This window comes from Notamacropus eugenii, chromosome 4, assembly GCF_028372415.1.
Source record: "Notamacropus eugenii isolate mMacEug1 chromosome 4, mMacEug1.pri_v2, whole genome shotgun sequence".
Taxonomy (NCBI): domain Eukaryota; kingdom Metazoa; phylum Chordata; class Mammalia; order Diprotodontia; family Macropodidae; genus Notamacropus; species Notamacropus eugenii.
Genome location: NC_092875.1, coordinates 288,712,361 through 289,289,076, shown reverse-complemented (window position 1 = coordinate 289,289,076; position 576,716 = coordinate 288,712,361). Strand labels below are relative to the sequence as shown.

At 36.5% G+C, this 576,716-nt stretch overlaps 1 protein-coding gene, 1 non-coding gene and 1 pseudogene across 6 annotated transcripts; 1 reads left to right on the top strand and 2 right to left on the bottom strand.

Annotated features, from left to right (window-relative positions):
* Positions 1–98,136: 98,136 nt before the first annotated feature.
* C4H8orf34 (chromosome 4 C8orf34 homolog) lies at positions 98,137–549,567 on the bottom strand. Of its 5 annotated transcripts, XM_072604790.1 has the most exons (17): positions 549,159–549,554; positions 467,033–467,180; positions 461,350–461,481; positions 457,294–457,422; positions 422,365–422,393; positions 388,965–389,137; positions 376,817–376,983; positions 305,767–305,902; positions 258,048–258,133; positions 237,357–237,430; positions 184,085–184,205; positions 171,398–171,900; positions 169,369–169,416; positions 156,284–156,377; positions 127,886–127,989; positions 116,238–126,809; positions 98,137–103,866 (listed from the first exon to the last, which is right to left on the bottom strand). In XM_072604790.1, the coding sequence occupies exons 1-15, from the start codon at positions 549,225–549,227 to the stop codon at positions 127,985–127,987; spliced, it is 1,914 nt and encodes a 637-aa protein (XP_072460891.1). In that variant the 5' UTR covers positions 549,228–549,554; the 3' UTR covers positions 98,137–103,866; positions 116,238–126,809; positions 127,886–127,984. The 5 variants fall into 5 exon arrangements, with proteins under 5 accessions (XP_072460891.1, XP_072460890.1, XP_072460893.1 ...); XM_072604789.1 differs by lacking the exons at positions 98,137–103,866; positions 116,238–126,809; positions 127,886–127,989 and adding an exon at positions 130,351–130,778 and having other exon boundaries at positions 549,159–549,553; XM_072604792.1 differs by lacking the exons at positions 98,137–103,866; positions 116,238–126,809; positions 127,886–127,989; positions 549,159–549,554 and adding exons at positions 130,351–130,778; positions 548,136–548,215.
* LOC140502882 (U6 spliceosomal RNA) lies at positions 188,218–188,323 on the bottom strand. Its single transcript, XR_011966613.1, has one exon. It is a non-coding gene; the product is annotated as a U6 spliceosomal RNA (small nuclear RNA).
* Positions 340,954–342,808, top strand: LOC140498744 (male-enhanced antigen 1 pseudogene; annotated as a pseudogene).
* Positions 549,568–576,716: the final 27,149 nt, after the last annotated feature.

Here is a 576,716-nt window from a genome sequence, read left to right as displayed (position 1 = left end):
TATATAAGTTTATTTTGAATTCAAAATAACTTCTTAGCTTTGAAAGACAATTTGGTTTGTATTTTAATAGAATATTAATATGTTATTTTAGTTCCAGTTTTAGCTAACAAATGTGGTTTCTACTCTGATTTTGTTCAGTTTCATTTGGCTTAAGACTCTGATGAGGAGTTATAGGAACTAATGGAACTGTCTAGAAAAAGAGAGGCATTGACCTTTGCTGTACTGGGTGGGCCCAATCTGATCAAACAGAACTCTCAGGCTGGGATTTTTTTAAATCTGAAAACTTGATTTAACTCCATATTGGCACAGAGACTGAAGTCTAGATGAGCTTAAGAAGTTGGGGTATTTCAATAATTCAACTCAATTAAAAAAACAATTATTAAGCAATTGTTATGAGCAAGGCATTGTGTTAACTTCATGGGATACAATGAACAAAACTGAAATAACTCAAGTAGCTCACATTCAACTATATAATTATAATATCACTTAAAACTTTTAATTTTATTGGTTCCACAAATCAGATTCCAGGGAATTGCCTCTGCATAGCAGTAGTCTTTCCTTAATTACTCTTGAAGACAGTACACTGTGATTTGAGGGATCAGTGAATAGTAATCACTGTTAACACCACCAAAAAAAGAGGTGCCAGCATGAAGGAAGCACATTTGCAGATGGCTAAGTGGCCGGCCCCAGGAGAGGGATCCGGATTTCAAGACCTTTTTTTTTATTTATTTAGAATGTGGAATGTCTTCTCTTAAACTCTGGATTGTCAACATTATGATTACTGCATTAGCATTATTTGCATTTATGTTTTCCTTTTCTTTCATAGAGCTCAAAATGATTTACAACCTTGAAATTACCCAAAACTAATAGAAAATTCCAATAGGAAGCCCCCATTGAAACCATGCTGAAGTCTCCCAGGTAGGTGGGAGACCCTGAATGTGTGGACGACATTCATGTTCCATGTCCCTGAGATTTAGACAAACTGTGGATAAACCCTAGGTCAGGGGTGGGGAACCTATGGCCTCAAGGTTACATATAGATCCTCAAATGTGGTCCTTTGATTGAATGCAAAATTCACAGAACAAATCCCCTTAATAAAAGGATTTGTTCTGTAAAACTTGGACTGAGTTAAAAGGCTGCACCCAAGGACTTAGAATGCCATATGTTGCCTCACGGCTGTAGGTTCCCCACTCCTAATCTAGGGAATGACAGTCTTAACTCTGAACCCCATAGTTCTAGGAATACCTTTCATTCTATCTTCACTGGTTTCAGCTGCCACAGGGGAAGTAGAAAATTTGGCTTTGGCTTCTCCCTTTCATGTTGACATTTGGTACTCTGGCAGTAAACCAATCACAACTTTTCCTGAGATACCCTCCCTTTAGTTTCCAAGTCATGAACCTATAAGATACTAGAATGACCTTTTCATGTGACCCCTCCTCCCCCAGTAAATAGAGGTACCCATCCTCTGAGCCAGTTAGCTTTGTTCTAGTCTCTTTTCAGAGTGTGCCCAGAAATACTGAGAAGCTGTCTCATAAATACATGACATCAGTCAAAATCAGACCTGGGTAAGGAAACATGACTGGATCAGTGTCAATCATTGCCAGCCTTGAAAAAAAAACACCATGTACATTCCTTACTGGTGGTGAAGCAGTAGTAGGAATTTTCTAAATATTCTTCATTTATCAAAATCTCATTTGAAAACTCGATTTTCTCTTCAATGAATAGGAGATCATGTTTTCATCAGTTTCCTTTAGATTTTAAATATATCAACATATATTATGTTTATATATGACATACAAATGATGACATGAATATACATATATAACACATATGCACATGTATACATGAATGTTTGCATGCACAAACTAAGACTAATGACCAATGCTGTCATCTCATTATGACTTGGTGTTCACCTAAATTCTCAAAGTGAGTAGAACACAAGCTCTGGCAAGCCCTCCCAAGGGAGAATGACCTGGTATTTAATTCTCTTTCAAAAATTAGCCGAGCTGCATGCAGAGAGCTTATTCATTAGCAGGTTGGGCTCAGATGATCAATCAGGAAAATTCAGGATTCTAATAAACCATAGGAGGATTTCCATTGCATCTGCAGGAGAAGAAACCACAAAGCTGAGATTATAGCTCCTTAAAGCATTGAAATAAATATTTATACTGATCTATATCTATGGAAATATGTATGTCTTCAGAAATATATGTGTATTCATAGATATCTATATTATGTAGTTATAGATAAAATAATATGGAAACGTGTATAACCTCTTTTTAGTAGGGTAAAGCTTTTAATAAGTCTCTTTTTCTATCCTTCACCCCTTCTTTTGATTGATTTAAATATATATATATAACCTGCCATTCATAGCAAACAGATTTCATAAGTGATAAAATATTTTCTTATTATCAAAATTATGTTTTAAAAAACCTCAAAGTTGTGTTACATAGTACATATATGGCATATTTTTCCCAGCTATTATTAACAATTTCCAATAACTTGCTGCCATATGTATTTACTGTTATGTTTTTTATTTATGGATTGTTTACAGGAAAATGCAAAGAAAAGGGCATTTCAAAAGCCAGAGAGATGCTTAAGTCTTTTATGCCTAACTTAGCTTTAAATAGTTAATAAGGAGAATGCTACACAGATCAAAAGGCATTTATTTAACAGTAACAGCATCCCTGTTATTTTTCAATTTTCTTGCTTGGAAACTTCAGACAAAAAAGCTTTTGTTTCCTGAACTGAGCATTTTAACAGGAAATAAGAGTTCAGCCACTAAAAAGTACTTTTTTCCCCTGATACAAATTTCACCATTGTGACTTGATTGACAGCCATCCCAATGTCTATAAACAACCTGCTAGCCCCCCCCTCTCCTATCCCAATCATCATTCAGTCTCTGCATCCAACATTTAAACATTGAGTGGTTTTTTGCGCTCAATAAAATTCCTTTTCATTTCGCCCCAGGTTGCCATGTCTCTTCAAACAGAGACAGAAAAGCAGGGCTCTGTGTCAGACAGATTTTAATTTTCAGTCCTCATCCATTCGGAGAATGAGACACAGGCAAACAAACTCTCCCCCAAAAGCCTAGCAACCTGTAGTTGAAACAGCCAATGTGTAGAGCCCCGGGATGGAGGCCTGGACCTGTTCACACATGAATAAAGAAGATTAAGATTTCCTTTCAAAGACATGAAGCCTTTTTGACAGCCAGTGTCAACAGCGCTGTCTGCCTCTCAATGTGAAACAGTCTTCTATCACAGGTTCCCACAGGGAGGTCCTTCTGATTAGTATGCTGCACACTCTCATTCCTTGTCAGTATTTAATTGAAGAATAAGGGTGTAAAGTTTTGCAAACTCTTAACTGATCCACAAAGAAAGGATAACTTACAGGAACTGTTGAAAGAAAATACCAGGGAACATGAACACCTACAGGGAGCATTTTAAAGTTGAAGAACAGAGGGAAGGGCAAAACCAGTCACTTCTATTACCTAATTACCAAAACTGAACAATGATGCTGCAGTCAAAAATATATGTTTTGAATGTTGTTTTTGCTCTGTGTGAGGTTTTTAAATCAGCTTCATGCCCAAAAGAAAGACAATGTTAGGGGCGCTAAGTGGAAGAAGCTTCCCGTATATTATCAAAGCAAAATACAGCATAAGCATTTATTTTGAAGATGCTTAATACAAGATTATGTTTATTTTTTTCAACTTAGAGACGATTTTTATTATTGATGACTATTAGGAATTTTATATGTGATTGTTATGTCCATGAGTATTTGAGTAAATATTACAAATTAATGAGTGAAATGGTATTTTATTTGAAACCAATGCTGTCATCACATTATAGGATTTCTTAAAGAAGTACGCAGCTGCCCAGCATGTTTTATTAACCATTTTAGTGATAATCAAGGCAATTTTAATCATGTCCAGAAAAAAAGCATCTACCGTTAGTTTGGGAAACAATAAAAATCATGTGACTACATTAATTATATTGAATCTTATACAGCTTGTGATGAGGAAAAAAATAAATCTTATATTTTCAGTGATGAGTATAACTGTTTCCAAGGAATGATGGGACACATTTGCAAATTTTACTATTGTGTAAATTCAATTCAACATATAACACACACAAATATACATATACAATACATATACACATACATCTCTGTCTATCTATCTATCTATCTATCTATCTATCTATCTAATCTATCTATTTATTTATCTATCTATATTCAAAATATCCACTGTGCAAAGGACATTGTGCTAGGACCTAGATGAGAAACAAAATGACGTCTTCCATTATGAGACTTGTGGTCTAGAATGGGAAGAAGGTATATGAATTCACTGTGATATATATGATTATATTATATATAATAAGTTACATTAGAGAGGTACAAACAAAGGACTATGTGAGATCCAAGGGGAAAAGTCATGGAACTGCTGTCATGGCTTCTGGGAAGAGGTAGCATTTCACTGGGCTTTATGGACACAGACCAAGATGGCAGTGAGGATCAGTACTAGGGTGAAAATGGAGAGGAGGGGAGAGATATTGGCAACTAAATGGCACAGTAGAAAGATTGCTTCACTTGGAGTCAAGAAGACCACACTTCAAATCCTAGATCTAATGCTTATAAGGTGGGTGACCCTGGGCAAGTCACTAAACTATAGTAAGCAGTTCCCCATCTGTAAAAATGAGGATAATGATAGTTCCTACCTCATAGGGTTGTGGTGAGGATCAAATGTGATAACCACATGCAGAGTGCTTTATAAACCTTAAAGTACTTTGTAAGTACTAGCTGTTGTTTTTAAAGATTTTTCAGAAGAAGAATCAGCAAAATTGGAAGTTGATTTGACATTAAGGTAAAGGAGAAGGAAGAGTAAACCAAACCCATCTATGCTTTCTCATCCTATGCCATTCTTGTCTTTGTCTTCCCCAAAGTCTTGAATGGATGAGGCTATGCAGGGTACTTTCATCTGATTGTTTAAATATTTTGTGGCCCATATTGGAGAGGAGAGGGAGAAAAGCTACATAGGCTGAGGAGGCTGGGATAGCTGTGTTCTTCTTTACTGGGAAGTAAAAAATACTGGGAGTATTCATGTCAATGATATCAAGATGTAATTACCCAAGCAAAGTTCCTGATTAATTCACTGATTTTAGAAAGTTCTTTTTCACATACAACAATGCTACTTCATTATTGTAAATACTAGCATCTTGATTTGTGGTTTTTCAATGGTAGAGATAGATTTGCATTGTTATGTGTGTACCTTCTCCTCTGGTTTCCCTTGTGGCCAACCACCTGTGTTTTCAGGGTTAAGGTACAATTGGGGAATGTGGCTTAAAAGCTCATCAAGCCTCAATTCTAATCCTCTCTTAGGCTGGGGTGTGGTAAGCATTGAACAGAGCAAGGAGCAAACAGAGCAAACTCATCTAGGACAGCCATCATGGTTCAGGCAAGGAGGGAAACCAGAGATCAGATCCAGGGAGTCCTTCAAAGTTTCACCTGTAGCAAGTGGGGCCCTCTCCAGTCATCTGAATCTACATCTTGCTGCTGGACACAGATGGCTCTGGAGGAGAAAGTAAGGCTTGTCATTTGCACAACCTTCCTTATTTAAACTTCACTTGCAAGTCATGGCATCATTTAGTTGATGTCATGGTCCTCTTCAAGAACAAACAACAATAAACAACAGCCTGCAGCAAATAAAATGAGAAGATACTCCACACAAGGTATCAAAACCAAAGGAGACATGCCAGGCACCACAGGTAAGAATGTTTTCTCTAATGCCCCTTATCAATAGTTCTTTTTCCCCTCTTTGGAGCTCATGTAGCATTTTATCCTGTACCCTCTAATGCAATTTATTTTATATTAGTGGATATTATAGTTCTTTTTCTCCAGTGGCAGGGAACCTGTGGCCTCAAGGCCACACATGGCCCTTTAGTTCCTCAAGTGCAGCCCTTAGACAGAATGATTCTGTGGTCTTGAGGTCATAGGTTCCCCACCCCTGTTATAAGCTCTGTTTGGGCAGGGACCATGTATTGTCTAAGTTTTGTATCTTGTCTAGTACCTATGAACCTATGAACCTTGCCTAGTACCTAGTACCTGGCCTGGGCATCCATCCTGTCTCTCTGGAATGGAGTCATTCTAAACCCTATACCTCAAAGTATGACATCTTTCCCTATACTGTATTTATTCCAACTGGCCCAAATAACTACTTACCCATGACCTAGCTGGTGCCGACTTTATGAGTGGACTCTACCTACCAGCATGTTTTATGATTTGAGGAGGTGTTAGACATGACCTCTGCTCCAAATATTTCCTCAACTTCCTATGGTTCTACCATATTAGATCTATTCACTTAACTCTTCAAGTCTTTTCAGTGTTCATGTACAAATACCCCATGGGAAAAGTAATCCCTTATATTGGTATAACTTATCAGAAAAGAGAAAAAAGTTATTAATTGAGAAGTAAAAACAAAAAGATACTGGTACTTCAGTTTTAGAAAAGGTTGGCATTGAATTTTTCTAATAGGAAGCATTTCTGTATGTCCCAAAGTCATGTATAGTATCAAAAACTAACTTTTTTTCCTTTAAATTACATACAGAGATACATTTGGTGTTTGAAAAAAATCTGTGTGCCCCCCCCCCCCCCACTCCACCCTTTTGGTGAAAATCAAAGTAACTAAATATTTCTTGGACCTGCTGGAAAATTCAGTGACTTAGCAGCAAGGAAAGAGCAGAAGGAATTCCTTCAACTGAAAATAAACAAGAAAGACAAGAAAGGATAATGAGAATTACAAAGATCAACAATGGGAGCATCAAAGAACTTCCTTTAAAGTTTTGTCCTGTATACACAATTGATGCGAAACCTTTAAAAATATCTGGGTAGCAGATGCTGCTCAAGGAGTCTTTTATTTGGGGAAAGGGGTCTGGAATGTAATTCTCCTCACATTAGACTTTAGTCACTATCAGAATAAATCAATGATAAAGTATTTTACAGTCCCTGTTTCAATACAGTATATTTTAATTTAAGTTCATTTTAGAAGGTTCAAACAAGCAGAGTTATTTCTGTCATGAGAATGTTGGATCTGGTTTCATGTATGAATGTTTAATTGATAGCATGTTTCCCCCTCTAATTCACAACATTTCCTATTTGGTTCACAAGTAGAAGTCAGATTATATTTTAATTTACTGAAGTAAAACATGTCTAGACATAGAAAGATTATAAGGAAAGGAAGATAAATAAAGTAGATAAACACGTGCTCTGTAATGGATGGTGTTCAATCAGAGTTTTTCTTTTATTTGTAGATGGAGAAGTAGTGTTTGATAGTAGTCAGGAGCTTGGATGTTTTCAGTTCATGATTCTTCTCACAATTAAAAATATGAATCATAGACCAATGGATACATAATCAAAAGCCATTGGTAGTTTTCAAAAGAATAATTACACATTATAAATGACCATGCAAAAAGTGATCCAAATTGCTACTAAGAAAAAAGAAAATTAAGAACAACTCTGAGATTTCATATCGCATTGTACAAATTGGCAAAGATGGCAGAAAAATAGGGAGAATCAATGTTGTGGGAACTGTAAGAGGAGAGCCATACTAAGATATTGCTGGCAGAGCTATGGATTGGTCCAACTATTATACATATCAATTTGGAATTAGGCAAGAAATGTAATAACATTTTTTAGTGTTTGACTCAGAAATCCCATTATTGCGAATGTAGCCGAAGGTCAGAGATAAGCACAGTACAAAAGGCAATTATTTACCAAATTCTTCATAGCAGCACTTCTGAGATAACTAAGTGTGCTCTGTGACCAGGGAATGGCTAAAGAAACTGGTATATGGAAGTAATGGAATATTATTGAATAGTAAGCAATGCTGAGCCTAAGGAATTCAGAGAAACATGGAAAATGGTATTAATGGATACACTTAAATAACCAGAACCAAAAGAAAAAGCCACGTAATTGTTTCAATATTATCATTAAAAAGATCCCTAAAAAAAATGACAAAATCTGAATAGTCTATAATTAAACAAGTATGTATTAAGTACTTACTAGGTGACAGGCAATAGAGATAGAAAGAAAGAAAGAATGTGCTCTCTGGGCTCAAAGAACTCACATTCAATGGGAGATACTATATGACAACAGTTTTATATATTAATATATACACACAAAATATCTCTCTAGAAATGCATTGATATCTATATAGGAAAAAGATCTCTATGTCTATATATACGTATAATATTATATATATATATATATATAGAGAGAGAGAGAGAGAGGACGAGAGAGAGAGAGTGATGAGAGAGTAGAAGAGGAGAGAGAGAAGAGAGAGAGAGAGAGAGAGAAGAGAGAGAGAGAGAGAGAGGAAGAGAGAGAAGAGGAGAGAGAGTGAGGGAGAGAGGAGAGGACGAGAGAGAGAGAGAGAGAGAAGAGAGTGAGCGATGATGAGAGAGAGAGAGAGAGAGATGAGAGAGAGAGAGGAGAGAGGAGAGAGAGAGGAGAGGAGAGAGAGAGAGAGAGAGAGAGAGGATAGAGAGAGACAGAGAAAGAGAGCAAGACAGACAGAGAGAAGGTAGTCAAAGGTTATCTAAGAGAGAAGGCACCACTTCTGGGGTTTAGGAGTTGCTGTTGGAAGAAGTCTCTTGCAGAAGTTAGGATATGACTTGAGTTTTGGAGGAAGTCAGGGGCTCTACTGGGCAGTGATGAAAAGGGCTAACATTCAAGAAATGGGGTACAACTGGTGAAAAGGCATGAAATGAAGAGATGGCGTGTTCTGGACTGGGAATAGAATTTATGTAAAGCACTTTGTAAATCTTTAAAGTGCTCTATAAATGGTTGCTATTACTATTACTAACCAGAAGGCACAGAGGGATGTAAAGTGTAAGAACACTGAAAGATAACAAGGAGTTAGGTTGTGAAAAGCTTTAAAAGCCAAATAGAGGATTTTCTATTTGATCCTGGAGGTAATGGTGAGTGACCAGAGTTTATTGAGAAGATGATGACATGGTCAGTTTTATGTATGTATATGAAAATATTTTTGACATTTGAGGGGAGGAAGGTTTAGAGTAGGGGGAGGCCTGTGATAGGGAGACCAACTAGAAGGTTATTGAAATAATCCAGGTATGAGGTGATGACAGCCACATCAAAGTGGTAGCAATATCGGAGGAGAGGTATGCGAGATGCTTTTAAAGCAGGAATGACAAAACTTGGTCACAGATTGGATAAAGAGAAGTGAAAGAACTAGTCTGTACTAACTCCCTGGAGAACAGATGAGATACGTCTCTTCTTGGAAGCAGTGAGGAGCTACTAGAGTAGAATGCCATAGAAAATGTCAACGTGGTTGTTTGCTTCAAATGCTTTTGCTTAACTTTCTCTTTGTTACAAGGGAAGGTTCAGTTTAGAATCAGAGAGAAGGGAATTATTTCTAGAAGCGACTTGTAAAAGCAAAAGAAAAAAAATGAGAAATATATGTAGACCCATATTTTCTACTGGAAGTAAAACTATTCAGTTTCAAGTAATACATCCAGAATGCTGATGAACATAGACATATATAGTTAAGTCTTGAAAATCCACATCATTTTGCAAAATATTAATCCTTTAAATCATTTTGGTCTCTTTCTTGGGTCTTAGAGAACTAATTGAGATTAGATGTGAAACACCATGGATTAATGATTCTGTACTTTCCTTCAAGTCCTCCACCCCCAAATTTAGAAATTACTCTGATTGAGGATTCTTTTTGTAATTGTTTTATAGCTTCAGGCCATATTCTACCCCTAGAGCTCTGCTATCTCTAGGCCCTCAGCCTAACATATTTCCTTACTTTTAAGGTCCTGGAAGATAGGTCTAAGCACAATTGGACGTACAAGTGGCTACATAAATTATTTTAGATTCACTTTCTGTTTTTGAATTATCTCCTCCTTATGTTCTCTAGTGAAGCTAATAAAAATCTGATTGAAAAATTTATGGTATCACTAATTCCCATAATATTACTGACTAGTAAGACATAAAATTTCTGAGGAAGAATGACAGTAAAAGAGAAAGAGAAAAATAGATGTGTGAACTCTCCTGGAATCCTCTCTTATGCTTTGTACATTTACAGTAATTTCACACACAAGAGATGAGCCAGTAGGCTCATTCTGGGAATCGAAGAATTAGATGAATGGTATTGAGAAAGTCTGGTTTTTAAGTTATTTATAAAAGTTATTCTAAGGCCTAAGTTTGGGAACATGGGGTTAATGAGTCAGACCTCTTCTCTGGCAACTAGATGACTAATCTCTCACATTCTCCTAGTTAGTGGTTATGTTTATTTACAAATTAGAGGTTACCCTTTTAATGTCTTGTTTACATTTGGACATGGATCCAGTAAAAGAGCCAGTGAGGCCAAGTTATTAAAAATGACACAGTTCGAAGGGTGTTCAAAAATCATCTAGTCCACCTTTTCTTATTCTAGGACATGAATAAACAAATGAATGAAAAATACTTTTTGTTCTTTATTATGTACAAAGTACGATACTACATACTCAGGACACAAATAGAAAAGTCATCCAGTTGTTGATCTTGAAGAGCTCACAGATTAGCAGAGAGAGCCAACATTTCTGCTTATACACTTTGGTGACCAGTTTCCTGATCCCTTGATTTCTTAGTGACCCTCCCCACTGTGTATAGATTTTTGCATATATTCCAAATTTATGGCTCTTTGTACTTGTTTTTATTCCCTATGTAGAATATAATCTCCCATGTCTAAGATAAGGATGGGGAACCTGTGGCCTGATTCAGTCAAAGTGCTGCACCTGAGGACCTAGAGGGTCACAGGTTCCCCATACCTGGTAAGATATATCTCATATTCATATCTGTAAACCCAGAGCCTTGCACATAGCAGCCACTTGATAAATACTTGATGGTTTGATCCACTGATTGATTTGGAAGGCAGCCACGTCTTTATTTTGCTGTTCTTTTTCAGCTCTAATTGTTATAAATTCATATACCTGTTAGGATCTGTCATTACTTATTATGATAAATGGACACACCGGAATTGTTGACTCTTTGACTGCAGCTTTGAAATGTTGTTCATATGATTATGCTATTGATTTTTCTGCCCTCCAGTTGTTATTTATGAAGTCCATCTATTGACTACAACTCTCACTACATAAATTGCCACCATTTTTTGGAATGAGAGTACCTTCAATACATTGAATACACCTGACCATCTGCAGAGTTCCTCTTTCATCACATTTTTTTTTTTTTTGGTCTAGAGGAGAGGTCTTGTATGTTATTTGTTCTACTGCCAGCTGACACTGTGTGTTCATGGATTGTTGTAGACCATAACTCTGATGTGTGGGGAGCAGTTTGTGTGTAAAAATATCTGTCCTGACCCTTCTAGGCCTATTTTCAATCAATGTCACATAACCTTGGATGAAACTCACGTAAATGAATTTGCATCTTCTGCTTCATTTTCTTTCCATGCCATTATTTTGCCTGTGTTGGTGACCAAGGTACGTGACTCTGTTGCTCCCATCTCATAGCTCCAAGGTGTCTATATACATTTTTCTTTGTATGTAGCATTGATTTCACTTTCACACTTTCCCCCAGGTTCATTTCTTAACTCATCAGCATTATATATCTTTTATGTGCTTTCTTGGAGCTCCCTTTGTAAGTTCTTCTTTATTCTAAGTAGCAATCTATTGAAATAATAAAACTAAAAATGATTCACATTTCTATAGCACTACAAATCTCTACAAAACACTGCACTTGCCATGACCTGTGAAATGACGAGTGAAAATATTATGGGGTTTTTTAGGGAAGTATCTCTCTACTGTTTTACAAATAAAGAGTTTAAAAATATGATATTCTGTTGATTGGGAGTGAAAATGTGGAATTTCATTCTTTGTTGAATATTAAATACCTAAACACTATCAAATCTTTGTTGTAATAAGAATCCTATTTCCCCAGTGGACACAGTTGAACATATTCTTCCTACCTTGATTTGTCTCTTACATCATTACAATTCAGATATTTGGCATGTAAATATCCACTGGGTCATTTCCTACCTCACAAGTGGTTTATATGAACAGACTGAAGTGGTTGTGAAAACAAGGTTTGTCCCAAAATTATTGAAACTTTTAAGATCTAGTCAATCGCTAGTAGCAATACCTTCTCTAAGAGGTATAGGACACATTGTCACTGAGATAGATGAACAGACTCCAATTATAATGGACTTGAGAACATTTTCTGTCTTTCCTAATCTATTTTATTCACCCCCAAACCAATATCCAGAAGGAAGCTACTTGTACCATGACAAACATCATGGCTAACCATCAGGACTAAGGGCAGCAAATTATGAATCAGATTAGTTCCATACTTGACTGGAATTTCTGTCAAAAGAAGACTTTAATTCACAAAAAGAAGTTTCACGAGTTGTCCCAAACAGCTTGTGAATCTTTCTCAATGACTTTCTGGAGCTCAAATTTTTATCTGCAAAAATAGTAAAATTTCTTGATTATTCTGAATGCAATTTCAAATATATTTATTTGCTAGCTGCTGAAAAAGTAAATGAAACTGGAAAAAAATGCATATCTTGATTGATTAATGTGGAAGACCAGATGGAATTGAAGTTTCCAAGTCCCATGAAAATGAAATGGAATAGAAGGCTTCCTCAAGGTTAATTGGAAACTATTTCTGTGCAAAGGAAGATCAAATATGTTTTACCAGGACCTACGTCTAATGATTACATCTTCTGGATCCAGGATGGCACACCTGGAAGCTTTAACTTCTAGATTTTAAAATCCAGTTATTAAATCTTATGTGATTTATCCTTGACATATTTTTGTCTTACTATCTGTCCACTAAGTCATTTTTTGAATTGCGACTTTTAAATTTATTTTTAATTTATGAAATAAAACAAGTGTTTCCATAGTATAGAATAATAAAAAGATGATTGCACATGAAATTGAAACTCTAACTTGCTATTTCTTTTAAAGATGCAATAAATTTATCATGTAAATTTTCTTTTTTTCTTTTTCTTCCCTCTCCCCCCAGAGATGGCTACTATTAGACACGAATGTGTGTGGGTTTGTGTGTGTGTGTGTGTGTGTGTGTGTGTGTGTGATCTGATCATTCTCCATATACTTCTATTTACCAGTTCTTTCTATCAATATAGATAATATCTTCATTCATTCATGTGTTCTGTGTAGCTAATTAGGATATTTTTTTTAATAGTCAAAATGACTTATTCACTCAAAGTTGTTCTTAAGCTTTTAATGTAGCCTTTCTTGAATAGTTGAGTTGAATATTACTTGAAAAGTTTACTTGAACAATTTGAACTGTGAATATACTATATGAAGCCTCTGTTCTCCAGAGTTCTCATTTCTACTGCTAGCAAGTACAAATAAAAAGCAGTCTGAAGATTTGAAGAATTTTAAGACTCATGACTTAGCGCTGAATAGAAGAGATTCCTGTAGGATTTTCCTCAGTAAAGAGATCCTCCCTCCAAAAAAGCACTAATGAGTAGAAGAGTATGTTCATTTACACATACACTTGAAATCTCAACAGACTAAGAACTCTCTGAAGTGAAATTAAAATGTCTTTACTTCAGAGCTTTGAGAAACAACAGTGTGTCAACAAGGTGTGTCATAATTCTCTGCCAGCTAGAATTCAAAGCTAGGAAGAGACTTAAACAATTATGAGAAGTAATTCCATCAACTCTGGTAATGAGAGTGTGGAGCTTCTGAGCTCCTCCTCAGTTCTTTCTGTAGTTTTGGCCTCTCCTACTGCAAAATCTAGAAGGGTGAAACAGAGAGACATACCAAACTACATTTGGATCCAGATTCTGTTTTACTTGCAGAAGAAACTTCTGATGCTGAGTCCTGGTGCTCAACTGCCTCATTATTTGAAAGCCAAAGAACAAGGAGCAACAAGATGAAATTACAGGAAAAAAAACTGATACAAAAGCTGAGAGGAAAGATAATAAACGTAGGCCAGAACATGTAAACCAAAGCGAACATGTAGTTCCTTCCAACAAGTAATCATCTCTGAATTCACATTTGTAAATATCAAGGGTTCAGGCTGCAATGCCTTCGGAAAATAGACCCAAATGACGTAAAAACAAAATTCAAGAATTTGATGATAAATCCTTAGCGAAATGTTCAGGAGGAAAAAAAAATCCAGAAATACAAACAAGAAGAAGGAAATATGCCAACTCTGTGCTTGAAAAAATCACAAAAGAGTGTTGTGAAGTAAAGAATTTAAACAGAGTCATACATATTGGAAGAGGGAAAAATGGGCTTTGAAGAACTTTAACTTCAGCAGACCAACTGCAAATATCATTCGCTTTTCAAAGGCAGTCAACATGAGGCAAAACTAAATCAGAGTACTGAAAAACAGGTATTGAGAGAGTAAGAAAACATTGAGTTCTTTAATGTCTGAGAAAGTGGCAGATTATGGAGCTTGGGGACAGGACTTAATAGAGAAACTCAATCCAAGCTTCTGTTCTTTTCTCTCTAGGTTGATGTTGCCTTCTTCCACAAAGTCATCAAGGACCTAACTATAAGAGGCAGGTCTGTTAATAGGATTCTAAATTTTCATGTCATTGAATTCCGGGCTTCTTCAGAAGCTCTAGGGGGGCCAGATATAACTAACTCACAAAATAATAAGGAAATAATACAAATAAATAAATAATACTTTGAAGGAGTTCTATTCATTTCCTAAATCACCTAAGAACATAACTGCTTCATGGACAACAATTTAATGGTGTAGGTTATAATGGACAGAAGATTTTAAATTTAATGGGTTGAAAATTCCTCTAACTCAATCCAGAGTAACTCAGAATGTGGTATAGTGCAAACTGATCTGGTAGCTCTGGGGTTACTGGGCAGCCTGTCTCCAGAGCAAGCTTTTCTCCCCTCACTAACATACCACTGCCAAACAGATCCTCCTTTGCTCATCTGCACATACTGCAAAGAGGGAATCTTATAATCACTGGAAATTCTTGGGACCAAGCTTAGAAGACCAAAAGGTACCGCGCTCAATCTCAGAATGACTTCCATTATAATACGTTCCAAAGCAAGGCTACTAATCTCAACACAAAACAGGAAGTTTTACACTTTTGTTGCTAAAAGGCTCACTTCTTGCAAATTAAACGGTGGATATAACTCTAGACCTGGAATTGGGAAGACGAGTTTAAATCTGGCCTCCGATATTTACCAGCTATGTGACCCTGAGCACATCACTTAATCTCACTCTTGCTCAGTTTCCTCAAATGTAAAATGAGGGATAGCACCTATCTTCCTTCTAGGGTTGTTGTGAGGATTAAATGTGATAATATTGTAAAGCATTTAGCACAACACCTTTCTCATTAAGCAGCTAGCTGTCCAATAAATGTTCATTCTCTTCCCACAAAACTCTTTCCAATTTTAAGAATGCTCTTTTTCTTACAACCATGAAAGTTTTTTTTTTTTACATGGTGCTTATAGATGTGAGAGCCTTGACAAAGCATAAGTAATTCATTTGTCAATATATCTGCTCCTTCAGATATTTGCAATGTATTCTGTACTTCATTATCCTTCCTCCATTAGGTTTTCTTTGGGGAAGACAGACCAGGAAGGTGATCAAACGTGTAAAACTTCCTGTTTCCAATTTATAATAAGGCCCTCCTAGGTACATTGTCTTTGACTAGTACATCAGTTAAGAGGTTACAGAGGTTATCTTTGCAATGTACACTTCACAGAATAGCCTTAGCTTTAAAATGCACTTCCAGCACCCTAACGAGAACTCAGAGAGCCTTTGTAACTTAGACAATGTCCCAGAATATTCAAACTCTCTGGTGCTGTCACTATTTGACCCTCAACTTCCTCTCTTCTCAGGTTCTGGGCTTTTAAATATAAAACAAACAAAACTTCATTTGAATTAGTCCATATGTGAGCTTTCAGGGTCATCTATTCCATTCCATGATGATGGATGTCAAGCCTTCTTTCCACCATTTCCTTTGAGTTTTAACTTACACTGTTCCTGAATAACAGTTACCCCCAATTATGTTCAACAGTTTCCAGGCTTAACAGCAGCTACCTCATGGAATCTATACTTGGATTCTTATACACCAACTTCTTTACCTACAGAAATGAAATCACCAGTTAGATGGGTGTGTTTAATGACTAAAATGTGGCATTCAGTTATATTTGAAACAGATCTGAGAAATATGTGGCAGAAGGGTCTCCCAGATGAGGAAACCCCCTTGAGGATGGATCAGCACCTCTCAACAACATACAATCCTAGAGAGTTGCTGCCTGGGGAAATGCGAAGTTAAGAGCCCTACCCAGGGTCACACAGCCAGTATTTTAGAGGTAGGACTTGATCTCAGGTCTTCTTGACTTCAAAGTCATCTTAATCCACTGTGTTGTGATGACTCTTGTGGCATTCATTAGTCATTAGAAAATGTTGCCTTTGGTCACCTGCACTATCTATCACAGCAAGAAGAAGAGGATACAAGCCTTGAGATCAAAGATTTAGTGCTGAAAGGGACCTCAGAGGTCTTGTGTGGCCTTTCTAATCCATATTTGCAAATACAGAGAGTCTTTCTGACTGGTACTCCACTCTGAATGGAGTGACACATGGCAGAATGGCTTTATCCCATGAGGCAACATAATATAGATAACATAATATATAACATGATACATAATATTAATATATATATTATTATAATATAATTATATATTAATATAATATATAATAAAGACTATTGGACTTGCTGTTAGAAGACCTGAGATCTAGGCTTAATTCTACTGCTTAATGACTCTGGGTGTCACCCTTGTCCTTTTTCTGCTTCAGTTTTCGTATCTACAAAATGGGGATAATATTCATATTACATACCTCACAAGGCCATGAGGATCATATTGGTTAATTTCTTTGAAGTGTCTTTTATCCAAGAGAGTGCTATAAATATGTAAATTATCAGCTACTTGAATTTCTTTTTTTTTTTTTTTGGTGGGATGGGTGAGAACCTGTGTAATGGATGCTGCGTTAATTAGACTATATGTATGACTGAATTTCACAGATGACTGTTAAAGTCTGTCCTTAGGGGCAGAAGCAATAACAAAAAGAAAAGAATTTATTGCCTCAGGCCAGAATAAAAGTTTTTGTTTTTGTTTTTGTTTTTGTTCTTTTTACAAAAATTTCTTTAGTAAGAAAGCTAGATGGTGAAGTGGCCTGAACATAGGGCATGGAGTCAGGAGGTTCAGATATGGTCTCTGATACTTACTAGTTCTGTGACCTTGGACAAGTCACTTAAATCCCTATTTGCTTCAGTTTCCTACCTTGCAGAATTGTTGTGAGAATCAAAGGAACCAATAATTATAAAGCACTTAGCCCAGTGCTATATACTACATATATATACTATATATATATATATATATATATACACACATATATATATATACACATATATATACAGCACAGTCAGTCATATAGTACATGCCATATAAATGGTAGGAATTATCATCATCATCATTATGTCTAGTGAGTCATTAAGTAAGTAACATACAAACAACCATATGCAAACAACATATATACAAGATAAGATGCAGATAATTAATATAGGGAAGATATTAATATTAAAGGGGATCAGAAAAGTCCTCTTATAGAATATGAGTTTTTAGTTAGTATTTAAAGGAAGCCTGATGTTGGAGACAAGGAGGCAGAGAATTATGTACATGGAGTATGCTCAAATTTATGAAGCAGTCAATGAAAATACCCAGAGTTCGGAGATATGGATATCTTGTCTAAAGATCAGTAAGGAGGAGATGCTCCAAACTGTTCTTTCATTCTATGAATGAGGCAACTTCTGCATGGTTCAGACCTTCCCTGTGATCAGTACTTGATTAACCTCAAAGCATCTTAGAAATGTTTTGCAGCCATGAAATGCAGAGGTGTCAATCACCCATTTCTTTGTGCCAGTCTTTATGGATGCTGTTGCAGAATTTGATGTCTTTCTGCTTCAGTTGTGGTCTCTAGTGTGTGCTGCTCTTTGGACTGCACCCTTCAGTGATGAGAATTTTATACTAATTAGAGAGATCATATATTCAATCATATTATTGACTATTTATAATGTAAAACAGGCCAAGAAAAGGAGTGTGTTATAGTGGAAAGAGGAATGAAATTCAGGTCAGGAACCATATTGGAATACCAGATTTAACACTAACCATGGTAATGGTTAATCATTAATCATTCTGAGTTTCAGTTTTCTCACCTGTAAAATGATGATGAGATTATTGAGATTACCTACTGTATAGTTTTGTGGCAAAAATGCTTCTAAAAGCATTAAATGCTCTAAAAATTGGAATCATTAGTATGATACTACACATGGCAATGCAGAGAGGCAGTGTGTTCAGGACAACTTGGGTTTAACTCTTGTCTCTGACACATACCAACTCTATGATCATTGGCAAGTCACTTAACATCTCAGTGCCCTAGTTAAATGCCTAAGACATTGAAGGGGAGACAAGTTACTAATTACATTGGTCAAGAGACCTTTCACACTAGGTGATCACTATAATGATTAACACATGTAACTGCAGAGTGGGAAGGGAATTCAGCAGCCATCTGTGATGGCAAGAAAAATAGGATCATTTGCTGTTTCTATTTATTTAGTATAATCAATTGCCCCTGATTGAATCTTGCCTTTATCAGTCAAGCGTCTTTACTAGGAATAAAGTATAGAAATGAGAGTTTCTTTAACTAGAAACAATAAATGTATTTATATTGCTAATTATTTCCCATCTGTTAATGGGCCTGCTCATTAAGGGGAGTTTGATTAGGAAAGATTTGTGGGAAGGCCCAAGCCTTCATTAATGAGGCCCTGGTTCTCAAGGGTTGTGATGCCCTCTGACTCTAAAAAAGGCATATTGAGGCTTTACTTTGGGGATTACTGGAGGTGTTTGTTTGGCCAGACAAAGACTCTGCTCCTTGCCTCAGATGTTGGTGCTTCTCTGGTACTATGGTCAGACAGTTGAACCTGCAGAAGGTCAGGCAGAGGAAGCCATGTCTGTTGACTTTTAATTTCTCTATATTTTCTTTGAAGTTCAAAGTGCTGACTTCCCTGAACTAGGTAATGATATATGTGCTTAGTTAAACAAATGATACATGTGCTTGATTAAAGTGATTGTTAACGCCTTGAAAGTTGCTTTCCTTTTATGAATGCAGATCTAAGAACCTGTGATAGCAGAGCCCCCTGTGTATGTTGGGGTGCTTGCTGATATACCATCTAAGCCAACTGATGTCTACAGTGTATCTTCCCTATCATACACCTAACAAATGTTTATCCACCATCTATTTGAAGATTAAAGGAGAGTCCATTTCACTTATGAAGAAACCTAACACTTAGAAAGTATTTCTTGCTACAAAACTGAAATTTGCTTCTTTATAACTTCTATCCATTGCTTTTAATTTTGTCCATTTTGCCTAATTCTGCTTCTCACCCTGAACTCAACTAAATAAATCCTAAGAAATATTTCGAAAATTAAGCTGAGCTTTCTTTGTCCCTTCTGGTGACACAAGTTCAGCACTGAAGAACTTTAATTTGAAAAATAAGCTTCTTGGCTTCATGACAGAAGCAACATGAGGACATTGCATCAAAGTGGACTGATCACTGGGGAAGGAAGAGTCACTCATCTCAGTGCTAATACCTCCTTCCTAAGATTATCTCTAATTTATCTTATCTATATCTTGTTCACAAATGTTTATATGTGTTTTTCCCCATTACACTGTGAGCTCTTTGACAACAGAGATTGTTTTATTTTGGTTTTGAGTTCTTTATACTCCCACACAGTACTTGGCACATAGCATGTGCTTAATAAATGCTTGTTGACTTGACTTGCTCATAGACTTTACAGGGAGGGACATCTTCTGCTCTGGCTCTCTTCTTTCTCTTACCAGAAGGTGTATTTTTTCTAAGAATTTTCTCTAAGATTTTCCACAATTGAAGAAAAAGCACTTATCTCCCAATGATGACTATTTACACATGGCATTGAACATATGTACTGGCCAGGTGAGTTAAAGACAGGGCTACTTCTTCTGATTTGAGCTTCTTTCCCTGAATACAGGTGACTGAATGTTGATCTTTTAATGGATATATCTAGTTTTGAAGGCAACCTGACAAGGATAAGAAATTGAGAGTTCCTAAGTAACTCAGTCTAAGGTAACTGAGGAGAAATTTTTCACAAATACACATTCTCAGAGAAGATAATCAGAGAGAAAAGGATGAACATAAGTCATGGCAGTCTTGCCAGAGTATGTGAACACTGAAGGAATTATACAGACATGCAGTGCTGGAATGAATGGGAAATGGTCATTCAGCAGTCTTATAAAATGTTACATTTCTCATACTTTAGTGTTACTCTCCTGTGACAGTATAATGGGAATAATGGGCTATGGTGCCTTATTTTTTAGTCTTTGTGTGCTTACAAATATTTTGTGTTATAAGTATTTATTTTGTGTGAAAATAATGAGTATCTGCCCTGTGTTCCTTCTATGTCATTCCTTGAATACTTTTCTATTTCTTTTTGAGTGAAAACTAAGCTTTAAGCGATTTTGCTTAGGACTTCGGATGGGAGAAGATAGGAAGATCCCCAAACAACAAGAGTCTGACCAGTGTCTTTAGAAGTCAGATAGAAATGAACTTGGTATTCATGTGTTCCTAGAGCTGTGGGATCCCTTGGAAAGAAAGAGAATCCCCTTCCTCCTGGACTAACAGAATCTATTGTTATATTCATGAATACATACATCATACCTACATATCTGCATGTAGATAGGACTTGGTTCTTTAATTTTTGGTCTTCAGTCTCTAAAGAAACAAAACAGAAGATGAGCAAGGTGTAGTAAATTACCATGTTCACTTGCCTGCTGATATGGTATTGCCCCATGTAAGAGACGATTTTTGTCCAGTTGTATCTGACTCTTTGTGACCCTATTTGGGGTTTTCTTGGCAGAAATACTAGAGTGGTTTGCTATTTCCTTCTCCAGTTCAGGGTCACACAGTTAATAAGTATCTGAGACCAGATTTGAACTCAGGAAGATTATTCTTCCTGATTCTAGGCTTAGCACTCTATCCACTGTGCCACCTAGCTGCCCGAAAGACAAAATAACACTGTTTTATTGCTCTAAGTGGGATTCTTATCCTGAGACTTGTAAAGGTCTCAGACCCCAAAAGGACTCAAGGATAGATACAGGGAAGTCCATGAACATGGATGGGAAAAAATCTGAGAAGAGCTTACCAATAGATTGCACCAGACTGTCAAAGGCAGCCATGATGTAAAAAAAAAGAAAAGATTAAGAATCTCTGTTCTGACTTCATGATGATGACACAGAACAAATAATTATATATGGTTTTAAACCATAGTTCTAAAGGTTGGCCTCTGATCTCATCTGACCACTTGTTCTCAAGGTTCATGAAGTTTAAAAATACTTCCTGTGAGGTCAGAGACTGTCTATCACATTCTTATTTATTGTACCATCTAGAAGTCTCAAATATCCTCTATAGCACCTAGCTAATAAATAATGTGAAAGTGTTATAAAATCCTATTTTGAACTCAACGTATAAATTTACTAACACTACAACATTTTTGATAAATCTAGGGAAATAATTATTCCTCAACATTCTTGGAAAACTGCCATTTGAAATGTACTTAAATCATTAACAAGATGTAAAGAGTAAGATTTCAGGAAGCAGGGAAAATCCACTTGTCAAGGCCAGGGGCATTCATTTGGGGCTTGCCTCACAAAGTTTGACATTGTTAATTAGATGTTTGAACCTTCTGAGCATCATTGTGAAACCTAAAGCGATTGCAAAGTAGTCTGGTAACTCTGGAGTTCTTTTGTAGGGGACAAGGCAGGAGATTTGGATATAGGACCCAGAGCTTCACAGATTCTCCTAGAATGCCATGTCCATCTAGTCCACAAGAGCAAAGTTCAGATTATACTATTCAGTTCAGAAAATTATCCAAGGGTTCCCACTGCCTCCTGAATAAAGTCCAAACTACTTAGCTAAGTATTTGAAGCCTTCCCCAATCTAGATCACTTTTCTATCTTATTTCTTGCTACCCTCTTTCACATTCCTACTAATGTAGATTGCTTGTATTCTCTAAATATACAGCACTCCTATTTATCTCTCCTCACCTGGTAAATTCCTATTTCTTCTTCAAGGTCCAGTTTCCTCCAGGAAACCTTCCCTGGCCCTATATATTGGAAGCATACCAGCATACTTCCCTTTCCCTGAAACTTTATACTTTTTATGTTTCTGGCAGTACTTGCCTGTGTTGCATCATGCAATTTCACCAAAGCCTTGGTTCTGAACACAAAAGTATGAGAACACTACACAGAACATATATGCCAGTGAACACTGCCAAAACATGAAAAAGAGTCCTGAGTGGAAAAAGTTTAAGAAGTCCTGCTATATATGAGCAAAGCACGATTGCAGTAGCTCAAAAGAAACGTGAGATGTGCAAATTTAGAGACTCCTCCACTCCAAAGGTTCAGGTGAACTATTTGTGCCAAACCTATGGTAGAACCTTCTAAGCGGATCAGCCATAGTCAGAGGCATTGTACCTTTCTACACCATTATAATGATATAGTTTTGGTCCTCTTCCAGAACAAAGGACAACAACCAACTACATTTATTTATAATTTATGTTTTTTTCTTTCCCCAGCTAGATTATAAACTTCCTGAAAACAGGGAACATTTATTGTTGTTTAAATGAGAAATACCATGATAAAAAAAGAATGATGTAAACCTAAAGTTGGGTATGAATACTACACTTAGTATTTATAAGGAAATTTACACTTACTAACTAACTGTGTTAGCCTAGGCAAGTTAATTAATATTTTGGAACCTCTGCTTCTTGATACTTAAAAAAGGGCCAATTAGCCTTGAACTTTCTTATGAAGATGTTGGTCAGCATAGACTTTTCATTAGCTGTCTTCAGTGCTTCACACTTGACACTCACTAGTTGTGTGACCTTGGGCAAGTCATTTAACCTTGATTGCTTCATCCTAAGTCATCTCCAATCATCCTGATGAATATCTGGTCACTGGATTCAGATGGCTCTGGAGGAGAAGTGAGGCTGGTGACCTGTATGGCCCTCCCTCACTCAAAACAAAGTCAAGTTCAAGACATGTCATCATTTCTCTGATAGCATGGTCTTCTTCAGCAAGGAAAGATGAACCCACACAATGCTTCCAAGGCTATCCCTCCTTGACTCCTTTCCCTGGCTTCCTCCATGACTCAGCACAAATCCCATCTGCTTCAAGAGTTCTTTCCCAATTTTCTCCACTCCTAAAGTCTTCCCATAAAGAAAACTTAAAATGCCTGATGCGTGCCTAATTATATGCACATTATTATATTCTTTCCTTAGAATGTTAGTTCTTTGAGGACAGGGGTTGTGTTTCTGACTTTCTTTCTATAACTAACACTTAGCACAAAACCTCAATGGTAAGGTTAAACATGTTGACTGATTGAGAAAATATTTTGAAGTGCAAAATAAATGTGAGCATTATCTCCCTGGGCTGCCTAGAAGGCTGTCTTATAAATAGTAGGTTTAGTACATCTAGATTCAAACTAGTGTAAATAATGAATCTTGTAAAGTTGGTCACATTATATGAATTTGTAATATTCAAAGAAATACTTATTTGTGATATACGATAGTTGGTTCCAACCCAATGGACTTGTGCAATTCTAGTTTATTAAGAAGTAATATGTATTTGGGAAAAATTACAATATTATATATTAACATAGAGAAAAAACAGCTAAAAGAAGTAATATAGGTGTTCTAAAAAGAAAAAAATTATATAAAAAATATTATTATTGAAATTGTACCTAAAGATAAGCTGATACTGATGATATGACAAAAACAACCATAGTTATCACTATACAAAATATTTCATCAGCATAGACTAAATTACCTTCTGTTTCCCTAAATCTTTACAGCTACAGGTACAGACAACTTTATATCTCAGCAAATTTGCACATTCATATAATGAAAGAAGTATAGTTTGATGACTTGGGGCATTATCTAAAATCAATTTTGCTTTAAATATGATACTATTTTTTTGACAACTTGGCCAAAATAACTTGAAAATTAGTCTTGAAGACAGTCTTAACTAACTATTCTCCCTTATTTGACCATCCAGGAACTTTATCAATAGATGTAACTTCTCAAAGGCGAAGATTTCAAGATAGGTAAATAAACATTTGTTTGTTCAAGTTTTCCTGACTCCAGGCCCAGTGCTCTAGTCGCTGCATCACCTAGCTGCACCTCACTGCACCACTTAGTTGTGGTACAATGGAGAGAGAGAGAGTTGAGGTTGGCATCATCTTCATGAGTTCAAATCCAGCCTTAGACACTTAACTAGCTGTGTGACCCTAGGCAAATCACTTAGCTCTGTTTGCTTCAGTTCTTCATCTGTACAATGAACTGGAAAAGAAAATGGCAAAACCACTCCAGTATCTTTGCTAAGAAAACCTTGAATGGGGTCAAGAAGAGTTGGACATGATTGAACAACAACGACATTCATACTTCTTAGATTGGTGAGCTGGGAAAAGTGGATACACATCAAACTTTCCATTTAGTAAACATTTGGGGCAGCTGGGTGGTGTGATGGATAGGGCACTGGCCTTAGAATCAGGAGGATCTGAATTCAGATTTGCCTTTGGGCACTTACTAGCTGTGTGATGCTGGGCAAGTCACCTAACTCTGTTTATCTTAGTTTCCTCTTCTGCAAAATGAGCAGGAGAAGGAAATAGCAAATCATTCACTATCTCTACCAAGAAAACTCCAAATGTGGTCACTAAGAGGTGGACACAAATAAAAATAACTGAACACACACAAAAGCATTGACTTTCATTAAAAAATCCTTTTCTGGGGGCAGAGCCAAGAGGGCAGGGTAAAAGCAGTGACTTCCCTAAGCTCTCCCCCAAAGCCCTCCAAATACCTGTTAAAAATGACTCTAAACAAATTCTAGAGCTACAGAACCCACAAAATGACAGAGTGAAACAAATTCCCAGCCCCAGACAACTTGGAAAGTTGACAGGAAGGGTCTATTATATCAGGCAGGGAGCAGAATATAATGAGGTGTGGGTTGTGCTGGTACAGAGAGGCAGCAGTAAGCCTCAGGGGACTAAATCATTGATATCTTCTCAACCTACAAACACCAAAAAGGTCAGTGGGAAAACTCTGTGGGACCTGAGTGAAAGAGGAGCACATAGTCTGGACATGTCAGGCCCTGGCCCCAGCCCCAGGTTGGTGGGGGTGGGGTGGCTGCGGCTTGCTGTGGTAGCAGCAGCAGAAGCTGCTTTCAGAGCTCTGGGTCCACAGAAGGTGGGTGATAGAGTGGCTGATACAAAATCGCTGAAGCCTAGGACAGTACACCCACTCCCACCCCCACCCACACTGGAAGCAGAGTCCTACTTTGACAAAGAGTTAGAAAGTCAAGTGTTTGTCTGGGAAGATGAGTAAACATCACAAAAGAACTCAGACTATAGAATCTTACTTTGGTGACAAAGAAGATCAGGGCAAACAACCAGAAGACAACAAAGTCAAGGCTCCTACATCCAAAGCCTCCAAGAAAAATATGACTATGGAGGAGCTCAAAGAAAGATTTTGAAAATCAAGTAAGAGGAGTAGAGGAAAAATTGGGAAGAGAAATGAGATTGATACAAGAAAATCATGAAAATTGTGTCAACATCTTGCTAAAGAAGACCCAAAACAATACTGAAGAAAATAACACCTTATGAAATAGACTAATCCAAATGGTAAAAGAAATCCAAAAAGCTAATGGGGAAAAGAATGCCTTAAAAGTGGAATTGGCCAAACAGAAAAGGAGGTCCAAAACTCACTGAAGAAAATAATTCCTTCAAAATTAGAATGCAGCAAATGGAAGCTAATGACTTTATGATAAATCAAGAAACTGTAAAACAGAATGAAAAGAATGAAGAAAATTGAAGAAAATATGAAATATCTCATTGGAAAATACACTAACCTGAAAAATAGATCCAGGAGAGATAGTCTAATAATTATTGGACTATATGAAAGCCATGATCAAATAAAAAGAACCTAGACATCATCTTTCAAGAAAAACTGCCCTGATAGTCTAGAACCAGAGGGTAAAATAGAAGTGGAAAGAATCTAACCAATCACCTCTGGAAAGAGATCCTCAAAGGAAAACTCCTAGGAATATTGTAGCCAAATTCCAGAGTTCCCAGGTCAAAGAGAAAATATTGCAAGCAGCCAGAAAGAAACAATTTAAGTATTGTGTAAATACAATTGAAATAACATAAGATCTAGCAGCTCTGTCATCAAGGGATCAAAAGGCTTGCAATATGATATTCCAGAAGTCAAAGGAAGTAGGACTAAAACCAAGAATCACCTACCTAGAAAAACTAAGTATAATACTTCAGGGGAAAAAATGGTCATTCAATGAAATAGAGGACTTTCAAACATTCTTGATGAAAAGACCAGAGCTGAATAGAAAATCTGACTTTCAAATACAAGAATCAAGAGAAGCATGAAAAGGCAAACAAGAAAGAGAAATCACATGAGACTTATTAAAGTTGAACTGTTTACATTCCTATATGGAAAGATGATATTTGTAACTCATGAGACCTTTCTCAGTACTAGGATAGTTGGAGGAAATAGACAGACAGACAGACAGACAGATAGATACATAGATAGACAGACAGATAGATACATGGCATAGGGTGAGTTGAATATGAAGGGTTGATATCTAAAAAAGAAAATTAAGGGATGAGAGAGTTATATAGTGAGAGGAGAAAGGTAGAGATAGAATGGGGTAAATTATCTCACTTAAAAGGGGCAAGAAAAAGGTTTCACAATGGAGCGGAAGAGGGGAAAGTGAGAAAGAATGAGTGAACCTTACTCTCAGTGGATTTGGCTTAAGGAGGGAATAATATACACAGTTAATTGGGTATCTTACCCTACAGGAAAGTAGGAGGGAAAGGGTAAAGGGGCAGGGAATGATAGAAGGAAGAGCAGATTGGGGGAGGGGGTAGTCAGAATCAAACACTTTTGAAAAGGGACAGGGTCAAAGGAGAACACAGAATAAATGGGGGAGCAGGATAGGATGGAGGGAAATATAATTGTTTTTCACAGCAAGACTATTATGGAAGTGTTTTTCATAACTACACATGTATAACCTCTATTGAATTGTCTGCTTTTCAATGAGGTTGGGTAGGGGGAAAGAAGGGAGAAAATTTGGAACTCAAAAATAGATGTTAAAAAATTGTTTTTATATGCAACTGAGAAATAAGATATATAGGCAGTGGGGTATAGAAATCCATCTTGTCCTCCAAAAAGTAAAGAGGAAGGGAATAAGAGGGGGAATGATAAAAGAAAGGGCAGACTGGGGGAAAGGAGTAATCAGAATGCATGCCATCTCAGGGTGGAGGAGGGGAGAGATGGGAAGAAAATTTGGAACTCAAAATCTGGTGGAAATGAATGCTGAAAACCAAAATTTAATAAATTAAAAAAAAGATTAACTAAGAAAAACCCTTTCTGCATTATCTTCCAATAAAAACATCAGGAAATTACTAAGACACTTTACATCTAGGTTGTATGTTTTCTTTCTTAGAAATATATATTCTGGAAAACATCCTTTTCCAAAATAAGCCTGTTTTCGTAACATTAGTCATTTGTTGATTAGTATATCCATCTTTTTCAATTATTTTCTTTAAAATAACAGGATATTTAGCTGCCTCTCCTCTATTTTTAACATTAAGCAATTGAACTTGATTTTTTAAAACATTATCATACTAACCAATGCCTATAGTAAAATTTTCTTCACTATCCACTTCATTTCAATATTTTTTCACTGTCTTAAATATGTAAATATGAAATTTTTGCCTGAACAGGGCTTTTCTATTAAGAGAAATGCTATTTTGATTGTAATCTTCGATATATATAGCTAAAAGTTCTTTCTGATCTTAGTCATTGGGGAAAACAGATTGGCCCAGCACAATATTTTTGTAGCTGATCTTTTCTCATTATTTGTTTTGCTTTTTCCGCATAGCTTCTTTCATTGACTTTCTTACTCCTTAAAATCTTGATATTCATTTATGTAAAGACCAAGAAACAGGTTTTTTTCATAGGAACAAAATAGGTGTCACGAGGGGGAAACCAATGGCAAATCTTCCCCTTGACCATGGACAAAGGTTATTGACTAAACTGTTTCACTACTTTTGTGGTCTTGGAACCCATGCATCTTGAAACATTTCCAAATACTTGGAGAGTCAGGACAGCCATACATAAGGCATATTCTGAAGGGGATGAAATCTCCAGAGATATTGAGTAAAGATAATCCTGTCTTAACTGGTCCAGATCCTTCCTCACAAACCCTCCCCATGTTACTTTGCAGAGGTGGAAGACTGTGGGTTTGACCACTACATAGATCAGTACTTTTCAATATATTACTTAAGTACGTTGAGTTTTATTTCTCTTAATTTTCATTATTCTTTTAATTATGGAAAGCTCTTTGAGAGGAGTGGAGAGAAGAATGTAATGGAAAATGTAGGTGATACAAAACCAAAGACATCAACATTTTATTTTAAAACAATAAAAGGGAATAGTTATCCTTTTATTCATTTTGATTTAAAGGTAAAACAAGTTAATTGCTATATAGGCATAGCTCTTTTTTATATAGTATGGCACTTGTATAAAAGTATATGTATATATGTATATATAAATTTTTAGTAAATTAAAATGTATTTTCAGTAAAGTAGAGGAGCTGGTTAAAGAAACTAAACTTTTCATTCTTTTCTTGATCTTTGCATCTTGTGCATATATCAGAATTTTATAACAAGTTGTTAAAAATACAAGTACAACTGTAATAAAAACTATCAGATTCTACACCAAGAATAGTACTCAAATCCTTTGGGATGGATAGACATATATACATACAGGAAAGATACACATCCATTGAATTCCAACAATAATATTGTACTCTGTTACCTCTTGTTCAAACACAGCCAGATTCTGCCTTGTTCCCAGAAATGACTTTAGTCTAATGGAATGAATGGTACTTTATGGAAGCCTCAAGCACCTCTCTGGAGTGCACACTCCTGTGAGGTGGTTTAAAGTTACCAAACATAAAAAAGCACTAATAATGTGCCTGAGACAGCACATAATCACAATAAGTTATGTTGACCAATGTTCAGGACCTTCTTATTTTTGTGACCTATTATTGCAGATATATTCATAAAAATTCTCTAAATGTTAAACCAATACAAATCATGAGATTTAATTAAAGAACACAGCATATTATTGGAAAGTTGAATTTTTGTTTAACACAGAGTTGATTCCATTTGTTAAACTACATAGCCATACTGAGTCCCTAATTCAAATTGTTAAAACTCAAATGACCCTCATGAGGTCAATGACATTGTAGAATCATTTCTTAAATTTCCATCATTTTATCACATTCACTTTAACACAGAAAGTGCCATACTATAGGGATTTCATCTCACCAAATTCACAAGTTGTATCAATTATTAATGTTTTAGTAAAGATTCATGAAATTTTAAAAATATTAAATAAAACATGATCTACAGCAATATTTGCATAACAAGGATGACCAAAGCTTTTACAAAATGGTTGGAAATTATTTGAGTCTTCATATAATTTGAGTTCTTTATAGAAAAAAAGAATTATCTTTTGTAAGAGCATAATCTAATTCCTTAAAGTTCAAATTAAGACTAGAGATGAGCGATTAATATTGATTTGATGGCAAATTGAAGAAAAGAGGAGATCCTCTGAACATAAAGGTGCAAACTTTCCTTTCTCAGAAAGGAATTGACAAGAAAGTCCCCTCTTTCATTGATAATATTCATTGTATCCAGTCTGCATGTATGTGAAGTAGACTGGGGATGTAGCAAACATTGGACTTTCAGGGGTTTTGCTGCCCAGTAGGTTTTCAATGATAAAAACGTGGCCAAGACAATCTAATAAGCATTTATTAAATACTTACTATTTGCTGAGTACTATGCTAAGCTATGGGGACATAAAAACAAAAATGAAATTGTCCTAATCCTCAAGGACCTTGGATGCTACAAAGGAACATAAAATTCATATGTAGAAGTGTATACAAAATAAATATAAGGTCATTTTGCAAGTCACTGTGCTCTAAAATGAGTAAACAAAAGAGAAAAACTTACCGACTTCAAAAAACTTACTTGATCATTATGCCTCCTCAGCTACCTCATTGATAAAATAGCAAATTCCTCTCTGAACTTGATGCTGATTCCTCGCTCCCTCTCCCATATCCTTTTTGGGTTGAACTGGTACTTCTTAGAAAGGGATCATACTACATTGAATCATGAGCCTTTTTTTCTTTTAGACTGAGTATCTGTATTTCACCCATGCTAGAGGCACAGCAACTATTCACGAGCTAAACCAAATACTCCTCATCATGGGAGCTTTAAGCTGCCCTTTTTTCCAACTGGCTCATTTCCCTCTCCACAGCTAGCCTGCTGCCTCCCTGCTCCTAGAGGCTCTCCATGTTGATGCTGGATTTAGTTGCAGACACCTTATGGGCTTAACCTATTACATCTCAGAATTGCAGATCTCAAGAGATCTAGCCTTAGCCTTCAGGTGCAGAATTCCAAGAGTGCCCCACCACATCCAGGGACAGTTTATGACGGTAAAAGAAATGAACCAAGATATTTCTGTCCCAGGTGTTTCCTATCCTCTTCTTCCTTCATGACTTCCCAGAGCTTAGCTAGTTTTTCAGTCAGGGATGGGAGGAGACATGCTATGTTTTTATTAATATGCAAAAGATTTCCTGGTACAACCTTCATTCTTCCCCCTTGGATCTGGAGAGGTAGGGATTTTTCCAGCACCTGTTGATGCTTAAACTTTTATTTAGTACGACAAAGGAACTTTATAAATTGCTAATTTTAAAACACTTAAGACCTAAAATTAAGAGAGCTTGTAATCAATAAAATATTCCCCAATACACTAACTGTGTGAAGTTTAGCCTTGTTCAACAAGTTAGGAGTTGACAGTCACTAAAATCTTCTTACACAGCTTGAGTGTCAATTGAACATGAGTCTTAAGAGAGGATGGCATAAGACTTCACAGTGCAGAATCCAGAGCTAAGAGTATGGATACCTATTCTGCCATTGACTCCTTTCATGATGTCTTGTTTGTCAATTAACCTGCCCCTCTTTCTACAACAAAGAGAGAACACAAATATACATTCCAAGCTCATGGAAAATGTTTACACAGTTTTGGGTGTCAGTACTAAAAGGGGCCCTTCGCAGTGAAAGACTCATGATGTCCAAATACCTTAGATTCCCTTTTTAGCAATAATAATAATAAATAATAATAATAATAATAATAATAAAAATAAATTATGTAAAGTATCTGTAATTCTGTCATTCCAGGGCATGTGCCCAGTGTGAGAACAGCCTCTCAGATCACAACTCATGTAAGATTTAATAGATACATCATATGCCAATGACTAGAATTTATAGGGATTACGTTACTACATAGGATTATAGATTTATTGCTGAAAGGGATACTAAAGGTCAATTGGTACAACCATTTGACCTATGTATATACAGAAGCTGGGGCTGATGTACCTGCAGACAGTGGGGAGGATTAAGGAGCAGGGGAAGAGTCCATGATGACGCTCGCCCTAGGTACCATCACTTTCTGCAGCCCTGAATTCCCTCATTGTAGATGCTAAGAAACTAAGACCCAGAAAGTTTAAATGGCTCCAAATCTAACGTTCTTTCACTGTGCTAAATTGCTCAGGGTCACAAGGCTAGTGAGGCACATTTAACTACTTACACCATGTGGTCTCTACAAAAATAATAAAAAAAAAATGGTAAAAATGATGCTTATACTGCGGATTCCTTTATTTTAACACAAATGACCATGGTCATTTGTTGTAATAGCGTTAGTTCCTGGGTTTCATTGTTAGTGTTTCTTCACTGAGGGATCTGTAAAGAGATGAAATTATAAATCTAGACCAAAAAAGGTAGAGGCCTCATAAAATGTTTTAAAATCTTACAGTTTTATCCTGAGGATGTGGTACATTCAAGTTCAAGCACGCAAGAATAATGCTGAGTCAAGTCAACATGATTTATTAATCACTTATTATGTAGCAAAAACTGTGCTAAGTGCTGGGCATACCAAAAAAAGGCAAAAACAGGAGAGAGAGACACAGAGAGAGAGACAGAGAGATAGAGACAGAGAGAGACAGAGACAGAGGGAGAGACTGAGAGAGAGAGAGAGAGAGAGAGGTCTTTATATAAATATATATATTTACATATGTAGACACACATATGTGTGTGTTTCTATACACACACATTCACACTTTTTTTACCTATTATTTTACCTCCTTTACCTAATATTTGCCTATCACTTTATTTACCTATCTATCTGTAGAATAAATTGCCTCAAAAGGAAAGGACTAAAGTTAAGGAAGACTGGCAAAGGCTGTTTGCAGAAGGTGGAACTTTTAGATGGATCTTAAAGGAATCCAAGGAAGTTAAGACTGATGCCCCTTCTCACTCCTGAAAAATTTCTGGGGAATTTGGAGAAAGTTCACCACCCTTTATGCTGTTTTAAATTTATGAGTGAATTGGAGGTATCACCCTGGGAGACATAAATGTTGGATGACTGGATGCTGGATGATAATAAGGCAAACATAGACTTGGTTCCTCACTGAAGCTATACAGGTAGGTGGAATAGAGCTCTCCACTACACTTTGGCATCAGCTTTAAACAGGATATGGCAACTGTCAAAGGGAGTATCCATTCTTGAATAAGGAAACTAACTCCGTACAGTTTTTTAAACAATTCTTCAGTCCTCTCCCATTCTAATCCAGATAAGCATATAAATCATAAAGATTTATCTGTGTTGAACTTTCAGATAGCTAAGAATTTCTGCAAATCAGTAGACATTAGATAACCTCAAGTCTCAGTATAAAAAACAATTATAATATGTAAGTGGATGGAACCTTTCCAAGATAAACTTAGGTCAGTTAACAGTAAAGTAGATTTCCTCTGTGTTTATATTTTTGACACTAAAGTACAAAGTTTATGTTATTTTCCTGGAGGCCATCTGGAAAGAGAGACATTTTCTTTTGGTGTTTCCAAATCAGAAATAAACGTTCTATTGCGAACTCATGACCATAGTCATCCATTGTTATGTAGTCATTCCAATTAAGGTCCCTTAATGTTTGTTCAGGTTCTAAGGGCATGTGGTGCTTTAAATTTCTCATTGAAGCCTGGGGCTGAGATGAAGTGGCATGTTTGGGATTAAGGGGCAATGTGGTTTGGACTGTGGACCATGTGATCAGTCTGTGGACTAGGCCTTATGGCACCTGGGCCCCCCAGCCTGTGCCCCTATAAAAAACATGAGTGACCCTAGATGTATACGATTTCCTACAATGACTCTTCCAAACCATCATTCACACTGTTTTCTTACTGATTGTTTATTACCATGAGAAAGTTGGAATTGCCATCACACAGTGAATTTTACTTACACTCTCTTATTTCCCATGTGTGGTCCCCTATCCTGTGATTCCTACTATTCCTGGACCCATTACCTATCACCAAAATGCTTTAAAAATGCTCATTGTGCAGTTTGAAATTCACTAAATAGGCCTTAGATTCTACTATATAAATCCAATAAATAGTTGAATACTTTGCTTTACTTTTATACAGAGTTTTTTTTTTCTTTTGCCTATAAACACTTTCCTTCCCAGCCTCACATATGAATAATTTGTTCTTTCTCCTTAAGAGAAATAATGACTAGGTATTGTTCACTAAGGCAATCTGGTGAGTACATAGACAGCTAGCCTTAGAGTCAAGTATGCTATTGACACTTATTTTCTTCAAAAGGCCCTCCTGAGTAAATCATTTGCCCAAATTTGAATCAATCAACTCCAAATTTTACATACCTACTATGTGCCAGGTACTATGCAAGGCCTTGGAGATTCAAAAATAAAAATGAAACGTTTCATCTCTGCTTGCAAGGAGTTTACATTCTTTTAGGGAGGACTTGAACAATCATCAAAATGAGGAGGTTGAATTAAATGATTTCTAAGGTTTCCTCCCACTCTAATCCCTATTATTTGAATTCTCTAGAAACATCCTAAGACAGCTAGTGGCATAGTAGATAGAGTGCCAACCTGAAGTCAAGAGGGACCCAAGTTCAAATCTGGCCTTAGTCACTAACTAGCTGTGGAACCCTGTACAAGTCACTTAACCTTGTCTGCCTCAGTTTCTTCATCTGTAAAATGAGCTAGAGAAGAAAATGGCAAACTATTCTAATATATTTGCCAAGAAAATCCCAATTGGGGTCATGGAGAGTAGGACATGAATGAAATGACTCAACAACAACAAATATCCTTAGCAAATGGCATTCCATGTTCTACTTGGATATGTTAAGCAACCGATAATTCTCTACTTAACAAGGTTAAAAAAGCAGTCTATTTTATCTTCTGATCAGCTCTGTTAGTTACATCTTTGTATTGAGGTAAAATCTGTCTCCCTATAATTTCTACCATTGGCTCTTGTTTTCCACTTGGGGACTACTTTTGCATTACAAGACTTCAAGTATTTGACAAGACATCATGTGTACCTAAAAACTTCTTCTTTTCCTCTCCAGGCTAAACTTTTCCAGTTTTTTTCATCGGATTCTCATATAATTCTGTCTTAGTATCCTGTTTTTCCTCTAGATATACTCTAATTTTTTTTTTGCTTTCCCTTCTAAAATGTGATATCCAAAAGTGGACACACTAATCTAGATATGGTATAACCAATGTAAAAACAACAAGGAAGGACAACAGTAGGCTTATCCCCAACCTTGTCCTTCCTCAAAGATTAATGAGAATTCTTTATATTCCATCAGTCAGCCTTATAAATGGAGGAGTTAACAGAAAGCTCAGAGAGAGTTTATGGCCACTCCTTCCACTTTTTACTTAGGGTCTTCCTGACTTGTATTCAAGCAGTCAGTCAATAACATTTACTAAGCACCTACTATGTGCAGTTACATAAGAGATTTATAGGAATTTATTAGGAAGTACTGATAACTAGAAAAACCTTCATGGAACACTTCTTGCCCAGTCTACTGTAGTCAAATCCCAACTTAGCTCCTACCACTAAGATCACAAGGGGGAATGGCATGGGCCAGATAGGCTACTCCAACCCCATGCATTATCTCGGACACTGCTCAAAACTTCCAATTAATGCCAAATTTGGAATCATAGCTCCAGGATTCAAATTCTAGTTTCACCATTTACTACTACCTGTGAGACTCTAGCCCATTCTATGGGCCTCCTCCTCTTAGACAAAGTAAGGGGGTTAGACTAGATGACCTCTGATTTTGAGTTGTAAATCATTGAAATTCAGTAGTCAATAAGCATTTATTAACCACTGATTGTTTGCCAAGCATTGTCTTAAGTGCTAGGGATATAAGTAAGAAAAAGAAAGACAGTCTCTGCTCTTAAGAAGCTAATAATCTAATGGGGGAAAGAAACACAGAAGGAAGCTGAAAAGCAGGGAGGGTTGGGAAGAGGGCACAGTGATGTAGTGGAGTTCAGTCCAAGGAAGATAGGCTGGTGGGACATAAAGAGTCAGCTGGGATGGGAATTTTCTTAAATGAAGGTACTCGTAATTCTTTACTTCATCTCCCAACCCTCTAATCAGAGGGTCAGAGGGCACTCAGGATACTGATGAGATATGTGTACCAAGGGTGATGCAATATTATAAGATAATGAGCTTCCCAGGAAAGAGGTGGCAGCAGTGGCATAGACCTAAGGTTTAACGAAAGAGCTAGCTACAAGTTGTACCTGAGCACAGTCCTTACCTATCCCTTACAGTATCTCTGATTGGTCCTCTCCCTCTCTAGTATCCTCTTATCATTTCCATCACTCGTATCTGTTACTCTGCTCCCACATTTCAGAAATCATATCAGACCCACAACATACTTAAGGAAACCACAAACCCTTCCACATCATCAGGAGAGAAAAACCCTTTATATAACCCTTTTATATCCTAGGGGACACTATGCAATAAAACACCATAATAGCATGATAGATGAAGTATTGTACCCTGAAGGCAGTGCATACCACATATTTTTCCATGTTCTTTTTTCATTAGGGTTCTTTCAGAAGTTGTCTTACCATCATAACAACAGCGATTTATGTGTGTGTGTGCACATACATTTGGCAAAAATTACAAAATGCCGGCTTCTTTTTGGGACTTTCATAACTCTTCAATAGTTTACCTTGGGGGCAAAATCAGTAGGGAACTATAAAGAATAAAATCAGAGTTTTTAATATGCCAACCCCCAGCAGCCTTTTCTATTTACAAACTAATTACCAGCTTTCCACTGAGTTAAGTGCATTATGGTTTGACTGTTAGAGAAATTTGCCAAAGATTGAGTTTTTTTTTAATGTCCATTTATATGAGATAATAAAACATGGAAGAAAGAGAATGGTTTATGAAATGTACCTACTATCTATTCTGTGGCAGTGTTATTTTATGGAATATCATGCCTAAGAAAAAGCTCAGATAGAACCAGAAAGATTGTGTAGAAGGAGATATTGCCTTCCCTTCCTCCCCTTCCCCGGCCTTGGCACTTTTCCTAATACTTGGGATTTAAGATCTGAATTCTCTCTAATCTCTGCTGTGGTTTCAATAAGGAAAAAAAACACATACACATATATAATCGATGTGCCAGCATTAAAACTGTAATTAATTCCAATGTGGAAAATGTGCTTTGATCCTAATTATTCCATCTTCACCAAACAAGTCACAGAATCCTTTCCAGTGCAAAGAGGATGTCTCTGAAAATGAAAGGAAGTGTAGGTAGTTCCCCAGAAACAAGGACCTACTTACAACATTCATGAAGAAGGCCTTTTCTGTTACTTTCATCAGGCATTCTGAATTCTGATCCTTGGCATATTCAGATTTCTGAGACTCAAAAGTTGGTGTAAATCTACCATTGAAAGAAAGGGTGAGGATTGATTGAACTGAAGAAGATGTGATTTGCTTTTTAACTGTTTTCTAGTTTAACTTGTACAACATTAACTATTCTATGTGCAGTTTTAAAAAAAAAATCAACAAACACACTTCCATTCTGGAGGACAATGTGAGAGTGCTGCAGCCTGGTTGGCTTTGGGGTGGGATAGTCTGTGTGAAGGAAGGGAAGAGGTAGCAGATACTCAGTTAGAATTGCAATAGAAAATCATTTTTTAAAAAATGGTTATTGAATACACATTGTACAGTCTCTAGGTAAAATTGTCCTCTAGTTTGAATAGAAGTTGACATCAAATTTTGAAAATTCCTATTGGAGGCACATCATAATCTGAGAAAATATTAATCTTGAAGTTCACAATGAATTGACCCATCTGAGCAAGACTTAAAGTTCTGAAAGTAGACACAATAGTCTAAAGAATCATGGAGACTGAATGGCCATTTCAAGCTTGAAAATTATTAATATCACTATATATATTAGATATATATGAGATGTACAGATTCATGACAGCATGGTGCAAATATTTTTATGTTAACTTGGTAACCATAAAAGGTTTATTTTCAAATGTAATTTTGATCCCCTGAGGTAATTAAAAAGAAGAATAAAGGAGCCTCCATGGCTTTCCCTTTCATACATATATCATTCTCCGTATAACTTAAGTAATTTATTAATTGACATTTATTTAGCTTCTTGCTGAAGCTAAAAATCAGAAGTTAAAAAGAGAAAGATCCAAGTTTGTTATTATTAAAAGTCCCTTTTGGTTCACCACCTCCTCTGTCCCTCTTGTCCTAAAATGGCCATCCCAATTCCAGTATATTTTCTTCTCCAGAGAGGTACCTTGGTTTTCCTTTGTTAGATTCTTCAGGGTTGTTGCTAGGTATTCTCAAGTCTATAGCATGATTTCTAAGTCCCCAGGAATGACTTACCATAACTTTGGCCAATGAAGATTTCCTCCAGGAGATATAACCTAAAGCAAAGATCACACTTTCCATGACATCTAAAAACCATAGTTCTCAGGATAGGCTCTTTGCCTCAACAAATCTTTCCACAATCCTGATACTTCAAAGATTTCTCCAACTTCAATATTAATTTCCTTGTAACACTAACTCTAAAATAACCCAATCAGGAAACTGTCTCAGTCCCTTCATAATATTTTTACCTATGTAAGACCCTCCCAGATCTTCAGTCATTTGTCCCCAGCAAAGCACATCATATTTATGAACAATATATTTCCCACTCTACCCTTAAAAGTGTTACATTTCCTTTTCTGGGCTGCTGTAACATAGGATTAAATTGAATTCCACATACAACCAGTTAATACTTGATAAAATATTGTGAAAAGATTTTATGATGGGTAACTTAAAGAATGTTCTGGTGTTTGAAGGCTGACATATTTTGTTTTATTGAGCTGAGGGTAGAGAAAACCAGATGTCAGAAATTCAGGAAGTTAAGATTTGTACGTAGGAACAATGGAAGCCTCCTTCTTTGCTGAGCATTATCCAAAGCACCTCTCTTTTCTTCTCCCCCATTGAAATTGGATTCTGTCCTACTGGAAAGGCTTAAAAATAGATCGAAATCTAAATAGAAGCATTTCTTCTCATTGGATCATAGTTTTTAAATATGGCTAATAATTATAACAAAGCTTCACTGGGTTTGCAAAAATGTGATTGATTTCACGGCTTTTCATGGCCTATTAAAACATATGTTCGTAAGATCATAGGATCCTATATATGAAGCTGGAGAACATTCCCCAGTCCAAGCTCTTTGTTTTAAATATGAGGAAGAAAAGAGTCCTTGAGAGGTTTCATGAATTTCCCAAGATTACACAGAAGTTACTGAGTTTGGATTCAAACTCTGGTTCCCTGAGTCCCCATGCAGCATTCTGTTCCAGAGCTCCTTATACATCATCAAAACTATATTATCCAGAGTCACTAATGCAATGTTGGTGAACTAACTGAACTAATCTAATAATTCTGGAAAACAATTTGCAACTATGCCCAAAGGACTATAAAATTATCCATATCCTTTGACTTAGTAATAGCACTAGTAGGTCTGTATCTTAAAAAGATCAAAGGAAAAGGATATTATGTATATATATAACCCTAACCCTAAACTTCTTTTTCCTCACCTTCATCTCCAGGCTTTCAAAGCTTCCTTCAAATTCCATTTTCTTCAGGAAGACTTTCCCAAATCCTATTAACGTGAGCATTGCCCACCTGTGATTATCTCTAGTTTATCTTGTATATATCTTATATAGAGTTGTTTGTATGTTGTCTCTCCTATTAGGTTGAAAACTCAAGAGAAGGGCTTATTTCCCCTCCTTAACTTTTCATCTACAGTGCTTAGCACAATGCCTGGTACACAGTAAGTACTTAATAAATGTTTGTTGATGAACAGAGTACAGCCAGACTATCACTTCCCTAGTCCTGGAAATTGTGCCCCTCTTAATATATATATAGGCTATAATTTTGTTGGCTTTATTGAATACCATATTATACTGTTGATTTGTATTGAGCTCACAAACCACTAAAACTCCCAGATCAATTTCATCAGAATTTATATCTAGCTATAAGTATATATAAATGTTAAAGGGGAAAATTAAACATAATAGGGAACAGTGAGATTGAAACACAGGGAAGAAAGAATGAAATCTCAATGGTGGATACAAAGAGCCATTGGAAACCTACACAGACCTTTTATTTGTCTGCGGGCCATATGTTAGCAAATACTGCCTTAGTGTCCCTACTCCTATCAGCAATCCATCAGAGACCTGTATAATTTTTCCATGATCTATTTATGCATTCTTCAATAACTAGCAAACTCAATATGGGGTCTGCAGCTTTTGCCACAATAAAGACAGATGTTGCCATATGTGGAAGTTGAGTTGTGATTCTCAGATCACAGTTGTCATCATTGCCTTGTCAGGTCTTCATAATGGTGACTGCCTTTTGTGTTTAATAGCATTCCAAAATGTGTTCCCCTAAGCTCGAAAACTTTTTAGATTAAAAAGAAAAGAATGTGTACCTATATATTAACATTAATGAATTGAGAAGTATAGAACTTAATTTGATGGGTGATGTGAATGACTTCATTAAATTCTTTCAGTGACAATGTCTTTTCAAATACACTTATATCACCATTTGTATTTTTACATTTAGACAATTTGATGTGTTAAAAGAAAGAACTTTACTATATGTTTATTTTTTATACTAACATAATCAGAAAACTGATAAAAATCTAACCAAGATGTACCAATGAAGGGTCAGGAGAGGTGAAAGTTCTGGGAAGAAGGTATAAAGAGAGTCATTATGAGAGAGCCTATTTTTTTCAGATAAAGGACACATTCCATCTTTGATAACAAAACCATCTTCAGTACCAGCAGCCTCTCCAGTGGCAGAAGAAATACTAGCTCAACCCTGAAAAACACTTCTTTTTACTTCTTTTAAATCAACAAACAGATTAAAGAAGGAAAAATATTGTGTATTTTCCATAAAATAAGGATACATGAAGCTGTCTCTCTGGTTTGCTACTGGCATGGCTGTTGTGGCCATAATCTCATTCAATAAATTTGACAAATATTTACTAAATGCCAGATATGTACAAGACAAGCGGCAACACAATGTGTTGACTCAAGGCCTTATTGAAGTCAAGTAGGAGTGACTTCTAATACAAACCAGTTGGGTGATCATGGATAATCAATCAATCAGTAAAACAAATGACTATTAATACAACTCAGTTCTAGGCACAGTGGATCCAAAAACAAAAGTGATATGAGCCCTTTTTTGCAAAGAGATCACATTCTATTAGGAAGATACAATATGTCTATGTTTAACTGCATACAAGATACATACAAAATTAATAAGAGTGATTTTGGAGGTGGGCACTACAGAATCCAAAGTCAGGAGAAGCCTTTTTACGGAGGTAGAACTACAGTAGAGCTTTAAAGAGAACTCAGAGTTCCAAGAGGGAGGTAGAAGTGAGGAGGGGGAGCATACCAGGACCAGGCACAGGGGCCAGCCTGGCTAAAGGAATGTAGAAGGAGAGAGGGGAAGAGCACGTAGACCATTCTGACTGGAACATATAATGTGTGAGAGAAATAATATGTAGTGAGAACAAAAGGGTAAAGTGGAACCAGATTGTGAAGAGCTTTTAAGTTCCAAACTGAGGATCCTGTATTTGATTTTGGGGTTCTTAACCTGAAGTCTGTGGATCCCCAAATGATTGCAGATAGATTTCAGGAGACTCTCTGAACTAGAGTGGGAAAAATTATATCATTATTTTCACTCATCTCTGAAATTTAGCATTTCTTTCAATTATGAATAAAGAGGCATTGCAATTTTATTCTGAGAAGAGTACAGAAGTGCCCCTGAGATTAATATGTCTGTTTATGAGTTACCTTACTAGGCAGGTTCACCGGAAACAGAGTAAACCTGCTTGCCTAAAGGAGCCAATCAAGAGCCTGTAGTGAGCGAAAGTCTTGCTCACTCCCAGACGACTCTTGTTTGTCATGAGGCTGAACTTGCTGAGCTGTTCCCCCTCCAAAGTGGCCCAAATCAGTCTTTCAGTTAACTGGTCCTGCAAAGCATTCTGCTTCTACGTCTCCCTGTTCCCAGGAAAGATTATCCATTCTTTTCCCCAATACTTTGTTGAACCGCTTCCCCTTTGTACTTTTCAAGCATAAATCACCCCTGCCTCTTCTGGACTGGGGGATCCTTTGTACCTTGCACTTGGGGCCTCAGCATTAGTGTCTGATTTTCCTCCTAATAAAACTTTTCTGCTTTCAATTCAGCTTGGACTCCTCTGCATTTTGAGGGGTGGGATTGACCTATTTGATAAGAGGTTAATATGCTTCACCAGATTGCCGACAGGGCAATGGGGAGCTATGAAGGCTTTTTGAGTTGTGGAGTGACATGATCAAACTTTTGATTTAGGAATATCACTTTGGAAGCTATATGGAGAATGGAATGGAAAAGGTAGAGGCTATTTCCAGGGATACCAGTTAGGAGGCTATTGCAAGAACCCAAAACAGAGATAAGAACGGCCTGAACAAGATGTCATGGAGGAAAATATGACAAAATTTAACAGCTAGTTGGATATGAAAGGTGAGGGAAAATAAAGAGTTGATGATGACTCTTCAGTTGTGAAGCAAGATAATTAGCAGAATTGTGATACCCTTGATGGAAATAGGGAAATTAGAAAAAAGAGATAGGTTTTGGGGCTGGGTAGGGGAAAACAGTTTTTTATTTTGAATATTTTGAGTGAAGATTCAGCTAGATATATAGAATTGGGAATCACCTGTAGAACAGTGATATTTGAATCCATGAGAGATAACAGGATCATGAAGAAATAAAAGTGTAGAGAGAGAAGTGAGAAAGGCCTGGAACAGAGCCCTGGAGAGCACCCAGGCATAGGAAACAAGATATGATTGATGATACTTAAAAGGAGACTGAAAAGGATCAGACAAGTAGGAAAAGAACCATGATTGAGCAACGTCATAAAAACCCAGATTAGAGAAATTCTTTAGAAAGAAGGGATTGGCCAATTGTGTCAACAGTGAAAGATGAGCAAGAACAGGGATGGATAAAAAAGCCCTTTGATTTAGTGACAAAGATGAGTTGTGACCAGAGAGAACAGTTTCATCTGGAGTGATGAGACTGGTGGGGTTAGGAAGTCAAATTACAAGAGATTGAAAAGTGACCGGGTAGATCCTGATACGCACAGGATCCTAAAAGGATATTGACAAGATAGAGAGGAAGTTCATAACCCTTTTTTGGCATGGACCATCTGATGAAATCCACTGACTCCTTCTCAGAATAATGCTTATAAATGTGAAAAATAAAATAAATAGGATTGCAATGACATTGAAATGCAATTATCAAAAATATTTTTAAAAATTCATGGATACCAGGTTAAGAATGCTTAAGACTAGAGAACTGGGGTGAATCTACTGAGATAATAAGCAGTGCCATGTGACAAGCAAAAAATGTAATGTGTTTATGGGTTGCATGAACAAGGTCTTAGCTACTAAGAAGAGGGAGGTGAGAGTTCCACTATATTCGGCCCCACTTGTGTTTAGTTATGAGCATCATGGCTTGAAGTGGAATACATCCAGAAAATAGCAACCTGGAGGGTAAAGGATTTTGAAAGGATATCTATCATAGGAAGATCAGCTGGCAAAGTTTAGCTTAGAGAAGATTGGGGGTGGGGGTGAGGCACAGGATAGCTGTCTTCAAATATTTATAGGGCTGTCATGTGGAGACGGGATTCTACTTGCTTTGTTTGGCCCCAAAGGGCAGAGCCAAGAGCAGGAGGCAGAAGTGGCAAAGAGGTAAATTTAGTTTTGACATCAGGAAGAAACATGTTTCCTAACACTTGTTCTTCTTCTTGAGTCATTTCAGTCCTTTCTGACTCTTCATGACCCCATTTGGGATTTTCTTGGCAGAGATACTGGAATGGTTTGCTGTTTCCTTCTCCAGCTCATTTTACAGATGAAGAACTGAGGCAAACAGGGTTAAGTGACCTGTCCAGGATCACACAGCTACTAAGTATCTGAGGCCTGATTTGATCTCATGTCTTCAGGACTCCAGACCTGGTGCTCTATCCAGTGTACCACCTCCAGGTCTGACTGTGCTACCTAGCTGCCTCCTTACAATCAGAGATGTCTAAAAGTTGAACGGCTTACTTTGAGAGATGCTGGGTTCTTCCTCTCTTCTAGCTTTCAAGCAGAGAATGGGTAACCTCATTTCTGGGCTGTGTTCTAGTGGATTGCTTTTAGTAATGGATTGGACTAGAAGGCGGAGATTTCAGAATGCTTTCACTTTTCAAATTTTGATTCTATGAGCAGGTAATGAGAAAGTGGAAGCAACTCATACAAGGGAATCCTCCCCCTACACCATTTTGGTTGTGAAAAAGAGGAGAATGTAGTGGGAAACGAAGATACTTCAAGTGAAAGCAAGTCAATTAACCCTTCAGTGCCCCTGACAACTAAAAATTATAAGTCAGGGAAGAGTTCCATCCTGGCAAATCCCCGCATTGACATAATCAGGAGTCTGGACTGAATGTATACAAGGCACTGTGCTGGGTATAGGAAGAATTTAATAATCATGACACTCAAGGGGTTCATATTATACTGTAAGGACATAATATATGTGTACATAAGCAAATTCGAAGCATATATGAAATTAAGATCAAGTTATTTTAAGAGGGAAAGTGTTAACTGTGGGTATCAGGAAATGCCTCAAGTCAGATGTGGGACATGAGCTATCATGAAGTGCAGAGTACAGGGTTTTGTGTAATGAATCTAGATATATTCAGATTCTCATTTGAAAGTCCTCTAAAATGGGCTTCTAGGAATTGGAGGTATCCTATCAAGAGCCATCCTCCTGGTGGTAGCACTCCATCTCCCAGCTCTGCCTCTGCACTGACTATTTCCCATGTCTGGAATGTTCTCTTTCCTCAACTCTAGCTCCTTTCTTTCCCAGCCTCTTTCAGGATTCATCTCAAATACCACCTTCTGTAAGAGGCCTGTCCTGGTCACCTATACTGTTAGTGCCTTGGCTAGCCAATTAATTTCCATTTATGTACCATAGATCTTGTACATATATGTGCATTTGGATTTGTCTCCCACATTAGAATGTGAGCTCTTTGAGAGCAGGGACAGTATCTTCATTGTTCTCTGTAAACCCAGTGCTTATTACTCAGTTCCTGAGACCTAATAAAATCTTAATAAATGCTTGTGGATGGAATGCCCAACTATAAACTGATTACCTGGAGAGATCTAGACTATGACTAGTACAGAATAACAACAGCAACCGTATTTACATGGTGCTTTGTTATGTGCTAAATGCTTTACAAATATTATCTCATCGGATCTCTAGAGCTATTATTATCCTCAAATAGAGGATAGAGGTAAAGAGAAGTGACTTGCTCAGTCTGAGAGATATTAAGACTGAGGCAAGATTAGTACTCAGGTGTTCCTGATTCCAGACCCAGGACTTCATCAGATGCCCCAATAGAAATTCTAGGTCCTTTTGAGGGTTCTAAGAATCTCTAAGGAGAAGAATGCTCTTCCATGCCCCCAAAAGAAAATTTCTTTAATGTTTTTGTATTGTTCTTGGCTAAACTAAGAGATACAAGTTAGACTTTGGGAAGTCTACAGGCTTTCTATAATCAGGGTACAGGAATATCCTGTCTGTATATTTGCTGCTGGACGCTGCTCCAATTTAACAACTTGAGTATAGCTAACAAAGCATAGGAAGAAAGAATTACTAATGAGTGCACTGTGTAGGCCCATAGCTATGCCTAGTCATTTTCAGAATTCAGTTTTCCCCCAGGTTCAGAGATATCTAGGCAAAATCTGGTTCTCTTTGACAGTGATCTCATGGGTGGAATTTCTAATCATGGAAAGGGTAAAGCTTTTCCTGGTGTGAACACCAGAAACAAATTTGTAATTTGGGGATTAGAGATTTTCCTATGATTTCTATGCAGCTTTTTAAAAAAATCAAATCAATGTCACAATTGAGCAAGAACAGCCCATTGAGAATGCTGGTTTGTGTTTCTCACACTCCAGTCCTGATACTGTAAGAGAACAAAGTCTGTGTTCTACCCTGGAAGAGTGGCTGAGCTATTAATCTGAATTGTTTTATAATATAGACTAAGTACAAACAGAGACATCTAAAAGGATTTTATATACGCAATCCACTTGGGACTACTGATAACCCTTTTCAAGTTAGCTGTCATGTTGAACTAACTTGTTATGTTTTCTTTATAAGAGAGGCCATTAAGAGTCAACTGGGATCTCTCCTGGATTCCACAGCTGATAAAAGTGGACTTTATATACTAGTTCCAGGGAGAACTGGATACTTTTCAGAGATACACAGACTAGGAAAATGCCTAAAAAATCTTTTCCCCTTCCCTCATTATCATCCTTAATCGTCTAGTGAAATGAAATTTTAATGGCTATTAGTTTGACTTTACTTTAATCTGAGCTTTTCTTTATAATAACTGGTACTATTAAGTAAACTATCATTTCCAGTTAAAGTGGAAAATGCATCATTAAATATGAATCTACAACAAAAGAATTGCGATTCTCTACCTGTTCATTATTATGTAACACAATTCAGGGCCCTGAAGTCTAGGCACATGAAACCAGGTTTAATCTTTAAGGTCTCCACGTCCCAGTTCCAAATCATCAACTCTATAGGCAATTATGCCCTGGATTTCACTCTGGGAAATCTCTGAATAGAATTATTTTCAAAGTTTTTGCAAATGTGTGTCAGAACCACTTGTACTGGCTCCCAAAAGTCAATTATTACCTTTTCACTGTGAGCATTTATAACTTGGAAATTCCCAAATGCTATAAATTAAGTTTCACTGATTGTTTTGTCCATTAAGTAGATTTGAGAAAATGATGGAAAAATGTTAATTATACAGATTAAACTTAAAAATATGCTGTGCATTTTTTGAGATCCAGTTGTTAAACATTCACCAGCACATTCCTGTCCAGGAAACATACTAAAGGTAACAATAATATACTAGGTAGAGGAAAGTTGTTCACAGAGGGATCCTCAGAACATTACAAAGCTAAGAGTCAAACCAGGATCTTGGCTGTCCTAAAAATCCAACTCAGCCAGTTGGGGCAGCATTAGTAAAAAGCTCTCTTCTATGAATGATACCATCAAAATTCCAGTCAAAGATTTACTACTCTATAAAACTCATCAAGTTGATCTGAGAACTGTTGGGGGTGTAAGCTCAGTTCCATGTGGACAGTCTCGGGCAGGTAAAAGTGAGAACTTCTAAACCTTAGAGTTCTCATGAGGCCCCCCAGAGAACAGCAGGGAACTGAGGTGTGAGACCGAGCTATCTCGTGCATTTCCGCCTCTTCCCGTGGGAAACGTGTTGGGAGAGAGCATCCCCGCCCTTGAGATTGGCCTGGGTCTGAGCACACCTATTGTTGTCTAACAGGCACGGTATTCAGGTGCAAACTATGCGGCAGGAGAGCTTAAGTAGAGTCAGGAAAGCCTGAAGGCGCTCTTAGCGCTGAGGGGCCCTTAGAGGACAGAAGGCTCCTCTTCCCTCTTCCTCTCTTCGCTCTTCCCTCTCCCCTCTCTCCCCACTTCCACTTCTGCTTTCATTCTCTTACTGTAAGATCTTGCCTCCTTGGGAGATTTCTCTCTCTCTCCTAAGGAAGAGTTCCCCCTGCACATGTAACCAAGACCCTGAATAAAGCCAAACCCTTGTTCGACTCTGGAAAGTCTCTTCTCTCATACGTTTATCCGGTTTGGCCAGCCGAAGACCTGCGATAGGTAAGGTAAGACTCGGGTAGCCCTCAGGCCTCTAGGCCTGGCAGAGAACGTCTATGTTTTATTAAAATCCAATTTAGATTATGAGATTTGATTTAATTTGTAATTTTTACCCTGGACAGTATCTAGAACATACTTGACTGAAGAGAACCAAAATATTCCAAAGTCTGTGCTAATACAGTTCAATCTTTGTTACTTGTTTCCATCACATCCAACTGTTGCGACCCGCTTTGGGTTTGTTTGCTTCGTTTTGTTTTGATTTTTTGGAAAGATACTGAAGTTTTGCCATTTCCTTTTCCAACTCAATTTGCCGATGAGGAAACTGAGGTAAACAGAGTCAAGTCACTTGTCCAGAATTACACATCTAGTAAGGATCTGAGTCTGGAATTATTGATGGGTGCGCCCATTGTGGGAAGCTTCATTAGGAGAGTTGTTTTGTAGGAGGGTCTCAAGTACCTCTTGTTTTTTCTATTGCGGCACTGGGTCAAAGGGTTGTGATGCCCTCTGGCTCTAATAAAGGTATAAGTACTCTGAGTTGAGGTTTTACTTTGGGGCTTAGTTTTTGCAACAAGGTTTGAATGTCAGATGAGGACTCTGAGAGGGCACTAAGGAGCCCCCAACTTTGAGAACCCAGGTGTCTTGCTTCCCTCTCTGGTAATTATGGTCAGATAGCTGTACCTGTCTGTTGAATTATGGTTAGGCAGAGGAAGCCATGTCTGTTGATTGCTTTGGGCCTTACTGACTGGAAGTATTTGTTTGACCAGATGAGGACTCTGGGAAGAAGCTAAGGAGCCCCCCCAGTTTTGAGAACCCAGATGTCATGCTTCCTTCTCTGGTAACTATGGTCAGACAGTTGGGGTCCAATTGTCTGTTGAATTCAGGCAGAGGAAGTCATACCTGCTAATCTTTTGATTTCTCTGTATTTTCTTTGAAGTTCAGGGTGCTGACTCCCCTGAATTAGGTGAATGATATATGTTCTTGGTTAAAGGATTGATACTTGTGCTTGATTAAAGTGATTGTTAACCCCTTGAATTTCCTTTTATAAATGTAGTTCTAAGAACCTGATAGCAGGCCCCCCTGTTTATGTTGGGGTGCTTACTAATACAGAAATATAGAGAGTCTTAAAAAGTATAGTCTATAGCATGTTAGTGAAACGAGCCCATGTCTTGTGTGAATTTTACATTTAAGAATACATAGGGAGATTGAACTGTCTAAATATTAAATGAGAAGACCATTTCTAAAGACATCTTTTTGGAAATAGCTACATTTAAAGGAAAAAAGAATTAAAATGTTATTTTTAAATGAAGAGGTTGCAATTAGCATGTGATGTGAGACCACAAATGCTATCAGAAAAATGATAATGTAGTATCTCTATGTATAAGCTCTCAAACTACGAATTGTGGCTCAAAGACTTCCAGGGAGCTTTTGAACAAAGTTACGTTTGTTTCCCCTTTCCCAACAATCTACTTTGATTGAACTTATTGCAATGTTCAAATCTAAGAGAACTTTTTTTATTACTGATTGTTTTTCAGTCAGTCAGTAAATACTTATTAAACATCTCCTATGTGCCAGACTCTCGTGCTAAATATAGCTAAAGTCTTTTTTATTTATAATATATTTTTTCATTAATATTTCCTAATCACACAGGTCATTTCTGTCTCTGGAAGTAAATAGAATTTTTTATCCTGGGTCATTTGGAATTTTCTTTGATCTTTGTCTTGATCACAATAGGTAAATCTTTCACAGTAGATCATCCTTGCCATACTGCTATTGCTGTATACAATGTTCTCCTTGTTCTCTCCATTTTAGTTTATATATATACACACACACACACACACACACACACACACACACACACACACACACACACACACATATGTATATTCATATAAGTCTTCACAGGTTTTTCTGAAACCATTCAGCTTGTCATTTCTGATAGTATAATAGTATTCTATCAAAATCATATACCACAACTTGTTCAGCCGTCCCTCATTTGATGGGCATTACCTCAATTTCTAATTCTTTGCAACTACCAAAAGAGATGTTATAAATACATTTGTATGAATAGATCCTTTTCCCTTTTCTTTGATCTCTTTGTGATACAGACCTTGTAGTAATATTGCTGGATCAAAGGATATTCACAGCTCTTTGGTTGGACTAAATGGTTGGACTTAGAACTGAAGCAACAGTGCACTAGTGTTTGAGTTTTTCCACATCACTTCCAGCATTTATTGTTTTCCTTGTATGTCATGTTAGCCAATCTAATAGTTGTGAGGTGGTATGACACCAATCTCAGCAACACACCTGAGGACTGTTACTGTGAATAATTTTTAGAGTCTAATGGCATAGTATAATGAACCCTCTATGTATTCAGCAATAAACTAAACATTGTTCAATAAAGTAAAGCATGACATTCATAGCAACATTCTTAAGCATATCTCATAACACTCAGTATGTCATATGGTACGTAGCATATATCATTGTGTTCAGTAGCATCCCCCAAAATACTTGTCTGCACAATCAGGGGTCCCAGGCTCTAGGATCTTCCCTAGCATGACACATCCTTATGGGGTAGCAGAAAATATCACATCATACACCCCTAGGTCACGGTAGGAATGATCTCCTTAATCAATCCCAAGTGTCCAAGTAAAGTCCTCTTTCCTCTTAACTGGAGGTTCACTTGCAAGTCCCATGGCTCTTTCTCTGTGGGCTGACCACTCCCAACTCTTGCCTGGATTCACAGGTAGGCAGCTCTCCACTGCTGTTCCATGTGTTGGCTCATGGGGACCGCTCCACTCCAACCTCTTCCAGCTCCTGCCCGCAACCTCTGCCTCTGGGAAAACAAAGCTCAACAGGGCAACAATAATGCTGACACACACCCCTCTCAGAGGTCTGCTCTGTGATTCTCTTCTTCTCAACACTGGCTCACCCCTTCAACTCTGGTTCTCTTAATGTCTGCTTTCTTAATACTGACACTCTTTATATAAAGCTCTACTCAGCATCTGATTGGCTGGAGCACACATGCATTTATCTGATTGGCTAGAGCTCACATACACATATCTGATTGGTTAAAACTCAATCCAAAAAAAAAAAACAGCAAAAGATTCTACTTTGCTTCCTGTTACAGGCGGTATCTCAGAGTTATTTTAATTTGTGTTTCTCTGTAAGTAGTGATTTAGAACATTTTTTTTCTGTAACTATTATCTTTGATTTCTTCTTCTGAAAACTTTCTGTTCATATCCTTTGATCATTTATCAACTGGGCAATGGATGTCATTTAATTGAGATTTTACCTCAAAAGCTTAGATCTTTGGGTTCATAAAACACTAGATTACTATGGTCAAATACTACTGTGTATATGTACCTAATCTGTACCTAATATGGATTCACCAATTTCTTAGCTGGTACCAGATTGTTTTGATAATTACCACTTTATGATATTGTTTGAAATCTGGAACTGCTACCTGCTAGGCCACCTTGCTTTATACATATATATGTGTGTGTGTGGTGTATACACATACATACACATCATGTGTGTATATATGTAGGTACATGTATATGTGTGTATATATATGTATACATATGTATATATACACATATACATACATGTACAATTTTCCATTGATTCCATTGATATTCTTGACCTTTGTTCATCCTGATGAATTTTCTTATTTTTTCTACCTTTATAAAATAATTCTTGGGTATTTTGATTGGTAAGGAACTTAATACTAAAATTGCTTATGTAGAATTATCATTTTTATGATATTTACTCAGTCTAATGGTGAGCAACTAACATTTCTCTAATTGTTTAGGTCTGTCTTTATTTGGGTGAAGAAATGTTATATAATTGTATTCATATAATCCCTGGGTTTGTCTTGACAGGTAGACTCCCAAGTATTTTACATTGTTTGCAGTCATTTTAAAAGGAATTTTTCTTTCTATCTTATTGCTGGATTTTGTTGGTAATTCAGATAGGAATGCTGATGATTTAAATGGATTTATTTTATATCCTGAAACTTTGCTGCTATTGTTAATTGTTTTCAACTACTTTTTTAGTTGATTCTCTAGGGTTCTCTAAGTATATCATCACATCATTTGCAAAGAGTGATAGTTTTGTTTCTCCATTGACTATTTTTTTATTTCATTGATTTATTTTTCTTGTGTTATTGCCACAGCTAAACTTTGTGATACAATACTGAATAACTGTTGTGATAATGGACATTCTTCCTTCGCCCCTGATCTTGTTGAGAAGGCTTCAAGTTTATCCCCATTACAGATAATACATGCTCTTGGTTTTAGATAGATACTACTTACCATTCTAAGGAAAGCTCCATTGATTCTTATGCTTTGTAGTGTTTTTAATAGGAATGGGCATTGCATTTGGTTAATGACTTTTTTCTACATCTATTGATATAATCATATGATTTTTATCATTTTTTTGTTATTGATATGGTCAATTATACTGAGTTTTCTGATAATGAAGCAGGTATACATTCCAGGTATATATCTCACTGGGTTATAGCGTATAATCTTTGTGACATATTTCAGTGATCTCCTTGTTAGTATTTTATTCTAAAATTTTGCATCAATGTTCATTAAGGAAATTGGTCTGTACTTTTGTTCCTTTTTAAAATTTTTTTTGCTCTCCTTAGCTTAGTTATCAAAACTACATTTGCATCCTAAAATGAATTTGGCTCCTTCTTTACCTATTTTAAAAAATAGTATACACATAGTACTGGGATTAATTTTTCCTCAAATGTTTAGTAGAATTCACTTGTCAATCCTGGTGATTTTTTCTTGGGGAACTTATTCTATTCTTCTTTTAATATAGTATTATTTAAGTATTCAGTTTCTTCTGTTAACTTGGGTACTTTATATATTTGTAAGTATTCATCCATTTGACTTAGATTGTCAGTTTCACTGGTGATATGATTCAGACAAAAATAACTGCTGATGATTGCTTTAATTTCATCTTCATAGGTGGTACATTCACTCTTTTCATTTTTGCTAATGGTAAGATGGTTTTCTTCTTTCTTTTTTTAAAATCAAATTAATGAATGGTTTATCTTATTCTGTTGTTTTTCTCATAAAACCACCTTTTAGTTTTATTAGCTCCAAGTTTTTCTAACTTTCAATTTTATTAATCATTTTTTTTTAGTTTTCAGGATTTTGATTTTGGTATTTAAATAGGAATTATTAATTTTTTGTTTTTCTAGTTTTTTTAGTTCCATGTCCAATTCATTGATCCACTCTTTCTCATCTTTATTGAACTATGTGTTTAGAAATTGACATTTTCTCCTAAATAATGTTTTGACTGCAACCCAATGATTTTTGAATATTGTCTCATTGTTGTCATCTCTTTATTGAATTTTTTCTATGATTTGTTCTTTGACCTACTCATTCTTTAGGATTAAATTTTTAATTTTCAACTAATTCTTAATTTATGTTTTCACAGCTTTTTATTGAATATCATTTTTTCATTGTGGTCTAAAAATGGTGCATTTAATATTTCTTCTTTTTTGCATTTGATTGGGACATTTTTATACCCTTTCATATGGTCAATTTTTGTGAAGGTGCCATTTACAGCTGAGAAAAAGGTATACTTTCTATTCCCATTCAGTTTTTGCTTCTCCAGAGACTTATCATAACTAACTTTTTTATGATTTTGTTTATCTTATTGATTTCTTTCTTATTCATTTTATAATTAACTTCTTCTAAGTCTGAGATGGGAAAATTGATGGTCCCCACTACTACATTTTTACTATTTCCTCCTATGATTTAACTTTTCCTTTAAGAATTTGGATGTTGTGTCATTTGTTACATATATAATATGTATTGATATCATATCATTGTCAATGATACTTTCTGCAAGATGTAGTTTCCCTTTTTCCCCTTTTAATTAGGTCCATTTTTGCTTTCTCTTTATCTGCAATCATAGTTGCTACCCCTGCCTTTCTTACTTCAGCTGAAGTGTAATTTATTCTGTTGCAGCATCTTATTGTAACTCTGTATGGGTGTCTCTGTTTCAAGTGTGTTTCTTGTAATTAATGTATTGTTGGATTCTAATTTCTAAACCATTTTGCTACCCACTTTAATTTTATGGGTTAGTTCACCCATTCACATTCACAGTTACGGTTACTAACTGCATTTTCCTTCATCCTATTTTCTTTTGTTTATTTTTCTCTCTCTTTTTGTCCTATCCTTCTTCCAAAGTTTATTTTACTGCTGATCACTGTCTTCTTTTATCTATTACTTACTTAATACATATATACATACACACATTACACACACATACACACACATACAAAACACACACACATTCCCTTGTTGAGTCAATTTTTATGGGAGTCTTGTTCAAGTGTTGCCTTCACCCACTACCATTTTCCCCTCCACAGTAAAAATACTTTATGGTGCAATTCTTTTGTGTGAGATAATTTTCCCCATTCTTTCTTTCCTTTTTTCCTTCTCCCAGGGAATCCCTCTTTCTTTCCAATACATTTTTTTACATCATCTCAACATAATTAACTTACTTCTATACCTTCTTTGTATGTATAATCCTTTGAATGGCCCTGTATTGGGAAATTGCATGTATCACCTTCCCTTATAGAACAGTAAACAATTTAACATTATTTAGTCCCTTATGATTCCTTTCCATGTTTACCTTTTTATACTTCTCTTGAGTTTTTGAATTTCAAATTTTCTATTCTGCTCTGGTGTTTTCATTGGGAGTGCTATTTCATTAAATTTCCATTTTTTTCCCTTAAAGCATTATACCCAATTTTGCTTGGTAGGCTATTCTTGGTTATAATCCCAGCTTGTTTGTCTTCTGGAATGTCATATTCCAAGCCCTACACTTCTTTAATGTTGGAGTTGCTAAATCTTGTGTGATCCTGACTATAGCTTCATAACTTTTGAATGTTTTCTTTAAGACTACTTGAAGTATTTCCTATTTGACATGGAAGCTCTAGAATTTAACTGTAATATTCCTGGGAGTTTTCTTTTTGGTATCTTTTAAAGGAGGTGATTGGTGGATTTTTTTCAATTTCTGTTTTACCCCCTGATTCTTGAAATATGATATCCAGGGTTTTTCTTTGATGCTTTCAGGTATTCCAGTCTTTCTTAAATTATCTCTCCTCAATCTATTTTTGACACCAGTTTTTTTCAAATGGGATATTTTACATTTAAGTCTATTTTTTCTCATTCTTTTGACTTTGTCTATTGTTTCTTGCAGTCTCATGAAGTCATTAGCTTCCTCTTTTCCATTCTAATTTTTAAGCAATATTTTTTCTTCAATGAGCTTCTGTACCTCTTTTTCCATCTAGCCAAATCTCTTTGTAAAGTGCTGGTTTTTTTAAGTTTATTTAATTTTTGTTACATTTTAAATTCCAAGCCATCTCCCTCTCTCTCCAAAACTCACTAGAAAAGGCCATGATATAACACACATATATGAATATATAAAACTATACTATGTATATTTTTATTTATCAGTTTTGAGGATTTTCTTATAACTCTTTTGCCTTAGTTGTCTTCTGAGTTTGTCATGATCTTCTCTGCCACTAGAGTATCTTTTAATGGTCAGGTTCTTTTTTGTTGTAAGCTCATTTTTCCAATGAGATTTAAATATCAACATATATCAACAGTTATCTACATAGTTCTTTAATGCATTAGTGAATCTTTATTCTTCATACCATTTCATGTTATTTAGGTATAGGAGAATATAAAGACAAGGAAGCAACTAACTAGTATCACATAAAGAAACTTTTTAAAAATCCATGCTGTCAGAATGTACTTATCTTCAATTTCTTAATTGCTTTTATTCTCCAAGAGAGGTAGGCAACAAGCATTTATTACGTGCATAACTATATGCTATGTAGTGTGCTAAGTTCTAGGCAGTTATGATAAAATACAATTATAACAAAATGAAAGACAGTCCTTCCCCTTAAGGAGCTTACATTCTGATGGGAGAAGATGACTTATAAAAAGGATCTCATAGGTAGAGGTAGGGGAGTGCAATATCCATATTGAGCCATGGGAGGGAATTTCAGGGAGTCAAATTCCCAGATGAGAAAAGAATGAAGAATGGTCTGAAAAGACCTCTTCCCAAAATGAAGGCCCCTAGAAAGAACTCACCACTGGAGAAGGAGGGGGCAGCTTATTGGAGAGATGCTCCCGGATAATAAACTCCAGGTAATGAAGGAAGTTCTAGGCTGAGAAGGCAGTTGATTTGTGGTGGTAGAGTCCAGAGAAAGCAAAAAATGCAGATGGGACTAGGAGACTAAAAATTATTTCTAAGAGTCAGATGTTTATAATCTCTCACAAAAGCAATTATTCCACATGCATTTTAAACTAAGTTTTTAGCTAAAAACAAAGCAGGTTTTGCCAAGTTTGAAAGTTAAGCTTTTTAGGAGGAGCATCAGTGGTAAGAGAATAGGAAGTAAGAGTTAGTAATGCCATTTCTCTTATGGATTTCATTCCAAGTCAACAGACATTTATTAAGCACTTACTGTATTCAAGGAAGTCATTCTTGGTGGTCTGTATAAAAAGACAAAGACTAGGGCCTGGGTTTCTACTTTTTGATGTTTAACAGGTACATAGAACAATCAAAATAAGGCTTTGTGGAGGGAGGGAGCACTAACTCCTCCCTAAACTGGGTTATCAGGAAGGAGGTGACATCTAAGATAAGACTTGCAAGAAGATATAGATTCTGTCAAAGAAGAGGAAAGAATACATTCTATGATTTGGAAATGGCTTATTTAAATGCATGGAGGTAGGCAGGCTAAAGTAAGGAATGACTGTGGGATCTGGAATATAGCATACTTGAAGAAGAATAATGTAAATAAAGGTGGAAGGTAGGTTATAGCCAAATATAGCCACACTAAGGAAGGTTTTAAATGCCAGGTTCAGTTTATATTTTATCCTAAAACCAATAAGCATTATTAAAGTCTTGGTTTCTATTTTTTTTTTAAAAATAGAAGTATTCCATGGTTAGACATGTCTTAGGATAGCTATTTTAGTGACTTACAGATTGAAGAGCAGAAGGACTGAAACAGGGGGAATCAATTTGATGTCTACTACAATAGTTAGGTGGAAGACCTAACTATTAGGTATGAAGTTGGGTATGAAGACCTGAAAAATGTGGTTGCCATGAGAGTGGGAAAAGAAGAATAAATGGAAGAAGCTGTGAAGATGGAATTGACTAGACTTATGAACTCTTTGGATGGCGTGGGTGTTGGAGAGGTGTCAATGATGAGTCTGAGGACATAAATCAAGGAGACAAGTGGGCTAGAAGTAATTTCAGTTGAAAAAGAAACATAAGAGGCAGAAATGATGAGGTAAGTTTGAGTTTGAGTTTTAAGTTTGAGTCATTTGAGTTTCATGTGTTGGTGGGATATCTAAGTATAAAGATCCAACATATGGTTGAGGATGTTCATAAGAGACATAAGTATATCTACACTTGTAACTCATCTTCATAAAGAGGATAATAGAATCCATGGGAATAGAAAAGATCACCAAGGTCTCCAGGCTTAGAGTTTTGAAGGTGAATGATTATTCAAAATAGGAGAATGAAAAGAAGAGGTCAGACAAGTTTGAGGAGAATCAGGAGAAAGTATTGTCAAGGAAGTCAAGGGAGAAAAGTGTGTCCAGGTGGAAGGAGTCTGAAAATGTAGAAAGGTTAAAAAAAAAGAATGTATCCCTCAAAATGATCCATTGAAGCCATAGGATCATACATCTAGGGTTGAAAAACACTTCAGGGTGCCTTGGGGGCGGAGCCAAGATGGCGGAGTGAAAGCAACGACTCACCTAAGCTCCTGGAAAAACTCCTTTGGATATTTCTGGGGGGAGAGTCTCACCAGACTTTGGAGGTGTAGAATCCAGTGGGAGACGGACTTTGACAGATTCGGAGCCCAGGCTGGACTGGAAGGTCCACGGGAGGGATCTGTTCCGCGGGGGTAAGAGCCCGGCGCACAGCGCAGCGCGGTCGGCGCGGCAGGGCGGAGGCGACCCGAGGGGCCCGAGAGTGGCGGGCGAGACCAGCGGAGCAGGAGATAAGCCAGGCCGAGCCAACGATATCAGCGCAACAGCCTTTGAAATCTTCAGCCTAAAGACGGGACTTCAGTGGGTCACTACTTGAACATCCAGAAGCTGGGATGCCGGAGTGATCAGTAAGTGCTCTCCCCTCCCCCCCGATGACCGTGAGGGAACCATAAAATTCTTCCCCAGATTGATCCTGGATCAGTGGGAGCAGCAGAAAGGGGCGAGTGGTCTCGTAACACCAGAGGCTGGAGAGGTGGCAAAGGGGGATTCTTCCTACCGTGGTGGAGGCTATCTGGAGGGACAGACGACCCAGGGCAGAGAAAAATTCGCACTGAGACCCAAGCAAGCCTCAGCCCGGGAGACGAGCCCCAGGAGGGGCGGGAACACGCATTAGCCTCTAGGCGTGCCTCAGCCCTCCAGGGGAAAAGGGAAGACAATAGGGAAGCTGGGATCACCATCCCCCCCCCCCCCCCCCCCCCCCCCCCGGACCTTGCCTTTGCCTCAGGCCAGCTGAGGAGATAGCCTGAGACCAGACCACACCTCCCACACACCTATCAAGCTAAACCCAGGGTTGATCTGGGAAACAACAACAACAACAACAAAAAAAAGCCTGCTTTTAGCCTAGACAAACATCAACTCAACTTAAAAGATCTGTATCTTCTGACTGAAAGAACCAAAAGCTACAACACTCAGCCAACATCATGAATCGGAAAAAGCAGACGAAAAGTGAAAAAACCATAGAATCTTTCTATGGGGATAAGGACCAAAACACAAACACCAAAGAGGTCAGAGCTGAGACTGTACTTCCATCTGAAACCTCAGATGGGACTATGAATTTCTCGCAAGCACAACTAGATTACCTGGAACGTCTGAAGAAGGATATAAAAGAAAAACTGGCCAATGATTTTAAAACCATAAAAAAAGAATTCACTGATGAGAACATCAATCTGAAAAAGAAAATTGAAGAAATGGAAAAGGAAGTTCAAAAATTAACTGGAGAGAATAATTCCCTAAAAGGAAGAGTTAATCAAACGGAAAAGGAAACTCAAAACCTAATAGGGAAAATTGATCAGATGGAAAAGGAAACCCAAAACCTAACTGGGAAAATTGGTCGAATGGAAAAAGAAGTACAAAAATTAAATGGAGAAAATAGCTCCTTAAAGGGAAAAATTGGCCAGATGGAAAAGGAGATGCGAAAGCTAACTGAAGAAAACAATACGATCAAGATTAGAATTGGGCAAGTAGAAACTAATGACTCAATGAGGCAACATGAGTCAGTCAAACAAAATCTAAAGAATGAAAAGATGGAAGAAAATCTAAAATATTTAATTGGAAAAACAACTGACCTGGAAAATAGATCCAGGAGAGAAAATCTAAGAATTATTGGCCTGCCAGAAACCCATGATGAAGAAAAGAGTCTGGACAATATCTTCCAGGAAATCATCAAGGAAAACTGCCCAGAAGTACTAGACTCAGAGGGCAAAATAGTCATCGAAAGAATCCACCGTTCCCCACCGGAAAGGGATCCCAAACTCAAAACCCCAAGAAATATAGTTGCCAAATTCCAGAGCTATCAAGTGAAGGAGAAAATACTACAAGCAGCCAGAAAGAAACAATTTAAATATCAAGGTCACACAGTCAGGATCACACAGGACCTTGCAGCTTCTACATTAAAAGATCGAAAGAATTGGAACCCAATATTCCGTAAGGCAAAGGAGTTGGGACTCCAACCGAGGATCAACTACCCAGCAAAGTTCAGCATAACATTTCAGGCAAGGAGAAAGTCATTCAACGAAATAAGGGATTTCCAGAGCTTCCTGACCAAAACACCAGAACTCAATAGACAATTTGATCTTCAAATGCAGGTCTCCAGAGAATCATAAAAAGGTAAACAGAGGGGAAAAAACAAAAACAAAAACTTGCAACTCAATTAGGGCAATCTGTTTACCTCCCTGTAAGGGAAGATGCTACCTGTTAATCTTGAGAACTGTGCAGCTATTATGATAAAAGGGATATATGTAGAGGGAACGGGCATAAAGTAAATGATGTCATGGCAAAAATATGATTTAAGTATGAGAAGGGAATGTAATAGGAGGTGTGGAAAGGGGGAAGCAGAAAATGGCAAATTATATCACAGGAAGAAGTACAAAACCATAGTAGAGGGAAGGAGGGGAGGGAGATGAGCATTGTTTGAGAGGTACTCTCATCTGATTTGTTCAAAGGAGGGAACAATAACCTTAAGCAGATAATCCTAACTAGCTCTATAGGTAGTAGGAGGGGAAGGGGGAAGAAAGGGGAGGGTGGCTAAAAGGGAGGAAAGAAGCAATAAGAGTAAAGGGGACTAAAAGGGAGGGGGGCTAAAAGAAGGAGGGGAAGGCTGCAAGAGGAGGGGGAGAAAAGTGAATACTATTGAGGAGGGGAAGGGAGACGGGAGAGTTAAAAGCACAAATGGTGGGAAAGAGGGTGGAGGGAAATACACAGATTGTAATCATAACTGTGAATGTGAATGGGATGAACTCTCCCATAAAACGGAGACGGATAGCAGAATGGATTAAAAGCCATAACCCAACAATATGCTGCTTACAAGAAACACATTTGAAACGGGGGGATACACATAGGATAAAGGTCAAAGGATGGAGCAGAATATATTGTGCTTCAGCTCATGTAAGAAAGGCAGGAGTAGCAATCCTAATCTCAGACAAAGCAAAAGCAGAAATAGATCTAATCAAAAGGGATAAGGATGGAAACTATATCCTACTAAAAGGCACCATAGACAATGAAGCAATATCATTACTAAACATGTATGCTCCAAGTGGTATAGCATCCAGATTCTTAGAGGAGAGGTTGGGGGAGTTGAAGGAAGAAATTGATAGCAAAACTATACTAGTGGGGGACCTCAACCTCCCCCTCTCTGAACTAGATAAATCCAACCTTAAAATAAACAAGAAAGAGGTTAAGGAGGTAAATAAAACTCTGGATAAGGTAGATATGATAGATCTTTGGAGAAAATTAAATGGGAATAGAAAGGAATATACCTTTTTCTCAGCGGTACATGGAACATTTACAAAAATTGACCATGTACTAGGACATAAAAATCTCACAATCCAGTGCAGAAAGGTAGAGATAATCAATGCATCCTTTTCAGATCATAATGCATTAAAAATTACATGTAATAAAATGCCATGGAAAGAGAAACCAAAAATCAATTGGAAACTAAATAATCTAATTCTAAAGAAGGATTGGGTTAAAGAAGAAATCATAGAAACAATCAACAACTTCATTCAAGAGAATGACAATAGTGAGACAACGTACCAAAACTTATGGGACACTGCAAAAGCAGTTATTAGGGGAAGTTTTATATCTCTGAATGCTTACATAAATAAAATAGAGAAAGAGGAGATCAATGACTTAGGCTTGCAGTTGAAAAAGCTAGAAAAAGAACAAATTGAAAATCCCCAAGTAAATACCAAATTAGAAATACTGAAAACCAAAGGAGAGATTAATAAAATTGAAATAAAGAAAACTATTGAATTAATAAATAAAACCAATAGTTGGTTTTATGAAAAAACTAATAAAATTGATAAACCTTTGGTTAATCTGATCAAAAAAAAGAAAGAAGAAAACCAAATTACTAACATTAAAAATGAAAGGGGTGAACTCACCTCCAATGAGGAGGAAATTAAAACAATAATTAGAAACTACTTTGCCCAACTTTATGCCCACAAATTCGATAATCTAAACGAGATGGATGAATATTTTAAAAAATACAAATTGCCCAGATTAACAGAAGAGGAAGTTGAATACTTAAACAACCCCATCTCAGAAAAAGAAATTGAACAAGCCATCAATGAACTCCCTAGGAAAAAATCTCCAGGGCCAGATGGATTCACAAGTGAATTCTATCAAACATTTAAAGAACAGTTAATTCCAATACTACATACACTATTCTTGAAAATTGGGGAAGAAGGAGTCCTCCCAAATTCTTTCTATGATACAAATATGGTTCTGATACCCAAACCAGGAAGAGACAAAACAGAGAAAGAAAATTATAGACCAATTTCCCTAATGAATATAGATGCAAAAATTTTAAATAAGATTTTAGCAAAACGAATACAGCATCTAATCACGAGATTAATACATTATGATCAGGTAGGATTCATACCAGGACTACAGGGCTGGTTCAATATTAGGAAAACTATTAGCATTATCGACCACATCAACAACAAAGCTAACAAAAACCACATGATTATCTCAATAGATGCAGAAAAAGCTTTTGACAAAATACAACATCCATTCCTACTAAAAACATTGGAGAACGTAGGAATAAAGGGAACTTTCCATAAAATAATAAGCAGTATCTATCTAAAACCTTCAGCAAGCATTATATGCAATGGGGATAAGCTAGATGCATTCCCAATAAGATCAGGGGTGAAACAAGGTTGTCCATTATCACCACTATTATTCAATATGGTACTAGAAATGTTAGCTGTAGCAATTAGACAAGATAAAGATATTCAAGGAATTAGAATAGCCAAAGAAGAAACTAAGTTATCACTCTTTGCAGATGATATGATGATTTACCTAGAGAATCCCAGAGATTCAAGTAAAAAATTACTTGAATTAATAAACAACTTTGGCAAAGTTGCAGGGTACAAAATAAACCCACACAAATCCTCTGCATTCCTATATATTAGCAACAAAGTTCAACAGCAAGAGATAGAAAGAGAAATCCCATTTAAAGTTAGGGTAGACAGTATAAAATACTTAGGAGTCTACCTGCCAAAACAAACCCAGGGACTATATGAACACAATTACAAGACACTTTTTGCACAAATAAAGTCAGATTTAAGTAAGTGGAAAAACATTAGTTGCTCATGGGTAGGCCGTGCTAATATAATAAAAATGACAATTCTACCCAAATTAATATACTTATTTAGTGCCATACCAATTAAACTATCAGACAATTACTTTCTAGAGCTGGATAAAATAATATCAAAATTCATTTGGAAAAACAAAAGGTCCAGAATATCAAAGGCACTAATGAAAAGAAATGCTTGGGAAGGTGGCCTAGCGCTACCAGACCTTAAACTGTACTATAAAGCAGCAATTATCAAAACCACTTGGTATTGGCTAAGAAACAGAGAGGTAGACAAGTGGAATAGACTTGGCACTCAAGATGCAGTAGGCAAGGAATATAGCAACCTTCTGTTTGATAAACCCAAGGACCCCAGCTTCTGGGATAAGAACTCATTGTTTGACAAAAATTGCTGGGAAAACTGGATAACAGTGTGGCGGAAATTAGGCATAGACCCATACCTGACACCGTACACAAGAATAAAGTCCAAATGGGTACATGATTTAGGTATAAAGATTGATACCATGAATAAACTGGAGAAGCAAGGAATAGTGTATTTATCAGATCTATGGAGAAGGGAAGAATTCTTTACTAAAGAAGAGATAGAATGCATTATGAAATGCAAAATGGATAACTTTGAGTACATTAAACTGAGAAGTTTTTGCACAACCAAACCCAATGCAACCAAAATCCGGAGGGATGTAGTAAATTGGGAAAAAATTTTTACAGCTAAGCTCGGGGATAAAGGCCTCATTTCTAGAATATATAGAGAACTGACCCAAATGTATAATCATACAAGTCATTCCCCAATTGATAAATGGTCAAAGGATATGAACAGGCAATTTTCAGAGGAAGAAATTAAAGCTATCTATAATCATATGAAAAAATGCTCTAAATCACTATTGGTTAGAGAGATGCAAATCAAAACAACTCTGAGGTACCACATCACACCTATAAGATTGGCAAACATGACAGAACAAGAAAATGATAAATGCTGGAGAGGATGTGGGAGAGTTGGAACACTAATTCATTGTTGGTGGAGCTGTGAGCGCATCCAACCATTCTGGAGAGCAATTTGGAACTATGCCCAAAGGGCTACAAAAATGTGCATACCCTTTGACCCAGCAATATCGCTACTAGGACTATATCCCCAAGAGATCATAAAAATGGGAAAGGGTCCCACATGTACAAAAATATTTATAGCAGCACTCTATGTAGTTGCCAAAAACTGGAAGTCAAGGGGATGTCCATCAATTGGGGAATGGCTGAATAAATTATGGTATATGAATGTAATGGAGTACTATTGTGCCATAAGAAATGATGAACAAGAAGACTTCAGAGAGGCCTGGAAGGACATATATGACCTGATGCTGAGTGAAAGGAGCAGAACCAGGAGAACTTTATGCACAGCAACAACCACAGTGTGTGAGAGTTTTTTCTGGTAGACTTAGATTTTTGTAATAACACAAGAACTTCTGAAAAAAAAAAAAAAAATCCCAATGGTGGACCTCAAGGCAAAAAGCCTTCCACACTCAGAGAGAGAAATATGGAAGTCACTCACATAATGTAGCAGATCATGTTTGTGTATGTGTATCTGTTTGTGTATCATGTTCTGATTTGTTATACGGATTCTTTCATTTATCTTAGTCTGACTACACAGCATGACGATAGTGAAAATATACTCAATAGGAAAGTTTATGTAGAATCTATACAGAATTGTATGCAGTCGTGGGGAGGGAGGGAGGTAGTGGGGGGTGGGTGGGGAGGGATAAAATTGCAATTGTATGGCAGTGATTGTTAAACATTAAAAAAAATAAAAAAATTAATAAAAAAAAATAAAAAATAAAAAAAAAAATCTGTGCCTTTACAATAATAAAAATAAAGTGTAGCTTTATAGTTTAATACTTACAGTACAAACAATGACAAAGTTCACTAAATGGGCTCATTGACAAGCAAATAGATTCAAAAAGACTGTTTCAATAAAATACGCTATTCAATTTAAAAAAAAAAAAAAAACACTTCAGATACTATCTAGTCTAACACACTCATTTTATACTAAGGAAACTGAGGTCCAATGAGGTTAAATGACTTGCTCCACAAATAGTTACACAAATAGTAAAAACCACAAGCAGCATCACTGATAAATTTTGAGACATTATCTTTAGTTCAGTAGTAGAATTGGGAACCAGATTACAAGAAGGAAAGGACCAAGTAGAAAGTTACACTGGAGAGGTAATTAGGACAGACAATTAATTATAAAATTTTGGCAGTACACAGTGTTTCTCCGTCTCTTCCACAGTCCAAGTACTATGGATAAGACTAAAATAGCAGTGCTGGTACAAGGTAGGGGCACATTCTCTTTCCTCACCCATGATGCCCCATACATATGGGTCCTTAGGAGTTACAAAGCATTACAATGACACTTGCTGATTTCACAGGCACCTTACAGTGATAAAGAAGAGGGGAAATATCTAATCTTTGGGATCCAAAGATTTAGATACATGGTATCTCATAAAAGGAGCATCTCAAGATCCTCCATCCCAACCTTGTAAGGAATAATGAGATTCCCTTGAGGTTCCTTAATGCTTCCATAATGCTTGGTATGAATAAACTTGGGGAAGGACAAATGCAAAGGAGAAATTGGCAAGACTATGTTTTATAGAATCAGAATGATAACAGAATATATTCCATTCCACTCATTTTGCATAACTGCCAACCACAAAGTCCAGTGGTAATTAGCATTCTGCTAGCACAAAAGTACTGCCCTCTCTACGCCCTGAAAGGTAAATGAGTAAAAAGCCTGAGGGTAGAGACTCATGTCTAGAGAACACAGGCTAGGAAGAATCTAAGGGTAGGAAAATTCCAAATTTCAGGTCATGGTGTTCTAAATCCTTTAAAATGTGGACCCATAAAGACATTTGTCATATGGGTTGTGCTCTCTCTAAAGGATTATTTTTTAGAAAATACCTTGAATTTGATTTGGAAGAGCCAAAACCAGCGGCGGGGAAACTTTTTGGCCTCAAGGCCACGTGTGACCCTCTAGGTCCTTAAGTGTAGCCCTTTGACTGAATCTAAACCTTAATAAAAGAATTGTTCTGTAAAACTTGGATTCAGTCAAAAGGCCACACCCAAGGACCAGAAAGCCGCATGTGGCCTCAAAGTTCCACACCCCTGGCCAAAACCCTTCCAAATGTTCTTTTCCAGTATTATTTTCACTTTCAGTTAAAAGACAGTGTCAAGTTCTCTAATGTTTTAAAATCTCATTTAAATAACAATCAAGAAATAAAATTATTTAGGAAGTTCTGTGTCTCTCTCCAACCAAGAAAAAAAAAGAATTTATATTTGTGATTTCCTACAATTCTCTCTTAAGTAAAGCCTTCATGCTTGACTCACAAGGCATCAAAGAAATTTCTAGGTGGATCATATCATCTTACCCCTGGAAGGATCTATTGGTTCGGAACATAACCATCCAAAGATTCAAGGTGCTGGATATTTCTATTAAATGGTCTGAGTCACAATGGTATTCTCAAGAGAACATTTAATAAATAAATAAATAAAATAAGGGCAAAAAAAGACTTGTTGAGAGAAATTAAAGGGAGATGGGTTTTGTTCCATTCTGTTTTTCCTGGAAGGAACCACTGTATCCTATGTTTTGCCAACGAGAACAGGCAGCTATCATCAGCCAACTAACTACCTGTAACAAGCGTACAATAGGCCCTCAAGCTTGAGAGAGCAAACCCTCCCCTCCACTCAGCATCAGACAGGGCACAATAAGGGTACTGCAAAATATGTCAAGTTTCCATGGGAATAAAACTGAATCAACTGAGGCTTCTTTGTTGAAAGGGATGAAATCTACCAAAACATGTCTTTAGAACTGTAAGAGAAACATAGCAATGTTCACTCCCACAAATTATTCTGTCTTGAGCTATTTGTTTTTTTCCCATCTTATAAACACAATCCAGATAATTTTCCATACGTCAGATCATCCCTGAAAAAACCAACAAAACAACCAACCAAAAAAAAAATCCCCCAAACCCCAAGAAATACTATATGGAAAGTATGGTGACAAAAACAGACACTAAAATGTTAGGATTTATAATGCTTATATTCAGAATACACACTGAAATTCCAATCTGTTTTTTTCCTCTTTGTATGCTAGAAAAGCAAAACATATCTTTTAACAACCTTTACGTTAATTGAAAACGCACACACACACATTGCCCAGAGCTCCATGTGTGTTCATAGACTATATACAGTATATCCATTTCTTTGTAAATGCTCAACACACTTTAAAAGAATAATACAGGTCTTCAGATATTGCCAAATCTGTTTTAACACTTGTATTGAAAAAATTGGGAGAAAGCCCACTAATAGCTGCAGTTATTCATACAAGAAAGAATGAGGACAAACTTGTAATGGAATTGTGAGAATGATTCAGATCATGGAAGTCAGCATACCATTTAATACTGAAGCAGTAGGGAACAGTTGGCAAATTCATGAATTGGGCAGAATGTCTATTCTGAAAGAGAATTAAGGAAGAAAAAAGATTTTCCCTTCATTGGAGTCAATTAGAAAATGAAAATGTGTCTGATATTTATGTCTCCTCAGTTTTCATTCTCACAAGGTTTAACACTTTGAATTGCAAAATCTAAAAATCATGACATAGATGTTCCATTAAATAAGCAAACAACCAATTTAGGGAAATTATTATTAAATTGAACAAATTTTAACATTTTGGCATTTGACGTTGCCTTGTGACATAAGTACACACAGCTAGCACCCATGTACCAAAGCCATAGTCTAGGATTTTTATTGAAACTTGGGGTTTAAATAAGTTATTTTAGGCTTATTAGTATTAAAGTTCTAACTTTTCTTGTTGAAACAGTGACTTAAGTAAGGAAAATTTGACCTCATAGGGAGATACATCACCTACTAAATCATCTTTTTACCTGATTTTACTTTAAATACAATTCCTAATGCCCTGGGAACTTGAAGTTATCTTTCAGATGAAGTTGAGCATCTTCTCCATTGACCCCTTCTTTACAGGTATTTGGAGAGCTTTGTGGGACAGCCCAGGAAAGTCCCCATTTTTACTCCTCTGTCTTGGCTTCACCCACCCCAGGGCCCTCCATCTATCCTTGCTCAAATGCTTTATATCATGGTTTCCTCATCAACCTTTCTAGATTTCCTCATACGAATAAATTTTCTTCATTAAAAAGAAATTCTTCCTTTATCCTGTTCTTATTAAAATGTATGTGCACATATGTGTATGTGTGTGTCAGAGAAAGAGAGAGAGAGAGACAGAGAGAGAGAGACAGAGACACTATAGAATACAAGGTGGAGAACTATTCTTGGAGAAAATCAAGGTTCAAATCCAGCCTCCAATACATATTGACCATCTGCTCTTGGGCAAGTCATATAATCTCAACCAGTGGCCCAGACAAATCTTTACAATTAAAAATTGCAGAAAGATAGTGCCAACCTGCATTGATGGAGGGAGGTTTTTCATTTGAGAACTCCCTACCGCAGTGAAATCACAAATTCAATTTTTAAAAAAATTAGGATACTTATATCTATGTATGTATTTATGTGTGTATGCACACATACTCATATATGCTCATGACTTGTAAATGACTATTTTATTTTTAATTTATAGAATAAAACAACCATTCCCATAACATAGTACAACGAAAAGAGGATTGTATATGAGACTGCAAATCTACTGTGTACAATTTGCTATCCCTTCAAATACACAACAAAATTATTATGTAAATTTCTTTTTTCTAATTATCAGTTCTTTCTCTAGATACAGATAGCATCTTTCTTCATATGTTTTTTATAATTAATTTGGGTGTTTATAATCGACAAAATAACTTATTTGCTCAAATCATGCTTAAAACAATGTTGCCATTACCACATACAATGTTCTCTTAGTTCTCATTTTGCTCTTCATTATTTTGTGGAAGTCTTTTCATGTTTTTCTAAAAATCATTAAACTCATCATTTCTTATAGCACTATAGTATTCCATCACAATCATATACCACAGCTTAATCTGCAGTTCCCCAAATGATGGACATCCCTGAAATTTCCAGTCCCTTGGCACCACAAAGATAGCTGCAATAAACACGTAGGTTCTTTCAATTTTCCCCTAATCATCTTTGGAAATAGAGCAAGTAGTAGTTATTCTTGGGTCAAAGGGTATAGGTAGTTTAATAGCTCTTTGGCATAATTCCAGACTGCTCACCAAAATGGTTGGATCATTTCACAATTCCACTAACAATGAATTAGTGTTCCAATTTTTCCATATCCACTCCAACATTTGTTGCTTTCCTCTTCCATCATCTTAGCCCATCTAGTAAGTGTAAAATAATACCTCAAGGTAGTTTTAATCTGCATTTCTATAATCAATAAAGATTTAGAGCATTTTTATATGACTATAGATTGGTTTGATTTATTCATTGGAAAACTGCCTGTTTATACCTTTTGACCATTTACCAATTAAGGAATGACTCACTTTCTTATAGATTTAACAGAGTTCTTTATATATTTTTAAATGTGTGACCTTTATCTGATAAACTGTCTATAAAATCCTGCCCCCAGTTTTCTGCTTTTGTTCTGATTTTGACTATGTTTTTTATTTATATAAAACCTTTTTTAATTTAATGTAATCAAAATTATCCATTTACACCTAATTTTGCTCACTTTCTCTTGTTTATTCACAAATTGTCTATCTATAAGTCCAATAAGTAATATGTTCTATGGTCTTCTAATTTTCTTGCAAAATGTCTATATATGGATTATCTACCCATTTTGAGCTTGTGTAAATTTATCTTATATAAATGACTCTTCATGGTACATGCTTTATAAGCCAAATATCTGTGATCTCTTGGATATAGAATTTCCAACCACACATGTCATAGCCTACCTATAACTTGAGATTAGAACCCTTAGGATCATAGATATAGAACTGGAATTAGATCTAGTCCAATTCTTTCACTTTGCCAGAAAGAAAACTAAGGACATGTAGACCTCAGGGAAATGTAGCCAGTTTGAGTTAGTAGCATTGATGTTGTATTACTGAGGAACACAAATGACCTGCTGTACCACCAATGCAATATTCCCAGCACCTACAGTGGACATAAATATCTCTGTGCAATTCTGAATCACAAAATACTAACAGACTCTCTGTAAGGGGTCTGGAACTCTCAGGTTATCAGGGTCATGATGCCCTTGGGAGAAATCTCTTGAGATGACATGTCCTTGCATGACTTACATGATGGACCACCCTTATGCAATACCCAACCTTCACAATTATCTTGATCAAGAATAACAACAGCCAAATATGTAAGCTCAGCACACAGTGTTTACAAACCTCTTGAATGAATGGAAGTAGAATGCCTATATATATACTCTGAGCTAGCTGAGAATAAACGGAGTGCATGCCATCCTTGCTCCTGCCTCATTCATTCACACTCGGAAGAAAGATCTCATGCAGCATGAGATCTTTGGGAACTTAACAACTCTCCACATGGAAGACAGAAGCAAAACATTTATTCAGACACCAGAAAGTCAAATCCATCATAGTAACACAAATCTACACACAATAACAATGCAGAAGACAACACCATCCCCAAACTTCCCCCGTCCCCAGGCTTCCCACAAACCAGCTCCGTTAAACAAAATCTCAAACAAGTTTTCACTCACACTAGCCAGCTGCCTGTTTCCCTCCTAGTTATGACAAGACTGACCAATTTTCTCTCAGCTCTGCCCTAGCTCTGGCTCTTTCTGTTCCATCCATTCAGCAAACTCCTTCCACCACAGTTTCCATGTGACTTAGGCTTCCATGTGACCCAGTACATCACATGGGCCTATTAATGAATGGGAAAGATCTTCCCATTTAAGTTACCATTACACCTGGAGATCTGGTTCAGCTCTCTGCAACAGAGAGAGCAGCTGACAACTTCTAGACTTGTCCTAACGATCATTTCATCCTTCTAAGCATGGAGGGAACAACAAGGGGAACTGATCTTCTGCAGCTATATCTGATAAAAAGTGAAGAATTGCTTGTTGAAGTAGAAACAATGGAACATGGGGGACAAGCGATAGCTTCATCATAGAGTGTAAGGTAGCTGGTCATCATTCCATGTTCTGTCTAGATTTCAAGAGATCAGATTGCAAAGAGAACAAGGAAAGAAAAGGATATAATGACCTAGAAATCTGCAGGATGAAGTCTGCCTCATAGAGATGGAAAACTCTCAAGGACAAAATTTTGAAGGTACAGAAATCATTCCAGTGAGAAGAAAGAGAAAGACTGCTAAAAAAAAAAGCCAATATTCTTTCATAGGCACCTTGTTGGCCAATTAAGATATTTAAGCATCCTATATAGAAGGGCAGCTAGGTGGGCACACTAGTCTTGAAGACAAGAGGACCTGAGTGCAAATCAGACCTCTGACATTTACCAACTATGTGACCTTGGGCAAGTCACTTACCCCCAACTGCCTCAAAAAAAAAGTCCTGTATAGAAAAAGAAATCAAGAACAGGAAACTGAGGAACAATGTCAAAGAGTGCCACACACCTATATGAACAGTGTCAGAGGTGCTAAATCTCACAAGGCACTAAGACTGCGGATAAATGCTAAAGACACTGCTTTTTCCAACCTATATTAGAGCAAGAGGAGGATCACAGAAAGGGCAGAGCTACTGGGGATGACAATAATGTATAGGTTGAGAAGACTAAATTACTAATCTTTTGTTAGGCTTATGTTATTAGTTCCAAGGTAAATGATTTTTAACCATCACAAATAAAGTAGAAAAGCAAGGAAGAAAATACATTTCATATGTATGAAAAGAAAAAAGAGTTCATAATAAAAGAAAGATAGAGAAGATCACAGAAGTTAAAATGAATGGATAATTATCCCATACATAAAATTAAAAGGCTTTTGTACAAAAAAAAAATAAAACCAACTAAAATTAGAATGGAAAAAATAACTGGGAGAGAAAAAATACTGCAGAAAATTTCTATAATAAGGGTTTCATTTCTAATATGTGTGTGTAACTGATTAAATTTTATAGAAAAGGCACCATTCTCCAATTGTCAAATCAAGAGAAAAATTATTTCTATCTAATCTATCCACATATGTGTGTATGCATATATGTATATATATGTATATTCAATGATATATGTGCGTATATCTCTAAATCAGTAAGAGAGATGGAAATTAAAACAACTCTGAGGTTCCATCCTCATATTGGCAACAAAAGAAAGCTGACAAAAATTGACCAAAAAGAATAAAATAACAAATGTTGGTAGTGCTCTGGGAAAAGAGACCCATTGTTGGTGGAGTGGTGTAGTAGTCCATTCATTCTGGAAAGCAACTGAAGCTATGTCAAAAAATCGTCAAAATGTCTATATCTTTAGACACAGATATATCAGTACAAGATCTATATCCCTAAAGAGATCAAGGAAAAGTACACATATGTACCAAAAAATATTTATAGTAGCTTTTTTTATACAGAGAAAGAATTGGAAACTAAGGGTTTACTTATAGTCATATAGCAAGTACATTTTAAAGGCAGGATTGTTCTCCAAGTCTTCCTGACTTCCAACATTTTACTTAGTGCACCCTGCTGCCTTTTTAGGAATGAAGAAAGAAATGCTCAAGTAAGAAATACTAATGCAGAAATGAGATAATACTTAACAATAAATGAACCTTTGTCGTTTATTATAAGGAGTTTTCAAGTCTTTAGGTAAAGTCTAAAGTTTTAGGAAACTGAAAAAGAGCAAACGTGCCACTTCCTTGGAAAATTGTCAGGTAGTAAAGATCCAGGTGTCTCAAGAAACACAATAAAAATGGTATTTTAAAAATTGTAAAGAAAAACAAAATGTAAACACATCTTTTTTAAATAATGATAATCGAAAACAGCTCCATTTTATTATTTATTATTTATTCATCTCATTGTACAAAATCTTGAAAATAAATTGATGTAGAAAGGATAAAAAAAGCAGATGACAAGAAACCTCAGGAGTCTGTCCCATGATTATTAAATGGATCTTAAAAATATTTCTATAATGACAGTTACACATTCAAGATCCCAGAGTGAGGTAAGGGAAGAGATTGTTGCATAGAGCTTTTTATAACAGGCCTATTTCAAAATTATATCAAAAAATGGTTGTGATAGTTCAAATAACTGGACACTATCCAGAGAACCTTTTAGTTAATCTTGCAGCCCAAGGAGAAGCCTGTAAAGCTTGCACATGTTCGGAAATTATTCAGCTAATTGGCAAACAGGTAGAGAAATTTCTATATTTATTTCTTTTCCAATATGAACCAAGAGAATATTTAAAAGTCTGGATATTTTCAGGGAAATGCTAAGATTACATAAAATTGTCTGATTTCAAATGCTTCTGTTACATAGAAATGATACCGATACTCTATCTTTCAAAAGGAGACACCAATGTAATGTTAAAGTCATTTTTAATTGTTACAAAGACAGAAAACATAAACACATTTAATTTCTACATTGCAGTTAATTTTTTAATGGGGATAAAATGGGTCTTCTTATCAACAGCCACTTCCTCTTACCAAGACTCCAAAGACCATTCCTGAATTTTCAAAGAGTTGTTTTCTGTTTTATACTTTTTTATGGTCAAAGATGGAACAGTCCGTCTCTCATTATTTTAAATCTATGTTCTGCCACTCATTGATGTGGTGACATTGGTTAAGTTACTTAAATTCATTTCTCTTAGGGTTTCAACTTCTGACTCTCCAGACTTTCTCCACCATGCCCCAACAACCTTTGCACCCTGAAAATTTACTCTGTCCTTGCAACCCTGTTGTTTGATTGACTAGTTTCTCCCAGGGATTCCAATTTGAAGGAAAATGCCCAGGACATACTGTATCAGCAAGGATTCCAATATACACAGGAGGGCCTGCTGTACAGGTTCTTAGATCTGCTTTGCTAAAAGGAAAGCAACTTTTGAGGGGTCAACAATAACCTTAATGAAGCACATATATTATTTACTTAGTTCAGGAGAAAAAGTCAGCACCCTAAACTTCAGAGAAAATACAAACAGAGAAACAAAGATCAACCAACAGACAGGGTTTCCAATTGTCTGACTGTAAGCAATACATACATCACAGATCAACAGACAGATCCAACTGTCTGAGCATACATACATAGTTACCAGAGACAGAAGCACCAACATCTGAGTTTTCAAAGCCAGGAGGCTCCTTAGCAGCTTCCCAGAGTCTTATCTGGCACACAAACCTCCTTCCAAAAACTAAGCCCCAAAGTAAAACCTTGCGTCAGAGTATTTATACACTTTTCAGAGCCAGAGGGCTTCACAACCCTTCAGAACCAGTGCCTCACTAGAAATTAAGAAAAGGTGTGGGCCTCCCCTAATCTAGCTTCCCTTAATGAGAAGGCCCATCAGTGGGTGGAGAAGATCTTTAACTCTCATTAGCATTACACATATATGTCTTTATTCCTCTTCAAGTTCCACTCCTGACTCTCTGGTCTTTCTCCATGGTATTGTTGCAAAGATATGTTCTCCCTTCCCATTTCTTCCCCCAGGTTTTCCACTTCCTTTTATGGACTGTCTTGCCTCATTGCAATGTAAGATTCTTGAAGCAGGCACACTCTTTATTTATAATTGCATTCTCAGCATTTAGTATAGTACCATACATAGTTGTTATGTTTATCCTCTGTTGCTGAAGAAGACCATGCCATCAGAGAAATGATGACATCACTTACACTTGACTTTGATTTGAGTGAGGGAGGGCTGGGCAGGTCACCAGCCTCGCTTCTCCTCCAGAGTCATCTGAATCCAGTGACCTGATATTCATCAGAATGACTGGAGATGACTCAGGATGCACTGGGAGACACTGGGCCCTTTAGGCCAAAGTTTATTCAGATACTCACTTAGGGTGAGGTAACACCGTTTCATTGAATAGGCCTGTTTAAGAAGTAATCAGTGGATGACCCCTTTAATGAGACAAAATACCATACACATTAACCCCTTAATGAATGCTTGTAGGTCTGACTTACTCATTTCATGCAGAAATTTTTCAGTGTCTATTTTTATTTTTATTTCTAGTTCTGATAGGGAAAAGGGCTACAGTTACAATCACTGTTTTGTCCTATGCACAGTTCTTAATGCTGACCAAAGCTCCCTTTGTTTAGATGAATCTTAACTACAGTGAAATAAACCACAGATTAATAGATTTTATGGATGGGTAATATTAAAAGTAATATGAAGTATCTGATAAGAAATATACCATTTTGTTGAATCTAACCCAGATCCATTTTGATATATATGTATTTTTTTCTTCTTAAAACTGTGTTGTAGCATCATATGGGGTACCTTCTATATTGACTCCCTGTCAAAGTCAGTTCTTGCAAGTATAGAAGGCAATCTTGACATCATTTAATGACTTGTCCTGTACTGTCAGCTGACCATGAAAATCTCTTTTCAGTATCTTAAGATGTTACATTTCTGTTATGCTGATACCATGCTTATTTTAATTTGGGGAGATTACAGTTGTATTTGCTGCTTCATGAATTATCTTGCACAAGAAGAGGACACAGAAATGGTCAAGGTATTTAACATAATAGTGTTGTTATACGATATTATGCAATGGTGGTTGTTGTGCTAGTTGTTCCCTGATTTGTCCTGTGTTCTCCTTAGGGATGGAGATATTTGGATGCAGTGGTGAGAGCACTTTATTTAGAGTGAGAGGGTTCAAATTTTTACTCTGCCAGTTATTGCCAGTGAGACCATGGTCAAGTCACTTAATATCTCTGGGTCTCAGTCTCCTCATCTGTAAAATGAGAAGGATAGGATAGAAATCCTCTTAAGTTTCTCCCAACTCTATGATCCTATGATGAACTAAATCTACCATAGCATTTTTAAAATTTTAAAACAGAATCATAGAATCCCAAAGTAGGAAGGGACTTCAGTAGCCATCTATTGTAACCCATACTAAAGAGAATCCTCTCTACAACATAGTTGAAAACCTCCAGTGATGTACAAATAACTGTCTCCCAAGGCAACCCATTTAGGGTTAGGGTTCTTGGATACCGGTGGTTAAGAAGATTTTCCTTACATTGTTAAAGTGTCTCTATAATGAGTTCACTAATTGTTCCTTGTTCCGCTTTCTGGGGTCAAGCAGAATTAGCCTAATCACTCTTCCACATGTTAGTCTTTCAAATACCTGCACACAGCTACATGTCTCTTGGTTCCCACCCACTATCCCTAGTCCCCAAAGTCTTCTCTTCTCCAGTCTAAACATCTTAATTCTTCTATATAGTGTGTTCTTAAGAACCCTCATCGTCTTAAAATCTATTTTTCAATGACAAGAATAAAGAGAAGGCATGTTTATTTTGGTGCTAATCATCCTTAATGTCCTGATATCTTTCCTTAGGACAGAAGCTGCCAATACTGTAAGGGAAAAAAACTTTTTTTTTTTTCTGAAGGAAGGACTAATATTCTTAGAATGAAATTTTTGAGGAAATGTAGTGTATTTTATATATACATATATATACATATGTATGCATGTTCATAATAATATTGATTCTTATAAAATTATTTATTTCTACACTGAGGCCTTCTCTTCCAAAAATTTCCATTTATCATGTTTCATTTATTTAATACTATTCATGGAGAATACACTAAATACTCAACATTATTTCCTTTTTTTCCTTCCTTCCTTCCTTCCTTCCTTCCTTCTTTCCTTCCTTCTTTTCTTCCTTCCTTCTTTTCTTCCTTCCTTCCTTCCTTCCTTCCTTCCTTCCTTCCTTCCTTCCTTCCTTCCTTCCATCCTTCCTTCTTTCCTTCCTTCCTTCCTTCCTCCTTCCTTCTTTTCTTCCTTTTTTTCCTGAAACTACACTTCCCTGTCCCTCTTAGTCATCCTATCTCCTCATTTGATAAGAAAGAACACAAAAAGAAAGCCCTTATAACAAAGATGCATACTCAAGGAAGATAAAGCCCCATTGTGGCTATGTCTAAAAACATGTTTTATTCTGCAGGAGATTCCAATTAAAATAGCTCCCATGTAGCAAGAAGATTTAAAATCAGGGCAGATTTATATGCAAGTCAGAACTAGTACATCTTGTTTTCAATCTCAAATCTCTTTAGCAGATTGGAAAGAAAAGGACCAATACAATATCCTTGAATTATATGGCAAAAGAGGGAGCTGGAACTTAGACCCACAAAAACCAAGAAGGGTACATTCACATTCAGTCACATGCATGATGTTCTAGCAGAATTCTTGGGAATGAAGTGAATGCTTGGATGAGAAAGAGAGCAAGGATACAAACAAGTTTCTGGTCCTTTTGAGAACTGATTTGGAACTTTGATCTCAGTAGAATGTGGTACTTAGGGCATCCTTAGCTATCATTTTGGTTGCATTTACTTTACTTATATCAAACCTGTGGTTCATAATTAAGATGAAAAGATTTGCTTAATTCCTACTCTTGCTGTTATAATAGAAGAAAATAAAGGTAAGGTGTCATTCAGTAATGCATCACGAGACTCCTGGAGAGCTTTTAGCTTTCGGGGAGCCTCTTGTTCAGAAGATAAATCAGGGAGCAAAAGTATAATATAATGAAGACTGGCTTATTCTTTTTTAGGACCCTGATCATCCCAGTGGTAAATAGCTCTGTGAAAAAGTATCTGGGAGTTGAAGAAACAGTTCAAACTTAAAACTGGCCCATTAACAGAATTTTCCAGGCAAAGCTGGACACCATCTCACTTATAATCCAACTCTCTGTTTACATCACTCTTTTCCATTAAGTTCTTCTCAATCACTGGGCTTTTTTTTTTCCTTTGTAAATAGAGACTATTCAGATTTTCTTTTTTCATTACATCCCACCTCTAAGTCCTGTCATATGTACCTCTTTGTTCTAGGGGGATCTGGTTCCAATCCACTAAAACTCAATTTCTTGCATTTACGCATTTTAATTTCTGCATGAAATCTTACTGCTTCCTGGCAGAAATGAATTCTCCCTGGGATAAGACAGCATGTGATAGGAAAGACTCTTATGTAAAATTATGTGGGTTTTTTTTTTTTTTTTTTTTTTTTTTTTTTTTTTTTTTTTACCATAGAATCATAGACTCTGAAGCAGAAGAGAACTCAGAGGTCATCTCTTCCAATGCTGACATGAAATGTGAATACTCCTCCTTAGGACCAGAATGTACTACTAAGTAGCCACTCAATCTAGAGATGATGGAGAACACACTGTCTATCAGGGCAGCCTTGTCTATTTGTGGAAGCCTCTGATTGTTAGAGAGTCCTTCCTTATACTGAACTGTAATCTTTCTCCCTACAACTTTCACTCATTAATTTGTTGAGCTTGTATCTTGTTGTGGTCCCTTTTACCACATACCAAGTAAATGTTAACAGAAAATAAGACTGCAAAGGGGAACTTGGAAGTTGCATACAAACCACCCCAAAGATCAAAAGAACATGCTTTGCAAATTGTATCATATAATAACTAAAATTCACAATCTAGTAATATACACTAAATCAGAAGAAACCATCTAGGAGTTGCTTATCAAGGTTCTAGTCCTGTTATAGGCAAATTTCAGACAAAATTCAGACCTCCACAACTCCAGACCAAAAAGATGCTGCTAACTTGGAGATGTAACTTTGCAGTTTTACAGACAACTTTGTGATGATTTGAATATGTTAGTGAATTAACCCCAATGTGGTATAAATAGGAGTTGGTCTGTTCCCTCCTCCCCTCCAAAATAGAAAACTCTATAAAAAATGAAACTCTTTCCACTGAGTACTCATCCATCTCCATTGGGTCCAGGCTGCCAAACACTGCCTAGTGTTCCCAACTCTAAGTCATGGTGATGTGAGCGATATTCTCTGGTTCTCCTCCTCTCTATGCACTTCCCTACTCTGTCTGCTTTCCTTCAACATCCCATTTCCTATCCTTGTGCTCCAACTGCCTCTGTAGCATTTTCACTGCTTGTCCTTATTAGAGTGTGATTATCACCCTGTCTCCTGCTGCCAACTGTGGTCTTTCCTGGTGAGTACTCAAAGAACCAGGTGGGCCTGCCCCCATTTCATAATATCATAATTTTATTAATTAATTATTGTTTTAATTAGCTCGCCTTCTCAGGCCAAAAAAACAAGTCTCAGTTTTTCACATACCTGGAGACAGTCATCATATTTCTCCCTAAGTGCTGTCTTCTCCTCAGATCCTATAACTGGTGTTCACAGATTATGGTTTCAAGTCCTCTCACATCTTTGTTATCCTCATACCAGTTCATTGACAACATTCCTTAAAATGGGCTGCCAGTAACTGAGCACATTAGTTTAGATGTGGTCTGACAAGGCTAGAATACAATGGAATCCACATTTCCCTATATTTGTAATATAAATATCTATTATGATATACTCTCATATTCAATAGACTGTACTTGATATTTTATGCTAAACAAATGGAATCAGTAATAGAAACTGTCAGTGTATGTGTTGTGTTAAGGCATATATATAGGACATTTACACACATGTCCATATACACATGTATTAGGGGATTTTTACATGGATTGTTTCACCACAAAATAAATTGTCTCTTTTATACTACACTATAATGACATTTATTTTTTTCTAGTTACACTTGTGTGGTGGTTTTCTGAACATTTACAGAATGTCTTTTGAGTACATAGTTTGGTATGGAATTTGCCAAAAAATAGGAACCAAGATGTCTTGAAGAAAAATTGCTTAAATAATTCCCTTCCATCAAGAATAATATATATATGGATTCCATACTTTGAATCTTTCAAAAGTCTTCTGGGACTCCTTTTCTTTTATCTTCCTGATGGCAGCCATTTCATAGAATCAAAGTATTTGAGAGTTAAGAGGGACCTTAGAGATAATTAAGCCCTGTGGCACAGGGGCAATAACATTAGACTTAGACCTAGAGTTTAGGTGAGACAGAGGTTTAACCTCAAGTGCTGGAATTGATCAACATCAGTACCCTAAGAAAGCAATTCAGTAAAATCTCATTAAACATCTACCATATGCAAATCATTGCATTAGAGAAATTCTGTTCATAGGCCAAGTTTAAAATTGACTTGTTTCTTAAGCATACAGCTGGTATGCCCCATAAAACTAAACAAAACTATCCAGGATGCATCATCCTGTTTTTGCTTATATATACTTTCTGAGCCTCAGTTTCCTCATCTGTAAAACAGGGATGTTACATGGAATTCTTATATGGAAAGACTCTTATATGAAAAGTGCTTTATAAACCATAAAATGGCACGTAAAGGGTACAATTCATGTTAACAACTTAAGCTATAAACTGTGTGACCAAGTACCAACTAGATGTGAAGTATCAGTCCTATGACACCAGGCTGTCTTTCCTTCTTTGTCATGATATTTCAAGTCTTAATGGGAAATCTAACGAAGAAAAATGAATACAGATATAAAGGAGGGATGTCACTTGATCCACCTCTGAGAATACCAGGAAAAATAAAATAAAACCAAGTGATTGCTGAATGAAACTGTTACTTAAACTCCATTAAGGAGGGGACTGCCAGGGAGTATTAAATGATACATCTTCTGCTAGGATCAATTTTCCCACATAAATAAGGATCTTTTGCCCCATTCCCATAATCATTTTAGATGTTATCTCTAAAGAAATCCTTCAGTTTACTGACATCTTTCTGGTAAAAGTAGCCTAAGCAAAACTAACCCTGTATTTGATTAGCAGTAAAACAAAAAAGGAAACCAGAGATGGATAGGAAAACACAAAGTTTACCTTTAATTAAGAGACAATTTAGAAAGAAAACTCTAGTTCTAACAGACATAACCTGGCCCACATCTCCTAGAATATTTGATAACCAAGCTTCATGGAATGGAGATGGGAATGTCAGAAGATTGCAGGTTTGACTTTCTAGGATCCTAATATTACACTATGAGAAGGTATTTCCTTCTGTGGAAAATGCCAGACATTTCCCTGGATCACAGCCTAACCTTGCTTTGTTGTTCTTTTGGAATCTCCATCCCAACCTGATCCATTGGTTGTTTATTTCTCAAACTGATCCCTTGCACTATACAAGTATCATAGAGACATTAAGATCCACCAGTAGTAATTTTCATATTACTCATGGAGTTATAATCATAGATGAAGTGGGACTCAAATGAAGAGATATGAGAAGACATTCCCAACCCTACTTCATGAAGGTAGGGTGGAGGTGGGAGGAAGGTGTTCTATTTTGAACTTTTTCAATATATCCATCAGTTGTGCTAATTTTTTTCCACTCCAAAAATACATTGTTTGATATGTGGGATGGTGTTCAGAGAGGGGCAACAGAAGAATTACATGGGATGCCATTGTGATGTAAGGACAAAAAAACATCAATAAGAACTTAAAAATAAATAAATGAGAATTGGAGATTTACATATATTCCATAAGAGTTCCCACAGGGATTTTTAGATGGCTTTGCTGGTAGACTCAATAATGTATATCTGTGGTGAATGAGAGAGAGGTGCTGAATGTCTTTTTAAAAATAACAATCTTTGTTTAAATAAGCTTGAAATATAACTACTATTAATATAATTTAATAAATTGCTCTCATCTCCCAAAAATTCTGATCCAAGATACATATTTCATTATTAAATAGTGTTTTCAAATAAAAGATACTTTCCAATCTATAAATCCACTGTGAGAGTTCCTGGGGCATGGTCTCTAGCCAAGCCCATGCCTCAGACAGTAGTTCTTATGTTCTGTCCAAGTGAATTGTTTTTCTAACTGAATGCAATGTTTTTAATCCCTATGTGTCCACAAAATATTATTGTCCATGCTAGAAAGCATTATCATGTAACTGTTGTTATTTTGTTAGCAACTCTGCTGACTAGTTTGTTATGCCAGGTTTTATTGAGTCTCTCTTTAAGCCACTCTGTTTAGATCTTTCTCCTCTATTTAGAAAAAAGAAAGGAAGGAAGGAAGAAAGAAAGGAGAAAGAGAAAGAAAGATGGAATAAAGGAAGGAAAGAAAGAAAAAAGAAAGAAAGAAAAGGAAGGAAGGAAGGAAGGAGAAAGAGAAAGGAAGAAGGAAGAAAGGAGAAAGAGAAAGGAAGAAGGAAGAAAGGAAGGAAGAAAGGAAGGAAGGAAGGAAGGAAGGAAGGAAGGAAGGAAGGAAGGAAGGAAGGAAGGAAGGAAGGAAGAAGGAGTTATAAATAGCAGCAGTGGCTCATCTCAATGCTCCTTCCCCTGACCCCAAGTCTACTCTTACTATTAAAGCAAAATCAGTTTCACCTATGTCATTGCCCATCTAATTGAAATGTAATTTGAGAACCCTTTGGTATGGGCAAAATAGTAATAAAGTGAATGATTCATTGGGAATTTGAAAGTACTTCACCAATTATATGTTTACGTATTAGTTGAATAATCAGATAATTGAAGGTGGAACAGTGTGGTGGAAAGAAGATGAGAAATGAGAGGATCGGGAGCTTGGGTTCTCATTCTGTTACTCATGTGACTTTACAAAAGCTACTTAATTTTTCTGGCCTTCAGTTTCCTCATTTTCCTATATCACAATGTAGTTCTGATTATCTATAAGAAAATATCTTCACAACCATGAAAGGTGATCATGATTTTAATTATTTTGTTTTGTTATTTTTACTATAACTAACTGGGAAGCCAGGATGTGGAGATGAGGTAGGAGAGTATTCCAGGCATACAGAATAGCTGTTGGAAATGCCCAGAGTCAAGGGATGAAGTGTTTTATTTTGTGAAAGGAATAGCAATGAGGCCAACATCACAGGGTACAAGAAGGGATAAAAGATATTAGAACACTCAAAATATAGAGACAGGGTTAATTTTCAAAGGGTATTAGATGCCAAATAGAGGAGGTAAGGGGGGACCACTGGAGCTTATTTAGCATTACTGTGACATGGCCACATCTGTGCTTTTGGAAGACTGCTTTGGCAGCTGGGTGGAGTATGGACTGGGAATGAGGAGAGACTTGCAGTAGAAAGATCACCAGTCTGCAGCACCAGAAAAGAGGGAAGAGGACAAATATATGAAATATGTTACAAAGGTGAATGTCATGGGCTTTGGCAACAGATTGAATATGGGTGGGTAAGAATGAGGAGTTAAATATGATGCCTAGATGAGAGTCTGGGTAGGTAGGAGGATGACAATGCCTTTAATAATATTAGAAAAATTAGGAAGTCAGAGTGTTTTGGGGAAAAGATAATGAGTTCAACTTTAAATGTGTCAATTTTAAGGAAAGCATAAAAATATTGCTCAGTAGCAGTGAGGGTTCAGATATGGTTATGTTAAATAAATTTGTAGCAGACCAAGTCAGCCCGGCTTCCTGACTTTCTCCTTTCTTTTAGCAGCAAATGTAAAAGAGTGAATGTAGGAGATGGCAGGAGTGATTCAAGGCTAAGGGTTTGTGTAGCAACTTTGGGACACTCCTAGATGGCACATAAAATAAAGAGATAACCAACCAACCAACAGTTAGAAGCCTTCAGCAACCCCCTATGAAGGAAATCATTCTGAGTGCAAGTAAGTAGGTCAGAAGTTTAACAGATCTCACAAAACATTTCAACAACTTCCATAATGGAGAGAAAATAATGTAATACAGTATTCCCAAAAAAGCAAAAGATAAGAAGTTTAAAATTGAGAAACTGGAAAATGCAAACCCAGTAATCAAGAGAAACATATAAAGTAAATGCATTTGAGGAATTAGAAGGGGCTAAATGGGAATAATAGATATAGCACCTTAAGGTTTGCAAAGTGCTTTCCAAATATTATCTAATTTTATCTTCAGAACAACCCTTGGAGGTAGGTACAATTCTACCCCAAATTTACAGATGAAGAAACTGAAGCAAGAAGCAATTAAGTGACATGTTCTGGGTCCTACAGGTACTAAGTGACTGAGATTGGATTTGAATTCAGGTCTTTTTCACTCTAAGTTCAGTGCACCACTAAGCTGCCTCTAAGTGATGAAATACTTAGAATCTAATATGATAACAGGAAACAAGTGATCTTTTAAAACCCTAATGTATTTAAGACACAGAACATGTTAAATAAGAAGAATAGAAGGCCTGCTGCTGATTTGCTCTGTTTTGATCGTCATAAAAAAGGATAGGAAAGTGAGGGGAGAAAAAGCAAGAAATACACACATAGGCAAAGAAAAACAGAGAAATGAGAAAGAGAGAGAGAGAGAAAAGAAGGAGAAGAAGGAGAAGGAGGAGGAGAAAAAGAAGAAGAAGGGAAGGAAGGAAGAACAAGAACTAATGACCAGGTTCTCAGCCGAGGGAAGGAGAGGCTATGGAGAGGAAGCATATCATTTCAATTATGGATCACTAGTGTTGATCACATTCTTTCTTTTTTTCATTTGCTACTTTGTAAAGTGAGCAGGTAGGTGGTGCAATGGGGTTACCATGACTCCTCTTCATGAGTTCAAATTTGACCTTGAAGACTTGCTAGATGTGTGACTCTGGGCAACTCACTTAATCTTGTTTGCCTCAGTTTCCTCATCTGTAAAATGAGCTGGAGGAGGAAATGGTAAACCACTCCAGTATCTCTGCCAAGAAAACCCCAAATGGGATCACGAAGAGTCAGGCATGACAGAAAACTTAACAAGTAGATACAATTATAAATAACTTTAAAGAAATGAAGCAATACCTAAATATTTGGAAAATATACTAATATTCATGTTTTATTCTTTCCAATAGAATGCAAATAAAAATACTACCTAAATGAATGCCCTCATTCAGCACCATATCAATCAAGCTACTAAAGTGTAATTTTATAGAGCTAGGAAAAAGCAACAATTCTTTTGAAGGAATAAATGACAAGGTTCTCCAAAGGGAAAAAATGAAAAATAGTGTGAACCAGCAGTACCTGATTCAAGATATAATAAACAGTAATAATCCTCAAACTGTTCAGTACTGATTAAAAACAGAAAAAATGATTAGTGAAGATGATGAGGTACAAAAAACACAAAAGCAAATGAATAAGGTGGAATAGCATTTCAAGTACTGGAGTTAGGGACTCATTCCAACAGAAAAAAAAGACCTGCTGAAAAACTATAAAACAGTCTGACAGAAATTAGGTTTAGGCCAGTGTCTCACAACATAGGCTTCAATAAGTTCCAAATGGATACATGATTTAGTTTTAAAAGATCATATCATAAGCAATTAGAGAGGTAGAGAAGAGGATATCTTTCACAGAAACGAATGTTGTGGGGGATCATGGACAAATAAAGGATAGAAGTGATCACAAGACCAAATGTACAATTTTGATTACATACTACTGAACAGCTTTTGTGCACACAAAATAAATCATTAAAATTAGAAAAGAAATAGATAACTAGGAAAAAAAAACCTGTGTAATAATCTCATATTTCAATCTCAATCTCAATTCCTATCCAAAAGACACAGGTGATTGATTCAAATATATTAGAATATGAGTGATTCCTCAACAGATAAATGTTTAACAGAAAGTTCAGTCTCAAATGAAAATAAGCAAACTATCAATAATATTATAAATTCCAAATCACTAATAGTAAGAGAAATGTAAATTAAAACAACTCTAAGGTTCAACCTTACATGCATCAGATTGGTAAAAACAATCAAGAATGGAAAATGAAGATATAGATGATATAGAGATTCAGACATACTGATAGCTGAATTAGGTCCAATGACCATGGCAAGTAATTTGTAACTGTACCCCAAAGGTCACTATATTGCATAGATACTTCTACAAAATGGTACTACTACTAGCCAGGTACATTAAAGACATTAAAAAAATGAATAAAATGTTAATTGCAGCAGATTTTGTTGTAGCAAACAAATGTTAATTAATCTATAATTTGGGAATAGCTGAACAAATTCTAGCAAATGAATGTAATGGAATCATACTAAGCTTTAAAAAAAGGATGAAAAGGACAGAAGAATACTGAGAAGACGCTTACCTCAGTACAGACTGAAGTGAGCAGAACCAGGAGAAAAATTCAAACCATGATAATATCATTGCAAAAAAAAAAAGCAACTTTGAAAGACTGAGAACCCTCACAAAAGCAAATACCAATCATGATTCTAGAGGACCAGAGACACCACGTGCTTACCTCCTCCTGACAGAGAGTTGATGAACTATAAATGAAGGATGGGACATATGTTTTCATACACAATCACTATGTGGATGTATCTGGCTTGGCTATGAAGAAAGATTCTTTTTTCAAATGGGGCAAGGTAGAGCACTGGAGAGGAGAAGAGGCTGAGGAAGTCAGGGTAGGCTGGCAGATGCCAGCAAAATACAGAAAAGAGCATCAGTGAAGCAAAAATACATGGAAGGAAACAGAAGGAGGCTCAGAGGGAGACAGACAAGCAATACATCTTTGAAACTAATTTGCTGAATATACTATATATTTTAAAAAATGGAAATTCACAGTTTCAATTACAATGTTCTTTTTCTGTGTTTTTTTAAAATATGTAAATGTTTATGTTGGTGTTTGTCAAATAGAGATCAACAAAAAAGAAATAAATATATAAAAGAAAATATGAGGCTTAGCAAGAATTAAAAAATAAAACCTGAAAAATCTTATGATAGAGAATATACAGTTCTAGGAAGTCATAGGAAGATCTAGCTTTAGTGCCAGTTTTGCTAAAGTCATTATTCCAATGATCAACATTAGAGTCAAGATGCCACAGTGGAATGGAAAGCTGACCTTAAGGCCATAAAATCACGGCTTAAGTCCTGCCTTCAACTCATGTTCATCTGAGTATACTGCATCTGGAGTAAGTCACTTAACATCTAGAGGTTCCAGACTAGCCTATGAGACTACTGTTTGGAGAGCAAATACTGATTCATATTGGTTGATGGAATTTCCTCATTGGGAGATGTGAAAAGCAATGAGATCACAAGCTCAATTACCCCCCCCACACACCAAAAGAAGGATAACTGATATTTACATAATACTTGACATGCATGATCACATTGGTACCTCCCAACAGTTTTAACCTCTTCCAAAAAAGGAAACTGAGGTACCACGAAGTTACGTAACTTGCCCACGTTGCCATAGTGATTTAGTATTAGAGGTGGAATTTAATCCTAAATTTCTCCCTACATCAAGTCCAGAACTGTTTCCATTCTACCCTCCTTCATTGTGTGACTGAGGACAAACCATTTCACTTCTCTACTAAAAAAAAAAAAAAATGGGGGGAGGAGACAAGATGGCAGAGTAGAAGGATACACCTCTAGAAGCTCTCCTCCCACAGCCCATAAAATACCTGAAAAAAAGAACTCTAAACAAATTCTAGAGCAGCAGAAGCCACAAAATGACAGAGATTTCCAGAAAGATTTCCAGCCTAAGGCAGCCTGGAAGGCCCACAGGAAAGGTCTATTGCAAGGGGTGTGGAGCAGAGTGGCTACACTGAGACAAGGACAGGACTAGAGTGGGCTTTAAGGCAACGGTGGCAGCAGTTGTGGGTCCCAGATTCCTCAACTCACAAATGCCAAAGATAGCTTCAAAGGTCAATGAGAAAGCTCTTTCATTTGGGTGAGAAGGGAACATAGTGGTCTAGCCCTGGCCCCAGGTGGCAGCAGCTTCCAGTGTTGGAGGCCTGGCCTAAAGACTCTGGGGAAATTGAACTGCTGATCTGGATCTCAACCCTGAGTAGTGGCCCTGGGGTGAGGAAGAGTGCTGACATGGTGGAGCTGGTGGAGGTTTTGGAGTGGGAATTCTACTCCCAAAAAAGAGTGCTTGTAGTTGCAACCAGACCAGAGTGCAGGTCAGGAGAGGAGTCACTCCCCTCCCTTTATTGTGCCACCTTGGAGGAACTGAGAACTTACAAGTTCCCAGACTATACCCTCCTCTTGACAACGAACTCAAAAGTCAAGTAACTGGCTGGGAAAATGCCCCCAAAAGGGAACAAGAATAAGACAATAGAAAGTTATTTTCTTGATGAGCAGGTACTTTCTTCCATTCTTTCAGATGAGGAAGAACAATGCATACCATCAGAGGAAGACCTAAAAATCAAGGCTTCTGCACCCAAAACCTCAAAGATAAATATGCAGTGGTCTCAGGCCATGGAAGAGCTGAAAAGGATTTTGAAAATCAAGTAAGAGAGGTAGAGAAAAAATTGGGAAGAGAAATGAGTGATGAAAGAAAATCATGAAAAGCAAGTCAACAGCTTGCAAAAGGAGATACAAAAAATGTTGAAGAAATTAACACCTTTAAAAATAGTCTAACTCAAATGGCAAAAGAGGCCCAAAAAGCCAATGAGGAGAAGAATGCTTTCAAAAGCAGAATTAGCCAAATGGAAAAGAAGGTTTAAAAACTCACTGAAGAAAATAGTTATTTAAAAATTAGAATGGAGCAGATGGAAGCTAATGACTTTATGAGAAACCAAGAAATTACAAAGCAAAACCAAAAAAAGGAAAAAAATAGAAGATGAGATAAAATATCTCATTGGAAAAACAACTGACCTGGAAAATAGATCCAGGAAAGAGAATTTAAAAATTATAGGACTATCTGAAAACCATGATAAAAAAAAGAACCTAGACATCATCTTTCATGAAATTATCAAGAAAAACTGCCCTGATATTCTGGAACCAGAGGGTAAAATAAATATTGAGAGAATTCACCAATTACCTCCTGAAAGAGATCCAAAAAGAAAAACTCCTAGAAATATTGTAGCCAAATTTCAGAGTTCCCTGGTCAAGGAGAAAATATTGCAAGCAGCCAGAAAGGAACAAGTTGAGTATTGTGGAAATACAATCAGGATAACACAAGATCTGACAGATTCTACATTAAGGTATCAAAGGGTTTGGAATATGATATTCCAGAAGTCAAAGAACTAGGCCTAAAACCAAGAATCACCTACCCAGCAAAACTGAGTATAATATTTCAAGGGGGAAAAATGATCATTCAATGAAATAGAAGACTTTCATGAAAGGCCAGAACTGAACAGGAAATTTGACTTTCAAACACAAAAATCAAGAGAAGCATGAAAAGATTAACAGGAAAGAGAAATAATAAGGGACTAACCAAAGTTGAAATGTTTACATTCTTACATGGAAAGATAGTATTTGTAACTCTTGAAACTTTTCTCAATATTTGGGTAGTTGGAAGGATTATGTACACACACGCATGCACACACACACACACACACATAGACAGAGGGCACAGAGTGTGTTGACTAGGAAGGGATGATATCTAAAAAATAAAATTAAGAGGTGAGAGAGGAATATATTGGGAGGAGAAAGGGAGAAATGGAATGGGGCAAATTATCTCTCATAAAAAAGTCAAGACAAAGCTTTTTCAATGGAGGGGAAAAGGAGGAGGTGAGAGGGAAAAAGTGAAGCTTACTCTTCACATTTGGCTTAAAGAGGGAATAATATGTTCACTCAATTTGGTATGAAAATCTATCTTACTCTGTAGGAAAGTAGGGAAGAAGGGGATAAGTGGGGTGTGTGGGGGGAATGACAGAAGGGAGGGCAAATGGGAGGAGGGGGGTAACTATAAGTAAATACTTTTGGGGAGGGATAAGGTCAAAAGAGAGAATAGAATAAATAGGAAGGGCAGCATAGGATGGAGGGAAATATAATTAGTCTTTCACAACAAGACTATTCTGGAAATCTTTAGCAAAACTACACACATATAGCCTATATTGAATTGCTTACTTTCTCAGTGGGGATGGGTGGGGAGGGAGGAAGACAGAGAAGTTGGAACTCAAAGTTTTAGAAATGAATGTTGAGAACTGTTTATGCATGTAACTGGGAAATAAGAAATACAGGTAATGGGGTACAGAAATCTATCTTGTCCTACAAGAAAAGAGAGACGATGGGGATAAGGGAAGAGAAGGGTGTGGAGGAAGGGTAGATTGGATGCATAATATTCTGAGGTGGAGGAAGGAAAGAGATGGGGAGAAAATTTGAAACTCAAAATCTTGTTGAAATGAATGTTGAAAGCTAAAAATAAATAAATAAATTGAAAAAAATAGTGGGCTGTCATACATTCTAGCTCCAATCTCTGTTTCTCTAATATTTTGAGTGAAATGATCTTTTGGGGTTTCAGAGTTTAATAATTTCACATAATTTCTATCTTGTTCACTCTTATTTCATCTCTATAGTCAGCCTTTCTTTTAGCTATTAAAAAATAATAAGAATTTTTCTTTTCTTCTTAGTGACATATCATGTTCACAACATAACTGTATGTTTCCTTTTTTCCCCTAAACTACTTCATTTCTAATGTCCTGGTGAGTGGTACTCCAAACCACTTTGTAGTATGGTTGTATGATTTAACTAGTTATTTTGAATTTGCTTTAAAATGATACTTGTTTCCTAGGAATCGTTTTTACAATGACAGCTTTTGTTTCCATCACATTTTGTTCTATCTTTATTGTTCGTGTTGATAAAAATCAGCAGTAATTTAAGATTAGAACATGATACCACAATGCCATACTCAGGTCAGAATTTAGTACATATTCTTTGATATTTTTATAAATATTTAAGATTCCACCTTCAAATAAAATATGTTAATCAAAATTGAAAATATGCTTTACCCATCCAACAAAAAGGAATGACACTTAATTTTCTACTTTATATAAAAATCTAGAGGAATAATACAAAGGAAGTGTTACTACCAAGCACCATCATGATAGTCAGATGTTTGACTACCTGACAGGGGCATGTACTTTTTTGGCTCACCTGAAAGGTTAGAACTTGTACCAAAGATCTAAAGTTATTGAAAAGCAGATATTAATTCATTGGAGACCAGTATTTCTTTGCAGTTAAAGCAATCTGCAAATGAAGTGGAGTGAGCAGGTTGCACATAATAGAGATTCACAGTTTTGTAAATAATCCCCTTTTCTATTCTACTTTACATATGGAAATACTACTTTTACTTGTTTGTGTTAAGCTCAGAATTTTTGTAAAGACAAAGTCAAATGCTCTCAGGTAATCAGGTAATCATTTTTAGTATCTGATCAGAGGCTGGATTAATATTAAATAAATCAACAAATATCTATTAAGTATCCACTATGGGCCAGGTCCTGTGCTAAGTATATAATACAATGAAAAAAGTGAAACACTCCCTGTTCTCAAGATGTTTACATTCTATTAGGTGAGACAAAATATGTGTATACATACATACACACATACACACAATACATACAATGTGACAAGAGGGGTGGAGGATGGCCCTTGCAGGTAGGGTGATTAGTAAGGGTCTCATGAATACACTGATGCTTAAGCTGAGTTCTGAAGAAGTCTGGTTCTGAAGAGAGATGGAGGTAAGGAGGGAGTTTATTCTAGGAATAATGGAAAGATAGCACAAAAATCACAGAGTTGGGAAATGGGGAATAATGTATGATAGGCAATAAGGCCAATCTGCCGTCTGACTAGATCACAAGGAGCATAAAATAGAGTAATGTGCTAGTAAGGCTGAAAAGATAGATTGTGATCCCAGTGTAAAGAGTTCTGTATGCCAAAGGATGTACCTAGGGATAATAGGGTTCCATTAGAGTTTATTGAAAAAGAGAATGGTTTAATTTTACTTGATATTTAGGGAAATTACCCAGGCAGCTATCCAGGATGAATTGGAGTGGGGTAGCAAAACACAGGGATGACAATAATGACACAATTGCAAGATCTCAGGCAAAACATGATGAGAGCCTGGTCTATGCTAATGGCTACATAGGTAAAGAGAAGGGGATAGATTTCAGAAATATTGTAGAGATCTGGCAACTGACTGCCTATGTGGGGGTAGTCACCAAAAATCAGGGGTTAGAAATTTGGGGTGATGGAGTATGGTGGTGTTCCTGACAGAAATAGAGAAGTTCAAAAGAGGACTGGGTTTGGGAGAAAAAATAATAAGCCCTCTTTCATGCAGGTGAATTCTGAAAGATATATGGGATATCCAGTTTGAAATGCATGTGGTAACACGGGACTGGAGCTAAGGGTTAGAGTTACAGACCCATGAGTGTGTTTGCTGAAAAAGACCATGCCATCAGAGAAATAATGACATGACTTGCACTTGACTTTGTTTTGAGTGATGGAGGGCTGTGCAGGTCACCAGTCTCACTTCTCCCCCAGAGCCTTCTGAATCCAGTGACCAGATATTCATCAGGATGACTGGAGATGACCCAGGATGAGGCAATTGGGATTAAATGACTTGCCCAAGGTCACACAGCTAGTGACTATCAAGTGTCTGAGGTGAGATTTGAGCTCAGGTCCTCCTGACTCCTGCACTGGTACTCTATCCACTGCACCACCTAGCTGCCTGGACCCCAGACCCATGAGTATCTGTATAAAGATGATCATCAAACTGGTAGAGCTTATGAGGTTACCATGGGAGAAACTATAGAGATGAAATAAGAGTGAACAAGATAGAAACAGTACACAGCCACCACTAGGAACCTGAGATTGGTGATGATTCAGTAAAGGAGACTGAAAAGAAGTATTCAGATAGGGGTAGAACCAAGAGAGAACAAAATCCCAGACAGGAGAAAGTAACAAGAAGGAAGAGGTGACTGATAGTGTCAAATGCTGTGAGAGGTCAAAAAGAAAGAAAAGATTTTTAAAAGGCTATCCAATTTGGCAAATAAGGAACTATTGATAATTGTGGTGATGTCAGATGGCAAGAGCTTCAAAATAAGAAGAAAGGAAGTAGAGTCACTGCTTGTAGCTGCATTTCTCTAGGCATTTTGCTGAGAAGGAAGGAAAAGATATAGAACAACAGCTAGCAGAGATGGTGGGGTGTAGAATTGTTAGGGATTTCTTTGTGGAAGAGAGATGCTTAATCGTATTTGGGCAACAGAGAAGGAACCATACTGGAGAGAGAAAGAAGAAGATTGTGGGAGATATCTATAAGAGAGAACAAGACATGTGAGTATGTGTAAAAAAGGTCAATACTGGGAATAATCCGGAGTGGGAATCTGATAAGGTAGGAACTGCAATAGGACAAGGTATCATCAACAAAATTTGTTGTCAGAGGGTAGATTAGAGTTCAATTGGTTAACTAAGGTTTAAGGATTGGGGAGAAAGGAGAGTAAAGCAAAGGTAGGGTTAAACAAGTGCAACGTCTGGAGAAGTAATGGAGGGGGCAGAAAATGTAGATCCCAGTGAGAGGATGAATTACATTTAGGAAGAATAAAAAAGAGAAAAATGGGAAGATAAGAGGTGATGATTGGATAAAGGAGTTTTTTGAATTCTTTATCACAGATATAGAAGACCTGTGGGTGACAGCAAGAGCAACAGTGTTATTGGCCATCTGTGTGACTCACAGGAACTTAGGAGATCAAGGAATGGGAAGATTAAAGTGTTTGAGGGAACAACAACAAATATGTTGAAATCCCCTAATAAAAGGGCAGGAATTGGTGTGGGGAGGAAGTTTGCAAGGCATCTAGTGAAATCCTTGAGAAAGAAGACAAAATGGAGTAGGAGTCAGTAGATCATTGGCACCAATATCTAGTCTAGGTGATAAATTTGAGTAGAATGAAGCCCAAAGTAGGCCCTGTTGCTGAGTGATGGTGGTTGATGGAGAATTTGGAAGTGGCAATGAGAGGAAGGAGCAATAAGTATTCCCATTGCCGTCTGGGGCTATTTTGTGTGTGATACGAAGCAGAATGGGAAGATGAATAAGGACTTAGTGTCATTGGGGAGGGGAGGGATGGATCTAGGCAGATCTCTCTGAAGGCAAGAATATATAAGTACAAAAGAAGAGATTTTAAATGAAAGAAATTTTCTAATTATGGAACAAGAATTACAAAAGGCACAGTGGAAGAGGTGGGAAGATATGGAGGAGATCATTGGAAGGATAGAGTTGAGGTGAAGGGGATGAGAGAATGGGAAGTAGGAAGTAGGATTACTCTTGAGCAGCAGAGGATTCGGTATTATTGGGTAAGAGAAGGTGGCATTGTTCTTAGTTTCATTGGTAAGTCTAAGCAGTGGTAATAGATGGGTGGAGATGCCTTATTCAAAACAGGTTTTCTTCAGTGCCTAGTAATCTTCTATGTCAGTGCTTCATTTGACAGAGATAGTATAGAGGACTGAAATGAATAAATATTTGGGCTAAATGATCCCTAAAGCTTCTTCTAATTTTAAGATACAAATATGTTTTTTTTTTCACTTGTTTCTCAACCTTAGTTAGGTTCCAGTAATTAAATATGATTAATTGTCGATGAAATTTCTTCATAGTACTTCTTTGCAGGCCAGTTTTCTGTGATTAAATAATCCTCAAATATGGTCTCTTGGTTGGTAAAAGAACAAAAGACTTTCATAACTTTAAAGGATCTGAGAGGTTATATATTCCAAAAGAATTGTTTTTGATGATACTAGCCAAAATGCCCACAGTGATCAGCTGATTTACCCAAGATCACAAACCAAAGATCCCTAATCCTTTTATTTTACAATTTTACATTCCTCCTCAGTAATTTTTTAAATGATATTCCATAGTCATTATTTGAGAAGATATCACATCTAGACTGACACAGATCAGCTCAGAAGAAAAGAAAACAAAATGGAGAAATTTTGCAAAAAAAAAAAAAACAAAACGTAAACATTAAAAATTAAGTTAAAAAAGCGGAAAGAAATGGAGGGAGAAAAGAAAAAGAAACATCTATTAAGTATTAAGTTGTGCAGGAAAAGGACAAAAGACAAGTAGGGTACACTTTCTACCTTGTTAAAGGTAATACTGTTTTTGGTTGGGCCTATGATTTCATTGGTGTAGGAAATTCTCAGTCAGAAAATTCACTATAGCCTTTGTTATAATCTATAATCTCAGAGAGTCTTCTGGTCATGCTGAGATGTTACATAATGGTTTCATGGTCATATGTGTCACAGGTGGGACCTGAACACAAGTTTTTCTGATGCCAGTGTCTGACTCTATTTGCTATTCTATGTTGCTCTCAAATACAATATACATTTAAAAAATTAAGTGTAAGAGAAGTCGTAATGGTAATTTAAATGGGAAGAACTTCCCCATTCATTAATAGGCCCATGTGACCTGCTTAAATCACATTGAAGTCTAAGCCACATGTGGTGGGAGGAGCTTGGTGAATGGGTGGAACAGGAAGGGTGGAGCAGAGCTGAGAGGAAGTGAGTGAGAGAAGTTAGGGCAGAGGGAGAGAAAGGACACAGGCAAGCAGACACAGCTAAGTTCTTGAGTACTTCTTTGTTTGTGGGAAGGCCCCAGCAAGGGGGGAGAGGGAAGGGGAAAACTTGGAAATGCCTTTGTCCACTGCAGTGCTAACGTATATTGACTTCTTGGTTACTATGATGGATTTGGCTTTATGGTTTTGGGATTTGGCTTTCTGGTGTCTGAATAAATGTTTTTCTTCTGCCTTCTGTATGGAGAGTCTGCTATACTTTGTGATTCAGAACCATGCTGGCATATTCATGGTCACCACCAGTGCTGTGAATATAGCCTTGGCAATACAGAAGTCTATTATTTCTCATTGTAACCCAGCTTCCATTCAAACTTAGGACAGTTTGGTAGGGGGGCAGCCCTGTGATGAGTATTGCTAAGTATGTAGAGAGACTGCATTCTGATTAGATGAGGGACTGCTGAGTGAAATGCTATGTACCTATCTTGAGTGAATTATTTATTTGACATTTGGGTGAAACAGTAGACAGAGTGTTGAACTGACTTCAAATCTAGCCTTCATCACATACTAGTTATGTGAACCTGGGCAAGGTACTTTTAAACTCTGTCTGCCTCAGTTTACTCATTTGTAAAGTGAGGAAAATAATAGCACCTACCCTCTAGGTTATTGTGAGGATGAAATGAAATAATATTTAGAAAGTCAAACTAAAGAGCTATATACATGCTAGGCCTTGTTGTTGTAACAATAATGATAATTATTATTAATATAAATTATATTATTTGATAATAATAATAATTATTATAGAGAATACACATGGAATGTGTATGTGTGTGTGTGAGAAAGACTTTGATATGAGATACATTTTCTTGTTTTTTTTTTTTTAGTTATTTTAGTTTGTTTTAATATCTCTTGTCTCAGGAGTCCTTAACTTTGGTTTGGTTCTTTATAATTTTCAAAGTCTTTTATTTGAACAAAGTTTTGTACCTCTTCCACTGATTATCTTTTTAATTTAGTTATTTATTCTAATTAATGTACATTAATTTTACTTAATCCCTAATCCCTTCCCATTGAGAAATTAAAAAATGTAAAAGTAAAACCCTCATAGTAAATGTGTACAGTCAAATAAAAAAAATGTCCCATAATGTCTGTGTCCAAAAATCTGTCTCATTCTTCATTTTAAACTTTCTATCACCTCTCTGGTTGGAGGCAGGTTGCTTAATCATCTTTGGTCCTGTTAAATAAATGTTTGGCATGGCAGAGTTTTAAAGACTTTTGATAGTTTTTTTTATTTCCTTTATAACATTGTGGTAATTATTCTTCTAATTCTGTTCCCTTCACTCTACATCAGTTTATAGAGGTCTTCTGAGTTTCCTATGAAACTTTACATTTCATAATTTTTTACAACGTGATAATATTGCCTTGCATTCATATACCATTTTTTTTTTCCCATTCCCCATTAGGTAAGCTCGCCTTAAGTTTCCAGCTTTTAGCTATTATGAAAAAAAAACTCCTTTAAATATTTTCTTCTTGTTCATGTGGGTATTTTTCTTCTTTCTTTAATTTCTATGATATATATCAAGTAGTATAATGAATGGGTGAGAGGGTAGATACATAGTTTAGTGATTGGGGACCACAGTTTTAAATTGTTTTCCCAAATGGCTGGAAATTTTTACTAACATTTGAATTCTCTTTCAAGTCTTTACCTCCAGTGAAGTAATTTTTTTTCTAATTCTTTCCCTTACTACTCTCATTTCATTTTATATCATCATATATTCTTTTAAAAAATGCTTGTATTCTAAGAATTCTAGGTGAACTTATCATCAAACTACAATTTTCTTTTTTTTTTATTTTTTCTTTTTTATTTTTTTTATTATTATTTTTTAATGTTTAACAATCACTGCCATACAATTGAGATTTTATCCTCCCCACACCTACTCCCCACTACCCCCCTCCCTCCCCACGACTGCATACAATTCTGTATAGGCTCTACATATACTTTCCTATTGAGTATATTTTCACTATAGTCATGCTATGTAGTCAGACTAAAATAAATGAAAGAAATCATATAACAAATCAAAACATCATACACAAACACATACACATACACAAACATGATCTGCTACATTTTGTGAATGACTTCCATATTTCTTTCTCTGAGTGTGGAAGGCATTTTGCCTTGAGAACCACCTTTGGGATTTTTTTTTTTTTATAAGAAGCTTTTGCGTTATTACAAAATTCCAAGTCCACCAGAAAAAACTCTTGCACACTGTGGTCGTTGCTGTGCACAAAGTTCTCCTGGTTCTGCTCCTTTCACTCAGCATCAGGTCATATAAGTCCTTCCAGGCCTCTCTGAAGTCTTCTTGTTCATCATTTCTTATGGCACAATAGTACTCCATTACATTCATATACCATAATTTATTCAGCCATTCTCCAATTGATGGACATCCCCTTGACTTCCAGTTTTTGGCAACTACCTAGAGTGCTGCTATAAACATTTTTGTACATGTGGGACCCTTTCCCATTTTTATGATCTCTTGGGGATATAGTCCTAGTAGCGATATTGCTGGGTCAAAGGGTATGCACATTTTTGTAGCCCTTTGGGCATAGTTCCAAATTGCTCTCCAGAATGGTTGGATGCGCTCGCAGCTCCACCAACAATGAATTAGTGTTCCAACTCTCCCACATCCTCTCCAGCATTTATCATTTTCTTGTTCTGGCATGTTTGCCAATCTTATAGGTGTGATGTGGTACCTCAGAGTTGTTTTGATTTGCATCTCTCTAACCAATAGTGATTTAGAGCATTTTTTCATATGATTATAGACATCTTTAATTTCTTCCTCTGAAAATTGCCTGTTCATATCCTTTGACCATTTATCAATTGGGGAATGACTTGTATGATTATACATATGAGTCAGTTCTCTATATATTCTAGAAATGAGGCCTTTATCTCCGAGCTTAGCTGTAAATATTCTTTCCCAATTTCCTACATCCCTCCGGATTTTGGTTGCATTGGGTTTGGTTGTGCAAAAACTTCTCAGTTTAATGTAATCAAAGTTATCCATTTTGCATTTCATAATGCTTTCTATCTCTCCTTTAGTAAAGAATTCTTCTCTTCTCCATAGATCTGATAAATACACTATTCCTTGCTTCTCCAGTTTATTCATGGTATCAATCTTTATACCTAAATCATGTACCCATTTGAACTTTATTCTTGTGTACGGTGTCAGGTATGGGTCTATGCCTAATTTCCACCACACTGTTATCCAGTTTTCCCAGCAATTTTTGTCAAACATTGAGTTCTTATCCCAGAAGCTGGGGTCCTTGAGTTTATCAAACAGAAGGTTGCTATATTCCTTGCCTACTGCATCTTGAGTGCCAAGTCTATTCCACTTGTCTACCTCTCTGTTTCTTAGCCAATACCAAGTGGTTTTGATAATTGCTGCTTTATAGTAGAGTTTGAGGTCTGGTAGCACTAGGCCACCTTCCCAAGCATTTCTTTTCATTAGTCCCTTTGATATTCTGGACCTTTTGTTTTTCCAAATGAATTTTGATACTATTTTATCCAGCTCTAGAAAATAATTGTCTGATAGTTTAATTGGTATGGCACTAAATAAGTATATTAATTTAGGTAGAATTGTCATTTTTATTATATTAGCACGGCCTACCCATGAGCAACTAATGTTTTTCCACTTACTTAAATCTGACTTTATTTGTGCAAAAAGTGTCTTGTAATTGTGTTCATATAATCCCTGGGTTTGTTTTGGCAGGTAGACTCCTAAGTATTTTATACTGTCTACCCTAGCTTTAAATGGGATTTCTCTTTCTATCTCTTGCTGTTGGACTTTGTTGCTAATATATAGGAACGCAGAAGATTTGTGTGGGTTTATTTTGTAACCTGCAACTTTGCCAAAATTGTTTATTAATTCAAGTAATTTTTTACTTGAATCTCTGGGATTCTCTAGGTAAATTACATTTTTCTTTGAGGATTTGTTTGCAGATGTTTTACAGATTTTTTTTTTTCTCTTCCTGGGTTTGTGTCTTAGCTACGCAGAACAACAATGGCTTTTTAAAAAAATCACTTAAGTTGTTTATTTGTCTCCCTACTCGTACTTCCAACTTTACTTTCCTAAATGGGACTCTACATTAAGGCTAGATTCTGCATACTTCTAGAGGTAAGGTTGGATCCTTGTTTAGTCTTGATTTGCATTCCTTAGAGTTTTGCTACTGCTTTATTCTGTTTTGGAATATTGTGTTTTATGATATTTTCAGGAGTGGCTTGGCATGATGACTTCATATTTTTCAGTGTACCCTAAGTAATCTGAACTAAGGTTAAATCTGATCATTGCCCTCCTCCTCTGAACTTTGCAAGGTTCGGACCACGGTTTGGGTCTGGCTCATTTACCTGTAAGCTTACTGCTAGTTGGATCTCGGATAGGTTACTGCCGACCCTAAACCCGTGTTAGCCACCTGAAAGTCTCTGTAGGTTCAAAGAAAGAGAATTGCAAGCTCCCTGCTTTGTCTTAGATTCCTGCTCTGTTCATTCAGCTGCAGGTCTAATCCTGCACATATAGGCTGTATTGCAAACTCCACTCCAGAGTCAGTGCCACCTGCTTCTACTCATTTCTTTTCCTGTTCCTAGCCCAGCAAAGAGTCATTGGCCAGATCCTAGCTTTATTCACAACTGCTCTTTGTCCTGGAACACTGTTTCAGGTCAGTTCATGCTCAGGTAGAGGGCCATTCTTTAATCTAAACTGGATCTGCAACCAAGCTCTGTGGTCAGAGCAACACAGCTGCTGGATGCCACCTGCTCCTGCTTCCTGAGCAGGGGAAAAAAATTACTCATGTTTTCTCCTTGAATATTTCAGTCTTCACTCAACCTCCTCAATCTTCGTTGGACTGGTTGTGGGGGAAAAGATGTATTGCTTCTTCTTCCTCTTTCATTTTGGTCAGTCAGTGTATCCTAGAGAAACTTGGAATAAAGGATTGGAGCCCTTGGAGCCAGCTCCATCATTTACCTTAACCTTAAGGGTTGCAATTCTATATAGGTTGCTAAGAGAGAGTCTTCCCTGAGTGAGATCACTCGTTCTTGGTTTGAGCTGAAATCTTATCTTGCTTCCAGCTGATGAGTTTATTTCTTTACTCCTGTATTCTCTAGTAAAATGTCTCTGATTTTGGTTTATTCTCTTGATTGGATAAACAAATTTACTCATTGTTCTCTATTTCTGATAATCTTTGTACAACTACTCTCTGTCAGGGGCTGGTGGCTTCTCTTTTTATGTGAATTCATTGGCTCATATAATGTCTATGCCTTGTATTTTATAATAAATTCTTTTTGCCTCATTTTCCTGACTTATCTATTAAGTCCGATTTGTTAAGGTGAAGCCCTAATGAAGATTTTCCTTTCAACCAACTACATCCTGCCTTAAGCATAATTAGGAAAGTGGTTTTTGTTCTGAGCCTTTCATAACCCCAGAGTAGAGATTTTTGATGGGTAACAGATACAATTCCAGTATGATAACCCTTATGAATACTTATAGAGGAGAGGATTCCTAGTCGTGATGGTCTTGAAATTTTCCTGCCCCTTCCTCCAGCTTGTATGATGAAGGTGAAGGCACAGCCTTCCTCCTGCTCCATGACAGGTGGGTCAGATAGACTCACATCTGTTCATGCCAGCTTTGAGTCTTGTCTATATTTTTAGGCAGACCACACACATCATAGAGTATATAATCTTATATTTTGATCTTTGTATATTATTTTTGAAATTTATTGATGATTGGCAAGCTCACAATAAAAAGAAATATACAAAAATTAACAAAAGACTAGAAGCATCCTTCTTTGGATAAGTGGGTAAAGACTGTGAGTTTTGACTCATTGAGTCCAGGGCTTCCTCCTCCTCCTCCTCCTCATCATCATCATCATCATCATCATGTACTTCATTGCTGCTGCTATTGTTTGATGCTACTACCATTCCTCAATAGACTGGATCTTTTGATTAACCAGCCCTATCTGGGATGAAAAGATAGATAATTTCCTTTATCCTGCACCCTCATCTCTGAAAATAGCAATATGACCTCCTTCAGGATTGTTTTTTCTCTTCTTTTAAGTGAACATACATTATGGGTAAACATAAAATGTTTATTAAGCTAGTAAGTCAAACATTTTTCTTTTGACTTGGGTGATTTACTAGAGTTAAGGCTTACCATGCGAAGAAAAATAAAGAAAAAATACAGATTAATTTAACTCACCCAAAACAGCAAAAAAAAAAAAAAAAAAAAAAAAAAAGAAAAAAAGAAAAAGAAAAAGAAAAAGAAAAAAAGGAAAAAGACAGCAGAGACTGGCAAGACAAAAGGGTAAGTGTTTGTGCACCTTTTGTGATGTATAAAGGGCTTTTTAAACATCTATTCACACTTTACAGCTAAATGAATGAATTAATTAGAAATCATTTGAATTCTTTGAGAGAGAGAGAGAAGTAAACAGAATATGAGAGAGGAGAGGAGAGTATCGGAAAAGAGAGGAAAGAAGAGAAAAGAGATCCAGCTTTGAAGAGAGAAAAGGAGATTAATATTTATTATCAGGATACTATCTCAAACCTCTGACATGTACTTAAAGAAGTCTGGAGTTGGGAGAAGGAGGAGGGGAACCCATAATATCCTTCATTAAAATTCACTTTTTCTCAACCCTTTAGTCAGGAGATCTTACCTAAGTTCTAACCTAAAGGCTTGTTACTGTAGTTTAAACCTCTTTCCTCATACTCTGCCCTCAGGAGTTACCCAGCACCCCTTCACACATTGAAGTGTAGCCATTAAAATGCTCCCTCTGGCTTCAGTTCTCTCAGCTGAAGTAATTGGGATTATTAACTCATAGACCATATTTTCTATCTCTTTAATCATTTTCATTCATTCCCTATGCCATTTCTAAATTGTTCACAAAGTATTTTTAGATGAGAAATTTCATATCTATACAAGAAGATTAAAAAACCTAACTCTCAGTTTGATTCCATCCTTCAGATCCTTGACTCTTTATTAAAATTATGGGTCTAATCACCAGTGAACCTCACTTTAAGCAACTGCAATATATGAAAATCAAGATCTCTAAAGCCAACAAATTACAGAATTATCTAGTCTACATTGCAATATTCTTGGTTTTATGAAAAGGATTCTTTAATAAAATAAGAGACTTCTTGAACATACTTGATATATAGTTTGCCTTACAGAATTTAATAATTTTAGACATTTTATTATGCTAAAATATATCTGTAAAATATTTTATACTATGACTGTGTCACATTTTGGTATTTTCTGCCTTAACTAATCTACTTGGAAATGCAACTTGTAAGTTAATAATTGACTAATCTATGTTAGGTATCAATGATGAATGGAAAGTGACAGGTATTGTGGTTAGTAAGTGACTAATTAAGAACAGTGTTTACTGATCATTTAACACCAGGCAATGTATAATGATTAGTGAAGACTGGATGAAGCTCATATTTTGTATTTATCCTGGGCCATATCAAACCATTTTACAGAGGCAGAATGGAATAATGTCAATCACTAAACAAGCATTTATCAAGTGTTAACTATGTGCAAGCCATGGTGCTAAGCACTGGAGATACAAGGAAAGGCAAAAATTACTCTCCACTCTCAAGGACCTCACAGTCTGATGGGATAAAGTCTAATGTTTGACTGGGGTCAGAAGCCCTGTCTATTTCACTTTGTGAGTTTGGTAATATACGAATTTTTTCTTACTATTTCTTACATATAATCTTGTCTCAAGAATCATCTCTGATTCTAGGACATTCTTATAATTCTGGAACCGTTATAGAAAAAGCCATAACTAAGTATTTGAACACTTGTGGACACAGGTTAAAGGCCAGAGAGTGTGTTATAAGTTAAGAGAAGAGGGCACTTTCATGGTTTAGGGGGAAAGAAATCCTGCAATGATTAGAGATATTAAATGGAAAGAGTTCATTTCAACCAATCACCTGACATATTCTTATTTTAACTGAATATTCTTGCTAACAAAGTGAAAAATTTAGTTATGTCTATACTGCTAAACTGCAAGTAGAATAAGTGCCCCCAAACTTCATTTCTCTATATCCAAAGCCCAGTTTGCCCACCCTAGTCCTTTGACAAGAACAACTCCTTAAAATGGAGGGGTGATTCTAACCATCTATTTGAACTTCTAGAGAAAAGATCAGAATGGACAAGGAGAAAGAATGCTCTAGAGGAAGATTTCTGAAATATGGGATTGCAAATTTACACATTTTTGTTGATGGGAATAATGTGTAATTACAGGATGAGTTTCCTTGGATGGGAGTCAGCAAGTTGAAAAATTGATGGCTATTTCATTTGGCTATGCTAGCGAGCATTTGAACATTCACCCTTGAAGGCTCCTTATTTATCCTGGGACGCAGCAGAATTGAAGTTATAGCCTGAGTGGATACTCTTGGCTTGGGCTGAATTCTCAAGAGCACATATATTTATATGCCCCAGACAAGCTCATTTTCAGTTTTCAACACACATAGTCCTGGGAAGGGAGGTTTAAATTATGTAAGAGTAGTCCCAGTGGACAGTCACATGGAGATAGTTGTTTCTAGATGCAATAAAACTGGGGCAATAAAGGGAATTGGAGATTAGGCTGGTTTGGGGCCTCAAACATTTTCACTCATTGAATTACAGCAGAAGGGCCTCATCACTTATTCTAGCTGAAGTCCCGAGCATTTAGGTGTTAGATTATGCTCCTCTATGGAAGGACAGTTACTTCTAGAGGAACCAATGGAGAATTTCTCATCAATGTCAGCAAGCTTAAAGGAACACAATTCTTCTTACTAATTCCTTGTGGATTCTTTAAAATGAAAAAGAGGAGGGAAACTAATGGATCTAGAGAGGGAATGAATGCTATATCTTTTCCCCAATACCAGACAATTAATCTGTACATGGCCAAAAGGAGGAAGGTCAAGGAAAGCTTACAGAACATCTATAGATGTTACAAAACGTATATAGTTTCTGATGTCCAGATTCTGACTACAAACAACATGGGAAAATTTGTTTTAGCCCACTCTAAATTCTCCCTGATTCTTTTACCATTCTCCTACCCTGTCCCTTCACCCTTCTCTATAACCTTTTTTTTCTTTCTGTTAATGTGATTTCCATATTTTTTCTGAACTCACTTTAATGCTTGGTTCTTTATAATCAATAAGATTTCTAACTTTTTTTCCATTCCTACCTTATATAGGCAATCTTTCCAAAGGAGATAGGCAGGAGAAAGAGGGTTATCCTCTTCCCAGACATCACTCCTCCTTGTAGAAACAATTAAAATACATGTTAACAGTTACCACTTACAAAATAGACTCTGTATTATGTGTCCATGGGATTAGCCCTCAGAAAAACTGGTGAGTAGTTGAAGTTTAGGTTTTATAAGCTTCTACTTCCTCTCTTTCTGTATGTCCTACTTCCTTCATGGCATTTATCTAGTAATCTTTTCCCAGCAGTTCCTTGCTTCCTCTTGGCTGTCCATTCATTTCCTTAGTTGTAGTCTGTTCAAGATCTTAGATGAAGAGAAAGAAGCATGTTAATTAAATCTGTGGGAAGGCTAGAGGGCCAATTTCATTCAGAGGATAATAATAACAGCTAATATTTATATGCTGTTCTATAGTACTAATGCATATTAAAAATACCATCTTGAGCTATACTGACAGCCTGTATAATAGGTAGGAAGAAAGAAAACATGAATTTATGTGCCCACTGCTGGAGATAAGAATGAAAGCAAAAAATACAGTTCCTACTCTAAATAAGCTTATGTCATAATAGGCAAAGACAGCACACAAAAAAGAACTCAAAATGTGGCTGTGGAGAAGATGAAGGTATCTGGTGTGGGGCCACGGGTCTGAAATCCAACGGAAGTCAAGAATGGGACCAAGAGGAGAATGAAGCTTAATCTCTTTTGCAAAATGGAGACTTTGGGAGGAACTTGTCAATAGGAGGAGGGCTTGGGGCAGTTAGTTTTACAGATGAGGGAACTGAGACTTATAAAAAGGCAAGAGATTTGCTCAAAATCCTATACTATAACTAAGGTTTTCTGACTCTCAATGTCATACTCTTTCTAATATGCTTTTAGAGGGGTCATTCACTCTTGATCAGGGATCTTTAATAATAGATAAAATCTAATAAATTGAAATTAAGCAGGGAAAAATGCAAGATCTTACATTTCAGTTTTTAAAAAATAATAAAGAAGTAAAAGATCAGATAAATGTGTTTTAACAGCAGTTCCTAGGAAAAACCCAAAGCAATGCAATAAGTTAGCAGGGTGATTAGACTACCCTCCAAAAAAAAATCCAGCAAGAAAAATAAAATATTAAAGAAGGATTTAGTCACATTCATAGTTCCCTCCACCAATTTAAATGGCAAGGAACCAATAACATGGCATATGTTATTGAGAACTGCCTGATGCTAAGAAAGGTTGGGTGACTTGCAGTGGTCTGGATTTGTAGGCACCTGTGCTGGTCTGAAGATCTAGATCTCTACTAAATGCCTCTCTAGTAGGCAGAATCAGGGGAGATAAAGATAGGGAAATAGAGCCCCAAGGCATTCTACATTGGTATGGGCACACAAGGAAAACTGAGTTCAGTTCTGGGATGTCAGAGATAATCCAGAATAGGGTAAGTGGGATGGTGAGAGAAATGAAAAACAGGTAATAGGAGTACTAATTCAAGGGCCTAGGATTTTTCAGAGGCTCAAATGAGACTCAGAAGACAAGAGGTGGAGTGGGGGTGTAGGGATGGAGAGAGAACATGATGAAAGTCATTTAAATAGTAAGTGGGATAGAAGACAAACTTCTTTTGTGTGTTTACAGATGATAGACCTTGAACTAATTAGTAGAAGTTAGAGAGATCAAATTTAGCTCAATCCAAGAAAAATGTCTATTGATTAGAACTGCCTAAAAATGAAGAGTTTTCTGGAGAGGTAATAAACAAAATCTTTACAGAAATGCTTAGGTAGAGGTCAGATGACCACTTGCTCATTCAGGTTTTAGGTGGGGGATAAAACTAGATGATATCTAAAGTCCTTTCCGATTCAAAGATTAGGTAATGATCATAGATAAGGACTCAGTTTGCAAAGGCTTAAGTTATCTATAGAGCATAGAGAAGTGGCCTTCTAAGGGATCTGTACCTCAGTAAGAAAATCTTAAAGAGTAAACACTCATCAAGATATGAAAGAAAGAAAAATATAGAGAACTGTATAATTTCAGGAACCATGACATAAAATATGAACAAAATATTTGGAGGGGGGAGGTGGAGAATTTCTAGTAACCTTTCATTTCTATTAAAAGAACTAGCACACTTCCTTTATATAGCAGATGCTTAACATATTTCTGGTGAATTCAATATGTATGTGGCCACCTGCAAGAGTTATTCTAAGGTTATTCCCATGATTGAATTATTCATGGAAAATTCAGGGAGGTAGGGATGCAAGAATGAGGAAGAAAGGCATATGGATGGATAAGTAGATTGGTTAGCATAGAGATAAGTAGATAAGTTGTTATCCTTTGTTCTCAAAGAAGACCAAAATGACATCACTTTATAAGGGTTAAGTAACAGTGGGTCCAATAGTGGATGATCGAACAAATATGAGCTTGAGAGATTCTACCACAGGTCAGCCACAAATAGTCCATATGAACATTTGGAATGGAAATGTCTCTAAATTTGCACATCTTGCATTTCTTTTGAGTTATTACAATTCTGCTTTGTTTATAGAGCACAGCACCTTCTTTGATGTGGGCTTGCCATGCTAAGTGGTCCCCTGCCAGTATTTGCCATGTCTTATAATTGACAGATAAATAAATAGAGAGACAGAGATAGGGAAAAGAAGGGAAGGAAAGGGAAGGGGAGGAGAAGGGAGGGAAGCTATATACTCTCCTGATTTCCTTATCATTTCAACATTCATACCCTTATCTTTGTGTATTAATCTTCTTTTCTCTCTAGCTACAGAGCTAAGAATGGTTTTTATATTAAAAAAAATAATAAAATATGAAACAATTTTAATTTCCTATCTGTACACAAACAGGTCTACTTACACCTTGTAAAGAGCATGAGAAGTTAAGTGACTTGCCCAGGCCTCAGATTCATACAACTTGGATATTTCAGAGGTAGATTATCCTAGCACCACGGTCAGCTCTCTACCCCCTATAGTCAATTACCTCTCACAAAATAAATACAAAATACATTTTGGAATGAGTAGGCCACTAACATCTGGGGTGAGGGTGGAGATTAGGGATCTATAAGTCAGTCAAGAAATGTTTATGAAGGTAAGGGAAAGGGAAGGGAATAAACATTTAAATAGTGTCTACTATAAGCCAGGCACGGTGCTAAGGGTTTTTTGCTTTGTTTTTACAAATATTATTTGATTCTCACAAAATGCTACAATGTAAGTGCTATTATTATCCCCATTTTACAGCTGGGGAAGCTGAGAAAAATCGAGTGACTTGCCTAGAGTCACACAGTTACTAAGTGTCTGAGGCTGAATTTAGATTCAATTCTTCCTGACACCAAACCCAACACTCTGTCCATTGAGCCACCAGCTGCCTCATTAAATACTTACTAGTACCTGGCATTATACTGTGCTGGGGATATAAAAAAAGACAAAAATAGATCCTGCATTCAAAGATCTGTAATGGTCATTATGAGAGTTAAAGAACTTCCCCACCCATTAATAGGACTGTTCATTAAGGGAAGCTTGATTAGGGGAGGCCCACACCTTTTTTAAAATTGCTAATGAGATACTCAAAACAAAGTCAAATGCAAGTCATGTCATTATTTCTCTGATGTCATGGTCCTCTTTGAAAACCGAAGGACAAACATAACCTGTGAGTAGACCTAGCTGCCTGAATGAGAACCCAGCTAGCAGCTCATTCTCTCTCTCAACCTCTCCCTTTCCTCTTCATTCTCCTCTCCAAAAGAAGGTAAATTTTGATGGCCAGAAGCTGCCCAGTTAACTTGGGGTTTACTGGTTTTCTCTCTTTCTCTTTTCCTTCCTTCCTTCCTTCCTTCCTTCCTTCCTTCCTTCCTTCCTTCCTTCCTTCCTTCCTTCCTTCCTTCCTTCCTCCCTCCCTCTCTTCCCTCCTCCTCCTCCTCCTCCTCCTTCTTCTTCTTCTTCTTCTTCTTCTTCTTCTTCTTCTTCTTCTTCTTCTTCTTCTTCTTCTTCTCCTCCTCCTCCTCCTCTTCTTCTTCTTTTCTTCTTCTTCTCCTCTTCTTCTTCTTCTTCTTTTTCTTCTGTCTGTCTATCTGTCTATCTGTCTTCCCTAAAACCTTAGACCTAGTGCACTCTGAAACCAGTAGATTGAACAACAATGGGTCCCTGCCCAAGCTCCTCTCAGTGGATGTTTTGGATCCTCCTGACTTACAGTGAATGTCAATAGTAACTGTTTCTGATGGAAGCAACAACCCTGAGGATCCTGCCCCTCGAGGCTCGAGTTATTTATTTATTTGTTCATTCATTCATTCTTTCCTTTGTTCATTCATTTGTTTATTTATTTTTCTTTTCTATTGAAAGGGACCATCCCCTGACTGCTTTTTAAAGAGGTCTATTCACTGAATGGACATTACTTCACTTTAAGTGTGTACCTGAAAAGGCCTTAGGCTAAAAGGCCAAGGTCTCTTATGGCATCCTGGGCCACTTCCAGTCATCCTGATGAATATCAGGTTACCTGGATCCAGATGTCTCAGAAGGATAAAGTGAGGCTAGTGACCTGCACAGCCCTCCTTCACTCAAAACACAGTCAAGTGCAAATCATGTCATCATTTCTCTGATGCCACAGTCCTCTTTGAAAAGGAAGAATGGGCACAGTGAGGCACTAGTTCTGAAGGGTTATGATGCCCTCTGGCTCTGAAAAATATATAAATACTCTGAGGTGAGGTTTTACTTTGGGGCTTAGTTTTTGGAAGAAGGTTTGTGTGCCAGATAAGACTCTGGGCAGTTGCTAAGGAGCCTCCTGGCTTTGAAAACTCAGATGTTGGTGCTTCTCTCTCTGGTAACTATATGTATGGTCAGACAGTTGGATTTGTCTGTTGATCTGTGATGTATGTATTGCTTACAGTCAGACATTTGGAAGCCCTGTCTGTTGATCTTTGTTTCTCTGTTCATATTTTCTCTGAAATTCAGGGTGCTGACTTTTTTCCCTGAACTAAGTGAATGATATATGTGCTTGATTAAAGTGATTGTTGACCCCTCAAAATTTACTTTTCTTTTAGAAAAGCAGATCTATGAACCTGTTCAGCAGGCCCTCTTGTGTATGTCAGGGTCCTTGCTGATACAGGATCTCATATTCTAATGGTACATGTAAATGACTAGGTACACACACAAGAGACTTTTAGACTGGAGGTAGGTTTGATGTAGAAAGCATCACTTTTGGAGAGGCTGAAGGGGGCATATGGGCAAGTGTTTCAAAGAGAAATCTCTCATGTAAGAAATCAAACCACCACAATGACTGCAATTCAAACAATTTGTCCTCAACTTGCCCTTCACTGCTACATGGTAATAATCTTAACTTTTCTATGATTGACTTTCTCCTTTCAGCAGCAATTCCAAACCTGGAAAATGTTCCCTCCTCTGACTCATTTTCTTTGAGGCTCAGCCCAGGTACCACTTCTGCTGTGAAGAAGCCTTCCCCGATCCCTCCAATTGTTTAGCCAGGGATGGTGAACCTGTGACCTTGAGGCCACATGTGGCCCTCTAGGTCCTCAAGTGCAGCCCCTTTCACTGAACTAGACTCACTTGAGGACTTAGAGGACCACGTGTGGTCTCAAGACCACAGGTTCTCCAACCCTGGCTTAGGCTCTCACTCTCCTCAAATTTTTATAGATGACTTCACCAGACTTCTCAGTTGCCCTTCTATTTTCATTTCCTCTGTATATGTATTGTTTTTCACTAGTGAAAGTAAGCTCTATGAAATCAGGAGCTATTTTATTTTTGTCCCCAGCTCCTAAAATAGTATTTTGAGAAAACTGAACACTTTGAAATGTTTATTGAATTATACCTCCTTGTAAGATTACTCTATAAAATAAACATGATCTCCTATGAAAACTCAATCATTCTTTCTAAAAGAAAACTGCCAGCAGAAGTGTAACTGAGATTGTAATTAATAGAGTAGGAGTAGGTACGGGGGATGAGCTACTCAGAAGGAGTTAAAGCTCTTTAACCAATGTTAGAACTCTTAAGTACAATATAGCTTCTTATTACAGATTTCAGAAATCAAGAAAAAATCCATAAGGAAATGAGATGATTATTGAAACCAATTTACTGTGGCAACATGAAGCCTTAAGCAATCGTTTATTATTTCCATGTCTGAAAATCTCCTGTACTGGGATGTTGCTGCCCGATTCGAAGTTTTAGTGAATTTTTGACAACATTTTGTCAAGAGAGAAAATATGAACATTTTTTTGCCATTTACCTTAGGTAACTAACTTCATATCTTTTCTCCTGATTACTCTTCTATTTATATTAATTTCTCATAAGGAAGTGGGAAAAGCATAGCACTATAAAAAAATGCTTTCTTCTCTTTGTTATTACCAAATAACAACAACAACACTTTATTTTCTGTACTTATCATCAAGGCTTAATCTGTGATTGGGTTCAGGACCAGAGACTTAGAAAGGCCCTACATAATACCATGGCTGGCCCTGTTTCAAGCTAAGGTTCTCTGATGGGCACATAGGGATTGGGCCATATACTTCACCAGCTTCACCTTCTCATCTAGCAAAGGCTCACCAATAAGTCAAAGAGATGAATGACTGTCAACTTGGTTGGAACCCAGGACATATATCTCCAGCAGGGCAGTATTTTTTTAATCACTTGGTACTGTGCCATCTTCATGCCCTATTATTTCATGGCCTTTACCTCTTTTGCTTATTCAAGACTCCCTCCGTTTCCCGTTAGCAGATTATTCCTCTTGTATTAGTCGCCATTACTAGGAGACATGGTGGGACATGGGTGGACCCTGACATTCTTAGGGCAGATATGAACAAAGCACATCATGGCAATGTGAAAATGTTCAAAAGGTTTAAAAGATTTCAAGGTTTAAACATGTTTGCGAAGCAGATGTAACAGAACTCTGCCATTCAAAGACAAGGAGTTAAGTTGACTTGCATTTTTCATCTTTTGTCCTCTATTTTTTTCATTATTCACTATCATTACTTAGCCCTCTCCCTTCCTATGTGTCCTCATATTCCATTCCTTTCTTTGTTTGTCCCAGAGGCCACACCATTCCTATCTTGATCCCTTTCTGTGCTCCTTTCCCTTTAATCTTCTTTACTAAAGGAACACATGGAAAACATCTCAGGCTTCCAGATGGGAAACATCTCTGAGTCACTTTTCAGTCCTAATAGTAGGGAGTTAAAAATCTAGATATATTTGATTTTTTTGTTTTCATACCATTTAAAGCTTACCTGAAATAGGTTTGGGAGCTTCTTCCCATGATTCTAGAGGAAGATGCTTCTCAGCACCAGAAATGCATGTATTTAGTGTCAGCCTAGAGGTGCTGCTATTCCAGGTTGTGTTCAAAGCAGGTTAAACTAAGTGCTTAATAGCTAGAAGATTACAGTTAAAATAAAGAAAAATCAATCATTCATTGATAATTTATTATGTTCCTTTTTATGTATAGTACTTATGCCAGATCTTAAGTCTTTGCCTTCACACAATTTAATAATCCAGCAAGGGAAAGAAGACATATACATAGCTGTGCAATGTTAGATAGGGTGTCCCAAAAGTCTCTGTGCTTTAACAGCTTTAATGAAATGGGAGAAGTAAGAGATGAATATTTTAAGCTATTAAAGTTCTTGCACTAAGATTTTTGGAACACTCTATATAATAAGTATGTAATGATAGATGCTATTACAAAGTATAAGAGCACAAGACAGGGATGAAATGCCATGTGAAATTGAAGGAGGAAAAATAATTTCCAGTTGAGGACTTGAGTTGTCTTGAAGAATAAGTAGAATTTCAATTGCTGAAATTTATATTGTGCTTTCGAGTCTGCAAAATGCTTTACAGACATTATCTCATTTGATCTTCACAACATTTCCAGGTAGGTATTGTAGGTATTATTATTCTGATTTTTTTTAATGAGGAAACTGACATCAGAGAAGATAAGTGACTCATTCATCATTACACTGCTACTAAGTGTAAGAGGCAAGATTTCAAAACAAAGTGTGATATCTTTCTATGTAGAAATACAAGAAGCCATTATAAGAACCGCTACATTGTCTTAGTCAATCTGAGCAAAACTAGAAATGACATTTTCAGCAAAAGCTTTTCCAGAGTCTATTCAAGAACCGATAGTAGTAATCCAGATAAAAGATATTCATACATATATTGGGAATGATATAGTTGAGATGTGAATGCAGAGGGCAGCAAAGTATTCACCACAATGAAGAACTCTAAAGATTCCTGTTTTGGGTAAAAGAGTAAGGGGAGGAGCTGTAAATAGAGAAAGCAGATGGCTATAAGGAAGAGGCAGCAGGGTCCATCATGACAGAGATGGAACAAGAGAAATAAGGTAAGAATCTTTGCCTTTATCACGTTTGGGTATAAAATGCCCATTGGACAAAATCAGAAGTCCTCCTTTCCAATTCAAGAAGAAGTGTTTACAGTGAATAGATTCATAGAACCATGAACTCAGGGCTAGACAGAACCCAAAGGTCATTTAGTCCTATCCATTTCTAAGAACCTATTTTACAACATTCTTCAATGAATTGTCAGCTTATCTTGAAGGTATCTGATTAGAGTGAACTCATTGTTTCCCAACTGCTTATTCTGCTTTGAGATAACTCTGGTTGTTATGAAGTATTCATTTAGATTAAGTCTAAATTTACCTCCTTGCAGCTTTCACCCACAGGTCCTTCTGGGAACAAATCCCATCTCTCTTTTATCTTATCCAATACTTCTTAGCTATCAAATCCTCCTAAATCTATTCTTCCTGGGACTAAATAATCCCTTATACATTTTTTCATGACATAATCTCAAACAGCATAGTTGCTCTGTTCTAGACATACTCTAGTTTGTCAGCGTATTTCTAAAATGTGATGTTTAGAACTGAACATGGTGGTGGGTTGAAAACCACCATCATTCTGGACTCTTTCTTAATGGAGCCTAGGACAACTTTAGTTTTGACTGCTGGCTCATATTGAACCTAAAATCTAAAAAGACTCTGGTTACATAATTTAGGGCAAGTTTAAGTAATTTACGTTTATTCAAAAGACCCTACTGATAGAACATTCGTAGGGCTAAAAAAAACGAAAACCTTCCTCCTTTCTATCTAACAGCAAAAATAGTGTCAGGAATGGATAAAGCACCAAGATTATCTGAGTCCAAGCCTCTTTTTAGTGGGGAATCTAATAAAAGTCACTTTCCCCCTTTATGCTTATTTTCCTATTTATAAAATGGTAATAATAATTATGATAATAATAATAACAATACTTGTACTACTGCGTATCCCCAGTGTTTAGCAGAATGGAATGTCTGGCATATAAGTAGTACTTAATGCTTATAGATTGATTTAATTCTCACAATAATAATGGAAAGTGATTTTTGCAGAAGGGTAACTGTTAAAAGTCAATGAATAGAGTTATGTGTGTGGGAATGCAGTTATGCCAGTGGGAATTAACATGGACACTTGCTCTCTGTAGATGGATTGATTGTACATTTGCCTTTTCTCTTCTCATCTTTAATGATGATGTTGTCAAATGCGCTAGAGGATGGTCAATTTTTTTGTAAGTATGTCTCCCCCCCCATTCAACAAACTGCCAGAGGTCTACCATATCTAATTTTGGTAAACTTCTATTCAGGTCCTTACTTTCTGTTGTTGTTTTTTTTTTTTTTAAATTTGATTTGTTTAGATCTGACATGGCTTCATTGAGGGCCCCTATTACTATAGTTTGCTTCCTGTATCGTAAATAATTTTTCTTTTCCTTTACCCCTGATTGGATGTCCAGTAGACTGCTGCTTTCCCAAGCCAACATCAGCTAGCTGGAAGAATATACAATTACAGATTAAGTAAATTATAGTCTAAATATTGGTCTGAGAACCCTTTTGTAGTTATTCAGCTACTCTCCAATCAGAGGTAAAAGAAAAGAAAATAAAAATCTGATAGATTCTATTCCAAGACTGAATTCTGTAGTTTTTCAAATCTAAACCCTTCCTAAACTCTTTAGGATTGGTTTTAATCTGAGGCCCACAAGGAAGTCTCTTCCTACCCCAGCAGATTTATTTAGATGATTCCTGGGCTGTTTGTGTACACAAATCCTCACTGTCACTCCTGATTCTCTCTCACTTCAGTTCTTTGGTCAGACCAAAACTGGGTCCTCTGAAGTAAGCTCTCCTGAGAACAAATGAAAACCTAGGGAAAACTGTGCATTTGGTCTGAGTAATCAAGGCAAAGGTAATGTTGCCTCTGCTGGTCTGTTTTGTACTGGGGAACTTGGGCCTGAGTTGGGTCAACAGTACCCACAGGGCACACGGATTAAGTCAACGAAGTGATGGGAAGTGGAAAGATATCACATCCTTCCTATGAAGGTTCAGGGCACAAGGGGTTCAGTGATGGTCGTACTCTCAGAAGGCATCATGAAGAGCTGGACTGAGTCCCTTCTTTGGCCCTAACTTCCTGCTACTAAGTGAGTTGTTATCTAATGTAAAGAGAGGCTGTCTTCTGCCTTTTCTCCCCCAGCAAACTCTAATTTCCTATTGGAACATTTTCCCCTGTGGGTTTTTTGTTTTGTTTCATTTTATTTTGTTAACATCACTTTCCCAGATTACATGTCCAAATAAAGCTAGAGAAAGTATATACATTCCAGCAGCCTGCGGTGCACATTTTGTCCCTCAATACTACAATAAAAAAGCAGCTTTGTGGTTGGATTGGAAGATGTGTACATCCATCACTAGGGCAAAAGGTTTTGGAAAATCTTAAGTAGAAAACCCAAAAGAGTCAGCACTGTACTCCCACAGACAGTGAGGAGGTACTTACTTGGCATGCGGTCCCACACAGAATGAAGCAAACATATTCCCTGCCCTTTGAGAATTTATAATACTGGACTTTCAGGACACTTTTAAAGACTTCAAGGATCTGTGATTGTCTCTGAAGGTATTTCCTTCGTTGACATGACCACTACAACCCTGTAAATGCTTTCTTTAAGAGCTTTTATACCTGAGAAGCTGCCATACCCCCAAGGCCAACCTGGTGATGTGCATCCCCAAATAGAGACCCCCCCTCAGATGACAGAGATACATTCTGCCAATAAGCTTGGCTCAAAGCCTTTCCAGTTTTGTAGAAACTTCCAGGGTTTACACTCTACTTTGAGAACCTAGATTCACTACCATATCACCATGACAAACCTTAATAGAGGGTTTAGAACAAATGCTGAATGAATAATACATGAAAATAATACATGTTTCCATTATGTGCAATTATGAGGAAGATAACAGAGCAGGTAGGTGGCACAGTGGACAGAGTATCAACCATGGAGTCAGAAGGACCTGAGTTAAAATCTGACCTCGGACACTTAATACCGTGTGACCCTGGGCAAGTCACTTAACCCCAACAGCCTACAAAACAAAGAAAAACAAAACAAAAAAGACAAGAAAGACAGCATGGCAAAAATGGAAAGAGGTAGCCTCTAAGCCAGGAAGACATGGATTCAAGTCCTGTCTCTGACTTCTATTTGCTATGTGATTTTGGATGATTCTTTTAACTTCTTGATGCTCTAGGCAACTCTGTAAAAGTATAAGCTATAGAGAATCAGCATTGGTATAAGAGGTTTAATTACCTCTATATTAATCAACTCAGGACCAGTCTCTATGTCTTACAGACAAGCACAACAATAAAATGGATGAAGACAAAGGAGGCTGGGAATATGGTATCACAAAATCATATATCTAGAGTTGAAGGGATATCAAAATCCATATTCATCAATCTTCTCACTTTATTAATATGGAAAATAAAAGTGAAGAGGTTTCAATTATCTTCTCTAAGTCATATAAATAAGTAGTCTTTGTAAGCAGAATGTGAATCTGGGTTCTCTGAATTCAGAGTCAACGTTCTTTCTACTGTCCCATGTTATTTTTAGTCCATGTGAGGATCATATTGTCTCAACATATAAACCTTATTAATTTTTGACTTTTCTAGATTGAACTCCACCCCTACCTTCCATGGACCATGAGGGCACTAGGAATAACATACTATCACAGATTTAGAACTATAAGGAACATCAAAGATCAATGAATCCAAACCCCTCATTGAGTAGTCGAGAAGAATTTATTAAGAAACTACTATGTGTCAGGCAATGTGCGAAGCAAAGGGAAAACAAATGCAAGCAGAAAGAAAGATAATCCCTGCCCTCATGGAGTTTACACAATAAGTGGAGGAAAACAAAACATAGAAGAAAGCTGAAAAGTAAAACAGGTTAGAATTGAGACAGAGAAGGTATCCGTATGAAGGCATGATAGAGAAAGTCCAGAGATCCAGGAGGAGAATCTAGAGAGGAATTAAACACGTCTAGCCTGGGCATTTTCCCTAAAATGGAAGTTTTAAGAGGAATCAGTCAATCAAAGGAAGGGACAGGGTGTGGGGGTGGGAGTAGAATGTACTTCCAGTGTGAGAAGTCCTGGGGAAGAGTGAACTTCCAGACTGAAGCAGTAGAGAAAGTTGTGAGAATAAGGAGAAGGGACAAAGAGAAAGACAAATGATGAGGAATACAGAGATGAGAAATCTGTGGCTCCGTGTCTAATGACTTTCTAATGACCAGTAATAGGGGCAGTGGCCAGATTTGAACATAGATTTTACTGACTCTAAATTCAAGACTTTATATACTACACCACTTTCATTTATATAGACTAACCATTCTTTGAGCTCATGTGATAATGAGACATAATTACCTCAAATTCAATGTGTCCAAATTCCATCTTTACTCCAAAGTAGCAACATTCTCCTGACTCCTCACTCCGTCTTGGAAGAACACAAACATTCTTGAAAGTTTAAATCATCGTTCAGTCCTTACTATTGTTTATATTCATAGTTAATCTGCCATCAAGTTCTTTTGATAGTGGCTCAGTTGTGTCTTTCTCTCTGTGACCCCATTTAGGGTTTTCTTGGCAAAAACCCCCAAAACTCAAGTGGTTTGACATTTCCTTCTCCAGTTCATTTTACAGTGTAAACCAAGGAGCACAGGGTTAAGTGAATTTCCCAGGGTCACACAGTTAGTAAGGGTATGAGACTGGATTTGAACTCAGATCTTTCTGACTCCTGACCCAGGGCTCTATCTACTGGGCTACCAATCGGCCCTCTTTTTAATTATTCTTTCAAAATTCTCTCACATTCATTGATTTTCACTCCCTCTACTATAGGTTAAGCCTCAAAATAGAATTACTAACAGAGCTTTTAATCTGATCTCCTTGAACCTAGTCTCCATTTAAACTAAGTAAGTAGATATCCTTTTCATTTAGGAGTAGAAGTTGTCTTTTATATTTTAAATTGGAGGTTGTATACTACTTATAAAATTGTGCCATTTTTAGAAGGATGCACAAAAAAAAAATCTATCAAGCATAAACCTAGTAGAAATAGAACCAAAGCTAGAGGCTAAAATGGACAGTGTTGTGATGAACTAAGCATAAACATCTCCTCAGACACTTCCTGTCTGTGTAACACTAGACAAGTCACCAAATCTCTTAGCCTGTTTCCTTCTCTATCAAATGAGGATGTTGGACTTAATGGACTATAAGGTCCTTTCAAGATCTAAGTCCGTGGTCCTATGAGTGCACGTGAAAGATATGTATTTTTTAAATTCTTTGGAAGAATATGATTTTTTTAATGCCAAAGTTAACTGGGCAGCTAGGTAGCACAGTGGATAAAGTACCAGGCTTGGAGTCAGGAGGACTCTCCTTTCTGAGTTCAAATCCAGTCTCAGAAATATACTAGCTTTGTGACCCTGTGGAAGTCACTTAATCCTGTTTCCTTCATGAACTGGAGAACTCTAAGTCTCCAAATATACCACTCGAGTATTGTTTGTCAAGAAAACTCCAAATGGGGTCACAAAGAATCAGATGTGACTGGAAAAGCAACTGAACATCAACAGATAACTGGTAAATATCTGCCTCTAACTATATTGGGCAGGCTGATTCTATGGTCTTTGGACTTCTTTGATTTTCCCATCAATAATGACTTCCCTGCTCCCAGAAATTATTTTGTATTTACTTTGAATATACTTTGTATTTGTTATCTGTCTGTATGCTGTTTCCCTTCAGTCAAATGTAAGCTCTCAGAGGGCAAGGGTCATTACCCCTCTTTTTTTTTTATCCTAGTATAATGCCTGATAAAGTAGATGTTTAACAGATTTTTGTGGAATTGAATAAGAAGCCCATTATTTAATATCATTTACCTAACAGCTCTCAGATTTAAAATCATGTTTCATAATTAGCAAGAATATCAAGGCAATGGGTATATGTATGTGTGTGGGGGGGGTAATTGCTACTATGAAATATAAAAGTAATAAATGTACAAATCCAATGCTTTTTTTCTAACATCCTCAAGGATATTAGATGAGTTGTAGGGATATATGGAAAGTGTGCTTCGAAATTCTATCATATAACAACAAAGGGTAATAAACAATCTTCATTCACTTATGTCTTCTATCCACGACCTCGGCGCACTTGGGAAGAAGGGAGATACTGCAGTTTGCTTTCCAGCGGCCAATTCATATGGACAAATTTCATCTCAGTTTTTGTCTTATACTTTAAGCCTTGAGTAAAATTTGCACAGAATAGATGCAGGGTTTTTTTGTTTGTTTTGTTTTTATTTTCACCTTTTCTCTCTTGCAAATTGTAAGGGAGCTACAGTAGAAGCCCTACTGGTATTTACTTATGGCCCAACATACAAATAATATGGCTACCTAGAGAGGACTACACTGGGCAGGATGTCCCTTAATCTGAGACTATGTATGTACCCAATCTTCTGTACATCAGCAACATAAATACAAAGTCTCTTAACATGAGGATGGCAGGGGGGAAACCAAGAAATTATTTCCCTAACACCTACTTTATGTCCCTGACATCTACAATCCTGAGTGATTATGACCAAAGTTTAAATCCTTTTTGAAGGGAAGGAATTAGATAAGCATAACATTTCTTGACCTCTGGAGTGCATCTTTTAGGTTCCTGTATGTTTATTTTCATAATGGCTCTGGGAAGAGATATGTTGACAAAAATCAGTACCACGGACACATGAGTGAACTTATCTTGCAAGCTAAAAAGACAGCCTCATGATGGGTCCCACTGCAAAGGCTCACACATCACTCCAAACCTCTTTGGTCTGGCTATCGAGCTGGAAATCTCACAAGAGTGGGCTGGCAAAGGAGATTTCCAATACTTGCTGGATTTGGCTGGGCATAAGATACCACAATCCCAGTTCATTTTCTCCTGTGGTATTCCTATACTTCCGATTCCACATGAAACCATGAGGTGGAAGAGACTCAAAGAACAAAACAAAGATTATGAAAAAGAAAACAAAATGCCAGTGGGACCAAATGTTTCTGACCCTACAATGATCTGGTTTGATTGTTCTGGTCAATGTTCCCAGTTTCACTTAGATCAAACCAACCCACCCCAGTTTGTTCCTGACCCCTCACATCCTCCTCACCAAGATTTCAACACAAAGACACTTGGTACTATATAAATTTGTTGTTGTTTTCTCTGGTGCACATGAGGACCCCTGGCAGGCAGAAAGTGAACCTGCTTTTGGAACCAACAAACTTGGCAGATGAAGACCTTGAAAATGTGAAAATGAAGCCAGTGTGTTTTCTTCACTTCCATATGAAAAGCATACTCGCTGTCTCATTTGTTCCTGAAATATTAACTGTCCTACTGAAATGCAATTAAAAAAACCTTCAAGAGGTAACCCTGTGGTACTCACTCCCCCAGCAGCCAAAGATGCAGGTCCTGTAGCAACGAATATAGGTAAGGAAATGGAACACTAGAAACCGGCCCAGCAAGTCATCCCTTTAGAGTTATTTTCTCTCTTCTCAACTAGCAGTTTTTTTTCCTTCAAGCAGTACTAACTTCTTCATAGACATAGGAACAATGAAGTATTTGTACCACAATTGTCAAGGAAAAACGAGGTGAGATTGAATATAGGCAGGGTAGAATGCTGGGAAATGAGGTACCAAGCTGGGAGGCCTGCCAAGGCTAGCCACAGCCTTTTTGCTTTGGACCTGTTCAAGTTCAAAACTGCTTGACTGTTGCTCAGTGTGGGAAACCCATTTCTTGCAGCGAAAGATGGCCATTTACTCCTGCTAGCACCAGACAGGGTCTGTCCCTAAGCATTAACCCATATGTTGCCTCAACACATTTGTTCAGTATTTTGCAGAGGACTTCTGCCCCAGAATGAATGAATGGATGAAAAATCATTTGAGTACTTACTTTTGTGCTAAACATTAGGGAGACAAATATAAAAACGATCTCTGCTCTCAAGTAGTTTATATTCATGTGGGTGAAGATAACGTAAATAGGAATGGTGGTCAGGGGGAGATGTTTTGGTCTTGGAATTCACAGGGATTATAAATGGAACCATGGGGATAATTGGTCATCTCCAGGAATGTAGCACTGATTTGACTATTATTCCCAAAACAAGAGATGAAAATATAGGAGAGAGGGAGGGAGAAGGAAAGGTTAATTCTGCATGGAAGCGTGTTATTAGGATGTCAAGGGCAAAAGCATGGTATGGTTTGGGTCAGATCTAGTATAGTTAGATCTTGGAATAAAGTATGATGGAATTAATTTTATGGATGGTACTATGACCTCTTTTTGTTTTTAAGAGAATCTAGCAAGAAACAGCTTTCATTTCAAATCTGGCTTTTTTTGGATATTACCAAATCAACCCCCACAAGCGCAATAGTTATAACCACTGCCTGGAGAAGGAAGGTAATTGTATACCTTCTTTTGTAATGGATTCAATCACTTGCTCTTTCAGGGCCAAATGAAGAAATCAATATTTAAGTTCTTTAATAACTTGAATGAAGTACTTGTAAATATAGGCTTTTGTTTGTTTGTTTACAAAATATTCAGTCTAAAATATTTTCAACTCAAGATCTTAGATCAACCACTACCTGGCACCAGGGACCCTCACAATGCACCCTATTGGAAGACCTACTCTATGATGACTCCAACATATAAGCTTGGAGTGTAGGCCATGATTCATCTCGGCAGCCAAAGTACTTCCCTTATAATCCAATGCAGTGTTTTTTCTTCTATCCAATCGTTGTTTTTCCTTCATTTTACCCCAGCAACTGCCTCTATTCCATCAACAACTCTATTTCTCTTGGCACTAACTCAATCTCAGCTCTCAATTTTAATGTTATTTTCATTGTTGTTTTCTTAGTATAGATTTCCTAATAAAAGTCTACTCTGATTTAGTTATAACTTGCTTTCCTTATTCTGTTTAACGGCAACATTTGCCTGGAGCAAATCTTACAATATCCAGGATGGGAAAGCAAAGTAATGACTGGAGGAGAAAGAGAGGCAGCATGCAAACGATGAATGAACAAAAGCAGTGGGGCTAATATTAGGTTTAGGACAGAGAATCAAGACATTGGAAAGCAAAAAGAAGATGAAAACAACTTGGTCAGGATGGTTTCCCCATCTCACCTCGCTCTGTGACCAGCTAATGCTCTTATGACAGTCCTCTATTCAATGGAAACAAAGAAAGACTACCCTTAAAAAAAAGCAAATAAAACTCCCAGCTATTTGAGTTGTGGGTAGGAATTTTACCACCACCACCACTATCCATCCCATCAGTGACTAAGAATATTCTATCAGCTATAGATATACATGCCTACTTCTTCATCTCTCTCTCAAATTTTTATAAGAATGACTTAAGTATGCATTCTTACAACAGATCAAAGCTTCACAATCATAATTAGCTGAGTAGTACAAAGCATTGGGTGCTACTGTGTATTACTGATTAAACACAAGGAACATTGAACTTAGGAAAAAATGCAACCTTAAAGACTATACTCAAGGCTTCTCTGGAATCACAGACCTTTAGCATATGACCTCAGAGATCTTCTAGTTCCACTTGTACCTGAAATAGAATCCTTTCTACAATATCCCCAAAGAGAATTCATGAGAAGAGGAATTTGCATCCTCCCAAATTGTACCACTCCATTTTTAGATAGCCATATCTAGTTGTCCAACAGTCTTCCTTATATGCAACTGAATTTACCCCTTTGAATCTTCTATATTTTTCCCTAGTATTTCCCTCTAACTCTAAGCAATTAAACTGTAATAAAATTGTATGGGACAGAAAAATTCTGCTTGGTAGACCTTTAAATGCATGAAAACAACTAGCACTGCCACATCTTTCTCCTTCTTCCCTCCCTGAAATAGATCTACTTTTCAAAGGGCAAATATCACCAGGATAACCAGATTAGGTGATTATTTCAGTTATATAATATGAAAGTAACTCAAATAATTCCCTCATATCAAATTATTTGACAAAAATAAACTATATATGTATATACACACACCTAAAAAGGGGGGGTAGACCCAAAAATCTTCATTCAGTTTTAAGCCATTAAAGCTTAAAGCTAAAGAACTGTGAACTTTGCTGAATCAAACAGATTTTTTTTACCTGAAGCTATAAAATGTACTAAGGTTTTAGGCATATCTTCTGCCCATGATAAGCATTATGAGATGAATGGGAAACTAATTGGGAGGTGGTGTATTAATGATATAAAACACATAATAGAAGTTTCCATTCAAAAATATAACAACATATCCTATTTCACACTTGTTTATCAAAAGTTCAATAACCTACCTAAGAAATTATTTAAAATCAGTTACACATTAAAATCCTTTTTGTAATATGTTTCATTGAAGCTTTAACACATTTTCATTCCATTTAGAAATTACACAGTTCTCTGAAACAGCTTGTGGTTAAATAAAAAAAAAATCTGATTATGTTATAGCATTTGACAGATTAGAACTGAGAAAAGAACAAAAAAATGATAGACCAGGGTCCATGAGGCTTATCTCCATAACACCCTACCTGTTTTGGAAATAGAATGCTCTAACCAACAAAGGTCACACCAACCAACAGAACACAACTGAAGATATTAAGCTTCAAGCTACAGTTAACCTCACAATAAAGCCAAATTAGACATCAGAATCCCTTCAATATCCTGGTCTCTCTCTACTGTATATTTGATGGTTTGTTAATGTTCTTATTAAATGTGCCAGTCAGAATTGAAAATATTTCTGTAGACCACATGTTCTTAATCCAATTCAGGGAGTCTGGGCACTTGGATAGCAAAAAAATACATCTTTATTTTCACTAACCTCTAACTTAATTCAGTTTTTCCTTTAACTATGAATATAGGTAACAGAACATGGGAGTAGGGGTCCATAGTCTTCAGCAAACTGTTAAAGGAAGCCCATGACAGACGCACACAAAGTTAAAAGTCCTTTATCTAGATGATATCTAACCAGATCAGAATATAGTGGGATTATCATTTCCTCATTTCATCTTAATGAGGGAATTTTAATTTAATGCATTAAGATCACACTAGATGCATTTTGACTGATTTGTTATAATACTGATTTTAACAGAACTAAAGCCACCAGATATTTTTCAGATGATCTACTATTGTCTAGCTACATCTCTCGGATCTTTTATTTGTGAAATTGATTTTAAGCTAATACTGAAACTATTCCTAATCATTTTAATTTTATTATAATATGTTCAACATTTTAGCTTATTGAGATAGTTTTGTATCCTGGCTGTTACCCTGTGTTCGTTGTCAGTTCCAGTTTTGTGTAATCCACAAATATGATAAGCATTTCATCTAAGTCACTGATAGAACTTAGCTCTCCGAAAGGCCCAGAATGGATCTCTTGTATACTCCACTAGAGATGATTCTCAAGTGGAAATTGTCCCATGAACGATAACTTTTTATTGGATCATTCCAATACTTTGTAAATCCACCTAACTTGACTACTAAGAGGAAAGCACAGATCTATCTTCACTAAGTATTAATTTCTTATGCATATTAGCACAACTAGACATAAACATCAACAAGCACAGTGGATAGGGACTTCAAAGGCTTTTCTAAAATCCAAGTATATGGAATCTCCAGTACTTCCCTTATTTATCAGTCTAGTGACCTTGCCAACAAATGTAATAGCATTCATCTAGCATCCTTGTTGAAGTCATGTTTTTTCATCATTACTACCCATGGAAATGTTTACAAAGCATGCTTCTAATATGTTCTAGAATTTTTCCAGGAAACAGTCAAATTCGCTGACCGATCTTTTGAAAATTTCACTCTCTTCTGATATGAAAACTCACACAAAATACTATGGCACATGAACAATGGGGATAAGTATGTAATAATGCCCTAAGTATCAACATAATCAAAGGTACAAATCTGGGACATATTTGTTCACCAAAGATGACTATTAGCATCTTGGGGGAAGTTCTACACAGAGTACAAATAGAAAAGAGATTATCTTTTGATAGTGAACTTCTTCAAATAGTTTTATTTTAAATGGCATTGGGCTAAATGCATCAGACCTTCAAAACACAGTAGACCCTCCTCAATGAACTTTTTATTTTACCTATAGGCAAAATAGGTCTAACCAAACACACTGGAAAAAAAAAGTGGATGAAAAATATGTATTGTTCCAATTAGAAGATGTAATCAGGACAGGCACCTTCTGGGTTAGTTCATTACATAAACACATATATATGCAAGTTTGCATGTACACACACATAAAAATCCATATAAACATGAATAGATATTGCAAATGAATAATGCATTAGACCCACAACTGAATAAGAGGAAAATTATTAGGCAGGATAGAACTTTGATGAACCCCATGCTGCTTCTGTCACAATCCTATATTTCTGAACACTAAAATTCTCCCAGCAATACAAATGGTCATGAGCCACAGAACACCTCTATTACAGAAGAATTTAAATTGCAGGATACTCATGGATGCAGGGAAATATGAGTGCTGGGTTCAGCTAGGTTTTAGCATTTTTGTTATGATTGACAAACTCAAAAAGTAACATAAAAACATCATTAAGATTACATATGTACAGAAAAAGAAATGCACCAAACATGCCGCAAGAGGTAGAGATAACGGTCTGGTTAGCCCAATTGCTGGATTGATATCCATGACATAGTTTAGGGGGATAACCAAACAAAGAACAGGGGAATGCCTCCAGTGCATTGGCTGGAGCCTTTAAAGAAGATTTATAAAGCAATGAAGATGCGAATCATGCAGGTTAAGAGGAAGTGGAGAAAGTCATGATCTATTCTTTTGGAAAAATACAATGGTAAAAACATGGGTCCATTGAAGCATGGAAGCAGTTCTGCTTAAGTGAAAAAATTCTGAACTATTTCCATCATTTAGGGAGACCCAAGCTCAGAGAGGCAATTGAATATTTGATTAGATGTCACTGAAATCTATAAAATGCTTGATAATAGTGAAGTTTTATTGCTGCCAACTTCTAGAAGCCCTGAAGGTCCCATTAGGACATAATATTTCTTAGTAGGTATTTTTGCATTAATTTTTCAAGAGAATAGTTTCAAGGTATTCTATATATGTATATATATATATATATACATACATTATATGTGTGTATTGAAATTCATATATATATACATACACATATGCATGCATACATATGTGTGTATGTATGTGTGTGTGTGTATGTATGTTGAAAATCATCTGCCCCAAAGTTACTGGTCCAAATTTTTCTTCCTAGTATTAGTATAAAGGAGCTTTCCTAAACAAGTGATTTTTTTCTACGGAAAACGATATTAGAAGAAAGAAAGGTGCTGGGACACTGAGTGACTTGCAGAGGAATTCAGACAGTTCCTGTAAGAGCTGGTCTTCCAAGGCTGGGGTCTAACCAACACACCACAAGGTCTGCCCTGCCTGATTCGACAAACCCCAAAGTCCTATTGAGATTTGTGATCTTTTAAAAAAGCCCAAATCCCTTATTTTCCATTTGAAACCTAATTCTTTCTTGAGGCTTTAGGACCATTTAAACCCCAAATCAAAGTAAGACCCAGAGAGCAGCAAACCAAAATGAAGAGACACTCCCCTCAATCTGACTTGTCAAAACACACATGTGCATGCACACACACACACACACACACACACACACAAACTCCCCACTATGCATATTCTCTGGGATCTAAACCATGAAACTTGGCATAACTCAAGAGCAGACTAATCTTGGATTGACATTTAATCTGCCTTCTAAATGCACCAGGCTCTCATCTGAGTAACAACATCCTACAACATTTCTATAAAACGCTCACTAATACTGCTGTGTACCATAAGAGAAAGGAGATCAGATTGGGCTCTTTCCAAATCCAAATGGTATTCCAAGGCATTAATGGATATGGTTCAGGGCCTCATTCAATTCAACAACCATTATTAAGCACCTAAACCCCTCATCTGGGGGTTTCTGTGTTAAGTCTCAGGAGAATTAGAACCAGATCTTTCAAGGGGCAATTTTAAAGGAACAGCTCATCAAAAAGACAACCAGGAACTCAATCTAAAGCTTATTCAAACTATCCAAAACTTAAGTTGTTTTGTTTTTCACAATGGTACAGATTACTTTTCTTGGCTTAAAATAGCCCACCCTTAACAAAAAGTAAGTATATACAACAGGCTGGCTACAACAATGTGCTCTCAGGTACTTTGGGCAACTGAAGGCCTATGTAAATTCCATGTTATCAATAAAGCTTCCTTAATGTACAGCACTTTGCAGCATTTAAGCATTATAAAGAGACAATATGTCGTCATGGATAGAGAGCTACCCTTGGAGCCAAGAGCACATCAGTTCAATTCTCTGACACGTACTGATTCTGTGACCAGTTATTGTATGGGAAAGTTTCTCTCTGAGTAGGGGATTTTCTCACCGATACCAGTGAAAATACAAGTCTCATTTCTTCCTCCTTCATCAAACCTCTCCTCTTCCCCCTCAAAATAACTATAAAAATGCCAGTTTGTATTAATACCATCCTTCCCCTCTTAGAACTCTAATGGTGAAAGCTTAAAAATGAGCACAATCTATACTGAATGAAGCTAGGACTCCCAACACAAGGGTGAATTCATTGGGCCAGAGTGGAGACAAATCTGAGTTATTTGCTCCTTAGATCTTTTATGTTCTTCCATTATCAAGCATACACTGCCTGTATCATTTCCCCCAAAAGTAAATGGTTTTGAATGGTCTCAAAACCTTTCAAACAAGCGGTACTGTTACCCTGCACCATTGCCACGCTGTTTCTGTTAAGACAACTGAAGAGTTGCCTTTAAAGTCATTCTAGTGTTGTTCATTCACTGACCTTACAAACCAGCAACTATTTTTAAAACCTCTTTTTTTTCCCCTGCACATGACACGTAAGTGGATTCAGGTATCTTTTTGAAGCCTTCATTAGTCTGCAGGAGAAGAAGTAAGAAAGTACATATTGATGAGGTGATAGGATAAAAAAAAAGATTTTAATTTCCTAATCCAAAGCTATATAGATACTCAAATCTCTTTCCTCAAAGTAAATATATTCATATTATCAGTTAGATTCAGTTTGATATTAGACATTTCACCTTCACATAAAAAATTCCCTTTTGTGAACCCTAATGATTAACCATCAAAGACCACTAAAGCATCTCTTACTCCTTTCTCTGCTCTGCAATATCAAACTCAAACATCAGTCACCATTTTTCTTAACGAATGGAGCACAGCTCATTCCCTTAATAAGTGAATGGAAATGATTCACAGAGTAAAGCAAAGACCAGAGGGAACAAAAGCCTAGGATCAAATGAGTTTTTCATAGCATAATAATTATCCATAACTGGTGAGTCCAAGACAAATCCTGAAATTGATGCTTGCAGCATAACAAAAACTTGCCTGCTCCCCTGAAAGGGAGCTCATGGTGAAAAGCTCTAAACAAAGCCTTTGGTGCTCTGTCACTACAACTGTAATTATCCTGGCTTAAAGACCATTTGAGGTGAGGTCCATCTGTCAATATCAAATATATTGGTTTAAGTAACTACCTTGCTGGAAGATATTTTAGTACTGGTTAGAGAATTCCAACTTCCACCACCCAAGGAAAAAAGAAATATAAACAATGTACCTTAAAATATTTTGGAGTGTTACTATCTTTTAAATAAACTCCAGACATACTTTTTTCAGGATCTTGTGAATCTTGTGGATGCAGTGTTTGATGACTCTCAAAGAAGGGGAAAAGAAACTAAAGCTTCACTCATTCAAAGCTTCTATGCAGTAAACAGGCTGGAGTAGTAACATATTAATGAGTTTATCTGGAAGTCAATTCTGAAACCTTAAGCATCTGGATATCATGATGATTTTAGTCAGTGTTTACTTCTAGAGTAAATAAGCAAAGGGGAAAAATCCTCAAAGTAGAAAAGCACAGATACTACAACCAAGAATTGACCATGCCAGAAGTCTTTCATTTTTTTTCCCCTTAGGACACCATTCTCATTCTCCATAGACTTACCAGCTGTGATTTGTTTATGCCCTCCACCCACAGGAAGTGATATCTTGAGCTTGTTTTCATTCCTCTGAGAAGTTCCTGTTGACTTGTTCAACCAGATTCCTAGACTAAGCATAGTTAGAAGAGCAGGTTGTAACCATCCTGCTTTAGTCTTAGTGTTTATAGGGGCAGATGACTGGGAAAAGAGAAGAATTTGACTTTCTTCTTCCTAGATGCAGTGTGTGGGCCATCTGTTTTCTCAAGTGGACATACAGTATTTACTCTTTAGATCACCTCCAATAGCCTCAATTTTTTTTTTATTGAAGCCTGCTTCCCTAAAAGCCCTCCCCCCCCAAAAAAAGAGTTATGATTGGCCTTACTGTGGTTCACTTAGAATCGATTTGCTACTTTTGTAAATTTTCCAGTGCATGAGGGATGTTCTGAGGGTTTGATTCTAGTAACAGGTGTCAAGTATTTTCACAAGTTAAGAGGAGAGGATTTATGGGATTGTGTTGCTAGAAAGATAATTATTTGGTCTTAAGAAATTAGTTTCTTGGCATCACAATATTGGCATCTTCCAATTAAAGGATGGACTTTTCCAAGAGATAAATTTATCTGCAAATGAATTTATGACTAAGAAAACTGCCTTAGTTGGGATTTTGGCTATCTATATCTTAGTAGGGATCCCCAAGGACTAAAAAAAATTATCAAGGTGTGACTGAATTCCAAGCAATTGAAAGTTTTTTTTTCTTGGCTCTGCCTGGACAAGAATATAAGAATAAAAACCAAACAAACAGAAGTCAAATACAAGAATCTTATGCTAAGGCAACCCCCCAAATATTCATGGGACATAAAAATATAGAGGAAAAAGTCATTCCTTCTTCATTTTCCTTCCAGTGTCATTAAGTAACTAAACTGTCAATCCACACCAACCTAGGTAGTGTTGATTTGAACATGCTGACTTGTATTACAAATAACTCCAGAACGCTGGCAAAAGCATGTGTACAGCCTGGGTGGGGTATACTGCAATGCCTAGGAGAAGACTTGTCCTTGGCATTTCCCTTTAGGATTAGGGTTATGGCCACTGGAAATTCTTCCTTGGGCTGTAACAGCATATCCTTGTCCACATGTATATGAATGCATATGAATGTTGGGTGCTGATTCCACACAAAAAGGGCCTAGCAACAGTCTAAGTAGATCATTCTAGCTCCAAGCATGTAAAGTATGCATTATGGTCCCAGAAGCACTGGCACAACTATGGGGGTAACTGAATCCTCATATGCCTAGCATCTCCTTCATTCGCTAATGGGTAACTTGAGAATTTTCTAAGTGTGGAGAATTTTCAGTTGCGGGCTGTAAAATGTTTCCAAATATGCCAGTGTACACTTTGGGCTATGGAGACTCATCAAAAAGTGGTGAGGGACGAGAAAACAGGTAAAATGAAGAATATTTATAGCTGGGAGCTACAAGATCAGGAAAAAGCGGTTCACATAGGACTTCATCATTGTCTAAGCTAATGGGAGACTATCATTTCCATAAAGAAACATGTGGAAATAAGTTTAAGTGTTGATTCAAATTAGACATAAAGAACTTGGTTGTGAGGTGATTAAAAAATAGAAAAAGGCACCAAGGGAGCACGCAAGTCAAATTCCTAAATATCTCTAAAAACATGATAGAAAGTGACCTCTCCTCAATAATTAATGTATTCCTTTCTTTGGAGACAAAGACCTAAATCAGAAGGTAACCTTAGATGTGGACCTCTCGTTGATTACATACCTTCAATATCTTTATCTGCTTGGTTAGATGCTTGTTGGCTAACTTCACGAATACTCTTTCTATGCTTTTCAATTAAACTTTAAACTTGAAGGTTATTTTTGTAACTGTTGTTTTCATGAATTTTTACTTATAGAAACATAAGTTGTGTTTCAGTGGGGGGAAATAAATATTCATATTGTTAGGTTATTTCAATGATCAGTTTCATTCTTTTTTTTTTATTATTCTTTTTACCATGTAGTGGCTTTTCACTCACTGTTTGGGTAACTACTATGCATGCAATTTAACTATACAGTTTTATATGTTAAAATACAACCAAACACAGGTAACTTGAGACAAACAAGAAAACAAATGGAAAACATGCTCAAGAAAACTGCTATTTTGTTAACATCAAATCACTGGCGAGCATCAGTGTATAAATGTTCAAAAGTGTGAGTATATATTAGTTATCTTTTTTTAAAAAATCATGAGAACAGTATTCAGAATTGAATATATGGGCAAACACTGTTCCTTGCATAAGAAGTTTTGCTTTTCTTTCGCATGCATTTCATTCCTTATATATCTGCCCACCATGAGTAATCCCCCTCTTTTTTTAAAAAAATAAGATTAGATACCTTAAAAAATGGTAAGTACAGAACGCCACAAAGAACACAGAGCAGGTAACAGTGACTAAACATTAAACTCTGTGAAACTCGAATGGTACATTTTGGCACACATGGGTGAATATGTTAATGTTTATTAATCTAAAAAATGAGAAAGTATTATAAAAATATAAGGAGTAAAAAAACCCTAGACAAGTTAAAATAGAGAAAGTCTTTAAGCAAAGTCATTTGCGTTGAACAATATTTAACATACCAAGTTTCCATCTAAAGTAATCAGAAGTTGACTTATCTAAATCCCACATGTTAAGAGAAGCAGTTAAGACTAACCTCCCCAAGGTTCTGTGAATTGGTTAGTTAATATGCTGTGATTCCACATTTCAGCGTCACTGGGAATATTATTAGTTCTTTTTCTTCTATTTATATTAGAAAAATAACCATTCTTTAAGTTACTGTATACAATAAAAGCAGATCTGTAGCTTGATTTCAATAACTGATAATTTCTTTAATAACTATATGTATGTTCTTCTACCAACTTCACATACCTAGAGAGAGAGAGAGAGAGAGAGAGAGAGAGAGAGAGAGAGAGATACTTAATACGCTTAATACACAGATAACAATGCTTTTAAAAACAGAACTTACAGCAAAACTTGGAATTTCACATATACTGGGTATGCACAATTTATAACTACCATGGGTATGTAATATCATCCAGATTATAGAGTTATTTTTGCAACACTATATTATTTGGTACTGGCAGGAAAGATCTTGGCCCTTTCAAAAAAACTTGCTACCTACCCAATGCTGTCCACAGAAGTTCTTCCCAAGAAGTCTTAGAAAGGACCCATAATATCAGAAAAATGAAAGAAATCATGAAACTCGAGGACTTTTAGGTCAAGGAGACACTGAGTAAGCCACAAAAGATAGTGCTCCTAGATGTGAAATTGCTATTGATTTTGTCTCCAGGTATTTTTCTCTTCACTCCTCCTTTCTAATCTCTTTAAGATATAATTCTCAGTCTGTGCCTTGTCTCTTTACAACTTCCACTCCAATACTCCTGGTTCTGCCTTCTGGGGTCAAAGTAAGTCTAATCACTCTTATACATGACAGCCTTTGTGTCTTCTCCAGTTCTTTTAAGGAATCCCCACATGAAATAGATTCAAATACCATAAGTTATTTTTGGTTGACCTCCTCTGAATATGTTCTACCTTATGAAATTTCATCTTTAATTATGGCATCCAGAAATGTAAAAGATACCCTGAAATGTGACCTGAAGAAGGCAGAATACAAATGAATTATCTCCCTGTTCCTGAAAACTATGCCTGTCCTACATGGAACAAGGCTATCGGCCCTCATTTTTCCATAGCATGTCCTTACATGCTCACATTGTGTCTCTGTGTCACATTTTAGAAATTCCTGTAATATTTCAAACTTAATTATTATTATATCTGCTATGGTCATTTGTGATCAGTGTTTTTTAATATTACTGTAATTGTTTTAAAGTGCCATGAACTAAGCCCATGTAAAAGGGCCAACTTAAATGGTAAATGTTGCGTGTACTCCACCGACCAGCTCCACTGACCAGCAATTCCCATTTCTTTCCCCCTCCTCAGGCATCCCTATTCCCTTAGACACAGTAATATTGAAATTAGACTAATCAATAACCCTACAATGGCCTCTAAGTGTTTAAGTGATAGAAAGAGTCATGTCTAAATGAAAGGAAGAGTCAACAGGCGGGGCAAACTTCATGGTTGTCCTACTTTAAGAAACTGCCACAGATACCCCAACCTTCAACAACTGCCACCCTGATCAGTCAGCAGCCATCAACATCAAGGTGAGGCCCTTCACCAGCAAAAAGATTATGCCTCTGTGAAGGCTCAGATGGTGGTTAGCATTTTTAGCAATAAGGTATTTTTCAATTGAGATATGGCCATTTTTTTAGACATAATACTACTGACCACTTAATAGAATACAGTATAATGTAAACATATCTTTTATATGCACTGGGAAACCAAAAATCTTGTGTGACTTGCTGTATTATGATATTCGCTTTATAGTGGTAGTCTGGAACCCATCCCATGAAATCTCCAAGGTATGCCTGTATTCTGCCCGCAAAGATCTTTTCTTGGGTTCTATCTCTGTTCATTCCAATTCACTAATTTTCCTGACTTTGTGCCATTTGTGTATTTGATAAGCATTCTATCTATGCTTTTAATCAAATCATAGATTTAAAAAAATGGGTCCAAGTACTCAAGGAACCTAATTGGAGACTTTTTACCAAATTGATATTGAAATATGAACAAATCCTCATTCATTCAACCAATTTCTACAAGAATATCAGAATTTTGCTAAAATTTAGTTTAATGATTTACAGCTTTGCCATGATCTAGAAGTTGCATAAAGTTGTCAAAAAATAAAATGAGATTATTTTGACATTATTAGTTCTTCATGAAGCCATGGTGACTCTTTCTAATAACTACTTTTCTCGCCGTTCAATAACAATTTCCTTAATGATAGAGTCCAGAATTTTCTAAGGAATCAAAGTCAATGTCACTGGACTATATATCATGTATACTGTTTTCTTCCTCCTCCCATCTCCCTATCCTCCTTTAAAAAATCAGGCCATTTGTCCTGCCTCAGTCCTGTAGTATTTCCCCTATTCTACCCATTTTTCAGATATCACTGATAATAGCTAAGCAATCACATCCACCAATTATGTTAGCAATGGAGAATATAGTTAACTTGATTTTTTTGAGGATAACTATATTTTCTTACTATTTCTCTACTTATCTTACATATTTATATTCATACATTTTTTTCCCAGCATCTGCAATGCAAAATCATTCTTCCTAGCAGAGAATACATTAAAAAAAAAATATTTGAGCAACTCTCTGTTTTTTCTGATGTAATCACTTGTAATCATCTAATTTACTATATGCAGAAATCCTGACCCCCTTTGAGTCACTATTTTTTTCTCCAATAAAACTGTTAAAAAAACTCACTAGTCATTTTTAACGACCTTAACTTCCTTTAATAAATGTTTCATGGTTGATTCTCCATTTAAGTTCCCAGTTATCTTTTTAAAATCATATTATACATGGGGTTATTTATTTAAATTAAGAAAGGTATTTGTGTTTAAAAATCAATGATTCCTCCTCACTATTTCATCCGCTGATATTCTTTTGTAGAGCTGTATTACAAGGACTCTAACAGAGACTTTAAAGTTTCATGGGAGTCAAGGGGATAATTCTCTTACTGTGGGTCACACACTTCTCCTTATTCAACACAAAAATTTAAAGATGCAGTTTTAAGTTTCCATCATGGCAGTTAGGTGGCACCATGCATAAACACCAGACCTGGAGTCAGGAAAACCTGGAGTCAGGAAGACCTGAATTGAAATCCAACTTCAGACACATACAAATTGTGTGACCCTGGATAAGGCACTTGAACTGTTTGCCTCAGTTTCCCCATCTGTAAAATGGGGATAATAGTAACACTTACCATCCAGGACTATTGTGAGGATCAAAGGAGATAATAATTATAAAAACACTTAGCATAGTTTCTGGCACATTGTTTATGATAATGATGATGCCGCTCCATTATACTTGTTTTTATTATATATGATCCTATGAGAAATCCAAGACTCCTTTTGTTTTTTCTAGTTTGAGTTTAATATCTTTAACCCAAGTCTCTCAAAGTAACTTTAAAAATTTACATCTTTGAGAAATATTTATAACCTGTTAATATTCTACACTGTAGGGTTGAAAAAGTGTAGGAAAAATGCGGTTCCTAAGACTGTGTAGCCAATCAATAGCTCCTGGTTCCTATAAGCTAATTATTAGATAACTATGCTCCACTGATTCTGAAATCTGTTAGAATCTTAGGACACTAACATCAGAGCCAGTACAGTCCACGGTCCACTGTAAGTCAATGAGAAAGAGAAAAGCACACAGTCTTTCTGTACGTTGTTTATTCAACAGCTTATACAACCACATTTGCATTTCAACCCAGCATGGTGATGGGAAAAGAAGTATTATGGATAACTGAAATCCTTTATGGTAATACAAAAATATTATTTTAGGGAAAGCTTCAAATTCCTTCTCCATGTGCCCTACTAAAAAGGAACAAAACTTACTGGATTCATTTTTACCTTCTTTTCTTCCCTTATCCCGTTCATAGTAGCAGAACTAGGTAACAGTTCAATGAAAGAAAAAGAGACAGCAAGACAGGAAAATCAAAGGATCTATATAATATATAGACTAGAGAGTCTCTCAATAAGCAAAACTGATTGTTCCAAATTGAATGCTATTTAATATCTACTATTTTGTAGAATATATCTTTTCTCCCGAATATCTTGGTGTGATGAAACAACGCCGTAACAGTTTGACAATTACATAATTGTATTCAAATATATTTTAAAGTTCTCCAATTTTTTTTTAAAGCATAGGCTATTTGATAAGCAGGCAATTACAACTAAAGGATTCAGGAGAGTTGAACCCTTAAGCAATTTTATACAAATTAACTTTCATGGCAAAGTTGGCTTTAAAAGAGAGAAGAAGGAATTGAGAGACACAAAGGGAATGGTTTTCCAGTTGGAAAAGTACATCAAGCATTTTACAAGGACTTGATAGTGGAATACAGCTTACTACTTAAAGTGCATATATGAAGTTGATTACAGCAATTCAGTCAGATGAAATGAAAACGCTACATAGAAGCAGATTACAGAAATCCTTGACTATCAGAATCAGGGGTTATACTTTATTTGGTAGGTGATAGTTTATTTTAGTTTTTGTTTATCATTGGAGTGGTCACTAAGGTGTCCTCTGCTACCATCTGCAAAGAAGCACACAAAGTAGCTGATGGCACTGTATTTTTTCCCTGGCTAAAAAAGTATAATGGACATTGTTCTTTTTGTTATCATTAATGGGCATGTTCTTTGTCCTGAGAAAGGATGACTATACCTTGAGAAAATGAGAGAGTTGAGGAAAAAGAGGAGGAAGAGGAGAAGGAGCAGGAGGAAAAGTAGAATGTAGAAGGAAAAAAGAAAAAGAGGAGGAAGAGGAAGAGAAAGAAAAGAAAGAGGAGGGACACATGCAGAAAGGAGAGGGCACAAAATGGGAGGAGGAAAAAGAAAAAGAGGAAAGGAAGGAGGAAGAAGCAGAGAAAGAATAAAAGCAGAGAAGAGGAGAAGAAGGACGAGGAGAAAGAAAGGAGGAAATAATGGTAATGGTAGAAGTAACTCTAAGGCTAGGGAAGAGATAAAGGCAAGGAGGAGGAGCAACTAGTTTGAGACCAGAAAAAATGGGTACAAATCCTCCCTTTTCCACTTGCTACCTGTATGATGTCATGCAAGTCACTGGGACCGCAATTTGCTAATCTGTTAAATGAGTGGGCCGAACTAAATGTCCACAAATATTCTTTCTAACTCTTAATCTATATTCCTACATTCTTTGGTGGAGAGGAAGGAGCTAGTAGAGATTGAAAGATTAAAGATATGTGTGTTTGTGTGTGTTTTTGTCCTTCGTTGCTGAAGAAGACCATGCCATCAGAGAAATAATGACATGACTTGCACTTGACTTTGTTTTGAGTGAGGGAGGGCCTCACTTCTCCTCCAGAGCCGTCTGACCCCAGTGACCAGATATTCATCAGGATGACTGCAGATGACCCAGGATGAGGCAATTGGGGTTAAGTGACTTGCCCAAGGTCACACAGTTATTGCGTGTCAAGTATCTGAGGTGAGATTTGAACTCAGACTCCTGACTCCTACACTGGTGCTCTGTCTATTGCACCACCTAGCTGCCCACAAAGGTATACGAGAGACAGAAAGATAGAAGATCATGGGAATATCAAGAAAGGATGGATAAAGCTAAAAAGTATCAACTTTGTGCTCTCAGTTCATACTTTTCCTCCTCTTTTTAGTCATAAGAATATCATTATAGATTTTGTCAGAAGTCTTGGCAAAACAGCTCTGTGAAGTCCCTAAAAGAAATGAAATTAGTTTGGTACAACTTGCTCTTAATGACCCCATGTTAGCTTGTCAAGTTCATCGCTTTACTTTCTACATGCTCAGCCACCACTGCTCATTATTAATGATCTAGGCTTTTCGTTTAGGGTCAGTATTAAGTTCACTAATTTATCATTTCCCTTTTCGAAAACTGGAGCTTTACTTAGTCTCCTTCAGGCTTTTGACACTGTTCCTACTCTGTGATTTCTAAGTGATTAACAGTGAATCCATGAACATATCTGAAAGTTGTTTCAAAGTCCTGAGACTTCTAGACCTGGACACTCAAACTTATGGAAACAGATGTGTTCTCATACTATACATTCACTTCTGTTGGGCTACAGTTTCTTTATAATTATATCCATTTGATTATTTATACTTTGAAGGTAATTTTCCTCAAAAGAGTAAGAAGCAAAATTGAAGTTAGCACTCCTTACTGTTTATTAATTTTGACCTATCTGTCCCAATCAGTTTGAACAACCTTTCCCTTATTCTTCATGTTCTGAACATACCCATTCAGTTCAATAAGCTAATGATTTTACTTCGCCTATGTCACAATTTTCATTTGATTGTGGACTTGAGCCTTCTTGATGCTACCCTCCTGCCTGTGATACAGATTTATACGTATCCATGGAAGTCTGACCCTATCTCTATAGTACGTCCATAACTTTTTAAAATCTGAGGTCATTGTAAATCTCCCTAGTACTCACACAGATTTCTTTTAACTTGACCCACTTCTTCTTTATTAAAATTACAAAATTGTATTGATAATATCATGTTTGAAGTTCTCTCACCCATTCTTTTTTTAGAATCTCTGGGCAGAGAGGACCATACTTAATGTTGTTGAAAGGGTGTATAATGTGTGAATGTGCCATTCAGAGTTCTCTTTTCTCAATTATTATAAACTCTAAGGTGACATGATAACTTCATCCTGTGGAAGTTTCCTTTCTTCCTACTTTACCAATTTGCTTTCCTTGCTGGACAAATTCTGTGAAAATAGAAACTCAGCGTTACATGGAACCTCAAAGGCCATGTAATTCAACTTGTACTCAATCAAGAACACCCACTAGAACAATGGTGTCACATTCAAATAGCAATGGATGCCTTCTGGCTACATATTAACTTGGAAAACCACAAATTAATTATGTAGTTAAGCATTTCCCAACTACATTTGAATCTGGTCAAGCTGTTCAGGGTTTGACATCTCTCCTCTAGAGACTCCTCAATATGTAGGCTTTCCACATTCAACAGACAGCTTCAAGTGAAAGGTGATCTGTTTCCCAAGGCATTCCATTCCTCTTCGGGATACCCCTAATTGTTAAGATTTTTTTCCTCACATTAAGCCAAAATCTCCTTCTCTATCACTTCCATGCATTTCCCTTAGTTCTTCTCTCCTTGGCCAATATAAAAAGCAAAACCAAAGATAAAAAAGCGAATTCTCCATGGCAGATATCAAATGTTGGAAAATAGGTATCAAGTTCCTAGTCTTTTCTTCTTAGGCTAAACATCTAAGCTAGTTCCTTAAAGTAATTCTTGTGTGGAATGGGCTCCTTTCCCCGTACCCCTTACAATCTGGATGTGTCTCCTCTAGTGAGCCAAGATTTTCCTAGAATTTGGTGCCCAGGACTGATCATAACATCATAATATTCCAGAGGTAGTCTGAACAAGCTTAGTACTGTAAGACTACGGACTCCCTTCTTCTGCTATCTACATATATTTTAATGTGGCATGAGATCACCTCAGCTTTTTTTTTCTTTGCATTCATGTTGCATTAACCATACTTTTACCCTCTTGTACTTGTGAACAACACACACACACATACCAACATATGTATAATATATATTTAAAATCTTAATATATGATTTTATATTTATCTCCATTGAATTTATTCTCAACAGGTTGAGAACATCATTTTAGCCTGCTGAGAACTTTTGGAGTCTTGAATCCATCTTCTGACATGTTAGTTATCCCTCTAATATTATTATCATCAAAAAATTTAATGAGCATGCTGCCTATGCCTCTATAGATTAAAAGTGCTACATGGCATAGGCAGGGCTCTGCATTGTCTGTCTGGGAAATTCTACAGGGACCAGAACTTTCCTCTGAAAAGGGAAATTTGTTTTTCTTTTCCTTATAACTTAGTCCAGGATTAAACCAAGACTACGGATAGGCTCTCTTAGTGGGTATGGGAGAGGGAGAGTAACTTAAGTCCTACCTGGATTCAACGTTAATCAAAGTTATAAACTAGGTGTTAATAATTCTTAGATATTTCCACTGAATCAATCAATCAACTCAAAGCAAAAACTAGGTATTTGTGGGATAGCTGGTCCCAGATTTTTCGTGAGGGCAAAGTTTTTGTACCAATTGGTGGTTATATTTCACATTAGTAAATATCTCTTTCTAAAAGCTAATTGTCTGACTTGTAATCAATAGAGAATAAACCAGCGAGAGTTCATGAGAAATAATACTAGAAAAATCCCTAAACCATTGAGTGCTACTATTATCAGGAGTGAAATAATCGATCACTCCGCCTGTGAAAGTGGGAGCTGGGAGAGTAAACCAAGAGGAGCCTCTACATTATGGACACTCCATTAACATCTTTCAAATTAGATAATGACTAGTTAATGACTAGTCTTGGTCTGGTCATTCAATTAGTTCCAAAATCACCTAAACATGTATTTATTCCATATGTCTCTCTGCATTTATGCAAGAATAGCATGAACATCTTTTTTTTAAATTTTTTTTGGCTGAAGTCTAGGTACACTATTTCTATAGCATTCCTCCGGTCTATGAGAAAAATAACCCTGTCAAAAAAAGCAATATGACTGGGTAGGTGTGATTCATTCCTAATGGGACTCTTTTTTTCTACCCCTTCTCAAGTTGTTCAAAAAACATTCCCTCAATAAAATGCTCTAGAATTTTACCAGGAATCAAACTCACAAGCCTATATTTATCAGCTTCCACTTTTTTTTCCATTAAAAAAACAAAAAGAGAGAAACTATTTGCCTTTTCCAGTACTGTATGACACTTTCAAAGCCAATAGTTTAGCTACCAAAAGTTCTTATTGTGACTCTGAATGCAGTTAGTAAACTGAATTCAACAAGGTACTCTTTTTCTGTTTTTAATATAAACTAGTTATTTACATGGTATCTCCTTCATTAGAACATGAGTTCCTTGAGATCAAGAACTGGTTTTGTGTTATTTTGGGCATCCCTCACACTTAGTCCAGTGCTAGGTATGTAGTAAACACTTAATAAATCCTTGTTGGTTAATTCGTCATATGACTTGGATTTCCAACCCTTCATCTCTTTCAGATATTTTTTCAGGTTTTTTTTTTTTTTTAATTTTCATTTCAAGGATAATTCTCTTTGCTCTAGAACACAGGCAGGAATATAAACAGGAATAACTCAACAAATATTTATTAAATGCATACTGTTTGTAAGATACTATGATATGAACAGGTAAAGGTAAAAACAAAATAGTCCTTGTCCCCAAAGAATTTCCATTTACCTGAACTAGTCCTCCATCCTTTGTGCTGTTCATGATAATTTCCTATCCACTTCTAAACAATGGTCCTATTCCTTCTTTGATCTTCCCACCTAGCCCTTTTTCTAATATTCTTTTAAAAATTATCCCTTTTACTTCCAATCAATCAACAAGCATTTATCAATTTCCTACTATGCGCCAGGCACTCTGCTAAATGCTAGGGATGAAAAGACTCTCAAGGAGGTTACATTCATCACAAGATTCAGCTCACTCTGAATTTTAGGTTTCCTCTATGACTAATGTCTCATCTGTGTTCTCATGGAACCATGCTGTGATTAGTATTCATTCTGCATTACCTCCCTGGCTTCCACAGCCTATACAGGTATTTTTAAAGTATAAATTGGTTGCTGGGTTTTCTGATTTTCCAATTTTCTTAAGTTCCTTTTCTCTGCCTTCTGAGACATGAGATTGCCAGTAAAGCACGAACAGATCAGATACTCTGCTGTTAGCAGAATAAGACTCGTAGCAGATGTGTGCATAATTGAAGTCCCCAACCACTACTATATCTTGCCTCTTTGCCAGTTCTTTTTTTTTATTTGTTTTAGGAAAATATCCATATCTTTTATTTGCTCCAAATGTTTCTATATATTTTTTCTTTCAACCAAATCCTATCCACCATCGTTCTCCCTATGGATTTCTAGGAACAATCTCATGAATTTACAATATCATGCTTTCTTTGATCTAATCCTTTTTAACAATCCTTTTTTTTTTAATATCTAATTCCTTGTATACAATTGTAAATGTGGATGTGGGGGGGGCATTTATGAAAATCTTGGTTTAGAAAATTGGATCTAGTCACACTCACACACACAAAAAAAACTGTATTCCTAAGTTGTAGTACAATAATTTAGTTTGTAGATTTTATACAGTTAGTCCTCACTTGAAAATTAGAATTTTCAAGGGAACTTGGTAACATGCTTATTCTGTTTGTTGCAATATTAATAGATTACAATGACAAATAAAACCTAGCTTGAACTGTAATTACCAAACTCTTAAAATTATTTTATTTTGTCAACATCTTAATTTTAGGTTAATACAATATGACACAATTTTCTACATCACTTTGCTTGTAGTGAGATTTTGTAGTCACATCATTTTTTAAAAATTTCAATATTTCACTGGTTGGGGTTTTTATTTTTGCTTTTTTATTAATCATATTATTCTGTATTTTCCATTTCATTTTTACTATGAAAACATACGTAGTAATAGATCATTTATTTCTTGAGCTTATGTTCCTTTCTCTCATTACAAAACGGAGCATTTTTTTTGCAAAATTGAGGGAAATTCTCCCTAAAAAAAGCAAAAAAATTTCTTTTGCTATGCTTATTTTCATAAAGGGAACATCATTTTTGTCTTCAATTGAAAGGCAAACTTTCTCTGTATCTAAAAATAGGATTCTATTATTTTATTTCTTTGAATGTTGCCCACGGTCAATGAACGTTAACTTGAATTTGTATTCCTTTGCAAAATAGAAACAATAAAGGTCAATACTTTGCTAGAAAATAGACATTAACACTTGGTAAGTACTAGGGATATATGCTGATCTTGTTTCTAAACACTATATTGTTATAAATCCAACTAAGAAATCTCAAAATCATAATCATAGAATCACAAATTAATAGCTCTAGAATTAGAAAGGTCTTCAGAGACCATCCTATTCAACCTCCTTCATCTAAAGTTGAAGTAAAAATGGTGGTAGGTAGGTGAAGTGGTAGAGTTTGAAGGTCTCAGACTCAAAAACTGTCTAATCCAAATTGTAGCTAAATACTAATTCACAGTACAATATCCTTGACAAGTTGTCATTCGATCTTTGCTTTAAGACTTCCAAAAAGGGGAGGAAGCCCACCATAGTGCTCTAATCATTCATTTTTTCCTCATATTGAAAATATTTAATATGCACTTCTACATTTTCTACCCTGTTGCTCCTCATTGTACCCTGGTAGCCCAATCACAAGTCTCATTCTCCTTCCAAATGACAGAACTTCTATTACATGAAAAGTGCTATTACCCTCTCCTATCTTCTCATCTCTGGATGAACCCAGTTCCTTTAAATGAATCTCATATGGCATCATCTCCCCTCATCCTCCTGGTATCTCTTCTCTGAATATATTCCTGCTTTACAAAGTCCTTCCCCAAATATTTCACCCAGGACAGAACACTTTAGTGAAATGTGACTTGACTGATAGCTACTAAAACTTTGGGATAAATATTTCAGATTGAGTGGGGTATTTTTTAAATGATTTTCTTAGGGTATATGCCTACTAATGGAATCTCAGTAAATGGTAAAAGAACTTTTGTGACTCTTTCTTTTGCATAGTTACAAACTGTTTTCCAAAATATTTTTTTTTACCAATTAATAGTTCTATCAGCAGTGTATTATGCTTATCCTTCCACAACCCTTCTGAAGTTGGCTTTTTCCAGTCTTTTTTTTTTTTTTGAGGTTTGATTAGAACAAAGTAAAGTGAACTGATTTCTGCCTTTGCTTTGGATGATATACTTCTATTCTCTCCATCTAATTAGTATATTTTGTTGTTGTTATCACATTGTTGAATGATATTTAATTTGTAGGGTAATAGATCTCATAACTATAGTCACTGAAACTATTGTCTCAACATGCCAGTCAACCCCTAAATTTTATTTTTCAATGTGCAGTGGATTAAAAAAAGATCCAAGTATGGAATTTTATATATTTTCTCCAATTAAACTAAACTTAGTCGATTTAGCTCCCATTTCTAGATTGTTAACATCTTTGGGGATCCTTACTCTAGCACCCTTCCCTAGCTTTGTGTCATGTGAACATCTGAAAAGCTTGCCATTGTCTATTCAAATTCACTAATAAAAAAATATTGAACAGGTCAGAACCAAAGACAGATCCACTGCAGTTCATCTTCCATTCAGCAGCCACAGTGACTTTCTGAAAGTTTGGATCTCTCAATGTCCCATTGCTACCTCAGTAAACTCTAGTAGCTTCCTATCATCTTTAGGATCAAAGAAAGTCTTCTGTTTTGCATGTGAAGCTCTTCTAACATTTACTTTCCACTTTTCTAGTCTTCTGCTTCACTTACCTTCACATTCTCTACAATCCAGTTGCACTGACCTCTCTAATATACCTTGTAAACACCATTCTTTCACCCATCTCCATGTCAGAAAGGCATTGCCCAGTCACTTCTTTCTCCTATTTTCTCTGGTTTCCTTCAGATTTCAGCATAAATTTCACCTTCTGCAGAAGACCTTTCCTAGTCCACCAAACTTCTAGGTTATCTTTCATTTCATATACATAAACACAGTCACACATATAGGTATATGTACATGTATACACATATACACATACATATGTACACATATTATTTTATTATATTATATATTTACCTATATCAAATAATATATATTACATATATGCATATGTGTGGATAGATAGATAGATAGATAGATAGACAGATAGATATTTACATATTATCTCTATTAGAATATCAGTTCTTACAGGCAGGGATTGTTTTTGCCCTTTTAGTGTGTATATTCTTAGGGCTTAGCATAGTGCCAGTATATAAAAACCACTTGAATAAAATAATTTTTAATGTTAATTAATTTTGCATAAATTTATTTTGTTTAAAGTTTTTGTTTGTTTCTTATATTCTCTAAGTATCCCTCCAATTCCCTATCCCAGAGATCCATCACATATAATAAATGGTACTTTTAAAGACAAAACAGAGAAGAAAAAATAAGCAAAACTCATCAATACACTGCAAGTTAAATGTATCTTGACTTACTGCTACTAACACATTGTGATAAATATTTCAATCTGGGTAGGGGGAATTTTTTTTTGGTCATGATCGCCTTAAAAGTTTCATACCTACCAATGGAATCTCAGTCAAATGGTGAGAGAATTTTAGTCGCTTTGTTTTTCTTAGTAGAAATTGTTTTCCAGATTTTTTTATTTACCAATTTAAAGCTCTACCAGCAATGTAGTATTATGCTTATCCTTCCACAACCCCTCCAAAGTTGACTTTTCCCAGTTTTAAAATTTTGTCACTTTTGCCAATTTGCTGAGTATGAGGTGATATATCAGGGTCACTTTGTATTTTTTTTTTATTATTACTAATTTGTAGTACTTCATGTGGTTGTAGACAGTCTGTAATTCTTTTGAGAATGGTTTGTTCCTATCTTTTAACTACTTAACTATTTCAAATAGATTTCTTAAAGCCATCTATAATTACGTTAGAGAAGCCAACCTGGGAAATAATGAGCAGTATCCCATTCATTGCTGCTTCTTTGAGCACTGGAGGACAGGCAGATCCTTGTCTATGAGTAAGAGCTCCCATACTTCCACAAATGATCCTCTTTACAAAGAATGGGTAACTATGGTGGGGCGCTCTATTTTGTGTGGATAGGGGATAGGACAATGTCCCAAGTCTTTCTTCAAAAGGTCTTCTCTTAGAGCATGGGAATAAATATGTGAATTAAGTTCTAGGAACAATCTACATATCCCTTCATTTCACCAGACAGTTATGCAAACTGAAGTAAAAAAATTACACTGGATTATATAAGATCCATTGAAAAGAAAATGGATACTCATGAATTTAATCAGATATGAGATGAGATTCAGTTTGGAGAGAGATTGAAAACAATCACTTCTTTGGAAGCAGCAGACTGAAAAGAAGAACAACTCAAAAACTGAATGATAGTCTAGAAAATAAGATGGAAGCAAAACTCAAAGGCAATACATACCTGGTGTGCTGTTATCCTAAAAATGTTATAAGCTGTAGAGCATGAGATTTTTCCTAGCTCACAAACTGATTCTGATATGGTCTTGCACTCAAATTTCATGTATAATATTTTTCTACCACAGCAGACTGAGAAATTAAGTGATTCATGAATATTTTAAGATTATGTTTATGAACAGAATGGCCAACATATTATTTCACAACTATGTCAAGAGAATGATTTGTCCACATTTTGCTGAATTTCCCTCAAATTTATTTCCTCACAAAAAGGACTGTACCCCACAAGACAAACTGAAAAGCAGGCAAAGGTTGCTTCCCACTCTCGCTCATTCTTTCTAAATGTCTCTCCCAACTCCTGTTATCCCACTTAAGTTTTCCTTCCTACCCTTACAACTGAAATGACTACTTCCTTTTTTTCTTACCCTTCTTACTCTTTCCAGTCCCTTCATTCCCCATCTTGAGTCTTATCTTATTCATTTCTTATACACAAACTAACTCAATTTTAAAAATCATAAATACTAAATCCCCACCCATTGGCTTGACATTGTGTTGTTTTAAGCTTCTCATATCTCATGGAGAGGGCTGGGGTGGGGGTTTGAGGGGTGTGAACAGGACTGACTAGATCCCTGACCAGAAGTAGAAATTCCCAGTAGGTTTGGAATAATTCAGAGGGAACTGATGCTGAGAAAAGATGAGAGGAGCCTGGCTCCTGTGAACAAGCTCAAGCGGATGCAGGGCCTGGAGACTGACAGAACAAAATCCCACTGAGTGTAAGCAAAGAGGCTTTCCTCATAGTCAGCCAATAAATTCTTCTTGTTTGTGAAAGATGTATCCCATCTGACATAAGGTTGCCATTTAAGCTCTGTCTGTCAAGGCTAAAAGTAAATGGGATTTTCTTTCACTTTGTTTTTATTATTTTGTAGTTTTGAGACCGTACCTAGGGCAAATATCTGAATATGCCAAGAAAAACAAAAGCACTTGGTAAAAGAATTTAAAAACATGTAACACTCATTTACATTTGATTTTTGAAAATAACACACAAAAAAACTGGACAAAGCACCTCATATTTCTACTCTTCAGAGAACCCAATCCCATACACAATTTTTGTCCGTCCAAATTCCCCATTACAAAAGAGAACAATTCAGTTGCTTAATTGTGAAAATTTATCCTTCCCTGATGCTTGTTAGGAAACATTCAGACTACTGTTGCACATCATATAAAAAGCCTAATGGACAAAACATGTAGTTTGAAGCTCTGTCTTCCATATGGTTCAGCACAGTTCCACATTTTTCCATTACAGTTATCAGTTTATTTGGTGAGCTTAAATTTAATAGGTTATTTAACATCGCCCTTTAAAAAAATTCAAAGACTTTTAGGAATCAATTGATCCTTTTCATGCTATTAGGGCTTTGCAGAAGACTTCAGGAAAATTAAGAACAAGAATACACAAATGAATGATGCAAAGACATAGAGTCTTTAGAAAAAAACAAAACCAAACTCTCTCTCACATATAATATGTGTGCAGGTATCCAAAGTCATTAAGTTTGTAAGCAGATATGTATAGCATATATGTGCATTTTTATACAGTTTGGCTTTGTTTTTTTCTAAAGAGAAATATATAGATGTATATGTGTGTATGTACATATCTATATCTGTTTAAAGTCACTGTCTGTAAACAGGTATTTGTAGCTATTTAATTTGAGATAAGGCTGTTTGACTTATACCAACTTCCCCAAATTCTGCAGTACTTATTAAGCTCACCGTCATAAAGTAAAATAGCACAGTGGCAAGTCTACCGGCTCCAGAGTCAGAGGGTCCAAGTTCATAATTCTGCTCCTGTCATTTCCTACCTGTGTGATCTTCAACAAAACACCAATTTCCCTGTGACTGCAGATTCCTCATTTATATAATGAGGGTGTTAAACTCTATGGCCCCTGATCCCTTCTAGCTCTTAATTTATGATGCTAAGATTAAATGATCTTAAAATGTTTCTGATTAGGAAAAAATAATCACATAAGAATTAGTGTATCTAATTCCGGAAATAGTCATACCTGAGCTTCCATTCAACACCTTTACTCCACAACATTCTGAGTCAGGAAATTTTTGTTTAGTTTACTGGGAGTTAGGGTCCCACCAAAGTATGAGTAAATACAAAAATACAGGTAATATTACAAGTAGCAGAACACTTTTTTGATTCTCAAAAATGATGTCTCAGTTTATTAGGGAGATTTTTTTCCTTCATCTGCCCTTCTTAATGTTATCCTTCTTTTCCATGTTTTCTTACTATGTGTTTCATTCTTCATCTCCTTTCATGTCTTAATGTTTAATGTCTACATACTTGAATGTCTTTCAACAATCTTTTAATTTGGGGGAAAGGGGATAAAGTGCTACTTTTCCTTCCTTGTTTGTCATCTCTGAGTACCTTCCTAACTTTCTATGCCTGCAGGAAGCATCATCCTTGAAGGTTTCTCCATAGATGGGGGCCTTGCCCTAGGTGCCTTCAGGTTTAGATTTTCTCTTCTATTTTGGGGGATACATGTATTTGGGATCAGGACATTCTGCGTTAATTCTTCTCTGTTGGTCAATCTGTCCACAAGCATTTATTCAGTGCTTACTATTTGCCAGGTGCCGTACTAAGCACTGCATGTACAAATACAAGCAGAAAGCAAGTCCCTGTCTTTCTTAAGTGGTCCCTCCAAGAGGTAGACAAAGTCCAGAGTACAGCCTAGAGAGGAAAATAGGCCTTAAGGGAAAACCAGCTGCCTTGTGGCATCTTCCCCATCCTCCTTGCCCTTATACTCCATACTTCCTTCACACAAGTGGAATTCTGGAGACACATTATCAGAACAAGAAAGAGCTAGCTCCAGAGTGAAACCCTATATGGATGCTCTGCATTCACCACTTCTTAACTATGTAAAGCAAATCACTTCATCTCCTGTGCCTCAGTTTCTTCATAGAATAGTGATGGTAATCTTTTTACACACACCTCTCCCCCCCCCACCTTACAGGATTGTCATGAAAAATATCTTTAAAAAAGCAAAGCATTATTTAAATATGAGCTATAATGATTTTAAACAATCATAGAGAAAATAAAGATTTTTCCCCCTTTGGTCTGGTCCCTCTGCGGGTTAAATGGCAGCCATAGCAGTTGTGTCTTCTGCCCTTAGCATAGATCACAGGATCACAGATGTGAAACTTAAAGGGATTTTAGCTCTATAGTTTCTTGTGAGCCCTATAGTCCCTTAGTCACTATAATCCCTAGTACCACCTCTTTATAGTCTCCACAGTCCCTTATCATCCCTATAGTCCCTTATGAGTTCCTATTGTCTCTTGTCCAACCTCCTGGTCTCATAGATGAGGAACTGATGCCCCCGAGACTTTAAGACACTTGTCCATTATAAAGCACTTAGCACAGTGCCTGGCACATGGTCAGAACTTAGTAAATATTTGTTACCTTCTCCCTCCCCTTGGCCAGCTTCACATAGCTGGTAAGAGTCTAAGGGGGGATTTGAACAACTCTAATCTTCCTAGCTCTAAGAATATATTCACTACTTCATGATGCTCTTTCTAAGCGTCATAACTCAGGTAAGTAGGAGGTGATCTATGACTCCAAAACACTCTTGTCTTATGACTGGGCAAGAGAAGAGGGTCCAAAAGAATTTTAGGCTTAGTTAGATCTATGAAACCAAGCACCTGGCCCAGTCCATACATGAATGAGAGAGACTTCCTTTCAACTGGAATTTACCATCTCCTCAAACTCTCTTCCTGCATGTTTGTTCATACAAACTCTTAGAAAAGATTGACTATACCCATTGCTTCTTCCTTCTGTCCTCAGACTCACTTAACCTTTTGCAGTCAGACTTCTGTCCTTATAATACAGGAACAGAGCAGTGGAAATAGCAGACTGCATAATGAATTAGGAGACATGGGTTTTATTCCTGGTTCTGTTTCTGACCACCCGTACCACTATGGGGGGGGGGGGTCCTTTAACTTGTCAGGAGTTCAGATTCCTCACCTGTAAAATGAGAGTGATGAATTATATTATCTAGAAGGTCCCTTCTAGGTGGAAAATGTTGTTACAGTCATTTCTTGTGAAAAAGTCCTTATAAAATCCACTGTCTCCTTGCTACTACCCATCCCAAGGGAAAATGGGGTAATTGAGAAAAAATATGAAACCACAGGGAAAAGGAGTGAAACTTTTATTCAGGGAATAGGTCTTAAAAGCGCCCAGCTCCTACAGAATAAGAGAAGAAAGTTTGAAGGTACTTTTTTTTTACTTTAAATATTCCCAACAAAAAAAAAATAAATCAAATTTTAGCTATAGTCTTTGGTAGAGTATCTCACAAGCAGACAGAATACAAAGAAGTCACTGTTATCTGTGCACTCTGTGGCAGATAACCCAGCAGTATTCTGCCCTGAGAGACATTTTTACCACCAACTTGATTTTTTGGCAAAGTCTTGATTCTTTGTAAGCAAGCTAAAACTGTGTTGTATATTTTTTAGAAGGAAAGATGCTGGAAAACCCTGCCTCCTCTATTATACAACTGTCTCTGTGGAGTTACTGCTTCCCAGCTTCTCTCCTTCCACTAAAAATCTGTGTTTCTAATTATTTGCCTCCAGATGTGCTAGCTTGCTCACTTCCAAGTTGAAGCTCTTTGTGGTCCTTTCTTAAGTTTCCAGGCTCTCTAGATCTGTTTCTATCAGTTTTGTCTTCACTATGGTTTAGAACATTTCCCAAGGAATTCTAATCAGTTTAAATGATTAAGATGCTGTTTATCCTATCCCCTGGACCATCTTGGAGCACAAGATTGCAGAGAAACTGCAAAATCCTGGGAGCTGAAAAGTCATTGGAATTTAGGTGGCTTTTTAAAAATCACTTCTCTTTTGTTTTTCATGCTTCATAGTCAGCTTTTGGTGCACTAGCCCTTCCAGACACATATGGAACTCCAGCATAAGTGGTGACAAAATAAAGATCAGCAAACCAAATGCCTTCATTTTACATATGATGAACCAGAGCCTAAAAGGGGAAGTGATTTGAGAAAAGTCACACAAGAGTAAATTTCAATAGAGCTAGAATTTGAACTCAGACCTTCTGACTCCAAATCCAGCACTCTTTCCACTAAATCATGGCATGGTTCCTCCAGTATCCTGTTTGGGAAAGACTTTAATTTATTTTTTTACCAAAATTAAATTTTCTTCAACTTCCCTTTTTTTTAAGATTTTGTTGTTGTTCAATCACATCCAACTCTTCATGAGCCTATTTGTGTTTTTCTTGGCAAAGATCCTGGAGTGGTTTGCCATTTCTTTCTCCAAGTTCATTTTATAGATAAGGAAATGATGCAAAAAGGATTAAGTGACTTACTCAGGATTACACAGCTAGGAAGTGTCAGGGTCCAGATTGGAACTCAGGTCTTCCTGATTCTAGGCCCAGAATTCTATCTCCTGAGCCACCTACCTACCTTTACAAACTAGCTAGAACGATTTGAGCTCTCAGGAAAGGTGTGCTGGATTTTCCCACGTAAAACACATGAGCATCCATCTTGGAACCATCAGGTTTTCTTGATTTCTCTGACTTTGGGGTTCTTGAAAATTGCTTGTCTAATTCTGTGTTCCTTATAATGAAAAAAAAATCATCTCATTTGGTAAGGATTCATTGAGACAAGAGCAGTGGGCTACGTTGGAGTATGAAGACAGAGTATCACAAAACCAAGAAAGCAAGGATGATTAACTGAATAAATGAATGAGTGAATGAATTATTGAGTATTTTCTATGTGCCAACAATGTGCTAAGCTTGGTGATACAAAAGTAGTTATTACCAACCTTTAAAGAATATATATTCTAATAGGAAGAGAAAACATAGCTATGGACCACCAATCAGGCAGTAAACTGACTGAACCTTTCCAGAGGAGATGATGGCATTGATCTGTGACCTGCTTCTAGTCCTAATACTGTTGCTAAACTTCAAATGTGAGTCATATATCCTCTAAGCTTCAGTGACTTCTTCTCTAAGATGGAAAGGCTGGAATAGGTGAGCTCTGCTTTCAGGTTTGGGGAAGCTAGAGGATTCAGTGAATAGAGTGCCAGGTCTGTAGTCAGGAAGACAGCTTTCTGAATTCAAATCAGTCCCCATACACTTCCTAGCTGCTGGGTAAGTCATTTAACCCTATTTGTCTCAGTTTCCTCATCTGTAAAATGAACTGGAGAAGGAAATGACAAATTATTCCAATATCTTGGTCCCTAAGTCCCCAAAAAGGTTACAAAGAGTCAGACATGACTGAACAAAGCACAATTTTCAGGTTTATGAGTCTTATTTGTCTGAAAAGATAAAGGAGGCTTAGGGACTGAATCAATCTATAATGATCCTTGCTATTAGCCTTTTAAACAAATTATTAAAAAATATATAGGGAATATAATTTTAATTTGCCATTGTTAAATTAAATTTACAGAGGATAAATCAGTATGTTTAATGCAGTTTTCCAAAAGGTTTAAAGTCATCAATAGTAAAATATAGGAAAGAGGAATTACTACTCCACCACACTGAATGCGTGCAAATGGTAAAGATTAGCTAGAGATACACTTTCAAGCCTACAATCTCAGCAAATAAAATTACCGTAGATTGTGGAACTCAATTTTAGTGTTAGATTATTATATTTTGCCTTGAGATATTTTCATTAGTTTAAAATACATAATTTTTGTTTTGAAAGTAACCACCAAGCATTATCTATATAATGACATTTCCAAGAAGAAACAATTACAATTTATAATTTCCCCCAACGTTAGCATTTAAAGATTAGCAACCCTTAATTCTTCCATAAGCAGTAAATGGAGTCGAAAGTGAACTTTGACTGACTTCACAATACCTAGGTCCACATACTGGTATTCACACTGAATTCTGTACACATTGGATAAGTCACATGATCTTCAGTTTTAGCTTCCTTATCAAGAAGTTGGGGAGAAAACTCATCATAAAACTTAAAGTTGTACTTACAAACAATAGCCAAACTTCACTTACTTAGAACTCAATTCAACAAACTTTTATCAACTGCATGCTACGTGTAAAACATAGTGATCAATGTTGTGGATACAAAGACAGAGTAAGGCTGAAAACATTCCCTACCCTCATAATCCACTGAGAATATATTTGTGTGTGTGTGTGTGTGTGTGTGTGTGTGTGTGTGTGTGTGTGTGTGCGCTTGCAGACATGCGGGGGGGGACTGTCTCTTTATTTGTATAGTACTATCTATCTCATCTCTCTATTGATTTCAATTTATCTGTGTTGCACTACCTACCTACCTATCTATCTATCTATCTATCTATCTATCTATCTGTCTGTCTGTCTGTCTGTCTGTCTGTCTGTCTGTCTGTCTATCTATCTATTTCACTTGGCATTTCAAAAATCTTCAAATATTCCCCTAGTGTGTATAGGATGACAACATAACATAAAATACCGCACAACATGATATTACATTGTATTGTATCATATGATATATATCTATGTATAAGTATATGCTATGTAATATATCATATAACATTATATGACATACAATGATACATAATACATATATAGCACTATGTGATATACATCATATGATACATATCATATATTATTAATATAATAAGGTAACATACAAATAGATTAATATAACAATAACATATCATGTAAGGTCACATTGTATACCTATTTGCTCTAACTACATATATGTATATATTATATACATGTTAACAGTATGATATATGACTGTACAATATTATGTTGTTAATGTCATTGGTGAATATTGTTTAATATAACACTGTACTACTAATACAATATAATGTGATATTAGACAATACAATATTGTGCTATATTCGTTTGCATAATATATGTGACATGTTATGATATATCATATAACATGATATGCTATTATATGATATGTTATGATAAATTCATCTTGGCAATTAAGTTCCTCTATAATGTAGGGAATCTAGATGGCACAGTGGATAAAAGTGGGACTTAAAATGAGGAAGACGAGTTAAAATCCGACCTTAGACACTTACTAGCTGTATAACCCTGGGTAAATCACTTAACTCCCCTGTGCCTCAGTTTGTTTCCTCATCTATAAAACAAGGGCCATAATAACACCTACCTACCTCACCTGGTTGTGGTGACTATCCAATGAGTTATCACATATAAAGTGCCTTGCAAATTTTACAGTTAATAACAATAATCCCATGTGCCTTTCCACTTTTATTTCATATTATTCTCACACTTTTCCATTTCCACCAAACTATCCTGCAGGCTGTCCCCTATCCACGAGATTTCGTTTCTTTCTTCCCATGAGTGTTTGCCTAGGAATGACAGCTGATATCAGGAATGCAGTCCCCCTTCACCACTGAATTGCAGGCTCCTTTACTTCCTTCAGTGCACAACCCAGATACCACCTCCTGCATAACAAGTTTTTTTCTTTAATTTGTCCAGGTGTGAGCACTTTTCCCCTGTTTAATTTCCTTTGTGTACCATTAGCATTTACTTTTATGTGCACATGATCTAACCTTCCATTAAAGTGTAAGCTTTTTTCAAGTCAAGGACTGTCTACTTTTTTTTTTCATTCCCATCACTTGTACTGAATAATATAGGCACAAAATAAATGCTTGTTAAATTAAATTCAATTGAAAATGTTTCTTTGTTTTATAAAAATATATCTAATAAGAGCCCCTGGAGGAAGAAAATGTACTGGGGTGGAAGGTCTGATGGCCCAGGAATCACAATCCTCAGCTTTTACTCTCAGCTCTGTGCCTAAATAGCTACGTGGCCTTGGATTAGTCCCCTAACCTCTCTGAGCCTCCATTTCTCATCTGTAGAGATCTATAAAATGAGAAGATATGATTATCAAAACTCTAGTGATCCTTCCAGCTCTAAAATCTCATGTAAATCACTCTTTCTAATTGAGTTAAATTGAGGACTCTAATTAGTTGGATTATAGTTATTTGTGTTTACTTCTCCTGCATAATGGTCACAAAAATATTTTTACTATGCATGATAAATGTGAAAAAAATTTTCTTGAAAAAAAAAGAGCTCATTCTAAACATTCCTTTTACTTAGTTTTACTATATAATAATGCAAAAAGAGATGAAAACCTCTGGATGAAAAGATCCAGACAAACCCTAGGAATGTCTTTACACCTGGGTGGTGTTGCCTCAAAAGAAGTCGAAGAATGCTGTAAACACTGTCCAAATACAATTTATAAAAATCTGTGTCAAAGAACAGGTGTTACTGTTGTAGAGATGAATTCTCTACCTCTTCAGTCCACACTCGTAAATTTTGAACTCATAGGTTTCTAAATCACATGTAGAGGGTCCATGTAGATTTATGTGTCCTTTATTACCCTCCTTTGGGAAAAAGAAAAGCCAAATCATCTGTCCACATCTTGCCAGCTGCTCTAAAACCATAGACACCAAGACGAAGCAATGGTCTGGATGCCAGGCCCCTCAGTGGCTTTCCATTGTACAGATGTTCCAGCACCTGGCTGTTGATGGCCACTGTTTTACAGCAGTTTTTGCTCTAAGTTGAGGGTTTGGCCATAATTCTAGCATTCCATCTCCAGATGGCTGTTATTACCACATAATTATTTTTAAATCTGATTTTTCTTTCAAATAATTTACCGTTCTCAAATGTCGCCTCCCTGTACAATACTGCTGAGATCAAACCTTCTTGGTTCTGGGTCTACATTTAAGTTAGTACAAAAGTGACCTACTTTATACTGATTGATAGGTCCTTGAGCAAGCTTATATTCTGTGTGTTATGTGTGAATGTACACATGTGAGCATAGGCATATTAAATCAATACTGAGATTATATGAAATCTATAAACAGTTTCCTAGATAAGTGATGATAATTATTTTATGTTTTAATTACAAATTATCTCAACTCTTTTGAAAGGAGAAAAGAAGGAAAGAAGGAAAAAAGGAAGGAAGGAATGAAAAAGAAAAATGGAAAAATTAAGGAAAGGGAATGGGCAGGAGGGAAAGGAAAAAGAGAGAAAAGGGAGGGAAGAAAGAAGGAAAGACGGAATTTGGGAAATAATGGAAAGTTTTTCTAGTTTTACAATGGAATCTAGGATAGTGTTTATGGAGAAGAGTAAGGAAAGAAAAAAGTTGAGAAAGATATCCTATACTGAATAACAGAGCAGAGCTAAGAATCTGGAAACTTTCCCTTATCACAAACACACACACACGCACACACACACACAACGCCACAAATCTAGACCCACCTACCCCCATACATACATAACACATACATATATGAACATATATGTATTTATGTACTGTTTGTCTTTATATGTTCTCCAATCAAGTTTGTTCACTGTTTTGAGGAGCTTGTGAGTGTGCACATATGTGTATGTATATACAGGGGTAGATGGGTCTAGATTGGTGATTTCATTAGTACATAGAATTCATAGGATGCAGAGCTTCTCAACCAATGCAACTTTACTTCAAATGCCTGGGGCGCTGAGAGGTTAAGGGACTTGCATCTGATCATATAATTAGTGTGACACAGAGGGTCCAGTTCTAGTCTTCCTGACTACAAGGCCAGCTCCCTATCCACTGTACCATGTTGCCTCTTGCCATCACTATATCCTCTTATGTAATACAACTGAGATTTGAGCTTTGAGGACTCGGGAAAGAGTTAATTCTGAGTTTCCAAGTAGATGTGATTAATTTTATCGTCATTAGAAAAAAAAATCAGACTATCATGTATAATTTTCATTCCTCAGCAGGATGCTGTTGATGGTAACTTTAATTTCAATGCTTTATTTTATTTATTTTTTTGTGTTTTTTTAAATGATTTTTTTTTCAGTTTTCTACAATCACTTCCATATATCTTAGATTTTTTTCCCCTCCCTCCCCCTCCTTTCCCCTCTCTCCTCACTCCTTCCCTGACATGGCATGCAGTCTTATAAAGGTTCTACACATACAGTTCTATTAAATACATTTTTACTTTAGTCATGCTGCATAGAAGAATTCAAATGAACGAGAGAAACCATAAAACTCTATGCTTTATTTTAAAGGCTGTTTTTATACAGTTTTGTAAACTAGGACTACTGAATCCATCTGTGCAAAAATGCATTTTCTATTGTATATCACCCAAAATAGGGCTACTGTTTAATATAATGATAACAAGAAAAGATACAGTAAGAACTACTTCTTGATGACGATGTTAGAAAAGGTGAAAAATCAGGAGACTTGGTTCTTTTCCTGGGGGCAGTATTTCCATCTCAGTCAGTATTTTGGCTTTGCCATCAGACCAATATGGTTCACTTTAATTATCCTTTTGACATTTGGGGACTGGTATTTTAAGATTCTTTAATAATCATATGTATCTTCACCACCCTATTAAAATATTTTACAGATTACAGACTTTACAGATTCACTTTGCATGTCACTACACTATAGGCTATTCAAGGGCATTAGTGGGGGAGGTGGAAAAGCTCCATTTCTGAGGTTGGTGCCAATTTCCAGAAAGTTAATTCATGGGTATGAATGAATCTGATACCACAATTAAAACTTCAGTGAATCAAGATTTATAGGGTCCAATTACTGTCTGCCTTTGCATGTTCTCCCATCAAGTTTGTCCATTGATTTGGGGAGTTTGCATGGATATGTGTGTAAATGTGTGCTTTTGTGAGCATGTGTACATGTATCATGTGTCTGCACGTGCATATTTACATGGTAGCTTTCTATGGCCATAAAAAATACATTTCCTCAGGCAATGTACCTTTTGCCAGCAAATCACAGTCTCTACTCACATCTGTCTTGCTCCGCTTCAACTCCTTCACTCTCAGTGTCGCTTGGTAAAATCCATGGCTGATGAACAAGCTGCAGATGCTTCAAAGAATCCTCCTGCCAGAGAGTGAATTCATATTAGATACCCCCTTACAGAAGAACCAGTTGTGCATGTAGGTGCGTGATTAGGTTCCATTTACCAATCACGTCATGCTTTAATTACTTTCACATCACATATTTTCCTTTTTGCTTCTGGAGTTTACCTTTTAATAAGATTTAGAGACTGACTATGGGGATTAAAATATTCTGTATATATTATTTTCTGAATTAATATTCTATGTCCTTCTTGGTACTCATTCTAAAAGTACAACCATAATAATTCCATGAATATAGTATGAAATTTTCTTTACTGTCCTTTGGATCCTTAACTTATGCACCTAAGAAATATTTGAGTCTTAAGGGACCTAAAATATCATGACAACTCCCTTGACTTATCTGTTACTGAAGAAACTCCCTTTTAAATGACTTCCATGTTTCTGCTTTTGAAGCAATCAGAATGATTTTTTTTTCAACTCACCAAATATTTGTTGAGCCCCTACTAAGTGTCAAAAGTATTCTGGGGTGGGGAACCTGTGGCCTTGAGGTCACATGGGACCCTCTAGATGCTCAAGTGCAGCCCTTTGACAGAATCCAAACTTTACAGATCAAAAGGAGTTTAGATTCAGTCAAAAGGCTGCACTTGAACATCTAGAGGGTCACATGTGGCCTTGAGGCCAAGGTTCTGCACCCCTGATATAGAGGAATAGTATATAGGAATATAAAATCAAAGAAAAAAAACATTTCAAAGGAATAGGAAAGAGATCAGCCTCACTGAGAAAAGGCTACAGATTGGGCACTGGTAGATGTTGGTAAATGTGTTCAGTGGAGTCAGATTATACAGAGTAAGAATGTCAAGTTGCTCAGGAAACACTACAAAAAGGTGTAATTCTTCATATTCAGGCACTCTGTGTTTTGTGTGAGGTCAATATGAGCTCTTGGGTATCTTGGAGCTCAAAATGTCTATGACTATGTTACTCCAGGGCATCAGAATCTATAGAAAAAAGAGTGGCTAGGGAAAGATGAGAAATGTTTTCAGCTGTGCAGGTCTTTTAGTCACATCCCGTACCCTGTGGATTACTCTCTTAATAATTCCCCTTCTGGTACTGCTTCTGACTCAGCTGCCTTCTCACTCTGGAACATCCCTCTGCTCCCCTGGCTCCCGTCTCCCACTAGCGAGTTCCTCTTGGGGACCTCCATTTGGAGGATGGACACAGGCCAGCCATGCCTTGTTGCCTTCCTGGCTGTGCTGCTAAGTCTGGACTTTGCTACCATGCCCACATGCAGGTACACTTTTCAGCTACCCTTTTACATGCTGTCATCTCCCTCAGAACTTAAGCTCCTTGAGGGCAGGAGCTGTCTTTTCCCCACTATATGTCTGCATCCCCAGCACTTTGCATACTGCCTGACACATAGGAACCATTTTAACAAAAGCATGTTGTCTACCTGCCTTAATGAATATTTGTTGTTGCTGACAATGTTGATAAGATTTTTCACATGTGAGTGCTTGTGTGTGTGTGTGTTTAGCATGTAGAATGCAATTTCTTCAAGGTTATTTTTATTTTCTTCGCTAGAATTCTTTGTTATAAAGAAAATTTTAAAGAGACCTCGAAAGATAGAAATCTTAGAAATAGAAATGAAGGGTGAAGAAAAATAAGATGCTCATTGGTGGTTTCCCCCAAATTTATTTGTTTTTAAAGCTTCTGTTCGTTAAAGTGAATTGGGAATCCAGATGACAACAGGGGCCAATTAATGGAGATTTCTACTGGACTTGGCATGATTGTATTTCTACTACGTATGCCAAATTGGACATTAAAAATATATGTGGATGGAAATCAACTAAACAGCATCTTGGACAAAAAGCCTGAGAATATGAAGAACTTTCATAAATACGTATACATATATGTGTGTGTATTATATATATATATGTATATGTGTGTGTAGGTATATATATATAATGTGTATGTATATATATGTATACATAATATGGATTTTTATTCTCTTCTTAAATACAATGAAAAATAAATTTGCCTTCTCATTAGACAAGTCCCTACTCCCATCCCCTAGAGGACCTTAAAAACTTCCACTTCTGCCCCCAAACTCCTTCCTACTCAGTGGCAATACCCTCATCTTCCACAGTGACGAGACCTAGAGAAGGAGGACAGTGGATGAGAGGAAAAGATGGTGAGGGGACCTTTCCTACCCCAAACCATTTGGGTGGGCATAGGAGGGCCCTCTCCATAAACAGGACAAGGAATTAAAGGGCCATGCGAGATTGGGGCATTAGAAGACAAAAGGCACATTCAGGTGGGGTGGGGAGGGAGGCAGGGGGCAGGGTTGGGGAAGAGGAAGCCAAAGTCTTCAATGATCAATGAGCACAGAAAATAGTCAGTGGGAAGTGGGCTTGAAATAAAGGTTAAAGGAAATTAATAAGCAAGCAATTAAAACCAGCTTAATAAACAAATTGTGCACTTTTTTTTTGAAAATTTGAGATATTTTGAATATTAAGATATGCTTCTAGGGTATCTCTAAGAACTTTCAAACAATAGAGACACTTTTTTCTTTGTGTAAACATAATTTCATACCTCCCCTTGCAAAGTCTAGAGACTAAAATGAGTCAAGACAGAGAGAAAAGCAGTTTATCTAGTCAGGTTTAGGGCCACTGGCTCTTTCTCTAGATTTCCTTTAGTCAGGGAGTGAAGAACATGAACTAACTCTCAGCTTCCTCATATTCTCTTCCTTGTGCCTGGGCCTCCATCTCTGACCAGCACTCCATCTCTACTGGAACTCGATTGGTCACACGTGTGCCATAACAACCTCAGCTCAGATCTGCCCCACGGCTTCTTCCTAACAATATCCTCCAAGCTTCTGCATCCAGAACACTGTCTCTCATGGCACTCCAGCTCTACTTTGAGTCCTTGCCCATCTGTTTGGTGAGCCCAACTCAAATCCACCACAATGCCACTCCCTCATATTTTCTACTTCTTGCCTTAACTATGCTGACTAAAACACCCCTTCCTGGCCACCCCACCTCCATACGTATTATCTTCCCTAACTAGAAGATAAGCTCTTTGAGGGCAGAACCCCAGCCCTACCATGATTTTTGTCCCTGTCCTCTCCATTATCTGGAACATCATAAGTACTGAAGTGCTTTTGCATTCAAGGGATCTCACAGGAAATTTGTTCCTGTCCAAGTCTATAATATCCATTAGAAATAAATCCTGATAGCCTCCACCAACATAATGAGTTCCTGCTGGGCATTGAAGAAACAAATACCATCACCTCCTGGCCTAGGAAGCTATCATCTGGACACTTGACCCAATGTTGACTTTCATGTTTTTGGTATTATTTTAATCTGGAATTTTTTTTTTAATTCATAATTTAGTCCAGTTTGTTGAAATATGTCAGATGTTCCTTCTGTCATGAACTACTTCCACACTAACGCTGTATATCATCATGGCAAAGGAATGAAATGGTGAAGGAGAACCTTGGACAAGGAATTCTAAAAGTGAACATTTCCTGTAGCTAAAAGTGAGGTGGCTTTCACTCAGGAAAAGAACATTTAGCTTTTTTTTTTCCCTTTTTTGCACAATCCCTTTGCTAAAATCAAATGACTTAAACCTCCTTCTTGGGAACAGATAGGTTAGAAATGATCATGAAACCAAAAGTTTTAAATAAAAGAAAATCATTGTGCTGGTTAACCTTTGAACCGGAATACCAAGGCCTGCTTGTACCAGAAAAGACATAATATATAAATCTGCTGTTCTACTTAGCTCCTTATCCTAAGGAAGGATATTAGGCAATAGCAGAGATTTCTTTCCAGCTGTAATGGCTTTGCTCCTGAAGAGATAAGCAACATTCAGCTTTTCTCTGTTTATAGTGAGTTACATAAAGTACAAAAGGAAATATTAAATATCTAAAATCTGTAGGTTGGGAAGGATTTTTCTGAGCATTGAATTATTGGTTTTATAGACATAATAAAATATTTCTGTCAGTATTTTTCAAAGGTTTTACTTCAATTTGCCCTTGAACAGAGCAAGTAATATAACACACCTGCTTGTGTTCACCATGCCAACAGGCAGGCCTGCATGTGTGCAAGAACTCAGATCAGCAGTCAACTTGTAATTCCTTTTGATAGGGGTCACAGAGCTAAAATCATGAACATTTTTAAAAAACTTTAACAGCTGGCATGTTAATTTTTGCCAACTTACTAAAAAATTGTTCTGGGACACTCTTAAGCTGTGAAAGATTATAAATGTAAACTTTCAAAGACCAACGAACACTTTTGGCTGATATCACTACGGATTTCTTTTAAAAGAAATTAATAATTCATTATTATTTATAATTAGTAATAGTAAAAACAAACAAAAAAATAGTAAGAAAGAATTGATAGCCATACAGTGCTTTAAGGTTTGCAAAGCACTTTACATACCAACTTCTGGGACATTGTATATAATTTCAATTAAGTCCCACAAAAACCCATAGATAGGGACTACAGGCATGATTAGCCCCATTTTAAAGATAAGAAATCTAAAGCTCAGTGAATGCAAGCATCTTGCCTATGGTCACACAGCTAAGAAGTGTCATAGGTGGGATTTGAACCCAGGTCTTATTGATGGCAGGTCTAGCACTCAGTTTACTATCCTTCACCAGATCTTTTCCTTAATCACTGTGAATTGTAATTAAAGAATCCATCTACAGTAGAGACATGCTGAGAATCAGAGACAGAAAGTGATATACATTTCTGAGTCAGCACATCATTCTACCCACTAACAATATAACTGTTCAAAAAGTAATTGTCAGTATTTGTTAATCCACCTAGAAAGCTAATTCACAGAGCCTTTGAATACAATCAAGAAGGTATTTGCACCAGGTGGGGCCAAGGATGTCCTTCTATGGCATTTTCCTGAAACTTCTGCACTTGTACAGAAACTATTTAGTGCAGCTAATCACTTCCACTCCGATTCTAAATATGACAATGATCTTGAAAGTTACCAGGGATCTCTTAACTGTTAAATCTGATAACTTTGTCTCAGTCCTCATTTCTCTTTACTTTTGTCCATTTCTTTCTTCAAGATATCCCTTCATTTCCTTTGCAATCCAGGACACTTCTTTCTCTTGGTTCCCCTTCCATTTAGTTGAAATTATCACCACCCTTCCCTAAAACTGTCTCCTGCCCCGTTATTGTGATGTTCCTCTAAACTTCCTTCCTGGGTTTTCTATCTCTTCATGTGTTCCCCTGGAAATCCCATCAGCTACCATATGTTCAATGACCATCTCTATGCAGATTATTCCCAAATCTCTATATCCATCGATAATATCTCTGCTGAACACCAGTTCAGCATCTTGATGACCTATCACTAATTCCCTATTGTACAGATACAGATCTACCTGAATGTCCTGCCAATATATCAAACTCAACATACCCCAAACAGAACCTGCTCCTCCTTCAAAATTCCCTTTTTCTGTTGAGGTTCCTACCACCATTCTGGTCAGTCAGATTCATAATTAGTCATCCTTAACTTTTCTTTCTCCCTACATTCAATTACTTGGTGACCCTTGCTGATTCTCTCCCCGCTATGTTTCTCTCATCCATACCTTTCTCCCCACTTAGACTTACATAGTTGCTACCTTTATTCAGGCCCTCATCACTTCCCTCCTGGAATTTCCTAAAAGTCTCTTAATTGATTTCCCAGCATCCAGTCTCTCTGCTCTCTAGTTTACCCACCATACAGCTGCCATAATAATTCATCTTCTTAAGGCACAGATCTATTAGGTTCACTCCCTCTTGTACCAAGACAGGATTTTTGATTAAGACTTTATGGGAAGATAGGGTGAACACAGTACCTCTCTCTTGTTTTCAGCTATTATGTTAACTATTGCCTGAACACAGACAGTGGAACTGTCAACAGTTGCTCAGGCAAGAAATGACTGCTTGAGTCAGGGTTGGCTTCTGTATTTGTATTACCTGCCTATGTGATTCTTTAGTTACACACTCAGGGGTAGTCTGAAAAAAAGAGACCACCCTCTTAAACTTCTTTGAAAGCTTGATCCATATTGAACTGATGATGCAGGAGATTCTCCTATAGACAGATTTAGTGAATCTTTATCAAAGCTTCCTGCTAGAAATATGATCTTATTGCCATTTGGTGAATGATTTTTTTACTACAACATTATAGTTATCACTTCCCTGGTATTCCCAGAATTCAAAGTTAGACCTGCCATGGGAAAAACATGCCCAAAACCCATCAGTAGCCTCTCATTTCCTAGAGGATAATAAACAAACTCCTTTACCTTACCTTTAGGGCCCTCTACTTACTTTTTGAGCTTCTGTTTATATTATACCTCCCATTTTTATGAATTTTACATCCCAATCAAACTGGAATGAACTTGTCCCAAACCTGCCATTTCCCTAAACTCATAATTCTCCATCCTTCCTTTGTGCATTTTCATATGCCATTTCTCACGTAACTGGAGGGTACCGCCTCCTCACCTTAACCACTCAGAACTTGGTGTTCTTTCAAAGCTCATTTCAGGTGTTATCTCTGTGATGCCTTCTCTGATCCTGAGCAGTTCGTTCTCTTTCCTCTCTCAATTCACCTAGTACTATGATTTTTTTCCCCCACAAACCTAATCCCAGAAAAGAGGTCAGATAAGGAGGTGTTAAAGTAGTTGTAAAAATCCATCCAGTACAGGTAATACACCTTTATGAGGTGCAAATGAATCCTCTATGAAATGCAAATGAATCCCTTCAGTGAATCAGAACATATGGTCATAGAATAAAAAATGACATCCCCTGACTCTGAGTGACCTTTAAAACTAAGCTCCAGGAATCCAGGAGATAAACTCTAAGAGGAAGAGTAGAAAACGCATGAAGAAAGGTAAACTCTAAGAAATCAATCATGTGGGAGAGCAAAAGAGGCAAACTCCACAAAGAACTAGGCCTACTGGTCATTAGGTACATCTAGACTGAAACTATGTTGCTGAAATACCTTTGGACAAAAGACCCCCACCATAATAATCCTCTTTCTCCACTTGATCTTCTTCATAGAGCCTGAAAACTTTCCATCTGGACTTAGGGAAAATCCATTTACCTCTCTTTATTTTAAATTTTTACTTTGTGTTTACTAACAGTATTAGCCATCAACATTTTCTTGTCATTATTAAGGACATGACTGAGAGGCAGTAACTGAAAGGCAATTGTCTCCAGAGAAAAGATAGAGATAAATCTCAAAGTTGAGGTGATTTGTAAAACACTGTCTCTGATGGGGGCTCAGAGCTAACAAAAATAATAAAGAAAATTGAATTGTTTACACTTGTAAACCCATCTGGGCCATGAGGCAATAGCAGTAAATGGGAGGCAGTTAGGAATAGTTGAAAATACCCCCACCTCATCACTGCTACACTTACTTGTGTACATGTTATATTTCCCAACAGCTGGTAAAATGGAAGTTTCTTAAAGGCAAAAACTTTCTTTTTTTTTCTATATCCAATATAAATAGTATATACATTATGCATAGCATAATGTCTTGCAGATTATATTCATCTATATTTATTGAGGGGTTTTTTTTTTCATCTTAACATTTCTAGATGTATACCAGGTTAATGGGAAAAAGTTGACAAGTCACCACTTATATTTAATACAAACATATATGTCACAGAAGCATAAATTTAGAACTAGAAGGACTCTTAGAGATCATCTAATCTAATAACTCTAAAAAATGAGAAAACTAGACCCATGGAGTTTAAATAACTTGCCCAGGATCCCACAACTAGTAAACAACTTGAATTCAAACTCAGTTCCTCTAATTTCAGATCTGTCCCCTTACAGGCTGCCTTTTCCTAGGATAGACAAGGTAGGAAAACAACTATTGGCACTAAAATAAATCTAAGACATTCTGGCTCAAATTATCTACTTCCATTTTTTAATAAAGTGGTTCTTAACAGAACAAACATTTTTACAATCAAACTAATATACTAAAACCCATTAGACTAAGTGTTTTTACATTATACTTCTGTACTTCAAGGCCAACCCTAGCTAACCTTCTAGAATTTTTAAATTCAATCTAACTATTACTTATTAAGCAATTGCTGTATGTGTGTGTATATACATATATGCACATATGTATATATACATATATGTTAGCAATACATACACACACATATATACGTATATAAGCATAAAATTACTTTATTAGGCAATGGGGGAGATAAAACACTTAGAGGATACATGGTCCTTGCCCTTATCACAGAATCCTGTAGTGGGATATTATATTTATACAAAAAAAAAAACAAAACCCTCCTTTTTTTTCTTTTAAACCGGACCCATGTCCAGTATGGGAAGACCCATCAGTATGGGAAGATCTGGGTGAGGGACTTTCCCTACAAGGTCAGATTAACATTTGTTCTGAAATTTAGAGTTTTAGAGATGCATCTTACAACAAATAACTCATACTTCAAGAATCCATGATTTCATAATAACTACCACCAAAAGAGATTACAGCCCTACAACATTTAGCAATTCAATTTTCATAAATTGCTATGACCATAAAAAAATCTACCATCTTGTAGCCAGTCTTCTGATGATCTCCTCTGTATTTGTCTAGGCAGGCCTCAAGTGACAGATGTATAGTTCATCATCACTGGTACCTTACCAGGAGTAGAACTCCCAGACATTTCATTGCACTGGAAAGCAAAAGGGGAAAAGAATGCCTCATAGAAGGCAGGTTAAGAGTGCCAGAAGATGCTTAAACGTCAAAGAGGATGAGGGCTAAGTAAAGGCCTTTGGATTTGTTGATAAGGATATAACTGGTGAGCTTTAAGAAAGGAATTTCAGTAATAGAGGAAGAAACTAGATTTGCTGGAGTTGAGGAAGCTGTAGACTATTTTTTTCATGACATTTGGCACTGAAGGAAAGGAGAAGGGATGGTAACTGGACAGAGTAGAGGAGGCCTTTCTTTGTATCCCCAGGTCTTAGCACAATGTCCAGCCCATAGGAGATACTTAATAAACGTTACTTGACTGATTGACTATGACATATTTGTAAGCAAATAGGAAAAAGTCAGTAGAGAAGATGAGAATGAAGATGCAAGAGAGGGAGGTGGGAAGGAGGATATAATAACAGCTGGATTTATGTTCTGAAACATTTGGCAGGGGATGGATCAAGGGCACATACATCAAAGGACTGCAAGTAGCAGAGATAACTTTTCCCATGGCAAGAAAAAAAGAACAGAAAATGTGTGGTGATATGGGAAGTTTTGGAGGGTGAATTCATGGCAACTCCTATTAAATGATCTCACTCATTTTAACTAAATAGGAGGTATTATCTGGCCTAAATGTAGAAGGTGAGCTTGGGTACAAACTTGTGAGGAAAGAAAAATCTTTTGAAGTATAGGTATAAGAAGGGAGATTTTGAAGAATAACTAAACAATTATTTTACATACACTTAGTAATAAAAATATTTACTTCTGTGTCTAGCATTTTATTACCTATTTTTCTATTTGCTTCCTAAACTTATAATTACATAAAAATTGAAAACTATTAGTAATATTTCTTTAATAAAGTCAATCTTGATAAGACTAGATTTATGTGTCTGCAGATAGATAGGCCCTGACTCCAGTCAGGTCCTTCTCAAGCCCTTCTCTGTCCCCAGTATTGGTCAAGAATATATAAAGTAATAATAGATGACAGGATCATAGAATCACAATTTTAAAACTTGAAGGGACTTTAAAGACCATCAAGTCTAATTTCCTTATTTTATTAATGAAGGAAATGAGGCACAGAAAGATTAAGTCATCGGCCTAGGGTCCAACAGTTAGTAAGTATATGTTAAATAGTCTCTATGAAAAGGAATAATACTTGTCCTACCTTGTCCTAACTACCTCATAAGGCTGTCAGGAAACTTAAAAGCTATAATGTGAACATCCTTTGGAAACTGTGAAGCAATATACAAATGTAGGTTACTATTATTACACAAAGTTCACATGCAAACAGTTTTGAGTGAATTGTACTGAAAACTAAAAACCTTCTCTAGCAGGGTGTAATTAAAAAAGCACTGATAGGGCGGGGTAAGTGACTCAGTGGATAGACTGTCAGGTTTGGAGTCAGAAAGATCTGAATTCAAATGTATCCTCAGATACTCATTAACTGTGTGATCTTGGGCAAGTCATTTAACCCAAATTACCCTAAAAAAAGTGCTGACTATGGGACTAGAAGTCCTGGGTAAGCTGTCATTTACAGTCATTAAGTCACAACTATTTTTCAAGTCTCAGTTTCCTCCTTGTATTTCTTATATGTAAAGTATCTATAAGATAATACCTGTATTACTTCAGAAGATTCGAATTATCTATGTAAATCCCTTTGTGAACTTAAAAGACTATATAATAGCTAGCTAATATAATACTATTAATAATAATAAATTCATTTCATAAAAATATGAATCAAATTCAGCTTGAGTTTTTGGTGTGTCATTATCTTCCTTGGCATTGATTTGAGCCTAAACTAAAGATCCTGGTTTCCTGTGTTTACAGTTGTCTCTCCAGGTGAGAATAAATCACAAAGCAGAGACTTTGATCTGAATGGAGTTGCCCAAGTTTCAGCAGGTACAGAAAGAAAAGAAGAAAAATAGAGGCTTGCTGCATCGTACCCTTAGTACAGCGACACAGAGAGGGCATTATATGTGTTTATTGAATGACTGACTGAGTTGTAGAGTGTGCTAAATAAAAACAAATGTTTACGGAAGTCAGTTTTAGTGAAAACTGGCAGACCCAAAGTGGGGGAAAACATTTTATTTTTAGGTTGGTTTTCATACCATCAGAGAAGACAAACTAGGATGAATAATGACAAAAGACACAAAGACAAGGGCAGGCCAACGTGGTCTCTGTGGTTTATGAGTGCCACTGTCACAACAGACTTTAAGATGCGTGTATGCAATACTCAGAGCATTCGTGTTTGTAGACAGGAAATAGGGTATTCCAAATTCATTCATTATAGTTTTGTTGTGAAGAATTATCATGTTAACTCAATTACTGACAACAACTGTCATTACAGAAAAATATTGGGTGAGTCCAGGAATAGAGGGAAGGAAAGAGAGCTAAAAATCATCCACACATACTTGGGAAATGTAAGCACATTAGCTTGTTGAAACTTCTACAAGAAATTAAATTCATCCCAGTTCCTCCCCTAGAACAAATAATTATCATCAAAAATTAAAATAAAAACAAACCTAATAATTTTGCTAATAGCTACTCACTATTCCTTTATATTCCACCAAGCTTGCTGTTTAGCCGTGACTTGCTCAACCAGTTATGTTCAAGAACTATACAGAGGAATCCTTACCTAATTCCAAAGGAAAAGGATTCTTTAGAAAAAAATCCTCTGTGCATGATACAGAGTTGTGGGACATGGAATAATATAAAGCCCAGTTATTATGCAATGAACCATTGAGTCAATATGTTCATAATTCTAGAAGTGGGATTAATTTCCTACTAAAAGGGCCATGAGTTTGAATAGCATTTATTATTTTAAAAAAAACCAACAACAAACATATGTACTTCACTTAATCCATTCTTCTATAAGAGGGCAATTAACCTACAGGAAAAAAAAAAAAAACCTATTTAAGGCCATGCAAAGATTCTCATTCTCTCATTCTCTGTCTCTGTCTCTCTCTTTCTCTCCACCCTGTATTTTTTTTTGACTGGAGTAGAATCTGTCCTTTGGCAGGGGGCCAGCTAGGTGATAGTGGATAGAGTACTGGCCCTGGCATTAGAGGATCCGAGTTCAAATCTGACCTGATACTGGGTAAGTCTCTTAACCCTCTTTGACTCCGTTCTGTCATCCACAGAATGAGCTGGAGAAGGAAATGGCAAATCACTCCAGCCTCTTTGCCAAGAAAACCCCAGAAGGGGTCACAGAGAGCTGGACATGACTAATCAACTACACAACAGCTGAGTCAAAGCTGGACAAATAAGGGTAGTGAAGACTTCAAAGTGAGATTCCATTATTGGAGCTGCTCAGGGCATCTCAAGAGAACTTGACATGTTCCCAAGTCCATGTAATTATTCACTAGTCTTCTTTAACATCTTTATAGCTGATATCTTTACTATCTTCTCCTAATTTTCTACATCAAATTATCAACTCTCCTGTGCTCTCCAGCTTTTCCTACTGCTCACTTCTGTTATCCTTTTCTTTTTGTCCCAGCTTAACCTAAGCCATTTATGTAGTTACTCTCTTACTTTCATTGCAAGCTCTAATCTCTATCTTCTTGCTGGAAGGGGTTCATTCATAGGCTTCAAATTTGAATACAAAAATCCATCACGGAAAGAACGGAACTTTTGGTTCTCATCCTTGCCTCAAGTTGACCCTGATCATGCCAATCCTCATATTTAAAAGTGAATGTTCCAGAATGGAATAGGCTAGTCTTTATAACAATAACTGAGAGAGTCATAGAACAGTTAGTTTTGAGAAGTGTTATTCCACACTTGTCTCCAAAAAAGTTTATTTCCTTTATAGCCATCCTTCAAAAAAAAAAATATGTACAGACATTTTCTCTGACTTCCAACCAAATATCCAATTTAGTCAGATGGTTGAATTAGGACAGAGGTGGAGATAGTTCAACTACAGCAATTTTTGTACATCTTTGTACAAGCATCCAAATTATTTATTATAGATACTCAAGCAATAATTGGAAGAAGAAAGGAAGGAAGCAAGGAAGGAAAGAAGGAAAGGAAGGAAAGATGGAAGGGAAGAAGAACGGAATACCCCATTATGTGATTAGCATTTTGGTTATTAGCTGTACTGAGAACAGCTGCAACACAGAATACAGAGATGATTTAATGCAGAGGAATTTCCATTATGGAAAATTGCTTTGGCATTTCTTCTGGCAATTGATACTGCTTGTGATAAGATAAATATTACTTATAACTTGTGGGCAGTGCTAGCAAACATTAAGCCAATGGATTGAATTAAAAGAAACTGGTTTCAAGTCGCCTTACAAATCCCCCTTAAAACTCACATCTTCCATGAAGTTTTTCAGTGAGAGTCCCCTACTGGAGGCTTCTCCCTAAAGGCAAACAGGAAGAGAGGTTGAAAGAAAAGTAGGGAGGCTGATCCAAAAAGAAGAGTAGCAAACTGGAGGGAGGGGAGGTGAGAATTGGGGAATAATTCCACCTCCTCAGCTGGTACACATCTGTGTTACGATAGCAGGAGGATAATTTAGTGTGTTCTCTCACTCCGGAATAAATATTAACTCTTTCATGACCATAGGACATCATTTTGAGGAAGAGTGGTTCTCCTTCTCCAAATTACACCTAAGAGGGACTGTCTAAATTTTTAATACTTGAATAAAAGTTTTCTCAGACTGATTTTATAAACATAAAAGTCAGATTTTTGTAAATAAAATGTTGTTAATTCAAGGATTAGTTCATCTGCCTTGTCGCATATTATCTAAAACTTGAAACATTTTGAAGAATTGATATAAGCCTGTTTTTCCACAAATTTAAATCTAGTAGATATCTCCTAAAAGTTAACATACTAGATCAGTTTGAAAAAAATGTAACATGTTAATATCACCATTTGTCTATTATATGAACCCTTTGCCTTCAATATGATATTTTAATTAAAAAATTTAAACTCATCTGGATTATATATGTTTAGATAATAAAACTTTTTATACACAAAAAAATTATATTTTCAGTATGACCATTAGGTTGAAATGTGATGTAGCTCTCCTCAGCAGTGCCTTTACATCACCCCAGCACATTTGCAAAAACAAGCTGCTATGGCTAAAGAAGAGCTACATGACCCAGTGGATGGAGCACTGGGTTTGAAATCAGGAAGACTCATCTTCTTGAATTCAAATCCAGTCTCAAACAGTTATTAGCTATGTGACCTAGGCAAGTCTCCTAACCTTGTTTGCCTCAGTTTCCTCATCTGTAAAATGAACTGGAGAAGAAAATGGCAAACTCCTCTAGCACTTCTGCTGAGAAAATGCCAAAATGGGGTAAAAAAGAGTCAGACATAACTGAAAAACTACTGAATATTTAAAAATAACAACAATTTGTATTTTAAAAGATTTCTTTTTTATTTTTCAATTAACTTTAGCTTTTTTATGGTAAAGTCTATAAGTAGCTTCCAGTGAGGGAAATAACTCTTCCAATGTATCTTGGGCACCAACTCTACAAATTATGGTGTTAAAATAGTTGCTTGGAATAGCAAGGTTAAGTCAGTCAGTCATTTAGTATGTCAACTAACATTTATTGGTGACTGTCCCTGTGTCACACAGTTAGTTAGATCAGAGGCAGGGCCTGAACCCAAGTTTCCCTGACACCAAGGGTGGGACATCTGAGAAAAGTTACTTTGTGCTTTGCATGTCTGATTTCAAATGATTGTTGTGATAACCCAAGGAACATAGATGATTAGCCCTAATTGATAAATGAGGAAAATGAGGGCCAGAGAAGATAATTCACAAATTTTAAAAACTCTTTCACACACACACACAGACACACACACACACACACACAGAGTGGCAGAATGAGGACTAGATTTTATCTTATATTTTGTGTCTCTCTATTGTGAAATTAGAAAAATAGCCTCTAAAAATACATTTAACTTTAATTAAACCATGTGTGTATCTGTGTGTGTGAGAGAGAGATTGTGTGCATGAGAGAGAAAGAGTGTTATACTACATTTCATAAGGGAGAGGTTTTTAGTTTCTCAAAAGTAAAGAGCAATGAAAGGATGCTTCAGTTTTTAAAAAGTTAAAATCCCTGGTCTAACTATTGATAAAACAGTACCATCTTTCCAAGTTATTTTTGGCCTCTATTAGCTAAAAAAATGAATATATCATAGTTGTCATGTTTCTGAGCATTTCCAGCTCACAGAATCATTTTTAGTAAGATGTCAAAAAGGACAATGTATTTGCATCCATTTCCACTAAAACTAAGTTGTTTTGGAAATTCAGGCCCCCAAAAATTCCTTATGGTGTGTAGATTTTTTTTTTTTACTATAAAAGAAGAGGCACAAAAAAGGCAAAGAAAACTTACTTCAGATAAACTGCTTCTCAGAGTTGTACTTGTTAGCTTGTCTCCACTTATTGGAATAACTAGCCCAGAAGGAGTGCTAAGGGCTCTCCCAATTTGGCTCTTAGATGGAACAGACTTGCTCCTTTGAATATTAATAATCCTTTCCTTCTTTCCTTGGTTGCTAGGGGTAAGAGGTCGAGACAACAAACTGTTTGGAGTTACAGGTCTGCTTCCTGGAACTGTCAGCGTCTGAGGCCTGTTTGTCTGGGCTATGAGAAGATGAGGCCTACTATTTGCGATACTGGAGATCCGTACTTTGCTGTCAAGGGAAGGGAGTGATTTATTTTCCTGGAGCTTGAGCTGAGTGATTTTCCCTGTTTGGCTGGGTTCTAGAGATCTTGTGCTAAGGCTTGGTGATGACTGAAGATTTCCTTGAAGGTCAGATGCAACTGAAATATCATGCATACTGCTTGGACTTCTTGCAAGCCTTCCTTCTTCCCACAGTGCAAGGTCCTTTTCAATATCTACATCAGAAAAAAAAAAAAGTATCATCTTCTTAAAAGGCTACACAGATTGTCATCCATAAATTTACTGAAGTGGCAAAAATGAATACACAGCATAGAACAAAATTTTTACAAGTAATGAAATATGGAGGAAATAAATACTTCATGGTAAGAATCAAAACTTTGGAGAGAGGCCAAATAGACAAAGAAAACCATCAGAAGGATCCAAAAAGAATGTGATGATACGTGAGGCACTTAGCTAAACTTATTTCTGTGACAGTTTTTCATCTCTCAAATTGTGACAGCAACGTGTTGTTATTGATCATAGTGAGCATTTAAAAAGTAATTTTTAAATATAAAGTTTTAAAATTGAATGCTAAAATCAAAATACTGGCTTTTATTTTTTTATATCAAAAAGATAGAACAGAGTAATATTTTGTTAATTTCACAGACATGCATGAACATATATAAAAAAATGCCCACTGAAAATAGATATAAGGGTATGGCATAGCAGATAAGTATGTCTTTTGCTTTTTGTTAGATACAAAACATTTCAAAAAGTACTTGAAATGTGGTTTTATTTATTACTAAATAAATCTTCAAAACAGTCACACATTTTTAAAAAGGGCTTAAAACATGAATTTCAAAATATAGTGTAAACTCTCTCAGAAAAAGAGGATAGCGGTAAATCAAAATGTATCAGACAATCCAAAATGATCACAGATATACATATACACTTTACACAGAAACCCACTTTCATGTACAGACATATTCATCCATTTAAAAAGTTACTTAATTATACAAAGTTCTAAGCAAGTAGGAAAAAATACTCCTATTTTTAGCTATTTTAGACAACTGTCCACAATGGATTTAGATAGATAGTCAATGTGGTATGGTAGAAATAGCTCTAACTCTGACATCAGAGGACTTATATTCCACTTTGGACAAGTCACCTTACCTCCCAAGCCTGTTTCTTCATCTGTAAAATAAGACGACTGAAATATATGGTCACTGGTCCTGCCCCTCCCAGTGTGCTTTGTCTATTTTTTTCTTTTCTATTAAAGGGGTCATCCCCATGTCTACTTTTAAAGCAGCCTATTCACTGAATGGGCATTACCTCACTTTAAGTGAGTACCTAAAAGGCCAAGGTCTCCCGTTGCATCCTGGGCCATCTCCAGTCATCCTGATGAATATCAGATCACTGAATCCAGATGTCTTAGAAGGAGAAGTAAAGCTGCTGACCTGCACAGCCCTCCCTCACTCAAAACAAAGTCAAGTGCAAGTCATGTCATCATTTTTCTGATGTCACAGTTCTCTTAGAAAATGAAGGACAAACACAACAACAGCTCTGAATCTAGATCTATGATCCCACAACAATAATCAAATCACTCTGTAAGCCTCAATTTCCACATCTGTAAAATGGAGATAATGGCAGAGGAAGTGAGTGATATAATGAAAAGAGCATAAGATTTGGAGTTTAAGATCCTGCTTTGAAATTTTGACTCTGCCACATACTATCCGTGTGACCATGGGCTAGTTACTTAATCTCAATGACCTCTACTTTCCGAATCTGGAAAATACGGGGGTTGGACTTAAGGACTTATGAGAAGCTTTCCCTCAATAAACATAAGATTGTACATTCATGTGTGTTAGAGGGCTAAACTGGGAATCTGTCCGACCTAAACTGAAGTCTTGCCTCTGTCACATGTTAAGTAAGTGCTTACTGACAAGTTATTAACTTACCAGTACTTAAGGCAATACTGTAAGACAAAAGTTACATACAATTGACCTTTTTAGAAGATATTTCCACTTTGGGTATTACCAAATACTGCTTGAATCACAGGCACGATAATAATTACAAACCCACGTCATGTTTGTTTCTTTTTTCCTTTACTTTTAAGATTCAATTTTTAAAACAAAATAATGATCATTGGCATATATATATGTTTATATACTTAGATTTGAAAACATTAAAGCATTATTGCATATGCTTTAATATTTGCAAATCTGTTTATGACCATTATATAATTTAATCCTCATAAGAAACATTTGAAAAAAATATTTCAGGTATTATTATACCCATTTTATTCATTACGATCCTGAAGTTCCATATCTTGGAATGGTTGTAGAAAGCATAAGAAGCAAGACTTGAACCCAAGATGATTTCTATATACATAAATGTATTTACTTACACATATATGTGTTATTAATTATTTTTTCATTGATATATTAGCACTGGGTATGTTTTCATTCTGTCAAGATCTTGAAATGATGACTCCTGGACTTATTAATAAAGCAGACAATTTCAATCATATTCCCAGTCATTTCTTATAGTAAGTCCTAGGTTTTATCTGTTGAGCTCTCAGGCCCAGGGGAAGCACTTAAAATTAGGGTAAATCATGTTAGTAACGTTCAGCTTAAAAGACTGCTACTCAGAAGAACAGCTTCTAAATGGCTAGCTATATCTCCAAGAATGCCATCTCTAACCTTTCATTGATCCAAATCTTTTGCTGCTTCAAAAAGGGTAATTATTGGGTATATATCTAGAAAGGCAGTTAGAGATATTTTATAGTGCTATGATTTAATCTTAAACTAATCTAATTGAAACAGTGACCTCATAAAATCAGTGGGTAATTTTGATTTTACCTTTTGAGATAGTTATGCCTTTATATTCACTTCCATTAAGCTTTTAAAAAATCAATACCCGTCACTTTGGAATTTGTAAAATACCTGTCTGCAGTCTCTAAGGTTAGTGAGCAGGAATTTGAACTTCATCATTTAAACCAAACATACAATGTATTCTTTTAAAATTAAATTAACCTGTGTCTTTGCAGAATGACTACAGGACTAGGGGTCACTGACTTCTGAACTATGACTCCAAAGAGAGTACACAGGAAAACTGATATGCCATGCCCATGTGTAATAAGAGTTTAATGTATATCATATTCTTGGGACATGCTTCCTCAATTTAAAAAAATGATTGATTTTACAGATAAATACCATTTCTAGTCATTTCATTTTTTTTACATGTAAGGAAACAGGTTTCCACCCCAAATGCATGAACACAAATAGATTTCGTATTTGTTTCTCCTAACATATGTCTCTGATTTTCTTTCAGCAACAATTCTGTCATCTTAAAAAAAAAAGTCTGTTTTTGTATTTTAGACACCCTTGTATAATTTGGCACGCACTAATTAGCTATAACATAATTCAACCTATACCTAAGAATTCTTCCTCTGAGTCTTTTAAGTGGAAATAAAATGTAGTCAACAAAGTAGTACAATTATACATGTATGTGTGTGTGTGTGTGTGTGTGTGTGTGGAAGGATTATTAAACACCAAAACGAGTTCATTTCACACAATATTTACAATTTGTCTTTGCAGACAATTTTCTAATTTATTAAAATAATTCTAAGATGATTGAGAGATAACTCAAATGCAAGTAAATATTTATATGAAAACAAACAAACTGAATGAATTAATATTCTGAGTTAACTGGCTTTTCAAATGCATAAAAAAGTATGTAATAAACAAAATGCCATTAGGAAAAAGGTAAATTTCACAAGAAAATATGTGTGAGATTCATTAGCATTTAAAAGAAATACAGGAATCTCATCCTACCCTTACCCCCTTATAAATCAGAAATTGGAAGGAAAAAATCTTAGCATCATAGGACTGAAGACCAGGAAGAACTTAAATAAATTTGACCTATTAAAATATTAAAGTTTGGAGAACTGTCTTATAGTTTCTAGGACAATGTGGAAAAGCTGGCTTTGTTTCCTATAGATACATTGTTAACTACCATTGTTCTCATATGTGCTTCTGCCCCTGCAAGTATGATTTGTTTTTTATGACTGACTATGAAACAAATATGAAACAAACACTAGATAACTACTATTAGGGAAGCATGAAAATATCAGAGATAAGAACAAACAATTACTTGTTCTTAATGTAATATTTTACAAATGCTTTCATCTGTACTAAATAAAAATTCATTCTTTTAAATTTTATAAAAGGAAGGACTGGGTTTTAATCTAAACTTAGGATCTCCTCCAACATGCACAATAGGGCTTAATTTATGTAGTTGGCATTCATAAATTTATGTTTCATTCATTCATGTAATGTTAAATTTAAAAAATGTATATCTACAAGGCTTTTGGCACTGTGTTAAAGTACTGAGAAGTATTAAGAGATTTAGAATGTATCTCAAAATAGAAATAAATCGAAAATCCACCCCTAAAATTAAGTAAAGCACATGACCATGAGTCTGCTCTATGTTTTGAGAATACAGCTCAGTCAGTCAATACTGATGTTTTTGAATATATACATTGTCCCTCTAGCATATCAAAATTAGACAAGTCAAATAGTAAATTTAGAAGAAGATAGAAATTCTAGTAATTTGTTCCTGGATTTTTATTTGTCCTCTTCTTATTCCATACTATTTTTATTAGTGGATGAAATAGAAATGATTTCCTTAAATGAGAGTCTTAAGGAGAAACTTCAAGGTTAGTGGAAGGTCACCCGGTGATGAGCTAGATCTACCAGACCCCAAGGGCAAGGAAATGAGAAGGAAGGCAACGACAGGCTAGGATATGAAGAGTTATAGGTGGAAAGAGGCAGGATATTGAAAATAATGCCATGAAGCATGAACTCTAAATTAAAGTTGATGGGTCATCAGTACAAAGAGTAGAAAGGGAGGATGATGTAGATATGAACATAAATAAAGGAAGACAGTTTCCTTGCAAGTTTTGAATCAATAAGAAGGTAAGAAGATAGGAAGAAGACCAAAGGGAAAGAGGGAACAGTATTAGGAGGCAGAGATGAAAGTTTTATTTGTATACATGAAATAGAAAGGCTATATATTAAAGTGAGATCAAAGGAAAATCAACGAAGGAAAAAAAAATACATATCTAGAACATAGGACCAGAGAAGAAAAGGAGAAATTGAAAATCATATTAAGTCTGTGAGTAATGGATAGGAAAATGTAGATGAACAAAAACAACCAGAAAGAGATCGAAGTTTGAGTTGGAGATGAAAAATGAGGAAGTCAGCTCCCATTGAGATGAAAAGACTGAGGGGTGCAGATAGCCTGTTCAAACTGAGGTCTTCAGCCACATAATGAAAGAGCAAGGAAGGTTAAGGAAGCAGAGAGAGAGAGGGGCGGAGGGGGAGGTTAAAGGCAAGTATTCAATAAGACACATTATTTATTTTACAATGTCATGCTGGGCAAAATGTGGTACATTTAAAAGTGAAATGAAAATCAATGTGGACAAGGAGCATGTGTGGAGAAACCTCCTTGTGGCAAAGCATCACTGAATTTGCTTTCTGTTAAGTACATGGTATGCCAATCAAAAATGCTCTTGAATTTAGTTCTCCCTGTTGTACCGACAGCTTCACTAATTCTGAGGTCACCCTAAGGGATAGATATTGTACCATAAAAACAGACTGAAAAGAAAAAAAGAAAACATTTGTAATTACAAGGGGATTAGACCAAGCGACCATGGTTCCTTAGAGTCCCAAACTACAATTACAGATTCTTGCTTGCAAGCAAATTTTAAAAAGACCAGAAAGAAGTAATTAAAGCATTTATTTGCTTTAGACAAATAAGACAGTCTTATCAACCACACACATTGAGGCAAAGGTATGTGTGTATACAATTGCATGGGGCAGCTAGTTAGCTCAGGGGACAGAGCAGTGGGCCTGGAGTCAGGAAGGCCTGGAGTCAGGAAGGCCTGGAGTCAGGAAGACCTGAGTTCAAATCTAGCCGCAGACACTTTTTATCTGTGTGATCTTCGGCAAATTATTTAACTTCTGTTTGCCTTGATCTACTGGAGAAGTAAATGGAAAACCACTCCAGTACCTTTGCCAAAAAACAAACTAAAAAACAATCCATGGACAGTTTTGGTATGTTATAGTCATGGGACCATGAAGAGTCAGAACACAACTGAACCACAGCAGCATGTAGGTATATAGATGCATGTATGTATGTCTTTCAATCCAACACTGCAGACATAGCTGTCAAGTTGTCTGAAGATGGCCGAAGTATTGCTCTCCTTATTCTACCAAGGTGGTCCTGAGAGATTTTTCTTTATTCCTTTTTGTGAAGGCCCCAACCCTCTATTAGTTATACATCCATTTTCAGTTCTTAGCAAAAATAAACTAGTGAACCTTAAGGAACACAGCCTTTGGGGGGCTGACATCTTGAAAAGGGCCAAACCGCATCATATTAAGTAAGAATAAATATTCCATTCTCCTGAAGATATGCCCATTTTTAGAACCACACTCAAAGCAAACCTCTTTCGAGATTTTGACATGACTGAACGTGGGGGTTTATTACCCTTTTTCTGCATATGTTTGCATTTTGAGAAAACAGCCAGGACCAAGAAGCAGGAGGAGCCAAAAAAATATTTCCATTCAGGCCTAGGAAATAAATGCCAGCACTTTCAGCAGAAAAATTAATTCTTGTGAGATGTCCAGCCCAATTTTGCACACTCTTGAAATTCAGAAGACTGAGATAAGCATTTGAAATCTTGAATTTTTTTTCCATACTAAATGCAAGATCTAAACCTTTTTGGCACTGTGTCGTTGCTCAGTCTCAATACATTTCACATTTCAGACTCACCTAAATATCTCCCATTTCATGTTAACTTTGACTCATCTCAGACTAACTGTCATTTGGCTCAGTGCACTGAACCACCTCCTGGCTCCTCACGTCATTGGGAAGGCAGTCTCATTATTTTTAAAATCGCATGGCCTCTAGTGTGTGCTGGACCTCCCATATACACAACTCCATTTGAAGTCAATAGAAGGCTTGCATCAGGTTAATTGAAACCTCTGTCGCCCATAGCTCAGTATCACACTGATGGTGTGTTCTTTCTCACTAGGCTGGCAGAGCACATGCTCTATTCTGCTTTCTCCCACAACAGGGGCTACATAGTTACCATTGGTGACCGACTTGTTCTTTCTCAGCTCTCGTTAACCGATAGTAACTAACAGGTTTCTGTTTTGATAAGGCTATTAGGCTGCTGATCCCATACACTCGCAGCTCTAAGTTTACATCCTGTCTCTGACATACACTGACCATGTGGCCCTGTACAATCACAACCTCCTCAAACCTGAAGTTACACTCTCCTAGAGTTTAAGTTCCAAAGCTGCTTATCTCTATTGGTAAAGGAAGTCTCCTTTCAAGGAGTCCCCTGTTTCATGAAATCAGTCTGAACTGCCTTTCTTTCCCTTACAACACTTACAGCTAACATTTACATAGCACCTGTTAGGTGCGCAGGGCTGTGCTGAGTAACATAAATATTATCTCATTTGATCCTCACAGTAACCTTGTAAAATAATTGCTATTATTATCCCTATTTTACAGTTCTGAAAACTGAGGCAAACAAAGATTAAGTGACTTCCTAGGGTCACACTGCTCGTAAAAGTCCGAAATCTTGTCTTGCTGACTTCAGACCCAGAGCTCTATCCACTGGATTGTATGGCTGTCACAAGAAGAAGATTGAGTTCCTAGTCCAGTAGAATTCTATCGATGCCGAACCAGAGGATTTTAGAAGGCAATCTAGTCTGATACTTCCTCATCTAAACACATATCATTTTACTTACCAAGTACTGGGGCCCTGAATATTTAGAGTGACTTGTTCATGATTACCGAAAAAACATCACAGAATCAAAGATGGTGAGTGCTAGGGGATCTCAGAGGCCATCTATTCTAACCTCCTTTTGTTCCAGATGAGAAAACTGTAGTCCTTTAATGTTGTTACTTCATACAGCTCAGAAAGAGCATCCGAATAGAGGTTGTCTGACTTTATAGTCAGTGCTCTTCCTGTAGATACTGGATTTAAACCCAGTTAAATGATTCCAATTCCAATGCTTTTTTTCTCTTGTACTACAAGGACAGCAAAATTCAGTTTTCTAGGCTGAGTCATTCCCCAACTTTGAATGCTAGAAGGAAAGATCCCTGGCATATAGACATGAATAATGTATTAGAAGGAGTAAACTAAATAGAAAATAATGACTGAACGTGCAAGTGGTCTTCAGTTTCAGGTCCTCTGTAGGTAAGAAGGAAGAAAAACAAAAGAAGCATTTATTAAGCATCTCCTATGTGCCAAGCAATTCACAAATATTATCTAGTTTGATTATCACAACAGCCCTAGGAGGTAAGGGCTGCTATTATCCACATTTTACAGATGAAAGAACTGAAGCAGAAAAAAAATTAAGTGACTAGCCCAGAGTCACTTGGCTGCTAAATATCTGAGGATGGATTTGAATTCACATCTTTCTGATTCTAGGCCGGGTGCTCTATCCACTGTGTCATCTACCTGCCTGCATTCTAACAACGGCAGTGCCTAAAATACAGGAAATATCAGAGCTATTATATGTACTCTGCCAGGGACTAATAGGTAGCTAAGTGGTGCAGTAAGGCTTGGCGTCCAGAAGACATCCTCATGAGTTCATATCTGGTCTCAGACAGTTAGGAGCTGTATGACCCTCGGCAAGCACTTAAACTCTGTTTGCCTCAGTTTCTCAAATGAACTGGAGAAGGAAATGGCAAACCAGTCTAGTATTCTTGCCAAGAAAATCCCCAATGGAGTCATGAAGAGTCAGATACAACTCTATTTCTTCCTCCAATGTGGGGCAGTTAGGTGGCTGTGGATAGTGCACCAGGCCTAGAGTCAGGAAGACTTATATGAGTTCTAGCTGTGTGCCTCTGGGCAAGTCACTAAACCCTGTTTGCCTCAGTTTCCTCATCTGTAAAATGAACTGGAGAAGGAAATGATAAACCATTCTAGTATCTTTGCCAAGACAACCCCAAAGGGAGTCAGACACAACTGAAATGAATGAACAAGAACAAGAGGGGCTAACATTATCTGAAATATTTTATGTTCCTTTCTAAGTTCCACATTTTTTCCTACACCCATTGACAAGACCAGTTTGACCATATCTACAGGAAGACAGGAAGATAAGTCTATGCCATATTCAGATCAGCTGAAAAACTGGGAAAGGTTTAGTGTAGAGGAGAAAGAATTAGAGAGATGATGGCTATGTTCAAGTAATTGAAGGGAAGTCATGGGAAACGATGTGATTTATTGTACTTGGCCTTACAAGACAATCATTAAATACAGTGGAGAAAAGTTGCTGAAAGGCAGATGGAAAGGGAAAACTCTCATACAGAGATCTATCCCAAATGCAATGGACTACCTTGGTGGGGTAGAAAAATCTCCCTTAGAGGGAAGGTTTCAAGCAGAGACTACCTACTTATTGAAGAAGTTGTGGTCAAAATTATTTGTCAGTTATGAAATGGACTTTGATGCCCTTTAGGCTATTTTCTATTGTTGTGACCATGATTCTAGAAACAGGCTATCTAAGTGATGCAAGTAGGTGGAGAGAGTGCTGAGTTCAGAATCCAGAAGAACTGAATTCAAATCCAGCCTCTGATATTTACTAGCTGTATGACCCTAGACAAGTCACTTAAAATCTGTGTGCTTCAGTTTCCTCATCTGTAAAATGGGAGCGATAACAGCATCTACCTTGTAGGTTTGATATGAGGTTCAAATGAGGTATTTGTAAAGTGCTTAGCATACTGCCTGGCACATAGTAAGCACATTAAGAAATCCTTGTTCTCTCCCTCACCCCAGCTTTGGAGAGATTACCTAAAATTGTGGTTCTTAACTTTGATCCTTAGATCCTTCATGGATAGACATTAGGCACCAATAAACTTGGAGGGGGTAAAAATCAAACTTTATTTTAGTCTCCAATTGAAGTTTAAGATTTTCTTCAGTTAAAAACTGATTCTGAGGAGTCCATAGGCTTCACCAGACTGTCAAAGTGTCCTATGACACAGGAAATGTTGAGAATCCCTGCAACCAAGAGGGATCCTGGAATTACTGAATAAATACGTTATCCATGAGAGAGCTTTGAGTAGGGAAGGAGAAGAGAGGGTTGTGGTAGAGAAATTAGCCCCTGCTGCTGAAGCTAATTTCAAGGATCTTGGGAGCAGTTAACACCTTCTACAGAATAGCTAAAGGAGTTGCTGAGATCGCTTTTCTTTTTTCCAATTTGGACAAATATTTATTAAAAACTTATTGGGTGAAATGGGCAGCTAGGTGGCACAGTGGATAGAGTGCTGGGCCTGGAATCAGAAGGCATCTTCCTGAGTTCAAATCTAGCCTCAGACACTTACTAGCTGTGTGACCCTGGGCAAGTCACTTAACCCTGTTTGCCTCAGTTTCCTCATCTGTAAAATAAACTGAAGAAGAAAATGGCAAACCACTCCAGTATCTTTGCCAAGAAAACCCCAAATGGGGTTATGAGGAATCAGACACGACTGAACAACAACCAGAAAATGCTATTACTAAACTGTAACATCTAGAGGACATCATAACTACTGCCTCATTTGCCTGCTTTTTTTCTCCTTATAAAGTCTTTATGAGAATGACCTATATATTTACTGAGAGTATCCTAGAAGAAAATAAAAGGAGACAAACTGACTTGAGCCAAAGATTGTCTACAGCAGTCTATATCTTTATGATCATTCAATTAACTGAAAGATGTAAAGAATACATGATCCTATAGCATGTGTTTGGGGACTTTTTTTAATGAAAGATTTAGAGCCAGTGGAAAAATGAAGTGTTCCTCATGATTATTAATATTGTACAAGAATCCTAGACAGATGGAACCAGCCACCATTGAGATTTTTCCAACAAGAGAAGCATAAAATAAGGAGATATATGCTCAAAACAAACAAACAAAAAGGGTGTGCTACTGTCATGGATGAAGTTTTCAATGAGTCCAAATGGAAGAGACATTCTTTATAGCACATAAGATGTTCCAGTTTTTGACTAATGTAGTGCCCAGTGATTACATCAAGCCCAAGAAGACTAGAGGGAGTCCTTAGTTCTTTACAGACATGAAGCCATGGGAAAAACCAAATGGATAAAGAATTCCTATCATCTAGTTTATGACATATAGTTCAATGGATTGAGTTAGTCCAACATTACGTATAGCTTAGACAAGAACTCCGAATCAAAAATGAGCTTGGATATAAACTGAATTAGAGAGGTGATTCTTAACTTGGGTTCCACACAGTTGTTCTTTTCAGTGTTCCGATAAATGCATTTAGCAAGTTACAAATATATTTATTTAACTTAGGTGAAAAAGTAGTGGTCCTGGAGCCAGGATGACCTGAGTTCAAAAATGACTTCAGACATTTACTAGCTGTGTGGTACTGGGTAAGTCATAACCTCTGTCTTCCTCAGTTTCCTCAATTATGAAATTGGGAAAATAACAGCACCTACTTTGCAGGGTTGTGGTGAGGCTTAAATGAGATAGTATTTGTAAGGCACTTAGTCCAGTACCTGGTACAGAATAGGCACTTGATAAATGCCTGCTCCTTTCACCCCACTCTCTCCCTCCCCCATTCGATATTTCAATATAATTCTATGAATCATATTAATAACATATAATTAGTAATACTGTGATCCTATGTATTATATTAGTATTTTATGCATTCAAAAACATTGTTCTGGGAGGGGCTCCAAAGGCTTCAGCATACTTCCAAAGTGGTTCACAAACCTGAAGCCCTGAAATAGGGAAAAAGAACAGTCCATATTGAATTTGGAAAACTGTACAGCACCTCCAAAGAGTCCAAGCTGCTCCCTACCATACAGACACACACAACCAACTTTCCACCAAGGATACTGTATTGCTTAGAATCATGAAATATCAGTTTCCAAAGAATCACAATTGTGGATGTCCTAAGGGGCAACGGAAAGATGCATGATGGGTATCAAGAAGCTGCAGTATGTTACCTTGACAATTTATCAACAAGAAGTAACAATAGCTCTAGCTCTTCAAGGAATTATGCTTTCTTACAAGAACAAACATTGAAGTAATAGTGATAACTAACTCAAGTCAATCTAAGATACATGGGGTGTATCATGGATATACTACTTCACCTCTCTCTCTCTTTTTAAAGTCTAATCTCTTTGTTATACATCACTTATTGTCATTTGACTTGGTTTTTAAAATAAACAAGTGACATTATTCAATGGTACTTTTCTGAAATTCCATTCAGACATTTAAAGCCTTATAATTTCAAGCCTGAACATGTTTTCTCTCACTTTTCCATTAAAACTCAAAGAAAGGTACTATTCATTTTTTCCCCATCACATTTTCAAATATTCAATAAACCCATACATACCAGCAAGATGCTTCTCCATGCTCTGTAGTTCCTTCACAGCTAAGGAATCTTTCAATATTTTTAAACTTGAAGAGCTCCCACTCGTGGTAGCCAGGTTAGCCAGGTCCCATACTGGGGGGCACTGAAATAATGGGGAGAAACTCAGATAGATATGGAGGTACAGTACACCTGTGTTTACACCTTCAACAGCAAAAAGAATGAATTCTCTGAAAATGTCCTTAGAACAAGAATAATCACAATAGTTCACTATAAAAGGCATTTTAAAGCCTGTGAACAATTTCTTCTCAATAACCATCAGAGTACAGTTGAGGAAAGTGAGGCACATAGGATTTAAGCAAATTACCCAGGTTCACAGAGTGGCAGAATCAGAGTTTAAGCTCAGGTCTCAAGTCCATGACCAATGTTATTTCCAACATGACATGTGGTTACACTCACACTCACAAATTTTCTCAAGCTCCATCACTAAATAATTCCCAGTTTCCTTTTCCCTTTGTCCAGCTCTGAAAGCTTCCTTTTGTCATCTGGAGAATTATTACGGTCTCCAAACTGCCCCAGACAGATGTCTATAGCTGCCAAAATGCTAATATTTATCCAAGGTAGGGGACTGTTACCCCAAGACTCAGTCTCTAGATGCACTAGTGGAATGAAGTACCCTTTTTAAACCACAGGACTTGATCATTACATTTTCCTATCTATCCAAATATAAGTGTACTTCAGTTTATTTCCCAAAATACAGGCTTTCACACTGCTCAAATACTTGCTCTACTGAACTCTACAAATACTAAGTCATGGTCTCTTTTCTGTTCTTGCTCATTCATCTCTCTGAATCTGTGTGTGTGTGTCTGTTTTGTCTCTGTCTCTCTATCTCTCTGTGTGTCTGTCTGTCTCTCTCCCCCTACCCTCTGTCTTTGTCTATTTGTCTGTCTACCCCTTCCCTCTCCCCATTTCCCTCTTCTCATCTCTCTGTGTGTCCCCTCTTCTTTCTTTCTCTCTCTCCATCCCTCCTCCCTCTGACTCTGTCTCTCCTTTTGTTTCTCTGTCTCTCTGTGTGTGTCTATTTCTGTCTCTGTCTCTCTGTGTGTGTCTATCTCTGTCTCTGCCTCTTTCTTCTCTCCTCCCTCACCTTCTCCTTCTCCATCTCTGGCTCCTTCTCTACTTTGCCCTCTCTTCTGCTTCATGGATTTGGTGATTAGAAATCATGCTCCATTACAGATCTCTGACCACTGCACCAAATCACAATTGCCACCATCAAGAGAACTGACAATATTCTTTTAAAGTATAAAGAGCAATTAGCTATGTAATAGAGTGTAGTAGCTACGGGCAGCTCTACCCCCTTTTTGTCTTCCTTTGTAAAGCTGTTTGCCTTTCTAGTTGGCCATCAGTCAGAGCCTAACATGATTCCTCCAAGAATATTGGTAAAAACTGGTTTTAAATTACATTGATTATTTTTGCTAGAACTCTTATTTTCATGAGGTGATTTTTTTTAAAATTTGATTTCATTCTGTTACAGTGATGAAAAATATTTTTCCCCCTGGAAACCCCAGCAAATATCACTGGGATGGTATGATGAGAGAAGAAAGCTGCGTGCTTTTTTCATGATTTGTATAACGAAGGACAGCAAAGTCACAGCTACATCTATGATGCTAGTAACAGCTAAGTAAAATGTAATGATGGTAACGATGGCAATAGCTAGTTTTTATATAGTACCTGCTACGTGAGGCATATGTGCTCTATGTTCTAAGTGCTTTACAAAATATTACCTCATTTGATCATCACAACAATCCGAGGAAGTAGGTACTATTTCTAACAGAGATATTATCTCCATTTTTACAGTTGAGGAAACTAAGGCAAACAGAGGTTTATTGACTATCCCTGTGCCCCTTGGTCCCTAAGCAGTTTTCTCTGCTATGGCTTCCATATTTTGAATTCATATTCTCATTTGGAAATGAAGTTTATACAAAGAGATTTCACTTACCAGCAACCTCTAACAGAGGAGTTATTATTGTAGGAATACTTTATACAGCAAGTGTCTTTTTTCCATTTGTTGAAATGTTCATATTTCTTAATGTTTAATGTTGCAGGAATAAACTTATATTATAAAATATTAATCATAAAAACTACATAGTATTGTTTAAAAAAACAGAAAAGTAGATAAATGGAATAGACTAGACCAAGAAGAAAGGAGATAAATGGAATAGACTAGACCAAGAAGAAAGAGATATAATGCAACTCAAAAAAATCGATGTTTAAATCTGAAAACATAAAGACTTAGTTTCAAAGAACTGCTACAAAAACTGTAAAGCAATGTGGCCAAAATTAATATAAAAAACAAAAAAATTAGTAACGACAGTTACTCACTTGCAGTAGGTTAATGTGAAGTGAGAAGCAGTATAGCCCCACAAAAGGACCCCAGGCAAGCAGATCAGCAAAGGCCTTAAACTCCTCTAACCTTTCTTTCCTCTTGGCTTTTGGAATGTAATGGATTCAATGACCTCCTCATGTGAGGGTAGTTTAGAAGGTGACCCAAATTTGGGAGTTCTAGGCGGTTTCAATGATGTTTCAATTCTCAGACTTCTCAGAACTAACATAAACCTTCTCTGCATACCATTCCTTCTGGTCAGCATGTTTTTTCCTGAAGACTCCAGGTCAATCGATTATTGCACTGCAGGAAATAGTTTGACTTTAGCAGTGTAAAAGAGAAATCATGAGTCAATCACCCATTCTTTGACCAGCTTTGGCTTTTTCATTGCCCTTCTCTGTGACTTTTTATGAACCGTCCCATGTGACCAGCATGCTCTGGACTCGTCACCACTTCTTAGTTTCCTTAGGTCCCTTTTGGAACAAGTTCAAATCTCACTTTTTTATAGGAGACTTTTCCTGGTTCTGTCAGCTGTTAGTGCCTTCTCTCAGTTTACCTTCCTTTTAATCAAAATGTGAGCTCCACAGCAGAAACTGTCTTTTTCTACTTATAGCCACAGTACTTTGCAAATAGTACTTAATACATGCTTAATTCATTTCTTTGTTTGACTCTATTTCTATCCCTGTCTATTAGAAATAGAAATATAACATCTAAAGGCATAGATATATTTATAGATAGATATAGAGATTGTTCATTTTCAGTTGCGCTTGACTCTTCACGACTCCATTTGGAGTTTGCTTGGCAGAGAGACTAGAGAGTTTCTGGTTCATTTTACAGATGAGGAAACTAGGGCAAACAAGGTTAAGTGACCTGCCTAGGGTCACATAGCTAGGAAGTGTTTGAGGTGAGATTTGAACTCAGGAAGAGGATGTCCTAGTTCCAGACCCAGAACTCTATCCACCTTACTACCTAGCTATTCAGATATAGAGATTTAGGCATAAATATGTTTATTATAGTTACAGAGATATAGAGATATGGATATAGGTATAGATCTTCTATACACCAAGTTATTTACATTTTGCATTCCTTATTGGAACATGCCCTTCAGGGCAAGGACTAATACGTCCCTTTCTAAAAAATATATTTGTCCTTTTTAAAAAATATATATTCTCAATCATTAGTATAGTACCTGGAACACAGTAACCACTTAATAAATGCTTGTGCATTTACTGCCTGACCAACAACTTTGAAATTCTAAGTCCTTTGGGAGTAGAAACTCTATCTTCCATTTCTTTTGTGTCTTCCTACAACCCAGGTTAATGAGGGGATACAAAACTGCTGAGAGATGGCAATCAATACATGTTTATTTAAATTAAATCAATTGCTTTTAATTCACTAAAATCTATTTTCTTTCCTTACTACTTTCCCTTGTTCAGAGAGGAAAAAAACTGAAATTTTGTAACATACATAGTGAAACAAAAAAAAAATCTCTTTATTATCTATGCTCCAAAATATGTGTCTCAAAATATATGTCTTCAATCCTGAAATCGATCACCCTTCTTTCATATATTGGGTAGCATTCCTCATCTGGAATCCTCTAGAATCATGTTTGGACATTTAGCTGACCAAAGTTCTAAAATGTTTCAAAGTACTTTGCCTTTACAATGCTAAGCATAAATTGTTTTCACTGTATTCTGTATCAATTCTTACAAATATTCTCAGGTTTCTCTGAAACCATCTCTTTTTTTTATTTCTCATAATGATGTTCTAGTAAAAAAAAATGTAACACTTCACAAATTCACATGTCATCATTACACAGGAATCATGCTAAATTTCTCTATACTGTTCTGATTTTAGTATAGCATTTGTTCATTTAAAAGGATTACAATGTAAAAGATGATCCAAAGTGCATCTGAGCATTCAACAAGTTTTTACCAAAGATGAATTAAATATGAGCAAATCAAATCTTAACTCTGTCCTGAGAATAGGAGGAATATTATTCCTGGACTATTGTGTTTCTTCTATGGATCCCATCTCCCTGAATTCAATAAATAGCCAGCAAAACAGGTTGGTAATTTTCATTCTTCGTGGCTTAAAAATTATTTAATCAAACACAATAAAAGAGGTAGTATATAGAGCTTTGACACAAAAATGGAACTTTTAATATAAAATTAATGATCCTATTGATAATTAATTGATGATTTTTACTTTAATAATCATTTCAATCAAATATCTGTCATACCAAATGAGATGTAACTCAAAAGTTAGCTCTCTTGAAAAACATAAATATATCTCAAATCAAAAGGTTTCAGCACAGTGCATGGACTTTCTATGAAGGATTTATGGGAAAACAAGGATAAGAAATGTGTAGGATGAAAAGATGGGGATGGCTACCAAAATATCACATCCCCTCCCCTTCCCTCCTCCTAGGTTTTGGAACACTTTCTCAGACACTTTTGGTTGCCTTTCCCTTCTGATTAGAGGACTAGAGGGAATTAAAGTCCTCTCAAATCCTTCCTTTAGAGAAGGCTCACAATCTTTCAGGCAACTCCATCTGCAGCTCTGCTTGGCTTCCACTTCCCAGAACACCATGCCCAAGGCTGTCTCACTCCCCCTCCAGACCCTTTCCAGCTTCCTTTTGGGTGCTGTCTTCTGCCATTAGATTGTCAGCTCCTGGAAGGTAGACACCATCACTTTTTCTTACTAGTTTCCACAGCACTTAGCATAATGCCTGGCACATAGTAGGTGCTTGGTAAGAGTATATTGAGTTAAATTGAGGATTCAGGAATCACACTGTGCTGAGTGAGGGGTTGGGGATTAATGATCACATTACCACAGATCCACTGGACCACCGAAGTATAACATTTAGTAAGATTTGTATTATTAATAATTCCATTTGGGGCAAATGATCTGCACTATTTTCCACAATGTTGATAAAAGGGTAGTTTTTCATGTTGTGGGAAAAAATGTTCTCCTTCATGAAAAGTACTCTTGGTATGTATGCATCTGATCATCCTAAGTGTAAATCACATATTAATTCTTCTGTCATATGTGTTTAAATAATAACAGTTGCCTTTCATCTTTTAGAAGAAATGCCCATATATGAAGGCTCCAGATTTTTATAGAGAAACAAACGAACTCTGCTTGAAATCATATCAATCCAAGTTAGTCAAGATTTTCACCAGGATATTTATTTACTGTTACAATTTTTAGAACATATTTTGCTGGGTACATTGGCTCCCCTAACAATCCTATTTTAATTAACATTCATTCTCAAGACGCAAAATGGTAAGAAACTACCTTGATCTTAGAGTCAGAAGACATAGGGTACCTCAGGCACATCATTTAACTTCTCTTGCCCTAGATCTCCCCATCTCTAAAACCAGGATTCATATCTGGCTCTTAGGCTTTTATGAGGAAAGAGCTTTGTTAACTACAAAGCATCAACCATATGAATAGAAGGCAGCTAGATGATGCAAGGGATAGAGTACCTGTACCTCAGTCAGGAAGACTCATCTTACTGATTTCAAACCTAACCTCAGACACACTAGCAACGTGACCCTGGGCAAGGGTCACTTAATGCTGTTTGCTTCAGTTTCATCATCTATAAAATGCGCTGGAGAAGGAAATGGAAAACCACTCCAGTATATTTGCCAAGAAAACCCCAAATGGGGTCATGGAGAGTCATACACAACTGAGAAAGACTGAATGACAATAGCAAATGAATGAAAGCTCTTATTATTCTCTCAATTAAAGTTTAAGTGCACATAAGAGAAGGAGTTTCAGAAGGGAATGAAAACAAGTGGAAAGCAGTGTTAATACCAAGCTAAATTTAATAGATGGAAATACCACTATAATAAATTTAATATACAGATATATCGCTTTAAAACACCAAATTGTAAATAACATGTTCATTGTTTCATGTGGAATCCCCTTTCTGTGTTTTTTTGGTATATTGAAATATTCATGTTTCTTAAGGTAACTATAAAATATTTTTCAGCAAAGTGGTGCTGTGGATAAAGTATGGGGACTGGAGTCTGGAAGACCTGAATTAAAATCAATGGAAGAAAGTTGCAGATTTAAGCTTCATATAAATGTAATGTTGGTACTGACCAATAAGCACAGTGCTGGGCACATCTTAAAAATATAATAAATGTTTGTTGACTGATTGATAAGGGTCAAATTCTTTGATCATTTAACAATATCCATTGTTATCCAGACACATGACAGAAAGGCCCTTTTCTCTTCCTGCTTCAGAAAATGCATACGTATTCTCTATTTCCTTTAGATATTTTACAAGGTAATGCAAAGTCTTTTAGCTGACTACTAAGGGGAAACTAAGTATTTATACTAAAGGCTTGAACATGAAAATTTTCTCTCTCTTCCTTGGATGAGTGAGGAAAGAACTGCTGTTGGCCTCTGGATGAGGAGGGACCTTAGGTTCTCTGTTCTAGCCATATGCTCTGAATGTATGGTGCCTCTTTTTCTTCTCTGAATTTTTTGTTCTTCCTTTCTCGATCTGCTTACTTAACTCTGCATCAGTTTCTACAAGTCATCAACTATCTCTCTTAATCCTTACTATTCATGTCACAATGTGCTTAATCATTCCACGACAGAAGGATATCAGCTTTTCCCCCAGGACTTTGCCACCAAAAAAGTGCTATCGTTAATGTTTTTGTGTACGTGGTACCTTTCTCTTTGCCTCTGACCTCTGTGGGTTTATATGTCTTCCAGTGAGATCTCTAAATTAAAGAATAGAAATATTTTAGTGGCCTTTTTAGCATAACTTCAAATTACTTTCTAAAATGGTTGAAACAATCCAGAACTCCACTTACAATCTCACAGGACACCTCTTTCCAAACATCACAATATTTGTAAAATTCCAGGATGTGAGCTAAAGCTAATAGAGTTATTTTGATTTATATTTCTTTTTATTATAAATTATCTGAATCAATAGAGGCAGAAATTGATCTTGTAAATTAGTTTGAATAGGGAGCACCTAGTTAGACCTATACTGATGCAGGTGGGTATGCCCTCTGCAACTTATAGTCTTAGAAGGTAGTCTAGAATACTGAGAGACTGAATGACTTGACCACCAGTAGAATCAGAATGTAAAACTGAACCCAAGCAGTAGGGACAGTTCTTTATCATTATTCCACGCTGCCGCTCTGGATCAATATTGTTGCTAACGGTTTGTCATTCTTCTTTTAAGAACTATTTGTTCATATTCTTGAGCATTTGCCCATGGAGAAATGGCTTGGTCATGTACTGTCTCAAAAGTCTAAATGTTGTTTTGAGTTTAAAACAGCAAGTAGACTTTGTAGATAGCCTGTACTCCTGATAACTTCTTAAATAAACATTAATACCTTAAAAGTTCCCTAAGACTTTTTTGGATACCATAGCAGACCCTCATGAGATACCTTTCATGCATTTTTTTGACAAGAAGTGGTTTTCCTTCATACTCTACTTGCATTTAATTTGTTTGTGCAAAGATTACTCTTTATGTTATTGAAATTATGGTTTTTTTTATTTTTTATGATCTTTCTACCATTTATTTGCTTAGGATTTCACCATTTGGCCATAGGGGTGAAAATTGTTTCACCAGTTCTCTCCTAATATGTGTGAACATGATCTGAATTTGATGTTCAAATGTTGAATCCATTTGGGACTTATGTATAGTCTAGTTGAAACAGTGAACCTAATTTCTATCAGGATGGTTTCCAATTTTTTTCAATAGTTGTTAAACAGGGAGTTCTTCTACAAATAGTTACAATCTGGGCTTTATTAAATCCTATATTATTGACTAGCATAGTACTTCATACTTGGTTGAATGAATAAATGAATGACAAAATTACAGAATGGGAGATCTTGAAAGAATCTTAGAGATTATCTTGTACTATTTCTTTACATAACAGATAAGGAAACTGAGATCTAGAGAAGAGAAATAAATGACTTGGCCAATGTCATACAACTAGAAAATAACAGAACCAAGAGTTCCCCACCAAGCCTTTAACCCACAGTACCATATCCTCTCCCCAAAATATCTAAATACTTTTGAAGTAGCCCTTTTCCTTGTCCTCACGTATGACAGAGTCAAAAGAAAAGGTAATGAAAATAGCTTGTTAATTCAAAGTTAGAGACAGGAAGAATCAGTATGCTTTAAGGGAATTACGTGACATATTTTTTAATTGGCATAGGAATGTCTAGGTTATTTGCAAGGGTCAGGGAACACTGCCAAGGGCGGAAGATGAGAATAAAGAGTCAATAGACATTCGTATGAAAGGATTTAAGGACACTTCTTTCAGAACAAAGAGAACAGACTAAATGGTGGCATAAGTCTACATGAACTCCCCACAAGCACATGATTCCCACCACTAATGGTAGAAGCACAAGGCTTAGTATATAACAGATAGTTAACAAATGTTTGTGAAGCACATTTTAAAATCTTCCCCTTCCCTACCCTGCACCTGCTACCAAACTGTTCCCATCTCTCCTCCTCCTTCACCAGGGTGTTAACTACTCTATAAATATGAGAATAAACACTCTCTAACTAGGAAACTAAGCTCCTATGTCTAGGCTGAATTCCAAATGACAAATGCATGTTACCTTCCTAAAATTTCAACCTGTGAGGTTTGCTTGTAAGATGCTGGGCATAACCATCTTTAAATTAATGTATATGTACACATACAGTGTCTGCTCAGATCCTCAAGGTCTGTTTCTGCTTTTTGTAGGTCACAGGGTCACTGGCTCATAGATTTAGAGCTAGAAGGGACATTAGGAACTATTAAATGCAACTGCCTTATTTTACAGAAAAGGAAACCAAGGCACAAGATGTCTAAGTGACCAAGGTCACACAGAATTAGTAACTCTATGGAATTTGAACCCAGGTCTTCTAAAATTCTATTACCACCATGTTGAGTTATACAATCTGGTGGTGAGCAGACCTGTGCCTTGACTGACCCTGTAATTATGTTAACAGCTTGGTGCTCTGGAAGGTCCACTGGCACTGAAATCATATATCTTGGGTTCAAATTGTGAATCTAATTCTAGCAATGTAACCACTGGTACATCACTTAACCTATCTAAACTTCAATTTATTTATGCGTAAAATGGGAGAAATAATATCTATTCCAGCCTATTGAAGAGAAAGGGCTTTGAAATTTTAGATGGCATTGAGAGGAAAAAGGTCACAGAGAAAAGTAATTTTCCACATAGAGTTCAACAAATATATATGAAAATGACTCCATAAATACCAATAATAATTTTTTTAAATCTATAGCAAACTCTACTATGTAGGTTAGTATTTTGCAAAAAAAAAATGTGGACCGAAGAGACAGAAAGCTGGTGGAGATGTCAAATTAGAGAAGCTAGATTCAGATAAATGCAAAACTGGGAAATTCAAAAAAGAGAATTGTTTTTTAAAGAAACTAGCACTAAGGCTTTTGGGGGGGGGGTGTCCAAATTTAGAACTACATTATTTTCAAGAGGTACATATCACCTATTTCTATTTTCACTTTGCCTTCTGGTTCTAACAGATGTGGGCTATATTCTTTTAAAAATTCTTAGGGGACAGGTGTTGAGACTTTTTGGTTTGGTCATGGTTTTTATGAAATTCAATGATTCTTAAATTATCTGTTTGAATTATTTTATAGGTTCATCCATTTATTTGGTTTTTTTAATAGTACTTTTCATTTTCTTCTGTTGGCTTTCTTTAATATTTCATGTTAGCTTGAAATTTACCTGAGAAAAGCAGCACAGACACTTATGAATAGACCTGAAGCCAGGAAGCACCCTGAATGTGGGCACTACAAGTCAATATTAGCTCCAATGATTGAGTGCCTAAAGCCAGATACCAGCCTCGGCCCATCAGAGCACAAGAGAGGGGCAAGACAATCAGTCCCATTTCCCCAATCAGTAATGGAACATAAAGAAAAAGCCTACTCATGCACTTCTTGGTGTGAATTTAGCACCTGGGTGGCAGTGCTGGGTGAACTATACAGGAGGCTTGAAGCTAACACAACTCCATCAAATCACTGGAATCTGTGAGTTCAAAGCAGAGGGCAGAACCATTTTTTGGACCAAGAAAAGACAAGGATAAAGAGACTAAGACGATGACTGAACTCTCAGTGGGCTGGCAAGAGATTGAGACAAATGTCAGAGATTAAGGGAGGAAACAGGACCTGGACTGACCTTTACAGATCAGCACTGGCAGCTATCCAGGGTATGGAGAATGACAGGATCAGATAAGGCCTAACCACTCATCTAAAAGTTCAAGAATAGATACTGGAGCCCTTGACAGTAATAGGGATGTTTGGAAGTGTGAAGGGTTGGGAGGGAAAGATATTGGGGTCAGTTTTGGATATGTTGAGTTTAAGACATCAGTAGGGTTTGTCTAATAGAAAATTGAAGATGCAAGACTAGGAGTCAGCTCAGTAGGTAGACTTGAGAATAATCACCAAAGAGCTGATAATGAATTCATAGGAGCTGACAAGAACATCGGCCGGAGTATGTAGAAAAGAAGAAAGCTGAGCACATAGCCCTATGGAACATACACAGTGAGTGAGCACAGCTTGAATAAAGATCCAACAAAGGAGACTGAACCAGAGAAAACAGAGTCCTGGAAACCTAAAGAGAGAACCAAGAGGAAAAGAGGTTGAGAAAGTGTCAAAGACTACAAAATGATCAAGAGGGATGAAAAATGATAATAATCCACTAGGTCTGACAATTAAGAAAGAATTTGGTAATTAAGGAGAGAGTAGCTTCAATAGATTTTGGTTGTGGATCATATGGAGCTCAAAGTTGGACAGGTTAATGAGTGATAGTGGCAGGAGGAAAAACTTGGAAGTGGCATGTGTAGTATGACTTTATCAGGAATATGTTATGTCATTTATTGCAGTAGATTATTTGCATGTTTTATATTACACTGTATATGTAATATGTGTTAAATATCACATATACACACATGTAAAAATATAATGATAACAATATAATATATAATATTGTATATTATTATAACATATATTAAATGTAATAAAATGCTATGTATTATTTAGCATAATTATATCTGTAACATATAATTTATATAATGCATATTAATATATTATATAATTATATGTTAGATAATATGTTATATATTATATTGACAACATAATATATAGATATATTAGATAAATATACTGTAATTATATTATTACATATAAAATATATCATACAACAAAATGTATATAATACAATGTAATAGTATATAATAGTTATTATTTAAATTCATCATGCTTAATTTTAGATGATAGATATTATATAAAACATAATGATTATTACATACAATTATGTGTAATATATTATCTTTTGCTTTTATAACATAATCTACAATTTATTACATGCTACAATATATTTATATAGCAATTATATTAATGTGGTGCAACCTTAAATAATATGTAATTATTTGGCACACAATTATATTTGGTGAGCATGTCATCTTGGGCAAATCACTCGACCTCCCTAACTCTGTTTCTTCAGCTGTAAAATAACAGGATTGTATTAGATGATCTCTAAGGTCTCATCTAGCTCAAACATTCTAAAATTCTCTGAAACCAACACTGTGAAAAGATGATGACTCTCCTGAATTTCTCATTTTATTCTTAGAGTAGACTACAATAAACATCTATGAAGCACTTTAGCATAAACACACTGTGCTAAGTAGCATAAGCAAAAATTAACCCCTCAAGGAGCCATCTTTCCAATGGAAGTTAAGGCCAAATAAGGAGCTAAAAGGAGGAGGAAGGTAGCTGAGTTGGGGGTAGAAATAAGCATAACAACTGTGGGTCCTTCCCAAGTGAATTTGGTGGAGAAGAGGAGGAGGCTGTGAGAGAGGAGGTGGAGAAGCTGAGCTAATTATAAGATTGAGAGGTGGGATCAGATTCCCTTTGCCATGAATTTTATTTTGAACAAGTGCCCTCCTAGAGGGACAAAATAGGTTGGTAAGTTTCCATGATGCTAGAGCTAGACCATAAATTGAGTTTCCAAGCTGTCACTGGATGAATTTTTCTATCCTAGTGCCTGCTACAATGCCTGGCATAGAGTAGTTGTTTAATAAATGTTTGTTGATTAATTGATCTATGATTCCTTCTCCACTAGGAAAAGTTCAAAATTTAAAGGTCACATCCACAGGCCACTGGGAAAAAATATTTGGCGTCCATCCATGGCCAACTGTCTTTCAGTAATGCTCACTGCTACTTAGGGAATGAGGTCAGTTAGTCAACAAAACATTTATTATATACTTACTATATGCCAGGGAATTAAATTACCTGTCTAGGCCAATAAGTACATTATAGGAGGAGAAAAAGGCCCCCAGACAACCTTTAGTCTAGGGCTAATTCATTTATGGAAGATCTTTACCTTTCCTTTTTGCTTCTACTGTAGCTTTAGCCACATTTTAGCAATTCTGTTGCTTGTTAGTGCTAATGCCAAAAAGCTGGGTGGCTAAGATTTAGTCAGTTTTGCTAGTTAGCATCTTTGGAGGGAGGTAAGGTTTGGTGGGTTAGAAATTGATACCCAGAGGAGGCATAATGATTTCCCAAAGTGATGCTAAGCTACAGAGGTCAGAACTGAACCTGTGGCCTGACTCTAATTCCACAATACTTCACCTAGGCTAAGGTTAGGATCTCAAACTAAAAGAGAGAACTCCTCTGAAGATGGATATTGGGAAGGAGGATCAGAAAGGGAATTTCTCTCCCTTTCTTGAAGGAAGAAGAAGCTTGCCATAGTCATGTGTCACAGCTTCATGATCCATGAAAGCAGCATTACATGTCTAGGAAATCATTCATATGTGTTGCTCTGGGCAGTGGAACTTGTTGCAACACATGAGAACCTGGCTTCAACTCCCAAATCCTTTATTTCCTATCTAAAAGTATATTTTGTTTCTTTTCCTGTAAGTTTCTAATTATGAATTTGGAGAAACAAAAAATGCTTCAAAAATGAATTTACAATGTACTTTTTGGATGTTTACTATAGCAAAGAAAACATGACATAGAATCTCTGTCCCATAATGAGAGGGGCCACCAAAAAGTATGTTCCAGCTGAACGTGAAGTGAAGCATAGGAGTCCTTTTACCTTCCTTCAAGGTTATACATTTTCAAGAAAGTTTCAGAAACAGACAGGATATCAATGCCCCATTTATTTATTAAATTTTAGGTGACCATTTTAAAAAAGATTTCAATGCAATTGTCCCATGGGTAGCCAAATTACAAAGGTCAATGTATTTCAGCTGCTGTGAGACATCCATGGAGGATTGGGCCCATAGTGTAAGTACCTCCACATTCTCCTTCCATAAAATGACTTTGCAGGGGGTGATAGAAAGCAGGTTCTCAAAAGCCTAGTTCTACAATGTGGTCTTTACATTTCTGAGTTTCTTAAAACTCCCTTTTAGGTCTTTATGCAAATAGCACAAATAGACCTTAATGAACTGTGACAACTGCAGACTCAGACATTCTTTTTGGAATCTAGTTTTACTCAGGGATCTGTGTAAATTTGGGAGGTTTGAGTTTATTTAATGTCTTCTTTGACATCAAGGGTCCAACCTCTACCTGCTGCTTTACATTTCTGGCTGTTTCCCCCCAGTTTCTTAAAGTAGGCAAAAGGAATTTTACATTTCAATACAAAAAAAACCCTGACAGGACATCCCTGTTGGTTTCACTCAAGGGAGTCACTAGGTTCTTTTTACTTAGACCTGACCTAAGGTAGTAATGTAATATAAAGTATGTAAAATAATATTAGAAAATACCCTCTGCTAGGGTCTCTTTGCCAAATTCTAAGGTCAGCCATATGTCAGTGTTTTAAAGCCCCTCCTTACTTCCTTGCCCCTAATGTCTTTATTTATGGGATGGATTTATCTTTTTATTCTTCACCCAATTCACTTATTCAACTTATTTTTGGCATAAGAAAAACTTTTTTGAAAATCTAGTGAGATCATAATCGATGCCTGAACCAGCTCCTAAATTTGGAAGAGAATTTGTTGGTCAAATGCAAAATTTCAAGTACAGGACAAAAAAAACTGGACCATGCCCAGAACAGCATGTAGAGATCTGTTTTCAAAGGTTATTAGCAATATTTGCATTCTTCTTCAATAGCCATATTAAAAGTCTTGGCACAAATGGTTGGCGTCTGCCTACTGTAAGAGCAGAGGACACACAGACACTTCTTTTTTAAAAAATTAATTAACTTCTTTTTAGTTTTCAACATTTACTTCCACAGATTTTGAGTCCCAAATTTTCTCCCCATCTCTCCCCTCTGCCCACCCAAGACAGCATATATTCTGATTACCACTTTCCCCAATCTACCCTCCCTTCTATCACACCCCTCCATTCTCTTATCCTCATCCTTTCTATTTTATTGTAGGGCAAGATAGATTTCTATAATTGCCTGTATTTCTTATATGTATATAAGTATAGACATATATCATATATACTGTATATCATATATGCATGTAAAAACAATTTTTAACATCATTTTTAAAACTTTTTGAGTTCCAACTTCTCTCCCTTCTTCCCTCCCCACCCATCCCCACTGAAAAAGCAAGCAATTCAACATAGGCTATACATGTGTAGTCATGCAAAACACTTCCATAGCAGTCATATTATGAAAGACTACATTTCCCTCCATCCTATCCTGTCCCCCATTTATTCTATTCTCTCTTTTGACCCTATCCCTCCTCAGAAGTGTTTACTTCTAATTACCCCTCCTCCCATTTGCCCTCCCTTCCAACATCCCCTCAACCCACTTGTCCCCTTCTCCCCTACTTTCCTGTAGTTTAAGATAGAATTTCATACCAAATTGAGTGTGCATGTTATTCCCTCCTTAAACCAAATGAGATGAGAATAAGGTTCACTCTTTATCAATCACCTCCCTCCTCTTCCCCTTTTATGTGAGATAATTTGCCCCATTCTTTTTCCCTTTCTCCTCCTAATATATCCCTCTCTCCTTAATTCTATTTTTTTAGATATCATCCCTTCCTATTCAGCTGACCCCATGCTCTCTGTCTATACGTATATAATCCCTTGAACTACCCTAATAGTGAGAAAAGTTTCAAGAGTTACAAATTTGATCTTTCCATGGAGGAATGTAAATAGTTCAACTTTAGTAAGTCCCTTATGATTTCTCTTTCCTGTTTACCTTTTCATGTTTCTCTTTATTCTTGTGTTTGAAAATCAAATTTTCTATTCAACTCTGGTCATTTCAGCAAGAATGCCTGAAAATCCTCTGTTTCATTGAATAACCATTTTTTCCCCTTAAGTATTATACTCAGTTTTGCTGGGTAGGTGATTCTTGGTTTTAATTATAGCTCCTTTGACCTCTAGAATATCATATTCCAAGCCCTCCAATCCCTTAATGTAGAAGCTGCTACATCTTGTGTTATCATTATTGTATTTCCACAATACTTGAGTGGTTTTTTTTTTTTTCCTGGCTGCTTCTGATATTTTCTCCTTAACCTGGAAGCTTTGGAATTTGGCTACAATATTCCTAGAAGTTTTCCTTTTGAGATCTCTTTTAAGAAGTGATCAGTAGATTCTTTCAATATCTATTTTACCTTCTGGTTCTGGAATATCAGGGAAGTTTTCCTTGATAATTTCTTGAAAGTTGATGTCTAGGTTCTTTCTTGGATCATGGCTTTCAGGTAGTGCAATAATTTTTTAATTGTCTCTCCTGGATCGATTTTTCAGGCCAGCTGCTTTTCCAATAAGATATTTCATATTGTCTACTATTTTTTTCATTCCTTTGGCTTTGTTTTATAATTTCTTGAAATTTTCATAAAGTCATTAGCTTCCATCTTCTCCATTCTAATATTTAAGGAATTATTTTTTTTGGTGAGCTTTTGGACCTTCTTTTCCATCTGGTCAATTCTGTTTTATAGGCTTTTTGGATCTCTTTTGGTTCATTGGCTTTTTGGATCTCTTTTGTCATTTGGGTTAGTCTATTTTTTAGGTTGCCATTTTCTTCAGCATTTTTTTTTGGGGTCTCCTTTAGCAAGCAGTTGACTGGTTTTTCATGATTTTCTTGCATCACTCATTTTTCTTCCCAATTTTTGCTCTACTTCTCTTACTTGATTTTCAAAATCCCTTTTGAGGTTTTCCATGGCCTGAGACTAGTTCACATTTTTCTTGGAGGCTTTGGATGTAGGAGTTTTGACTTTGTTGTCTTCTTCTGTTTGTATATTTTGATCTTCCTTGTCACCAAAGTAAAGATTCTAAAGTCTTATTCTTTTTCTAGTTTTTACTCATTTTCCCAGCTATTTACTTGACTTTTGAACTCTTTGTCAAGGTAGTTCTCTGCTTCCAATGGACATGGGAGATATACTGTCAGTCAATCAATCCCCCCCCCACACACACAATCTGTGGGCCTAGAGCTACAGAAACAGTCACTGCGGCTGCCCCTGCCCATGCTGCTGCTGCCACTGGCTTCTCCACGGTTACTTCACCCCTTCCACTGCCCTGGGACTGGGGCCTGACCACTCTACTGTCTCACACAGTAGCACAAGTTTTTTCCACCAACCTTCCAATTTGTCCGCAGTACTTTGGGGTTGAAGTCTGGAATCCACCACAAGTGCCAGAGATTCAATCCCCCTGAGGACTGCTCAGTTCCTCTCTGTGTCAATATGGCCCATCCTGGACTGCGCTCTGCTCTTGGAAAGGCACAAAAGAGGCTTCTCATCAACCTTCCAGGCTGTCTTGGGCTAGAGATTTGCTTCACTCCATCCTTTTGTGGGTTCTGCAGGCCCAGAATTTGTTTAGAGTCATTTTTTATAGATATTTGGCTGGTTTGGGGGGAGAGCTCTAGCAAGTCTGTGCTGTTACTCCACCATTTTGGCTCCACCCCTAGACATGCAGACATTTTCAAGTTTGCTTTTACATAAGGAATATATACTGTAGATTAGAATTAGAGGAAACACGATAGCATGGTACAGTGGATACTAAGGTCAGCCCTGAAGGTAGGAAAGTCTGGAATAAAGGACTACCTCTGACATATAATACCTATGTAACCTTGAGAAAGTCACAACCTCTCAGGGTCCCAGACAACTCTCTGACTCTAAGCTGAAAAGCCTTTGCTAATTTCTACTGACAAGAGTTTTCAAACTTGGAATCCTTTGAACCAATAAAATAGAAAAATCTGAAAAAAATCAACAATACAGAGGATGTTACTACAACTAAATCCACTTTATTATATCTGGGACCAAATTACCAAAAATGACACAAAGAAAATAAAAACAAAAGCAAAAATATCCAACCTTGTTTGTTAACATTATTCAGAGGATAAAGCCCAATTAAACTTCATATAATCTTATTAAATAACTTCTAAAGCAGGGTCAATAAAACATGACTGAAGGTTTCTAGTCTCTATGACATTTGTATTCTTTCAGAAATGAAGGGAGGATAATTACAGAGTATACAGGCAAAATAAAGGTGCCTCTTCGGTAGCATGAAGACCCATTTTAGGTCATACCTCTTCTTCCAGGATCACGTGTACTGTCTTGCACAAGGTTCTATCCTATCTCTGGATATTGACTGAAGTTAGAGACTTATTTTGATGCTTACTGAGTCTTTATTTTAGATTTTTCTTGTTCTTTTCAGTAGATCATAAATTAGAGTGTGTTGGCATAGGAAGGAGGGGAGCAGTTCTACAAACTGTGATTCATTAACTCCATTAGGGAAGACTCTGTCCACCAATTCAAGCCCTGATAATTTTAGAGATATGTCTGAGGTACTGAGATATTAAATGAATTGCCCATATTCACACAGCCAGTGTGTGTAACATAAAGGCTCTTAATTTTGTGTGTGTGCGTGCGTGCGTGCGTGCGTGCGTGCGTGTGTGTGTGTGTGTGTGTGTGTGTGTATGAGATGACCTCTCTGGTAGTCTGGCAAAGCCTATGGACCCCTTTTCAGAATAATATTTTAAAATGCATAAAATAAATAGGATTACAATGGAAAGCAATCATGCTAAATAATTTAAATTTAATAATTAAATACATTTAGTAATTTAATAAATAAAAAATAATTTAAAGGAAACCAATTCACAAACTTCCTAAAAAGAGGTCCATATTTTCCAGGTTAAGAAACCTTTTGATAGACAAAGGATTTGAGGAATGTTGTCCTGATTCTCTGGCCAGCCCTCTATCTCTCCTACTACACTGTCTCTCCCACAAGTATAAATGACATATTTATATGGGAAATAGTGCACACCTGCCTCACTGGAAAGACATGTCTTCAGTTTTACAATGCTATGACCAGAGAACAGGCTGTTTGTAACTTTCTTTGAAACACTGCTTTAGGAACCTGACTTTCAACATGTGGAGGTCTCAGGCTCCATGAGACAGTGTCTATCATTTTTAAAGACACATTCACTGTGGATGCTTACATTGGATGACAGGAAAATTGGATCCACACTGCTCTCAAAACTGGCAACCTACATATTTATGTACAGGTTCCCGACAGTCAAGAAAAATGTAGCACAAAAGCTTAATAAGGAACAATGCTGAACTGAACACACCAAATCAATTAATTTTTTTTTTTTTAAGAAAAGATATTTTGATCTTGAAGGACCTGACAAAGAGGGAGATCAGGCGGCCTCTGACACTATTCTGAAGTTTTATGCAGAGATGCAAGGGAATCTCACCAGATTTCAGCTGTGGGGCCATAGACATATAGCACTAAAAGAAGAAGTAGTAGTGACACATTCACCCTTCTCCAGGAGTGATGACCACTCTGCGGCTTCCCATTCTGTAGCCTCTTAGGGGGTTCTTATAGCTGTGTTCAGAGGTTCTCTACCTCTGGATAGCAGACTCGGTTCTGGCTATGTCTTGCTAAAGTTATAATTTTGGGACAGACTGGAAGCTGGAGAAGATCAGGCTTTATTTCTACCCTCCTTTTTTAAAAGTTAATTTCAGGAAGAAATAGGCTTGATTATATACAACTCTATTTATACTGAAGGACCAGGAATCTTAACCCTTTCACTGAATAATTCATTTTTAAGGAAGTTAATGGTAATAAAAATCATGGCAAGTATGTGAATGTAGCAGTTACAACATTGAAGGGGATTGAGCCTTAAAGTAGTTAGTTATTAAAAAATCAGTGATAAAAAATTATTTATTGTTTGGAAGTTTCTTTTCAATATAGATCTTACTCATGGCACCATGAAATGATAGCAGTTCTATATGTGTGGATAGATAGATAAATAGACAGACAGATAGATAGATAGGTAGATAGATATAGATAAATGTGTGTACGTATACATATGTACACAAATATATATAAACACACACATATATACATATATGTGTGTGTGCGTGTGCATGTATGATATAGTAGAAAGAGCAAAGATCACATAGTATTCCAGATCTGGGTTCAAATCCTACCTCTGACAGATTACCTGAGTGTCACCCAGGTAATACTGGACAAGTCCCTTAGCTTCTCTGGAAGTTTCATCTGGAAAATGACAATGCTGGACTAGATAGCCTCTAAGATCCTCATTAGATTCATGCTCCTATATAGCTCTAATGCTACAACAAAGAAAACCTTTTTTGAGAGCTACCATGCCGACTTTATTTGATACCTGTTTTGTGCATTTCTAATACTTACTACATCATGGAAGAGAGAAATATTTTGGAATATTGGCCCAAACCTTCTAAAACATTTTCATTATTTAAACATTATTAGTAAATACATCCTTTGAATAAATCCCAACATCTCAGCTGAGTAAGGCTATTAGGATTCACGTTTCCAGGCTTCTTTTACAAGACGCTGTATAACCTTTCTGGATGATATTTTATAGAGTCCTTCACACAGCATGCATTTTTCTATTAAGATTCCCCAAGTATTTAATCTTTCAACTTTCACAGGCTGTTCAGGCACAGAGGGTTAGTTAGTTCACCCAGTCCTTAAATTAATCTAAAAATAATAATCCTCCTCCAAGCTTTGTTGCTGTATTGGCACTCATCTTTAATCCTTACCTCCAACATCAGGACATGGTTCTACTTGAAATGCCATGTAATTGAAATTACAAGCTTTGTGCTCTGCCTGGCTGTCAGCCAGTACCTTAAACCAGCTTTTAGGAAGCATATATGGAGCTGGTTACCATCCTACTGCAATGTGGGATGAATTATGGCTGATGTTCCTATTTATCCAGTACTCAACCAGACTTCAATGTAATGTCTATTCTTTTAAAAATGAGATCCCACAATAGATTACCTTCCCCAGGTTCTCTTCTTAATAGCTATGCTTTGATTGAAACCCCTTTTGAGAAAAAGGGACTTCCATATAGTTGAATCATGGCAAGGACTAGACATGTTATGTCATTGATGTGAAGGGTTCTATATTTGTTTCCTGAAAGTCAGTATATCTAATTAAAAAGGTTCTTCACAAGGTCAGTTACCCTTTGACAAATTACTTTCTTTATAGTAGCTAATGAAGTCTGTCTATTGAGAGGTAAAGGTGTCACAGCTTACATAGTAGTGGAGGGACAATACACATGGATGGAATCATGGTTCTTAGAAACTACTGGAGTTTCCAAAAATGACCCGTTCTTCTCCAATTCATCAAGCTTTTATTAATTGACTGCTATGTACAAGGCACAATGCTACTTAGATGCTGAGGGTAGAAAGATAAGGACATAAGCATAAATGCCTTCTAGGAGCTCCTTTTCCCTTGTTAGATGATGGCTTCTCTTTACCTTGCTCTGCTCTACTCACTCTGGACATACCAGGGCAAACAGGCCAGCACATACATAGAGTTTTTCAAGAAATAGAGCATTGGAACTACAAAAAAATGAACTTATATCCCGTCTATCTATTGTGTTTAATTGAATTTTGGATTGTCAGTGAACAGTGAGTGGTTTTGGCTACATATGTGAAGTGTAAGTTAGCATTTAAAGTACTTCTCCTTTAAGGGAATCATTGCTCTATATATATAGACATACAACTAGTCATCAGAAGACATGTGGTACAAGTAACTGCTCATCACTGTGGCAAGACATTTCCTTTTTTGGGTCTCTTGTCCCCATCTGCAAAATGCTAGTGAAATTCCTCCATTGTGTGTGTGTGTGTGTGTATGTGTGTGTGTATAAAATTTCATCATACTATAGCTCTAAGACATATTATGACATTTGTTATTATATCTAGATATTAGGTTATCAAAATTTAAGAACGTTGGTTCTTTAATTAATATATGCTTTCTAAACCTGAATTTCAGAGTGCATATGAAATTCCACATTGAATAAAACATAGAGCAAAATCCAACATGGTGTAGGAGGAAGTAAGAAACAGCATAGTGGAAAGAGTGTTATATGTTGAGCCAAAAGATCTACATTTGAATACTGGTTCTGCCATTCTACCCGTGTGACCAGGAATAAATTGTTCAACTTCTTAGGGCCTTAGTTTCCCCATATGTAAAAATGAATTGATTAGTTGATCTCTTAAATTCTGTTTATCTGTAATCTCTGTGATGTTTTTTTACTCCTTTAATGTATTCAAAGTGAATCTAAACATTTTCCCATTAAACTATTAGGCTACTGGGTCAATGAGGATGAAAAATTAAATAGCACATGAATAGCAAAGTTAAAAACAGCAGAATGTAGTTTCAATCTTTTTTTCTTCAACAAGGTTATGGTTCTTCAGTCCACAATACAGTTCATTTAGAGGAATAAAAGAAATAGATATGAAACATAGAGTTGCCATATTGTTCTTCCTTTCCATTTCGATTGCCCTTACCATATGGTCAATACACTATACCTCATGCTTGGATTATGGATATCTCCTAGTCTCACTGCTTCTTCCAAGACTGTGCCACCCAACCTCTCCTGCTGTCACACTAATTTCATCATGTCACTTGTCCACTAAAGAACATCCCTTTTGACCATAGAGAAAAATCTAAATTTCTCTGCTTGTTATTCAAAGCCCTTTATCACTTTGCTCCCAAATATCTATCACTACTCTCAAGCTCAGTGCTCCAACCAAGCCTTAAAGAGATCATGCTCATTCTGACTCAATCCTCCTGTTCTCACCCCTAGAAAGGACTGCCACTTCCCTGCTGTTTTATCAAGCTCTAACTATCTTGCAAGGTCTAGTTCAAGTCTCGATCCCTGCGAGGACTTTCTGGGTTGCTCTGGTTCATGTAACTCTGACCTGCACTCCTGAAGCACTTCTAGCATTTAATCACATATAGCTTTACATTGTTAATTAACTGTTTCCTGAATTTTATTGTCAGATTTTAAGCTTCTTGTGGTCAGAGTTCATGTCTTATAGTTGTTTCCCTCCTCCTGAGTCTAAATGTAGTGCCTTATATCTAGCAGCAAATATTGATTTAATTATTATTTAATTATATAATTATAAATTATTTACTTAATAAGATAATAAGACAATTGATATTTTACTAGATACTAGATGACTTTTATAAAGTTGTTAGAAATGATAGAACAGAGATAGGACTGGACCTGAGATTTCATTCATGTAGGGAATTCATGAGTGAGGAAAACCTGCCACCTTCTTTGACAGTTACAGTCTTAAAAAGTTACTTAAAACCCTGAGAGATTAAACATAGCTTGTATGTGTCAAAAAGATACTTGAACTTCTGCCTTCTAGGCCAGTCTTTGTCCATACTAAACCATACTGCTGCTAATCAAAAAGTTTACCTAACTTGCAAGTTTCTTACCTCACAATGGTACATAATCTACATACATATATGTACATATGTGCTTGTCTTCTCATTAGCAACTAATTCTTTGTGAGTGGGGATTATTTCACACTTTGCATTTATATTCATATAGTGCCTGGAACACAGTAGGTAATTAACAAATGCTTACTGACTGTTTTTTTTTTTTAATTTCCTTTTGTTTTCTTGGCTTACTTTCTATTTAGCTTATAAGCTAAAGGGTGACCTAAAAAATGAAGAAATGAATGGGAGGGGAGGACTAAAATAATATAGAATAGCTGTGCCCTCTACCCATCTTCCCTGCTCTCATCACCCTTTAGAGCCATGGCTGCCACTTATTTTAATGTATACTCGTCAAGGGTGGACATGGTTTTGTCTTTGTCTTTCCATTAACCAACATCTACCATGGTGTCTTGTATAGGGTTCTTAATGTGGGTTTTTGGCATTGAATTCAACACTAAAGTGGGCAGTGATGAGGCTGTGTGACTCCAAGAACCAAGAAGGAACCAGAATGTAGACACTTCTGCTCTTTATATGCCTCTATCATAGGGCAGCTAGGTGGTGCAGTAGAGCACCAGTGCAGGAATCAGGAGAACCTGAGTTCAAATCTTACCTCAGACACTTGACCCTCACTAGCTGTGTGACCTTAGGCAAGTCATTTAACCCCAACTGCCTCATCCTGGGTCATTTCCAGTCAACCTGATGAATATCAGGTCACTGGATTCTGATGGCTCAGAGGAGAAGTGAGACTGGTGACCTGCACAGTCCTCCCTCACTCAAAACAAAAAAATCAAGTGCAAGTCATGTCATCATTTCTCTGATGGCATGGTCTTCTTTGGCAACGAAGGACAAACACACACACAATAGTGGCCAATCCCATCCATTTCTCCAATTTAGGAGTAGGGAAGAACACATTAGGGAATTTATTGAAGGGGAAGAATAAGAGTAATTCCAGTTGTAAAGGACCTTGGAGAGTATATAATCTAACCTTTTATGGATGAAGAAATCAAGGCCTAGAGAAATTAAGTGACTAAACCAATGTCACAGTTAAATGGCAGGGCCAGAATTTGAGACCTTAAGTCCTTAAATTAAGTTTTTAGATTCAAAAATCTACTAGTAAGTCATGTATCTAAGTCTCACTCTTTGCCCTAAGGATGATAAGAGGGGGAGAGAATAGTTGAATATTTAATTATAATATATACTTTAGGCTCTAGGTTTGTTGTAAAAGTGTGTTGATATATGGCCAGGAATGCACTCTGACCAAGAAATAAAAATAACCTTTCCCCTGGGCTTGTTTTTGTTCTGATTTTTGTTTGCTTATTTGTGTTTGTTTGCTTTTCACACTTCCTACTCAATTGTACCAAAGAGATAAAGAGATCTGGAAATAAGAAACGTCTTCAACTTGGGTTCTTAATTCTTCTCATGCCATGAACCCCTTTGGCAGTCTGCGGAGCCAATGTACTCTTCCTCACAGCAGTGATTTTTTTAATGAATAAAATAAAAATATATGGTATTAGAAAGAAAGCCAACTACACTGAGATACAGATGTCAATACATTGTTTAATATGTTCATGAACTCCAGGTTAAGGATGTCTATCTCAGAGGGAGGAGGTATGCTTCAGTTAGAAGTTACGAGTGGGGAAGATTAGACTCAAAACACTGGGACTCAGAGAATGTCAGCCTGAATAGAGATTGAGCAGGTCAAATTGGAAATATGTCCTCAAACCAGGTTGGTCACTGGCTTTCTTAGATTTTTGCCTGACCCTGAACCATGCTTCTGTGGATCATGGTACAGCCTCATTGCTAAACTGTCTTCCTGCAGTTTCTTAATCACACCACTCCTCCGTCCCTGCCCCTGCCTATGGGTACTTTATAAGAATAATGATATAATGATTTTAAGTGAATAAAATAAAATATTTTGGATTTCAAAGGAAACTAATTATGTTAAAATAAACTTGTCAAAACTTTAAAAACAAACAAGTTCATGGATTTCAGGTTAAGAATACCGTCATTTGAATGTAAACTCATTGCCAGTAGGCACTGTTCCAGTCTATGTTATTTGTATCCGTCTAGCACTTAAAACAGTACCAGACACATAAAAGATATTTAATAAATGCTTGTTGACTGATTGATTGATTTCCATCATTCAAGGCTCAGAGCAGTTTATAGAATTTTCATGGCACAAAAATACATTGAATTTTGTTTTCCTAGTCCAATGACTAGGTACTTAAAGCTTTTGCTTTTCTAACATAGTTGAAGCTGTTTAAAAAAAAAAAAGAAGAGCCATAACTGCTCATTCTTCCTATGAAGAAAAGCTAGCACCCCATCTCAGAACTCCAGTTCCAGACTGCTTACAAAGCCAGCAAAGAGCAAGTCTCATGGAAGGAGGACAATGAGAGCACTAGAAGATATCACAGGTCCCATAACTTTGAAAGTAAGTCACCCATCCACAAGTGTGTCCTGGAAACATGTTCCTTATATGTGTGCCTCTCTACATGTGTTTTCCATTCATCCTTTTGTTTATCCCACTCTACTCCATGTGAACATCCTGGTTCCATGGGGTCTCTGTGTGTTTGTCTCTCCATGAATGTCCCATAAACCCTACGGGTGTCTACTTTTCCCACTGATTTATGGGAATTTATGCCCCAGTGTTATGAAGGAAGCTGTCGATTAAGGTTTTACTTACTGTATTTTACAAAATGGCTTTGCTTTTAACTAATTGGGTCTTCTTAGTGGAAAAAGGTAACAAATTGGTGGGAGGCTCATGAGCTATAGTTCTGGATATACATGGGCATATAGAATATCTTGAAGCTGGAACAGCATATAGCCCTGTGCGTGTGTGACTTAGTTGGTGTCTTCAGGAACAATATACTCAAAAAATCTCTCTCTTTCTCTCTCTCTCAAGAGTTATCTAAAATGATTTGTAATCTTTTGTATGCCAAGGACTGCATGAATGTAAGACCTTACTGTTACTATTAATTTTCCTATTTTAGCTCCATGATAATTTCCCTGCGTCACTGCCAAGTCACCTGGTTCCTAGAACCTAACAGACCCCAGAGAGCAAAGACTATTTTGAAGAAATAGTTCAGCTCCCAGATAAAATTTAAACTTATTTCAGAGGATACACTGAAATGTAAAGCCTTCAGATCTTTCCCCTGGTTCTCAGTGGTACAGCTTGAGTTTGCTGGTCTCCAGAAGTCTTGAACAATGCAAAACAATCTCTCTACAGATGATACTGAAGTACCTTTCCCTTGTTAATGACAGTCCAAATCAAGAGGGCCGGGGAAAACACGATTATTCTGTCTTCCATCTTCAGTCTCCAAACTTGTTGTCCTCTGATTATTTCCTTTTCTTCCCAAGCAAGGAGAACTGGACACAGTTCAAAAGCTATCAATTTTGGGTCAATAAAGAAATGGGCTGACTCCCGCCTCGCTTCCCTGAGTCACTACCACCTAGAATAGACATTGCATCAGTGACTTAAAATTTAATTCCCCACCATCTAACTTTTGACATGTTCGCATTAATCTTACTTAGACTCACTCGCTCTCTCTTGCTGACTACTGAACTGAGCAATTTTTGGGGGTGGAACAATTTAAACATAGTAAGTCTCAGCAAAAAGGACGATCAATACAATTTTCCCTCCACAAGTTTGGGCTGAAGAAGGGACTGGTTTTGCAGCTGACCTTTCCACATAGCAGTATTCTCCCTACCCACCCACCCACCACTACCATCACCATCATTACAAGACCACAAAACAAAAACAAATGCTTCTTTTTTCCCCCTGTTTACAGAGACACTCATATTCATAGTCTAATGTAATAGACCTGAATCTACTTGAGTCACTCCTTCCAGTCCTATTCTTTCCCTGGAAATTGTAAGAGGCGCATTTGGCTACAACATCTATCAGGGATTGTCATTTTTATGCATTCATAAGTTGTTAGATTTGCTGCCTGGGGAAGCACTGGGACCAAGCAGTACTCCACCTTAGTCTACTCATGTTCCCTCAACCAAAGGTTTGCTTTAGAGGGTAAGCAGACCCCTGGTTGAATCCATCCCGGTCCTGCTACATTCTGCTAATTCACAGCACAATCTTGACTTTCCTTCAACTTCCACATCTGCATTACTCTCTAATAAGCCAGTCATCTTGACCCTTGTATTGCCAATGACCCTGGAGGAGAGAGCCAGGCTGAGGATTTTATGCAATTCTGTCTCATGGGAATCCAATTCACGCACAAACTGAGATATCACATAGAGAATGAAGGACCACAATCACCACCACTACCACCACCACCAACAAGAACAACAACTCTCTAATCTGACTCTGACTCACACCAAAAATTGCACCAACCACATGACTCTACTACTTTGAGCATCACTCAAATACTCAAATCAGAATGGTTAGTCTACTTACTTATCTCATACTCTAACTCTCCTCTTAAAACACCCCATGTACATACTCTAAGGTTAAAATCCTTATGTACCTATTCCATTGATTACCTATTTCTAGTTAATGTTCTGAACACTTTGGAGAGATTGATAAATTCAAATAGTTATGAGTCTGGGCTCACAGCTACTTTTTCTTGAGTGATGTAAAGAACTTCTAGTCTGCAAACTATATCTACTGGTACAAATTGTTATTTTGTTGTGAAACTGACCATTCTAGGGAATTCGTTGGGGCACAAAATGGTACCCAGAGTCACATAACCAATGTTCATCATTTCAAGGATTTCAAGTCAGTTCTTTCTGATTTCTGATAGCAAATGTTAAACACTTTAAATTCTTTTTCATCCGTTCTTTTATGTAAAACAAAACAAAACAAAACAAAAAGACCTATCCCCAGAATTTTGGATCTCACTGTGAGATCCACAAATTGCTCCAAACCAAATTGAAGAATTTCTTATTCACTTTGTTTAGTTAAGAAAACCAAAGGAAATACTATGTAGTGTTGCAGTAATGAAAATAACACTGATAGATGGGGACAGGAGACACAGATTCTAGTTCCAGTTATAAGAATTACTTATTGTAAGACATTCAGCAACTTAATTATCCTCTTTAGGCCTCAGTGTCCTAAATTTTAGCATGAAAAGCCTGGAGTGACTCATCCCAAATGTTCACACACTCAAATGATAAAATATTCCTGCCAACTACTTCATTGTGAACCATTTCGGTTCAATCTTGGCTTCTGAAGTTTCCCTTTCTTCTTCTGCAATCTTTGCGGCTATCAGCTCAATCAGATCTTCATCTGACAATTCTCCAAGAGACTCATGAACTTCTCCACATCCTTCGCATCCACTTTTAGCTCCAAATTTTGTGCTAATTTTACTATCTTATTACTCACTTCTTCAAAGATTTCATCTTTGTAAAATCCACAAAAGTTGGAACAAATTATGGACATGCTTTTTTCCAAACTGTCTTCATATATGTTTCTGTTACATCTTTCCATGCCTTCATAATATTCTGGATTGCATGGTAAATATTATAGGATTTGCAGAAACCTCCCAATGCCAAGTCCTTATCAGCATCCAAAGCTCCAATTAACTGGGCAAATGTAGTTTGTAAAGAATATGCCTTGAAATTTGCAACCATTCCATTATCCATAGGTTGTAACAATGAGGTAGTGTTAGAGGGACTGCAGACCAACCGTATGTTTTCATTAAAATCAGTTACATAGGGAGGATGACTTGAGACATTAACCAAAATAAGTAGAATCTTGAAAGGAATTCCATTATCATTACAAAACTTCACTTCAGGAATAAAGCAGTGCAAAAACTATCATTCAAAGATAACAGAGTTATCCAAGCCTTACGGTTAGAAAAATAATGCACAGGTAGTGTGACCTTGCATCCTGTGGATGCTTTGGAATTTTCTGAGTGACACACAACAACATGTTTAAATTTGCAAGTCCTAGATGCATTCCCTCCAAGTAGAAGAATAAGTTAATTTTTTGAAGTTTTGTACCTCTGCATAGGTTTTTTTCTTCCACTGAGATATAGGTTTGAGATGGCATTCTTTAATAAAATAGGTTGGTTTCATCTACATTAAAGATTTGCTCTGGCAAGCAGGGACCTTCATCCATTTATTTTCGTATGAACTCTGTAAACTTCTTTGCTGCATCAATAACTGCATTAGCAAGATGGCCAAGTTTATTAGGTTGCACTTACAAGATGAATTACTTTTCCCCTCAAGAGAACATTTGCCACCAGTCATGGTGAAAATATAAGAATCACTACTGAGCACTTACTGTGGGCAGACACACTGCAACTGACTTAAGAGATGCTTCTCAGCTTCCCATCACTGTTTACACTACCTGCTTCATATGGCATCTTATTGTACATCTTTTTGTACAACATCTGCTTTGCTGAAGGAATTTTTGTAATTGGGGGGGGGCATTCATGTATGTATGTAAATAAAATCTTTATTTAATACACTAGATGTGTGAATTATTGTGTTTAAAGAACTGCTTTCTGGATGAGAAATTCTTTTTTACCATTATATATTTTCACACTCTCTGCATTTTATGGTCTCAGTTGTAGAGCACTGAGCAGTCCTGACTACTCCGGAGTCACACAGCTGATGTTACCTTAAACCCCTGTCTTTCCTGAGCTTGTGGTCAGCTTTCTATCTTCATGTCCGATTTTCTTTTTGTTTTGTATTGGTTTCTCTTTAGTTTTTATCTTTAAATCAGTAAGACAAGGCAGAGTTAGGAACAGTGGTTTGAAGTTAAAGAGAGGTGGGCAGATTTTACAGGAGGGGCAGGGTGACAAGAGGGGAAGAAAACTTCTAGTTCTTTCTAAAAAGTAATTTGACCTAGCCAAAGGAAATCACTGGGGCATTCTACTCACTAGAGTTCCTCAGAAGTTAAATAAGAATGCATTGGGGATGTCATAAATAGAATTCCTGGTCAGGTCGGATTAAATGGTCTTAGGGGTCCCTTCTCTCTTGAAGATTTTGTGAAACAAGGTGAGACAAATATGATATTCATTTGATTAATTCAGGGACTCTTCATGGAGGACATGACTTGCATTGACTTTGTTTTGAGTGAGGGAGGGCTGTGCAAAGTCACCAGCATCACTTTCTCCTCCAGAGCCATCTGGATCCAGTGACCAGATATTCATCAGGATGACTGGAGATGGCCCAGGATGCAATGGAAGACCCCTGCCCTTTTAGGCTAAGGCCTTTTCAGGTACTCACTTAAAGTGAGGTAAAGTCCATTCAGGGAATAGGGTTCTATAGGGAAGGGGAAGACCCTCAGGGTTGCTGTTCCAAAGAGAAATAGTTACCTTTGACATTCATTCTAAATTCACTCAAAGCCAAGAGGATCCAAAATACAGCCATTACAGTGTCCTAAATATAATTTACCTGGAGAAGTAACTTTACCTTTTTTATTATGTCACCTGCAACCTGGAGCACCATCTAGTTTCTCATCTCATGAAGAAAATCTTGACCAGCAGAGAGATGTCTACTGTGATGCCATTCCAGCTGGCTTCCTGAGAAGTCATCTAGTTTCTAAGTCATATGGCCAACAGCATAATAGAACCACAGGATGGAAAGCTGAGTCAACCTTGAAGATCATCTATTTTTTCTCCCTCATTTTACAAATAAGAAAAATGACAAGTGACTCGCACAAGATCACACAGCCAGTAAAATGGAGGGTGGGGATTTTAATTCATATCCTCTGTTTCAAAAGCCAATTATCTTCCCACTTCACCATAGCACTTTTAGGCTATGTCTTAAAAATTACTAGGAAGTGGGGGCAGGAAGAAAAGGGGGGGGGAGCCAAGATGGTGGAGTAGAAGGACACACATATGCTAGCTCTGAACCCACAGCCCATACAATATCTGTAAAGAAGAACTCCCAACAAATTCTGGAGCAGCAGAAGCCACAGAACAATGGAGCGGACAAGTTTTCTGTTCCAGAGAGACCTGAAAACAGACACCAAAGGTCCGTCGCGCACCAGACCCAGAGAGAAGCCCAGCCCTGCTTTGGCTATGTGGCACCAAGAGGAGCAGATCTGAGCAGGCTTCAGGGACAGAATCTCCAGTGCCCACCCACAGGTGACAAGGGTCAGTGAGAGGGTCTCTTTGGCTGCTAGAGAGGGGAGTGGGGTGTCCCCATAACTCAGGCCCCCTAGGGAGGCAGCAGCAGGGTGGCCGCTGACAGGGGCTCCCCAAGCAGGCAGGAGGCCAGATCCATTGTTGAAGGTCTCAGCATAAACCCCCTGAGGGAACTGAGCCCCTTGTGGCAGCCCTGCCCCCACCTGAGCACCTAAACTTAATCTCACACTGAGTAGCAGCCCTGCCCCCACCCAAAGCCCTGAGGCTGGGAAGCAGCATTTGAATCTCAGACCCCAAGTGCTGGCTGGGCAGATCTGGAGGCACGGTAGGTGTGGAAAGAAAACTTAGAAGTCAAGTCACTGGCTGGGAAAATGCCCAGAAAAGGGGAAAAAAAATAAGACTATAGAAGGTTACTTTCTTGGTGAACAGGCATTTCCTCCCTTCCTTTCTGATGAGGAAGAACAATGTTTGCCATCAGGGAAAGACACAGAAGTCAAGGCTTCTGTATCCCAGCCCACTCAATGGGCTCAGGCCATGGAAGAGCTCAAAAAGGATTTTGAAAATCAAGTTAGAGAGGTGAAGGAAAAACTGGGAAGAGAAATAAGTGACATGCAAGCAAAGCATGAAAAACAAGTAAACACCCTGCTAAAGGAGACCCAAAAAAATGCTGAAGAAAATAACACCTTGAAAAATAGGCTAACTCAATTGGCAAAAGAGGTTCAAAAACCCAATGAGGAGAAGAACGCTTTCAAAAGCAGAATTAACCAAATGGAAAAGGAGGTTCAAAAGCTCACTGAAGAAAACAGTTCTTTCAAAATTAGAATCGAACAGATGGAGGCTAATGACTTTATGAGAAACCAAGAAATCACAAAACAAAACCAAAAGAATGAAAAAATGGAAGATAATGTGAAATATCTCATTGGAAAAATAACTGACCTGGAAAACAGATCCAGGAGAGACAATTTAAAAATTATGGGACTACCTGAGAGCCATGATCAAAAAAAGAGCCTAGACATCATCTTTCATGAAATTATCAAGGAAAACTGCCCTGAGATTCTAGAACCAGAGGCAAAATAAGTATTCAAGGAATCTACTGATCACTGCCTGAAAAAGATCCAAAAAGAGAAACTCCTAGGAACATTGTGGCCAAATTCCAGAGTTCCCTGGTCAAGGAGAAAATATTGCAAGCAGCTAGAAAGAAACAATTCAAGTATTGTGGAAATACAATCAGCAGCTTCTACATTAAGGGATCGAAGGGCGTGGAAGAGGATATTCCAGAAGTCAAAGGAACTAGGACTAAAACCAAGAATCTCCTACCCAGCAAAACTGAGTATAATACTTCAGAGGAAAAAATGGTCTTTCAATGAAATTGGGGACTCTCAAGCATTCTTGATGAAAAGACCAGAGCTGAAAAGAAAATTTGACTTTTAAACACAAGAATGAAGAGAATCATAAAAAGGTAAACAGCAAAGAGAAGTCATAAGGGACTTACTAAAGTTGAACTGTTTACATTCCTACATGGAAAGACAATATTTGTAACTCTTGAAACTTTTCAGTATCTAGCTGGTGGGTGGGATTACACACACACACACGCACACACACAGAGACAGAGAGCACAGAGTGAATTGAAAAGGATGGAATCATATCTTAAAAAACATGAAATTAAGCAGTGAGAGAGAAATATATTGGGAGAAGAAAGGGAGAAATGGAATGGGGCAAATTATCTCTCATAAAAGAGGCAAACAAAAGACTTTTTAGTGGAGGGAAAAAGAAGGGAGGTGAGAGAAAAACATGAAGTTTACTCTCACCACATTCCACTAAAGGAAGGAATAAAATGCACACTCATTTTGGTATGAAAACCTATCTTACAATACAAGAAAGTGGGGGAGGAGGGGATAAGCAGGGTGGGGGAGAGGATGGAAGGGAGGGCAATGGGAGGAGGGAGCAATTTGAAGTCAACACTCTTGGGGAGGTTCAGGATCAAAAGAGAGAATAGAAGTAATGGGGGGCAGGATTGGACGGAGGGAAATATAGTTAGTCTTACATAACATGACTATTATGGAAGTCCTTTACAAAACTACACAGATATGGCCTATATTGAATTGCTTGCCTTCCAAGGGGAATGGGTGGGGAGGGAGGGATGAAGAGAAGTTGGTACTCAAAGTTTTAGGAACAACTGTCGAGTACTGTTCTTGCTACTAGGAAATAAGAAATACAGGTAAAGGGGTATAGAAAGTTATCTGGCCCTACAGGACAAAAGAGAAGATAGGGACAAGGGAAGGGAGGGATGATAGAAGAGAGGGCAGATTGGTGATAGGGGCAATTGGAATGCTCTGTGTTTTGGGGTGGGGGGAAGGGACAAATGGGGAGAAAATTTGGAACCCAAAATTTTGTGAAAATGAATGTTAAAAGTTAAATAAATTAATTCAAAAAATAATAAAATAAAATAAAATAATAAAAAAAAGGAAAGAAAAGTGGGGAGTGAACAACAGTATTCATAACCTTTTCTTTGAAGTTTACTACACAGTTTTCACTATGTTGTCTCAAGCGGCAGCTAGGTGCATCAGTGATAGAGCACTGACTCTGGAATCAGGAAGACATTCTCTTAATTTCAAATCTAACTGTGTGACCCTGGCCAAGTCACTTTACCCAGTTTGCCTCAGTTTCCTCATCTGTTAATGGGCTAGAGAAGGAAATGGCAAATCACTCCAGTATCTTTGCCAAGAAAACCCCAAATGGGGTCATGAAGAGTCAGACACTAAAACGACTTAACAACAAATATAACATCCAAACTTATTATTCTTGTGACTATCACACTGATGGGAAAGACTGTGCACCTCCAAGCTCTACATGTCAGGTTCCAATCTGTCTGACTTACTGTAGATAGGACACCAGAAGTCCAGTGGCTCTCTGTATGAATGTCCAAGCTGGGTCTGAAGACTTACAAATCACGGGCAAAATAAATGTATCAAAACTTGGCTTTGAAGTTTACAAAAAAGATGATTTATAAAGTTTTCTTGCTTTCTTTGATGTCAAGTCTAAAAAAAATCACTAGTCGGAGAGAAATAGAAAACATCAGCCCTCTGTTGTCTAGCAGGAAACCAGCCAGGCGAGGAATATGGAGACTTTCCTAGAAATTGCAGGGGTGTTGTTGAACATGAGGTCATACACTACAACTAATTCCATTCACCAGAAGCAGCCTCCCAGGGCATAATATGAATTATTGGACACTCCTGTGACAGACTAGAAAGCTGCCAGACTTAACTTTTTTTAAAAGCTTTAAATTTAAAATGAGTTGGGTAAATTGCAACGCTCATTAAAATGAAAGTGATAGCATTGGCTGGGACCAGGCTCTGAGAACAGGAAACTTCCTCCTGGCTTTCTGACAACTGCCCTCTCTTCTGGATCACAGCACCCCTTGTAGTTCCCATTTACTGTCAACCAAGTCAGGTTCATGACATTCTCAAATTTCAGGTTCAAGTCAACAAGCATTTATTAAGCATCTACTATACCCAAGGAGTTGTGTTAGGATACGGAGACAAAAATGAAAATAGCCCCCACCTGGTGTAATGGAGAGAGTGATGGGCCTGAATTAGGAAGTCCTGGAAGTCAGGAGTTCAAATGCAACCTCAGAGACTCACTAGATACATGACCTTAGGTAAGTCACTTCACCTCTTTCTACCTGCTTTCTCAACTGTACAGTGGGTGTCATACTAGCACCTACCTCCCGAAGTTGTTGTGAGGATCAAATGAGACAAAATTTACAAATAAGACAGCATTAAGTGAATTAAGGGAAACATTTTGCAGAGTGCCCAGTGCATAGTAGGTGCCTAATAAATGTTTGCATCCTGTCTTGATAAGAGTGAGTGAGTTTCATATAAAATAAACCAAAGGAAATAGTTTGGAGCCAGAAACTTTTTTTTTTTTATCCTGTGAGTAACACAAAGCAAGGGGAAGCTATGTATTGCAATGGATAGAGCACCACGCTAGAGTGAAGAAAACTCATTTTCCTGAGTTCAAATCTGGCCTCAAATAACTTTTTGTGCCCCGGGCAAGACATTTACTCTGTTTGCCTCAATTTTTCAACTGTAAAATGAGCTGGAGAAGAAAATGGCAAATCATTCTAGCATCTTTACTAAGAAAACTCTAAATTGGGTCACAAAGAGTCAGATGTGACTGAACAACTAAAACAGGAAATCAGTGAAGCTTTTTGAGCACGGCAGTCCCGTGGTCAGACCTGTAATTCAAAACTATCAATATGCCAACTGTGTAGAGATCAAAGGAATGAGACACTGGTTTGATTTGGGAGTGCAGACAGATTGCTAAACAGATTAAAGAATTGTAAGCATCAACAATATCCAGGAATCTGTAGCTCTACAAAAATGAATGATTAAAGAATAAATCTACAATTATATAAAACATGTCACCTAAAAACTTACTTCAAGTTGCAGATGATTTGATGATCTTTTATTTAATGTAACTGAACACCCTAAAGTTTTATATGGCAAACTAGATAGGAAGATCTGCCAAAGTCTTAAAACACATTAAAAGCCTTTAGTACAGTTTTCTTGCAAAAATTATCAATCTGAAAATCAGCAAATCATTAAGCAACATAAAATTTTAATATATATTCTCATCTATGTAGAGAAAGGGGTGGATGACAGAGGAAAGAGGAGAGAGACTTAGTACTGAGTTGACTTCAAGGTAAGAAAATATAGTAAAAGCCAAGTAAATTTAATTAGGGGAGAGCTGGCAACCTGAAATGATCAATGATCTGAATAACAGGTTTTTAAAATGTAATTTTATTATTTTCAAGGACAAACAATAATCATCCTAGGGTAACTAAGTATTGTTTACCAACAGTGGTTTTAATTTAATGAATAAGATTGGTTTGCAAATTACCACAATATTTGCATATACTGAATGAGTGTCTCAAAGATAAAACTGCCTGAGAACAGCAGGGTGTCATCTATTCCAAAGAATTGCCACATAGTCTTTTTTACACTCTCAATTAGCAATTTCTATTTTTTTTAAAAGAAAGAATTGTTGAATGGAGGTACATTAGCCCATTCATGATGACATGTTATAGAAATCATTTGCTTTCAGGTAGAATGTGGAATAAACTTCATCTGAGACTGACTTTTCCCACCCAGAAAATCTATGATCCTGTTGGAGTTATTTGAAAGCTATGAATTAGTTAATTCCATATATAATTCAAGGAAAGAACACTAGACTGAGTATATGGAAATCTTGGCCCTCCAGATGCAATTTTACCTCTAACTATTGTATGATATTGAACAAATAATTAAATCTCTTGATATTAGTTTCTTATCCATAGAATCTGTACGTATAATGGCAGTCAAAACTAGATCATTTCCAAAGTCACTCCAGTTCTGAAAAACCATGACTCTATATGAGTTTTTGTTATATTTCTATTGTGAATGGGATGTAGAGAAAATACAGAGGAGAAACTCAGTGAGTACAAAATTTTGATTTTTAAACCTACCTCTCTGGAGAACAAAGATAGTTAAACACAAAAGATCATTGAAGTATCAAGTCAGCCATATGGAAGATGGTGGAGAAAGGAGACCCTTCATATTCTCTGCTTCTTTCTGAAGAAAGGATATATTGCACTCCCAGACATGAAGCCATATTACATAGTAATTGTCATCGAAATTACTTGGTACTATGTAAAAAATAATAAAGTAGATCTATGGACTAGATTAGATGTTTCAAACATGAGTCAAATGTATACAAAAGCCTAGTCTTTGACAGACTTCCAAAAATAAGCTGGGGGGAAAGATTTATTACCTAACAAATTTTCTTGAGAAAACTGGTTGGCAATTTGGTGGGAAATTGGATTTGTAGGCATTTTTATATCACAGTGTCTAGTGAATGTATGAATTAAAAAGACTAAAACGAAAGGGAAAAAAGAACACTAATAAAGATGGAAGAAGGTGGAATTAAGTAATCATCTCAATTATAGAAAGTAGGTGACTTTTTTTCCAGTTCAACAAACAGAAAAAAATTATTATAGAAAAGATATATGCTTGATTACATTAAAATGTTTCAATTTTATACAATCCACTCAATATAATTTAAAAAATAAATAACTGATGGGTGGGAAAATATATACCAGTATGATAGACAAAAAACTTAATATCAAAACTATACTAGAGGGAGAGTTCAGATTACAGCAAATGCAATAAAGAAAAATATACTTACTTGAATGTACTTTGTAATGAGGGGCCACAGAACACTAACAGACTAATTCCAGATTCCCCTAACAGAGGATCAATTGACCAGACTTTTGTCATTAACTCTGGCACATCACTGTACTAAACCATAGGACACTCATAAGCAAATGAAACCAAAAAGAAAACTCACATATATCAAGATATTTAGTTAGTTATTGTTGTTATTCAGTCACCTCAATTGTGTCTGACTCTTCATGAGTTCATTTGGGATTTTCTTGCAAAGACAGTGGAGCGGTTTGCCATTCTTTCTCCAGCTCATTTTACACATAAGGAAATGGAATAAAATGGGGTGAAGTGACTTGTCCAGGGTCAGTCACATAACTCGTAAGTGTCTGAGGCCAGATCTGAACTCAGGAAGATGAGTCTTCTGGACTCCAGGCTTGACATTCATTCCACTGCACCATCGAGCTGCCCCAATTATTTTTGTTAACCAGATGCTAAATTCAGTTATATTTACCACGCTGAAGTTGTACTAATACATCAAGAAGCAAACGTAACAAATTTAAAATTTCTGAAATCATAATTTTCCATCCAGAAACCCCTTAAACATTGGGATCATAGGGCCAAGTCCTGCTGACTTTGCCAAGGATTGGTTATTCTGTTTTGGTTTTTTTTCTGCTCGTTCTCAAAGGACAGAACTAGGAACAAGGGGTGGAATTTGTAGGAAGGCGGATTTCAGCTTTATCTAAGGAAATGTTTCCTAACAATTAGATTTCTTCAAAAATTGAATGTGTTTCCTTGGGAGGCAGTAGTTTCCCATCACTGGAAGCCTTTAAAAAGAGAGTAAATGACAAACCTGTCAAGAATGTCATGGAGGAGATTCCTATTTCAGGTGCACTTTAGAATAACAGATGACTTTTCAGGTCCCTCCCAAATGTGACACTCTGCTTTCCTATAATAGAGATCTGTAACTTCATTTTATTTAGGTAATTGTTCTACTGTCACATAATATACCAGCACAATAAGGAAGTTTTTATGAGCCGTGGTAGCCAAACTTTTAATATTCTCCTCTTAATGTCTTTCAGTTTTCTTGTTATTGGCTGCAGACCCCAAAAGTTTTCCAGCTCAGTAAAGCCAGTCAGATATTAGGATCTACTAATGCTGCCACCAAGAACACAGGTTCACTCTTATAACATGGTAAGAAAGAAAAGTTATAAAATTATTATAATACACAATAGAATATGGTTTGTATGACCTATGCAAATTGACAGAGTGATCGTAACCTTATTTCAGGATGGTGATAAGGAACAGAACTAGTTATTATTTAGCAATAATTTTTAAATTCTCTTGACTTCAATGAGAAAAGAAACTGTTTAAAACTTCTAATTTAAAAATTTAGAAACTAAGAAAATTACTTTAGCATTTTTTTAGAATTTTGATTTGGCCTACAAAGCTTGTAAAGCACACACAAAAAAGATAAATAATCTACCTCCTTTCAGACATTTTTCCCAAATGTCTTTCTTCTAAGTGACTTAGTATGCTGGCATAAATCACATTCAGTCAACATTATGGTGGGAATATATTATTCTTATTTTTTTTCTATTTGCTTCAGCCAGCACATTCCAGAGTCTCTGACTTTATATCTAACCACTTTTTGTAACGGACAAAATGATCTCAGTTGAATCAATGTGGTTGTGAGTTGAGAGGAAGTTCACACGTGTTTAAGCTTCTGTACAAAGAAATTTTATAGCCAACTACCACTTTACATAATCTACATATTTATTTTGCATAGTTTGTGAAATCTGATGTATCACCAACAAGGTCACTTAATAGGATCACAGATCAGAGATAGAAGAGAACTCTTAAGGTCAGCTAGTACAATCATCTCATTTTACAGCCAACCTCACGTAGGTCTTAAGTTGAAGAGCCAAGATCTGAACTCTGCCCTTCTAACTTGAATTCCTTTGTGGTTTCTGGCATATCACAATGGCTTGTTGTATTCCATTCAAGCATATCTGATGAACTTATTCACACAAAATAGTTGATTCTATTGGAATCAATATATGCTATATATATTTTTTATTATTAGCTAAAGCGATGAGTTTTTTCCCTCCCTCCCTCTTCTTGCTCCTTCTTTCCTTCCTTCCTTCCTTCCTTCCTTCCTTCCTTCCTTCCTTCCTTCCTTCTTTCCTTCTTCCCTTTCTCCTTCCCTCCTTTCTTCCTCCATATCCCCTTCCCTTCCCTCTCATTCTGTACAAAACACATGATTTTAGATCTGGGAATACTTTGGGTTTTTTTATTCCATCTTTAAATATATCATTACAATTAATTAAATCAATATCCTATGGATCATAAAAGCTAAGGAACAATACATGGTGCTAATCTTTACGGGGAGAGGAAGACTGGCTATTTTTTAAAATGAAGAACTTGGAGACATTTCAACAGAAATGACCTCAAAATAGCTACCAAGAACAAGGCCATCAATTTTCTGGAGGACATTGTGTCTAGAAATCCATTTTCTTCTTTTTTGGCATTCACATTGGTCATTCCTTTCATTATTTAATATTCCAAAGAATATTATCAATACTTACTAATAGAGAAACAAATAAGTTTTATATAGATGTTTTATATAGATGCCAAAGTTTTATATAGATGCCAAAGAGAATCCATTATAGTATAAATTCTCATAAATAATTATTTATTTTTCTACTCAGAGACAGAGTCATTAAGGTGAAAATGAGATTTAGAAGACTATTATTTTAAAAAATCTTATTGAACTCAAGTTAGTAGTAAAAAATAAATATGCAAGAACTTGGATAAATATTTCCATCTTTTTAATGTAATACATATCGACAGGCCAGAAATGTCAAAAGGAAAACCCCACGGGTTTGAGTTTCCAATAGATAGCTAGCTTACTGTAGCATTTGGGTCTAAGAAGCCGCCTTGGCTCCCTGGGTTCCAAAGCTATAAAAGCCAAACAAAATTCCACAGGCCAGATGGAAAAATCAATGGCAAAGACCTTTAATGTTTGAGGAAAAAATTTATTAGTCACTCTCTTCTCTAGTCAAGCAATTCATTGCTAACAATTAGCTGCCAGCAATTTGTCAACACGATCTTTGAAGACGAAAAATTCATTGTTGGGGCATTATTGCTCTTTGGCGAGACAATAATGAACATTCACAAAACGCTGTTTTGTTTAATTTCTTTTTTTTATTACAAGAAAACAACTTGTTTTAACTTGCTTTTATTCTTAACACCATGAACATGATTTTCTTCCGTTTTTGTGCTGTTATTTGCTTGCGGACTTACAACGGAAAATCCCAACTTTTTAATTATTCAATTATTTCAGTGTTGTCTGTAGTGACAGAACTAATTAAAATCACAGAGACATTCATTTTTACTTTTAAATTTATCTTTGTGCCATTGCCAATACCAGATCTATTCACAAAATCTCAAAGTTGTTGGGACCTCAGTGTAGTCCAACCCATACCTGAAAATGAATTCCCTCTACAACATATGTGATAAGTGGTCATCCAAACTCTGATGAAAGACCTCTGATGAGTGGAAACACACTATCCTACATCCTGAGAGCATTCATTCCACAGCTGGATAGTATTAATAGTTAGGCACTTCTTTCTTATAGGAAGCCTAAATTTTATTCCCCACAATTTCCACTCAATTCAGCTAAGCAGAACTATTTTAATTCCTTTTCTACATGATAACTTTACAAATTGTGCTTAAATACTAAATCATAACTTTGGGGGAAGCTTGACTTTAGATGGGGATATTAATTTAGACCCATTTGTCTCATGGACACTGACCTTCGTAATTGACTAGATACAGTGGATGAAGAAATGGAGGACAAGGAGACAGAAACCACATTGCCAGGTTAAGAAGTCCAGTGCCTACATCAATTGTGAAGCCATCGTCTAACAAAAAGAGTTCATATGGATAGAACACTAAAGAGGAAGTGTTCCTTATGAAAACTGAGCAGGAATTAAATCATGAATTTTAGGCACATCCATTTCCATACCAGTTGGCCATCAAATTTCTACTGCAAAAATCAAATGTTTGCTGAAGCAAACACATTAGATAAAGTTTCTACAGGTTTCAGGTCCAAGTATCTTTTTATTCTGCACTACCATTGCTTAACATATGCCCTTTAAAAAAATTAACAAATCTCTTTGAATATACAAAGAATGAAAAGAAATAAACTTCACAGATTAAAGGGCCAGGAAGGGCAGTATATGCCTTGTAACTACATATTAAAGACACCAAGTCACTTTAAAACAAAAAAACAAACAACAACAGCAAAACACAACCCTACAATTTTAAGAAAGGAGATTAAGTAAAATAGCTGAAGAGTTAATATTGAAAGATATATTTTAATAATATCTTCTCCTTATTTTTGCTACTAAAAAAGTTATAGGTACAACTCTTTTTTTGGCTACTTAATTTAATCCAGTAAGTATGATTATTTTTGTAAATATCTTCCCTAATATGTTATATCCTAACACAATTCCCAGGCGAAGTCTGGGAAAGGAAGAATGAGGTAAGAGAAGTGCTCCACAGAGACACCAAGTGTTTAGACTGCGAATGGTTTTGTGGATAGGAGAGAAGCAAACTAAAATGGATTGTAGCAAACCTACATATTGCAAAACTTCATATAACTTCAACAGATTTCCAAATATCTCCCAAAGCTCCAAGCAGTCAATGCTCATTGTGTAGAGTGGAATTCCTCTTTTATGTATTTCCCTAGAGTTCCCTGAGACTGATTCTAAGAGGATTTCAATGCACTAGTTACCAATCAGCCAGGGAACAGGAACCATATCCAAACACTGCTGTTGTCTTAGCTGACTACATGCCCACAGCAAAAACTGCCTAGGGAAGAGAATTTATAAAAACTAATTCATTCAATCTGTCCAATACTTTGGAAAATTAGAAAAGAATTTATTAAGGAGCAATGCTCTTTCTACCCCAAATCCCTAGAGTTGATTGCTAACTCTATCTACCACAAGTACCTTTCAGAGAGGAAAAAAAAAGTTTCTTACTAGATGCACAGAAAGACTTTTTAATCTACATTTTTTTCTCATCCGTATTTGTATTCTAATCACATTTGCATTTGACCTGAACTTATGAATCTTTTCTCATAAATTGTAAATGAGGGAAAATGTGGGAAGCATGAAAAATTATAATCCCAGAAAATCAGGCCTGTAGACCCACCATTACAAGATAGATGCTGTGAGAAACAAGAAGTTATGATACCTCAGCAGGCTATCAGAAATGAATTGCTTGTTAAATAGCAGTTTTTCCTCCTTTAAGGCTCTAACCTCTGATTTGGCATTTAATTTAAAGGATCAGTGATGGATACAGAGGCCCACTGGAGGGCCTCACTGAATGTTATAGATTAACAAGTTTCAGGAAAGAGAAGTTTTCTGGTCTATTCTATGTAATGAACAAGAAAAAGAAATGGATTGTAAAGGGAGACAGGGCTGGGCAGGGCACCTGATGCCTCCTAGTCTTCAGAACTACAGCTATAAGCAGGGTGCTGGGAATCATCCAAGGGGCCCTGAAGCCAGCACTCCTTCCAAAGCCACATCAGAAGGCTAGATCAGCTCAGTACCTAGGCTCTACTGCCAAGGGGTCTTATAGAATGAAGGCATAACACAGCCAACATCTGATTAGGGCTTCCCAGGAGCCAAATCCAGCACTTAGCACATAGTGCCTAGCACATGGTAGGCATTTAGTACATCATAACTGACTGACAAAGGCATGGGCCATCAAAGACCCAGGTACAAATCAAGGACTCCTGCAGATGGCAAGTCCTTGTCTTAAGGATCCCATCTAGAGCTTCAGTGGAATATGAATCTGGGCTACAGAGTGCAGTCGGTAGGGCTGAGAGAGAGAAGTAGGTATGAGAGGAGAATGGCTTTGGAACAAAGTGCTAATCTGAGAACTAGGGCTAGAGACATAATAAATATAAGAAAAATCTGAATACAAAGCACTAATCCTATGGAATAAGAGAAGTCCAAGAAGTAAAACCAGAAGAACAAAGTAAATTATATAAAAATAAGGAGTCTTAGAAAAAAAAGAACGGCTTGGCCAAAAGGACTCTAAGACTAGGTGGAAGAAATGAAGCTAGAGATTTTTTAAAAATGGATTTAGATACAAAGAGATAGAAACTTGCAAAAAAAAAAAGTTAAATAATTTAAAAGATAGAACACCTTACCCAAGAAGTGAACTCCCTAAAAACAGAATAAATTCAACACAATTCAATGACTTCAAGAGCTAGTAAGGAATGTTAGAACAAAGTCCAAAGGATGAAAAGTTAGAAGAACATGTAAGGTATGTACCATCAAAAAACAACTGACCTGGAAAATTGTGAGTGAAGAAAAATGACATAAAATATTATCAAACTTCCTAAAAACTATGATCCCCCCAAACTCCTCAAAAAACCCTGATTTCTATATTTCCTGAAAGAATAAAGGAAAATGACACAAATCTATAAGTAGCATAGGGCAAAGTAACCCCACTGCCCAAACAATTTACAAACTGAAAACATTCCGGAATGCTTTGGTGAAGGCCCATATCTTACAAGTCAAAGAAAAAATTCTGCAATTATCCAGAAAGTATTCAAGTATCAAGGATCAGGTAAGTATCAGGATCACATAAAACCCTGATACAACTATATTTTTTAAAAAAGAGAAAATATTGTAACAATAATAAAAAAAACTGAAAAGACTTGCAGCCAAGAATATGATCCTGGAAAAATGAGTATAATCCTATGACAGGTAGGAGGAATGGACATTTAATAGAATAATACTTTCAAGGGTGCTTGATGAAAGGCCTTGAGGTAGGAAGAATCTTTGAAATGAAAACACAGGAGACAAAAAAGAAATCTAGAAAGCAAAGAACTGGATATCAAGTGGGTACTCATTGCCTGGATAATGGCTCAGCTAATTATGGTAGACAGATGGAATGAATTCAGTGAACTATAAGAAAATAAAAAAGAAATCAATTCAAAGAACATGAACCAATGGAGAGAAACGTCCATCGAAACATGATAGTGACTTACATAATGACAACAATAATATAATGGAAAACAACTTTGAAAGACTTAGGAACTCTGATAAATACAATAAATAATTGTAACTCCAGAAGACAGATAATGAAGTATATCTTTAACCTCCTGATGAAGTGACAAAGCAGAGGTACAGAATGAGCTATTTTTTTACTGACATGATCACCATATAAATTTGTTTTGTTTGACTATGTTGCTATTTGGTCGTTTTTCAGTTGTTTCTGACTCTTTCTGACTTCATTTAGGGTTTTCTCGGCAACGATACTGCAGTGGTTTGCCATTGGTGAGGATGGATTTGAATTCAGAAAGATGAATCTTCCTGACTCCAGGTCTGGCACTCTGTCCACTGTGCTACCCAGCTACCTTGTTCAATGTACTTGTTTGTTATGAGTAAGGGATTTATATTTTTCACATGCCCTTTCCCCCATTAGAATGTAAGTTCCCTGAGGGCTGAATTCTTATTGGCTTTTCTTTTTATCACCAGCACTTAGCACAAGATCTGGAATAAAGTGAGTGTTTAATAGGAGTTTGTGGACTGACTTACTATGGGAGTGATGGAGGAGAATGGAGAGTAATGACAGCAATGGGAAAAACCTTGTTAAAGAAGAGTCCAAGCTAGCCATCATCCCTCTGGACTTTAACATCCATCAGCTCTCTTCTCACCCTAGAAGTTCTCTCATTCCCTATGGCCTTCTTGCCCTGGAACATCCCTGTAGCCTGATGCCTTCCCTCTCTCATTGGTGATTTTTTCCTGAAGCCTCCATTTTGAGGATGGACCCAGGCCAGTCATCTTTCATTTCTCTCCTGACTGTTTCTGACTCCCTGGTCTTCACCACTATGGGCTCATGATTGGCTAACTTCCTCCCCTCATTCACCTTTACACTCTTTTGGACTATCTTTCCTCTTCTTCAAAACAATGGACCAAGATCCATTCAGCTATAGATCCTATGAGCCTCCAAGGACATAACATGCTGCTCTGCCAGGGACCCAGGAAATGAAGTCCATGCAGTTAAGCAAAATAAGTCACTTTTGTTAATGGTTAAAGAAACAGCTTGAGAGAGTGGGCATGGGGCCAGCCTTAGAGTCAGGAAGATCTGTGTTCAAATTCGGTTTTTGACACATACTGGCTGTGTAGTTATGGATAAGTTATTTAAATTCTCAGTAACCTCAAAGATTCTCAAGACACTAAATAGCAGAAAGGTTGTTAATTTGCAACAAGTGGCAGAATTTCAAGATTAGGTATTCCCTACATCAACAGACTCACGTGGTCTGGAACAACAACAACAAAAATCAAAACAAAATTTTTTAAAAACACACAAAAAAGGTACAAATTATTCTACTAAATTCATCAGGTTAATTAAGTTCTTATCAATAAACAAAATATGATATTGGAACAATTTCAGGAAAATGTCTTTAAAAGTCACAGGAACTGAAAGATTGATACTGAAAGGTAGTAATAGGACTAACTTAGAGGCCAACTACCTGATCCGCTCTTTCTTAGGCTAATTAGCTAAAAGTACTTCGCTTGAAATGAAAATGGAACAGATCTGTTCCAAAGACATGATATCAAAATGATTCAGTGTAGTTCAGCAGTAGATTTGGATGCTCAAGGCAAAATATTTTGAGATGAATTAGATAAAGGTGAATTATCCTACTCCCATATGAGTAAGTATGATTTAGTTTTTGGTCCATTCACAGTACCTAGAATATAGTAAATGCTTAATAAATGCTTATTTACGAATTGAATTCAGTAGCACCAAACTCATTCCATTGCTTGATCTATTTAAATTTTTTTTCAAATTGCTATATATATACACATATAATTTACATTCCCATATAATATGCACAAGTATAATGTATATATTTGTACTTACATATACATATGTGTGTATGCACATATCAATACAGACATGGATATATGTTTGTACACATACAAATACTTTGAATAGGCCACAAATTGAAGTCATGCTGGCTCATCTAATTTATCTTTGGCCAATTCAACTCAAAATATTTTGCTCTGAGTGATATATCAAGTATATCACTGAACAGCTTTTAGTCATCTTGATATCGTTATCTTCTGAACAATTCTACATATTTTCAAGTAAAGTGTTTTTTTAAGTTTTTTTCTTATTTACTTATTTGTTTGTTTGTTTATTTATTGTTTTCAACTTTCGCCTCTACAAGATTTCAAGTTCCAAATTTTCTCCTCACTTCTCCCCTCCCCATACCTCAACAGTGTGCATTCTTATTACCACTTCCCCCAATCTGCCATCATTTCTATCACTCCACGCCTTCTCTTACACCCTACTCATCTATTTTCTTACAGGGCAAGATAAATTTCTATACCCCATTGCCTGAATGTCTTATTTCCCAGTTGCATGTAAAAACAATTTTTAATATTCATTTTTAAAACTGAGTTCCAATTTCTATCAATTCCTCCCTCCCCACCCACTCCCATTGTGAAGGCAAACAATTCAATATAGGTTATACATGTGTAGTCATGCAAAATGTTTCCATGATAATCATGTAGTGAAAGACTAATTATATTTCCCTCCATCCTATCCTGCTCCCCATTAATTCTATTCTCTCTTTTGACCCTGTCTTTCCTCAAAAGTGTTTATTTCTAATCACCCCCTCCTCTCATTTGCCCTCTCTTCTATCAATTTCCCCTTACCACCACCCTCCCCAGTTATCCTACTTTCCTGTAGGATGATAGATTTTCATACTCAAATGAGTGCGCATGTTATTCCCTCCATAAGCCAAATCTAACAAGACTAAGATTCACTCTTTCCTTCTCACCCTCCATTGAAGAAACTTCTTTTTGCCCCTTTTATGTGAGATGATTTACCCCATTCTCTCTTCTTTTCTCCTCTCAATATCTTTTTTTAGATAACATCCCTTCATATTTGACTCGCCCTGTGCCCTCTGTGTGTGTGTGTATGTGTGTGTGTGTGTGTGTGTGTGTGTGTATATACATATATATATATATATATACATAATCCCTCCAACAACCTTAATACTGAGAAAATTCCCAAGGGTTACAAATAATATTTTTCCATGTAGGAATGCAAAAAAGTTCAACTTTAGTAAGTCTCTTACGATTTCCCTTTCCTGTTTATCTTTTCATGTTTCTGTTGATTCTTGTATTTAAAAGTCAAATTTTGTATTCAACTCTGGGTTTTTCATCAAGAATGCTTGAACATCTTCGATTTCATTAAATGACAATTTCCTCATCTGATGTATTATACTCAATTTTGCTAGACAGGTGATCTTTGGTTGTAATCCTACCTCCTCTGACCTCTGGAATATCACATTCCAAGCACTTCAATCCCGAAATGTAGAAGGTGCTAGAGCTTGTGTTTTCCTGATTATGTTTCCACAATACTTGAATTGTTTCTTTCTAGATGCTTGCAATATTTTTCCCTTGACCTAGGAATTCTGGAATTTGGCTGTACTTCCTAAGAGTTTTCCTTTTGGGTTCTCTTTCAGGAGCTGATCAGTAGATTCTTTTAATATATCTACTTTGCCCTCTGATTCTAGAATATCAGGGCAATTTTCCTTGATAATTTCTTGAAAGATGATGTATAGGCTCTTTTTTGGATCATAGCTTTCAAGTAGTCCAATAATTTTTAAATTGTCTCTCCTGGATCTATTTTCCAGGTCAGTTGTTTTTCCAATGAGGCATTTCATATTGTCTTCTACTTTTTCATTCTTTTACATTTGTTTTATAATTTTTTGATTTTTTCATAAAGTCATTAGCTTCCATCTGCTCCATTCCAATCTTTGAGGAATTACTTTCTTCAGTGAGCTTTTGGACCTTCTTTTCCATCTGGCCAATTGTGTTTGTAAGGCATTCTTCTCATTGGCTTTTTGGATTTCTTTTGCCATTTGGGTTAGTCAATTTTTAAGGTGTTATTTTCTTCAGCATTGTTGGGGTCCCCTTTAGCAAACAGTTGACTCATTTTTCATGATTTTCTTACATCACTCTTCATTCCTCTTCCCAATTTTTGTCTTTTCATTTTACTTGATTTTCAAAATCCTTTTTGAGTTCTTCCATGGCCTAAGAGGAGTTCATATTTTTCCTGGAGGTTTTGGATGTAGGAGCTTTGTCTTTGTTGTCTTCTTCTGGTTGTATATTTTGATCTTCTTTGTCACCAAAGTAAGATTCTATAATTTGATTCTTTTTCCAGTTTTTGTTCATTTCCCTAGCCAATTACTTGACTTTTGAGCTCTTTGTCAAGGTAGTTCTCTGCTTCCAGTGGGGATGAGGGGTGTACTGGCAGTAGCTCGATCCCCCCCAAATTCTGTGGACTTAGTGCTACAGAAACAGCTGCTACTGCTGCCATTGCCACTTCTGCTGGGGCTGCTGCAGGCTCGTCCACCTCACTGAAGCTGGGGCCAGACCACACTACCCTCTCATACAGGTTAGACCAGTTTTTTTCCCCAATATTCCAATTTGTCTTTGGCTTCTGGGGTTGAGAAGTCTGAAAACCACCACCACTGCCAGTGATTAAGGACTCCAGAGGTCTGGTCAGGTCCTGTCTGTGCTGTCGCAGCCCATGCTGCACTGCACTCTGTTCCCAGCCTGGCCTGATAGATGCTTCCTGTCAACTTTCCAGGCTATCCTGGGGTCGAGATGTGCTTCACACCATCATTCTGTGGGTTCTGTAGCTCCAGAATTTGTTTAGAGTCACTTTTTACAAGTGTTTGGGGGGTTTTAGAGGAGAGTTTAAGCAAGACCCTGCTTTTACTCTGCCAGCTTGGCTCCACCTCCAGGTGAAGTACTTTTAAAAATGTATGTATGTATATATGTATCTACACAGTGAAATGATACATGCTCTATATACAATTAAGAAGAGTATATGTATGTACGTATGTAAGAACCTCTAGATTCTTAGTCTATTGTGCCTTTACAATTCTCTACTTCTCACTGACCTCTATAATTCAATAAAACAATTCAACAAACATTTATGAAGTGCTAAAGAAATTAATGAGAATTAATGGACAATAGTATTCTCTGCTATCAAAGAGCTTACATTCCACAGGGAGATAACAACTTGTACTTTCTCACACCACATGGCATCCAAGTAAAAAATTATATAATTAAAAAAAAAACCTCAATACCACATTTGAAAAATATATTTGTCAACTTATATATTGTCTTTATTCTTCTGAATTGTGTTGGGAATCTGCTCAGATGTAGTAAAAAGAACACTGGCCCTAGGAGATCTGGGTTCAAGTTTCACGACTCCTTATCTCAAGCAAGTAATTTCATTTCTCTAAGCCTAAATTTCCTCATTTAGAAACAGGAGTGGAAACACTTGCTTTTGCCTTTCCTACTCAATAGAGTTGTTGTAAGAATCAAATAAGATAATGAATGTGAAGTGCTTTATAAATTCTAAAGCAGTTTACTGTTGTTGCTCAGTAATTTTCCAGTTGTTTCTGACTCTCCATGACTCCATTTGGGGTTTTCTTGGCAAGGATATTGGAGTGTTTTGCCATTTTCTTCTCCAGCTCATTTGACAGATGGGGAAACAGAGAAAAACAGGACTAAGTAACTTGCCCACGATCACGCAGCTAGGAAGTATCTGAGGCCAAGTTTAAACTCAGGAAGATGCATCTTCCTGACTCCAGGCTTAGCACTCTATCCATTGTGCCATCTAGCTGCTCCAAAACAATGTGTAAATGTCATCTATTTGGACAAGTATTTAATCACTAGTGCTACTGTCCCATTTTATGTGTCACATATAATAATTGGTTACAAAAGGAGAGGTTTTGGATTCTCCTCCTCTCTCTCCCCCAGCCCCATCTTGTTCTTCTTTAGAGAGTAAGATTGTTAACTCTATTAAGGAACCAGGGAATAAGAGTTGAGGAAGTGAGACTATGGTATATGCTTGTCTAGGACAATCACGACTTAATGTTCACCAGAAGAGGAGCTTGTGTACATTGAGGTGTCTTCCTGCAGGTGAGTTGATAAGGAGAGAAAAAGAATCGTATAGGAACCTTTAGGTAAAAGAAAACCATAAACTTTCCATTCTTCCTTTTCCCATCTACTTGGCAGACATATTCAAGTAGAAATGAATTTCAAAATGAAGGGGATAATAGGAATTGCACAATTTGCTTCTGTAACTCTGAACAAAATTTTTACTTCAGAAAAACTGTCACTTCAGAAATTTTGAAACATGTTCCATAATCATAGATTTTATGTATTTGAAGGGCTACAAATACAAGTAAAAGAGAATTAAATTAACTCTGCTTGGTTCCAGAAGGAAGAACAAAGATTAATTGCTGGAAGTTGCACGAAGATAGATTTTAGTTCAACAGAAAGCATTGCCTACAAAACCATGGCTATCCCCCAAATTAAATGGCCTGACTCATTAGGTAGTAGGTTTGCCACCCTTGGTGGTATTCAAGAAAAGACTGGACAGCTACTTTGGGTGGACAGCATAAAGGGGGAATTTTGCTTGAGGTAGGGGGTTGACTTTAGATGACCCCTAAGTCCTTTCTACTACTAACCTTGTATAATTGCTAAAAGGTTGATATTCATTGAGGAATTTTTACTTACTGAACTCAAAAACTAAAAGGTCACAAGCAACGTCTCCTGCTTGGAATAAATTGTGAACCCTTTTTTTTGTTGTTGTTCATTTTTATTAAAAGGATTTACATTCAGTCTAACTTTAATATGCACAGTCTGCAGGGGTGCCAAGGAAAAATTCCAGAACACAGGGTGGAAGAGATGGTGGAAGAGAAGGGAGTGCCAAAATCAAGGGCTTGCTTATTCTCAAATTTCTAAAAATCTAACTTGAAAGACTTTTAAGCATCTCACTTATAACAAACACACATATATGCAGAAAAAATTTTCAAAAACAAGTTAAGCCAATGGGGAAAATGTCCCAGACAGTCACCCACTCACTAATATCTGATAGTCAACATGGAAAGTTAGCAAATAGAGACAGCATGTGTTGGAAACCATACTCAATGATTTTCAGCATTTGTAGCATGTTTATATTTTTTAGAACATGACTCAAAGTTTGCTTTGAAGTTTTTTTTTCTCTTTACTGCACGAAAGCAAAAAAAAAAAAATGTCCTGTTCAAATTCAGCATCAAGATTTAGATAACGCAACCACTTTCCTTCTTAACTTTCCAATTTACTGTCCCATGGAGTGGTAGAGCAATGTGCTGGAAGGATTCCATATCTGCAAAAGCAATCTCTGTAACCTAAGGAAAATGAATATCTAATCCAAGATTGTTTCCTAGTGAAAGCAGTTACCACCTGGAAATAACTGCACTCAGGGTTAGAGTCTTTTTAAAATACAAATTCTAAGAACCTTGGGGATGGAAATTAAGGGAATGATTAATTTGACATCCAATGCCAACACAATTCTAGAACAAGTCTGCAAGGGCTTGGGAAAGAAAGTAATGATTAATACTCTTGCTTCACTGATATCGCTGGTATCACTGATCTAAGATTAAGTGCACTAGGGTCCAGAACAGACTTTTGTGATGTCACTAGAAATATCTTTTGCCAGATTAATATTAAACAATGTTTTTCAGATATGCATTAAACAATATTTTGATATGTATGGCAGCTCTTTGATCAATTACAGTTCCATCTCACTGTGCTGTCATTCACTACCCTGTCTACAAAAATACCACGAGGGAATTTGGTTAGCAAGACTTTAAAATAAACTTAGAGGAAGAGAAAGGAAACTGTCTCCATATAACTTCTCAGCAAGATACCATGGAATTATATCAGTTATAAAAAGGAAGATTAATAGAACAGATGAAGAATATATAGGAGAAAATATTCAAAAAGACAGCCATGGTGTTACACACACATATGCAATTGCATATGGTATAAATAAGAAGCAAATATAACTAAAGCTTGCAATATGAAAACTGTTAAACTCTTTAGGTGTTTCATGGACCCCTCAGACAGTCTGGTGAAACCTCTAGATTCCTTTCCAGAATGATGTCTGTTGCTTATATTTATAATTGAAGGAGATTCTAAATTTCATTTATAGATTAATGAAAAAGAGATGTATTTTTATTCATCCAAGTACATGGATCCTTGACATCTATTCACAGACCTCTTGGGAGTAAATGGATCCAAGTTAAAAATAATTGCCCTAATAAAAGCAAAGATATTCAACCCCTTTGGAATCACTGATACATGGTGGGATGAAACTTAAAGACTTTGAAGCTATGGGAATGACTATAAATTTTTTAGAAATTATGTGAACCTAGGAAAGAAGATAGCAGGCAGCTGAAGATGTCAGTTTGGAGAAATGTTTGGGGATTCTTAGGTAGAATTCAGAATCATCATCGTAGAGGGGATAACTGAACCATCAGGAGATGAGGAAATGCCAAGAGAAAGACCATCCAAGAAAAAGGATAGAGGGTCCAGGACAATGCCCTGGAGTGCATCCACACCTACATGACTCAGCACAGATGGTGATATGATAAAGGGTTTTGAAAATTAGTGGGTATACAGATAAGAGAAAGAGGAGAAAAAAGTTGCATGAAAACTCAAGGAAGAAGGAATATTCAGGAAGTAAGGAATTTATTTCCATCCATTCTTCTTCTCCTTTACTTGAACGCTCTTTATTGATATTAATATGACTAAGATGTAGAGCCTCTGAGCACAAGGAGTTTAAAATCTAGTGAAAAGGAATGACTAATTGTCTCTAAAATTTGCCAAAAAATATGTAATATTATATCCTGAACTATACATATTTTCAAATGTTCTTTGATTTTAACAGAGCCCCTCCTGCAGTCTTAGATAATTAAATCATTCTATTCATTCCAACATTTAGAGAATAATGTTCAGTTTTCTATTAAGCCTATAACTATTATTCATTATATAGACAGAGATATATTGAAATACTTACAGGTCCTATTATTTGAGAAGCACTTTCAAATTCATCATCCTCCATTGCTTCAGTTGGACATAAAGAATCTGTTTCTATAAGAAGAAATGAATAAATTATGTTCATAATTTACTATAGTAACTGTAGTCATAATTTCTAAGGATAATTAGCCTGCTGGTAAATATACACTTGTCAATGTGGAGGATGTGAAATCAACCAGAACAACTTATTGAAAAATTATGGTGAGATTACATGATAATTTGAGGCCAAGACTGGATTAATTTGTTCCATGAAAGTCCAACTCCAATACCTCAAAGTGCAGTGAAGATCTTCATATTTTAGTAACTGTGATTATTGTGCACACACTAAGAGATCTCAGCTTTGTACTCCTTTGGGAACAAGGAGAGTGATGGATCAGGTTTCTGAAGACCAGACGAGCCAAATTAGTAAAGTCTTAATACTCAAAAGCTGACCAATGGGTGGAATATGCTTTCTTGCAGAAACATTAGCCCAAAATGATTATCCTTATTAAGCTTCCTGATACTGAAGGAATGATTAAATTGGACTGTGGGGGGGGGGGGGGCAGAAGGGGAAGAAAGAAGAAAAGGAGATTTTAAGGGGTGACTTTAGATTGCCTCTTAAAGACAATTTTTGAATGGGTAACAAATGTATTGAATGTAAGTGATTATTATTGAACTTTTAAAAGTGACAAAAGAAATTATTTCAGAAAAACCTGGGAAGTATGAATTGACTTGGACTACAGTAAGCAAAACCAGTAAGTTTTACAGTAAGTAAAACTAAAACAAACAATTTACAGAAAGACAGCATGATTGTAAAGAAAAAAAAAAAGCTTCGATGACTTAGAACTCTAATCATGTCTCCAGAGTTTCCATAGTAATGCATGTTACCTGCCTCCTGACAAAGAAGTAGTGGACACTAGGTACAGAGGCATATATTTGGTCATTGTATGGATTTATTTTGCTGGATTGTTCTAATTTGCTGTGAGGTAGAACTATCCACCCACCTCCCTTTTTCTAAAGATGACCAGTATAATGAGGGACAAAGAGGAAGGTAAGGAACAGTAATGTTTTCCTGCTTTTCAAAATAAAGGCAGGCCACTGAAACATTTAAAAAACACATAGAGTAGAACATAAAGAAGTTCAGAAGGAAGCACAGATAAGCCGAATGGTTTGAAAATAACATGTTGGATTTATTATGCACTTCTTAAAAAGTGAGCTGTTCAAAATGGACATTGATGATTTCTTATAGGATCCTCTTTCTGTGATCTGCTTTGTGTATGGAAATGTTCTTTTAATGTTTAAGAACATAATTTTTTAATGTCATCTAAGGTACAGAGGGATTATGGAATTATGAATTTAAGTCTGGAAAGGACTTTAGATGTCAGTGAATCTGATCTCATTTAACAGAAGAGGAAACTGAAGTCCAGATATATTAAGAGACTTGTCCAAAGTTCCCCAGTTAATAAACAGAAGTCAGCAGGTCATCTGATACCAAATTCACTACACACTGTCTTTTTGATATGGATTGATGGAAAGGGTGCAAATGGTGAAATCAAAGACGCTTTAAGTATTTAATGATTATACTCATTTATCCAAAACACAGCTTATGAAAATATATATATATTTCTAAAAAGCAGTTAGGATAAAATTTTAAGGGGAGGCCTATATAGCTGAAATTAACCAAGTAAATCAAGTGAAAAATAAACAAAACTCTTTTTTTTTGTCCATACTAGCCAAGTAATTATCAGGCTTATTTATAATTCAGAATGTAAAATGTATGTGCCTATGTATATATGCATTCATATGTTTATGTTCATACACACACATATACATGTGCACATCTGTTCTCCCATGTTAACCAGCCATTTTCTTAGATCCAAGTTCCATGTGCTTTAAGATAGATGGAGAATACCAGGACTTAGCATGGAGTATTATACATAAGTTCTATCAAAATGTATATATTGAATTGAGAAATTATAGAAGGTAAAAATGCACACAATTAATAATATAGGGTATATTGTGTCATTTTTTTTTAACCATAAGGAAAGATTTAAGCAATTTTAATTATTTCTGATAGTCTTGGTTGAGTATTAGAGCCAGCTAGGTCATGATCTTTTTAATATTCACCAGGGGATGCCCTCATAAGGGCAATTTAACAGACCTTTAAATATGGATTTTGATGCCCAAAGCAAATTCAGTTGAAGAAGGGAGAGGGTCTCATGCTGTTAATACTGCCAGGAAAGGGAATGCTCACCTCCCCATAAGCATTTGTTCACAGGTTTGTTTCTGAGTGTTCCTGCAACACCCAGGAGGACAGAAAAGGAACACAAAGGATTGTGGATGGGGGGAAAGGTTGTCCCAGGCCAAGGGGATGAAGCATTGCCAAAGGAAGGAAGCACTGAAGCAAAGCTCTAGTAACCTTCCCCCAGTTATACCTGTACCACTTAGGACTGTTAAAGGGTTCATCATTAATCTGCCAGAAGAGAATATGTCCTAATATCATCTCTGATGACCCTCTACCTTTTCTCCATTACCCCAGCTTGCTATGTGGTCAAACCAGCCCCATGTTGGGCACCATTAAATGATGTGATTTAAGGGTGCAGGAACCCCAAAGTACCAAGGTTCACGGTGGAGTTGTCTGAAAAGAATTTGAACTCAAGCAGTCTTCCAGTCAAGTACTAAAAAGTTTATTGTAATACTATATAAGGGACAGAACTCTTTAAGGAACTCGAAATCTAAAAGGAGTGATGCTAAAGTGCATATAGGAAAAATTTAGTGCACTGTTTGCCAATCATGCCAGTTAGGTTGGGGTGGGATCAATGAGTGGTCGGCTCATAAAGGAACATACAGTTTCTGTATCTTGGGTGCAGGCATCACTTAGTACTGGTTCTGTTTCTAAGGGGTGTGTTTTTTAGTCTGCTGTATCTGTAACAAATAGCCTCAGGATGTCTATAACTTAACCTCTAGATTGCACACAGTGTGTTCTTCCTTTATTGCCAAAGAAGACCATGCCAACAGAGAAATGATGACATGACTTGCACTTGACTTTGTTTTGAGTGAGGGAGGGCTGTGCAGGTCACCAGCCTCACTTCTCCTTCAGAGCCTTCTGAATCCAGTGACCAGATATTCATCAAGATGACTGGAGATGACCCAGGGTGAAGCAATTGGGGTTAAGTGACTTGCCCAAGGTCACACAGCTAGCGAGTGTCAAGTGTCTGAGGTGAGGTTTGAACTCAGGTCCTCCTGACTCCTGCACTGGTGCTCTATCCACTGCACCACCTAGCTGCCCCTATAATTTAGGAAGGATGGTGAAGCAACCTGCCATTTGAGAACTGTTTGAATTGGGGATCTTTAGCTAGGAAAAGAGAAGACTTAAGAGAGATGTAGTAGTTGTTTTCAATTATTTGAAGGGCTGCCATGTGGAAGAGGTAATGGGCCTTTTCTGTTTGGTTTCACAGGATAGAATCAAGAAAACGGCTGGGAAATTGCAAAGAAGCAAACTTGGGCTGAAGTAAGTAAAAGTTTTCTTAACAATCAGACAATTCCAAACAAGGAATGGGCTACCCCAATGGGAGGTGAACTTCATCTCCTTCAGGAGTTCAAGCAAATACTAGATGGTCACTTGTTAAGTACGTTGTCAAGGCTGTAGATGAGTGCTGGATGTAGTCAGGAATGTCTGTGAAAATATCACCTCTGTGCTTGGCAGACCAAACAAGCCATTTAGCCTCTCTATTTTCCTTGTCTACAAAATGAGGGTAATACTTGCAAAACCTACCTCCTAGAGTTACTACGTTTCTCAGAGAGATATACTTGTTCAATCGTTTCACTTGTGTCTAACTCTTCATGTCTTCGGCAACTAAGGACGAACACACAACTCTTCATGACCTCATTTGGGATTTTCTTGGAAAAGAAACTGGAGGGATTTGCCATTTCCTTCGCAAACTCATTTTACAGATGAGGAAACTGAGGCAAACAGGGTTAAGTGACTTCTCAGAGTTACACAGACAATAAGTGTACGAGGTAGGATTTGAACTTAGGTCCCCCTGAGTCCAGGCCTGGTTCTCTATCCACTGTGTCACCTGACTGCCTCAAAGAGGTATACGTGATGTCCAAAGGTCTTGATGTCAAACACAAAGCCCACAGCCCTTATGAACGCAGCCCTAAACAGATTCAAATGTCATTGGGAAATATTTAACAAAATAAATAAAAATACGATAAAACACAGATAATACTACAAATGTAAAACCAAATCAGCATGTGGCCTGCAGGGATCCTTATGTAAGGGTTAGTAGGGATTCAACCATATTTCTATTTGAGTTTGATAACACTGCTTTAAGCTATTAAAGATTAGCAGCTTCAAAGTTTTAAAAACTGCCCTAAGACTTTTGGGACAACCCATATGTATACAATATCTGTAAAGTGCTATATAAGCACACATTGCTTATATATTATCTAGATTTTATTGCCACATCTAACACCACATCTCTTCCAACTCTAAGACTTAGCGATTTTTGTCGTATTTGTAATAGGGATAATAATGTCCTCTACCGATTTCAATGGGTCGTTCGGGACGAAAGGGACATACTGGCTATAAGCACTTTGTAAACTATGAACTATTGTTTAAATTTCAACTGCCTTTGTTCTTTTTATTCAATATGTCTTTCTTCTTTGACCCTGTTACAAACTGTCTTTCTCGTACCCTTGTACCAATCAATCATTCAAACAATTACTATATATTTGTTAAGGACCTATTACATGCCAAAGACAAAACTGGACAATGGGCTATAAAGAGGGCAAGAGACCCTGTCCCTACCCTCAATACGCTCACAATTTTATCAGCATAATTCTCATCAGCAGAGTACAATCCTAAACTACGTTCAGAGTTTAGTAATGTATTTGTTGCTAAATCTGAAATTTAGTTTGGTTTTCTGTCCCACTTAGGATTCCTTAGCTACTTTATTAGCTATAAAAATAACATTTTTCTTGTCTTCTTCAGCTCATAGAGCAATTTCAGAACTTACCAAAATTTTTAAGTATTTTTTTCATTTATTCTCTTTTCCATCCCTTTGCCCTTCCCCGCTCTCTACATTAAAACAAAACACAACCTGAGGCGAATTGGCAAGTAAACTATGCTACCATGACTTTATGCTATAATGGCTTTGACAATTTTAATTACTATTATCTTTTCCTTGACCTTTCTTTCCTTTTGAGAAACAGTGGGATCTAATGGAAAGAACACTGCCACTTGTCTGTTAGCTGCTTGGTCTTGGACAAGCCTTTTCATATTACATTTGTTGTCCAAGGCTACTTCCTGATCAGATAAAGAGAGCAAAAATGCCTACTTCACAGGGTGGCTGTGAGGATTAAATGTACGCAGAAAAGCTTCATAAATATGATCTAAGACAAAATGAAAGGCAAAATAGATGTAATTGAAAAACAGGGAAACTACACTATATATCAGCCATATTAATCAATATTTTTGGACTATTTAAAACAACTAAACAAAAAAAAAAAATAAAATTACCAAACAATATAAGGTTAAACTATTGCTGTGGTATAGAAAATGATGATTTGGTAGACTTAGAAAAATATGGAAAGGCTAGGATTTATGAAGGAAGATGTCATATCCACCCTCAGAGAAACAGCGGACAGACAAGTATAGTAGTCTTACATAGATGCATATGAATGTATATGTCGATGTGTGTATATGTGTATATGTATATGTGTGTGCATGTATACACATCTGCTCTCTCCACACACATTTTTATATCTATCTATCTATACATACATACACACAGACATATCATCACTTAATTGTAGTCTTCTTGGGGGAGGGGAGAAAATAAAAACAAAGTAAAAAGTGCACAAAAGAGAACTTAATAGGAAGCAAAGAAAAGATGGATAGCTCCAAACACAATGCTTAGTACTTATCATATAGGCTTTCTTGAAATGGAAATTTATTGCGGCATATTTTGAATCCTCTCTGACATTTTGCTGCATACATGGCAATGCTTTTTTCTTCTTATTTTGTATTTGTTTTTATATTTAAGTTTGTAATGTTTCTTTTTCTTTTCTTACTATGTATTGAAGTTTTAGTATTTATGTTTAAAATAAAAATTAAAAAGGAAAGCTTCATAAAGCCTAAAATATTAAACAAAGGGAATGGGAGTCTGACATTTGCCCAAACTCCATCATGCCATGTCCACAGTGAGAATACCAGGGATCAGGTGGCATCTTTCCATATGGAGAACCCTGGTGAGCTGCCTCCAGAAAAATCACTGTAATTTATAAGAGAAGTAGGTTGGAGAGACAGTACCATGCATGAATACATGGACACACAGCAAATAATTCTGTTCAGCTAACCTACATAATGAAAGAGAGGCTCTTTGATTGACTTTGGAGGTATTCGAAGGGGTGCCTCTGCTTTAGTGATCACCCAAATGTCACAGCTGGCCCAGCACTGATGCCCCCAAAAATAACAAGCAATCCTTGGCAAATACCTCCTACGTCCCAGTCCAGTGAAAGGCCTCTTTCAGCAACAAGCCTGCCTTTGGATATGAATTTGGTTTGACCAATGCCATAAGGAAACTGAGCTAAGTTATGAGCCTAAATCTCTCTCTAGCCACTCTCCCATTCCCAACTGCAGTGGTATAGGAAGGATTATGGCCCTGAGTTGTTGAGAAAAATGTTTGGATGTTTGTTCTTTCTATATTTTTGAAGTAGTATCTCCTTCTAAAGGTATCAGCATTAAGTGGTTAAATGGAACTGGGGGTGCTAGGGTCACTAAAATGGACCCCTAAAAATGAAGAAGCATAGAGTGCGGCTTGAGCCAATGGCTAAGAAAGACACACCACAAACTAATCAGGGTACCAGAGAAACTGAAGGAAAGGTATAGTCCATCTGACCCTAGGAGAGTGGGCCGCAAAGCATATACGTTACATGGTGCAAGAGGATTTGGTCTTATAAGGATGTGCAGTATGCTAAGCTGGATTCTATAGCATGCACAAGTATTCTGTCATTGGTTCCACTTCACTAGTCAGATGGTAAAAAGGAATCTTTTGGATTGGCCATGTAACCAGTGCAGTACTGTGCATTTAAAAGACACTGACAAAAAGTAAAGTCTGCTCTCTTTCCTATGCAACTGCGCTGAAATGATAAGGCAAAAATTAAACCCTAATTTGGGAGAGAGGTTTGAGTCCTTCATCTCCTCATCAGGGCCACTGATAATCGAGAAGTAACATGTTACTGCTTTTGTAAAGGGGTATGCTGGTGAATGTTTAACAACTGGCTCTTCAGAGACGAAAAAATGTACATATGACATGTTAAGTTTTATCTGCATTATATTTAACTTGATGGGATGAATACTGTGTTGACCCTACTTTAAACTGGTGCCCAATCTATCCAAAGACTGAGATGGTAAGGAGAACAAGTATTTGTACTATTTTTGTCTTACACCTTCACCGTAAATATTTCCTTGAAGAAAACTAATTGATGTTAACTGGTTAAATGAAATTGGAAAGCTAATCACACATCAGAATTTTGGATTCCAGCCTAGGATTATAGGCTACTTCTAAAAGGGTGGAGTAATTCTTAGGAAATATGTAACCAGCCTTGTTCTGAAAAGGTGACTTAAGAATCTTGCTGTATAAGTATGATCTCTTCTCTATGATTTTAAAAAATTAATAAACCTATATTGCAGATGGATTTTCAAGTGCTTATCCTTTGAGAAACCTATGTAGTTAAGGAAATTAGGACTACAGATTCAGAACTGGAAATGACCTTAGAGAATATCTAATCTCTAATTATAGTCTAATCTTCTCATTCTACAAATAAAGACAATGAACCCTGAGAATTTAAATAACAGGAGGAATATGTAGAGGGGCATAGAGCATAGGACTTTGTCAGAAAAACATGAGTTCAAATCTGGCCTCAGATAATTACTAACCAAGTAATACTAAGCAAGTCACTTAACATCTTTGTTCACTGGCTTCCTCATAAAAGGGGCATAAAAATAGGATCTTTCTCACTGGGTTGTTGTGATGTTCAAATGAGTTACCATATGTAAAATACCTTTTAAAACTTACAGTACTATACAAATGCTCATTAGTATTATTTTTTGCTATTAGTAATAATAACTTCAACCCTGGTTCTCCAATTCTAAATCTAGTTCTTTTTCTACCATATCATGCTAACTCTCAAAATAAAAGGATATTTCCTTTAATCTCAATAGTATGACAACAACACTGCCCACTCTGTTTCAACTAAATTGGTTATTGTAAGCAGAAACATTTTTACCACCCTTGGTAAGATATATTCCACCTCTGTCCAAGAGCACATGATTCCCATGTTTAAGGCCTACACTCAAAACTTCAAGTGCTAATGCATTTTTTTTACCCGCTATTCACTTTCCGTGCCCTCCTTTCTTTTCTCAGTCCCTTGTCTTTCTTTCAGTAGCCCTGATGAAAACATCACCTATGCCCCCAAGCTTTTCTGCTTCCTGCCTAAGAGTGTATAATCCTCCGTAATACTTTCTTGATTCTTTCTGATGGTATCATTTGTGCTCACACAAAGCACCAAAAGTATGTGCTATTCATCCAGTTCAACAAATCTTGGAAGGTTTGTTATGTCCAAATACATGTCTAGGGAAGAAAGCAGATCTCTTTTTCCTGTCATTTGGACAAATTGCTGACTTGGTATCCTACATCTAACTCAACTTGCTCCTTCTTTCTCTGTCCTTTGCTGAATAATCTCTCACCTGATGACACTTGTGGATTTACATCATCAAACTTTGGAGGACAAGCAGTTGACTGTTAGCAGAGGTGCCAGGTTCCCCATTCCTGAGTAAGAACCTTAACTTAGCTCCAAGTGTTCTGGAGTCTGTATTCTTCCCTTTTTCCTATATATCACATCTTCTAATCATATTCTTCAGGTGCCATATTTATGAATATTATTTAGGTTTGAATAGCTAAACTGTATTCAATGTACTTAATAGAAATGAAGCAATCTTTAAAAAATGCAAATTTGTTTTTTTTTTGTTTTATTCACAGTGAACTAAGTAGTACAGTGGATACAGTGCTGGTCCTGGATTCAGGGAGACAAGTTCAAATCTAGCCTCAGACTGCATATTAACTTGGTGATCCTTGGCAAGTCATTTAGCCTCTCAAATAGGGATAATAATAATAGCATCTCTCTCCCAAGGTTATGTTGAGGATTAAATGATAAAATGTATATAAAGGTCTTTGCAATCAAAGGAGTATAATTAAAATAGCTATCATTATTATAAATTGGATTTGTTGTGACTTTGGCTGAATGCTTCCTGTTTATGTTTCCAGTGGGTTTTGGTTAGCTTAGATTGGGGAAATATTGCCAATATCCTTACGATTTATCCTACTAGCCATAAAGAAGTTATTATGGGTATTCAGATTAAATACAATTCTCTAAGATCTGAGATCTTCAGACATTTAATTAACTATCATTAGACATGGCCCACCAGCTTTTCACACAATAAAAAGGAAGTTTTGACCATCTAAATAACGTATTCATTTGTGTTTTTTATTCATCCACTCATTTAATAAAAATAACTTCTAAAGAATTACAGCTGGAAAACATGTCTAATTGTAGATTAGTTTATACAGCACTGCTTTGGAAATAGCAAAAGGTATCACTGCCTACCTTCATCCATTTCCCCCCACCCCCAGCCATGCATTATTGTTTGCACACGGTATGTATAGAAGAAGTTTTACCACTTAGGCAACTAGATGGTGCAGAGATTAGAGCAACAGACGAAGTCAAGAACATCTCAACTCAAATCTGGCCTCTGACACTTACGAGCTCTGCGATTTGGGGCAAATCATTTAGCTCCTCATCTGTAAAATGGGGATGATAATAGCACCTGATTCTCAAGGCTGCTTACTGAGGACAACTGTGGCACTCTGGACAAGTCAACTGACCTTTATCTGCCTCATGTTCTTTCTCTGTAAAATGGGGAAAATAATAGCACCTCTCTCTTAGGATTATTGTGAGGAAAAAATGAGATAATACATGTAAAGCATTTTGTAAACTACAAATTGTCATATAAATGCTAATTATTACTATGTTTTAGGATTCATGTGCTATTCTACACTTCAAGGATCTGTAATATTGTCATTTGTAATCCTGAGGACATCAGCCACCTCAGCCACTCTGCTATGACTTAACAGATAGTACTCAAGAGTTTCCAAGGCCCCAAATGTGATCTCCCATCATGAACCTTTGTATGATTCTTTCTGAACTTAACAAGGATGGTCCTCTGATGACACGATTACAGTTTGCCACTTGACCAATACCCAAAGACTTTCTCGTATTTCAGTACCTCCCAAAACATCTGCCTCATTATATATAGCCTCCATGAAATCTGGATAAACATTACATGATGGAACGTCAGAAGAGGAGTTTGTTGGAGAATGTTATGTAAATGAATGAAAATAAATACAATGTGTCTTTTTTATACAATTGAAAAATGAGCTCCCAATTAGTAAGGTTTGATTACAATGAGTAACACTGATATTACTGTAGGTCTGCCAAATTTGTGGATCACCTGTAGCTTGGGTTTTATTAAAATAGGGACTATCTATATATGATTAATTGTATAATTATTTTTTCCTATATTCACTCCAACATATACATGTGAGAAAATATACTACAAACCAAACTTTTTTCTCTCCTGGGACTGGACTTAAATCACTTTATTATTTCTTAAATACCAGGTATACAGAAAGCACAGTTTGTCTCCACATCATCTAAGAAAACTTTAGATTGGTTCCTGAAAACCCATGTACTATCTAGTAGTCCCTACTACTGAATTCATAATACAAATAACTCTTAAGTCCCCAAAGTTTTCAGATCACTGAGACAATAAAAAAAAAAAAACTGATTCTGAAATTGAACTTTGAAATTGAAAAAAAAAGGAGGTTTATTTCCGTTTAAACCATTCATGCAACAGATATTTATTGAACTGTGTGCAAGGCACTGTAAGGTATACAAAGGTAAATAAAATACTGCCCTCAAGGAGCTTACAATCTTCTAGGAAAGATAAGACAGATATACAAACAACTATGTTACCAGGCAGATGATGATAAGCACCACAAGAAAGGCACAAACTGAAATGATAATGAAATTTGCAGGAGGTAGAAATTCATATCCTGTTGTAGGGATTTGGGAAAGTTTCCAAAAAAGTAGCATTTCCTCTGGGTCTTGTAGAATGAGTAGGATTCTTACAGGTGGAGACAGATGGGAGGTGAGGGGGTATCTGGGCAAGGGGGATGTCATAAGCAAAGTTGTGGGTATGACAAAAAGTGTGAGTGCATGGAGGGAGAATTCAAGTACCAGACGTTAGTCCAGTTTGACTGGAATCTGGAATGATTATAAGGGACCTAAGGTTGGAAAGATGGGTTGGGATCAGAGTATGTAGGGCTTTAAATACTGAGTTTGCTGCACTGGAAAATGGCAAAGAGAAACATGAAAAAAATACCTAACAGAAGTACATAGCTCCCTTATATTCTACTTTTCTTGTTCTTTGTTGTATGTGGAAATGTTCATTGATAATTATTAAGTTTATAATAAGAAAAGAGAATGAAAGATATTAAATAATTTAATAAGCCAGCAGTACCCAACTTGTGGGACAAGAACTTCAAGGGGGAAATATAGTCAATATAAGGGGTACATGAACATGTGCCCTATGCAAATCCATAAATAAGTGTATATTAATTTTGTAACCTGAAAAATATCTTACACATATAGATATTGCTATTTTAAAAATTATACAGATGTTCTTTTTTTGGAGGGAGGGGGGTTAAGGGCTATGATTTTATCAGTATAGGGAATTCCTGATAAGGACACCGGATCTGCAATTTATTGTTTTCCACTGTAGCCAGAGGCAATGAGAGGTTAAGTTATTTGCCTAAAAACATGCATCAAGTATGTGTCAAAGACTTAAACCCGAATTTTCCTATTAACCAAGTCAGCTCTCTAAACCAGCATGCTACACTTCTGATTGCTGATTTGATTAATAAAATGCAGATTCAATGAAAAGTTTTACAATATTCACATAGGCTTCTTGTCATTATGTACTTGTTCAATCAACAGTTTATGTTTAATGTAGCTACTATCCATGGGGATCCATGAAATTTTTTGATATTTAAAAAAAAGTATTTCATTCTCAAAAAGGGAACCACTGAAATAGTCAATAGATGGATTATTTTGAAACAGAGGAATTACATGATTGAATTGTGGTTTAGGAAGATTAATATGATAGCACCATATATATAGGAGAAGAAAAGGGTAGAGAATTCAAGTGAGGAATTCAGTTAGGAGACCATTTTAATAATCTAGCCCTGACTTCATATGTATAGTGGGGTCTCACATTTCTTGCCTTTTCAATGGGTGGAGGAGGGGTAGAGGGAGGGAGAGAATTTGGAAATAAACATAATTTCTTTTAAACTAGTCTAGGTCTGAGGTAATGAGGGTCTGAGGTAATGTGGGCGTAAACTAACATGGTGGCAATGGGAATGGAAAAGAAGAAAGAGGCTTAAGAGGCACAGGGGAAATAGAATGGACAGGTTTCAGTACTTAATTATCTGAAGGAAGTAAGTTAAATGGAAATAAAATATTAGAACCAAACTGGGGACAGGATGTGAGTATGATGAGTTTGGTTTGGGACTTAATGAATTTGAATTTTGTCAGGAAATCCAGTTAGAATTAAAAGTACTAGAAATGCTTCAGGTTCTAATTGTTGATGAAATTTTGAGAATTTTCTGCATAGAAATGAGAGCTGAAGAGAGGAGATGATACCATTTACAAATTCCTCATCTTTAAAATGAAGAAGTTTGATTTGGTTCTGAGGTCCCTTGTCTCTCAAGAGTTGTGATATTAGGAAATGTAGAGAATGAAAAAGGGGCAAGGACAGAAATTTGGAGGGTGCCTACGTTGTGGAGATAGTAGGAAGAGGAAGATCCAGTGATTGAGACAAAGGGGAAAGACAGAGAGAGAGAGAGAGAGACAGACAGACAGACAGACAGAGAGACACAGAGAGACAGAGAGACACAGAGAGACAGAGAGATAGAGAGAAACAGAGACAGAGAGACAGAGACAGAGAGACAAAGAGACACAGAGAGAGACAGAGACAGAGAACGAAAATGAGAGAAGAGAGAGAAAGAAGAGAGAGGAGAGAAAGAGAAAAGAAAGAGGAGAAGGAGAGAGAGAAAGAGAGGAGTGAGAGAAAGGAAGAGCGAGGGAAGGAGACAGTAGGAGAACTGGCAATATCAGAAATCAAAGGAGGAAAGACTTTCAAGAAAGATGGGATTGGCCAACAACATTGAATGCTGCAGAGAGCACTCAGAGGAGGAAATTAATTTGGCACTATGGAGGTCTTGAGTGACCTTTAAAAATATTAACAAGAAAAATCTTGTTTTGTTTTTCTTTAAAATTCTCTGCAGGCATTCTTATGCTCTTTTTTCCCCACTGAATTTGTGAATAACACCTCCATGTACATTCTTCCTATCTATGTTGTGTCACTAGTTTTTATTGGTTATAAGGGGCAGAACTGTGTGACTGTGTGGACATAGTGGACAAACTTCTCTTAAGTGCACAGTCAGCAGGATTATGTTCAAATATAATTGATAGCCTTATTGGGTGCCAAGGGCAGGACACTGACTAAAGGGAACTTAGGATAGATGAATACAGCTTTTCAAGGTGCTAAATTTACAACTAGAGTACAGCTCTCTAAGTTATGATCTACAACTTCAAGAACTAGGTTGAGTATTGGGAATATTCATGAAGCAAATGTCCTTATGCAAATGATGCCCCTCCTTTTTGAGCTCTCTTCTCCTGCTTTGGGCCCAAGGGGTTACTAGGTGAGGGGGTAGTATCTGAGAGATCTGGTACCTCCTCCCCTCCATGGCCTGCCAAGAAAAAAAGCACTAGTTAGGATCAATGCTAAGCAATTGTGTTCATTCCCCCTCAAGGCAGGGAACACAGCCAATGAAGCAGAAAATCCCTTAGCTAAAATGCAAGGGATTTCCCCCCACGTTTATCCTTGGAGCTGTCAGGAACACATACTTTTCTGGACTAAGCAACCCAGGCAATCATATTAAAGGATTTCTGTGAGCCTGTTTACATCATTTCAGTCTTGTGACCCTGGACAAATCACTTTTTCTCTGAACCTCAGTTTTCTCCTATATGAAATGAGGGAGCTGGCCTAAATTACTTCTCTGGCAACTTCTAAGCTAAACACTCTATGAATATATGAATAAACACAAAGGGAGAACTCTGAGTTTGACATCAAAGGACCTGGGCTAAATTTTTACTCTGACACTTACTACCCAGGCTGTTGTTCAGTCATGTTGTACACTTTGTTACCCCACTTGGGTTTTTCTTGGTAAAGATACTGGAGTACTTTGCCATTTCCTTCTCCAGTTCATTTTTCAGATAAAGAAACTGAGGTTGAACAGGGTTAAGTGACTTGCCCAGGGTCATACAACTAGTAAGTATATGAGATCAGATTTGAGCTCAAAAAGATGTCTTCCTGATTCCTAGCCCAGGGTTCTATCCACTGTGCCACCTAGCTGCCCCTCCTACCTTCATAACCTTTGACAAATCACTTGGCCTCAGTTTCCTTACCTGTAAAATGGAGCTTTGGAAGAATTCATTTAACCCTTTGGGAGGAGAGAATTTAGCTCAATTTTTATTTCTGTCAGATGACTTTTCTAGTTAAAGAACGACATTGAAGAGTTCAAACATTACTACTCTATGAGTCAAAGAAACTTGAGTTTAAGTCCTAGATCTGCCTATGGCACATTGAGCAAGATATTTCAACTTTCTAGACCTCAGGATTCTCATCTGTAAAGTGACCAGATACTCTCTAGTATGCCTTTCAACTCCTACATTCTAATGGTTTAGTTCCATTTATCTTTTCCACATGTCCTAGAAACCTGGACTTCTTCATGCAATAATGCCTACATAACTTCAAATGCCAGCACCAAGAAGTTACAGCCACATGGCACCATCCTTCTGTTACCTCTTGATAATTTGTACCCTGTTGGCTTTGAAAGGATGGGCATACTCATGCACTACTGATAGAGTTGTGAAATGATCCAACCAATCTGGAAAACAATTTGGAATTATCATCAAAATATGACTAAAGTTAACAGGTTTTGTCTCTGAGACCTTATGTTTGATATATACCTGAAAATGGTGAAAGATGAATAGGAAGGTGACCAAACAAATACTAAAGAATGGAAACCAAGTGGATGCCTATCATTTGGAGAATGGTTAAATAAACTGAGGTCCATGAAAATAAAGGAATGTTACTATATTCTAAGAAGAGAAGAATATGGGAAACGCAGAAAAACGTGGGGAGACATGAACTTATACAAAGTGAAGTAATCCTAACCAGAAAAACATCAACAATGACTGTAACAATATAAATGAAGAGAACTTAAAAATAACAGACCTGAATACCATGCAATTATAATGACCAATGATGACCACAAAGAGATGAGAAGGTCCACCTCCCTTATTTCATTGAGGAGGTGGGAGACTAAGATTACGGAACATTTCATATGCTATCATAGGAGGCTAATGGTTTTTCTCAAATGCTTTTATTTTCCATATTACAAAAGACTGCTCACTATATACGAGGGATGGAGAAAGGTATATTTGAAAATACTGCATTGCACACATTATTAAAGTGTTTAGTTTCTTCCAATTTCTATTTCATTTAAATGTAACATTTGATAGGGTTGATTTATTGATTATCATTCAGTCATGTCCAACTCTTCATGACCCCTTGGACTATAGCATGCCAATAGTGTTCATGGAGTTTAACTTGGCAAAGGTACTGGAGAGGTTTGCCATTCCTTTTCCAACGGATTAAGGCAGAGAGGTTAAGTGGCTTGCCCAGGGTCACACAGCTAGTAAGTGTCTGAAATTGGCTTTAAACTCAGGTTTTCCTGACTCCAGGTCTGGCACTCCATCTGCTAGTCTGCCCTAGCTGCCTCAGATGATTTACTCATTCGTTTTGCTGAAATGCTTTTTCCTCTTATTCTTTGTTACAAGGGAAAGCTCACTTATTAGGAAAAGGGAGAAAGGATATATTTGGGAAGAAAAAAGAATAAGACAAAAATAGAGAACAAAAATAAGATTTTAAAAGAGCTGTCTGCTATTCCTAGAACCATAGGGCTGTCACCTAATGTGGCATAGTGGATAGAGAAACTGCCTTTAAACTAACAAAAACTGGGTTCATGTTTTACCTCAGACACAAATTAGTTGTGCATCCCTGGGCAAGTCATTTAGGTATCTCTCTAAGGCTACAAATTGCAGAAAATGTGCAGTGTTCACTCATATAAGTAGAGGGATCTTTTCTCCACCACTTCTTAATGGTAACTACTCTCGTCTATTGCTAGTGCCTTCCCTTTGGGATTACGTAATGTACTTCATATGTGTGTAGTCATTTACATGTGGCTGCTCACATTCTAGAATATGAGTTCCCTAAAGGCCAGGGACATTGTTTTTGCTTTTTTTTTTTTTAATAAATTGACAGGTACATATCAATTCCCTAATAAATGTTTATGGGCTTACTACCAATTTCTGCCACCACCCAGTCTTTTGCTTACTAACTTAGATCTATAATATGAAACAATTGTGTCTTTTAAATCAGCAACACTGCCTATACATAGCAGAATTCAAATGCATGCTGTATTTCTGGGCAATTCAATTCTTCGATTTTGTTTTGATTTGAGGTGAGCAAGGAAGAGCCAAAATTTTTAAATTATCAGCCATGATGACTTAATCATCTCAGAAGAAAAAAAATTTGCTGAATTTGAATGTTATATTTTGGCTTTTCTTCCCTTTGTTAACTAACACTTAAAAGTATTGCACTAAAGTTATTCAATGATTAGATAGTGAATATTAAAAAATGTAAGTCACTATGGAGTAATAAGAATTTAATTGTGTACATTTCAGTTGCCAGTGATGTGATCTCCAAACTTATCATAGGAAGTATAAAGAAAAGGCAAATGAATTTAAAGTCAGTACATGTGAATCCAAAATAAGACTCTGCAGCTAATTACAGTAACTGTGTGATCTAGGTCAAGTGATTTGACCTCATTTTCTTCATCTGAAAATGCAAGGGTTGGATGAGATAGCCTCTGAAGTCCACTTCAGGCCTAACTTGTCATCTTATAATAAGTGAGAAGTGGTACAAGGAATGGATAATGATACTCAAAAGGATTTGTGATCTCATCCATGTGGATGTTCTCTCCAGCAATGCAGATCCTCACCCAACACATTGGGAAGATTCCTCATTTTCTTCTGAAATTGAGAGCATGCCAGAAGATAAAACATTTTGCTCACTGGTTATCCCTCATGATTGCCTCATGACCAAGCCCACCACTTTGTACGGTATACTTCTTTTATGAGATGCTTTACTGTTTTTCCTTTGTAGTTCCTAACTGCTATGGTCTACTCAAATGTATCAGGTACCTACCCACTGCCCTTCGAGCAATATTAACTTTAAATTCTTCAGACAGTAATATTCTGTAACTCAGTCAAACAGCACCACTGGGGGTTGGGGTCAGGAGAGCATATAAGTATTAACAAAATGGCCCTAATTTGTCCATTGGCACTGTTTTTCTAAGACATATAGAAACAGAGGGATGGGCTTTATAGGTTGTTCTTTTTAGAAGTATGTTATAATCTAGAAAATGGGAATTATTTCTTCATTTCTTTTTTTTCTTCTCTGTGGATGGATAGGCCAGACTCTTCTGAATTCTTATAGATTTCTTTCAAGGGCACTAAAATATTCACTGGTTTGATATACTAACATAATACTATACACAAATAAGAATTTTGGGAAGACCTTAGCATCCACAGGGAATCCCTTCTTAACCTGCATTCTGTTCTATATATCCTTTATCATATTGGTGAACATCTTTTTAAGCACATATGTTTTATATTCCTTGCCTGCTTATTAATGACCAGTGGCACAGACACACATATGCATAAGACATATACAAACACAATATATATTTGTGATCTGTTGTGGAATACTGTTTGTAAAAGTCTTCCTATTCCTTATTTATTCTATCATCAAGGAAGTCTTTGATATGTATGTATGTGTGTGTGTGTATATGTGTATACAAAGAGAGGGAGAGAGGATTCTCATAAATATTTTATATAAACAGAAAACAGATATAGAGATCAATAGTTTTGGATGTTCTCTAATTATTGATGAAACCTAAGATTTTTCCATACCTTTGGCATCTTCTTCTTCAGATAGCTTGTGAATCAATCCCTTAATACATATACAATTGGGTCATCTCAGGAACAGATGTTCTCTACATATGCTTGGTCTAATCTAGTTGCAGTCTTCCTTCTGCATAAGAATATTTAGTGCTTTGATACTCTAGCTCTACTATCTTAAATGGTGAAAAAAGTAATAAGACCTTTGCAGATCTCTTCCATTTTTATTTTATTTCTTATCTTTCCATCTTCATTCTTAAATGTCCTTTCAATGATGCTGCCTAGTTGAGTCTCTTACTAAGCTTTAAAAAAAAAAAAACACTGATTGTACCCTCCACTGTTTTTCTCTGTTTTGTGAAGCAATACTTCTCATAAAATTTATCATTTTTACAAGCTTTTACAAATTAGTTAGTACTCTTAGTTAGTATTGCCTTTGACCACAAGAATCTGAGTCTTCATTAATATTGAGAAAATTTCAAAAATTCCTGTCCATATTCTCCATAGTGCCTACTTAAAAGCACCTTAGCAAACATTTGACTTCTACTCCAAGAAGAATATGATCCAGTACCTTATTATGACCTCTAAAAAGTTTGTTATCTAATTTGTTCATAGAAAATCAATTTATGTAGTAGGCAACAATTGAGTATTAAACTGTGAAGAGTGCTACAGGGGGTCACAGCTGTCCCACTATAAATGATCCCCACCTTCCAGAAAAAAAAATGACCCTTTATGTCCCCACTTATTTTCTCCCATGAATCCCAGTGCCTACTAATAGCCTCTCTCTTTGATAATTTCCACCATTATCCTTCCCTTCATACCAGATCCCTCTCATTCAAGTCTCCTAAGAAAGAAATACCATTACTATTTTTAAAGTATCAAAACTACTTAAGATATTACAAATAAAAAGAGGAAAAAAGGCTGAGATAAGCCATGAAATATGGGTAGGAGTTGGATAAGAGTCAAGAAGAGTCAAGAGGGAAGACAAGCAAAGACACAGAAACATAGATGATGATAGTGTCTGTATGGAGAATTCCACCCCACTAACAGATATAAAAGAGACCAAAGTAGATTTCTCTTGCTGAAGATATTAGCAATAGCAAAGTCTGTAATTAAATCTTTCAAAAATCTGTGGTTTCATGGATACAAGTATTCTCTCCACGTCACAACTCCGCCATTCTATGGCAAATAGTCTTCCAGAATTGCTGTTGCCAAAAAAAAAAAAAAAAACATGCCCACAAGGGAAAAGTTTCTGGTATAGAGCCTCTCCAAAGTTAGTTAGGCTCTTCCTTACATAACAGACACATAATCCATCATCAGGCCTGCCCTGGCCTGTCTAGCTGGATAGGCCTTGGTAGAGCTGGCAACCTGTTGGTCCAATCTTGCACAGAGCACAGAGGACACAGAGCACCTCTAACCCTTGACAAAGCATCAAAGCAGGACTTAAGAGGAAGTTTTGCACTAGGCTACCCAGACATAGCTGACAAATTTAGCACATTTTCATTACATCTCTATGAAAGCATCCAGAATGAATATAATAACAATAACAACCCCACATTAATTGTGACTCTAAGTTGCCAATTTAAAAATGTTTATTTTTCCTGGCCTTGATGTTATGTCTTTGGGATTAGATACACTTTAGAGAAGTATAAAAATGAGAGGTAGGTGAGTGACAAGGAGAAAGGTGGTAGGGCAAGGAAAACCAGCTCAGTTCCCTAAAGTAGGCGATAGCTTTTGAAACACTGTGCTCAGTATAGCATCAGTACATGGTTTGTGTATTGTCGATTCCACTGCGTTCATGTCAGCTGGACCTAGCTTGAAGCTGATGTGTTCCTATTTATTGGATGGCAAGCACATGAACAGTAAGAAACAATAGTGACTGAAGCAATAGTGCTTCCAAGTTTTCAAAGCTCTTTTCATACATAATCTCATTTAAGCCTCATAGGAGTCCTTTAATAAAAGTGCTATCAGCATTATCACCCCCATTTTAGGGATCAAGAAACAAAGGCTCAGAAAGTTTGTAAATTGCTTATGATCCCACAGCTACAAAATGTCAGGGATGAGATTTAAATCTTGGTCTTTGTGACTCCAGAATTGATACTATCTATTCAGTATGCTAGACTCTAGATCATACTTTGTTACTTTGGATATATTACAATATATATTACAACACTTCTAATTAGGTCTGATCCATGCCAGATTTATGCTCTCCCAGAATTCACTTTGAGGTATTTTTACTTACTCCCCCATCCTTCTCCATCCCTCCTCAAAGCTGAAACCAATGGACAGGCTCATGGCAAATGATGAGGAGAGATTGGTGATCAGAGCTGATAGACTGAGCAAAGGTCGAGGAAGAACATTTAAAGGGAGAACACAGCTAAGAATTTGGATAAATGTGCATTTTCATATTAAAACTCACCTACAGAGTCTGGGACTGCTTCCTCGGGTGTGTGAAGTAACTGTGAAACTTCTTCTGTTCCTTCTGCCAGACTGTCACCTTGCAACCTAAATAATGAAAACCTATCATGAAAACACAGCAAATGCTGAGATGTGAAATGCAAAAAAATAAGAGAAAGGCATAACTTTAAATATTTAGATGAGATGCTTCAAACTGGTCATCTTCACATCATCATTACTTATATTTTAAGAGGTCGTTGTGCCAATTATATGACTTAGGTGATCCAAGTATTAATTCCATTTTATAGGTAACAAAATCAAGGTTCAAAATGTCATTTGATCTGCCCATGTCACAGAGCTAGTAACTGATGGAACCAGGACTGGAACTCAGATCTTCTGACTCTGAGTACTTTGTACTTTCAACCATCCTCCACCTCTTAAAATATGTATAAATACTAAATTGCACTCTTTCCTATGGAAATAAATCCTGTCCATGCATTTCCAAAATTCTTGTAGATTCATTAAGGTTAGGCCTAGACTTTTATTCTAGACTTGATTTTCTCCTGTAGGATGGTCTTCCAGGTGTTAAGCTGGACTTAAAATGTTAAAGTATAGTATGGCTCAATAACTGGAGAAAAGAACCAGGCTTAATGAGTGTTGTATCATGGGCTATGCCATTAAAAAATCACCTCTTTTTAAGAAGGGAAGCTTTCACAGAGAGAAAGCTTTCACATATGGTCAAGTGATTATAAAGACATTAGCTACTAGCAATGTGAGTTGATTAGTATGTCTTAAGAACAGAATGAGCATGCTTCCATCAAAAGAAATTTAAGATATCATGTCCACTTTTGAATAGCAGTGTTTATCAACAGATGATGGGCCAATGTCTCTCAATGGTACGCAAGCAAGTCAGTAGATTTTTCCTGAGATCTCCCTTTTTAAGCTATGAGTTTGCTTATTTCAGTGACAGCTGTATACATCCAAAAAAGTATTCTTAAAAAATCCCCAATAAGCCACCAGGATGAAAAAGAGGACTATCATCTGAGGCTCAACAAAGACAATTTTCAATTCACTTTCTGACCTTTGCTCTGACTTGCATTTAAGAGAGCAAGAAGTTTTGTGAATATTGAAAATCAGATAAATCTGAATTGTTCCCTAAAACATTCCTCAAGTGAATGTGCACCTATAAAAAAGTATACCTCAACTTGACAGTTCTTAGTCTGAAAAAGGAACCGCATTTCAGCAGCAAACAAGATAATAATGATAATATTCATCACAATTCATAGATGCTTTAACATCACATTATGGTAACCATCCAAATGCACGGGAGTTTTTTACACATTAGTTTTTCAGGTCATAAACATTGCTGTTTACTGCTAAAACAGAGATTAATTCCTCACACATATTTGTCATATATACTCACTTGAGTCTTTAGCAAGTGGTATGAAAGGAATTTGACAGAGGTGATCAAATTGCCTAAGCCTTCCTGTCAGGGCTACCACTGGCTACAAAATGGAGATGTTACCCAAGATGAGATGTGTCAATTTAATCTAACAGTCTTAAATATTAGGTTATGGAAAAAAAGCCAAACTCTGACATGTAAAGATCTTCTATAAATCAGACACTCATTTGCAGAGAACACCTTATGTTTTGTAATGGATGAAAATTTTAAGTTATTTCAGGTTCTGGAAAACATCCAAACATCAATTTGCTGTCTTTTAGTTTTTCCTCCCAAATCTCTTCTAATATCCCATCTTTATCTGAGATTCCTCTCAAATTTACTCTCTTACCTTGTCAGATGCAACAAGTTTTTGGTTTGATGTTTACAGGGTATTTTTAGATATAAAGTATTTTTATATTGAATTGTATCCTCAACACAATGCTGTCCAGGAGATTTTGCAAGGTGCTTGATGTACAGGTTTTGCATGAAAATTTTGAGGATAATTCTAAGAGAGATAGGCAGCTATGTGGCAGCACAATGGATGGGCCTGGAGTCAGAAAAGACCTAAGTTCAAATCCAAACTTAGACACTTACTAGCTGTGCTGCTCTGGGCAAGGCACTTCACCTGTTTGCCTCAGTTTCCTTATCTGTAAAATGTTATGAAGATCAAAGGAGATAATAAGCGTAAAGCACTTAGTACAGTGCCTGGCACATAATAAGGTATATATAAATGTTAGTTATTAGTAATAGGTTTAGATTACGAATGATGGTCATAAAAAGAGACTAGTCACCTGGCTGTATCCCATGGAATATTACTTTAATGGAGACCATCATGGAGCCTGGACCTTGTCCTAACCTTAAGGACTTACAGAATTTGATTTTACCAACTCTCCTAAGCTCTGGATAGATGTGACCAGGTTCTGGAAAATTGCTCCAAACTAACCAAGTTCTCTAACCAAGAGACTGTTCGTGAACCAAACTGCCAATAATATATTCTGCTATTACTGCAAATGAGAAATAAAACTGCCAGGTAGAGTGGAAGCATCAGGTCAGTTAGTCAGTACATTCTCCTCCTAGTAAAAAGTTAAAATAAGAAACAAAGCCAAAATCAGAAAGTGTTTTGTTGAGGAAAGAAAAGTCACAGTAAAGGGAATCAGACATTACTGTCATCAGTTGTTGACAGCCTGATCTACCTTTCTTCATTAGAATAAAACATGAACATCAAAATTGTCAGAATACTTGTGCAGATTAATAGAAATGGAGAAACATTTCTAAATTACTTAACTGTTTTTCTATTTCAATATAAAATTGTTTCCTTTTTAATCTTATGTTTTCTCTCCATTTAAAAATATTTTGAGAAGAGGTTCATAGGTTCTATCAGACTGCCATAGTGGTTCATGACATGCAAAAAAAGGGTGAGTTTGAACTTTATTCGATAGGTGATGGAGAGCAATTGAAGGTTTTGTGTGTGTGTGTGTGTGTGTGCGCACGCGCGTACATTTGCAAAAGAAAAGATACTAGAATGATGTTTTCACACTGTAAATATTTTATTTCCAAACTTAAAACTTCTTAGAAGTATTAATAATCTTCACTGGATGCCCACTGTTTCCCACTTAAAATTTAAAGCTTTTTCTGTTGACATTCAAAGTCATCCATAATCTGGACAGAGTTTACTTTTCCAATCCTATCTTCTACCACTCCTTCCCATATAATCATTCACAACTGCAATACAGGAGAAACTTCCCTGGCTTTGGAATCAGAAGACCTTGAGCCTGATAATGAGTAGCTGCATGACTTGAGTTTCATAACCTTCCTTCCCTTCCCTTTCCTTTCTCCCCTAAAACTGTAGACCCCATGCACTCTGAAGCCCATGGATGGAACAAGCAAGGGTCCCTGCCCAACCTCCACTCAGCGGCTTGGAGTCAATGTCAATAGTAACAGTTTCTCTTCCAAACAACAACCCTGAGGCTCCTGCCCCTCCCAGCATGATTCATCTATTTATTTATTTATTTCTCTCTCTCTTTTTTTTTTAAAGGGGCCATCACCCAACTACTTTTTAAAGAGGCTTATTTACCGAATGGGCATTACCTCACTTTAAGTGAGTACCTGAAAAGGCCTTAGCCTAAAAGGCCAAGGTCTCCCATTGCATCCTGGGCCATCTCCAGTCATTCTGATGAGTATCTGGTCACTGGATCCAGATGGCTCAGGAGGAGAAATTGAGGCTGGTGACCTGCACAACCCTCCTTCACAAAACAAAGTCAAGTGCAAGTCATGTCATCACTTATCTGATGTCATGGTCCTCCTTGCAAATGAAACACAAACCCAACAACCTCACTAATTTTCCTTCATATTTAAAATGAGGATAACATTTATGCCATTTACTTTAAATCTCAAAGTTGAAATGAAGAGCAAATAAGAAATTTAAAACTGAACCTGAAACAACTCTACAGAAATGTTAGCTACTGCTATTCTGCTACATGAATCCTCTAACAGTACCACCTCGACATTCCTCAGTGTTGCTTGGTGCTTTCCTGCCTACATGGGAAATTTGTCCTACTTGAAATGCCCTCCTTGTTTTTTTCAACCTATTTAAATCTTTAAATGTCCTGATAAAATCCTCTTTTCTCCATTAAATTTTCTCTTGCCATCCCAAATGGCAGCAATTTCTCCTTTCTCTGACCTTCTTATCATTCTTATTCAGATTCCTTGTCTAGAAAGAACCTTTTACTGTCTAAAATTGTTAGACTGGAGATCTCAACTAGTGATCTGAGTTCCTTGAAAATGGGGACCATTCATAATAATACTAAAAATATTGACACTAATTGAAATATATTTAAGATTGAGAAGTTCTTTGCCTATGTAACGCCAGTGGTCATATTCAATATTACTCTCTCTTCCCTGCTACTTTTCTCTGTCTCTATCTCTTGTCTCTCTGCCTCTGTCTCTATTTAATTAGCTACCTCTTGTCATGATAATTACCTTTATTTTAGACAATGTAATGGTACCTTGTTGTTGTTCAGTAATTTTCAGTTGCATCTGACTCTGTTACCCTTTTGGGGGTTTTCTTCACAAAATTACTGGAATGGTTTGCCATCTCCTCATTTTATAGTTGATTTTATAGCTCATTTTACACTTGCAAGTGTCTGAAACCAGATTTGAACTCAGGAAGATAAGGCTTTCTGACTCTAAGGCACTGAACTCTTTCTACTGCTCCATCTAGCTACCCTAATGGTCCCTTAGGTCTATGTTATCTCTTCTTTGGATGCCTTTAGGTCAGATGAAATGAGTAGCAAAATTGCCATAGCTCAGAGCTCCCAATTAGAAAAATAGCTTACATTTAGCCTTCTTTAGGGTGGGAGAGGAGGGAAAAATAAAGTAAAAAGTCCACAATAAAGAGCAAAAGAAAAGTTACAAGGAAGCAAAGAAAAACTGGGCAGCTTTAAAAACAATGTTTAATATTTATTATATAGGTTTTCCTGAAATGGAAATTTATTATTTATATTGAATCATCTCTTATGTTCTGCTACATACATGGCAATGTTTTATTTATTTCTCATTTTGTATTTAAATTTCAAATAAATTTTAAAAATTTAATCCAAAAATTTTTTTTTTTAAAAAAAGAATTGATGATCAGAGATGTTGAGTGACTTCCAAATGGTCACAATGCTAGTAAGTATGAGATACCTGACTCAAACCTGTCCTCCTGACTCCAAATCCAACTTGATTCTGTCCATACTGTGTCTCTTCACTTTCTCATTTATGGCCAGTGGTCATAGCATTTACCAGTGTAAATCAGAAACAACTCCTATCTCTCACAGTCTTTGACATTTGCCTGGAGTATTGATAAGGTAAGTGACTTGCCCAGCATCATATCCTGTACTTGAAGCCAATGTTTCTTGACTCTAACTTTGCTGCCTTTCCACTAGGCCAAACCCCTTTTGACTTTTTCATATATTTCTGTGACTAGCACAATGCTTTGCAAGTACATTCTCTGAAATACATAGTTGACTGAATTGGTACCTAAATTCAATACAGTCATTTGAACTCCATTTTGGCAGATAACTCTATGAACTAGGTGCCTAATTATATGTCGAACAAGGATAAAAAGCATCACATTAGAAGTTACCATTATTTTTCCTGAAACTTAGATAAAGTGAGTATATTAACCTCCATCACACAAAGGAATAATCTTATCTTCAGCTTGGAAATCTCTCTCTCAAAAAAAAAAAAAGAAAAAAGCCCTTTTGACATAAATTTATAAAATGTAATGATTAATGCTAGAAAAGAGATAAAAACAAGTTCTTTCCTGTTAAAATTTTCTCAACTTCCTATCCTCTGAAAGAGAGATATGGTCTCCCAAAGTATCTGAGACACATCAAATTTATAGCTGACTTGCGTATACATGATTGCAGAAATGTAGCTGCTTGTAGGTGGCCTCTTATCAACCGTTAATTACTTTTCTGGCAGGGGCTTGAAATTTTTCACGAATGTAATCTAAGAAAAACACATATGGAAAACCTATTGCCTTTGTTTAGGTCTCTTCTGCTTTCCCTCAATCATAACATAAAAATTTCACCACAAAATAAGACAGAGGAGGTGGTATTAGCTGTCGATAGGGAATTACCATGACCACACTTTGAAGTCTCTAATCCAAACTGTACAGGTAGACGTAGCCATTCATTCAAACAGCTTGAGTAGATTATGATGTTAACAAACAGTCACCCTGGGAATAGTCCAACTTCTCTGAAATCTGTGGCAGCTATGAGACAAAGAGAAAATGCAAGCTGCCTGAACATTATGGCTCTTAAGAAAACCAAAGGGAAATAGGCCAAATTGAAAAGATCTCTATCAGAGTCATCCCTCAGGACAGCAAAGGCCTAAGTAAAAAGACTTTAACTGGGCAGGGACAAAAAGTCCTGAGGGGGTGCTTCAAAAGATATATAGTTCATAATTCTGTTGTTGGCCCATAACCACTTCTCTTCCCCTTGTCTCAAGAAAAAAACAAAAAACGGTGGGGCACTCAGCTGTCTATACCATCAATTCCAGAGACTCTTAGACTCTCCTTTTTAACTTATTTACTCCATCTTTCAAGGCTTGTCAGAATGTTCACTTTAAATCAATGCCCTTTGGATACACATAGTGGGTCACCACTGCCATGGCTTACCCAACCTCTATCATGGTACGGTGGACGCAAAGTCAAGAGAACTTGTATTCAGTGACTGACACTTAGTAGCTGTGTGACCCTAGGAGAGTAAGTGTCTTTACCTTTCCCTGTCTCCATTTATACATCTGCAAAATGGAGGAGAGGAGGGCATGAGCATGGGTTCCAAAGCCTTCAAGATCCCTCCTAGCCACTAGAATGCTGTTAAATATTTAACTGGCTCTCCACAAAATGTACAAATATCTCAGTTTCAAGTTCAAACTTCATTATTAACATTTACCCATCAATAATAAACTGTCTCATGCAAATTTTATATTTATCATATAAATGTATGTGTCCATGTATATGTATTTATAAGTTATATGCATAATTATATGCTAAGAATTATATTACCTTATAAAACAACCAAAAAAAAGCACTAAAAAACTGAAACACAATGAAATAGCATTTAATTCCAGGGTAAATAAGGAGCCATTGAAGTTTACTGAGGAGGAGAATGACCTGGTCATTTCTGCTTTGTTACGAAAATCATTTTAGAAGCTGTGTAGTAGGTGTGTTGGAGAAGAGAGACACTTGAATCAGGGACACCAAGTTCTGGCATACTAGCCTAAAAAATGGTGATGATTATGTGATTAGAGAAGGGGGGAAAGGTGAGAGAAATGTGGTGAAGGAAGGAATAAGATTTAGCAACTAATCAGATATTTTTTTCAAAAATGTAAGAGCTCCCTCAGCTCCAGCACACTCTTCCTTCCAGCTCTATTTCCATGATCTTTATGAACTCTGGTCTGGAGCCTGGAGGACCTGGTTTGGATACTGACTAATCTGTACCATGTAGACAGAAGTCAGAAGCCTGCTGATTAACCAGCGCTTTACTCCAAATTAGTCATTTGACAACAGATCCATGCAACGACTGTGTTATTACTCTGACAAAGTTTTCTTTTAAACATTGCTTTATTTTTTATTGTGCTAATTAAGAGTCCTTAAAGTGCCAATCTGAATATAAGACTCTTGGGGGGTCCTGAAGGATTGTTTTTTAATGTGGTGTTTTATTTGACAATAAAAACAAAGACAATTCTGAATTAAGCACACATGACCCCAGCTCACTGAAGTTAGTAGTCTCAGAGCAGTACCTTTAGCTTTAAGCTTAAAAAGGTTTAAATACCTATAGGTGTGGCCATCACCCTCCTCAGTTAGAAAGAAGCAGGAAAGGAAAAAAAAATGGGGAAAGAGAAGGGAGTGAGAGGGCAAGTGGCTTTTATGAGCCAGTTTCTAGCATGCAAAAAAAAAAAATGGTGACTGGATGAAGAAGAGTCTGTTATAGAGATGTGGGCATTAGCTGAAAGATCTGTCACCACTGTCCATGTCTTCAACTTCACTCTATTCCTTCCCTTAACTATTTGACTCCTAAACACTCGTTGCAGAGATGAGTAGTGAGCAAACAGAGATATACTCTATGCTGCTTGAGAAGCAGGATGGTGAAATGGAAGGAGCGCCAGAACAGAAGTCAGAAGTCCTGGGTTCAACTTCACAAGAGTAGGAAGGACCTCAGAGGATACATATGGTTATAGAAAAATAAGAAAAAGAAAAAAACAGCCCTTATGAACAGTCATCCAGCCTTTGCTTGAAGAACTTCCTCCACTGAGAGGAAGGCCACGACTTCCAAGGCAGCCTATTTTGGACAATTTTAGGTGTTAAGAATTTTGTTTGTTTCCTTGGGTTTTTTCAGACTTTTAGCCTGAATTTGTGTTTTTGGCCATTGCTCCTAGTTTGGCCTTCTGTGAAAACAAAACCCTATTCCACACAATAGCAAGGCCTCTAAATACTTGAACATTGCTCTTGTGGAACTTCTGAGTTTTTCCATTTCCATGATAAATCTCCCCCGTTGCTTCAACAAGTTCCCTTACTGGCATGAGCTTGAGGCCCTTTGACATTCTTCTTGCCTTCCTTGAACCAGCTATAGCTTATCAATATGCCTCCTAAACTGTGGATCCCAGTACTGGACAATATTTCAAATGTAGCCTGATGAGGTAGTAGGCCTATCACCTGATTGCTGAAAACTATGATTCACTTAAGGCAACTTAAATTTATATAAACTTTTCCAGATGCCACATTACAATGCTGATTTGTAAGGAGTTTGAGTTCATTGAACTCCAAGATCTCTTTTCATACAAATTGCTATCTAACCATTTTCTTCTCCATTCTGTACTTGTGAAGTTAATTTCTTCTTCATTTGACTACATTCTTCTGTATTTGACCAGTATTTCCTAGCTCTCAGTCTCTCCACTGTGCCAAGCTATGGAAAGTAGAGTTGGAGATCATTACACTACACAGAGGAGGAAATTAAGAACATGAGATTAAACGACTTCTTATAAGTTTCTCATGGCTAGTAAGAGTTAGAGCGCATGTGTCAACCTAAGTCATCTAGTATAGTGTGCTTTAAGTTACATATTATGCTGATTTTCTCAAATAATGAAGCTTACAGAGATGGTTATGTTGGGCTAAGCCTTTCACAACGTTATCAGAAAAACTATACTTATCATCTACCTATAGTAAAAGTCAACCCTCCCTTATCACAATCATTCTTTCTTCTTTTTCTTTGTAATTTTAATGCGGTCTTAGATTTCATAAGAGAGCAAAATTAATAATGATAAATGATGATGATGATGATAGCTGACATTTATGTGGGTTGGAATAATTTAAAAAGATTGTGCATAAAAATATGTAAGCATACAAAAAATCTTCTTTCTCATTTCATTTTAGATAGCACATCTCTATGAATACACATTCAGTAAATACATCCCTGAGAAGCAGTCTTACTCTGACTTGATTGCAGCTCTATAGAGACTTCAGGATATTTTTTTCAGGGACCATGTCTTATCTAGGTTTACACTATCCCCATTACAATCGGATAAAATAAATACAAAAATGCTTAATCTATAATAGCAGGAGCAACCAAATATAAAGTGTTCTGCCCATTAGCTCTCAGTAGGTATACTGAAATTCACTGATAAGCAAGTTGATGACCTGTAAAACGAGCTTCGTTTAAGAAAGGTCAACTATATGCGGTTCCTGGAAAGGTTATGATCGAGGAGACAGCACATTCTTTTCAGGCTCGATTATAAAGATTCTGAGTAATGACAAGTGTGAATACATATTTGTTGCAACATTATTGGTGAAACCAATTAGGCATGAAGCCTTTAGGATGATTCTTTTAGAAAATGAAACGGAAGTCTAAAATGAGCAATGAATTTCAAATGGCTTTGGGGGAATATAAATAGCATTTTGCTAAATGTTAACTATCTAAGTTTTGTTTCACTTTCCTGTGTATGTTGTGTCTAATGACCTCTGAAGATGCTCTTACTACTTCTTCCTGGGTGACCTTTTCATTTCCACAACCCCAGCTTTGATTCTCAAAATGCCCTGCCTTGTCAAAGTATTTAGACAGAGCCTGACCCTCAGGCTCCTGAAGAAGGTCTTAGCACTGTAATTGATTTAGCTTGCGTTTATTTATGACTCTTTGGGTAAAGACAAAATCCTATTGCATATTCTCTTACGTGGTTATATTATTTTAAAAAGTTTTCTTTTAAAAGTGACAGATTTTGAGTTTTGGATTGATTACCAATGGAGGATATGGGGCTGTAGTTTAGTTTTTGTTTTTCTTTTCCAACTAAAGTTACAAAGTTCTAAAAATGATAAAAGGTTTCTTACATAGACTTACAGAAATAGTTCATTGCAATATCTATTTCAAACATATATATTTTTTCTCTTTGAAGCTGATTGTACAGCAAAGCAGAGGTGCAGGGGTTCATCACCTGGGCTTGCAACCTTGATAATTGTATTTTGATATAATTGGTTTCTTTTATAACACTACATTTTATTTTATACATTTAAAACCACTATTCTGAGAAATGGTCCACGGGCATCACGAGACTGCCAAAGGGATGAAAAACACAAAACAAGTTAAGAACACTTGCTCTAAAGCTTTGACCACTGAGAGTCGCCTGTCATGAGTGACCCTTAAACTGAGAGCAATTTCAGAGGGAACAAAAAAAATTGTGATGTTTGTGCTCCATTTTTACAGAAATGATGACTTATGATATGGTATTTCCTCAAAATAAGTATGTCATGTTGATACAGCTAACAAATTATGCTATAATGATCGAGATTGCATGTGTAATGTATGCATAAGGATAAGATTGATTCCCTTGGGTTTCTAAATTTTGACTAATAAATGATGTATGTGTATCATTTGTTGATATGGGTCCAAATGGGAGTTTAATTACTCTAATAGTTCATTGGAATTAACTGAAATTGCACTGAAATTCTACGGCATATCATTGAAATCCAGAATTCTCAGCATATTAATTAAGCAAGCAGTTTGTAGACAGAGTATTATGTTTCTTTCATAGTTTGTTCTTACTCTTCAAATACGCTATCTTATCTTATGCACGTAGGGAATTGAAAATGGGAAATAAAAAAACTTCAACCGAGCTTATAATATTACAATAGAAAAATGAGGTTTAATAGATATTGTTGCTAGAAGAGCTCTACTGTAGAAAACCCTAAAGAAATGCAGAATTTTAATATTTATGTAGCGCCTACCTTGTGTAAGACACTTTATTAAACTCTGGAAATAAAGGTGAAGATAGTATTCCAACCTGTAAGAAGATGCCTAAAGCTAAATTGAATATTTATAGGGAATCTTAAATAATGACTTCTATATTTTGCTTAGAGAAGCTGTGTATAGAGAGCTAGCCAAAGGCAAGAAGACCAGAACTCAAGTCTTACAGCTGATATGTACTGTCTGACTGACCCTGGGCAATTTACTGAATCTCTCAATTCTTCAGGTAAATCTCTAAAACTACAAATTGCAGAAAAGGTACCAGTCTGCATTGGTAAAGGAAGTTCCTCAGCAGGAACTCCCCATAAATCCCAGGTCTATTCCCAAAATACATTTTTTGAAGTCCCTCTTTAAAAAAAACATACTAAATTTTTATTTCCTATAGAGGGATTCCCAGTGAAGAAACTTCTACCAAAGAAATGTACAATTTATATATTCTTAAGGGACTTACTTAAGGTTACTCAGCCAGAACGTATTAGCAGTAAGACTTGAATCCCACCTAGTCTTCCTTACTCTTAGACTAATTCTCTCTGCCACATCAGGTTTCCCATCTTGTGGCATTTACCAGTAGAAATTATGGTGGTGTCCAGAACAAGGGACATGATGGCACCACTATGTCAAATTACAGAATTTCAGAGTGGTTAGATACCACTTAATACAATCTGCACTCAAGCAAGAATCTTCACTACAACACCTCACCCTTCCTCACTCTCTCCACTGAACCTCTAATAAATATTCATCAAGCCACTACTCTGACCATGCCTCAACTATTGTGCCCAGCTTTGGGTGCCACATTTTAGGGAGGATGTTGCCAAACTGATTAGACTTAGTCTGCTGACTCGAAAAGTCAGGACTAGGAACAGTGGGTAGAAGTTTCAGAAGGGACAGATATCATTTTGATTTAAGAGTAACTTCCTAGCAATTGAGCTGTTCAAGGTGGAGAATATGTTGCCCAGGTGATCAAGGGGAGAACAGGCTGCTCCTTCATCCTGAAGACTTTTTTTTTTTTTTGCTTGAAAAGAGGTTGGTGATATTTCTTATTGGGAATATTGCAGAGAGGACTCTTATTCAAGTACTAATTGGACCAAAGGATAGCTAAGGTCCAATCTAATTCTGAGATTCTATGACTTTGCCAGTGTGTGTGTATATTTATATATATGTGCAAATGTGAAAAACAGTTAACTTGAATTCTCCTCTTGGATTTTCTTCCATCTATTTAGAAGATAACCTGTTGTTTACATGTCACCTTTTCCTATTGAAATATATGATTCTTGAAAGCAGCTTTTGTAAATTATTGCCCCTTTTTGTACTACAGAACTGAGCATACTGCCTGGCACACAGTAAGAATTTAATGCTTGTTGACCGACTGACTACTTTGCTACATGTGGCTGGGCAATGAGGAATGCTTAAAAATTCTTTTGAGATACTGTTTCAAAGATAGGTATTGAGAGACATGATTCTCTCATGTTAATAACCAATTATTGAATTAGTACTAAGGTTTTTTTCCCCTCTTTCTATTCCCTCATCCAGAAATAATCACTTCTAGGTTATTCAGCCAGCCTTTGAATAATGATAATGAGATGAAATCTTGGGTGAGGCTTATCCAACTGGTAAAGTTTAGATCTGATCAAAAAGTAAAGAGATTTTGGTCCAGGTGAATTCTCACCCATGGTGTTTTGTTAGACAGGTCTGAGTAGAAGTGGTTCCCCTTTTTGTCTGGATTGCCCTGGAGGACGGTGATCTAGCTGGAGATAAGTTTCTTTCTCCTAGTCTGGATGATCAGAGTCACAATACCCTAGACTCTCTTTAGGATAAATCCACCTCTCAGTATAATATCCATTATCTCATTAATTGTTAACCAATTGGAAGTGATTGCCACCTGTTGGGAATGTCTTTCCAAGGGCATATATACCCTTGAGAGACCTGCTATGTGTAATCTTTGGTTTATGAGAGAAAGGCAAATGAACATTCCTTTACTAATTATTCATTAGCCATAATTAATAAAATTATTAATTCCCTAGAAATTGTGTTTTGTGTTTTTTATATGTAACAGCATGCTGTAATAATCCCTTTTAAAAACAAGTAAGAACAAACAATACGTTGTCTTCAATGATCCTCCTTTCTCCAAATATAAATTCAGTTTATACAAATAATCGACCAGAAAATCATCATCTGATGCCCCATGGGAGGGCATCAGAAGGGGAGAGAGGCAGAGAGGGACCAGAACTAAGAACTAATCAAGGGCATCGTTTAAGAAAGGTGATTTGTTATCCAAAGGATTTCGTACTCTAATCTAGGGTGCAAATCTCATCAAATGACAAACACACCTAGAATTGGAAGGGGCCCCAGAGGCTATCTGCTCTAACTCCCTCACTTCAGGGAGCATGAAACAGGCACAGAGAGGTTAAGTGCCACGTCCCAGGAGGCATCAGGGAAAGACATACCCACGTGTGCAGATTCTGGAATTGGTGTTTTTTCCACTGTGACAGGCTGCACCCGCATCTGGACTCTGTTCTTTGGGGCAAACCTGCACGCGCCTCCAAAGGATTTCGGCAGCCTGCGAAAGGCGTAGGGTTGCCACTGCGCAAGCTCCTGTTTGTCGTGACCCGAGGCAACCAATCATCATCAACCATCTCTCTCTAGGCTAATCTGTCATGTGACCCTCAACAACCAATCATCATCAACCATCTCTCTCTAGGCTAATCTGTCATGTGACCCGCAACAACCAATCATCATCAACCATCTGTCTCTAGGCTAATCTGTCATGTGATCCGCAACAACCAATCATCATCGCTTCATCTCTAGTCTAAGCTAGCTCCCGCCCAAAGAAGTCTATTAATTGTTCAGGTGGCAGTTAGAGCCATGGAACAGTGCAGACTTCCCACGGGGGCTGGAGGAGGGGGAGATGAGGGAGACAGCAGACATTTCGTAATCATTTACCCTGTGCCACGCTCTGTGCTAAGTGCTGGCAAATATTATCTCATTGGATCTTGGCAAGAGTCCTAAGAGGTAAGTGCTATTATTATCTCTACTTTTACAGCTGAGGAAACTGAGGCAGGCAGGATGAGTGACCAGAGACCCCACGGCTAGCAAGTATGAAGAAGAAGTAAACAAAACCTGCCTCCCTTAAATTCCCCATCTTTCCCAAAAATCTTAACATGAGGAAGCACCAGAAGTCCATTTTTTCTGTAAAAATGGAGCACAACCACCGTAATTCTTTTTGTCCCCCCTGAAATTGCCCCCAGTGTGAGGATCATTTCCCATATCTCCTAAATAGGACTTCCTCCTTTGAATTTCCATTTGAATAATTTTAAAGTGTGCTTTCACTTCTGCATGGTATTTATTTTCAGGCGGTGGGTTGGCTGGAAGTGGAGGAAGGACTCACCCAGGGCCAACAGTGACACATACTGGGTCTTACAAAATTGCACCGCCCCATTCCACTTTTTCATGAGTTCATTGTACATTTAAAAATAAACAAAATGCCATTGGTCACTTGGGACTCTGTCCAGATGGTGGAAGAAAGGAGTGGAGCAGATGAAATAAAGAAGGAAGAATGAAAGGCTCGGTCAGCAGGAGAAAGAAGCATACTCAGGATACTTAGAATTCATGTAAGATCTTCCTCTGAAAGAGTCACTTTTAAAAACATTCCATGAACCACAAAATAGCCCTGAAAGGTTAGCAGAGCACTGGTGGCTGTGTTTGTATCTCCTTTTCATCTAGCACTCATATTTAATGAAAGCTCACAGGCCTTCTTAGCTAGACTTGCTGGCTTAAGACAAAAGCAATCTGGGCAATTTGAAATTCTGGTAATTATGTCTGTGATTTGAATTGGAGAATCCCTAACCAATGCCCATGATTTTTTTAATCAACCCCTTACACATACTGTCTCTCTTTTTTTCCATTTGAAAGTACTGGAATGATTTGGAGTCATTAGATTGTGACTTTTCACAGCAATAACTCTGTGAATACTGTCGGAACATACTTTTGCGCCCCCCTCCCCAAACCCCTAATGCTTAGATTTAGTTCCAAATAGATTAAGTTTCCAAATATGAAATTTTCTCTTCTCCCCATGTTTTTATTCTTCGAAGTCTCATGCTGCCTTTTTCATCCCTTTCTCTCTGCTACTTTCTTGCTGGCACTATCCTTTTGGAATTAGCAGAGCAAAGCAAGAGAGTTAAGACTTCCTTCCTTCAGCTACTCTTTCTCCAGGCACCTTAGAAATACACAGTTGCTAGAGAAATAGATCAATACTCTCTGCTAAGTCATGATTGGTTTTTTGTTCCTTTTTCCTCTAATCGATTCCAAAGCCCTTACTACCTAAGACCATCTGCCTAACAGGGTTCCTTTCTTAAAATAACAGCCTGCATGAATGATTCTTTCCAATCAATTTCAATAGAGGAGCTGCTAAGCTGACATGATGCCTCAATCTTTGAAAGATCATCTTAAATGAAACCCAGGCTCACAAAGCAATATTCCAGAGAGATAGAAACTGCAAACATTTGCAAAAAAAAAAAAAAAAAAAAGGCAGTGAAATGAACCAACTGCATATTGGTGCTCAACACTATTATTTAATGATTTGTCAGTGAGCACAGATTGTCTTTCAACAAGATCTAGGAACAAAAATATAGTCTCACTGCTCTCAGATTCATCTGTGAATTCATCTAATTTTGGTTTTCTTTCACTTGGGCTCTTCAAAAAAAGCTTCCATGCCACAGAAATCAGTGTTAAATCTCAGTAGTTGATGTTGGCAGTACAAATGCCTTGGCAACACACTACAATGAAACTGGAAGATATTTCACTGATATACACTTCCTTCCCAGTACAGCTGCACAAACTCTTTTTCATAAAAAAAAAAAAAAAGAAAGAAAGAAAAGAAAAAAGCTCAATGGAAATTTTGATGGTTTCCTGCTTAGTTTAAAAACAATAATTAAAAGCCATGTATAAAAAGCTGTAGAAAATAGCATTCATGAATCTATTGTAGCAATACCTATGGCTTAGGCAAACGGAACAACCCTACTTTGCCTTCTTAATTTTTGAAATTGCTAAAAATGAGGAGACTGCATTTCAAAGTAATTTAATTCAACGGGCATTTATTGAGAACCTTATTATGTACTGAGCCCAGATTTTCAGGTGCTAGCAAAAGCACTGGTACATAGTCTCCACAGTACGGCTCCCAGATGACTTGCTACCAGCAAAGCCAGAAACATCTATAAATGGGTCTTAGTTCAGAGTTTCTGCATAGTCAAACCAAGTGGATGGTATTAATGAGTCTCTTGTATTGTTAATGTGTTTTTAATGGAATGAGAAGATCTTTCCCATACATTAATAGGCCTATGTGATTTGCTTAAGTCACATGGAAGCCTAAGTCACATGAGTTTGAATCATATGAAACCTGTGGCGGAAGGAGCTTGCTGAAGGTTGGAGCAGGAAGGGTAGAACAGAAAGAGGCAGAGCTGGAACAGAGAAAGAGGCAGAGCTGGAGCAGAGCTGAGAAAGTTGGTCAGACTAGTCAAAGCCAGGAAGAACAGAGGAAGCAACAAGTAGCATGAGTGAGAGAAGAGCATTTTGCTTAGGGGAGCCTGATGGTGTATATAGGCTTCTTGATTACTAGGATGGATTTCTTTGTTACTGTTGTGGATTTGGTTTTCTGGTGTTCGGATTTGACTTTCTAGTGTTTGAATAAACATTTTGGTTCCGTCTTCCATGTGGAGAACCTGTTATATTTTATGATTCGGAACTGTGCTGGCATATTCATAACTGCTGTAGGCACTGTGAATATCACATTGGTGTTACATCTCCCTACACTTTTTATAAAACAGAAATAAATGGGTACAGTGCTCAGAGTGAAAACTTGACACCAGTTCCATCTCTTGGGGATGGCCTTCTCCTTTGCTTTTATTACTGCTATCAGTACTCATATGGTCTCCAGTACTCATACTCCCATATCTCCTCACTAGAACATAGACAAATCCCTTTTTCCCTTTAGTTGATTCATGAGAGAGAATATGCTTTGCTTAAAAAAAAGTATAACTAACAACAATAAAGGGCAAAAGGTAACAATGGTTGGTTGATTGTTGTCCTTCATTGTTGAAGAGGACCAAAATGACATCACCATGATAAAGTGAAGTTTCAGTGTGTCCAACTGTGACTGATCAGACCAATACCAACTTAGAATGCTCTTTGTGCTGTCTCAATTCTGCTTTGCTAATAGAGCTCAACACCCTTTCTGATGTGGGCACACCATGCTAAGCGGTCCTGTGCCAGTGTCTCCCATGTTGCACAGTCAAATCCCGAGTTCTTAAGAGAGACCTTGAAAGTGTCCTTGTATCACTTCTTCTGACCACCATGCGATTGCCTGCCCCATGCAAGTTCTCCATAGAATAGTCTTTTTGGTTAGCATATATTATTCAAACAACATGGCCAGCCCATCAGTTGCACTCTTCGAAGCATAGTTTGAATGCTTGGCAGTTCAACTCAAGCAAGGACCTCAGTGTCTGGTACCTTATCCTGACAGGTGGTCCTCAGAATCTTCCTAAGACAGTTCAAATGGAAGCGATTCAGTTTCCTGGCATGGCGCTAGCATGGCGCTGGCATGGTAGCTAGTATTATATGCTAGGCACTGTGCTAAGTATTTTATAATAATTATCTCATTTGATTGTCACAACAACTTTGGGAAGTAGGTGCTTTTATTATGCACATTTTTACAGTTGAGGAAACTGAGGCAGAGGGTGGTTAAGTGACTTGCTCAGGGTCACATAACTAGGAAGTGTCTGAGGTCAGGTATAAGCTCAGGTCTTCCTGACTTCCAGTCATGGCACTTTATCTACTGTGCCATATAACTGCTAAGCAAAAAGGTACAATTAAAGCCTATGGATTATAGAATTGATGAGTTTATAGAGCATAAGCAGCTTATGTTCACATATGCTTATGTAGTCAGATCTGTCTAGCATATTTTCTAGGATACTTAGTCTCTGAATCTATCTAATGAATATCCAAGTTAGTGGCCTCTTCATATGGCTAATCTCCATGTTTTTTCTACAAGACAACTGAATTTAAATCCATTTTCCTTCTAATTCAAAGACCTTGGAGTCCTTCTGGAATAGTGACTTTGAACATATAAGTGTAGGAAGACTAATTTTGTAAGCACTCCAGCTATCTCATCAACTTACTAGACTATATATTATTCCTTAAAGGTGGGAACCAAGTGTATCACCTGAACTTTCTGTCACTCCCTCCCACCTAGCACCTAATACAGTACTCTGCTTGTGGCAAGCACTTAAAATTGCCATTCTAACTAGATGCTTCATATCCATTCCACATCAGATGCCATCCTACTCACTTCACTATTCTCAAGTACATGAATTTGCCAATCCCAAGCCTCTCACAATGTGCTGATACTATTAACATGATAGAATAGTAAGATAACATTTCTACTAGCAGTAAGGGACACGTCAGTTCATCACAGTCAGTTAACAAATGTAGCTGGCAGAACTGAATTCAGACTATGGGTCATGGGGGAAAAAAGAAAAGGAGAAGGAAGAGGAGAAAAAGAAGGAAGAACAGGAGAAGAGAAAAGAAAAGAAGGCAATAAAAAGAAAGGAAGGAAGAAGGAAGAAAGGAAGAAGGAAGGAAAGAAAGAATTATGTGCCAGAGGCATAGCAAACACAAATGTTTCCACAAGTTAAGAAACCAAGAAGTTACAACAAAGTAAATGTTTTATGAATTAATAGCAGTAAACACTTATCATTAGTAAACTCGCCAGACTCAATCAATTTCTTTTATAGACAGTGCTCGATACCCTCCCTCCCTCACAAAGTCAAGCATAAGACATGTCCCTATTTCTCTGATGGCATGGTCTTCTTTGGCAATGAAAGACAAACACTCTCAATACCCTCTAAAATGACTTCTGCTCTGGAATCCATTCAGTATTTTCCTGCTGCTGAAGTCTTTCCCAGCATACACAGTTCCTGCCTTTACCCTAACATTCTACATAACAACTCACAGACCTTACTCTATTCTGCCAATGACATGAGAAAGGAGTAGGGGTAAAAGGCAAATATGAGCTCAGCTTGGGACAGTCCTAAGTTAGGGAATCTCAAATTAGTAGAAACTCTGCCCAGAACATGCATTCCATCCTTCTCCAAGCCTGAAAAAAATGCAAAAGACGTTGACCCAGTCCAGCCAGAGAACTAAACCATGGAGGGAGCTAGGACAAAGATAACTTGTAGAGTTGTACCAGGCCTGAAGGAAAAGGCTATCCAACTGAGACCAGTCAAGTCCCCACAGAAGTTATTTGGAGTAGGGACCAAAAGTGATGTCAATTCCCTAATATAGAAGGAACAGACATTTTTCATGGTTCAATCATAGAGGTAAATCTATGAGAGAGGGAGACAGAGAGAGATACAAAGAAATAGAGAGAGTCAGAGATAGACACAGAAAGGAAGGGAGAGAGAGACACAGAGTTAGAATGTCAGTGACAAGGGAATATGGGGGAGGAGTAAAATCAACAAAACTCTCAGGAGGACGAAAATGGTTAAAAAAACCACCAGGGAACGAATAGATAAATCAATAGGGAAGATCACAAAATCAGACAACTACCAAGATATCTAAAAGATTGCACTATGATAAACTGACCAGTCAGAAAGACTAGCAGGAAATTCACTTCCACCACATCATTACCTAATTTGTGAATCATGTATAAACTGTGACTTCAGTCCCAGGTTTCAAAGGGATGCACTGTGCTCTATTTCAATTTCCAATGAGCAAAAAACATAGAAACCCTGGAAATAAATACTTGTACAAGATCAGTTTCAATCTTTGCTTAGTAAAATCGAAGAACTTATTTCTTTTTACTCATTTAATAGAGCAGCAGATTGAGAGTCTAGATGTTCTCTGAGGCTACGATTGGAAATATCCTACCTCCTCTTCATCTCTTCCTGGAAAAATCCTCTTCTTTCAAGTCTCAGCTCAGGCAGTTTGTACTTTTTGAAACTTTGTCTAATCCACCCACTTACTGTTGAAAACAAATTGTCCTTCATCGACTTTTCCTAGAACACTGAGGACACACCCCTGGATGTGTCTTTTGGTCCCTGATCACTAACTTCCTAATTTGTATTTCTGTTTACTTTATGTTTGTATTTATAATTTATATTCACTTGTACACATAGTGGTAACGTCTCTCCACTCTTGCAGAGCTCCTTGTAATCAGAGACTGGGTCCCCTTTTAGATAGGACTATCAGTGTGGCTTTGAGAAATCAATTGGATGGATGTCATGATATGTGAATATGACAAGCCTTACCATTTCTAAAGTTCATTCATCTCATTAATTTAAATGGAAAATTGGACTAAATGATCTCTAAGATCTCTCTAAGCATACATATGAGGATCCTTGCTAAGTTTTAGCCTTCTTAGCTGTCTCCCCTGAGACTATAATGCTGTTTTCTCTGAGATTAATAGGGTTTTTAAACTTACTTTTAAGTTATGAAGCATATTCTACTTTTAACAACAAGTTTTGGTCTTTCCCTGAAGCTCATTTCTAGCCTTTCTTTTGCTATTTTTACTCTTAATATCTTCTCTTTTAAATCAATTTTGTTTCTTCACTGTCAGTGATTAAACCGACTTCATCCTCCTTTCTAACCAACTTTCTCTTTTACCAATCCATACTAAGCTATGGCTTTTTGCTTTGAAAACTTTTATTCTCAATCCTCCTTCAAATGCAGTTCTTCATGATAGTATTTGAGTAGGACCAAGATATAGTTCTGACCCACACCTAGTGCAAGGTGAATGATCAAAGAACTAGCCCAAGTGTCAACATTAAGGGGTGGAAATTCCTCTCTGGGTGACTTCGGGCTAGTTACTTAACACTGTTGTGCCCTCTGCCCTCATCAACGCCCAACTGTAGTCTTCCACTGTGGCATGACATGCAGAGGCATGCACAGAGGACCCATCACTATCCTAGGGCCCACATTCCTCTTCTACTTTTTCCCTCTTCCCTTCTATCTCACTACATTTTATAGAACTCTATTAAAACTATTACTTAAAGTTTTTTAACTCTAGCAAGAAAGCCTTTGCAAACACTAGAACTTCTCCCCATTCATCCTAAATGTTCCATAACCTATAAAGAAATAGCTGTAAAGACAGGCTTTCATTACTAAGTGCTTTGTTGTTGACATGCTCCTAAAATAATACTTTGAGGTCTACAGATTCCTCTAGAGACCCAGCTTACACAGGAACAAAGTGGCTAGATTTGTTTGTAAGTCTGGTATATTGTGTATATGTGTGTGTGTTTATTGTTCTTATTGTAATCTGGGGCTGTTTATAATTTAAAGCCTCACAGAGGCTGGGAGGCAAGTCTTGAGGCAGAAAGTACTGTGTTATAGAGGACAGAAGATGGAAGTTTGTCACTAATTCTCTACTTAAGTAATTCAATGTGTTAGTGACAGAAGTTAAGCTGGCTGTTTTGAAGAAGGAAAATAACTGTATTTATTTGAATCCTCTGGCTCCAAATGATGCCTGTGCTTATTTCAATCCTCTAGTGTGAAAGTAGAACTGAATTTTTATGAAGATTTGACTAATGAAATTTTCATTAAACTTTCTGTCTCCCAGACCATATTGATTTACTTAGCTGAAGATTTACACTGCTTTCAGTGTTTTGTTTTTCCTTTCTCTGCCTGAACCTGGCAGTCTGTTTTGGCTAACATCAACTATCTCTACAAATTGCTTAGTCCCATGGTCTTTAGAGAATGGAGTAAGAAGGAGCTGTGTAAAGACATGAATGTACCATATTTTCAATAAGAGGGCCCGAGAGTGACTTGGATCTGTCTCTTTCTGTGTGAATTTGAACAAGTTACTCAACTTGTCAGCCTCAGTTTCTACTTCTGTAAAATAAGGGAGTTTTGTCACATGACTTCCAAGGTCCCTTGACACTCTAAATCTATGCTCCTAAGGCATTAACAAGTGTATAATTAAGAAGATGGGTGGTATTTTTCGGGTTTTTTTTCTTTGTATCACCAGAGATAAGTAGCAATGAGTAGGTGCTTATTAAACATTGAACTGAACTTCCCAGTCTGTGACCATTGGCATGCCATTTCACCTCTTTAAATCTCAGTTTCTTCATCTGTAAAATATGGATAATCATATTTGCTCTACCCACCTCACAGAGTTATTATGAAGAAAGCATTTACAATGCTATATAAATATGAACCATTGTTACTATTATTAAATTATGTGGTAAGGTACGTTGAGCAGAATTGTTCCTATTTATATATCTCCTTGTCCAGGGACATATTTCTGATGGCCAGTGCGTTGAAGAACTGAAGAAGGTGTAGGGTGAACATAACCAGCCCTTCTTGTTCGTTGCAGAGCCTTGTATCATGATAACCTATTCCCAGGTGGGCCACTTGCAACCTGGAGGCCACATGTGGCCTTAAGGCCTCAGATTCTTCACTCCTGAATACTCTTTTTTTTTTTTTTTGAGACAGTTGGGGTTAAGAGACTTGCTCAGGGTCATGTAGCTACCTATACTCTTTTTCTTTAACATTACACTCTCCTGGCAGGATATAGACTGACTGTTAGACCAAGAGTCAGGAGGACTTGAGTTCAAATTCAGCCTCATACACTAACTAGTTGTGTGACCTTGGGCAAGTCACTTAATCTCTGAGTGCCTTAGCTTCCTTATCAGTAAAATGGGAATAATAATACCACTTACCTCCCAAAGTTGTGGTGAGAATAAAGTGAAATATTTCTAAGGCAATTCGCAAACCTTAAAGCACAATATCAATGTTCATTGTTGTTATTACTATTCCATCTTTTGAGTATTTCTTATTTATCCTCTATGTAGCTGGTTTGCACATACGTGTTTGCTTGTTGTCTTCTCCTTTAGATTGGGAGCTCCTTGAGGACAGAGAATACATCCCCAGTGCTTAGTACAGTGCCTAGTACGTATTAGTCACTTAATAAATGTCTATTAACTGATGTATTACTCATAATAATAACAGTCATTAGAGGCAGTGTGTAAGAATAGGAAGCATGGTAGGTTTTTGAGTAGAAGGACCTGTGTTCTAATCCTGACTCTGCCACTTGGGTGACCTTGGACAAGTGATTTAACACTTCTGGGCCTCAGTTGAAAAGGTAGGACTAGAGGGCCTGTCAACTCCTTTTTAGCTCTAAATCTATTAAGTTAGTGTAGGTTAATAGTAAACAAAAGTCTATGATAAACTTTGTAAACTTTCCCTTGTTGAATTAGTAAAATTATATTTAAGGATAAATTTAATCTCCTTCTCCTTCCCCATTTGGCACAAGGCGCAGGGGAGTCCAGAGCATCTTTCTGCATGCCCCCATGAGGTGTGCTCTAGCTAGAGCAAACTGGAGGAAGGACCCTTGATTACTCCCCTTATCCAGTCATCAGATTTCCATTTCATTTGGCCAATGTACCAGTTTAGCCATAAGATGCATTCCACTCTTACAGGTTAAGTCTAGCTAGAAGAAAGATCCTTCCATCAAAATCTCAGATTATTCCTACAGTAAGTATAAAATTGATGAATTTCCCATGAAAAATCTTTTTTTCAAAGAACAAAATGTAACCTTGAGTGTCTGTTTTTGGATGGATACGGTTTGTGGTGTCTATCTCTCCAAGGAGAAATAAAAATAAAGCCATATCCAGGATTGTGAATGGAATGAGTGCCAGGGAAAGTACTACTACCTAAGGGTGTGATACCACCAGATACTTCCCTTATCTCCTTACTAATGTATTAAATTTTTATAATAGAAGACAAAATCTAACCCTTCTATGATGAGAAAGTTTCCAAATGCAAATACCTCAGGGGAGGTAATGCATAGACTTAGATTCACACCAAGCAACGAATTACTAATAATCTTTCCAGATTTGACGGATAAATTCTATTTAACAAGATTTTTTTTAAGGGCCTACAGTGTTCTGAGGATACAAAAACAAAACAAAACAAAACACTGTCTTCTACATATTCACAAATAAGTATGAATAAGTGAAAAAATGATTGTTTGTCTAAGAGGTCAGTATAGATGTGTATGTAAAAATATGTGTATGTGTGTATACATATATGTACTGCCTAGCTGATACACACATACACACACATGTATATAGAAATATAGATGCATTTTCCTTGTCTATAAAATATGGAGTTTGAACTAGATAATCTCTAAAGCTGCATTGGGCTCTAACATAATTCTGTGATAATATGAAATATTTGGAGATAGCTGTCATGTGTCCCCTTGGCCTTCTACAGGTTAGTATCTATACTAGGGTATGTTTGTTTGTTTATTAGGTTATCTTAAATGTAGGGGCAGCAAGGTGGCACAAGGGACTCAGGAAGACCTCAAATCTGATCTTAGACACTTGTTAGCTAGTCACCTCACCTTTATTTGCCTCCATTTTCTCAACTGGAAAATGGAGAGAATATTAGAACTTAGCTCCCCGGGTTGTTGAGAGTATCAGATGAGTATCACTACCAGGCCTAGAGGCCTGAGGGCTACCCGAGTCTTACCTTACCTATCGCAGGTCTTCGGCTGGCCAAACCGGATAAACGTATGAGAGAAGAGACTTTCCGGAGTCGAACAAGGGTTAGGCTTTATTCAGGGTCCTGGTTACATGTGCAGGGGGAACTCTTCCTTAGGAGAGAGAGAGAAATTTCCCAAGGAGGCAAAGATCTTACAGTAAGAGAATGAAAGCAGAAGTGGAAGTGGGGAGAGAGGGGGGAGGGAAGAGCAAAGAGAGGAAAAGGGGCCTTCTGTCCTGTAAGGGCCCCTCAGCACTAAGAGAGCCTTCGGGCTTTCCTGACCCTACTTAAGCTCTCCTGCCGTATCGTTTGCACCTCAATACCGTGCCTGTTAGATAACAATAGGTGTGCCCAGATCCGGGCCAGTCTCGAGGGCGGGGATGCTCTCTCCCATCATGTTTCCCACGGGAAGAGGCGGAAATGCACGAGATAGCTCGGTCTCACACCTCAATTCCCTGCTGTTCCCTGGGGGGCCTCATGAGAACTCTAAGGTTTAGAAGTCCTCACTTTTACCTGCCCGAGACTGTCCACGTGGAACTGAGCTCACACCCCCAACATATCACTACACAAGTATAGTGCCTAACACGTAGCAACCGCTACATAAAATCCATTCCCCCATTAAAGTAAGAGCATTTTAAACTTTTCTGTTATTGATAGACCAAAAGTAAGGTCAATCGTCATCTGAACTGTATTTCTCTAATGAAATAAAGCACCCTTGAAGCTAAACACAGTGGAACCATAATAGACAACATAAAACATCAGCAAGCCTTTTGTGCTCATATTTATAGTTCATCTTTAAAGTGATATGCCCTGATGGTCTTCTCAATGACTGTATCATTCCATGGAATTTCTGAGCTGTAGACAGCTCCTGCTGCTGGACTTACCCAGTGGGAAAATCTGAACAGACAAGGAAAAATCTATTTCCCAGGAGATAGTAGTTGAATTGTTGACATATATCTCCTACTCTTTAATTCATTTTCCAGAATCAGAGCTAAAGTTTAAAAACAGGGAGGTCTTCATTTTGAAAGCATTGGGTTTTTTTCTGAGGGGTTTAAGTTTTTAGAAGACAAGTTAAAGGAAATACCCTTCTGATACTAATTGTATGTGTGTATGTGTGTGTGTGTGTGTGTGTGTGTGTGTGTGTGCGCAAGCTTTATAATGGGATATTGTATTTGAATGATCCCAAAATGATCTGAATATTTTTATTTTATTACTGTTTTCCCTCTAGGCTGAAAGAGAATGAAATTTTAACCAATGGATATGGAGAATTTCTTTTCCTTTACTCATTTTCAGTAATAAACTTTAGAAGGAAAATCAATCAATTGCTTGAACTTGACTATGCTTTTCACCTTCTAAATGACTATTACAGCTTTTTTTTTTGAAGTGCTCATGTTTTCACAATTATCTTTTATTCTTTTCAAAGGCAAAAGTAAAACTTTATACCAACCAGCAGCAAATACCTAAACACCAAATGCTCTAGTATTCCAGCCAGTACATGACTGTTGCCACAATAAGATCTGAAGGACAAATTGAAAAGAAAAGAAAAAAAATGGCCCAAATCTCAAGACAAAAGCAACATTTTTAAGAGGTGATTTTATTTTATTTTGTAAAACTAATGGTTCCCATACTGACCATAAATGTCTTTTTAATTCATAACATGGCTTTAAACTTCTTAAATATGCTGCAATACAATTCAGAACTTTAAATATTCATAATACAAATAGTTATATTGTTGCGTATCTGCCAGTGGCAATCATTCTCTTCACAATCATCAGTAATTTAATAAGTAATCTAATTAATTGCCACATCAATGATCTTTTCTCAAATCTTCAACCTCAGGGCTTCCTACAGCATTTATTGAACACACCTCTCCCATCTATGTGCTTTCTTCCCTTGACTTCAGTGACACAACAAAAACTCTTCTGACTCCTCCAGCCTTTCTAAGGTCTGCTTTTCTAGCTCCACCAACACTCCCTCCTCTTTCCCTGACATGGTAATAGATAACAGTGGGACAATACCACAAGCTTCTCTTCTACATACCCTTTTCCTTAGTGAGCTCATCTGCTCTCACACTTCCATTTCTGCTCTGCTACTCCCAATCTATAGGACCATGGGCAAGAATAGGATGAAACTGGACTATATAGTTTCAGTGATCTCTTTCCATGCTAACTTAATTTTTTATTACTCATTGTCAACTTATATTTCAGTAATACTGACATAAAAACTTAAGAAGTAGCTGAAGAATTTAGCTGTCATTGGCAGCAATTTTCAGTGTTCCATCTCTACCCCAGACTTCTCTCCAACAAACCCAACTCCTTCAGAGCATCTCAATAGAACCTCAGGCTTAGCCCTTTTTAAAAATGGATGTACTGGAAAGAATGTAGAACTGAGAAGGCTGAACTTGGAGTGATTGGCCTTCATTTCATACTCTATCTATGCCATTTACTTCCCCAATGACCTTAGGGAAGTCAACTAACCTCTCTGAGTCTCAGTTTCATTCTTAAAATGGAGTTGAATTAGTGAACCCTTCCATTTCTGAATCTATGGTTCTATGATCTTGCCCATCCAAATTTGTCCATCTTCCTGATTTCCTGATATTTGTCAATGATTATTCTTATTCTAGTCATTTATACTCATGGTTTCAGAGTCATCTGCATTACCACATATTTAGTCATCAATTCCTATATGTTCTCTTTGCACAGTATTTCCTGGTATTGTCTCTTCATCATTCGCCAACATCCTTTTTCAGATCCCATTTACCTCCTTGATACAACTATTACACTAGTCTCTTAAGAAGTCATCCTGCTTTCAGATGCTTTACTGTTCAATCCATTGAGGAGTAAGCTAGATTAGCTTTCATAAGGCACAGGTCTTACCATATTCCTCCATTAATTAAAACTTTTCATAGATTCTCTTTGGATTAAAGGAACTAAATTCTAGAGGCTGGTTTTTATGACTTTCCTCAGTCTGGTTCCAATCTGCCTCATCAGTTTTATTTCATATTGCTCTTCCTCCTTCTCATGTACTCTACTCTCTACTCAAGCCCTCATACTAGGCCTCCTTGAATAGGGCTGCTCATCCACCTTTGGTATCAACCTTCACCCAACTCTCATCTGTGGCTCCAAGAAGCTATAGCATGTTCAGTGGCTTGAGAGAGGCTTGGCAACTTCACACAACTCTGCCTTACTTCAATTCATGCACAAGTCAAGGTGGCATCCCTGATGTCTTTGGGTCCTTTTAAAAATGAAAGATGCTCCCTGCCCAAGCTGTAGACCCCTGGTCTGGCCCTGAGGGGATCCTACCCACATACTTCACCATCTTATCTCCACCTCTCCCCTTCCCCAACCTCAATGCTGTCCCCAGGGAGCTCTGCCTTCAGGGTCCAGGATACAGAGATATTGTACAAAGGTTTCTAAATCCCTTCTTTTCTACACACTTTTTAAATTTAAAAGGTGGGATGCCTGGGGGACACCCCCATACAATAAAGTCCAGGAAAAAAAGGAAAATGAAAGATGAACAATATCCTCTAGTCAAACTAGACTGGTATCTGTCTCATGTATAGGGCCAGTGTTCTTCTGTCTCCTCACTTTGCACTGCTACCTCTGCCTAGAATTCCTTCCCTCCCCTTTCCTGGCCTGTGACAGACTAAGGAAGAAAAGTGGTAAACTTGGAATTAGGAAAACCTGAGTTCAGATTGTGCCTTAGAAGTCACTTAATGTCTTTCTGCCCCAATTTCCTTCCTTAGTTATAAAAATTAAGATAATAATGGTAACTACTTGCAACATCATTGTGAGGATCAAATAAGATTAGATAGACAAACAGACATATAAATAGATGCTAGAAGACATAAGTACAGATACATGTGTACTTTGCAGGCCTTAAAACCGTATGTTAGTTGTTTCCATCAAGACCCAGCTCCAATGCCACCTTTCCTGTAAGGAGGTTTTTGAGCCTTCCATCTGGAAATAATCTCTCCTTTACCTGATCTCATAACACTTTGTATTCCTTTTTTTTTTAAATTACATTTGTTGTTTTGTTTTTTTGTCTCCAGCATCTAGCACAATGCTTAACCTTAGTTTGGACTTAATAATAAAACTGATTTATAATTTATAGTTTGGACTTAATAATAAAACTGAATTATAGGGGCAGCTAGGTGGTGCAGTGGATAGAGCACCAGTGCAGGAGTCAGGAGGACCTGAGTTCAAATCTCACCTCAGAAACTTGACACTCACTAGCTGTGTGACCTTGGGCAAATCACTTAACGCCAATTACCTCCTCCTGGGTCATCTCCAGTCATCCTGAGGAATATCTGGTCACTGGATTCAGATGGCTCTGGAGGAGAAGTGAGGCTGGTGACCTGCACAGCCCTCCCTCACTCAAAACAAAGTCAAGTACAAGTCATGTCATTATTTTTCTGATGGCATGGTCTTCAGCAATGAAGGACTTAACACACACACTTGAATTATACATCTAGTTGATTGCTTTCATTAAATTTTTTTGGAGGGGTCGAGGCAATTGGGATTAGGTGACTTGCCCAGAGTCACACAGCTGGTAAGTGTCAAGTGTGTGAGATCAGATTTGAACTCAGGTTCCAGATTTGAACTGACTCCAGGGCCAGTGCTCTATCCATTGGGCCATCTAGCTGTGCAAGATTTTTAAGGATAAAATTAATTATATTTTAACTTTTTATCTCAGAGTTTAATTGAACACATTGTCCATATTCAGTGATGATAATTGTTTGTGGAATGTGAAAATGAAAGGACCCTATCAGTAAAAAAATAAAATAAAAATAGTTTTCATATGATTTTTTGATCCTTGTAGCTCATGTGGCTCATTTCTACATACCCCATCAATCCCATTTCTACTCCAGTTGCACACAGAAAGCCACCTGGTACATCTACCTCATTGGAAGCAGCTGAGGTTTTTTTTTTGGTTAATTGCTATATCCCCAGCATCCTGTCTCCAGTCATATCAGGGCCATCTGTCATTGAGTGAAGAAACATAATTGCCTGATATACTATAGATAGAACTAAGTGTACAAACATCTAAAAATAGATCTTGATTTATAGTTGCTAATAATGACACCATGGATTGCCATGGGAAATAGGACAGAATAAGACAACAGCTACACTGCCATGCCTATTTGGTAGTTTGCTTATAGAATCCTTTCTGATACTCCATGGTAGACAAACTTTGCATATAATTCTGAAGGGATAACAATAAAGTGACTCACAGATTTACCATTCTTCAATTCATCAACATTGCTAAAAGAAGAAAAACATATCCTTACAGCAGTGATGAGAGGACCTCTGGTGAAGGAGGTCTAAGTGATGTAATTTGGCAAGACAGGAAAACTCCAGTGGCAGATTAGAGTAACAAGGATGAGACTTGTGGTTTCACTGATGCATAAAAGTTCCTGATAAGGAAAATACTCTGTCTGTCAATGAGGACTTGTATCTTGTCTGTCAATGAAAGCCTGAGGCAGTTTTGCAGAAAAGTGAGTTGAAGTGACTTGCACTTATAGTCAAGAAGCCAGCATATGTGTGAGACAAGACTTGAACCCTGGTCTATCTGCATCCATGGCTAACTCTATATCACCTCTCTGATGGCAAATTAAAGTTGAAAATCCTGCTCAACCTGCTGAATGAATGCCATTTAAATGAAAAACATGTATTAAGTACTTACTAGAGGCCAAGCACTGGAGATACAAAAAAGATAAAGTGAAAGAAATAAATTTTTAAACCTCTTATTCAGTTTTGATGTGTGCAATATCAAAATCGAGATTGACGTCACAGAATGTTAAAACAAAAAGAGATCTCAGAAGCCATGCCATCTAGTCTCATTTTAGGTCCATAGAAGCTTACTGGTTTGCCCATGGTCACATAGTAATTTAGTGAAAAAACAAGAAGAGAAATAAACTCAGGCATCTTGACCAACTGAGGAGTTTCTGGGTTACCTCCCAATGACATGCAAATATCAAAACTGAATAATTAAGCATGAAAAGATTTGGGTATTTTATATTTGTTTCTTTTTTTTCTGCCTTTCAGTGGAGAAATATGTAATTGTTATTCCAGGACTAACCTACTTCAAATTCAGAGAGGCTCATATCCTCAGGTAACTACAGAACAATGACATTTTCAGCCACAGTGATTCTTAAAGGTTCATTTACTAAGTTATAAAGCATCACCACAATGATGAACCTACAGAACCTTGATGAAAACACACAGATAATTTACTTTGAAGGAGCTATTTTCCATTGTTCATATAGGTGGTTTTGGTTTTCTTTATGTCCATTTCTAGTTAAATTTTTTTTAATGTACTACTGAGACATCATATATTAGAATCTAGATAAATTCATTCAAAAGAGTGAACAATTAATTGTGTAACATTAATTTCTCCTTGACAACAGTTTTTCTCCAGACTTGATGAGATCACTAAGTTGATTTAAGATGCTTTGAACCCATGGTTGCAAAGCCCTCCAGATCACAGTTCATTATTTGAAAATCATTGTCCTACATTGTGCTTTTTCTGAACCCCTCCAAGTACCGGATGCTTTTGTTAGAGATGAAACTGTATGACAAAAATAAAATTCTAAATATGTTTAAGTGTGGTTTTCAATGGCTGAACATAATTCTTAAGTTCTAAAACATGAACTAGAAGAACATCATTTACTAAGCTCATTTAAGAAAATTTCAGAGGACAGAGAATCATTTTTCCTTTCCCTATTTTCTTCTATTACACCAGGGATATAGCCATTTTTTCACTTTCAGAGTAGTAGATGTGCTGTTAAGATTCATATTGCCTCACAAAGTCATGAGGAAAGTGCTGAACAAAATTTACCATTCTCTATAAATGTGAGTTGTATTCACTTAGGATTATTCCAGTTGTCTACTTTATACTGTACATTTGGATAAGGCAGATGCAATGTACTTTGACGTGGATAATATTCAGAATCATTCTATATGTGTGAGTGCTCACTAATATGTTTTTCATATATCTGTTACCCATAAACAATGCCAGAGCACTAGGTATGTATGAGAATGCTTTCTGTATGAAGACCTCTGAAGTGAGACTTCTTTCTTAATTTTCATAATAATTAATCATGTTGTGATTTAATATTTATTGTATCACTTATCTAATGGTATTTTTTGACCCCAGCTTCTGGGATAAGAACTCACTGTTTAACAAAAATTGCTGGGAAAACTAGATAAGAGTGTGGCTGAAACTGGGCACAGATCAGTAGTACCTCATACCATACACAAGAATAAAGTCCAAAAGGATACATGATCTAGGAATAAAGATTGATACTATAAACAAATTAGTGGAGCAAGAAATAGTGTATTTATCAGATTTATGGATAATGGAGAAATTTTTGACTAAATAAGAGATAGAAAACATTATGAAGTGCAAAATGGATAATTTTGATTACATTAAACTGAAAAATTTTTGTACAAACAAACCCAATGCAACTAAGATTAGGAGGGAAGCAGAAAATTGGGAAAGAATTTTTACAACTGGTGTCTGTGATAAAGGCCTCATTTCTAAAATATATAGAGAACTGAGTCAAATGTACAAGAATACAAGTCATTCCTCAATTGATCAATGGTCAAAGGATATGAACAGGTGGTTTATAGAGGAAGAAATTAAAGCTATCTATAGTCATATGAAAAAATGCTCTAAGTCATTATTGATTAGAGAGATGCAAATTAAAACAACTCTGAGATACCACATCTCACCTATCAAATTGGCTGACTTAACAAAACAGGAAGATGATAAATGTTGAAGAAGATGTGGGAGAGTTGGAAGACTGATTCATTGTTGGTGAAGTTGTGAGCTGATTCAACCATTCTGGAGAACAATTTGGAACTATGCCCACAGGGCTACAAAAATGTGCATACCCTTTTACCCAGCAATACCGTTTCTAGGACTGTATTCCCAAGAGATCATAAAAATGGGAAAGGGTCCCACATGTACAAAAATATTTATTGCAGCTCTCTCTGTGGTGGCCAAAAACTGGAAATCAAGGGGATGTCCATCACTTGGGGAATGGCTGAATAAATTGTGGTATATGAACATAATGGAATGCTATTGTGCTATAAGAAATGATGAACAGAAAGATTTCGGAGAGGCCTGGAAAAACTTATATGAACTGATGCTGAGTGAAAGGAGCAGAACCAGGACAACTTTGTACACAGCAACAACGACAGTGTTTGAGGAATTTTTCTGGTAGGCTTAGTATTTCATTGCAATGCAAGGACTTAAAAAATTCCCAATGAACTCTTGAAGCAAAATTCCTTCCACATCCAGAGATAGAACTATAGAATTTGATTGCAGAATGAAGCAGATCATTTTCTTTTGTATTATGTTTTATTTTGTCTGTTTTATGATTTCTCCCACTCATTTTAATTCTTTTATGCAACATGACTACGTTGAAAATGTGTTAAATTGGAATGTATGTGTAAAACCTATATAAAATTGTGTGCCGTCTCAGGGAGAGAGTGGGGAGGGAGAGTGGAAGGAGGAGGGAGGGAAAAAACATCTAAGATATATGGAAGTGATTGTAGAACACTGAAAACAAAGTAATAAAAAAAAACTGAATGATACTTTTTTAAACAGAGATAAGGAATAGACCTCTGATTTCATTAGTATGGCAAATTCCTCTGACAAAGCACCTTCTTGGAAACTTATAACCTTAGAAAGCTGCCTAGGGCAGTGGTTCTCAAAGTACGGTCCAGGGACCCCTGGGAGTTCCTGATACAATTTTAGAAGATAATGATGTCAGAACTGTTTTCACAATAATATGAAACATTTGAATTTCTAATATAGTAGCTATATATACATACATACATAAATGAAAGCTCCTTAGTAGGAAGAATTCTCAATAATTTTTTTGCATAAAGGGGTCCTGAGACCAAAAAGCCTGAGAACCGCTATTATATTTGATGACTTGCTGGGGTATCAGTCAGTATATGATTGAAGTGGGATTTGAACCCAGGTCTTCCTGACTTGAAGCCTAGTTTTCTACCCACAATGCCATGCCCTGGCATTAAACTCATAAGGAAAAAGGCTAATGATAGTTGTTAAAGGGATTATGTTTTCCATGAATGTGAAAGTGTCTCCCCTCCATGAATCAGAACCAGCAGAGATTTCTTGAAAGAGATTTTCAAAAACTGTGAAATGGTCAGATGGATCATTGATATCAATGGTTTGGGAGTTCTCTCAGTAATACACATTACAACCCATCTAATGCCTCTCTATTCTGTGCAACTATGTGACCTGTCCTTTCATAATTTTGCTATAGGGGATTGACTGAAAGTATAGGTTTTCCTTGTTTTCTTCTTTCATTGTGAGGTTATCAGTGGAGCATGAGTTCTGTTCTACCATCCAGTCCCCCAACATGTTACCAGCTCATATACTCTACATATCATACATTTCCCTGCTGGTATCCTTTAATCCTATTTTTCGGAGTTCCTCAGTGGTCATAGGTTATAGTCTTCTCATACCTGCTTTGCTCTTTTCCATTTTATTCTGAATGACACTTATTTAAATTTTTTGAGGACTGAGTCCTTACCTCACATTTATACGTTAATAAAAGTAAAATGATGATATTACAAAGATGATGGGCCTTTCTTTCCATGAGAAGGCTGGGGTCATGAAGTAGGGTTAGTGTAGCCTTCTACCGTCCCTTCTACTCTTCAAGTCTGGATCCAACTCAATGAAAGATATAATAATAGAAATACCATGGGTAGTGACATTCTCATTAGATGATACATAAAACAGAGTTGCACATTTGTCAAAGTTGTGAGGGAGAAGACCCACCATAGAGACCAAATTGAAGAGGATTTCTTGGCTAACAGTAAAGTCATTCACATGTGCACCCTTTTGCGTATCATACTGGAAGAATAATACCCCGGAACATCATAGAGTTTCATAGAAAATGTTTGTAACAAATCAAAGTTTTGTCGGATCATCCTCACAGAAAAGGCCAAATGGATAACGAATATTGTGGATCGGTACACACATATATGTACATGTATGCATATGTATACATACATACAATCATTTTGACTGGAAGAACATTGAAGAAGAATAGGACTAAAAATGTCATGAAGGAAATTTATAACAAGAAAATAAAATGGATTTATTATATAGAAAGACTGAGGTATGTCAGAAAACCCAGAGGAGGCCTCCAGGACACTGATTGAACCACCTTTGGTGAACTTATGGGAAAACATGGACAAAGGTTGCACAAGATGGCAGGAATGATTTGGTTGTAATCTCCATTGCTGGAGGGAACTTCCAAATTAAGGGGATCAGAGATCTATTTGACTATAACCATGTGTTTCTATACTCTTATTTTTCTTGATAATATTATATTTCGTACACATAACTCAGAGCTATAGCTAGAGCAGAGCTTTGCTTTTGGATGCCCAAATTTAAAGGACTCTGAAAATACACAAGGGCCTTCAATAGCAGCTTCGTGTTATCTCTGAGTATGCTTCTACTCCCCTGCATATGACACTCCCCACTTTGCTCTTTGTACCTCAGGCAAAAAAATAATTGCTTATATAACTACTACCTCTATACAAGGAAAGTTTATTTAGAAAATATATTAGCAAGGAGTCAGGAAACGTTCTCTTCGTAATATGACCTCAGTTCAGGCCTTTCTTCATGGGATTGTAGGATTTAGAGCTGACAAGTTCTTTGGAGATCATTTAGTCCAATGCCTTCATTTTACAGGTTTGAAAACTGAGGCCCAAAGGTGTAAAATAACTTACTTAGTAACAGAGCCAGGTTTTGAGTTTAAAATTTTATAATACTAAATCCAACATGAAATCTAGTGTTTTATCTGCAACTCTGTTGCTGCTTCCTCCGCATCAGCTGCCAACATAAGCTAGTCTAATTCTGATAATTATAATAGTGGCATTTACGTAGTACTTTAAGGCATGCAACACTATTTACAAATATTAGAACATCACCACACAACCCTATAGGTAAGTTTTATTATAATTCCTCTCTTACAGATGAAGAAACTGAGGCAAACAAAGGTTAAAGGACTTGCCCAGGGTCACAGAGCTAGTCAGATGTCTAAGGGATGGATCGGAACTTAGATCTTCCTGACTCCAGGTCTATCAGTCTATCCACTGTACCATTATGCTGCCTACTTCAAAGATAAAGAAATAGATTTATGGAGATTAAATAATTTGAGCAATAACTTGTAGTAATTTAATGGCAGATTGGAGAATAGAACTCAGGTCTCCTGACTCTCAGTCCACTGGGAGTAAACTTTGCAAATCATCATGATGCCTCTCAAGGACTGTTCCTAAATAGTCTCATCAATTTAATATTTATATGCCTGTTGCAGGACATGAAACCAGATCAATCAGAAAATAAGTGGGCTTCTACATATAACCATATCTGGTACTATTTTTCAATCAATTTCATTCCATATAATTATATCAAATATAGTCTTGAGTAAATTTAAGAGAGATTTTAATGCTTTTTTTAAAATTCTACATTACATTAAATATCTCATTAGAACAGGGAGGTGACCTTAGGTTCTAAAAGCCTATTACAATTCAGTGAATGCAGCTATTAAATGAATGAGGTCCAGAAGAGAGGAACTTTGATCTACCAGAATGTAGAACTTCAAAGAAAGGCCTTATATGTATTTCAAAATATTTATAGTGGCACTTGTGTAAGAGCAAAGAACTAGAAAATAAGTAAATGTCCATTAATTGGGGTGAGGGATGGGTGACTGAACAGACTGTAGTACATGAAGTTACAGGAATATTCCTATAAGTTATTGTAATAATTACTATTTTGTTTGTCCTTCATTTTCAAAGAGGATCATGACATCAGGGAAATGATATGACTTACAGCTGACTTTGATTTGAGTGAGGGAGGGATATGTAAGGTCACCAGCCTCATTTTCTCCTCCAGAACCATCTGGGTCCAGTGGTCAGATATTGATCAAGACCACTGAAGATGACCCAGGATGTATATAATGTAGTTATATTACTATAAGAAATTAAGGATATACAGAATACAGAGTTGCCTGGGAAGACATAGATGGATAAGATAATGCAAAGTAAATTAAGCAGAACCAGAGAGACAAAATAGGATAGATCACAACCATTTGAAATGAAAAAGAGAAAATGAAACAAAAACAAAGCTGACAGCACTATAATTATGACTAAACTAAGTTCTGAAGAATGGCTGAGAAAATGTACCTCTGTCCCTTCTTTGAAGAAGTAAAGCACTATGAGTATAACAATGCATATACTGTCAGATGAAGATGACATGTTGGTGAGTTTTACTGAACTTCTTCCCTCTCTACCCTAAAACTTTCTTTTTTTCATTGTTATAAGGTATATGTAAATAGGACCAGCATTCCCCTGATCCATGTCAGGTTCTTTCCTTTCATCTACAACATAGTGTGGCTTTATCTAAAAATATGCCTAAAATTAATATTAATTAAATATGCCTAAAAATTACCTTAAAAGATGTCTTAGGACTTGCTTATTCTGTGTGTTTGGCCCCAACTTTCTGGTCATCTAAGGACATAAAAAGCCCCAGCCTTGAATCTAGGTCCCTTAGACTTGGTCAATTTCTGAAGCCTGCAGCAGTGATATTTCCCTTCTTGATGTACCAGACATGTTTCCATATGGAGAAAAAGGGTGCAGCCTCTAAAGAGGTTCAGTGCTCCTGTATCCTTGTTGCATATCTTTACTGTTAAGTCTCAGTCATCCTTCTTGTGCTAAGTGTTCAAAGACTTGTGAGTACCTCATTTCTTCCCAACATTGAAGCTGAACTGAGAGAGTACTGACATTATAGTCAAGCAGTGGACAATGAGGAATGGTCTTCTGGGGTGGGGAAGAGGGAAGGATGTCTTTGGTAATGATACCAAAAAAAATATATCAATATTTTTTCAAAACAATATAAACATTAGGAAGATGAAAGGGGCCCTCATAAAATTTACTATCTAGTTGCCCTAGACCCAAGCACTATGTTCTACACGATTGAAAAAGTTAGGACTTACGAAGCTACTAACATAAACCAGGCAGATGATGGGGGCTATAAGAAATAAAGCCAAAAGTAAAAGAATCCCTACTCTTGAGGAGCTTATAATTTATAGGGAGGGAAAGTCCTGGTAGATGTAGGTGTGTGTCTGTGTATAAACATTTTTTTTTCCTCCAAGTTAGCAACAAACTGTTCCTGATCAGAGAAGAGTTCTAATTTGCTGACACTAATTCTTCTGGTAGTCGTTTTGCTTTGGGGATACTGCTTTTATTGAATGAGAATATTTAGCTTGGAAAGGATAAGTCTGTGATTAGTCCAGCACCCAGCACCACACATTGCCTTCATCACTTTCATGTTCTGTCTGTCTCTTCTCCTTACAATTACATAGTCTATTAGACGCCAATGTTTGCTTCAAGGGTGCATCCACGAAATTTTATTGTGTTTTAGGTAAACAGAAGATAGTGTTGGTGATGAGAAAGTCATGGGATGCACAAGTCTTCTTTAGTAAATGACCATTACTGTTGCTGTTTCCAACTCCATTCCTCCCGAGGACTCTCTGTCAAGTCTGGTAGTCTGAGCCTACTCTAGCATTAAAGTCACCCAGAATTATAAACTTGTCTTCTTTTGATACATTGACGATAAGGATCTCCACTTCTTCATAAAATTTTTCTTTGACCTCATCGGGGTTCATCATGGTGGGAGCATAGGTACTGATGATGGTGACATGACATTTTCCTGCAAGTGGCAATCACATTGTCATGAGCTTGTCATTCACTCTTTTTGGCAAGCATGCCAGCTTGCTGACTAGATTAGTTTTGATTGCAAAACCTACGGCAACTTCACAGTTTGTTGCTAACTTGGAGAAGTTTAACCAACATACAGTTGGTGACAGTGAAGCAGAAAAGGAGAGGGAGGCTTTCAGAGATCTGGTAATACTGCATTTGCTCATCTGGGTCAGAACATCTGCAAACACCAAAGTTGGTTTGATGAAAGTGATGGGGAAATTCAGAAGCTGCTAAATGAAATATGAGAACTCCACAGGGTTTATCAACAGGAAAGTTCATCCACCTCTAAGAAGGCAGCATTTAATTCCATTAAAAGTAAAGTACAAGCAAAGCTTAGAGAGATGCAGGATTCTTGGCTCAGTAAGAAGGCAGATGAAATTCAGTTCTATGCTGATGGTAACAATCCAAAGTGCTTTTATGATACCCTAACGGGGTATCATAAAGGTTATTAATAGGCCAGAGACCTATGTTGCATCTGAACTACTCAGTGTTGACAGAGTCACATTGATTAGTGATAAGGATATGTTCCTAGAGAGATGGGCTGAACACTTCCATAGTGTTCTCAGCAGACTATCATCAATCAATGCCAAGGCCATTAACCATTTACCTCAATTTGAAGTCAGTCTCTCCCTTGCTGAAGCTCCAGCTGAAGAAAAGATTTTGAACATCATTAGGTTCCTTTCATGTGGCAAAGCACCTGGTGCTGATTGTATTCTAGCTGTGATTTACAAGGTAGGAGGACCATTGCTCATACAAAACTGACTGAAATTTTCCAGGTTATATGACAAGAGGAAGTTATCCTCCAGGAGTTCAAGGATGCCTCCATTGTCTATCTCTATAAAGGTAAGGGGAATAGATTGTCCTATGACAATCTGTTGCCACAGGGGGTCTCTCTCATATTCACTGCTGTCAAGATTCTCGCCAGAATCCTCCTTAATAGGTTTATCCTTCATCCAAAAGATAGTCATCTATCTGAGAGCCAGCTTAGCTTCAGAAAGGGCTGAGGAACAGTTGATATGGTGTTTGTTGCCAAACACCTCCAGGAGCAGAACAGAGGTCTAGATGCAGTGTTTGTAGATATGACCAAGGCCTTTGATACTGTTGGTCATGACCAAAGTGGAGAATGTGTTGGTGCATGATTTTTGGTTTGTGGATGATTGTGCACTCAATGCAGCCTCTGAAGCTGAGATGCAACGAAGTATGGATCAGTTCTCTTCTGCTTGTGCTAATTTTGGCCTAACAACACCAAGAAAACACGGGTGCACCACCTGCCACCACCACACCATGCATACATGAAACCATAGGTTACAGCAAATGGAGAAGTTTTGAATGCTGTGGATAAGTTCACTTACCTTGGTAGTGTACTCTCCAGGGATGTACACATTGATAATGAGGTTGATGTACTCATTGCCAGAGCTCAGTATTTGGGAGGCTCCAAAGGAAAGTATGGGAGAAAAGAGGTGTTAGACTGACTACTATCAGCCGTGGTGCTGATCTCATTGTTGTATGCCTGTGTAACCTGGACACTATACCAGCGCCAGGCCAGGAAACTGGATTGCTTTCATTTGAGTTGTCTTAAGAAGATTCTGAAGATCACCTGGCAAGATAAGGTACCAGACACTGAGATCCTTACTTGAACTGAACTGCCAACCATTCAAACTCTGCTTCAGAGAGCACATCTGTGATGGCCTGGCCACATTGTTCAAATGCAAAATATACACTTGCTAAAAAGCATTTTTAAATATATTTATGGAGAACTTGCATGGGGCAGGCAATCACATTGTGGTCAGAAGAAGTGATACAAGGACACTCTCAAGGTCTCTCTTAAGAACTATGAAATTGATTATGTGACATGGGAGACACTGGCACAAAACCACTCAGTATGGTGTGCCCACATCAGAGAAGGTGCTGTGCTCTGTGAGCAAGGCAGAGTTGAAACAGCTCAAAGGAAATGCAGGATGAGAAAATTTAGAGTATCCACCCCAAATGTTCACATGGACTATTTGTGCCTGACCTGTGGCAGAGCATTCCGAGCTTGTATTGGTCTGATCAGCCACAGTCAGACACATTGAAACTTGAGTCTAGCATAGTGATATTAATTTTGGCCTCTTTGAGAACAAAGAACGACTAACCAACCAACCAGCATATAAACACATATACCTATGCCAGATCCAGTGCAAAACAAAATGAAGCCAGGGATTCTGTAAAATGAAAGGAGGGAAAGAAATCATTCCAGGCATGTGAGATAGGCAGGACAAAGGCACAAAGACAGGAGATGGAGAGCCGTGTGTGAGAAGGTACACAGTAAATATTTAAAAATGAATTAAGTTGACTATCATAAGTGTTAAAGGTATGTATGTTTATGCAAAACCTGGGAAAATGGAAAGCTAAATTATATACAGATGAGAAGAAAACCATGAAGGATAAAGGGTAGAAACACTGTTAGATGTGAGTCAAACTTTTATTTTTTTTTCAAATTTTTAAAAAGCAATTTTAAAAAAAATGCACAAATATAATAAAGAAGACTCTAAACCAACAGAAATACATATGTGCAAGACTTGAACTCAAGCCTTAATGACTCCAAATCTGGTATTTACTATGCCACTTGATTGCTTCCAAGTCTCATAGCTACTGGCAGACAAATGCAAGATTCAAACCCAAAACTTCTTACAAATTCTAGCCTTCTTTCCACTGCACACAATATTCATTTATCTGTCATTCATTGAACCTACTATCCCCAGAGAACTTTCATGTTATTTTTACTACTTGTCAGGTTATTCTGCACCTATAGCCAAAATATTGTATTGTGAATTTGTGACCACACTGGAGGACAACAAACTAGAACTGGTTATATATCACATGGAGGGGGAGACCAATTTGGAAGCAATGAGTGCTTTCTTAGGGCATTCTCAGGCAGAACTTTCAAGCTTGTAGCGCTGTATGTTTTCTATAATCCTATTTCTCTTTAAATCACATTCAACCCCTCTTTGTGAGTTACTGGTGTTAAGCATGAATGAATTCAGCCCTTGCACCATTAAAAACAAAAAAGCTTCTTACTTGCAGGAATGCATTGGCAGGAGTCCACAGGAACAAGATTTAACTTCTGAGCATGGCAGCGGGTACGTGCATCTAATGGGTGGTCTTTGTTGAAAAAGCTTATAAAATCCACTGTCTTGGTTGTTCAGGGCCTTGGCATCATCATTTTTACCTGCCTACTCAAGTATGTGCCAACAAATTTTTAAATGTTGAAGGAAGATTGTACAGACACTCTTCATTTAAAACTTACAAATCATTGAATTGAGCAAACCACAAAAACTTCCTGGATAATTGTGCGTATCATTGACCTACAAGCACTTTGCTCTCTGTTGAAATATCTTAGTATGACTCCTAGGCAACGGATGAAATGTATTTTGCCCCTGCTGGATCCTCCTCCCCCAAAGGCTGCCACCCATTTTCCCCCAGTGAAGCATTTGGATTTAAATTACTGGAAGCTGTCAAAAACCAACTCAGTGGATTTCATAAATAACTTCAAATTCAGAAGTATGTTAAACGTATTCAGAGATTCCAAGGACATATCAGTATCTTCTATCAAACAAACCTAAAAAATCAAAATTTCTCTGCCTTCCAATCTAGTCTTTTACTGATGATCAGAGAGAGGGATCCTAAATAGAACTATTTTAAATGATTTAAATAGAACTATTTTTTTCCCACTCATTCACTTTTATTGAGGAACCATGTTTTGTCCCACCTGCTAAATGATGTCACCCCTTTGTTTAAAAGACAGAAGATGCAGCCAAGCCTACACTGGGCTGAGTCTATCTGAAGCTAGCTCTGCTGTAGGACTGTTTTCCAGTTTGAAAACACTTAAGCTATACTCCATCTGCATCTATTCCCCTAGCTATATGTGAAACATTTATGGGCAAAATGGTTCATTCTCCCAGCTGTATTTTAGTCAACAAATCTCTTTATATCCTTGAGATTTAACCCAATATTTTACTCATAAAACTTTGCAGAGGAATTGGATGTGATCTAAATGTCCTTTTGCCAGATCTTTTGAAGGACAACTTTGTCAATTGAAATAGCAGGAACTTCAAGTCATGAAAAGGTCACCAGTAGAAAGCATCAATACTGTTACGGATGTCCATTTCCTACCAGATTCTGCATATAGAGTGTCCCCAAAGTCCTAGTGCAGTTTTAAGCTTATTAAGCTTAAATAGCTTGAAACTACACCAAGACTTTGGGGACTCCTTGTATTATATTAAGATCCTTGCTGGTCATCTGCTTGATAAAAATTTACGATTTTAGTAAAAAGTTCCAGAGGCATCCTATACAATCTAACCTTTCCAGCTTTTCTTATTAAGTAGTTCACACCTTTTTGTGAAAGCTAGTTTTAGATGTTTGGAGGAAAAGATTGAGGAAAATAAAAATCTACAGATCAGATTCCATTTTTGTTAATTATTATTTTTTATTAATATCTTTATTAATCCATATAGAAACTTTTAAATATCATTTGAATGTATTGCTTCTAAATAACAAAATTAATACTGAGCATCTTGAGGCTGTGTAATTAGTGTTTCTGCAGCATAACATTTATTCTTAGCCACTCTCTCCCTCATCTCTACAACACAATGGGAAACCTTGTGTTTACTTATCTGTATACTTGCTGCCCTCCCCTGCCCACCTAACCCTGGGATAATAAAAGTCCTTCAAGGGCATGGACTGATACTTTTTTGTCTTGCTATCCCCAACTCTTATCCCCAGCACAGTACCTGGCGCACAGTAGGTGTGCTTATCGTATTGCCTTAAATTGCACCTTGTTTCTGTGGTAATGTAACTGACTGCACAGTGAAGCTTGGCAGCTAGGTTGCTCTTGAGAGTGAAAGCAGAAGATTCTTTTCCTTGCCCAGGCTAACTAAGCCCAGGTGAAGGATAGAATGACAGATAAAGAATAAAAGAGGATAATCTTTCTTCTTCATCCTAGAAGAGTTGCGTTCCCCTGAGTATTGTAAACAATCAGATCCCCAGGTTATTAAAATTATTTAAATCTACTAGTAATTTGGGTAGTTCATCAGCACTGGGGTTTTTTTGGGGGGTGGGGGTAAATGACTTGTTAGGAAGTGGTCGGGATGAAAGAGAAAAGAAAATTAATTGAGTATGGTTAGTGGGCATTTGAAATTCCTCCAGCTTGAGGCTGGTGGATATCTCAAGCTCTGGAGATCCGAGCTACAGCAAGCTAAGCTGGTCAAATGACCACACTCTGGTAGTTTGTTTTTGTTTGTCCTTAGAAGAGGACCCTGACATCAGGGAGGTGAGCTAAATGTCCATTTGCCAGATCTTTTGAAGGGTGACTTTGTCCATTGAAATAACGGAGACTTCAAGTTAAAAAAAAAATGTCACCAGTGAAAAGCATCAATGCTGTTAGGGATGTCCATTTCATACCAGATTTTGTACATAGAATGTCCCCAAAATCCTACTATGCTTTTAAGTTTGTTAGCTTTAATAGCTTGAAGCTTCACTAAGACTTTGGGGACCCTCTATAAAATATTAGGATCCTTGCTGATCATCTCCTTAATAAAAACTTAAGATTCTAGCAAAAAGTTTCAGAGGCATACTGTACAAGCTAATCTCAGCTTGTCTGAAGTCGTTCACACTCTTTGTGAAGGCTTGTTTTGGATGTTTGGAAAAAAGATTTAGCAAAATCAAAAGCTATAGATCAGGTTTCATTCGTAACTTGAAGCTTTCTAGGTACCGCACCTCAAAGTCTGCCAAGGGGTGGTGATTTCTCCTAGTGGAGAGAACATTTACGCTGACCAAATGATGTCTTTGAAATAAGGACGTGAAATGATCTTATAATATGTCATGTTCTTAGTTGTCTCACTGACAAGAGGGGGAACTTGCCCTGAAATAAATGCCTCCTAAATGACAACTGTAACTCTGTGGTAGCACTCTGGTACAGTTTCCACATTCAAATAGCTGCTTAGCTGAAATTCAAATATGAATGTCAGGTGAAAGAAAATAGAAGAAACAAAGCTGGGGAAAAGTAATTAGTGAGAAAATCCCTGGATGTTAGTAGAAGAGATTTCAATGGATACTTTTAAGTATTTGTATACATTCTAATTCTTTTAAGAACACAGGTCAAACCCATGACTATAAAATCTTGTAGGAGAAAATAATCCCAAATGTGTATAATCCACTTATTCAAACAATTTTTGGTAGAACATGATTCTAGAAGAATAAAGAATGGGCAGTCTCTTAGTCTACACTATAATGACAAAATAATTACAAATGTGCCACTATGTAAATAGAAAGAACCTGGAAAAAATGAAACAGTACTATGCAATCATGATGAAAATTCAGGATCTTGTAGAAGACAGGAGAAAATATACATGTAGGGGGACAATAGGTGGGGAGCAATCCATTGATGACATATCTGGTGGAATGTTGGTTAATTTTGCTGAAATGCTTTCCCTCTTACCCCTCCTCCCCAACTTTATTTATTTGGTTGGTAATAAGGAATGGCTCCCTCTGGAGGGCAAGTTAGCTGGCCATTTATCACTGTGGCTACTTACTACCTATCTAATCGATGTATGGGGAAGTCATCTAACAACTCACTGCCTTTCAGGGTTTCAAGTTACTGCTCTGTAAAATTAAAATTAAACAAATGAACCCTTGAAAAGACTAAAATTATCCAAAATACTCATTTTATAGATGGAGAGGCTGATAGAGAGGTAAAGCAATTGAGCCCAGGTCACAAAAGTAGTAAGCAGGAAATACTGACCCTTGGAACCAATTCAATTCTCATTTTGGGGGGGAAAAAAAAACAGGAACCAAGATACGTTTTGAATCTTCTCTAAATTGTTTAGTTTTGACACTCCAACATTTGTGAGCTTTTTATAATTTCTTGATGAGGATAGTTAGCTACTTGAAGTGAGATACTATGTCTAATAAGTTTTTTAATCTTCCCCTGGGCCTAGTGCAATGAATGGATAGATTTGTAAATGCTCAAGGAATAGTTGTTGAATCACTGAATTTCAAACTTTAAAGACTTAGAATTTTTGTCCTTTTCATAGGATCTGGGCTCTCTAACCAGCATGTTAACAAGCATCCATGTTTTGCAAAGTTATCATTAGAAGATAGGCCCCTAGCATTTCCTTTAATTAACTAAATAGCAGCTCTTCCCAGGTGGGTCTGTCTCATAGAGGCTATTTGTATTACCCACACCTCTCTTCCTTAATTCTAAATAATCCACTTCTCTTTTTCTCTACAGGAAAATCTAAGCTCAGAGCTCACTTTATATTGAGGGGGTCTGGCCCCTCCCACCCAAACTGCACTTTATAGCTGAATTAAAGGTGGCAGCCTTCTCTCCTACTTGACTTCCAGGAGTCAAGCTAATTGTTTTCAAAGCCCTCCTGGGACAAAACATCCTACATCTACCAAAGGTAGATAGAGTGCAATATAGAGTGCTTCTCTTTAATACACACACACACACACACACACACACACACACACACACACACACACACACACACACACACACACACACACACACACCCCACACACACACACCCCACACACACACCCTTTCATATACCTTGAAAATTCCTAAATAAACCACAGGGGAAAAAAAGGAAATAAATGGAGTGTGCGTTCCTGAATCATCCCCTAAATATGACCTGACGAAGGAAAATCTCTGTGAGTTGTGGCCCAGAAATGCCACTTTCCTGGAGCTATCCTCTTGTCCTGAATATTGCCTTCAGTTGGCATCCCAGTGAATAATCTCAGGGTATAAATCAGTGCTTTTCCTGGCCCTCATATCTCCACAGGTGTCCTTTATTTTTTTTTAAGTAACTATTAATCAACTGTAAAGGGGCACAAGCTAGAAAAATTTGACTTGATTTCCCCACAGGTTCCTTAACTCCCAACACACACACACAGACACACACAGACACAGACACACACACACAGACACACACACACACACAGACACACACAGACACACACAGACACACACACACACACACACACACACACACACACACACACACACACTCTTTTACTTTCATTGGATTTAATCCCCTCTCAAACTGCACAATGGAACAGCCAGAGGTAAAGACAAGGAGATAAAACCAGCAGGCCTAAGTATTGTGCTTGCTAATCTGCACCATTTACATAAGGGTTAGAGGGCCAGTTTTGTCATTTAAACAGGCTTAAAAGCCCCTTTGCAAATGAGATTTAGGCTCTACAAAAGCTTGAATTCTAGGAACTGCCTGGAGCTTCTGCTGGCCTTGCTGTTGGGAGTTGGCTTGGCTGAAGGAAGACCTGGCTACTCATTTGGCCTCCCTACGACGTACGCAAAAATTGTTCCCAGCAGCCAAGACCCAAAGGAGAGCAAAGTGATTAAATTCTTTTCGAAAGGTAAGGAAGGTAAAGGAGGTGTAACCAAGCAGCTAATAGCGTCCTAATAATAGGATCCTGAAAGGTCCTGACTCCTCACTTAGGCTGTTGCCTTAACTTTGGTTTTGAACTTTTACAATTCAGAAACAGGCTTTGCAAATCTCCAGAAGCTCAGTCCTCTAATGAAATGCAGAGACAGAAAGGCTTAAAATAGCTGGAAAGTCAGGAGCAGGCTACTCTAGCCTCTGAGGTTCACTGTGGGTGAGTGTGGCATCTGATAAAAGGGTAAACTCCAGAAGGGACTCCATTGCCAAAGACAGCCAGAAGCAAATTTGTTTTCCTCTAATCTTGAGGTTCTTGACGTGTGTGTGTGTGTGTGTATGTGTGTGTGTACATACATTAAAGAGAAGCACTTTGTATGAAAACCATATCATCATTCTGTTTGCTAAGATAGTATCAGTGCAAGTAGAAAGCTTTAAAATGAGTTTGTTCAGTTGTGTTTTTGGAGCAGCATGACATAACTATGTCACCTTATCTTGATGAGAATATTATTTTATCCACACAATAGAGAGTGTGAACTCTCAATAAGGAGACTCTATTTGCCAGTGGAGATCAGCATCTGCTGTTGACCATGGCCATACAGCCATCATATTTTAGAGAACTTGAACCCAGGTCTTCAAGAGTCAGAGACCAATTTGCTGTCTGGCCACTATATTATGCTGCCTCTCTACAGAAGCATCCTGTGAACACCAGTAAGTATCTGTTAATAACACATTCTTTTACCTGGCACATCTGGAGCAGATGTTCAATGTGACCTTTGCCTGGGGTTCAGGAAGATGAGCTGTTCGAGTGGGGTTAAATTTGCTCCCAGAAGGCATTAGGGTAGTTACTCCTTCCATTCTCAAATCATCTAGGTCCTCTGTAACAACATAAATGATTATAGACTCCAAGTTAAAATAAGAAAAAAAAAAGGGAAAACCAGTTGTAACAATGGGACATTTTTGCCCTGCAGCCGTTAAGGAGAAAGAAAAAGAAGTTCGTTCTCTTAGTATGAACTAACCAACTGCATTAGAGGACATTCTGTAAAATGTAATTTTGTAAGTTTTTTATTCTTTGTGAATGAATCTTACCTTATTTTTTACTATCTGGTAAAATTGTTTATTGATAGAAAATTTCACTGAAAGAGAGAGAAGATTCAAAAGAGGAGAGAGACTGATAGCCATTTTCAAATATCTGAAGGGTTGTCATGTGGAGGAGGATTAAAATAATCTAGGTTATTCTGAGACCATCCTGATCATCATTTCTTATTACAGTAGAGTTTGTAGAGTATTATTCTTATTCTTTGTAGAGTAATAGAGTTGAAATAGTGCCACAAGTAGAAAACCTGGTAAAAATTGGTTCATGGAATAGATGAATACCTGAGGTCCCTTTCAATTATAAATCTGTAATGCTATGAACCTATGAACTACAATGAATGGGTAGAAATCATGGGAAGAGAGATTTCTGGCCCAAAGTAAGATTTTTATTTCTAATAATTAAACTGAACTGAAAAAAGAATGAGCTGTATTATTAGATTATGAGCTTGTCTCTTGAACTGTTCAATCAATGGTTTGATGACCACTCATCAGAAAATGAGAATCCCGTATCCAGTAAAAAGTTAGATAAGGCTTTAAGCATCCTTCCATTTCTAATGCAATATCAGGTAATGAAATGTATTTTGGGTGAAAAGTGCCCCATTCCCAAGAGAAAACCACATCATCATTTTGTTTGCTAAGACAGTATCAGCACAAAGTAGAAAGCTTTAAAATGAGTATGTTCAGTTGTGTTTTTGGAGCAGTATGACATAAATGTCACCTTATCTTGATGAGAATATTATTTTACCCAGAAAAATATATTGGCACCATTCTTCATTCATTCATCTATTCATTCAACAAACATTTAGTATATAAAACACCTTTCTAGGCTTTAATGGTGATGGCACATAATGCTAATGGACTGGATAATTTCCAAGATTCTTCTAAACCACTGTTTAGCTTTACAAAAACTACTAAAAAGACAAAACTTCTCCAACATCGGTTGTTGTTAATTGTTCAGTTGTTTTCAGTTGTATCTGACTCTTTTGTGACCTCATTTGGGATTTTCTTGGCAAAGATAACTGAAGCTCTTAGCCATTTCCTTCTACAGTTCATTTTATAGATGAAGAAACTAAGACAGAGTTAAGTGACTTGCCCAGGGTAACACAGCTAGTAAGTATCTGGGCCCATGGTGATTTGTATTCAGAAAGATACTCTATCCACTCTACCACCTAGCTCTCCTGTTACACAACATGCATGTCTTGAAGTAAGGAAAAGGCCTGGGTTTGAAAACTGCCTCTGTCATTCACTGGTTGTGCCATTACTGATGAACTGTATAATTTTGAACTTTGGTTCTCTCCTCTGACATGGTAATTAAAAGGACTTGTAATACCTCTCATGGTTGTTGTGAGGCCTGAAGAAGATAATCGATGTTAAGTATTTAAGTACTTTATAAATCTTACAACTATCTGTCAATTATATTTTAATGATGGCATATACCTATATCATAATAACTATTGCTTTTTGTTATATAATGTTGAAGCGCCAATGCAATATTCACAATGTATTACTCTCCACAGGGAAGGCAGAACCAAAACATTTATTCAGACCCTAAATCCATCACAGCTACAAAAATCTGCACAATAACAATGCAGAGAATAACCCCACTGTCTTCCCCCTGATGGGCTTCCCACAAACCAGGTCATCACAAGCAGGCTTCCCTTAAACAAAATCACACTCACAAAATCACTCAGGCTTCCCAGGAGCCTGCATCCTTCCTAGCTCTGACTGCTCTCAAAGCTAACTTCCTCTCAGCCAGGGCCTTCTCACAGGCAAACATTCATAAGCCTGAACCTTGCCTTGCCTTACCTGCCTGTGTCCTTTCCCCTTTGTCCCTACAGCGCTCACTCACTTCCTCCCAATTCTGCTCCACTCTTCCTGTTCAGTAAGCTCCTCCTCCCACATATGATTTAGGCTTCCTGGTGATTGAATGGATCTATTAATGAATAGGAAAGATTTTCTAATTCACATTACCATTACAATTGCTATGTGTTTCTTCCCCATTATCCATTTAGCTATTGCTTTCTTTGTGATAGTCATCTTTCTTCTTCTGAGACAGCCCCAAGCTACAGAGCCATAAAATATCACCAGTGGAATACTGGCATAAAAAGATGGACCTTTATTTCTAGGAGGAACTTGGTGAAATTATAGTAAATTTGCAATTTCCCAAAGGTAATGCAGTCTAATTGCCTCCTGGACCCACCTCATTGTTTATTTACACTTGGTAACTTGAAGATAGAAATTTTTGTTGAATGGTAAAGTTGTGAATCAAACTTTGGGGGGATTATCAGAGAGAGAAGAGAAAGTAGAGTCATCAAATGTAGATGGCTTTTTCAAGGAGTTTAACTGAGAAGAGAAGGAGAGTTATAGAATGATAGTTAGTGGGCATGGTATGATCCAGAGAGGGGTCTACCACTGTAATGATGGCGATCAAGAGCAGAGTTCGTATTGAAGAGTGATTTGGTATGACTTTTAAGATCCTCCAGATGGTCCTGTTTGTGGATAACCTTGTGTTGACTGCATCAAATCTGGGCAAATTTCCATGTCTCCTCTCAGGAATGGTTAATCATTTAAAAGAGTTTGGCCTAACTACCCATGAAGGAAAAACCACATAATTTAAGAATGTCTGTTGCCCATATTATAATATGCATTTAGATGGACAATCTATATAGACTTTGTCCATCAACTACTTCAAAGTTCCTAATGCATTTTAGATAGCCACATTCAAGAGTCTTTTTTATCAATACTCTACCTTCTTCCTATTTCTGTGTCATTTGACATTGTCAGTCACCTCCTCTGGGAGCCTTTCTACTGTCTGTGTTTTTATGACTCTTGATTCTTCCTCCCTGTCTGGCTGTTCCTTCATAATTTTCTTTGCTGAATCTTCATGCCTGTCATCCTCATTTACTATACACACCCTCAAGATTCTGTTCTAAACTCTAAATTGACATGAGGCTAGAAAGGCACTTGAATATAAGGTAGATGAGGTAAGGGAGGGGTGGCAGAACTATGCAGAACAGTTTAGTGGAGAGGGTTCAGAGGACATCTCTTGTAGTAGTGTAATAATGAGGACTTCACTGGGATTGAGGTAGAGGTAATAGAGAGGAGGGGCAGATGTGAGAAATGTCCAGGAGGGAGAATTAACTACTTTGGATATGAGGTGTGAGGGAGAAAGAAGAGTGAAAGTTCATATTAAGGTTTAAAAAAATAGTTGATAAGGTGAATTGTAGTGCCAGTGGTAAGAGTGAAAATAAACTGGAGCCATAGGCTTAGGAGGGTATTGATTTGGGACATGTTGAATTTTAAGTGAGATGTCCAAGTGGAACAATTCTGTAGAAGTGAATCTAGAGCTCAGGATCAGGAATGGAGATACAGATTTGAAAGTCATTTGAATTTAGTTGGTAAGTGAAATCATCATAATGGGAAAACTAAGTGTTCCTGCTAGATGTTTCACTTTCCTTATAAGTGAGAATGTTCTGGACAAGACAGTCAGTCATTCAACAAGCTTTTTACTAAGTACTTCCTTTGTGCAAGGCACTGTAAAATGCATGACAGACACAAAGAAAGGCAAAAATATAGTCCCAGATTCCAAGGAGATCTAATGGCACAGATAACTGAAAACAACTGTACATACAAGTTACATGGCATAGTAGATAGAGCACTGGGCTTGGAATCAGGAAAACCCACCATCATGAGTTCAAATCCTGTCTCAGATGCTTACTAGCTGTGTGACCCTGGGCAAATCACTTAACCCTATTTGCCTTAGTTTCTTCAGCTGTAAAATGAGCTGGAGAAGGAAATGGCAAGTAACTCCAGCAACTTTGCCAAGAAAACCCCAAATGGGAGTTATGAAGCATCTGATGTAACTGACCAACAACAAAGTGAAAAGACAAATAGTAGGGAGGTGGAGTATCATGTGTGAGGAATAAAAAAAAGGCTAATGTACCTAGATTGTCGATTATGTAGAAAGAAGTAAAGTATAAAAAGACTGGAAAAGTAGAAAGGAGCCAGATGGTGAAGGTCTTATATTTCATCTCATCTGTAATAGGAAACCACTGACGTGTAGAGTATATTGAGCAGTGGAGTGACATGGACCTGCAAGACACTAACTTAAAAGCTGAGTGAAGAGTGGAATGCAGTATGGAGAGACCTGAGGCAGGGAAACCAACCAGGAGTCTGTCTCAATAGGTCAGGTTTACAGTGATGATGTCCTGTATCAGGATGGTGGCAGTGGAATTGTCTCTTTATATCACTGTGTAATAAAGTCGCAACTCCTAATTTGCTTCTGCTTTACTACCAAGGAGAATGACCTTCAGACTAGGAATGATAGAATAAAAATGACAAGCATGCTTTCTACATCTTCATCTAGTCATTTATAAAAATATTGAGTAGGACAAAATTGAGTGAAGAGCCTTGTGATATACCCTCAGAGACATTTCTGATTCACACCAATCCACTAATTAGCACTCTTTGGATACTGCTTTTTACCTACTTACAAATTCATCTTCCCAAAGTATCATTAGTCTTATATTTCTTCATCTGGTCTACGAGAATATCATGAGTTTTAAAAATGTCTTGTTGCATGTCTCTTTGACATTTTCTTGATTAGGTTAATCTTCCTTTTTTTTTTTTTTATGAGATCAGTTTCATATGACTTCTAAGTGAATTCATTTTTGAGAGTTTTTTCATCTGAAACTGTTGTTTCCTTTTATGGTTTCATGTGATGGAATCATACCTCTCATTTCTTTAAATCTTCTGAAATCTGAATTACACTGTTACTTTCTCCCAAAGTTTTTGCCATTTCCATTGCACACACCAATTCTTGTTCAGAATTAAGGTCAGAAAAGCAGTTCCCCTTGCTTCTTTCTATCTAAAACTTACATCGAATGCAATCATCACCAAGGCATTCCACTAATTTACTGGATGTTATGATTTTACTGTAATAAGACTTCTAACAGATGTCCGAATATTTAAAGCTGCCATCATTACCAAATACTGATCTGCTAATTTTGTGATTTGTTTTAGAAGAGCATTATCCATATCTACTTCCTAAAATTTATTGGAACTTTTCAAGCACAGACTGAATGACCGCTTATCAACAAAATTGTAGGGAGAATGAATGCATTGTATCTCTAAGAGTCCTTCTTCTTCCACAATGATAGAATTCTAAATGCAGATTCACCCAGTGACAAAACTTGTATTTCTCTACTCTCACCCAAATGCCATCCATCATTGTTCATCCTCTTGGTCTTAGATGTCTAGATTGTCTTCCCCTTATTTCAAACAGTTTCTTTGGGTAAGGATATCTTTCCACTGATATGTGACAGTCAGGAATCTCCTTTTACCACATAGACAATCTGGATCTATAAGTGTTATCCTTAGTTCCTTTCATTATTATTGTCTCCTAGGATTTATTAATTACTTTTTTACTGTTATTTTTGACACAGCATACCCGTTACCCTCTACAGAAACTAGTTTTATAGTATAATCTCTTAAGACAGAAATTAATCCTGTTTTTGAAATCTAGACACTCTGATGATGCTGCCGCATTTTTTTTTCAATCTTCAGGAAACTCTCAACTGGAACAAATGTCTCTCTGATGTTCAGATGAATATAATGACTGTGTCCCCAGAAAGCTTCAGAGTTGAGTGAAGACTGACAGGAAAAGCTGAGGACAAGAATAAATTACAAAAGGGCCTGAACTGAATGTCAGCAGAGAAACTGGGGAAATGGCGCACATCCAGGGGATCTTGTGTGTTCTTCCTCTCCTACTGATTTGGGGGTGGGGAGGAACAGTAAGGGGCATAGTTTTTTATGTCCTGTAAGAAAAAAAATTCCCCACCACTGACACTTACTGGTGAGGATCAGGACAGAGATGGGAACTAAATGAGCATACCTAAGGAAATGCTGCTGATCAAATAACCTTTGGAACTGAAGAACACAGTCTGCCTATAGAGAAACTTTGCTGCTTTGGGAGAAACTAATAGGATATCCTGACCATATCAGTAGACTGGATGTGGATCCACCAAGAGTGTTTATTGTGGGTAGAAAAACTCCTAAGTGCTCAACTTGTGGGTTGCCCTATAGGAGGGTCAGGGGTGTGAACAGAATTTTCACCTTTTACCTTACCTTTTACATAGGGGGCTACTTCCTGAAAATAAAAGGTTCACGTATTCCAAAAGGATTGCCCATTTGCTTCATTCTTTCCTGTAATAGTGACTGAAGATTAATGCATTGTGGTTGTTTTTTTTAAATCAGTCAATGGAGCACAAATACAGCTAGTTAAGAAATGGAAGAGCCAGAAGATAGAGTTGAGTTGTAAGCATCCTATATGTTAAAAACTCCAGGCTGAGATAAATGTCAGCTCCCATAGAGGCAATATTAAGAGGAGACAAGCAGCTAGCTCTCTTAGAGCCATAGAGAGTTTGCCAATGACTCTGGTATTGGCCAGTATACCTAGAAAGCAAGAATGAGTGTTTTATTTACTACTGAATAGGACCAGAAACTGGTCAAGAACACCCCTCCATAGCTACATGACTACATATAGATATATGTCTATTTCTATGGACATATATCTATGTGTACATATACAGTATTTACATAAACATGTCTAAATACATACACATATGTTTAGGTATATATAATGTGTGTCTATATACACATATATGTATATGTACGCTATAATATGAGGACACATATAGGGTGATTCAGGCAACTAACTATAGATAAATATTATGGTTTTTTGTGCTATCAGTCAGTTGGTCAACCAGGATTTCATAAGTATTTTGCTATGTATCAGGCATGATGCTAAGTGCTGGGAAAATAAAGGCAAAAACATGGTCCCTGCCCTCAAGGATCCGGCTTTCCAATGAGGGAGACAGCATGCAAACAACTACACACATACAAGATACACACATTTTAAATGGGAAGGAATCCCAAATGCAGGTAGTAAAAGTGGGAAGGACAAGCAGCTCTTACAGAAAGTGGAATATGAACTATCACATCTGATGGTTCATATAACTCAATTAACCTAATATCATTTGGCAATATAGCACTATAAATATTCTTTCTCATCTCTGTCCCTTGATAAATTCCTTTGGGAAAAAAGAATGAAGAAATCCAAATGGATTGTTTCAATTTACAGAATGTAACCTCTTGAAATTCCAGCACGAACTGCTGTTAAGGTTGACTCTTTTCCCTTGTCCTTTGTGGTATGTTCCAGCTAAAAAAACAGGAACTTGATATACATTTGCCATCACTTACAAACCAACCAAATGCCACAGAGTGTTTCCACTTTGTCATGAACTTTGCAAAAATCATGTCTTCCATTGTTTATTTTTGCTGGAATCCTTCCGCCATTGTTATTTATTTACATACTACAAGCTGCAAAATATCTCCATTATATCTGATCTCATTTTGTTGTGCTTTCTCAGAACATAAAGTTGGCTTTTTATGTTGATTTTTTTGTGTGCCCTTGAAAGAGAATGTACTGCCATAAGTGCCATACCATACAGGTCACCAGACACATTAATCACCTACCATGTGCAGACTACTTTGTTAGGAACTGGGGGAAAATATAAAATTTAAATAAAAGCCTATTACATCTCAGGTGTTCTCTACCAGTTTTCAATAACTTACATATAAAATCGTCACTTCCATGTCTCCCACCTATTCTTCATCAGAATTAAATCCTACATTTAATCTAGAACCCAAATTAAATAAATGAACTTAGATAGTGGAATGATCACTGAACTTAGAAGATGATAGGCTTGAGTTCAAATAACTCTCTACTGTTTACTCACCATATATACCTTAGGAAACATAGAATCTCTCTGTACTTTAGTTTCTTCATGCATAAAATAGGATAATAATATTTACAGTTTCTACCTCAGAGTTATTCTAAGGAAAACCCTTTGTACAGCTGAAAGTACAAGAAATGAGATAACATCAATCTTAAATCATTATAAAATGTTATTGTTATGACTGTTATTATTTTAATTATCTCTTACAGGGTTTTTCATAGTTCATATAAAAAGGATTTGTTCATGTAAAAAAGGAATCTGGAGTGGAGCATAACATGAGCTAACAGTGTGATACATAGTAGCAAGAACTGATGCCATTCTAGACTTCAATGAGAGGTAGTGTCATAAATGAAAAAAGGTGAGAGTTTTCTTGTATTTGATTATGACATCACTATATCTGTAACATTGGGTTCAGTCCTAGGAGACACTTTTTCTTAAGGCTATGAATAAGCTGGCTAAGGAGATGGAATCAGAATAGGATTTGGGCTTTTAGACCACAAATTAAAATATAGAAATGACAGGGATAGTGGCTGACTGGAGAAAGTCAGATATCCCAATTTTCAAAAAAGAGAATGGATGTTGTAAACCATAGGCCCAGTGAGTTTGACTGATTCATAGCAAAATTTAAGAATGAGGTTTTAGAGATTATTAGGGCACATTTAGAAAAGCAAGCAGAACTCACAAAAAGCTAGCATAGTTTGATGTAGAAAAGCTTATTTCAAACTAATAATATTATTTCCTTTAATGAGAGGGTTACTTAACTCATAGGTGTGGGGAATATTCTAGATGTAATTCATCTCTGTTTCAGTAAGATATTTGATAAAGCATCTCCTGCTATTCTGAATGAAAAGATGAAGAAATAGTTAGATGTGATTCAACTTAGTTGAATGAATACTCAAAGATACATTAATGCTTAATATGAATTTGGAAAATGAGAAGTCAAAAGGTAAGTTTCAAGTGGAGAGCTCCAGGAAACTGTACTTAGTCCTGTTTAACATTTTCATAAATGACTTGGATAAATGCATATAAAGAATGGTTATCGAATTTGCAGATGACACATATATTGTTGAGAGAGTTAATACATTGGATAACAGAGCCAGCATACATCATGATTCTGACAAGCTAGAACATAGGTTCATCGAGAAGATGATGATCATGATCATGATGAAATGTAATAGGAATAAATGTGAGGTCTTATACTTGGGTACCAAAAGTCAGTTTCATAAATACTATCTGGAGGAAATATAATTGGATATTACGAATTTGTCTGAAAATAATCTCAAAGTTTTGAACTTCAAACTGTGTTTTATGGTAGCTAATGAAAAATAAGGGTGATATTGTGCTACTTCCAGAGGAATATATCTTCCAGAAATAAGGAAGTGATAGACCCATATATACTACCCTGGTCAGACCACCTATGGAATGTTGTATTCAGTTCTGTGGTCCATATTTTAGGAAACACATTGATAAGCAGAACAATTAGAATATTGAATCAATTTGATTGTATTCCATGTAACAGTTGATTGAAAGAATTGAGTATATTTAGCCAGAACAGAAGGAAAATATGTTTGGGGAAAGGGAGGAAGCAGAGGTAATAGTTGCATTAAAATATATGAAGGCCTGTCTACTGGGAAGAGGGAACAGCTTTGTTTTGTTTGGCCCCAGAAGTTACATAATATAAGTTGCAAATAAGCAGCTTTAGTTTATATATAAAGAAAAAACTTCCTAATGAGAACTCTTCAGAAGTTGAAGGGACTATCTCAGGAGGTAGAAGAAGAAGACAGATGGGAATCTTTAAGTAAAGGCTGAATTGAACCTGTCAAAAGGGATTTGTTTTATGGAGTGTGATCTGGACTAAGTGACCTCTTGAGGTCCCTTCCAAATCCAAATTTGTATGATTCTAAGGATATTTCATTTAGGACTTAAATAAAGAACAATTTCCTGAGAATTAAAGCTATCCAAAAGTTGCATGGAACCTAGATTGCTAGGCCATCATTCAGAGTCTTCAAAGAGTCTAGATAGTCAGCTGTTGTAGATTTTTTATTTCGGGGGGGGGGGGGGAGTGGGGAAGGAGAAGATTCTTATTCTTATTTGAAACTAGGTATTACAGTATAGGTTAGAGCACTGGACTTGAAGTCAGGAAGGTCTGAGTTCAAATTCTGCCCCAGACATTTACTGTGTGACCCTAGGAAAATTACTTAGTCTTTCTCTATCTCAATTTATTCTTCTGTAAAATAGGGATAATAATGGTACTTCTCCACAGTATTATTGAGACCCTTGAATGAGATAATATACATAAAGTGCTTTGGGAACCTTGAGGTACCCTGGGAGCTAGGAGGTACAAAGGATAGAGTATTGTATTTTAAGTCAGGAAGATCTGACTGGAAATCCTGCACTTACTTCCTCACTGCCTTCCTGCTACATGACCCTGGACAAATCTCCTAACCTCTGCCAGTCTCAGTTTCCTTATCTGTAAAATGGAGATATTTAGCACCTATCTCCCAGAGTTGCTATGAGGCTTAAAAGAGAAAATACATATGAAATGCTTTGTAAACAATGAACCACCATAAATGCTAGCTATTATTGTTAACGATAAAATGAATTGTAAAGGCTATTCAAGTCACAACGTTTGAAGGGACCTTGGGTGACAATTTGATCCGAGAGTGACTTTTCTTTCCCTAGAATTCCCATAGCACTAATTATTCATACCATCCATTTGACACTTACTGTTCTTATTACTCAAATTTCACATATATAAGTTTTGTCCCCAAGACTAGATTTAAAGCCATACAGGCACAGATTACATTCTTGACTTCACGCCAGTTTTGATGAACATGTAGTCCTTGGCAGAGATCACATAAACAAAAACAAGCAAAACATGAAAAAAGAGCAGTTAAAAAGCATCAGAGAGTAGTTTTCTAAAGTGATTATCATGTACCAGAAAGGGATGGCGCAAAGTGGTGCTATGGACTATCAAGCACTCTAGCGGTAAGGGATGGATGGCTACACAGAAGAGATGAGCTTTCAAAGACAAATAAGTATTAGATAGGTGGTGAGAAAAGGAGGATGGTATAGAAAAATTGGAGGATGATTAAATAAAGTCATAAAAATAAGAAGAGTGATAGCATACCCAAGGGAAAACTTTGCAGATGATTTTTATTAAGCAGAAGCAAGATAGTAAGAGATGCCAGTTAAGAGGACTTTGAATGCCAGGACAAAAAACTTGACATTGATCTGATAAGCAATGGGAATCTGCTGTGAGTTATTAAGGTTGGGAATAATATGTGGAAAACAGTGTTTTGGGGAGATGAGTCAGTCAGCTACAGGTACCAGAGGAGACATAAGCAGTGAGAGAGGGAAACCATAGGAATATCTGATTGCCATAGTATCACTCCGTAAGAATAGTCTGCCATTTCTGCAGGCAGAACCAATGTGCATTCATTTTTATAGGTATAACCTTCAGCACACTGGCATCACTGATTTACTGTTTCTTAACTTTCAAGCACAGGTAGTCAATGTTGAATTTGATATATGGCATGGTACAATTAAACCATATTAATTGAAAGCTTGCATTTAAAACAAACCCTTTCTCTTCAGACTCACCGAAATACAAGATTTCGTCATTGGTTGCTTTGCTCTTAGAGTCTGCTGCTTACCATTTGTTGTTGTAAGGACACGGATAATTGAATATAGAGACTAAACTTACATGCAGTTGCATGTTCACCCTTTAATTTAAATTGCTAGCAGACTAAAACTGTACAAACAGTAAATACTGAGTGATATACAGCAGCCCTGTGGCAGAAGGTACACTAGTTGGTATTGAGTTAAAAGAACAGCACCACTAAATCAAAAGCATGAGATCATGGTGTCATAAGGAATTTTCATTTTAATGACCTGCCATTAAAACACAGTGGGCTTTCCCCCCGCCCCAGAAAATCCATACCTGAAAGAAATATTCATTCTGAACTTCAGCGATGGTGAAACTCACTCTTTTGTTGTCCACCTTTTGTCAACTGCCTTTGTTGCCATCCTTTAGAAATCTAAGTTATTCAACGAATTTTCTGTGCATCTACATCAGTCATTTTAGCCATTTTCCATTTTTGTTCCCAAATAGAATCTTTTATGCTTTTGTCTTCAGGATTTTATTCTTGTGACCCTCTAATTCTTCCTCGACTGTTTTCCCCTATGAAAGTAGGGCAGATCTGCACAACTTAGCAACAGATAGGGGCCGCTAAAACAGGCTAAACTTCTTTGAGCCACAGATAGTGTTTTAGAGACAGGCTGATGATGGACAGTTGCCGCAGATCATGTGACAAACAGGAGAGTGTGCACCATGGCAACCCACCCACCGAGTTACATGGTGGGCACAATAGTGACTAGTGGAAGCTGGGGACTTATTACATCTTTACTTTCTTTTACATCCTCTGCATTTTTTCACAGGCTGCATAAAATCCTTTGACTTTGTGCAGGCTTGGACTATGAAATATCTATCTTTTCTCACAGCTTTCTGACAATGACTGTCATAAGAACTAGAACCTATGTCAGACTAAGCCAACAACTTTTACTTGTTGCACATTATAAACCGAAGAGGGTGTCGCTGTCCCCAAACAATCCAATCATTCATGTATCAGCATACATTTCCTCTTGTTGGTTATAATCAGATCCAAGACAGCAATTCTTTCTGTTGCTTCCTCCAACTTTTGAAGGTGGTTCAACAAGTTAGCTCCTCTACTTTGGCAGATAATTCTTGTAAGTATCCAGATACTTGAAGTCATTGTTGTAGAATATCTTCTTATAAGATTGATTGTCTCTTCCCCAAACTCCTTATCTATCCTCCTCTTCTGTCCAGTGGTCTATAAATTACACTTATTAGAATGTTGCTCCTGTTTCTCCCTCCATTGACCTTCACCCTAATTTTGTCCACCATACTGTCTCCATCTCGACTCCTGAATTTTCTCACATAAATGTATATTCTTCATAAAAGATGCTATTTGGAACTCTCTTTTATTTGGTCCCAGGCAACTAGGTTGCATAGTATATTAGAGCACAGAACTTGCAGACCTGAGTACAAATCTTCTGTCAGACATTTGCTAACTTGGTGACCCTTTGTAAGTTGTTTACCCTCTCTCAGGCTCAGTTTTCCTAATCCAAAAAATGAGTAAAGCAATAGCGCATTCCTCATATGATTATTATGAGAATTCAGTGAGCTACCATATATGAGACCTTTTCTGAACTTTGAAGTGTTGTGTAAATACCAGTTACTATTGTCATTGTTTTGGATAAGGTTTCCATTTCCAGAGACATTCTTCTTCCTACACTATAGCTTCTATTTTCTAGTGGTGAAACTACATAAATAGCCTTATTTACATATTGTTACTCAGGTTTTGTTTTGTTTTGTTTTTTTAACATATTTTGATTCTTATATTTCAAGCAACTCCAAAATCTTTTACAACCATCCATTTGAACCTGAGAAAGAGTTACAGCTCATGCCCATGGAGAAGTTACCTATACCATTAAAGCCAAAGATACAGTGTGCTAGTCTGTGATTGAGTCACCCATGTTCCCTTTATTATGATAGAGGAATGTAGACTAATTGAAGAGGCTCTTAAAACACTGAGGTTTATGCTGTTTCATACTCAAAAAAGACAGTGGAAGCTGAAACTTCTTACAAGTCCACCCCACTTGGATTAGCAGACCCCAAGAATCTTTGAATATACCAATCAAAAGTATATCAGGTAATGGATACACGGAAGTTAGAAAAATCCATTTAGTGGTAAGTGGTTAGTCATGTATACTTATCAGTCATATTTTAGCTACTTCTATGGATTTTTCTTCCCCTATCTCCTCTAAGGGAAGGAGCTTAGCAACATCAATTTTCAGGCATCATCTTTTAAAAAAAAATTAATGTAATTGTTTTAATATCACATTTGCAAATATATCCCAACACCCTCCTACTCAGAAAAATCATCTCATCTGAAAAGGAAGAAAAAAGACAATTCAGAAAAACTCACCAGTATATCAACTGAGCATTACTTGAGTGCATGCAGTGTTCCACACACATAATCCTATACTTCCATGAAGAAGAGAGGGAGGGAATGCATTTCCTTATGACTTCTTTGGGGTCTGGTATCATTTTACCTGACTGCTCACTTCACAAATCATCCTTTTTCTTCTCAATTCTGTCTTCACATGGCAAGAATGATAGGAACATTGCTTTTACTCTTAAGATCTTCAGTCTTTTGTCCAGGACATCATAACTCATAACAATGGTTCCTAAGCCCCTTCTGGAAATATCATTTGCCCCTGTGAATCACCAGAAATGCTCAAAGCTGTCAGATTTCATAAATTTCTGAAAATTTTCCGATATATCAAATATGTATGCCCTGAGAAATCTCTATTTTATTTCTGGTCAATAAAAGACTTCTTTGACACACATCTCTTTTTCTTCTTCCCCTGGATGATTTTTTTTCCTGATGTCACTTACATAGCTTCATAATCATTCCATGGAGCATAAGGCACTACTTCCTCTTAACTGGTCTCACTGTCTCCTCTCTAGAAAATATATTGTGCTTACTGCTAAGCTCTAAGTGATTAGAAGTCGTTCATCCCTTCCTCTTCTGTGCAACAGTCTCCTATTCGCTATCCTGCTAATATAGATTAGGATTCTCTTTAGCATCCCATTTCTTTATTTTACTTTCAACCCTCCTTTTTTTTTAAAGGAAGACTTAATTTTCCTTGATAATCTACATAACAGAGAAACATTCTACTAACCCTTTTTACTTTCTCTTTTAGGAATGAGATTAACAACCAATATTATGTGTATAGTTGGCATTTTCTTGACCAAGGAGGAAAGAAAAGCATTGCACACTTTATGTAGGTTACTGCCAAATCCTCCTCAGCCTTCACGCTTGATGGAAGAAAGGTATGTGATCTTCTGCTAATTATTTTTGGTTTTTGATGATTTGTTCTCCAGAGAAGGTGGGGAAAGAAATGAGAAAACTGCCTTTTCCAACTCTCCACTCTATATTGGTCTTCACCTGGAAATGGAATTTCACAACTAGGGCCAGGCATCAGTTTTAGAACTATAGCACTTGGAGACCATCATTAAGAAGGGTTTTCAGACTTCTATGTGAATTCTAAACAGGTTGAAGGGAGTTGAGTACAAATAATGAAAAGCAAGAGAGAAAGTTATCCCTCACCGGAGTCAAAATGAACTTTCATTCTCCACTTTTTGATCACAAAACCTTTATGAATAGGTAAGGAATACCTTCAACTATTGGCACATATTACCCCAATTATGGACAAGAAATACAGATGGTTGTGTGCATTTTTAAAAGTCAGACAAATGGTAAACATCTGGATATGTGTAGTGTGTTGGGTGAATGTTTCCAGAGAGATGCCACTGTGCAAAATTTTACTCTCTTGGCCAGACATGCTTTGAGGGTTGACACATGGAGATTTTAGATTAGTTCCACTGGTTTATTTGCATTATGAAATCTCTAAGCAACAAGTAAAACTTTTATCTAAGGACCATCTAAAGAACAGGGATTTTGTAAAGAATGTCGTCCAGGGGTCTGGATTTATAGTTAAATAAAATTGAATGTCTGATACATATCTAACTCTCTTTCTCATGTCTGCCTGCTCCATCTCCCCTTCCTTCTTCCTCCAACAAACAAATAACACCAACAATAAAAAAATGCAACAATCTTTCAGCCAACATTGCCTTTTTCCTACACAATTTTCCAACAAATCACACATCAAATGGTGGCATACAGAATATTGGATTTCTGGATCTAACTTAATTATAAGTGGATGATATGACCTTAAACTTTCTGACTCCCATTGAAAGGATAGGAAATAAATTAGGAGGAGTTCTCAAAGATTTTAATTTTAATTTAAAAATTGCTTCCAAACACTTAAAGTATATAGTCAACTTTTGAGTATCTAAGAAATGATTCTCCATTGTGTTTGTTTAAACATACCTTATTACTCATATTTTCCCTTCTGACAATTGAACTTTGGACATAGCTTCATTTTTCATTAGTGTGTTTGGGGAAATAACAAGTTTTCAAAACCAGCATTTATTGAGGACCTACTATGTGTAGTCCTCTTCTACATGCTGAGGACACCTCCCTCCGCACCCCCAAATGTGACTGAATCCTTGCTCTTAAAGCACCGATAACCTTATTAGAGAGGCCAGGCATCAGCCACACATACACACATACACACATACACAATTCATATTTGGTGTTAGAAAATGTGTTAAATAAGGAGAATACAAATATAGCCAAAAAGAATCCCTATCATTGAGGAGATTACATTCTAATGGGGGAAGGCAGCACACAAAAAGAATTTGAAGGGTTACCTACACAAGAGTCAGGTAGAAAAGTTCAGAGAGTCAGGAACAGATCCAGGAGAGAAGTGCTCCAGGTTGGCCTGGAAACTTCTATATGTTAGGGGTTCTTGGTAACATCCAACAAATTGGAGTAAGGGACTGAGTGAGGCAGAAGCATCTGCTACTGGGTGGAGGTAGATAAGTCCAGAGAAAGGAACCAGAAAAGTGAATATAGATAGCTTAAGCACTTCCTTTAATGGTAATCCTGGACCAGAAACCATCATTTAAAAAATGACACGAATATTACATAAAATAAATACTACAGGATTTCAGAGGAGAGAATGAGAGTTCTGTAGGCAAAGATGATCATGGAAAGCTTCACGGAGGAGATGAGTCATCAGTTGGGCTTTGGAGGATAGGCACAACTTAAATAAGCAGTTAACTTATCACAATGTGTAATGGTTTTATTTGGCCTGGATCTGATTTGATCTGAGGGCTAGCTGAATCAGGGTAATATCGTTTAAAAGAAGCAAAAAGCAATTACAGATAAGGCAAGTGCCTCAGAAAACTCTCAGGAGTGGGAAATGGTATGAGCTATTTAGAAGATTTGGGGGGACATGATAGGAGCCTTCAAATATTTGAAAGGCTGCCATATGGAATAAGCATTCAGTTTGTTCACCTAGAGAACAGAACTGGGAACACTGAGTGGGAATTACTGGAAAAAATCTTCCTAAGAAATGTCTAAAAATGGAATTGTCTAAAAATGGCTGCGTCAGGTGGTGGTGAGGTCTCCCTTAGAAGTTTTCAAGCATAGATTGGATTAATAATTGTTAGATATGTTATAAAGCAGATTTTTGGTTAGGCATAGATTGGTGTCTGAGGTCCACTGCAGCCCTAAGGTTTGCTCGTGCTGTGAAGACAAATTAATTGTGGCTTATATAAGAACTTGATGGGAGATAAATTTTGGAGGTATGGTGGAAATGAAATTGTGAAGCACATAGAATTCCAAGCTAAGGAATCAGGGCTTTATCATCTAGGCCATTACAGGATTCGCACAGGGGAGAATACCAACTAGCATTGTTGTTACAATCCCAGTTATTACTTTGATTACTATCCCTACTGTTGCTGCTACTACTACTAACTAGTGTTTATATAGCACTGTAAGATTTGCAATGTATACCCTAATAAACATTTGTGGAGATGTTAGCTAAACTGCTGGGTGAAATCTGGTTTTAAACATCTGGATTTGGTCCCCCATACTCACAGATTATGACTATGTTAATTTCCATAACCTTTAGCTTTATTATAAACCATGGGACCTTTGCAAAGCATTCTCGAATTAAGAAAGAATAGGGGTACATATAAAATGAGGATTTAGGCCTTTAAAGATTAAAATGCTAAGCATGCATGTTCAGGGAACAGGGTTTTAAAGATCCATGGTGATGCCAAACAAGGATCGACATTATTATAATAAGCTGGTCATGGGGCAGAAAAATGGTTTCTCATAGAAAAGGAAAACATCTAAAGTGTTTTTTCAAGACATTTTTACACTTGATTTTCTAATATCATTCTCAAAATCATTGAGATATTAAATTGAGAATAAAAATTATTTTAAGCCTGATCTTAAAGAAACTATTTGATTCTAAAATTGGATATGTGTCTTTATGTATGGAAAGAAGTATTGCAAGTAAAAGGCAGAGTTGGGACGCTAATGGCAATTTTTATTCAACTCTAGAATGTCATTAAGTTGATCTAAAAAGAATGAGAAAAAACACTTCAAAATGTAATAAATGCATCTAATTATAAGTTGAACAAATATGCATTCTCTATGCATGATTTCAGCTCTCCAAGGGTACGTTACTATGTCAACGATGTTTTCCTTATATCAGCTATTAAAATTATAATAATATGTTTTCAGCATGGGAACACATTGAAGTAACCAGGATTGTTACAGTTTCTTCCTTTTGATATAAAATGTTTTGTATATCCTAAAGGCATCTTGTCACATAGCTCATTACTGAACCTACTACACACAAAACTACTGTGTAACATAGCAGTCTGACTCAAGCTGTTAATTGATTAAAGTCAATTGATTAAAATTGATTAAAGGTGTCAGTACTGTCCCATGAGACCAATGTGTATGAAGTTTCGTGATACTCTATATTCTCCAAGATAGAGGCTATATTTTTTTCTCAGTAATTTTTTTTTGTAATCATTTTTTTCTCATTCTCTAGGTTCTTTATTCCATCCATTTAAACTTGCTCCCAGGCAACATTAGTAGAAAGTGAGTTGAATGGTACCATAATGACCTTTGGTAGTGAAATACCAATCAAACACCAAGTATACTATTAGAGACATACTTGTTCATGAGCATTATAACCTCATGTAACCAGGAACAAATGCATTATTTGTCTTTGAGACATGATATGGGGACCAAATACTAGTAATCAAGAACATCTGGTGTCCTAAAGAATCTTAGAAATGGTGGGTTCCTTCCTTCCATATGACTATTCATCATAGGAATTCTTTCAGGTAAAGGTTGGACTGGATCTGTGGTGTCAAATGCAAACAGAAATGTGGGCCACTACACCATACACAATGATGCTTGTGGCTTATTTATTGACTTAGAAACCCACATTTTAATATTATCTATTTTGTTATGTTTTGTTTATTTTGTTAAACGTTTCTCAATTACATATTAATCTTACTTGTGTGTTGCTTGTGAACAAGGACCATGTGTTTGACCCTCTGGATTAGGGGACTTCTGGGGTCCCTTCCAACTCTTAAATTCTGATCCTCTAAACTTAGGCCTAAAGTAAGTTCTATTTAAAAGTAAACTGTAATTAGTATTGCTATTATTATTATTTATTTATTCCTAGTGCAAATGAGAGACTTTTTTAAAGCATTTTTTAAGCACCTACTATGTGCAGATGGTACAGTTAATGGAGAAGCAGGCCTGAAGTCAGAAAGACCTGACATCCAATCTAGCCTCAGATACTTACTAGTGTATGACCCTGGCCATGCCACTTAAGCCTGTTTACCTCAGTTTCCTCATCTTTAAAATTAGCTGAAGAAGGAAAAGGCAAACCATTCCAGTGTCTCTGCCAAGAAAACTCCAAATAGGGTCACGGAGAGCTGGACGTGACTGAAAAAACTAAACAACAAACATGTGTTAGGCATTATTTTAAGTGCTTTACAAATATTATCTCAATTGATCCTCAGAGTAACCCTGGGAGACAGATACTATCATTATCCTTACTTTACAGTTGAGAACACAGAAATAGACAGAGATTTAGGTGATTTGCCCAGGGTCACAAATCTAGCAAGTGTCTGCAGTTGTATTTAAACTCGGGTCTTCCTCCTTCTAGACTCTCCACTCCATCCACCTAACTGACTCTAGACTAGGGGCAGGAATCTTGTTATATATTTTTGGCTGACAGCAATAGCAAAGAGTTCATTTCTAAAGAAGATAAGATAAACTTGTAGCAAGTGGTCTGACTGAATGAATCCTGAACCAAACAAGCAACAGAGTAGGCTGTTAAGTATGCAAAATATACTCTATTAGCTATAAAGAGAACTCATCCTAAATTCAGTCAAAAGATTTAAGTTTGAATCTGACGCTGGAATTTACTAGCTTCATTCCTTCATAAAATTCTTTGTCCCTTCTGTGTCAGTTTCTTCATCTGTAAAATAAGTACAACAATGTCAATATAACCTACTTCATATAGTTGTAATTAACAAAAGTGATTTTTAACCCTAAAATACTTTATAAATGTTAATAACTACCATTAATATAACAATTATTAGTAATAATGGCATCAACATGATCATTATTGTTTCATATGGCCTACTATGCTAAATGTTTATTAATGGTTAATATTAACATCAGTCTAATAATTGTATCTTCATATGGCCTAAATGTGCTAGATGTTTGATTATAACTTTCTATTTCTTTTAAACTTCCTATTCATTAACTTTTTTAGGTGTTCCTATCATGATTATTCTTCTAATATAGAATTCTCAAACTTCTTCTTCCATGATGTTTTTTTCCTTATTACATTAAATCCTAAAGTCTCTGTGAAACTCTCCTGTGAATTTATTTTTTTTGCCTATATCTGATCTGTTTTGCATTCAGCAGGATAGTTCTGTTTCCACGTCTCCCCAAATCAGCCCACCTATCCCCATTGCTACTGTCTTATATAGTTTGTACTATTGGAATCTTAGCCAGAAAGCCAGAAAGGATCTTAGAGACCATCTATTCCATACCCCCTCAGTTTTTTATGAAATGAACACCAAGGGAATTAAAATGGTTTGTCCCAATTCATAGGGTGATGATCAACAGAGCTGGCATTCAAATCTAGGCCTCTGATTCCAATTTCTATTATGTTATTATACTATGCCACCTTCATCATATACTATTATTTAACTTGTCTTTCAGGTGTAAATTATTTTTCAAATTAAATCATCTTTCTAAATTCCTTAAAGGACTATGTCTTATATGACTGTACATCTCCTTAAGGACAGAGACTGTGTTTTTTTCTAAACATTGTAATTCCTTCCAGAACCTGTAATACACATATCAAATGAGATGTTAAATTTTGTTGTTTCTTTATTCAAGAATATGAAGTTAAATAACTATATATTTTAGCTCAATGAGGTTTTTTATTTCTTTGTAAGTTAGACTCAAAGTGATGATTTTAAAAATTAAACTACTTTTAAATTCACTTTGCCTGAAATCAATAAATCAACTAAATCAAATCCAACTCTTTCCTGTATATAAAGACCCCTTTTCTTCTATTTTATAAATAGAACTGTTTCTAAGAATGGGATTATGTTCATTCCTCAAAATTAAGGGCCAGATAGTGTTTTTCTAGAATCACAGATTCGTTGAACCTCAGAGCTGTATTGAAATGGATTCTTAACCGGTTTCATTCATTTCTTTAAACCTGGGTCAATCTTCTTATCTTCCAGACTATTTTGCTCTTTTCACTGGAAGCTCTAATCTACTGAGCCATTTGGCTTAGTGTGTCAATTGCACTTAATTAGGGCAGGAAAATATTCAGGAAAACAAAATATATCTAGTATACATGAGAGGAAATTCAGAAAGCAGAACTGAGCCGTCATTTTGATGTGATAACTAATGCAATAGTAATTCATTGTTTCCAGGATCTATTATTTCATCAATATGTAGAACACAACTTTTCTACATTTTGGTTGATATTCTTCATCAATTGCTCTGGGTAAAAATGAAATTCATTATCAGGTGGCCAATCTTTTGGTGACTGGCCCCTCCCAAATTAGAGTGGTCTTCAGACAGCAGGCATTGTCAATCTTTGTGCCTATGCCCAAACCTCTTTCATTTCACCCACAGCTAGAGCTTGGGGCCTTGTCTGATAGCCTTTGGTTATCCAGGATCACTTTCTTACCACAATGACACAGCAGAGTAAGGGTTAAGTAGAGGAATGCTACATTGGTGATACAAGAGTTAATTTCAAATATTTCACTAGTTGACCTATGAAAGAAGAATTCTCAACAATCTTTGAAAGCAAAACTAGAACCAATAGAGAGAGTGAATTCTGGCTGGGAAAGGGGGGTTGGAGAGGGAAATTTCCTTATTATAATTCTTAGCCTTCATTGAAAGGTAATGAGTTTCCTCATCACTAGACATTATTTAAATGAAGACTGATTCAAGTTTTTCTAGATGGGATTCATAATTCCGGTATGGTTGGGTTAAATAATTTCTGAGATCTGATTTTTGTACACCAGAGGCTTGTACTAAATGTGCTTTTAATTTGATTGAGGAGGAGAAAGAGAAAAGGAAAAAGTAAAGAAGTCTCCTATTATACAATCTTTTCTAAATGAGTTGGGTTGATTCCTGATAATAAATTCAGAGAGCAAGAGGAGATGAAGAGGAAGAAGGAGAAAAGAAAAAGAAGGGAAAAGAAGATATTTTTCTCATTATATATTCAAATACAGCCTTCAAATGCCATGGTTTCAAAATTTTGTTATGATATTCCAAACTTTTTTTAAGGAGCAAAATTGTTACTCAGACACAGTACACTTATAAAATAATCTACACGTATAATTTTCTTAGCTTATGTTTTATTCAAAGTTAAGAATATATTACAGTAAAATTTAAAGAATAATTCTTTTTGTTTTAATTTCAGAGATTATCCACCATAACTGTTATTGTGTTCTTTCACTTTTTTAAAAGTTGTAGCTTTTATAGTTACCAACTGATTATATTACCTGATGAAATAAATGACATTAAGAAATTTAACATATGCTAGTTTTAATTTTCATGCCGATAACATTTAACTTCAATTTCACACCCCATGTTAACATTCAATGTTCAAAAGCTTTGGATAATATAACTAATCTATGTCATGAATCTATTTCAAAAGACCAAAAAGGTGGTGAATTTTTTGGTCATCAAAATCTGATATCCATCAACTCAAATTTGATCTTATTTGTAGAAAATGTTTTAAATAATAACTGCTCTATTTTTACTGCTGTTGGGAGTCAATTCAGTGTTAGTTTTGTCCTTGTTGACTTTATTTTCATTGAACCAGGTGGTTGTATTTATGTTGAAATATCCAGTAATTTTGTACATTGCTTATTGGCTCCCCAAGAAGCAAGGGGTAGATCATGCCCCACATTCTAGAAAATGGTCCTGACTGGTAAATAGTGCATGCAGGCAGTGAAAAATGCATCAGGAAACTTCAGTTAATGTTAAGCAATAGCACACAATCTCCACTGAGCTTAAAGAATAAAATAAATCCATAGTGAGCAATCTAGATAGTATATAAGTGACTAGTAGTTCCCAGTAGCATCTTGTAGTGGATCCCACCCTTCTGATGGTAGAAAGCACAGCTGCAAACCATTGCTATAACTCTGCCACTTTGCTCTTTTGCTCAACTCCAGGCATCAAAAGAAAAGCAGTGGCTATGGGGCCTAAACATTACCAGCACTTGGAATCATAAAGTATGGAAGATTTCTTGATTACCATTATATTCATTGGGACTCTTAGTGGGAAAAATGATGACCTTTTCAGGAGGAGATGGCCGGTGAATGGGACTGTGGTATACTGTTTCCTACTCTAGATATTGTGAAATGTCGTTAAGGTTTACATCCATGATTGGCTGACCAGTTGTTCATCCACAGGTAATCATTTGGAAGGATTAACAATGAGATTTAATGACAAAATTATTTTATAAAATTGCAAATTAAAGAATTACATGCAAATTTAATATTTAAAGATAAGCTTCTTGTAGTTTGTGAATGATATGATTAACCGGAGCTACTGGGCCATGTTTAGTAAGAATAGCCCAGGTGCCATTGAATTTTCCTTAACTGGTCATGCATGGGCAATACTTTGTAAACATGGTGATCAGTTCAGTTGTAGTACATGTTTCCAACCTATTTTTCCTCAAGAGAATTTGATTTAATGTATAAAAGCTACAAATTAATTTCCATCAGTTAAACCAGGACATATGTTCATTCTACCTTATTTTTAGAATCTAACTTCTATATTCGTTACAACATTTTGAGTCAGGTGATATGGTATTATTGAAAAATACTTACCTCATGTTGGTCACATTGTGAAATTAAAGCACGCATTCACTAAGTAATGCTATAACTAAAGGAACACTAACTAAATGAAATATCCTTGAGAAGGACTGTCTGATCATCTTTCAAAATTGATATTCATCACGTCCATAATGAGGAACATGTACTTACAAAGTACTTAATGAGAATTTACTCTGGACTTGCCTTCGTTCTCATTTGTACACTAATTTCTCCTTACTTTTTAATATAAAATAATGCTATGTCCATGGTAGAGGTTTAATTAACGTATTTTGGATGGTGATGGCTGGTGAGTAAATTTGTCCTTTTCAAAATGGGAACAGATAAGGACAACGATGATGATGTAATAATGGCACATTTCCATAAATGACTTTGAGACAGTTGGATCAAAAATCATAAACAGTCATTTATTACATTAGCACATAATAAGTGGTCATTAAAGCAATAAATGAAATATGAACAAAAGAAATTATATGAAAGCAAACATACCTAGTTAAAATAAAAAGTTCACTTTCCAGAAAAAATAAAGTATGTTTTTTTCATCTATCATTAATATAAGCAAAGCTTAAACTAAGAGACACATGCTACTGGCTGTCAGAAAGTGAGAAAAAACAGGAATGTAGTTACTTCTTTACTAGAGGTTACATTACTTTGTGGCTTAAAGGGGATTTAAGGGTATTATATGAAACAGGAGAGAAATTGCTATTACAGTATCCATTTTCTGCCAAAAAGAATCCCATTGGGGCTATTCTTTAGAATGCAAAATAACAAGAAAAAAGTCTCCATGTTAAATCTTTGTGGGCCAATTTCATTGTGTGTGTAATTGGGGAATACTTGGTATATGTATTAAAAGCAATCCCCAGATGAATCTACCTTAAGTTCCTGTCATTTCCCAGAATGTACGATTTAAAAAAAAGAAAGATGAGTTTTCATTATAAAGACCAAGTCCTAACGATTCAACAGTTTTCCCATCCCAAAACATGAGGAGATGTTTAGCAGTTACATGATGAAGAAATTCCCAGAAGAGAGAGAGAGATTTAAATATATCTCCTTTGATGCAGATGTATAAATAATGGGATTCCGGACACACACACACACACACACACACACACACACACACACACACACACACACACACACATACACACACACGTAGTCAGGAGAACACTATGCAATCTAAGAACTCACATGGCAGTCAAGAATGCCAGTTTTCAAAATACATGAGGTGTTCCAGCCATATCTCAACCACAACCAGGTCATTTTGCCTTGTTTGGTTTAGCTCTGCCGTTTGTACCTGGAAACCTCATTGGCCCCTGCATATTCCTTGTTTCCATGAGTTCATTTATGTTTTGAAAAATGCTTGAGAAGCCTGGTCTGGACTGTGTTCTAAAGTACCTGATCTTTCAAGGTCAACTACCTGAGCATATGAGAAGTGGTGTGATAGTCTCCATGAGATCCCTGGAATTGGAGTCAGTAAAATCTGGAGTTGAATATTGGCCCTGCCATTTCCTAGTTGTGTCATCATAGACACGTCACTCTGAGGCTCAGTTTCCTTATCTGTAAAATGGGAATGATGACAACATCAATAATGATGTTTGTTTCACCCTTGTCACAGGGCTGTTGTTAGGAAAACATCTTCTGCACTGCAAAGTAATGTGTGAGAGAGCCCTTAAAATGTGAAAGGTGATTTTTTTTCTACTGTAAATATTTTTTTGTTTCATGGAAAAGAGAAACTCCTTTCAAAACCATTAAATCACCTTTATCTCATCTGGTTACTCCTAGTAATGTTTTAATTTATATCTCTTGTTCTGAGAAGTCCATGTGGCTTTAGAGAAATATCTAGAAATCTTTAAATAGATTTCAAAGTGTGCCACCAGCACATGAGTCATAATCAGTAAGTTTCCAAGGTACTACGTGGCTGGATTACTGAAGCAAGAAAGTATTTTAACTAAGAATAAGAGGGTCAAAGCAAGGAAGGGAATAAACATTTATATGGGCCCTATTATGTACCAGGCACTCCCTGTGTGCTAAGCACTCTACAAATACTATCTCATTTAATCCTCACAACAACTCTGGGAGGTAGGTACTGTTATTCCTATTCCTATTTTACAATTCAGACAACTGAGAAAAACAGAGGTTCGAAAGTGACTTGTCCAGAGTCACACAGTAAGTGTCAGAGATCATATTTGAATTGAGGTCTTTCTGACTCCAGGCCCAATGCTGTATCTACTGCACCCCTACCTTCATCTAAAAGAGACACAGATGTCATGGATGGGGAGAGTCTCAGATTCCAGACACTCAGGGCTCCTACCCCTGACTCTGACATGGAATAGGTTTGTGACCCTTTTAACTGAGTGTTCCAGGTTACTTTCTAAGACTAAACATACACTGCAGAGTAGATCCTAGTCTAATCTTGCAGAACTCCGTGCCAGGAGTTACCTAAATCAGTGAAATTGAAGATCCTAACAGGAAGTAAAATTTCAAAACAGGACTTAAGAGAACTCTCCCTAGGACTTCAAGTTTATAGTTTTTAAGCAAATAAATTTCAGGTAGTTTGGGGATGCATTTCTGAGCAGGAATTTCCCCAAACTGTTTTCTCAGTTAATTTAACCACCTTGTGTTTTTCCTTCCCCTAACTTCTTATCTGAAGTGAAATGCATATGACTTAAGGACATGTGCTTGAGCATTTTGAAGCGCAGGTGGCCCCCAGTTTAGAAAAACACTCTTTCCAGAAATTTAAGTCAGTGATTAGCACAGTGCTTGGCACACTGGATGCTTAATAAATGCTAGTTGACTTGACAAAATCAATGAACCAGAAAGTTCTGTTATACAAGAATTATTTCCCCCTGCTGTGGAGGATAGAATACTGGACCTGGAGTTAGGAAGACCTGAGTTCAAATCCAGTCTGAGATACTTACTAGGTGTGTGATGCTGGCCAAGTCACTTAACCTCTATTTACTTCAATTTCCTCATTTGTAAAATAGGCATAAAAATAGTACCTACCTCCCAGCATTGTTGGGAGGATCGGTTTATATAGTATTTGTGAAAGTGCTTATCATCATTCTTGGTACATTGTAAGCATTATATAAATATTAACCATTATTATTAATTAATTCTCTTTTAAGAAAGGATTCATCTAAGATTGTTTTAAATAACAAGATTCTCTAATGAATTTCAAATGTCTTTTGACTTACATGTATTTGAAGCATGACTTTACTGCTTAACAAAAGATACATTTAAACAATAAATTCTTGACTAGCTGTACTGAGGAATTATGAAGTGGTAGCATAGAAATCCAAGGTTAAAGGAGCAGTGTTTGGCCATGGTATAGAATTACACTGATGAACTAGCTCACATAGACTACACTCTTATTATTACCAAGCTCTAGCCAACCAAGGTCACTGACCAAAAGTCAAAAAGGAAGACAACTCATGGGATGTGGGAAATCTGGAAACAACAACAACAAACGAAAACTTGAGATGTTCAATGCCCATTTATAATTATAAGTAAAATTAGTCTTGTGAATCTTGACTATATATTAAAGATGTATAAAAAGTCAAGTCCTATAATAATAATAGTATGGTACCAAAATGAAACATATGTATAATACATAAATGAATAAAAGGATTTCAGAGTTCTACTCTACAAGCCACTTATTTCAGGCAAACTTTCCAGTATAACACAAGGGATCCAAGTATGGAAAGCCCTCTTTGAAATTCAGTGATATTTAGTCTTGAACAAATTTAAGATTAAAATTATAAAACTAATATGAAATTGAAATTCTGTATTTATAAATGCAAACATGAACTCTATAGGCTTTATCACAAGTCAATATTCAAGTACAGCAGCACATTGGACATCATAGTGCTATACCAGGCAGATAGTAGGACCTTAGGCGTGTTGCTTAACTGATCAGTGGGAATCAGAACTCCTTTGTTCAGACGATCTCTGCCATTCACCCTCTGTGTGACTCTAATCAAGTCATTTGGTTATTTTTGAACCTTATTTTGAAGTGACGGTGTAATGGCAAGAGTCTTGAAGTAGTCAGGAGATATGGGTTCAATTCCTACCTCAGATACTTTCTGGATGTATAATCATGAGCAAATCCTCTCTGAATGTTACTTTTCTCATTGATAAAATGGTTAAAATAATACTTGCAGTATCACCCTTAAAAGATAGCTGGGGGAAAAAGCATTTTGCCAATCTTAAGTCGCCATATAAATGAGTTATTGCACGTTGCTCCTTCTTTATCATACAAACCTTGAAAATTAGAAGAATTCCCTCTCCTCTCCTCTTGTTCTTCCTTCCAAAATGAAGCAAAGGAAAACAAAACAAAGCCCCTGGTACTGACATTTTTATTGTTTGTTTTTAATGTCTCAATAAGTAAAAGCATCTGGAAGATTCTGAGGCCTACATAATTGAAAGCATTGCTTGGTTCTTTTCTATGGTTTCACAATTTCTAAAGATTCCCTAGAAATATTTTTGTTACATTTTAGAAACACTTTTTGTATTTTTTAAATGTTAATGACCTTCATAGTTATATGTATGGTTTTAGAAGTATGATATTTTAAAATTTTGAAACCTAAAACTTAATAAAATTACCTTAGCCATTCAAGTACCTTCTTTGAAAGTTCATTATTTCTCATTTTTACAATTTCGCACTGGTTTTTAGCTAGAGGTAGATCCACTGAGGATGAATATGGGCAGGAATAGGGGAAATTTTATTAATTTACACTTGTTTGTATCTTTGAAGCCTGATATTTCCTTGGTTTATTTACCATTGAAGAGAGACCAAGTTCTTGCTTTAAAATGGGAAAAACTGTCATTTTATGGGAGTATATGAGAATGACTCATTATTGAACTAGAAATGAAAAGGACTCTCAAATGCTTCAAAGAAATAAGCAACCCCAATTTTTTAAAACCATCAACTTTTATGTTCTTAGATTATTATGAAGACTCAGAATCCATAGGATTATAGAATTTAGTCATTTAATTTCTCTGGACCTCAAGTTCCTTATCTGAAGAAGATGATGAAAAAGGAGAAAGAGAAGGAGAAGAAGAAGAAGAAAAAGAAGAAGGAGGTGGAGGAGGAAGAAGAAGAGGAGGAGAAAGAGAAGAAAGAGGAAAAAAAGAGCTTCAAATAGATAATCTATGAGGCCTCTTTCACTTCTAAACTTATATTCCTGTATTCTATGTGAAATCTCAGATGTATGAGATCAGTGAACCATTTAACCTCTCTATCCTCCAGATAATTAATTCTTTAAAATTCTAAATTGTAAGCTAGGTGCTAATCTGTATCATGGGGGGAGTTTTCACACTAGGAGAGTCTAAAACCAAAGAACCAAAGGTCCTGACCCTTCCTCACAGACATACCCCCACATACTTGCACTCCCCCAAATTATTCTATAAAAGTCTTGTGTATTATAGTAATATTGGTTTTTTTTTAATTATTGCTACTTCACAATTATTCAGCTGCTGAGAGTATGGGAATAAAATGCTAGTGTGTGTACTAGAACACACAGTGAAGTCAGAGATCATGAGTTCCTAGTCAGGCTCTGCTACTTACTATTTGTGTGACTTTGAGGAAGTTAGGCATGCCACAGCACTTAGGTAGTATAGTGGATAGATAAAGCATTGGTCCGGGAGTCAGGGAGACCTGAACAATTCAAAATCTGCCTCGGACATTTATTGCTGTGCCACTCTGGGCAAACAATTTAAACTCATAACATTTCCTTATCTTTAGAATGGGCATAATAATAGCATTCACCAAATATTGTGGGCAGCATGGTGGCACAGTGGATAGAGCCCTGGGCTTGGAATCAGGAAGATTTATCTTCCTGAGTTCAAATTTAGCCTCAGAGATTCACTAGCTGTGTGCCCCTGGTCATGGTACTTAACCCCATTTGCCTCAGTTTCCTCATCTGTAGAATGAGCTGGAGGAGGAAATAGCAAATCACTCTGGTATCTTTGCCAAGATAATTCCAAATGGGGTCACAAAGAATCAGACATGACTGAACAACAACTTAACACAGTTGTAAATATCAAATGAGATATTATATACATATATACGTATAATATACATACATACATCAATACATACAACATATGTTACATAATATATGTTATATATTTATAGTAATACAAACATTAAACCACTATTAAATGCTAACTTCTTATTGCCCTTTTATTATTGCCCTGATTGTCATTGGTATTATTATCTTCTGGTCTCATTTTCTTTATTTCTAAAATGAGGAGGTCTGAATGATCTTGAAGTTCCTTCCAGCTATTGAGCTATGATCTGATGAACCTATAAAATGCAGGGGTCAGACCTGGTTATCACTAAAGTCCCTGTGTAACTCTGAATCGTGATCTGATGACTGTCATCTTCCAGGTAATATGGCTGAATTCAGGTTCCCATACAGTACAGGCTTCAAAGTTTCTACTTCTGGTGAGAGAACTCCACCTGCTGGTTGGGTTTTCCTTTGTCCTCATGACTTCTAGCTGTCCTCCATGGGCTAAACTTACAATTTTTGTGCATGGTGTGATTGCCCTAATGGACATTAAGTGATAAGGTATTGAGGGTATGTAGAAGTACATTGACGTATACAAAGCTAGTTTTTCTAAAGAGAGATGTCTTTCTCAGCTGGTAAAATAAACTAGTTCCCTAACTGAGGAAAATGGATACCAAAACGACTTTATTCTTTTTCCATAACTTTTAATTTAATTTAAATTTCATTTAATTAATTAAATTAAAATTTCATTTGTTGTCTGATTAGAAGGTGGCTAATAGGTGGATCCAAAGTTGAAAGGAAACTTTGAAGTTATTAGTCTAATACTTTCATTTTAAAGATGAAGAAATGAAGGTTCAGAGAGGTGATTGAACAGCCCAGGTCCATAAGATAAATAAACAGTGAACCCCACCTCTCTGACCCCAAGTTCGGCACTCTTTCCAGTGCATTACACCCTCTTTCAAATCACTATCTCCTACAGACAAACTTTTGAATGTTTTATCTTAAGAAAGAATTGGGGCAAAATAGATGCCCATTGACTGGGAGAAAGGCTAAGCAAATTGCTGTAGATGGATGCAAGGGCATATCACTATGCTGTTAAAAATGATGAATATGATAAATGCAGAGAAGCGCAGAAGGACTTACATTAACTAATAGAGAGGGAAGTAAGCTGAACCAACATAACAATATCCACAGTGACTATGACAATGGAAAGCAGTACTAGAGCCACTGATTGATGGATTTTATTACATTTTAGTAGTAGCCTGTTACTAATTATTTTCAGTAAGCTCCCTTTCCTGATTAGCTGGCTAAGAATCTCAACGTATTGACTAAACTAAATATTTTGACATACAGTTCAACTGTAAAATTCTAACACTGATGAAAGTAGAGAAAACACTTTTAAACTATTTCTCATTATGTCTAACCAAGGGAAAACTTGTTAAACAATAGATAGCAATAAGTAAACCATAGAATTCCAGTGTGGATTGTTAGAAAGAAAAATTTAAAGGGAAATATTCTTTGTTGATTTCTGAATTGTCATTTGTGTATATTATAGAATCGCAGAATGTTGAAGCTGTAAGGCAACTTTGAGATTTGGTTGATCAATCTCACTCATTTTAAGTTGAGGATCTTGAAGCTTAAGTGGCTTGCTGGAGGTAACAAAACTCTTTATTAAGTGTTAGAACTGTGACTCAAACCCAAGATTTCCTGTTGCATGTATTGATCTTCTACCATACCATTGGTTGCAACATATAGATTCATGGTTTTACTTTTAAATTATACTGTAGAGATGTTGAATAAGATATAATATCTACTAAATATTATACATTTTTCCTATAACTAAACTATTCATTAACAGATTAGGTCCTTTTTAGGTTTCATTAACTATTTTTGACCACTAGCTTATTACTTGATATACTGAAGCAATAACTTCTGCAGAATTGGCGTGAAAGATTTAATATAGTTTACATAAATAGAAAACATGCAATAACTTAGTTTCAGCTGATTCCCAATCAAGAAGTAGTTATTAGAGGAATGGGAGTTATTATGACATTGGTAGAGTCGTATTAAATTGTTTGTTTTATAGAGAAAGAGAAAAGCTCTAGGTGAGGTTGTAGCATTATAAATCCTTTTAAAACAAATCCATCAGCTTATCGTCATTGAGAAAAGCAACTGGAACAGGATAGTGGAAAGTTCATTTAACTACGAAAGATTGATGGCTTAAAGTCTTTTTCTTTTAAATTTTCTTTTGAAATCCAGATGTGCTTCTTTTTTTGTGTATGTGTCTTATATAAACTGATAATCATCACAGAAATAACAGCATATTGTGGGCAGAATGTTTCTCCTCTACTTATTTCTAAAGTGAGACAAAGAGTATAAATGAGAATTTTGATGTTTTATTTCATGTTTCTTTTTGTATTGAAATGAATTGAGATAATTGTATTTACTTTGAAATGGGTTGGAATTCAATTTTAATGGCCCACAGCATTTCTGTCCTGATTATGATTTGTTTACTAATTATTAAATACATTCATTCTTTCACTTTTGAAAAGAAATTTCATCTAGATTTAGATTTATGGAAATGGTAAATCAAGAACACCAGTGCCCCCTAGTGGGCAAGAATGCTTTGGAGAGCAAAGTTTAATTACTAACTGAATATACACATATACTTGTATTAAATAGGTCTATGTCTATACGTGGACGATATATAATATATATGGGTACAGAAATGTATAGATAATATATAATTTACTAATTCCCCTTTAAGCTTCACATATACTACTATATTTGTCTTAAATTAATTTATTGAAAAATAGTTACTTCACAAGTAGGAAACATGTTAAGGAACAGAATAATTTTTATGTAATTTAAAGTATTAAAATTTTTATTGAATCCATAAAAATCTACAAAGCTTGGTTTATACATTGCTTCTTTTGAGCCTAGAAAACAAAATAGCATTCTGATACGTTGCAGATAATCAGCAAAGTGTAGTGGAAAGAGCACTTGGACACTTAATCTAGTTCTATTGTCTGGTACCCTTGTGACCTTAGAGAAGTCAATAATCTCTCTAGGCTTCTGTTCTTCCACCAAAATCAGAGGAATGTCTTACATGACTTCTAAGTTTTCTTTCCACCTTGCATCTGTGATCCTGTTTACACATATGTATGAATACCTATGTCTAAAAGAATTCATTCTTTCTCCCAAAACTTTACTCTCCTCTGAACTCTTCTCTTACTGTCATTCTCCCAATTTCCCAGACTCCCACACTACATGTGTCCATTTCTTCTCACTCACACTCACCATTTGTCTGTTTACATTCACCCCACATAACCAGTCAGTTGTCCAACACTGCTGCTTCTACCATCACAACATCTCTTCTATGCATCCCTTTCTCTCCTTCAAAGACTCAGCTACCTTAGCCTCAACACGACCCCCTGAACCAGGGGTGGGAAACCTGTGGCGTCAGGGCCACATGTGACCTCTAGATCCTCAAGCATTTCCCCTTGACTGAATCCAAACTCATTAAAGGGGCCACACTTGAGCACCTAGGGGGTTACATGTGGTCTCAAGGCCACAGGTCCTCACACTTGCCCTAGACTATTGCAATAGCCTTCTGATTGACCAACCTCGAGTCTACCTCCACTCCAGCTCACCCTCTATTCATCTGCCAAAGTAATTTTTCTAAAGGACAAGTCTTATCAAGTGACATTTTAGCCCCTCTCTATTATCACCAGGGCTACACACTTTGTCTGGCATTTAAAACCATTCACAGCCTCTTCACCCTTCCTGCATTTTCAGTATTCTTAAACTTTATTTCTTTCCATATACATGACAACCCATCAAAACTGGACTTAACTGTTTATCATTTAAGGCTCCATCTCCTGAGTCAGGGCAGCTAGAGGGCACAGTGACTAGAGGACCAAGCTAGGAAAACTCATCTTCCTAAGTTCAAATCCAGCCTCAGACATTTACCAACTGTGTGACCCTGGGCAAGTCATTTAACCCTGTCTGCCTCTGTTTCCTCATCTGTAAAGTGATCTGTAGAAGGAAATGGGAAACCACTCCACTATCTTTGCCAAGAAATCCCCAAAAGGGGTCATGAAGAGTTGGACATGACAGATGAGCTCCTCTGAGCCTTTTCACTAGTTGTCTCCCATGCTTTGAATGCTCTCCCCAGCTCAAATCTCACCTTCTGCAGGAGGAACCCCATGGCATCCATTTACACTGTAGATATTTTGTAGGCACACAGTTATTTACATGTTATCCATTGTCTTTGTTCCATTATTTCAGTCATTTCTAACTGACTCTAGGTCTTGTGCTCTATCTACTGCCCCACCTAGCTGCCACATATTATCCACCTTTATTATAATCAGAGTTCCTTGAGGCCAGGGACCATATTTTTTGTCTTTCTTTGTATCGCCTGCCCTTGGCACAGTGCCTAGCATGTAGTGAATATTTAATAAATGCTTACTAACTGACCTACTAGGAAGGAGGGGCATAAATATGTCATAAAATTCCCCACAGTGGATATAAACGAGGGGCTAAAATTGATTTTGAATTTGTAACAATCTCTGGTAAATGAGATTGGCCACAAACAAACAGCAACATATATACATACAAACAAAAAACACTGGGCTTTGTAGTTCCAGTTTTGGAAGAAAAGAAACTCATGAGAGTAGTCCTTGGGCAAGTATATAGGGTCAGAGATGGGTTTGGGTTTTTTTTTTTTAATTGGTTATATGTCAGTAGGAGTGACTTATCAGGAGAATGAGGAGGGAAGAGAGAGGTTGTGATTATTCTATAGCAGTGGCATGAGATAGGAACAGCAGTTGATGAATGCCACATCTACAGTTTCCTTTTGTAAGACCATGAGAAATGATCTGTGTTGGAATGGACAAGTGAGGAGGTGCCTGTGAGTTTAGCTTCCCAAGAGCAGGAGCACAGAGAGAAACAAACCAGCCACTGGCTCAGCCTTACTTCCATTTATATTTTCTTATGTTTATTCTCTTAAAGAATATATATACCGGATTTGAAATAGTTTCTTATAAACACTCATGTTCCAGTCTGTCCTTGGGTTACTGGATTTGCTCCATGGGGGCACAATGGGAGCCACACAAGGTAGTGCAGCCTTTCCTAGGATAGGAAAGCCCATTGTTTGAGAGTTTTGCTCTCTAACTGGGAACATTCCATAAAACTATTGGGCCCTATTGTATAAATCTACCTCAAAGATGCAAGTTAAGGCTATAAATGTATGAATTTTCTTCCTGATCATATACTAAAACAGGGATCTGTATGTTGACAGTAAGTTGGAAATAGATCAATTTGTCATTCTGTCAATAATTCAATGAGACATTAAACATCAACTTCCTTCTTCTCCTAAGGATTAATGAAATTGCTTAAACAGTTTTGCTTAAGTTGCCTTTAAAGCTTTTTGGCAGAGAATAAATAACATAATGCTCAAATGGATTTTCTCAATAGGAAGACCCTCTCTTCCAGATAGTACTCCCCTTAGCTCTTTCTCATTCTCCCCATAATGCTACAGAGCTGATGAGTACCTTATATTCGTCACCAAGACTAGAAAGCAGGGATCCAATATAATGATATACATATGCCACCACCCCTCCTGTTTTCCCTTCCCCCTTTTCTTTAGACCTGTACCTATGATTTCATGAATGTAAGGGAGTCTGGGCATTGAAATTCCTCTACAACACCAATTCAGATCAACATCTACTCTGAATAATCTTCAATAGTCCATCCCCAAAAGTTAGGGTGTTTGTTCATCCATGGGCTTGGAGCATCCTGGGGCCTGGATGGCAGCAGTGGTCCTAGGGGTCCTGAGCAGATCTTTCCAATCCAGAATGAGGATCTGGGGCAGCATTAAGGCCCCACACATGACGCAGGCAACCAGAACAGTGAAAAACCTGAGGAAGAGCCTGAAGACTTGGGGTAAGGCTGAACACACTATTCCTACTGGGACCCTGAGCAATTAGAAGTAGAGCTGGCACCAGCAGCAGGTATTGAAGATGCCGGCACTGACATTCAGGAGCATATCTTAGCTCTAGTGCTGCACTTGCTTGACCCTCCAGTGGAGAGTGAAGAGGAGGAAGAGGAGGGAGCTGTAGCACCAAACAGCAGAGGCTCCATACTCATAGGCAACCCAGAACATGCAGAGCAGGTGAAACGGACAATGGCTGCGCTGTCTCCCCGCCCCAAGAGTCCCTGCTTGGGCCCAGGGGAGTGAGAGGCCATGGTACAGAAGACTCTCCAGGCTCGACAAGCACCCACTACATGGCAGTGACTACCACTGAGAACAGCCGTCTCTCTTTTGTCCCCAATTCCAGACCTACCTTGAGGTACAACTGGATAAATCCCTGGTCCTAAATTAGTTGTTCCTCTTACTCCCTTTTACATCACAGGCACACTAGGAATTCTCTCCAGAGATCTACTTTATTCAGTTCTGTGCATGTAGGAACATCTGTCCAAGCCCACCCATCTTAGCATGTAACCCTTTGCAGGAAATCAAGCACCCAATGTACAAAACTGAATTTTTTTATTTAAAAATTAATACTAATTAATATTAATATTCACTATGAATATTAGTGACTTGTGCACTAACTAACAACTACTGTGTGTTAGAGGCAGGAACTGAAGTCTTTTAAGCTCCACAAACAAATCACTACCTTCTATGCCAAGATATGGCTGAAGTTTCAGAAATTTGGTGCACGTCCTTGTCATCTAAGGGGCCAACAGGATAAAGTTAACATATATGGGATAATGAATAAATATAATGATATTTAAATTAACATTACATTTAACAAGCATTTTTAGCATCCAATTTTTAATGACTTTAAAGTAAAGGTTATAGTGTTGCTTTTCAAATATGGATATATATATATGTATGTATGTATGTATGTATGTATTTCCTCCTTTTAGCATGGGGCCTTTCTGTTCTGCTATAATGCTACATATTAAAATTTTAAGACTTTATGGTATTTCATCTGAGAGATGTAGAGGCAAAGACAGAGAAGCACAGAGTTAGAGACCCAGAGATAAAGGCAGAGACAGGCAGACTGACACAGGACACAGAGACAAAGAGAGCCTGGATAATCTCTAATGTACCTTAAGGCCTAATCTTGGATAAATTAGTATAGCTTGGTAAACTCCACAGTAAAGGATAGACGTGGAGAGAAGAGTTCAAGTATTTGGCGACTGTAAATGGTGTAATGTAGTGAGCCTAGTTGTAACCATCAATTTTTAGTATTTTGAGTAAACTTTAAAAAATATTCCAGAGACAATCCACAAGTCTAGACTTTGGGACAATTAATAAATATCACTCAAGTTCAAGTCAGGAAATCCATAAATAAAGAGATTAAATGACTATGCCTAGACTCACACAGAGTCTCAGGCCATTTCAAAAATGGATTCATTAGCAATGCATGGCATAAACTCCTGAAAGTCAGAACACGCAGTTCTTGCGTAGATTGGATATTTTAGCCACAGAGAATTATCCAGCTCATCCGCGTGTGTGGGTACGTACTTATTAGAAGTGATTTATAAGGATACCATCCCACGAACACAATCAAGGACAAAATGACCAAACTAAGGAAAATTCACCAAAGGGTATATAATTAAATGTTTCATTTGTTCCTAGAGTAAAGGCAAAGGTCATGTATTTCTCAACCTGGGGTTTATTCTAATTTGTGATGAGTATGTAATAGTCAAATTTAAGTATGCCATACTTCTCCCTTACCATGTATGTGTATGTGCATTTGTAATGCTAAAGGAACAAATGGGAACTATGAAGAAGCAAAAATTCATTTCTAGTGACTCTAACAGTGTAAAGCATTAGAACATGACACTAGTTACAATGCCAAACGCAGCAATATAAATGGGAAAAGAACTACCTGACAGGAAAGATCAAGTAACATAAGTCTTAAGCTATTTTTTAGCTTCTAATCTTTAATTCACCCTGGCTTAGTTCTGCAATAATTTTGATTGGCATTTTTATAATATACACCAAGATTATGTATTAATCACCTTACCTCTCAAAGTACTTAAAGGTTTAGATTTGGATACAAAATATTATAAACTTGTAATACTTCTTGTGAAACTAATTACGTTTTCAACCTTTAGTGATTTTGTGCTTTCTTTCCTTTTCAGGTGTAAGAGAATTATAATCAGAATGTCACAACGAGTTCAGGTTTCACATAAACTTCTTATTTTGCTAGGCTCTCTTAGAATATCCAACTACAGATGTAATATTCATATAAACTTCTTTAGTTGCAAAGAACCTAAATAGAATACTGATTTCCCCCTTTCTCTTACCTTTTTAGAGATAGCAACACCTGCCCCAGAAAGAATAATAACAGGAAATAACTTGATATTTTTTGTGCCAACTTTTTTTTAACCAAATTGGTTGTTTCATCAAATAGGATGCATATTAGTTTTGCAATTTATAGTCTTAATGCACTGCCCAGGGGCGGGGGTACTGAGACATTAATTTGTGCTTAATGTCACCTACAGTTTGAGATGGGAAAACTCTCAGAGTTGGCACAAGCTACTGAATAGCATGAAGATCCTAGACTTAGCTTAACTAATTTAGCTAAAAGAGCATAACTCTGCTTTGGAACCCAACAAAGCAGCGCTTTAAATAGATCAGACTGTAGAGAAGACGTCCCACTCAGAAAGTGAGTGTTGGTGCAGAGTTGACCTAAGACCAACAATATCAAAGCCTATGAGCTAGTCATGGTGATCTTTGCATATGAATTCATTTATGGCCCCCCTTCTAAGTGGCAAACTTAGCCTTCTATGAATTTGTGCCCTTTCTTCCCCATGGGCTCTGTATATATTGTTAGGAGAGTATGACCAGATTTTATACTTGGACAGTTATATTATGGTTATTATTTAGTAAATTTTTCATGATTAAGAATTAATGCTACCATTTTGGTGGATTTATTTAAATGGAGAGCAAACCAGTGGAGGCTCAGGAGTCCTATTTGTTAGTGGCAAACATGTAGTTTCCCCCCAACGTGGTTATGGGACTCTGGGAGTAGAGCAGCTACCACTATTTAAGAAAACCTCTTTTTCTGTCATGGTTAGTACAACTGGGGTAAGTGAGTCAGCCCACAGGAAGACGGTGAAAGGGGAGAGGGCAGGTGCAGTGCCCATACACATGTATTATAGCATGCCTATTTCTATGCCAATTCTATATTAGAAGGATTATCCAGCAACACTTCATCTGTTAAAGATCTAAATTTTTACATCATTACAAGCTCAAAATAAACCTACAATGTCATCTATTAATGATAAAAAAGCAAATGTTATTTTAGGATATTTCAATAGATCTTTAATACTTCAGTCAGCAAAGGTCATTTTTCTAATGCCATAATCAAGCTGAAGCAAAGGGAGATTAAGTGACTGTCTAGGGCCACCCAGCTAATAAGAGTCTGAGGTCAGCTTTGAACTCAAGTCTTCCTGATTCCAGGTTCAACACTGTAGTCACTCGATCCGTTTATAGCTGTTATCTAGATCAGGAACAATAATTGTCTTTCTGGCATGATCGGGCTGCATAGCTTATTGTGTATAATGATTGGTATCACATTTTCAGGGACATTGAAAAATTAGAATGAATACAGGAGAGGGTTACTAGGATAAGAAAGGATCTGAAATTCTTTCTGATAGATCGATCCAGACAGAGTTGCTTGACAAAGAAAACTCTAACTAGAAGACATTCTCAGCTCCCTAAAAGTTCTTCAAGACAGCTTGACATCTTTTTAACTTCATTAGACTGAGCATCATCAGAAATTCTGGCACTAGCCACTCCAGACCTCCTATTTGCTAATACTTGTGCTCTGGAAACAAACTTTTAAGGAACTACATAGTTTTCCCATGGATCATTTACAATGAGAAAGAGGCTGAAAAAACTGAAACTCCCAGAGAAACATCACAGATAGCCTCAGGTTTTCTCTATGGACTTGGAACTCACAACCTAGAACAAAGTTTTGATATTTTGAAAGTATATTGTCCAATAATTCATTGCTCTACAATCAAATGTATGAAAAAGTATTCATTAAACTATTCCAATATATAAAATGCTGTGCTATGCAACAAACAGAGAAGATAATCCCCATCCTAGAGATGCTCACATTCTGATGGAGGAGACAAAACAAATAGAAGGTTCTAGTCATCTCCTTTGAAGAAAATTTAAATTTTGTGTTAATTTTGTATTTTGTTCTTAAACTAAAACAGAGTATAGTAAGCATGGTGCCATCTAATCTCTTTTATGGATATTTTATGCCTAGATTTATAAGAGAAGCTACATTTATTTCCTTGAGAATTTCATCTATGTCACCAATGAGACCTAAGGAAAATTAAATGGAGATACTGCCACTGATTATGAGGCTTCATAATGCACTGAATCTGCTTTTTTTGAAATAATGTTCCTGCCAATGTAATTCTGCTAAGCTTAATGTATTCTCTAAACATGTGGCAGAAATTCAACAGACTTTTGGATATTTAGCTTATACAAAGGAGATGAAAATTAGACAAAATGAAGAAAAGCTTTACCAAACACAATCTCAAAAAAAGTGACCTTGCTTTTACCTGGACTGAGTCTCCTTTGGGGACTTTTTTTTCACAAATAACGATAATGTGTATGTAATAGTCCCACTATTATCTGTGGCACCATCTACCTATCCATTCATTTAATTTACTTCAACATGATGTATCTCCTATACAGAAGTCACTGTGCAAATGCTTGCAATAATAAATAATGGTGATGAAGATAATAATTTTAAAAATAAATAGCATCTGCCTTCAAGGAGCTAAAAGTTTTATATAGCATATAGTGCTGTCAATGATAAGAAACTACCTTCTTGGAAAATTAATTTCTTGAACAGTGGTGACTTACCACTTGAGCCATATAATTGGCCTCATTTTCATCCCTTCTCAAATCTCCCATGACTTGCCCTTCTTAACTGTTTAAGATGAAATGAGGCCATTCACCTAGAGCTCCCTTGTCTCCGCTCCTCAGCTCACGTCACCCGGATGCCTTCTGCTGCTATCTCCTCCTTCACTCATGTCTCTTGTGAAAAGGTGATCCTTCTCCTTGTTGAGGTCAAAACTTCTATATGCATAGGTAATCCCATTCCATTCCACTTTCTTCAGAAGATTACCCTCTCTATTATTATATGCATTCATATTCAAATCTCTTTCCTTATCTACTGTCGGCTTCTCTACTATCTATAAACATACCCATGTCTCCTCAGTCCTTAAAATACTCTCACTTGACCCATGCATCTTTTTTACTTATTAGTCCATATTTCTTCTCACTTTTGTGGCTAAACTCCTTGAGAAGGCCATCTATAATGGATACCTATACTTCCTTTCTTATCACTCTCTTAACTCTCTCCAGTCTAGCTTCCAGTCTCATTATTGAACTAACAGTGCTTTCTCCAAAGTTACTAATGATCTTTTAATTGTCAAATCTAATGTCATTTTTCAGTCTTCATCCTTCTCAACCTCTCTGCAGTCTTTGACATTGTCATCACCCTCTTCTCCTCGATAATTTTTTTTTTCTCTCTAGCATTTTGTGATACTACTTGTCTCCTGGTTCTTCTACCTGTCTCACCATTCCTTAGGCTGTTTTGCTGAACCCTCATCTAGGTCACATCCCATAACCATAGGGCTTTGCTTGAGCTCTTTTCCTGTATTCTGTTTCCCTTGGTGATCTCATCAGCTCCCACGGATTCGATTAATAATGAAGTAATATTACTCTGTTGATCATCAAATTTACTCATCCATTCCAAACCTCTGTGTTGACCCTCAGTCTCACATGTTCAGCTGCCTATTGAACTTCTCAAAGTGGCTCTCCTGTAGACATCTTAAACTCAATATGTCCAAAATGGTAATCATTCCTTCCCCTAACCTTCTCCCCTTCCAAATGTCCAAACTACTTTCAAGGCCACTACAAGACTCTCAGTCACCCAGGGTTACAGTCTAGGTATCATCATCAATTCTTCACTCTCTGTCATCACCATCATATCCAATCTGTTTTGTCTTCTTAAGGTCTCTTACATATATCTCCTTTTTTCTTTTGTTTCTGCCACCATTTTGGTATAAGACAGCATCTCCTCCTGCTTGGAGTATTGCAATATTCTGTTGATTAGGGTCCCTGCCACAAGTCTCTTCCTATTTCAGTACATCCTCCACTCAATTGTCAAAGTGATCTATCTTCCTAAAATGCAGTTCTGACCATGTCACTCTCCTGCTCACTATCACCTCTGGGATCAAACATAAACTCCTCTGTTTGGCATTCAAAGATTTTCATTACCTGGCCCCTCCCTACCTTTCTAGTTTTCTTATACCTTACATACTCCCATGCATTGTGCAATACAATGACACTGGAGTTCTTCCTGTTCACAGAACAAGATATTCCACATCCCTTCTCCAGTAATTTTCATTTGCTGTTCCCCATGCCTGGAATTCTTTCCCTTCTCATCTCTGCCTCCTGATTTCTCAATTTCCTTCAAGTATCGTTTCAGATTCTTCATTTTGCTAGAAATCTTTACCTCTTTCCTCTTAATTTTAATGCCTTCACTCGGTTAATTATTTCCAATTGACCCTGTACATAGATTATTTGTACGTAATTGTTTGCATGTTGTCTTCCCAGTGGACTGTGAGATCCTTGAGAGCAAGGATTGTCTTTTAACTTTATATGTATCCCCAATGCTTAGCATAGTGCCTGGCACATAGTAAGTTTATTAATAAATGTTTATTGACTCACAAAGTAAGAGCAAATGAGATTAATACAATGGAAAGTTCACTGCCTCTGGAGTCAGAGGCCCTGGGTTGAAATCTCATCCAATATCCCAAGAAATAGGCCAACTTTTTTTTCTGCTAATATAATTGCAACTTCTAATCTTTCTAGATGACTATTGATACCAGAAAGAAGATAGCCTGAAAAGTGGACCTGAGCATCCCTTTTATGGAAAAGTAGCTTGGTTGTTCAATAGAAGTGAATGCAGGTTAATGAATTGTCATCCTATTTTATATGAGATTTGTTCCTGGGAAACAGTTGCTCAAAAATCTGATCACTCCCAGATTAAGAGATAACGGTGATAATCTTGAGCTCATGGAGAGTCATGAAGAATGAATTACCAGTCAGCTGACTTTTTTCCTTTTTTGAAGTCTGGTCTGACAGAATGGAGGCTGTTTCCTATTTTTGACACTGAAATAATTTATTTTATTTGGCAATTTGAAAATGTAAAAATTGAGCTCTATCGTCCATTTCACAAACATTTGATTTTGAAAGATAGTTTTGATTGCAACCTATGAAAAGTTGGAATAACTCAACCTTGTTTTTAACTGTATAAAAACCAAAAGATGCATGCTGCTAATAAAGCCTGAGCAAAAATTAGAAAGCAGCAACTGTTTATGATCTCTGAAGCAGAATCTTTGTGTGCTGCTTTGTCAAATTAGAATGTCTGCCTATCGGGGTAGTAGGAAAATGGTGAATGCTCATGGTGACTGTGTGTGGTTGGACTGGATTTTTCCCTATTAGTTTGGGGGTTGCCTCCAGACCGCAGATGTGCAGTGGTGCAATGCTGATGAGTTCTGACAATCATTGTATCAAAGCTAAACATCAGGCTCTTATTAGAGTTTACATGGTTGAGTGTATTTAGGCATTTACTAAAATTCATGCTGAGGATCATGAGGCCACTGGGAAATATGAGGATGCGTAGGAGATAGTAAAATCAAAGGATGTGCATACCAGGAAGTTAAGTGGAACCATTAAATTAATTTAAGATGTTTTCATTAAATGACCTTGAGTCAAAGAATGATCAGAATCACAACCAACAATGGGTTGATTCATCTATGTGCAAGAAAAATTTGAGTATTTTTATTTTTTATTTTTTTGAGAGTAACCAGACTCAAAGGAGGTTAGGTAGTTTAGTCACTAAAGCACTGAACCTGGATTCTGGAAAACTTGAATTAAAATTTGGTCTTGGATACTTAGCAAGAAGAGGAGTAAGGGAAGGATAAGCATTTATTAGGCATCTACAATATGATAGGCACTGTACTAAGCACTTCACAAATCTTATCTCGTTTTATTTTCACAATATTCTTATGAGGTAGTCTGTATCAGGAAACTGAGATAAATAGAGATAAGTGACTTGTGCAGGTCATATAGCTAGTAGGTGACTGAGACTGGATTTGAACTTAAGTGTTCTGACTCCAGGCCTGAGATCTGTCCACTGTACTACCAACCTGCCACGACTTATTAGCTGTGGAACTTTAGGTAAGTCACTTATTCTATTGTTGGCCTGAGTTTCTTTATCTGTAAATTGGAGATAATAATAGAATATACCCCCTAATGTTGTGAGAGCAAAATGGATAATATTTGTAAAGCACTTTGCAAACCTTATAATTCTATAAAAATAATATGATTACATATTACAATATGATTACTAATATGACTACCTGTTACTATAGGATTACTATTACTGAAAATAATGGAATCTTCAATGGATTACTAAAATTCTCTGATACCTCAGTAACATGTAAGCTATGACAGATGTTACCTAGCTGAAAAGGGCATATATGGCAATGCATAGCATGTCTATAACCCAAGAGTCAGAGAAGCTCAGTTTGGAGAATTACTTCAGCAGATTGGCCCAGGGGTGACTAATTCTGGGGCTTTGTCAACTTTTGAAGATCAACCAACTCCTTAGCTGTAAAGAAGGTGCAATATGTGATGGTTATGAAATCAGGAATGCTTACAGAATTCCACAGAATAGAAGTAGGGGAGGTAATACCCCTGAGAAAGGGATGGGCTAACAAAAAGAGGGGGAGACAGAAATTGGGTAAAAGCTCACCTCAGATGAGGTAAAAACAAACAAACCAACAGACTGTCCTAGATGGGAACACTAATTCACAGATATTAATTATTATAGTTTTCCACCTATTCTATTATCTAGGGATCTCTAAAAGAAAAAAAAAAGGACTTTGTAATGCTATACAGCATTCTTTATTGGGTTTTGTCTTTCAACTTCAGTTAATACTACTATGTTTTTAATATTATTAATTTGTTCATATGAATATATTTCAACAAGGACTTATAAGTTTTCATTTCTGCATCTTCTTAGAACTATATTTTTGGTAAAAAAAATTCACAATTTTATATACCATCTTATTATGCCAAAAAGGATAAACTATTTAATCTAAGAATCAATATATTCCACATAAATTGGTACTATCCAATGTCTCTACCATGTTTAATTTTTAAAAGCTGTATAAATAACCAGGCAAATGGAGCATACTTTATATTTGACAGAAAAAAATTTGTTAAATTATGTAAACAAATGATTAAATCAAAAGTTCTTTTCACTATGCCTTCACAAAGAATACTTTACTTTGAGTCTCTGAAACAGGTTACATATATGAATACTGAAATCTTGGGGGTATATTTATTTCATTTTCAGTTAATATCTTTTAGAAATCTGAATTTTTCTCCTTAAATAATGCTGAAATTTACTTATTTTGCACATTCCGGGTGTTTTTCTTGCTGCATGTCTAAAGTTTTTTCTTTGACCTATAAGAATATTTTCATAATGGTTTACAAAATATTCCATTTAGGAAAAAAAATGAATAGGGAATTATATTTTATTAGCAAGAGGCAAACATTATGTAAGCATCAGGCTATCTAGGGCACATGTTTCAAATGAATGAAAATGTCTTGTGATGAATGTGAGAAGTAAAGTAAATTATCCTTTTAGTCGGTGAAAAACTTTGAAAAGTAACCTCATCCCCATCACTTAGAATAGATTAATGGCCCTCTTTTACTGACTGTAACTTTCTCTGTGGTTACTGAGTACTTCATCGCCTTGTTCACTATGCTTTACACGTAAGCTGAAATCTGATTCACTTATACTTTATTAAGGCATGACTTTGTACTTTCTTTTATCCATGGCCTCCTTCCTAATTGGTATCTCATTTCAAATTCCTGAAATAAATGCTGCCTTAAAAACAACAGCCATAACAGAATCTATTCTAAAACAAAACCAAACAAACCACCAACTCATTGCATCTGACTTGTTCAATGCTGCACTGAAACTTCGATAGGAAGTGGCCCTCAGCATAATTTCTGGAGAACTATACTCTTGCATATGCTTTATTTAGAATCGGAGGACCAGGGTTTTAATCCTGAAAGTTACTTTGTACCTGTGGGATCTTGGGTAAACTACTTTCTCTCTGGACTAAATCCCTTTAAAGTCCCTCCAACTCTAAATTTATGATCCTATGATACCTCTCACATCGTATGTTTTGATGACTTGACTCTCAACAGCTCTACTTATCCAAGGAACTTTTAGACAGTTTTGTTCTATTTGGCAAGGCAAATAAACATGGCAGCTTGCCACCATGTCTTGTTATTAATATAGTGTTGGCATCATTTCGATATACCATTTTTTAAATGTACAAATAAATAAACCTGCTCTTGCTGCTAAAGCGGACTAGCAGAGAGTCATACTTCGGTGAATATCTGAGGACCTTTTTTGGAATAGGGGATCCTGAGACATTAAGGGAATATTTGAATTCAACTTCTTAACATTTGCAAAAATGGTCTGATCTCCAGGGCCTCTCCTAGGGGGGAAAAAAACAGAACTGCTTCCTTAAGAAAGAGGGGAGATGTTGAAAACAACTTATACTTCTACTATTTCTAGTACACTCTGGCAGAGAGAAGTCTAATATATTAAAATCCTCATTTATGGGGGTGGGGAGAATGTGAGACTTGCTGAGTATTGCAGAGATAGACAAATTGGGGTACCAGATAAATAGACAGAAATGAGATACAAGCTAACAAGACAGTAAGAAAGCTGAAGGGAAGAAGGAGAGAATGGGGAGGAAAGGGTAGAGAAGGAGAGAATAAAAAAGAAGAGAAATGAAGAAAGTTCCTGATACTTTGCTCAGATATTCTCTCACTTTGTGCTGGATAGAGTAGGAGAAACACCTGACAGTGGGCTCTGATCCTTTGAGATACTGGCTTACATACATAGTTGAGAAAATAGAAAACTTCCTGGCAAAAATTACACTGGATCACATTCATCTCTCCCCTCTCCCTAAACTGAGTGGAGAATAGATTAGAGGGAATTCTATCTTATGAAATGTCCTTTATACAGAGCTAAGGTTATATTCCATCCTTGTCATAGCACCATTTTCTTTGTCCATGGGGGCAGACCTACAAATGCTTAAGGATTTGAGAGCATATCCTAGAGAAAGCAACAATTTCTTATTGCTGGCCATAATTACTTTTGGCAGTTCCATTTCTAAGTGTGAAGGAAAGTGAAGGAAAAGATAGAAGTGCAAAGATGTGATAATTAGTTGTAAAGAAGTCATTACAGTGAAAAAGCTAAAATTAGTTAAAAAGGTTAAGTAAAAAAATATAGACCACAGGCTTTATATTCCATCTATCCAACTACCCTTGTAATCTTGCTATCCACTGTACTACAGACTTCTTACCACCAGACATAACACCTCCAGGCTAAGTAGTTAGAAAAAATAATGCCCCACTCCCAACCACATATAAAGGAATTCATTCATTTAGATTTATAGCTCCCATCTTCACAGAGCTTTCTTGATGAGTAAGTGAATGAAGACAAATTCAACTAGTCCAGTATATACAGACAACCCCAGACTACCAGGAGAGACTTTCATATTCCATCCAATTGTTCACTTCAGCCATCTTGTCATCTTCTTTCTCTGAGCTCAGAATCCATAGTATCATACTTCCATTATTTTGTAAAGCCTGTGTCACATGATCAACTCATCATCCCTCTGACTTTCCAAACATCTCCCTTCCCTGGCTACCACTTTTGTATATGGTAGAATGTAGCAACTTGAGGGCTAGAACTATCTCACTTTCATGTATGTATCCCTAGAACTTAATTAGCACTGTGCTTGGCACATGGTGGACCCTTAAATGTTTTTTTTCTTTCTTTTCATTCATTTTTTATGCTTTTTTAAAACAGATTTAGAACTTACAGAATATCATGTATAGTTTTAATTTTATTGTGTTAATTCACAAAAATACCTGTAAAGCTAATAACTGACATATAGGATGTACTACATATCCTCCTCTGACCCTTACAACAACTTTGGGAGTTAGGGACACATTTATGTAGAGGTGTGATCACTTTCTTTTTACCAATGAGGAAATTGAAGCCCAAGGTGTTTATTTGCTGTGGTCACAGAGCTAATAAATCTCAGAACCGGGGACTTGAACCAAAACCTTTTTGACTCCAAGTCTATCACTCTATATGCTAAGTCAGTAAAAATTTACCATTTCATATTCAAGGTCTAACTCAAAAATATATTAAAATGCTGATTAAAGTGGCAATATTTATCATAGAAGAAAAATTGTGGGATATAAAATTGAAACATCTAAAACGAAATCAGACCAAGGACTTGGCTACCAAAGGATGTAGAATGCTCCTCTCATTACAGTATAATAATTATAATGATAATGATAGCTGATATCTATATAATATTTAAAGTTTTACAAAATACTTTATATAGATTATTTCATTTGATTCTCAAAACTGCGTGAGAGAGGTCCTATACTTGAGAAAATAGGCTGAAAAAGGTTAAGCGTACTGCCAGGGAGCAAATAAATAATAAGTCTGTGGCAGGATTTTAATTCAGATCTTCCAAACTCCAAGTCATATACTCTAACAACTGTCACCTTGCAGCCTTTATTCAGTGACCTTTTATGTAGTGTGTTTTAGAAGAAATTCTTGCTCAGGTATGTGTGTGTTGTGTAGGAAGTTCACTTAGTTGTCTGTCTGGTTCAGAACTTGAGAATTATCAAGTGATTAAGTTTTGAGATGATTCATTCTAACCACACCCAAAAGAGACTGATTTATCAAACAGGATGCCAACCTATCAGTCTGCATTCAATTTCATTCACTAATCAATCTAATTTTCTACCATGTTCAATATTCAAGACATACTTTTCCTGGCATGAGGAGTAAACAGGAAAGATTTAGAATTTTACTGGGTGATTATGAAACCAGGGTTAAATTGGCTAGTTTCTGGTTATTAATATAGGAACCATTTCTGCAGCCAGACTATTGACTTCTTAGAGGAAAAACCAACATTAATGTTAAAGATGAAAAATATAAATGGCATTAAATTAGGGGATAAATAGCTCATAACTGCATATTGCAAGAATTTCTTCTTGCCTTGTAAGACAAGACAGCCTTGAGCATCATTAGTTTATGATACAAACTCATTTGCAAAACCTTATGGAGGAAGATGATTGAAAATTATGAAAAGTATCAGTCTAGAAGGCAAGGAAGAGTAATAGTGAGGAAGATAAACACAGTGAAAGCCTGGACAAAAATATTAACCAAACAATTTCAACATCCTCACTCAATCACTCCATCAAGAAACACTTATGTATTAGGCTCTGTGCTAATTATTGGAATATAATTACCAAAAAATGAGAGAAAAAAGGAACAATCATTACTTTCAAGGACTTACATTATGATAGGAGTGACAGCAAGTACCAATGTACCAAAGCTACCCACATATAACTATAGACAGAATATAGATAATACCTGGGAGGGAGAGAATGAGCAGTGGAGGGAAGAGATCAGAAATGTTTTCTACAGAAGATGGTGCTTTGGTCATGTCTTAAAGGAAGAGAGGGATTACGCAAAGTGGAAATAAGGTAGTACATTCCACACATGCAGGATGGTCAGTACACTAGTGTCATATGTGCGGGACACAGAAAAGTCCAGTTTGGCTGGATGGTGGAATACAGGAAGGGAGAAAATTTACAATGAGGTTGCAAAGATAGGTTGTGGCTAGGTAGTGGGGTGGAGCCTTTAAAACCTAAATGGAAGGGTTTATAATTTATTCCAGAGGCAATAGGATGCCAGTGCATTTGAACAGAGGAGTGCCATGGTCAGATCACTTAACATGAAACCAAGAAGAGAAAAGATAGAGAATGGAACAGATCTTTCTGGGTTTCTGTTAGACAATGTTCTTTCTACTGTGGAGCCACCATATTGAGTTGTAAAGTTTAAAATCCTATGTACTATGGGAGGAATTGGAAATGACACTTTCGACTTAATGAACCAATTGAACTAGACCAGCAAACAAAGAGAAATCTCTTCTGGAGATGACATATTTTTTGTTTCTTGAAAAATGATCATCAGTATGGGGGGGTATACTTGATGGAAATAAAAGAAGAAAAAGACAGATTTTCCTGAGTCATTTTCTACAATATACTACATCTTCATAGTTATATAGTTATATAACTGACTAAAAGGTGAAGATGATACATACCACTATGTTTAATATTTGTTGATTATTAACAAATCATTGGATTTATAGTAATATATAGCCTAAAAGGCTTTTGTTCAATGATGGGTCTCCCACGCATCTGTTAAATTTATATAAGAGTCCTTGTTAGATCAAAACAACAAAAATAACTTTGCTCGACAATCCTTTGATTACCACTGTTAAACAAGATATAAAAGTGGGAGATATTTGCTCACCAAACATGTTTGCCACTGGCATGCAGGATGTTCACTGCAGAGGTCAAATAAAAGAGGCATTTCCTCTAAGATTATGAAATTCTTCTAATGTTCCTGTTTATAGATGACCTTGATTGCATCAAGCTCTGGAACTCTGCAGAGCATCCTAAATGAAATCTGCAGGCACCTGCATCTTTGATAAACATTGCAGAAGAACAACGGACTAGACCCAGAACTGATTAGGACGGGAAAAAGCAGACATTTGGGAAGCTATGGAAGCAATTCTACTTAAAACAAATATCCTTATTTTTATGACCAGTATTCTGATGGTAATAGCATATGACTGTGAATCATGGAATACCAAATGCCTAAAAGAAAGGAAATAAATGTATAGGTGGCTAACATGTATAAATAAACTAAAGACTCTCTCAGGATTGTGTGTGTATGTATATATGTATATATGTGTGTATGTAAATGCATAAATTACCTATGTATCTTTGTATATCTGTATCTATCTATCTGTCTATGTATCTATCTATATATCTGCATCAATCTGTCTACCTATACATTTCAACAATACATCTGTATGATCTGAAAGGGTAATGTGGAAAGTTTGATAGATTAAAAGAAAGACAGCTTAAGCACTGAATGGTTGTCCACATAATGCTAAAGCATGAGCATTTAGCAAACTGATTGAGACCTTTATAGAGGAGTCAGGAGTGTTAATGCACAAATATTGCATGGATCAAAAAGGTATAAATGGGTTATGGATTGTTACTGGAGGGAATAGATGTTTCAATGAGATTGCAGATTCCCCAGATCATAGTTGTGTGGGAAACTGTACTGCTATCCTTTCAAAATATATCATATTGGTCAAAAATTGTCATTATGCTTTCCAATGAATCAATTTGTCTTTTGAGAAAATGAGAGATTGACAGGTAACTCTTTTTATTTTCTCATAACTAAAACTAAACCATCAAAAACATGGTGAGACAAGTAAAGGAGCAAACATTTTGTAGGGCCTGGAACTACTGACATCTTACTAAAATCTTCTCTCAGATCAGCTAACGATCATTGAGGACAAGCATGCATAAAAGAACCACCCTGTTTTATGGTTCAGTTTATTTTCAATGAGAATTTCAATTAATCAGATGAAGCAGGATTGAAAGGAATTATTCAGGACCAAAAAGAAAGGCAATGGAGAGGCTGTCTCTAATGACCAACTCATATAAATGCTTTCTCATCCATACAGTCTTTTTGAAAAATGATCAGTCATATATTGGGGGTGCACTAGGTGAAAAGTTATTTTAGAGCTGGATCTCAGAACAAACGGAGACCCTTCACAAGAGACAGAGATAGTCAGCACATCAAACACATTAAAGTCCGAAGTTTCTGGTTATTTATATTCTGCTAATGGATCTAAGAGAATATTCCAGCAAAAATTATAACTTACTGAAAGTCAACCAAGCCATCGTTTAATTTCTTTTTCTTCTCCATTAAAACAGACATAATGCTAATTTTCTAAAATCAATAAAAAGGACCAATTTTTAAATTTGAAATCATCCTTTCTAGTATGGCCACAGAGGCTAGGTTTACATAGCACAAAACAAAATAGAGAATTTGCAGTTTCCTAATATTGATCTGCAAAAAAGAAACCAAATTACCTAGCAACCCAGCTGGCAAGGTCTTTGGACCCTGTTGCCTTGGATAATGCCGGAGTTAAACATTTCAGGAATCAATATAATTTCCACTACTTTGATAAGCAGCCAGTAATTTCCAAGTTAATATGATAAGATAAATTATACACGAATATGGAAAAACCTTAAGAGACAACCTCCTTAGCATCTGTTCACATCCAAGTGGAAATGTTCATTGTTCTTTCTGGAGCTATGTGGTAATTATGCTGAGCTGGGCCAAGAATCAAGACAGGGAATGTTCTGAAATATTTAATTACTGCCTCCCACCTGTTCTCAAGTCTTAGTGTCTCCTCTCAGCCTGCCAAAAAGAATGCCCATTATTAGGATGTTTGTATGAAGGACACCTGGGCTGGAACGATTCCATCACCAGTTTTTACAGAAAGAAAAATTAGCCAGTGAACTACTTTGGCCAATACAGATTAAATAATAAGTAGGAATCAGAAATGAAGGTCACTGTATTTCCTGAATAACAAGTCCCTTAAAATGAATTGTTTGATGATTTCCATTTGTATGATCTACTTTTACTTTTCATCATTATGAGGAAAACACTTTGATAAAAGAACTTTACAGAAACAAGTCCCTGACGTAGCAAAATAAGTTGACAGTGTGCTAACAGGAACATTTTTGGTAGAAGATGATCATGATGATGGTGATGTCAATTGAATAGATGGAGAAAGTGGCTTTCTATTTATTAGCAGGGAAAGATCAATTTGAGTCCAAACTGTTGTCCCCTGAAAGTCATGATGATGAAATTGAAGAGACTGCTTTTTACTAAGAATATAGTAGCACTCTTTTTATTTGAAAAGATTTCCTTAAAACTGAGGAAACACAGCTTCACCAACTTTCAGATCTAGCCTAGGCTATTGTTTTTCCCATTTTCTTCCCACTTTACCCATGGAGGTAAAGTTTTTCTCTGTCTTCTCACTTCCTCCTCCTCTATCCTCCTCCTTCTTCCCCCTTTCTCTTTCTTTCTTCTCTATCTCTCCTCTTCTTTTTTCTTGTTCTTCCTCTCTCTCTCTCTCTCTCTCTCTCTCTCTCTCTGTCTCTCTCCATCATCCTGCCAGAAAATGTATTAAAGCTGCAAACCACCCAATATGCTAAGGATCAGCTTTCTTTTCACCTCATGATGCTTCATGATCATAGCTGGTAGTGGCAGACTGAACCCCACTAAAACACCAAAATTTATCTTAGAATGAGGTTTTTAATAGGAATTATCAAGCTCATGAGCTATAATAATACATCCCTTCAGCACAGCAATATGTATGCATGATTCCATAAAATTAAGTAATTAATATAATTCCATATAATTAAATAATTAATGATTCTATATAATTAAATACCAACTTTTTGAAAATAACTTGAAAAATGTCAGAATTATTATTTTTTAAATAATCAAGCAATGGATATCTCTTTTGGGATTTTTGTGTCAGTGCCAGTTATGACCATCAAGCATCTTTAGGTGAAAAGGAGCTGATCCTTAGCATATTGGGAGGTTTGCAGCCTCAATACATTTTCTGGCAGGATGATGTAGATGGTCAGATAACCGGGCAGTCTTATTTCTTGATGAATAGACAGAACAGTATAGTAGGAAGTCAGACCTGTGTCCAAATTCCACCTCAGGTAACAATATAGAGATCAGTAATTTAAACTGTTCTGGAAACTCTCTGAGACTTAAGGTGTGCATCTGTCTGAGAATAGCAAAGATTTGTGACCTATTTTCTTTGTGAATCCTTTCATTCTTAGTGGTAAAAGCCTTAACATAACCCTAACGTGAATTCATACTTTTTTGCAAAACAATCTATAATTAGTTAGCATTTATACATCAACCACAGGAATGTTGGTTAAGCATGTGCAGTCTTATTTAGGATCAATTCTTTGTAATGAAACACTAATTAGACTATTTCACTTACAAAGGAGGTTAATGGGTTTTTCAATGTAAGTCAGAATCAAGGGCTGACTATGATTACAATTATGCATGGGTAGTAAGTTAATTGAAGATAATCAACTTCATGTTGCCCCATGGAAAAATAATATATCTCTAAGCACCGATTTTATATTCAATATAGAGTTAGGATGTTTTTATTACTCTATGGAAATACTGTATATTTTCAAGCAATGTTTTAAAACTTGAATACCTTAGGTTATATATATGATCAAAATAATAAAAGTAGAATTTAAAGAAAAATGTATTAGTTAAGAAATGTTATATTGTGCAACTGTTTAAATTCTTATTTCATAATCTATGACAAACAAAAATGGCTATCATGGGACTTTGATGTTCACATCATCTAGTTTACCTTCCCATAAATTAAAACTTTCTCTTTAAAGGCCATTTAAGTATTCTTTCCTATGATAGAATATAAAATCTGAGTTATTCATGTTTAAAAATTGCTTGAGGACTTTATGAAGAGTATATAACACATTTACATGCTATGTACTTGACACAGCAAAGCTTTTCTTTAGTGTTATATGCAAAGATTTTAAAATTATACATGGTGACATTTGCCTGAAGGGGACCAAAATGTAAGGAGTATCTGAAATGGATGGGGGCACAGTTACCCTCTCATAAGGCTCATAGTAAAACTTGAGAGTCCAGTAAATTTTCAGATAAGGAGGTGATCTAAGTGGAACAATCATTAAATTCACAGAGAAGGAACTCACTGCTGAGGAATTAATGAAGGTACATGTGGTACAATCAGCAAGAAAAGAGAAGCAGTAAACAAGCCACAAAAATCAGACATTGCCGTATCATTTTAGGCTATGCACCACAAATTTTTGAAAATACAATTGATTTCATTGGCTAATAACCAAATATGAATAGAAGATGAATGCATACTATTATGACCACATGACTATGACATGTTTATGAATGAGTCAGTGAGCCTTCTGCAGTGCCTCATCCAGTTTTATATGCCATTGACAAAGTCATAGAATTCTTCATCAACTGTTTTTTAAAATTGTTCACATCTATTATGTAATATAAAAAAATATATTGCTTTTTCATTTTTTCAACCAATTATAATGCTTAGGAAGGGATGCAACAGATATCACCTTATCAGTGCACTTTACCTAAAAATCTCTGAGAGGTGAGGAAGTTTGTGCAAAGTCAACAGCTTTTATCAGAGATCAGACTTGTTCTGTGTATAGGGAGAAATCTTGGAAGCTAGCACTTATATAGCTCTTTAAGTTTTAAAAAATACTTCTCAAATATTTTTTCATTTGATCCTCACAACCACCTTGGGAGGTAGGTGCTATTATTACCCCATTTTCTAGATAAGAAAACTGAGGCAAAGTGATTTTCTGAAGGTCATACAGTTTGTAGTACGTGTCTGGGGTTGGGATTGAATCTAGGGCTTCCCAACTCCATGTCCAGTACTCTAGTTGCGGGAACTTATTGTGCCTCTGCTGGGCAAAAGTTACCAGCTGGTATAGGAATGGGAAAACTTACAGAGCAGTTAAGAACACCTCTCATATAAGGAAGCCCCAAGAGAACCAGGAGTAATATTTTTCCCTCCATCATCCATGACCTAGTTATAATTCTAAATATCTCTCAATAAACTTCACTATAATATAGTAAACATAAACATATAGTTCAGGGAATAGAGCACTGGATACAGAATCAGGAAAATCTGAATTAAAATCCTACCTCAGACACTAGCTGTGTTACCCTATGCTTTAGTTTCTTCATTTGTAACATAGGGAAAACAACAGCACCTATCCACCAATGTTGTACGGAAGATAAAATGGGGCATCTGGATGGTGCAGTGGCTAGAGCTCTGGGCCTGGAGTCAGAAGGATCTGAGTTCAAATCCGGCCTCAGACACTTATTGGCTATGTGACCCTAAGCAAGTCATTTAACCTCTATTTGCCTCAGTTTTCTCAATTGGAAGATGGGCATAACAATAGCACTTACTTCCCAAGATTATATGAGGATCAAATAAGATAACAATTGTAAAGTCCTTAACACAGTGTCACCTGGTAAGCACATATGAATATTGGCCTGTATTAAAGTGCTCTTAAAGCTTTGTGTATGTCTATGTATATATGTGTGTATGGGTGTACAGTAGAACTTTGGTTTATGAGTAACCTGATTTATGGTATGCCTCGCAGGATGAGGAATAATTTTTTTGCAAAATTTGTCTTGCAGGACAAACAAAAATTCACAGTACGAAAATCAAAATTTTGTTGGAAAACATCACCCAAATAAGACTGTAGCAATGAGAGCCACGAATATTTTTAATGATAATGCAATGTCACATTTCCGTGACATTCTAAAAACAATATCAAAAACAAGTGTTACATAGATTCCTAGCCAGAAGTGAACCTAAAGAAAAGATATCAGTGAGTCAAAATATGAAAGTGATTCTACAAAATGAAAAATAAGTGAAGACAGTGGAGTTAGTCTCACTTTTAGTGAAAGTAGCATAAGAGAGAACACTCCCGGCATTAAAATTCTCGATGTTCTCATAGAAGATTTTCCTTCCAAGCAATAACTTTTGCTCCTCCTCCTCCCTCAACTTGTCTCTAAGGTAAAGTGCCGGTTAATTTGTTTTATTTTCTCCTTATATTGAGTACTAATCATTGATATTGTAGTTCAGGAGCACTAGGGACTAAAAACTTGCTCAAAATTATAAATAATTATTTTATATGAATATTTAGATGGATACCAATCATATATATATACACACACATAGAGTGTTATTAAAAACATAAAATGTACTATTGTCCAAGAATATTGAAATTATTTTTCATTGCTAATTTTTATTTATTTTAACAATAATGTTACTTAATGTATTGTTTTTCCCATTGGAATGCGAGTGCTTTGAGAGCAGGGAGTCTCACTTTTTAATTTGTATTAGCACCATTTAGTAGAGTGTTTGTATAGAGTAAGTATTTAATACATGATCTTTCATTCATTCAATCATTCACTTAATGTCACATTATATACTCTATATGTAAACTATGGGAAATGAGATGGATATTTTTCTTATGTTCATATAGCTAAAGTATTCAGATTTTATGGATGCCATTTTATGCTTCACCTAAGTGCTATCATATAATTTAGTGATAGAAAGGACCCCAGAGGCTCTCAGGTGAATCCCCACATTCCCTTCAACACTATCTTCAACGAAGAGTCAGCCATTTGCTTAAAGTGAAGGAGAAGCCACTTCTCACTTTTTACCCAGCTATAAATGTTAGTATTTTTAAAATATTTTATCAAGTTAAAATTCTCTTCTCTGCAACTTCTACCCATTACTCTTATTTTTTCCCTCCAGAGCTGAAGCGACTCTTATAGGACATAGTCTTGGGTCGTCCCATGGTTCTGGATGCCCTCCTCTGGATACTCCCCAGCATGCCACTGTCCCTCCTAAAAAGTGGTGCACAGAACTGAGCAAAAACTCTCCTTTGTCATGTTTTCCTATGGAAAATTGAGACTCAGGATTACCAATGTCAAAAGAATTGGTAACAAAATTTCCAAGTTGTACCTACACACTCAAAAAATGATTTTAAAATTCTAACCCTTCAGTGGTTAAGTTGCCCTTTCAGGAAAATAAATTAAAATTGACTATTTTTATAGTGCCTATCTCCCAAGGTTTTTGTAAGAATTTAATGAGTCAGTATTTGTAAAGCATTTTGCAAACCTTAAAGCATTATATATAAATGCTGTGTTGTTATTGTCGTTAATAGAATAAATCCAGAAAATTAGCCACCAAGAAATTGACATCTGTCATTTCAGTATAAAAATAGCTTATAAAATGGCCATGATAGACGTAGTTTCCAGAATGTTTTAGGTTTTGTGAGTTTGTTAGTAGATAATCTATTGTTAATAGTTACTTAGGGCCTAACTACAAAATCTTCTTTAAAAAGCAATTACAGTACCAATAATCTCATTGCTACTCTTTGATGATCTCAGCAGAATTACCTAGAAGGAACCTTAAAGGCCATATAGCCAACTGGGTCATTTTACAGAGGGTTAAATGATTTTGGAGAGTCTTAAACATAGTAAGCAATAGAGGCTGAATTTGAACCCAGATTCTCTGAGGCCAAATGCAGCATTTTTTCTGGTAATACATTGTGCTGCCTCTTCACCAAAGTTATTAACTACTTGTATTCTAAGTGGAACTCTCTGTGTTCTGGAAAAAAATTGTAAAAGGAAGAAGATGGGAAAAAAGCTGTAGGACATTAACTTGTAGTAGATGTGGTCAAGGTTATTATTCATTAGAGAATTCAGATATTAGGACATTCAAAAACATTGATTACAGTTTTTTGAAACCATGCAATCAAATCTGCACTGAGCTTTCTATTTCATCCATTACTCGATCTGCTCTATGTTGTTTAATCTTTTGGCTACATCAGACAGGCCCCATCAGACAAAGGTTATAATACAATAAAATCTTTCCTTGGAAAGTTAGTTCACTTGAGGAGAATACAATGACTACAGTGCTTCTGGTGACTTTTATCTAGCAGGCTTTGCATTCTCCATCCCCAAAGTGAATATTTTGAAACATGTACATAAGTGAAAAATGGAAAAATATCTTTAAGATGGAAATGTAATAACCTATTGGCATTTGCAGACACAGTAGCAAAAAGTCCAACTAAATGTTTTCTACATTATTCAAAGAAGAAAGTACTCCAAAACTGGCCTGAACCCACTTGGAAACCCCAATCTATTCTGTATTAGTAGCTGTCATGGATTTTCATTTACAAATATGTCTGAAAAGTCCTATCAAAAAGTAGATTCTATACTTTTTATATAAAGTAGAATTCTCCATTGAAGAAGGAAGAGTTAGTTGAAAGTATGAAGAAATAATTTACTATGATGAAAATAGTATATAGGGTATTGGAAAAATGTCAATAAACTTAAAACTTCATGCAGACTTTTCAGGCAACAAGGCAATAGGTTTATGTCTATTCTACCTATATGGATGTGTATATGAACATGTACATGCACACATGTTGGTATTTGCATGCAGATAGGTAAGCATGTATTTGAATATATGCAGTATGTATTGTATAGGAATGCACACCTATACATATATATATGTATAATACATTCACATATATATATATAGTTTTGATATGTATAAAGTATTTGCTAATCCTTAAAGTGACAAACTTCAGTGATTATTTCTGCCAAAGACAAGTTATTCTGGAGTATAAATAAGTTTAAAGAATAATAAAGAATTTTGGTTTTATTCCCTGCCCCTTCCCAGAAAAGAAACGGATCCAATACAGTCAAAAGAAAAAAGGGAAAAGTGGCATTCTAAGACTAACGTAATTATTTTCTAGGTTTGGAAAGACTTGGTGGAGGAAGGCCGGCAACAAAAGGGTAACACCATAAGAGCAAATCCTTGGAAATTTCATAAAATATGTTTTCTGTCTCTGATTTTTTTTTCCTTTTCGACAAATGAACACAAAAATTAAAATATTTGCTCTTGCTCTTGACAATGCTTAAAATAATCTTCTAAAATTGCTGCAACGGATTCATTTATTTTTATGAAATTTGATTACCTCCAGTCTTATCTATGATGTCACTGAATGAAGAAAAGCCGAGATATTTCTTGGCACAGCACTGAAAATTTTGTCCAGAACTGATTTGTTTAAAAAGTTAATTAGGAAATTTAAATAAAAATTTCAATTGGGAAGTATGATGAAATAATAACAATATATTAAGAAGCCATCTCTAAACAGTCTTTTTTTTCTTTTCTACCCAAATTAGTGTGAACTACAAAACACAAGACAACATATTCACAAAAAAACAGACCAGATTCTTTTTTGTCCTACATATATTCTTACACATTTGTCCTCTATTTAAGGCTCTCCTACGCAGTCTATGCAGAGACTGTTGTTTCCTTAAAAAGGAGAGTTGCTCAATTATAACTTTACTTTATAAGATGGTTTTTCCTATAGAGTCAGGGAGATTGGATGAGTTTAACTTACATCTGTGAGGATCTATGAAGCAAACTATAGAAAAAAAGTGAAAGAAGGTAAGAAATGCCTTTCTAGTTGAAACTAACTAAACATTTATTTTATGAAGAGAATTTTATGAGAAGTAACTCTGGAGGGAGATTAATAAGCATGAGGGCATCAGAAAAGCTGACAATATTGTTTTCCTGTCACACTTAGAGGGAGAAGAGGAGGAGGAAAAAAATAAAGTTATATTCCTTCTTTTATGATGCAGTTGTGACCTTTATCTTGTGAAGAGGATTGTTGTGATATGTTTCTTATCCTGAGTGAACCAAGACTCTGACTGTGACCGTTTTCAAAGCTAAAAATATTATAAATAATTGTCTACACCTTTGTTTACTACTGGTTCCATTGTTAGTAAATTACATATTCAGAACATTTAATATTAATCTTGAAGATTAAGGGGTTTATTGGGGATATATAAATAAGTAGTATTGAAAAAAGAGGCATCTTAGTTTTTAAAATGAAATATAATTAATGAATGAAAGCTGAGGCTCTGTGTTTAGTTGATTAATCAGAGATATGTTGAAATTTTAGTATAAGATTAAACATAGGAATAAATCAAGCTAAATGTAGGAGGGTAATCTACAAATGAGGCTGGTGAACATGTAATAATACCTTTTACATGTGTGAAATCTTTCTACTCACTGTGTTACAAATGAACTAAATTATTTCTGATTTTAAGAGGAGCTTTTGATTTATAAAATAGAGAAAAAGAAAATTCTTGAAATATATCCATACTAAGACAATGAATATGCAACAAATAGTATCAAGTATCTATGGGAAATGTCTTAAATCTAGTCAGTGTATGACCAAAAGTGGAGTTTAGAGATAATCAAATGATTAATTTATGAACTGTTACATCAGAGCAAATGATTCATAAAACTGAATGTTTTTTAAAAATGTTTATGTTAGTATGATTTTTATGTAAGGCATGAGTAGCTTCATATTGAATTTATAAAAGCAATAAGGTGTTCCTATCTATTCTGCAAAAAGAAAACACATTATCCAAAATCAAAAAAATCCTCCAGAAGGTTTCTCCCCCATCCCCGCCATGGTGTTCAATTCTCCATGACCCCAGTTAGGATTTTCTTGGCAAAGGTACTAGCATGGTTTGCCATTTTCTTCTCTAGCTCATTTTATAGATTAGAAACTGAGAAAATTATATTTAAGTGACTTGCCTAGGGTCACAGAGCTAATAAGTATCTAAGGCCAAATTTGAACTTGGGGGAGAGTCTTCTCTAGGTCTGATATGGAACCTAGCTGCCCCCTCCAGAAGGCTGGTCTCTATTAAAATATCCTCTCATATTTTTTAAGCATTCTTTTGTATGTAGGCAATGATCTCATTTTAAAAAGTTTATTGCCTACTTCACCAGAATTCTTTCTTTAGAAATAATAAATGAATATAAAATATTGCTAACCAACCAGAATACTTTTCGTGTACATACTTACTAAGTAATGCGGACTGATAAATTAGGGTACCTAAAAGAAATAGTCATTTAAAATTTGTACTGATGAATTTTTAAATGTTAATATCTCTGGAAACAAATTACCTTCTTTATTTTTTCATCTTCAATGACGTGCCAACTCCAGTAAAGCTAAACTTTTCAGATAAAAAAATCGATGGGCTCTGGTAATTGTTCGGGTAACATGCACGAAAGTCAGTATTGAACTTCAATCACAATCCATTTTAATGTATTTATCCAGAGATGCTTCAGTGATTCAGCAACAATGATCTAATACATGACAATCTAAACAAATCACTCTACTGCTTACAAACAACGCATTATCTAAAACACAACAATTCAAGAACAACTCATTAATAACAAGTTTTACAGCCCATCGCTTTTGATGTTAAAATGTGAATACGGGTGGAATTAATCATGCTTATATGCAAAGTTATAACAGAAACTGTATGATATCAAATATATGGTTTAGCAATACTTTAGAAAAGGTTTTAACAGAAAAATCAGTGCTCAGTTAAATTAAATCATTCTCATAAGTCATACAAATTACTTGTGCATAATAAAATCACTATTTGTTTTTATTAAATACTTGAAGCAGACACAACTCAATTTATTTCATTAAAGCAACAACAACCCTAATAATATCTAACATTTCTTTTGATGCTTGTGTGAAGTTTGGCTGTAAAGTTAATTTAACTCAAAACTATGAAAACTTTGCTGTTTTTTAAAAAAAAGTGAATTTTTTTCACCATGATTTAAAATTGGGGCAACTTTTCAGGACAAATAATGTTTTTCTCAACATTTTTATCACTTTACATAGAAATTTGTAAGTTAAATAGTGAAATTCACAACATTTATATGTCTTTCCCTCCTAGGTCCTCTGTTTGGTCGACTTGAGCCAAAGAATGGTTCTTTGGTTTTGGGGAATTATGAGGGAAGACAAAAATGTCAGGGCTACTTTTTTCAGAAATCGTTCATTCCTACGGTGAAATTATTCACCATGGAGATCAAATTTTTGTGTAGCCTTTGTCAAGTCATGTAAATGCCTCACCATGTCTTAATTTTCCCCCAAATAAAAATTAGATTTAATAACAGCAACAACTTTTAATTCCATAGCATTGTATAGTTTGTGGAGTCTTAAAAACTTCAAAGAACTGTATCTTTTTACCCATGTGAGAATGCTGGGAAGCAGCCAGATAACTGTTATCTTCACTTTGTCAAAGAGAAACTGAGGTTTTAAGAGGTTATTTAAGTTCTCCAAGGTTTTACAGGGTCAAATTCAAGATTTTGATCCTCTAACAAATACTCACTCTACACCCCTAGAGTACATTGTGGTACTGATCTTTAGTAAAAGAATAAATAATATATGTAAAACATTTAGGGATATTAAAAAGAAATATGAACTACTTTTCCTCCAAAATTGTTATATATCTATTGTGGGTATTCCATGAGAAAGAATAAACGTGGAAACATATATCAAGTTATATTTCTGGTATCCATCAAATAATTCTAAGCATTAGAATCTTTTTGTCAAATCTTTATCCTGAAGGTACCTTTCATAGCTTCTTCAAAAGACTGAAAATATTTTCTTCAGTATATATTTTGCATACAATTATATGCATGTAATAGAATCACATAAGTCCATGTATATTTATATTTCTAATTACCATAAAGGATAAATTGTATCTTTCTAATCTTAATGCCTTTTTCATTATGTTTTAGATTTTATCCCATGTTAGGCTTCACATTTCAACAATATTTTTATTATATGTTATAAATATTTGCATATACAAGACTGGTAACTGAAGGGGGTTTGTATTGGTATGCTTTATTTGGGGGAAAATGGAGATTTTGTTTGTTTGTTTCTAAAATGTGGTCCTCTTTTGTAGTATTCCCAGTCACTACCAGGAAAAAAATACAGAAAATGCAGTACAAATAAAATTTCAAAGAAAATGCCACAAAGACAAGGGGCAGTTGAAGGCATTGTATTTATCACCTGAGAGATGCAAAAAGGGAATTGAAATGAAGTTTAATATGATAAGGTGGAACACGGTAAAAATAGTCTATTAGGGTAAATATTAGAAATACACATTGTTTACATAATTTTAGTATTAAAACTGTATCCTAAAGTTTGATTATTTTTTTCAGGTGCTATAACAAGTGTAGCCTCAAAACAGAAGATTCAGGTGGAAAGAGCAGAGAAATCTCTGTGTCATAAAGACATTCTACAAAATTTTTGTTTCTAGGAAATATTTCAAAATCTCAGAAAACTTAGAAATCTTCATTCTATTAACCTTTAAGCAAACTCAGTAAGTTAAGACTCTTACTGCTAATCTTACATCACAGTTAAAAATGGCTAAGACTTGGCAGACCCAATGAAGATGCTAATGCTGTCTAAACTCACCATTCTCAAAAATCACTGGAGCAGGCTACAATTAAAGTTCCCAGAGTATTTGAAAGTAGTGTCTTCCCAATTATTTTCAATTCACAAACATAGTAGGTTAAAATGACTGGAGCAGAAAATTTATCAGATGGATGTATTGTGGAGGTTTTAAAAATTAAATTCCCAACATCAAATTAAAATTATATATAGGTACCTATAAAAACATTTCTGGAAAAGAATACCAAAGGCAGGAAGTGATAACATGGATGAACTTGCTGTACATATATTGTTCTAGAAAATCTCCTTGAAATAAACAAAGAGATTAGTATTTCAAGATTAAATACTTTCTACAGGCTGAATTTTATTTTATCACGTTAGGCTACATTCTACATAGTTAGAAGTATCACTTGTCATTCCTACAGACAGAGATGTCACTGCATCTGATTCTTTTATAATTTTGAAACAGGATAATAAGGATCCTGATAAACAACACAGCTCTAGCCTGGAAACAAATATAATTGCACAATTAAAACCCAGCTTGGAGAACAGAAGGAGGGAGAGATGTTAAAATTTCAGCATGTCAAAACAAATCAAAGAGATACTGACTTAGAATTGGAAAAAACCTTAAAGAGTGTCGAATTCAACTTTCTTGTTTTACAGTAGAGGAAATAGAGACCTCAAGAAATAAACTGACATGCCAAAGTCATATGGGGAGTGGGCAAGTGGGGGTTTAAGCCACAGATTCTCTGACCCCAAATCCACCAGCCTCTCTTTGCACTGTACTGTATGGCTTCCCTTAAGTAACAATGGTTCTTCTGTGGTTATAAGGCTTCTTGAGTTTTCTTGTGCAAAATATTTTCACTTTTCAGAAAAAATCTGAGCTTGTAAATATAATCTTTACTTTAAAGAGGCAAGTTTATTTACAGATGTAACCCCCCTGGTTTTGTTAGTATTCAGAGGAACCAAAGCAGAAAGCTGGAAAGTTGTCTGGATTGTTCACTCTCTTCCCTTTAAAATACATCCTTTGAGCTCCTTTGGTTTTTATCTAAATGAGCTGATTGATGTTTCAGTTACTATGCAATAGGGATAATACAGGCTATCCTGCTTTTAGGAAACCAATTGAGTAAAATAACAAAATCACAGGACAGATCAATTAGTATAACTGCTTATATTACAAAAGGACTTTATACTTAGTAAGAGGATTTACCTAAAGGTTGCTTTACATGGAGAAACTCCCTCATATTAGACACAATTTTAGACATGCATGTTTTTCAGTCGTTTCAGTTGTCACCAACCTTTCATGATCCCATCTGGGGTTTTCTTGGCAAAGATATTGGAGGGGTTTGCCATTTCCTTCTCCAGAGGATCCATTCTGTCAGGCAATCAGAGGTTAACTGATTTGCCCAGGGTCACACAGCTAGGAAATGTCTGAGGTTAGATTTGAACTCCGGTCTTCCTGACTCCAGGTCTCGTGCTCTATCCACTGAGCCACTGGCTGCCTAACACATTTGCATATGTTGTGTAAAATAAATGCATAACTTAACCTTATTTCAACTCCTCAAATGCAAAGCAAATGAGAGCTAGTTGAAAATGTTCAATTTATTGTTAGTAAGATCTTTTAAATATTTTTGTTTTCATTTTAATTTTCTTACAAGTATGGAGCAAGACTAGAAAGTGACAAGTGGAAGAATATTTTGGCCTCAGAACCACCAAATTATTTTAAAATTTCTTCTTGTCAACATTTTTACAAGACTGGAATTTTAACTGGAGTTATGCAAGTAATAGTCCAGTCATAGTTTCTACTACTAGGTGGCACAGTGGATAGAGAGTCAGACTTGAAGTCAGAAAGATCCGAGTTCAAATCCTACCTCAGATATTTACTAGCTATATGACCCTGAGCAAGTCATTTACACTCTCTCAGTTTCAGTTTCTTCATCTGCAAAATGAGGATGATAATGGCACTTATTTCCCAGGATTGTTGTGAAGATGAAATGAGATAACAGTTGCAGTGTGCTTTGTAAACCTTGTTGCTGTCGCTATTTGTCCTTTGTTCTCAAAGAGGGCCATGACATCAGGACAGTAATGCCATGGCTTGCAAGTGAAACTTCAAAGCACTCTTCAGATGCTAGCTATTACAGAATAAATTATATTCACTTGTTACGGAGAAAAATTACAATAGTCATTTCTGAGAATGTAGGGATAGAAAAGGGAAAGAGAGAGTCAGCTGCCTTCTTCCAGGCACAGAGTTATTTACTATTTTCTCTACTGCAGTGATCTTTTATTTTCTTAGCTATTTAATAATGTTCCAGGAAAATGTAAGTTTCTTGAGTTCAGGGACCACATTTCATCTCTGTCTTTGCATCCCCTGAATCTAACATAGTATCTGAAATATAGTTGGTGCTTAATATATCCATATTGAGTAAATTGAATTCTGGAATTTTTTCAAACTGATTATAAATATTTAATAAAATTGCTGGCAACCACGATTGTAATAATCCCATCATTAATATAATAGAAAAGTTATATTGAGTTTACATTTTAAAGGTAAAATATCATTCAATGTTAATATACTTCCTCAAATTCCATATGAAGATTCAATAAAACAATTTAGTATTTTTCTTTGATGATTATTAAGTACTATGACAGAATAATTATCCCTATATTATTCTATAACTCATATTTTAGAAAAATACAGTACTTATAGGAAGACTGTTCCATAACTTTTTTTTCTCCTAGAGCAGTGACTGCTACCATTGGTAGGAGTAGTCCTTTCAGTGAGATTGTATATCTGCCTCATGCATCCGGAAATTAGTGATATCAGGGTATGTGGTCATTCAGCTCAGCTTAGGAACTCATGTTTACCTTTCCATTTTCTCTAAAATGTGGATTTGCTAAATTTAGAAAAATATTATAGGAGGATAAAGAAAAAAAACTCTGCTCTGCAAATTTGCATACTTATTTGCATGTAATTAATTGGAATGAATGAATGAAAAAAACACTTTTTATGAATTTACTGTGTGTTATGCACTAGGGATACAATATGATTCCTGACTTTGTTCGTTATAAAAAGGTTGATAGTAACAATATCCTAAGTAGTTCATTCAAGTAATGGCAATTATAGGTAATAAAATTTTATTTTAATATACTGTTTAGTTGATAATTTTCATTAACAGCATGCTAGGGTTCCAAAGTAAACTTCCAATTTCTGATGTTTGACTATATTAAAAAAAATTTCATTTTCCTTAGGTAAATGACTGGAAAATATCATGAACAGAGTGCAAAACTATTTGTAAAGGATTATTTGCAGTTTCTTAATGAATAAATCAATATTCACTCTTTCCAGTGATTTCTAATTATTGAAGTCTTGTATTTTTTTTTCAAATCAACCAATATTGCTGAAGGACAATTAAGTTAATTATATGTGCAAATGTGTCTTGCTTTGAGGTGAAACATAAAACAAATAATTAGGAAAATGCATTTTATGGAATATCATATCACAGTTTCTTTAAATACTGAAGTATACTAGGTATTTAAAATATAATTGCATTTAACATAATTTGAATTATTCACAACTGTAACCGAATATGACAATATAGGTAGTTATGAAATTTTGCAGAGAAGAAAGATGGATATTTTAACTTTTTCATTTTCTATAAAAATTTTAAAAAGTAGAAAACATTTAATTTTAAGAAGTTTTAAAACTAGTTTTTCTATGATCATTAACTGATTAATATTGGATTTAAAATTCATTAGCAATGGCGGCAGTATTTTTTTTTATGAATCGAGAAGTATCAGATCTTAAAATCTTTCCATTATTAACTTATTATTCACCAATAATACTTAATGTATATTATATAGCTACTCTATAGAGTGAAAATTTGATCTTCTCTGTATTCCAGTACATCTTCTAAGCTCTGTCTTTCATTTTTTATAAGTAGTCACTAAAACCAAGGAAAAAGTAAATTTAAAAAATTGGGAGTTGAGGGAATCAAGGAGTATTATGGGAGGCCATTTTCTTTCTAGAAAAAGAGAGGATAAATAAAATTATTTTCAGTAATTATTAATCTATGAGAATACTTGCTAGTGTAGGGATTCTTAAACTTTTGGGGGTCATGTACCCCTTTAATTATCTGATAAAACTTATGGACATCTTCTGAAAATCATGTTTTTAAGTACATAGCATTGCAAAAGAAACCAACTATAATTAAATATAGTTATCAAAGTAGTAAGGGTTATGTAGAAAGTTCTAGACAAAAGACCTAGAACAGAAATATTCCTGCAACATAACAGTAGACATTGATTTAGACCTTTGGAAGAATTATTTTGCTAAAATTATGTTTTAAATGAATATATGCTCTGGCAAGAAAGAACTCTAGGAATGTTAGTATCTTTAAGGTAAAAACTAATTTCAAATGAAGTTTATTTCTTTCAAATCAATGTCTGCTGTTTTATTGCAGGAAAGTTTCTGTTCTAGGTCCTTTCTCAAGAATTTTTCTACATAATTCTTATTAAACCCTCTTGCCAATTGGAGGGGAAAGTGCCAAATCACATATCTATGGGATAGCAATAACAAATCCAAATGCTCCAAATAATGTCAGAAAAATATCAGTTGAACTACTAAATACTTATAGGAATCCAGACTTTTCATGCTGTCATATCCCCTCCTTAGTGCCCTTCTCATTCTAGCTATGTGCCTGTGTAAACTGAACTGAAAGAGTTGAAAGTACAAAATGAAAGATCATTTCCTGACTTGAGGTCTACCCACTAATACTCTCAGATTATATAGACTTCAAAAAGAAATATTTTGAGGAAATACTTCTTCAGAGGGAACAGTTCTGAAATAGCCTATGGATCAATGAGGATACTTCCATTGTAGGTATTATAACAAAAATGGAAATTACAAACTTCTTTCCCTAAGAGTGAAAAGGAGGGGTAGGAATACAACAGAATAATACAAATCCAAGTGTCAATTAACTAATGTTCAAGAGAATAACTATTTCAATTGGGCTCATCCTGACTTTCTAATTATAAGTGAAATTAAATAAATTTCAATTAGCAGAAGCAGAGGAATAACCAAAATGTAAAATTGCAGCTAAATTGTTAAGTTAGATTAAAGATTAAAGAACATAAAGTCTTTTAGGAATTGTTTCCTTTTTTCTCTTTCCTTTCCTTTTTTTTTTCTTTTCCTTTCTCTTGGTACCAATAATAATATACTGAAAATAGAAGATACTCAATAAGAGCTTAAATGAATGAATGAAGCTGTATGGATAAAAGCTAATAGGTTATTAAAGAAATAGAATCTTTTAACTCTATGTAGCTATGCAGTGCCCATCAGAAGATCAGCCATATAAATGATTTGGTGTTGGGCTAGGGATCAAAGGTTCTTTTTAGAGCCATCCTCAGAGTGAAACTAAAAGATTTTTAATGACACCAATCTATCTGAAGTTTGATGTCCTCTTACTTGGAGCAGTAATGGGAAAGAATATTCCTAAATATCCCTCTTGGACCTACAATTCTATGCAAAAACCACGAGCAAAAACATTATCATTGAGAAACAGCCATAACAACTTTCTTTGACAGACTATGCTCATGTTAAAAAAAAAAATAGTTCTTTTACATTGGTTTTGTTGTTAAGTCCAGTTGTTTGTCCATGTGTCACAAATGCATTTGAGGATAATATTTTATTGATATTAATTGCTTTCTTTTAAACTTAACATGCTAAGAACTCAAAAGTCATCGATATGTATATGAACATGTCAGTATATATGTCTGTGTATATATATGTGAATGTATGTGTGTGTGTTTGTATTCTTATCATGTCAGTGAAGGCAGTCATTCATTATTAACTCAGGAAAATATTAGAGGATCTATCAATTTTGGCCTAATGAATCTGTGGCTCACGTAAGTAGACAAGTGTCACATGCTATAATTAGAAAGATTGTATTTTATGGTTTTTACCATATAAAACTAATCATTTAAAAAATTAGAAAACAAGTTGCTCTGTATTAGTTTCCAATAAATGTCTTAGCAAAGTTTTATCCAGTATTCCAGTGTTCATATTCATTCATTCCAGTATTAAATATGACCATAAGATGTTAGTGATAATGTGGAAGTTGTTTTTTTCTAATAAAATCACAATGAATTAGAAATAATTAATCAACTAATTAAATAATATTTTTGCACTTCTGTATTACTCTTGATCACTGAAATTATGTGGTGCACAATTGTGTTTCTTAAAAGACTAGGAGGACAACAGTTTTAAATTTAAGAAAATATATGGTTACTCCCTTGCAATAAGTGAATATGCATTTTAATGTTCAGTGCATTGATTAGTTTTATTTTGAATTATAGCAGATTGTAGATACCTTTCCTAGTACTTGTCCAATAAAAACTCATTACAATGGATTGCTTCTTCTTTTGTGGCACACAAAGAACATTAATTAATGAACTGTCTTGTTCTGTTTCCCAAAATATCACTGGAACAAAGCACATTCTTTTGGAATGAGTGGGCAGAGATGACTAAATATACTTGTACATATTTATAGAAGAAAATAGGTTCCCAGAAGCCAACCAGAAAATGCTAATGGAACTTACTATAAAGAAGTTTGCATTTTCCTCTAATTTACACAGAATAAAACTTGATTTAAAAATAACCAGAGGCAAAGGTCGTAAGAAAGTAGACTGCATATACAAAGATTAAATTTGTTCTGATAAGTTCTTGATGTGTTTAAGAGGAAAGAAATAAGTGGTTTTAAGCCAAACTGACTTACAACTTTCAGTGAAAGACTGACAAATGTATGCGATGGTTTTTTAGCCCCGTTAAAAGCTAACTTTTAACATCATTTAGTTATGTCATTTTTTACAATACCAGAAAAAAGGAAGAAAGATGAATTATTAATTTTTAAAATTACCCAGCAATTCCATTGCATCATCTTCATTGTCAATATCTTCTTCTGTTACAGATGGTGTGGGGCTGTGGATGGATTCAAAAGAATCTTGGGATAACATTGCAGCTAGAAGCTTCTTATGTTGTTGTTGCTGCTGTTTTAATCCTTTACTCTTGGGTTCCATCTTTAAGCTGGGAGAAAATTTACATATAATTTATTTATCTAGAAAATAGATTTAAGATATAATTTAAGAAAAATCATAACTCGATTAAAAGATGTTACATCCAGTGTTTTGTAATACAAATTTACAGAAGTGTTTTTAAAAATGGTCAAATAAGTTTCCCATTGATAATGGAGAGACAACTTATTTCTTCATTTGAAAACAGTTCTCAGAACCCAGGTCATGATGATTACCTTCCAGAACTTTGTTAGTAATATAACAATGTATCCTATTTTTGGATATTTGTGTATTGTACCAGGTGGATATCCTGATGGATAAATATGGAGTACTTCTGGTATATAGAGTGGAAGTATAAGGCAACATCTCAAGGAAATACAAAAAAAATTTTGGGGCTGAAGAGGTTTAACTGCTTGTAGACAGATAAGAATTTATTAAGTACCTACTGCATGTAAGGTGTTTTGCTAAGCACTAGAAGTACAAAGAAAGTCATAAAAAAATGGTTCCTCATCTCAAGAAGCTCACAACCTAAAGGGGGAGAGAACATGCAAACTATGATCAAACAGGAGATAAACTACAAGGGTTTACAAGTGGTACAAAGGCAAGATCATCTCAGAGGAAAGGCACTAATAGGTTGCTGGAAGAGAGGTTGGATGGACAGAAGACAAGACTTCAAATGCCCCTTATACAGAAGGTGGGATCTGAGCTGAGTCTTTAAGGGAACTAGGAAGCTAGGAAGCAGAGGTAAGTAAGGAAGGATATCATTCCAGTCAAGGTGGGAAAACCATTGCAAAGGCATGGAGTCAAGAGATGTAATTTTGCTCAAGCACAAGGAACAAAAGCAGGGACATGGTTGTGTCATCAAAGGGTTTTAAAAGCTTAGTAAAGTAAAGGAACACTGCAAACGTAGGAAAGGTCAGTCTGTGAAAGTTTTAAAAAGCCAAATGGAGCATTTTATATATGATCCTGGACATTGCAGAGGGATGCTGGAGTTTATTGGGTAAGAGAACAACATAGCCAGACTGCACATTAGGAAAATCATTTTGGCAACTGAATGGAATTCTGACTAGAGTGGCAAAGACGTGGGGTGGGCAGACTAGTGAGAAGGCTCCTGCAGTAGTCCAGATACGAGATGATAAGGACCTTAACCAATGTACAGTTGATTAGCCTTGCTATTATTTAAGAGGTATTTTTGCTTGTTTTATAGATGGTCTTTTTTCAGGTTTCCTGGTTTGTCTTAGGATCAAGGTTGAACTTTTTTGGGCTAAACTGGATCTCACATGATATGACAGACACTATTAATAGGACCAGCAAAATCCTTTCATCTCTAGGATATGTGCTTAATTAATCACTGACTTAAGAAGCATGTTCCTTTTTTAATACTGTAAGATATCTATCCAACCTGTCCCTACCTAGAACTCCCTCACACGTACATATGTATGTATGATGATAGACTAGAAAACAATTTTCATATTATTAACAAGCATTTATTAAATGCTTATCACATGCTAGTGAGAGAAGTGATTATTAATAACATGATTTGGGGAGATCCAAAATTTCCCTTTTTTTATAGTCTTCATTTCAAAGTTCAGGCTCTTGAAGGACATTACTGATAAAGAGATTAAATTAGCTTTCCTCAATCTTTGTCAGATCCCATCTAACTTTCTACTCAAGGTTGGGTAAGAATATTGTTTAAATTGCCCAAGGCTAAATGACATAATCATAGTTCATTAGAATAGGTCCAGCGGAGAGGGGCTTGGGGGGTGGAGCGCCACAGCAGAACCAAGATGATGGAGTAGAAAGACCCATATACTCTAGCATTTCCCCCACAGCCCACAAAATACCTGTAAAAAATGGCTCTCAACAAATTCTAGAGCAACAGAAACCACAGAACAACAGAGTGAAAGAGGTTTCCAGCCAAGGGTAACCTTGAAGGCCAACAGGAAAGGTCTGTTTCACAGGACGCTGAGCAGAGTGGAGCCCAGACCTGGCCATACGGCACTGGGATGAACAAAACCTGAACAGACCTCCAGGGTAGAGTTCCCAGCAGGGGGGTGTTTCCCAGATTCCCTCAAATCACAAGCAACAAAGAAAGCTCCAAAGGTCAGTGTGGGAGGGCTTTCCCAGCTGGCACTGGCCCCAGGTGGTGGCAGAGGCAGCGGCAACAGCAGCAGCAGCAGTGGCCAACTGGTGGCTATAGTGACTGTGGAAGCAACCTGGGTCCATTTCTCAAGCAGCTCAGCTCAAAGCTTCTGGGGGAATTGAGCAACTTAGCTGAACCTCAGCCCTCAGTGGTGGCCCTGCTCCTCCCCAAAGCCCCTGGGGGAATTGAGCAGCTGATCTGAATCTCAGCCTTGAGCATGGTACTGGGGGGAGGAGGAGCACTAGGATCCTCCTCTTGACAAAGTATTCAGAAGTCAAGTAACTGGCTGGGAAAAGGCCCAAAAAGGGGGAAAAAATAAGACCATAGAAGGTTACTTTTTGGTGAACAGGTGTCTCCCTTCAATCCATTCAGATGAGGAAGAACAAGGCATACTGTGAGAAGAAGTCAAGGCTTCTGTCTCCAGTACCTCCAAAATGAATATGAAATGGGCCCAGGCCATAGAAGAGTTTGAAAAATGAGTCAACAGCTTGCTAAATGAGAACCAAAAAGTGATGAGGAAAATAACACCTTTAAAAATAGGCTAACTCAATTGGAAAAAGAGGTCCAAAAAGCCAAGAGGAGAAGGAGGCTTTAAAAAACAGAATTAGTCAAATGGAAAAGAAGGTTCAAAAGCTCACTGAAAAAAATAGTTCTTTAAAAGAAAGAGTGGAGTTCAGGGAAGCTAATGACTATGAGATAAACCAAGGAGTTAGAAAACAAAACCAAAAGATTGAAAAAATAGAAGATAATGTGAAACATCTCATTGGAAAAACAACTGACCTGGAAAATAGATCCAGGAGAAACAATTTAAAAATTATGGGACTACCTGAAAGCCATGATCAAAAAAAAGACCCTAGACATTATCTTTCATGAAATTAGCAAGGAAAATTGCCCTGATATTCTAGAATCAGAGGGTAAATCAAATATTGAAAGAATTCACTGATCACCTCCTGAAAGAGACCTGAAAAGAAAAACTCCTAGGAATGTTGTGGCCAAATTTCAGAGTTCCCAGGTCAAGAAGAAAATATTGCAAGGAGCTAGAAAGAAACAATTCAAGTATGATGGAAATACAATCAGAATAACACAGGACCTGGCAGCTTCTACATTAAGGGATTGAAGGGCTCAGAATAGAATATTTCAGAAGTCAAAGGAAGTGGGATTAAAACCAAGAATCACCTACCCAGCAAAACTGAGTATAATACTTCAAGGGAAAAAGTGGTCATTCAATGATATAGAAGATTTTCAAGCATTCATGATGAAAAGACCAGAACTGAAGAATCAAGAGAAGCATGAAAAGGTAAACAGGAAAGAGAAATCATAAAGGACTTTCTAAAGCTGAACTGTTTACATTCCTACATAGAAAGATAATGTTTGTAACTCTTGAGACTTTTCTCAGTATTTGGGTAGGTGGAGGGGTTATGCACGTGAGTGCACACGCGCGCCCCGCGCGAGCACACACACACACACATATATATATGTATATATATATATATATATATATATATATATATATATATATATATATATACATATACATATAGACAAAGAGTACAGGTTGAGTTGAGTCACAAGACATGATATCCATAAAAAAATAAAATAAAATTAAGGGATGAGAGAGGAAAATAGTGGGAGGAGAAAGGGAGAAATGGAATGGGGCAGGCTATCAGTCATGAAAGAGATAAGAAAAATCTTGTTCAATGGAGGAGAAAAGGGAAGAGGTGAAAGGGGAAAAATGAAGCTTACTCTCTTCACATTTGGCTTAAAGAAGGAATAACATGCTCACTAAATTTGGTATGAAAATCTATCTTATACTACAGGAAAGTAGGGGAGAAGGCAACAAGTGGGGTGAGGGGGATGATAGAAGGGAGGGCAAATGGGGGAATGAAGTAACTAGAAGTAAATACTTTTGGGGAGGGCCAAGGTCAAATGAGAGAATAGAAAAAAGAGGGGGACAGGGTAGGATGGAAGGCAATATAGTTAGTCTTACACAACATGACTATTATGGAAGTCTTTTGCAAAATGATACATAAATAGCCTGTATTGAATTGTTTGCCTTCTCAGTGGGGATGGGTGGGGAGGGAGGGTTGGAGAGAAGTTGGAATTCAAAGTATTAGAAATGAATGTTGAGAATTATTATTGCATATAACTGGGAAATAAGAAATACAAGTAATGGAGTACAGAAATTTATCTTGCCCTACAAGAAAAAAGAGAAGATGGGGATAAGGGAAGGGTGGGGTGTGATAGAAGGGAGGATACATTGAGGGAAAGGCTAATCATAATGCAAGGTATTATGGGGTGGGGGGAGGAGAGAGATGGGGAGAAAAATTGTAACTCAAAATTTTGTGGGAATGGATGTCTAAATCTAAAAATAAATAATATATATATATATATATATATACACACATATCTACATATATCTATATATCTTTATAAAGAAATACACATATGTACCTATATAAATTTCTTTTAAAGAAAGCAATAAACTTTTTTAGCCTAAAAAAAAGAATAGGTCCAGCCCTTTATTGCAATATATTCATTGTCTCTTATTACTTAACTAATCAGAGTTGATTGCTAGGAAAACCTTTATCCAAGGGCATATAACCTGTGAGTTTACTCCCATGATTGTCTTTGGCATCTGAAAGTGCCACTGACATCTTTTTATTAAAATGCTAGCACTATTAATAAAATGACTAATTAATTTTTAAATGTCACACTAGGAGTATATAATGAGTTTTTAATAAGTAAATAAAATGAATAAATAAAACTCTCTCTGTACATATATACATATGCGTGTATATACACAATAATATAATATATTATAATGCATGTATATTATATAAAACACACATACACATTTTTCTTCCCCCTGAGCAGCTAGGTGGCACAGCAAATAGAATGCTGGGCTTAGTGTCAGGAAGACTCATCTTCTTGAGTTCAAATCTGGCCTTAGACACTTTCAAGCTATGTGAGCCTGGACAAAGTCACTTAACCCAATTTACCTCAATTTCCTCATCTGTAAAATGAGCTAGAGGAGGAAATGGCAAAACACTTCAGTATCTTTTTCAGGAAAACCCCAACTGGGGTCATGAAGAGTCAGACATGATTGAAACAAGTGAACAGTAACCACATATATTTCAGTACTTAGCACAGTGCTTTGCATACAGTGATTAAGAAATTATTTTTATTCATTCTGAAAACCATTTTGTAGTGAATTATAGAAGATAGGTAATCAGTAATTATATGTAGACCTAATGAAATGTTTTTTCATGTAGCAATTTATTTATATATGAATGAAATCAAGTTCAATTTCTATTTCTAACAATTCATAGTAAAACTGAAATATATTTTTAAAGAGATTTTTTTGACAAAAGCAATACTTTACCTTTTTAGTAAGCTAACAGCAAGAAAGATCATATGTGAACTCAGAAATTTATTATAAATACATTAATCCATATATGATATTAATTCCCAAATCCAGCTTCAGATTCCATGTATATATTCCTTACCTTCCTCAAAATATACCTAGTTATCTATGAATATGTATATTATCATTGTTTAATTATTGAATTGTTGAATTAGCTTTCATTTTAAGAATTTTCTATCTTGAAAGGGACAAGGGGTATGTATGCATATATGTATATATACACATGTATTTGTGTATGAGTACGTACATATACATATATACACAAAACATTCTTAATCATAACTTTGAACCTACTATAATTCATTTTAATAATCTTATGATTATGATTTCAGAGAAATTTGGGAGCACATATAAGCTGATACAAAATGATGTGAGTAGATCCAGGATAGTAATAATGCTCTAAAGACAAACAGCTTTGAAAGATGTAAGATGGAAGGAAGGAAGGAAGGAAAAAGAGGAAGGAAGGAAGGAAGAAAGCAGAAGAAAAAAAGGAAGAAAGAAAAGACAAAAATCCTTAAGATTTTTTGATGAATGCAGTGATCAACTACGATTCCAAAGTGCTGATGATGTTTAATTTTACCCATTCCTTGAAAGGGAGGTGATGGATTCAAGATTTAGATGAGACATACATTTTTGGATATGGACAATTAATGTTTTCCTTTACTATACACATTTACTACAAGGATTTTCTTTTAACTTGGGGCGTGTGTGTGAGGGAGATAAAAAAAAATGTCTTAATTGAAAAAAACAAAATTCATTAGTTATAATTATTGCAAAACATAAGATAAAATGCAAATTCCTTAGACTGGTACTAAAGGCCCTTGACAAACTCAGTCCAACTTACATTCAACTTACATTCTCTATTTACACACTTTATATTCTGGCCAAACTAGATAATTAGCAGCCTACAATATCCCACATTCTTGTATTTTCTCAAGTATCTCTGTCCCACTCCTGTCACTCTCATAGAATGCACTCCCTACATTTCTCCCTTTATTTGCATCTTTTCCCAGATGAAACCTCCTTCATCATATCTTTGTTGATCCCCTAGGCTTAAAGTGATCTTACCCTCATCAAATTTTAATCTACATAACACAGGTTGGCAAATATTATATTATCATTCAAATGTTAACTGCTATTATTAATATTGTTGTTATTAACATGTGTGGATTATATTCTGCCATATTTCATGCTATTCTTGTATGTCTCTTTACCTTACTGGAGCACAAGATCAAGAATTTAGAACTTAGAAGGTCATTTCAGTCCAATTCTGTTATTTTACAGATGAAGAAAGGGCAAGATCTAGAGGGGTTCAGTGGAAGAGCTTGGATTTAAACCCAGGTCCTTTGATTCAATTTCACCACTGTACCAGAGATATTGCAGGCTTTGTCATTCAATTAGTCAGTAAGCATTTTGTGGTTGTTCAGTTGTTTCAGTCATGTCCAACTCCATGACTCCATTTAGGGTTTTCTTGGCAAAGATACTGGAGTGGTTTGCCAATTCCTTCTTCAGCTCATTTTATAGGTGAGAAAACTGAGGCAAATGGGGTTAAGTGACTTGCCCAGGGTCACACAGCTAGTGTGTTGGAGGTTAGATTTGAACTCAGGAAGATGAATCTTCCTGATATCAGGCCCAGCACTCTATGCACTGCACTAACTTGCCCTTATTAGTGCTACCTATATGCCAATCATTATGATAAGTTCTGAGCATTTAGAGAAAGGGGGGGAGAAGTCTTTGTCTTCAAGATCTGATTTTTTAATAGTGGAAGCAACACGGAAATAACTAGGAAAAATACAAGATATGTTCAAGGGAGATCAAAGGTAATCTCAAAGGGGAAAGGCCTAGCTAGTAAAAAGGCATGGTGAAGTATCTTGTAAAAAGAATAGCAGACACACCAGTACAGCTGGAATGTTGATTATTTGGAGAAGTGTAAGAAGAGTAGAAATGGAGAAAGGAGCAAGGAGGGAAAAAGTGATCTAAGAGCCAACAAGGGGGCTTGATCATTGATCTTGGAGATCCTAGACAGCCAGTGTACTTTATTGACAATAGGAAGACATGGTCAGACCTAGGCCTTAAAAAATTACATTGGCAGCTGAGTGGAGGATAGATTGAAGTGATGTGAGACTTGATTGATGATTGGAAACCTATTACAGTAGTCCAGGCAAAAGGTTATTAGGGGCTGAGCAGGAGTATGGTTGTCCGAGCAGAGAGAAGTGCACATGAGTGAAAGATGATCTATAGGAACAACAAAATTTGGCAAAGGACTGGATGTGAAGTGAGTTTAGTGAGGAGTCAAGCACGATATCGAAGTTCCAGGCCTGTGTTAATAAGAAGATGGTGGTACCAATGTATAACTGTAATAGAAAATGGCAACAATAAAAAAGGTAAGATTTGGGAAAAATAATTATGAATTTTTACTTGGTCAGGTTGCACTTGAGATGTTTCCAGGACATTGTGAGAAATCCAAAAGGCAGTTGGTAAAGCAGAACTGTAGCTCAGGAGAGAGATTAGGGCTGGATAGTTGGATCTAAGATCATATACATAGTAATAACAATTGAACCCATAAGAGCTGAAGAGATCTCCAAAGCAGATAGTATGTATGTTGCAAAGCCTTGAGGGAATACTGTTTTTCACGGTTGTCTATCACCTGTACCAAGCACAATTTCACTACTGAATAGATAACTAACCAGTATTTATTTAATTACATAGAATTATTAGTCTTTTGTAAGGGAAAACAAAATGTTTAATGGTGATTTGAGTGAAGCAGAGAAAGAGTGGGGAAAGATGGACCTGCCTATGTCATATGAACACTGCTCTTTATCAACCAATCTTTGGACCCGTGCCCCATGGCAATGGTATAAAACAGTTCTATAGAATATTTATATTATATTTAACAATAATCATTTGCTTTCTTAAAAAAAAATCCTCTTACTGACAAAACAAAATGGTGTCTACTTTCTATTGTCACCAATAGAGTGATCAAATGGTTTGCTCAGTCAGGCATACAGGAATATTTTTTTAACCTTTCTATCACAAAGACATAAACACAGTAAAGAATATATCATGTTACACGGGAATATTTTATTTCAATGACTCCTGAATATCCTATTTAGAGGCAAAGGTAAAAATTTTCAACTTGTCAGAAATGTCTCCAATAAGCATACTTGAAAGCAAATTCTTAGTACTTGAGAAAAAGATGCAGCTATTTGCATTGCTTAACTATAAAGAGAAGTATTTGACACATGTAATGTACAATGCCAAATATTTCAAGATTTCACAGTACCAATCAGCTATAAAGCTTTCCTTGCTTAATTCATGTAGCAGATTCATCATAAATTCATTTTATATTTTTGTCAGAAATGTTGTTCCAGAATCACTAAATAAGCCACTGATGGATTAGGGGTAGGAAATTGATTCAGTAATAACAATAATAACAATAAACCAGCTATACTGATTTATCTGCTATTTTTTCACAAGATACTTCTTGGTCTAGAGTCAGGAAGAACTGCGTTCCATTCCAACCTGATACAATTAAGAACTATGTGGCTTTGGCCAAGTCATTTAATCTCTGTTTGCCTCAGTTCCCTTATCTAAAAATTGGTAAAATGGTAATTGTAAAGCACTTAGTATAGTTCTTGGCATCTAGTAAGCACTATACAAATGCTAGAGCTATGAGGATGAGGATGAGGATGATGTCTCTGCGACAGTAAGTATGCATAATCTACACACACATACAAATAGGCACTCGTAGCCATGCCCAAGTAAGCAGTCACCATCAGGAAATTGCATTCAGAACCACTGCCTAGTTATAGATAAGTTAATTATCTTTCTTCTTGCCTCATATGACTCCTGTTGATTTTAATGAACATCAAGCAATCTGTTGGGAAAGGAGATCAGACTTCTATGTCATCTTTAAATTTAAGTTTCTCATTTGTAACCACTTCCACTTCTAAATTGTATATGCACAAACTCATTACAACACTAATGTAATATAGAAAGTCAATTCATCATTTCTATAGTATTTTGGGAGATTATTCACGTTTTAATGAGGTGATTACAGAAGCTTCATTACACTTTCAAGACTTGACAAGCCTATTTAACACTTCCTGCTAGAACTTATTAAGCAATTCTAGGAAATCTATTACCCTGAGCTATTGCAAAGTCTAATTAAACTATTCAGATTAAACTTATATTAAAGGCATCTTTATTTATTAACATTGAAGATGTGAGTGCTCATTTTTAAAATTAAAAGCACAACTAAGTTCTACACAGGTACAATGTGTAGTACATAGCCTATGATCCTGAAACTATTCAGTGACACCTGATCCAGTTTGGACAGCATTCTGCATTCTGTACCATAAGCATATGAAATGTCATATAAGCAACCAGAGAACTAGGAGGAACTTTATTGATTATGTGATCAAACATTCTAATATTACAAATGAGAAAACAGGTTCTGAGCATTTAAGGGACTTGCCCATGGTTACGCATCTGATTAATGGCTGAGCTACACCTTGATATGTATAAATTTGGATTAGAATACTTGAGGGAAAAAATTTAAAAATAAGAACTTCAAACAACTCTTCAGGGTCAAGGCTGTCTAGCTATAAACTGCTAGTCTAGGTTGTCTGAAAGTTTTCCCCTTTTCTGGAGAAGAATCTAAAGGTGGGGTTGATGGTATGCTTGGCATAGTTATCACCATGGTGAGGAAAGAAACACAGGCATGGAAATGGTTTCAGTAAGTGGATTAGATTAATGAGATGACCATATTCAAAGTACCAAGATATATTCATTCTTTATTTAATACTACAAAGTTAATATCTGTCAGTATATAAAATTAAAAGGCTGGTCTATTTCACAAGTCAGGTATTAAAGATAAAAATACCCTTGTTGACAGCTGGAATTGATCTGACATTTCATAAAAGGAGGGCAAATGGATTTTTAAAAATGATTTTCTTCTATTCCACACAAGTCACTTCAACTTTTTAAATAATGTAAAAGTCATTTTTCATGGAAAGGGGATCCATTTTTTTATGACTGAAGTACATTAATGAGCAGTCTGAAAATTTTTCACCTCCATTCAAGTGATAAGTAAGAGAAAAGAATTACCAAAAGCTGTTTCACTCTAGTGAATACAATTCTCTCCTTGAGAAAGGATAGTTATTGGTTCCAAACTTCTAAATTTGACATGGGGAAAAAACAGAAGAAAAATGGGAGAACTAAGCATGAAAAGAACTTGTTTATGTTAGCAAGTGAAGCAACTTTCTAGTGAGAAATTTACTTAGTCCACATCAAATCTTTGTTTGACTATCTAAAGTAAATGGGATAAGTAGAAATTTTGAATTTTTCAAACCTGTAATAGTTAAAAACATATTTAAAGTAAGTTTAAAAAATCCCTAGTGTTACAGAACATGTAAATAAGATATATACATGTACATCATGCTGCTGCTGCTGCTACTGCTACTACTACTACTACTACTACTACTACTACTATTACTACTACTACTACTACTACTACTACTACTACTTCCCACTCTCTAACTCAGCCATCCCCTTTTCATTCACTCTGCTATGCACTTACTCCTACTGCCTCCTCCTCCCTACTCCCGACCCCCACCATGCACTTGGCTCTTTCTGTTCTGGCAACAATAATCCAATCCATATTATCATTGCTTCTGGAGAAAGTGTAATACTTGACTCCTCTATGTCTCCACTCACCAACATTCCTACTTCCTAAATTACTATTCTCTAACCAGGACTAATTTATACATATTATTTCTCCTTGTGGGAATGTCATATCTTGAGGGCAGAGAGTATCTTGCTTTTATATGTTTCCTCAGAAATCAGTACACAGTGTTTAGAACATAGTAAGTGTTTCATAAATGCTTTCATTCATTCAACAAGCGTTCTGGTCTGGGCTGGGCACTATAACATCTCACATTTACATGGTGCTTCACAGTTTATAAAGCATACATGTCAAAGTCCGATGATGCCATTGAGGTTTAAAGCCAGAGCACCAATTTATTTACCTCATCCAATCCTTTCCTCTCCATCTCTTTCACCCCTTATAATTATAGGGGTTTTCCTTTACTTAGCTATCAAATGATAGCTCTTCATTAATTTATCACAACCAAGAAAAGTTTTAATAGTTCAGTTCTGTTAGACAATAACAACATATTCATTGAAAGTTTATTCTACATTTTATTCATTTCTCTTAGAATGCTGAGGTTTTTATTTTCATATCTGAAGGGGGAATCAAGTTTATTAATAACAAATTCTATAATAATGAGATAGGGCAATATTTGAAGTACATTGAGGATAATGTAAATCAACTTGGATTATAGCAATGAATTAGGTCACCAGGCGTAGACAAACAAGCTCATTTACTGAAGATAGTAATCATCATGCTGGAGATGCCCAATCTTACCTTCCTGCGGGGCTAGTAGTGCTGTCTTCACTTCCCCACTGCTCATTTTTACTTCTGGGAATTGGAGGTTGCAACATTTCAGCAGCAAGAGGATCAGCATCATTTTCTTCCCGACCAACCCATTCTCCAATCACCCGAGGTCTCAGAAGAGTTGAGTTAAAAGCCATTGTATCCTGAATAAGAAAAAAATCAGTCATTCCAAATTGCTAACTCATATATGAAAAAAGGTGGGAAATGCTGCTCTATCTATGTAACTACCTATACACAATGACACCTTCTCCTTTCCCACCAGAAATTTAATTATAGCTGAAAAATTATCCATTTATTTCTGTATTATTTTATGCTAAATACTAAAAGTCATGTAATGTGAGGAATGCTGAAATAATAAATTTGTGTTTATAATACTAATAATACAATAACATAACACTGAAGTTATTTATGATTTTGAAATACTGCATTTTATAACCAAAGTCACATATAATATCTTAGTAGAACTTTAGACAGATATCACAAATTAGTCAAGGATATGGACCCAAAAATTAAACAAGGAGAGGGTAGCCTGGATTCCCTTTATGAAACTGAAAAGCTCCTTGTATCATTCCCCAACTTCTCTCCAAAACAAAAGACCACCTATTCAATACTAATATTCTAACAGTGCAGTTGTATGACTAGGAGCCAGGGAACAATAGTCTCTGAAGAATTATAACTGAATATCGCTCAGAGAGCAGTACAGAGGATGAGAACAGGCTGCAACCCATAAACAAGGAACTATAAAGAAGAAAGAGCATAAAGAAAGCATGACAGCAAAGAAATATATCATGAAGAAGACTGTGGATTGATACTGAAGTGAGAACAAAACATAAGTAATAGACAACCGGTGTGGTACATGGATGTCTTCATGATGCAAAAACTAGTAAATCCTTCTGATCAGTAGGTATGGACTTTATGGTAAACTTACTGGAGGGTATGAGACCAACACAGGTTGGGCAGTGATTTGCACCACTGGTGGGACCATCCATACTGACGATATCAAGTATTCCTTCCCTTGTTTGAATATTATGGGGGAAATATAAAACAAACTGCATGTTTTAAATTTTAAATGATATTCTGAGGTAGATAAATTCTAGGTGGAAAATTTCAATCACAGAATGTGAGTATGAATTCAGAAACAATTAATCTCACTGAACTTCTTTCAGCTACATTCCCAAGTGAACAGCAAAAATTAATGCAGCACTATAGCATTTGGCTGTAAAATCATGTAGTCAATTAACTGTTTTGAAATCCATCTATGGTGATATTTATCCTCTACCATCTAATTATGGAATACAAGCATAGTCAGAATAAATTAAAGCTTACTAAAAATGCTAAGGACAACAAAAAATTTTTAAAGATATGTTCACAAAAAAAGAACAAGAAGGTGAAAACTCATTGAGGCAGATGGTGGCATATTAATGGGAAGCAAAACTGCACAACTCTTTGTTTCTATCTTCTCCATAAAAATGGAATGTTCTTCAGAATGAAAAGTCTAGAAAACATATGGTTAGGAAGAAACTGAAACCTAGGATTAATGTCGAGCTCTAAGTAAATTCCAAACTACCGGTTTAGATAAATGTCATTCAAAAGTGCTGAAAATACTAACGATATCACTAATAGGAAAAGTAAATAATGGGAGAAGGTATCTGAAAAATGCAGTCAAGCAAATATTCTCTAGATTATTTTTTAAAAAGGGTAAACTAGATCCTTAACTAGTAGTTACTCTCTAGAAAAGTTTTAGAATAGATTATTAAATATTTGATTTATGAACATTGATAGTTAGTTAGGATATGGCAATCACCAGGAGCCTTTGCATACTAATTAGAACAACTCTAAAGAAACCAATGTTATTTTCTTGTCTTTTTTTATTAGACCTAGAGATGAGAGAAATTTTAGCAATGGAATATGTATGATTTCTACCAAGGCACTGGATGCAGTCTCTGACAAGAGATTTGTGGACACATTGAAGAGATATAAGCTGTATAAAAATATAGTTAGGTGGAGTCATAATGAGTCACATGACTACACCAAAAGTATATTGAATCAATACTCCATATTGTTTGGAACTAGGGAGTAGAGCTTTGTTCTGCATTGTTTTTAAGTTTAGTTGGTAGTAGAATATCAATTGAAAAATAAGTTATAAAGATGGCAAAGTAGAGGAGACACTTACAGTGGAGATCTTCTAACATTTTCCTCCAAATAATTTAAAATAATGCCTTAAATATAATTCTGGAGTGGTAAGGCCAACAATAGGTAAGAATGAGATATTTTTCCAGCCCAAGACAACCTAGAAGGTGCAATGTTAAGGTAATTTGAAGGTCTTCCCTGCCCTTTACTAGGCCCATGTGACTTGCTTTAAGCTTTGACCCAGCCCACAGTCTAAGTCACAGGGAGCCATGGAGGAATAGGAGAGGTACAGCAGAGACAGAGTGAGATGCAGCTGAGAAAGAGGCAGCAGGCAGAGCAGAACAGAGCAGAGCGGCTAGCCTGGTTGAGAGAGGGGCATTTTGCCTAAGGGAGCTTGTTTGTGGGGAGGCCTGATGGAAGGAAGACTAAGGGATGGCAGTCCTCATTCTATTGGTTATGTGTACAAACTTCCTTGCTACCATGGTGGAAGTAGCTTTCTAGTATAGAAAGTTTATAATTTATGAATTTACCCTGGAAATATGCATGCACATCCATGGCAGCTGCTGTGGGTATTGTACTGGTGCTACAGAAGGTGAGAAGGATAGGTCTGTGGTAGCTGGGTGGGAACTGGCTAGGAGCACAGGTGGCAGCAACATCAGCTACGTGCCTTGCTTGTGGCAGTAACAGGAGCACTAGTTTCAAAAGCTCAGTCTAGCTATGGTAAGGGGATCTGACAAATGATAAAAAGAAGTGATAGAGAACTCCTGTGCTAATACTGGATAAGACTAGGCACTCTTTCGCAACTCCATTGCCTATACTCATTTCTGAGTTACACTTCTAGAATGGAAAAGAATACTTGTAGTCAAGGGAGCAGGGGTCCCAAGGAGAAGTAGCATTTCTGGTCTCAAGGGATAAGAAGTGTTTCTCAATAGGGACCAGAATGCAGACCAGATCAATCACTACACCTCTTGAAAACTTTGAAGAACCACCTTGAAAAGCATGAAAAACTCCTGATACTCCAGAACTACTTCTTAAAATATCAGTGTAAAAAATTCTATAGATTGAGTTAGTACTCCTCATTTCACTCTGCAACATAGCCTAATTTTAACATAAATTTTAAGTCAAGAAATATGCTTGGAAAATGAGCAAACATCAATAACAAAAAAATAATGTGGCCATAAAAAGCTACTATGGTGACAGGGAAGAGCAAAATACAAACTCAGAATACAATAATGTCAAAACAACTATAAGAAAAACCTGAAAGAAAAAAAAAACTGAAATGGATTCAAGCTCAACAAGGATTGCTAGAAGAGTTAAAACAATTTAAAAATCAAGTAATAGTGATAAATTAGGAAGAGAAATGAGATCAGTTCAAAAAAATTATGAAAAGACAAATAACAAAGCTTGGAAAAAGAGGCAGAAAAATATTGAAGAAAATAAGAATTTAAAAACAGAATTAGCCAAATGGTAAAAGAGGTATAAAACTTCACCCAAGAAAATAACTCCTTAAAAAGCAGAATTTTTGTGATGGAAAAAGAGGAACAAGAACTCATTGAAAAAAATTCTTTACAATTATAATTAGGCAAGTGGAAGCTAAAAATGACTTCACAAGGCATCAAGAAACAATAAAATGAAGTCAAAAGAATGAAAAGAAAATAGAAGAAAAAGTGAAAAACCTAATAGAAAAAAAAGACTGAATAGATCAAGGAGAGAAAATTAAACAATTATTGGATTATCTAAAAGCCACCTTAAAAGAAAGAAGCTAGACTTAAAATATAAAGAAATTATAATGGAAGACTGTCCTGATACCCTACAACAAAAGGGTAAAATAGAAACTGAAAGGATAACTTGATCACCTCCTGAAAGAGCTCCCAAAATGAAAATTCAAAGGAATATTACAGTCAAATTCCAGAGCCTCCAGGTCAAAGAGAAAATACTTAAAGCAGCCCAAAGAAACCGTTCAAATATCATGGGGTTCACACAAGTCAGGAGCACATAAGATTTAGTAACCACCATGTTAAAATTGCAGAGAGCATAGAATAAGATATTCCAGAAGGCAAAAGAATAAGGATTACAACCAAGGATAACCTAAGAGCAAAACTGAGCATAATTCTTTGGAGTTAAAAATGAATATTTAATGATAGAGGACTTTTAATCATTTCTTATGAAAAGACCAGAGCAGAAGAGAAAATGGGACTTTCAAACACAAGACTCAAAAGAAGCGTAAAAAAGGTGAACACAAAAGAGAAGTCATAAAGAATTAAATAAAGGTAAACTGGTTATATTCCTATATGGGAAGATAGCACATGTAACTCCTAGGAACTTAATCAATATTAGTCAGTTAGGAGTCTACATAGACAGAGGAGATAGGAGTCTACATAGATAGAGGAGATGGGAGCAAATCAATTATGTTGGGATGATCTTTAAAAAATGGATGGATAAGAAGGATTCACTGAGGGAAAATAGAAGGGAGGGAATGAATAGGAAAAATGTTCTTACATAAAAGAGGCATACAAAGAAAAGATTTTACAGTGGAGGGGAAAATGGTGGGGGTGGGGGTGGGGGATGGTCAATGCTTGAACTTCAATTTTATATGAATTGGTCCAAAGAAGGAAATGTGTGTGTGTATGTGTGTGTGCATATGTGTATAATACACACATACATATACACATATATGCAAACACACACATATATACATATATGAGTATATTCACAATTGAATATTGAAATACATAAATATCTATCCTTTTCAGTGCATAATGCGATAAAAATAAGATTCAATGAAGGGCTATGGAACTCCTGTGGTAACAGGGAAGATCAAGACAAATTCAGAGAAAAGGCAGTCAAAACAATTACAGTCAAAGCTTCAAAGAAAAAATGTCCAAGTGGCTTTGAAGCACAGATAAAAAATTAATTGGAAAGTATGTAACATAATTCTAAAAACTGAATGAGCCAAAGAACAAATCATAGAAATAATCAATAAATTCATTAAAGAGAACGACAACAGTGAGACAACATAAGAAAATTTGTGAGGTGCAGCTAAAATAATACAATAAAAGAGAGAAAAAAGAATGTAGAAAAAGAACAAAACCAAAAATCCCCAATCAAACATCAAAATGGAAATTTTGAAAATGAAAGAGAGAGCATAGGCCAATATCTTATACAATTTACTAAGATATGAATCTTAGTGAATCAAAATGGATACATGACCTAGACATAAAGAGAGATATTACAGCAAAATCTGAAGAATGTAAAATATATTACCTATTAAACTTGTCGATAGGTGAATAATTAATGAAATAATAAGAGAGCAGCGTGACATATAAAATGGATAATTTCAATTACAAGGTTTTTTGTACAAATAAAACAAATGTAGCCAAAATCAGAAGAAAAGCAGGAAATTGGGGGGAAAACTTTTATAGACAGATTCTCAGATAAAGTTCTCATATCTCAAATTATATACACATGTATATGTGAACTTTGTCAAATCTATAAGAATATACAAGTCATTTCCCATTGATAAATGGTCAAAGGGTATGAACAGGCAGTTTTCCAATGAAAAAATCAAAACTCTTTATAGTTATATGAAAAATTGCTCTAGATCATTACTGTTTAGAGAAATGCAAATTGAAAGAAGCTTGAGATATCATTTTACACCTATTAGTTCGGTTAAAATGATTGAAGGGGAAAGTGACAAGTGATGGAGAGAATGGAAAAATTGGTACACTAATTCACTGTTGATGGAACTGTAAACTGATCCAACCATTTTGGAGAACAATCTGGAATTATGTCCAAAGATTTATTAAACTGTCTATACCCTTTAACTCAGCAATACCAGTACTAGGTCTATTTCCCTAGATGATTAGGAAAAAAGGAAAGAAAAAAGCCTATATGTTCTAAAATATTTGTAGTAGCTCTCTTTGCGGTGGAAAAGACTGGAAATTATTATGGGAATGTCTGTCAACTAGGGAATGGCTGAAGTTGTTGTATGTGATCATGATTGAATACTATTGTGCTATAAGACATGATAAGCTCAATGATCTTAGAAAAAATAGACTTGAATGAAATAATGAAGGGTAAAATAAGCAGAACCAAGAGAATGCATACAGTAATAATATTTTTTAAGAATGACATTGACTAAGTCATTTTGATTATTGCAAATACCCAAAATTATCTTCAAAGGACATATGAAGGAAGACACTATATGCATCCAGAGAAAGAACTGATAAATATTAGTATGTATAGAATGGTATTATACACATACACATGTCCACACACACAAACATTTCTAGGGTGGAGTGGAGGGAGGAAAAAAAGCAAAAAAAAAAAAAAAGAGAGAGAGAGAAAATTACATTATAACTTTATTATATATTTAAAAGAAATAAGAAATTGTACATAATAGATTTACAGTTTCATGGATGATCATCTTTTCTTTTTCCTATTCTACTATATTATGGAAATGTTGATTTTATTTCCTAAGTTCAGAACAAAATAAATTTTTAAAAATCAAAGAGAGATTAATAAAATTGAAGGTGAAAAACTAATAAATAAAACCAATTGGTTTATAAAAAATAGAGATAAACCACTGGTTAATTTGATTTTTTAAAAAAACAAAGAAAACCAAATTACCCACAACAAAGAAAAGATAAATGGATCACCAATAAAGGTGAAATTAAAGCAATTATTAGGAGTTATTTTACCCAATTATAAGTCAGTAAAATTGACAATCTAAGAAAAATGCATGAATAATTTACAAAACAAATAAACTGCCCAAATGAACAGAAGAAAAAAATTGAATACTTAAATAACACTAGAATAGAAAAGGAAATTGAACAAGCCATAAATCAAATCAATAAGTAAAAACATCCAGCACTAAATGAGTTTACAAATAAAAACATTTAAGGAATACCCAATTCCAATGCTATATATATATATATATATATATATATATAGTATTCGAAAAAAATAGGCACAGAAGTAGTCATACCAAATGTCTTTTATGATTCAAATATGCTTTTAATTTCTAAGCCAGAGAAAACAAAAACAGAGAAAGAAAACTGTAGACCAATTTTCTTAAAGATAATTGATGCAAAATTTTAAAATAAAATAGTAGAAAGGAGATTACTGCAATATATCACCAAGGGGATATACAGTGACAAGGTAAGGTTTTTACCAGGAATGCAGGGCTGGTTCAGTATTAGGAAAACTATTAGCACAGTTGTCCATATCAATAGACATAGAAAAATCCTTTGCCAAAATACAACACCCATTCCTATTAAAAATTTACAAAGCATAGGAATAAATGGAGTGATACTGCACTAGGAAAACTAGTTATAGTAATAAAGAAGAAAAAGAAATTGAAAGAATAAAAATAAGCAATGAAGAACAAAACTATCTCTGATTGGAGATAATATGATGCTATATTTAGAGAAATCAAGAGAATTAATGAAAAATCTAGTTTAAAAAAATGAACAACTTTGGAAAAGTGGATTATATAAAATAATCTCATTGAAATCATCCATATTGTTTTTATGCTATCAGCAAAACCCAGCAGTAAGATGGAAAGAGAAATTTTATCTAAAATATCTTCAGACAATATAAAATATTGGGATTTCTACCTGCCAAGGTAAGGCCAGGGACTATATAAGCACATGCAAAACATTTTCACACAAATAAAGACAGATCTAAACAAATGGAGAAATATTAATTGTTCATAGGTAGCCTGAGCCAATATTTTTAAAATGACAATTCTATTAAATTAATTTATTTAATCCATTGCCATACCAATTTAAAACCTAAAAAAAGCTTATTTTATGGAGTTAGAAAAAATAATAACAAATTTCAAGTGGAAAAAGAAAAACATCAAGCATATCAAAGGATTCAGTGAAAAAAATATATAAAGGAACATGGCCTAACAGAACCATATTTCAAACTATATTACAAATTAGTAATCACCAAAGCACTCTGGTACTAGCTAAGAAAAAGAGTGGTGGATCAGTGGAATAGATTAGGTAAACAAATCATAGTGGTAATTGACCATCGTAATTTAGTTTTTGATAAACCCAAAGATCCCAGATATGGGGACAAGAACTTTCCATTAGTAAAAACTGCTGGGAAAACTGGAATTAATTTTGGCAGAAATTAGGCATAGATCAAAATGTCACACTGTATAACAAAATGAGGTCAAAATGGGTAAATTCTTTAAACATAAAGGGTGATGTCTTAAAAAACAAATTAGAGGAATATGGAAAAATGTTCCTATTACATATATGGATAAGGGAAGATTTTATGAATAAGGAAGAAATAGGATAATGGAAATGATATTGAATAATTTTGATTACATGAAGTTAAAAAGTTTTTGCACACACAAAACCAATGCAGCCAAAATTAGAAGGCAAGAAACTAGGGAAATTTTGCTGCAAGTTTCTCGCCTCATTTCTCAAATATATTAGGGAACTGAGTCTACTTGTATTTAAAAAAGAGGCATTCTTCAACTGACAGATGGTCAAAGGACATGACCAGGCTGTTTTCTGAAGAAGAAATCAGTTATTAATAGTGACAAGGAAAAACTGCTCTAAATAACTCTTGATTAAATAAATTTAAAGAAAGATTAAAGAAGTTAAAACAACCCAAAGTTACGACCTCATACCTGTCAGATTGGCTAATGTGTTAGAAAAAGAAAATGACAAAGGCTGGAGGGGATGTGGAAAAATAAGGACACTAATGTGCAAGTGTGAACTGGTCCAACAATTTGGAACTATGCCCAAAAGACTGTCAAACTGTGCATAACCTTTGACCCAGAAATATCACTACTAGATCTACATTTTAAAAAATTAAAGAAAAGACAAAAGAACCTATATAGACAAAAATATTTATACGAGCTCGTTGTCTTGGCAAATAATTGGAAATTGAAGGGATACCTATCAGTTGGGGAATGCCTAAACAAGCTGTGGCATATGATTATGACAGAATACTATTGTGCTATCAGAAATGATGAGCAGGATGGCTTCAGAAAAACCTGAAAAGGTTTTTATGATTTGATGTAAAGTGAAGTGACTACAACTAACTAAGAGGACGTTGCACGCAGGAACAGCAAAATTATAAGGATGATCAACTGTGAAGCACTTAGCTGCTTGAATCAAGACTGTGAGCCAAGACAACTCCAAAGGACTCAGGATGAAAAATTCTAGCCACCTACAGAGAGAACTGATGAAGTCTGAGTGCATATTAAAACATACTTTTCACTTTATTTTCTTGCCTTTTATTTTTATTCAATATGGAAAATATGGAAATATGATATATTTTAATGGGTGCAGGCAAGACTGGAGGGAGGGTAAGAACTTAGAATTCAAAATTTTTTAAAAATTAGTGTTAAAATACAAAAAAATTCAAAAAAGAAAATGATCAGGAAGAGATGAATCACACGGATGTTTATGTAGGTAGTTTGGAATTGACTTATATTTTGTCCTATTTGCTAAAAATTTAGGGTGTCTGACTTTCATTCAGTACTGTGAATAAAATAAGTTAAGTGGTATTGTCTAAATGAAAGAAATTAACAGTCCTTTTCATGCTTTCAAATTAGAGAAGTCAAAATGCAGAAAATTGACTTGTCTAATGACTGATATAAAGCTGGTAAAATTAATTCCAAATAATTCAACAAACATTAATAAATGCTTACTCTGTGCAAGACAGTGTCAGATGCTAGGAATACAGAAAGATAAAATAGACTTCAATTTCAATTCTGTTGAAAGCATACTACATGTGAAAAAAATGAATAAAAGAGAAATTGAGAAGAGAGAGAGAGCATTAACAATAGAAAGAATTGGGGAAGATTTCATAAAGTGGCCCCTGACCGGGACCTAGGGCAAGAAAGAAAAGGTTTTGTAGAAATGGAGAAAAGGAAGCACTTGTTTTCCTTTTCCTGATTATTTCTAATTTGTCTTGAATATAGGTTGTTCATATCTTGTTTGCATAATATTGAACTGTGAGCTCCTTTAAAGCAGGGACTGTTTCTTTTTTATTTGTTTGTTTATTTTTTGGTTTTGTTTTTATTTGTTTTTCATTGCATGCCCTGTGCTTAGCACAATGCTGGGCACATTAGATGCTTAATGAATGTTCATTGACATAGTTGTCATAGCTGTTTATTGACAAGCTGTTGGAACAGCTTGTGCAAATGCACAGAGGCAGGAAATTGAGAATCAGGTTTGGAGAATGATTATTAGTTTAATTTCACTGGAATGTATTGTTTAGAAAGAGTAATATAGAATAAGTCTCAAAGATGAGATGGGAGTCACACTAAGCCTTAAATGTCTGACTGAAGAGGTTACAGTTTGTCCTACGTGCAACAGGAGGACAGTGAAGATTTTGTGAGCACACTAGTGATGTAGTTGACCTGCGTAATGATTTGATTTCTGACAAAATTCTAAAACATATTTTTAAAGAGATGATTAGTGAATATTTAACTAGGAAAACAGTAATCCCACGGATTCATCAAGAACGGATTATGTGAAAGTAACCTCATTTCCTTTTTTTTTTGATAGGATCACTAGGTTAATAAATCAGAGAAATAATATAGATATAGTTTACCTAAGCATCTGACAAGGCCCCATCTTCTATTTCATGGACAAGATAGAGGAAAGTGTGTCAGATGATAGTATATTTAGGTGGATTTGGAACAAGCTGATCAACTGAATTCAGAGAATGGACATTAATGGTTCCATCAGCCAGTAAGGAGATCCTAGATGGAGTGCCTCAGAGGGCAATATTTGGGCCTGTACTGTTTAAGATGTTTATCAGTGATTTGAATGAAGGCCCAGAAGACATGTTTATCAAATTTATAGCTGACACCAACAGGGTAAAGATAGACAATGCATTAGATAACTGTAACAGCAAGCACCATGATACACATCCAGGCACAGGTTCTGAGATCTGCTTTTCTAAGGAAAGCAACTTAAAAAGGGGTCAACATACTACTTTAATTACATATATCAACTGAGAAAATACAAGCAGAGAAATCAAGACCAATGGACAGGACTTCTAACTGTCGGACCATAAACAACACATACATCACAGATCAACAGACAGATCCAACTGTTTGACCATTACATACATAGTTACCAGAGAGAGAAGCACCAACATTTGAGTTTTCAAAGCCTAGGGGCTTCTTCATGGCTACCCAAAGTCTCATCTGGCACATGAACTTTCTTCCAATAAGTGAGCCCCAAGGCAAAACCTTACCTCAAAGTATACACACACACACACATATGTATATATATATGTATATATATATACACACACACACAGACACTTATGTATGTATAGTGTGTATATATATATGTATGTATGTATATGTGTGTGTCTCTGTGTGTGTGTGTACACACTTTCCTGAGCCATAAGGCATTACAGCCTCCCTACTTCAGTGCCTAATTAACAAAAGGCGTGAAAACCTTCAAGCAAGCAAACCTTCCCATAAGCAAACTTTCCCTATGAGCAAGCTCCTCCCTCAATGGGCTCCACAAGAGGCCTATGAATGGGCAGGGGAGATCTTTAACTCTCTTAACATAAATCCCATTAACATTACAATAACAAACTAAAGATGCATAGAGATATCACTAGGCTAGAATGTAAAGGACAAAGTCATAAGATGAAACGCAATAGTTATAAAGATCATTTCAAGGAATCAACTGCTCAAGTAGATTAAGGAGCTATTGCTGGAAAACAGTTCATATGCACCAGTCGTAGGTCTTTTAGTAGAATACAAGCTAAATGCAAGTCAACAGTAAGATGTTCATTTCAATTCAACAAATGTATACATATGTGTCTGTATAACGTGTCTATATATAGTGCCTACAGTATACAAGGTACTATGGTAAGTATTGGAGATTGAATAACCAAAACTAAATATTCCCTGTCCTCTAGGTGTTAATATTCTACTAGAAATATATAGCATATATTAAGAAAAATGGGTACAAAATAATTTCAGGAAGGAGAGAGTACTAAAAATTAGTACAGAGTAAAGGATGTCAGCGAAGGATTAATGCAGGAGATGATAACTGTGCTGTGCCTTGAAGATATCTAGGTATTTTAATAGGCAAAGATGAAGAGGGAGAATATTCCAGACATTTGGAACATATCACCTTTGCCAGGGTAAACAGGCAGATGATATTTAAAGAATTACTAGACGGCCAACTTACTCAAAATCTAGAGTATAACTGTAAAAAATGTCTGGCAGTGCTGGTAAAAGCTAGTTTGTACAAGGATTTAAATGTCTAGATGAAGAATATGTACTTTATACTAGCTGTAATAGGGAAAAAATGAGGGTGATATATAATCAGACTTCTGACTTACAAAGATTACTTTGTCAGCTGTGCAGAAGATGGATTAGAGAAGGGAGGTAATAAGGACCTGATCCAGGGTGGTGGCTACATGACCAGTCAGAAGGGATGGATGTGAGAGTTGTTGTAGAGGTGAAATAAATAAAAGGTTATATCTCACTGGATATTGGGGTGAGGTAAGAGGGCTGAGAAGCAGGAAAAATCAAGAAAAATCCAGAGGTTTTGTGTTTGGCAAGATAGTGATATCCCTAACAAAAATGAGAATTTTGGAGGAGGGGTGGATTTGAGGAAAAGATAGTTTGTATAATGAAAATTTGAGATGGAAATTCTAATGAAGTATTCATATAGAAATGTCTGGTAGGCAGGAGAAATATAGCATTCCACTTTATAAGAAAAATGAGTGCTAGGTTTGCAAGTTACCTTATGTGGATCATTGAAACCATGGAAACTAATGAACTAATGAGAAAGAGAGGGAGGGTGAGATGGATGGAGGGGGAAAGAGGGAGAGAGGAGAAAGAGGAGCAAGAGGAAGGAAGAGGTAGAAGATTTGGGGAAAGGAGAAGAGAGGAGAGAAGAGGGAATGGGAGGGGAGAAGAGGAGAAAACAGAAGCAAGGAGGAGAGGAAAGGGGGATAGGAGAGGAGAGAAAAGGGAAAGATGGGGAGAGGAGAGGGTCCAGGTAAGAACTTAAGGAATCAAGAATACTTATTAGGTAGGACATAAATGTTGATCTAAGAAAGGAGAATGAAAAGGAAGAGTCAGGTCAGTAGGAGGGAGGAATTAAAGCAGAGATATGCAACAGAAACCAAGGGAAGAGAGAATGCCCAGGAAGGGGAATGGTCAACAATGTCAAAAGCTTTAGACAGCTCAAAAAAAAAAAAAATGAAGGCTGAGGAAAAAGTAATTATAATGCTAAGAGATCATTGATAGCCTTAGTAGTGCAATGATGCTATTTAGATGTAAAAGCCGATGGAATCTTGAGCTGCATTAAGAGAAGCATAGTGTCTAAGACTAGGGGAACTAGGGGTGATAGTCCCACTGCATTTTGCTCTCATCAGCTGAAATCTGAAGTACTGAGGTCAGTTTCTTGGTGGAAGATTTTTAAAAGAACTGTGATAAGTTGGAGACTTCCCTGAAAAGGGCAACTGAGATAAGGAAGATTCTTAAGATTATGCCATATGAGGATAATTTTAAAAACCTGAAAATATTTAGCCTTGAATAGAAAAGTGAGGTTCATGAAGAAAAGGGGTGAGGTAATGTTAATTGTCTTTAAGCCTTTGAAGGGCTGAAATGAAACAATCTACTTGGCCCCAAAAGGCAGATACAGAAGCAATAGCTGGAAAGGAAAAAGAGAATTTAAGTTTGATTAAGGGAAAACTTCCTAACAATTAAAGTCACTCAAAAATGGAATTGATTGTCTCAAGAGGAAATGGGATCTTTGTTGTGTGATATCTTTAAGCAAAAGCTTGATGATCCGTTGCTGAGTATATTAAGAGGAAGGAGATTATTGCTCAGGAACTGATTGGACTAGATGATTTTTGAGATTACTTTTGACTAAGATCTGTGATTAGAAATGCCTATGCTAGGTGCTTCACAGGGCTATTGTGACAATCAAATAAGATCACAAGAGGAAAACAATTTATAATCATAAATTGTTATATAGACATAAGGAATTTCCCCTTATGATCAAGGTATTACTGGTGGGGAAAAAGGATAGTAAAATGCTGCTAGAAAACAAAACAATTGCTTTGCTACGCAGATGCAGTTAATTCAGAGTTTTATTTTAGCTTACAAATAGGATGATAGCAATAAATGTAGCACAGAGACATGCATATGTTGACTAAAATCTGTAAGATGAAATTGAAACTGAGATTTGGAGTCTCAGGGCACAATGCTTTGCTACGATAAACGCGAGGTTTTGTTTACATGGATGCCACCAATGCACCAACAAATTTGTTCAGGTTCATGAGTTATTGTAGATGAAAAAATCAATCCCTCATTAGCCAACCTTCTGGCGATGAATATCTCTCTAAACTGAGCTACATTATTCTTTATGGAAGAGAAACAAGATGAGTCTATATCTAAACTGTAATTGGCATAGCTTTTAACACATGGTCACGTAAAAGATAAAATAGACAATTTTGATTAGATAAAATTGAAAATCTTTTGCATAGACGTGATGCATCTATAATATGAAGGGACATGGCCAACTAGAGAAAAATACTTGTAACAAATATTTCTGATAAGGATTTAAAATTCAAGATATACAGACACTAGCAGCAAAGATGTGTTAGTAAATGTTTAACAACTAGTTCTCAACACACACAACACAGTTTAATCTGCATTATTAGAATTTTTTCCATTACTTAAGTAAATAGAGTCAACAAAACAACAAACCAATCCCTGATTTGTTGCCAATTTCTGAAGTATAAATGTTCACGATGAAAATTTTAAAATTATCTCTTGTGAGACTTTTCAAGTTGGCCCCAGCATATCACATATACAGAAATATATAAGACCAAAAGCAATTCCACAATATAAAAGGGGTCAAAGGATATGAAGAAACAGTTCTCAAAAGAAGTATTGCTAACAAATGTCAACCATACAAAAGAATTCTCCAAATCACTAGTAGTAAGAAAGATGTACGCAGAAACAATCCTGAGGTAGCACCTCATACCCAGTAATTTGGCAAAGATGACAAAAGATGGGAACAGTCAGTATTTTAAGTGTTCTGGAAAGACAGGCATATAAAAACATTGCTAGTGAACCTGTGACTTAGTACAACTGTTCTACAAAGCAAGTTGGAATCATTCAAATAAGAAGACTAAATGCTCATACCTCCTGACCCAGGAATTTCCATTCTGGACATATATCCAAATGGAGGGTTTTGCCAGAAAGGAAACCTACATATACAGCAAAATATTTGCTTTTTGTGATAGTGAGGAGGTAGAAGCAAAATAGATGTACATCCATTGTGGAAGGGTTAACAAACTCATAGTATGTGAATGAAATGGAATACTACTGCTTTGTAAAATACGATAAATATGATGAATACGGAGAAGCATAGAAATTCCAACATGAAACTATGTAACATGAAGTGGAAAACAACATACAAAATGACTCTAAACAACGTAAAATAAAGAACAACCATCACAAAACAATCAAAAATGGATGTCCAACTGTATCAGCAAGGACCCCTGGCATACCCACGAGGGCCTGCTACACAGGTTCTTAGATCCGCTTCTCTAAAAGGAAAGCAACTTCTGAGGGGTCAACAATCATTTTAATCAAGCACATACATCATTCACTTAGTTGAGGGGAAAATGTCGGCACCCTGAACATCAGAGAAAACACAAAGACGTCAACAGACAGGGCTTCCAATCGTCTGACCATAGGCAATACAAACAAAGTTACCAGAGAGAGAAGCACCAACTTCTGGGTTTTTAAAGGAGGTGCTCCTTAGCAGCTACCCAGAGTCTTGTCTGGCCAAACAAACACTTCCAATGAGTAAGGCCCAAAGTACAACCTCACTGCAGAGTATTTATACATGTTTCAGAGCCATAGGGCATCACAGCCCTTGAGAACCAGTGACTCATTAGAAATTAAGAAAAGGTATGGGCCTCCCCTAATCAAACTTCTGTTAATAGACAAGCCCATCAATGGTAGGGAAGATCTTTAGCTCTCATTAGCATTACACAAATTTCTCTTGTCAAAATGGCAGACTGACAGAGGAACTGTCTGGAGCTCTCTTAAATTTTCTTCCAAATACCTTGAAGAAGACCTTAGAACCAGTTTAGGAGTGGAGAAGCCACTTACCAGCCCAGGACACCTTGGAGACTCAATAGGAAAGGTCTGTCTCATTGGGGTAAGAGGGAAGCACAGTAGACATAAACAGGCTGCACTCCAGGGGGCCTACAGTGTGGGGATCTAAGCCTGGGGCAAACCACCCTACCTCCATGTAAATCAACAGCTAGAGACTAGCCAGCAATCCTTACAGACCAGCAGCATAGCAAGACCCCACCCTCAGTGTAGGTCATCAGTGAGGCCTTGCCCCCATTGCTGGTCAACAGCTAAGCCCTGTCCCCCGAGGTAGGCTGACAGTGAGGTGCAACTCCTGGGGCAGGACAACAGCTAGGCCCCACCAACAGAGCACGTCAGTGGTGAGGTCCTGCCCTAGGACAAACCAGTAGAAAGGCTCTACTTCCAGTGAAAGCCATCAGTTAAGTCCCAAAGTCTGGTGTAAGCCAGCAGCAAGGCCCCAAACTCCGGTACAAGAAGCTTGAGAAAGTGCAGGAACAGAGCCCAACTGTTACATAAAAGTACAAAGTAACAAAGTATATAGAAAAAAATGACCAAAAGAAAAAGGAATTTGATCATAGAAAGTGACAATGAGGATCAAGGCACAAACTTAGAAAAGAACAAGAACGTCTAAAATGGTAATATGAAAAGCCTCAAAAAGAAGTGTAAATTGATCATAGGCTGAAAAAGAACTCCTGGAAGAACTCACAGAGTTTCAAAAAGTAAATAAGAGAAATAGAAAAAAACTTGGAAAAGAAATGAAAGTAATGCAAGAGAATCATGAAGAAGGAATCCACAACTTGGAAAAAGAAAAACAAGAAAAATAGAAAAACAATATACAAAAATTCACCAAAGAAAATAGGTCCTTAATAAATGTAATTGGCCCAATGGAAAAGGAGATACAAAAATTCCCTGAAGAAAAAAAATCCTTAGAAAGTAAAATTGACTAAATGGAAAAGGAGATACAAAAACTCACTGAAGAAAATAATTCCTTACTATGCCCATCGGGCTATAAAAATATAAAACCTTTGACCCAGAAATACCACTTCTAGGATTATATCCTAAAGAGATCATAGAAATGGGAAAAGGACCCACATGTAAAAAAGTATTTATAGCAGTTCTTTTTGTAGTGGTCAAGAACTGGAAATCAAGGGGATGCCCATCAACTGGGGAATGGTGGAACAAGCGATGGTATATGAATGTGATGCATACTATTGTGCTATAAGAAACAATGAGCAGACAGACCAGAAAATCTGGAAAGGCTTATGTGAACTGATGCTGGGCAAAATGAACAGAAACAAGAGAATACTGTATCCAGTAATAGCCGCATTATGCAATGAATGACTTTGATAGACTTAGCTCTTCTCAGCAAAGATCCAAGACAACTCCAAGACTCATGATGGAAAATGTTACACACATCCAGAGGAAGATGTATGGAATCTGAATGCAGATGGAGGCATACTATTCCCTCTCCTTTTGCTGTTGTTGTGGTTTTTCTTTCTTGTGGTTTCTCCCATTCATTCTAATTCTTCTTCACAACATAACTAATGTGAAAACATTTAATAAGACTCTGTATGTAGATCCTTTATCAGATTGCATGCCATCTTAGGAAAAGGGAAGGGAAGAGAGGTGGAGAAAATTTTAAATGAAAAAGCTTATGGAAGTGAATGTTGAAAACTAAAATTAAATAAATTCATTTAAAGAAAAAAAGAATAATTCCCTAAAAATTAGAATTGGACAAGTGAAAGTTAGTGACTTGTGAGATACTAAGAAATGATAAAACAAAAGAAAAGAGAATGAAAAAACAGAAGAAAATATGAAATTTCTCATTGGACAAACAACTGATCTGGAAAACGTATCCAGGAGAGATAAGTTAAGACTTATTGGACTACCTGAAAGCCACAATCAAAAAAAGAGCCTAGATATCACATTTCAAGAAATTATCAAGGAAAACTCCCCTGATATTCTAGAACCAGACAGCAAAATAGAAATTTAAAGTATTCACCAGAAAAGATGGTGGAGAAAAGCCAGGAATTTTCCTGAGTTCTCCCCAATTTCCCTCAAAATAACTTTAAATTAAGCCTCAAAAGCCATTCTGGAGTGACAGAATACACAAAAGAATAAGGTGAAGAAAGCTTCCATCCAAGATAACTTAGAAAGACAGCAGGGCAACTCTGTTTCACTTAAGTAAAAGGGGAGCACGGCCCAGAGCAGGCAACATTCAGGCAATCCAGCAAGAATCCTTAAGCCCCACCACAGTTAAGCAATCTGGCTCAGTAGGTCAGCAGCAGAATGAACCAGCTGTGAGGCCTCTAGCTTGGATGCAGCATATGAGCTGCTGCCTCTGAGGTCTGGTGCAACAGGCCTGAGTAGGCCAGGCAATTCTAGTACAAAAGGTAAGCTGCCACAGCAAGGGGCAGTGTCCCCTGTGCCCTAGGAGCAGAACCCAACTTTAAAACTCAAAAAATAGGATGAAAAATGAGCAAAAAGTTAAAAATCTCTGACTGTAGAAAGCTATTATGGCAACAGAGAAGATCAAAAGACAAGCTCAGAAAAATACAACAATATCAAAATGCTTAACCTAAAAAAAAAATACAAATTGGTCTGAAGCCCAAAAAGTGCTCCTGGAAAAGCACAAAAATTATTTTAAAACTTAAATAAGAGAGATAGAAGGAAAATTGGGAAAAGAAATGAGAATTATGTGTGAGAATCATGAAAAAAGAGTCAACAACTTGGGAAAGGAAGCAAAAAAATTGACTAAAGAAAACAAGTCCTTAAAAAGTAGAATTGATGTAATGCTAATGAGATTAAAGATCTTCCTCACTCATTAATGGGAAGATGTGTAGGAAAGTCTACACCTTTTGTTAATGAGGCACTGGTTCTCAAAGACAGATGCCTTCTGGCTCTGAGGTGAGGTTTTGCTTTAAGGCTTACTCAATGTCAGCATCTGTTTGGCCAGGTGAGACTCTGGGCAGCTACTAATGGGCGCCCTGACTTAAAACCCAGATGTTGGTGCTTCTCTGTCTGGTAACTACTTATGTATGGTCAGACAGTTATCTGTCTGTTGGTCTGTCAGACAGTTGGAAGCCTTGTCTGTTGGTTGACCTTTGTTTTTCTGTTTGTATTTTTTCTGAAGTTCAGGGTGCTGGCTTTTTCCCCTGAACTAAGTGAATGATATATGTGTTTGGTTAAAGTAATTGTTGACCCCTCAAAAGTTGCCTTTAGCAAAGCAGATCAAAGAACCTGTGACAGCAGACTCTCCTATGTATGTCAGGGTGTTTGCTTTTACAATCGGCCACTTAGAAAAGGGAATAGAAAAGCTGAAGAAAGCAATTTTTTAAAAATTAGAATTGGGCAAGTAGAAGCTAATAACTCTATGATACATCAAGAATCAGTCAAACAGCGGAGCCAAGATGGCGAAGTAGGCGGAGCCAAGATGGCTAAGTAGAAAGACGCACATACACATAGCTCCGAACACACAAACCACAGAACGGCTAGAGGGGACCAAGCCAGGGCGAATTCTGCACCCAGAGACCACAGAGTATTGGAGCGAGGGAGATTTCTGCTCTGGAGAGACCTGCGGACCTCTCGCAGGGGGTCCTTCGCGCCGTGGACTGGGCGCCAGGACGGGGAGCGGAGTGTGGCCCTACCGCGGCCGGGACACTGAGGGAAGGAGATCCGAGAGGGCTACGGGGACAGGATCTCCAGCGGCCACGCGGGTCCCCCTACCCACAGAGGGACCTGCAAACCTCTCGCAAAAGGTCCGTCGCGCTGCAGACGCGGAGCCCAGCCTGGACCTGCGGTGGCGGCGGCGGCGGCGGCGGCCACGGATCCGAGAGGCACTGATCTGAGAGGGCTCTGGAGTCGGGATCTTCAGCGGCTGCACAGGGCCCCCACCAACAGGTGACTGACGGGGGTGGGTGAGAGAATCTCTTTGGCGGGTTGAGAGGGGAGTGGGGTGCCCCCATGGCTTGGGCCCCCCCGGGAGGTGGGGGCTGAGAGGCGGCTGCGGACGGGGGCTCCCCAAACGGGCAGGAGCCTGGATCCATTGTGGAAGGTCTGTGCATAAACCCCCAGAGGGAACTGTGCCTGAGAGGTGGCCCTGCCCCTGACCACCTGAACTTAATTCTCACACTGAATAGCAGCCCTGCCCCAGCCAAAAATCCTAAGGCGGGAAGCAGCATTTGAATCTCAGTCCCCAAACGCTGGCTGGGAGGACCAGGAGGCGAGGTGGGTGTGAGGAGAACATTCAGAGGTCAGGCCACTGGTTGGAGAAAATGCCAAGAAAAGGGAAAAGAAATAAAACTATTGAAGGGTACTTTATCGGAGAAAAGACACTTCCTCCCTTCCTTTCTGATGGGGAAGAAAAATGCTTGCCATCAGGCAAAGACACAGAAATCGAGGATTCTGTGTCCCAACCCACCCAATGGGCTCGGGCCATGAAAGAGCTCAAGAGGAATTTTGAAAATCAAGTTAGAGAGGTGGAGGAAAGACTGGGAAGGGAAATGAGAGGGATGAGGGAGAAGCATGAAAAGCAGATCAGCTCCCTGCTAAAGGAGAACCAAAAAAATCTTGAAGAAATTGGCACCTTGAGAACTAGCCTAACTCAGCTGGCAAGGGAGGTGCAAGGGGCCAATGAGGAGAAGAATGCTTTCAAAAGCAGAATTAACCAAATGGAAAAGGAGATTCAAAAGCTCACTGAAGAAAATAGATCTTTCAAAACTGGAATGGTACGGATGGACGCTAAGGACTTTTCGAGAAAGACAGATATCTCAGAACATACCGCGCAGATTCGAAAAATGGAAGATAATGTGGAATATCTTATTGGAAAAACAACTGACCTGGAAAATAGAATCAGGAGAGACAATGTAAAAATTCTGGGACTACCTGAAAACCATGATCAAAAGAAGAGCCTAGACATCATCTTCCATGAAATTATCAAGGAAAACTGCCCTGAGATTCTAGAACCAGAAGGCAAAATAAATATTCAAGGAATCCGCAGAACACCGCATGAAAGAGATCCAAAAAGAGAAACTCCTAGGAGCATTGTGGGCAAATTCCAGAATTCCCAGGTGAAAGAGAAAATATTGCAAGCAGCTAGAAAGAAACAATTCAAGTATTGTGGAAATACAATCAGGATAGCACAAGATCTGGCACCCTCTACATTGAGGGATAGAAGGGAATGGAATAGGATATTCCAGAAGTCAAAGGAACTAGGACTGAAGCCAAGAATCACCTACCTAGCAAAACTGAGTATAATACTTCAGGAGAAAAAATGGTCTTTCAATGAAATAGAAGACTTTCAAATTTTCCTGATGAAAAGACCAGAGCTGGAAAGAAAATTTGACTTTCTAACACAAGAATGAAGAGAACCATGAAAAGGTGAACAGCAAAGAGAAATCATAAGGGACTTACTAAAGTTGAACTGTTTATATTCCTACATGGAAAGACAATATTTATAACTCTTGAAACATTTCAGTATCTGGGCACTGGGTGGGAGTACACACACACACACACACATGCACACACGCACACATACATAGAGACAGAGAGCACAGAGTGAATTGAAGAGGATGGGATCATATATTTAAAAAAAAATGAAATCAAGCAGTGAGAGAGAAATATTGGGAGGAGAAAGGGAGAAGTTATATGGGGCAAATTATCTCTCATAAAAGAGGCAAGCAAAAGACTTATTAGTGGTGGGATAAAGAGGGGAGGCAAGAGAAAAACATGAGGTCTACTCTCATCACATTCCACTAAAGGAAAGAATATAATGCACACTCATTTTGATAGGAAAACCTATCTCATAATAAAGGAGAGTGGGGGACAGGGGCACAAGCAGTGTGGGGGGGAGGATGGAGGCGAGGGTATGGGGAGGAGAATGCAATATGAGGTCAACACTCATGGGGAGGGAAAGGACCATAAGAAAATAGAAGTAAAGGGGGACAGGATAGGATGGAGGGAAATATAGTTAGTCCTATACAACACAACTAGTATGGAAATCATTTGCAAAACTAAACAGATATGGCCTATATTGAATTGCCTGTCTTTTAAGGGGAAGGGGTGGAGAGGGAGGGAGCTAAGGAGGTTGGAACTCAAAGTGTTAGGACCAAATGTAATGTTCTTACCACTGGGTAACAAGAAATACAGGTTAAGGGGTCAAGAAAGCTATCTGGTCCTACAGGACAAAAGAGAAGACAGAGACAAGGGCAGGGAGGGAGGATAGAGGAGAGAGCAGATAGGTCACAGGGGCAATTAGAAAGCTCGGGTTTGGGTGGGGGGGAGGGGAGAAAAGGGGAGAAAATTTGTAACCCAAAATTGTGTGAAAATAAATGTTAAAAATTAATAAAAAAAAAAATAAAAATAAATAAATAAATAAATAAAAACATTAAAAAAAAAAAAGAATCAGTCAAACAGAATCAAAAGAATGAAAAAAAATAGAAAAAAAATACCTCACTGGAAAAACAACTGATCTGGAAAATATATCTAGGAAAGGTAATTTAAGAAGTACTGGAATACCTGAAAGCCATCATAAAAAAATTAAGAGCCTGGACATCACTTTTCAAGAAATTATCAAGAAAAACTGTTCTGATATCCTAGAAATAAAGGGTAAAATAGTAATTCAAAGAATTCACCAATCACCTCCTGTAAGAGACCTCAAAATGAAAACTTCCAAGAGCATTACAGCCAAATTTCAGAACTCTCAGATCAAGTAGAAAATATTACAAGTACCCAGAAAGAAACAATTCAAATACTGAAGAGCCACAGTCATTATTACACAGGATTTAGCAGCTTCTACTTTTAGAATATGATATTCTAGAAGACAAAGGAGCTTGGATTATAACCAAGAATCATTTACCCAGAAAAATTGAGCATAATCTTTCAGGGGGAAAATGTATATTCAATAAAGTAGGGAACTTTAAAATATTCCTGATGAAAAGACTAGAGCTGAAAAGAAAATTGGATTTTCAAATAACAAGATTCAAGAGAAGCATAAAAAACATAAATAGGAAAAAAATACCATGTTATTCAATAAGGTTAAACTGTTTATATTCTTACATGGAAAGATGATACTTATAACTCTCAAAAACTTTATCTTTATTAGAGAAGTTAGAAGGAGTAGGTGTGTTCATCCTTTGTTGCCAAAGAAGACCATGCCATCAGAGAAATAATGACATGACTTGCACTTGACTTTGTTTTGAGTGAGGGAGGGCTGTGCAGGTCACCAGCCTCACTTCTTCTCCAGAGCCATCTGAATCCAGTGACCAGATATTCATCAGGATGACTGGAGATGACCCAGGATGAGGCAATTGGTGTTAGGTGACTTGCCTAAGGTCATACAGTTAGTGAGTGCCAAGTGTCTGAGGTAAGATTTAAACTCAGGTCCTCTTGACTCCTGCACCAGTGCTTTATCCACTGCACCACCTAGCTGCCCCTAGAAGGAATATACATAGACAGAGGATGTAGGTATAAGTTAACTTTCATAGGATGATATAAAAAAAGTTAAGGGGTAAAAAAGTGGACTCCACTGGGAGAAAAGGAAAAGGAGAGGCAGAATGGGGCAAATTCTATTACATGAAGAGGCACAAAAGACCCATTATAGTGGAGGGAAATAAGGATGGGAGGGGGAGTATTCTTTGAACCTTACTCCCATCAGATTTGACTCAAAGAGGGAATAATATACACACTCAGTTGAGCACAGAAATCTATCTTACCCTATAGGGGGAAGTAGGAGGAGAGGGGGTCAAAAAAGAGGGTAGAGATAGAAGCTGGGGATGGATTGAGGGATGCAGAAGGCAGGAGCAAAACACTGGTGAAAAGGGACAGAGTGAATGGAGAGAAAGAAAAAAGCATAAACAGGAAGAAAATAGGCTGGAGGGAAATACATCATTAGTAATCATAACTATGAATGTGAATGGGATGAACTCTTCTATGAAACAAAAGTGGATAGCAGAGTGCATTAAAAACCTACAATATGTTGTTTACAAGAAATACATTTGAAGCAGAGAGACACACAGAGTACAGGTAAAAGGCTGGAGCAGAATATATTATGCTTTAACTGAATAGTAGCAATCATGATCTCAGACAAAGAAAAATCAAAATAGATCAAATTAAAAGATACAAGGAAGGAAATTACATCTTAATAAAAGGTACTATAAATAATAAAGTAATATCAATACTACATATGTACACACCAAATGTTATAGCACCCAAATTTCTAAAGGAGAAGTTGAATGAGTTACAGGAGGAAAGAGGCAGCAAAACTATATCAGTGGGGCACCTCAACTTTCCCTCTCAGAACCAGATAAATCTAACCACAAAATTAAACAATAAAGAAGTTAAGGAGGGGAATATAATTTTGGAAAAGTTAGATATGTTAAGCCTCTGGAGAAAAATGGACTGAGATAGAATCAAATGCTCCTGTTTTCTCAGGGGCACATGCCACCTACACACACACACACACACACACACACACACACACACACACCATGCACATGCACACACACATGCACACAAACATGACCACTCATTAGGGCATAAAAATCTCATAATCAAATGCAGAAATATTAAGTGCATCCTTTTCAGATAATGTTACAATAAAAGTTATATTTAAAAAAGAGTCATGGAAAGATAGATTAAAAATTAACTGAAATCTAAATGATTTTATCCTAAAGAATGAGTGGGTCAAAGAACAGATCATAGATACAATTGATAATTTCATAAAAGAAAATGACAACAATAAGCCAACATACCAAAATTTATGGGATGCAGATGGTACTTAGAGGAAATATTATATCATCTCTAACTGCTTACATTAATAAAATAAATAGCAGAACAATGAATTGGAATGCAACTTTAAAATCTATCTAAAAAACAAATTAAAAATTCCCAATTAAACACCAAATTAGAAATCCTGAAAATCAAAAGAGGGATTAACAAAATTACAAGTAAGAAAATTACTAAGCTGATAAATAAAAACAAGAGCTGGTTTTATGAGAAAACCAATGAACTAGATAAACCATCGGTTAATTTGATTTTAAAAAAAGAAAGAACAAAACCAAATTACCAGTATCAAAAATGAAAAGGGTAAATTCACCACCAGTGAAAAGGAAATTAGGAGCTATTTTGCCCAAATGTATACAAATAAATCTGACAATCTAAGTGACATGGATGAATATTTACAAAATGTAAATTGCTTAGACCAACAGAAGAGGAAATAGATTACTTAACCCCATTTTAGGAAAAGAAACTCAACAAGTGGACTTCCTAATTAAAAACTGCCATAGCCAGATGGATTTACAAGTGAATTCTACCAAATATTTAAAGAAAAATTGATTTAAATGCTACATAAATTATTTGGGACAATAGGCAGAGAAGGAATCTTACCAATCCCTTTTATGAACCAAATATGGTGCTGATACTTATACCAGTGAGAGCCAAAACAGAGAAGGAAAGCTATACAACAATTTTCCTCGGGAATACTGATGCAAAAAATGCTAAAGAAAATACAAACAAAGAGATTACAGCAATTTATCAAAAGGATCATACACTATGGCCAGGTGGAATTTATACCAGAAATGCAGGACTGGTTCAACATGAGAAAACTATCAGCAAAACTATCAGCATTGACCAAAGAAATAGCAAAGCCAACAAAAATCATATGATTATCTCGAAAGACATAGAAAAAGCTTTTGACACAATATAGCAGCCATTCCTAAAAACTGTAGAGAGCATAAGAATAAATGGAGCTTTCCTTAAAATGATAAGGAATATCTATCTGAGAATATTAGAAAGCATTATCTGTAATGGAGATAAGCTAGAAGCCTTCCCAATAAGATCATGGGTGAAGCAAGGATGCCTATTATCCTCACTATTATTCATTATAATACTAGAAGTGTTAGCTTTAGCAATAAGAGACGAAAAATAAATTGAAGGAATTAGAATAGGCAATGAGGAAACAAAACTACCACTCTTTACAGATGATATGATGGTATACTTTAAGAATGCTAGAGATTCAACTAAAAATTATTTGAAATAATTAACAACTTCAACAGATTTGTAGGATACAAAATAAACCCACATGAATGGTCAGCATTTCTACATGTTACCAACAAAAGAGAAAGAAACAGAGAAATTCTATTTACAATAACTGTAGTCAATATAAAATACTTGGGAATCTACCTGTCAAGACAAACTCAGGAACTATATGAACACAATTACAAAACACTTTCCACAGAAAGTCAGATCTAAATATTTGGAAAAATATTGACTATTCATGGGTATGACAAGCCAACATAATAAAAATGGCAATTCTATCTAAATTAATCTACTTATTCATGACAAACCAATCAAACTACAAAAATTACTTTATAGAGTTAGAAAAAATAATAGCAAAATTCATCTGGAAGAACAAAAGTTCAAAAATATTGGGGGAATCAATAAAAAAATGTGAAGGAAGATGGCCTAGCTATACCAAATCACAAACTGTGTTATAAAGTGGTAATTATTGAATCAATGTTGTACTGGCTAAGAAATAGAGTAGTGAATCAATGAAATAGATTAAGTACACAATACATTGTAGTAAATGACCACAGTAATTTAATGTTTGATGGAAACAAATAATCAAGCTTTGGGGGCAAAACTCATTTTTTGTTTGTTTGTTACTAAAACTGCTGGAAAAAATTAGAAAACGTTATGGCAGAAACAAGATATAGATCAACATCTCAAATTGTATTCCAAGATATGTTCAAAATGGCTACATGATTTAGACATAAATGGGTGATACCAGGAGCAAATGAGAAGAGCAAGGAATAATTTGGCTGTCAAATCTGTGGATAACAGAGGGATTTAGGACAAATAAAATATAGAAAAAATTATGAAATATAAAATGGATCATTTTGATTGTATAAAGTTAAAAAGGTATTGCACAAACAAGAACAATGCAACCAAAATTAGAAGGAAAGTAGAAAACTGTGGCAGGGGGAAATGGGGATGGGTTATATCAAGTAATTCTGATAAAGGCCTCGAAGTGGATCAAATTTATAAACATACAAGTCCTAAAACTGATAAATGGTCAATGGATATCAAAGCTATCTGTAGTCATATAAAAAATGCTCTAAATCACTGTTGATTAGATAAATGCAAATTAAAACAACATTGAGGTACCAACTCACACCCATCAGATTGGCTAATATGACAAAAAAGGAAAATGATAAATGTTGGAGTGGATATAGGAAAACTGAAACACTAATGCACTCTTGGTGGAGTTGTGAACTGACCCAATATTTCTGGAGAGCAACGTGCTGTCCATAACCTTTGATCCAGCAATACCCCTACTAGGTTTATATTCCAAAGAGATACAAAAGAAAGGGAAAAGAATATATTTGTACAAAAAATATTTATAGCAGCTCTTTTTGTGCAGACTAAGAACTGAAAATTGAGAGAATGCCCAACAATTGGGAAATGGCTGAACAAGTTGTGCTATATGATTATAATGGTATATTATTGTGTTATAAGAAATGGCACACAGGATGATTTCAGAAAAAAAAAAAACACCTGGAAAGACTTGCATGAACTAAATGAAGTGAGCAGAACCAGGACATTATACACAGTAACAGCAATATTGTATGATGAAAAATATGATTTAGCTATTCTCAGAAATACAATGATCGAAGACACTCCCAAAGGATTCATGATGAAAAATGTCATCTGCCTCCAGAGAAAGAACTGATGTCATCTGAATACAGACTGAAGCATAATATTTTTCTTTCTCTGCTTTCCTTTGTTCTCTCTCTCTCTCTCTCTCTCTCTCTCTCTCTCTCTCTCTCTCTCTCTCTCTCTCTCTCTTCCACAAAGTGACTAATATGGAAATGTTCTACATGGTTGCTCATTTATAACCTATATCAAATTGCTTACCATTTCAGAGAAGGAAGAGGAGAGGGAAGAGGATAGAATTTGGAAATCAAAACAATTTTTAAAAAAAAATGTTAAAAATTGTTTTTACATATAATTTGGGGAAAATAAAGTATTATTAAAAATGTCACAAATCATAAAAGATTAGATGATTATATAGATATACATATATTTAGCATTTATTCTACTTTTTATTTATTCAATAGCTCTTTGGCATGGATTTTCTTTGAGATGTGAAGATCTATGCCTTCCAATCGTTTGAGATTATTTTCTAAGTCCTTCCATAGGACATTTTCTTCCTTCAGCACTTAGCATGGCGCTTAGTAATTAGTTAATATATATTGAATTGAATTGCTAAGCTACATTTTATATGTACATATATAGACATTGTATACAGTATACATACATTGTGTGTGTATATATACACACATATATATATAGCCCATACATATACATACTATACACACATACATGCACATATATATATATATATATATATATATATATATATATATAGACAAATGTAACCTAAAAGTTGTTAGAAGGTATTTTTTTCAAACAGATCACTATACATCTATTACACAAGTACTTCTGTGCCTGCTTCCATGTTTATCAAGCAGTTCATCATGCACAGCACAAATTATGTGACTGTCTTTCTAATTATTAGGACTTCTTCCATGTAAAATACCTTGTTATTTTAAACACATGGTACATAAAAATATTGATCAAATTCTGTGTTTTAATCAGAATTCCTTTTATATGTACTGATGAGTGACACAAAATTGGGTAAGACTATCTGAACAATTCAAATAAAGCCATGGATAACATGCCAAAGTAAAAAATTCAGCAGAGATATAATACAGTAAAGAATGACAACCGGGGGGAAAATGTATATTACTTTGGTTCAAGTACATGAGAAAATGAAAGGAAACTGAAAGAAGCCGAGGTTGCTTTGGGTCTGAAAGGGAGAAAGAGAAGGCATGTCTTGTCAGGAAATATTCTCTCCTAGGATGCTGCTATTTGGGGAAAGTTACAAGGGGAAACTAACTGCAAGTCAAAGAAGTTATTTTAGAATAAAAGAAAGTAGCTTTAGAGCTGGTGCATGTGATTGATAGTTTGAGAGATGAACCTAGGAGCTTTGGGCAGAGGAGCATGAAAGGAGTCAGAAACTAGAGGGAGAGGATGTTGGATGTGTATTCAAGTGTGATTAAAGGGTGCTCTGGGAATTAATTTATACATGATTAAAGAGTGCATTAATAAATGTAGGCTGAGTTTAGAGAAGATGCTCAAAGGAATTTGAGAACTTCAACAGTGCATTTGGGAGTTGGCATAAAAACAATAGAAGTGGCCTGGGAGTGAATATGAAACAATGATTTACTGAGCAGTTGGTTCATTAACTGGTTTGCTTAGCACAGTGTCTGGAACATAGTAAGTAGTTAATAAAAACTTGTTGACTGACTGACTGGTAGTTATTCACTCTGTCCACTCTACACAATGTCTGCCCAGGCGTGTTGTAAAGCTCAAATGAGATAATGGATATAAAGCATCTTGTAGACCTTAAAGAAGAGCAGCTACGTGGCACAGAGTAGGATCAAATATTAAACCTGGAGGCAGGAAGACTCATCTTTCTGAGTTCAAACCCAGCTTCAGACACTCAATAGCTTTGGAAGCCACTTAACCCTGTTTGCCTCAGTTTCCTTACCTCTAAAATGAGATGGAGAAGGAAATGGCAAACCACTCCAGTCATGAAAACTTAGATATAACTAAAAAATGACTAGACAACAACAAAAACTTTAAAGAACTTCAAAAATGCTAGTTATTGTAATTTGTTATTAGCCTATAGTCACCAGGCCTCCATTCTAATGATGACTTTTCTACTGAACTGCTGAGCTCAAGCAGAGTTAATAGATCAATACAGGGGTGTTCTGGTGAATGTTTAACAACCAGGATCTCTAGAGTAAAAAATATGCATTCATACTTTTAAGTTTAAACTACCTTATTAATATGTTCTTTGTTTAGACAATTGGAAACAACAATAAATCCCCCTGATCTATAGCATTTGCTTATTTCTGAAGTATAAATACTCTCACTAAACACCTAACAGTTTCCTACTAATTCTAATAGAGTTGCTCCACCTTTCAGAGATTTCCTGGTTTGTGCTTTAGAAAGCCAGAGTCTAGAGGTGATTGGGTACCCTAGGGCAATCATAATCATGACAGAACATATGAACAGGACAATGGGAATTCAACAACAATAATAGCTATCATTCATATAGCCTTTTAAGGTAGTAAAGTGCTTTACAAAGATTATCTAATTTTATCCTTACAAAAACCCTAGAAGGTAGGTGTCATCATTGTCCTCCATTTTTACAGATGAGGAAAGTGAGGTAAGTAGAAGTCAAGTGATTTGTCTAGGGTCACATAGCTAGTAAGTGTCTAAGATAGGATTTGAGCTCCTGTCCTCCTCCTGACTCCAAGTCCAGGGCTCTTCCCAAAGCATTGCCTAGTGTAATGGCAAGTAAAATAGGATATTTTGCTGTTTTTGTTTTGTTGTAATCAAGAAGTATATGCCTCCCTTTGAATGTGATTAAGGAGTATCTTTCCCACCCTTTGTCAGGCCCGGGAAGATTTGTAAGAAGGTCCATGACTTTTGTTAATGAAACACTGGTTCTCAAGGGATGTGATGTCTTCTGACTCTAAAAAATATATAAAGCCTCTGAGGGTGAGGCTTTATTTTGGGGTTTAGTTTTTGTAACAAGGTTTGAGTGCCAGATGAGGACTCTGGGAAGCTGCTAAGGAGCCTCCAGGCTTTGAAAACCCAAATGTCGCACTTCCCTCTCTGGCAACTATGGTCAGACAGCTGTACCTGCCTGTTGAATTACGGTCAGGCAGAGGAAGCCATGTCTGTTGATTACTTTGGGGCTTACTAACTGGAAGTGTTTGTTTGGCCAGATGAGGACTCTGGGAAGCCCCTAAAGGAGATCCCTGGCTTTGAGAACCCAGATGTAGGACTTCTCTCTCTGCTAACAATGGTCAGACAGCTGGAACTGTCTGTTGGATTCAGGCAGAGGAAGCCATGCCTGTTGACTTTTAAGTGCTCTGTATTTTCTTTGAAGTTCATGGTGTGGAGTCTCCTGAACTAGGTGAATGATACATGTGCTTGATTAAAGGAATGAAAAATGTTTTAATTTTAGTGTTTAATTTTAATTTATGTTTAATTTTAATGTTTAAATTTTAATTTAATCACTTGATTAAAGTGATTGTTAACCCCTCAAAAGTTGCCTTTTCTTTTATGAATGCAGATGTAAGAACCTGTTATAGCAGGCCCCCCTATGTATGTTGGGGTGCTTACTGATAAACCTAGCTATTATGTTCTGTATGTGGTACTCCTCTCCAAAAATATCAGATTGTCTTCTTTTCCTACTCACATTTAGGCATATTCAAAATGCTCATTATTGATGATATAACAAGACTGTGCTTGTTAAATGCACACAGTCAATTTTGAAAGAATTTATAGTAGTATCTGCTTGTTTAATCATCAAAGGTCCTATTTATAGTTCAGACCTCACACAGCAACGTTGTATATGTGAATCTATGTTCTACAGCACATCTTGCGTATTGAATCCAGATCATGACATGACACAGATATGTTACAACAACTTGTTTACAGGGAAATTTTACTTCAATAGAGCTCTGGGGGAGGGAAGGAATAGTAGAGAGGGTAGTCTTTAAAATAATAGTTTAGTACAAAACAGAAAAATCAACATGAGAGAGGAACTTGATGTGTAGGAACTCAATTGGAGATAGAAGCAAGTTTTTTGTTCTAATAAATTACTCCTTTATTTAACAAATAATAATTGTTATTACTACTATTAATAGCTAGCATTTAGATGGAACTTTAATGTTTGCAAAATACTTTATAAATGTCAATTCACTTTATCCTCACAACAGCTCTGAGAGGTAGTATTAATCCTATTTTAAAGATGAGAAAACTGAAATAAACAAGTCAGATGATTTGCCTAGAGTTATCGAGCCAGTATCTATGGCCAGATTTGAAATCAGGTCTTCCAGCCTGCTGATTCAAGAAGTAGGTACTAGACGAAGAATACAAAGATAAATAAGGGGGCAGCTAGGTGGTACAGTGGATAGAGTACTGGCCTTGGAATCAGGAGGACCTGAGTTCAAATCTGGTCCCAGACACTTACTAGCTGTGTGACCCTGGGCAAGTCACTTGACCCTGATTGTCTCCAAAATAAACAAATAAATAAATAAGAAATGCCTATACACCTCATAAGCCTACAATCTTGCAGGGAAAGCAAGTCATATTCTCAAATATAGATAATATAATAATAGTGTAGCCTAATGCTATATAACTGATTCAAAAAGAATTGAGAGAAGGAAACATTCATTGCCAGCGGGCAATACCTATACCTACCTTGTCTTTTCAACTTCTGTGCTACTTTTATGCTCTCTCCTATTTCCCAATCTCCATTTTATTTCTTTTTTTGGTAACTGACTCAACCTTCAATGCCCAAATCAAATGCTACTGCCTACATAGAGTCATCCTGGTAAAGAAATGATTGTGTGCTCTCTAAATTCTTAAAATACTTATGTATATATCGGGTATGTGGCACTTAGAATACTATATTATTATATTATGCTTATTTGAGGATATTATATTTTCCATGAAACATCACACACTGTTCAATATTAATGCGTTCTGCATTTAGCATTCTTTCACTATAACTTTTTCCCTTTCAGATGAATTTTCAATAAGTAGGCTTCTGCCAAGGGTCATATTGATAAATGCTCTTCTATGTCATATTTTATTGCTTAAGTATCAATTAAATTTTGTCAAACATAATGCAATGATATCATTGTGCCAAATTAATTTTACTTTATCCAGGATGTACACTGATCCAAATGTTAGCTGATAAAATATTTCTGCAACTAGAATTCATGGAGGTTAAAGTTCAAAGAAATAAGTTACATATTCATATGCCAAACTTTGACATTCATAATTTATGCAATCACTTTAACCTAAATGCTTCAAACATACATTTTCCAAATCAAGACAAATTTTAAACATCTTTACCTCCAAAAATTAAGTTTTTTTACAGCAGTTTTCACAGTGTTGACAACTAACAGAAACATCACATCTATTTGTATATTTTAGTAAGAGCTCACTTTAGCTTACCTTATCAAGTTCATCTGATATAGCAATGCCTGAAATAACAAAAAAGATTAACATTAAAATCAGAAAGCATTTCTAACTTCTTAATACATTATTATTATTATTATATTTTCAAAACTATCACATTCCATTATCATAACACCTTTTTTTTCTTATTATTAAACCCCTCACAAAAGGGTACCCGTGTCCTTTGACTAAGCAAATTGATTTTAAAAACTATGAACACTTTGGAGTGTTGAATGAGTCTCTGAGAAGTTGTTTTTTTTTTTTTTAATAGGCCCTTCATAGAGTTCTTGGAAGTAAAGAGAAAGTATTGTATGAAAATCTCTGTTCCACATTATATAAATGGACTTACCTTCTTAACTGTGAGATAAGCCAATTTTTTTCAAACCAATTATTTTTAATTAGAAATCTATGTTATTTTAGGTAATCATGTATTTAATAATTCTGAATAGCTTCATAAGTGTTGCGGTACAAAATGGTGGCTGATTGCACTTTTGATAGATTCTCTGTTTCATCTCCCTAATCCTCTGGGAGAATCTTGACAAATCAAGTTTAATATAATTTTTGATTGAAAATTTCTGGAGAAAATTACCTCTCAAGTTCTGTTCAAGCCATCTCAAGGTTTAATAATCTTTATAGTCAGGAAGTTCAGCCTTTATTATTGATTATAAATCTCTCAAGCTACAATCTTTCTTTTCCTATTTTTTTCTTGTCCTCACTGTTAAAAACCCCCAGCAAAACCCCCTGTAATTATGAACATAATATTTTTCATATTCTTGCAGACTGTCATTGATCTTGAGTAGTCCTTTTCCTATGCTAAATAATTTTAGCTCTCTTACATAGTTCTTATAGGGATCGTTCTTAAAACTGATTAAATAATTTTGTTTCTCTTATTTTTTGTTTCTTTTTGATTATTTTTTTGTTGCTACAAATTTTAAATGATAGTTCAAAAATGCAATACTTTTATCTCTTGTTAAAAACAAACCAAAAGAAAAAAATCAATGAAAATTTTTTTTTGTTTCATTTAAAAAGAAAATTTTGACTATATAGTCAGCTAGGTGTCTTAGTGGGTAGAGTACTGGAGTGGCAGGAAACCTGAGTTCAAATCCAGCTTCAGCCACTTACTGGCTATATGACCTTGGGCATTTAACCTCTGCTCCAGTTTCCTTTTTTGTTTTCTCCAGTGTAAAATAGGGAGGGGCAGCTAGGTGGCACAGCAGATAGATTGCTGAGTCTGGAGTCAGGAAGACTCATTTTCCTGAGTTCAAATCTAACCTCGAAGACTTACCTTGGGCAAGTCACTTAATACCATTGGCCTAAGGAGAGACCACAAAAACATACCCTAGAGTGGCAGGTAGAATCCATTCTTGCCCTTGAGAGTAAGAAGTGAAACTTTCATGGTGCTTTTAAGTTTGTCCAGCACTTTTGTAAACATTATTGTATTTGAGGCAGATCCAGTAGGTATTATGAGTCTCATTGATGAGGAGGAAATAGGATCATAGAGTAGAAATAACTTGACCATTGTCACACAATTAGGATGTCACAGGAATTTTAAACAAGGTCTTCCTAAGACTTGGTCCATTAATTCATCTGCTAGGTTATGCTGCCCCAATCTTAATCGCAAATCATGAGGATGGTGAGGTTTTTTGGAAGATGGGAATTTCTTACTTCAGGGAATCTTCTAAGTTGCTGAGAATTAATCCCTACTCCCTATTTCTTCCCCTGGCTTTCAAACCTAGTAACACCACACTTGCTATAGTCATATATCTAAAGACTGGAAGTGTCATATGCTAATCTGTTTTCACCATATATTTGAAGACTGTCTTTAAGAATAGATATAATATGTAATAATGGATGCATGTTAATTAAAGTAAACCAAGGTATGATAGAGACGTCCCATAGCAGCATAGTGTTCTTGAAGGTTATGCAAAACTTTGGTGGGTTCTTACCAAGTTGGAATAGTATAAATATGACCTTAGAAATCACCTATATATCTGTCAGTCATCTGAGAGCCAGTTTAGCTCAGTATGGAGAAAATAGGCTATCAAGTGATGAAATTTTGGCCACAGAAACTCATTACAATCATTTGTTTAGGTTAAAGTTATCTTTATTTGTGACGCTCTAGCACAGAAATAAAAACCAATTGATTTCACTGACATCGGGAACTCTAAATGAATAAAACCCTATATCACTGAAGATCAGCACCCGTTCTACAAGGTACAGTCAAAAAGAATTACCTTTCAATAACTGGCATAGTATTTTATGTAGAGCTAGTCTCGGAGTCAAGAAGGTCGAAGTTCAACTCTTCTCTCTGATACATCCTAGTTGTATGTCTGAATAAGTCACCTAACACTTTAAGTACTACAAGCTACTCTAAGATTCAATTTGTGGATTACTAGAAAAAGTTATCAACAGATATAATTGCATAGACATTTTTCTGGAATCAATATTATTTCAAAAATACTCTAACAAAAAAATAATCCTTGATGTAATGAAATTGCTTCAGTTTAGACCTACTAGATTTCCAATTTTGCCTACTAATTGGCTAATTCACAGTTCACTCTGGCTGATTTTTTTCCATAAAGTATTCAACATACATTTATCAAGTGAAGCTCTATTGTGAGCAAACTTTTGATGTAAAGACAAAAATGAAAGAGTACCTGACCTCAAGGACCTCACATTCCCCTTGGGCCACAAACTGTACACATATAAGTAAATAGGAGATAATTTATAGACAAGAAGAATAAAAACTTGAAGGGAGTCCTGAAGGTTTAGAAGACATCACAACCTCGGGGGAGTCTTCAAGGAAGATAATGATTCTAAGAGGAGGCAATCTAGTGGATACACAGCCGAGGCATCAGAGATGGTTTGTGCATTAGCATCAAGCTAGAAATCACATATCAAGGTCAAGGAACGATTTGTTTGGAATGTATCATATCAAAAAGTAAAGATAGTTTGGAGGTGATATATGGAAATATTTAAATGTCAGTTTCATTAAATTGTTTATGAAATAGTTATATGATAATGTTATGTTATATTATTTGATGACAAAGATCAGAGATTTCCAGCTGGAAGAAATGTTAAAAGTCCTTTTTATTCCAACTCTTTGCTTTTGCAGATGAGAAAACTGAGATAAAGTTAAGTTCATCTACATAATAAATTATAGAACTAAGGTTCAAATCCAAGTCTAAACCCACAGCTCTTTCCATTGCATCATGAAGGCTCTGAAGAAGCTATCAAACTAACAAGTCAACAGGCATTTATTAAGTACTTAATGTATGCTACACAGTGTTAGCAGAGAAATATGCATTTGCGAAAAGGGCAAATATGACAGAATATGATTTTGTTGTAAGAATCACAATTCTGAAGCTGGAAGAGACCTTAAAGGTCAACTAGCTCAAGGCCTTCATTTGTAAGCTGAGTTCCACAAAGGTTAAGTGAATTTCCCAAATTTAGCGTATATAATAAGTGAGAGCTCAGAAGTGAACTCAGTCCCTGCCAAATTTCAAACCGATTTGTCCAAATTCTCTGAACAGCAACTACTCCTTAGTCATTTTATTGAGAAGATTCATTTTAGGCAGTCTTAAGTAGATATTACATGACTACTTAAATGAAAAACAAAGACATTTAATAACAAGGAAGTGGATCATAGTTGAATAGAAAATTGGAGATGAGCTATTCTCTTAACTACATAATTTAGTCTCTTTTCATTCCTTGTTAAAATTAAAGCTTAATGGAATTTGTGGCATTATAATAACACTGCCTATAAAAATAAGGACATGCTGGTTATAGAGAAGTTTCTAAGGGAAAGCATGATACCCATGATTTCATTTATATAGGGAATTCCCAGAGGATGAAATTGCTTTCTCTAATACAAGACCTTTTAATGCAACGTATAGTGTTTCAAAATTCCCAGGAGCACTGGGACTTTCCCAGAACTGATCACACAGTCAATAAATATTTATTAAGCACCTACTATGTACCAGGCACTATGCTAAATGCTGGGGATATCATTACAACAAGAGAGAGATAATCCTTGCCCTAAAGCAGTTTACAATCTAATGAAGGAAGAAAGCATACAAAAGGAGCTGAAGAGTATGGTGTGTTGGGAACTCAAGGGGACATGATAGCTGCCTTCAAATATTTGAAGATCTGCAACACAGAAGCGGGATTAGACTTGTTCTTCTTGGGTCTAAAGGGTATCACTTATGACAGGGTGGAAGCTGAAAACAAGAAAATGTAAGGCTGTTGTCAGGGATCCAATATATGTCAGAGGAGAGACTTGAAAGGTCTTCCCATCTTCAAAACTGCTTCTCTCTCCAGTACACCACCCTGCCTCTCATGATTTAAAACTCTTGCACATTCTACAGTGTTGTCCAAGGCATCAAGTGAATCTGCAAATTGCATTGGAAGATTACCCGGGAATTATATTCTGTGGTCTTAGTGTTGTATGAAGGGAACCATGGGTTATTGCATTCCATGACAGTAGCATGCTTCTAGTCAGTCCTGGAGGTGCTTCAAGTCTAGGTGACAAACTGTGGTTCTGTTGCCTGAGCTAAATATGAAGAAGCCCATCACCAGGTCAGTTACCAAGTATTAACCCATTATATTCACAACCAATGAAGGTCATTGACTAAGGTTCTTAGGGATAATGGTCAGAATCAAGAGGGATTATTAAGGTTGAATACTTTGAAGTAATTTAGTAAGACCATCACATGAAAATAAAGAAGTCCAATTTCATTATTAGAAAGGACTGAGGATTTATGTTGGAAAATAGAAAAAGAAATCAGAAAATATTTCTTGAAGAAATTAGACTTAATTGCTGCTGTTGTCCCTTCATTCAGTTGAGTCCTATTTTTAGTGACCCAGTGGATCATAGCACCCCAGGTCCTTCTGTCTTTCACTATCTTCTGAAATCTTCCCAAGCTCATGTTTGGTGCTTCCATGACATTATCTATCCATCTCATTTTTTGTCATCCCCTTCTCCTTTGCCTTCAATCCTTCCTAACATCAGGGGAACAGTCTGAATTAATTTCTTTAAGTATTCACTGATTTGATCTCCTTGCTGTCCAAGGGATTCTCAAAAGTCTTCTTAGAATTTATATAATTTATGAAACTCCCACCATAATTTTGTTTTTGCACTCAACACCAGTAGCTTTAATTAAACTTAAATTTATATAGTCTAATTTATATATTCTCTGTATTCTCTCTAGTAAGAAGTAGGTTTGAATCCCACCTCTGAGGCTTACTAGCCATGTGGCCACAGAAAAGTAACTTCACCTCTGTGAGTGTCAGTTTCCTCATTTTTAATGTGGGAATAGCAATACTTGCAATCTTTACTTCATAGAACTGTTGTAAGCCTCCAGTGAGATAATGTTTGTAAAGTAGTTTGCAAATTTTAAAGTGCCATACAAATGAGTTATTACATACATTTTTCTGTTTTTATATTTTGCTTAATGCCATTTTTCTGGTTAACATTTACTTCTGATTTCATCTGTTATTCATTCACACATTCATCTATTTACTAAATACCTAGTATGCACACTGCTTGACATATTGAGTTACAATTTTAGAAGCCATATGATTCAAAGAATCATGAATTTTTAGTTGGAAGGGACACCAGAGGTCATTAAGTCCAGTCCTTTCATTTTATAAGTGAGAAAACTGAATTCCAGAGAGGCAAAATGATTTGTTGAGATATTAGTTAAGTACAGACACCATATAAATGTTTATTTCCTTTCCTTTCTTTGTTCAAGGTTTCATAGGCAGTAAATAGAAGAGACAGTCCTGATGACTTCAAATCCAGTATTCTGTCTACTATACCATGCTGTGTCTCATTTCAATTTAATAAAACATTTATTAAGTGCTTAAAATGAAGTGGCTTCCTTTCCCCTATTCAACATATTCCAAGGTAGCTCATTCTACTTTGGAATAGTCTTAATTGATAAGAATACTTTTCCTTAAGCGTAGTCAAAATTGATACTCTGCAATTCCCTTCATTACTCATAGTATTATTCTCCAAAGCCAAGAAGGCTTTTTTGCAAGAAAGTTCTTCAAATGCTTGAGGAACCTGGGTCTCCCACAAGCCCTTTCTTCTCTAGTTTCTTCAGTTGCTCCTTTTATGCCATTGTTTGGGTGATGGTTCCACATTTGCAATGAAACACTCAGAGCCAGAGGGTCAAGATATGCAATGTCTTTAATAATAATAAAAAAAATCATATTCAGTAATCCCCAGGTAAAAACATTCCATGGGAATTAGAATCAATTCATAAAAAGATAAAAAGTAGATAAGTAGACCTTCAAAGAGATTAAAATTAATCCCTGATGAAAGTCTCTCAAGTATGGACTCCTCCAGAGTCCTAGATCTGTCTATATCTCTTGCTCCACTGGCCTGCATCTAGATCACAGATCAATTAAGCAGGAGCCAAAGTTAACTAAAATTGCCCAGGACCTGTTCCACAGGGGCTCACAATAACCCCTGGTTAATATTATGGGAGTATAGGGTTTAACTCATGGTGAGTCAGTTTCACTAGTGACCTAGCTCGTAGAAGGCATGATCCCCAGTTCTGTCACCAATTTGGTTATCCTCTTCATTATGCAGTTCAACTTGCCAATTATCCTTCCTACAATGAGTGGCCCAGAACTGAATACAATGGTCCAGGTACAGTTTGATCAAGGCAGAATAAGATGGAGCTACCACTTCCCTTTTAAAATTGCCTTAACATTTTTCATGTCCACGTAATACTGCTGGCATGTAGTAAATCTTCTCATGATTCTTATCCAATGGGATTCTCATTTTTTTTAAAGAAACTATTCTAGATAATTCAAGCCATCATGATATAAATCTGCAGTTGTTTTGTTTTGTTTTGTTTTTTTGCATTGTAATTGTCAATTAAAAATCCCATGGATGCCGCTTTTCTAATGAGACCATTAAAGGGGAATGATGGGAGCTAAATTTTTTTTTGTTAGAATTTTAAAAAGCTTAAGGCATCCTAGAAAATGCCAGTGTCATGAAGATCTCCACATAAGTTAGAGAGCTCACACATTTTAGGGAAGTATGGCAGCCCTGAGTATCTCTTCACTCTGATGAGATGCATCAGTATGCAGTCAGTCAAATATTCCAAGGACAGAGGGACTACCAGAGAATAGATTTCAGACAGGAGATAGAGAAGGAAACACCCATTACACCTTGCACTTCCCACTTCTCTGGCTTGGACTCACCTTCTTATCTCAACTAGATGCCAAGTTTAAATTTAGGGTTAAGTGGTCCCACCCAATATTTTAGCCAAGCCCAGAAGGCCTGAAGGCGGATAGTAAGAATTTTAATATGTGGAAAGATATGTTTCAGATGACTGAACACTACACAATGACTTCTTATTTTGGATGGGCAGTCTTATTAGGAGATGAGCAACAGAGGCATATTTATAGTCTGATGAGACTGCGCATTCACTCACTGCCAGACAAAAGTTACATAATCACAAAATTATTGAATCTGACAGTAGGAAGGACCCTCAGAGGCCATCCATTTTAACGAGTTCTCAGGGAAACAAAAGCAAACCAAACCTCTCTACTCCATAGCTTTTAAGGGATCTTCTAGATTTTGCTCAAAGTCTTCCAGGGAAAGATAACTTACTACTTAATGAGGCAGCCCCTTCCACCTTGGGCAAGTTGAAAAGATTAGGAAATGTTTCTTTATAAAAAGCCTACATTTTCTTTTTTCCAATTTCTATCCATTACCACAAGTGATAATAAGATGATGACTCTTTGGGTCATGATAAGTCATCATGATAAGATGACTCTTTGGGTCCCAGAAAACCAAGTCTATCCTCCCTTTCATGTGGCAAACCTTTAGATATTCAAAGACAGTTTTCTTGTCCCCTGTGAGTCTTCTAAGGACCTCCCCTGGGCCACCTTCTTCCTCCAACACTTTTCAGCTCCTTTTGTCTGCTACCTTCTCCCATTAAACTGTAAACTCCTTAGAGCAGGGTCTCTCTCTCTCTCTCTCTCTCTCTCTCTCTCTCTCTCTCTCTCTCTCTCTCTCTCTCTCTCTCTCTCTCTCTCTCTCTCTCTCCCTCTCTCTCTCTCTCTCTGTGTCTCTGTGTGTGTGTGTCTCTCTGTCTCTGTCTCTGTCTCTCTCTCTCTGTCTCTGTCTCTCTCTCTCTGCCTATGTCTCTCTCCCTCCGTCTCTCCCCCCTCCCCTTCTCTCTCTCTCTGTCCTGGGTCTTTTTCTGTCTTTCTGTCTCTGTCTTTCTGTTTGTCTTGCTCTGTCTCTGTCTCTGTGTCTTTGTATCTGTATCCCCAGCACTTAGCACAGAGCTTGGCAAATAGTAGGCACTTATAAATGTTTATGGACTGCTTAATTTGTCCCCAGGCTAAACATCCTTAGTTCTTTCTCACATGTATATTATATGTAAAACACATGTACATTTATGTATGCATGCATATATATCTGATTCTCTGTAAGCATACAGGTACAATATATAAAATTATACAACACATAATTATATGTAATAGTACATGAATATAGAATATACACATGTAGGTGCACAGATATATACATATATACATATATCTATAAACTATATGTTACGTATGTGTATATATGTATATGTAAATACACACATAAAGTTGCCAAACCCAGTGGCCTTTTCTCCCTCTTTATTGTCTTCCACCTGTATGCAGTCTCTCACACTGTCCGTCACTTTCTCTCCTTGATACTCTCTTGTCTCTAGGTTTTTGGGACACTGCTCTCTCCTGGTTCTCCTCCTCCTTACCCAATCACTTCTTCTAGGTCACGTCCTCTAATCATTCAGTGTTCTTCAGGGTTTTGTCCTGGGTCTACTTCTCTTCTCCCTTTATACTCCTTCACTTGGCGATCTCTTCAGCTTCCATGGATTTAATTACCATCTTTATGCTCATGATTCTCAAATCTACCTGTTCTGCTCTAAAAACTGCCCTTCAGCCTCTATTCTTATATCTTCAACTGCCTTTCAGATATCTTGAATTGGATGTCCAGTAGATATCTTACACTCAATATGGCCAAAATGGAACTCATCATCTTTCCCCTAAACCTTCTCCCCTCCCCACCTTCTCTATTAATGTAGAGAACAATTCTGTCCTCCCAGTCCCTCAGGCTTGTCCTGAACTCTCTCTCATTCCCCCATCCCACCATATCCATCATCTCTCCAATAACTCCCCCCCTTTCCTCTGACACTGACACCATTGTAGTACAAGCCTTCATGGAGTCATACCTGAACTAATGAAATAACCAGCTGGTGGTTTTGTTTAGCTCAAGTCTCTCACTATTCCAGTCCATCCTCCATTCAGCCTGTAGAGTTATTTTCTTAAAGCAGGGGTGGGGAACCTGCAGCCTTAAGGCCACATGGAGCCCTCTAGGTCCTCAAGTGCAGCCCTCTGACTGAATCCAAACTTCACATTCAGTCAAATGAGGGGAAAAGAACTAAGAAAGATTAAAGTTTATATACCTTTATGTAGAAAAGCAGGCTCAACTACATATATATGTACATATATCCATACACATATATATGTACATACATACATACATACACATGATTTTCAATTTATTTGAACCTCTGTATATTTTGACATACTGATTCTATATAAAGCACTTAAAACACTCTAAAAAAGATTATGTGTTATTTTTGAGAAAAACAAAAGGAAAAAGCCTGCATCCCATGCCACCAGAAAAGCAGGAAAATGAAGGCAGATTTTAGAGAAGGCCTTGTGACAGTGAGACTCCATTAAGGGGAACAAATGGGTTGAGACTTGGGGCTTGTTAGAGGAAAAGAAATGGGGAATTCAGAAGATTTAGCAGGCCCATGGTGATATACCTTGCCTAACTTGATTCATCTGAGAAGCTGACATTGAGTTTGAATGAAATTCTAAATTTCTGATTATTTCAGATTTAGAGAAGTACTTCTCTTTCCTGTTTAGAATCTCTAAGTATATGCAATTAACCTTGCTGTCTTCTCAAAATTGCCTTTCTTTCTTTCTGAGTATTTTTTGAGAGCATTGATTTATATCATAATTACAATTTTTATTTCCATCCTTATTTCCTTACTTAATTTACCCATTTCTCTTTTGAATCACTTTGGAATTTCTAATTGTTGATCCATTATTTTAGAGAGACCCATATATTTTGTTGTCTTATGTAGTGCCTACTTTGGAGCTACTTGAATACAGGTTGGGCCTCCAGAATATGACTAGTCATCTGTCCTAGTAGACCCTGAGAGGTTGAGGGGTTGTTCTAATGATTTATCTCATGAGCCTCCACCACTGTGCTTACCCTGCTGATTGTCAGTTTATATCAATTAATTATCTAGACTAAATTAGCTTTTAGAAATGGGTGTTTGCTAAGGTGGTAAAATAGAAGACGTAGTTTAAAAAAATCCTTTTCCCATAAGAAAAAAAAATTATGATATGCTCTCCCCTAAGTAGATACAGAGTCCACTCAAGCTTACAATATTTATGTGGCAGATGAGTGGACTGCTAGCTCCTGATTATTGGAAGGAAGTTCTGTTTTCCCCTTGTGAAATCCTTTGGAAGTTTCCCTTATTCATGGTGTAATTTTCTGCTGTTGCTGTGTCGTTGTTGTTTGTTTATTTGTTTTGCTGGGCTCCTTGTAAAGTGCTGAAATTGCCTTTTCTCAGCATGTTTAGGTTGTCCTTGACTCCTGAAACAATCACTGTTGTCAGTCACTGTTCCTGGGATATTGCCAGAAGTCTATGAAAACTCCAAATTTTTCAACTTAATATCTCACAAAATTCATAAAACTGAAATCTGGACAGGGGTATATATGTATGGGGAGGAGGAAGGAGAGGCTCCATTCATCTCCTTCTCTCAAGAAACTCCTTCTGAAGGAATATGGCTAGAATTGCTTTCTCCTTTAAGCTGCCAGACAGGCTAAGGACTAGGTTCCAAGCTAAATTCTTAATTTATATACACCTTTTAACTGATTGATTCATCGATTCAATGTTGATGCTCTCACCTGATATAAGTACCAAGGGCAGAGTATTTTATTTGCTATTTTGGTTACTTTAAGTAAGGGCAGGGATTGATTGCTCAATTGACTACCATCCATTTTCCCTCCTCATTGGATGTTTTCAGTTGATTCTTTGCTATATGATAATTTTTATTTAGTGCATTGTGACCTTTCCCAATCTCCCTACTGGTTTCTCCTTGGAAGCACTCCTTATCTCTAAGTTTTCAATTGGCCTTTTTGATCTCTGACCTCTGCCTTATACGCTTTCTGTTATGGTGGAATTATGTAAGGCATGTGTACTTTCTGGTCCTTCCTCCAAATGTAGACTCAATGTTTTTTCCTGCACTATCCATTAGGTTATGATGATTCCAAATTAGGGTTTGGGAGAAACCTGTCTCTGCCTGCTCTGAGTAAACTCCACAGGGTTTGACTAAAACTTGATTCAAAACCTTTACACTTTTCCATTAACAAGCAAATGTTACTGGGATTTCCCATCCTCCCCCAGAGTTGATTACCCTCTCAGACAGTGTAAAATGGTCTTATAAGGTGATCTTTGGTTCACTGCTATAGAGGGAATGATAACATCCACGCTAGATAGAATTCTAAAGGGAAAATAGAATGGTTTGGTGGGAATGTGGGCTTTGCAGGAACTGAATTTAAGATGAAGATATGTTTCAAATTTATCCTGTCATTTCAGTTAAAAAATGTGAAGGTGTTTCACATCTTTTCTTCTTGTTACAATTTAAATATCTACATACCTAGAACGTTATTTGTTGGTTTGAGTTGGTGTATCTAGGGAATGATGCTGGGCCCTGCCATCTTTTGTCACATGACCCAATTTTTGTTGTTTGTTTCACATCAGCTTATTGTCCTGCCAGTTTCATCTATGATTTTTTGGGGGAACAATGTGACTCAGGTAAAAACTCATGTAAAAATTTGATTTATTTCTATTTCCACTGTTTTGAAATGAGACTGCTTAAGGCTATTTGCTCAGTTTCAAAATGTTTTATGCTACTTTAGACTTCTGAATCCGATGTTTCATAAAGATGATACCCACAACTTATATATTCAGAATGGAGCTTCTTAGTAACATCATGTAGCTGGACTTTTTATTCCCATTTTGCACTAACTCTAACAAGTGTGTTATTTGATTTTCTAGTCCACAAAGGAAGTTGGAAGAGGGGCTGATACAAAGTACAGTAGTGATAAATAACAGCTATGAGCTTGATTTAAAAAAAAAGGAAGAGATAGAAAATCTATAAAAACACAGACAAACTCAAAAATCACAACACTATGGGATGATTTAGTGAGGCAATGATTTAATATCCTATTATGCTAAGGCAAGAATGCAGCATGGCTAGAATCCTCATATATGAACTAGTAACAAGGCTTGATTAAAGTTAAAGGAAATAGAAGCAGTGATGTCTCATGATTTTTTCAGTTTGTATGGTCTAACCTCTTGGGAAAGAACAGTCTATAGATGACATGTTGTCATCAACATAACCTGTCACCTTCTCAAACACCTTCAAAGATGGATATAAATCCCCAATTTAGGACTTTCTTCCCTCCTCAATCTAATTAGACAGCTAGGAGGGCAGGAAAGGGAAATGGAGAGAAAGGGAGAGAGAGTGAGGGAGCAAGGTAAGGAGAGGGAGAGAGAAAGAGAGAGAAGAAGAAGAAGAAGAAGAAGAAGAAGAAGAAGAAGAAGAAGAAGAAGAAGAAGAAGGAGGAAGAGGAGGAGGAGGAGGAGGGGGAGGAGGAGGAGGAGAAGAAGAAGAAGGAGAAAGAGGAAAGGAGGAGAAGGAGGAGGAGAAGAAGAAGAAGATGATGACAAGGAGCAGGAAGAGAAGAGGAAAGGAGAGGAGAAGAGAAGAGAGGAGGGGAGGGAAAGAGAGAGGAGGGGACGAGAAGGAAGGTGGATGGGTGTATAGTTTGATAAGAATATATATCCATGTATTTATATATGCATACATATATACATATATATTTACACACAAACATTTACACACTCACATGCGCACACATTTATAAATTAAATGCCATTGCCATGTATTACAGGCTTTTATCCTATTTCTTATAGTTAAGATGTTTAAAATCCCTAGGCTTTAGTGCATGTCATGAATATCCCACTTCAGCAAAACCTTTGGTTTTTTTAAGGTTACATTTCAGTTTTAACTTAAAATGTTGTTTATCATTCTCTTCTGGTTCAGCAAAGATCAGTATTATTAGCTGTGTAGCACGGCTATCAATTCTCTGTCCTTCGCACTTTTATTTTCCTTTGGAAGGACTCCAGCCAACTTTTGTGCCACATAATAATCTTTGGAAACTATGCTCTCTGGATGGAGGAATAAAGGAGGTCATCTTGATACTGTTAAGTTAGAAAAAAAAATCTGCAAGAAACAAAGCAAAGCTTCCAGAAATGAAGACGCAAAAGGCCCTACTGATTTCAGGAAAATACCTTCCTTGACATAATGAGTATTTTTTAAAAAACTACTTGATACCAATGAATAATAACTCCAGATGAGTATTTACACATACCTCAAATATCTTAAAACAGTTAAAATATTTTTGATAGCACTACAAAATAACTTTGCTACTACCATATTTTAGCTTTTATTAAACACACACACACATATATAGCAGATAATGTATATATGTGTACATACACACGTGTATATATATTCATGCATATGGACATGCATAATATAGATTTATGTATCACTCCTATGCCCTAAGAACTATGTCAGTTTTCATCTTTATCTCCCTCACACTTTGTAAAGCTGTAGCAGTAACAGTAGTAATAATACCCTGTGATTTTATAGCACTTCATGATTTACAAAACACTTTATGTACATTATTTTGTCTAAAGTGGTACGTGAATATCAACTGACTTTAGACATATAGCCTCATTCTGTTAAGGACTTAATTATTTGAGTGAGATTCAGAACTCTTCCAAAGCTGTTAAAGAATAATAATAATACATACTTCCTCAAAAAATGTGGGAGCTTTCTTTCCACAATCTGGTTTATAAGGACTATGCCAATTATCTCGATAATATAACCAGACACTGCTAAAACCCTTTTTGTTAAGAACTTAATACTTTTAGCAAGTTATCTATTTCAATGTTTGAAATATTCAGATTCTTCCAAAAATATGTATTTTCACACCTAGAAGAACAGGTGTGAAGAAAGACATAATGCTGCTATCTATGCTTCACAACCAAAAATTTCCCATGCCAGTGAAACCACAAGTCTAACCCTACAGTGTGCAACTCACCAAGCTAAGCTCAAGGAACACAAAATATTTTTTTCTAATGGCATATTCCTTGCCATCCAGATTATATTCTATAACTCTGTAACCCAGGAGATATGATTTAAGAATCAATATCTCCTGAATATCTTTGTATAGTAATGCTTGTCCTCCTCCCTCTCCCTTTTATCTATCATGAAATTACTGCCATAGAGCCATATTAATGGCTTAGGGAATTAATTAATTAGCTTAGGGCACTTTGTCTTTAAATATTAAATTTAAAATGCTTGTATTACCTACGTATATGCAGGAATTCCATATTAAACTCAATCCAATAAGCATATTAATGTATTCTTTGGTGAAACTATGAACTGCTCCATGCATTCTGGAATGCAATATGGAAGTATGCCCTCTAAATTACTAAACTGTAAACTCTTCTACCCAGAAATATCACAAAAAGGCCTCTACTCCAAAGAGAACAAAGAAAAGTACTCATATGTATGTATTATATATTTTTGTAGTGGCAAATAACTGAAGACTAAGTGATACTGGGAAATGTCCAAACATATTAGAGTATATAAATGTTTTGTCTGCGTTTGTCCTTCATTCTCACTTTCTTCTCCTGAGCCATCTGGGTCCAATGGCAAGGTATTCATTAGGATGACTGGAGATGGCCCAGGATACAATGTATAAATGTAATGGAAAACTATTATACGGTAAGAAACGATAAAAGGGCTCAACTGAGAGAAACTGGAGAAGACTTGTACAAACTAATGTAGAATGAAATGGGCAGAACCAAGGGAAAATGTATACAATAATGACAACTTTGTACAGAAGAACAACTTTGAGATACTTAAGATTTCAGATGAATTGCAACGACCAATCATGATTCCTGAGGACCAGTGATGGATCATGCAACGCATTCCCTGACAGAGGGGTGATGGATTCAAGATGTGGAATGAGACTTACAGTTTTTAGATATGCCTAGTCTGGAAATTTTTTGGAGAGTGATACATTTTCATTATAAGGGTTTTGTTTTTTCTTTTTTTTCAATTGGAATAGGAGAGAGAGAAAAGAAATGTTTACAAACTAAAGAAAAAAGCTAGTGTCAAAGAACACTGGGAATGGGACTTGGAGAACAAGGAATGTGAATATGGGATGGTGTAATGCTTTAGAAAAACTACCTACTTCACCTTTTACTTTGGTGTTGCCAGATACATGAGGTGAGGGGATAGAATACACTAGTGCACTTTCCTATATTGTCAATAGATGGCGATAGAGTTTCAGAATAAGTTTTCAGCCCCTTCTGTTGCCAGCTCAATACTGTAGTAAGGCAGATTTTCTGAAGTGTAAAATACCCTTAATTAGAAGTTAATGACTTTTTAAAACTCTACTAACTATTTTGATGCAGGTAATAAAAATTACTTAGATACTAAACTCTTTTAGTCTCTTAATAATATCCCACCTAAACTCAAATCCAAGAGTGGGCAAAATAGGTAGCCGCCTCCCTTATAGAATGTAAAGAGCATTTTGGGGGGCTCTTGCCTGAAAGTTCATTGATCTCCAAGTTCCATACAATGGCTGCAATTAATAGCCCTTGTCATTTATTCAGTTCCTGAAGGCTTCGAAATTTCAAAGGGCCCTTTATAAAAATGAATAGATGATATAGTCTGAATAGCTGGAGGTTGATAGAAATAATTTCTAAAGGAATGATATCCTATGTAAAAGGAGGATGAGAAGAGGAAGATAATGGGTGAAAAGGGAAGCGGGAAAGCTTCCAAGATAAATGTTCCCTACTTTGAAATTTTGCCAACGGATGACTTGCTCTGAGAAATTCAGAGATAAGCCATTAATAGAGTAAGTGATGAAAAGTCTGCCCCTCTACTTGATATGAAAATTATGAATCCATTAATGACATCATGAAAATATCAAAATAATATGACTCATACTTTATTTTCAAATAGAACATAGGGGAATGTTTCTGAAGAGATGTAAATAACGTACATGAGTGAATACAAATTAAAATTATAAATGGTATAGAGGAAAATAGAGGAAGAAGTGAGAGTGATATAATTGAAATGAAAACTATGCTTATAAACTTATTAGTAACGCTAAGATTTTGATTTTTGTTTTTAGTTTTTTTGCTAAGATTAGATTTGTTTAAAATTTACAACAATTATTTTCCTTGGAAAAATCATCTGCAGATATTGCAGCACATGGATTATACTTAGTGTAGCCCTTCTTGCAGGTCACGTCCCCCCCCATGACACTCACGCTTTACGTTCAAGGGTGGAGGTGTTAATACTAGATCCAATAAGCTCTCAGAAAAGTTATTTACTCAGATGGCAGAGCAAGAATATAGCTGCAAAATATTTTCACTCCATAAATGTGTAGTACATTCCCCTGCAAAATACATGCATCATTTTGGGGAACGGTAGGCAAAAGCCTAGAGTACAGCAGTAGTGAGGCACACCTGTAGGGAGCACATGTGGTCAAGGCAGTTCGTAGCTAGGGTACCACAAGGCTCAACATCCTTTCTCCTGTTGAGGAATACTCAACAAAGCTTTAACTCTTCATGGCTTGGACTGATTCTCTGAGATGTAGTTGGCTCTTTTCGACTGCCAGAAGTTTAGCTCCTTAAACCTGCTTCCAGCTTTGATCAACTAATTGGTGCTTTGTATTCACATCTGTCTGCATTATTAACTCTACTTTATTGGGATTTCTGCCGACATCATCCAAAATGGTAACTTCTGAATCGCTAAGTGGTGTCTCCTCAGTGAGCAGATCCATTGCCAGATATCACTGGCTTGTAACAATGGAGGAGAAAGTCCCTTCTGCCCCCCAAGAAGGGAAGATCTGACTCATAAATTCATTCAGACTAACTCTCAGACTCTTAACTATAGTCTATTTTCTGACCTTAACTGTTTAAAGCTCTCAGTGGCTAAACCAGGGGTGGGGAACCTATGGCCTCGCTGCCACGTGTGGCCCTATATGTCCTCCAGTGCAGTCCTTTGACTGAATCACTCCAGGGTTAAACCAATGACATTGTTTCTTCTGCTTTGAAGAGAAGGAAGTGTTTATATTTTATTACTTTTCATATCAAGACCTCATCAAATGTGACTGAATTCTGTGACTACATTACTGAGGAGAGGTATTAAATTTCCCCTCCCTTATAATTAACATTCTTTAGAGGTCTAATAATTTCCATGTCTCTTTGAAATTATCTTTTTTCTTCATTTCCTACATCACATTTATATACAAGAATTTAGCCAGCTATTCCTCAGTTGTTGGGCACTCCTTTAGTTTCCAGGTTTTCAGGAGAGTTGTTTATTTTTTAGGGTATTTTTTGCAATAACCAAAAAAGCTGTTAAAATGTACATCTGAGACTTTTTCTTATTTCTCTGACCTTTTCTAAGCATAGACCTAGCAGGGGTATAGCTGGGTCAAGTGGCATCCCCTGATTCGTAACCGTGTATAATTCTGAATTGTTTTCCAGGTTTTAATCTGGAGAAAAGGAGACAGAATCAAACTCTTACCTATCTTCATCTGTGTGGCAGAGGGATTTGTTGTCTTTCTGTTCAGCCTCAGAGGGCAAAACTAGGAACAAATGTGTATGTGACAAAAAAACCCCAAATTAATGCTTGATACAGTATATGGAAAAAAACTTCCTACAAATTAAAGCTATTCATAGGTAGAATGGGCTGCCTTGGAAAGTCATGAATTTTCCCTTATTAGATGCCATCAGTTAAATGCTAGATATTCTTTTTCACTGCATGGCTACTGAGAATCTTCTCCATCTCCGAAATTCTGTGCTTCTAAAATCAATGGATATATACTGATGAATAGGAGAAACATAGTACTGCCTGTGTCCAAGGTACTGTAATATGTGCTGGAAGGAATAAGCAGGAGCACAACAAAATTTGAGTAAACATATTGCAGCTCTCCAGAATATGTTTGTTTATTTGGGCAGATAATAAAAAGACAATCATGTAGTGCTTTAAGGTTTAAAAAACACTTTTTTATAATGACTCTGTGAGTTAATTAGCAGAAGTATTATTTTTTTCCTGTTTTAAAAATATGGAAACTGAGGTTTAAAGAAGTGATGTTATTGGACCCATCCAGCCTTTCCTACTTATCTTCCTCCTCCTCCTCCTCCTTCTCTTCTTTTCTGTTTGATTACTCCTCAGTCTCTGTGCCTTGACTTAATCATGTGTACAAATTATGGGGATATCCAAAGACTCTAAAAGGCACCCACCCTATGTTACGAAATTCCCTGTTTTTGATGAGTTTACCACTCTCCTTCTAGTTACCAAGGTTTTTAGTCTTGAATTTATCTTTAACTTGTCATTCTTCCTCAGCCATTCTCCTAGTATTTAATCCTCTGCTTAGTACTATCCATAATATCTTTCATATTCATTCCCCTATTCCCATTCATCCATCCACATGTCTAGTGCAAGTCCTCATAAACTTTTGCTTGAACTATATGAATAGCTTCTTAATTGGTCTCCCTTCCTCAAGGCCTTCTTTATTCCAGTCTATCCTTTGCACAAGCACTCGAGTGTTTTTCTTGTAGTGCTATTCTGACCATTTTGCTTCCCTATTCAATAAATTCCAGTGGTTCCCTATCACTTCTTGGACTAAAAATAAAAACTCCTTACAACCTGACCCTAACCAGCTTTCCAGTACTATTATACAATCCTTCTTTTAATCCCCACTATGGTTCATCCAAACTGGCCTTTTTTTTTTACTGTCCTCCAAATATTCATGATACTCTATCTCTCAATTCTTTACCTTTGCACTGGTTGTTCCCAACGTGTGGAATGCATTCTTTCCTCACTTCCACATCTTAGAAGCCCTAGTTTGCATAAAGGTTCAGCTCAAGCACACCTTCCACATGAAGTATTCCCTGAATTCCCTGATCCCTTCAGCTACTGCTTTCTTTCTTGCAAACTTATCTTACCTCTATTTTGTATGTGTATATATATATATATATATATATATATATATATATATATATACACACACACATATATATCCCATTAGAGGAAGAGACTGTTCTTTGAGGGCAAGAACTATTTCTTTTTTTTTCTTTGTATCCTCAGTACCTATTGCATAGTAGATATTTCATAAATGTTTGTGATTGATATAGAACAGAATATCTTGATTTTCCTTTTTGAGTTTTGAATGACAAAACTATCATTAAGATACATACAAATTGGCAGAGAATAAGCTCCAGCAGATGTCTGGATCACAGATGTCCCTCATGACTACTATATCATGTCTCTGTGCCAAGATCTATTTTTTTCTCAGGTACTATGCAGCTTACTCTGATGACACTATCATTCTATTTAAAATTCCTTTGATCTTTTCCCCAAATGATATCTTCCATTGTTCTGCCCTATATTTCTTGGATTTCCTTATATGAGATTATATTTTAATATATATTGATACCTTGATCCCTTTTGCTTATTATTTTCTTTTTTACTTATCCTTATTTAATTCTATCTTGTTAAATTCAGTCCATATTTTTGGTTTCTCTAGATACTTTTAGCAAATAGGCAGCCCTAACCTGGCTGGTTACACAATATACAATAATATAATATACAACATATAGTTGTATATACAATTATACATGATATATACAATAACAGTCCTCTCCACACTTGATTTTCCATCTGGTATTTGGTCTAACCTTGTATTCATCTTTCGTTGCCTAGGAAGACCATGCCATCAGAGAAATGATGACATGACTTGCACTTGACTTTGTTTTGAGTGTGGGAGGGTCACCAGCTTCACTTCTCCTCCAGAGCCATCTGAATCTAGTAACCAGATATTCATCAGAATGACTGGAGATGACCCAGGATGCACTGGGAGACCTTGGACCCTTTAGATCAAGGTCTTTGCAGGCATTCACTTAGGATGAGGCAACGCCCATTCGTTGAATAGACCTGTTTAAGAAGTAGCCAGGGTATCACCCCTTTAATGAGGTCAAGAAAAACAAAAACATCAGGCTGGGTGGGAAACAGAACAGTTACTATTGATAATCGCTCTCAAGCTAGGAGGGTTCAGAGGAGCTCTCAGGCAGGGTCCCAGTGGAGTCCCAGCTTCAGAGTGCAGTAGGTTTAAGGTTTTGGGAGAGGACAGGACAGGACAGGACAGAGGAGAGGAGAGGAGAATAGGAAAGGAGGCAGTAAAACACAAGTCAACTGGGCATCTTTTGGCCATCCAAGTTTATCTTCCTTTGGAAAGGAGAAGGAAGGGGAGGGGGAGGCAGACAGGAGAGGAGGAGCTGACTTACCAAGCTAGCATTCAGCTAGCTGCATCTACCCACAGGATTGTATTCATCCTTCATTGACAAAGAAGACCATTCCATCACAGTAATGATGACATGACTTGCACTTGACTTTATTTTGAGTGAAGGAAGGCTGTGCAGATCACCAGCCTCATTTCTCCTCCACAGCCATGTGAATCCAGTGACCAAATATTCATCAGGATGACTGGTCCAGGATGCAATGGGGGACCTTGCCCAAAGGGCCAACCCAATCATATATCCCCTCTTGTAATTCTCAGCAAAGAATACCATCTTGTTCCCGCAACCTTCTAGGTGGACATTTGATCTACCTACCTAGTTTACCTCTGACATAGTAACTCATTGAAAATCCATCCCCAGCCAATTTATAAGACAAAAGACCACGTGGTCTTTTGATCTACACAGCGATCCAACTATTATCCTATGATGAAAGCAACAATGACTAAATTATTCATGACAATTCACAAACCTATTTCTCAACAGGGAAGCTCTGGTAACAGGAAGTAAGGCAGCCTGTTTGGTACAATGGGCTTGTGTGGAGAATATCGCGTGGTCAGGAAGGTTGGGACCAGGTAGTAGAAAGCTTTGAAAGCCAGAATAAGGATCTTGGATTTTATTCAATAGGTAAAGTGATCTCTAAATTTACTTGAAAAGAGAACAAATGCAATGAAATCAGCATTTTGGGAAGATTTGTCTGGGTGGACAGTGTAAAGACTGAATTGAAAGGAAGAGAGAATGAAGTCAGGGAGACCATCTGGAGGGATGTTGCAGTGGTCTGGGTCAGAAGTGGTATTTTCTCATTGGAAGATGGAAATAGGAAGGAAAGACAACAGCATGATGAAGGGAAGATGGCCAAGACTTAATTACATTGTCTATGAGGATAAAGGCAGCATAAAGCTGTTGGGTTTGGCAACAGTCATTATCGTTCTTTAAAGGAACAATTATAATAAAATTGGGGCATTAGATTTAAGGAGTTGGTGATGGGAAAGTTGAATTCACTGACAAATAGTCTATAGATTCTGCTTTCTTTCCCTTTTTGAAAGCTTGGACAATGTTTCCTCTTCTCTAGTCATCCTCCCATGAGATCACTGTCCTTGATCTTTCATATTTCTCTGACTGTGGCTCAGCAAGCATCTCTATCAGTTATTTCAGCCCCCAAAAATGCAGCTCATCTGGGCCATGGGCATTTAAATTCTTCAAGAGGAGCTAGGAAATCCCTTAATATCACCTTTATTATCTTGGATGTCAACAATATGTCTTTGTTCATTCATTTCGAATGTTCAGGTCAGACTAGCACTAGAGCAAGCACACAGGAAGAGGATTATTGGAGAAAATCTCACATTGGGCTTCAAAAGATCAATTGAGTTAGAACAGAATGGAGGAGATATTGCTGTAAATCATGTGAAAAAAAGACATGGTGGACCTATTGACTTATTAGCTCAATATATATCACCATGGTAATGTAGTAGACAGAAAGGAATGGCAAAGAGGGTGTAGTGCTAGGGAACCAACAAGAATAAACCAAAAAAATCACCAAAAAGCAGCATGAATTTTCAGTTGAAGTTGGACAGAATGAAATTTTAGTGGTACAAAACACAGAAAGCCTTGTAAAAGGCCAAATGATTGATGGAATTGAATGCGAGGAGCACCTGGCTGGAAGACTAGAGTTCAGGCAGTTTAAGACAGTCAAATATTACCAAGGGGGTGGCAGGGTGAAATCAGATGGGACAAGTAACTAGGGGTCTGTCAGAGTGAAGGAAAACAGTACATTCACAAAGTGTTCAGTCTCTTTTGAAGTTTATGACCCAGTAAGAGCGAGGGTACCAGGGTCCTAGGTCTGGGTCTGTCATGAACAAGCTGTATAATTTTGGATAATACACTTAACCTCATTTTTCTTCATTTTTTTTTAATCTTTAAGGTCCCTGCCTATTCTAAATTTGTATTATTACTTTAACTCCTATGGGTTTTAAGGTCTTTATCTTTATTTTTTAATTTTAATTTCTCTTTATCTGATGCTGGACTAGGTAGATTCATTTTCCTGGGTTCAAATCTGGCCTCAGACATTTACTAGTTGTGTGACTCTAGGCAAATTACTTAACCCTGTTTGCCTTAGGTTCCTCATCTCTAAAAGGAGCCAAACCATTCCAGTATCTTTGCCAAGAAAACCCCAAATGAGGTCATGAAGGAGTCAGACATGACTGTAAAAAGCTCAGCCACAAAGAATGCTGTGCCGCATTTAGTAAGTACTAAATTTAATTATTGTGTATTCAGTTTATGATATGGCAGAAAAAAGATTGCATCACCCCTATTTTAGAGAAAACTGCATGATGTACTTTTTGAGCATGGAACCAAGTTTCAAAGCCTCTGGTTCTTCTCCTAAAACTTCCACTTACCAAACCTGTGAACCTTGACCTTAAGCAAGCAACTCATAGGATGACAAATCTAGACATAAAAAAAATCTTCAAAGTAATTTCGTACAAATTGGAAGAAACTAAGGCCCAGAAAGGCTGAGTTCTTGGCCTCAGGTGTCATAGGTAGTTAAGCGTAAGAACCAGTATCTAAATCCAGGCCCTGTGACTCCCAGTCTTACACTCTCAACACTGCCCTCCTATGACCCCAACTTAAATTGTCTATACTTCCATTTTTTGCCTTGTAAGTAATGCCTATGAACTGAATTATTTCTGTGATCCCATATTCATCTACTATCCTGTTTGAGATAGTACTTTGCAAGCCTGTCAGAAACACATGATCGAGAATAATGAGAAACTTCACTGATCCACACATTTGCTCACACTCTAGCTGTGCCAAATGCACAGGTGGTTTGTCTTAAAGATAATTTGATCTCTTAAAACGTGGAGAAAATGAAGTCTATTACTTTTTATAGACATGATTCTTATCAATCAGAAATGGGTTGTTGAAGTAGAGACACTGGGAACTTTGATAGGGAGCAGAAGGTGGGGAGAGGAAAGTGATCATTCCAAGTTATCATTTGTGATGGAAGAATGGGAAACTAGACATACTCTGACAGGAACACTAGATCTTAAGATAACAGATTTGAAAGGGTACAGAAAAAAAATAAGTAATGCCCCATGATCTGATTTCAATAGAGGAAGTCTGCTCAGGAGGGATAGAAGTCTTAAAAATGAAGTTTGGAAATGCAGACAAATCATTCTCATCATAAGTTCATCAAAGTAAAACCAGAAGGAGTCTCAGAATTCATCTAGTCCAGCACTTTCAATTTATAGATGAGAAATCTGAAGAACAAAGGGGTTAAGTAACTTCCCTAAGATCAAACATCAATGACATTAAAAAGGTAAGATGGAGAAGAAAGAAAGCTCTTCTGAAAATTAAAAAAAACAAACAAACAAAAAATGGTTCATTCTATGAGGCTATCTGGGCTAAGATAATAATAAAACAGAAAGGTCTAAAGTGGTGACTTGTAAAACTAGCATTTCTGTTGTAAAAAATAGAGGTGAACGGTGGGGGTGGAGTCAATCTAGGTTGCCTTGATAATGATCAAAATAAAAAAAAATGCAATATTAGGCCAGTCTAATTGATTCTACGTTTCCCTGATCTATGAGTCTACTAGGCTATCAAAAGGGAAATTAGGTTAGGTCAGTATAAACTTTTCTTGATGAATCCATGTCAACTCTGTGATCCTAGCTTTCTTTTCTATTTATCCCAAAACAATCACTTAAAACAGGGACAATGTGAGTCAACAACATATCTTCTGAAAAATATGTCAGTTTTTTAGTTGACTACAAGCTCAATATGGACCAGCAGTTTCACTAAAAGAAAAAAATTCAAAAGACTGATGGAATCATTGGAAATATTTAACAGAAGCATAGTACACAGACTGGGTGAGGCAATAGTCTTGTAGTCCTCTGAACTCTTGTCAGGTCATATTTGTAGGATGGTCCTGAGCTCTGGGAACTACATTTTGCAAAGAACATTGACAAGCTGGAGGGCATTCGAAAAGGAAAACCAGAATGGTTAAATCTCCAAGACCAAAACAGAATTAGTTGTAGGAAGCTGATATGTTTAACCTGAAGAAAAGAAAATGAGGAGGATACAATAGTGACCTTCCAATATTTGCAAGGCAAATTAGGGGAGGTATTAGACTTGTTCTGTTTGGACACAGAGGGCAGTACTGAAAAGAATGGGTAGAACCTATAGATTTATATTATATTAATTTATAGTAGTAAATAAAATTAGGAAAATTAGGAAAAAAAGGAATGAGTTGCCTTGGGAAGTAGTGGGCTCCCCCTCACTCAAAGGACTTAAGCAGAATTGGAATGATGACTTGTTGGGAATGTTGCTGATGAGATTCCTTTTGGGGTACAGATTGGACTGGAAAGCCTCTAACACCCTTTTTGAAGTTTAAGACCTGAGGGCAGAGCAAACAACTCTTCCCCAAGCCTCCATTTTAGAGCACTCACAGATCAGTTATTTCTCACCAGCTACAATCCTTAGAATGGACTACACTATACCCCCTCCCCCAAGTACCTTCTTTTCCTCTCTCCTCTCCCTCTTGCTTTTAAATTTTCTTTCATGTATTATTTTCTCCCATTCAGTTGTAAGCTCCTTGTGGGCAAAAGACTGTCTTTTTTTAAAAATGTGTATCCCAGCACATAGCACTAGGTGCCTGGCACATAAGCACTTAACAAATGTTTACTTATTGACTGGATTATATTTATCTGAGTTTGGCATGTTTGAAATAAAAATTGACAAAATTTTAAAATATTATTTTTTAAAAATATTACTTATTCATTTGAAAATAATGATAATAAATCTATCACATGTTAACATAAATAACATTTTATGAAAAAACTATGTTTTCTAAAATAAAAGAATACTGAGAAGAGTGTTACTGTTTTACATATTTTTTGGCAAATACCTTTAATATCTAGCTTAACAGAATATAGCTGGATTCTGATATCAGCTTCTGCATTTAGCTAGTTTTGATATGTAGTTGTAATTGAACAATATGAAGAAATTCCAGCCTCATGGAATTGAGGGGAATATTTAATAGGCAAATAAAATCTTATTATTATAAAAATAACTTTGACCTTATGGATTCCTTGAAAGAGTCTCAGAAGACTCTGGGGGGTCCTTGGAACACACTCTGAGAACCACTTATCTTGGGCACCTTTTATAGGCACCACCTATCTCTGGTACACCCTCAAGGTGATTATCTTAGGCATTGCCACATAACAGAAAGAGCATTGATTTGATGTCGTAGAACCTAGGTTCAAATTCTGGCATTGAAGCTTACTAACTGTGTGAACCTGGACAATTCACTTAACCTCCTTGGGAATCACTTTGCTAATTTGTCAAGTGAGGGGATTGTACTACATGACCCATAAGGTAGCTTTCAGCTCTATATCTATGATTTATGATCTATGATCTATAACTCTTTTTCAGGGTTAAGATTCCGGGTTTTGTACTTACTAGAGGATATGAATTCAAACAGCTCCTGCCACTGCTTATAGCTCTGGCCACAGGTTTCCTGAATTATTTAGGTAATTACTATCTCTTGAAGCCTAAGTATTTATTTTACAAAATCAAAGGCTCAAAGATTTAGAGTTAGAATGAATTTTAGCAATAGAGTCCAAATTCTTCATTTTACAGTTTGGAAAGTAAAACTGATTAGAGAAGAGACGTGACTTACTCAAGACAACAGAACAAATAAATGAGATTCAGAATTCAAATCCAGATCCTCCATCTCCAAATCCTTTCCTCTGTATCACAGAATTCTTTCTCTTGGATTACTGATATCATCCAGAAAGCCCATGCTTTCTAGGTAATATATTTTTAATGAGATGCTTATCTCTAACACCTGAGCCTTAAGAAAGTCTCAGGAAGACGTATGCATATATACATAAAAATACGTGTGTCTATATACACATATATGTATATCACAATATGTATATATCATATACAAATATATATGTGTATATACCATATATCTATATATCAGGTTTACACAGATGAGAGAGAAGCCCATATTTCATATATATTATATATTCCATATATTTATATACAGAAGGAGGAGTGAAGAAAGGGAGAAAGAGAGAAATAGAGTGAAAGAGAAAGAAGAAGACGAAGAAGAAGGAGGAGGAGGAACAGAAGAAAAAGGAGAGAAAGAGAGATTGGTTGAGAATATGGGCTCTCCTATCATCCGTATAAACATAGTCTTGCATCATGGTATTTTCCTGGTAATAAGGATTAATTTATTTTTTATGCTGCTACCATGGCAACTTGTTACCATTGTGGGAGAAAAAAAAACCTGGCTTCTACTTTCCCTTTATTTTTGGAAGGGAAACTATATTCTACAATTCCAACACCTCATGTCTTCCAGTGTGAGGGCTCTCATAGTCTAGATTCCTTTTCTGACTAAACCAGCTTATTTTTATTTGAAACAGGAGCCAAACCCCTTTTGGACAATGTTAAATTTAACCTGCATGCAACTAAGGGAAGTTCTTAAGTAGCTAGAGGATCATAAATTTCTCAGCAGAGCATAAAAACAAAGGCCCAACTGCCCCCTCACTGGGTAAACTCTGGCTATCAGTAAGTTAATCTTCAGAAGTATATTAAGCTAGGTTTACTTTCACACTCTGCTGAATGTTGATGCTTCAGGGTATTTAAATAGTGAAATTATCTTCTGATATGCCTGAAGCAGAATCTTATTAACTTCCTGGGATATGGCCACTTTCAAAGTTGCACCCCAATCTCATTCATATCACAGTGGGAATAGATCAGCTATATTATCAAACTAGGTGAATGTCAATTCATTCAAAGTGATAAATATTAATAACAAAATCAATTTATCTTTATCTGTCATAATAATAGCATTTACCTAGAAATTTAAAGTGTGCAAAATATTTTACAATATTACCTCATTTTATCTTCACAATGACCGTGTGAGGCAGGTGGGATTATTATCCATATTTCAAAGATAAAGAAAGTGAGGTACAGAGTGTCAAGTGACTTGTTCAATATTTTACCTAAATGCTTTAGCTGGATTTGAACTCAGGTCTTCTTGACGTCTTGTCCAGTGTACTATTCATTGCACTAACTAGCTGTCTTTGTAAGATAAAATCCATGTTGGAAAGCAGGGGGTGAAAGAATCTTTTAAGAACATCTTTCAGATGGAAAATGTCATCCACATCCAGGGAAAGAACTCTGAAGTTGGAATGTACAGGGAAGTAGACTATTTATGTTTTGTTTTATTTTGTTTTGTTTTGCTTCTCATGGTGTCTCCACTTCATTATGATTCTTTTATGTTAACATGTCTAATGTGAAAATGTGTTTGATAGCAATGTATGTACAGAACCCATATCAGATTGCATGCCATCTTGGGAAGGGGGCAGGGAGGGAGAGGGAGAAAATTTAAAACTTATGAAAATGTATGCTGAGAACTAAAAATAAATAAATTGGAAAAAAAGAAATTACATGGCCTTATCAAGAAAAAAAAGAATGTCTTTAAATGGACATGAACCTTTCAGGTTAATTGTATTACGTCAAGTCAAGGACCTGAGACTTTGTTATTGTTGGTATTATAACGTCCTCCGCCAATACTGATTACAGCCTGCTTGTAATGGCCAGTCTCAGTTTGCTGAGTTCAAGGTCAGAGCCAGTGTCAGCTAACAGGATTAGCAAATAGAGACAGAGGTGGCAAACAGAGTTAAGTGACTTGTCCAAGGTCACAAAGCTAGTAAATGTCAGAGACAAGATTGGCACCAAGGTCTTCCTAACTCCAAGGTCAGCAATTTATCTAATATGCCAAACTGCCAGTGTTATAGCAAGCTCTTTTTTTCTGTATGTGATTTTTTTCCAAAACTTTTCCACTCTCTTTATATCCTTCGATACAACATTCCTTCTTTCTATAGAATCAGCAAATAATCTCACCTCAGATTTTCCTGAGAAAATGAAAAGTCATTAGACATGAGCTCCCTCCCTTTCTATACATCAAAATCAAAGGAGAATTTATAACCTACAATACAGTTACATCTGTGTAACAGTGAACCATGTAATTTATTTAACAAGAATATAATGAGCATCTACATATACTCAGCATATGCTAAGATCTAAGGCAGATATAAAAGAAGTTGAACCATTATATCAAGCTGAGGACAGCACTTCACAGATAGAATTATTTTAGTTTTAGATGGAAACCCCCTGCAAAGTCCTATAGCATTATTCATCACAGAAGTTATCAGTGTGCTGTCTATCTGAACCTCATAAAGGTTGATTTAATTACTCTAATAACAAAAGAACCCTTTTATACGGCACTTTAATGTAAAAGGTGCAAAAACATTTTACAAAAGGATAGCTTTACAACAAGACTTACAATCTTTTAAATTTTGTGACTTGAAAAAAAATACTCAAAACATTAATATGCAAAAATGTCCTATTTAAGTGATTCTGTGTTTTGCCTTCACAGAACTCATGCCCACTTTATTCACCGGAACTTTTAAATAGCTTCTAGGTACTATCTAATCAACAATCATTCAGAATCTTTTAAAAGTCCCAAGCTACGTCTCATTTAAATGATTTTATTAATTCGCTAGTCTAAAACCATTAGTGCCTTGAAATTATTATGGAAGTTTCCGGATGTGACTAACTTAAAATTAGTATTTCAGGTATCAAGAGAGAGGGACATATGTTTAGTATATGATTTAAGTGTTTTACTAGGCACTGTTGGTACCCAATAACAGATCTCAATTCATTGGCAACCTGCAGAGGATATGTTTTATATATATGCGTGTGTATGCACACATACACACATAAATACATTATACACATATATATTACATATACATTACATATGCATGTATGTATATGAGTAAATATTTAACACACATATATGTACACATCCATATGTAATCTCTGTAGGCATACTCCAGTGGAGTTGGGATGGCATCAAGATGAGCATTCTCTTCAACAATATAAATCCCAAACCATCTACATCCACCAAACTTGCACAGTCCTAACCCATGTCCTACAAGTTCACCTCCGAGGCTCAGTGTGCCACAAACTTTTTTGGATAACATCATGATGCCAGTGAAGTACAGGGGCTCCCTTTTTATTCATCTTTTATTCTTGCCACCTGATCAGCCTATAATTGTTTTTAAATTACATATTTCTTTAATTATACTCTTTGTACTGCTTGTCCTTCATAATTCCTTATCTGTAAGAAGTTACAACGAACTTGTACCCAACATTGCTATCTCTGCTGTACTTTTGGTAATGCTGATCCTTGATTCTTCAAGGTCCAGAACATTCTAACACTTTCAGCAGCACATGGTCACTGAAAGAAATTTGTGTTCAAAACATAGATCCTTGATTCAGGGATTCAGATCATTAAGAGAATTTGGCAAGTAGAAATTTTTTGAAAGTTATACAACTTGTTTCATTCCTCTTGTTTGATTCTGGGGACATGTAGATGCAATGCGTTATATATTTGCAATGTTTATCCAAAATATACGGAAGGACAAGCTCTACAGGTTGTCTACACAATTTCATATCATAGTCTGGGACCCAAACCCCAGAGTAATTGACTTCTTCTGACTTTGAAGAGATGAGAAGGGCTCAAGGTAAATAAAATAAAAAGAAAGAAATTCTGCTGGCCATCTCAAAGTATTTGGGCTAATTAAGTGAGTTAGGGGTTAAGCAGAGTAGAGAGACTAGGCAAAATGCTGGGGGAAATTAAGGAAAATTTGATGGAGAATGAAATCCAGGATCAGATATGGGTTCAAATTCTGCTTCTGAGTTGAAAAAAGAGCAAGGTGAATGATAATTTAGGGAGATCTGAAAGAATTGAGGAAGAACAGGGAACGGAACCAGAAGAAGTAGCCACAAGAAGGATAAAGACAAGATAATATTATCAAGACAAGGCAAGGTAAGTAAGAAAAGGTACATGGAACAATTACATCTGTTTGAACAGATCGGAGAACACTCCATTCTGGAGTTTGCTATAGAGAAGAGGAAATGTATGCATAGTCTGACATGCACCTTATATTTGGGGAAAGGGGATATAACAGAGTTCAGAGGAAAGACACATAAGAATCCATGGACTGAAATGCTACAGGAGATTCAGCACAGGAAAGATGGAAGATGTTTAAGAAAGTAATAATCTTAAAGACACTAAGGGAAACAATTCTGGTGAGGAGGACAAACTGGATTTGTCTAAGGAGATGAATGTGGGTACACAGAGAATTCTGCAAACAACTTAGATCTAAAGAAAATAAATGTACAGAAGATGAGAGTAAGACCAGATAACAGAGATAAAAGAATATGGAAAGTTCTATATGAAGTGCCAAGAATCACATAGATCAGAATGAGATAGGGCTGGCAATAAATGCCAAGAAGAAGGAAAAAAAACTTTGCTGTTCTTGTGGTTGATATTGGAAGGAAAGGAAAGATCAGAGAAAGAATAAGATATTTGGCTGGGATACATGGGACAATGTCAACTGAAAACGGAGATAAGGTAGAATTGATAAATTATTTTGTTTTTTCTTTGCCAACTGGAATGCCGTCTGTAATGGAAATAAAACAACAGCAACAACCACAATGAAAACTAACAAAGACATTGACAGCCAAGATTGATGATGATGGTGATGGTGATGGTGATGATGGTGATGGTGATGATGGTGATGATGATGACGACAATGACTTTTATGTAATGTTTTAAGATCTGCAAAGCATTTTACATACTTGTAAATATCTCATTTGATCCTCACAGCAGCCCTCTGAAGTAGGTGCTATTTTCCTTATTTTACAGATGAGGAACTAAGACCAAGAGAGGTCAAATGAGTCATCCAAAGTCACATAGATAGTAAATGTCTAAGGAAGAATTTGACTCAGGTCTTCCTGACTTTAAGTTCAACACTTTACCTACTGTGCCACCTAGCTGCAGCTGCTAAGACAAAAATAAGTGAGCATCTTAGCTGCCCTTAATGAATTCAATCAATTCGCCAAGAAGAACCACATCCTCAGGTACTGAAATCCCCACCCCACCCCCATTAAGAACTAAAAGATGTGATTGCTGGAACACTGTTGGGGATATTTGAAAGACCATGAAAGAGAAAGACTGGAGAAGTTCGAATACTGGTGCAATTTAAAAAGCAGTAAGAGAACAGAACCTGAAAACTACAGTTCTGTGAGTTTCAGTTCAATTCCTGAGAAAATTCTAGAAAGGATTTTTAAAGGGTGGTGAACATCTGGAAAGAGAACTGGTGATTTCAAAGAGCTAACAAGGGTTCATTAAGAACAAGGCATGCCAGGCTAATCTTATTCCCTTCTTTGTCAAAATTAACTAAATTTGTAGATGAGAATAACGCTCTGCATATAGTTCACCTATATATTTGGCAAAGGTTTTGATAAAATATTTCATACTATTTTTGTGGAGAGTGTGGAGAGACATGGGCTAGATAAGAATTCATTTTGAAGGAATAAGAGCTGATTGGATGGTGAGATTCAAGGAGTAATAAATGTTGAGTCATCTAGGTGATTCAATGGGTAGAACTTGGACATGGAGTCAGGAAAACCTGAGTTGAAACCTAGTCTCAGACACTTGGGTAAGTCACTTAACCTCTGTCTGCCTCAGTTTCTTCAACTGTCAAATGAAAATAACAGCACCTACCACCCAAGGTTGTGAGGATCAAACAAGAATATTTGTAAAGGGATTTATGAACCTTAAATGCTATATAGAAATAGTCATTATTATTATCTTAATGTCAATAATGCAGGGGTCCCCTGAGAAGAACCCCAGAGACCTTGATCCAACTACAGGTTAAACACCAAGTGTTTAACACTTAGCAGAGTGACTCACACATAGCAGGTGATTAATAAATGTTTTCCTTCCTTCCTTCCTTCCTTCCTTCCTTCCTTCCTTCCTTCCTTCCTTCCTTCCTTCCTTCCCTCCTTCCCTCCTTCCCTCCTTCCTTCTTTCCATTTTTACTTTCTGGTGATTTTCTTCTTTGTGGTATTCTACCAGAACATAGAAGACCACTTCTTGGCTATGTTATGGTAGGGATTCCTTTCATATATGGGGTTGGACTGGAAGGTTACTGAGGTTTCCTTCTACCTTCAAATCCCATGATTATGAGTCTCATTTGGGAGGCTTTGAAATGTTCCTGGGTTGACGTAATCAGAATAATGCTATCCACAATCAAGAAGACCTCATAACCTATGAAGAATCTATAAATATATGGGGTACCTCAATACCCTCCTCAAGGATTCCCCTGATAAATGTATAGATTATCTTCACAAAACATTTCTATGTATTGTAAATATGCCAGAGCACTCAGTAGTCATGGATACTCTCATGGGTTCCAATTTTTTGATATTAACATGGTATAAGATATTCCCCATACTTTTGATAACTTCCTAGCCTTCAGATAGCTTACAATAAGATTCCCTCAAAGCCTTCAAAATTGTGTTGCCTCTGCACATATTTGGGCCATCCCAGTTGCTTTGTGAGCAGTTCCAGCTTAGAATATAAACACATTTGGGAAATCTTACTGTGAAAGATGGTAGAACATTATGAACAGTGCCACCTGATAAAATGAAGATGATGAGGTGGAAGGAATGAAACTGGGTTAAAGAAAGCATTGGTAAAAGGCCCAAATAAGCTTAGGCAATTATCTCCTTCTAAGAGTATGAAGCTAGAGGGACAAAAAAAATGGAAACAAAAAACAATAGAAAAAGCCTCTTTAGATTTTTTTAATATACTCCTTTTACCATTAAGGATAGTGGAACTTCTGTATTTGGATTCTCATCTTTCAGTATGGGATATTGGGATATTCTTCTAAGGAAGTAGAAATTTGTGTGTGTGCATACATATTTGATTGGGAGCAAACAGGGAATAAGCATTGATATAGTGCTTCCTATAGGCAGGTAGTTGGAACAATGGGTAGAGCACTGGGCCTCGAGTGTGGAAAAGGGGAATTCTAACCCGGCCTCAGATACTTATTAGCTGTGTGGCCCTGGGTAAGTCACTAAACCCTGTTTGACTTATTTTCCTCATCTGTAAAATGAGCTGGAGAAGGAAATAGCAAATCACTCCAGTGTCTTTGAGGTAACAATCTGCCATGACTGACATAACAACTGGTCAACAGAAGTTCCTACTATATTAGGCACTTTACAAATATTATCGCATTTGATCTTCACAACAACCCTGCAAGGTAGGTTCTATTATTGTCCCCATTTGACTGAAGAAACTGAGGCAAGAAAGTTTAGTGACTCCTAGAAAGAGAGCTGCAGAGAAACAACTCCTTGTCCAGTGTTTAAGATAGTGTAGCTGGAAATTCTTGAAGAATGTAGGGGATACTACCCAAAAGGGAATTTTTACAGATTTGTTTCTTCTCCCACTCTTTCATATCAAAGTGTGTCAACAAAGGCATGTTCCACGGACAGTCTACCAGCTCTTTCTACCTATGCTCTAAGAATTGACTAGCCTATCTTAGAAATGATAATTACTTCAATATTTCACAAGTCTATGACATAAGTGATATGAGTACTTGCTTTGAGGCAGAATATCAGTGTCTAGAGAATCTCAGGGTTAGGATAAACTGGGTTCAAATCCTACATTTACATAAACTGGCATGAGACCCTGGGCAAGTCTTTTATCTTCCCACCGCCCCAAGCAGCTCTTTGGACTAATGTTTGTGAACAAATATGAGAAGCTAGGTGGCACAGTGGATAGAGAGCCCAGCCTAGAGTCAGGAAGACTCATCTTCCTCAATTCAAATCTTGCTTCAGACATTAACTAGCTGTGTGACCCTGGCAAATCATTTAACCCTGTTTGCCTCAGTTTCTTTATCTGTATAATGAGTTGGAGAAGGAAATGGCAAACCACTCAAGTACCTCTCCAAGAAGTCCTCAAATGGGGTCCTGCAGAGTTGGACACTACTGAAAAGAAACTGAACAACAATAATTCCTTGTTCCTTACACCATGAAATCACATTCTATTCTGTTAAAGAAGGTAGAGTCCTACACAGTTTACTACATACTATTTGTAAATAGCTAGGGCAAAAAAACATGTATTTACTGGAGCTCAAAGTCCTGGTCTCTCTAAATTTAGATAAGATGTCTTATGTTTGTAAGACATATGTCTGTTACTGAACTCATACACTTAAGCTTTTTCCAGTTTCCAGAAAGGTATCAGTGCTTAGAGTCTTCTGGTTTAGCTTTTGAAAACCCATGATAACCTCCATGCCAAGTTCACAAATCAAAGTAGGACATTAGTGGAGGAGAAGTCATAATTAAGTGGTAGAAATGTCTTACTGACACTATCAGTAAACATCTTATGTTTTTGGAATTGGTTAGAGAATCATATTATAATCAAAATAAATGAACTTACTTCTAGAGAGATTCTCAAGGGCTTTCCCCAGCTTCTTGCTCTCTTGAAGGATGTGATTTAATTCATCAAAGTCGTGGCTTTCTGGTTTGATCCGCCAGTTCCACTTAGGATGCTCCACTGACCTTGGCACTAAGTATTTTTAAAAAATTGATATTTAATTGATCATTCTACAAACATGCTATATAACGATACAATAAATTCAAGTATTGCTCAAAATCAGTATCTGTATTTCAATGACATAAGGGGGTATTTTTTTTCTTTTATACTGTGTTACTGAGTAAGCAATTTCAAACTTGTTCCATTTGAGCTAGTGAGGAACTTTGCATATGTTGATGTCTAATTTATTAGGTGGGGTCTATGATGAGGATTGAAATTAAGGATTATAACTTTGTGAGTAAATGTACAGGTGGCATGGTCTATACCTCTGGGAATAGATAGAACTTCATGCTACTGCCATTGTAACCAATACTAGCTTACCACAGATATCAGCAGAGTCATATCTAAGACTGGGTAACTTGGATTTAGCCCTTGGGCATTGAAATTCAGAAGGTGCTGAGAACACTAGCTTTCATTCAACAGACAGACACAACTATGCTTAGCAATTTATTAGCTTTTTTTAAAAGCCCTTTCAGCTTCACCACAAATGAGCTCCTTTTCAACCCCACTCAGCCATCTCCCTTCTCTAACAGCAACCAGAAGTTTTCCAGGGTTATTGGTTATCCCTTTCCCCATAAATCAGAGGACACCTCATCCATGGGTCTCATGCCCCAGAATCATAATCTCTCCCTATGGTCTCTCTTCCTTTCCAGCTTGAGTGAATTTAACTTTCCCAAGATGCATTCTGTGGTGTTCAGCTTTGACACAAGAATCACTAGTTAATGGGTATCATTAGACTAGTAGAAGAATGAAAAGACAGATCTTCTGGTCTGGCAGTCACAGAAGAAATAACGTTTTGCATCACTGCCCTCATGACATTGCTTAATCTTTTCCCAATTTTCCATGAATAATAGTCCACTTAGTACTACTGAAGTATCTAATTTTCTTTCTTAAGTTTGTCCATAGATGATAGTTAATTTGTCATGTGTCATCAAAGTCTTTTTTGAAAGAAAAGCTTTTTACATACACGCAAAATAAGGATTAGCATGTTTCCTGGAAACAGTTGTCTATTCCAGGTTCCCTTAGTATCTCCATCACTTATAAAGAAAAGTTCATGTTACTGTTGAGTTTGATTAGAAAGTGACAGAATTCAGTTAAAGAATATTCTGGAATGATGGAATATAGGAGCATATGTATACACACAGATATAAGAGCATCAGTGGGGATGTAAAAATACTGGTTATTTTGATTAATAAGAAATATACTTCATCTGTATTTTTTCAAGTTTTTGCTATTTGTCTCAGGATATTTATGAACCACATGTAGTCACAATATCTCTGTCAAAGATGTTTTAGAATCCTTTTTAAAAGGAACATGATCCATCACACTCCTTCATCAGAGTATGATCATATTTTGGGAAATCTGAGCAAGTCTGCTGGACCAAACTAATTCCATCAACTGACCTAGACTTTTTTTAAATACAGAGGCCATAATGACCCCTAAGAGGCAATGGGGATTCTCAAATAACTGTTCAGCAAAATGAATAGATACAAGAAATACCAAAGAATGAAAGGGAAAGCTTCTTAAAATGATTTTGAAAACTCTGGAACATGATATAATATGCCGATATTTTAACATTCCCGGTATTTTAAGAATTACACAAATTAAAGGAAAAATTGGCAAAAAGATAACATTAGAACTTTTAATCACCAATATAAGAACAATGCCATCTGTAATCCTTAGATTTAGCTCAGGACTAGGCAGGTATTTTTTTTCAAGCTTATAATAATTAGTTCATATTTATTCTCTTAGAAGAGGATCATCTTGGCCATTCTATATATCGGCTTTTAGATCCACCTCCCATTCCCTTTGTAATATAAGTCAGAAGCAAATTGAAGGTAATAAAATACAACACAGAAAAGCTTCAGAAACAACTACATTGATGATTTTCCCAAAGATGGTCGGGCAGCTCCTGAGGATGAATTGTTAGACTTATTTTTATTTTTGTTTTACAAAGGAAGAGACTAATAGGTTCAGAGAAACAATGAAAAAACACATGGATTAATAAATGTATATTCAAACCAACAGATGATTGAGGGAGTATTTAGCAATTGAGGCAATTATTAACAAAAAATACTTCAAGAAGCATATGAAAATAGTTTGAAAACTACTTATTAAAAAAGCAAACTTTTATCCATTTTATGGAGCACTACTACCTACTTATTCTTTAAATATACAATATAAATATACCTCCATAATTATTGCCTGACTAAATAGGTACGATGAAATATGTTTCAGTTTAAAAAAACCACTTTAACCATCAAGAATTAATAGGAATAATTATTAATAATATTTATGTAGTATTTACTATGTGCCAGACACTGTGCTAAGTGCTTTATAAATATTATCTTATTATATCCTCATAACAACTCTGGGAGGTAGGTACTATTATTATTCCAATTTTTCAAATAAGGAAACTGAGGTAAACAGAAGTTAAGTGATTTTTCTAGGTTCACATAGTAGTAATGTCCGAAGCCCGATTTGAATTCAGGTTTTTCTGACTCTAGACCTGGCACTTTATTTACTGTCCCATCTAATTGCCCCTAACAATAAATGTGAAGTTGTACAGTTGGGTTCAATGTCAGCTTTCCTTGAACAAAATGTGAGCCATGATCTAGGGGTTCTAAGCATTTACAAGCTCAGTATCAATCAAGAGGACAGCCAAAAAATGCTAATAGATGTAGTATTCAAAACTGCCCTATTATTCCCTGATCACTCTTTTTTTGGAATATTGTACTCATTTAGTGTGTCCCATTTTAGGATAGACAATGACAAGGTGGAGAGCTTCCAAAGCAGGGTAAATAAGATGATGATGGGCCTCAAGTCCATGACATATAAAGACTACTTGAATAAGCTAGGGATGCTCAACATGGAGAAGAGAAAATTTAGGATGGCATGACATCAGTATCTGAGGAGCTATCACACAGAAGCGGGACTGTGCTTTTTACATTTGGGCTCAGAAGCTAAACCAGATTCAAGGAGGAGAAGTTGAAAAGATGCAAATTTATTCTTGGTATCAACTTTGCTATCTCAAAGTGGACTTGCTTCTCTTTTGCTGGAGGTTTTCTGTCAGAGGGGAGGTGACTGCTTGTTAAGTATTTTATAGATTTTTTTTTTTCAGAATTGGGAGGTCCTATCCAACTCTAAGATTCTGTGACACAGAATATGAAGTGATTTGACCAAGTTCACGAGATAATACAACTTTTCTCCAGCATACAGCACCTACATACTTACCTCAAATGTCTCCCCAAACCTTCCATTATCTTTTCATACACACACACACACACACACACACACACACACACACACACACACGCATGGAACCTTCTTTCTTTTCCTTTAAATACACAATAGTCAATATACCAATCATCCACAAGGTGGAAAGTGTTAGAAAGGTTCCTCTGTCCAAGCTCCAACTGGCTAGTAATTTGTTTTTTCACCAGACTGTCAAGAAAACATTTTAGACCAATTCTAATTTTTGTAAGTATGCATATGATAACATTCATTAAACAATTTAAAATTTATAAAGTGCTTTGAATAACATTGCATGATTCAATATTCATGACAACCCACAAACATAAGTAATGGAAAAATCACTTTGTCCTTTTTCCAGATGAGGAAGGTGAGGCTTAAAGAGGCTAAGAGAAGAGTCCCAAAAAACATAACTGGCTAGTGCACATTCAAATCTTCCAGGTCTTTCTCATTCCAAGTTCAGTGTTCTTCCTATCTTTCCACCTTAGCAACATTTACCTGACATTCCAAATGAAGTAGAATTTACTATGATTTCTGTACCAAAATTTAAAGTAAAAAGTTTTGGCTCAGTTATTATTTTTCTTTTGTTGCTGTAGACAGTCTAGACTGATCGCAAATTTTGAGTAAGAATGTGTTAAATGTTCTTACATGATTTGGATTCCGGTGATGGTGGAGAAATATTAGACACAGCAAGGTCACTCTTGGACTTCTTTGGTTTCTTTGCATTTACCTGCCAGGGTTTATCATAACTTCTGAAGTCTCTTCTAGTTCCTTTGTGTTCTGTTGAAGGATAATATAAATAAAATTCTGTTAAATCTTTTAACAGGTATATATATATACATATATATGTATGTATATATACACACACATACATATATGTAACATATATACACATATACACACATATATCTATATCTATACAAGCACATGCATATATATGTATGTACCTATATACATGTGTATATATATGTGTATATATGTGTGTGTATAAATATACATACATATATAATCTCAAGTATAGCAATGGAAAAGATGAAGACACATCAGAGCCTAGAAAATCTAAAAATCAAATAACAGAAAAACTCCCTTTTTCCTCTTCTTTTCCAACTTGAAAAATATATTAATCTGAATTTTATTATGATGACTCTCCTCAAAGCCACAAAATTATTGTGAATCTTTTATGTAAAGATGAGTTACATTATTATTAAATAACCTAAGAAAACATTTAATTGCACTTAGATTTATTTACATAGTATTATAGACTGTCAAGAGCTAGAAAGTATCTTAGAATGGTTTATAGTGACTCTTTAAGGAGTATAAAATTAGAGCTGGAAATACCCATTATTATCTAATTCAACCTCTTCACTTTACAGATATCTGAAACTGGAAACTACAGAAGCTAAGTGTCTTGTTTCTGATCTCACAGTTAGCAAAAAGTGGGCCCAGCACTCAAATCAAGATCTCTGTCTCCAAGTCCTGTACTCTTTCTAGTATACCAAAATGGCTCCCAATTCTCTAAGTATAAATTCCCTTCCCAGCAATGAGTCATCTGGCTTCTGCTACAAAGTTTCCAGTTATTAAAAACAAATTTTCTCTTGACACACTATGTTCTACTTTTGAATGGTTCTAATTGTTAGGACTTTCTTCTTTATATTGAGCCCAAGTCTGTCTTTTAGAAACATTTGATGTTAAACCTATAGTATAGATTTTGTAGGTGCTTCTACTAAGAGGAATGACTATTTTAAAATTTAATATGATTACAGTGAAACTGTAATGAGAAATAGTCTAACATTCTTATAAATTTGCCCCAAAACATACTGACTGTGTGACTCTAAGGTCTCCAACTCTCCAAGAATTGGCTCTATATCAGTGGAAATAACAAGTCTAGTCTCTGTCTCTCTATCTGTATAGTGACTGATGGAATAAACTGTCTGAAGGGTTAGATTAAATAAAATAAAACTGAGCAGTGTATCCAAAGGTAAAAAATTCAGCTCATTCTGGGGACATAAAGTATGATAATCTTCACAGTGGCTTAAGGAAAGCTGTGAGAACATTTCTTCAGTTTTATTTCTAACTTTTGCTTTTAGGGAAGGCAGCAATATGTTAAGAACTGTTATTAGCTCTCTAGTACTAAGGCTAACGGACCTGAAAGAGAGAAATGAGTTGAAAGAGTACAGGAGAAAGGAATATTGAAAAAGATAAAAGCCAAAAGACTAGATACTGCTAAGAAGTATGTGGAAGCAAGATCCAGAGGGAGTGGGGTTGAAATACATCCTTAATATGGTAACTTGTTATTCAGTTATGTTGACACTTTGTGACTCAGTTTGGTGTTTCCTTGGCAAAGATACTTAGAATGTTTTTTTTTCCTTTGGCAGCCAATTTTATAGATGAAGAAACTGAGGCAAAAAGGGTTAAGTGACTTCTCCAGGGTCACATAGGTAGTAAGTGCCTGAGGCCAGATTTGAACTCAGGAAGATGAATCTTCCAGACTCCATGCCTAGCACTCTATCCATTCCATCACATGGCTACCCTAAAAGGGATGGTTCTTGCAGGAAGTTCAGGACCAAGGGAATGACAGGGAGATTGAATATGGAAATTGTTAAGTTACTATTAGTGATATTTTAACAATCATGGAAAATAGCAGAGGTATCACAAGACTGAAGAAAAATGGTATCCAAATTAAAAAAAAAAAAGATCACAGAGCCTAAAAATTATAGACCAATGAAATGGACTTCAATTTTAATTCTTAGGAAAATTATAGAAAGGATAACTTAAAAGATAGTTGGTAAACATCTAGAGAGACTGATTACAAAGAGATGGGACCTTCCTGAACAGATATAAACAGATAGCTATATTTGTTCAAAAGAATAGGTCATAATAAACTAATTTCATTTACCTTTTCCCAGGACTACCAAACTAGTAAACTGGCAGATGAGAACAAAACTGTAGCTATAAATTTACCTACATTTTAGCAAAGATTTTGACAAAGAATCTTATACTGTTCTTGTGGACCACAAATACCATTTACCAAAAATCTAAGGCTGACTCACAACCCCAGATATTCATTCAACAAGGATTATGGCAAGTGATCAGCAAATGTCTGGGAAAGTAGGTGGTCAACATTTAAGCAGTTCATCAGTGGGTAATTGGTGTCCATTTACAGAAAGATTAGGTTATTGAGAAAGGAAGCATAGCTACTGAAGTGATTAGTGTATCAGGTAGAGACTCAATGACAGAATTAGGAAATTGTATGGTTGGAAAAGCACCAAATTTGAAGTCAGGAATCAGGATTTCAAGCCCTGGCTCTGCTCTTAGTAGAGAATCAAATCAATCTCCCTTTCTGGGTCCAGGTTTCTCTCCTATAAAATGAGGGGGCTGAACAAGATAACTTCAGTCCCATTCAAATCTAGGTATCATCTCTTAATCCCTAATATGCCTTTTGGTTTTAAATTCTATGCACCTATGACAAAAAAGTAAGACCCTAATGACTATGGAACTAGTGTATAGGGCAGTGATCCAAAAAATGAAATATCCAGGTCAGAGTAGAGCAAACAATAAAACAGACTCAGTGCTAAGGTTCCATCTGAGAAAGATCAAAAAGCTTAGGAAGAAAGATAAATATAATTATTGACAGAGAGGTCAAAGGAGTACCACTGCAAAAGAAACTGGGGGACAAACAACCTGAGTTCTAGTGAAGGTTTTAATTAAAATTATCTTTCCCTGTTTGCCACTGGTTGGTGATGAAATTTAGGACCACTGACGGACCCATTTTAATTAAATATTTTAATCTCCTCCATAAAGGGGAAAATGTTATTGTAAAGGTAAGAAAAAGTTCAAGTCATTAAATGGAAAATAGTTAGCCTAAAAGAGATAATGTATGTTCCTATGTAATACTAACAACATTTGAGAGCTTAATCATTTAAAAGGTTAAAATATTGATATCTTTCACATTAAAATCCAACATACAGTACAAGATTTCAAGCTATACAACAAAAGAATAATCATCAAAACAATCTGGTACTGATTAGGTACACAACATACAGAAGTAATGAACACAGTAACCTAGTATTTGATAAACTCAAAGATCTCAGATATTGGGGCAAGAACTCACCCTCTGAGAAAACTACTAGGGAAACTGGCAGAAATGAAGCACAGACCAACATCTCACACTATATCCCAACATAAGCTTACAAGGATATATAATTTAGGCATAAAAGGTGATATAAGCAAATTAGAGGAGCATGGAAAAATTACCTGTCACATCTATGAATAAGGGAAGAGTTAATAACCAAACCAAAGATAGAAAATATCATGGGAAGTGAAATGGATATTTTTATACCAAATTTAAAAGTTTTTGCATGAGCAAAAACCAATGCAACCAAAATCAGAAGGAAAAAAGTTAACTGGGGGGGGGGGGGGGATTATAGAAAAATAAGAGCCATTCCCCAATTGATAAATGGTCAAAGGATATGAACAGGCAGTTTTCAGAAGAAGAAATTAGAGGAGTAATGGTCATATGAAAAAATGCTCTAAATCATTAATAACTAGAAAAATGTAAATGAAAAGAATACTAAGGTTGGTACCTTATATCCATAAGATTGGCTAAGGTGACAGGAAAGGAAAATGACAAATGTTGGAGTTGATATGGAAAAATGAATACACTAGTGCACTATTGGTGAAACTCTGAACTAGTCCAGCCATTCTGGTGAACAATTTGGAACTTTGCCTGAATGTGCATACCCAGCACATACCCATACACAGCAATACTACTACTAAACTTATACCCGAAAGAGATAAGTGAAAAAGGAAAAAAAACCCATATATACAAAAATATTTATAGCAGTTCTATTTATGATGGTGAAGAGTTAGAAAATGAGGGATTGCCCATCAGCTGAGGAATGGTGGAACAAGTTGTGGCATATTATGATTGTAATGGAATACTATTGTGTCATGAAAAATAATGAGTGTGATAGTTTCAGAAAAACTTCAGAAGATTTATATGAACTGACACAAGATGAAGAAGGCAGAACTTGAAGAACATTTTACAAAGTAATAGAAATATTATAACAATAATCAACTCTGAAAGACTTATCTATACAGAATAATACAATGATCCATATTAGTCCCAAAGAACTCACAATGAAAAATATTAGCCTTCTCCAAATAGAGAATTGATGACTTCTGATTGCAGAAAGAAGCATATATTTTTCTTTATTTTTCTTGCTTTTTTATAACACAATGTGTTTAATTTGGAAGTGTTTTGCATGCATATGTTTAATGAGTATCATATTTCTTGCCTTCTCAGTGGGTAGAGGAAAGGGAGAGGGGGAGAGAAAATTTGGAACTAAAAGTACAAATTTATATATATATACATATATGTATGTTACATAAATATATATGTATATACACATATATGTGTGTATGCATACATACATACACACATATATGTGTGGGCATATTATGTATATGTATATATATATAATTTCCTTGATGATAAGAATTATCTTGCTTTTACATTTGTATACCCAATGCTTAGCATAGTGTGGCACATAGAGTTTAATAAATGCTTTTTTTATGAAAATATTTCAATATAAATGTCATGTTAAGCATCATTCAAGCTGATTTTTAAACTTTTGAAAAACTTTCATAACCTAATGCTCAGATGCTCAAAGGATTGCATTTTTCCCCTTTATGGAGGAGATAGGAATATTAAACTATGTCATAAAAATGGGTCCACCAGTGCTCCTAAATTTCATCACCAATCAACAGCAAAAAAACAAAAAGATACTGATGCATGCATGACGTCTTTGATGTAACACCACAAGAAAAGTCTAATGCAGACAGTTTAGGTGACCAAAGTGGCCCTGGAAGAGGACCTCCTATGTAGATCCATGGGTCTGCAAGAGTGGCATCCAGAAACTTTTATACACAATGCATAATAATAATTGTTAAAATTAAGTTAAAAATTATTATTCAAAAGTATTCAAAACTCACAAATCTAATAAGTGAAAAGATACTTAAAATTAAATTTTCAATTATTTATTTTGTAAAGTTGTGATATATACTTAAAACGTTATTAAAGGTTAAAACTGCAGTAAGATTTTTGGGACACATAATGCACCAAATAGTAATAGTGCTATTTATCAATTCAAAAAGCTTTTATGCCATATTTTACTGTGCTAATATAGAGATGAATAAGTCAAATTTCTAGCTATCTACCTACCTCTATTGTGTTAAAAATTACTAACATTATGGTCATTTTTGGTTACATGCATTCACCTCAAATATCTTTCCTCCCTGAAATGAACTGGAATAACTTTTCTCCATTTACCTGATGTTTCACTTTCTGCCCATAAAGCTGCAGACCCAGACAAGGTCCTTTGAAGTTGACTGCGAGGCCCCTGTTTAGACTGAAGATGGTCAATGAGAAATGGGATTGGCTGGTCAGGCGTCTCTGTAATGAGTTTGGTCATCAATTCCTGAAGAAGAAAAAAAAAGTAGCAAAACACTTGTTTCTTTTTAAAATCACTATAATGAAGCAAAAAAGTCATTAAGGGGTCCATTTGTGGTCCATTTTTAGTTTTACAGAATCATATTTCCACGACAAATATCTAGTTTAAATTCTGACATTGGCTTATTTACATAATAACTCAAGATTCAAACTTTCTAAGACATGATGTACTCATATAATTTTCCTTTGCCGGCAAAATAGGGAGGTAGTGGAAACAACAATAGATAAAAATAAAATAAACATTAGCCAGCATCATCTCTGGAACTTGCAATGATTTCCAATCCATACTCTGGAAATACAGTGCAAGCAATCATATCCTGAAACTCAAGAGACCAACATCCGATCCCTATATTTGCCACTCATAGTGTGAACTTAACAAGTCACTTCACCTGTGTAGGCCTCATTTCTCTTATCAGTAAATGAAAGACAAAATGGTATTCTGGATAGAACACTGAGCTTGGAGTCAAGAAGACCTGGGTTCAAACCTTCCTCACATAATTACTAACTACGTGAGCCTCTATGGGCCTTACTTATCTCATCTGTAAAACAATAACAGGGGATGGATTCAGTGACTTCTAAATTCCTTTACAGTTATAACATTATATGGTTAGATTTTTAAACAAAGCAGTGATAGTCTCACTTGTTCTTCTCCAATCTTCACAATTCCTCTTTCTCCTTTTTCATCTATACATTTGTGAGTCCACATGGCTATAAGAACACTACGTTGTTTTGTCTATCACTGTGTCTTGTGACACTTATAGACAACAACATTGGCATTTACTAATTAATAGTAATAATGATAATACATATCTTCTCTTGTTTTTCTTCTCAAGGCATATGAGTAAGGGGAATGAGAGAGTATCTAGCTCACATGGGGCTGAGGTCCCTTGGCACCAGAACTTCCTGCATTCTAAGTCCCTGAAAGACTTGATCCTTTCCCTGGGGTTTTAGTGCAAAATCCCAATTAAATAATGCTAGATAAAAGAAGATAAATTGTAGGGAGAATGGGAAGTATAGCGTTGGGATGAAGAATACAGACAAAATAAAATGGAGGTCATAAGAGGCTAAGGGCTGTAAGGAACCTCAGAGATCATCTACTACAATCTGTCACTCACTGCAGAGATGTCATTTAGAGAACTGTGATAGATGGCCTCTCCTTGAATGCAATCAAGAATAATAAATTCCAAACTCAATAAGCATTTGTTGAACATTTGTGATCTGTCTGGATAGCTAGTTGTCCCGGTGGATACAGGACTGGACCTGGAGTCAGGAAAATTTGAGCTCAAATCTAGCCTCAGACACTTGTCAACTGTGTAGTCTGGGTAAATCACTTGACCTCTGCCTGCTTCCATTTCCTCACATGTTTAATGGAGGTAGTATCAACACTGCCTCACTGGGTGCATGGAAGTTGGCCATACCTACCTCAGAGTTTGTACAAGAAAAGCAAGGAGTTTATTTTAAGGAGTATAGAACAGGTGGACAAGATTAGTATGAGATAAAGACTAGGTAAATAGAGTGATACTAGGGGGTGACAAGCCTAGAATGCTAGGTAAAGGAGTCTAAAACTTATTGGAAAGGAAGAGAGTCACTGAAAGATTTTAAGCAGAGAGGACATATGACCAGATCTATGGATAAAGATCATGTCTATGAAAAATGTTTGTGAAGGATAAGAATTTGGAGGGCAGAGAGGGTGGGCTAATTAGAGAGGCTACTGTGATAGTCCAAGTAGATGATAAAGAGGTCTCCACTAGAGTGGTGGAAGCAAGAATAAAGAGGAAGGGAATGGGTTTGAGAGATATTTCAGCGTTAAGATCAATTGCACTTTAATTGATTGAATATGTAAAAGATGAAAGAGAAGGAAGAGTCAAAGATAACATCAAGTTTAATAATGAGATTATGACTAGTACCAAGACTCATATTATTATTACTTTTAACAATAGGAAAGACAACAGTAACAGTCACTGAAATTTATATAACACTGGATGATGCTTTCAATATACTTTCATATGTACTGCCTCGCTCAAACCTGGCAGTAACTTTGTGAGGAAGAAAGGAAGGGTTGTACAAGATCCAGCTACAATTTGGAGTCTCCATAATTGGGTTTAAAATGAACTATTTGCTTGTTTGTCATTAGAGACATAAGTTTCATTCTTCACATTTATGCTTTATGTTCAAACGATAAACTTGTTTTCCCGAACCATCCAAAGCTAATGCACAATGTATCATCTACTGGAAAATACAGAAGTGATTTACAGTATTGTTATCAGAGAACATCTAGTGATACAAAGAAAAATTGAGTCAGAAAACACAATTTTATACATAAGGAAAATTCAGTCCTCAAACTTCACAAGATTCTGGATGCTCATTTTAAAAAAATTTCCCTTCACAACTGGACACACATTTCCTAAACTGAAAAAAATAAAATAGGGGAAAAAAAGGAAGGTCATTGCATACTTTGCTTTGCCTTTATAATATCAAAAACACAGCTCTAGAAAATTGTGTATACTAGTAGCTATTTCTGCTTTGATTAAATTTGTGCCAGTAATCTGAGCTGATTGCAACATCTGTTTTTTGGTATATTCTCAAACTATATTAGCAAAGATTAAAGCAAAAGAGAAAAGCCATACTAAGTCTTATGACTCATAAAATATTCGATATAAGATCCATGGAAGGGTTTCACTCTGTGTGTATCATTTATATAGGTATTTATGTGCACATAATCTTTCCCAATAGAATCGAAGTCCCCTCAGGGCAGGAATTACTTTTACTATTTTTTTTTGTGTCCTCAGATAAATCTTAACTCCACAGTCAGCCTTGTAGCCAGTTCTACACAGACTCAGAATAACTGAAATGATACCTATTATACCTCAATACTTCAATGATCTATGATTATTCCCATTAAACAGATGAGAAAACTGAACTCTAATCCCTCCTGTGACACTTAGTAGCTGTGGGATCCTAAGCAAGTCACTTAATCTCACTCAGGCTCAGTTATCTCATTTATAAAATGGGAATAATAATAGCACCTACCTTACAGGGTAGTTTTGAGGATTAAATGAAATAACATTTTTGAAGTACTTTACACACCTTAAAATGCCTTATAAATGCTACTTTTTATTATATGATGATTAATTATTGAATTGAATTTCTAAAGGTTTATCAGATTTTTAAAGGAAGCTTTTACCTCACTACCTACAAAAATAACAGGCATGTAATCTACGAAATACATACCTCGCTGTATAGTGCTAATAATTAGACAATAATATTATTGGTCATCATCTATCACAAAACATAATTGAGTAAGTTAAAAGATGTTTGAGAATTATTTTGCAATAGAACAACACTAAAGAAAAAGGAATTGATATTTAGATGGATTTTTAGAGTGTTTGTATTTGTGTGTTTGTATGTGTGTGTGTGCAAGAGAGAGAGAGAGAGAGAGAGAGAGAGAGAGAGAGGTGTGATTTTCCTCTTTCATGGATGTATGCGTGTATACATCATAGATGTATATACAAATGTGTATATGCTTATATATGTATATGCACACATATGTGTGTGCATATACACACATACATATATAGATATATACATATACATATATACAGAGAGAGAGAAAAGAGAGACAGAGAGAGAGAAGGAGAAAGAGAGAGAGAGAGAGAGAGACACACACAGAGACAGAGAGAGACAGAGACAGAGACAGAGAGAGAGAGAGGGAGAGAGACAGAGACAGAGAGAGAGAGAGGGAGAGAGAGAGAGACAGAGAGAGAGAGAGGGAGAGAGAGAGAGGGAGAGGTGAGTCTGGAAGAAAAGCAATATTTGTCTCCTTGACTCTGAGCCTCCTTAATACTGAAAGTGACGATCTCCAGGGATGAGAGTAAAGGAATAGAATTTTCAGCCAGTCAAAGACTCTTGAGTAGTGAGTATAAAGGAAGCGGCAAGTAATGACACACTCGATATTGTGTAGCAAAAGGAAGGAACATTTTACAGGGGGAAAGCACTGGTCCTCAAATCAGAGAACCTAGGAACAAATCCCACCTCTGATCCTCATTACCGAAGTTACTGAAAGGTTTGAATGAGGCAGTATATATGAAAATGGGACTTTGGGCAAGTCATTTAACTTTTATGCCCTCAGTTTTCTGGTGTGTAAACCAAGAAGATTGCTTTAGAAGGCCTCTGAAGCCCTCTCCAGATCTAGAGAATCTTTTGGGACTGAATTGGACTAAGAGTTATTAGAAACCTTATGTGAAAGTGTTTTATTCATGGTGTTTCCTAAATGACCGCTTCAGTGCATTGGAGAAGGGGAATGGGATAGCTGATAGCATTGGCAGCCACTTGATTGAGTGATGGAAGAGGTCTCTAATCTCTGAAGCCTGTGACAAAAACAGCTGTATCATTCTCCTGTTCCAATTATCAGCTTCAACCAAGTGTGATCATGATCAGTGAGAAATGAATTCTATTTCATGTCCTTTTTAAAATTCTTATTAGGAGATCTTTTATTTTGCATCAGAAATACAATAACTCATTTGCAGTGTGAGTGGTATCCAATCATAAAATTCTCTTAACATAATAGCTATGATCATATTAAATATTAATGGCATACAATACATTAACATCTTTAAAATGTCATTCTAGTTTAGATTCTGCATATAATTTGATGCCTGAATTAATTCACTTTGGTTTTGCATAATTTTTCAACTCTGTTTTTAATTAGGTTCAGCAATAACAAATTTTCTAAAAATTGCATTTTAAGAACACAGCCTTTCAAATAATATTTCTCCTCACAGAAATATAGTATGAAATTATTAGAATATAGAATAGAAAATAATTAGCAAGCTAAGTTCTAAGTCCTAAAGTATATTTCTTCATGTATTTTCTAGATAAGTATGATATAATAACCTTTCAATAATTGATAAATTAACGTGACATCCCATTAAAGGTTGTATCAAAAACAAATCCAGTCCAAATTCCACATTGTTCAGGTCTTTCCATCAGTGATGTTAATAAATATTCATTAAGCCTGTGCTAAGCATCAATCCTAAATGCTGAGGATACAAAAAAATGCAAAAGACAGGACCAGCTTCCAAGGAACCCACAATCTAACAGGGGAGACAACATGAAAACAATGCTGAACAAGCAAGTTACACATGATATATCAAAAATAATCGACAGTGGGAAGGGATTATAATCAAGTGGGACTGGGAAAGGTTTTCTGTAGAATGTAAGAATTTACCCGGAATTTGAAGGAAGCCATGGAAAACCAGAACCAGAGATAAGAAGGAAGAGCATTTCAGGTATGGGGGATAGCCAATGAAAATAACCAGAGTGGAGAGGTGGAGTGCCTTGTTCAAGAAACAGCAAAGAGGCGAGTCACTGGATCACCAGAATGTTTTATTTTATTTTATTTATTTTAGTTTGCAACATTCATTTCCACAAGATTTTGAGTTCCAAATTTTCTCCCCATCTCTCCCCTCCCTCCAACCCCAGATGGCATGCATTCTGATTACCCCTTCCCCCAGTCGGCCCTCCCTTTTATCACCCCCCCTTTTCTACTTCCCCTTTATTTTCTTGAAGGGCATGATAGATTTCAGTACCCCATTGCCTGTATATCTTATTTCCCAATTGCATGTAAAAAACACTTTTTTAATATTTGTTTTTAAAACTTTGAGTTCCAGATTCTCTTGTTTCTTCCCTCCTCACCCACCCTCTTTGAGAAGGCAAGCAATTCAATGTAGGTTATACATGTATAGTTATGCAAAACATTTCCATAATAGTCATGTTTAGAAAAACTAACTAGAAAGTTAGTCTTTCTCCTTCCTATCCTGCCCTTCAATTATTCTATTTTTCTCATTTGACCCTGTCCGTTTTCAAAAGTGTTTGATTTGGACTACCTCCTTCCCCAATCTTTCGTCCTTTCTATCATCCCCTCTCCTATCCCCTTCCCCCCTACTTTCCTGTAGGGCAAGATATTCTGTTGAGTGTGTATGTTATTCCCTCCTTAAGCCAAATTGATGAGAGTGAGGTTCATTCATTCTTTCTCACCTCCTCCCTCTACCTCTCCATTGTGAAATCCTTTTTTGCCTTTTTTATGTGAGATAATTTACCACATTCTATCTCTCCCTTTCTCCTACTCCCAATATATTCCTCTCTCATACCTTAATTTTATTTTTATGTATCATCCCTTCATATACAACTCACCCTATTCCCATGTAATGCTAATGAGAGTTAAAGATCTTCCTCCCAAATTAATGGGCCTGTCGATTAAGTGAAACTTGACTCAGGGAGATTTTTTTTTTTGTTGGAAGACCCACATCTTTTGTTAATTTTTACTGAGGCACTGGTTCTCAAGGGTTGTGATGCCCTCTGGCTCTGAAAAGTGCATAATTACTCTGAAAGTGAGGTTTTAGTTTGGGGCTTACTCATTGGAAGTGTTTGTTTGGTCAGTTGAGACTCTGGAATGCCACTAAGGAGGTTCCCAGCTTTGAAAACCTGTATGTTGGTGCTTCTCTTCTGATAACTATGTATGCATTGCTTATGGTCAGACAGCTGGAAGCCCTACCTGTTGATTTTTATTTATCTATATTATCTCTTCAGTTCAGGTTGCTGACTTTTTCCCTTGAACTAAGTCAATGATATATACGCTTAATTAAAGTGATTGTTCACCCCTCAAAAGTTGCTTTCCTTTTAGAAAAGCAGATCTAAGAAATATACATCAGGTCCTCCTGTGTATGTTAGGATACTTGCAGTTATATTTATGGCATAGTCTCAGCAAGATCTGCAAAATAAAAGGAAAATATTGGGTTTTGTGGGACTGGGATAATTGTCTTTTGTTTCCCATTTATGGTGACTAGAATTCTGCGGAGCCTCAGGAGGTAGGGACAGCCACAGCCAGGGCTCTGGTGGATTAGTTCAGCTTCAGGCTGTGCTGAAGGGGTGAATACCATGATATTGTATTGTATTCAGAGCCATGGAACAGGAGCATAAAACTAACTGCTAAACTACCCAACAGAAGTGGAGAACTGCCAGTGTGTCAACCTTGGAGAAGTGAACTCTGGAACAAGAGTGGAGAGCTGCCTGTGTGCAGATCCAGTTGGGAGGTGGGACTGACTGGCTCCTGCTGGAGGAAGAGGAACGCAGGAGCTCAGAATTCAGCCCTGGGGAAGATGGGGACTGCAAAGCAATGAACCAAGTGTGGTTTTTTTTGCAGCATTCTCCTAGGACAGTTTGGGATCCAAGGGGTGGAGTTGCCTATGGTGGGTGGGGGGAAGTGCCTTGTACACCCAAAGAACCCATGCTGATGGATTTGCTGCCCATCTACCCCACAGGACTTGGAAGCAGGGGCTGGAGCATTGTTAAGACTGGGACTTCGTTCATTAGAGCCTTCACCTGAGAATGCCTGCAAAGGCAGCATGGGGAGGAGACATCCCCAAGAAGACTTTAGATATTTTATTTTGGATTGAGGAAGAAGGAGCTGGTTGCTCACTCCCCAAAATTGACCCCTCCAAAGAATAATGTTAAGTTATGTATTCTGCAAATGTGAAATTCCTGATGTGTTTGTGGAAATTATGTTGCATTTACTTAAGAAATGTTAATGCCAGTTGCCTATGGATAGAGTAGCTGATACAACATCCCTGAAGCCTGGGACAATACACCCGCACCCACCCTTACCCTCACCAGAAGCAGAGTCCTACCTTAACAAAGAGTTAGAAAGTCAAGTATTTGGCTAGGAAGATAAGTAAACATTATAAAAGGACTCAGACTATAGAATCGTATTTAGTGACAAAGAAGATCAAAACATACGACCAGAGGAAGACAACAAAGTCAAAGCTCCTACATCCAAAGCTTCCAAGGAAAATATGAATAGGTCTCAGGCCATGGAAGAGCTCAGAAAGGATTTTGAAAATCAAGTAAGAGAAGTAGAGCAAAAATTGGGAAGAGAAATGAGAGTGATGCAAGAAAATCATGAAAAACAAGTCAACTGCTTGCTAAAGACGATCCCAAAAAATACTGAAGAAAATAACACTTTAAAAAATAGACTAACCCAAATGGCAAAAGAGATCCAAAAAGCCAATGAGGAGAAACATGCCTTAAAAAACAGAATTGGCCAAATGGAAAAGGAGGCCCAAAAACTCACTGAAGAAAATAATTCCTTCAAAATTAGAATGAAGCAAATGGAAGCAAATGACTTTATGAGAAATCAAGAAATTATAAAACAAAACCAAAAGAATGAAAAAATAGCAGACTGTGATATCTCGTTGGAAAAACAACTGACATAGAAAATCAATCCAGGAGAGATAATTTAAAAATTATTGGACCACCTGAAAGCCATGATCAAAATAAGAGCCTAGACATCATCTTTCAAGAAATTATCAAGGAAAACTGCCCTGATATTCTAGAACCAGAGGGTAAAATAGAAACTGAAAAATCCACTGTTTGCTTCTGGAAAGATCCTAAAAGGAAAACTCTTAGGAATATTGTAACCAAATCCCAGAGTTCCCAGGTCAAAGAGAAAATATTTCAAGCAGCCAGAAAGAAACAATTTGAGTATTGTGGAAATATAATCAGGATGATATAAAATCTAGCAGCAGATATATTAAGGAATCAAAGGGCTTAGAATATGATATTCCAAAGAACAGAGGAGCTAGGATTAAAACCAAGAATCACCTACCCAGCAAAACTGAGTATAATCCTTTAGGGGAAAACGTGGATATTCAATGAAATAAAGGACTTTCAAGCACTCTTGATGAAAAGGCCAGAAATGAATAAGAAATTTTATTTTCAAATACAAGAATCAAGAGAAGTATGAAAAGGTAAACAGGAAAGAGAAATCATAAGAGATTTGTTAAAGTTGAACTGTTTACATTCCTACATGGAAAGATGATATTTGTAACTCATGAGACCTTTCTCAGTACTAGAGTAGTTGGAGGAAATAGAGAGAAAGATAGATGACTGTAACAGCAAGGACTCTAACATACACAGGAAGGCCTGCTGTACAGGTTCTTAGATCTGCTTTTCTAAAAGGTAAACAACTTTTGAGGGGTCAACAATCACTTTAACAAGCACATATATCATTCACTTAGTTCAGAGGGAAAAGTCAGTACCCTGAACTCCAGAGAAAATATAAGCAGAGAAACAAAGACCAATAGAGAGGTCTTCCAATTGTCTGACCATAAGCAATATATACATCACAGATCAATAGACAGATCCAACTGTCTGACCATACATACATAGTTGCCAGAGAGAAAAGGACCAACATCTGGGTTTTCAGATCTGGAGGGCTCCTTAGCAGCTTCCCAGAGTCTCATCTGGCACACAAACCTTCTTCTAAAAACTAAGTCCCAAAGTAAAACCTTACCTGAGAGTATATATACACTTGTCAGGTCCAGAGGGCATCATAACCCTTGAGAACCATTGTCTCATTAGAAATAAACAAAAGTTGTGGGCCTTCCAACTACAATAATAACAAATCTCCCCTAATCAAGCTTCCTTTAATGTGCAGGCCCATTAATGGTTGGGGAAGATCTTTAACTCTCATTAGGATTACATTAGGCCCCAAGATCTTTCATTCATTTTCTCTGTCCCCTACTGTCTATGGGCTCAGAGCTTAAGAAGCAGCTTCTGCAGTAGTGGCTGCTGCTGTTGTGGTGCTGCCACTACCCTGACCACCCTGGGGCTGGAGAACACCCGCTCCTCTTTTACCCAGATCCCACAGTTTTCCCATTGACCTTTTGATGTTTGTGGGTTGAGAAGTCTGAAAATTGTCACAGCTGTCAATGTTTCGTTCCCTGAGGCCTGCTCTAGACTTTTTGTGCCAGTGCAGCCCAGGCAGGACTGTGCTACACTCCCTGTCAGGTGCAACAGACTCGTCCTCTCATATTTCCAGAATGTCTCAGGCTGGGGATTTGTTTCACTCTGTCATTTGTGGATTTTGTAGCTCTAGGATTTTAGTAATTTTTACAGGGCTATTTTGAAGGGCTTTGGGGGGAGAGCTCAGAGAAGTCCCTGTCTTTACTCTACCATCTTGGTTCCACAACTTTTAGAAATCTAAGAGTATTTTACATTTGACTGTGGCTATAACAAGAAGCCACGGCAGGTTACTGAGTGGGATAGAGACCTTGCCAGACCTACACTTTAGAAAGAATATTTTGACAGCTGAGGAGATGATGGACTGGTGTAGGGAGAAATTTGTGGTAGGGAGACCAAGCAGCAAACTACTGCAGTAATTCAAGTTATGAGGTGATGGGAACTTGCATTATGGTTGAGGCAGCATCAGAGTAGAAAAGCAGGCATATATGTTATAAAGGTAAAAGCCAACAAATCAGTCATTTAAAAAATTATTTGGAGTATATTATGTATCTCTCTTATATAATTACCTATTAACTAAGTAAGACCATGTCTGAGCAATTTCTGGGGAAAAAAATTGACTGAAATAAGGCAAATGCTAGGTGCCTCAGATATTCACAAATCATAAATACTTTTGAAAATCAACTATATCATTTCTTATCTACAAGCAGTAATAAAGAGACCGAGATTTCAGTTCAAATAAATAATTGAAGTTGAAAGAATTAAAAAAATTATTCTAATTAAATATTTTATAATAGTATTATGTAATAATACTTTAGTTTTCATGTTATAATCTTTTACGTTTAATTTTATACTATAAATAACTGTGGATAATAATATAATTATAATTTAGTTTTAATTTTATAATGTTTATATTCTAGTTTCCATAACATTTTAAGGTTTTTGAAAGGACTCATAACAGCTTTATGATGCAGATAGTTCAAGAATCTTTATTCTCGTTTTACAGATAACAAATTGAGACTTAGGGAAGCAAGGAAAGTTACTAATTATTAAACAGCCAGAAAGTATCAGCATCAGGACCGAATACAGCTGACTCCAAATCTACCAAGACGCAAGTCACTGAAGCTAGTTGCTTCTCCACAAGTAAATAGCACGCAGCCCAAAGAAGTTAATTATTCTTGACTACTTATTGCTACTAGATAGATAATAAGTAGGTGAGTGGGTAGATTGATCTATTAATAGATCAATATACAAATAAAGCAATTATTAAATACTTGCTATGTGGGAGAGAAAGGGGTACAGAGGGAGAATGCAGGAGTGAGATGAAACCTGGCTAGGTCCTTCTAAAATAGTGGTCCCAGAGAGGAAGTTACCAATTGGCTAGGAAGAACCTCAGCCTGAGTTTCTACATGGTTGTAATTCAGTGGGCAAGGATATTTATGATGATGAACTGAGTTAGTGGTGACTATCTAAAAGACACTAGCTCTCAAAAACTCTATTCTAAAGAATAGCCTAGAAATATATTTCATTTTAATGATAAACATCATTATAGAAGTACAATATTGTTGGACATAGTTTTAAATAATAAAATCTATTCATCATTATATTTTAATCAGTATATGGCCTCTGGATAATTTATACAACTCTTACAATCTGTTGTAATTCTTAATTTGTGTGCCATCAATGAGCAGTCACCCCACAAATGTTTTTCTCACAAACCAAAAAGTGCAGATTTCTCGGAGCACTGAAACTTAGAATCATAGAGGTAGAAAGGGATCTAAAGATGATCTAATCCAAGACTTTCAGCTTAGAAATGTAGAAATAAAGACCCAGAAAGGTCAAATAGTAAGCCCAAGGCTACAAAGCCAATTAGTGGTAGAGTTGGTTCTAAAATAAAATCTCCTGGCACCTGTTCTAGTAGATTAGGAACTCTTATCAACTACATTCTACTCTGCATCATCCAATATGGCCATAGAAAATAGAAAGAGAAAGCCATTACCTTTACTTGAATTTAAAGAATTAAGCATAGGAAATATTTTTCTTTTAAAGTGACACTAATGATGAATACTATTACCATTTTAAAATGGAATCATTTCAAAATGTCGATAATAACTTTTCCCCCCATCGTTGCATTTTTGAGACATTTGCCAAGAAGCTCCTAATGGGATTGAATTGCCAAATTTCCTAAGGCTTTTCCTTTCACTTCTCTTAAATGTGACATGCTTCAAAACTCCAGGAAATCAAATTTTTTTCTTGGATGGATCAGTTATTGGTGCTGACATTACACAACCCAAATTATGCAATATCAAGCTATTGCTTTTCAGAGTTATTTCTCAGTCATTTAAGAAAAATCTTAAATATTGCAACAACAACAAAATCCAGTCAAATGCTCAGAAGGAAAAAAAAATCACACAATCCAGATTTATAGCTGGAAGGGATCTCAGAAACCAGCTAATTTAAAGTCACTTATTTACAGATGAAGCAAATGAATCCTAGACAGATTAGGTGACTTGCCCAAGGTCAGATAAGCAGTAAGTGACAGAGGTAGAATTTCAGCCTAGGCTTCCAATGTCATAGCCTTTCTGCTGCAACTTTCCAAGTCTACAAGAGACAGAGAACATTTTGTTTTTAACTTTAATATTTGTTTATTTTTATTTAACTTTCCTTTTTTGAAAATTATGGATTCAACAAATATAAGCATTTCACTTTCTTTTTAAAAATATCTTTGCAACTGCAGTTTTTTAAAATTATATACTATAATTCCATATACATATTAGAATTACAAAAATCATTAAAATGTGTGTGTGTGTGTTGTGTGTGTCTGTCTGTGTGTGTTTTCACATTCAAGGAAAATAAGTGGAAATAGCATCAGTATCTGAGAAGATATCTTCTGCTTTAGCCCATTACCCCTTTACAAGATGTGTGAGATCATTAGTCTTTCTGCCATTAAAATTAATGTGCACATTTTACAAACTGCAAATTCCCATTGAATATACAACCACTTTTTATTCTTGTTTGTATATTTTGAATTGTGTTTGCTAAGTTAATATAAATATTAATGTTAAATAAACAAAACTCATGTTTATAAGCAAATACAAAGTAGAGAATAAAAAAGAATTTGAGATTAAATCTGCAGGAGGAAGACAATCACAAAATTAGGCAAAGAAAATGCTACTTAAATAAATTAATTAAGTAGCCTACAGGAAACAGAAACTTGTTTTTATAAAAGAAAGGGGAATAAGAGATTCCTGTCACGCCTGCCACTCTAGTCATTTACTGCTGCCTTGTTGTTAGTCATTTTCAGTTGTGTTCTACTTCTCATGATGCCATTTGGAGTTTTCTTGGCAAAGTTGCTGGAGTGGCTTGCCATTCCTTTCTCCAGCTCATTTTACAGATGAGGAACTAAGACAAACAAGGTTAAATGACTTGGCCAGGGTCACACAGCTGGTAAGTATCTGAGGCTGGATTTGAGCTCCGGAAGATGAATCTTCCTGACTCCAGGCTCAGCACTGTATCCACTGCACCACCTAGCAGTCTTTCAAACTCTGCGCAGTTGAAAAGGGTGTGTATTCTATAACCTCACTGCTGCTGAGTTTCATATGAGGCTCTGAAGAGTTATGCATACTTTAACAAAAACAGACACCAGGTGCTTTGAAGACTACTGCTCCCTAGTGAACAGCAAACAGTGATCAGTTTCAACAAAGGCTCTAGAGTTAGAATGATCAGCAACATAGCTGGGAAATCACAAGGTGATTCAGAACAGTTTACAATCATACAGGGAAATCTGTTTTCTGCTTAGGCAACGTTTCACCCCAGCAGCAGTTGTCAGTGATGGTTTATGTATATAAGTCTGCTGCCTATGCTTACATATCTTTATTCAACTAAAATGTTTTCCTTCTATGCTAATTCATAACAAAAACACTTTTTGGAAGCTAAACTGTAATTTTTAGCATCTGCACAGTATTTTTAAATAAATTTTGAAATCACTTTAAGGAGTCAGTCTTCAGAATCTACATGCAAGCTTGGTCCCAGGAATTTCTCCCCATTTTGTGAAGAAAAAGGAAGCTGACATGAAGGACAGTGACATAAGATGACCACTAGTTTGACATTTGTATCTGTTAATAAGGAAATTGGATTTTTCAAAGTAGCCTCATAGATTCTGTGCAGTGGGTAGGTAGTTTTACAAAATTATCCTGCAAAAAATTGAAGCAGAAAAGTTTCTGGAAGGAGAATCATAGAGTTGAAAGAGACCTAAAAGATCATGGAAACTGAACCTTAAGAAAGTTTAAGTGACATGGTTCAAGGCCAAAAACAGGACATTCCAGACTACTAGAAGTATGTATCTATCTATATGTGTATACGTGTGTGTGTTTGTGTACTTACATGCACACATACACATGTACACATATACATATGTGTGTGTGTTTATATTTGTATATTACATATAAATATATACGGCATGGAAGTAGAAAAGTGAAGCATGTGTATAGGGGCACATTCAGGAGATGGGAGCAGTATGAGATAGGGATGTAAAAGTAAGGTAGTGTCATACTGTGGTAGGCCTTGAATGTGAGGATTTTGAAATTAGTAGGAAAGTGGGAGCCATCAAAGAAGTTTAAGTGGAGACATGTGAGATATAGGCAGGCTTTTTGTTTGTTTGTTTGTTTTTATAGAAGAGGTCTAGCAATAGGTAGAAAAGCAACTTGAAAAAGTCATAAAGCCAGGACAGAGAGACCTGTCAGGACAGTTATTAGAATATACCAAGCAGAATGTGATAAGAGCATGGGAATAGAAAGGTAGTGGAAAAAACAACAGTTATTTGGAAGGTATTATTTGGAGTGGGTTGAGGTCTTAATGGGGCACAGTGGATAGACTACTGGGCCTGGAGTCAGAAAGTCCAAAGTTCAAATGTGACTTTAGACAATTACTAGCTGTGTGACCTTGGGCAAGTCATTTAACTCCTGCCTGCATACAATCTGGAGAAGGAAATAGCAAACCATCCTAGTATCATTGTCATGAAAACCCCATGGATATGTGACTCCACAGGGTCACAAAGAGTCAGACAGGATTGAACAACAATTAACTGGCTATAAGAGGTAAGAGAGATGGAAGAACCAAAGATAACACCAAGACTTTGGATATGGGTAACTAGGTCAAAGGTGCAACCTTTGGCATCGAAAGGAGGTGCAGCTTTTGGGGAATGATGAGAAGTTCAGGTTGGGAAATGTTATGGACAAAAGCAATGGTAAGCAACCCAGGTAACTATGACCTGTAGAAGTTGCAACTATTGGTCTGGTTCTTCAGAGATGGGGTGGGGCACTGAAAAAATAAACTTAGGTATCATTCAATTTAGGTCTTTATTGAAGTCCTTCATGTAAGTGAGATTGCCTAATGAAGTTAGGTAAAAAATAAATAAATAAAATATTTAAACCTTGGAAAATATGCATTTGAAAGGTTTTGGAATAGAATGGAGAGGCATTGCTTGAAATGTAGAAGGAGAAAACATGAAAATGTAGTGTTTTACGAACCAACAATAAAAAGGACATCTATAAATAGATGGGATAGTCAGCAATGTCAAATGCTGCAGGGAGGTCAAGCAGTATGAGAGATGAAAAAAGAATAGTATATTTAGTGATTAGAAGATTATGAATGACCTTTTTTAATAGGACACTTTCAGTAGAATGATTGGGACTACTGAACTCTACAAGATTCATATAGGTGGTAAGAAAGTGGAAGCCTTTGGTAGATGACTTCTCAGAAATTTGGTCATGAAGATAAGGAAAAACTGTGGGAGTATCTAAATGGGATCAGAGGGCAAAAAATTGGTTTTGGAGAGATGGTTTCATTTTTTTTTTAGGATTAAGGAGGTCTGCACATATTTACAGGAAGAAGTTAGTGACACCAGTATGAAGGATCAGTTAAACTAGCCTGAAAGACAAAGCATACTTGTTGAAGGTCCTGGACAGAGCAGGAAGGTAAGAGATCCAGGATCTAGGTAGAGGGGACTGCCTTTAGCAAGAAATAACTCATCCTTTCAGTCAGCAAAAGAGAATGAAAATAGATTAGGAGGCTAATCTAAGAGCAATGGAAAAGGGAAGTTATGATAGCTTCCACTGGAGCCTTGATCTGCAGTCTTGACCTTCATAGTGAAGTAGAATAGATCACTTATGGTACCTGTGTGAAAGAGCAGTATGATTGAGACTTTGAGGAATGAAGATAAAATTTGGAATAGCTGCTTGAGGAATCGTATAGGTCATTTCAAAAAATAAAGAAGAGGAGGAGTTGCATTGAAAACACAAATGTATTTTGACTAAAAAGTATAGTGAAGGGAAAAAGACTCACCTCTATATCCCTTAAGTTAGATACTATAGAAAGTAGCTACAATGAAGAAAGAATAGCATTAGACACACTTAGAAATTCATTAAAGATAAAATCCAAGAAAGGAGAGTAAAGTGAAACCAGAATTGGACAGGGAGAAGAGTGTCCTAATGTGGAAGAATATTTTTTTAAGTGGACCAAAGGTTATTAGTTTTGAAGGTATCCTTCTAGACTTGTGATTTATAATTTTTCAAACAAATAAATAAAATTCCACAAGATTAAAAATTAAACAAGAATTCACAATCAAGTTAACAGATTCCTCTTTGACTTCTTCGTCAAGGATTTTCTTTTCCATCAGATAGATAGCAGATCCAGGCAGCTTGGGAATCCAGTGGACCCAGCAATGGACTTGGAATCTGGAAGACCTGGAATCAAATCATTTATTAGCTCTGTTTACCCTGCATGTTTCACATAACCTCTTAGGGCCCCAGGCAAGTCTTTAATATAAATTCAGAATATTACGCAGAACTAGGAGAGAGAATTTCTCCACTAGGAGTTCCTTACAGCAGTGAAATCACAGGTCCAAAACAAAAAATTAAAAGTTATTCATTCACTTTGAAACCCCCAAGATGATTGTAATGACAAGAGAACATGATTTGGGTTTTAGTTCCAACTCTGTCACTTCATCTTCTGTGTGAGCTTGAAAAATCATCTCCTCTAGAATTTTTGGCTTCTATATTTGGAAAAGGAGGTTGTTTAACTAGATGATCCCTGCTATCTAGGTCTGTCATTCTGTGATAAACGTGCTTGAGGAACAGAGAAGAATGAGTTAAAAGAGCAAGTCAGGAGAAAGGGTAGGATTATAGGGTCATGGAAAAGACATTAGTGGTCATCTAGTCCAATCTCCTCATTTTACAGATGAGAAAACTGAGGCCTGTCAAGGGTGGCTGTCCAAGGTAACATAGGTAATGAAATGATTAATAATAATAACAACTAACATTTATATAAGCGCTTTCCAATTATTATCTCATTTGATCCTTACAACAACCCTGGGATATAGGCACTCCTGCTATCCCAGCTTTACAGATGAGCAGGTAGGGGTTAAGTGGCTTGCCCAGATTCACACAGCTAGTGTCTGAGGATGGATCTGAACTAAGTAGAAGTAAACCAAGGGGCAGAGGAGATGTCAAAATGTCCCAAAAGGTCACAGAATTTATTCTAAGGATGTGTCGTTATTTTTTCTCTCCTTCAAAACCACTAAGATGGTATTTTGAAATACAGGCATCTAGGTGGTACTGTTTAGAAAGTGACAGACTTGTAGTCCAGAAGGCCTGAGTTAGAATTGTGCTTCAAACACGTACTAGCTGTATGACCCTGGGCAAGTTACTTAACCTCCCTTTGCCTCAGTTTCTTCACCTGTAAAATGGGAATAATAATAGCACCTAACTCCCTGTTTTCTTATGAGGATTAAATGAGATAATACAAGTTAAGCACATTGTGAACCTTAAAGTGCTACAAAAATGCTAACAATTTCAAGCACACACTTTGTAATAAAAAGAACATTCTGTCTCTAGAATAACTGTCAGTGCCACTTCTAAAAAATTGAAACTAGACTTCCCTCCTTATTTCTTTTTTAAGCCAAGATTAAACTTTTTTGTAACCAGAAACATTTCAACCATGAAGCCACTACAATGAAAGAATAATTATTATGGTGTCCAAAGAAACCCTCAACAATTGGGTTAGGGGATGCTGGATCATCATCCATCAGTCATAGTGAGGGTAGATCTTGTTGGACTCAGTAATTATCATCTACTGTGTCATAGTAAGGGACTTATTCATAGACATGTCTTAAAAACCTCCTGGAATTGCAATTAGTCAAAGCTTACATGAGCATATTGTTTAATAAATGTAATTTCCAATCTGAAAAAAGACACTCAGTGTGTGGAATCAGGAATTGCTGAGCCTGGTGGCTGTTAGTTAGTAAACTGTATTTTCTGTAACTTTTCCCCACATGAAAGTTACACATTTAGCAATACTGCTAAAAATATTTCAAGCATACTGGAAATTTTCTAAAACTGCTATAAAATCATCTTTTCCCTGCTCAAGGAAATTGTTGCATAAGGTGTGCAAGCTATTTCTAGCTAAAATAAAGATGAGATCTCTCATTTGTACTTATCACATTCCTCCTGGCATGTTATTTCAGGATGCTACTTGCTTGTAGGTTCTTTGAGGTTAGGAACTCAGTCATTTTTCATCTCTGTAACCCCAGTATGATGCCTTGAACATAATGATTTTGGTCCAGACTGGCAATTTCATTGTTGCCATGGGATAATTCTCTGATGCAGAGGATCTACTATGCCTACTATAGATGCAGATTAGCAGCCCCTAGGTACTTTGTGATTGTAGAGAACTATATTGGGTCACTGAGAAGTTAGAGGCAGGTAAGTGGCACAGTGGATAGAGCACTGGACATAGAAACAGCAAGACTTATCTTCATGAGTTCAAATCTGGCCTCAGATACTCATGAACTATGTGACTCTGGGCAAGTCACTTAACCTTGTTTGGCTTAGTTTCTCATCTGTAACATGAGCTAGAGAAGGAACTGGCATACCACTCCATTATCTCTGCCAAAAAAACCCAAAATAGGGTCACAAAGAGTTTGGCATGACCAAAAAAATGACTAAACAACTGAGAAGTTAAGTACTTCATACATGATCACACAGCTAGAGAACTCAGGTGTTGTTAAATATGTCTGATCTATTCACTATATTATCTTGCCTAGCACTTTGCATATAATTGGTGCTCCATAGCATTGACCTTAGAGCAAGGAAGACCTGAGTTTAAAACCTGCCTCATGTGTTAGAAGTATGACTCCAGCTAGGGAAGACATCTTGGGCTCTCAGTTTCCTCATCTTTATGAGGAAGTCTTCATCCTGGGTCATCACTAGTTGTATTGACTTTTGTCTTGCCACTGGGTTTTGATGACTCTAGAAGAAAGTACGATGCTGAGGACTTTGAGCAGCTCTTCCCTACTCATATCCAATTCATGTGTAAGTCAAGCCATCACCCTCATAATGTCATTGGTCTTCTTCAAGAACAAACAAAGACAATAACTCCAACACTGCTACAGTCCTTTCCATCTCTAAACCTAGGCATCCTGTGTCAACACTGGGATACATTTATTACATATTTTAAACTATTTAAATGTAAAGTTTTGCCCTTGACAAATTGGTTGATTATTCATTCCTTTAAGGCTTATTTTAATCAACTTACAACTTTAATATTAATGGGCCAATTTACATTTTCTATTAATCATATGTTCAATTATAAGAAGTCTTTAGTTGGGGAGGTTTAATTTTACCTAACAGGTTATTAAGTTAATTAAGAGCTCATTTTTTTGGCTTCTAATTGATAAATGTAACTACAGAATACTGGAAGTGCTTTAATACTGGCTGGCTTCTAAAATCTGTTTCATGGGTGTTGAAAAACTGTTTGAGTTTAATATATATTTCATATATATTTATATAATTTTATTTTCAAAAGATATAAAATAGAGGTAAAAGAAAAACAACCTGAATTGAAATCTCAAGAAGTAAATGGAATAAAATTCTAATCTAATTTGTCCCTCCTTGTAATAAAGAGACTCTTACTCAGTTTTCTGTTGGATGAATTTGTTTCTAAGGAACTTCCAACTCAGAGACCTTTGCAATTCAAATGTTATTGATATAATAAACATATTTTTGTTTGACAGCTAGGTGGCATGATGAAGAGTGCAGGAGTTGGAATCAGATTAAACTTAAATTCTAGGCCTGCTTTGCTAGCTTTTATGACCCTGGGCAATTCATTGAAATACTCTCAGCCTCATTGTCATCACCTATAAAATGGGGATAATAATAGCACCAACCTCAAAGGTATTGAGAGAATATGAGATGAAACTTCATGTACTATAAAAAATGTTAGCTATTTTTGTTGTTTAAGTAATACTCTCCACCATGAAATTTGATTTGCGCTAGGAGAGGGTATACTTTCAGAGAATAATTGTGGTAGACTTTCTCCCAAGCCATGATATACTTTTATAGGAGGAGAGGTTTTAATCTCTCTCTCTCTCTCTAAATATTAGATATGAAAGTATTTTATGCATACTGGATAACATAAAAGGCATGGAAGAAGGGCAGGAATAATGGGCACTATAGCTGTGTTGATCAGTGCCAGTTGGATATCCCGCCCCTCCCCCTCCCCCGCAGTGGGGTAGCTCCTATTTTACTCACAGAGGTTGTTGTTTGTTCTTCACTCTCGAAGAGGACCATGACATCAGGGAGGTGATGCCATGACATACAAGTGAATAGAATTTAAGTGAGGAAGGGTTGTTCAAAGTCAGCAATCTCACTTTCTCCTTTAGAGCCATCTGGGTCCAGTGGGGAGATATAGATCAGGATGACTGGAGATGGTCCTGGATGCAGTGGGAAACCTTGACCTTTTCAAGCTATAATATATAATATATTATATATATCATATATATAATATATTATATATATATAATATATTATATATATAATATATATATATATAATATAATAGGTCTCAGTTTGACCAAGGCAATGCCCATTCAGTGAGAATGTAAGAAATGAGGTAAGAAATGAGGCAGAGAATGGCTCCATTTCCTAGTTAAAAAAAGAAAATCAATCAGAGAGGAGAAGACCCTCAGGGTTTCTGGCCAAAAGAGAAACAATTGCTCTGTACATTCACTCTGAGCAACCAGAGCCCAAACAATGACCAAGAGGGACTTGGGGCATTGTAGAAATGAGTATGAGAGCACCTAGTTATCTGCCATAAGGTCAACTCACTTGTCTCAAACAAACTACATTCCCAATTACAGGGGAAAAAATCAGATATAAATAATAGAGATGATACAGGGATGGAAGAAAGCAAATATCCCACTTTTCAAAAAGGCAAGAGAATGGAGTAGACCATCAAACTTGACTTAAATTCTTAAAATCTAGAAGAAAAAAATATTAAAGGCAGTTAAGTGGTTTAGTGGATAGAAGATTGGACCTGGAGTCAGGAATATCTGAGTTCAAAGCCAGCCTCAGATATAGCTAAGTGATCCTGGGTAAGTCACTTAACCTCTGTATGCCACAGTTTCCTCAATTATAAAATGTACCTGGTACATAGTAGGCATTATATACATCACATTCACAGGTACGAGATAGAGAAAGCATGACTAAAAAGTGGTCTATCTGAAAAAAGATCTGGGTGGGAACAATGGAGGATGCACCCAGGTAGGGTGGTACATGCATATAATCCCTGTTACTGGGAATGCTGAGAGTGAGGCTAAGGTTGGTGGATCCATTGACCTCAGGAGTTCTGAGCTGCACTATGTTAAGCTAACCAGGAGTTCACAGGAAGTCCTGGACCATTAATGGAGCTTCTAACAGTGGGAGGCCACCAGATTGCCTAAGGAGCAGGAACTGCACAGGTCAGAAACCAGGCCAATGTCTGTATGGTGACCAAGAGTGGGGGAGTCAGTGCTAGACGTCCAACTTGGATAAGATAGGGAGATGCAGTGTGAAAAGAAAATGAAAGAAGAGAAGAGAAAAGAAAAGGAGAGAGAAAAGCAAATGAGAGGAAAGGGAAAGGCGAAGACAAAGAGAAAGGAAAGGAGAGGAGAGGAGGGGAAGGAAGAGAAGGGGAGGGGAGGAGAGGGGAGAGGAAAGTAAAAGGGAGGGGTAAGGGCAATGTAGGCTATTTATGATTTGTCTCTTCTCCCACTGTGGATTGGCCTGTGACCATTTCTTGTCATCCATTTCTGTGTCATTGTCTCTTACAATGTTTCCCCAGTATACTTCATCAGTGGTTAATATGTGTGGGTGTAGCAGTCTCTTATCACTTACAATAGATCTGTCCATTGGCCTTTGAGTAACCTGAAAATTTACTTCCTTAAAAGTATTTTTAAAAATTCTTTACTTCCACATCATATGCTTCACAGTCACATAGAATCACTGTAAGAATATCAGTATTACTGCTATGTCTATATTCCAAAAAAAAGGAATATTTGTACAAAAATATTTATAGCAGCTGTTTTTGTGGTGGCTAAGAATTGATAATCGAAAGAATGCCCATTAATTGGGGAATGGCTAAACAAGCTGTGGCATATGATTTTAATGGAATATTATTGTGCTATAAGAAATGACAAGGAGGATGATTTCAGAAAAAACCTGGAAAAACTTTCGTGAACTGATGCATAGTGAAGTGAACAAAACCGGGCGAATGATATACACAGTAATAGCAACACTGTTTGGTGAAGAACTAGGAATGACTTAGCTATTCTCAGTAACAATGCTCCAAGACGATCCCAAAGCACTAATGATGAAGCATAGTATTTGCCTCCAGAGAAAGAATTGATATTGTTTGAATATGGACTGAAGCATCTTATTTTTCACATTTTTTTTTCTTTTATTTGAGTCCTTGTATAATTTATATCTGATTGCTTACCATCTCAGGGTTAGGGAAAGGGAGAGGAGAGACAGAATTTAGAATGCAAAATATTAAATAAAAAATTTTAAAAAAGGATTATCAACGTTAAAAAGACATACCTTTGTTTCATAGAGAACCATGAGTGTTATTAAAACTCTTGTGTATATAATTTCCTAACAGAGTAATGCAGCCCTTTCTTTTAATTGCTCCTTAATTCTGGGCTTATTCAATGAACATCTTCAGGGTTTGTCCAAGACATACACACTGAAGGATAAACCCTATATGACTATTCATTATATTATGCCTAATAAGTTTTGTCTACTAAGATTTTTTCCCTTTCATGGACAGTTTATCCAAACATTTTTTTAATGATTATGGATCTTGAGGAATATATATTTGGACCTGGATTTACTTGATACAATATCATAAGCAAGTCAAAACATTTAGAGGACAATATCACCTATATGGAATTTCTTTTCTGTTTGGAGTCTGTAAAGGATGTACTTCATAATGGAGGAAAACACCTTTAATAAATCTTTCCTTTTATTCTTTGCTTTATATCTATACTCAGAATTTCACCAGAGATCATAGACCTGGAGCTAGAAAATACCTTAAAGGTTATCTTATCAAACCTCCTAATTTTACCATTTCAGAAACTGTAGCTCAGAGAGTTTAAGTGACTTACCTACATTCACACAAGTGTAGTGATCATCAGAGTTGGAATTTGAACGTAGATCATCTATCTCTAGAGGTAATTATGTCGTCATTGTACCACAAACAAATCTATCCTTATGGTGTCATTTAAGGAATTATGAATTTAATATATGGATGGTAGGTATTTTGATAGAGGAAAGTCTTTATTTTCTTTTATCATTTTTATCCTAGTCTGAATGCAATAAATGCAGTTGGATATTATAATCCCTTCATATTTTGTGTGACTGAAGATGTGGTCTGCTATAGAATACTATTTATTTAAAAATAAACCCAATACTTTCCTATTTCTACTTTCTCCTAAAACAGTTCATCCTCATTTTACACAGTTCCAGGTATTAGGAAGCTTCTCATTATATTAAGCCATAACCTACCTCTGAAATTTTCAGTCATGGCTCTTAGTTCTGCATGCTGATGCTTAATAGAATTACAATTTTATCTTTCTTCTATGTGATTGCTTCAATATATCCATTGGGTCCCTCCCAAACTTTCTTTTCTGTAGATGAAAAGTCCCTAATATCTTCAACTTATCCTCATATGTCACAGTCCCTAGGTTCCTCTCCATCCTGGTCAATATCCTTTAGTTTATCTATATCATTCCTGAAATGTAGGTACCCAGAACTAAACCACACTACAGTTGTAACATAAAAGGATCCAGTAGGACAAGACTATCGTTTCCCTCCTACTGGGCACTGTGTCTCTATTAATATAGTTTAAGATATTATTAGATTTTGGGCTGCCACACAATCTTAATTCTGACATTATTACTCCCCTTACATATTATATTAGAACATCAATATATTTTCACATACACTGTTGTCTATCCGTGTCTGCCTCCAGTTGTTCAAATCCAACTATGAGATATTACACTTGTTTATTTTAAATTTCATTTAACTGAATTCAATTCCTAAGTCTACCACCATTTATTACTTGTCTCTATGCTATGGAATTATTTAAGTATTTTATATTGAACTGTGGGCTTCTAAATATTTTATAATTCTTACTTGTCTTTCTTAGTGCAACTCAAGTTCCATCCCCTTCTAGAAGTCTTCTCTGACTGATTTCTCACTTCTCTAGTCTTCTTCTTACTGAACTTTTTGTATGAAATTCAAGAAATACAAGATAAGGTCTGGACCTTCATGAAATTGATCTTTTCATTGCAATTAGAAGTGTGCTTGATAGTATTTAATAACACTCTGTTGTGCTTTCCACTCCATTTGCCTTATCTTTGTGAAAGGCTTGTCTTTATACTGCATTACTATCTTCTAAAGGATATGTCATTCTATTTTTTGTATCTCCTACCACATCCAGTGTAGTATGGGACACATAGTAGGCAGCTGATAAACAAGTTTAATGCAAACTAAATTTTTTTACCACTTTCTACTCTATGGATTCCATACTTTTAGCATTAAGGAATTTTTTTTTTTTAAACTGGCAAACAACCAATCATATAGGTAAAATTGCATCATCTAATTCTATGGCACCATGGCTCTACTAGATACTCTTAATAAATCATTATTTCGCTGGGTTGTGAAGATCAAATGAAATAATGTCTGTAAAGCACTTAGCACAGAGTCTGGCATGGAGTAAGAGATATAAAAATGTTAGCTATCACCGTCCTCATCCTCATCGTCATTATTTGGGCTCAGAAAACTCAAATTAAAAGGAGAAAATCCAACATCTTCACGCTACTTTAACTTTCTCTGGAATACATTTCCTTACATTATCTAGATATACCTTAAATAACACCACAACATAAAGCATCTCTAAGAAACTGAACATCCAGCATACATACAAATATAAATATATGCATATATATGTATATATTCAAATATAACCAGTACTATTGATATACTGAAGTAGTAGGTTATAAATTCCTTAAGAGCATCAACTGTGTCAGCTGAGGTGAAAACAAGCATTCAGAATGCTTGGCATGTGTGATCCTAAGTAAGCCAGATCATCCCAAGAGTTTTCCTAGAGACAGTTGGTAGGAGGATAACAAAGAGATGGAAAAAAAGAAAGAAAAAAAACACTTCTGCTACTATTTCTGTAACAAACTACTCATAATGACAAGCATTTATCTAATGCCTTATGCTCTGTAAAACCCTTCATAATATTTCATTTTATCCTTACAACAATCCTAGAAAGTAGGTGCAATTATTTTCCTCATTTTACAGATGAGGAAACTGAGGCAGAGAGCAGTTAAGTGACTTGCCCAAAGTCATTCAGCTAGAATGTATTTGAGGCCAAATTTGAGCTCAGGTTTTCCTGACAGAACACCCAGCACTTTCCACTATGCCACACATCAGAGAAATGGTGCTAGAGATGATGAACATAGGAAGGGTCACTAAAACAAATGCAGTCCATGTAGAAAATAAAGCATAATTTCTTTTTTTTTTAATTTAAAAATATTTAATTCACTAAAATAACAATAATAAACCCATCAAATATTAACACAAATAACAATTTCATGACACTGTGTTGTCAGGGAATAATCCTAAGAGTTTTAGCTCTGGTTCTGCCACTAACCATCTCCCAACAAAAGATAAAATTCATTTCATTACCTGTTTCTTAATCTATAAAATGAAGAAGTTGAATTCAGCAATCCCTAAGGCGCATTAAGGGGTAGTTTTTTTAAGATGTCAGAAAGGGTGGAATATTTAATAGTAAGGAAAAATTAAATGTTATTTTTATCAAAGAGAACAATACTTGCCAATGTGTATGGCTTCTCTCTGACATATAAAAATTGTATTAGAATGATCTATACAAATATTATTTCAAGGATATCCCTTGATAAAAATGAGAACAGTGTTTGCAAATGACTCACTACACAGCAAACCACATCTTTGTTTATTGCTTGTTGTTTCTAAAAATAACGAAAAAAAATTTTAATTACTCAGTGAATCAAAAAAAACCCTACATCAAATACTCTTTTCCAAAAAATTTTCTCTTTTGTGTATATATTATCTGAGATTCTTTACTACATATAATCATAGAAGTAAGTTTGTTCAAAGAGCATCTGATAAATTTGACCAGAATTAAATAGGCAGATCCAGAGCAAAACAGATTTCATTTAGGAAATCATAAAGCATTATCAGAAGTTACAAGATGCTCCCTGATACAAAACCTCATCTTTTTGACAATGATATCTTTTTGGTGGTGCTGCATAGCAGCAAAACATAAGCAATAATCTCTGAACAATCAAGACTACAGCTAGCCAAAAGACAATGGGGAGTAGTAGCATGGTAGGAGAAGGCTTATTACCCCCCAAGCCACTGGTAAGAATGAACATCTTCAGTGAAATCAATTTCTCCCTGGTTGAAAATTTTCATATTGCTTTTGAGTCAAAATGACCATTACTCTTGTGTATTTCATCACCTATATTAAAATGTACAGCTTCTCCAGGTTTGTTTTGCCACTTGGTTTAATAAATATCTTTGCTCACTCTCAGTGATTACTTAACAAGTGCTTGGTGGAAGGGAGCTACACGTAACTAGGTTAGAGAAAGGTAAATTAACACAACTCTGAGGTATCATCTCACACCCATCAGAGAGGATAAATGGTAGAAAGGATGAAGGAAAAATAGGTACACTAATGAATTGCTGGTAGAGTAGTGAACTGATCCAATCATTCTGAAGAATAATTTGGAACCAGGCCAAAAGGGCTATAAAACCACATGTACCCTTTGTCCCAGTAATACCATTATTAGGTCTGTGTCCCAAAGAGATCAAAGAAAAGGGAAAAGAACCTCTAAGTACAAAAATACCCATAGTAGCACTTTTTGTAATGGCAAAAATTGAAAACTGAGGGGATGCTCATCAATTGGGTAATGACCAAATGAGAATTGTGATAGATTATCATTGTGCTATAAGAAATTATGAAAGGGATGGTTTCAGGAAAAAATAAAACAGGGTGAGACCTACATGAACTGATTGTGAGGTGAGAAAAACTGAGAAGTCATTGTTCATGGTAATAGCAGTATTATAATGATAATCAACTGAAAGACTTGGCTATTCTGATCAATACAATAAGCCAAGATAATTGCAAAGAACACATGGTGTTAAAAAAAAAAAGGCATCCACTTCTAATCGACAAACTCTGAGTATAAACTGAAATATATAATTTTCTCACTTTCTTTATCTTGCTCTTAAAAACAAAATATGACTAATATGGAAATATAGTTTATATAATTTCCTATATATAATCGATAATATATTGCTGGCCTTCTCAGTGGATGGTGGAGGAAGGAGAGAATTTGGAACTCTAAATTTAAAAAGAAAAGAATGTTCAAAATAAACACATTTTTAAAAAATTATTAAAGAGTAAGTGATTTCTTATCCCATATAAGGCAGGACTATTTCCCACTTGGAATATCTAGGGAAGGTAGCTTTTTTTTTCTAAATCCCCAAAAGAACATATTATCTCTAGGGAGTGCAATTCTTTTACATATCATAGTATTCTAGCTCAATGGCCTCTTGGCATTAGTAGAATGGAAGAATGAACATCTAGTCCTGGTCCTCTTTCTATTCTATAACAGGTAGAAATGACAGTCTCCCTGTTTGAGGTGATTTGAATATGCATTATGTTTTGTGACCCTAGTAGATACTGATTTGGCATGTCAATATACTTCTAAGGACAAACTCTATACTTTATAGAGTCACAGGACTTTTGTGAAGGTTAAAAATCACTTCATTTGTAGGATTCTAATATCACTTACTAGTAGTTTGTGGAATTCTTTGCATTATAGTTCTAACATAGAATAGAGGTAGTACATAAAAAGAGAGAGTTTACTTGCTGTGGGAAAATTTGTCACTACAAACAAGCTTGTTTCTAGAGCTTAACCAGGCAAGTTCTCACAAATTCATCATCTTGATGAAGCAGACTTTGTCAAATGGTAACACCCCACCCTCTCAAAAAAATGTACTTTTAACCAGACTGAAATAAAATAGGAGTAGCATTCCTCATTATTTATGCTTAATTCTTAGCCTTTGTCATTCAAAACCAGGTCCATCTAAAGTCAACTTAAGTTAGCTGGAATTTGCTGTTCTAGGAACTATGTTAAGTTCTGAAGATAAAAAGAAAGGCAAAAAAAGAATCTTTGTTTTCAAAAGATTCACAGTTTAATGAGGGAGACAACATATAAAAAGCTATGAAGTTCAAGAAAAAAATGAAGATTATTTTAAAGAGAAAGTACTAAGATTAAGGAGACCCCCTAAAGGTATCTTGCATAGAAGGTAGGACTTCAAGGAAGTCAAGGAAGCCAGAAGAAGAGATGAGGAGGTAGAGAATTTTAGACCTTGGGATAGGCAGAGTACACATTGCCTTGTGTAAAGAACACAATAAGGCAACTTTCTTTTTTTTTTTTTTTTATAGTTTTATTTATTTATTTTTAGATTTCTACATTCATTTCCACAAAATTTTGAGTTCTAATTTTTCTTCCCATCTCTCCCCTCCCCCCACCCCATACCACCTTGCATTCTGATTACCCCTTCCATCAATGTGCCCTCCCTTCTATCACACCCCCACATCCCACCCTTCCCTTATCCCCATCTTCTTTCTTTTCTTGTAAGGCAAGATAGATTTCTATACCCCATTACCTGTATTTCTTATTTCTTAGTTATATGCAATAACAATTCTTAACATTACTTTCTAATACTTTGATTTCCAACTTCTCTCCCTCCCTCCCTCCCCACTCATCCCCACTGAGAAGGCAAGCAATTCAATACAGGCTATATATGTGGTTTTTTTGCATAAGACTTCCATAATAGCCATGTTGTGTAAGACTAACTATATTTCCCTCCTTCCTACCCTGTCCCCCATTTATTCTATTCTCTCATTTGACCTTGTCCTTTCCTCAAAGTGTTCACTTATGATTACTTCCTTCTCCCATTTGCCCTCCCTTCTCTCATCCTCCTCACCCCTCTTGTCCTCTTCTCCCCTTCTTTCCTGTGGTGTAAGCTAGATTTTCATATCAAGTTGACTGAGCATGTTATTTCCTCCTTAAGCTATATGTGACTAAAGAAAGCTTCACCTTTCCCCTCTTACCTCCTCCCTTTTCTCCTCCATTGAAAAAGATTTTTCTGATTTCTTTTATGAGTGATAGTTTGCCCTATTCCATTTGTCCCTTTCTCCTCCCAATATATTCCTCTCTTATCCCTTATTTTTATTTTTTATAGATACCATTCCTTCTGACTCAACTCAACCTGTGCTCTCTGTCTATGTGTGTGTGTGTGCATGTGTGTGTGTATGAGAAAAGTTTCAAGAGTTACAAATATTCTCTTTCCATGTAGGAATGTAAACAGTTCAGCTTTAGAAGGTCCTTTATGATTTCTCTTTCCTGTTTACCTTTTTATGCTTCTCTTGATTCTTGTGTTTCAAAGTCAAATTTTCTTTTCAGTTCTGGTCTTTTCATCAAGAATGCTTGAAAGTCCTCTATATCATTGAATGACTTCAATATACTTCAACAATACTTCCCCTGAAGTATTATACTCAGTTTTGCTGGGTAGGTGATTCTTGGTTTTAATCTCAATTCCTTTGACCTCTGGAATATCCTATTCCAACCCCTTTGATTCTTTAATGTAGAAACTGTCAGATCCTCTGTTATCCTGATTGCATTTCCAGAATACTTGAATTGTTTCTTTCTAGCTGTTTGCAATATTTTGTCCTTGATCTAGGAACTCTGAAATTTTGCCACAATATTCCTAGGAGTTTCTCTTTTCAGGTCTCTTTCAGGTGGTGATTGGTGGATTCTTTCAATATTTATTTTGCCCTCTGGTTCTAGAATATCAGGGCAGTTTTCCTTGATAATTTCATGAAAGATAAAGTCTAGGTTTTTTTTTGATCATGACTTTCAGGTAGTCCCATAATTTTTAAATTGTCTCTCCTGGATCTTTTTTCCAGGTCAATTGTTTTTCCAATGAGATATTTCACATTATCTTCTATTTTTTCATTCCTTTGGATTTCTTTTGCAACTTCTTGGTTTATTGTATAGTCATTAGGTTCCCTGAACTCCACTCTCATTTTTGAAGAACTATTTTCTTCAGTGAGTTTTGAACCTCCTTTTCCATTTGGCTAATTCTGCTTTCTAAAGCCTCCTTCTCCTCATTGGCTTTTTGGTCCTCTTTTTCCAATTGAGTTAGCCTATTTTTAAAGGTATTATTTTCCTCAGCATTTTTTGGGTCTCCTTTAGCAAGATGCTAACTGACTTTTCAAGCCCTTCCATATCCTGAGCCCATTGTATATTCATTTTGAAGGTAATGGATGCAGAAGGCTTGACTTCCTCTGACAGTATGCTTTGTTCTTCCTCATCCGAAAGGATGGAAGGAAATACCTGTTCACCAAGAAAGTAACCTTCTTTGGTCTTATTTTTTTCCCCTTTTTTGGGCATTTTCCCAGCCAGTTACTTGACTTCTTTGTCAAGAGGAGGGTCCTAGTGCTCCTACTCACCCCAGGACTGTGCTCAGGGCTGAGATTCAGATTAGCTGCTCAGTTCCCCCAGGGGCTTTAGGTGGGGGCAGGGCTTCCATTCAGGGCTGAGATTCAGATCAACTGCTCAGTTCCCCCAGAGGTTTTATGCTCAGTGCTCCAACAATGAAACAATGAACACAGGTTGCTGCTTGCCACCAACACCAGAAGCCTCCACTGCCCAACTTTTGCTGCTGTCTAAGGCTGGGGCCAGGGGTGGACTCTGCTCCCTTCTCACTCAGATTGAGAAAGCCCTCTCACTGACCTTTGACACCTGTGGGTAGAGGGATCTTCGAACTGCTGTTGCTCCCAGGGATTTTGTCCCCAAACCTGCTCTGGTCTTGCTCCTCACAGAGTCTCGCAGCCAGGGCTGGGCTGGGCTCCACTCTGTGTCCAGAGAGACAGACCTTTTCTGTCAGCCTTCCAGGTTACCCTGTGCTGGAAATCTCCTTCACTCCATCTTTCTGTGGCTTCTGCTGCTCTAGAACTTGTTAAGAGTCTTTCTTTACAGGTATTTTATGGGCTGTAGGGGAAGAGCTAAAGTGTGTACATCTTTTTACTCTGCCATCTTGGCTCCACCACACACCCCCCATAAGGCAACTTTCACTGGATATATAGCACTTGGAGGGGAATAAAATGTTAAGAATGGAAATGTAGGGAGGAGTCTGGTTATAAAAGTCAATTAGAGGAGGCTTTTGATCATAGAGGTAATAGGGAACCACTGAAGTTTATTGAATAAGGGATGACATGATCCAATTTACACTTTAGGAAGAACAATTTGACAGCTGAATAGAGGATAGACTGGAGTGGGGAGACATTTCAAGCAGGGAGACCAACCAGAAGACTACTGCAATAGTCTAGGCTTGAGGTGGTGAGGAACTGTATCATGGTGGTGACGGTCTTAGAGATATGAAGGAATAATTTTTCATACCAAACTGCCACCCTTACCATTCAAACTTAGATGTAATATATTTTCAATTAAGGATCACCAAAATGTAATGAAATAACCTACAATACTTAAATGAAATTCAAGTAATTATCAGAAATAATCATCAGTTCAATTCATTGTGTCTCTATTTGGTGACAGAAGAATTTAGTCTCAGAACCCTCAACAACAACAAAGACTTGGCAACTGCATGTTGTACTATGACTAACTTTGATAGACTTGGCTCTTCTCAGCAATGCAAAGTTCTAAGACAACTCCAAAAGGCTCATGACGTAAGATGCTATCCACATCCAGAGAAAGATATATGGAGTCTGAATGCAGATCAAAGTATACTATTTGCTTTCTCTCATTTCTCTCTTTTGTTTCTTCTTTTTTGTGGTTCATTCTATTGGTTATAATTCTTCTTTGCAACATGACTAATGTGAAAATAGGTTTAATGTTAATGTATATGTAAGTCTATATCAGACTGCATGTCATCTTAGAGAGAGGAAGGGGGAGAAAATGTGGAACTCAAAAGCTTGTGGAACTGATTGTTATAAACTAAAAATAAATGAATACATAATTTTTTTTAAAAAAGAACTAAACAAAGTTCAATGCTCTCTCAATGCATATGTCTTTGACTTTTTTGTAATTCCTAGAGAAAATATATATGTACAGACTATCACCAAAGCAATTTCCCTCAAATGTAAAAAAGAAAAACCACTTAGCAACTGATTGAATATGAGGGTGAGAGTGAAGAGTCAAGAATGATAGTGAGGTATTGAGCCTGAGTGACTGGGAGGATAGTGGTACCTTTGAAAGGAGAAAATAGTAGTAAAAGCTAACTGAATGATGCGAGATAAGGAAGAAGGGATAAAGGGGGCCTCTTAGCTAATAACCTCAATTTTTAAATTAAATATGAGGCAAAGTTTCTCAATGGAAAAGTAAGGGGGAGAGAGAGAGACCCTTGAGAAGTACAATTATTTCTTCCTTTTTTTTAAGATCATAGGAATGTAGCTTCAGCATTGGAAAGGACCTTGGATCACCTATTTCACCACCATTATCCCCTCTCATTTACAGATCAGGAAAATGGGGACCAAAGAGGTTACATATATTGTCCAAGGTCATGTGGCTAGTAAATAAGAGATCTGAGCTCTAGACCCAAATACTCTAATTCAAACTTCAGTGTTTCCTGCACCAAACTGCCACTCTGTTTTTCATTCATAATTAGAAGTAATGCATTTTCTATTGAGAATCACCAAGTATAATGAAATAAGTAATTAACATGAAGTGTCACCAATTCAATTCACTGAGTGACAAAATAATTTAATCCCTGAACCTACAACCACAAAGTACATACACACACACACACATATACATACATACGTACATACACATGAATTTCAAGTGATAAATGGAGCATTGCTCTATCAATTAGAAGGAAATGATCATCGATTAAACAAAATTAAAAGAAGAAACAAGTCTTTTCAGTCTTCTTCCCCCTGAGGGAATAATTCAGTGATTCAGTCTTTGAATTAGTTTTCATTATTTGAAGTAAAGAATATAATTTCACCTCTCAGAATCATAATAACTTGTGAAAGAAAATAGGAGTGCAGTAGTATATTGTGGTAGGGACTTGTTCGTGAGGTCAAGAATAGAGTGGCAGTCAACACACGTCCTTAAAATGAACCTTAAATATATACAAGTATTTTTTAAACTAGAATGTTTATTGCTTCAAATATCATCCTAAAGAAGTAGTGTATAATCTGGAGCTAGAATATTTATTTTTAAATTGACGTTTAATTCCTTCAGCAAAGTTATTGAATGCCTACTGTGTGCAAAGCACTGTGCAAGGGAAGATTTTTTTAAGTGAAATTAATCCTCATTCCTTTCCCCAAGGCGTATAAATCTAAATCTTAAGTCAGACATATACACAAATCAGTTGATATATAATTTAATCTGGATCACATATTTTTATGTAGTTTTCTTAGAGTATCTACTGTCCATCTGCATGCATATCTATCATCTGTCTGTCCACCTGTCCATCCATCTCTCTATCTATGTATCTATCTATCCATCCATCCATCCATCCATCCATCCATCTATCTACATGCCAGTATTTTCCACATTAGAGTATTAGAGAATTACCTGGGGCAACTAAGAGGATAAATGACTTGCCCATGGATCACAAAACCAATATCTGTCAAAGGAAAGAGTTGAATTCAGGACTTCATGGCTGCCTCTCAGGAATCAATATTAGATTATTTTTATTTCTTTTTAATATCAAAAGTATTCAAAATTATGTGTATATGTGATAAATTCAGGTTAGACATGAACTAAGTACATATAAATGAACACTTCTAGTGGAGTAATCAAAGTACTTTGAAATCTAATAAGCAATGAAACAGAAGCTTATCACATGAAAATGAACAAAGCTAGACATTTTATGAACATGTATGAAGTAGTACAGACAACTTGTGCCATAGGAGTTTAGAGAAAATTTGGAAGGTCTTAGATTCATTGCATTATCCATTGGGAAAAGAGTTTAAAGATTCTCTTTTTAAAAAAAACAAAACAGAAAAATTTTATCACTTTACAAAGGAAGAAATCAAAGTCCCAAGTTATTGATGGACTTGTCCAAGATCACACAGCCACTTAATGTTAGGGACAAGACTAGGACTAAGTTCCTTTTAATCTGTCACATTGTCTCTGATGCAATATGACTGTCAGTTACAAGGTGGAAAGAAAGGGAGGAAATAATGGTGATGACACTCATAAGGGAGGTGGGTCTAGACCTATAGGATTCAGATAAGTAAAGTATTTGGGGATAAGGGGAAACTCATTTCTGAAATTTGATGTTGAATATGATGATGGATATTAATAAAATTCCTAGATTGTAACATGTCCCCTCTAACATTTAACATCTTTCGATGTCAAAATATTTTTCCCTTATACATAACCTTAATCTCCCATTATGAGCCTGAGGTAGAAAGCAGTAAGTTACCATTTTCCATGTAAGAAGGCTTCATTAACTCCATATTGTAATTAAATTAAATTTTAGCCTTCATGAAATCACAGAAGGCATAGATTTAGAGCTAGAAGGGATTTTAGAAGACTGCCTTTCCAATCACCTCATTTTATAGATGAGGAAAGTGAGGCCCAGAGAAGAACTTGTTCAAAAATATCCTATTCCTTTCTAGGCAACATATTTTGTGTTGGTCTTATTTTTCAATTTCATTTTGACCATTTTGTAAATGGACAACTAGGTGGCTCAGTGGATAGAACACCAGTCAGGAAGACTCATCTTGCCAAGTTAAAATCTGACTTCAGATGTGTGACCCTGGGAAAGTCATTTAACCCTCTTTGTCTCAGTTTCCTCATCTGTAAGATGAACCTGAGAAGGAAATGGCAAACCATTCTAGTACCTTTGGCAAGAAAACCCCAAATGAGACCATGAAGAGTTGGACACAGATTGAAATGACAAATTCTCTAAATATTTTTCCCCACATATTCCACTCTCTTTGGAGACTTGAGCCAAGAACTCTGGATTCAATATCCTTCTAAATGTTTGGTGCTGATTATAATGGCATTATCACCTTATGGTTTCTATTGTTTGTATTCCTTTTGGTTAGTACCAGTGGTAATGATTTCCTTTTTTTTTTTTAAATGATTGTGCTATCCTGAAGACTCAAGTAAACTTGAGTTTTCAAAATTATACAAAAAATTTATTTTTTATCCTAAACTTAAACCTGGCCATCTTTAACCCCTCACACACATACACACACATATATGTGTGTATATATGTATGTATACATATATTATATATAATGTGTGTGTCTTCCTATTTGACAGTCTTCTCACTTTTTCTCACTGAATAGCATCCTATTCACTTCTGAGCACATTGACAGTCTACCATCTGTTGCTATATTACACAAATTTCCATGTTTTCACTGATGTGTCCACCTATTTGCACAGCAAATATTCATTCATTCATTCAACAAATATTTCTTGAGCACCTATTCTATGCTAGACACAATGGTAGTTGCTGTAGGTAACACAGAATGAGGGAAACCTGGTGGTTCTTTGCCTTCCAAAACTATAATCTAGTAATGGGATAAAGCATCTATATATAGAATTGTAATAAAAGAAATCTCAAATGTGCAAGATAAATACAAAATATCTTATGAATTCAGAGGAAGCAGCAATAACTTATGATTGTGGTAAATAAAAATGCTTTATTAAGGAGGAGATATTTAAAATGCATGATAACAATAGCCTTTATTTCACAGGGTCATAGTAAGGATTAAGTGACATAATATATGCAAAAAGCTTTGTAAACATTAAGGTGCTAAATAAGTTTCATCTATGATTGTAATTATTACAAGAATTTTCTTTTTAAGTACAATGTTATTGATGTTTCATTATTATAGCATCTAAATTTCCCAGTTACCCCCTCATGCAGAGTTTTCCCTTAAATGAAAGATTTTTCTTTTAAAGGGAAAGGGAGGGGGGCAGAGCCAAGATTGCAGAGTAACAGCATGGACTTTCTAGAGTGCTGCCCCCAAGCCCAGCCAATTACCTGTAAAAAATGGTTCTAAACAAATTCTGGAGCTGCAGAACCCACAAAATGATGGAGTGAAGCAGATCTCCAGCCCAAGACAGCTTGGAAGGTCACCAGGAAATGTCTATCACATGGTGGGAGCGGGGCACAGTCCAGCATGGGTGGCACCAGCACAGAGGGGACCTGAGCTGGCCTTGGGGAGACTGATCCCACACCTGTTGCAGTTTCTAGACTTCAGGACCCCAAAATGCCAAAGACAAACCAAAAGTCAATGGAAAAAGTCAGTGGGATCAGTGCAGGAGAGTGGAGTGGTTTGGCAACAGCCCCAGGGTAGCAGAGTGGGGAGGGGGCAGAGGAGCCCTCGGTAGCCAGAGCAGCAGCAAAGGCAGCTACAGTCACTGTTTCTGGAGCTCTAGGCCCACATATTATGGGGGAAACTGAGCAGCTGACAGTACATCCCTCACCCCTACTGGAAGCAGAGGACTACCTTGAAAAAGAGCTCAAAAGTCAATCAAATGGCTGAGGAAATGAGCAAAAACCAGAAAAAGAATCAAACAACAGAATTTTACTTTGGTGACAAGGAAGCCCAAAGCATGCAAACAGAAGTACAGTCAAATCTCTTTCATCCATAGCCTCCAAGGAAAATATGGACTGATCTCAGGCCATGGAAGAGCTCAAAAAGAATTTTGAAAATCAAGTAAGAGAAGCAGAACAAAAACTGGGAAGAGAAATGAGAGTGAAGAAACAAAATCATGAAAAATGAGTCAACTGCTTGCTAATGGAGACCCCAGAAAATGCTGAAGAAAATAACAATTTAAAAAATAGACTAACCCAAATGGCAAAAGAGATCCAAAAAGTCAATGAGGAGAAGAATGCCCTAAAAAAGCAGAATTGGAGAAATGGAAAAGGAGATCCAAAAACTCACTGAAGAAAATAATTCCTTAAAGATTAGAATGGAGCAGGTGGAAGCTAATGACTTTATGAAAAATCAAGAAATTATAAAACAAAACCAAAGGAATGAAAAAATAGTAGACAATGTGAAATATCTCATTGGAAAAACAACTGACCTAGAAAATAGATTCAGGAGAGACAATTTAAAAATTATGGGACTACCTAAAAGCCATGACCAAAAAAATTGCCTAGACATCATCCTTCATGAAATTATCAAGGAAAATTGCCCTGATATTCTAGAACCAGAGGGTAAAATAAATATTGAAAGAATCCACAGATCACCTTCTGAAAGAGATCCCAAAAGGAAAACTCCTAGTAATATTGCAGCCAAATTCCAGAGTTCTCAGGTCAAGGAGAAAATATTGCAATCATCCAGAAAGAAACAATTTGAGTATTGTGGGAATACAATCAGAATAACACAAGATCTGGTAGCTTCTACATTAAGGGATCAAAGAGCTTGGAATATGATATTCTAGAAGCCAAAGGAGCTAGGATTAAAACCAAGAATCACCTACCCAGAAAAAATGAGTATAATACTTCAGGTGAAAAAATGGTCATTCAATGACAAAGAGGACTTCAAAGCATTCTTGATGAAAAGACCAGAGTTGAATAGAAAATCTGACTTTCAAACACCAGAATCAAGAGAAGCATGAAAAGGTAAACAGGGAAGAGAAATCAGAAGGAATTTATTAAAGTTGAACTGTTTACATTCCTACATGGAAAGATCATATTGGTAACTCTTGAGACTTTTCTCAGTATTTGGGTTAGTTGGAGGGTAGACACAGAACATAGAGTAAGTTGAATAGGAAGGGATGATATCTAAAAAAAATAAAATAAGGAGTGAGAGAGGAATATATTGGGAGGAGAAAGGGAGAAATGGAATGGAACAAAGTATCTCTCATAAAAGAGGCAAGAAAAAGCTTTTTCAATGGAGGGGAAAAGGGGGGAGGTGAGAGGGGAAAAGTGAAGCTTACTCTCATCAGATTTGGCTTAAGGAGGGAATAACATGCACACTCAATTTGGTATGAAAATCTATCTTGTACTACAGGAAAGTAGGGGAGAAGGGGATAAGTGGGGTGTGGAAGGGATGATAGAAGGGAAGGCAAATGAGATGAGGGTCTAATTAGAAGTAAACATTTTTGGGGAAAGACAAGGTCAAAAGAGAGAACGGAATAAATGGGAGGCAGGATAGGATGGAGGGAAATATAGTTAGTCTTACATAACATGACTATTATGGGAGTCTTTTGCAAAACTACACACATATACCCTATATGGAATTGGTTGCCTTCTCAGTGGGAATGGGTGGGGAGGGAGGAAGGGAGAGAAGTTGAAACTCAAAGTTTTAAAAACTAGTGTTAAACATTGCTTTTACATGCAAGTGGGAAATAAGATTTACTGGTAATGGAGTATAGAAATCTATCTTGCCCTACAAGAAAATAGAGGAGATGGGGATAAGGGAAGGAAGGGGTGTGAGAGAAGGGAGGGCAGATTGGGGGAAAGGGTCATCAGAATGCATGGTGTCTTGGGGTGGGGGGAAGGGAGAAATGGAAAGAAAATTTGGAACTTAAAATCTTGTGGAAATGAATGTTGAAAACTAAAAATAAATAAATAATTTTTTTATAAAAAGGAAGCAGAAAGGGTAAAAGTATACATGAACTGTTTTCCCAAGCTACATGTAGAGCTAACAGACCACTCTGGTCCCCTTACAGGGAAGAGAAAAGTCTATAGATAGGAGGATTTTTTTTTTATTATTGAAACAACAGAAACAGAGCAAGTGATGACTGCATGCATGTGATGTGCATGTGAGTGTGGGTTTGGTGGGGGTTGTTGGAGTGGGAAGACATCAATAACTCCAATAAAGATGTGGGCCTCTTTCCTGTGTTCAGCACAGCAATGCTAAAAGTAAGCTGTTTTGTCATTGTTTAATTACAAATAATTATGCTTTCCTTAAAGAGCTAGATGCCTTCAAATGTGGAGAAGAAAGAGAATAGAAGAAACCTCTGAGTGGTGTAGTAATGCTAGAGAAATCTGACATTTCAGGTAGCTTTTCTCATGAATTTGTGTTCCCTGAATAATACATGTTTCTAAGGAATTCTTGTGCGCTAGGCTGTTTCAAGATGCTGGAAGACTTGGGCAGAGGGAGCATAGGATTTGTTAACGACTAATTTCCGTTACAAGATAAGCAGTCACTGTTTCCTTAAAAAATGGCTTCTGAGTTATTCTTCCAGTTCTCTCCTGTGCCTTTGTCATCTATTGGGGGACCTTTCTGTGTGTTTATGTGACCCACATCTTTGCCACTTTTACATCTGTGGCCTTGGACAGACATGGTGACACATCTGTTCTCTGAGGGATGAGTACCCAGGCAGACACAAGCAACTGTCTGCTATCCTCAAGGTATCTTCTCAAAAGAAGTGATACTGAGAGCTACAAAGAGCTACAAAAGGAGTAGGTTGTATTGAACCCATTTCAACCCCAAATGCTATTTCCACTGCAGCCCTACATATCTTCAACACTAACCCAATTACTTTCAAGGTGAAAGTACCTGCCAAGTAAATGTTATAGTCTTTTTAAAATGAAGTTCCCTATCAAGTGTTGGCCATTTACTATAACTGGAATCTCCACTTGATTGTCTGTTCGGGGGAAACATTTTTTAAAGGCTCCAGTATTAGCCAATGCACATGTTCCTCTCTTTTAGCTTTGACCCTTGTGCCAGGAGAATGTTCCTTTATATGTTATCCTGGTAAAAGCCTTCCTGACACACTTGGCAAATTATTTCTTTTAGCAAGAAATTTCAACCTTGTTCTAATCTCTACTTTAGGGTCTTGTATTCCAGAGTGCCTTAGCACTAACGTCCTTGGTGTTGGTAGATCCTGATGTGTCCTACTGATTTCATGTGTTCACACTTCACCTGCTGGCCTCTTGCTTTTGCTGTCTGTCCCTTTAATAACTGTTTCCCAGTTTCATGACCATGTTCCTACTCATTTCTTATTCTTCAAAGTGATTAACTATGCCATTACATGAATAAGACTAGCCAGGTTCCTAGAAAGTAGGTATACCGATATTCTCTCCTTTCAATTCCTCACACAGTATTTTCTTGACAGCCTTAAGGACCTGTTCTTCTCAGATCAAGAATGTTCACTTGCACGTTATAAAACTCACCAATATAGCTCACACTTCAATTGTACTTTAATGCCACAACTCTGTGAGGTATATGCTATAAGTATCATTTGCATTTTACAAATGAGAAGATGGGGGTCTCCTAGATGTTGTGACTTGTTCAAGGGAAGGGAAGGGAAGTGGAAAAGCATCTATGAAGTGCCTACTGTGGCCTAGGCATTGTGCTAAGAACTTTACAAATATTTCATTTCATCTTCACAACAATCCTGTGAGACGATGCTATTATTATCCCCCATTTTACAGATGAAGAAACTGAGGCAACTAGAACTTAAGTGACTTGTCCAAGGTCACAAAACTAATAAGTGTTGGAGGACACACTATAGACCCAGTGCTGTAGCCACTGCACCACCTAGCTGCTTCTAGGTAGGAACTAGACTGGGGCTGGGACTGACCTGTAATTTCATTAATAGAGTGATCTTCCTCATCTGCCAATTTCCTTTGCCAGAGTATATTTAGCACTTCTGAAACTTCATCTTAAGGCAGGGTTCTTTAATGTTTTGGGTGTCATGGGATTCCTCAGAATATTTTAGAATATAAAATATATGCATATATATAGAATATAAAATAAATGCATAGGACTATTTTTTCAAGTTAAGGAAAAATTTTTAAATATAATTTTGTTTTCCCATCTAAGCTTGTCAGCCTCCGGAAATCTCTCTATAAACCCTCCCTAACTACTATCTTAGAGGGTTTCCTAGAGAAGTGAGAAGTTATATGGCTAGCCTAGAGTCACATAGGTAACATGTGTGACAGATTTAGGTTTGATATAAGTGGGGAGGAACCCCACCAAACCTTTGTTGTTGTTCAACTGTTTCAGTCATGTACAACTCTTTATGACCCCATTTGGGGTTGGTTTGGCAAAGATTCAGAAGTGGCCTGTCATATCCTTCTCTATCTCATTTTATAGATGAAGAAACTGAGGCAAATAGGGCTAAGTAACTTGCCCAGGGTCACACAACTAGTCAGTGTCTGAGGCCAGATTTGAACTCACAAAGATGAGTCTTCCTGCATTCTATCCACTGCACTATCCATCCAACTGAGAAGCAAAATTAGAATCCAGGTCTCACTAGTTGGCTCTTCCAAACTATCTCTCTTTAAATAATGTTATAACTCCTCACGGAAGTGACCTTCCCAGGCTTTGCTCTCTAGAATTAGTTACAGTGCAAGCAAGAGTATTTGATCTGGAGTCTGAAGATTCACAGTAGATTCTTGGGTCTGCCACTTATTCATTGTGACCCTGGGTAAGTCACTTACTTTACTGTCTCCATTTTATCCTCCATAAAATAGGCATAATTATCATTTTATAATATGATCCTATGTTTCTTGTGAGATCAAACATATAGGATTATGTTTGTAATGTACTTTTAAAGAGCTAATATTTTCTACAAATTCCTGATATTATTAGTAGTACTATGACTATTCCCTATGCTAAAATCTAATGCTTCTCATTTCTGTCTGCTGCTGAAAAGAATAAGGTAGTAGATTCAATGTTAATCAGAAAATAGTGAAACTAACAGCTCAGCAAGATGTAAGCCACTATTACATAAAATAATGCAAAGCTCAAGTCTAGGACACAATTCAAAATTGGTCAAATAACTCAAATCTGTATCTATTTTTTTTTGGCCAATGTGAGACAGTTTCCTGCTGATGTAATCATTTTTTTAAAATTCCAAAGTACTAAACGTAGTTTACTTTAAATATGTAGTACTGACTAAGGATATTAATTATTAATTCTACTGTCAGCCTTGACTTTCTTGAATTTCCTCATAAGCAATAAGGTGCTTAAACTCATTTGACTGCTTCCAACCTTGTATGAAAGTCCATCCAATCTGGCTGGAGCTGCTCCGCAGAGGAAGGCAGAGTAGGGACAAAGTATATAGCAATTACAAAATAAGCTAAGTTTCTCTGTGCACTCTCCAACCCTCTTTCTGTGCCTTCTTTTCCTTTTATTCAGCACTTAACCACCAAATTAAAAAAAAAAACAACAACAATTCCATATCCAAGGTAGAGCAGGAAAAAAAGGACTGTTCATGAAACTATGTGTTATTTTTTCCTTTCAGAATTCTCCTCCTCCAGCTCCCCAGAATCTTTTCCTCATGTTCATCATGGCTTCTCCTCCACACCATAACCTCTTCCTGATTTCTCTATCTCTGCTAATGGCACCACCATTCTTTCAGTCTCAATTTGGTCCCAAGTCAGACATAGCCAGGGAAGCATTTGAGAGCTAATGTTTCAAAGAAAAACGTTTGTGGGCAGAATAGCCTCGGACATTTGTATTCTGACTAGAGGGCTCTCATAAGCTGTACTACGTATGAGCTATTTCAAGCCTGGAAACTTCAGCTAAATCAGTCTATTTTCAAATGGTCTGTGCATATAAAATGTTTGCCTAGATCATCACTTCTTCAAGTACCGCTATTTACCAAGTTGTACTCTTTGAGTTCAGTTAACATATAACATAAATTGGGCCTGGACACCAATGAATTATTGATGCCTTCGATAGACGTCAGCTGGATTGAAGGCATCCCAGCTCTATAGTCTGCCCTCCTAAAACTACTTCCTGCATTCTGCTGACTCGACAGCTCTGTAGCCAAATAATAATGAAGCCAGCACTTCTCAATAGACTGTCTTTTTAGAGATGGATTACTTTTATTTTTTTCCTGACATTTTAAGCAGAAATTTACATGGCAGTAACTAAACGTTATTAAATGGTAGATTCCTTATCATGCTTTTATAATTCCTCAAACTTATTTCTTATTTTATTTAAACTTCTTTTATTACCCTGCTCCCTTTACCAATAAATCTAGGGAACCACCAAGTCATCAAATGATAAGTATTTGTGTAAATGAAGCATGTCATCTTTTCTTCGTGAAAAGAAGAAAACAAAAAAATATGGGATAAAGGCCTACAGAGACCATGGCACCCTTCAAAATGCTGCCTGCCTAATCCAACAAACATTACTTGGCAACAACCTCATTAGAACATCGCAACCAATCACACCATGGCAACATCACTGTTATCCTGCTATCCTGTCCCTCTCTTTCCTCAATCACACCATGGAATTACTCAATCCTTGGTATGTCATTTTGTTCAATAGCTTTTTCTGGAGGAACCAGTAAATGGTGTTAAGTGGGTACTGGCATATAGGAACCCCTGTATTTCTTATTCAAACATCTTATAAAAATTAGTTCCTTCACATATTTCACTCAATACTATACCACCTGCTCTGAAGTTCATATGCAAATGTATATGTTTATATGTAAATGTATATGTACTCATTATATTTATATGTAACAAAAGGTATTTAAGTTCAGGTGCTAAAATCCATATACATAAGTAGGCAGCAATTTGTATAGCCACTTAACTAATTTTATTACAAAATATTAAATTGAAACAATTACCTAAAGTGACAGAGGCACATAGCCAATTCAAATCAATCTGTATTAATGGAGCACATATCAGATGGTGCAATAGATCAAGTAATGGACCTGAAGTCAAAAGACCAAAGTTCAAGTCATATCTGAGACATCTGCTAGTGATATGACTCATTTAACCTCTCTCTCTCACTGTCCTTATCTAAAATGAGAATGAGGAGCAAATGAGATAATGTTAGTAAGGTGCTTTACTAATTTTTTAGCACTATACATATTCTAGACACTTTTATATATTGATAGAATACAAGAACCTTGAGGGAAAGGACTGTTTCATTTTTAGTTTTACTTCCTCAGTACCTAGAACATAGTAAGTGTTTAAAAAAATTTGTTGATTTAGTGATGGATTGGTGACTGGGTTCTGCTCTAGGCCCCAGAAGAAATGCAAAGATCAATCAAAAATTGTCTCATATCTTCATGGAGCTTAGAATCCATCCTGCATACTAGCTCATATTAATATAATGTCTTAAGTTTGATGAAGCATTTGCCTTACAAGAACCATGTGAGGAAGAGAGCATATGTTTTATTAATCCCATTCTATAATGAACATTTTACATCGAGGCCTGGAGAAGTTAGAAGAATCCCCCAAAGAACTTCCCACTACTATATGTTAGAGCAGGACTCAAATCAAAGAGTTTGGAAAGCAAAGTCCATGTATGATATGTAGTTCCACAAACAAATATTTATTGTGTATTATATTCAAGATACTGGAGATGTAGTAAGACCAAAAAAAGGAAATGAAACTATCCCTGCTCTTGAGAAGCTTATATCCTATCCTATGTGACTGGAAGATAGAATTAGGAAAGTCACATGAATACATTGGAATAGCCAGGGCAGGAGGACTCTCATAAAAACTCTAAGGAAGATGAAAGTTGAAGAAAGCAGTAATCACTAAAGTAGGCATTCTTTACTTGGGATCCATAGACTTGACAAAGGATTTATAGATGGATGCTAGGGGGGGGTCCATCAACTTGGATGGGAAAAATATATATCTTTATTTTCATTAATCAGTTTAGAATTTTTTATCAATTACAAATGTACACAATAAACCATAGCAGTATTAGACTTCACTAGCCTGCCAAAGGAGTCCAAAACACACAAAAAAGATAATAACCCTTGAACTAGAGGCTATTAAGAAAGTCTGCCCAGGGGAAATGGTGCCTGAGCTGCACTTTCCAAGAGGACAAACAGGAATTGGGAGAATAAATTCTAGCCATGGAGAATGGCCCTCTGAGAATGCAGAGAAGAAAGAAAGCAACTTGTAGATCAATCTGTGTTATTATCACTTGACTAAAGTGAAGAATCCATGAAATAAGTCAGGGAATAGGGGTCAGTGAGTCAGTAAAGATTTCATAAGCACCTACTATGCACCAGGCACTGTGCTAAAAGTTGTGAATACCAAAAGACAAAAGACAATCCCTGCCCTAAAGAAACTTTAGGTGTCAGATGAAGACCTTTATATTTTATTATGGAAATAAGAGGGAGTCACTGAAAAATTTGAGGAAGGTGAATGACATGTTCAGAACCATGCCACTGGAATTTTATTTTGGTATCTATGTAAAAGATGAATTGGAAAAGGTAGAAACTGATGCCAGGACGACAAATCAGAAGGATATTACAGTAGTTCAGTGAAGAAGTGAAGAGGGTCTGAAACAGAGTGATGGTCATGTGAGTGATTCCAATTAATTAACAGAAGGGGCAGAATCAATAAAGTGATTTATTTTTCCTTCTCTGGATTAACTTGAACTTTGAACATAGCACTCATTTTAATCATTTCTCTCATGATGGTGTCTTGGCTTCTTGCATTGGTTACAGGAATATTTTAAAGCTAGATCTTATATTTATAATCTAACCTTGAAATCAATTTTCAATGAACTCTTTAAGGGGAATGAAGACTTATAGAGCACATCCCAGAGGGTGCATGATGATGCCTTCCTCCCCTTCACAGAAGAGCAGGTAGATATTGTCTGACAAGTTCTCATTAGCCATAATTGACTACTGAGCCAAGATTAAAACACTACTGTGGCAATCTTCATCCTTAGTCCTCTCTTTCCTGTAGACCTTGAGGGGGGAAAGATGATTGCGTTTTGGAAGAACAGTGTGGGGATGCTTTTACGTCCACCAGGCTTGGCTCATAATATGGAAGTCTGTGTCTTAGATGGAGCAGCTTCCTTTTGTGTCTTATTTCCTTTGGATTAGGTCCTTGGGAGATCTAAAAAGGCAGCTGGTGTATTTTTTCCTTCCTGGGCAACTGAGAATCAGTATCAGCAACAGCAGATTTAAAAGTAATGAGTCTCAATCACACCAGATTTGAGAGTCCTTAAGGACTGAAAAAAGTCTTTAAAAAATTCTAATGTGGAGATTGCTCAACCCACAAACTCCAAAGACAACTTCAAACATCAATGAGAAAGCTTCTTCACCCAGGAGAAGGGAACATGGTCTAGACCTCCAGCAGCACCTACTGCAGCTATTTTTGGAGCTCTCCACCTAAAACCCCTGGGGGAATTGAGCCACTGATCTGAATTTCATCCCTGAGCATGGCCCTGGGGTGAGGAGGAACGTTGGCATGGTGGAGTTGGAGGCAGTTGTAGACAGGGAATTCCACTCCCAGATTCTTGCCAGAAAAGTTTTGGTTGCTCCCAGACCAGTGCACAGACCAGGAGAGGAGTAAACTCCTCTCCCTTGATTGTGCCACCTTGGAGGAACTTAGAACTTACAGCTCCCCAGAGCATGCCCTCCTCTTGACAAAGGATTCAAAAGTCAAGTAACTGGCTGAGAAAATGCCCACAAAGGGGAAAACATAAGACTATAGAAGGCTACTTTCTTGGTGAACAATTATTTTCTTCCATACTTTCAGATGACAAAGAACAATAAGTATGCAATAGTCTCAGGTCATGGAAGGACTCAAAAAGGATATGGAAAATCAAGTAAGCAAGAGAGGTGAAGGAAAAATTGGGAAGGGAAATGAGAGTAATGCAAGAAAATCATGAAAAGCAAGTCAACGGTTTGCTTAAAAGAGGCCCAAAAAAATGCTGAAGAAAATAACACCTTTAAAAATACACTAACTCAATTGTCAAAAGAGGTCCAAAAAGCCAACGAGGCAAAGAATGCTTTAAAAAGTAGAATTAGCCAAATGTAAAAGGAGGTTCAAAAGCTCACTGAAGAAAATAGTTCTTTAAAAATTAGAATGGAGCAGATGAAAGCTAATGACTTCATGAGAAACCAAGAAACTACAAAACAAAATAAAAAGAATGAAAAAAATAGAAGATAACGTGAAATATTTCATTGGAAAAACAACTGACCTGGAAAATAGATCCAGGAGAGATAATTTAAAAATTATGGGACTACCTGAAAACCATGATCAAAAAAAAGAGCCCAGACATCATCTTTCATGAAATTATCAGGAAAACCAGAGATCAAAAGAAATATTGAAAGAATCCACAGATCACCTCCTGAAAGAGACCCCAAAAGAAAAACTCTTAGGAATATTGTGGCCAAATTTCAGAGTTCCTAGATCAAGGACAAAATATTGCAAGCAGCTAGAAAGAAACAATTTGAGTATTGTGGAAATACAATCAGGATAACACAGGATCTGGCAGGTTCTACATTAAGGGAATCAAAGGGCTTGGAATAGAATATTCTAGAAGTCAAAAGAATTAGGTTTAAAACCAAGAATCATCTATCCAGCAAAACTGAATATAATACTTCAGGGGAAAAAATTATCATTCAATGACAAAGAGGACTTTCAAGCATTTTTGATGAAAAGACCAGAGTTGAATAGAAAATCTGACTTTCAAACACCAGAATCAAGAGAAGCATGAAAAGGTAAACAGGGAAGAGAAATCAGAAGGAATTTACTAAAGTTGAACTGTTTACATTCCTACATGGAAAGATCATATTGGTAACTCTTGAGACTTTTCTCAGTACTTGGGTTAGTTGGAGGGTAGATACAGGGCATAGAGTGAGTTGAATAGGAAGGGATGATATCTAAAAAAAATAAAATAAGGGGTGAGAGAAGAATATATTGGGGGGAGAAATGGAATGGGGCAAAGTATCTCTCATAAAAGAGGCAAGAAAAAGCTTTTTCAATGGAGGGGAAAAGGGGGGAGGTGAGAGGGGAAAAGTGAAGCTTACTCTCATCAGATTTGGCTTAAGGAGGGAATAACATGCACACTCAATTTGGTATGAAAATCTATCTTGTACTACAGGAAAGTAGGGGAGAAGGGGATAAGTGGGGTGTAGAAGGGATGATAGAAGGGAAGGCAAATGAGATGAGGGTCTAATTAGAAGTAAACACTTTTGGGGAAAGACAAGGTCAAAAGAGAGAACAGAATAAATGGGAGGCATTATAGGATGGAGGGAAATATAGTTAGTCTTACATAACACGACTATTATGGGAGTCTTTTGCAAAACTACACACATATAGCCTATATGGAATTGGTTGCCTTCGCAGTGGGGATGGGTGGGGAAGGAGGAAGGGAGAGAAGTCAAAACTCAAAGTTTTAGGAATGAATGTTGAGCATTGTTTTTGCATACAACTGGGAAATAAGAAATACAGGTAATGGGGTATAGAAATCTATCTTGCCCTACAAGAAAAGAGAGAAGATGGGGATAAGGGAAAAAAGGGGTGTGATAGAAGGGTTGGCATATTGAGGAAAGGGGTAATCAGAATGCAAGGGTATGGGGGGCAGAGGGCAGAGATGGGGAGAAAATTTGGAACTCAAAATGTTGTGGAAATGAATTTTGAAAACTAAAAATAAATAAATAAACATAAAAAATTCTAATATGACACTGTTTGTATGCCTATACACAGATTTTTAAAGAATAGTACCAATGAAGTCAAAAACATCAGCCAGTTCAATCTCCCTTGGAACAACTTGCTTCTAACAAAAAGAACCTCTTCTCTATAGTAAACACATTTCACTGGTTGCAAAGGAGCTCAGGTCACAAATCCAACATTACTCTGGTACTGGAAAAAACAATGCAAAATGAAGCATAGCACACAAATTCAAAATGACCTACTCTTTGTTCTATTTATAGAAGTCCACTGAAATTGTACCGGCTGTTCCATGAATCCTAGAGGCCACTAACTGAATCCGAAAGCTTATGCTGAGCAAATTAGAGTCAAGTTCAATTCTTTACATTTAGATTGAGCACACATCTGGATGATTCAATCAATCGAATTCTATTGATTGAGTGCCTTTAGTGTTCAAGGCCATGTGTACTGTGGAGACAGGAAAAGAAAATCTTGATAAATTTCAACCCTGAATCAAAACTCTATTTATTCTGAAATATCAAATTGACTCTACAACATCTGTGTTTTAGTCCAAATTCACAGAAAAGTTTGATTCTATAATTGGCTCCTTTGAGAAGGAAATATGAGTCACAAGGATTAATAGCTCCCATCCTGTTTCTTTTTCCCCTACAAATTAGTACCCAACACAGAAGTTATACAAATTTGCTTTAAATATAATTTCCCATCCTAAATTATGAATATCTATTTGTGATAGTGATAAATAAATTGCAGTTTCACATCACAAATGAGATGCAATGACTCATGGTAAAGCTTATTTTGTGGCAAAGCTCACATTTTTAATTATCATCTAATCAATTAAAATGTAATCAAGATCTAACTAAAAGAAAAAAAGGGAAATGCCTGCGATCATGTGTTCTAAGAAACTCAAATCATCAAGGAATAAAAAAAAGAAAAGAATAGTAATAGTTACAGTTATTATTATAGCTAGCATTTATTTAAAATGATGCAGAAGCCAGTGCAGTTTTAAGCTTTAATAGTTAAAAACAAAACATTTTTGCAAATATCTCATTTTGCCTTACCAACAACTTTGGGATATAGGTACTATTATTATCTCCATTTTACAAATGAGAAAACTGAGTCAGATAGTGATTTGCCCAGGGTCACATAGCTAGTTAAGGGTCCGATATTGAATTTGAATTCAGGTCTTCTTGACTCCATATTCAGTGGTCTTGTGCATGAGATTACCTACATACTTCAGAGAATGTTCTCATGATAGTTTAAAAAAAAAGAAAAAGAAAAACAATTTAAGAAAGTGTGAAGCTCATTCAATTCATTCCATAAACATTTATTAAACATTTACTATGTGCCAAGCATTATGCTAAGCACTGAGGATACAAAGAGATAAAAAACAATCTCTACTCTCAAGAAGTTTACAATTCAAGTTCAATACTGAAAAGAATGGATAAAGGTAAACAGTATTTTGGAGAATTTATACAGCTTCCTCATGTGATTATCATTGAAGTAAGTGGCTAAACAATGAACAAACTTGGTTTAGTAAGTATTATTTTTTTTAAAAAATAGCACCCACATTAGTACGTATCAACTATATAGAGCAATAATCTTAGGATCTACAATTTGTAACTTAGAGGTCATTGAGTTCAATTCTCACATTTTGCAGATGAGGAAACTGATGTAGAGAGTAATGTTAAGTGACTTCCTCAGTGTCACATAAAATAGTAAGTATCTAAGGTAGGATTAGAACTCAAGACTTCCTTCCCCCAGGGGCAGCATTCAATTCAGTATACCACTTACTTGCCAAAGACAGAAAGACCAACACATATACCAAACTATTCCTAGTAGCCCCACCCTTCTTATAGTAGGAAAAAGAAATCTAAAAAGAAAATTAGTGCCCTTCAGATGGGGAATGATTGAATTAACTCTACTATAAAAGTAAAGGAATATTATTATGCTTTAAGAAATCACAAATATGGGAACCTTTGACTTTTCCATAGAATTGGAGGCACTAAAAGGGGCAAGATAGAATATTAAGAGGGTGTATATCTACATCATAAATCTGCTCCCTATTCCCACACTCCCAACCAACTCTCCCAGAATGTATAATGAGCAAACAAAGGAATTCAGAGAAATAAGTGAAGATCTGTATATCTTGATGATAGCTAATACAAAACCAGGAGAAAAGTAAGCACAATGGCTATAATAAAGTTAATGAAAATAAGATACCTGCACTCATATTCAATTCAATAACTACTATTGTTTCCAGAAGACACATCAATACCTTCTTCTTATTTGAGTACTGAGAATGGTTGATGTGAAATGTTGCATGTTCTATCCGTTATGCTCACTGTATTTGTCATCTTTATTTAATGCTATGTGTGTGCATACACATGTGAGCACATGCATGCTTATGTGTGAGATGGATATTGAAACACAGGTGTATATAAAAAAATTAAAGGTATTGTTTAAAAATTAATTCAAAAAGCATGATTTTGTAGGTATATGCCATCTTGCCATTAGTACTGATTGTAATCTGTCTGTGCCTTAGTAAATAGTTTCATGAGTTTTTATGACCTGAGAAGTTCATTACCTGTCAATCAACCTACTGTGATGATTAGGTTTTCTGAGCTCAGCTAGATTGGTTTTTAGGTGAACATCTGTGGTGACAAATCTTTAATCAAAGACATTTTAGCTGTGTAGAAACTTCCAGAGCTTAAATTCTAATTAGTTTTTAAAAACCCAAAGATATTTCCATGATATATATTGATATATATTGAAAAGGCACCAAGTCACATTTTCATGGAGGTTTAGTATATAGCACAACTAAAAATAGGCTTAGCATTTACAGTTAACTTAATACTTCATATGTGCCAAGCTCAGGCAACAGTTTTTGAGGATGCATATTCTTTGGCAAGACAGATGAAATAGGGTCTTTCATAATCCTAAGTTAATAAATGATTGGACCCACTAGTCAAGAATAAGATTCTCCAGTCTCTGTTGGTCCTAAGGCATACCTATCAGCTTAACAAGGCCAATCATAGGTAAATAGGGGCAATTCTACCTAAGAGTTATCTGTTAGTTGAATTTAGGTTCATAACTACTCTGAGGGATTTAGTCTTGAAGTGAGGAGTTCCAGTTTTTGAGGAATTTGGATCTGTGAGTTATAGCCTGCATTGAAGAGGAAAAACAACCAGTCAAAAAAGGTCCAACTAGACTGGTCTATTTTCAGGCAGATCAGGAAAATCAGGAATGAGATCATACGAAGGATCAAGCAGTTTCTGCAGAAAAAGTCCATACCAGAGCTGGGAAACCTCAATTCAAAGAGTGAGAGAGTTCTCAAAACCTGAAAGCAGAGAAAGATGAAGGGCTCTAGATAAGGAATACAGGAAAGAATTCTTGAGGTTATAAGCCAAAGGATTGTGTGAGAGAATTCTGTTGAAAGTTAAGCTAGAAGGTTGCAATAGGACAGCCCTTGTTTAAGCTTTAGACTCCCATAACATTGCTGAGAACTATAGAAAAGTGTTCTTTAGACCTGGAAACCTTCCAAAGCCCCAACCTTCCAAATCTATGGCAATAAAACTAGAATTGAGTTTTTATCAAGCCAACTAAAGGGAATCAATGTCAATCAATCAACAACATTTGTTAAGTTGCTATTACTGGGAACAACAATATGGATACAACAAAACAGGCACTGCCCTTAAGGCAGTGTTCTATGTTCTACCAGGCTAAGTAAAGTGAACAAAAATAAGAAAATGCAAAACTTATAGAAAGAAAATACAGAATAATTTAGGAGGAGGTAAAGGGAAGCAGCTAAGGAGAATAGGAAATACATCATCAATTAACTGAAGTGTGTGTGTGTGTGTGTGTGTGTGTGTGTGTGGTTTGTCCTTTGTTCTCAAAGAGGACCATGACATCAGGAAGATGACAACATAACTTGCAAATGAATTGGATTTGAGTGAGGGAAGGCTGTGCAAAGTCACCAGCCTCACTTTCTCCTCTGGAGCCATCTGGGTCGAGTGACCAGATATAGATCAGGATGACTGGAGATGGTCCAGCAACTGATATATCGAGGAAGCTAGGGATTGTATGAGGTGGAAGTTAGAAGGAAGAGCATTCCAGACAAGAATAATATAGATTTTGCAAAGGCAGAGAGATGGAATGTTGTATATGAAGAATGGTGAGGAGGTCAGGTTTTTCATTTGCTTTTTGCTTTCATTTGTTTTTCCCCCATGGAACACTGAGAAGAGAATGTGTAATATGCTTGGAAGTGTGGACTGGGTCCAGATTGCAAAGTGATTTTAGTACCAAATAGATGACCTTATATTTTATCTTAGAGGCAATGAGAGCCACTAGAACTTCTTGAGGAGGCAACTGCCATAATAAAACAGCTCATGCTTTCAGAATTTTACTTTGGAAATTGTGTGGCAGAATGATTGGAAAAGGAAAAGGTTCAATGCAAAGAGGTGTTAAGTTAGAAGACTATTGCAATACTCTGGATGAGAGGTGAATATTCAAAATGAAGTTGGCAGAGATAAGAAAGAGTTTGTGAAGATCAACTCAATAAGATTTGGCAAATGACTAGATGTTAGATATGTGAGAGAGGGAAGAGTGGTGGCAAACCTGAACAACTGGAAGCATAGTGATCCCCTTGACAGAAATAAGGAAAGGTGGGAGTGGGTGAGAATTAGGGGAAAGAAAATAAATTTTGTTTTGAATTGGGTTTGGGTTGGGTTGGGAATAAGAATCCAGGGCTATATATATATGTATATATACATATATACATATATATATCTGGCAAAATAATGGCAATTTAATGAATAGTAGCTGGAGATAATAGTCAGAGAAGGTATATATAGAGAAGAAGGCTGCAGATAGAACCTTGGGGGATGTGATGTCATTCAGTCAATTTTCAGTAAGGTGTCTGACTTTTAATGTCCTTATTTAAGGTTTTCTTGGTAAAGATACTGGAATGATTTGCCATTTCCTTCTCCAGCTCATTTTACAGATGAGGAAACTGAGGCAAATAGTGACTTGGTCAGGGTCACACAGCTAGTAAGAGTCTGAGGGCATATTTGAAATAAGGAATATGAGTTTTCCTGACTCATTGTGCTCTATTTACTGTGCCAATTGGCTGCTCCTTGGAGGATATAGCCACAGTTAATTAGGTACCAATCCATCAAAAGAGAGACTAAGAACAACTATACAGATAGGATAGAGCCATGAGAGAGGAGTGTCATGAAAATTCAGCAAGGTTCCCATGCAGTTATATCAAGGAAAGGGTATTCAATAGTACTAAATACTACAGAGAGGTCAAAAAACATGAGGACTGAGGAAAGAATATTACATGTACTAATTAAGATATCCTTGGTAACCTGGGGGAGAGAAATTTCAGAGGGAGAAGGAAATAGGAAGAGGGAAATAAAAAAAAACAAACAAAAAATTAGTTTGTACTATGGGCCAGTAGTAGTAGTAGTAGTAGTAGTAGTAGTAGTAGTAGTAGTAGTGGTGGTGGTGGTGGTGGTGGTGGTGGTGGTGGTGGTGGTGGTGGTGGTGGTGGTGATGATGATAGTAGTAGTAGTAGCAGTAGTAGTAGTAGTAATAGCAGCAATAATAATGTCACATCTCTATATAGTCCTTTTCTCACAACAATCCAGGTACAATCCAGGTACAAAGTCTATGCTCTTATCCCCATTTTATGGATAAGAAAACTTATTCACATTTAGGGAATATTCCAGGTATAGAGAGAGGCTCATTGTGTGGCTCAAATGGATGCAGAATAGACATTTCTGGTCTTTTCTCTTTCCACTGTTCTCCAATCTCTATATACAATGTTTGATCCCTTTCCTACCAATTATAAGTTCCACAATGAATATACACAGCAAGTAGGGAAGAAATCCAAATATCCAAACCACAGCAAAACAGAAATCAGAGAAGATATACACAGAAGGATGTATACCAAACAAAACAGAATTTCCCATTGGAGAGCAAGATAACTGTTTAACTAAGAGAGATTGTCCTTGATCTCACCCCAGGGAAAACTATCCTGTCTCTAGTGAAGCCATCTGGGAATAGGTACATGATTGTGACTGCCAGTTCCTCCAATATCTTCATAGAGTCTCCAGCAACCTGAAGTGGGGTTGGCCTCTTTCATCTTCCCTTTCAAAGACAGAAGCTGAAAATGCCAGAAGTGACTTGAAGCTTGAAGAGCTACATCTTGAGGAATACTGAGCAAGACTGGCTGAAGCTCTTCCACTATCATTAATTCCATTTCCCCCCACATGCAGGGTAGGACATTCATCTCCATCAATGAGGAGACAGTCTCATGTCAATGAGTTTTGAGACAGGGGTTACATTCAGATAAATTATAACTTGCCCGAAGTTATGAAACTCACTTACTATATATATATATATATATATTTGCATCCCTTGATACCCAGTTTGTTATATTTTTATTCTATCTTTGTCTCTAACCTTTCAACTTGTGAAATTGTTACCACTCCAGTCTGCCATTGTACCATTCCCTAGTCTAGTTGCTCCCTGCAGTCTTTATGATAAATTTCCTTTAATTTATAGATTCTTTGTAGATTTGTAGATTTTACAGATAAATATACATTGTAACATTTATAGAGCATATATGCTGTTATTGAAGAGTAAGATAGGAATTGAGACTGGGGACAAGGTTAAGGCACATTCCTTGGTCTTCTCCTGCAGAACATCAGTATAGGCAATATGCTAGGAGAAGTGGTTATTGTTAAAAACCTGAAGAGTTAAGAACTAGATTTGCAGGTAGAAAGAAAAAATAACGAAGTTAGAAGTTATAGGCGGTCCATTATAGGTAGCAGTGCATTAATTTTAAGGTTTCTTTACTTCTAGAGAATGATTTGTATTACTAAATAAATTGTAGATTTTTAAAAAAGAACTCAGTATATGTTCTTTTTTAAAAAAAATCTACAATTTGTAACAAAAAGTTGCAAATTTCTAGAACATAGGTGTAGGAAGTACATATTCACATTCAGTACTGAAATAATTTTTTAATAGGTTATCTCTCTTCCACATGTAATTCAGACAAAAGTCTGAACAGGGTCCCTTGTACATTGTTTTCATCCTGATTGCTATGTTGGTATCAAATTGGAAGAAAAAGAAATAAAACATCAAATTTCAGAAAGTATATGAAAATGCTCTTCCCTTAAATCTAAATAGATGTTCTACAGTAAACTCTCAGTGAACTTTCCACTGAAATGCATAAAAGAAATTGACTGAATTTGTATTAAATTCATAAGAGATTTTATCATAACATTAATTCTCTAATATAAATGATCAAATATATTGACATGCTGACTCAACTATAATTCTCTTATAGAGCTTGTATCCTATCTTTCCATATTGACATAATTAATTCAAATAATTCCAGTGTTAGTTAACAGAAATTATTTATTCTGATTTGGGAGTCTGACATTTTAAATAAGGGTTGGAATGTTTATAATTCATCACTATAGAGGGCATTACTATAATACCAGGTTCTTAGAAGGTCAAAATCTGTTGCTTTAGGAAGATGTGAAAATTAATTTCAGTCAGTGGAAAAATGTTGTTTGCCATTAGTTGATCTATTTTTAGATGACTTGCATCTCAGAGAAGCATTTTTAAAAAATTAATGTGCGTTGATCTGACAAGTTTTAATGCATGATACATACTATCAATAATCTGATAAAATTGATGCTCAATTCTATTTTATTAATGTTGAGGGTTTTTCCCCAAAAGAGAGAGAACCCAATTTCACTCATTCATAAAAAGCCCCAAACTGTCAGTCTGATGATCCAGAACAATAGATAGCATCTGCTGATAGCTATTGTTTCACAAACCAATGTCATGGTAACCACATTTAGAAATCAGAGAGGGGGAAATAAAATGAGAGTTTTCTGGAGTTTTAAAGACTTCTTCTGAAGGGGATACCCAGCCTCTGTTAGTAACCAAACTCAAAGCAGCAGAATAAAGCATTCCCCTATCCAACATAAAGGCTGCAGGTTGAAGTATAAATTTGCTTTTTGATGTCTTAAAATGGAATCACTATCTTCTATATATAAAATCCTTCAAAACTGGAAACCATTCTTTTCAATCATATTTCAATATTCTCTAGAATAAATTATGTTAATTCTATTTACTTTTTCAAGCATTTGATCAGGTTCAGGCTTCTTTCATGTACCCTCTCCAAACTCTCTATACGCTATTTTTCATTTTAGATCCTATTACTAGACTAATGACTGGGTCAGTGTTTAAAAAAAGTGAAAAAGAATCATAAGCTTAAAAACAAAATAAGAAAATAAAAAAAGCATGTCAATTTACATAACAGAACTTGAGAGGATTCAAAATACATAGCAATAAATTTCCATTTCAAGAAGCCTCTTTAATACTATACATCGTGTTGAGCTGTCCATCTTTTTTTCTTAATTTCCATGTTAGTCTTTTGTTCTCTGCTGTGCACTTTTTACTTTGTTCTTTTTTCTTTTCTTATTTTGTATTCAAGTTTATATTATCTTTCTTTTTTCTTATTGTGTATTTAAGTTTCAGTAATAAAAAATAAAAAGAAAAAAGGTAAGGATGGTTAGCATATGGATTGCATATATTTATTCGTTCACTAATAAATATACAAGTGTCAACCACCAACAGTGGAACAGGAGGTAGGAACTTGGCTACTAGTTTTGGCTCTGTCATTAACTAACTATATGACCTTGAGGACATCATTTCTCTTGGTCACAGTTGCTTCAACTGAAGAAATGGGACTATATAATTTCCAAAGTGCCTTCACACTATGAAATCACATAGGTAAGTTGCAGAGAGAAAACAATGAGTTCTACTTTGAATTTGTTAAATATGAGGTAAAAATGAAGAGGGATGACCCTGGAGTCAGTTAGCTACAGGATGGGAGCTCAGGTACAAGATTCAGTTGAGGATCTAGCATGTGAGGATTCCCAGCCACGTTGGAAGAGTTGCTAGAGATTGAGCCATGATGCAGAGGAACACAAACTCTAGACAGACCTCTGCTACTACTATGTTCTCTGAAAACTATTGAACTAATTAGTTCTTATTCCATGTGCTTGTTTCAATTGCCCTCAGTACTCATTTTAATCTCCTTTAAATGTGCTCCCTCTGGTCACTTAGAATCCCTAGCTTCCTTGAAGGGTCAGCCCAGGGACCAGCTTTTCCTGATCCCTGTGGTTGTTAGTTCCTCTTGAATAGTCTTCTGTTTTATTATATGTTGACATGTCATATCTGCCAATAAAATGCAAATTCCTCAAAGGTAAAGGCTATTTTTCTTTTTTTTGGTCCTTTCATCCCTAGTATTAAGTGGAGTGCCTTATATACATTGTAATCACTTGATAAATATGTATTAAATTGAATCAAATTAGGAAGCCATCAGTAGAATAGGAATGGACAAAGCCAATAAATTAGATGAGTTTATGGAAGAAGTGAATGTCTTTCAGTTGTTCATTGTTATCACTTTAGTGGGATCAATTGATCACAGATCAGATCTCAAAGGGATCTGAAAGGTTGTAGGAGATGGAAAATAGGCAAAAAAAACTTTGCATTAAGTCTGAGTAAACAAAGGGTATCTTTTGGTTTCAGTTATAACAGTTACCAGTGTTTGAACTTGTCCAACAGATCTCCATATATGCAGCATTTAATCATGCAGGCAGTGACAGTGTTTAAGTCAGCTGTCCTTAATTTGAAACAACTGCCATATACATTTACATCCATATATACATGTGTATATGTATGTATGTATATGTATATATATCTATATATGTCTCTTTGACGATTGCAGTTCTAAGAGTAGAACAAACAAAAATACTGCCCTAATTAACTCATGGAACTTCCATGTAGACTGAACCAGTAATGCCCAAAGTTCCCCATAAAAATAGACATATAGGTAACTATTTGCCAGGGATTTTGCCAAGAATTCCTTCCATTGCTAAAAATAAGCTATCTGATCTTTAGCACTTCGAATAAAAATTCTTTTGGTTACCATGTTGTGCTATTTCTTGTGTTTCCATGTTTCTAACCCAATACTTGGCAAAGTTGGCAGGATTGTGAGATTCACAGGCTGATCCTTTGCCCTTATTCAGAACAAAAAGGAAGGAAAAAAGAAAAAGATACTCCCTATAAACAAAAAATTGGGAAGGGCTATCAATAGCTATTTTAAAGTAGTGACTGTCTAAAACTGGGGGTTTAGACCTTTTGAATCTTTGGGTAGTAGCAGATATGTATGTGGCCCTCTTGGATGAGAAAGTAGCAGGATGAGTTATGCCCTCTGCATGGACTGAACTTGAAGAAAATATTCCATACCTTCTTCACTCATTTTCCTTCCCCTGAAAGTAGTTGAGGTTGTTCAGGTATTGTAGCCAGAAAAATAGTGATATATAGAACACAAAGTAGAAAGATATTTGGGATGAGTTTTACTGAGTTTTGCCACTTGAAAGAGCATTTTCCCCAGAGAATTAGAGGAAGATATTGAGGCTTAGATGGATAAAAAATATCATAGAATCAAAAGGTAATAAACAATACTACTTCCAGAACAGAGCAGCAGGACAATGAATGGGGCAAAGGGGTGGCCATTTAAGTATAAGGGTCACTTAGAGGTCATGTTTATGCCACAATACTATCACGATTACATGCAGGCTCAATTGGTTGAGACTAGAGGGCGATTGCACCAATGGCCAACTGAGCAATTGCTAATGTAGTTAGTATGGTTAACAGATGGAGAGACTGAATGCTCCACTGATATCTTCACAATCTCAATAAAAAGCAAAGAAAATTTCTGTACCAACTAGATTCCCTGTGACAAATTTGTCACAGTCATCCAGGATGGGCAGGCATCAATGGGTTGCGACCTGTACCATTGGAGGAATATCCAAGTTAATGAGATCCCAGGTCTATCTGAGTATTTAAGAGAACTAGAGTTTTTCTCTGATCCCTCAATATATGATCATCTTCCTCTGCCTAACTTTGTTTTAATCAAATTGGAGACTACCAAGATAAGCCAATTAGGGGGTTTAGTAAATTACTGTTAATAAGGTGAATATATTTGTTAAACTTGAGATGACTTGATTCCATATGAATATTATAAATGCATGATTGTTATATTTTGTGAACTGGAAATGTAACAATTAATTAAAATGAAAGGCTATAGAAAAAGCATTGAACTACATTATTAAAAACATAAAATGACCAAAATGATCCTATGTGTTCCAGTGTATAGAAGTACTGAGAGTTTATACACACATATATGCACATATATACATATGCACATATGTATATATGTTATATATGCACACACTATATGCACATTTATAAATATGATATTTAAAATCAATATTTGACATAAATCTTACAATAAGTGGTTCATGCCACATGAATCAATTTATTATTTCAAAGTACAAATAGACAACTGTACCTGAATGTTGACTGTTACTGGTTATTTGAGGCAATGTGTATAAGCTCGGCAGATTTAAGTAGCAGATAGCCTCAAGGCTAGATATATATTTTAAATTCACTGATTTATATCACAGAAGCAAATTACAATCTGAAATTGTACATGTGCTCTATGCTAAAAAGGCTCAGGACCAGATCTTAAAATTTTAAAAATCCATGTTACAGGGTTGTTTAAGGACTGCCAGTAACTACAAAACTATTATGGATTAACCATTTCTTCCTTTTCTTTTACCAGGTCCCCACTAGTTTATTTTTAAGTGTTATTTCCAGAGAACTAATCTTCTTTAGGTATTGACTTTTAAAGGTATCTATTATAAAAGAAAATTCGAAAAACTCATTAACATAAACACATCTTGAATGAGCTATCCTTACTATTTCAGTAAAAACAGAACAACATTTGTTCCCTCTGAGATGATGTGGAAGTTGAATCATTACTTGTCAAATACTAAAACTGATTTAACAGTCCTCTGGAAAACAAACAAACACAAGAACAACTAGACACTCTTGAGGTCAAGTTAAAGCTCTGGTGAAAGTATGTAAATTATTGAGTACATTCTCAGATCATATGCAGAGGAGAAGGAAGAGGAAGTCATAGATAAAAATCATGGTGGGATAATGGGAGAGGGGAATTCTATGTTTACATTACCCCAAGCCCTTTAAAATAGTGGTTTCCAAAGTGGAAAGGGGCAACTATGCACAACCAGGGTGCTATGGCATGAATCTAAGGGTTTTATAGAATGATTTCAAGAAGTCTGTGATCAACCAATCAGAAAGTGGGAAGATGGGTTAAATTCTACCCTCCCTGAGACAGCCAAAGTGGGTTTCTTTCCAAGACAAATTCACTATCTCTTTCCTCTATTATCACTGAACATTACTCTACTCTGTCTTGGATGCCCCAGGCATTGGTTGTTCAGTGTACCTCCCACTACATCGGGGCCATCTCGTCTTCCTGATCAACACCTTGCCACTGGACCCAGATGGCTCCAGAGGAGAAAGTGAGGCTGGTCACCTTACACAACCCTCCCTCACTTAAATCCAATTCACTTGCAAGTCATGGCATCATCTTCTTGATGCCATCTTTGTCTTCCATAACGAAGGACAAGCAACAGCCCTAACAATAACCTGGTCACTTGCAGGAACCCAGCAAGCAAAATCCCTACCTAATACTCTATGTCCCAAACCCGACCTTTCCAATCATCCCTTGGTGTCTGCAGAAAGCTCTCATTGGGTAAGTTCTGCATTCTGGGGTAATGGCTGTTAAGTATTGCCCCTCTCTTTTTATTTTCATGGAGGAATGAATCCCCCAGAATGAGTAGATCTACATTGCAGATCTCATTACATTTTGTTTTACTCCAAACCTACTCTTCTTTGGTCTCCCTATTAGTATTGGTAGCATCAAACATTTCTCATTTGTGTTTGCAACATTGCCGCTATCCTGGAATACTATCTCTTCCTCATTTCCTTGGTCCTATCAGTGTTCAGATCTTGTCATTCCTTTCTTCACATTTCTCCAATCCATCCCCTTCTCTCTACTCATACAGTGATACTTCCTCCCAGTTCAGGCTCTCTTGATCTCTCTGACTCCCCATCTCTTTTCCTTTCCATCCTTTACACAGAATCAAAATGATTTTTCTAAAGTGTGTATCTAACCATGTCATTCTCCCTCTCAAAAAACTCCACTGGCTTCCTATTACATCTAGGGTCCAATACAGACTCCTCTGTGACCTAGAAAGTCTTTCATAACTTGGCTCCATCTTACCTTTCCAGCCTTATTAAGCATCACTCCTCTTCACGCATTTTTTGACCCAGCCAAACTAGCCTTGCTGCTGTTCCTCACACAAGACCCTCCATCTTTCATTTACAAGTCTTTGCTCTGGTTGTTCCCCATGTCTGGAATGCAATTGCTCCTCCCTTCTCCTCTTAGAATTGCCAGTTTCATTCAAAATTGAACTCTAATTTTATCTTTGGCATGAGGTCTTTCCTTACCTCCCATGCCCAGATGTTAATGATGCTTCCCTCAAAATTATCTTGTTTTGATTTTGTATAAATTTTATATGTACACATTGTTTCTCCCATTGACTGTATGCTCCTTGAGAGTAGGGTCTATTTCATTTTCATCCTTGTATCCCCAGTATCTAGCATTGTGCTTAGCACATATAAGGAGCTTATTAATTGTTGATTGAGTGAGTGATAGAATTTAAGATGATGAAAAACAAAAGCACAGAAGTAGAAAGGTACATGGATAGTGAATCAGAGACCCTCTGACTAAAGGGTTTCAAGATAGAGGGATTATTAGATGACTGTTGAAAGCCAGTCTATCAATTTTCATACTTTGTCCCAAGGCAAAGATAGGTGCTAGAGACTTTGAATGGGGGATAACATCACAAATATCTTTGAAAAAGATTTCACTATTTCAGGGGGATCTGTGAGCTCATTGCTGGGGATACTTCCTCCAATAGTACAGACTACAATTTATTCATAGTTTCTCTCAGTGCTCGTCCACACTTTTTCATACTCCTCCAAAGATCATTCCTCTCGGTCTGTTGACATTGTATGAATACCAATGAAGGACACTAAGGGTCTATCAGTTATCCTTCCCCCTCTCTACAGGACTAGCTCATTTCTTTTTTCAGTCATGTGGAAATATGTAACTGAAAATTTAGAAACTAAATTTCATGAGAAAATAACTAAGGGGGAAATAAAGTAAAAACACCATTGCCATTTGAAAATTATAAAATTTAGTGGGAGCAATGATAAAATGGAGGGAAAATGAAAGGAGGGGGTAATTAGAAGTAAACACTTTTGGGGAGGGACAAGGTCAAAAGAGAGAATAGAATAAATGGGGAGCAGGACAGGATGGAGGTAAATATAGTTAGTCTTCCACAATATGACTTTTATGGAAGTGTTTTGCATAACTACACATGTATAACCTATATTGAATTGCTTGCCTTCTCAGTGGGGATGGGTGAGGAGGGAGGAAGGGAGAGAAGTTGCAACTCAAACTTTAAAAAATGAATGTTAAAAATTGTTTTTACATGCAACTGGGAAATAAGAAATACAGGTAATGGGGTATAGAAATCTATCTTGCCCTACAAGAAAATAGAGGAGATGGGGATAAAAGAAGGAAGGGGTGTGATAGAAGGGAGGGTAGATTGGGGGAAGTAGTAAACAGAATGAACCGTGTCTTGGGATGGGGGAATGAGAGATATGGGGAGAAAATTTGGAACTCAAAATCTTGTGGAAATGAATGTTGAAAACTAAAAATAAATAATTTTTTTAAAAACGAGAGGTCCACCCACAAAAAACAAATATTTCATCATCTCAAAATTTTCAAAAATCATTTTAAAAGATTTTGCTTAGGAATCTGCATACAGTGGAATTCAGTAAATAACATCAAAATTTTCCTTAAAATTATGACTGCATGGCCAAAGTAATTTAAAAATTTAATGAATATTGAGGTGTTTAATTTGCCTACATTGCAAAAGTTTGAAATAAATAATTAATTCATACTTTGAAAGATGCATGACTTCAAAGTACAAACATTCTCTCTATCAATATAGTATGAAACTCTTTTATACTTTAATATACTTGTCTGAGGTTAACTGTGGGTCTCTGAGATTCAGGGCATTTTGTGAGGTCAAACCTATTTTCATAATAATATTAAAATATGTTTCCTTCAAATATAGTAAATATTGAAACATATATAAAGGTATATGTATAAATAAAAATATATTTGTATATATGTATGTGAGTATATATGGCTAATAGGTAGATAGATAAACAGACAGACAGATAGATAGATAGCTTCTCACATAAAAGGTCTTTGGGATCCTCAATAATGTTTAAAAGTATAAAAGAAGATGCTATCTGCATCCAGAGAAAGAAATGATAAATAGAAGAATATATAGAAAGGTTTTACACATATATACGTATATATGTATACATATATATGTACATATTCACACACAAACATACAAATACACACATATGCATTTGCTTCTAATGATAGCCACATCTAAGGTAGAGAGGGAGGAAAGAAAAAAGGAAAAAAAGAAAGTTACATGATAATTTTATTATATATTTAAAGGAATAGTAAGTTGCACATAACAAATTTTTGCAATTTCATGTACAATCCTCTTTTTTTGTTCTAATAGGTGATGGAAATGTTTATTTTACTTCATAAATTAAAAATAAAATAAAATTCTTTTAAAGTGTAAAGGGGTTCTGAGGCCAAAAAGTTTGAGATCTGCTATTTTAACAGATTATTATAAAGGTTTCTATGGCAATGTTAAAGCCAAAAAAACAAAACAAAACAAAACAAAAAAATCGCTGATCATTCCCTGGTCATATCCAACCTTCTAGTTATGAGCTTCTTCATACTTACATAAGCAGGTCCTTAGCCAGATACCCAGGCTGTTGCCAGCCTGGACTCCAAGCTCTACCAGCTTACAGTTCTTGCCAAAAGCTTTTGCTTCTCCAGTGTAGCCAAGATTTAGTGTTAAATGCAAAAGACAGGTTTCTAAAACACTGAGTTAACCTAGTTTGTTTTGTGTTTGGGGCTAGAACTATGATTTTATTGTTATGTGGAATTTCTAGTGAAAAATCCCCTTTCCCAATGTAGACCAGTATCTGCTCCAGCACATGTCTTTAAGAGTTGACTAGGGCACTGAGGTTAAATAACTTGCCCAGAGTCACATGCATCAGAGGTCTGACTTGAATTTAAGTTCTAATTTCCTTTTTCTGTGGAAGATACCACCACCCTTCCAAGTTTGTAATTTCAAGATTTTCCTTCCATCCTCACTCTCCCTCATCCCACATGTTCAATCAGTTGCCAGTCCTTGCACTTTCTACCTTCAAAACATCTCTTGTACCAACTCTTCCTTCCAATTACACAGCAACCAGTTTAATTCATGACCTCATCGTGTGTCATTTAGATTATTCCACCAGCCTCTTAATAGATCTCTTACCTGAAGTCTCTCTTTACTCCAGGCCATCCTGGAGACAACTGCTGAAGTAATATTCCTTAAGCACAGACCTGACTGTGACTCCCTGATTCAACCAATTCTAGTTGTTTCCTATCACCTCTAGGATAAAATAGAAACTCCTCTGGTTAGCTTTTAAAATGCTATACAACCTATCCCAAACCTATCTGTGTAGTCTCATTACTTTCCCTCCTGTACTTATTACTACCCATCTCCTCTCTTCTACCCATTCAAATTGGCCTTCTCTCTGCTCCTCCTCCATGACACTATTTCTTTTTTCTGTGCCTTTTTCTGGCTGTTCCCTCACTCCCGGAATGCTCTCACTTACTTCTGCTTTGAAGAGTCCTCTTTCTTTAAGATACAGACTAGGTACAGTCTTCCTCAAGAAGCTTTTCCTCATCCCCTTAATGGCTAATGTCCTCCCTACCAAGCTACCTAGTATTTAAGTGGTGCTTGGGCAGGGACCCATTGGAGCGATCCTGAGTGAAAGGGAGTTTAAGGGTCATATTTTGGGCCCTCCAGGCTCAGAGTGAATGTCAATAGTAACTGTTTCTCTTTTGACCAGCAGCCCTGAGGGTCTTTTCCTCTCAGATGGAATTTTTTAATTAAAAGGTCCATCCCTTGACTCACTCTTAAAGAGGCCTATTCACTGAATGGGTGTTACTTCACTCAAAGTGAGAATCCGTAAAGACCTTAGCCTAAAAAGGGCCAGGATCTCCCATTGCATCATGGACCATCACTAGTCATCCTTATGAATATCTGGCCACTGGACCCAGATGGCTCTGGAGGAGAAAGAGGCTGGTGATCTTTCAAGACCCTCTCTCACTCAAATCAAAGTCAACTGCAAGTCATATCATCACTTCCCTGGATGCCATGGTCCTTTTAGAAAACTAAGGAGAAACACAACCTTTCTATAAATTTGTATCTATTAATTTTATATATAAGCTGTAGATATTTTACATGCAGTTGTTATGCCTCCCTCCACACTCCCATTTGGAATGAAAGGTCCTTGTAAGTAAGGCTTGTTTCATTCTTTGTCTTAGTGCCCCCATCACCTAGCATAGCTCCTGGCATATAGCAGGTGCATCATAAATTCTTGTTGGCAAATAGATTTAGTTTTCTTCCTGCTATATCACAGTGCCTGTTAATCTAGTTTGCACACATATTCTTTTCGGTGTATTTGGAGTTTCAGAGATATTTTATCATTCTTTCTGGATCATAAGCTCTAGAACAGTAAAGAACTTTGAGAATCATTTAGTCCAACACTTCATTTTACAGATGAAAAACACTAAGACCCAAAAAACAAAATAAATAAAAATAAATAAATAGATGAATAAATAATGGCCAAGTTCGTAGAATAAGTTAAGTGGCAGAGTCAGTCTTTGAATCTAGAGAATATTGACCTTAAATTCTGTGTTCCTGCCATTCCTCTGTTTGATTGATCTTCAGTTACAATGTTCACTTTAATTTCTTTGCTTCCCAAAAGAGCATTCATCTCTGCTCTCTTAATTATATGTAAAGCTCTTCAATAAAGTAGCGGAGATAAAAAAATTTAAAACCACTTAATGGGTAAATCCTTTTGCCAAGCAAATAATCATTCCCTGATTTTATATATTTTGTAAATTCTTATTCATAATATAAAATATCTGTGCTAAATAAATATTCATACTATAAATATTTATGCTAGATAAAATATTTATTTATTCATAATGTAAAACATTTACTTTCAAAACAGCAAATAATATGGCAACAAGTCAGTGACAAAGTATAATGTAAGTACTCAAACAAAGCTTTTTTTCTCTCCCCTAGCTCCTTGCCCCCTTATAATACTTCAACATTTACTCCAAAGGAGCTCTAAAACAGTTGCCTACACAGTAGTAGATATAATGTTCTAAACTGTTTACCTTTCACAGCTGCTGATTAGCTGTTGTTTGTACTTTTTTCTCAAAGAGGACCAATGACATCACAAGGATGATGTCTTAACTTGTGCCTGAACTGGATTTAAGGGAGGCAATGTTGAAAAAAGTCATCAGCCCCACTCACTCCTCCAGAGTCATCGAAGTCCAGTGCCAACACAAAAGTCAAGACAACTGATGATGGCTTGGGATGCAGTGGGTAACCATGACCTTGCTAAATTAAGGTCTTCTTGATTTACTAATGAAAAGTAATTCTGGTTATGTCTGAAGTAAAAATAGGTGAAAAGGCATACCTAAAAGGGGGCACCCTTCTATTCACACTTAGTCTGAGTACAGTTCAAAGCAAAATAAACTTAGAAGACAGAAGGCAGAAACACTACAAAATGCTGTCAACTATTTAGACCTTAGGATATGACTGCAAATTATGCAAATAGAGGGTAACTTCAGAGGGTCTAAGGCTCCTCATCCTTTACCAATACTACCCAGCCTCTAAAAAATGGGTCTGAATATAGAAACACTAGGGCTACAATATCTCAAGTCCCCTGTTCTTGGCCCCAGGCTGCTTATCTGGATGTGCTATAAATGTTGGGTTCTGATATCCTTAAGCTAGCCAAAGGTAGAGAACCTACATCCTCAAGGCCTCATGTGGCCTGCTATGTCCTCAAGTGCAGCCCATTGACTAAATTCAAACTTTGCATAACAAATTCTTTTATTAAAAAAAGAACCAGTGTCTTCCCCTCTTGTTCCCATTCCCCAAGCAATTTATTAAAATGACAATGCAAAAGGATAATAATATTTAAACCTCTTTTAAAAATTCCTTTCCATACACTAATTATGTTCACAAAACCTAAGGATTAAAACAGTATTAGATCTTTTAAGACTTTATCTATCCTTTAATTAAATATATTTCCAGATTATAATTAGGTATTCTTTAGCATAAAATTTTCTTCATTCCAAATTGCAATACTTTTGGTCTCCAAGAAAGAAAGACTAACCGTAATAATACTTAAATTATGAGATCAAGAATGATATGATTCTAAATAGGACAGAAGTAACAGTATTAAAGTTGCCATGATATGAAGATTTTTTTAAGAGCCTATAAACACAGGGCAATATTAGGTAGAAGGGAGTTGGATCCACCAGGAACCAACAGAAAGGGACAAAAAGATATGTGGGAGACAAGTCACTCTTTTCTTCCTCTACCTCTTCTTATCTTTCAAGTTGAATATTGCTCTATCGTGAGATCTTTCTAAACCAATCTTACCCTTTAGGAAAACCCTTAATGTTTGATTCAACGAGATTTCATCTGATATATATATATATATAATATATGTTGTGTGTGTGTGCATGTATTTTGAAGATACAACATAATTTACTCTGGATCTCAGCTCTTTTACTTTCCTCAGTGATGGCTCCATAAACAACTTCCATAATAGTGGGATGCAAAAACAGAGCTCAAAAAGTATGAAATGTACTTTGGAAGATTATATAAGAAACTAAACCAGGGAAGTCTGAGAATGGAGGTCCAGAAAGACTCAGTGTCTGAACATGGGACTAAGGCCAGAGTTCAAGTATGTGTCTAAAGGTCAATCTTAAGTAAAGAGATCAGTCCATAAGGAGAAAGGTAAGATCAGTAAAAAATATCAATAATAAAAATTCCAAATCAAATCTCAGGTCTAGGGGACCTATCTAAGTAGGTTCAGGGCAAGTAATCATCAGAGGCTCGGATGATAAACAATAGGTGGTTATCAGTTTTAGAAAAATGTGATGGGGGGGTTGTATAACATAAGATGTGGGAGGTATTAGTATGTCCAGTAGGAACTCAAGTCGCTGGGAAGAATGTAGAGTTGAATGCAGGGCCCAATAACTTAGGAAATGGGGTACAGGGCACAGAACTGAATTACTGGGGAATAGAGGTATAAGTCAGAACCCTAGTTCTGTTCATGAAGGTATGGGATGTTAACAAGAATCCAGTCAGAGGAAAAATGAGGTACAAGGCAGAGAATCACAAAGAAATTGGAAATGCAAGTTAGAAACCCAGTTGTTTAGCATTACTAAATTCTGGAGTACACCAAACAAGAGAACTAACATACTGAGACCATGCTGCTAACCCACAGCTCCTTATATTCATTCAGCCTAGGAATAAAATTGATCTCAGCTGAGAGAGGAAGCAGTGCCAAATCTATACATATCAAAAAAAGAAAAGAGGACCAGTTAAAGCTTAAAGTAGAGCAGTGAGTTAAAGTGAGCCTCAATAGGAGCTTAAGTGCGAGTTATGAAATGAAAAGGCAAAATGGCTTTCTTTGTAGATCAAATAGAATATACATTGGTCTAATGTATTTCCAAATTTTAATTAAGACATAATTTAACCATGGATTTCGATGTATTTCAACATTAGCAAACACTGATTAAGTACTAGGTATGTATAGTAAATTATGTGTAATACATATATAACCAATATATAAATCCTTATCATTTTGGAGGATTGTTTAATATATTTTCATCTCGTTTTTCAGACTATAGTCCAGCATATACATTTAGTTCATCCAGATATAATATGACTCATAATCTCTCTCCTCCACAATTCCTGTTCTTCTACATGTGTCTGCCATCTGTGTACTTGAAACACTTGGTCTCAAACTTTCGTGCTAACCCAACAATTTCCAAGACACTCTCATTCTTTCTAATCACATTAAAGCTCTACAAATGCCCAAGCTTAATTGACTCACTCCTGTTTTCCCTCAAATTCGTGCCACACCAATACTATGATTTGGTTATTTATTAAATCAATCTTTTGCTAATCAAACACACCTCCTTCCTGTGTCTAATCCCAAGGGCACACACGTTACTGTCAGCGTCATTCATTCTCTTCACCTCAAAAGAAGCTTTGAACATCTTTGATATACTTTCCTAAGGTTCCTTTCCGCAGAGACCTGGCTTAGTTTCTATACATTGTCCTTTCCTAGGACCTAACACCTAGGATCATAGGAAAGTCATTTTGGACACACACATACATTGTTGTTGTTTAGTTGTTTCAGTCATGTCGAAATTTTCCTGACCCTATTTAGGGTTATTTTGCCAAAGATAGAGGAATGGTTTGCCATTTCCTTCTCCAGATAATTTTACAGATGAGGAAACTGAGGCAAACAGGGTTGCCTGACTTGCCCAGGTCACACAGTTTGTAAATGTCTGAGGCCTGATTTGAACTTAGGTCTTCCTAACTCCAGGCCCTATGCTATTATCCACTGTGCCACCTAACTGCCCCTAGTTCATATATATACATGTGTGTTTTGTGTGTATGTGTATGTGTGTTTATGTGTATGTGTAAGGATCCATTTATATCACTTTGTAATTTATTTTAGTATACGGTTTAAGTCGCTGATCTAAATGAATTGTTTGCCAAAATGCTTTCCAGTTTGCTTGGAAGTTTTTAATCAGACATGTAGCTCTTCCCCAGACAGATGTAATCTTTAATTCATGGAACATTAGATTGTTGAATTTGATTCTTTCTGATTTTTGTTCAGAACATTATCGATTTTTTTTCTATTTTTAATCTGTACCAAGTAATTTGAATGATCAATGCTTTATGATATAATTTGAGGTCCTGAATCTGTTGCTATTCCTTTTGTACCATTTTACTTGAGATTTTAAACATTTTCCTCCTCGAATGAATTTCGTCATTATTTTGGCTAGCCCTTTCAAGTAATACAGTAATAGGTCACCAAATATATAAATTAATTTAGGTAACATCAGGTTTTAATTATGCTGGTGCCACCTAATTATGATTAATGACTATCTTTTGTAAGTATATGTGTGTGCATATGTGGGGGGGGGTGCATTTAACATAGTGACTAACTGGCACATAGCAAGTACTTGATAAAAAATTTGTTAATTTAATAAGTGCTTGTTGACTCATTTGCTTTCATTTAGCTCTTTAAGAGTAGTTTATAATTATATATAAAGGACGTCTCAAAAGTTTTAGGCCTAAATAAGCTTACTATTGCACTAAGATTTCTGGGACAGCCTGTATGTAAGTTTTGAGTATGTCTTTTCAAAACAATTCCTATTTATTATATGTACAATTTGAACATGTATACATTTTGAAGTTATTTTCACTGACTTTCCCATCATTTCCTATAGTACTTTTGTGGTTGTTAATATTCTATAGAAATGCTAAAGATTCCGGGGGCTTAATTTGCATATCGCTACATCATTGAGTCTATTAACTATCTGAGCTTCTTTGTTGATCTTCTGAAGGTTTTTAAGTAAACCATTATGCCGTTGGAAAATAGAAATATAAAGTAATGTCAACTAATAGAGGGGAGAAGAGGCACCACTGCTTTAAACCATATTTTTTGGGAAAGCTTCTAGTACTCTTCCCTTGCAAAAAACCCCTAATTTTTGGTATCTACATATGCACATATGCATACATACATGCGTATTTTGACACTATAACAAGTAGCATGTTGTACTGGATCAAAAAATGAACTTAAAACCAGGAAGACCTGAGTTCAAGTCCTATCAACATACATTGTTAAAATAAGTTTTTCACCAGAGAATATCTTGTGCTAGGGAAATCACAAGACCCAATCTCTACCACCTCTATTTTGGCAAAGGCTTTTTTGACATCTGTTGATACAAACATGTGGTTTGAGTTGTTTGTAACATGATAAAATATTTTACTTGTTTCCCTAATTTTGTACCATCTTTGCATTCCTTGTATAAACCCCATTTGAATAAAATGAAATATATATGATTGTGTGTGTGTGTACACACATGTATATGAGTAGCTGTTTTGCTAGGATTTTATTTAATATTTTTTGCCTCCAAACTCATTATTGATATTAGTCTGTCATTTTCTTTGTCTATTTTATTCTTCCATGGTTCGTATATAAGAACCATGCTTGTTCCATAATAAGGATTATGGTAGAGTGTATTTTATTTTCCTCAATTTTTGAAAATGTAACATAAGTACTTATTATTGTCTAAATGTTTTGTATAATTCACAAATAAATATATCTAGATCAGGGCTCTCCCTGCAATCTCCAGCACATACTTTGGCACTTCCTTTGTGGCTCAATTTCATTTTTAGAGACTGGGTGGTTAAAATCTCAATTTTTTGTTTTTATTAATCTAGGTTTTTTCTAAGCAATTGTGCAGTTTTATTAAATTCTTGATTTTGTTCTCATATAATCATGTACAATAGGTGCTGATTTTTAAATTTTTTAAATATTTCTTTCTGCCATGAATTCTTGTTCATTTTTACGTTATTTTTAATTTTGGTATTTTAGTTTTTCCATCACTTTTTAAAACCAGGTTAGCTAAGTGATTGTTATTTTATTAGTGTTTTCAAAAGTCTGGTTTTCAGTTGTGTTTATCACTTCTATTTTATTTTTTGTTTTGATTTTTGTCATTTGTTCTCTAATTTTCCAAATTACTTCGGTTTAATTTTGTTAAACTGTTGTTTCTTTAGTTTTTTTCCATCGCTTACTCAGTTCTTTAAAATTTGCTTTTTCCTATTCTGTTAATATGTTTTTGAAAACAGAATTTTCTCCCAAGGACTGCTTTAGCTTTAGCCACCAAATAATTAGCATGTCAGCTTATTGCTATGAGGCAAGGTTTGTAAGTTGATTTTATGATTCATTCTAACTCTTCATTCAGGATGTCATTATTAAGCCTCTCCTTCGGTCTAGATTTTTTTCTTGTTTTCCCTATGCTAATTACCATTTTTCATTATGGTCTATGAATATGTTTAAGAGTTTTGCCCTTTTACATTTCTCTTTAAGTATTTTGTATCATAGCATCTGGTTCCTTTTTGTAAAAGTAATACGTCATTCTGAGAAATTTAAACATAATATTCCCAGTAAGAAGATACCATGAGCTTTTCAAATCTAACTTCTTCAACAATTAATTCAGTTTCATATTATCCTTTTCGCTTACCTGACTTATCAAGTTCTGAGAAAAAAATTAATTTTTCCTATAATTATTGTTACTACCTGCTTAGTTTTTTATAATTCTGCAAAACCAGTTTTCTTTGTAGATATATCTGTTATGATGTTTGAGGAGTATAAATTCAGTAATAGTATTGTTTTAAAGGTACTATTAATGGCATCTTTAAGCATAATGTAGCTTTCCCTGTTTATCTCTCTAGACATTGTGAATTTTAATTTTTGCTTGCTCTGGCAGAATTATTGCAATTGCTACAACTTTCTAATCATCTAGTATATTATAAATTTTGTTCCATCCACTGATTTTCATTCTGTATATGTCACCTCATTTCTCTTTCCCTTTGTGTGAATTTCTTTCTATGATTTCTGTATTGACTGATTTGTTTTTTCATTTATTTTTCCACTTAATAATAGGTCCCTCTGTTGTGTCCCACTCCTAGAAATATCAGTCTACATGAGTGGAACAGTGACATGTAATAGGAGTCATTATTGTTTATGCTAAGTCAGGAGGCCTATCCTATCTCCTGACCTTATCAGCATCATTAACTATTTCTAAAGCATCCTTTCTCTGGATCTATGTTCCCCTCACCACTGCCCATCACTTTAGGTGGTCATAATCCTTCAGGGCAAGTACATACCCTCTTACAGAATGTGATGTAATCTTGGGAAATGCAGCCTTTGTTCAGTGTACCTGGTATGCTGTTATGCTCTTTGACCCCAGACAACATCCATTATGAGGTTCCTGTCTCTTGCCATGGACATATACTAACTCTTACTCCCACTCCCTCCAGGGAAGTGATGTTTAAGGCACCCTTTCATTTCTCCTAGGATATGAGCTGCCTTCCATTTTCCTCTTCTCCACCCTACTGCTCCTATCCCATACTTGATAAGAGACTGAAGAAATTATTCTTCATTCTTGGCCAATCTCTAGAGTGAGTAGAGTGCATCTATGGCTGTTCTTTGTTTTTTTCTATTTATCCCCTTTAGGATATCTATGATACTTAAATACATTTGCACATATTACTTTCAAGGTCATTTGAAGTAACTTTCATAGAATTCATATGTTCTTTTAATATCAATATATTTCAGTTCTCTTTCACAAAATCCCTGTGCACTTAAGCATTTGTTTTAGGTTCCAGATGTCTCATCCCTTTATTCAGGGCCTCTACTACTCAAAGAGATTTTCTGCCATATTCCATGAGTCATCTACTCTTTTATTTTCCTTTGTTATTTCTGCTTTGAGAATTCTGATTTATTATCTAATTTCTTTCCCAAAATATTCTTTTAAATGTTTAATTTTTAAATTTTATTTTTGCTCTTAGTGCATGATATTTAATAAATTCACAGACTTCTCTTTTTCATTGGGCATTTTTCATTCATAGTATAATATTTAGCATTTGATAACCCATTCTAAAATTTTGTACTTTAAAATTTTGACCTTACTGGTTTCCTACCCAGAGCATACTATGAAAGGAGAGAAAGGACTGACTTGAGTCTGGAGGTTCTCTTCCCTTCTGTTCTGCCATATCAAGCAGTGACTTTAACTCCATTCCCCAGCCCCACTTCCCACACTACCTCCTTCTTTATGTGGCTAGACAGAATCAAAGTTTTCTGCTCTTTCTTGAGTAGAGCAATGTCTGCCATGTAGATGAGGCTAGTTTTTTTTTTCCCCATTTTTTGTTGTTTTTAAGTATTGTAAATTATAGAAGTAAATTTCTGACCACTGAAATAGTTTCCTGGTAGCATAAATACAAAAAAACCAGTTCAAGAGGAATCTCATTCCTTAGTCTTCTGAATGGCAGGCCAGCACAATCAATGCAAATCCCATGCCCAATTAAATCAATGATGTATTGTTATTAAATATCTTTCATTTGTTCTGGCTAAGTAGACTTTTTTTTGTTAATTATAAGATGTTCTATGAGTATGAGTATCTCATTTCACTCCAATATCAAATCTGAACTTCCAGATTGACTTGATTCAGACCTAGCCAACTGCAATACTGAATGGAGGTCAAGAGACAATAAATGACTTATGTTGGGTCCCACCACCAGTAATATCTAAGGTGTGATTTGAGTACAGGTCTTTCTGATTCTAAATCTAGCACTCTTTTCACTATCTCATGCTAAGCAAATTTGCGAGTTTGTTTGAAATGGCAGCACTCAGAATGAGTGAGATGGTTGAGCGTTGTTTTATGGACTAAACTTTAATTACTACAGATCTGATTTACATTGACTTCTGAATTTGTTACATTGGAGAATTATGTAAAAAAAATCTATTTCATTATCTTACTGATCATATGACTCTCTGAGATGAATCTTGAAGGAAAATAAGGACTCTGATGGGCTGAAAATGTGAAAGGAATGTACTTCAGACATGAGGGATAGTTTGTCCACAAGCTTGAAATAGAACATTAGTTTCAATGAACAGCTGGTTCAGATTGGCTGAAACAAAGAGTATATGAAGAAGAGTGGTTGGTAGGTTGGAGATATATTGTGATCTACCTTAAATGTTAGAATGAGGAGTTTATATTTAATTCTAGAGGAACATTGGTGATTTTTTTGTAGAGAAGTGACGTAATTAAAAATGTCAAAGGCAACTAGGAGGTGCAGTTGATAGAGCTCTTGGTCTGGAGCATGAAGATCTGTTTCTGAATTCAGCTTCATATACAAACTGTGTAACCCTGGGCTAGTTACTTAATCTCTATCTGCCTCAGTTTCTTCCTCTATAAAATGGGGATAATGGCACCTACTTCCTAGAGTTATGTAAGGAGAAAATTAGATCATGTTGTAAAGTATTTTGCAAATCTTAAAATGCTCTTATTATGTGCCTTGGGAAGATTATTTTGGTAGGATTATAACTAATGTTTTGGAGAGAGTATAAGCTAGAAGAAAAGAAATCAAAAGAATAAGGCAATGAGGTCCTGAACCAGGGTGGTGGTTACATTAGTTTACAGGAAACAGATGCAAGAGATGCCATGGTAGTAAAATAGAGTAAAGTAATGGATTGAATATGGGAGAATTATAAGAGGGAAGAGGGAAAGATGATTCAAGATTATGGGTAGGGGAGATAGTAACATCAGTTTTGGAAATTTTTCATTTGAGATACCAATAGGATATCCAGGTAGATGGGTTATTCAGGTAATCATAGTCTAGAATTACATTTCTGTGGAGAGATTAGGACTGTGAATGAAAATTGGTGAAAATATAAATCTGAAAAAAGATAACTGAATGCAATAGAATAGATATGATCACCAGAGATAAGAAGGTCTGGAGGCAGGAAATTAATGATGATCCATCAATGCAGAGAGGAAGCAGTTAGGCATCAGTCAGGTATGTGGGGAGAGAAAGAAGAAGAGAGAAGGAGAGGGAGAAGAGTGTGCCAGACAGAGAGACTCTGAGACTTTCCAGAAAAAGGATGAGGTTACCAGCATGAAAAACTTCAAAAAGTGCAAGAAATGTGAAAACTTAGAAAGGCCTTCAGATTTAGCAATATAGAGATTATTAGTGATCCAGGAGAAACTATTTCAGCAGATATTTATCAGAAGCCAGACTGCAAATAATTGACAAGTGAGTAATTAGAGAGAATGTGGAAGCAAAGACTAGATGATTCCTAGGAGTTTAACAATGAAAGAGAAGAGATAGATAGTGACTTGACTGGACAACAGGGTCAAATGAAGGGATTTGGTGTTGTTGTTTTAAGAACTGGACAAGTAGGATGTGGTGGGACATACCTGTGAGGAGGCTGCCACTGGGAGATCACTTGATCTTCTGGATTCTGAGCTGCAGTAAGTAGGGCTAAAGCCATTTAGGTATCTGCATTAAGTCTGATGCCATTATGATAAACCCCTCAGGTATCTGGGGCCCTGAGGCTGCTTCAGGAGGGGTGAACCAGCTCAGGCAGAATTCAATGAAGCAGCTCAAAACTTTTGTACCATCAGCAGCAGTTGAAATAGAAGATTCAGTCTCAAAAAAAGTAATCTGTGTGTGGGAACCTAAGAATGTTTGAAGAAAACTGGAAAAACAGCTAGTTGAAAGGGAGATACTGAAGATAAGAGAGAAGGAATTAAGGATGATGAAAGGTCCAAAGTATGTCCAATACTAGGGGCTGCTAGGTGTCTCAGAGTATAGAATGCATGGCCTGGAGTCAGGAAGAATCATATTCCTGAGTTCAAATCTGGTTTCAGACACTTACTAACTGTGTGACCATGGGCAATTTACTTCACCCTATTTGCCTCAGTTTCCTCATCTGTAAAATGAGCTGGAGAAGAAAACCCTAAATGGGACAAAAATTAAACTGGACATGACCGAACAACATGGCCAATATTATGAAATGGTTAAGGTAGAATTGGACATGACTAACCAACAAAGAGTCTAGATGTATAGATGGGAAATAGGGAGTTTAATGAACTTGGAGACCTAACTGTTAGAAGAGAAATCAATTTAGCAAATATTTATTGAAGTACCAGCTCTGGTGGTGGCACTGAGACATTGAAGTAGCCAAAAATTGAAAGCAGGGCTTAGAGCAAAAAGGAAAGTATTGACATGAACCAAACATGGAATCCCTTAAGGAAGGAGGAAAGAGTGACTCTGGAGATAGTACTAACAGCGACTAAGACCTGGAATATATAATGTTATAAATACATGGAGTGAACCTCTAAGAAAGAGAGCTCACTAAATGCTTACAGTAGAGGACTGAACTGAAGTGACATGAGTAAGGGCATACTCCTTCTCCTGATCTTATGTGCCAGGAAACTAGAGAAGGAGCATTTGGCTCTAGAGAGAAAGGTCAAGGATCATGTCTCCAGAGGAGGCAGAGTCCTGTGAGCACAAGAAGAGAAAAAGAATGTGAGAGGAAGAGTCTAAGATGAAGGGGAATTGTGAATGCTGGCTTGGTGATTACAAGGGTGGGATGGGCAACTAAGTGGTACAGTGGGTGGAGCACTGGGCTTGGAATCAGGAAGACTCATACCTACTAGCTCTGTGACCCTCAATAAGTCACTTAACCCTGTTTGCCTCAGTTCCTTGCCTGTAAAATGAGCAAACCAATGCAGAGTCATACACAACTGAACAACAAGGGTGAGGGTGGGGTGGAAAGGTAGGACAGAGGTAGCCAGGTACTGGATTGGAGATAGAACTGGGCTAGATAGAAATGAGCGCTGGACCAGGTTTCAGGGAAAAGAATTTTTTGTTTGTTTGTTTGTTTTCTGATTGTCTTCTTTAACTTCTGAGACAAGTGGTCATCTAAGTTAAACACCTCCAGTAATGAGCAGTCTTTGTGTAATCACTTCCTCCTGCTATCCTCCGGAAACCCACTGTGAGAGTACCAGTGCCAGGAAAAGCAAATAAAATGTGCCCCAATAGCATTAAGTATCTTCAAAACACTTAAATTATGTTAACTTTAGCAATGATCATAAGGATCACTGAAATGCAATGCATTAAACATACTGAAATTTCATAAATCTCAGAACAGTATAACAAAATTGTACAATACTACAATTATGATTAGAAATTCCAGGAATACAGCAAAAGTCAAGTTACTGCATATGTCAAAACACTTCATTAAAAAATAGTTACTAATAATGACAGTCACCTCTGAATTTTTACTTTTATATTAAAGTATTAATGCCCAACCACGTAGTCCAGTAACTCTTGGCTACTGCTTTGTCATATCTCAGGGCACTGCCAGTCATTTCGAGGGAGTCACAAATTGTCTCCCCATAGGACCTAAAACTAAAATCCATTGAAATTCAATTTAATTTTCAAAACAACCATGCTGTTTAGCACTTTAATGATAGCAGCTAGCAATTATATAGTGTTTTATGGTATGGAAAGCATTTTACGAATGTTATCTAATTTTATCCTCACAACAACCCCAGGAGGTAGATGCCACTACTAGTCCCCATTATAAAATGAGGGTTGACAGAAGGTAAGTGACTTGAGACAGGATTCTCATTCATCTTCTTGGCACTAGGTCCAGTGCTCTAACCACTGTACCAACTAGTAGCCTCATAGGAGAAAGGCTTTGGGGGGGAATGGTAAAAAACGGATCATAATTCTAAAGAGGTTAAAAGTGACTAACCTGTTTGCTCTACTAAGAACATTAGTTAAGAAAATTACTGATAATTTTATAAAATTTATAAATTATGATCATATTCTATCTGAGAATGCTTTGTTCAACTAGGCTTATTTATAATAGCCCAAATATGAAAATAAGGGTAAAGTAGTTAATAGTATCACTTGAAATTCCAAACATTAAAATATGAAAAGAACTTGGACCTTTGTCTTCCAAATCCAAGCAAATGGCAATAAAAGCTTTGAAAAGAAATAAAGAGAACAGCCAGATCATTGTTACTGGCAAGAGGAAAATCACCTCAGTACTCAGGGGCTTTGATTCAGTGCTAGACAAGGATTTCAATAACACAAATAGCTTTGTATCAACTGCTTTTCTTGTACCAAAGAGTTAATAATTGGACTATAACCTACTAGTCTTCTTCCTGTTCTCATTTCTGTGATTCTGTGAAGGATATGTAATTTCTTCACTCTGACAGCCAAGTTCTGGCTTTATCAAAATTGTTACAAGAAGATCAAGGTCCAGATATCCTTCTTTCTGAGGTCTTACATTTTTTTCTCCTAAAGATTTAAAGCCAATGTCTTATCAACCCCAGAAAGAAGATCACTTCATCAAGTCAGTCCAAGCTAGGAGAAATGCACATAATAGGGACCCAGAAAATAAGGGGAAAGGGGATCATGGATAAGAACATAAGAACTCAGAGCTGGAAGAGACTTTTGAGGTCATCTGGGTAAAATGAGGTAAGTGTTTAGTGAAGGATTTTGATGCACCATTATTTCAACTAAGAATTCAGTTGCGTTGAATAATGAAAACAGGCACTCAAGCCTACACGTGCATTTATTTGATTACATTAGTATGTCCCAATTTTACATAAGTACCAAACACTGTAATCATTCCTAGAACTGACCACCATCTACACTTGTGACATCTTTATAACAAAGAGATTTTTTAAAGAATGAAAACTCTCATCATCTTATTTTAAAAGCATAATGAATTCTGAGAGAACAGCTAGCAAAATACAAGATTCCTTTTCTTTGAGTTAAAACTAAGCTGTTCTTTAGATGTAGCTAACATGATGTGCTGGTGGAAAGACTATTCAAATAGTCTGTTTTAAAATCATACATGTGAAATAATGCATTGTGTGCAATAATTAGACTAAAGGCAAAGAAAAGAATTAGAGTTGCATCAATAACTCCATTCCCTCACAGTTGTGTTTTCAATTGTTACCTCTTTCAAGGGGGAAAAATGAAGACAATTACTGGACCACTATCCTCCTGTTCAAATAGTAATGCAGGTCAGTTGAAATCAGGCTAGTATTTTTCAAAGAGAGGAATAATGATAAATAACTTGGGTTTAAAGTAGTATTCACCCTTCCTTGTCAATATTAATTTTGTGATATCCAGATATACCTTACTGCAGTTCTGCATTTTATGACAATTTAAAAAGAATTAAAAGGTAGCTCCTTCACTTTTAAAACCACTCCTATTAGTTTTAAAAGGGGGTGGATGAGGGGTTCTAAATCATTGATCATAGAAACCTTTAAAATCATAGGTTTGGAAACAGAAGAGATGTTTAAGTGATTAGATTTTAGTCTAACTCCTTTCCATTTTACAAATTAAGAAACTGAGGTCCAAAGAGAGGGAAGTGAATCATCTTCCATAGATCGAATCACCAGTTCCCCTGGAATCTGCATTCATTTCCCTGCAGCTCACATTAGTTTGAATTCAGTCACAAGGAAACAGCCTAAAAGCGAAAGAGCTGTCTCTCCATTACTACCAGGGCACACGCCTCCCTGATGCCGGCTTCTGCTTCCCTTTCAGATGCAGCAGAGATGCTGCGGGAGGTGTGAGCACCACTGTTGTTTAGTGAGACCGACCCTCTTCCCCATGCTTCTTCCAGGAGTGTGCCTGGAGCCGGGCGGGCCGCTGAAGTCTGGGACTTACCAAAAGAGTGGGGAATGAGTAGTGGGTCCCCCGCCACGGCCTTCTCCTCCGCCCTCACCTCCGCCCTCCACTCCTTAACATATATACTGAACTGACTTAGGGACTGCAGTCTTCAAAGCACTCTCCCCACCCACCCCAGTGTCCTGGCAACGGATGGGACGCTTTCCTTCGCTTGAATTCCTCTGTCTCACAAACCAACAGGCTCTCTCTCTGCCTGGACCCATCTTTTTGGGCAGCAGCTTTCTTGAATCCTTTTCCCCCTTTTAACCAAATATGCGTCTCCCCCCGTCCCCGTGTACACACACACACACACACACACACACACACACACACACACACACACACACACACACACACACACACTGTCTGAGATTCAGTAGAATTCTCTCCAGCCCAGCCCATTTTGGGCCCCCGGCTAGAGTGAGAGTGTCTTCTTTTAAAGCCACCCCCACCCCATAAAGCTAAGTAGTATTTTCTCCAGTTCTCGCTCCTGCCACCTTCGTATCTCCCTTCAAAATCGAACAAACCTAGAGAGTTTTGAATACAGGGAGGTAGCGTGTGCATTATATTAGGAGCACACCAACGGTGGGCATGTGTGTGCTTTGTGTGTATTGGGCGGGGGTTGAGGGAGATAGTGCCCGCTTGTGAGGGTACCTGTGTTTGTGATTGGGGGACAGCATGCAGATAACAGCGAATAAGACAGCTTGGCATGCCACCAAGACGGATTCAACTTCCTCTGGCCCGCTCCTCCTGTCGATCTCACCTGCCTGCCCGGGGACGTCTCCAGCCCAGGTAACCTAGGAACAGCTCCCCCCACTCCCGCCCCCGAACCCCTTGTCCCCATTCTCAGCCTTGGGGGCTGTTCCTGAGCAAAATGCCTTGGTACCCTGGGATGGCCGGGGCGCCCCCTTCTGCCAGGTCCTTCTCCCTCCTACTCTCCCAGATGTCCATTTGGGTTTCTTTTTGATGTCCCCTCTTTTGCCTGAAGATGAATCCTCCAGCCCCGCCGCCAGAAAGCCTTACCTCAAACAGGGGACCTATTTTGTTCTTCTCCAGGTAAGCCTGGATCCTCGTTTGCTGATGATGCGCCATGGAGAGCGCCCGGACTGGGAGGGTTTCACGCCTCTCCCCAGTGCCTGGTCCTCTCTCCCTCCCCAGATGCCCCGAGATTACTCAGGCACCGACTCCGGCACTGCCGAGCTCGCTCTAGCTCTCACCCACCCCAGCAGACGCCGGCGCCCGCCCTTTCCCAGCACAGCCGGGCTGCCGGCTGGCGGGGCGGGGAGAAGATACAGGGAGAGAGGAGGAAAGGAGGGAAACACACGGAAAGCGGGGAGGAGCGTGGGCAGCGGAGAAGGCGGGGGTGGAGATAAGGGTGGGGGGAGCAGGAAGTCCCAGGCGTGATGCTAACTCCAGCAACTCGGTCTACAAGGGAACAACTCATTCATTTCATCCCGCCCCCGACTCCTTTCCCTAAAGGCACACCCAGAGAGGAACGACAATTAAAGAGAGGGGTTTCCTCGCTTTCCTTTGGGCATCTGGAGGAGAGGGTGAAGAAGGAAGGGGGGGGAGGAGGAGAGAGAGAGAGAGAGAGAGAGAGAGAGAGAGAGAGAGAGAGAGAGAGAGAGAGAGAGAGAGAGAGAGAGAGAGAGAGAGAGAGAGAGAGACTAGAGAGGAGGGATCCGTTGTGTGCTGGACCACATGGAGCGCACAGAGGGGAAAGCTGAATGACCCCAGGGCTCCTGGCAGCTTGGGTGGAGTGGCTAAACAGCAGGTACTGAAAAAAATCATAAGCTACACTTTGCAAATCTAAATCAACAGTCCTTTCAACCTTTCAAAATACCTGGCTTAAATTCTTCCTTAAAGAAAGATAACAGTCTAAAAGCAGGGATTCTGCGTGTGTGTGTGTGTGTGTGTGTGTGTGTGTGTCTCCTGTGTGCGCCTCTCTCTGCTACTTGGTTACTGGAACAACAGCCCAGCTCTCCCCAGCTGCTGTGCTTTCACTACCAGCTGCTCCCTAGCGACAGCACCTCTCAAAAAGCCAATAGTGAAGGTGCTTCTTTCAAAGTGCACATAAATCTGGTGCTTGTTGGCTACTCCGAGGCAGTCTGCAAATGCAGATCTAAACCCCTCCTCTCCAATACCCCCTTCTTTGCTTGTCATTCACCTATGGCCCTCTGGAAAGTGATTGCAAGAGGGAGGGGTGGGGGTGGAGGTCGGGGTGGGAGTGGGGGGAGAAGAGGTACACTGTGCCAGGAGAAGACTCTTGAAACGGTTAGAGAAGTACTGATCTCGATTTTGCTCTCAGTTCTCTCATTCCTTTATATTTAGAGTTCTTAACTTATAATACAGTTATCATTTTATTAAAAAAATCATGGATCCCATTTCAGTAAAATTAGCTTTCTTCCAAATCCTATGTTTCATTGTATTCATTTAAAACATTATTCAGAGAAGGGATACATTCATAGGCTTCCCAAGATTGTGAAAAGGCTCCATCACACACATTAAGAATCCCTGCTTTTAGATTGGTACCCTACCTTAAGTAAACAGTCAAGCTGAGCATTTTTAAATGTGCTTAGTTTAAATTTGCAAAGTGTGGCTTATGATTCTTTTTTCAGTACTTGCTGTACATCCTCACAGCCTATTCAGAAGTTTAAGTTTGCTTTAATGACTTAACAAACCTAAATAGAAAATACTAGTGAATTTCTTTCCAGTGTCTTCTTGTCTCCCAAATGTTCATCCACCAAGGTTTGCATTTATGAAGTGGTGAAAATTGGTTTTGAGAAAAAAACAGTCATTTCTTCTACATTCTTCATTTCTAGGAATAGGATATAGCACAGAACATCATTTTCATGGCCCCCGAGTTCAGGGAACCACTAAAACAGGGGTTTAAGAACATCGTTGTTGTTTCATGCTGTTTCAGACCTTTTTAATGGTCCGATGAGGCATATGTACCCCTTCTCAATAATATTTTTAAACATATAAAATACATAGAATTACAAAAGAAACTATAATATAGTTACGAAATATTTAAAAATTCAGGGAGCCCAGGTTAAGAATACCTTTACTAAAAGGTGATATAATTTCAGCATTAGCATCTTTGGATGTTTTTCTTAAGAGGAATGCTTTACTTTCACTTAAATTGTAGCCCTAAAAGGCACTTAGCTTTTTGCTATATGTCTGAGTGACTAGAATTCAAATATCTACTTATGGGTGTTATTTTATTCCCTTAGCTTTTTAGTTATTTCTCCTCTGGGGAACATGCTACAGTTATGTGAAAGTCTATTCTCTCCAAGGGATAACATGTGATCTTAACTCAGAGATGAGATAGAAACTCCTCTAATGATCAGGGACTTTAATAAACCCAGCAATTTATCCATGAACTTCTAATGATTTTGTTTGAGGATGTCTAAGCTACCTGCTCTAAATGCAGTACTCTCACGGCCCGCCTATGTGGATTTAAATTCAGTAAAAACAGATTCATTCTATATAGTAAGCAAGAGTCTGACACTTTGACTCTAGTGGTCTCAATATATTTTAGGTGTCATATAAAATGAATTAAAGAGTTGGAATTAATTATTTATAAGGTCGCTTGTGGTTCTAAAGTCTAGTGAGCCCATATGTTTGCATGTGTATAAACATACACAATTATTTTTTCTGTTGTGCTGTAAGGAAAGGAAATGAGAAGCTAAGACTTAATAAGTTACTTATTAGGATAGCGAGTATGATTCAAGGTCCGCCATGAGGAAATATTTAAATGACTACTACTTTCAAGGAGAAAAATAAAAGTTAAAACAAAATATAGTACTGAAAATTCATGACTATTTCTGAAATAAAGGGCCTGGAATTTTTAGGAGACGTAAAATGATGGCTTTTGCCAGTCAATCAGTTAATAAATTCTTAACTCTTTGAGAACATTGTACCGAGGCCCTGGAATATAGAAATTAGGGCCCTTGCTTTCAAAAGGCTTAGGGATTGGAAATTATTTAACAATGAATAACATTAAAAAAATTCATGAATTATATTACAATGATTATCAAAATTTACAGCAATATGATCTTCCTTCTTTCCTTAATATTTTCCTAGATTAGAAAAAAAGTAATTGAAGATGTTAAACACACACATTCTTAAGTTCTGTAGTCATGTATATTAATAGCATCACATCTTAGTCTTTTTTTTTTCTGGTGTATCCTTTTCTTCCTTTCAAGTCTTGTGAATACACTGCCTTGTCCTCATTGTATTAGAGATATGTTTGTCAAAGCAGCTTAGAAGTGCATATAATCAAATGCCTAGAATACCTGCTGGTCTTTGCTTAACTCCATCTGGAGGACACCCATCACAGAACCTGAAGCAAATGAACTAGTGATTGATACTTGCCTTTGATGATCATAGATTTAGTCCTGAAAGGGACTTTAGAGATCAACTCTTTCATATCAGAAAAGAGGAATCTGAAACCCAAGGAAGTTAAGTTACCCAGTCAGGGATTTTAATTCAGATCGTCAGACTCTGTTTCCAGCATTATTTTCTCTATGCCATTCTGAAAACCTTAAGAGCCTTTGGGTGACACTCAATTAAGGAAGCATCAGGAATATGATCAATTGCACTTAGCTATGAAATACTGAATTCAGTTTAGAGGGAAAGTATCTTTCCAACAGTATGTTTCCAGCAATTTATACTATGACTTGAAATGTATTTTAATTAAGCATGATTGTTGATTTTGTTGAGAGGAATTTGTGACATACACCTTTTTACATAACACTTTTATCTTTTGTTGAGATTAATATAGAGGATTTGATACAGATTTGATATAGAGCCCTGGATTTGGTACTAGAGAACCTTAACTTATGGCCCAGTTCTGCTGTTACCTTCTCTGAGACATAGTTATCTCAGTTGTATATTAAGAGGGTTGACTTATGTGACCTTTAAAATCTCTTCTAGTTCTGTCTATGATCCTAGGGGCCATCTCCAGTCATCGTGATCTATTTCTTGTCACTGGATCCAGGTGGCTTCGGAAGACTGTGAGGCTGGTAACTTTGCACAGCTCTCTCTCACTTACATCTAATTCACTTGCATGTCATGGCATCACCTTCATGATGTCATGGTCCTCTTCGAGAATGAAGGACAAACACAAGTCTATAATCTTATATACATATGATCTTGATACCTCTAGAACAGAGCCAATGTCAAGGCAAAGGATGAGAAGAATGATCAGCAGTGAGAAGTGATAGAAGAAAAGCTAAGAAATAGATGGAAGGTGGATTTCCTCAAAATACTTCCCAGACTACAGTTGAGGACAGTGACTATTTGCTTTAGGATATTTGCCTTGGGCTCCTGAGTGAACAGTCAAGTAACTAGAGAAAAAGCAGCAAAACCCAGTATGGAAAAGATCTAGAAGTCATGCTTCTCTTAGCCTTTCATGAGTACAGGGAACAGGCAATTATCCAAGATAGTGAGGATCAAGAAAACTAAAGATTTTAATTTAAGAAAAAAGAGAGAGCAGAGATGTGCTATTGTTTGTATTTATTCCAGAACCAATTAAGAACTATGTGTTTTTAATAGTACATGTATAATCTATATCAAATTGCCTACCATTTTCGGGGAAGAGGAGGGGGAGGGAGGAAGGAAGAGAGGAAGAAAATGTTGGAACTCACAATCTTGTAAAAATGAATGCTAAAAATTGTCTAGACATGTAATTGGGGAAAAATAAAATGCTATTTTTTAAAAGAACTATAAGTATAGAAAATACCTGTTCTTCTGTTGTTCTTCTGGCTAGACAAGAAGGTAGAAAGGCTAGAATACCTCTCCTCTCTGGTTTTTCAGAGGGAGTAGAGTGTTTCATGAAAGAGTAGAAGAAATCTCAAAGAGAAAACAAACAAGAAAACAATCTGAATCAAAGTCATGTGAAAAACTGAGTCAGGAGGTAAAAGGGTAGAAGAATTGAAAAAGAAAGAAATAAGGATCACTGAACCTTTGTAGAGGCTTCACAGGTTTGAGTTAAGTAGACCTTAAATAGAGAATAAAGCTGCCTGCCAAGATGCCTCAGTAATTGTGTGATTTGGGTCAGGTGCTTTAATTTCAGTTTCCTCATCTGTGAAATGGGAATAATAATGCCAGTGGTATTCATCTTCAAGTCTAAACTTTCCTACATCCTGCATAATTCAGTCAGAAGCAAAATCTTGTCAATTCTACCTCTATAACATCACTCCCATCTGTTTCCTTCCTTCAAGTCCCACAGTCACTACCCTAGTTCTTGTCCTTATCTCCTCTCACCTGGACCATTACCATAAACTCCTAATCAGTCTCCCTGCTTTCAGTGTCTCTTTCCTCTAATTTATCTCCTACAGTGCTGCTAAATTGATATTCCTAAAATGCAGGTCTGACTGTGTTATTTCCCTGCCTCTGGATAAAATGGCAGAGAGATGGCCCGGGTATTTTTGGAACTAGTTGAATGAATAGACCAATTTTGTTATAAGATATGATCCTTTCTTTCGACTCAGAGAATCACAAGCCTAGTTCAGTGTCTTATCACCTTAAACTCAGACTATTATAACAGCCTCCTAACTGAATTCTACTCTCTCCGGTTTATCCTTCACTCAGCTGCCAAAGTGATATTCCTAAAGCACAGGCTTGACTGTGTCCCTCCCATACTCAAAAATCAAATTCCAGTGGCTCCCTGTTATCTGAGGGTGAAATACAAACTCTTCTGTTTGTTTTTTAAAACCCTTTACAACCTTGTTGTGTCCCACACTTCTAAGTTTACAATGCATTAATTTCCTTCACATTGACTTTCATGATATTTCTCATGTAGGATATCCCAGTTCTCCTCTCCAGGTCTTTTCAGACTACTCCCACTGCATTGGCTATACTACCTTCTCATCTCTACCTTTAAAATATTCCTTTTCATAAAAAACTCAGCTCTCATGCTAACTCCTATGTGAAATCTTTCCTAATCAACCAGCAGTTAGTGCCTCTCCTAAAAATCACCGTATATATTGTATGTATTTTGTACCTGCTTGTATGTATTCGTGTTGGTTCCTTCTATAGAATGTAACTTTGAGGGCAGGGTTTTTTTGTTTTTGTTTTTGTTTTTTTGATGCCTTTGTATGTCCCAGCACATAAAGTTGTGCCTGAAAAATAGTAGGTATTTAATAAAGGCTTGTTGATTGATTGATTTCTACATTAGCAAATAATTCCTTTCTATGGGTCAGAATCGGGAACCCAGAGTGCTTTCCTCCACTTTTAGAAGGATGAGATTACCATTAAGGCAAGACATATTTATCAGCTGCTCTGATTTTGGCAGACAGAAATGGTAACCTAATGCCCAGAGATGCTGAAGTGCCCCATCTCTACAACATCATGTTACTGTAGCTGGCTTTGATCTGCTTCCCAGGCTACTAATCTAATTCTTCCTTTTGTTCAGACCTGCACTAGCATATGTCTAAAACAATTATCACCTGTCTCTACCTCAGTTGAGTCTCACCCAAATTCACTCCACTCCACTTTCTCCCTTAAATTTTAAAGCTCCTCACAAGAGTATGCATTCTTTTTTATTTTAATTTTCCTTTTTTTAAAAGTTTTGAAATCTACAAACATAAAAAAATGAAAATGTCCTCATGTGAAAAGTAACAAAAACATATGAAAACATAAATCTCCATGTTGTCAATTTATCTTTCAAAATATATTTAACATTTAAGATGATTGCTGCAACCCTGATCTGCTTTTCTGTGTTCCTTTGTGAATTTCTTTTCTCTGTGCAATTTTAATGATTCCTTAATACTATTTTATTTTTTTCTTTTTAAAATCATGATTACTGCCCTTCATTTTTCCCCAATTGCTCCCCCCTCCAAATAAAAAACCCCCTTGCAACAAAGTATAGTCACACTGGACACATCCCCATATTGGCCTTGTCTCCAATTGTACATTTCCTTTTAAACTCTAACTAGTCCAATCCTCTGTGCCAAGAGTTGGGGAACAAGATTAATTCATCATCCCTCTTGTATTTATTTCTCTCTGCATCAGCTCATATAAGCTCTTCCTTGCAGATTCTTCTGAATCTATCCCTTTCATCAGTTCATATGGCACAAGAATATTTCATTACATTCTTATGCCAGAATTTGCTCACACATATCCTAGTTGATGGACACTTGTTTTCCTTCCAGTTCTTTGCTACAGCAAAAAGTGTTGCCATAAATACTGTAATGATAGGTAATTCCTTCTTTATGATCAGCCCACCAAAACTGACATTGATTTTTCTAGTAACTATAACCCCACCCCATGATATTCTCCCTCTTATACACCTCTGACTATATATTCTTAATAGGCATTCCACTCATTCTCCCCCCCTCCCCCAACAATATCTGTTCTACTTTTCTCTCCAGAGTAGAATTCAGGTCATGAGACCTGTCCCACCAAGTCTTCATGATATATCAGCTGCTGAATTGAGTTTATTTACATTCATATATGTAGTTGCTCTATTTCATTCCTATAATTTGCGTAACTATAATAGATACCTAAAGCCATAGTTCATGTGCTCCCTCTTCTTGGCTATGGTCTACTATGAATTATCACTCATTTTTCTTCAAGCGTGATATGCGATGTTCTCTGTGGTTAGCTGCCATGATTTCCTGTTAGGGAAGAGAAGGGAGGCGGATAAGCATTTATATAACATCTACCATCTACTAGACACTGTGGTAAGCACTTTACAAATATCTCATTTGATCTTCGCAACAACACTGGGAAGTTGTTATTTAGCTGTTTTGGTCTCTGTGACTCCATTTGGAATTTTCTTGGCAAAGATATTGGGATGGTTTGCCATTTCCTTCTTCAGCTCATTTTACAGATGAGGAAACTGAGGCAAACAGGGATAAGTGACTTGTCTTGGTCACATAGTAACTCTCTGAAGCTGGATTTGAACTCAGGAAGATGAGTCTTTCTGATTCCCAGCCTAGTACTATATCCACTGTGCCACAGTTGAAGAAACTGAGGCAAACAGAGGTTCAATGACATACCTAGATCTATTATGTCTAGGATCACACACAAAGCCCTCTATCTTTACTCACTTCTTACTCTGATCATATACTTTTAATTTCAGTTGTACTGGGATGCTTGCTGATTCTAGGCTTTTGCTTCCTCCTGAGCCTGAAATGCTCTCTTTCCTCATCTTTGTTTCCCTGGCTTCAAGTCCAAGCTAAAATCTCACCTTCTAAAGGAAGCCTTTCCTCAACCCTCTTAATTCTAACACCTTTCTTCTGTCAGTTATTTCCTATTTATCCTAACATAGCCATTTGCATGTTATCTTCTTCATTAGATTGTGAGCTCCCCGAGGGCATGGACTAGCCTTTGCCTTTCTTCATAGCATAGGGCTTGACACATAGCAGGCATTTAATAAATTTTTATTTACTGACTAACTGTTCCTCATGCAGAACACTCAGTCCCCTGTCCCTGGGCCTTTATAATGCCTGTCCCCTATGCTTGAAATACTCTCCCTCTTCCCTTCCACTGCTTATTTTCACTACCTTTCTTCAAGAACCAGCTCAAATCTCAACTACTACAGTAGGCTATTCCTGGTACCTCAATTTGCTCATACCTTCCCATCTTTATATGTCTTGTGTGTGCCTAATTATTGATACACTGTCTCCTTCATTTAAATGGGAGCTCCTGAAGGTGAGGAACTGTTTTTACTTTTTGTGTTGTCCCCACAGCCTAGCACAGTGACCCACTCATAGTGAGAGCTTAATACATGCTTTCATTTTTGGTTTATTGCCTTCTTTATTAACTGTACAAGATTCTCGGCAAATATGTTTACTGGCTGTTGGTTCATATATTTCTTGCCAAGAGCACATCATTCCTACATTTTGAGTCATGGTCCAGAAATTCAAATTCTGTTCCCAGACACTATCTCTTTAGTTAGCTGTTCACTGCACAAATGTGTCTTCTCTTCCAAATACTATCAACTGAGAACTAATGAGAAAAATGACATCCTTTCTCTAAATGTCTTCAATTTTAAAGACTTGATACTGCTTAGCTATGTTTCCTAGGTTCCTTCAGGGGTTATCTTTTTTTCCTCAGATAGATCATCCAAAGCAAGATTGAATACTCAGTCTGTTCTATCTTGGTAGGCTCTACATTCACATCTCAGATACATGCACTGAGAAGACAGCAAACCATTCAATTTCCTACATGAGGTGAATACATATCTTACTCAGTCTCCTTCAACAGGGAGAGGATTTACCTCATTATTCCTCAGATGTGGCAGAAACTGAGCCCTCCAAAGATGGTCAGCTTCTCCCTCTACAGGAAGAGTTCCATTCCTATAATTTCACTGATTTTATTTGGGGTCTAAGACAACAATTTCATCAGTGTGGGGAACTACAGTACAGAAATACTGACCACCAAAACCACCACAGTTCAGCAACTAATCTGTTATGTTACTGTAATGTTAATGGGATTTAAGATCTTCCCCACCTATTAATAGGCCTCAGGTAGAGTCCATTAAGGGAAGCTTGCTTAAGGAAGGCTTACTTGTAGGAAGGCTTTCATACCTTTTGCTAATTTCTAATTGGGCACTGAATCAAGAGGGTTGGGATGCCTTCTGGCTCTGAGAAGTATATACATATACTCTGAGCTGGTATTTTGCTTAGAGTACTTGCTTATGAAAAGGACCTTGTGATTCCCTGGTAGAGACTCTGAGTAGCCATTTGTTCAAAGCTCCCTGACTGCTCAGATGTAAAGGCTCTCTCAATTAAGGGATGTATGTAAATTACACAGCAATATTGCTTTAATTCAGTCAATAGAGCCCTGTCTGCTGGTCTTTATTTCTCCACTTATATTTTCTCTGTATTTTCTCTGAAGTTCAGGGTGCTAACTTTTCTCCTGAACCAGTGAAAGTAATTTTAAAAAAGATTGTCAACCCCTTAAACAGTTATCTTTCCTTGTAAAGTAGATGTAAGAACCTATGCTAGCAGCCATCCCGGGGATGCCAGTATGATTGCTGTTATAGTCACTTAGAAACTTGGAGGTACCTTGGCACCAAAAGGAAAAGTAATATGTCCATGTTCCAAAGGTTGCATCTGTGAGGGGCAGAATTTGTGCCTGTTATGGTGCTCCCAAGCTTCAATAGTCCATCTTCTGTTCCTCTCCTGTGTCCCAGTTTTCTACCCCTCCCAACCTTGATATAGGCAAAAATTTCCTCTTGACCTCTTTACATACTTTGTCTTCCTTGATTGTACCTTAAAGTACTTTTTGCATTCCATAAGTAAGGAATATAATGATATAAGGAACATTTTGTTCTGCCTGAGTACTTGGAAAGTATAAATGTATTCCTTCTACCCCTTTACTTTCTCTTAGGTTGGAAATAAATCTATACTTTCTACATATATGAAAATGAAATGAAAAAAATTTTTTAAAGTACCTATTATGTCCCAGGCACTGTGCTTAGCACTATGATATAAATACAAGCAAGCAGCATACGGTGTCTGCTCTCAAGAAGCTTATATTCTAATGGGAGAAGGCATCTAAAGGGAAACTAAAAAGGTAAAATCGGGGTACTTAAGAAAGCATGCTTTGGAAATGACTAGGAAGTGACCCTGAGGCCTGATTCTGGACAAAACAAAGTAAAGGGTCCCTGAGTGCAGAGTTAGGTTCTAGAACAGGGGAGAGGATAAAGGAGAATGGCCAAAGTGTGGGTGACATGGTTTAGAAATGCCTGCAGAAGTGTTACATACTGTCAATGATACAAGCGCAGTCCATAGTACCTGAAGGTGACAGCAACATTTCCTTTGCCCTCCATCACTACTTGGTTCCATAGTCCTTTCTCTAATTCATGGTAGCTCTCTTAGCTAAGTTCTTGTCACCAACTACTGGGACTAACTAAAGCTTTGTAAGAGATGAGCCTTCAAATGTAATGTCACGAGAGCCACCAACCTCATTGTACCTTAACATTGTTCTTCAAATACCTACTTGTGTCTTCCTGGATGATGGTGATGACGATGACAATGACGATGATATCTAACACTTTTTTAATGCCTACTCTGTGCCAGGCACTATACTTCATCTCAATGGATCCTCCCAACAAACTTGGGAAGTAAATGCTATTATGATCTCCATCTTACAGACGAGGAAGCCTAAACAAACAGATTTGCCAGGGTTAAGCCTCGTAGGTAGCTGAGGTCATATTTGAACTCACATCTTCCTGATTCCTGTCTCTATATAATAGCCTTATGAGCTGCAATTTATTTAGCAGACAAAGATAGGCAACACACAAACATAAAGGACATGAGGAAAGAAAACAAAATCCAATTGCCTAATGAACTCTACTATCTTTTTTTTTTTTACCTTGATGCTGTCCTCTATATATTTTCCTTAATACTAAACTTTTAGATTCCACTAAGAACAACGGGAATCAATTTATTTAGTCTTAGACAAAAGGGTACAAAATAGAAAAAAAGCAAGTCACAAGAACTCAAGGTAAGATTCAATTACATAATGAGATTGACAGACCTTATTCCCTTGGCAACAGTTCTGCAGAAGCTTCCCTCTTTCTTCCTGGATGTCAGATTCTCAGGTTGCATTGTGGGGCAAGGTGTGGGGAACAATGCTTAACTTATTTAGCAGACAGAAGCAGTCTAGATATAAATATACAAGACGAAGGACAAGAAGATACAAGGGCACAAGACAAGACAAAATCCAGTTACCTAATGAGATCAACACACTTCATTCCAACTTTTCTCTGTTCTCTAGAACCTCCTCTGTATTCCCCTGAATGTCAATCCCCCACAGTACTATATTAGGGTTGGGGTGTTTAAAAATATCTTCTTTCAAAAGTAATTCAATTGAATTGATGTTTCACCTCTGTCTCTCAGAATTATTAGCTTCCTTCAAGGCTCAGTTTAAACTCCCCCTTTTGCATGAAGATTTTCTAGGTATCTCCAGTTGCTCGTGCCTCTATCACAAGTCACTGTGTATTCATTTTGTTTACTCCTAAATATGTTTTCACTTATGTCTTTGTACTTCTAGTACAAAGTATCTGATATATCTACTTAATAATAATATTACAGCTTCTTATAATACATATGTGTGCATATATATGTACATTGCATATACATGCATACACAAATATATGTAAAATATAGTATAATTATTATAATATCTATGTAATATATGGCATTAATTACATGGAATGTATTAATGTTCAACTAATATATTACAGAAAACATATATTTATATAATATGAAATATTATATACAGTGCCATAAAACATGTATATAGACATACTTATTGTATAATTACATATAGATACTGAAGTGTGTGGAGTCCCTATTAATATCTCAGTGCTTCTTCAGTGCTTTAATATCATCCTCATAACTCACGTTTATATAGCGCTGGAAGGTTGGCAAAGCACTTAACCAATATTACGCTATTTTGTCCTTACAATAGCCCTGGCAGATAGGTGTTGTTGTTATTATTCCCATTTTAAGATGAGGAAGCTGGCAGAGAGACGTTAGATGATGTACCCAGGGTCACACAGCTAGTAAGCCTCTGAACCTGGATTTGACTCCAGGGCCAATGCTCTTGACGCTGCCTCTACTTTGCCACTGAGTTGCCTCTATGTCTCCAAAGAACCTGTGATCTCCTCATTCTTAGCACTCCCTCCAGGCTCAAAACCAAGCCATGCTTTCTTGACATGTGAGAGTTTTGTCCATATCCCACCTCCTCACTCCACCCCACCCCCAAGAATCATCCATAGAATCTTATGTGAGAACACTGTATACAATAACAGCAATACTGTTTTAATAACAACTTTTAGCAAATAAGTCATTTTGACTTTTATTAATACCCAAAATAACTACAAAGGACATATGAAGATGCTGTTTCCAGAGAAAGAACTGATAAATAGAAATATGTATAGGATGATTTTACACATATGTACATATTTGTGTCTAGTGGTACCCATGTCTAAGGTAGGAGGAAGAAAGAAAAAAGGAAATTTACATAAATGTATTATATATTTAAAAGGAATAGAAAGTTGTACATAATAATTGGCAGTTTCATGTGTAATCATCTTTTTATTCAACTATGTTATGGAAATGCTTGTTTTATTTCAAAAATTAAAAATATAATAAATACTAAAAAAAATGTGAATAGATTTTAATGCAAAAAGAAAAAAAATCTTATTTGAGTACCAATTCAGGGGGTAGACAGTACACTTGTTACCTGTCACTTTCATTATGTGAGGAGCCCACCTTCTTTCCTGATCACGCATTTCTTCAGTGACATGCTTAATGCTACTTCTCGCATGCAAGTCTTCTCTGGCAATGCTGTACAGTCAATGCATCCCTTCATGTGTCCTTTTTACTTTTGGGTATCCTGAAATTTTGATTCTTCAGAGATTGTGGTATTCTATGAGTCATGACCTTCAATGGAAAGAATTCTGTGACATTATATTATGGCTCCATGATCTCATTTATTTCTTCCAATAATACAGGTTACACCAATTCATTTCTTTCTTTCTGTTCTGGGGATCTTCTTTATATTCTCTTGATATTGCATTGATAACAAAGATGTACACAGTAGCCATTGGTGGTTTCTCATTCTCACTGTGAGAACAGCCTATTTTGTTTTTTTTTTTAAACTAGTGTTATATTTCTCTGATGGAATCATTTTGAAAATCACTTTTACTGTTTAATTTATTCTTGTAAATTCATGGTTTAAAAGAATCTGCTCACACCCACCATGTGTATCTCCATTGCTCATAGGTCAACCTCAATTCTTCAGACACTGTTCTATGCCATGCCTTACAGTCATATAACATGAAACTATGACTCACTAAGCAATATTAGTTGTTTTTTCTAAGTTAAAAGTTGTTTTTGATTTTGTTTGTTTTTTGTCATTCCAGGGAGAAATTTGGGCTCACAGAAAATACAGAATATTTTCCCAAAGGTAAATCAGCATATGTTTCCTTCTCCTATTATATTCTGGGATCAGTTTATCATCCATGGACACTGTCTGTACACACAAATTTATAATATATGCATACACATATGGGCACACATATATATATATCTTTTTATATCTGTGTGTGTTTGTATGTATGTGTGTGTGTGTACTCTTGGGCCAGCTATATGGACTATCTATCCAAATGTATATCATAGTTTGGATAATAAGCATTTTTCATCTTCTTGGTTTTTACTTTGTGGAAAGTTAAGCCATACACTTTTCAGGGATTATGAATCTGAAGTAGGAGGACCGCTAGTTTTCTAGAACTTGATGCAATTGGCACACCACCATCCACAAACATAAGGAGAATAAGCATAATAAGCTATTCTCCTTATAAGCATAAGGAGAATAGCTCCGTCCTCCAAGATATTGACCAAAAACATCTGGCAAGCACATATTTCTCTGTTTCAGAATAGCTAATTTGATATTTGTTACTGCAGGTAGATGTCACAGTGGATAGAGTCCTGGGCCTGGAGTCAGGAAGACTGAGTTCAAATCTGGTATCAGACACTTACCAGTTGTATGACCCCGGGAAAGTTACTTAACATCTGTTCACCTCAGTTTTCTCATCTGTAAAATGGGGATAAAATTAGCATCTACCTCCCAGGGTTGTTGTGAGGATTAAATCAGATACTGTTTGTCATGAGCTTAGCATAATGCTTGGTATAGAGTGGATCCTGTATAAATGCTAGCTTTTACCATATTATTATTATAGTATTACAATCCAAGATTCATCCAACTATATTTTCTCTGTGATATCTATCAAATACAGTCATGATTCTTATAAGAATTTTTTTATGACACACATTGTTGGAAAAGAGAGCTTTTCAGGCTGCATTTTGCTCTACCAAATGAAATGGTTTTTTGTTTATTTTGTTTTGTTTTGTTCATATCGGAGCTTCCTAAAAGTCCTGCTCCAGTGCCTTATTGTGTGTAAAGGCTCAAAGTCTGGTATGTTGTAACATGTTAGAGAGACTTGAAGTATAGTCCCCAGTCCCCAGTGAAAGACTGTGCCTGCTGCCTTAGAAGCAACCAAATTGAGTATGGAGAAGCCCATCTACAATAGGCTGGGCACCAGGGGATGAATTCTTTGGCCATGGGAATCCAGAAAACAAAGAAAAACACAGCATATGTGCAGTCTCCTCCTGCTTCTGATTAAGGGAGCAGAGGGTACCGATCAAGACAGTTAAATATCTATAAGCATTAATTTAACTGTTAATACTCTAAATGATGACATCCTTGCCCAATAGTCAACATATTGCTGGAGGAACTAAGTCATATCAGTATTGGCATTTTTGCCTTAAATGAAATCAGACAACATAAAGATAGTGCAAGCAAATGGCAGAGTAGCTCAGAAGTTCTTCTTGGAGAGGCAGATAAAAGGGATTCAGTTTCATTGTATATTCAAAGTCAATAAAAAATATTTCATATGACATTAGCCCATCTTATATGCAGTGCACACAATGAGAAGCAAAAAGACTACCATAAAGATAATTATGGCTTTTGCACCAGCGTCTGATAGTCTGTCTATCTGTCTGTCTGTCTGTCTATCTATCTATTATCTCTGTCTATATTCTATAGACTTCTATAGCTATATAGCTATATCAATATATTTATATGTCTATAGGGCTATATATCTGTATCTAGAGAGAAAGGGGGGTGAATCTTATTTGCTATAACAATGTTACATCATATATGTCTATACATACGTCTATATTGTACTATTTATTATATATGCTATACTACATACCACACTATATCAATACATATGTGTGTATTCAGATATAGACACATTTACACATATTTATTTATATATGTATATTTAGATAGAGACAGATAGATATAGGTAAAGGTAAAGATATACAAAACTATTGATACAGATATACAGTCAATTTTCAACATTTACGCATTTAACTTCTATGACTTCAAGCATTGGTCTGCTTTTATTACTAACTTCATTTTCACTTTATGTTGGCAACCACATGCATTCAGGGCTATGCACTGTAGAGAAAAAAATAAAAAGTGCCATATGGCCAGTTTGTGGAGCTGCTGATATACTACTATGTGCTTCAGTGGTCTTGTGCACCTGATAATTATAAAAGTTCCCTGTGCAATTCATTGCATATATTCATTGTTTGTCTTTAAAACTCAACTTTTGTGTTGTAGTTATGCCCTCTCCTCCCCTCAATCACCACAAGAGTAGTGGAAGTCCCTTGGGCCCTAATGTACAAAGTCAATAATGTGGCTTAGTGAGAAAATAAAGGTGTTTGATAATATGAACCAATGATTCATTCTATCTGCAAAAAAAGAGAAAAGTATTTGTAAAAGTGTTCATGAATCCAATCTAGAACCTCTCAAGTGTACAGTGAGGGAACAACAGCCTCACCCTATCATTGTACACAGTAGAAGGTAAGTTTCAGGTTCAAAAATGTTTTAGTTTTAAGAATCTGATTTAGTGTATTTATAGTACTGAAGATTTCATGTGTTAAAAATGAATATTGGTTGAAAAAAATTGAGATGTTAGCATAAAATATCACAGAATTCTCAGGAATTATTGGCAGGAAAAAATGTTTTTCATGTTGCCAATTTTATTTTGTGTACTACATTCTATGGGTAATTTCACAGTTGTTGTTGACTCACTTCGGTTATGTCCAACCCTTTCATTTTGGGGGTTTCTTGGCAAATATACTAGAGTGGTTTGCCATTTCCTTCTCCAGCTCATTTTACATATGGGGAAACTGAGGCAGACAGGGTTAAGTGACTTGCCCTGTATCACAGAACTAGTAAGTGTTTGAGGCCAGATTGGAACTCAGAAGACAAGTCTTCCTGATTCTAAGGCCAGTGCTCTGTCCGCTATGCCACCTAGCTGCATATTATCAGAATGTTTTTTTTTTTTTAATAAAGAAGTGTTTAAAAAAACACATAAAAATTGTACTCAGAAAATTAAAAGCAATCTCTTCAAAAGATTATAGTTTTGGTGGTCATGGGAACTTAACTCTATTTCTCATAGGTTCAATGTATCAACATTCTAGTTTTTTATTTTTACCCTATTTTCTAAAAATGTTGAGGACTGACTATATTTTATATAGCGTTATTGTAACAAACATGATTTATCATTGGATATTTTGACGAGATTGAAAAAGGCCTATATTTGAAGCTCAAGGAGAATGTAATCCAATATGGCTAAATCGAACATGGCTAAATATATAAATCCAAAATGTGCTTTAAAAAGAAATTCTACCACCTTCACACCAAACCACATTTACCTCTTTGAACATCCAAGAAATTAAGAACATGTTCTGCTCAACTGTGTAATAAAACATATTGAATCATTAATATCACAGAATGCTTGTCAAATATTAAAATTGAGACTTCTGACGCTAGATGCCAGCTTCATTCTGTTACAGGTTCTCAACTTCATCTCAGGATGTCACTGAATGAGCATGGCAACAAGTCTAAAACTAGGACTTTGGATCAGTTTTCTAGCAAACCGGAGGATGGGTATATCAACATTTTAGCTATCTTTGGCTGGAGTGTCACAGGACTGGAAGGTCTTCTCCCTGAGAAAGACCATGGATTTTTCCTCAACTTTTTTGCACTACATGCCAGTTTTGTTGCCTTATAATAATGTTGCAACATTTTCACATGCTCCTAACATTTGGATTTTTTTTGAAAATTAGATATGTGCTTCATTTCATCATAGTTAAAAACTGAAAAGTGCTAGTTAGATACCTTCTTGTAAGTAATGGTACATTAAACATAATAATGGCACTCTGAGCTTAGATGTACTCACTGCCTCTTAGACTATGACATTCCTTCCACTTATTGTACCTCATGTGTTGAATTTAATAGGATCTCTGTTACAATGGAACACAAAATGATGGACCTAAACACTGGAAACTTTCCTTTCTAGAAAGGAGAAAGAGGAACATTGTAAAAGCACCAGATAATCATTGGAGAGAGCAATCTGAAATATAAGACTAATCCCCAAATATAGGAATTTGATTTTATATGCCTCTGAATGCTCCAATAGACTCTAAGTTCATTGAGGGCAGGGACTGTCTTTTGTTTCCTTTTGTTAACACAGTTCCTGGAACATAGTAGAAGTTTAATAAATCTTTATTGATTTAATGAGTGAATGCACCTGACAACATAAAATTATGGAATTTTATGTGCATAAATGAATTTCAGACTGATGTGGTTACATGCTTCTTAAATTTAATTGTCACATTTTCCAAATTGTTTTTCTCCAGTATCTCCACCACCAACCGAGTCTGAACTGAAATTAGGATTCTCTAAAAGTGAACATTGGGATGGGTTATCACTTCTTTCCTGATCTTCAAATTTAGATCACCACCTACTTTCTTGGACATCTCAAACCTGATGTGCATCTCAAATTCAGTATGTCCAATATCTTTTTTCCAAAAGCTCCTATATTCCAAACTTCTGTATTGTCATTGAGGGGACCACCTTTATGACATCTGTCATATAGCCCCACCCCTTCCCATTTCTTTACCCAGAACTATAACTTGGGGTAGGTTCTAATCACCTCAGGACTACACTATTACAATAGCTTGATCTTCCTCCCTTAATTCTCTCCCCACTCTAATTCACCCTAAATAAGTGCCACAACAACACATAATATTACAATACTGTATGTTTTAATAATGTAATAATAATGATAATAAATGTCCATGGACTATTTAATCTACTGCTGCCAAACTGATTTTCCCAAATTGCAGGTTGGACCAAATCATTGTGTTGCTCAGTAAAGTCCAATGGCTCCCTACTATCTCCAGGGTCAAATATAAAATCCTCTACTTCACATTTGAACCCCTTCTAGATCTGACCCCTTTGTATCTGTCCAGTCTTGATAGATAGATAGATAGATAGATAGATAGATAGATAGATAGATAGATAGATAGATAATCCTCCATGCCACTTACCACATAATAGAGCAGCACTATTCATCTTGCTGTTCCTCATATATGACACTTCATCTCTCAGCTCCATAACTTTCACTGTCTAATTCTCATGTCTGGAATGTTCTCTCTCCTAACTTCTACCTATTAGCTAACTTGAGCCTCAGATCAAGTCCCACCTTCTGCAGAAGGCCTTTTCTAGTCCCTATTATTAATCCTCCCCCACTGGTACCTTCCATCTACTCTGTATATATTTTATATGGATAGTTTTTTGCATGTTGTCTCACTCACTTGAAAGTTGAATCTTCAGAGTATGAACCCTGAAGTTGCATTTTTTTTGGTATCCCTAGTTCTTAGTACAAAGCTTGGTACATAGTAAGCACCTACTGCCTTCTTTCCAGGTTCTTCCACTTTGCTGTTGCCTTTTATCAGTATTTCCTTCTCCAAGGTACTGAACATGAAAAATGATGCTATGATATCTGTATCTATATTTAAAATGAACCTAACTCTTATAGTTAGTAAATGACTGGTTCCTGAAGTGAGAATGATTTTTGAATAAGCTGTCTTTATACAGTAAGACCAGTGTTATGCTCTGGAATGTTTAACAAGTAGCTTTCATGGGGATAGGAAAAGGTATACATGACACATTTTAAAGCTTAATATGCATCATTAATATTTCCCAAGGGAGAAAGAACCTGATCATAGGTGTCTACTTTGATGGAGAAGAAGATCTGGGTTTATATTCAGAGGAAGATAGTGAGGTAAAAAGAAAAGCTACTCCTATCACAAAGAGCAATGTCAAATGGTCACAAATCCAAAAAGAGTTCTTGCAAGAACTTTAACAGGACTTCAAATAAGAGAGATCAAGAGAAAAACTAGGAAAAAATAAAAGCAATCCAAGAAACTTATGAAAAGAAAGTCAACCAACTGGAAAAAGTGATCCAAAATCTTAAGAAAGAAAACACTTTAGAAGTTAAAATTGGGCAAGGGGAAGTGAATGACATTATAAGACACCAAGAAATAAAAAAAAAATCCAAAGAATAAAAAAGGGGAAGAGAATATGAAACATTTCATTAGAAAAACAAATGATCTGGAGAATAGATCAGAGAGACACAGTATAAGGCTTGATGGACTACCTGAAAGTTATGACAAAAAAAGAATTTTGATACAATAGTATAAGAGATTATTAAGGAATATTGCCTTAATGTCCTAAAACAAAAGGGTAAAGTAGAAATAGGAAAAATCAATTGTTCATCACCTGAAAGAGATAACAGGAGGAAAAGTTACAGTCATTGCAAGTTTCAACACTCCCAGGTTAAGGAGAACATATCGCAAGTGACAAGAAAATAAAAGTGTGGAACTATAATCAGACCTAGCAGACCTAGCAGTTTCTACATTAAAAGACTGTAGGTCTTGGAACATTATATTTTAAAGAACAAAAGAGCGGGGGTTGTGACCACGAAAAACTTACCCAGAAAAATTGAGCATAATACTGAATGAAAAAAAGGACATTTAATAAGCCAAAAGACTTTCAGGTATTTGTGATAAAAAAAAAAAAAACCAGAACTCAATGGAAATTTGATATATAAGACACAGAAGAAATATAAGGAAAACATTACTCCATCACTTTCTAAAGTCTAGAAATCAATAAGACAATAAATCAAGGTCTAATTTGTAGCATTTTCTGATTTCTGACATACAAATATTTGGAACAGTAAGCACCTCAACCTACACTGGGGGACTGGCTACCATAGGTTCTTAGATATGCATTCATAAAAGGAAAGGCAACTTTTGAGGGGTTAGCAATTACTTTAATCAAGCACATGTATCATTCCTTTAACCAAGCACATGTATCATTCACCTAGGTCAGGGAAGTCAGCACCCTGAACTTCAAAGGAAATATAGAGAAATCAAAGATCGACAGACATGGCTTTCTCTGTCTGACCATTAACAGACAGGTACAACTGTCTGACCATAGTTATCAGAAAGAGAAGCACCAACATCTGGGTTTTCCAAGATGGGAGGCTTCTTAGTGGCTTCCCAGAGTCTAAGTCTAGTCAAACAAACGCTTGCAGCAGGCCCCAAAGTAAAACCTCATCCTCAGAGTATTTATACCTTTTTTAGAGCCATAGGGCATCCCAAACCTTGAGAACCAGTGCCTAACAAAAGGTGTGGGTCGTCCTACAAATCTTTCCTAATCAAATTCCCCTTTGTGGGCAGGTCCATGAATGGGTAGGGAAAATCTTTAATCACATTAATAATACAAATTCATATACTGTTTCTAGTTAAAAACAAAACAAAACAAAACTCTTGTTTCTGTACTTTACTGCTAGTAAAGACTCTGGGTTGATAAAGGCAAGATTCAATCAGAGACATTTGATTATACTAAAGCAAAAACAACAAAAGATCCCACTTTGCTTGCCATCACAGTGTTCAAGCTGAAAATTTAACAATTAATGTGAGAACCAGTTTAATTTGGTTCCAGAACACTCTTAAGTAAGAACAATGATTTTGTTATCCCAAAGATAAAAATCAACAATAAGTTAGAAGAAAAGATAACAATATGAAGAATATGTGGCACAAGATAAAAACAACTGCCACTTAACATAGGATACCAACATTCCCCATGTACATTTATCCAATGGAAAGCAATATTAATAAGAGAGCAAATGGAGTCCAGAAAATATTTCAGTCAGCAAACTTTACCAAAGGAAGACATGTGGAAGTCAGCAACACTAAAACACTGGTTTGAAATATAAACTAATTTCTTTTGTTATTTATTTATTTGTTTTAACATTCATTTCCACAAAATTTTGAGTTCCATTTTTTCTCCCCATTTCTCCCCTCCCCATCCCATAATACCTTGCATTCTGATTACCCTTTCCGTCAATGTACCCTCCCTTCTATCACACCCCACCCTTCCCTTATCCCCATCTTCTCTCTGTTCTTGTAGGGCAAGATAAATTTCTATAGCCTATTACCTGTATTTCTTATTTCCCAGTTATATGCAATAATAATTCTCAACATTCGTTTCTAATACTTTGAATTCCAAATTCTCTCCCTCCCTCCCTACCTACCCATCCCCACTGAGAAGGCAAGCAATTCAATACAGGCTAGATATGTGCCATTTTGCAAAAGACTTCCATAATAGTCATGTTGTATAAGACTAACTATATTGCCCTCCATCCTACCCTGTCCCCTCTTTTTTTTCTATTGTCTCATTTGCTCTTGTCCTTTCCCAAAAGTGTTTACTTCTAGTTACTCCCTTCTCCCATTTCCCCTCCCTTCTATTATCCCACCTACCCCATTTGTCCTCTTCTCCCCTACTTTCCTGTAGTGTAAGATAGATTTTCATACCAAATTTAGTGAGCATGTTATTCCCTCCTTAAGCTATATGTGAAGAGAGTAAACTTCGCTTTTTCCCTCTCATCTTCTCCCTTTTCTCCTCCATTGAACAAGATTTTTCTTAACTCTTTTATGAATAATAGCTTGCCCCATTCCATTTCTTCTTTTCTCCTCCCAATATTCTCCTCTCTCACCCCTTAATTTTATTTTTTATGGATATCATCTCTTCTGATTCAATTCAACCTGTACTCTCTGTATATATATATATATATATATATATACATATATGTGTGTGTGTGTGTGTGTATGTGTGTATAATCCCGCCATATACCCAAGTACTGAGAAAAGTCTCAAGTTACAAATATTATCTTTCCATGTAGGAATGTAAACAGTTCAGCTTTAGAAAGTCCTTTATGATTTCTCTTTTGTGTTTAACTTTTCATGCTTCTCTTCATTTTTGTGTTTGAAAGTCAAATTTTTCTCTTCAGTTCTGGTCTTTTCATCAAGAATGCTTGAAAGTCTTCTATATCATTGAATGACCACTTTTTTCCCCAGAAGAATTATACTCAGTTTTGCTGAGTAGATCATTCGTGGTTTTTATCCCAGTTCCTTTGACTTCTGGAATATCATATTCTAAGTCCTTTGATCCCTTAATGTAGAAGCTGCCAGATCCTGTGTCATCCTGATTGTATTTCCACAATACTTGAATTGCTTCTTTCTAGCTGCTTGCAGTATTTACTCCTTTACCTGGGAACTCTGAAATTTGGTCACAATATTCCTAGGAGTTTCTCTTTTCAGGTCTTTTTCAGGTGGTGATTGGTGGATTCTTTCAATATTTATTTTGCCCGCTGGTTCTAGAATATCAGGGCAGTTTTCCTTGATAATTTCATGAAAGATAATATCTAGGCTCTTTTTTTTTTAATGATGGCTTTCAGGTAGCCCCATAATTTTTAAATTGTCTTTCCTGGATCTATTTTTCCAGGTCAGTTGTTTTTCCAATGAGATATTTTACATTATCTTATACTTTTTCAGTCTTTTGGTTTTGTTTTTTAACTTCTTGGTTTGTCATATAGTCATTAGTTTCCCTGAACTCCACTCTCATTTTTAAAGAACTATTTTGTTCAGTGAGCTTTTGAACCTCCTTTTCCATTTGGCTAATTCTGCTTTTTAAAACCTCCTTCTCCTGACTGTCTTTTTAAACCTCTTTTTGCAGTTCAGTTAGCCTATTTTTAAAGGTGTTATTTTCCTCAGCATTTTTGTGGTTCTCCTTTAACAAGTTGCTGACTCACTTTTTAAGTTCTTCTATGGCCTGAGCCCATTTCGTATTCATTTTAGAGTTACTGGAGGCAGAAGCCTTGACTTTCTCTGACAGTATGCCTTGTTCTTTATCATCTGAAAGGATGGAAGGAGACACCTGTTCACCAAAAAAGTAACCTTCTATGGTCTTATTTTTTTTTTCCCTTTTTGGGGCATTTTCCCAGCCAGCTACTTGGTTTCTGAATCCTTTGTCAAGAGGAGGGTCCTAGTGTTCCTCCTCCCCCCACTGCTACGCTCAAGGCTGAGATTCAGATCAGCTCCTCAGTTCCCCCAGAGGTTTTAAGCTTTAACTGCCTGGACAATGGACCCAGGCTGCTTCCACAGCCCCACCATAGCTGCCTGCTGCCCGCTGCTGCTGCCTACAGCCAATGCTTGGGTGACCCTGCTCCCCTCTCACCCAGCTGGGAAAGCCCTCCCATACTGACTTTTGGAGTTTTCTTTGTCGCTTGTGAATTGAGGGACCTGGGACCCTCCCTGCTGGGAGTTCTGCCCCAGAGATCTGTTCAGGTTCTGTTTCTCCCAGTGCCTCATGGCCAGAGCTGGGCTCTGCTCTGCTCAGTGTCCCATGAGATAGACCTTTCCTGTTAGCCTTCCACGTTACCTTTGACTGGAAACCTCTTTCACTCTGTTGTTCTATGGCTTCTACTGCTCTAGAATATGTTGACAGTCGTTTTTTACAGGTATTTTGTGGGCTCTGGGGAAAGTACTAGAATATATGCATCTTTCTACTCTGCCATCTTGGCTCTGCCCCCTAAAAACTAATTTAAAAAAAACCATGGAGACAAGTGATGTAAGTATATGGATAATGCTACCTCATGAAATAGGAGTAAGCAGTAGAGTGGAAAAAGGAAAGAAAGAATAAGCAAAATGCTTCATATGAGATTCATTTAAGCTAAAGTCAAGCTATTTAACATTGAAAAGAGAACAAAAAATTAATATATATGGCAAATTATTTTTTCACAACTGTCCACAAAGTCAATACATTTGGACACTGACATCTCAGTATCTTGTATATAGCAGTAGAAGTGACTATCACAGAAACAAATTTGCATAGAGCAGCTGAACCAAAATGATTATACACAGGGGAGGTTTGTGCTTGAAGCAATATAATTTTGAGAATGGCCAAAAAATATGATTCTTAAGAGATGAAAATAGCAAAAATTGAAAAAGGCCCCAATGGTAATAGAATGTGATTGAGTATATCAATAACTATTGAACTACATGCATATCTACTTTTTTCTCTGAACAAAATCTGTATACCTATACATGTGTGGACATTTTTGAATATAATATTCATTAGCCAACTACATCTTATTACATAGTTGACATGAAAGTACAGAGGTATCATCAATAAATCATGTTTATTCTAGTACTTTGTATGTCCTTAGTATTCTGTATGCACAGTAAAATAATCTATACTCGATTGACCAGTTGAATTCTATGTGAATACTAATGTAAAAGTGACATTAATTTAGCCTATCATCAAGTTACTCCACCTAACCTAAAACAAATGTTAAGCTATACTTTAACAAAATGAGTCTCCATTAACTGATCACACACTTTAGATTAAGTATTCTTAGATGAACTGGAATTGCATTGACAAGAAGAGTTTTCTGATTAGCAGAGAAAACTTAGTAATGCACGGTGGGTTGTTTATAAAATAGAGGACCAATCCAATCTCAAGTTATTTAAGTACCTGATAGAGACAAAGTTTCTTAGTAAATACCAAATGAGGAGAGAGTTCACTAGCCAAACCCTCAGAGAAGTGACTTAAATGTTGAGATTACTTTGGTCTACCTTTGGTCTCCTCTACCCCCATTATTGATCCAAGGAAGACCTTGTGAACTTTAAAAAAAGTTATTTATGGTTTTCTTTTTTTAAAATTAATTTATTTTTAGTTTTCAACATTCATTTCCACAAGATTTTGAGTTCCAGTTTTCTCCCCATCTCTCCCCTCCCCCACCCTGACTGCTTGCATCCTAACCCAATGGTCTATCACCCCACCCCCTTCTCTTCTATTTTCCTAGAGGACAAGATAGATTTCTATACTCATTGCTTGAGTATCTTATTTCTCAAATGCATGTAAAAACAATTTTTAATGTTTGTTTTTAAAACTTTGAATTCCAAATTCTTTGCCTTCCTTGCTCTCCACCCACACAAATTGAGAAGTCAAACAATATGATATAGATTATATATGTATAGTCATGCAAAACACTTCCATTATAGTCATATTGTAAAAGACTAACTATATTAGCCTCCATCCCATCCCCCCCATTTATTCTTATCTCTCCTCTGACCCTGTTCCCTCATCAAATGTGTTTGCTTCTGATTATTCCTTTCCCCATCCTGCCCTCACTTCTATCACCCCCATCTTATCTCCTTCCCCTCTACTTTCTTGTAAGGTAAGATAGATTTCCATACCCAATTGGGTGTTCATGTTTTTCCCTCCTTTAGCCAAATCCAATGAAAGTAAGATTCACACATTCCCTCATACCTCCTCCCACTTACTCTCCACTGTAAAAGGTTTTTCTTGCCTCTTTTACATAAGATAATTTACCTCATTCTCCCTCTCTCTTACTCACTCTCCTAGTACATTCCTCTCTCACCCCTTATTTTTTAGATATCATCCCTTCATTTTCAACTCACCCTGTGCCCTTTGTGTGTATGTGTGTGTATATATATACATATGTGCATATATACGCACATACATATACATATATACATGTATATATTTATGCATGTATGTATATTCCCTCCAACTATCCTAATACTGAGAAAGGTCTCATGAGTCACAAATATCATCTTTCCATGTAGGAATGTAAACAGTTCAACTTTAATAAGTCCCTTATGATTTCTCTTTCCTGTTTACCTTTTCATACTTCTCTTGATTCTTGTTTCTGAAAGTCAAATTTTCTATTCATCTTTGGTCTTTTCATCAAGAATGTTTGAGAGTCCTCTATTTCATTGAATGCTCATCACCACCACCACCACCCCCAAGGAAGGATTATGCTCAGTTTTGCTGGGGAGGTGATTCTTGGTTTTAATCCATATTCCTTTGATCTCCAGAATATCATATTCCAAGCCCTTCAATCCCTTAATGTACAAGCTGCTAAATCTTGCGTTATACTGACTGTGGCTCCACCATACTGGAACCGTTTCTTTCTGGGTGCTTGAAATACTTTCTCCTTGACCTGGGAACTCAAATTTGGGTATAATGTTCCTGACAGTTTTCATGTTGGGATCTCTTTCAGGAGGTGATTTGTATATTCTTTTAATTTCTATTTTACCCATTGGTTCTAGAATATCAGAAAATTTTCCTTGATAATTTCTTATAAGATGGTATCTAAGTTATTTTTTTGATCATGGTTTTCAGGTAGTTCAATAATTTTTAAATTATCTCTCCTGGATCTATTTTCTAGGTCAGTTGTTTTTCCAATGAGATATTTCACATTGTTTTCTATTTTCATTCTTTTGGTTTTGTTTTATTGTCTCTTGATTTCTCATAAAGTCATTAGTTTCTATTTACTCTGTTCTTATTTTTAAGGAATTATTTTCCTCAGTGAGCTTTTGAATTTCCTTTTCCATTTGGTCAATTCTGTGCTTTAAGGCAATGATGAGAACTTCATTGGACTTTTTGGACCTCTTTTACCATTTGGGTTAGTCTATTTTTTAGGTGTTATTTTCTTCAGCATTTTTGGGTCTCCTTTAGCAATATGTTGACTAGTTTTTTATGATTTTTGTTGCATCATTCTTATTTCTCTTCCCAGTTTTTCCTCCACCTCTCTTCTTTTTGAATTCTTCCATAGTCTGAAACCAATTCATATTTTTCTTGGAAGCTTTGGATAGAGGAGCTTTGACTTTGTTGTCATGTTTCTTGTGTGTTTTGATCTTCTGTGTCACCAAAGTAAGATTCTACAGTCTGAGATATTTTTTCCACTGTTTTCTCACTTTTCCAGTCAATTACTTGACTTTTAACTCTTTGTTAAAGTAGGACTCTACTACC

Bases quoted from the DNA above. Each gene is read 5' to 3' on its own strand.
- C4H8orf34 (XM_072604789.1), bottom strand. From the start codon at position 549,227: ATGGCGCATCATCAGCAAACGAGGATCCAGGCTTACCTGGAGAAGAAC. The intron at 461,482-467,032 runs GTAAATGGAGAA...ATCCTTCAACAG, and splicing joins GGCAGAAAGTGAAACATCAG to AACACAAAGGAACTAGAAGA. The intron at 237,431-258,047 runs GTGAGTTTTAAT...TTCTTCTTATAG, and splicing joins AGCAGTCCCAGACTCTGTAG to AAACAGATTCTTTATGTCCA.